A 569,119-nucleotide genomic window follows, 5' to 3' on the forward strand; every position below is an offset into this window, starting at 1 on the left:
CTAAGTTGACAGTCCCTTTAAACAGCTTGGAAAATTCCAGAAAATGATGTCATGGCTTTAGAAGTTTCTGATAGGCTAATTGACATAATTTCATTCAATTGGAGGTGTACCTGTGGATGTATTTCAAGGCCTACCTTCCAACTCAGTGCCTCTTTGCTTGACATCATGGGAAAATCAAAAGAAATCAGCCAAGACCTCAGAAAAAAATGTGTAGACCTCCACAAGTCTGGTTCATCCATGGGAGCAATTTTCAAACGCCTGAAGATATCACGTACATCTGTACAAACAATAGTACCCCAGTAAAAACACCATGGGACCACGCAGCCGTCATACTGCTCAGGAAGGAGATGCGTTCTGTCTCCTAAGAGATGAACGTACTTTGGTGCAAAAAGTGCAAATCAATCCCAGAACAACAGCAAAGGGCCTTGTGAAGATGCTGGAGGAAACCGGTACAAAAGTATCTATATCCACAGTAAAACGAGTCCTATATCGACATAACCTGAAAGGCCGCTCAGCAAGGAAGAAGCCACTGCTCCAAAACCAACATAAAAAAAACAGACTACGGTTTGGAACTGCACATGAAGACAAAGATCATACTTTTTGGAGAAATGTCCTCTGGTCTGATGAAACAAAAATAGAACTGTTTGGCCATAATGACCATCATTATGTTTGGAGGGAAAAGGGGGAGGCTTGCAAGCCGAAGAACATCATCTCAACCGTGAAGCACGGGGGTGGCGGCATCATGTTGTGGGGGTGCTTTGCTGCAGGAGGGACTGGTGCACTTCACAAAATAGATGGTGTCATGAGGAAGGGAAATTATGTGGATATATTGAAGCAACATCTCAAGACATCAGTCAGGAAGTTAAAGCTTGGTCGCAAATGGGTCTTCCAAATGGATAATGACCCCAATCATACTTCCAAAGTTGTGGCAAAATGGCTTAAGTACAACAAAGTCAAGTTATTGGAGTGGCCATCACAACGCCATGACCTCAATCCTATAGAAAATGTGTGGGCAGAACTTAAAAAGCATGTGCCAGCAAGGAGGCCTACAAACCTGACTCAGTTACACCAACTCTGTCAGGAGGAATGGACAAACATTCACCCAACTTATTGTGGGAAGCTTGTGGAAGGCTACCCAAAGCATTTGACCCAAGTTAAACAATTTAAAGGCAATGCTACCAAATACTAATTGAGTGTATGTAAACTTCTGACCAACTGGGAATGTGATGAAAGAAATAAAAGCAGAAATAAATCATTCTCTCTACTATTATTCTGTCATTTCACATTCTTAAAATAAAGTGGTGATCCTAACTGACCTAAAACAGGGAATTTTTACTAGGATTAAATATCAGGAATTGTGAAAAACTGAGTTTAAATGTATTTGGCTAAGGTGTATGTAAACTTCTCACTTCAACTGTATATATGATTTTTTAAGAAAATCAGGTTAATTTGCATGGCCCAAACTAGTCGTCAGTCAGTGTCTCTCTGGCTAGTTTGGAGTGTGTTTCGTGCTCTTATTACTCAAATACTTAATGGCTGCACTGTTTATAATGCATTACACACAAACACACACACACAGACACACACACACACTCAAACACACAAAACCGAAAGTTACCAAGGGTGCATAGTCAGGAGAGGGTTTAGGGAATTTGGCAGTAAATTAAACCCTCCCCCCCCCCCTCTTCATCTAAGCCTGGGGCAGCAGTGTTCGAGCAGCGCTGTGTCATGTCAAATAAACTCCACACACTGCCCCACATCCCCTTTACACACACACACACACACACAGGGCCCCAGCTGCTCCGGCAGGCTGAAGTTAACCCCCGCCATCCAAGAGACGGCCATGGAGATGTCAGTTGACTGGAGGTGGGAGGCTGCTTTCTCAGCATGACGAGGCTTACTGCCCACACTGGCCCAGACACACAGACCGATAGGCAGACAGACAGACACAGACAGACGGAGGGAGGGATGGAGGGTGAGCAATCTGCTCTGCAGACAGACAGGAAAGCCCCTAAAGCCTGTCTGGGATACAGACTGGAGCCATTTAGGATGTGTGTGTGTGTGTGTGTGTGTGTGTGTGTGTGTGTGTGTGTGTGTGTGTGTGTGTGTGTGTGTGTGTGTGTGTGTGTGTGTGTGTGTGTGTGTGTGTGTGTGTGTGTGTGTGTGTGTGTGTGTGTGTGTGTGTGTGTGTGTGTGTGCGTGCGTGTCATTTTAAGGTAAACCATCCCAACATGTCTCCATTGTCCAGACGGTTTCAGCTGAGAGGTGGGACACAGGCCACAGCCTCTGCCTGCAGCCAGTTCTCACACACACACACACACACACACACACACACACACACACACACACACACACACACACACACACACACACACAACAGTGTGTGCCGATCTCTCCTGTCTCAAGGACACCCATGTGTTGAGGAAGTGAGGGTGAGATGGAGGGTAAAGTGTATATTCACTGCCATAACTAATGGGAAAGTTGCAGCCTTTCTTGTAAATGTCATCTGGCCACTGCCTCAGATGTGTAACCTCTCTCTCTCTCTTCCCCCTCTCTTCCCTCTGTCCATCCCCTTATCTTCCCCCTCTCCATCCCTCTCTCCATCCCTCTCTTCAGGGAAGAGGTGAATGATAAGCTGAGAGACATGCCTGATGGGACCTTCTTGGTTCGGGATGCCTCCACCAAAATGCAGGGCGACTACACACTAACACTGAGGTAGGTTACCACACTACACACTAACACTGAGGTATGTTACCACACTACACACTAACACTGAGGTAGGTTACCACACTACACACTAACACTGAGGTATGTTACCACACTACACACTAACACTGAGGTATGTTACCACACTACACACTAACACTGAGGTAGGTTACCACACTACACACTAACACTGAGGTAGGTTACCACACTACACACTAACACTGAGGTATGTTACCACACTACACACTAACACTGAGGTAGGTTACCACACTACACACTAACACTGAGGTATGTTACCACACTAACACTGAGGTAGGTTACCACACTACACCCTAACACTGAGGTAGGTTACCACACTACACACTAACACTGAGGTATGTTACCACACTACACACTAACACTGAGGTATGTTACCACACTACACACTAACACTGATGTAGGTTACCACACTACACACTAACACTGAGGTAGGTTACCACACTACACACTAATACTGAGGTAGGTTACCACACTACACCCTAACACTGAGGTAGGTTACCACACTACACACTAACACTGAGGTAGGTTACCACACTACACACTAACACTGAGGTATGTTACCACACTACACACTAACACTGATGTAAGTTACCACACTACACACTAACACTGAGGTATGTTACCACACTACACACTAACACTGATGTAGGTTACCACACTGCACACTAACACTGAGGTATGTTACCACACTGCACACTAACACTGAGGTAGGTTACCACACTACACACTAACACTGAGGTAGGTTACCACACTACACACTAACACTGAGGTAGGTTACCACACTACACACTAACACTGAGGTATGTTACCACACTACACACTAACACTGAGGTAGGTTACCACACTACACCCTAACACTGAGGTAGGTTACCACACTGCACACTAACACTGAGGTAGGTTACCACACTGCACACTAACACTGAGGTATGTTACCACACTACACACTAACACTGATGTAGGTTACCACACTACACACTAACACTGAGGTATGTTACCACACTACACACTAACACTGAGGTAGATTACCACACTACACCCTAACACTGAGGTAGGTTACCACACTACACCCTAACACTGAGGTATGTTACCACACTACACACTAACACTGAGGTAGGTTACCACACTACACCCTAACACTGAGGTAGGTTACCACACTACACACTAACACTGATGTAGGTTACCACACTACACCCTAACACTGAGGTAGGTTACCACACTACACCCTAACACTGAGGTAGGTTACCACACTACACCCTAACACTGAGGTAGGTTACCACACTACACACTAACACTGAGGTATGTTAGCACACTACACACTAACACTGATGTAGGTTACCACACTACACACTAACACTGAGGTATGTTACCACACTACACACTAACACTGAGGTATGTTACCACACTACACACTAACACTGATCTAGGTTACCACACTACACACTAACACTGAGGTATGTTACCACACTACACACTAACACTGATGTAGGTTACCACACTACACACTAACACTGAGGTATGTTACCACACTACACACTAACACTGATGTAGGTTACCACACTACACATTAACACTGAGGTAGGTTACCACACTACACACTAACACTGAGGTAGATTACCACACTACACACTAACACTGAGGTATGTTACCACACTACACACTAACACTGATGTAGGTTACCACACTACACACTAACACTGGGGTATGTTACCACACTACACACTAACACTGAGGTAGGTTACCACGCTACACACTAACACTGAAGTAGGTCACCACACTACACACTAACACTGAGGTAGGTTACCACACTACACACTAACACTGAGGTAGGTTACCACACTACACACTAACACTGAGGTAGGTTACCACACTATACACTAACAGTGAGGTAAGGCTTCGGACACTTAACTCAAGAGTTTATGTACAGAGGAAGTTTTTTTTAATGAGGTAGTAGTCGTTAAAGGTATTATTAAAATGTATAATCTTTTAATTAATTTACAGGAGTACAAATGGTTCTAGAAGCCCTCTTTCATCTCTCTGTCATTTTCTTCTCTGTAGGAAAGGGGGGAACAACAAGTTGATCAAAATCTACCACCGGGATGGGAAGTATGGTTTTTCCGACCCCCTGACATTTGGTTCTGTGGTGGAGCTGATTAGTCACTACAGACATGAGTCTCTGGCCCAGTACAACACCAAGCTAGACGTCAAACTCATGTACCCCATCTCACGCTACCAGCAGGTAGGTACACACACACACACACACACACACACACACACACACACTCCATCTACCTGCTATGCACTCTTCTTTTTCCACCCTCTTTTTCTTCTCACTGTCCTCTTCCTTTACTCTCTTTCTCTTCGGAACCTATCTTCCTCCTCTCCCTGCTTTTCTCCTCTTCCTCCCCTGCTCCTCCTCTCCTGTGCATCCCCAGTCAATCTAACGAGTAGTGGTGGGGATTGTTCCCTTCCTTCCCAGGCAAAGTGCCTATACAGCAGGATTCATAGCATGGTGAAATATTACCCTTCTTATTCTCCTCTCTCTCTCTCCTCCTTTGCTGTGTGCTGTACCATGCTGCAACGCACAGCTCCCTAAATAATTACACTCATCTTCCATGTCAAAAGGCCGTCCCTGCATTTATATATTTTTTTCTCGTTCCCTCGTTCTCTCTCTCCTGACGTGGTTCCCGTGCTCAGACAGTCATTACTCAAAAGCCTCAGCGCAGAGAATAACCCCCCCCCCCCCTGCACATAGAGAAAGGCATCATGGGTCATGAATTAATCAGGAAGCCTCCCTCTGTAAGCACAATCAGACAGGTTAATTCCCAACTCCTCTCTCACTCTCTCACTCTCTCACTCTCTCACTCTCTCACTCACTCACTCTCTGCACTTCATATCAATGTATCTCCCTCTAATGCGTGCTCTCTCTTCCTTTCATTCTCTTTCTTTCCTCTCAGGATCAGCTGGTGAAAGAGGACAACATTGACGCGGTGGGTAAGAAACTCCAGGAGTACCACAATCAATACCAGGAGAAGAGCAAGGAGTACGACCGGCTTTATGAGGAATACACCAAGACCTCACAGGTACCGTACACAACACACTATACTGTTAGCCCATCCTAGCACACAGACCTACCCTGCACCCGCATCACCAAACCCAATACAGACCAAGTAGTTAGCGGACACCAACTATGTTCTATTTTAATCAGGAAAGGAACAGCTACACTGAAGTGGACAGCACTTTAAGAACACCAATGGGGGGGGGGGGGGTATGACTGTGCCAGGCTGATAAATCTAGACAAATAGACGTAGACTTTATTCATGAGACGATCACGCCACTATCAGGCCGACGAATGGAGGACTGATAGCCCCCGGTGTCTTTGTCAACCCTCTCAGGAGATTCAGATGAAGAGGACGGCCATCGAGGCCTTCAACGAGACCATCAAGATCTTCGAGGAGCAGTGTCACACGCAGGAGCGCTACAGCAAAGAGTACATCGAGCGCTTCCGCCGGGAGGGCAACGACAAGGAGATTGAGAGGTATTCAGGGGGCTTTTTATTTTTTTGAATTGGCTCAGACCTGCTCCAATTGGAACGCACTCGATTTGTCGTCAGGCAAAGTCATGTTTGTGTACATCAGAGAATGGGGTGTCTAGATTGACCTTAAGTGTTTAGCGGAATGTTAGCTTGTGGGGTTGATGGAAATAGCTAGGACTAATGGTAATAGTAGCGCAAGAGTACACATACAGTATGCAGTATCCTGACCCATCCTCCGCTCCCTCTCTGTCCTACAGGATCATGATGAACTACGAGAAGCTTAAGTCTCGTCTGGGTGAGATCCACGACAGTAAGATTCGTCTGGAGCAGGACCTGAAGACCCAGGCTCTGGACAACAGGGAGACAGACAAGAAGATGAACAGCCTCAAACCTGACCTCATCCAGCTCCGCAAGATCAGGGACCAGTACCTTGTGTAAGTAGTAACCCATACAGGAAAGTGTTAAGATACAGTTATCGTATAGGACCAGTACATTGTGTAAGTAGAAACCCATACAGGAAAGGGTTAAGAGACAGTTATCGTATAGGACCAGTACATTGTGTAAGTAGAAACCCATACAGGAAAGGGTTGAGACAGTTATCGTATAGGACCAGTACATTGGGTAAGTAGTAACCCATACAGGAAAGGGTTAACAGAGTAACACCAGTATCTTGGGTAAGTAATCTATGATGGAGGAAAGAGTTAACCTTGTCGGTGTATAGTAGGGACCCATACCTTGTGTAAGTAACCCAGACTGCAAGGAGTTCATACGGGGTTAACTGGATAACTGCCATATTTTTATTTATTTAACTAGGCAAGTCAGTTAAGAACAAATTCTTATTTACATTGACAGCCCAGGAACAGTGGGTTAACTGCCTTGTTCAGGGGCAGAATGACAGATTTTTACCTTGTCATCTTGGGGATTTGACCTAGCGACCTTTCGGTTACTGGCCCAACGCCCTAACCACCAGGCTACCTGGCGAACCACTAGGCTGTATTGCAAGCTTGTGTTTCCTCTGAGCTAAAGGCAGGCTCTTTATAGGGAAGTCCCTGGGCTGCCTGGGGAGAGAAAGGCCGTGGCTTCTGGGAAGCCTCTAATAGCATTACCAGGTCTGCCGCGTATCTACACACCGATTCATTCAGAAGGGTTGTGCGAGTGCTATTAATTCAATACCTTTTGTCGTCTGTTCTGTTCAATGGAGGAATGATGCGCATAATGAAAGAAGGGCTTTAACTCGATGTTTGTAGTCATTTCCTCTTTCTCTCTCTCTCTTTCTCTCTCTCTCTCCAGCTGGCTCAATCACAAAGGAGTGCGACAGAAACGAATTAACGACTGGCTGGGGATCAAGAACGAGAACACAGATGAGTAAGTGTTCCGAGCCCGACCTCCCAGCCTCGCACTGCAAGGCTCACTCGTATCTGTAGCATGGACGTCTTGGAGCAATAGACTCCACCTTGGCTCATCCACTATAGTCTTTTCACTATACTCACGTTTGAGGGATATAGATTGGAGTAAATCGTCCTCGTTTGATATGTTGGCTCCACCGTATATTAATCATCTCGAATGAATCTCCGCTAGACCCTATGCTTATCTCGCTCCCCTGTCTCCTGCGCGTGTAGAGGGTACTTTGTGAGTACCGAAGAGGATGAAAACCTGCCCCACTACGATGAGAAGAGCTGGTTTGTGGGAGACCTGAACAGAACCCAGTCTGAAGACCTTCTCCTAGACAAACCTGACGGAGCCTTCCTCATCAGGGAGAGCAGCAAGAAGGGCTGCTACGCATGCTCTGTGGTGTAAGTACTCAAGTATATTCTATCAATAAGATAAGCCTGCTCTGTGGTGTAAGTACTCAAGTATATTCTATCAATAAGATAAGCCTGCTCTGTGGTGTAAGTACTCAAGTGTATTCTATCAATAAGATAAGCCTGCTCTGTGGTGTAAGTACTCAAGTATATTCTATCAATAAGATAAGCCTGCTCTGTGGTGTAAGTACTCAAGTATATTCTATCAATAAGATAAGCCTGCTCTGTAGTGTAAGTACTCAAGTATATTCTATCAATAAGATAAGCCTGCTCTGTGGTGTAAGTACTCAAGTATATTCTATCAATAAGATAAGCCTGCTCTGTGGTGTAAGTACTCAAGTATATTCTATCAATACGATAAGCCTGCTCTGTGGTGTAAGTACTCAAGTATATACTATGCATGAGATAAGCATTCTCCCTGATTGAAGTACTTAAGCATATACTATGAATAAGATAAGCATTCTCCCTGGTGGAAGTACTCAAGCATATACTATGAGTAAGATAAGCATGCGCCGTAGTGTGTGTCTCAATAAGTACTACTGATTGAGTCTCTGCGATGATGATATGCCATGGTAAGTTTTGCTAAATTGTGGTAGTTCAATAATCCTCTGTGAGTGTGTCAAACTGCTCTTATACAGTGCCTTTGGAAAATATTCAGATCCCTTCCCTTTTTCCACATTTTTTAAAAATGTTACAGCCTTATTCTAAAATTGATTAAATACAAAAATACCCCATAATGACAAAAAAAAAAAAAAAAACGGAAATATGACATTTACATAAGTATTCAGACCCTTTACTCAGTACTTTGTTGAAGCACCTTTGGCAGTGATTACAGCCATGAGTCTTCTTGAGGAGTTTCTCCCATTCTTCTCTGCAGATTATCTCAAGCTCTGTCAGGTTGAGTGGGGAGCGTTGCTGCACAGCTATTTTCAGGTCTCTCCAGAGATGTTAGATCAGGTTCAATTCTGGGCTCTGGCTGGGTCACTCAAGGACAGTTAGAGACTAGTCCCGAAGCCACTTCTTGGCTGTATGCTTAGGGTCGTTGTCCTATTGGAAGATGTCCTTTGCCAGACTGAGGTCCTGAGAGCTCTGGAGCAGGTTTTCATCAAGGATCTCTCTGTACTTTGCTCCGTTCATCTTTCCCTCGATCCTGACTAGTCTCCCAGTCTCTGCCGCTGAAAAACATCCACACAGCATGATGCTGCCACCACCATGCTTCACCGTAGGGATGGTGCCAGGTTTCCTCCAGACGTGATGCTCGGCATTCAGGCCAAATAGTTAAATCTTGATTTCATCAGACCTGAGGATCTTGTTTCTCATGGTCTGAGAGTCCTTTAGGTGCCCTTTGGCAAACTCCAAGCGGACTGTCATGTGTCTTTTACTTCAATCTGGTCACTCTACCATAAAGGCCTGATTGGTGGAGAGCTGCAGAGATGGTTATCCTTCTGGAAGTTTCTCCCATCTCCACAGAGGAACTCTGGAGCTTTGTGAGAGTGACCATCGGGTTCCAGGTCACCTCCTTGACCAAGGCCCTTCTCCCCAGATTATAAGGGCACAAGGCGAGACCCAAATGCAGACACAGGAGGCAGATGGTTGAGCTCTGATATCTATTATACCAAAAAGGGGTAGGCAAAAGGCAGGTCAGGGACAGGCGAGAGTTCATAAACCAGGTCAGAGTCCAAACAGTACCAGGCGAAAGGCAGGCTCGAGGTCAGGACAGGCAGAGTGGTCAGGCAGGCGGATTCGGTGTCCGGACAGGCAAGGGTCAAAACCAGGAGGGCTAGGAAAAGACAGAGACTGGGAAAAATAGGAGCTAGGAAAAACGCTGGTTGACTTGGCAAAACAAGACGATCTGGCACAGAGAGACAGGAGACACAGGGATAAATAGACCGGGGACTAATGCGGAAAACAGGAGGCACCTGGAGGTGGGTGAAGACAATCACAAAGACAGGTGAAACGGATCAGGGCGTGACACAGATTGGTCAGTTTGGCCGGGAGGCCAGCTCTTGGAAGAGTCTTGGTGGTTCCAAACTTCTTCCATTTAAGAATGATGGAGGACACTGTGTTCTTGGGGTCCTTCAATGCTGCAGACATTTTTGGTACCCTTCCCCAGATCTGTGCCTCGACACATTCCTGTCTCGGGGGTCTACGGACAATTCCTTCGACCTCGTGGCTTGGTTTTTGCTCTGACATGCAGGTCATCTGTGGGACCTTATATAGACAGGTGTGTGCCTTTCCAAATCATGTCCAAACAATTGAATTTACCACAGGTGGACTTCAATCAAGTTGTATAAACATCTCAAGGATGAGCAATGAACACAGGATGCACCCGAGCACCATTTTGAGTTTCATAGCAAAGAGTCTGAATACTTATTTATTTACTTAGTTATTTTTTTATATAAAATCTACAAACATTTCTAAAAACCTGTTTTCGCTTAGTAATTATGGGGTACTGTGTAGATTGATGAGGGAAAAACAATTACTTCAATCCATTTTAGAATAAGGCTGTAACGTAACTTGTGTGTTTGGCTAGTATTAACACCTCCTATCCTCTCTTTCTACAGTGTGGAGGGTGAGGTTAAGCACTGTGTGATTTACAGCACACAGAGGGGCTACGGCTTCGCTGAGCCTTACAACCTGTACAGCTCTCTGAAAGACCTGGTCCTGCACTACCACCAGACCTCCCTGGTCCAGCACAACGACTCGCTCAACGTGCGCCTGGCCTACCCTGTCTACGCACAGATGCCCTCATCCTCCGGCCCTGCCCCACGGAGATGAGCACCCCCCCCACCCAGCCCCAGGATGGATGAAGGGGTAGGGGGGGTAACTATTACCCAGAACCTGAGAAAAAACCTGAGATGGGGGGGGAGAAAAAAAAAGTCAGAAACACTTGCTGCAACACACACGTCAGCCACCTTGGAGTTATATATATTTTTACTAGAACAATTGGAGGGCATTCTTTCTAAAGACTGCTTGATTTGCACAAGGAAGTTTTAAATGTTTGTGAATGTGAAAAAACTGAAGGAAAAGAGAAGAGCCGAGTTTTAGGTGACCCTGCTGCAACCTAAACTCCAGCCAGGACTCTTTCACAGATTAACGACAACATGAAGGCGCTCAATTTTAAGGCTTTGTTTCCTGTCGTCCGTCTGTCGCCCAAATTATCATTTTCTTTTTTTTTCTTTTCTGGTTTTGTTTTTTTTGTTTTTGTTTTTTTGGACAATTTGTTTTGTTCACTGCTTGTTTGCTAAACGCAAGAGATGATGATTACAATGATGTCGAGTGTATGTTCTCTGTCCCTTTCCGAATGAAAAGCAAAAATAATGTAGCATAACAGACAAAAGACGCTTGTTCAGTGTCCCTCCATATAGACTGCTGCTGAAGGGTTGGGGGGGGGGGGGTGAAGGGAAGGGAGAATCGAAAGGGAGGGAAGAGTCGAGAGGGGTCACAAGCGAGAGAAAAATGTTTTGTGGTCTTAAAAGAAGGAGAAAAAAAAGCTTGATTTTATACTAACCGTAGATGGAGTGAGTTTGTTTTCTTGTTGGCCGGATCATATTTCCTTTGACACATTGTAAGTTATGGTAAAGTCATGTCGTTATAGTCACCTACAGAGACCAAAGTTGGCATGGGCAGAAACAAGGCCATTGTGTTTTTATTAGTCTGTATGAATGGAGAAGATTGAAAAAAAAGAGTGGTTGCTTTGTTTAATACCACACATGAAACAGAGTTTGGGCCCAGTGCTCGTGCACTATAAGCTCTGAGGGGATGGTACGCACAGACGGAGACGGGTCGGTAGGTTTGACCATCTAGACGCCGGTCACGGTCGAGTTAGAAGCACTTATCTAAGAGGAGAGCCCAGCCAAGGCTGCACCGTACGGTTTGACACCAAATCCCAAAACTAAGGAGAAACAAACTACCTTAGAACCTGAAACATGTTTGTTTTAAACAAAATATCATTTGTAGTATATGCTAATGTCTGTTTAAAACAAACGGGGACTTTATGTATTGGTTACGGAACCTTTGAGATAATAGGCTTTGAACTGTTTTAGTGTACACGAAGCAGGTAGGGAGGGGGGAGTTTCAAGTGGAAGACGAATGCTTTTGATGATGATAAAAACTTGAAGAAAGTGCAATCCAACTATGTATTACGATTATTTAGGTTAGCAGTCACCCGGAGAGCTGAACGAACCCAGCTTCCAGACAGACTCGCAGGAGAGATAATCAAAGTGCACATTGAAGCTTTTGAAGATATATTGCTTTTCTTTCCTTTTTTTCCTTTTGTTTTTGTTTGTGCTTCACTCAAACGTCTTACCCGGTGCTTGACTTTAAGACCAGTGGAAACATTTCTGTTGAAAATAAAAGATTATAACATCGCACAATAAATATTGACAAAATGACAAACAACCACAATGTGCAATTTTCCAGTCTATTCGGTCACCTCTACTTCCTGATATGAAACTCTATTCTGATTGGCTGTTGTTTGGTTACCATTGTCTCTCCTTGCTGCCTGTCTAACCAGCAGCCTCTGAGACAGACAACGGACCAGTGATGTCAAAATATGGTGGATAAATGAAGATGGTTCACTCAGGCCGTTTACCATTGAAAATAAATGGACCATTTCTGGTCTACTTAACTGGGTGTTTCCATAGACACCAATAAAATAGCAGTTGGGTCCTGTCTACTTAGTTCATTTTCTTTCATTGAACCAGAAAAAAATACAGCGAGTGGGTTATTTCACTTCCTCATCCATCTCTGAGTGTCCCTGGGGTCCTGTCTCTCCCAGACAGTTGTCCCCTCCCTACCTGTTCATCTTAGGCCATATTTAAGGCCTTGTTGACAGGAGAGGGTAGTGCAGCAGCAGAGGGGTGATTTAGTGACCCTGGAGTAGAACAAACACAGCGGTTTTTAATCGAGCCCCCTCCAAATTTGCACCTTACTGGACACATTTTTTGGGGGCTCCATCGGGGGTAAAGACACCACCCCGGTGAGATTGACTACCACAATTGATCTGACAGATTCACAGTTACACGTAAATAAAACTGGATTCAAATAAGCAACTCCCTTGTCACACTTTGAGAACAAGAGAGTTGTATATCGTCTGGAGTCTTTACTAAACGACCAGTGGATATCAGTGAAGTGTATGGGTTCACACCAGTGAGAACCAGTGCTCAGTGTGTGTGAGGAGGAAAGTCGTGTTATCCAGCCGTGCGGTGGTGGTGACGTGGAATCATCATGGTGAATGAGGGAATGATACAGCCTTGGTGAAAAAGCCAGGCCTCTACGCCCCCCCCCCCCCCCCCCCCCCCCCCCGAGTATCTATCTGCCCTGTATCTCCTCCACAACGACACCATACGCTTCTGCGAATCATCTTTATCTAACATACACCCCCACCCCTTGGAGTAGTGCACTAAGATAAGCCAGATGAGGCAGTGGGGGGTTGGAGGGGTCACTAGGTCACAGTCAGTGCTGAAAGCCCTTGATGAAGAACACGTGCAAGGGAGGAGGAGGGAGAAGGTGTGACACTCCCTCTGAAGACTAGAGGCGAGATGGGTTATCCCTTATTCAGTCTCTCCTCGGTCTGTATGTGCTGATGTGCCTAGTAACAGCTGTTAGGGTTAAGGTGAGGTTCAGCTCTTCTGTATGGGGTGTGGTGGGGTGTGGTGTGGTGTACTGGGGAGGGAAGGGGGTTAGAGGTCATGTTGAATGTAAAACTGGATCAGGCTGTTCTGATAAATGGACGTTTGTTTGTGTCTCCTCGTCCCTGTTTTCTTTGGCAAGGACCCTCAGGCAGGATGCTAGGATCCCCTTTTGCTACATAACAGTTTCATAACAAAACCCACTTTGATCTCTGGACCTGGTAAAACCAGGTTTAACAACACCCAGACAGTAAGCGAGACCTTTTGTCATTCATTATAATGGTGTCTCCCTGGTTCTAATCGTGTCTATCCACCTCGGTGGCCCTGCTCTGTTAGGTTCGTCCACTGAGGTAGCTCAAGAGCCTGTCTATCTTCACTTCAGTCTCCTCGCCTTCCTTATCATACACCATGGTTCGAAGGTTGTTATTTTGTTGACTTTTGGTCCGTTTTTTACTTGGAGCCCTATAGGGCCCCTAACTCTATTACTTGAACTATTGCATTGCTCACTGTTGAATGTCTTTATATAGAAATATACATATATGAAATAAAAATATCTGTTTTGTTGTTCTATAGTAGTGAGCAGGACTGGGTTTACTTTTAAATATATATAATTATACATGTTTATGTCACAGAAACAGAAATAAAAGTACGCTTCTTTGCAAGGAGGGAAAGATGTGCTCTGTGAACCTTCTCAGAAATATACTAAGATTATGTTTGTTGTTGGGGGGCTTGTCTGATATTGCAAACATCACTCTTCAGAGAAGACAGGGTGCATCCGAAATGGTGCTGTATTTCCTATACAGTGCTTGGGGATAGTGTGCCATTTCAGACGCAGACATAGTGTGACTCTGTCTCATCTCTAGTTGTCATTTTCCACCGTGAGACAAAGCATTTCTCATACTAATCTAGGATGCTAAAAGAACACATACTATTTTTGTTTGTGATTTAGTTGTTGTTCCTCTACTTTTCCCCCCCTGGCATTGAGACCAAAGATTTCAGTTGACTTTATTTTTTAGCCTTTAGATGTTGATAGTTTGAAAGGGATGTTTATTTCCATTGCCTTGTTACCAGAAGAACTCCGAAGTTAACATGGTACAGTAGCTAGAGGTAGTCAGAGTGAGTGAGTATGTCCCATACAGTTAGCTAGAATCCCCTGTTAGTGATAATGAAGTTTCTAATTATCAATAAAAGTAATTATTATGACGTATAATAGTAATGCATAATTGGGGATAGGTGTTCCTTGGTGATATTTGAGGTATTCGATCTGTACCAAAGAACATGTGGATGTCCTTACCAAGCAGTGTGGTTAAGGAGGATAGTTTGCCACTCACATCACCTCTCAGTCTTTTGTCTATTCAAATTAGACCGATCGTTTTCACCGCTCTGAAAGTGATGAGAGATAGAAGGCAGATACATTCCTATGCCAGGTTTTAATTTTTATGATTTAGCAAGTCTCTGCACCCATGATCTGAGTGTCTTTATTGGTCTACAATATGTGTGCCATTAGTGTGATTCCTCTATGAGTTTAGTTTTGTTAAGTTCGTGAAAGACCTCTAACTTCACCAAAAACACTCCCTGTGTCTGTCTCCTTGTTTTCTCACAACACAGTCATCTATTTGCACACGTTGATCCAGTCGGACGTATGGTTGCTCTCTCTCCCTCTCAGCTTTGAAAGGATATGAATAAGACGAATACAATTCAATTTCCCCTTGTGACTAGTGGTTTGTCTTAAAAAGAGAAGAAGTGATTGTCGTTCTTCTGCAGGACAGAAAGCAAGTTTTCCTTAAGTTCTTTCACTCCGGAATGCATGCAATATCCCTTTCCTTTTCTGTCAAGGGTCAGAGGTCAGGGGTCAGGGACAGAGGAGTGACAGCGTGAGAGAGATGTTCTGTCTGAGATTAGTGTTTATGAAAGAACAGCACCTTTGTGTTTCTGTAGAACCACTGTCAGTGGGATTTTACTTGGGACAAGATGTGCTGCACATACCACAAGACATTTCGAAGGGGTTAGGACGAACCAAAATATTGATTACCCAAGTTTACTTTTTGACTGTTTTAATAGTTTTCTGTGTGAAAACAAAACTCTTAAGTTGGAGTACAGGTACAGGACGATGCAGGCTTAGGTTTCCTATAGCACCACAAGACTGTTATATAGCTATAATGTCTGTTGTTCTTCTTCTTGCCCTCAAGCAGTTCTGCAAAGTTTTATTTGCAGCATGCAGCCAGTGGGGTTTGAATATGTTGTGATTCTCACCAGGAGTCGTGTGTGTTCTTACCACTGCTATCTGATCACAATACCCAGCACAGCTTCAAGGAGTACAGCTTCTTATTTAAAAAAATAAAATAAAAAAAAAGATTTAGAAAGAAAAGAGAAAAAAAAAATTTTGGAAGAAAAAAAATGTGTGTATCACACTGTCCCTATCCCTCTTTTGACATACTTACAGATCCAGCATGCATCTTTGGTACTCTTGACTGTTGTTTTTTTGTGTTTAAAAGAAAATAGAAAAAGAGAATGTTTTAAGAAAAACTGTTCTTTGACTGTTTATGGTGTATTCCGATCTGAATTTTAATCCTAGCTAACTAAACAAGTCACTGCTTCCAGCGGAACCAAGTCACAGTCCTTTTATTGTCCGTTTATAGCGTTATAAGTATGTAATACTGAGAAAGATGAACGTCACCGCAAGAAAAACATGTGTTCCTTATTGTTTGTTTGGCATGTTGAAACGAACGCGTTTCTCCATGTCACAATATCCGTCAATGTTTGAGACATACAACATAATGTGCTTTGAATGTTTGACCCGTGAAGCATCTACTGGGTTGCTTACAGTACACAACTTGAAACTCACATAATCAAACCGTTATTCTTATTTCACAGACCGTTTGCAGAATTCTGCGACACCAGCAGTTTTTGTGACGTTGGGCTACTTCTTAGACAAAATACAAGCAATATGATATTCACCTCCTTTTATATTTCTGTATTTCTTACTTTATGCTGACAATTACTGCGAAGTAGGTACCTACTCACATAGACTTTCTGGTATATAATTGTGTGTTTCTGGAGCAACATTGTAGCGTTGTTGCGTGTGGATTGTGATGGTGATGACTTTATCTTGTACAGCCGGCTATGAGTGGTTCTCTACTCTCCAGACCAATCAAACAGAGACTTCTTTCTCAGTATTACAACAACATCATACATACCTTGCTTTCAGCTTCTATATGTATTCCCTTCTTCAGTTAAGTTGTTTCAATAACGTCACGGTACACTACTTCACTTTCTCGTATCTGCTGCAATAGTTTGTATATGTTGTAAAATCTCCATTTGTTATGAACTCAACTCTTGTACGTTATCAATGGAACTTCACTATATTAATTTCTCTCGCAGAATAAAGAAAATATTTTATTCAAACCTCCTTTTGTCTCTGTATTGTCTTGTGGGTCAATTAAACAATAAGGCCTGAGGAGGTGTGGTATACGGCCAATATACCACGGCCCGGCGTAACGAGGAGTGCCTGGAAACAGCCCTTAGCCGTGGTATATTGGTCATATACCACAAACCCCCGAGGTGCTTCATTGCTATTATAAACTGGTTACCAACGTAATTAGAGCAGTTAAATGTTTGGTCATACCGATGGTATACGGTCTGATATACCACAGCTGTCAGCCAATCAGCATTCAGGGCTCGAACCACCCAGTTTATTATGGGGAATGAATGGTGACCAGCAGATCAATGTTACAGCTTGAAGCTCATACTGAGTTTTGGCTTTAAGGATCATTTGCAGGTATTTCAATTTCTGTATCTCGACATGACACCAATAGTGTATAGAGTTGAGCATGCTTAAATCAATGTGGTTGATGAATAAGATATAACCATCTTATATATATATATATATATATATATATATATACACTGCTCAAAAAAATAAAGGGAACACTTAAACAACACAATGTAACTCCAAGTCAATCACACTTCTGTGAAATCAAACTGTCCACTTAGGAAGCAACACTGATTGACAATAAATTTCACATGCTGTTGTGCAAATGGAATAGACAAAAGGTGGAAATTATAGGCAATTAGCAAGACACCCCCAATAAAGGAGTGGTTCTGCAGGTGGTGACCACAGACCACTTCTCAGTTCCTATGCTTCCTGGCTGATGTTTTGGTCACTTTTGAATGCTGGCGGTGCTTTCACTCTAGTGGTAGCATGAGACGGAGTCTACAACCCACACAAGTGGCTCAGGTAGTGCAGCTCATCCAGGATGGCACATCAATGCGAGCTGTGGCAAGAAGGTTTGCTGTGTCTGTCAGCGTAGTGTCCAGAGCATGGAGGCGCTACCAGGAGACAGGCCAGTACATCAGGAGACGTGGAGGAGGCCGTAGGAGGGCAACAACCCAGCAGCAGGACCGCTACCTCCGCCTTTGTGCAAGGAGGAGCACTGCCAGAGCCCTGCAAAATGACCTCCAGCAGGCCATAAATGTGCATGGGATATAAATGACGATATCTTATAAAGACACGCCAGAATGATAAGTGCTGGGAGAAGGAACAAAAAGTGGAAAGGGGGTCTATACAGTACAAACAGTTTAGACTAAGGATTTAATGTGATACTGATCTTTCATTACCAGGCCACTTGTGACAAGAAAACAGGGACAAAGGGAGGTTGTAATGAGAAGAGTTATTAACGCCAAGAAAAGGTTCTGTTTACAAATGTACATTCTAACCGGGATGATGTGTGCTAAATTAAGAAGCAGGAATTCGAGTCATAGTCTCAAAGTAAGCACGTGGACTGTCTTTCTGAATTTGGGTTGGATAATTTATGAAATGTTGTAGTTGTGATTCGGATACAAAGAGAGAGAGAGTTGCTTTCGAACGGTGAGGGGTGAGGGCACTGCTCAAATTTATTAGGCCGAGGGAGGCTCCAGAATCCTTATTTCTAAGTGTCCTCCGACAGGGAGGTTGTTAGGGAACTCACAGGATGATAGCTTGGGTTAACCATGAGGTTTTTTGTTCTCTTTTGTTTTACGTTGTATTCGGAATTATAATGTTAGTCGCATCCATGGGTGGTGTGCAGTTATGAAACGTTTTTTTTCTCTCTCTTTTTTTCTTGTTAAGTCAATATGTTTTCGGTTTTGTGGAACATAAGTGTGATTAGGAGTGGCTGATGTATATTAAAAACTTCTTAGGGCTGAGATCCCGTTAAAGGGTCGATATGACAACAGCCAGTGAAAGTGCAGGGCGCCAAATTCAAAACAACAGAAATCCCATAATTAAAATTCCTCAAACATACAAGTATTTCACACCATTTTAAAGATACACTTCTTGTTAATGCCACCACAGTGTCTGATTTCACAAAGTCTTTACGGCGAAAGCACCACAAACAATTGATTATGTTAGATCAGAGCCAAGTCACAGAAAAACACAGCCATTTTTCCAGCCAGAGAGGAGTCACAAAAATCAGAAATATAGATAGAATTAATCACTAACCTTTGATGATCTTCTTTAGATGACACTCATAGGACTTCATGTTACACAATACATGTTTATTTTGTTCGATAAAGTTCATATTTATATCAAAACATCTCAGTATACATTGGTGCGTTATGTTCAGTAGTTCCAAAAACATCCGGTGATTTTGCAGAGAGTGACGTCAATTTACAGTAATAATCATCATAAATGTTGATGAAAATACAAGTGTTTTACATGGAACTTTAGATACACTTCTCCTTAATGCACCCACAGTGTCAGATTTCAAAAAAGCTTTACGGAAAAAGCAAACCATGCAATAATCTGAGTACGGCGCTCAGAGCCCAAACAAGCCAAAAAGATATCCGCCATATTGTGCAGTCAACAGAAGTCAGAAATAACATTATAAATATTCACTTACATTTGATGATCTTCATCAGAATGCACTCCCACGAATCCCAGTTCAATCAATCAATCAATCAAGTTTATTTTATATAGCCCTTCGTACATCAGCTAATATCTCGAAGTGCTGTACAGAAACCCAGCCTAAAACCCCAAACAGCAAGCAATGCCGGTGTAGAAGCACGGTGGCTAGGAAAAACTCCCTAGAAAGGCCAAAACCTAGGAAGAAACCTAGAGAGGAACCAGGCTATGAGGGGTGGCCAGTCCTCTTCTGACTGTGCCGGGTGGAGATTATAACAGAACATGGCCAAGATGTTCAAAATGTTCATAAATGACAAGCATGGTCAAATAATAATCAGGAATAAATGTCAGTTGGCTTTTCATAGCCGATAATTAAGAGTTGAAAACAGCAGGTCTGGGACAAGTAAGGGGTTCCATAACCGCAGGCAGAACAGTTGAAACTGGGACAGCAGCAAGGCCAGGTGGACTGGGGACAGCAAGGAGTCATCATGCCCGGTAGTCCTGACGTATGGTCCTAGGGCTCAGTTCCACAATAAATGTTTGTTTTGTTCGATAATGTCCATCATTTATGTCCAAATAACTACTTTTGTTAGCGCGTTTGGTAAACAAATCCAAACCCACGAAGCGCGTTCACTAGGAGCAGACGAAATGTCAAAAAGTTCCGTTACAGTCTGTATAAACATGTCAAATGAAGTATAGAATCAATCTTTAGGATGTTTTTAACATAAATCTTCAATAATGTTCCAACCGGAGAATTCCTTTGTCTGTAGAAAAACAATGGAACAGAGCTCGCTCATTCTGCCAGACCTCTGACTCATTCCCCTATCATTCGCCCCCACGTCACAGTAGAAGCATCAAACAAGGTTCTAAAGACTGTTGACATCTTGTGGAAACCTTGGGAAGTGCAAAACGACCAATATCCCACTGTATCTTCAATAGGGAATGAATTAAAAACGACAAACCTCAGATTTCCCACTTCCTGGTTGGATTTTTTCTCAGGGTTTTGTCTGCCATATGAGTTCTGTTATACTCACAGACATCATTCAAACAGTTTTAGAAACTTCAGAGTGTTTTCTATCCAAATATAATAATAAGATGCATATATTAGCAACTGGGACTGAGGAGCAGGCAGTTTACTCTGGGCACCTTATTCATCCAAGCTACTCAATACTGCCCCCAGCCATAAGAAGTTAACTAAATTGATTTGAGAATGTTTTAGTATGTTTATAACTGTAAAAGTACATTAGGAGTAGTGACTGGAGGTCGACCGATTAATCGGAATGGCCGTTTAATTAGGGCCGATTTCAAGTTTTCATAACAATCGGAAATCTGTATTTTTGGACACCGATTTGGCCAATTTATTATTATTATTATTTTAAAAAATTACACCTTTATTTAACTAGGCAAATCAGTTAAGATTTGGGTTAACTGCCTTGTTCAGGGGCAGAACTACAGATTTTTACCTTGTCAGCTCGGGGATTCAATCTTGCAACCTTAATGTTAACTAGTCCAACGCTCTAACCACCTGCCTTACATTGCACTTCACGAGGAGCCTGCCTGTTACGTGAATGCAGTAAGAAGCCAAGGTAAATTGCTAGCTAGCATTAAACTTATCTTATAAAAAACAATCAATCAATCAATCATAATCACTAGTTAACTACACATGGTTGATGATATTACTAGTTTATCTAGCATGTCCTGCGTTGCATTTAATCGATGCGGTGCACATTCGCGAAAAAGGACTGTCGTTGCTCCAATGTGTACCTAACCATAAACATCAATGCCTTTCTTAAAATCCATACACAAGTATATATTTTTAAGCCTGCATATTTAGTTAATATTGCCTGCTAACATGAATTTCTTTTAACTATGGAAATTGTGTAACTTCTCTTGCAACAGAGTCAGGGTATATGCAACAGTTTGGGCCGCCTGGCTCGTTGCGAACTAATTTGCCAGAATTTTACGTAATTATGACATAACATTGAAGGTTGTGCAATGTAACAGGAATATTTAGACTTATGGATGCCACCTGTTAGATAAAATACGGAGCGGTTCCGTATTTCACTGAAAAAATAAACGTTTTGTTTTCGAAATGATAGTTTCCGGATTCGACCATATTAATGACCAAAGGCTCGTATTTCTGTGTGTTATTATGTTATAATTAAGTCTATGATTTGATATTTGATAGAGCAGTCTGACTGAGCGGTGGTAGGCAGCAGCAGGCTCGTACGCATTCATTCAAACAGCACTTTCGTGCGTTTGCCAGCAGCTCTTTGCAATGCTTCAAGCCTTGAGCTGTTTATGACTTCAAGCCTATCAACTCCCGAGATTAGACTGGTGTAACCAATGTGATATGGCTAGCTAGTTAGCGGGGTGCGCGCTAATAGCGTTTCAATTGGTGACGTCACTCGCTCTGAGACTTGGAGTAGTTGTTCCCCTTGCTCTGCAAGGGCTGCGGCTTTTGTGGAGCGATGGGTAACGATGCTTCGAGGGTGGCTGTTGTCGATGTGTTCCTGGTTCGAGCCCAGGTAGGGGCGAGGAGAGGGACGGAAGCTATACTGTAACACTGGCAATACTAAAGTGCCTATAAGAACATTCAATAGTCAAAGGTATATGAAATACAAATGTATAGAGAGAAATAGTCCTATAATTCCTATAATAACTACAACCTAAAACTTCTTACCTGGGAATATTGAAGACTCATGTTGAAAGGAACCACCAGCTTTCATATGTTCTCATGTTCTGAGCAAGGAACTTAAATGTTAGCTTTTTTACATGGCACATATTGCACTTTTACTTTCTTCTCCGACCCTTTGTTTTTGCATTATTTAAACCAAATTGAACATGTTTCATTATTTATTTGAGGCTAAATTGATTTTATTGATGTATTATATTAAGTTAAAATAAGTGTTCATTCAGAATTGTTGTATTTGTCATTATTACAACAACAACAACAAAAATGGCCGATTAATCGGTGTGACTGCATTGGGGATCTGGGAGGGGGGCTCGTAAATTAAAGTCGTGGTGGTGGAGGGGTGTTATTTCTAGAGACTATGTATATTGTTACAGGAGATAGCTCATAGTAGAGGGAGGACAGCTGGCTGTGTAAAATGTAGGAACAATTCTAAGTAAATTGAACATTACACATACCTTGATTATGGTGAGAGTAAAAGAGATAGAGGTGGCATTTTAGACGTTGGTCTATGGTAAACGTTTAAAAAACGTACGACTTAGAGTTTTTTTTAGGTTGGATATTCTTCCAACTCATTGGTATTTTTCCAAATTTTTAACAGCTGGAAGACACTTGACAGGTTACATGACAAATTTGTGATCTTGCCATAAGAAGAGAGTCTAGTATGTTGTCAGGAAATGATCCATGTGTTGCAGTGTGTATGTCCTCAGGTGAAAGCAGCACATAAGGAGCCAGAGATAACCAAGGGCTGAATTCTGGAGATTGAGTGTACATCAAGATACACCAGGCGGGGGGGTGTTGGGACAGCGTTGGTCTGGTCCACACACAGTACTCCTTACAGCATCTGCAGCGATAAATATCGTCATGTCTTTCCTCGGTGGATGCATAGCTCTCACAAGAAGTAAGGTCCAGCTGGATAATGGGTGAGCTTGAAGACACCATGACAGAGGAAGCAGAGCTAAAGAGAGAGAGAGAGACTAGATTCCACTGTAGACATACATGCAGATGGGTTGGGTCTAGGAGCTACTTTAACACCATAGTTGGGTTCTGCTAGCTGTTTTATTGGTTAATGCATGATATGAAAGAGGATAGATGTTGGGGTAATTGTACTCTGAACAACATGTTGAAGGCATCAATGTGAGAGCATACACAGTGCTGAGTTACCTAAAGAGGATGTAGCATTGATTAGGGATACGCACTTGCCTATCAGGTGGTGTGCCTATTAAGTGGCAATAAAGGAGATGGGGGGAAAAAGTGAAAATGACATGGCTTGGGAACACCTCTCAGAATCTGGGGCCGGAAAGGGGAAGACTGGGCGAAAGCATGAGGAGGTTTAACCTTCCATATATCCCAGAGAGGTTAATAGGGCCTTCATTTTTCGGAGTCCAGCAGAAAAGTATCCTGGAGGCATAGAGTCAGGTAAAGAGAGAGTGGGAATTGGCATGGTCTCAGACTCTGGTTTTCATGCATATACTGTATAATTATGCATAGCTTACCACATTGTTAATACTATTATGTTTTGTGTTTTTCGTTGCTTTCCAAGTCTTATGCTATCACTCTCTTAAGAACCAGAAGGAGTAAGTGGAGGTGTGATGAGAGATGGAAATAAGATTGTGTGTGGTGTAATCATAGAACAGAGGCCATAAGTCTCTGAGTTTGAAAACCTCACGGAAAGAATGCAAACACCTGAACCAGGACCAGAGGTTCAATGTCCGGTGATCCCAGGGGACCAGGTCAGAGTGTTCCGGAGCAAGTGGAATGAGCCAAGGCGAGAGGGTCCTTATGAAGTGGTCCTAGCAACACCAACAGCCGTCCAGGTGAAAGGAAGCATTACGTGGTACCATCTAAACCACTGTACCAGAGTTCCGGAGGAGATCGGTGAGCGACCACCGAGCCATGAGGAAGGAGAGAATGCTGATACACCAGGCAGGAGCCTGGAGGAAACAGAAGGAGAAGAGGATCATGGCGCAACTCCCAATAGTCAACAGATACACTCACCTGAAGATCCAGAGAGTCCAGGGATGGAGAGGAGTGACATGCCTGTTGCTCCTGATGACATACGTTCTCTGGCAGATACCCCTGACGGAGGCGCTGTCCAAGGGGATGGAGAAACAACGACAGGAGAATGGGAAGGAAACTTCCCTACCATCGACTTTTTAACAGACAGTGGAAACCAGGACAAATTAAGAACGGTAGAATGGCCTTGACAGCAACAGCGGCAAACCTAGAAGAAATTGTAAAAACACCTCCCACTAGCACCGGTACAACGAAGACAATGGCAAAACCATAAGAAAGTGGGTTGATGCAGAAAATCTGGACATCTCTTACCAACTGGGGTAGCCAAAATGAAGAAACTACCCCAGAATTTGACATTGGACGAAACTTAGAAAAGCAACAAAAAATGGCTGGTATAAGTGGGCTCAGTGGGGCAGCTGGAAAAAAAACATTGAATGGACAATTGTATACTGTGTAGAAAATCCCCCATGACAGGTATAGTAATAGTACGTAAACCTGCAACGTTTGAGGTTTGTGCAAATGGTGCAAACTGGATGATGTGAAACTTGGACGTTTTCATCGTGCTGACCCAATTTTCTGTGCCATGTGCAAAACGGGGGATTGCCCCTTCTGAATGTGTTTAGAGTATACACATAGTAGAACAGAATATAACCATGTACTCAGTGTAGCTGTTGCTGAATGATACATTGTTAGACCTTCTGAATTTCTGTGTAAGTAGGGTTTAGGGTTTTCCGGTTACGAGAGTCTACGGAACAGTTAGTTCTCTAACAGGTTTGTTCACTTAGGTCCAAACAGTTGTTAGAGAGGTGTCTGTGGGGGGGGGGGGGGGGGGGGGGGGCATATGTTTAGGTGACATATTGAGAACAACGTTATAAGGGTTTATGAGGTTTAGTTTAATAGTTTTGATGTTTTTATTTTATTTTACATAGCCTTGCCCGAGAGTTTAAGTTACGGAATGCATGCGAATGCTTTTAAACTTTGTGTTAAAGGACAATTGGCCTGGGGAGGGATCTTTTACTTCTTTCTAGCTATGTGAGAGGATATATTTGGTCCTGCCTCCCCAGTATGAATGAGAAAGTGAGGCAAAGGTTGATAAGGTTTCTGAGTGGCGGATTGTCTCCTCAGCAACATAGAAGGTGCTGCCCTTCTCACTTGTACTGGGATACATTTTAAGCTGTGGGACTTTTTAAGCACCAGAGGGATATATTGGGAATTTTCCAGAACACGTGTGCTCATTTCAGAGGAGTTAGCAGGATGACATGTCTGTTTATTTTTTAACTATTGCTATGGCTACAATGTTTCCATGCTATAATATGAAACCAAACTAAAAGGGGATGAATCATAAAGAGGAGTTACTATGTGTGTGATGTAAGGATGTAACCTGTATAAAGGAGGGTGTGCCAAGACTGGAAAGGTAGTTGTTTTCATGTACCTGCTTGGCTTTTATTATATTGTAATAAAAGTCTATTTGAACTCACAGGCTCCGGTATTTGAGAAATATTATTGACTGAAATTTCCACGACAACCCTAACCTTAAATAACCCTAAACTTAACCACACTGCTAACCCTAATGCCTAACCCTAACCTTATATTAAGACAAAAAAAGCAAATTTGTGTTTTCATGAATTTTTACAATACAGCACATTTATGACTGACCAGCTCAAATCGGTCTGATGTAGCAAAATTTGAAATTGGGTTTTTTACATTGGATAAAACTAGAGACTCAGAGCTACAAAATGGTATATCATACACTGCATTTTTGAGCAACAATGGCGAAGTAATTCTGCTTTGAAAGTTGATAAACTTGTAAACTCACTTTTGAGAAAAGGGCCTTTGAAAAGTTTTGGTACCTACTGGAGAGCGCTCCTTTGTCTACACCCATTCAGCATAGTTCACACGCTCTTAAACCAGCCCCACCCATCTGTTTAAGGATTCACATATGAGGTCATGTGCTAAGCAGTGAGTAGAGTAGTAAAGATTAAGACTAAAAGTGGTAGTAGCCTACAATAAGGAAAAATTCTAGGTAAACAGAACCTTTTCCAGATACAAATATGTTATAAATATTAGATGACATTTACCCAGACACATGTGAAAGAAATGCTATAAACCCCAGCCACATCCAGTGGTGGTAAATTGTCATACAAGTAAATTGTCATACTTGAGTAAAAGTATGAATAATTTCAAATTCCTTACATTAAACCCGATGGCACAATTGCATTTTTGTATTTTTCTTTTTAATTGACGGATAGCCAGGGGCACACTCCAACACTCAGACATAATTTACAAACAATATATTTGTGTTTCGTGAGTCTGCCAGATCAGAGGCAGTAGGGATGACCAGGGATGTTCCCTTGATAAGAGTGTGATTGGACAATTTTCATGTCAAAATGTAACGAATACTTTGGGTGTCAATGAAAATGTAGGGAGCAAAAAGTACATTATTTTCTTTACGAATGTAGTGAAGTAAAAGTTGCCAAAAATATAAATAGTAATGTACAGGTACCACAAAAAATGACTTCAGTAGTACTTTAAAGTATTTTTAATTAAGTACTTTACACCACTGCCCAAATGCCTTCACACCAGTACATTAGCATACTTTATATACTGTTACACATGCACGTATCACATAGTATTCCATAAGGCCATGCAACCTGAGTTGAAACCTGAGTGAGGTGCACATGTACAGTACATAAACAGATGCATGCGCCATATATTTATGTGGTGGACACTTGATACGTTCACATGATATTGTTGTGGTATGTCACAAAATCATGTTACGACCACACATATAAATATTCATTTTATATATCAATAAGTATTGCTAAGTGGATGGTCTCTACAGAAGGTGTAAACGGTACAGCCAAATGGTTACTTGCATAGTAGCGATATCAGAAATAGATATGGTCAATATAAATAAAATATACAGTATGTACACGAACAATATCAATAACGATATCAGTGATAGACGAGATAGTTATATGCATACAACCTGGGGTAAAGTGGATGAGCAGCAGGATCTTTTTTTCTGTAGCAGCAACGTATGGCGTGTGTGTTAGGAGAGAGTCATGTGAATAGAGGCAATGCAGATAGTGCTGATGACTGGTCTGTCCAAACCACGCACGAACAAGGGAATCTACATTCGGAGAGCCTGTTTCTGTCCTGCCCTTGACTTTGGTGCAGGGCATGTGATGTCCATAGCCTCTTCTTCGCAAAACTCCCTGATGTCATGTCTCTGACTGATTAAATTATGTGACAGACTATTTTATGAAATATGATCAAATTTGATCAAATGTCTGGCAAAAGAAACGCACTTTGATAAAAAAATATATTTTTTACGTTCAAAGGCTCTCCTGTGAAGTCATGACTTGCGACATATGCCTAGTTTCCTGAATAGGGTCACATTGATACTTTGCAGCTGGCCCATCTAGTGGAAATGACTCAGTTCTGCCTCAAGGATAAGACTCATCCCAATAAACATCAATCTGCTTTCAAATCTGCTTTCAACGAGGGAACAACGAACGACTTCTCTGGTGCAAAATAGACCTGCTATTGTGCAGGGCAGGTCGCAGGACAGATGGAAACAGCAACAAACAGGCTGCATTGTATTCGTCACAAATAATTCCCTGAATTCTAGACCTCAGCTGAATCTGGTATTGAATTGTGTGGCTGTTGAGGAGACTAAATGACTTGGTGTTATCTTAGATTGGTGTTACCATGGATTCAACATGTAGACATATAGATTCAATAGTTGTAAAGACGGGGAGAGGTCTGTCCATGATCAAGTCAAGCTGCAGCTGTCCCAGAACAGAGTGGCACGTTTTGCTCTTCATTGTAATCAGAGGGTTAATATCAATAATATGCATGCCAGTCTCTTTTGACTAAGAGTTGAGGAAAGACTGACAGCGTCACTTCTTTTTTTATAAGAAACAACGTGCTGGAAATTTCAAATTGTTTGCATAATCAACTCACACGCAGCACTGACCCACACACTTACCCCACCAGGCATGCCACCAGGGGTCTTTTCACAGGTCAAGGAAATATACAATATTATACAGATCCATGATTGCATGGAACTCCCTTCCAACTCATATAGCGCAAGTGAACAGCAAACCTGGTCTCAAAAGACTAATAAAGCAACACCTTACGGCACAACGCCTCTCCCACATGATCTACTTTTTGTGTCTGTGTACTGACATGTATGTGTAACTGCACTCTACGTGTTGCTGTTTTAAATGTACGTAAATTGTAAAGTATTTTGTCTGCAAATGGCTTGAATGAGATTTGTGCCACGAATGCTAATACATTAGCATGTGGAAACAGTGCAAGGCAAACTAAACCAAAGTGCGAATTTCTGTCATATCTTCTCCATAGACTGCTTACAAGGGAAGGAAACCAATGTGAAATTTTGTGATTTGGGTGAACTATCCCTTTAAGTGATCTTGGGAGACATTGTTCCAGCTTTGATCTAAAGTTTGCAACATTCTGAGAGGTGGCGGAGCGTCGCTTCGGTGCTCTCCGGAAGCACTAATTTTACACCCCTGTAGCAATAGCCTGCAGTATGTCGGTCTGCAAGAGGTACTCCAAGCAGCTGCTCATCAAATATATTTATAATCTTCATTTACAAGGTTTGGGTTGCACTTCCTTTCACAACACACTATCACAATAAATTGAATTCTACATTTCAAAGGAACCTTTCCTGGGATTCGAACTTGCTGCAAACAGCAAAAACAACCAAAGTCAGGTTCTCAACACTGTGAGCTATTAGTCAATGTAAACTTAGCACGTTTCAGTAACTTTGAATATTAGACTGTGCCGTTTAACTTATGTTAAGGATGTTTTCATGAAAAAGCATTTGATCTGAAACATGACCCGCCAAACCATGCTCCTTAACACCCGCCTGCTTAAACCCGGAAGCCAGCTGCATCTACAACTTGATTGGAGTCCACCTGTGGTAAATTCAATTGATTGGACATGATTTGGAAAGGCACACACCTGTCACGCCCTGACCTTAGAGATCCTTTTTATGTCTCTATTTCGGAGGAAACTCCGTTCAACTGACGACCGATGTCAGCCTGCAGGCGCCCGGCCAGACACAAGGAGTCACTAGAGCACAATGAGCCAAGTAAAGCCTCCCCAGCTAAACCCTCCCCTAACCCGGACGACGCTGGGCCAATTGTGCGCCACCCTATGGGACTCCCGGGCATGGCCGGTTGTGACACTGCCTGGGATTGTACCTGGGTCTGTAGTGATGCATCAAGCACTGCGATGCAGTGCCTTAGACCGCTGCACCACTCGGGAGGCTGGACTTCTGTTTATAAGCAAGAGGATGAGTCTGAGTCATATTTCATGTTAGTTTTACGCAAACATTTTTTTTCTTCAGTTATGTATACTGACTATTGTTTGTTTTTGATTAAATGTATTGACAATGGGTGCACTGTTGTTCATGCTTTGTATGTGTGTGCTTACTGTGACTGTCACCCTGATATTGTCTACTAGATACAGTGCCTTCAGAAAGTATTCATTCCTCTTGACATTTTCCACATTTTGTTTACGGAAAATGTTTGTCCTCATCAATCTACACCCAATACCCCATAATGATAAAGCAAAAACGTTTTTTTTTTGTTATTTCCGTAAATGTATAAAATTTAAAAAAAACTGAAATACCTTGTTTCCATCAGTATTCAGACCCTTTGCTATGAGACTTGAGATTGAGGACAGGTGCATCCTGTTTCCATTGATCATCCTTGAGATGTTTCTACAACTTGATTGGAGTCCACCTGTGGTAAATTCAATTGATTGGACATGATTTGGAAAGGCACACACCTGTCACGCCCTGACTTTAGAGATCCTTTTTATGTCTCTATTTTGGTTGGTCAGGGCGTGAGTTGGGGGGGGGGATTCTATGTTTTTGTTCTATGTTGTCTATTTCTATGTTTTTGGCCGGGTGTGGTTCTCAATCAGAGGCAGCTGTCTATCATTGTCTCTGATTGAGAACCATACTTAGGTAGCCTTTTCCCACATGTGTTTTGTTGGTGGTTGTTTTCTGTTTTTGTGTCTGCACCAGACAGAACTGTTTCGCTTTCGTTCTCCTGTTTGTTGTTTTTGTTCGATTTGGTTTTTGGATTAAATTATGAACACTTTAAACACTGCACCTTGGTCCACTCTTCCTTCAGCCCACAGTTGACAGTGCAAAACCCAAGCCATGAGGTCGAAGGAATTGTCCATAGAGCTCCGAGACAGGATTTTGTTGAGATAGGATTGTGTCAAGAGTACCAAAACATTTCTGCAGCATTGAAGGTCCCCAAAAACACAGTGGCCTTCATCATTCTTAAAAGGAAGAAGTTTGGAACCCCCAAACTCTTCCAAGAGCTGGCCACCCGGCCAAACTGAGCAATCGGGAGAGAAGTGCCTTGGTCAGGGAGGTGACCAAGAACCCAATGGTCACTCTCACAGAGCTCCTCTGTGGAGATGGGAAAAACTTCCAGATGGACAACCATCTCTGCAGCACTCCACCAATCAGGCCTTTATGGTAGAGTGGCCAGACGGAAGCCATTACTCAGTAAAAGGCACATGACAGCCCGCTTGGAGTTTGCCAAAAGGCATCTAAAGGACTCTCAAACCATGAGAAACAAGATTCTCTGGTCTGATGAAACCAAGTTTGAACTCTTTGACCTGAATGCCAATCGTGACGTCTGGAGGAAACCTGGCACCGTCCCTATGGTGAAGCATGGTGGTGGCAGTATCATGCTGTGGGGATGTTTTTCAGTGGCAGAGACTGGGAGACTAGTCAGGCTCGAGGGAAAGATGAACAGTACAAAGAGATCCTTGATGAAAACCTGCTCCAGAGCGCTCAGGACCTCAGACTGGGGTGAAGGTTTACCTTCCAACAGGGCAACGACCCTAAGCACACAGCCAAAACAACGCAGGGGTGGCTTCGGGACAAGTCTCTGAATATCCTTGAGTGGCCAAGCCAGAGCCCAGAATTGAACCTGATCTAACATCTCTGGAGAGACCTGAAAATAGTTGTGCAGCAACGCTCCCCATCCAACCTGACAGAGCTTGAGACGATCTGCAGAGAAGAATGGGAGAAACCCCCCACATACGGGTGTGCTAAGCTTGTAGCGTCATACCCAAGAACACTCAATCACTGCTAAAGGTGCTTCAACAAAGTACTGAGTAAAGAGTCTGAATACTTATGTTAATGTAATATTTCAGTTGTTTATTTTTTAATATATTTGCAAAAATGTCTAAAATCCTGTTTCTGCTTTGTCATTATGGGGTATTGTGTGTAGATTGATGAGGAAAAAAAACAATTTAATCAATTTTACAATCAGGCTGTAACGTAATAAAATGTGGAAAAAATCAAGGGGTCTGACTACTTTCCGAATGCACTGTAGCTACTTCCCACACCATTACTGGACAGTATTGCTTGTCAAGCAGGAGTGAAGAGCACTATGTTCCTGTGTTGTTGCCTTTCACGCCCACCCCATTTAGTAGAGACTGTATCTACATCTTGATGGTTATCAATATTACACTGAACAAAAATATAAACGCAACATTCAACAATTTCAAAGATTTTACAGTTACAGTTCGTGGCGGTGAGCTTTACACCCCTCCAACTGATGCTTGGCTTTGCGCATGGTGATCTTAGGCTTGTATGCGGCTGCTCGGCTATGCAAACCCATTTCATGAAGCTCCCGAAGAACAGTTCTTGTGCTGACGTTGCTTCCAGAGGCAGTTTGAAACTTGGTAGTGAGTGTTGCAACCGAGGAAAGATGATTTTTACACGCTACCCTCTTCAGCACTCGGCGGTCCCGTGTTGCCTACCACTTTGCAGCTGAGCCGTTGAGGAACTGACTTGTTGGAAAGGCGGCATCATATGACAGTGCCACGTTGAAAGTCACTGAGCTCTTCAGTAAGGCTATTCTACTGCCAATGTTTGTCTATTGAGATTGCATGGCTGTGTGCTCAATTTTATACACCTGTCAGCAAAAGGTGTGACTGAAATAGCCAAATCCACTAATTTGAAGGTGTGTCCACATACTTTTGTCTGTATAGTGTACCTTAATAAAAGGGTAGGGCCGTGGATCAGAAAACCAGTCAGTATCTGGTGTGACCACCATTTGCCTAATGCAGCGCATCACACATTTCTTTGCATAGAGTTGATCAGACTGTTGATTGTGGCCTTTGGAATGTTGTCCCACTCCTCTTCAATGGCTTTGCAAAGTTGCTGGATATTGGCGGGAACTGGAACACGCTGTCGTACATGTTGATCCAGAGCATCCCAAACATGCTCAATGGATGACGTGTCTGGTGAGTATGCAGTAGCTTATGCCTGCCAATACCATTACCTCCCCACCATGAGGCACTTTGCTCACAACGTTGACATCAGCTAACCGCGCCCCCACACAACACCGTACACATCTGCCATCTGCCAAGAACAGTTGAAACCGGGATTCGTCCATGAAGAGCACACTTTTCCAGCGTGCCGGTAGCCATCGAGGGTGAGCATTCGCACACTGAAGTCAGTTACAAAGCCGAACTGCAGCCATGTCAAGACCATGGTGAGGACAACGAGCACGCAGATGAGCGTTCCTGAGACGGTTTCTGACAGTTTGTGCAGAAATTCTTCAGTTGTGCAAACCCACAGTTTCATCAGCTGTCCGGGTGGCTGGTCTCAGACGATCCTGCAGGTGAAAGCTGTATTTGGAGGTCCTGGGCTGGCGTGGTTACACATAGTTTGCGGTTTTGAGGCCGGTTGGACGTACAGCCAAATTTTCAAAAACAACTTTAGAGGTGGCTTACGATAGAGAAATTACATGATATCATCTGGTAACAGCTCTGGAGGACATTTTTGCAGTCAGCATGCCAATTGCATGCTCCCGTAAAAGTTGAAGCATCTGTGGCATTGTGTTGCGTGACAAAGCTGCACATTTTAAAGTGGCATTTTTTTTTGCCCCCAACACAACGTGCACCTGTGTAATGGTCATGCTGTTTAATCAGCTCCTTGATATGCCACACCTGCCAGGTGGATCTCAACCAATTTGTGCACCACATTTTTGAGAAATAAGCTTTTTGTGCATATTTAACATTTCTTTTTTTTCTTTTTTCTTTTTTTATCCCCAATTTTGGGCTCGGGAGAGACGAAGGTCGAAAGCTATGCGTCCTCCGAAGCACAACCCAACCAAGCCGCACTGCTTCTTTAACACAGCGCGCCTCCAACCCGGAAGCCAGCCGCACCAATGTGTCGGAGGAAACACCGTGCACCTGGCCCCCCTTGGTTAGCGCGCACTGCGCCCAGCCCGCCACAGGAGTCGCTGGAGCGCGATGAGACAAGGAAATCCCTACCGGCCAAACCCTCCCTAACCCGGACGACGCTGGCCCAATTGTGCGTCGCCCCACGGACCTCCCGGTCGCGGCCGGCTGCGACAGAGCCTGGGGGCGAACCCAGAGACTCTGGTGGCGCAGTTAGCACTGCGGTGCAGTGCCCTAGACCACTGCGCCACCCGGGAGGCCCGATATTTAACATTTCAGGGATCTTTTATTTCAGCTCATGAAACATAAAACCAACACTTTACATGGTGCATTTATATTTTTGTTCAGTATAGTTATTTCTTGTGAAGGTTGCTATCCTACTTGAAATAAAATATGCGAGAGAATAAAATTGCCATGTTAGCTACCACCAGCGACACAATCGTGATACCCAGTAGGAAGCACTTCAAGTCAGCAGGTATGTCAATACAAAACTGGTGCACTGGTCGTCGACTTATCTCGACATGCAGCCCAATCAGACACGCCAAATGCTCTTGAGTGGCAACCAATCTGCCCAATTAGCTGCTTCGCTTTCGATACACCGACTCCTTTTGTCATGCCCACTCGCCCATAATCCGGTCGCCCTATTGGGCTGCAGTGACCCATACCTGTAGCATGGGGCTGCCAGGTTATCTGATGGGAAAAGCTAACATGTAGCGTTGTATCACGTGCAAGTATATTAATTGGCTTACACTTTTTCTAATGTGATGGTACCGATTAAGAAATCCTGCACATAATGTGCTTATTTATTTCTGTATTTATCAGGAATAATCTTATTTTATTTGATATGTATTAAAATTGTTTATTGAAATATGCATAAAAGGAGAATCATTTCCTATTATTCTGCACCTTTTGCATAGCTGTACTTCCAATTTTGATCATCATGATGATTTAGTGACTGCAAAGAAAACGTACTGATGTAGTGGCATTTTTTTTAAAGAGACTAACTTTCTGTTTTGTCTGCTTGGACTCGAGGTAAGTATGGTTGCGTTAACCTTTTTCAGGCAGTCATGTCCTTTTGATTAATGTATTTGCAATTTTGGCTGTAGAATATATGTAGTTTTGATTCATGTATTCATGTTTCCGAGAAGGCAACTACATTTTGGAAAATGCTTACTGATTTGCAAAAGGCCACAGAGTTCTGTGTATTGTGGACTCTGTTTTGTGAAACGACAGCATTATCCCCCCGAAAAATGCTTGTATGAGATTGAGAAAAACATGGCTGCGTAATAGCAAACCAGACTACCTGGGAATAACACTGGGTAATCGATGAGGAGGTTTTCTATGAAGGTAGTCGTTTCCTAAATTGAAATGGATTATTCACTAAGCACAGGTATAGAGGAGCGTCCCAAGGGAATGGACATATTCATTATCTCATTTCTATTATGACTCGATGAAGAGTTTAATAGGAGGAGATCATGTGACGATGGCAAAACCCTATTCCTGGACCGAGATGAGCATCTGGAACATTGGATTGATGATGACATTATTATTTCGATTTTACTGTGGAGGTGATGACCGGGAGATCCAGCTGGCCTGACAGACTGGCCCTCTAGACATACACTGGTGAGGTAACTAAACAAACTAAGGCCTGAGGGGGACATACATTTTCTCCTTTTGGTAAAATCAGCTGGACATTATTGTGTGCTCAAATTGACATCTCTCGGACTCTCTCCTTCTCTGATGATTGGTGCATGCATGGAGCATGTATATCATCCCGGACAACACTGTTGATATCTGCTCTGGCTGTATGATGTTGCCCAGGGTTATAGTGCAGGGGGTCAAATCACAGTTCCTTTGTTAACCCAGGGCCAATTTAGAAGTTTGAATTTGAATGGCAAACGTCAGGGGTAGGAAGTGCAACAGTTGGTGACACCAAGACCCAGTAGCAGCTGGTTTCCCCATGAAGGTAAATGCAAAGATGATCTATTATATTGACAAGATATTCAAGTGACCGTTCTAGCAATGGAAATACATGTCCTCAAAGATGGAAGGCAGGCGGGAGCGGCGAGCTCAGATAGGACCATTCTAGCCAATGAGAGGGCAGATACGCGTGAACCACAGGCACAACTCCATGAAGTTTTTTTTTAAGTTGTCAAAATGCCACATGCATTCAGTTACAGTGCCTTCAGAAAGTATTCACACCACTTGACTTTTTCAAAAAACAAATCTGTTACAGCCTGAATTTAAAATGGATTCAATTGAGATTTTGTGTCACTGATGTGAAAAAAAGCAGACATTGAATATCCGTTTAAGCATAGTGAAGTTTATGCTTTAGATGGCGTATCAATAAACCCAGTCACTACTCAGTTGCCGGAGAGGAAGGAAACTGCTCAGGGATTACCATGAGGCCAACAGTTACAGAGTATAATGGCTCTAATAGGAGAAAACTGAGGATGGATCAACAACACTGTATTTTCTGCACAATACTAACCTAAATGACAGAGTGAAAACATTCCAAAACAACCTGTTTTCAATAAGGCACCAAAGTAACACTGCAAAAAATGTGGCAAAGAAATTAACTTTTTGTTCTGAATGCAAAACGTATGTTTGTGGAAAATCCAACAGAACACATCACTGAGTACCACTCTTCATATTTTCAAGCATGATGGTGGCTGCATCATGTTATGGGTATGTTTGTCATCGGCAAATACTAGGGAGTTATTTAGGATAAAAAGAAATGTAATAGAGCTAAGCACATGCAAAATCCTAGATGAAAGCCTGGTTCAGTGTGCTTTCCAACAGACACTGGGAGTCAAATTCACATTTTAGCAGGACAATAACCTAAAAAACAAGGCCAAATATATACTGGAGTTGCTTACCAAGATGACATTGAATGTTCCTGAGTGTTGTAGTTGCAGTTTTGACATAAATCGGCTTAAAAATCTATGGCAAGACTTGAAAATGGCTATGTAGCAATGATCAGCAACTAACTTGACAGAGCTTGAAGAATTTATGTGTACAAAGCTCTTAAAGACTTACCCAAAAAGATTCACAGCTGCCAAAGGGGATTCTAACATGTATCGACTCAGGGGGTTGAATACTTATCTAATCAAGATACAGTGCATTTGGAAAGTATTCAGACCTCTTGACTTTTTCCACATTTTGTTATATTACAGCCTTATTCTTAATTGTTTTTTCCCCCACATCAACGACACAAAATACCCCATAATGACAAAACAAAAAACGTTTTTAGACATTTTTGCGAATTTACAAAAAATCTAAAACTACAATATAAAAGTTACATAAGTATTCAGACCCTTTACTGAGTACTTTGTTGAAGCACCTTTAGCGGTGATTACAGCCCAAAATCTTCTTGGGTATGACGCTACAAGCTTGGCATACCTGTATTTGGGGAGATTCCCCCATTATTCTCTGCAGATCCTCTCAAGCTCTGTCTGGTTGGATGGGGAGCGTTGCTGCACAGCTATTTTCTCTCCAGAGATGTTCAATCGGGTTCAAGTCTGGGCTCTAGCTGGGCCACTCAAGGACATTCAGAGACCTGTCCCAAAGCCACTCCTGTGTTGTCTTGGCTGTGTGCTTAGGGTCATTGTCCTGTTGGAAGGTGAACCTTCACCCCCGTCTGAGATCCTGAGCGCTCTGGAGCAGGTTTTCATCAAGGATCTCTCTGTACTTTGCTCCGTTCATCTTTGCCTCCATCCTGATTTTCCCTGTTCCACAGCATGATGCTGCCACCACCAAGCTTCACCATAGGGATGGCGCCCGGGTTTCCTCCAGACGCGACGCTTGGCATTTAGCCCAAAGAGTTCAAACTTGGTTTCATCAATCTTAGTTTCATATCTGGAGGCTTTTTGTTTGAAAATATGTTTTATCTGTGGATCTTGGTTAAGAGACTAGCATCGGGTTTAGTATGCAGTGGTCCACAATGTGGCTTTTATCATCTGTATTTTGTATTGTCAACAATTTTAGCATTGTGGAGTGAAGCTTTAATACATTTTTCTAACTCTAACTCTGTTTCTCAAGCTGTTAAATCTGTTCTTCCCTCTCTTCACCTTGATATTGCTACTCACTCATTAATTCGCTGCACTGCTTAGTTTTTCACTGGGAGTACAATATGGAATTCTCTTAAAAACAGTAACATTTCTGGTGGGTGTCTTCAAGGTAATAGTGTGTGAGTCAAGACAAAAACACACTTTCACTGTGGTTGTAGGGCCTCCTATTTTAGATGGATGGGTACAGCATCAGATAACAGACTCCGTCCATTGCGACAGGATTTTTCAGAGCAACTTCCAGGTTCACCACCCAGAGGGGGTCAACTTTTTCCCCATATCAGCACACCCTTTAATGAGGTCCTGATCCTCTCGCTCCCCCTACTATCACATCGATGAGGGGGCTAGTTTGGTGTGTGTTTGTGCGTGCACACATACAGTATGTATGATGGTGGTGGTTGTGAAGGTGTACAGGGTTGCAGCAATGCTACCAGCCGCAGTGGCAGCAGAGGGGTAATTACAGTCAGACAGACAGGATAATAAAGTGATAATGAGTGTGCAGCTACCCACGTGCCAACCCCAACACCCAGGCCCGGGGACAGCCCAGTGATAATGTACCACCCTGTAATAAGTCCTGGTCATTAAATCACGGACAGGCAGTACCAGGGCCATTCCCATTAAATACCATGCTGAGAGAGAGAGAAAAAAAGAGAGCGAGAGAGAAAGAAAGAGAGCGAGAGAGAGCGATTGTTGTTTATTGTTTATCTCACTTTTGTATATTATCTACTTCACTTGCTTAGGCAATGTTAACATGTTTCCCATGCCAATAAATCCCCTTGAATTGAATTGAGAGAGAGACAGAGAGCAGCATAGTGATCCTGTGTTTCAAATCAAATGTATTTATATAGCCCTTCTTACATCAGCTGATATCTCAAAGTGCTGTACAGAAACCCAGCCTAAAACCCCAAACAGCAAGCAATGCAGGTGTAGAAGCACGGTGGCTAGGAAAAACTCCCTAGAAAGTCCAAAACCTAGGAAGAAACCTAGAGAGGAACCAGGCTATGAGGGGTGGCTAGTCCTCTTCTGGCTGTGCCGGGTGGAGATTATAACAGAACATGGCCAAGATGTTCAAATGTTCATAAATGACCAGCATGGTCAAATATAATAATCACAGTAGTTGTCGAGGGTGCAGCAAGTCAGCACCTCAGGAGTAAATGTCAGTTGACTTTTCATAGCCGATCAATAAGAGTATCTCTACCGCTCCTGCAGTCTCTAGAGAGTTGAAAACAGCAGGTCTGGGACAGGCAGCACGTCCGGTGAACAGGTCAGGGTTCCATAGCCGCAGGCAGAACAGTTGAAACTGGAGCAGCAGCACGGCCAGGTGGACTGGGGACAGCAAGGAGTCATCATGCCAGGTCGTCCTGCGGCATGGTCCTAGGGCTCAGGTCCTCCGAGAGAGAGAAAGAGAGAATTAGAGAGAGCATACTTAAATTCACACAGGACACCGGATAAGACAGGAGAAGTACTCCAGATATAACAAACTGACCCTAGCCCCCCGACACATAAACTACTGCAGCATAAATACTGGAGGCTGAGACAGGAGGGGTCAGGAGACACTGTGGCCCCATCCGATGATACCCCCGGACAGGGCCAAACAGGAAGGATATAACCTCACCCACTTTGCCAAAGCACAGCCCCCACACCACTAGAGGGATATCTTCAACCACCAACTTACCATCCTGAGACAAGGCCGAGTATAGCCCACAAAGATCTCCGCCACGAAACAACCCAAAGGGGGGGGCGCCAACCCAGACAGGAAGATCACGTCAGTGACTCAACCCACTCAAGTGACGCACCCCTCCTAGGGACGGCATGAAAGAGCACCAGTAAGCCAGTGACTCAGCCCCTGTAATAGGGTTAGAGGCAGAGAATCCCAGTGGAGAGAGGGGAACCGGCCAGGCAGAGACAGCAAGGGCGGTTCGTTGCTCCAGAGCCTTTCCGCTCACCTTCACACTCCTGGGCCAGACTACACTCAATCATATGACCCACTGAAGAGATGAGTCTTCAGTAAAGGCTTAAAGGTTGAGACCGAGTCTGCGTCTCTCACATGGGTAGGCAGACCATTCCATAAAAATGGAGCTCTATAGGAGAAAGCCCTGCCTCCAGCTGTTTGCTTAGAAATTCTAGGGACAATTAGGAGGCCTGCGTCTTGTGACCGTAGCGTACATGTAGGTATGTACGGCAGGACCAAATCGGAAAGATAGGTAGGAGCAAGCCCATGTAATGCTTTGTAGGTTAGCAGTAAAACCTTGAAATCAGCCCTTGCCTTAACAGGAAGCCAGTGTAGGGAGGCTAGCACTGGAGTAATATGATCAAATTTTTTGGTTCTAGTCAGGATTCTAGCAGCCGTATTTAGCACTAACTGAAGTTTATTTAGTGCTTTATCCGGGTAGACGGAAAGTAGAGCATTGCAGTAGTCTAACCTAGAAGTTACAAAAGCATGGATTAATTTTTCTGTATAATTTTTGGACAGAAAGTTTCTGATTTTTGCAATGTTACGTAGATGGAAAAAAGCTGTCCTTGAAACAATCTTGATATGTTCGTCAAAAGAGAGATCAGGGTCCAGAGTAACGCCGAGGTCCTTCACAGTTTTATTTGAGATGACTTTACAACCATCAAGATTAATTGTCAGATTCAACAGAAGATCTTTGTTTCTTGGGACCTAGAACAAGCATCTCTGTTTTGTCCGAGTTTAAAAGTAGAAATCTTGCAGCCATCCACTTCCTTATGTCTGAAACACAGGCTTCTAGCGAGGGCAATTTTGGGGCTTCACCATGTTTCATTGAAATGTACAGCTGTGTGTCATCCGCATAGCAGTGAAAGTTAGCATTATGTTTTCGAATGACATCCTCAAGAGGTGAAATATATAGTGAAAACAGTAGTGGCCCTAAAACGGAACCTTGAGGAACACCGAAATGTACAGTTGATTTGTCATAGGACAAACCATTCACAGAGACAAACTGATATCTTTCCGACAGATAAGATCTAAACCAGGCCAGAACTTGTCCGTGTAGACCAATTTGGGTTTCCAATCTCTCCAAATAATGTGGTGATCGATGGTATCAAAGGCAGCACTAAGGTCTAGGAGCATTAAACGCCATTAAAAGGTCATTTACCACCTTCACAAGTGCAGTCTCAGTGCTATGATGGGGTCTAAAACCAGACTGAAGCATTTCGTATACATTGTTTGTCTTCAGAAAGGCAGTGAGTTGCTGCGCAACAGCTTTTTCTCAAATTTTTGAGTGGAATGGAAGATTCGATATAGGCCGATAGTTTTTTATATTTTCTGGGTCAAGGTTTAGCTTTTTCAAGAGAGGCTTTATTACTGCCACTTTTAGTGAGTTTGGCACACATCAGGTGGATATGGAGCCGTTTATTATGTTCAACATAGGAGGGCCAAGCACAGGAAGCAGCTCTTTCAGTAGTTTAGTTGGAATTAGGGTCCAGTATGCAGCTTGAAGGTTTAGAGGCCATGATTTTTTTCATCATTGTGTCAAGTGATATAGTACTAAAACACTTAATTGTCTCTCTTGATCCTAGGTCCTGGCAGAGTTGTGCAGACTCAGGACAGCTGAGCTTTGGAGGAATACGCAGATTTAAAGAGGAGTCCGTAATTTGCTTTCTAATGATCATGATCTTTTCCTCAAAGAAGTTCATGAATGTATTACTGCTGAAGTGAAAGCCATCCTCACTTGGGGAATGCTGTTTGTGTGCATGTGTATGTACTGTATGTGTGTTTATTTGTGTGTGCGTGCTCCCGTGTGTGCATGCTCACGTGTGTGTGTGCGTGCGTGCGTGCGTGTTTGTATGTAGTGTCTATCTGGAATGTCCTCCATGCAGCACTCCTAGCCAGGCCTCATTAGAAGAAGAGTGTTTCAGTCATTGGGAATGGAGATTTGCCGACAGCTCACATTTGCTAATCCATAAAGGTCAGGGGTCATCTGATCTTTACATTCTATATCAACTTTAGTCGTCCTGAGGGAGCAGGCCCAAGGGGGGTCGAATAGGTTGCTACAGAGTTCTGAAGACTCAGAGGAGATTGGAAAACACAATGACAACTAAATCAATGGTCCCCTCGTCCCTTGGTTCGATACCCCGCCCTCCCTCGCCCTATCAGTTATTAAACATGGAGCCCACGGCCACTGAAATTAATACACTATCCAATCAGTTCCCCATGCACTAACACACAATCACTCACAAACACACACACACCCAAACGCAGACTATAGGGCTCTTAAACCTGTCCAGCTCCAGTCAATAACCCATCTCCACCACCACCCCTTTCTCTTTAACTACCTTTTCTCTCCTCTACCTGATCACCCACTCATTCCCTCTTTCTCCATTCTGGACCTCATCAATCTGTTTATATTTTCACCATTCAGTAAGACATCTTCGGAGCAGAAGGCGTAGCTAACCCAAACTCTAATCCTAAATCTGGCCTCTGCATCACTTTAGTACAGTACACTATCTGAGAATGGAGTTGGCGTTTTAACATGTGGTCCCACTTTGGGTTTCCCAACAAGGCCTTACCTTAGCCAAATTCAGTGGTGTTACTCTACCCTAACCCAACGGCCTCAAGAGTAAATACAGCTGTGTAACGGCCTCTCCCACTCACACCCGTGGAGAACACTGGCCCCCATTCATGTATGGCTGAAAGCACCGCAGCACCTCATCCAAGACCGTTAATAGACCAGAGGTTAACAGGCGGCTATTGAGAGAAGCCAGTAGATCACTGCTATATTTACTAACATTACTCTGCAGATTTTTAAAGTGGCCAGGCCAAACGTCCTGTCATTTACATCCCCCTAACCCCACCTCTTCACCACTACTGTCCTTTTTTGTCAAACACGCGTGTACGCACACACGCACGCACGTAGACTTCCCGACTCGGACATGCTTCACATCCCGAGTCCGACTATGTCAGGATACGGTCAGTACCCAAAACATGAGGCCATGTATAATTGTGGATATGACATAATCCTAGCAGCATCTTGTGCTAAGGAGTAGTATATTAAAAAGATGAACAATTTAACCTGTCTAGGATCAGCGTGGCGCTAGCGGCACACCCCCCCCCCCCCCCACTGAAAAACCAGTGCCGCGAAATTCAAAAAAAATATTTTTTTAAAATATTTAACTTTCACACATTAACCTGTCTAGGATCAGCGTGGCGCTAGCGGCACACCCCCCCCCCCCCCACTGAAAAACCAGTGCCGCGAAATTCAAAAAAAATATTTTTTAAAAATATTTAACTTTCACACATTAAAGTCCAATACAGCTAATGAAAGACACAGATCTTGTGAATCCAGTCAACATGTCCGATTTTTAAAATGTTTTACAGGGAAGACACAATATGTAAAGATGTACATCTATTACCTAAAAACACATTAGCATAATCCACCATCTTTTATTTGTCCACCAACACCAGTAGCTATCACCAATTCCGCTAAACTAAGATATTTATAGCCCCTAACCAAGAAAAAAACTCATTAGATGACAGTCTGATAACATATTTATGGTATGGGATAGGTTTTGTTAGAAAAAAGTGCATATTTCAGGTAGATGGCATAGGTTACAATTGCACCCACCGTCACAAATGGAATAGAAAAACTACTTAGAGCAACGTGTTTACCTACTTACTAATCATCAAACATTTCGTAAAAATACACAGCATACACGAATCGAAAGACACAGATCCTGTGAATACAGACAATATTTCAGATTTTCTAAGTGTCTTACAGCGAAAACACAATAAATCGTTATATTAGCTTAGCACATAGCAATTAGCAGCCCAGCATTGATTCTAGCCAAAGTGAGCGATAAAAGTCAACATCGCCAAAAGATATTAATTTTTTCACTAACCTTCTCAGAATTCTTCCGATGACACTCCTGTAACATCACATTACAACATGCATATACAGTTTGATCGAAAATGTTTATATTTAGCCACCAAAATCATGGTTAGACAATGTGAAATGTAGACAAGCTGGTAAAGAAAAAGTCCTTGCGCCACTTAGACAGTGATCTACTCTTATACATAAATACTCATAAACGTGACTAAAAAATATAGGGTGGACAGGGATTGATAGACAATTTAATTCTTAATACAATTGCGTTATTACATTTTTTAATTTATCCTTACTTTTCAATACAGTTTGCGCCAAGCGAAGCTACGTCAAAAAACATGGCGTCCTAAGCCACTAAAATGTTTCGACAGAAACACGATTTATCATAATAAAAATGTCCTACCTTGAGCTGTTCTTCCATCAGTATCTTGGGCAAAGGATCCTTTCTTGGGAGGAATCGTCTTTTGGTGGAAAGCTGTCCTCTTGCCATGTGAAAATGCCAACTGCGTTCGGGATGAACTGAAAGCGTGCCCACCTATTCACAGCGTTAAAGAAATAAATGTCCCAAAATCGCACTAAACGGATATAAATTGCTATAAAACGCTTTAAATTAACTACCTTATGATGTTTTTAACTCCTATAACGAGTGAAAAGATGACCGGAGAAATATAACAGGCTAAACTAACGCTTGGAACAGGAGCGGGTCGGTGTCCAGCACGCGCGTTACGCAGCAAGGAAAGACTTGCTAGCTACAGGGTTTTTTGATTTATAGGGCCTGTGAACGCGCAATCGACCCCATTGGAATCGTCATCACGTAAAGGCATCCAGGGGAAGACGTAAGAAGTGTCCGTATAGTCATAGCAATATCAGTGCCGTTTTAACTGACTTCAGAACAGTGGCCAACATTTCTGAAATCTGAATCCATGTCAGGGAAATTGCTGTAGAATGGGCTCTGTTCCACTTAGAGACAAAATTTCAACTCCTATAGAAACTATAGACTGTTTTCTATCCAATAATAATAATAATATGCATATTGTACGATCAAGGATTTTGTGGGAAGCCGTTTCAAAAATTAGCCAAATTAGCATAAATAGTCTAAACAGCGCCCCCATCCCCAACAGGTTAAAGAATGTATACAAAAGAGATTGAGATTCTTGTGTCAAAATTCAAATCTTTATTTCAGGTAGATTCATATTATTTTTTTACAGTGTTTCAATCAGATCAGCCTTAACCCTTGGTAACCAAGAAACGCGTAGCATATCATTGCTTTTGTCCTTATATCACACCAGTGTTAGAAGTTCAGAACGAGAAAGTGTAGGGTTACAAGATGCAACATATTTTTTATTATGAAACAAACAAGAAATAAGACAAAAAAACAGAAAACTTGAGCGTGCATAACTATTCACCCCCCCAAAGTCAATACTTTGTAGAGCCACCTTTTGCAGAAATTACAGCTGCAAGTCTCTTGGGGTATGTCTCTTTAAGCTTGGCACATCTAGCCACTGGGATTTTTGCCCATTCTTCAAGGCAAAACTGCTCCAGCTCCTTCAAATTGGATGTGTTCCAATAATCTTTAAGTCATACCACAGATTCTCAATTGGATTGAGGTCTGGGCTTTGACTAGGCCATTCCGAGACATTTAAATGTTTCCCCTTAAACCACTCGAGTGTTGCTTTAGCATTATGCTTAGGGTCATTGTCCTGCTGGAAGGTGAACCTCCGTCCCAGTCTCAAATCTCTTGAAGACTGAAATGAGTTTCCCTCAAGAATTTCCCTGTATTTAGCGCCATCCATCATTCCTTCAATTCTGACCAGTTTCCCAGTCCTGGCCGATGGTGCTCTCGGGGTGATGAGAGGTGTTGGGTTTGCACCAGACATAGCGTTTTCCTTGATGGCCAAAAACCTACATTTTAGTCTCATCTGACCAGAGTACCTTCTTCCATATGTTTGGGGAGTCTCCCACATGCCTTTTGGCGAACACCAAATGTGTTTGCTTATTTTTTACTTTAAGCAATGGCTTTTTTCTGGCCTCTCTTCCGTAAAGCCCAGCTCTGTGGAGTGTAAGGCTTAAAGTGGTCCTACGGACAGATACTCCAATCTCCGCTGTGGAGCTTTGCAACTCCTTCAGGTTTATCTTTGAGTTTTGGTGGGTGGTCCTCTCTTGGCAGGTTTGTTGTGATGCCATATTCTTTCCATTTTTTTATAATGGATATAATGGTGCTCCGTGGGATGTTCAAAGTTTCTGATATTTTTTTATAACCCAACCCAATCTGTACTTCACCACAACTTTGTCCCTGACCTATTTGGAGAGGTCCTTGGACTTCATGGTGTTGCGTGCTTCGTGGGGCCTCTTGCTTAGTGGTGTTGCAAACTCTGGGGCCTTTCAGAACAGGTATATATATACTGAGATCATGTGACAGGTCATGTGACACTTTATTTAACTAATTATGTGACTTATAAAGGTGATTGGTTGCACCAGATCTTATTGAGGGGCTTCATAGCAAAGGGGGTGAATACATATGCACCACCAATTTTACATTTTTTATTTTTTACATTTCTTTGAAACAATATTTTTTTTCCATTTTGTTTATGTCCATTACATGAAATCCGAATAAAAATCTATTTAAATTACAGGTTGTTGTCACGCCCTGACCTTAGAGATCCTTTTTATGTCTCTATTTTGGTTGGTCAGGGCGTGAGTTGGGGTGGGCATTCTATGTTTTGTTCTGTGTGTTGTATTTGTATGTGTTTGTCCTGGTATGGTTCCCAATCAGAGGCAGCTGTCAATCGTTGTCTCTGATTGAGAACCATATTTAGGTAGCCTGTTCCCATCTGTGTTTGTGGGTAGTTGTTTTCTGTTTGTGTATTGCACCTTGCAGAACTGTTCGTTTGTCGTTTTGTTGTTTTTTGTTCAAGTATTCATATCTATTAAAAGTATTATGAATACTTACCACGCTGCTCCTTGGTCTTCTCCTTCTCCCGACGACGTTCGTTACAGTTCTAATGCTACAAAATAGGAAAAACACCAAGGGGGGATGAATACTTTTGCCAGCCACTGTATTTATATCAGCCTAATCGAGATGAAGATGACATCACACATTCCAGTGTTCGAAAGCTGGTCTATCCAATCAGAATCTATACTATAGGACTGTTTTGATCATTAGGACTGGGACATTTTCCAGGCCGCCTCCAAAGATAACATCAACATGTACACAGACACAGTCACAGGGTTCATCAGGAAATGGATAGAGGACATTGTCTCAACAGTGATTATTCGCACATATCCCATACAAGAAGACCAGCTACGACCTCCAAAAATCAACTTCTTATGGCTGCAATCCCGGTAACGGGATCGATATGACAAAAAAAAAAAAAAAGTGCAGGGCGCCAAATTCAAAAAACAGAAATCTCATAATTAAAAATCCTCAGACCTTCATGTGTCTTATATCATTTTTAAGGTAATCTTGTTGTTAATCCCACCTAAGTGTCCAATTTCAAATAGGCTTTTCAGCGAAAGCACTACAAACGATTATGTTAGGTCACCACAAAACCACAATAAGCACAGCCATTTTTTTCAGCGAAAGATAGCTTTCATAAAAAACAAATAGAGATAAAATGAATCACTAACCTTTGATTATCTTCATCAGATGCCACTCATAGGACTTCATGTTACACAATACATGTATGTTTTGTTTGATAAAGTTCATATTTATATAAAAAAATCTGAGTTTACATTGGTGCGTTAGATTCAGTAGTTGCAAAAACATCAAGTGATTTTGCATAGCCACATCGTTAACAGAAATACTCATCATAAATGTAGATGATAATACAAGTTATACACATGGAATTATAGATATACCTCTCCTTAATGCAACCGCTGTGTCAGATTTCAAAACAACTTTACGGAAAAATAAACCATGCAATAATCTGAGACGGAGCTCAGAACAATAGCCAAATTAGCCGCCATGTTGGACTCAACAGAAACCAGAAAATACATAATAAATGTTTCCTTACCTTTGATGAACTTCATCAGAATGCAGTCCTAGGAATCCCAGGTCCACAATAAATGCTTGATTTGTTCGATAATGTCCGTTATTTATGTCCAATTAGCAACTTTCTAATTGTTTACCAAACGCCCTAACCAAAGTCTCAAAGCGCGTCCACTATAACGTGACGAAATGTCCAAAAGTTCCGTTACAGTCAGTAGAAACATGTCAAACGATGTACTGAATCAATCTTTAGAATGTTGTTAACCTGTTGAGGATGGGGGCGCTGTTGTGACTATTTATGCTAATCGTGTAATTTTTGAAACGGCTTCCCACAAAATCCTTGATCGTACAATATGCATATTATTATTATTATTGGATAGAAAACAGTCTATAGTTTCTATAGGAGTTGAAATTTTGTCTCTAAGTGGAACAGAGCCCATTCTACAGCAATTTCCCTGACATGGAGTCAGATTTCAGAAATTTTGGCCCCTGATCTGGAGTCAGTTAAAAGGGCACTGTTATTGCTATGACTATACGGACACTGCTTACGTCTTCCCCTGGATGCCTTTACGTGATGACGATTTGAATGGGGTCGATTGCGCGTTCACAGGCACTATAAATTAAAAAACCCTGTAGCTAGCAAGTCTTTTCTTGGTGCGTAACGCGCGTGGAGGACACCGACCCGCTCCTGTTCCAAGCATTAGTGTTGGGAGTAATCTTTCTCCGGTCATGTTAAGACTCGTTATAGGAGTTAAAAACATCATAAGGTAGTTAATTTAAAGCGTTTTATAGCAATTTATATCCGTTTAGTGCGATTTTGGGACATTTATTTCTGAAACGCTCTGAATTGCTGGGCACGCTTCCAGTTCATCCCGAACGCAGTTGGCATTTCCACATGGCAAGAGGACAGCTTTCCACCAAAAGACGATTGGACCCAAGAAAGGATCCTTTGCCCAAGATACTGATGGAAGAACAGCTCAAAGTAGGACATTTTTATTATGATAAATCGTGTTTCTGTCGAAAAATATTAGTGGCTTAGGACGCCATGTTTTTTGACGTAGCTTCGCTTGGCGCAAACTGTATTGAAAAGTAAGGATAATTTAAAAAATGTAATTCCGCGATTGTATTAAGAATTAAATTGTCTATCAATCCCTGTCCACCCTATATTTTTTAGTCACGTTTATGAGTATTTATGTATAAGAGTAGATCACTGTCTAAGTGGCGCACGGACATTTTCTCACCAGCTGGTCTACATTTTACATTGTCTAACCATGATTTTGGTGGCTAAATATAAACATTTTCGATCAAACTCTATATGGATTGTGTAATATGATGTTACAGGAGTGTCATCTGAAGAATTCTGAGAAGGTTAGTGAAAAAATTAATATATTTTGGCGATGTTGACTTTTATCGCTCACTTTGGCTAGAATCAATGCTGGGCTGCTATGTGCTATGTGCTATGCTAATATAACGATTTATTGTGTTTTCGCTGTAAGACACTTAGAAAATCTGAAATATTGTCTGTATTCACAGGATCTGTGTCTTTCGATTAGTGTATGCTGTGTATTTTTACGAAATGTTTGATGATTAGTAGTAAGTAGGTAAACACGTTGCTCAATGTAGTTCTTCTAGTCCATTTGTGACGGTGGGTGCAATTGTAACCTATGCCATCTACCTGAAATATGCACTTTTTTCTAACAAAACCTATCCCATACCATAAATATGTTATCAGACTGTCATCTGATGAGTTTTTTTCTTGGTTAGGGGCTATAAATATCTTAGTTTAGCCGAATTGGTGATAGCTACTGGTGTTGGTGGACAAATAAAAGATGGTGGATTATGCTAATGTGTTTTTAGGTAATAGATGTACATCTTTACATATTGTGTCTTCCCTGTAAAACATTTAAAAAATCGGACATGTTGGCTGGATTCACAAGATCTGTGTCTTTCATTAGCTGTATTGGACTTTAATGTGTGAAAGTTAAATATTTAAAAAAAAAATTTTTTTTTGAATTTCGCGGCACTGGTTTTTCAGTGGGGGTGGGGGGGGAGTGCCGCTAGCGGCACTCTCATCCTAGACAGGTTAACATACATCTGGAATAATGTTCCAACCGGAGAATTACATCGACTTCAATTGACCGATGGAACTGAGCTCACTCTCACGTCCCAGTTCAATGCGTGGGCACCTCATGGAAGTGATTACTCATTCCTGTCTCCTTCGGCCTCCCTTCACATTAGAGTCATCAGACTAAGTTCTATTGACTGTTGACATCTAGTGGAAGCCGTAGGAAGTGAAAACTCATCCATATCTCTCTGTATTTTCAATGAGAGCTTGGTTGAAAATCTGGCACCCTCAGAATATATGCAAACAGGAAGTGGAACTTCTCAGGTTTTTGCCTGCCATATGAGTTATGTTATACTCACATACATAATTCAAACAGTTTTAGAAACTTCAGAGTGTTTTCTATCCAATACTAATAATAATATTCATATATTAGCAACTATGACATAGGAGCAGGCCGTTTACTCTGGGCACCTCTGTGCACCTTTCATCCAAGCTACTCAATACTGCCCCTTCAGCCATAAGAAGTTAAAGACGCAAAAAGACAGTACAGGGACAAAGGGGAATCACATTTTAACGGTTCCGACGCAAGATGCGTGTGGCAAGGACTACAAACCATTATGGATTATAAAGGGAAAACCAGCTACGTGGTGAACACAGATGCTTCTCTCCCATATAAACGGAACACTTTTTATGTTCGCTTCGAGGTAAACAACACTGATCCTCCTACGAGGGCCCCCGCTGCTTAACTTCTTATGGCTGGGGGGCAGTATTGAGTAGCTTGGATGAATAAGGTGCCCAGAGTAAACTGCCTGCTACTCAGGCCCAGAAGCTAAGATATGCATATTATATTAGTAGATTTGGATAGACAACACTCTGAGGTTTTAAAACTGTTTGAATGATGTCTGTGAGTATAACAGAACTCATATGGCAGGCAAAAACCTGAGAAAAAAACAACCAGGAAGTGGGAAATCTGAGGATTGTAGGTTTTCAAGTCTTTGCCTATCCAATATACAGGGTAACATTTGGTCCGATTGCTCTTCCTAAGGCTTCCACTAGATGTCAACAGTCTTTAGAACCTTGTTGCAGGCTTCTACTGTGAAGGGGGAGAGAATAAGAGCTGTTTGACTAAGGTGTCTGGCAGAAGGTGAGAGTTAGCTGCATTCCTTTTCCTTTCCAAAGACAAAGGAATTGTCCGGTTGGAATATTATTGAAGATTTATGATAAAAACATCCTAAAGATTGATTCTATACATCTTTTGACATGTTTCTACGAACTGTAATGGAACTATCGTCTGAACTAAGTGCCTGCGCTGTGTGAATTTGGATTTGTGAACTAAACGCGCAAACAAAAAGTAGGTATTTGGACATAAATTATGGACTTTATTGAACAAAACAAAGTGAATATTTATAATGCTATTTCTGACTTCTGTTGACTCCACAACATGGCGGGTATCTGTATAGCTTGTTTTGGTCTCTGAGCGCTGTACTCAGATTATTGCATGGTGTGCTTTTTACGTAAAGCTTTTTTGAAATCTGACACAGCGGTGTCATTAAGGAGAAGTTTATCTATAATTCCATGCATAACACTTGTATCTTTTATCAATGTTTATTATGAGTATTTCTGTAAATTGATATGGCTATCTGCAAAATCACCGGATGTTTTGGAAGCAAAACATTACTGAACATAACGCGCCAATTGAACAAAACATACATGTATTGTGTAACATGAAGTCCTATGAGTGTCATCTGATGAAGATCATCAAAGGTTAGTTATTCATTTGATCTCTTTCTGCTCTCTTTGGCTGGAAAAATGGCTGTGTTTTTCTGTGACTAGGTGCTGACCTAACATAATTGCATGGTAGGCTTTCGTCGTAAAGCATTTTTGAAATCGGACACTGTGGTGGGATTAACAACAAGTTTATCTTTAAAATGGTATATAATACTTTTATGTTTGAGGAATTATAATTATGAGATTTCTGTTGTTTGAATTTGGCGCCCTGCACTTTCACTGGCTGTTGTCATATCAATCCCGTTAACGGGATTTCAGCCGTAAGAAGTTTTAAGATGACTGTGAGCTCTCGATCTCTGTGGCCAACGAGAATAACACTCTCAAGCATGTGAATACCCCCAAAGCAGTCAGCCCAGACAGTGTCCCGGGCCGCGTCCTCAGAGCATGCACAGACCAGCTGATCGGAGTGTTTACGAACATATTCACCTCTCACTGTCCCAGTCTGTGATGCCCACGTGCTTCCAGATGTCCATCATTGTACCTGTACCCAAGCAAAACAAAGGTAACCTGCCTAAATTACTATTGCCCTGTAGCACCCACTTCTGTTATCATGAAATGCTTTGAGAGGCTGGTCAAGGAACACATAAGCTCCACCTTACCTGACACCCTGGACACATTAGTATTTGCACACCGACCTAACAGATTCATGGACGCCGCAATCGCCATTGCACTATCCTAACCAACCTGGACAAGAGGAATAAATATGTGAGAATGCTGTTCATTAACTACAGCTCAGCTTTCAACACCATAGTACTCTCCAAGCTCATAGTTAAAGGAGAACTTTACCCAAAATCCAGAAACTCCCAAGTGATTCCATACATTGAAACTAGTTCAGTAGAGTTTTCCTTCTTCTCCTCTCTCTCCCTGTAGTACTGTACTGAAACAGCTGCAAAAATGGGTCACCTGACTCGTGACTTTGCTGGATGCATGCCTCGCTCTGCTCCATTGGCAGTGAATTCATAATTCAGAAATTTGCAAAATGAGGCATGTTGTTTTATTGAACGCGTGCGGCCGAATTAGCTATTTTTGTCAAAAGTACTATCCGTTTTGAGTCAGGAAATGTGTACTTTTCAACCGAAAAGATTTGCAATAATTTTAGATCAATATTTTATGTAGCAGACTGCCACAGCAATGAAGATGGGCAACAACTGTGCATGTGCACCCTCGTGGGAGAGACCCTGCTACGCAGAAACGTCACAATATGCCCTTATATGGCGCTTGATGTCCCAGGTGAAAGTTTTTTGGTGGGAGAAGTAGCTGGTTTGAAAGTTAATGGAGTTAAGCATATCGCAGGTAAAGTTAGTTATGCAAAGTGTAAAAAGAGATGGCAGCAAGAGCACGCTGGTGTTCGGTCTCTGACTGCAGGGAAGAAGGCTGCAGGGAAGAAAACACCAAACGTCACTGTTTTCCCGATAAAAGATACCGAGACAGACGCAGAAGATGGTTAGTAGCAATTCGAAGTAGTAAACACAATGTAAACAACTGTCCATTTATCCCAGCTGGAACATGGGTGCGACTCCAATTCGTTTTTGGAATATGGAAAAATGTTTCCAGGACCCCAGAGTTTTTGTGGGCAGACAAATCGCTGTGGTCGCAAAAGCAAACTAACTGCTCCTCATCATTATTATCTTCCTCCAGTTCTGTAAGAATTGTAGTCACCGATTTCAATTCTCTGCAGCACAAACATTCCTCATTCGCAGCATGAAAGCGTAATTGACACAACTGCACCACCAGTCTGCATTGATCCTGGGGTTTGGTTGGGGCTGTGCTCTGGCGCCGGTGGCGAGAGCAGCGGCGGCCATCTGAAGCTGAATTTGCCTAAATTCTTCCTCCGAATACTCAGGCTCAAGTAAATACAGTTTGAGGACACCATCGGCCCCCCTCCAGTAGCTGTCTTCATCACTCACAAGTATTTCTTAGTCAGACATATTTGTCGGTTATTGTTTACTTTGTATACCTGATCTGTAATGCTGTCATCACTTCTCTGCTGGAAGAAACTTGCATTTGTGAATAAGGGCGTAACCTGTAGTTCGAGTAGCAGGGATTCCCCCGAGTGCACATGCGCAGTTGTTACCAATCTCCGCTGCAGTGGCAGTTGCCTACATAAAGTAATGAGATAAAAATAATCGCAAATGTTTTAGGTGGAAAAGTACACATTTACTGACCCAAACCCCATAGTACTGTTGACAAAAAATAGCTAATTCGGATGCACGCTTTCAATAAAACAACGAATTTGGGAACAATTTGCGGATTTCTTCATCTCGAATTCACTGGTAACGAAGCATAGCGAGACATGCATCCAGCATGTCCGATACCGTCATTAAGTTTGCAGCCAATGGCGGCGAGACAGGCTAAAGGGAGGAGGTTAGAGTCCTGGCCGAGTGATGCCAGGAAAACAGCCTCTCCCTCAACGTCAGCAAAACCAAGGTATGGACTACAGGAAACAGGGGGGAGCATGCTGCCATCAACATCGATGGGGCTGCTGTTGAGACGTTTCTCAAGTTCCTCAACATGCACATCACAGAGGACCTGACATGGACCAATCACACCAAAACTGTGGTGAATAATGTGCAACAGTGCTTCTTCAACCTCAGGCGACTGAAGAAATTTAGCATGGGTCCTCAGATCCTCAAGAAGTTCTACAGCTGCACCATCAAGAGCATCTTGACAAGCTGCATCATCCCCCGGTATGGCAACAGCACCACCCTCAACTGCAAGGCTCTACAGAAGGTGCAGGGGACGGCCCTCCAGGACATCTACAGACGGTGGTGTCTGAGGAAGGCCTCGAAGGTCGTCAAGGACTCCAGTCACCCGAGCCACGGACTGTTCACTCTGTTACCATCTGGTAAGTGGTATCGGAGCTTCTGGTCTTAAACCAACAGGCTCTGAGACAGCTTCTACCACCAGGCCATCAGACTGTTGAACAGCTAGAGACTATTTGCACTGACCCTCCACACATCCAACCCTTATCCTTAGTTCTGTGGTTGACATGGCGCCGTGAGAAAGCCTAGGCAGAGAGCTCTGTAAAAATGTTATATATTTTTGTTATTTTAACCTTTTCAGACAAGTTCCAAATATCTTTAACAAGCATGTGTTTTTTTATGCGCTTGATGTCAGAATGCACTCACTGTTCCAAAATGTGATTGTTACACAACAGGACAGTTAACCCGAGCTACCCTCAAACCAAGGCACAGTGCCTGCTAAATATCTATAGGCTATGTTTCAGCTTGTCAATTTCAAATTATTTTTTAACAAGTTTTATTTTCTAACAACAGTTTGAATAGAGGTGTGTTCTGCCTCCTAATTAAATCACATAGAAGTAGCCCATTTCACTGTTGTGGACAATTTATGTTTGAAACTTTACTGAGCTGGACAAACTTCTCTCTTCGCCAAGAGCCCCAGCACTTCCCCAGTGTTTCCCCAGATCAAGTATGCAGACATTTGCGCATCGCCATTCAGAACAGAACTTGCACAAATGTTTTTCCCCTGACACATTTTCCGTCTGGAACCCACATTGCCTTAATTGTTGTTTTCCTTACTAATAATAACTTTGGACATGTGTGCGTTCTTATGAAAAAAATCTCACTTGAATCCACTCTAAATTCAGGCTGTAACACAACAAAATGGGGAAAAAGTCCGGGGTGTGAATACTGTCTGAAGGCACTGTATTTTATTTATTAAACTGCGCGACCAAGATACTACCCATTTTATATTTGTAAATACAGTCATACTTGACATAGCACATTCATAATCAATACTATAAATATTGTGTACATACAGTATCAGCTTCTATTACTTCTTATTTTTTATTTGACTTTTTAGTGTTGATATTGATTATTGTACTGCAATGTTGAGGGAGCCAGCACACAAGCATTTCACTGCACCTTTTATACCTGCTGTAAACTGTGTATGTGACAAATCCTATTTTATTTTATTTGGGATTCATACAAATACGACTCGGTTACCACTGATCTGATTGAATCCTGGCCTTAGTTTGATCAGTTATTGTGCAAAACTAATATAAAACACAGGACTTTTGACTGCAAATCAAATGAAATCGTGTTTGTCACATGCGCCGAATACAACAGGTATTCTTACCATGAAATGCTTATTTACAAGCCCTTAACCAACAATGCAGTTCAAGAAGTTGAGTTAAGAAAAAATATTGACTAAATTAACTAAAGTGAGAGAAAAAAAGAACACAAGAAAATGACATAACGGTACCGAGTCAATGTGCAGGGGTACAGGTTAGTTGAGGTAATTTGCAAAGTGACTATGCATAGATAATAAACAGCGAGTAGCAGCAGTATAAAATCAAAAGAGGGGAGGGGTCAATGTAAATAATCCAGGTGGCCATTTGATTAATTGTTCAGCATTCTTATGGCTTGGGGGTAGAAGCTGTTAAGGAGCCTTTTGGTCCTAGACTTGGCGCTCCAGCATCGCTTGCCGTGCAGTAGCAGAGAGAACAGTTTATGACTTAGGAGACTAAGGTCTTTGACAATTTTTGGGGCCTTCCTCTGACACCGTCTATTATATAGGTCCTGGATGTCAGGAAGCTTGGCCCCAGTGATGTACTGGGCTGTACGCACTACCCTTTGCAGGGCCTTATGGTCAGATGCCGAGTAGTTGCCATACTTGGTGGTGATGCAAACGGTCAGGATGCTCTCGATGGTGCAGCTGTATAACTTCTTGAGGATCTGGGGACCCATGCTCTGGGGACACCAAAGAACTTGAAACTCTCAACCTGCTCCACTTCAGCCCCATCAATGTTAATGGGGGCCTGTTCGACCCTCCTTTTCCTATAGCCCACGATCAGCTATTTTGTCTTACTCACATTGAGGGAGAGGTTGTTGTCCTGGCACCACACTGCCATGTCTCTGACCTCCTCTCTATAGGTTGTCTCATCGTTGTCGGTGTCAGGCCTTCCACTGTTGGGTCGTCAGTAAATTTAATGATGGTGTTGGAGTCATACTTGGACACGCAGTCATAGGTGAACAGGGAGTACAGGATGGGACTAAGCACGCACACCTGAGGGGCCCCAGTGTTGAGGATCAGCATGGCAGATGTGTTGTTACCTACCCTTACCACCTGGGGGCGGCCCGTCAGGAAGTCCAGGATCCAGTTGCAGAGGGAGGTGTTTATTCCCAGGGTCCTTAGCTTAATGATGAGCTTTGTGGGTACTATTGTGTTAAACGCTGAGCTGTAGTCAACAGCATTCTCACATACAGTAGGTGTTGCTTTTGTCCAGGTGGGAAAGGGCAGTGTGGAGTGCATTTGAGATTGTGTCATCTGTGGATCTGTTGGGGTTGTATGCGAATTGGAGTGGGTCTAGGGTTTCCGGCATGATGGTGTTGATGTGAGCCATGACCAGCCTTTCACAGCACTTCATGGCAACCGACGTGAGTGCTACAGGGCGGTAAACATTTAGGCAGGTTACCTTAGTTTTCTTGGGCCCAGGGACAATGGTGGTCTGCTTGAAACATGAAGGCATTACAGACTCGGTCAGGGAGAGGTTGAAAATGTCAGTGAAGACACTTGCCAGTTGGTCCGCGCATGCTTTGAGTACACATCCTGGTAATCCGTCTGGCCCAGGACGTGTACTCAAAGCATGCGCGGAGCAACTGGCAAGTTACTTCACTGACCTTTAAAGTGTTGTCATCGTGTGTAACCTAGTAAAAACTCACCTTTTTTTGTTCAAATATTTTTTTTTGAACACACACAGGAATGGTGTATAGGTATTAAAGGCAGGTATACAATTTTCAACTAAACATAAAAGAGCAGACAGAAATAAAAAGATCCAGAGTTCTGGGTACAAAACAATTATTACAAAACAAGACATACAGAACAAGGACAGGTAGAAAGAAAGAGGGTGGGTGTCACCCCCCCCTTATTCCCCCCCTTTATCCCTCCCCCCCTTTATCCCTTCCCCTTATTCCCCTCCCTACTGCTCGGGTGGCGGTGCCAGCACGTGCTGCCCAGAGGTGGATTAAAATATTACAATTGAGAGTGCGTTAAAAAGTACAAATTCACAGCGCCGAATGGTCCAAGTAAGAGAGGAAAGGCTGCCAGATCTGATCAAATGTTGATAATTTATTGTTCAGAATATATCTAATCCTTTCTAAGTGTACAGTGTTTGCCAATTCGCTGAGCCATAATTTGGTAGTGGGCGCTTCCTTCTTTTTCCAGAACAACAAGATTAGTTTTTTTGCAGAAATGAGACTGTAAGAGATGAGTTGTTTTTGGGGGTTGGTTAATCCGATTAGGGAATCAGACACTCCCAGGATTATCAGAAGCGGGTCTGGGTCAATTGAAGTCTCCAGAACTTCAGAGAGGATCCTAAAAATTCCACACCAGTAACCATACAAGCTAGAGCATAGGGCAAAGCAGTGGAGTAGTGTACCCTGTGCAGCCTGACATTTATGTAAACTCACCTTTGAATGAAATTCATTGGAATACCAATTTCCGAGCACACAGTAACAGATTCAGGTGTAATCTATCTCTCGCTCTCACACGCACATGCACACACCGAGGGTACACAAACAGTGGCAGCAGCAGCTGCACCTTCTCCTCCAGTCTGCTCCTTGGCCAAAACCAACATCCGCTTCACAAAGACCCCTTTCCCTCTCTTTTTTTCTTTCTCTCAGACTCCTTCCCTGTCTTTTTCTTGTACTATTGCCTCTCACACACTCGGTCCTTCTCTCAAGCTAAATAGCCACCAAAGATCCAAAGCTACACACAGCACATTGGCCAGTGTTACCTACGGTTGCTTTTTCAAAGTAACATAACAATTAACACTGTGAGTGTTAAGTTAACACTCAGTGGTGTAAAATAACCCCAGTCTTGGTCTTAATACCATTATTGAACCAAACCCACACCCATATTTATCATATTTCATAGTATGCTCTATTGATTTTTGAATTGTTGTTTCAATATATAAACTCAGCAAAATAAGAAACGTCCCTTTTTCAGGACCATGTCTTTCAAAGATAATTTGTAACAATCCAAATAACTTCACAGATCTTCATTGTAAAGGGTTTAAACACTGTTTCCCATGCTTGTTCAATGAACCATAAACAATTAATGAACATGCACCTGTGGAAGGGTCGTAAAGACACTAACAGCTTACAGACGGTAGGCAATTAACGTCACAGTTATGAAAACTTAGGACACTAGAGGGCTTTCTACTGACTCTGAAAAACACCAAAGGAAAGATGCCTAGGGTCCCTGCTCATCTGCGTGAACGTGCCTTAGGCATGCTGCAAGGAGGCATGAGGACTGCAGATGTGGCCAGGGCAAAAAATTGCAATGTCCGTACTGTGAGACGCCTAAGACAGCGCTACAGAGAGACAGAACGGACAGCTGATTGTCCTCGCAGTGGCAGACCACGTGTAACAACACCTGCACAGGATCGGTACATCCGAACATCACACCTGCGGGACAAGTACAGGATGGAAAAAACAACTGCCCGAGTTACACCAGGAATGCACAATCCCTCCATCAGTGCTCAGACTGTCCGCAATAGGCTGAGAGAGGCTGGACTGAGGGCTTGTAGGCCTGTTGTAAGGCAGGTTCTCACCAGACATCACCGGCAACAACGTCGCCTATGGGCACATACCCACCGTCACTGGACCAGACAGGACTGGCAAAAAGTGCTCTTCACTGACGAGTCGCGGTTTTGTCTCACCAAGAGTGATGGTCGGATTCGCGTTCATTGTCGAAGGAATGAGCGTTACACCGAGGCCTGTACTCTGGAGCGGAATCGGTTTGGAGGTGGAGGGTCCGTCATGGTCTGGAGCGGTGTGTCACAGCATCATCGGACTGAGCTTGTTCTCATTGCAGGCAATCTCAACGCTGTGCATTAGAGGGAAGACATCCTCCTCATGTGGCACCCTTCCTGCAGGCTCATCCTGACATGACCCTCCAGCATGACAATTCCACCAGCCACACTGCTCGTTCTGTGCGCGATATCCTGCAAGACAGGAATGTCAGTGTTCTGCCATGGCCAGCCGAAGAGCCCGGATCTCAGTCCCGTTGAGCACATCTGGGACCTGTTGGATCAGAGGTTGAGGGCTAGAGCCATTCCCTCCAGAAATGTCCGGGAACTTGCCGGTGCCTTGGTGGAAGAGTGGGGTAACATCTCACAGCAAGAACTGGCAAATCTGGTGCAGTCCATGAGGAGGAGATGCACTGCAGTACTTAATGCAGCTGGTGTCCACACCAGATGCTGACTGTTACTTTTGATTTTGACCCCCCCCTTTGTTCAGGGACACATTATTCCATTTCTGTTAGTCACATGTCTGTGGAAATTGTTCAGTTTATGTCTCAGTTGTTGAATCTTGTTATGGTCATACAAATATTTACACGTTAAGTTTGCTGAAAACAAACGCAGTTGACAGTGAGAGGACGTTTTTTTTCTGAGTTTATGTTTTTGCGTAATTCCTTAGAATCCAGCCTCAGTGGAGATATCCAGCACCCACAACCTGCATTCAGAATTACTACCAGGCTTAGGAAGAATATGATATGAAACTACCTAAAACATCTAAACTGGAACAACCAGTTCAGTAATGGGTGCAGTAAGTCCAAGTAACTTATTGGATTAGTTTAGAAAATGTATGGCATTTATATTTTAGTAGCATGAGATCAATAAATCAATCAATGTGCACATCACTTTGCAAGCCAGTATAATGTGACTTGCAGGCTTGCTGTGGTCTGTAAACCATGAGTTTCAGGCCATTATAAAATACCTATTGTATTGTGTTACAAAAAGTGTTTTATTGTTAACATATTCACTTAGGATCTCACTTGGGAAGTCCACAGGGTTGGAAATGGATAAATGCAACAACAATGTATCTGTCACTAACAAAAACAATCATGGGTGGTACTGTAACTCTACAATTCACTCAAAAGGCAAGGCACTCTGGGAAATATGCAAATAAAGCTTTACACTAAGCAGTGTGTCAATATAACACAGTTCCAGTATCTGTATGGGACCACACTTTCAGTGTTAAATGTAACGCTCTCAGTGTTGATTTAAAACTGGATAATTGTCTGTGTAGTCTTGATTAATTTCAATATTACTTCATTATGATTCACTATTAGCCAATAAATAGTCAAATCGAATAAAAAATATTGTAATCATGCATCATATCTCACTGCAGTACTTGATGTGCTAGTCCCTTGCTTTGATATTTGAGTTGGGCTGTAACTCTATGCTGTCACAAACAGTCACTGTACCTCCTTTTGCCCACATATTAATCTCTGGCCAGGCCTTGTGTGGGACAGATGCTGATACATCAGGCCCCCGCTCATCTGTCTGGCACAGCTTCACAGCCACCGGAGTAGAGGAGGATGAAGCGAGTGAGTGGGGATCAGTGTTATCTGGCCTGGAGTGTGACTCTGAGCTATGAAACACATACAGACAGACAGACAGGCAGGCAGGCAGGCAGGCAGACAGACAGACAGGCAGACAGACAGACAGACTGCAGAAGTCATTACTACCATTATTCAGCAGTTTGGCCAACTGAAGATGAAGGATGATGACATCCAAAGCGTAACTTATAGTAAGGTCAAAACTTTTTGGCACAATTGATAAAGATGATTAAAAAAAGACTATGAAATAAATATTACAAAAACTGAGCTATACTGTATGCACACTTTTTTTCTCAATTATATTCTTTTAAACTAATACAATTGCTCAGAGACAGAGATTTTGTTTAACAAGTAAGAAGAAAAAATATATTAAAAAGACGGGTCATAGCCTGTGACAAAAATGAGGGGACACGAACAACAGGTATAGGCCAATTAAAAGTGTTCTTTATTATAAACCAAAAACTATTAACTTTAAACTAAGAAAAAAGAATGAGGTGTGGAAGTATCATAATGTAAGGTGTATGTAAAGTGCATGGATGCGTGAATCGGTGTGTGTGAATATGACTGAGTGAAAACTATGCAAAACTACAAGGGAACAAACAAAACATGATCATACCTGGAGGAGCAGAGAGAGAGAGAGAGAGAGAGAGAGGTGATTAGTGAAGCAGTTTTATACCCTGGGCCCAGGTGGCTCCAATAACTAACGACCCTCTTCTGCCTGCAGGAGGAACCGCCCCCTGCACTGCAGAGGAGGAGCCGTGACACCCCCCTCCTTAAAATGAGGGTCCCACCCTCAACCCAACTTCCTCCAACATATTCAAAACAATCCAAATTTCCCCAAAAACAAAAAAAAACAAAAAAAAGGATACCAATCCCGGCTCCTAGCAGTAGCCCTGTGTCCCCCAGCTGACTGTCCGCCCCTCAAACTCAGCAGCCCTGGTACCTGGGGAGCAATTTAAGAGGAAAGAGGCACAGACAGCCCGTAGGGGTCAGCAGAGAAAAGATACAAGCTAGGTTAAAGGAGCACGGGACAGAGCATCAGCAATGATATTATCCTTACCACTAATGTGTCTAATATCAAGGTTGAAAGGTTGCAAGAACAAAGCCCAACGCATCAGGCGCTGGTTTGGATTTTGCAGGGACCTCAGAAAAACAAGTGGGTTGTGGTCAGTGAACACAGTTAGAGGGGTCAAACCAGAACCAACATAGACCTTGAAGTGCTGTTAAGCCCAAATGAGACCTAAAGCCTCCTTTTCAATTACAGAATAGTTTTCCTGATACTTATTAAATTTCCATGAGAAGAAACTGACTGGACACTCAACCTTGTCATCATTCTCCTGGAGAAGCACAGCCCCAGCACCGATTTGACTGGCGTCTACCTGCAATTTGAAAGGTTTCCCAAAATTTGGTGCTGCCAACACAGGTGCCAAACACAAAAGAGCCTTAAAAGCTTTTCTCAATAGGGGGTGCTGTTGGGACTTTGTAATATTTACGTTCCCAAATTAACCTGTTTGGGGTGCAAGCCCGAAATCGGAACGAAAATGACAACAGCTGCAGGGCGCGAAATTCAAAATCTATTTTTTAAAAATATTTAACTTTTACACATTAACAAGTCCAATACAGCATTTGAAAGATAAACATCTTGTCAATCCAGCCAACATGTCCGATTTTTTAAATGTTTTACAGAGAAAACACCACATATATTTATGTTAGCTCACCACCAAATACAAAAGTGGACAGACACGTATGGATATGAATATGAAGTATGAATTATGATTCACGTAGCATGCACAAGCCAACCGAAATAAACTAAAACCAACCTAAAGAGCCCAGAAAAAACTACCTCAGATGACAGTCATATAACATGTTACACAATAAATCTATGTTTTGTTCATAAAAAGTGCATATTTTAGCTATAAATCAGTTTTACATTGATGCTACCAAAAATGCTAACACATAGCTAGAGTCTGAATCCAGACGGGAGTAGCCAGAGAAAATACATACACCAACGTCGGCTACTAATTACACCTCATAAAACATTTCAGAAAAACATATGGTGGATAGCTAATGAAAGACAGATATCGTGTGAATAAAGCCAACATTTCCGATTTTTGAAGTGTTTTACAGCGAAAACACAATATATCGTTATATTAGCTAACAACATAAGCTAGCATAAGTCAGCACTAGCATTGGTCAAGCGCTAGCCTAGCACAGTTAGCCCAGTTAGCACAGCACAGCTCAACAGATATATGAAAAAGCATCCCAAATTGGGTCTTATCTTTGTTGATATTCCATCAGAATGTTGTAACGAGGTCCAATGTCCAGTAGAGTCTTTAGTTGGGTTCCAGAACGAATTATTTCCCTCTTTGGTTAGCAAGCACAATAGCATTGCGGCGCTACTCAGCGTTTCTTCAAAAAATTCTTCCGTCGTATCACATCTAAAGTCCAGAATAAATTGCAATAATATAATTAAAGTATATTGAAAAAACATACTTTAGGATGATTTTGTGACATGTATCAAATAATATCGTAGTCAGAGATCATATTCACCGTTATCTACCTTGTTCCAGAAGCCGAGACCAAATTCTGCTTCGCGCCCGGAATTTTTTTTTAACTGCGCAGGTCTCACAAGAAGGTGTGTTATTCAGTCCATGGACGAGATATTCGACTCCTTTCAATTCTCACTTCCGCATTACAGCCTGACGAAGGCGTGTGACGTGTTTCTATGGTCCCAAGTCAAAGGGCCTTTTATAGAGAAGGTCTTAAAGAGACACATCGCATTTTGGAAATCTCAATTCGGCTGGGAAAATGGCTGTAAAAATATTTCTGTTCGACTTAGAGAAACAATTCAAACCTTTTTAGAAACTATAGACTGTTATCTATCCAACAGTAGTAAATATATGCATATTGGAAAATAAAAAGTTTCTTAGGAGGCCGTTTGAAAATGTGCACACATTTTCCAGTTTTTTCAATATTCAGCTTGCAGCCCAAACAGGTTAAACTGCCTCGTACTCAATTCTTGCTCGTACAATATGCATATTATTATTACTATTGGATAGAAAACACTCTCTAGTTTCTAAAACCGTTTGAATTATTTCTCTGGGTGAAACAGAACTCATTCTGCAGCACATTTCCTGTCAGGGAGTGAGATTTCAGAAATCGAGGTCCCTGTTCTGAGATCAGTTTATAAGTCCCCATGCAAGCTATGGGGCTACATGCACTGCATACGCCTTCCTCTAGATGTCAGTAAGCGGGGAGAATTTGAATGGAGTGGATTGCGCAATCTGGGACCCTATAAATGATCATGGAACGGAAGTACCATTCTTTTCAACGTCTGGCGCAAGAGGACATCACAATGGCGTCCTGCAAACGCTTTCGTTTTAGTAGTTCTATATCTCCGGTCATGTTTTTATTCGTTATAGGTGTTAAAGGCATCATAAGGTAGTTAATTTAAACCGACTTATAGCAGTTTATATCAGTTTATTGCGATTTTCCTGGATTTCTTTGTGACGCGCTTTCACTAGTTGGGCACCTCTCCAGTGGGTGGCTATCGTTAGCTGCTATTTCCACATGAGAAGAGGACATCTTTCAACCAAAAGACGATTGTTCTGGAGAAAGGACACCTTGCCCAAGATTCTGATGGAAGCTCTGCAAATAGTAAGCAATCTTTATGTTGTTAATTCGTATTTATGTTGACAAATGTCAAATAATAATTCCGCCATGAATTTCGGTGCGGTCTCGCTTTAGCGCACGCTGTATGCTAAAGTAACGTTAATTTTAAAAATGTTACACAGCGATTGCATTAAGAACTAATTTGTCTTTCATTTGCTGTCCAACTTGTATTTTTTAGTCAAGTTTATGAATAGTTTTCGATTAGAATAGGTGCCTCTCCAAGATGGCGCCGGACAGATTGCTTGAAGTTTTGGCCACTAATCACATTGTATAACCACGAATTGTGCCGCTAAATATGCACATTTTCAAACAAACTCTATATGCATTGTGTAATATGATGTTATAGGACTGTCATCTGAAGAATTCTGAGAAGGTTAGTGAAAAAATTTATATATTTTGGTGGTTTATACGTTATCGCTATTTTTGTCTTGAATCAATGCTGTTGTGATGTTTGCTATTGTGCTAAGCTAATATAACGCTATATTGTGTTTTCGCTGTAAAACACTTAGAAAATCTGAAATATTGGCTGGATTCACAAGATCTGTGTCTTTCATTTGCTGTACGCTGTGTATTTTTAAGAAATGTTTTATGATGAGTAATTAGGTAATACACGATGGTCTCTGTAGTTATTCTAGTCGCTTTGGTGAGAGTTGTGATGGTGGCTGCAGTGGTAAACTATGATTTATACCTGAAATATGCACATTTTTCTAACAAAACATATGCTATACAATAAATATGTTATCAGACTGTCATCTGAGGAAGTTGTTTCTTGGTTAGTGGCTATTTATATCTTTATTTGGTCGAATTTGTGATAGCTACCTATGCAGGAAAAAAATGGTGGACAAAAAAAGTTGTGTCTTTTGCTAACGTGGTTAGCTAATAGATTTACATATTGTGTCTTCCCTGTAAAACATTTTAAAAATCAGAAATGATGGCTGGATTCACAAGATGTGTATCTTTCATCTGGTGTCTTGGACTTGTGATTTAATGATATTTAGATGCTACTATTTACTTGTGACGCTATGCTAGGCTATGCTAGTCAGCTTTTTTACTGGTGGGGGTGCTCCCGGACCCGGGATTGGGAGGAAGTAGAAGTTAACTGCATCAAATGCCTCTTGACACTGGGTGGACCAGATAAATTCAGCCTTGGCCTTCAACAGATTGGTCAGGGGGGACACTACTACCGAAAAGTTTTTACAAAAAGCACGGTAGTGCCCCGCCATTCCCAGGAAGCGCATCAGTTCATTCTTTGTGGAGGGCTGTGGGAACTGCTTCACAGCCTGAACCTTGGCTTCCACGGGACAGACAAATTACTGACCAACAACCTTGCCGAGGTATGTGACTGTGGCTTTGGCAACTCACATTTTGCCAAATGAATAGTTAACCTGGCCCACACCAGTCTTTCGAAAAGGGCTTGCACTCTCCGAACATGCTCCTCCCAAGAGTCTGAGTAGACGACCACGTCATCCAAATACACGGCACACCCTTCCAGACCTGAGACCACCCGATTCATTAGCCTCTGGAAGGTGGCTGGAGCATTCCGCAAGCCGAAAGGCATCACTTTATAAGAGAACAAACCAGATGGATATATAAAGGCAGCAATCTCACAAGCTCTTTTGGTAAGTGGTACTTGCCAATATCCCTTTAAAAGATCAAATTTGCTAACATACTTTGCTGACCCAACTTGATCAATACAGTCCTCCATCCTAGGAAGAGGGTAAAGGTCTGCTTTAGTAACATTGTTAACTTTTCTATAATCAGTGCAAGGTCTGAAAGTGGAATCAGACTTTTTGACCAAAAGACAGGGTGAAGCCCAATTTGAACAACATGGCTCCGCAATACCATTGTCCAACATATACTGCATCTCTGTTTCCAGTTTCAGTCTCTTCTCCTCAGATACACGATAAAATCTCTGTTTGATAGGCTTAGTATCTCCGATGTCTATATCATGCTCAATTAAGTGGGTTTGTGATGGAGTGTCAGAAAACAAAACAGGGTAGTTTCTAATAAGAACTACCAATTCATCCCGTTTCTCAGAGTCTAAATGATCTACCAAAACCCCAAAGTTTTGCAAAGTCTGGGAGTTTTTCAACCGACCTTGTAAGACCTGTTTTGGCTTACTTGTGCGCTGACACGTATGACAAGTTTTAATAAACTGAGTTACATCCCGCTTTAAACGTGGCCAGAAAAAATAACGAAGTATGCGATCATACGTTTTACGAACACCCATATGACCTGGCACATCACCATGTGAAGTTTGCAACATTTTATTTCGCAAAGTAGTAGGTACAACTATTTGAAAGACTGGTTCTCCTAGACCCTGATCATAGTGTGGAACCCATTTCCTGACCAACAGCCCATCAAGAAGAAAATAACACTGACCACTATTCCTCACCACTGGATTAGGAACAACTTTATCAAACAGATCAGCCAAAGTAGTATCGGCCTTTTGCTCAGCCATCAATGAATCTCTAGAACTAGTCAACTGTTCTGTCTGGAGTTTGACTGGCAACTCTAGACTTTCTGGCTTACTCTCAATTTCCTTACGAGAGGCTGCGCGTGTAACCGCACAAACTGGAAATATCTCAGGAGACACACAATTGTGATCCGGAGATTCCCTTGCAGGTGACACTGGAGGTTGCTTCTTACAGATGTTTAGTTTGTCATCTGCCCACACCTTACTACCTGCCAAGTCATTCCCAAAAATCATGTGGATTATTATTTATTAAACTGTCAGTGGATCTTCCAGCAAGACAACCCCAAATCCACAAAGAAATGGTTAATTGACCACAAAATGAACCTTTTGCAATGGCCATCTCAGTCTCTGGACATGAACTAACAACGTGCATGCCTTGCCCAGCTGAGAAGCTGTCTTTTTCAGCCCTCTATTTCTTGTGTTTGAGGGGTGCAAATCCACTTGTCACTTAAATCTCGCAGGATTGATCATTTTCATTTTACTCCTGTGACTCTTTCATACTCTTGCTTGTACCTGTTGTTTTTCCCTGTTAATGTTGCAACTGTGGAAATATTTGTAATGACAGGTCAAACACACCCCGGTAATGGCTGAAATGGGCTCAATGGTATACAGTGGCTTGCGAAAGTATTCACCCCCCTTGGAATTTTCCCTATTTTGTTGCCTTACAACCTGGAATTAAAATATATTTTTTTTGGGGGGGGGGTTGTATCATTTGACTTAAACAACACCTTGAAGATACAAAATATTTTGGGGGTGAAACAAACAAGAAATAAGAGAAAAAAAATGAAATCTTGAGCGTGCATAACTATTCACCTCCCCAAAGTCAATACTTTGTAGAGCCACCTTTTGCATCAATTACAGCTGCAAGTCTCTTGGGGTATGTCTCTATAAGCTTGGCACATCTAGCCACTGGGATTTTTGCCCATTCTTCAAGGCAAAACTGCTCCAGCTCCTTCAAGCTGGATGTGTTCCGCTGGTATACAGCAATCTTTAAGTCATACCACAGATTCTCAATTGGATTGAGGTCTGGGCTTTGACTAGGCCATTCCAAGACATTTAAATGTTTCCCCATAAACCAATCGAGTGTCGCTTTAGCAGTATGCTTAGAGTCATTGGTCTGCTGGAAGGTGAACCTCCATCCCAGTCTGAAATCTCTTGAAGACTTAAACGGGTTTCCCTCAAGAATTTCCCTTTATTTAGCGCCATCCATCAGTCCTGACCAGTTTCCAGGTCCCTGCCGATGAAAATTGTGTTCTCGAGGTGATGAGAGATGTTGGGTTTGTGCCAGACATAGCGTTTTCCTTGATGGCCAAAAAGCTACATTTTAGTCTCATCTCACCAGAGTACCTTTTCCATATGTTTGGCGAGTATCCCACATGCCTTTTGGCGAACACCAAACGTGTTTGCTTATTTTTTTCTTTAAGCAATGGCTTTTTTCTGGCATCTCTTCCTTAAAGCCCAACTCTATGGAGTGTACGGCTTAAAGTGGTCCTATGGACAGACACTCCAATCTCTGTTGTAGAGCTTTGCAGCTCCTTCAGGGTTATCTTTGGTCTCTTTGTTGCCTCTCTGATGAATACCCTCCTTGCCTGGTCTATGAGTTTTGGAGGGTGGCCCTCTCTTGGCAGGTTTGTTGTGGTGCCGTATTCTTTCCATTTTTTAATAATGGATATAATGGTGCTCTGTGGGATGTTAAAAGTTTCAGATTTTTTTTATAACCCAACCCTGATCTGTACTTCCGGTCACAACTTGCAGACTTGTTTACATGTTGCTGTGCGTTTTGTTGCCAACCTTACTTTGCTACCTGACAACTTTACGGTTTTTACTTTTTAATTACCGTTCATATTTTTAGTTTTTCCCTCACTCAACTTTTTTTCATTCAACTTTTTCACTCCGGACGCTTTATCTGGACATGGTTCGTCAGGACCTCCAACAGCCGAAGCAAAGTAGTAACATTAACATGATGCCTTCTAATTGCAGTCGCTGTACTCATAATATACAGGAGAACGATCGCCTTACGGCGATGATAGCTGTGGTGCAAGCCCAGCTTCAGACGCAATCGTTAGGCTAGGGTAATTTCAGTGTAGGAAAGGATGAAACAGAGTCTGTGCCACCAGTAAGTACAGATAATAATGTTAGTACAAATCCCCTCGCACGGTCCCCGTGGCCGGACAACTTTCTCATGGCTTCTGGAGGGAAATGCTGTAGGAATGCTCAACCGGTGTCGCTCATTCAGCCGACAGAAACAATCAACCGGTTTTCCCCATTAAGCAGCGAGTCGGAGTCTGAGGCCGAGCCTTCTCTGGTCTCTACTCCTCCCGTTACGGGGTCTGAGACGCCGAAGCTTCCCACCATTAGTTCTGAAAAATTGAAAACCCTAGTCATTGGCGACTCCATTACCCGGAGTATTAGACTATTAGAATCATCCAGCGATTATACACTGTGTACCAGGGGGCAGGGCTACCGACATTAAGGCGAATCTGAAGATGGTGCTGGCTAAAGCTAAAACTGGCGAGTGTAGAGAAAATAGAGATATTGTTATTCACGTCGGCACCAATGATGTTAGGATAAAACAGTCAGAGGCCACCAAGCGCAACATAGCTTCAGCCTGTAAATCAGCTACAAAGATGTGTCGGCATCGAGTAATTGTCTCTGGCCCCCTCCCAGTTAGGGGGAGTGATGAGCTCTACAGCAGAGTCTCACAACTCAATCGCTGGTTGAAAACTGTTTTCTGCCCCTCCCAAAAGATATAATTTGTAGATAATTGGCCCTCTTTCTGGGACTCACCCACAAACAGGACCAAGCCTGGCCTGTTGAGGAGTGACGTACTCCATCCTAGCTGCAGGGGTGCTCTCAACTTATCTACCAACATAGACAGGGCTCTAACTCCTCTAGCTCCACAATGAAATAGGGTGCAGGCCAGGCAGCAGGCTGTTAGCCAGCCTGCCAGCTTAGTGGAGTCTGCCACTAGCACAGTCAGTGTAGTCAGCTCAGCTATCCCCATTGAGACCGTGTCTGTGCCTCGACCTAGGTTGGGCAAAACTAAACACGGTGGGGTTCGCCTCAGCAATCTCACTAGAATAAAGACCTCCTCCATTCCTGCCATTATTGAAAGAGATTGTGTGTTTACTGTAGTATATCACATGACTGACCTCTGTGTTTACTGTAGTATATCACATGACTGACCTCTGTGTTTACTGTAGTATATCACATCACATGACTGACTGCTGTGTTTACTGTAGTATATCACATGACTGACCTCTGTGTTTACTGTAGTATATCACATCACATGACTGACCTCTGTGTTTACTGCAGTATATCACATCACATGACTGACCTCTGTGTTTACTGCAGTATATCACACCTCCCTGTCCAAGGCCCTTCTCCCCCGATTGCTCAGTTTGGCTCGGCGGCCAGCTCTAGGAAGAGTCTTGGTGGTTCCAAATGTCTTCCATTTAATAATGATGGAGGCCACTGGGTTCTTGGGGACCTTCATTGCTGCAGAAATGTTTTAGTACCCTTCCCCAGATCTGTGCCTCGACACAATCCTGTCTCGGAGCTCTACGGACAATTCCTTCGACCTCAGCAGCTATCCCCATTGAGACCGTGTCTGTGCATCGATCTAGGTTGGGAAAAACTAAACTCACAATTCATGTCATTATTGAAAGAGATTGTGATATCGCACATCTCAAAATAGGGATACTTTATATTAGATCCCTCATTTCAAGGCAGTTATAGTCAATGAACTAATCACTGATTATAATCTTGATGTGATTGGCCTGACTGAAACATGGCTTAAGCCTGATGAATTTACTGTGTTAAATGAGGCCTCACCACCTGGTTACACTAGTGACCATATCCTCTATTCACCCCGCAAAGGCGGAGGTGTTGCTAACATTTACAATAGCAAATTTCAATTTACAAAAAAAACTACGTTTTCATCTTTTGAGCTTCTAGTCATGAAATCTATGCAGCCTACTCAATCACTTTTTATAACTACTGTTTACAGGCCTCCGGGGCCATATACAGCGTTCCTCACTGAGGTCACTAAATTCCTATCGAACCTTGTAGTCATAGCAGATAATATTCTAATTTTTGGTGATTTTAATATTCACATGGAAAAGTCTATCTACGTAACATTGCAAAAATCAGAAACTTTCTGTCCAAAAATTATGCAGAAAAATGTATCCATGCTTTTGTTACTTTCTAGGTTAGACTACTGCAATGCTCTACTTTCCGGCTACACGGATAAAGCACTAAATAAACTTCAGTTAGTGCTAAATACGGCTGCTAGAATACTGACTAGAACCAAAAAGTTTGATCATATTACTCCAGTGCTAGCCTCCCTACACTGGCTTCCTGTTAAGGCAAGGGCTGATTTCAAGGTTTTACTGCTAACCTACAAAGCATTACATGGGCTTGCTCCTACCTATCTTTCCGATTTGGTCCTGCCGTACATACCCACACGTACGCTACGGTCACAAGACGCAGGCCTCCTAATTGTCCCTAGAATTTCTAAGCAAACAGCTGGAGGCAGGGCTTTCTCCTATAGAGCTCCATTTTTATGGAATGGTCTGCCTACCCATGTGTGAGACGCAAACTTGGTCTCAACCTTTAAGTCTTTACTAAAGACTCATCTCTTCAGTAGGTCATCTGATTCAGTGTAGTCTGGCCCAGGAGTGTGAAGGTGACCGGAAAGGCTCTGGAGCAACGAACCGCCCTTGCTGTCTCTGCCTGGCCGGTTCCCCTCTCGCCACTGGGATTCTCTGCCTCTAACCCTATTACAGGGGCTGAGTCACTGGCTTACTGGTGCTCTTCCATGCCGTCCCTAGGAGTGGTGCGTCACTTGAGTGGGTTGAGTCACTGACGTCATCTTCCTGTCTGGGTTGGCGCCCCCCTTGGGTTGTGCCGTGGCGGAAATCTTTGTGGGCTATACTCAGCCTTGTCTCAGGATGGTAAGTTGGTGTTTGAAGATATCCCTATAGTGGTGTGGGCGCTGTGCTTTGGCAAAGTGGGTGGGGTTATATCCTGCCTGTTTGGCCCTGTTCGGGGGTATCATCGGATGGGGCCACAGTGTCTCCTGACCCCTCCTGTCTCAGCCTCCAGTATTTATGCTGCAGTAGTCTGTCTGTTAAATCTGGAGTATTTCTCCTGTCTTATCCGGTGTCCTGTGTGAATTTAAGTCTGCTCTCTGTAATTCTCTCTTTCTCTCTTTCTTTCTCTCTCTCGGAGGACCTGAGCCCTAGGACCATGCCTCAGGACTACCTGGCATGATGACTCCTTGTTGTCCCCAGTCCACCTGGCTGTGCTGCTGCTCCAGTTTCAACTGTTCTGCCTGCAGCTATGGAACCCGGACCTGTTCACTGTGATTACTATTATTTGACCATGCTGGTCATTTATGAACATTTTAACATCTTGGCCATGTTCTGTTATAATCCCCACCCGGCACAGCCAGAAGAGGACTGGCCACCCCTCATAGCCTGGTTTCTCTCTAGGTTTCTTCCTAGGTTTTGGCCTTTCTAGGGAGTTTTTCCTAGCCACCGTGCTTCTACACCTGCATTGCTTGCTGTTTGGGGTTTTAGGCTGGGTATCTGTATAGCACTTTGATATATCAGCTGATGTAAGAAGGGCTATATAAATACATTTGATTTGAACTGTTTGGCCATAATGACCATCGTTATGTTTGGAGGAAAAAGGGAGACGCTTGCAAGCCGAAGAACACCATCCCAAACGTGAAGCACAGGGTGGCAGCATCATGTTGTGGGGGTGCTTTGCTGCAGGAAAGACTGGTGCACTTCACAAAATAGATAGCATCATGAGGAATGAAAATTATGTGGATATATTGAAGCAACATCTCAAGACATCAGTCAGGAAGTTAAAGCTTGGTCGCAAATCGGTCTTCCAAATGGACAATGACCCCAAGCATACTTCCAAAGTTGTGGAAAAATGGCTTAAGGACAAAAAAGTCAAAGTATTGGAGTGGCCATCACAAAGCCCTGACCTCAATCCCATAGAAAATGTGTGGGCAGAACTGAAAAAGCGTGTGGGAGCATGGAGGCCTACAAACTTAACTCAGTTACACCAGCTCTGTCAGGAGGAATGGGCCAAAATTCACCCAACTTATTGTGGGAAGCTTGTGGAAGGCTAGCCTAAACGTTTGACCCAAGTTAAACAATTTAAATGCAATGCTACCAAATATTAATTGAGTCTACGTAAACTTGTGACCCACTAGGAATGTGATGAAAGAAATAAAAGCAAAAATAAATCATTCTCTCTACTATTATTCTGACATTTCACATTCTTAAAATAAAGTGGTTTTCACTCCCTGACCATAGAGAGCCCTCGGTTCTCTATGGTGTTTAGGCCAGAGCGTGACTAGGAGGGGTGCTCTCGTCATTGATTTTCTATGTGGCTGGGTTGTATGGTTCCCAATTAGAGGTAGCTGGTTATCGTTGCCTCTGATTGGGGATCATATTTAGGAAGCCCTTTCTCCCACCTGCTTTGTGGGATATTGTGTTTGTGCTTGTTGTACCACTGCTGTCACATTTTCGTTGTTGGTTAATTGTTTTTGTTTGAAGTTTCACCGTAATAAAGATGTGGAACTTTAATCACGCTGCGCCTTGGTCCGTCTCTGCTCACGACCGTGACAGTGGTGATTCTAACTGACCTAAAACAGGGAATTTTTACTTGGATTAAATGTCAAGAATTGTGAAAAACTGAGTTTACATTTATTTGGCTAATGTGTATGTAAACTTCTGTATGAAGCTGTCCATGGTGCTGAAGTTAGAGATACAGGTACAGGTAATGTGGAAGCGTACTGATCGCCAGCACACCACATCAACGTGGCCAGGGGTATATAGTATGTTGTGAATTTTTTTACGGGTTTGAAATGCTCTATAACAATGGGAATTCCAACCCCACCCGTTGTATGCAGTAAATGTTATTTTAACATCTCGAAAAGTAGAAAATGTGAGAAATAAAGCTGACTTATAATTTAACATTTGTATTCATATTTACAGATCACTTACGAGTTTGTTATTAAGGAACATGAAAGTTCACATGTTCAAGGCAACAATGCCAAAAATGAATTTATTCAAAAAATATATTTAAAAAAATGGGGAATTACTTGTTAAACAAAATCGCTTTCAATTAACAAATGTGTCAGTATAAAATTATATAATGTCTGAATTTTTTGGAGCATACAAGCTAGCTCAGTATTTATATTATTTATTTTATACAGTCTTTTTTTCTCATCTTCATCAAGGGTGCCAATAATTTTGGACCTGACTGTAGCTGATGTCTGGGTCATGCCCTGTCTGGGTCATGCTCTGCCCTGCGCTTCACAGACACACAGATATGTTAAGAAACATAGACCTTCCAAACAGCTTTATTAATATCATATGAATGGAATAATACTCTAATGTCATGTGAATGAAGTTAATTGTCATGGATGTAGGTAGGTTTGTGTATTACACTTCTCTTAAATTAAAGCATGTACAGTGCATTTGGAAAGTATTCAGACCCCTTGACTTTTTCCACATTTTGTTAGGTTACAGCCTTATTCTAAAATTGATTCAATTGTTTTTGTGACTGAGGGGGTTATCTAGTTTATAGATTTCTAGGTTGGTGGTTTGTGTGGTTCCCAATTAGAGGCAGCTGGTAATCGTTGCCTCTAGTTGGGGATCATGTTTAGGTAGGCTTTTTCCCCACCTGCATTTGTGGGATATTGTTTGTGTTAGTGTGTTTGAGCACTACGTCGTCACGGTATTTGTAAGTTTTGTTATTTTATTTCTAGTTTCACTTTGTAATTAAAGATGTGGAACTCAATTCACGCTGCGCCTTGGTCCGATAATTTTCAAGAACGTGACAGAATATCCCACCAACAAAGGACCAAGCAGTGTGAAAAGAAGGTAAGGAAGTTTTGGACTTGGGAGGACATGAGAGGACACGAGACCCTTCCTTGGTGGGAGTCGCCAAGGAGCATGGAAGGACAGCGACAACACCGGGGACCACGGCCACAGAAACCCCAAGATTTTTTGGGGGGGGGGGGGGGGGGCACATGGAGCTGGCAGTCGAGCAGCGGAGAGTGCCAGAGCCTGTTTGAGAGTCGGAGGAGGAATTTGATGAAAGATTCCAGAGAGAGGTGGTAAGGATGAGAATGCTGCCGTACAGGCGTGCTGAAGAGCGTGACACCAGTCCGGTGCCATCTGCACCAGTTTCATGCATCTGGCCTCCAGTGCGTCTTCCCAGTCCGGTACGTCCTGTGTCAGTTTCCCACACTCTCCCTGAAGTGCATGTCACCAGTCCGCTACCACCTGTGCCGGCTCCACGCACTAGGTCTCCAGTGCGCCTTCCCAGTCCGGTACGTCCTGTGCCTCCTCCTCGCACTTGCCCTGAAGTGCGTGTAACCAGTCCCGTGCCACCTGTACCGGCTCCACGCACTAGGCCTCCAGTGGCATTCACAGTCCAGAGCTTCCGGCGACGGTTCACAGTCCAGAGCTTCCGGCGACGGTTCACAGTCCAGAGCTTCCGGCGACAGTTCACAGTCCAGAGCTTACGGCGATGTTTCACAGTCCGGAACCTCCCGCCACGGTCCACAGTCCGGAACCTCCCGTGACGGTCCAGAGTCCGGAACCCCCAGCGACGGTCAACGGTCCGGAACCTCCAGGGATGGTCAACGGTCCGAAACCTACAGCAACGGTCCGGAACCTCCAGCGACGGTCAACGGTCCGGAACTTCCAGCGATGGTCAACGGTCCGGAACCTCCAGCGACGGTCAACGGTCCGGAACCTCCAGCGACGGTCAACGGTCCGGAGCTTCCAGGCAAGGCGTCCAGTCCAGCTCCAAGGCCGGAGCCTTCCTCTGCGCCGATGCCCAGTCCAGGCACGGCGTCCAACCCAGCTCCACGGCCGGGGTCCTCCTCTGTGCCGATGCCCAGTCCAGGCACTGCGTTCTACCCGGCACCATGGCCGGAACCGTGGTCTGGGCGGGGGCAAAGACCCGCACCGGAGCCGCCACCGACACTAGTCACCCCCCTACCCTCCCCATTTGGTTTCAGGTTTTGCGGGCGGAGTCCGCACCTATGCGGACTCTATGGTGCTTAGGTCAGAGCCTGACTGGGGGGGTTATCTAGTTTATAGATTTGTAGGTTGGTGGTTTGTGTGGTTCCCAATTAGAGGCAGCTGGTAATCGTTGCCTCTAATTGCGGATCATATTTAGGTAGGCTTTTTCCCCATCTGCATTTGTGGGATATTGTTTGTGTTAGTGTGTTTGAGCACTACGTCGTCACGGTCTTTGTAAGTTTTGTTTCTAGTTTCACTTTGTAATTAAAGACTCAATTCACGCTGCGCCTTGGTCCGATCATTTTCAAGAACGTGACAGAATCCCCTCATCCATCTGCACACAATACCCCATAATGACAAAGCAAAAACAATTTGGGGGAAATGTTTGCTAATTTATAAAAAATAAAAAAACTGAAATATCACGTTTACATAGGTATTCAGACCCTTTATTCAGTACTTTGTTGAAGCATCTTCTTGGGTATGATGGTACAAGCTTGGCACACCTATATTTGGGGAGTTTCTCCCATTCTTCTATGTAGATCCTCTCAAGATCTGTCAGGTTAGGTGGGGAGCGTTAATGCACAGCTATTTTCAGGTCTCTCCAAAGATATTTGATTGGGTTCAAGTCTGAGCTCTGGCTGGGCCACTCCAGGATATTCAGAAACTTGTCCCGAATCCACTCATGTGTTGTCTTGGCTGTGTGCTAAAGGTCGTTGTCCTTTTGGAAGGTGAACCTTGGCCGCAGTCTGAGGTCCTGAGCGCTCTGGAGCAGGTTTTCATCAAGGATCTCTCTGTACTTTGCTCCGTTCATCTTTGCCTCGATCCTGACTAGCCTCCCAGTCCCTACCGCTGAAAAACACCCCGGACAGCATGATGCTGCCACCACCATGCTTCACTGTAGGGATGATGCAAGGTTTCTTACAGATGTGACGCTTGGTATTCAGGCCAAAGAGTTGAATCTTGGTTAAGTCAGACCAGAGAATCTTGTTTTTCATGGTCTGAGAGTCTTTAGGTGCATTTTGGCAAACTCCAAACGGGCTGTCATGCCTTTTACTTAGGAGTGGCTTCCGTCTGGCCACTCGACCATGAAGGCCTGATTTGGTGGAGTGCTGCAGAGATGGTTGTCCTTCTGGATGGTTCTCCCATCTCCACAGAGGAACTCTGGGGCTCTGTCAGAGTGACCATCGGGTTCTTGGTCACCTCCCTGACCAAGGCCCTTCTCCCCCGATTGGTCAGTTTGGCCGGGTGGCCAGCTCTTGGAAGAGTCTTGGTGGTTCCAAACTTCTTCTATTTAAGAATGATGGAGGCCACTGTGTTCTTATGGACCTTCAATGCTGGAGAAATGTTTTGGTACCCATCCCCAGATCTGTGCCTCGACACAATTCTGTCTCGGAGCTCTATGGACAATTCTTTCAACCTCATGGCTTGGTTTTTGCTCTGACATGCACTGTCAACTGTGGGACCTTATGTAGACAGGTGTGTGCCTTTCCAAATCATGTCCAATCAATAGAATTTACCACAGGTGGATTTCAATCAAGTTGTAGAAACAGCTCAAAGATGATCAATGGAAACAGGATGCACCTGAGCTCACTTTCGAGTCTCATAGGAAAGGGTCTGAAGCATTTTTTATATTTAATAAATTTGCAAAAAATTCTAAAAACCTGTTTTTGCTTTGTCATTATGGGGTATTGTGTGTTCGATTTGCTGAGGATTTAAAAAACAAAATGTGGAAAAAGTCAAGGGTCTGAAAACTTTCTGAAGGCACTGTACGTATTTTTGCACAAGATGGAATCAACTATAACTGTGTTTAGTGGAAATACATGAAAATAAATTCATGTTTGAAGTCTCTCTGTGAACATTGATCACCTGCTGTTGGATACTATAGCAATCCATGGAACCTGTCACAGAGACAGAGAGAGAAGTACAGGAGGTGAAAGACAAAGCGAGGCAGAGAGGAGAGAGAGCAAGAGGGGGAGGAAGAGAAGGAGGGGGAACAGAGGGAGGAAGAGAGAGGGAGAGTGCTCAGGAATTCACCCAGCACTATCTCTGCCACACTGAACCTTATAAGGCCCGCAAGCACCCAACCCAAGCCATGGAAGCGGAGCTTGCTGAGGAATTTGACAGAACCAAAATAAAGTGAACATCTATTCAGCATCGAAGAAAACGCTCCACGTCAGGACATGAAAGGGGGAAGAAGGAAGGGCTGAAAAAAATTGCTTCACCGGTGCCGTGTTTTTGCTGGGTGCCGTGAATGTAGGCGTTATTGGTTGGCCTGGATGTAAGGGTGGGGGCAGGTGTAGACAATCAAAAGGCGCATTGTGATCTGATTGTGATTAGATCTTCCTGACCACCTACGGAGGCAGAGACAGTAGAGAAAGCTCATTCCCTAATTTTTTTCTGATCGGGGCGGGGCCACCGTGGTCTATTTATTGCCCCTGCTCCACAGAGGGAGTGCCCCCAGAGAGAGACAACTTGCTGGCAATTTTTTTTTGTCAGGGCAGGTGGGGAGCGGGGAGAGACAATGAGTACACCAAAGCCAGCTGTTCCCCAACTCTTGCGAGCATGACAGATATTATGGAGGAACATGAGCTGACACGGGAAAGCAAGCTCACGAAAAAAAAGAGGAAACGCTCACTGACACAGACAGGAATATTGAATATTTTTAACCATGGTAAACAGCTTAAATGAACTATCTTCATTTATCCACCATCTTTGTCCAAGGTTAGTCGAAGATGCATCTTGCAAGATATCCTTGAAGTGTAAATGACTCCTGACAACACAACCATATACATTTGGCAAACATCACGGTTGTCCCACCCTCTCCGAAAAATCACACTGGCCAGTTGAGGTAGTAATTATGGACAACGATACCGCTACCATTCCTCCAGAATTAAGATCATGGTGCTCATTAGAAACCAAGTGCCTACTGGTACTGTGGTCGGATGCACATTTGTGGCCTGCTGGAGGTCATTTTGCAGGGCTCTGGCAGTGCACCTCCTTGCACTAAGGCGGAGGTACCGGTCCTGCTGCTGGGTTGTTGCCCTCCTACGGCCTCCTCCACGTCTCCTGATGTACTGGCCTGTCTCCTGGTAGCGCCTGCATGCTCTGGACACTACGCTGACAGACACAGCAAACCTTTTTGCCACAGTTCGCATTGATTTGCCATCCTGGATGAACTGCACTACCTGAGCCACTTGTGTGGGTTGTAGACTCCGTCTCATGCTACCACTAGAGTGAAAGCACCGCCAGCATTCAAAAGTGACCAAAACATCAGCCAGGAAGCATAGGAACTGAGAAGTGGTCTGTGGTCACCACCTGCAGAATCACTCCTGTTTTGGGGGGTGTCTTGCTAATTGCCTATAATTTCCACCTTTTGTCTATTCCATTTGCACAACAGCATGTGAAATTTATTGTCAATCAGTGTTGCTTCCTAAGTGGACAGTTTGATTTCACAGAAGTGTGATTGACATTTACATTACATTTTAGTCATTTAGCAGACGCTCTTATCCAGAGCGACTTACAGTAGAGTGCATACATTTTATTACATTTTTACATACTGAGACAAGGATATCCCTACCGGTCAAACCCTCCCTAACCCGGACGACGCTATGCCAATTGTGCGTCGCCCCACGGACCTCCCGGTTGAGGCCGGCTGCGACAGAGCCTGGGCGCAAACCCTGCCCAGCCTGGGCGCGAACCCAGAGACTCTGGTGGCGCAGCTAGCACTGCGATGCAGTGCCCTAGACCACTGCCCCACCCGGGAGGCCCATTGACTTGGAGTTACATTGTGTTGTTTAAGTGTTCCCTTTATTTTTTTGAGCATTGTATTTATGAAGAGATATCATCCCTAATGAAAGAAAAAGGCTTCTCCCTTTCCAGCGCCCAATGCAAAACCAAATATTTGAAAATATCATACAGAAAGGCCAAAGACTGTAATAGCAGTAGTGGGAACGGGAGAACCCAAAGACCATCCCACCACAAGCTCACCTTCTCATGCATCCCCAATACATTTATAGTTCAGTTTAAATGACTTAATGCTAGTACATTATAACAGTCTATCAACCCTCAATGAGTGAAAGAGACTCTGTCAGTGAATTATCACTGATCAATGATTTGGAGGAAACCAAACCACGGTCGTATGGTTTGGTATGGTTTAGACCTATACTAATTAAGAATCTGTAATAATGAAACCCTGTACATTATATTCTGTGCATCTTTTAGCATTTTCCAGACAAATCGCTATAGCGATGAAGTACAGAAGATATCCAAACTAATGCGTAAAGGTGCATAGCTTCCGATAAGCATGAGTGAGGCCACTGTCTAATATAATGTACAATATGAAAGACTCTTTAGGCAAATTTTTGATTTACACGTTATTCCTATATTAGTATTTGCTTTACATGCGTGCTCCTTTGCGAGGGTTAGCTAGCATTGCTCCTTTTCCTTTTCAATAAATGTTGATTACCCATTCGTTTGTCTCTGCCGGGCAAATCATCCTCCTAAAATGGCGGCTATATCCTATATGCAAAACGTTGCTCAAGAGAAAGTTGAAGTGTTTGCTCTCATCATTCTTGCTGCTTCAAGTTCAATAGCCATCGGTGGAGATCCAACCTCAACATCAGGTGCGTGTGTGGTCTCAATGAAATGGGCCATAGCATATGCATGGGCGGAAAAACAGGGGGCTTTCAAGGGAAATGTACTTCATAAATAGGATTAGGCTATAGTTTACTACATTGCCTAGAAATAAATATTTAGCACCCATATTTGCCTCCAACTGAAAATCGTCCCACTTAAGGTAGGCTACGCGTAGCTCAAGAGAAAGTGCAAGTCTCTCAAACTCTGCCCTCTGTAAACTACGTCTAGCCTATTAGCTGATATAGCCCAGTAATACCGATAGCCTAATATAATGGGCCATGTGAGAATCTGTGGTTATTTAACCTATTTCTTAGGTTATTTTTGCGCATTTTGACATTGCCTATAGGGCTCAGAATTGCTGAAACCATGGCTGGCAAGTGAGCTGCGTCACATACGCCTAAAACAACATTAGCATGGGATTGTGTAATGACTATGATGGGAGACAGAGTGCTGGTTTCAAGCGCAGGGCGCAGCAGGTGTTTATTAGTAAAGGACCACAGGAGGAGGCAGATAGCTGGGTCCAGGGACAGGCAGAAGGTCATACACAGGGACTCCAAAAAGGTAGCAGTACAGGCAGGGAAAAGTTTAGTAACGTAGTCCGGGAGATCAGGCAAGAGGTTGATGACAGGAAATCTGATAGGCAAAAGTACAGGCAGGGAATAGGCAAAAAGGTGTCGTTGGCGAAGATGGCCAAAAACAACGATACATGGAAGGACTAATACGGAACTAAAACAGCGCTCCGACTAGACGTGTATCAAAACAAAACAATACCTCACAGTGATGGGGTGCAAAGAACTGAACTAAATACTGTGTGTAAATTACATACAGGTGTGTGAACAGGTGATCAGAATTCAGGTGATTGGGATCTGGAGAGTAAGCTGCGTTCAGGGGATCTATGTTTTTGAGAGTGTGAGTTGGAAGCAGACGTTACAGACTGTATTTGGGTTCAGGACCAGTCAGTAGGTGTGGGCAGGTGTCACGCCCTGCCCTTAGAGATCCTTTTATTTCTCTATTTGGTTAGGTCAGGGTGTGATTAGGGAGGGCATTCTAGTTTTTCGTTTTCTATGTTGGCCTGGTATGGTTCCCAATCAGAGGCAGCTGTCCATCATCGTCTCTGATTGGGGATCATATTCAGGCAGCCTTTTTTCCCACCTGTGTTTTGTGGGATCTTGTTTTTGTGTAGTGCTTGTGAACACTGCATTTCCTTCACGTTTTGTTTGTTCTGTATTGTTTTTGGTGAGTTTAATTTATTAAAACGTGGAACGCTGCGCCTTGGTCCATTTCTAACAACGACCGTGACAGCAGGTATGGTATGAAAATCTGTGGTGTGGGTGGGAGCGGGATGAATAAATCAGTCTTGTGCTACATTAGGGCTTAAATATGTAACTTTTTGGGCGACCTGACCAAATTCACAGACTGAAAATATGTAATTCTTATTGAAGGCAAGAAATGTGAGTTATATATATGTAATTCGCCTATAAAGCAAGTCTATGAATCGGTAGATCTGTTCTGTGTGCTATGTCGATGCTTCCCGTTCTTACATTTTGTTTTTGTTTCTCTTACTTTCGGTTATGTCAACAGCTTCAATCAACTGAAAATACAATATATTTGGTTATTGAAAATATATTTCACAGCAGTTTAGATGGTACAATGATTCTCTACTTGCTTGTTTTGTCACATAAACGGAAAATGGGAAAACGAATAGAATTTTAGCAACCAGAAATTGAGTAGCGATTTTTGCTTATTGCACCTTGGTGTCATTTTTATTTATACAATCCATTAATTGTATTTTATACATACATTCAGATATACTCAGCTCTTTCATGTGGTGACCATTTAAGGGATGATAGAGATTCTTGGCATATTTATGTGTACAGCTGTTATCGGGACAGTAGCCTATTAAGCCCAGTCTTAAATCATTGGGGGAAAAAATATAGTAGGGCTGAGAATTGCCAGGGACCTCACGATACGATATTATCACAATACTTTGCGGCCAATATGATATGTGATGGACATTTTTACTGGTTGTGCTGTTCTAATAGCCAATTTCTGTGTTCATGCAAGTGACTGATTGAACAAATCCTCACTATCAGTATCTGCAATTTGGCAGTACACCCAGACCCTTGTTTTGAGAAAGAAAGATATCTCAGTTTCAAGGTCTCAGTTTAGAGAGAGAAGCCTCGTGAGGTATTGGTCAGTCACATGTTATGAACCAGTATTGGTTGGTCACATGAAGGAAGCAAAGTTATTGATAAATTAATTATGAATGATGAATAAGCTAAATCATGCAAATGGCTAAATCATGCAAATTGCTAACTGGCTAAGGTAGGGTTAGGCACGGCCGGCCCTAGGCTTTTCGGGGCCCTAAGTAATTCTATACAGTTTGCCATGGGGCGGGGAGAAAATGTCAGTTTTACAACTAATTTTGTGCAATTCCATACATTTTGCCATGACTTATGCCAGGTTAATATGATATCTGAGTGAGTGACTAGCTAAATCTGTGGGCCCCCTGGAGGTCAGGGCCCTGGGAACGTGCCCTGCATGCCCGATCGTAAATTCAAACATGATTACAACAAGTTTAGATAGCTGGCTATACTAATTTACCAACCTACAAAATGTTAGCTGACATGGGCTAATTGGGTGAATGTCAGTGACTGACATAACAAGATAAAAACTGCTGATGCACAACCACATTTAAAAATTGCAACTTGTGTATTCTACTATTCTAACCCTCACCAGTATGTTGAGACTAGGGCTGTTGCCGTGACCGTATCACCGCCACACCGGCGGTCACGAGTGATGAAGGCAGTCAAATTCCACATGACCGTTTAGTCACGGTAATTAGGCTTCTCCAAGCTCTGATGCTGCTGCCGGTCATTAGTAGCCTACCGAACTTGTTAACTCAGCACTCTATTGTCCCTCTAATCACTCTGACATCAATGCAAATGACATCGAAAATTTTGCTCATGAGCTCATGTTGTGCAACATTTATATAGGCTATGCAATTGCGAGAGAAAACAGAGTGATGGCCGCTAATAAAATATCCTAGTATTAAGCAAATTGCTTATATTTACAACAGCGGTATAAAATTACCTGGCTAATATGGAAATAAACCATGAGGAAAAGCGTCCTCTATTCGCTATTTAAGTGCATAGATGACTTATTTTTTTCCCGCTGCCCCTGTTTCGATAAGGGTGCATGATAATGGTCCATTCTAAATCAAAGCAAATGTTATACTAAAGTATATAAGTATCTTCTTGTCAATATGGGGGCGCTGTTTTCACTTTGTAAAAATTCGTTCCCAAATTAACCTGCCTCATACTCAATTCTTGCTCGTACAACATGCATATTATTATTACTATTGGATAGAAAACACTCTCTAGTTTCTAAAACCGTTTGAATTATATCTGTGAGTAAAACAGAACTCAAGTTGGAGCAAACTTCCTGTCAGGAAGTGAGAAATCTGAAATCGGGCAGTCTGTTCTAGGGTCAGTTTATTAATTTGCATGTATTCTATTGGTCGACATGCACTGCATACGCCTTCCTCTAGATGTCAGCAAGCAGTGAGAATTGGAATGGAGTTGCTAGGCAGATCTGAGGCCATATAAGGGCTCTTGGAACCGGGGGTGCACTCTTTTCAATGTTCGCCATGACGCGAGACAGACCTCAGGATGGCATTCTGGAAAGCTCTCGTTATAGGCCTTAGATATATCCGGCTCTGATTTTCGGAATTTTCTTAGTGCTGCGTTATAGTGAGTTGGACACGTCTTCGCCACATGGCTAATGTTTACTGCTAATTCTAAAGTTGAAGGCGACAATCTACAACCGAGCAACGATTCTTCTGGACAAAGGACAACTTGCCCAAGATTCTGATGGAAGCTCATCAAAAAGTAAAAACTATTTATGATGTTAATTCGTTGTTCTGTCGAAAAATGTAAAACTACTATTCCGCCATTAATTTCGGTGCGGTCTCGCTTTAACGCACGCTGTATGTCGTAGTAACGTTAATTTAAAAAATCTAACACAGCGGTTGCATTGAGAACTAATGTATCTTTCATTTGCTGTCCAACCTGTGTTTTTTAGTCAAGTTAATGATTAGTTATTGATTAGATTAGGTGCCTCTCCCGAGATTTCTCCCGAGATTTTCTTTGCAGCTTGGCTACTATTCTCATTGTATAACCACGATTTGTGCCGCTAAATATGCACATTTTCGAACAAACAATATATGTATTGTGTAATATGTTATAGGACTGTCATCTGATGAAGTTTTGAGAAGGTTAGTGAAAAATGTAATATCTTTTGCTGGTTTATTCGCTATCGCTAACGTGCATGAATCAATGCTGCTGTGTGGTTGGCTATTGTAGTAAGCTAATATAATGCTAAATTGTGTTTTCGCTGTAAAACACTTAAAGAATCTGAAATATTGTCTGGATTCACAAGATCTTTGTCTTTCATTTGCTGTACGCTGTGTATTTTTCATAAATGTTTTATGATGAGTATTTAGGTAATTCACGTTGGTCTCTGTAGTTATTCTAGTTGCTTTGGTGAGAGTTGTGATGGTGGCTGCAATGTAAAACTATGATTTATACCTGAAATATGCACATTTTTCAAACAAAACATATGCTAAACAATAAAAATGTTATCAGACTGTCATCTGATGAAGTTGTTTCTTGGTTAGTGACTATTTATATCTTTATTTGGTCGAATTTGTAATAGCTACCTATGCAGGAAAAAAATGGTGGAGAAAAAAAAGTTGTGTCTTTTGCTATGGTGGTTAGCTAATAGAAATACAGTGGGGCAAAAAAGTATTTATTCAGCCACCAATTGTGCAAGTTCTCCCACTTAAAAAGATGAGAGGCCTGTAATTTTCATCATAGGTACACTTCAACTATGACAGACAAAATGAGAAAAGAAAATTCAGAAAATCACATTGTAGGATTTTTATTTAATTTATTTGCAAATTATGGTGGAAAAAAAGTATTTGGTCAATAACAAAAGTTTCTCAATACTTTGTTATATACCCTTTGTTGGCAATGACAGAGGTCAAACGTTTTCTGTAATTCTTCACAAGGTTTTCACACTTTGTTGCTGTTATTTTGGCCCATTCCTCCATGCAGATCTCCTCTAGAGCAGTGATGTTTTGGGGCTGTTGCTGGGCAACATGGACTTTCAACTCCCTCCAAAGATTTTCTATGGGGTTGAGATCTGGAGACTGGCTAGGCCACTCCAGGACCTTGAAATGCTTCTTACGAAGCCACTCCTTTGTTGCCCGGGCGGTGTGTTTGGGATCATTGTCATGCTGAAAGTTTCATCGTTTCATCTTCAATGCCCTTGCTGATGGAAGGTTTTCACTCAATCTCACGATACATGGCCCCATTCATTCTGTCCTTTACACGGATCAGTCATCCTGGTCCCTTTGCAGAAAAACAGCCCCAATGCATGATGTTTCCACCCCCATGCTTCACAGTAGGTATGGTGTTCTTTGGATGCAACTCAGCATTCTTTGTCCTCCAAACACGACGAGTTGAGTTTTTACCAAAAAGTTATATTTTGGTTTCATCTGACCATATGACATTCTCCCAATCTTCTTCTGGATCATCCAAATGCGCTCTAGCAAACTTCAGACGGGACTGGACATGTACTGGCTTAAACAGGGGGACACGTCTGGCACTGCAGGATTTGAGTCCCTGGCGGCATAGTGTGTTACTGATGGTAGGCTTTGTTACTCTGTTCCCAGCTCTCTGCAGGTCATTCACTAGGTCCCCCCGTGTGGTTCTGGGATTTTTGCTCACCGTTCTTGTGATCATTTTGACCCCACGGGGTGAGATCTTGCGTGGAGCCCCAGATCGAGGGAGATTATCCGTGGTCTTGTATGTCTTCCATTTCCTAATAATTGCTCCCACAGTTGATTTCTTCAAACCAAGCTGCTTACCTATTGCAGATTCAGTCTTCCCAGCCTGGTGCAGGTCTACAATTTTGTTTCTGGTGTCCTTTGACAGCTCTTTGGTCTTGGCCATAGTGGAGTTTGGAGTGTGACTGTTTGAGGTTGTGGACAGGTGTCTTTTATACTGATAACAAGTTCAAACAGGTGCCATTAATACAGGTAACGAGTGGAGGACAGAGGAGCCTCTTAAAGAAGTTACAGGTCTGTGAGAGCCAGAAATCTTGCTTGTTTGTAGGTGACCAAATACTTATTTTCCACCATAATTTGCAAATAAATTCATTAAAAATCCTACAATGTGATTTTCTGGATTTTTCCCCCTCATTTTGTCTGTCATAGTTGAAGTGTACCTATGATGAAAATTACAGGCCTCTCTCATCTTTTTAAGTGGGAGAACTTGCACAATTGGTGGCTGACTAAATACTTTTTTGCCCCACTGTACATATTGTGTCTTCCGTGTAAAACATTTTAAAAATCAGAAATGATGGCTGGATTCACAAGATGTGTATCTTTCATTTGGTGTCTTGGACTTGTGATTTCATGAACATTTTATTATATGATATCCCTGTGGCTTTAGGCTAGGCTATGCTAGTCAGCTTTTTTGATGGGGGGGGATCCCGGATCCGGGTTTGTGACTCGTTAGAGGTTTTAAGTAAGGACAAGATTAAATCAAGAATAGTCTGACAATATTAGCCTATCACTTGTGAATTAGATATTATCATTATGAAGGCCATCATAAGAAAGAATTCATTTTTTTGTGACCTTTTCAAATCATAGTCACACACCTCATGTAGCCTAGCCCATAGGCCTATATGTTATAATAAAAAAGTGGCCAAATAACTTTTCAAAATTAAGCACATTAATTTGCTTTACAATGGGTGTAGAGCCTAACTGGCATATATAAGCAACGCCTGAGTTTCAAGATTGGGGAAGATAATTGTCACCATAAAAATGCACCTTTTATAATAAAGGCATTACATGCATAATTGCATTTTCAGTCACTTTTGATAATGGTGTTTTCTGCTAATGGAACATTTGCACTTATTGCCTATTACCGTGCATTGCTGCACTTATAATGTGAAGAAATAGGCAATTTTTTTTTAAGCTAAATGTTCTGATCTGTTGCGTCAAGCCTCATTGCATAAAAGTTTTTTTGATGCTAGTGGTTCTATTAATTTGGGATCTATCGTATCTCACAACTGTCCCAGACTATGTTTGGAATATTTATTTCTATATCACGTGACAGAGAACCATGTGAGTGAGAGGTGCTTCGGATTGTGCAGCACAGTCAGGGAGAAGGGCACAACACAGCACTCTGGGCCACAAAAGGCATAGATATTTTCAGGGTGCATTACGGCCACAAAGGGGATGCCGACGTAAAATTTGAGGCATTATCAAGTGCTTGTCAAATTGTGAATGAGAGACTAATGAAGTGTGTATAGATCTCCATTTTTATGGAACGGTCTGCCTACCCATGTGAGAGACGCAGACTCGGTCTCAACCTTTAAGTCTTTACTGAAGACTTATCTCTTCAGTAGGTCATATGATTGAGTGTAGTCTGGCCCAGGAGTGTGAAGGTGAACGGAAAGGCTCTGGAGCAACAAACCGCCCTTGCTGTCTCTGCCTGGCCGGTTCCCCTCTCTCCACTGGGATTCTCTGCCTCTAACCCTATTACAGGGGCTGAGTCACTGGCTTACTGGTGCTCTTTCATCCCGTCCCTAGGAGGGGTGTGTCACTTGAGTGGGTTGAGTTACTGACGTGATCTTCCTGTCTGGGTTGGCGCCCCCCCTTGGTTTGTGCTGTGGTGGAGATCTTTGTGGGCTATACTCGGCCTTGTCTCAGGATTGTAAGTTGGTGGTTGAAGATATCCCTCTAGTGGTGCAGGGGCTGTGCTTTGGCAAAGTGGGTGGGGTTATATCCTTCCTGTTTGGCCCTGTCCGGGGGTATCTTCGGATGGGGCCACAGTGTCTCCTGACCGCTCCTGTCTCAGCCTCCAGTATTTATGCTGCAGTAGTTTGTGTCGGGGGGCTAGGGTCAGTTGGTTATACCTGGAGTACTTCTCCTGTCTTATCCAGTGTCCTGTGTGAATTTAAGTATGCTCTCTCTAATTCTCTCGTTCTCTCTTTCTTTCTCTCTGAGAACCTGAGCCCTAGGACCATACGTCACGGCAAACCAGGCATGATGACTCCTTGCTGTCCCCAGTCCACCTGGCCTTGCTGCTGTTCCAGTTTCAACTGTTCTGCCTGCGGTTATGGAACCCCTACCTGTCCCAGACCTGCTGCTTTCAACTCTTAATGATCGGCTATGAAAAGCCAACTGACTTTTATTCCTGATTATTATTTGACCATGCTTGTCATTTATGAACATTTTGAAAATCTTGGCTCTCTCTAATTCTCTCCTTCTCTCTTTCTTTCTCTCTCTCGGAGGACCTGAGCCCTAGGACCATACGTCAGGACTACCGGGCATGATGACTCCTTGCTGTCCCAAGTCCGCCTGGCCTTGCTGCTATTCCAGTTTCAACTGTTCGGCCTGCGGTTACGGAACCCCTACCTGTCCCAGACCTGCTGTTTTCAACTCTTAATGATCGGCTATGAAAAGCCAACTGACATTTATTCCTGATTATTATTTGACCATGCTTGTCACTTATGAACATTTTGAACATCTTGGCATAGTTCTGTTATAATCTCCACCCGGCACAGCCAGAAGAGGACTGGCCACCCCTCATAGCCTGGTTCCTCTCTAGGTTTCTTCCTAGGTTTTGGCCTTTCTAGGGAGTTTTTCCTAGCCACCGTGCTTCTACACCTGCATTGCTTGCTGTTTGGGGTTTTAGGCTGGGTTTCTGTACAGCATTTCGAGATATTAGCTGATGTATGAAGGGTTATATAAAATAAACTTGATTGATTGTGTACAGCCTGCATAAAAAAACAAGCGGAGCTCATGCCTTTCAAATCATCATTAGAGTCTCATCATGCAGTCTTACAATGTATTACAAATCAAAACATATAGCCCAACGTTTGAAGAACAACTACAGTTATGTTAATAACTCTAAATTAAGCATATAGGAGTACCTATTTCTTTGTTAACCGCTCAACACAGAATAGCTGCAAATCGTTTGGAGAAAATATTTAAATTTTATTCAGCTTTGTTCAATTGTATTCCTCAAACTATAAGATACTATCAAATAATGCCATGGAATTATAAGCAAATCTTGTCTGCTAAATTATGTAGTGTAGCCCACAGCCATTTGGCATAGCCACCTAACATAACATCAGAGTATGCGATGTATTTTCTTCTGAAATAAGTCTACCTTTTCTTCATATCATGCTTCTTCAGGCCTGTCTAAAATAAATAATGGATTTATTGTGAAGATGTAGGCTATATTACATTGATTTATTAGGCTTTTTTAAAATGGCTTGTAGGCTATGTGTGCAAGCGAGGAGATGCTTAATGTGTCCATGGTAATTAACGGACAATTACCGTGAGACCGACAGTTATTTGCTTGACAATCACCGGCTGACAACATTTTGTGACTGCCACAGCCCTAGTTGAGACCCCGACTGAGTTCTCCCCGAAAAAGAAACAGTCGCTTTGTGGCTAGGGTTAGGTTTAGGTTTGAAGCTAAAAAATAATATGTTTATCCAACTCAAAGTAAAATTTTCACTCAAGTCAGTTTACCCAAATCTAAATAATAATCAATAAAATGTATATTTAATACCCAACTAAAATTCCTCAATCAGTTTACCCAATTCAAAATTGTCACGTTCCTGACCTATTTCTGTTAGTTTGTTGTATGTGTTAGTTGGTCAGGACGTGAGTTTGGGTGGGCATTCTATGTTTTCTGTTTCTATGTTGGTTTAAGGGTTGCCTGGTATGGCTCTCAATTAGAGGCAGGTGTTTGGCGTTTCCTCTAATTGAGAGTCATATTTAGGTAGGTTGTTTCACAGTGTTCATTGTGGGTGGTTGTCTCCTGTGTCAGTGTTTGTCGCACCATACGGGACTGTTCGGTTTGTTTGTACATCGTTCTTTTTGTGTAGTCTATTTTTCCCTGTTCGTGCGTTCTTCGTGTTAATTGTAAGTTCGTATAGTTCAGGTCTGTCTACGTTTTCGTTTTGTTATTTTGTATTATTCCAAGTGTTTTTTCCATCTTGTTTAATTAAAATGTCATTTCACAACGCTGCGCCTTGGCTCAATCACTACTCCTCCTCTTCGGTTGAAGAGGAGGAGGACCACCGTTACAAAAATGATACGTTTTAAATGAAATACCGGGAAAATAATGCCGGCAAGGGGCAGTCAGTTACCCAACTGCAAATAATAATGTTAATAATAATTATATCCAACTTAAAAGAATACGTTTATCAAGGGAAAGGGCTAGATTATATCAGATCTGCGCTAGCCAACACCCAAATAGTGGTTGTTTTGGCAGTGTCAAAGGTGGAACTGCATTAGAGCTGTCAAATCGACAAGCGGCTCATTGTGTTAGCTTATTGCGGACACTGCCATCAGATACAACACACCTACCCGACTTTAAAATCCGACAAATCCCATGCAGCCGTGTTAGAAGTGCATGTAGCCGCCTTCAAACACTTGAATGCGTGATGTTCTTTTGTCTACACCTCATTAGACAAATAGGCTATAAATCCCCCCACCCAATTAATGTGAAAACATGCATTAGCCTACACTTTCTCTCGCTGTTTCGAACTTCTAACGTGGTAGGGATAAAAAGGAGTGGTTTGTGACACACAAAAGCAGTCTGTCACGTTCTGACCTTTATTTCCTTTGTTTTGTCTTTATTTAGGATCGTCAGGGCGTGAGTTGGGGTGGGCTGTCTATGTGTGTTTTTCTATGTTGGGGTTTTGTGTTCGGCCTGGTATGATTCTCAATCCGAGGCAGCTGTCAATCGTTGTCCCTGATTGAGAATCATACTTAGGCAGCCTGGGTTTCACTTTTGGTTTGTGGGTGTTTGTTGCCGTGTCAGTGTTTGTTCGCCACACGGTACTGTTTCATTCGTTTGTTCACTTCGTTTGTTATTTTGTTACTGTTCTGTTTTGTTGGATTAGCATTAAAATTCATCATGAACATTTACCACGCTGCACCTTGGTCCTCCTCTCTTCCACTTAACGACGAGCGTTACACAGTCGCTCAACTACTGTATTTGTCTGCTCATACTGCAGTTACACCTCCAACATCACCAACGCGGGTTAATGCTCGATCTGATTGAATCGAGGCCAAAATTACGGGAAAAGTTTTGGAAAAATGCTGGAAAGGGGGAAATGCTATCGCTAGGGTTACGATTAAGGTTAGGGTTAAATTAAAAGATCTGGGTTAGGGCTTTGTTGTACTCTTCACACTTATAATTCTGAAATATGTTGGAGGGAAAAACCCAACTTTTAAAAAAGTACCTTTGGGAACTGCCTTAGTCAAATTGGTTGAGACGGGGAATGCATCTTTTGAAAGTGCCACCTTAGTACCTCAGAGTGATGAGGATCTAATGAAACTGATGGAGGAGGGCAGTGCTGGAAATGAGCAAATGGAATACTAAACAAAGGCAGGTTGCATAAATACAACATAAGCATGGAAATGTATTTGAAATACTGTAGCAGCATGTTGTGCTGTTAGTGGAAGAAATGTGAGTTTTAGAGTAAATGTTCATCTGGTGATGACCCCCAAAACACACACACAGACCCTTTCTTTCTCTCTCTCCTTTTCTTGAGGTTGAGTCTCCAAGCCGCCCATTGACGGAATAAACATACCATGAGGACTAGTGGGCCTGGGCCAATGAGGTTCATTACAGTCCATACAGCTATTCCAACATTGGCTCACTTTGTCACACCATCCAACTTTTTCAGTTGTTCACAACTTTCTTACACACTCCCCCCTACACCCAGTCTCCCCTCTCAAATCCAACATGTCACACGTGAATGAAAATAAGGTCAGTCGAGAGGCCAGACTGGGTGCGTGTGTGCGCTTAATGTGTGCTCGCGTGTATGTTTTTTCAGACTGACTGCCCAGGAAATTCAACCCTTTCCATGTACCTTTACTACTCCAATACTGGTGAAGGGGGCTGCCTGCACAGCCAACCCAGCCCACCTCAACCCTTCTCCCATCACAACCTCACTCTCTTCTCAGGCTAATTATACACTCAGTACACTGAGAGGGGGGTGGGGTCAGGCATAGAGAGAACGGCGTGAGAGAGGGAGATGGGGTGGAGAGGGAGAGACAGAGACTCAGAGCGAGAGAGAGAGATCCCTCTGGGTATTTTTACACCCTTCTATTACCAGGCCTGTTCTGACGAATGACATGGAAAAGAGAAGTGGGGAGTTTGGTGGAAAGTTGGAAAGTTCTTTCCCCAGTGTTAACATGAAAGGAGTTTCACTTCATCAGACTGAGACAGAAAAGAGGAGGTGGAGGAGGAGAGATGGAGATGGCTCGAAAGATGCACTGAATCCCAGCTGGGTTAACAAAGACACACGTTGTGCAAACGCATCACGCCAAGTTAGTAAAAGAATGATCTACTGTTCATACCAACCACATACATGTGCCAGGGTTTTGTTTGAGTTTGTGTGTGTGTATGTGTGTGTGTGTGTGTGCATAGGTGATTTTTAAAGAAAAAATAGGAAACAAACTCAAAACAAGCTTTTTTTATGCATGCCAATCCAAATTCATCTGTAGCCAAGCCCAGGTTAGAAGTCATGGGGAAGTCTTGGGGAAAGCCTGGGCTGAAAGGTCCCTTAGAGGTCTGGAGGGTGGCTGTACTGGGTTGTGCTGTGGTTTAGTATTGGATCATCTGACCCTCACGAGGTTCCCCATTAGCCACACAGACCAGGCAGTCATTCAGTTTATTGTCCATTGAGGGCTGTCCATGACAATACATGGCCAGCTGATGGAGAAATACTGGACTGTTAGAGAGAGGGCCACTTCCTCTATTGCCACAATGTCTGTCACACTGAGGATGGGTGTCATGTGCAGGGGCGAAAGTAAGGCGGTTTAGTCCGGTAAAAGAAATAGTGGGGGTACGCCATACCGGTAAAACGTGAGCCTATCACAATTAATACAATATGCCCCAAAAGAACTATAGGCTATCACACTATTAATTAACATGACTGAATGTCAGCCGCATGAAAAAAATTCAAATTACCTGGCAGCCAGGTGGTATACACTCCAAATTGCATTGTGGTGTGAGGAGAACACCTACATTTTGTCAAGGCGGAGATGAGTGGCCTAGACGCTCGCGGACAACAGTGGATGCATCAACTCAGTCTACAAGGGTAGGCCTATTGACAACACGTAGGTGTTTTGTAACTGATGTCTCTTTCCGTTCATCAACTTGCTGGTGCGCTGCTGGGGTTTGGAAGCAGAAATTAGGTTGACAATCAGATGAAAACATTATAGCTGGTTGTGTTTATTTCACATTAAAAGGCATAGGCGGCTTGTCCATAAGGCTAGGGGAAGACAAGGTTTCCCGAAAGTAAATTGAATTAACTTGCCAAAATTATGAAACCCAATTAGCTTACTCCAGTCGACATAAATAAATACAATTAATTCAAAATAGGCTACTACACCAGAAAGCATCATTTGGCCACAGAGGATCATTAGCTTCTTTTAAAAAAAGCTACGGATTGCTTAAAATCGCAAAGCCAACAGTCGGCAAATACCAAATAGATGATTGTTAAGTTGTGACTGTCAGTGAAAAGCAGAGAGAGCCAGTCAGGCATATCGCAATATTTAAAAATACAATCGCAAAAAAAAACTGTTTGGAAAGCAAATGGCTATTCTGTGAAGAGGTGACAATGAAAAGACTCTAATCTGTCTTTTAGTTATCAAAATGATTAACTTAATTGAGCGAACAGTAGCCTATCTTATTGGCACCAATGGTGAACATTAGCCATTTCAATGTCTTTCTCATTGGGTCAGTTCCCCTTTTGTTTGTTTTAGGACAATCATTTCCTCCTCCCAGGTTAGATGACCGTCTTATTGTATTTGTATCAAATCAAATGTTATTTGTCACATGCGCCGAATACAACTGGTGTAGACCTTACAGTGAAAAGCTTACTTACAAGCCCTTAACCAGCAATACAGTTTTAAGAAACGTAGAAGGGGGGGAATGCAAATAGTCTGGGTAGGCATTTGATTAGCTGTTCAGGAGTCTTATGGCTTGAAGGTAGAAGCTGTTTAGAAGCCTCTTGGACCTAGACTTGGCGATCCGGTACCGCTTGCCATGCGGCAGCAGAGAGAACAGTCTATGACTAGGGCGGCTAGAGTCTTTGACAATTTTTAGGGCCTTCCTCTGACACCGCCTGGTATAGAGGTCCTGGATGGCAGGAAGCTTGGCCCCGGTAATGTACTGGGCCGTATGCATTACCCTCTGTAGTACCTTGCGGTCGGAGGCCAAGCAGTTGCCATACCAGGCAGTGATGCAACCCGTCAGGATACTCTCGATGGTGCAGCTGTAAAACCTTTTGAGGATCTGAGGACCCATGCCAAATCTTTTCAGACTCCTGAGGGTGGATAGGTTTTGTCGTGCCCTTTTCACGACTGTCTTGGTGTGCTTGGACCATGCTAGTTTGTTGGTGATGTGGATGCCAAGGAACTTGAAGCTCTCAACCCGCTCCGCTACAGCCCCGTCGATGAGAATGGGGGCATGCACAGCCCTCCTTTTCCTGTAGTCCACAATCATCTCCTTTGTCTTGATCACGTTGAGGGAGAGGTTGTTATCCTTGCACCACACGGTCAAGTCTCTGACCTCCTCCCTAAAGGCTGTCTCATCGTTGTCGGTGATCAGGCCTACCACTGTTGTGTCATCAGCAAACTTAATTATGGTGAGTTGAGTTGTGCCTGGCAGTGCAGTCATTAGTGAACAGGGAGTACAGGAGGGGACTGAGCACGCACCCCTGAGAGAACCCCGTGTTGAGGATCAGCTGGGGGCGAACTGTCAGGAAGTTCAGGATCCAGTTGCAGAGGGAGGTGTTGTGTCGCAGGGTCCGTAGCTTAGTGATGATCTTTGAGGGTACTATGGTGTTGAACACTGAGCTGCAGACAATGAATAGCATTCTCACGTAGGTGTTCCTTTTATCCAGGTGGGAAAGGGCAGTGTGGAGTGAAATATAGATTGCATCATCTGTGGATCTGTTGGTGCGGTATGCAAATTCGAGTGGGTCTAGGGTTTCTGTGATAATGGTGTTGATGTGAGTCATGACCAGACTTTCAAACATTTAATGGCTACAGACTTGTGTGCTTTGGGTCGGTAGTCATTTAGGCAGGTTACCTTAGTGTTCTTGGGTACAGGGACTATGGTGGTCTGCTTGAAACATGTTGGTATTACAGACTCGGACAGGGAGAGGTTGACAATGTCAGGGAGACACTTGCCAGTTAGTCAGCGCATGCTCGGAGTACATGTGCTGGTAATCCGTCTGGCCCTGTGGCCTTGTGAATGTTGACCTGTTTAAAGGGCTTACTCACATCGGCTGCGGAGAGCGTGATCACACAGTCGTCCAGAACAGCTGATACGCTCATGCATGTTTCAGTGTTGCTTGCCTCGAAGCGAGCATAGAAGTTATTTAGCTCGTCTAGTAGGCTTGTGTCACTGGGCAGCTCTCGGCTGTGCTTCCCTTTGTAGTCTGTAATGGTTAGCAAGCCCTGCCACATCCGATGAGCATTAGAGCCGGTATAGTAGGATTCTGTTTTGATGCTTTGCCTGTTTGATGGTTAATCGGAGGGCATAGCAGGATTTCTTATAAGCTTCCGGGTTAGAGTCCCGCTCCTTGAAAGCGGCAGCTCTACCCTTTTGCTCAGTGCAGATGTTGCCTGTAATCCATGGCTTCTGATTGGGGTATGTACGTACGGTCACTGTGGGGACGACATCATCAATGCACTTATTGATGAAGTCAGTGACTGATGTGGTGTACTCCTCAATTCCATCGGAAGAATCCCAGAACATATTCCAGTCTGTGGGAGAGGGAGAGCTTTGTACGCGTCTCTGTGTGTGGAGTAAAGGTGGTCTAGAGTTTTTTCCCTCTGGCTGCACATTTAACATGCTGGTAGAAATGAGTTAAAACGGATTTGAGTTTCCCTGCATTAAACCAGCATCGGTTTGTGGTGGTATATAGACAGCTCCGAAAAATACAGATAAACTCTCCTGGTAAATGGTGTGGTGTACAGCTTATCATGCGATACTCTACCTCAGGCGAGCGAAACCTCGAGACTTTCTTCGATTTTGTGCACCAGCTGTTGTTTATATACATAGACCGCCACCCCTTGTCTTACCAGAGGCCGCTGTTCTATCCTGATGAAAAACCTGTCTCCCCGATTCCCCGTCTCATTGACCGATTATATGGATCAGACAATATAGTTTTTATTGATCTGTTTGTCAGTGTCAGCAGAGTAGGCGACCCTGTAATTTGTGTAGTATTAAAAAAATGTGTGCGCGCACTTGGGTATCCCGTACCGGTGAGAAATGAAATCTACTTTCACCTCTTGTCATGTGAGAACTACAATAATATTTCCTACAACAAATAAGACAACAAGAGGGAACACACCCTTTCACAATCATAACAATACAATGACAATAGCTGAAACCATAGCAGTGTAACCATAACAGACAATCATGAATGGAGGTAATAGTATAGACAAGAAAATATCTGTTTAAACTCCAGGCTCATCCAAAACGTGAGTGTGCATGGTTCCTTCATGACTTAAAGGGATACTTCTGGATTATGGCAATGAGGCCCTTTATCCACTTCCCTTGAGTCAGATGAACTCGTAGATACCATAGAGGTAATTTCGTGAGCCAATGCTAACTAGCATTAGCGCAATGACTGAAAGTCTATGGGTATCTGCTAGCATTCTAGTAGATACCCATAGACATCCAGGCGTACGTAAGAAAGATGCATTAAACTTCCTATCCGGTGAGATATTTAGAATATTTGAGGCTCAGCTTAGTTCTCTGAGCCAGCTGCCGGAAGTGCTAGGTTTGGCACAACACAGAACAGAACAGATAATACACACTAAAGCATTGTGGGAAGTGTGAACATGACCGAGACCCACAAACATGCATCAGGAGAGAGCCCATCCATTGCCTATACACACACAGGCCCGGGCCTAAACTTCTGTTTCCACTGAGAGAGCGGTATGGAGAGGAATGTAGAGGGAGAAAGCGAGGGAAGAAAGGGGAAAGGAGATTGAGCGAGAGGGGAAACAGGGATTGATATACTTTTTGGAAATGTTAAGAACTATTTTTCCCTCAGTAGGTTTCCAAAGGCAGTGTTCTGTTCCGTGTCAGAGCTTCTCCGGTACAGGGTTACTAGTCAGACACTCCTTCTGTATAAGACAAAAGCACAGCACACAAAATCACTATTTTACATAGTGCCTGCCTGTCTTTAGTTACAGGTGCTCTGCTTCTGTCTCTATGCTTATACAACAGGTTTCTGGTTATAAAACAAACACACACACAAACACGCAGGCATGCACGCACACGCAGAACCATTGCCAGCCACATTGCCAGCTCTCTAAAGTGGAACCACCTACACAATCTAATGTGGTAGAGACGAGAGAGAGAAACCAAGAGAGATGTTTTCATGGCGGATTTAAGACCAGTTGTTCTAGTAACAGAGAGGTAGAACTGATTGGTCAGTCAGTAACTTTGAGTAAGAATGTTTAATATAAAACTAGTAATGATCGGGAGCAGACAAACAGTATTGGATGGATTGAAGCTTGGGACCACAGAGGATGAACTATAAGGGTACAAGGCGAGACCCAGACGCAGACAGGGGAGGCAGATGGTTTGAGTCTTTGATATTTATTATAATCCAAAAGGGGTAGGCAAGAGAATGGTCGTGGACAGACAAAAGGTCAAAACCAGTTCAGAGTCTAGGAGGTACAGCGTGGCAGGCGGGCTCAAGGTCGAGGCAGGCGGAATGGTCAGGCAGATGGGTACAGAATCCAGAAACAGGCAAGGGTCAACCAGGAGGACTAGCAAAAGAAAATAGAAAAAGCAGGAGCAGGGGAAAAACATGCTGGTTGACTTGAACATACAGTACAAGACAAAATGGCACAGAGAGACTGGAAACACAGGGATAAATACACCAGAGAAAATAAGCGACACCTGGAGGGGGTGGAGACAATCACAAGGACAGGTGAAACAGATCAGGGCGTGACAGAAACAGATGGACAGACAGAAACAAAGGAAGGCATTGGCTTATGTTTTAAATTCTCCGACAGTTGGACTCCGACAGTTGGACTATCACTCAGCTGACTCTTTGTTCAGAAGTTGACACATCAACTTTGTCACATTACTTACTGACCTACCCTGCTCTGCCCTTCAAGACTGATGAGACACCTGCACCTTCTCACCACCTCACACATTCATGTACCAACACATATGTGCACAACCACTGCAAATACAGACACACAAATTCGGTGACTCGCAAGCACATACACTCACACACTCCACCCTTGTGGCCAACGTTTTCCACTTATCTAGCCCCCTTCACGTACATGTCTCTCCTCTCTGTCTCTATCTGCCCATTCTGACAGCTCCTGGTATCACACCAGCCCAGCCCTCCAATCACACGCTCCGAACCAACTCTCTCTTAGCCAATCGCTGCCTAGTTGCTAGGTTAGAGGTACATCTAAATCCTGTCCATGCTATTGCTGAACGTCATAGCCCAATCTTACCGTTGATTACGTGACATAAAATAAAACAAACAGAGATGTGAGGGTGGGCGCAAGAAGAAGATAGAGGGGTTTTCCCACGAATTAAATATTTTTGATGAATGTTTTGAAAAGCTATCGCAGTGTATCGACGGTAGAAAACTGTTCTCACTCAAGCCAGGGCAGCCACATGATAGCCGCATGAGAGTCCTGTGCGAACAGACAAACTGACGAACAGACAGACAGGAGGCAGTGACCACAAGGTGGCATTCTTCATGTCTTTTACAGTGGAAAGTGTGGTGACTCATCTGTAAGATACCACCCTGTTCTCTCTGTATAAGATCCATACAGACACACATACACGCTGAACATAACATGCTGACCAAACCGTATTCGCGCATGCTTCCATGTCGATTTTGCTCACCCACACCAGAAGCGATCAGGACACACAGGTTGAAATATCAAAACAAACTCTGAACCAATTATATTCATTTGGGTAGAGGTCAAAAAGCATTAAACATTTATGGCAATTTAGCTAGCTAGCTTGCTGTTGCTAGCTAATTTGTCCTGGGATATAAACATTGGGTTGTTATTTCACCTGAAATGCACAAGGTCCTCTACTCTGACAATTCATCCACAGATAAAACGATAAACCAAATTTGTTTCTCATCATCTCCCCTCCTTCCTTCAGGCTTCTTTTTTTTCTTTGGACTTTATATGAAGGTTGGCAACCAACTTTACAGTGCATTACTACAACTGACTGGAGTGCGGACCTCAGTTCATCGTTCAATCACCCACGTGGGTATACGCTCCTAAAAGCCAATGAGGAGATGGGAGAGGCTGGAATTGCATCACGTTGAACGTCACAAATAGAACCAATTTTGTATTTTAACGCCTGGCCATGCAGACGCTCACGAGCAGCGTGGGTGCAATGATTGAATAACATGTATGTGTACACTTATTTTGCAGCGCTCACGCACGCATTGCGAGGTGTGTGGTCGGCATGTCATGAACAGCGTACAAACTGATTCTGTTACATCTCTCATACACACACTCACAACCTTATGTGCCCTCTCACACACACTCTATACTACTCATAGTGCAAGGATGTGAGCTGAGCAACACACAGTATTTTACATGTAAGCGGGTACTGGTGGGTACTGGTGAGTCCACTGTGTGGTCCCAGTTCCCTTCTTGACCTATAGTCAACCATGCTCAGAGCCAATGCAGCTCTACATCACTAATGATTTAGGGGAAGAAGGGGGAAAACATACAACTCTCTTATATCTGGTACCTATCTCTCCTTTCTTTCTTACCTTAACTTTAATATAGTTTTGTTTTCTTTCCCCCCCTCTCCTCTCCTCCCCTACTCTCCTCTCCTGTCTCTGAGTTCACAGCTGATTCTGACTGGGGATGAAATATGAAAGGCAGAAATCTTTCCCTCTGATGTTTTTTTCATGGTCTCTATCTTCTTCACTGGGCACATACAGAGAGAGGGAGCTCCTCACATGGTTGTGGATGCAGGGGTCCGTGGTTGAATGGCAGCCACGGGCACCGCGGGATCCGCCTGCAGCGGGACGGGACCACGGTGAATGGAACTTCAGTCTTTTGAAGAAGTGCCTGATTTATCATGGAATTGGGGAATTCTGACTGAGAAGTGTAGAAATGAGTGAATCCCTGGTTGTCTACTGGCTATGTTTTGGATTTCGGAGAGAGAGCATACTGATTAGCTGGAGGGAGCCTACGTCACCTCCAAACCATGACTGAGTGACCAGACGGCATGATATGACTTGGACTAAGGACAGAAAATATCATCCCCAAACTTCTCCTTGTAAACAAAAGCAATTACATCCTGGTTGCTTTCTTCTATACAACATACAGTAGCTAGGCCTTACTGTATAATGCGGACTAGAAGTCTACACTACTTGGTTGGATATAATAGGATTTGTTGTGGTTGGTTGGAGATGGCGTGGTTGTTTCCTGAATGTATGAAATGTGCTGTAAAAATATCGAACTTCATGATCATTATCAAAAAACAAGAAGAAGAGTGAGCCCGTTTCAGCAACGCTCTCCTCCCCCTGCTGTCTGTCGGTTAGTGAATCAGTCGATAATGTGACAACTTCGTGGCCACTAAGAGAATGTGTAATGTACCCTGACACCTTGATTTGTGTGGTGACTCACAGCTCCCATTGTTTCACTTCAATAGCTCCCGAGGAAAGATTGTCTATGGGCTCTATTCAATCTGTACCGATGAAACGTTGCAGATTGCGCAATAGAACTGTAAAGGTCCATTTCCGATTGAGCCGACATACGCAGCGTTTACCGTGAATGCAGTCTCCGCTAACACGGGACGTTGCCTTTAAATTTCAATCATGCTGTAACTCTGAACTCCTGCGATACGGATTGAATGGAGCCCTATGACTTCCCGGAATCATTCAGCAACAGTACAGCAGCAGCTATGAAATGGGAGAAACACCCAATTTCCGCATCTGGGTTCTATTGTGTGGCGAACACACTTTCTATTTTAGCGTGGCTCGCAGGAAAAAAAACCAAAGGCCGTTCTGTTGTGTTGCGCCTCTCTGGATGTGGCCCATGATCATATCGGTGAACATTCACAACCACCATGGCCATACATTTCCCTGTGTAAAAACGTAATTACTGTCTATCCAAGTCACTGCAAGGCTTTACTGTTAATTACAATTCAATTTATGGGACAAAGGGAGAGAAACAAATCTGCTGTTTCAACACTTTGGGGACATATAATGGATGCTTTATGGTCCCGTGTGGCTCAGTTGGTAGAGCATGGCGCTTGCAACGCCAGGGTTGTGGGTTCAATTCCCACGGGGGGACCAGGGTTCAATTCCCACGGGGGGACCAGGATGAATATGTATGAACTTTTCAATTTGTAAGTCGCTCTGGATAAGAGCGTCTGCTAAATGACTTAAATGTAAATGTCTTTATGAAATTATCAAGGAATGAAAAGAAGAGGAGAAAAAAAACGTACAAGTGGGATGGCTATGGAAGCTGTTGGCCGTTGCCGTGAAATTTCAAGAGTTGCTGTAAGGTAGTTTTATGTGCTGTTGGCAGGAGTTTACAGTCCTATATTTGACTTATAGGTCCTACTCCCCAGTCACAGGGGCCACAGCAGTAATCATTGAATGGGAATCAATTAAATAAGCACATTTTTCCCAATCTGATGCTTGGCTGGCCAGGACTTGAGGAGGTATATCGGTCTGTATATGGGTCTGTATAAGTAGTGTGACAGTCCCTGTCTCCCTGTAATAAATGGCTAGCCAGGGGATGAATGACTCATGTCTACTGTATGTGTGAGCCAACGTGGCTGGAGCGCATGGCTGGGTTTATATGTGCCGGAGAGAGAGAAAGTGTGTGTGTGTGTGCAGGCTGGATTCAATACGTATCGCAGAAGTATAGCGGAAGATCCTCGTTGTAGCTCAATTAAATTTTCTGTGTTTTTTTCCTGCTCTATGTTAGGCCACGTGTTTTCATTTAAACACTGAGTTATTGTGTCTGTAATTGCTACAAAATAATTTGTTTGAGGTGACAGAAAAGCAATACAGTACACTGTAGCAATAACACGAGGTCATTAAAGCTGCGGTTTAGGGTGTGTTAGCTACCGCTGAACCATTAACCCTTTAGGCACCATAATGCACACATGCTAGACATACTATTGCAAAGGGAACAGTGGAAGGTTAAATATGTCATTTGAAAAACAGTGCCACATAGTGAAAGGTTGATTCCACACCCTGATCTCATAGTTTCACGTCAAAATTTGCCATAATTGGATGAACGTAGATTTTTTGACCCAATAATCGTTAAGAGTTCATTGAGGTAAGTAACATGATAAATAAATCCCCAAACAAAATCCATCAATATAAGCTGGAGTTATCTGTTTTATTAAATGGGCTGTGTCTCAATCCACTGCATCCGACAATTGTGGCCTTCGGCATCTGCGGTGGAAGGTGGCCGAGCCACAGCAATGTTTGTCAGAAAAATGAAACATCCCAAAAATCGGTATTTTCACAAAAACGTCTGTAGTGTCTGAACGGTTTGTCTACTGTTATGTGGAAAGGGGAGACTCTCACGAACATGATGGTAGTCTCCGTTTTGCTCTACGACCCCCACAAGTGTCACGGGACTTTTTTTCCTGAGATTTCTTATCTCATAGATATAGGACAGACACTTCAAAACCTTAATCCTGATGATGGATTTCTTTACCGTCTTTTTTTGCCATTTTTGAACATGTTATTCAATGCATTTCTATGGGATATAGTAGTAAAGGCAAAATGCAATATTTGATCAAATACAGTGCATTTCCACATTTTGTTATGTTACAGCCTTATTCTACAATGGATTAAATAAAATTAAAATCATTTTCAATCTACACATAATACCCCATAACGACAAAGCGAAAACAGGTTTTTCAAAATGTTTGCACATTTATTAAAAATAAAAAACAGAAATACCTTATTTACATAACTTGATTAGAGTCCACCGGTGGTAAATTCAATTAATTGGACATCAATCAATCAAATGTATTTATAAAGCCCTTTTACATTAGCCGGTGTTACAAAGTGCTATACAGAAACTCAGCCTAAAAGCACAAACAGCAAGCAATGCAGATGTATTGTAGAAACACGAAAAACTCCATGGAAAGGCAGGAACCTAGGAAGAAACCTAGAGAGGAACCAGGCTCTGAGGTGTGGCCAGTCCTTCTGGCTGTGCCGGGTGGAGATTATAACATTACATGGCCAAGATGTTCAAACGGTCACAGATGACCAGCAGTGTCAAATAATAATAATCCCAGTGGTTGTAGAGGGTGCAACAGGTCACCACCTCAGGAGTAAATGTCAGTTGGCTTTTCATAGCCGATCATTCAGAGTTAGAAACAGCAGGTGCAGTAGGGACAGAATCAGGTCCGGGACAGCAGGTCCGGGACAAGGTAGCACATCCGGTGAACAGGTCAGGGTTCCATAGCCGCAGGCAGAACAGTTGAAACTGGAGCAGCAGCACGACCAGGTGGACTGGTGACAGAAAGAAGTCATCAGGCCAGGTAGTCCTGAGGCATGGTCCTAGGGCTCAAGTCATCCGAGAGAAGAGATAAAGAGAGAGAGAGAACATAGAGGGAGTATTCTTAAATTCACACAGGACACTAGATGAGACTGGAGAAATACTCCAGATATAAGAGACTGACCCTAGCCCACCGACACATAAACTATCGCAGCATAAATACTGGAGGCTGAGACAGGAGGGGTCGGGAGACACTGTTGCCCCGTCCGACGATACCCCCAGACAGGGCCAAACAGGCAGGATATAACCCCACACTGATTGCCAAAGCACAACCCCCGCACCACTAGATATATATCTTCAACCACCAACTTACTATCCTGAGACAATACCAAGTATAGCCCACAAAGATCTCCCCCACGGCACGAACCCGAGGGGGATCCAACCCGGACAGGAAGATCACGTTAGTAACTCAACCACTCAAGTGATGTACCCCTGCTAGGGACGGCATGGAAGAGCACCAGTAAGCCAGTGACTCAGCTCCTGTAATAGGGTTAGAAGCAGAGAATCCCAGTGGCGAGAGGGGAACCGGCCAGGCAGAGACAGCAAGGGCGATTCGTTGCTCCTGTGCCTTTCAGTTCACCTTCACACCCCTGGGCCAGACTACACTCAATTATAGGACCTACTGAAGAGATGAGTCTTCAATAAAGACTTGAAGGTTGAGATCGAGTCTACGTCTCTCACATGGATAGGCAGACCATTCCATGAAAATGGAGTTCTATAGGAGAAAGCGCTTCCTCCAGCTGTTTGCTTAGAAATTCTAGGGACAATAAAGAGGCCTGCGTCATGTGACCATAGCATTATGTGTAGGTACACTACCGTTCAAAAGTTTGGGTCACTTAGCAAAACACCAGTCTCAACGTCAACAGTGAAGAGGCGACTCCTGGATGCTGGCCTTCTAGGCAGAGTTCCTCTGTCCAGTGTCTGTGTTCTTTTGCCCATCTTAATCTTTTTTTTTTATTGTCCAGTCTGAGATATGGCTCTTTCTTTGCAACTCTGCCTATAAGGCCAGCATCCCGGAGTTGCTCCTTCACTATTGACGTTGAGACTGGTGTTTTGCAGGTACTATTTAATGAAGCTGACAGTTGAGGACTTGTTAGACGTCTGTTTCTCAAACTAGACACTCTAATGTACTTGTCCTCTTGCTCAGTTGTGTACCGGGGCCTCCCACTCCTCTTTCTATTCTGGTTAGAGCCAGTTTGCCCTGTTCTGTGAAGGGAGTAGTACACAGCGTTGTATGAGATCTTCAACTTTCATGGCAATTTCTCGCATGGAATAGCCTTAATTTCTCAGAACAAGAATAGAATGACGAGTTTCAGAAGAAAGCCTATGTTTCTAGCTATTTTGAGCCTGTAATTGAACCCACAAATGCTGATGCTCCAGATACTCAACTAGTCTAAAGAAGGCTAGTTTTATTGCTTCTTTAATCAGAACAACAGTTTTCAGCTGTGCTAGCATAATTGCAAAAGGGTTTTCTAATGATAAATTAGCCTTTTAAAATGATAAACCTGGATTAGCTAACACAACGTGCCATTGGAGCACAGGAGTGATGGTTGCTGATAATGGGTCTCTGTACGCCTATGTAGATATTCCATGAAAAATCTGCCGTTTCCAGCTACAATAGTCATTTACAACATTAATAATGTCTACACTGTATTTCTGATAAATTTTATGTTATTTTAATGGACAAACAATGTGCTTTTCTTTCAAAAACAAGGACATTTCTAAGATACCCCAAACTTTTGAACAGTAGTGTATGTTTGGCAGGACTAAATCGGAAAGATAGGTAGGAGCAAGCCCATGTAATGCTTTGTGGGTTAGCAGTAAAACCTTAATCAGCCCTAGCATTAACAGGAAGCCAGTGTAGAGAGGCTAGCACTAAAGTAATATGATCACATTTTTGGGTTCTAGTCAATATTCTAGCAGCCGTATTTAGCACTAACTGAAGTTTATTTAGTGCTTTATCCGGGTAGCCGTAAAGTAGAGCATTGCAGTAGTCTAATCTAGAAGTGACTAAAGCATAGATACATTTTTCTGCGTCATTTTTGGACAAAAAGTTTCACATTTTTGCAATGTTACGTATATGGAAAAAAGCTGTCCTTGAAACAGTCTTGATATGTTCGTCAAAAGAGAGATCAGGGTCCAGAGCAACGCAGAGGTCCTTCACAATTTTATTTGAGACGACAGTACAACCATCAAGATTAATTGTCAGATCCAACAGAAGATCTCTTTATTTCTTGGGACCTAGAACTAGCATCTCTGTTTTGTCCTAGTTTAAAAGTAAAACATTTGCCACCATCCACTTCCTTATCCTGTTAGGCTGGCTGGCCCGACACCGGTACACTTATGACAACATCCAGCTCAGGTGCAGGGCGCGAAATTCAAAATCAATTTTTTTTAAATATTTAACTTTCACACATTAACAAGTCCAATACAGCATTTGAAAGATAAACATCTTGTCAATCCAGCCAACATGTCCGATTTTTTAAATGTTTTACAGAGAAAACACCACATATATTTATGTTAGCTCACCACCAAATAAAAAAGAGGACAGACAAGTAGGAGCAGCCCAAGTAGGATTCAAGTAGCATGCACAAGCCAACCTAACTAACCTAGAACCAACCTAAATAACCTAGAAAAAACTACCTCAGATGACAGTCCTATAACATGTTACACAATAAATCTATGTTTTGTTCAAAAAATGTGCATATTTTAGCTATAAATCAGTTTTACATTACTGCTCCCATCATAGCTACATCATAGCTACAGTCTGAAATCGCACGGGAGTAGCCAGAGAAAATACAGACACCAACGTCAACTACTAATTACACCTCATAAAACATTTCAGAAAAACATATGGTGGATAGCTAATGAAAGACAAAGATCGTGTGAATAGAGCCAATATTTCCGATTTTTGAAGTGTTTTACAGCGAAAACACAATATATCATTATATTAGCTTACCACATTAGCTAGCATACGGCAGCATTGATTCTAGTCAAACGCTAGCATAGCACAGTTCGACAGATATATGAAAAAGCATCCCAAATTGGGTCCTTATCTTTGTTGATATTCCATCAGAATGTTGTAAAGGGGTCCATTGTCCAGTACAGTCTTTAGTTGGGTTCCAGAACGAACTATTTCCCTCTTGGGTTAGCAAGCACACTGGCCGTGCGGCGCTAATCTCTCTTTCTTCAAAAAATTATTGCGTCACATCACGTCTAAAGTCCAGAATAAATTTCAATAATATAATTAAAGTATATTGAAAAAACATACTTTAGGATGATGTATCAAATAATATCGTAGCCAGAGGTCATATTCACCTTTAACGAGCGTATTCCAGGAGCCGAGTCCAGGTTCTACTTCGCGCCCAGAAAAAAAAATAAAGTGCGCAAGTCTCACTCCAAGAGGTTGTGTTCAGCCCCTGGAAGAGATATTCAACTGCTTTCTTCTCTCACTTCCGCATTACACCCAGATGAAGGCGTATGACGTGTTTCTACGGTCCTAAGTGACATGACCTTTTATAGACAAGGTCTTAAAGAGAGACATCGCATTTGGAAATCTCAATTCCGGATAGGAAATGGGCTGTAAAAATAGTTCTGTTCCACTTAGAGAAATAATTCAAACGTTTTTAGAAACTATAGACTGTTTTCTATCCAATAGTAGTAAATATATGCTTATTGTAAGATCAAAGATTTCTTAAGAGGCCGTTTGAAAATGTGCACATATTTTCCAGTTTTTTCAATATTCACCCTGCAGCCAGAAGAGGTTATGTCTGAAACACAGGCTTCCAGGGAGGGCAATTTTGGGGCTTCACCATGATACATCGAAATGTACAGCTGTGTATCTTCCGCATAATTTAATTTGTCAGAGGACAAATAATCCACAGAGACAAACTGATATCTTTCCAAACCAGGCCAGAACTTGTCCGTGTAGACCAATTTGGGCTTCCAATCCCGCCAAAAGAATGTGGTGATCGATGGTATGAAAAGCAGCACTAAGGTCTAGGATCACGAGGACAGATGCAGAGCCTTGGTCTGACTCCATTATAAGGTAATTCACCACATTCACGAATGCAGTCTCAGTGCTATGATGGGGTTTAAAACCAGACTGAAGCGTTTTGTATACATTGTTTGGCTTCAGGAAGGCAGTGAGTTGCTTTTCTGACAGGAATGGGAGATTATTTTTCAAGAGAGGCTTTATTACTGCCACTTTTAGTGAGATTGGCACACATCTGGTGGATATGGAGCCATTTATTATGTTCAACATAGGAGGACCAAGCACAGGAAGTGGCTCTTTCAGTAGTTTAGTTGGAATAGGTCCAGTATGCAGCTTGAAGGTTTAGAGGCCATTACTATTTTCATCAATGTGTCAAGAGATATAGTATTAAAACAATTGAGTGTCTTCTTTGATCCTAGGTCCTGGCAATGTTGTGCAGACTCAGGACAACTGAGATTTGGAGAAATACGCAGATTTAAAGAGGAGTTTATAAAAAATTTAAAGAGGAGTCCAAATTAAAAAAAAATTATGATCATAATCTTTTCGTCAAAGAAGTTCATGAATTTATCACCGCCGAAGAGAAAGCCATACTCTCTTGGGGAATGCGGCTTTTTATTTAACCTGTCTAGCCCCGGGGTGCCGCTAGCGGCACAACCCCCCCACCCCCACTGAAAAGGCAGAGCCGCGAAATTCAAAAAAAAAATATTTTTTAAATATTTAACTTTCACACATTAAAGTCCAATACAGCTAATGAAAGACACAGATCTTGTGAATCCAGCCAACATGTCCGATTTTTAAAATGTTTTACAGGGAAGACACAATATGTAAAGATGTAAATCTATTAGCAAACACATTAGCATAATCCACCATCTTTTCTTTGTCCACCAACACCAGTAGCTATCACCAATTCGGCTAAACTAAGATATTGATAGCCACCAACCAAGAAAAAACCTCCTCAGACGACAGTCTGATAACATATTTATGGTATAGGATAGGTTTTGTTAGAAAAATGTGCATATTTCAGGTTGATGTCATAGTTTACAATTGCACCCACCGTCACAAATGGACTAGAATAATTACAATGAGCAACGTGTTTACCTAACTACTAATCATCAAACATTTCGTAAAAATACACAGCATACACTAATCGAAAGACACAGATCCTGTGAATACAGACAATATTTCAGATTTTCTAAGTGTCTTACAGCGAAAACACAATAAATCGTTATATTAGCATAGCACATGTGCAAACATTTCCCCTGCATTGATTCTAGCCAAAGAGAGCGATAACGTAAACATCGCCAAAATATATTAATTTTTTCACTAACCTTCTCAGAATTCTTCAGAGGACACTCCTGTAACATCACATTACAACATACATATACAGTTTTTTCGAAAATGTGCATATTTAGCCACCAAAATCATGGTTAGACAATGAGAAAAGTAGCCCAGCTGGTCAGAAAATGTCGTGCGCCATATTAGACAGTGATCTAGTCGTATACATAAATACTCATAAACGTGACTAAAAAATATAGGGTGGACAGCGATTGATAGACAATTTAATTCTTAATACAATCGCGGAATTACATTTTTTAAATTATACTTACTTTTCAATACAGTTTGCGCCAAGCGAAGCTACGTCAAAAAAGATGGCGTCCTAAGCCACTAACATTTTTCGACAGAAACACGATTTATCATAATAAATTGTTCCTACTTTGAGCTGTTCTTCCATCAGAATCTTGGTCAAAGAATCCTTTCTTGGGTCTAATCGTCTTTTGGTCGAAAGCTGTCCTCTTGCCATGCAGAAATGCACATTGCGTTCGGCATGAACTGGAACGGTGCCCAGAGATTCACAGTGGCTCAGAAATAAATGTCCCAAAATCGCACTAAACGGATATAAATTGCTATAAAACGCTTTAAATTAACTACCTTATGATGTTTTTAACCCCTATAACGAGTAAAAATATGACCGGAGAAATATAACTGGCTACACTAATGCTTGGAAAAACAGTAGGTCGGTGTCCTCCGCGCGCCTGACGCACCAAGAAAAGAGTTCCTACCTACAGGATTTTTTCATTTATAGTGGCTGTGATTGGGCAATCGATACCATTCAAAGCGTCATCACGTAAAGGCATCCAGGGGAAGACGTAAGCAGTATCCGTGTACTCATAGGAATAACAGTGGCCTTAAAACTGACTCCAGAACAGGGGCCAAAATGTGTGAAATCTGACTCCATGTCAGGGAAATTGCTGTAGAATGAGTTCTGTTCCACTTAGAGACAAAATTTCAACGGCTATAGAAACTATAGACTGTTTTCTATCCAATAATAATAATAATATGCATATTGTACGATCAAGAATTTTGTAGGAAGCCGTTTCAAAAATTACACGATTTCCATAAATAGTGACAACAGCACCCCCTAGCCTTAACAGGTTAACCTCTAACGCCTCCCTAACCCGGATCCGGGATCCCCCCCAACACAAAAGCTGACTAGCATAGCCTAGCCTAAAGTTACAGGGATATCATAAAATAAAATGTTAATGAAATCACAAGTCCAAGACACCAAATGAAAGATACAGATCTTGTGATTCAAGCCATCATCTCTGATTTGTAAAATGTTTTACAGGGAAGACACAATATGTAAATCTATTAGCTAACCACTGTTAGCAAAAGACAACAATTTTCTTACTCCACCATTGTCTTACTGCATCAGTAGCTATCACCAATTCGGCCAAATAAAGATATTGATAGCCACTAACCAAGAAAAAACCTCATCAGATGACAGTCTGATAACATATTTATTGTATAGGATAGGTTTTGTTAGAAAAATGTGCATATTTCAGGTATAAATCATAGTTTACAATTGCACCCACCATCACAACTCGACTTGAATAAATACAGAGAGCAACGTGTATTACCTAATTACTAATCATAAAACATTTCTTAAAAATACACAGCGTACACTAATTGAAAGACACAGATCCTGTGAATCCAGACAATATTTCTGATTTTCTAAGTGTCTTACAGCGAAAACACAATAAATCGTTATATTAGCATAGCACATGTGCAAACATTACCCCAGCATTGATTCACGGCAAAAAGAGCGATAGCATTATCACCACCAAGATGTATTAATTTCTTCACTAACCTTCTCAGAATTCTTCAGATGACACTCCTGTAACATCATATTACAACATACATATAGAGTTTGTTCGAAAATGTGGATATTTAGCCACCAAAATCGTGGTTATACAATGAGAAAAGTAGCCAAGCTGGTCAGAAAATGTCGGGCGCCATATTAGACAGTGATCTAGTCTTATACATAAATACTCATAAACTTGACTAAAAAATACAGGGTGGACAGCGATTGATAGACAATTTAGTTCTTAATGCAATCGCTGAATTACATTTTTTAAATTATCCTTACTTTTCAATACAGGTTGCGCCAAAGCGAAGCTACCCCAAAGAAAATGGCGACATAAGCGTTTAACATTATTCGACAGAAACACGATTTATCATCAGAAATAGTTCTTACTATGAGCTGATCTTCCATCAGAATCTTGGGCAATGAATCCTTTCTCCGGTCTAATCGTCTTTTGGTCGAAAGATGTCCTCTTGTCCCGTCGAAATGGCCACTAACGTTCACCATGGACTCAAAGTGCCCAGCTCCTCGAGGTGCGTCACACAGAAATGCCATAAAATCGCCCTAAACGGATATAAATTGCTATAAAACGGTTTAAACTAACTACCTTATGATGTTTTCAACACCTATAACGAGTAAAAACATGACCGGAGAAATATTACTGGCTAAACAACAGCTTGGAAGGAGGCAAGTCCGACGTCCTTCGTGCGTCAGGCGCAGAGACGAAAAGAAAGCTACTTCCGGTCATTGGTGTTTTATACAGGCCCTGATTGCGCAATCGACTCCATTCAAAGCGTCACCACGTACTGACATCTAGAGGAAGACGTAGGCAGTGTTTGTTTCTCCATAGCATTTACAGGGACATTAACCTCTACCGAGCACCTACCCCGGGTCCGGGAGCACCCCCCACCCCTCCCACACTGATTAGCATCGCTAGCATAGCGTCACAATTAAATAGTAGCATCTAAATATCATTAAATCACAAGTCCAAGACACCTAATGAAAGATACAGATGCTGTGAATAAAGCCACCATTTCAGATTTTTAAAATGTTTTACAGGGAAGACACAATATGTAAATCTATTAGCTAAACACGTTAGCAAAAATCACCATTTTTCTTGTCCACCATTTTCTCTCAACACCAGTAGCTATCACCAATTCGGCTAAACTAAGATATTGATAGCCCCTAACCAAGAAAAAACCTCCTCAGATGACAGTCTGATAACATATTTATGGTATAGGATAGGTTTTGTTAGAAAAATGTGCATATTTCAGATTGATGTCATAGGTTACAATTGCACCCACCGTCACAAATGGACTAGAATAATTACAATGAGCAACGTGTTTACCTAACTACTAATCATCAAACATTTCGTAAAAATACACAGCATACACGAATCGAAAGACACAGATCCTGTGAATACAGACAATATTTCAGATTTTCTAAGTGTCTTACAGCGAAAACACAATAAATCATAATATTAGCATAGCACATGTGCAAACATTACACCAGCATTGATTCTAGCCAAAGAGAGCGATAACGTAAACATCGCCAAAATATATTAATTTTTTCACTAACCTTCTCAGAATTCTTCCGATGACACTCCTGTAACATCACATTACACAATCCATATAGAGTTTGATCGAAAATGTGCATATTTAGCGGCACAAATCGTGCTTACACAATGGAAATACTGTCCAACTACTCAAGCAATCTGCCCGGCAGCATCATGATAATACAACTATTTTTATCGAAAACTATTCATAAACTTGACTAAAAAAATACAGGTTGGACATGAAATGAAAGATGTATTAGTTATTAATGCAACCGCAGAGTTAGATTTTTAAAATTAACGTTACTAGACATACAGTGTGCGTTACAGCCAGACTAGTGACGCAATAACGGCGTCACTAATTACCATTATTGAGTTTACATTTTCCACATAAAAACATCATAAATAGCTCTTACTTTTCGACGAGCTTCCATCAGAATCTTGCCATGGTTGTTCTTTGTCCAAAAGAATCGTTGCTTGGTTGTAAAACGTTGCATTCAACTTCTGCTATAGCAGCCAACTATATCTAACAATTGCTAACATTAGCTAACGTGTCCAAATCCTCAATACGCAATACTGAGGAAATTCCGAAAAATAGCAATATACTCGCATAATCTGATATAACTCGGTTTCAAATAGCTTCGTTATGAGGTTTCTAACACCTATATCAAATTAAATTACAGACTGATATATCTAAAGTTCATTAGTGAGCGCTCGAAAATGGCATGCCCAGGTCTCTCTCTGCGTAAAGTTCAACGTCGAAAAGATGGCGCACCTCACTCCTTGGTCTTTTATAACCTCTGAGAGTGACGTAGGAAGCCCATTCCACTTCTCATTGCTTACTGACATCCAGGGGAAGGCGGGTGCAGTTCGTGTCGTTCCATAGGATATACACACCCCTTTAAACTGAACTGAGATCAGAGCTTCGCTCTCAGACCTTCGCAAAACCTGTCATAGATTTCGCTGTAGAAAAAGTTCTGTTCCACTCAGAGACATAATTCAAACGGCTATAGAAACTAGATAGTGTTTTCTATCCAATAATAACAATAATATGCATATTGTACGATCAAGAATTGAGTAGGAAGCCGTTTCATCTGTGGAGACAAATATGCTAATTTGAAACAGCACCCCCTATAGTCGCAAGAAGTTAAAACTGACCTGGGAACAGGGGCCAAGATTTCTGAAATCTCACTCCCTGTCATGAAAAGTGCTGTAGAAGGAGTTCTGTTTCACTCAGAGACATAATTCCAACGGCTATAGAAACTAGAATGTTTTCTATCCAATAATAATAATAATATGCATATTGTACGAGCAAGAATTGAGTACTAGGCAGTTTAATCTGGAGACCGATTTATGCTAAGTCGAAACAGCACCCCTATATTCGCAAGAAGTTAAATAAAGGTGAAATAAAAAATATAAAAAATAAATACATTCTCGGACAACCCAAAGATTCCTAGATGCCCTTCACCTACCCAAGGACATCAGAGTACAAAAATCAGTTAACCACCTAACTGAGGAACTAAATTTAACCTTGCGTAATACCCTAGATGCAGTCGCACCCTTAAAAACAAAAAACATTTATCATGAGAAACTAGCTCCCTGGTATACAGAAAATACCCGAGCCCTGAAGCAAGCTTCCAGAGAATTGGAACGGAAATGGCGCTACACCAAACTGGAAGTCTTCCAACTAGGAAAAACAGTACCGTGCAGTATTGAAGAGCCCTCAGTGCTGCTCGATCATCCTATTTTTCCAACTTAATTGAGGAGAATAAGAACAATCCCAATTTTTTTGATACTGTCAAAGTTAACCAGGTAGGCTAGTTGAGAACAAGTTCTCATTTGCAACTGCGATCTGGCCAAGATAAAGCATAGCAATTCGTCACATAGTTACACATGGAATAAACAAAACATACAGTCAATACAGTAGAACAAAAGAAAACAAAAAGTCTATATACAGTGAGTGCAAATGAGGTAAGATAAGGGAGTTAAGGCAATAAATAGGCCATGGTGGCGAACTAATTACAATATAGCAATTAAACACGGGAATGGTAGATGTGCAGAAGATGATTGTGCAAGTAGAGATACTGGGGTGCAAAGGAGCAAGATAAATAAATAAATACAATATGGGGATGAGGTAGGTAGATAGATGGGCTGTTTACACATGGGCTATGTACAGGCGCAGTGATCTGTGAGCTGCTCTGACAGCTGATGCTTAAAGCTAGTGAGGGAGATATGAGTCTCCAGCTTCACAGATTTTTGCAGTTCATTCCAGTCATTGGCAGCAGAGAACTGAAAGGAAAGACGACCAAAGGAGGAATTGGCTTTGGGGGTGACCAGTGAGATATACCTGCTGGAGCGTGTGCTACGAGTGGGTGCTGCTATGGTGACCAGTGAGCTGAGATAAGGAAGCACAGCTTTTGATGATCTGAGTGGGCATTCTATGTTGTTTATCTAGTTTGTCTATTTCTATGTGTTTGGCTTGATATGGTTCTCAGAGGCAGGTGTTTGTTGTTGTCTTTGATTGGGAGCCATATTTAGGTAGCCTGTTTTGTATTGTGGGTTGTGGGTGATTGTTCCTGTTACTGTGTTCCTGTGTTTGTGTTGTCACTTTACGGGACTGTTTCGTCTTCGTTCGTTTATTCGTTATTTTGTTTGTTTCAAGTATTTCTATTAAAATGGATACTCACCACGCTGCATCTTGGTCCGACATTTCTTACTCCTCGTCAGAGGAGGACAAAGACTTCTGTTACAGAATCACCCACCACCAAAGGACCAAGCAGCGTGGTAACGGGCAGCAGCAGCGATCGCAGGACTCCTGGACCTGGGAGAAGATTCTGGATGGCAAGGGACCCTGGGCACAGGCTGGAGAGTATCGCCGCCCCAAGGCTGAGCTGGAGGCAGCGAAAGCGGAGAGGCGGTGGTATGAGGAGGCTGCACGAAAGCGCGGCTGGAAGCCAGAGAGGCCGCCCCAAAAATGTATTGGGGGGGCCACACGGGGAGTGTGGCTAAGTCAGGTAGGAGACCTGATCCAACTCCCCGTGCTTACCGTGGAGAGAGATGGTCCGGGCAGGCACCGTGTTATGCGGAGATACGCAGGGTGTCACCAGTACGTGTGCATAGCCCGGTGCGGTACATTGCAGTGCCTCGTATCGGCCGGGCTAGAGTGGGCATCGAGCCAGGTGCCATGAAGCCGGCTCTACGCATCTGGTCTCCAGTGCGTCTCCTCGGGCCGGGGTACATGGCACCAGCCCTACGCATTGTGTCCCCGGTTCGCCAGCACAGCCCAATGTGGCCTATTCCACCTCGTCGCACTGGCATGGCTACGGGGAGCATTCAGCCAGGTAGGGTTAGGCAGGCTCGGTGCTCGAGACCTGTAGTGCGCCTCCTCGGTCCGGTCTATCCGGTGCCTTCTCCACGCACCAGCCCTCCTGTGGCAGCCCCACGCATCAGCTCTCCTGTGGCAGTCCCCAGCTCGGTACCACCTGTTCCGGCACCACGTACCAGGCCTCCAGTTCCTGCTCCCCGCACTCGCCCAGAGGTGCGTGTCCCCAGCCCGGTACCACCAGTTCCGGCACCACGCACCAGGCCTACAGTGTGCCTCGGCAGGCCTGAGCCGCCCTCCTGTCCAGCGCCGCCTGAGCCGTCCGTCTGTCCTGAGCCGCCTGAGCCGCCCGTCTGTCCTGAGCCGCCCGTCTGTCCTGAGCCGCCCGTCTGTACTGAGCCGCCCTTCAGTCCTGAGCCGCCCTTCAGTCCAGAGACGCCTGAGCCGCCCTTCAGTCCTGAGCCGCCCTTCAGTCCAGAGGCGCCTGAGCCGCTGGAGCCGCCCTTCAGTCCGAAGCTGCCCTTCAGTCCGGAGCTGCCCTTCAGTCCAGTGGGGCCCTTTATTAGGGTCCCCAGTTCAAGGTCGGCGGCGAGGGTCGCCGCTCCAAAGAGGTCACTGAAGCGGGCAATGACTATGGTGGAGTGGGGTCCACGTCCCGTGCCAGAGCCGCCACCGCGGATAGATGCCCACCCAGACCCTCCCCTATAGGTTTAGGTTTTGCGTCCGGAGTCCGCACCTTGGGGGTGGTACTGTCACGCCCTGACCATAGTTTGCTGTGTATGTTTCTATGTTTTGTTTGGTCAGGGTGTGATCTGAGTGGGCATTCTATGTTTGTCTATTTCTATGTGTTTGGCCTGATATGGTTCTCAATCAGAGGCAAGTGTTTGTCGTTGTCTCTGATTGGGAGCCATATTTAGGTAGCCTGTTTTGTATTGTGGGTTGTGGGTGATTGTTCCTGTTACTGTGTTCCTGTGTTTGTGTTGTCACTTTACGGGACTGTTTCGTCTTCGTTTGTTTATTTGTTATTTTGTTTGTTTCAAGTATTCCTATTAAAATGGATACTCACCACGCTGCATCTTGGTCCGACATTTCTTACTCCTCGTCAGAGGAGGACGAAGACTTCCGTTACATGATCCTTGGTCGTTGTCTGAGCAGATTATTTGTTGCGATTGCAAACGTAAATAAAATGGTGGTCCGATTGTTCAGGATTATGAGGAAAAATATTTATTCCACGGTAAAAAACTAGGTCCAGAGTATGACAGTGAGAAGGTCATACTCACAGTATGGCTCCGAAAGCCTTTTGGAGTGGGTCTGTGGACTTTTCCAAAAATGTGAATATTATCTGCCATGATACAAGGTCCGATAGGAATTCAGGGAACTCTGTGAAGAACGCTGTATACTGGCCAGGAGGTCTGTTAACACTAGCTATAAAAACTGATTGAGTAGGCTAGATAGATTTCATGACTAGAAGCTCAAATGATGAAAACGCTGTCATTTTTGTGGGGGGTAAATTGAAATTTGCTATCGTAAATGTTAGCAACACCTCCGCCTTTGCGGGCTGTGCGGGGGATATGGTCACTAGAGTAACCAGGAGGAGAGGCCTCATTTAACACAGTAAATTCATCAGGCTTAAGCCATGTTTCAGTCAGACCAATCACATCAAGATTTTGATCAGTGATTAGTTCATTGACTATAACTGCCTTGAAATGAGGGATCTAATATAAAGTATCCCTGTTTTGAGATGTGCGATATCACAATCTCTTTCAATAATGACATGAATTATGAGTTTAGTTTTTCCCAACCTAGATCGATGCACAGACACGGTCTCAATGGGGATAGCTGCTGAGTTCGAAGGAATTGTCCGTAGAGCTCCGAGACAGGATTGTGTCGAGGCACAGATCTGGGGAAGGGTACTAAAACATTTCTGCAGCAATGAAGGTCCCCAAGAACCCAGTGGCCTCCATCATTATTAAATGGAAGACATTTGGAACCACCAAGACTCTTCCTAGAGCTGGCCGCCGGGCCAAACTGAGCAATCGGGGGAGAAGGGCCTTGGACAGGGAGGTGACCAAAAACCCAATGGTCACTCTGACAGAGCTATAGAGTTCCTCAGTTGAGATGGGAGAACCTCCCAGAAGGACAACCATCTCTGCAGCACTCCACCAATTAGGCCTTTATGGTACAGTGGTCAGATGGAAGCCACTCCTCATTAAAAGGCATATGACAGCCCGCTATGAGTTTGCCCAAAGGCACCTAAAGACTCTCAGACCATGAGAAACAAGATTCTCTGGTCTGAGGAAATCAAGATTGAACTCTTTGGCCTGAATACCAAGCGTTACATCCTGAGAAAACCGGGCACCATCCCTATGGGGAAGCATGGCAGCATTATGCTGTTTGGGGTGTTTTTCAGCGGCAGGGACTGGGAGACTAGTCAGGATTGAGGGAAAGATGAACGGAGCAAAATACAGAGCGATTCTTGGTGAAAACCTGCTCCAGAGCGCTCAGGACCTCAGACTGGGGTGAAAGTTCACCTTCCAGAAGAACAACTACCCTAAGCACCCAGCCAAGACAACGCACAAGTGGCTTAGAGGGTGATGTTTTTGAAAGTGCTTGATTTGGACACTTGCAGCCCATTTTAAATCACAGTCTTCCTGAGATCTGCAGGAATATAGTTCAATGTTTTTGGCTGATTTTACACTGGCCTCCCAGTAACCCTCATTATATCACACCCTTGACAGACTGTTACCCATAGAAACAGAATCTCATTCTAGTTCTGTGCTGTGCATCCAGTCAAACACAGAGCCCTTAACTCCACTGTCAGTTATAAAAGATATGCCTTTGGGAAGGGGTGAACGTCTGGTTCAGTGTGTCTACATTCCTACATGAAAGCATGAAACCCAGTCGTAATTGTTCAATTGGGTTAGTGAAGTTGGTTGGGCAGAGCAACGGGGGGCTACGGTCTCGTTGTCGGTCAAAGACACACACCAGTCTGGGGCACTCCGATTCTGACTGTCATGGCAAACATCATCTTACAGTGGAGTTTTTAATTATCCCTTCAGAATCGGGGGGGGGGGGGGGGGGTGTATGCGCTCATGTATGCGAGTGACTGTGTGTGAGTACATGCACATGTTTTCCTACATTATCAGGACGGGAATGTCGTTACCAGACACCATAATGTCATGGCAAGGTAGGAAAACAAGATTGTTTTTGATGTCCTGAATTTGTTAAAATGCTATTTTAGGCTTAGTTTTAGGGGGTTAGGGTAGGATTAACATTCATGTTAGGGTTAGATTTAGGGTTAAATTTAGGGTTTGGGATTGGGGTTAGAGTTAAGGTTAGGGTTAGGGAAAGAGTTAGGGTTACGGTTAGGGTTACAGTTAGGCTTAGGGAACATAGGATTTTGAATTAGAATACCTTTTTAAACGCCAAAAAGTCCTGAAAATGCACTTTATAAAAAGCTTTGTGTTTGGAGCCTCATTAGACATTGCAGCATGGACTCGGATAACCCCTCCGTCTCGCTTCCTTACCCCAGTGCTATTTCACTCTTTTTCTCAAATCAGTTACTTTCGCAATTCGACAAATGCAGGAGTCAAACTCCGGTCGCCAGTGCTGCTGTGCTTTGGTATTGGCAGGGGCTGGGAGCAGACAGAGAGTGTATCAAATTCAGTATTTTCATCTTCACAAGCAAGGAGCATGGTTTCTGTTGAATGTGGGTTCACATTGAGGCCAATGATGGAGGAACTCTGAGTGTCGACAAGTAGTTGTCTCTGATCTCTCCGATTCCTGTGTGGTTCCTGGGAGGTTGTGTGCTATTTCATTAGTTGCCTGGATGATGCTACCTGTAGGCTAACATATATATTAACATCAGCAAAATATTATTATTCTAACATGAACTTGCAGCAAAAGTTTGGACCAAACAATGTCATCAACAAGTTTGTACCTTAGTGTGATGTCATTAGTAAAGTATAGTATGTGTAGTCACTTCAACAACAAATTTGCAACTTTTCTGTTTATACTATACTTACATTTACCCTAAACGTGGTGTGGCTAAATTCACTTTCCTGCTTCTCGTGTGTATGCAGCTATTTGTGTACCGTAAATACCATAGTGTATACATATACAGTGCATTCAGAAAGTATTCACACCCTTGGACTTATTTCACAGTTTGTTGTGTTACAGCCTGAATTTAAAATGGAATTAAACAGATGTATATTTTTCATCAACACAACTGATTATAATGACAGAGTGAAAACATGGTTTTTGCACATTTATTGAAAATTAAATATAGAAATATCTCATTTAGATAAATATCGACACCCCTGAGTCAATACTATGTAGAAGCCCCTTTGGCAGTGATTAAGGCTGTGAGTCTTTCTGAGAAAATCTCTAAGCTTTCCTGGATTGCGCAACATTTGCACATTATTCGTTTCAAAATTCTTCAAACTCTGTCAAATTGGTTGTTGATCATTGCTAGACAACCATTTTCAGGTTGTGCCATAGATTTTCAAGTAGATTTAAGTCAAAACTGTAACTCAGCCACTCACGGACATTCACTGTCTTCTTGGTAATCAATTCCAGTATAGATTTGGCCTTGTGAATTCATCTCCCAGTGTCTGGTGGAAAGAAGACTGAACCAGGTTTTCCTCTAGGATTTTGTCTGTGCTTAGCTCCATTCCGTAAATGTTATTTTTGTAAGAAAAACTCCCCAGTCCTTAACGATTACAAGCATACCACTAACATAATGCAGCCACCTGAAAATATGGAGAGTGGTACTCTTTGTATTCAGGACAAGAAGTTAATTGCTTTGCCACATTTTCTGCAGTATTACTTTAGTGCATGTTGCAAACAGGATGCATATATTGGATTTTTTTGTTGTTGTACAAGCTTCCTTCTTTTTTACTCTGTCAATTAGGTTAGTGTTGTGGAGTAACTACAATGTTGTTGATACATCCTATCACAGCCATTAAACTCTGTTTTAAAGTCAGCATTGGCCTCATGAGAAAATCCCTGAGTGGTTTCCTTCCTCTCCGGTAACAGAGTTGGGAAGGACGCATGTATCTTTGTAGTGACTGGGTGTAATGTGTAATCAACTTCACCATGCTCAAAGGGATATTCAATGTCTGCTTTTTATTTTGAAACACCCAAAACCCTGGTCTTTGTGGTGGAATCTGTGTTCAAAATTCACTTCTCGACTGAGGGACCTTACAGATAATTCTATGTGTGGGGTACAGAGATGAGGTAGGCTTGCCCTAACAAAGGGGTTGAATACTTATTGACTCAATACATTTTAGTTTTAGATTTTTTTGATTAATTTGTAAAACATTTCTACTTTGACATTATGGGGTACTGTGTGTAGGCCAGTGACAATCAATGTTACATTCAGGCTGTATCACAACAAAATGTAGAAAAAGTTAAGGGGAAGGAAGACTTTCTGAAGACAAAGAATTGTTTTTCAAACTATACAGGAGCTTCTCATCTCAACCACATTGCACATAATGTTGGTCACTTGATTAAAACCTGTTGGGGATGGGGGCGCTGTTTAGACTACTTATGCTAATTTGGCTAATGTTTTAAACGGCTTCCCACAAAATCCTTGATCGTACAATATGCATATTATTATTATTATTGGATAGAAAACAGTCTATAGTTTCTATAGGAGTTGAAATTTTGTCTCTAAGTGGAACAGAGCCCATTCTACAGCAATTTCCCTGACATGGAGTCAGATTTGAGAAATGTTGGCCACTCTTCTGAAGTCATTTAAAAGGGCACTGTCGTTGCTATGACTATACGGACACTTCTTACGTCTTCCCCTGGATGCCTTTACGTGATGACGATTCCAACGGGGTCGATTGCTCGTTCACAGGCCCTACAAATGAAAAAACCCTGAAGCTAGTCATTCTTTTGGAGCTGCGTAACGCGCGTGCTGGACACCGACCCGCTCCTGTTCCAAGCGTTAGTTTAGCCTGTTATATTTCTCCGGTCATCTTTTCACTCGTTATAGGAGTTAAAAACATCATAAGGTAGTTAATTTAAAGCGTTTTATAGCAATTTATATCCGTTTAGTGCGATTTTGGGACATTTATTTTTGCAACGATGTGAAAAGTTGGGCACGCTTTTCAGTTCATCCCGAACGCAGTTGACATTTCCACATGGCAAGAGGACAGCTTTCCACCAAAAGACGATTTCTCCCAAGAAAGGATCCTTTGCCCAAGATACTGATGGAAGAACAGCTCAAGGTAGGACATTTTTATTATGATAAATCGTGTTTCTGTCGAAACATTTTAGTGGCTTAGGACGCCATGTTTTTTGACGTAGCTTCGCTTGGCGCAAACTGTATTGAAAAGTAAGGATAAATTAAAAAATGTAATAACGCAATTGTATTAAGAATTAAATTGTCTATCAATCCCTGTCCACCCTGTATTTTTTAGTCACGTTTATGAGTATTTATGTATAAGAGTAGATCACTGTCTAAGTGGCGCAAGGACATTTTCTTTACCAGCTTGTCTACATTTCACATTGTCTAACCATGATTTTGGTGGCTAAATATAAACATTTTCGATCAAACTGTATATGCATGTTGTAATGTGATGTTACAGGAGTGTCATCGGAAGAATTCTGAGAAGGTTAGTGAAAAAATTAATATCTTTTGGCGATGTTGACTTTTATCGCTCACTTTGGCTAGAATCAATGCTGGGCTGCTAATTGCTATGTGCTAAGCTAATATAACGTAACGATTTATTGTGTTTTCGCTGTAAGACACTTAGAAAATCTGAAATATTGTCTGTATTCACAGGATCTGTGTCTTTCGATTCGTGTATGCTGTGTATTTTTACGAAATGTTTGATGATTAGTAGTTAGGTAAACACGTTGCTCATTGTAATTATTCTAGTCCATTTGTGATGGTGGGTGCAATTGTAAACTATGAAGTCTACCTGAAATATGCACTTTTTTCTAACAAAACCTATCCCATACCATAAATATGTTATCAGACTGTCATCTAATGAGTTTTTTTGTTGGTTAGGGGCTATAAATATCTTAGTTTAGCCGAATTGGTGATGGCTACTGGTGTTGGTGGACAAATAAAAGATGGTGGATTATGCTAATGTGTTTTTAGGTAATAGATGTACATCTTTACATATTGTGTCTTCCCTGTAAAACATTTTAAAAATCGGAAATGTTGACTGGATTCACAAGATCTGTGTCTTTCATTAGCTGTATTGGACTTTAATGTGTGAAAGTTAAATATTTAAAAAATATATTTTTTTTGAATTTCGCGGCACTGGTTTTTCAGTGGGGGGGGGGGGGTGTGCCGCTAGCGCCACGCTGATCCTAGACAGGTTAATGCAGCGATTCTCAAATGCGTGGACATTTTCAATTTGGCTAACAGAACAAATGCTGTCTACTGCTATTAAGGTAAGGTCATTTTTGTAGGGACATGTGGCTTTAGAAAGCCATGGTCTTTCTACTGTATCACTCAGAGGGGGGCATGTGGTGTAGATGTGTCCCACACTACCTACAGAGGTGGCTTAAAAAAGAGATCTGTCTCTTAACACTACTAAAATATGTGTCCTGGAACTAGTATCTGCAGTCAAACTAGTGTAGTGAAAGAGGCCCTAGATGACACTGAAGTGATTTATCTACCAGTACCTCAAGTTTCCGTCACTGTACCTTCCAAATCGAACCAAATATCAACAATCATCTTCCAATTATAAATACTGTACAATTCATTGTTAAACACAGTAGGCGATCAATAAATCACAATGGGTCCTATTAATCCTCTAATCATTATGTTACGGATCAATGGAAACTTGCAAGTGTAATGAACACGAGGGGAGACAGAGAGCTGGTTTCAAGCACAGGGCGCAGCAGGTGTTTATTGCAAAGGACCACAGGAGGAGACAGGTAGCTGGGTCCAGGGGCAGGCAGAAGGTCATACACAGGGGGGTCAAAAAGGGAAAAGACTAGTAACGCAGTCCGGGAGATCAGGCAATAGGTAGATAACAGGAAATCCAAAAGGCTAAAGTACAGGCAGGGAATAGGCAAAAACTATCATACACGGGAGGAGTCAATCACGGGGAACCCAGCACTCTGAAAGACATGTGTCACAAAACAAACAATACCTCACAGTAATGGGGTGCAAAGAACTGAACTAAATAGTGTGTGATAATGACATACAGGTGTGTGAACAGGTGCTTCGAATTCAGGTGATTGGGATCTGGAGAGTGAGCTGCTTTCAGGGGATCTACTTGTTTGAGGGTGTGAGTTGGAAGCAGATGTTACAGCAGGTGTGTTAGCAGAGTGTGTGGAAGAAATAGTGAGTTTGTGGCACCAACAATAGTGGTCCATAATGATTCAACTCCACTACCAATGCCTAGCACCTAGAACCACAGCGTCCATTTTGTGCCAAACGGCTCAGCAGGCACGGGCCAAAGCAGAGAGGTGTGTAACAGTGTGTAACTGGAGGATCAGTGAGCCATTGATCAGCAGCTTAATGTGCCTTACTGGAGCTGCTGCCTTAACGACCGCTATTGTTTTCTCCTTCATTTAATGGTTCTATTTGCAGTAAACCGTTCCCCATCCACCTCATCAACCACAGACTACGGTCACACAGAGACTCAACACACACATGCAGGCATGCACACACACGCACACAAGCAATCATGCTTGCATACACAAAACATTTAAAGGAAACAGACACAAGAAACGAGAGCCATTCCTCCCACTGTAGCCATCATCTCCCCTACACAGGGGTCTTAAGTGAGCTTTAATTGGAGATGAGTCCTCCTGTGTGCGCTTTATGAGTGTGACAGTGAGCCAGGCCTGTCAGTCTGTCAGACATACTGTACACTCAGCTCCTCAACATGGAACCAGGATGGCTGAAAAGATAGGCTAGAAACGGATTCTCTCTCTATCTCTCTCAGATGAATTCAGAATGGTCGTGGGAGTGTTACTAATGCAATATCTTTTGTTGTCTGTTCTGTTCAATGGAGGAATGACGTGCGTCACGCAAGAAGGCCTGTACCTCGATATTTGTAATCATTTATTATCTCACTCTCACTCTCACTCTCACTGTCTCTGTCTGTCTCTGTCTCTGTGTGTGACGTAGCAGACCAGGGTCATTTATAATTTAAACTGGACTTACACCTTTATGGTGCATCACTCCAGCAATTACAGCAAAGCTGATTTAAAATACAACCTACTATAGCTGCCAAGATAACAGAGAGAGTATCAAATCACATTTTTGGCTAACAGTGAAATACTTACTTACGGTCCTTTTCCAACCATGCAGAGTTAAAGATAAAGAATCAACATTTTAAAATGTAAATAGAAATAGCGGCACGAGGAATAAATACACAGTGAATAACGAATAACAATAACGGGTAAAAAATAACATGGATATATACAGGGAGTACCAATACCGGGTGTGTATGTGTATTTTGGGGTGTCAGTGTAAGTATGTGTGGGTCGAGTCCAGTATGTGTTCATAAAGTCAGTGCAAGAGAGTTAGTAAAAAAAAGTGTCAATGCAGGTAGCCATTTGATTAGCTATTTAGTAGTCTTGTTTAGCAGTCTTATGGCTTGGGAGTAGAAGCTGTTCAGAGTCCTGTTGGCTCCTGGTTTGTTTGCCGTGCGATAGCAAAGAGAACAGTCTATGGTTTGGGTTTCTGGAGTCTTTGACAGTTTTTTTGGGGCTAGTCCTCTGACACCGCCTGGTATAGAGGTCCTGGATGGCAGGGAGTTTGACACCAGTGATGTACTGGGTCATACTCACTGCCCTCTGTAGAACCTTGCAGTTGGGTGCCTAGCAGTTGCCATACCAAGCGGTGATGCAACCAGTCAAGATGCTCTCGGTGATGCACCTGTATAACTTTCTGAGGATCTGAGGGCCCATGCCAAATCTTTTCAGCCTGAGGGGGAAGAGGTGCTGTTGTGCCCTCTTCACAACTGCGTGGGTGTGTGTGGACCATGTTAATTCCTTAGTGATGTGGACACAGAGGAACTTGAAGCTCTCAACCCGCTCCACTACAGCCCCATTGATGTGGATGGGGCCATGCTCCCACCTCTGGTTCCTGCAGTCCATGATAAGCTCCTTTGTCATGCTGACATTAAGGGAGAGGTTGTTGTCCTGGCAGCACACTGCCACGTCTCTGACCTGCTCCCTATAGGCTGCCACATCGTTGTCTGTGATCAGTCCTGCCACCATCGTGTCATCAGCAAACTTGATGATGGTGTTGGAGATGGAGGGAGAGCGAGAGAGAGCGGACGTGACAGACATGATGAAACAATAAAGATGTGGTGATAGTCACACACGCACACACACCAGTGGAGGCTGGTGGGAGGAGCTATAGGAGCACAGGCTCATTGTAATGGCTGAAATTGAATATGAGGAACGGAGTAAAAATTGGTTTCCACATGTTTGATGTGTTTGATACCGTTCCATCGATTCCATTCCAGACATTACACTGAGCCTGTCCTCCCAAAGCTCCTCCCACCAGGCTCCTCTGACACACACATCCTGGTGGACCCAGGGGATCATTCATCATTCAGGAATAATATAAAGTGAGTGAGTGTGTAAAGTAGAAGAGTGTAATTGGGGCGTGCATTAATTGAATTCTGTGTTGGTAATTGATCACATGATGACAGATAGGATTGAAGAGTGACATGACTTAAAGAAGTAAGGCTGGACTTGTGCTGATATGAGGTGATCTGATCCATTCTATATCAGAGTACGACATTTCCATACACAGGAAGCGGCGCAGGTCCTAATCCAGGCACTTGTCATCTTCCGTCTGGACTACTGCAACTCTCTGCTGGCTGGGCTCCCCGCTTGTGCCATCGAAGCCCTTTAACTCATCCAGAACGTCGCAGCATGCCTGGTGTTCAACCTTCCCAAGTTCTCCCATGTCACCCAGATCTTCCTCACTCTCCACTGGCTCCCAGTGGAAGCTAGCATCCACTTCAAGACCCTGGTGCTTGCCTATGGAGCTGCAAGAGGAACCTACCCTTAGGATATGCCCTACCATACACCCCAACCCGAGCACTCTATACTGCTACCTCTGGTCCCTTGGCCTCCCACCCCTACGAAGCACAGGCTACCACTCATGCCAGTCAATGCTCTTCTCTGCCCTGCCACCCAAATGGTGGAACAAGCTTCCCCCTAACTTTAGGAAAGCTGAGTCCCTGCAAATCTTCCCAAAACATCTGAAAATCTACGTCTTCGCTGAGTATCTTAACAAAAAAACAAACACTAACACTCGCATTTGTCTATTCCTACAAGCATTTTTATTGAGTAAAAATGTACTTACTATGACTCTGAAATGTTGTCTCACCTAGCTATCTTAAGATGAATGCACTAACTGTAAGTCACTCTGGATAATAATAATAACAACTTGTATACCTCTTTTCAATACGAGTAAAATAGTGCTTCACATTTTAAACTCATTAAAAAAAGTACTTAAAAAGAAGCAAAGACAGAAGGAAGGAGAATGAAAAAATATAGCTAATTAAATTCATACATTGAAATCATACATTTAAAGCATCTTTATAAAAATGTGTCTTCAGCAGGGATTTAAAAAAAGGCAATGAATCTGCAAACCTGATCTCCTCTGGTAGATCATTCCAATGTCTAGCGGCCCTAATAGTAAATGTCCAGTCTCCTTTCGTTTTCAACCTATACTTTGGAATAATCAACAGTGCCCTGCCAAAGGATCTCAGGATGTGTCCAGGCTTGTAGGAAGATAAAATATTTGAGCTATAGGATGGGCCTAAACCAAGCCTTAAACGTGATTAATACAATTTTTTGATCGTTTCTAAATGTAACTGGTAGCCAGTGTAGAGAAGTTAAAATGGGTGTGACATGGTTACATTTCCTGGCGCCTGTTATATAGCCGAGCTGCAGCATTTTGAACAAACCGTAGACAATGGAGTGATTTATAACTGAGACATGTACAGTATACAAAGAGCTACAGTAATCTATGCATGAGGAAATAAAAGCATGCATAAATCCTTGACTTTAGCTATATTTTCGGGTTATAAAATCAGGACTGCACAATCTTATTTACATGCAACTCAAGGTTTAGGTCATGGTCAAAGAAGACCCCAAGGTTTCAGGCTGTTAGGCTTTACAATTGTGAAGAAATGACTACGGTTATTTACAATCCAGGTTCTGGCAAGGTGGGGGGGGGGGGGGGGGGGGGGCAAATAAAACAACCTCTGATTTCTTATCATTGAGCAAGAGAAAATTGTCAGACATCCAACATTGATTTTCAGCAAGACACTTGTGAAGGATAGCTACGCTATCTTGGTCGGTGGGTCTGATTGGTCTCTTTATTTCTCTCGCTCTGCCTCTCTCTCTCTCTCTTGCTCTCTCTCTCTCTCTCTCTGCTACCGTTTCAGTGCTGACCTCAGGGTCTGAGGGGTGTCTGTGTTTCCTCAGAGTGTATAAACATCCTCCTGCAGGTCATTCAGAATACACATACACAGACACACTACGAGCTGACTGAGGGGGAGCCAAGCCATGTCACAATGACACACTACAGATCTTTACATAGGCTATACACACACTCTAGAGGGGGATACGGTGTGAGGTTAGGAGTTATCACTGTGTATGTGGTGCTGTAAAGTATAATCCTCTGAAGGGTATACTATGGTACTAAATGTTACAGTAAGGTATAGTATAACATTGCCCCATATGGCATGGAACAACACAGCATTGTGGAGTCAAATTCATCATCATGCAGCCTATAAATTGTTTCTCCTTCCAGTATTCTGCTTCTGCTCCTTCTAGAACAAAGAATTACAGCCAGTCTAAATTAGTGCTGTGATACTTCATAAAACCAAGACACTGGAGGAACAACCCACACCGCAGATTATCAGATTGAACTGGTTATTGAGTGACATCAACTTATCTAGTTTACCCTACTGTATAATCCCAGCCAAGCCCACGTCATCCCCTGTGTATCCCTCGTCCTAGAGTGTGTATGTTACTGTTGTCGCTGTCTTTTTATTTGACACTGTATCCAGACAGACTGAGACTAAAGTATTTTTTACTTTACTTTATTTTCTGAACTCTTCATGAACTGCACTGTTGGTTAAGTAAGTAAGCATTTCAAGGTAAGGTCTACACTTGTTGTATTACGGACTACAAAGGGAAACCCAGCCGTGAGCTGCCCAGTGACGCGAGCCTACCAGATGAGCTAAATGCCTTTTATGCTCTCTTCGAGGCAGGCAACACTGAAGCATGCATGAGAGCACCAGCTGTTCCGGATGACTGTGTGATAACGCTCTCGGTAGTCGATGTGAGCAAAACCTTTAACATTCACAAAGCCGCGGGGCCAGACAGATTATCAGGACATGTAAGCATGCGTGGACGAACTGGCAATTGTCTTCACTGACATTTTCAACCTCTCCCTGACCGAGTCTGTAATTCCTACATGTTTCAAGCAAACCACCATAGTCCCTGTGCCCAAAGAAGCGAAGGTAACCTGCCTAAATGATTACTGCCCCGTAGCATTCGAGTCAGTAGCCATGCAGTGCTTTCAAAGGCTGGTCATGGCTCACATCAACAGCATCATCCCGGATACCCTAGACCTACTCCAATTTGCATACCGCCCCAACAGATCCATAGATGACGCAATCTCAATCGCACTACACACTGCCCTTTCCCACCTGGACAAAAGGAACACCTATGTGAGAATGCTGTTCATTTACTACAGCTCAGCGTTCAACACCATAGTGTCACGCTGATCCACAACACGGGGGCCCCTCAGGGGTGTGCGATTAGTCCCCTTCTGTACTCCCTGTTCACCCACGACTGCGTGGCCAAGCATGACTCCAACACCATCATTAAATTTGCTGACAACACAACAGTGATAGGCCTGATCACCGACAACGATGAAACAGCACATAGGGAGGAGGTCAGAGACCTGGCAGTGTGGTGCCAGAACAACAACCTCTCCCTCAATGTGACCAAGACAAAGGAGCTGATCATGGACTACAGGAAAAGGCGGAACGAACAGGCCCCCATTAACATCGATGGGGCTGTATTGGAGCAGTTCAAGGGCTTCAAGTTCCTTGGTGTCCACATCACCAACAAACTATCATGGTCCAAACACACCAAGGCAGTGGTGAAGAGGGCACAACAACACCTTTTCCCCCTCAGGAGACTGAAAAGATTTGGCAAAGTTCTACAGCTGCACCATCGAGAGCATCCTGACCTGTTGCATCACCACCTGGTATGGCAACTGCTCAGCATCTGACCATAAGGCGCTATAGAGGGTAGTGCGTATGGCACTGGGTCCAAGCTTCCTGTCATCCAGGACCTATATACTAGGCGGTGATAGAGGAAAGACCAAAAAATAGTCAAAGACTCCAGTCACGTATGTCACAGACTTCTCTCTGCTACCACATGGCAAGCGGTACCGGAGTGCAAATCTAGGACTAAAAGGCTCCTTAACAGCTTCTACCTCCAAGCTGAACAATGAATCAAATGGCCACCTGGACTATTTACATTGACACCCCCCCCCCCCAATTTTACACTGCTGATATTCGCTGTTTATTATCTACCCCTTGAATATAGCCTAATTATTGTTATTTTATTGTGTTACTTTTTGATTCTTTTTTACTTTAGATTATTTGGTAAATATTTTCTTAACCAACAGTGCAGTACAAGAAAGTGTTAAGAGCTTGTAAGTTAGCATTTCACGGTAAGTTCTAGTTGTATTTGCCGCATGTGACAAATAAAGTTTGATTTGATTTACTCTCAGCATGGCTGTGCTCTAACCTGCATCCATTCCCTCTCTTTATCCTACCAAGGCTACACAAATAATTATCAACACAGAAAAGTCTTCAAAATATCTTTAAAATATTCCTTCAGATCTAGGGAAGAGTTGTTCTAAAGACAGAAACGGATTTAACTTGTAGCCTATTTCAATGCAGTGAGTCTGTCAACCTAAAACACAGACCACTTTGTCATGATGTGTCACGTTCCTGACCTTATTTCCTTTGTTTTTGTCATTGTTTAGTATGGTCAGGGCGTGAGTTGGGGTGGGCATTCTATGTTATGTGTTTCTATGTTAGGTTCACTGTGTTAGCCTGATATGGTTCTCAATTAGGGGCAGGTGTTTTACGTTTCCTCTGATTGAGAACCATATTTAGGTAGGCTGTTCTCACTGTTTGTTTGTGGGTGATTGTTCCTGTGTCAGTGTTTGTACCACACGGGACTGTTTTCGTTCGTTCGTTCGTTCGTTAGTTCGTGTGTTCTTTCCTGTTCGTTCGTTTGTGTGTTCTTTCCTGTTCGTGCGTTCTTGTTTTATCTTCTCAAGTACAGGTCTGTTCATCGTTTATTGTTTTGTAGTTTATCAAGTGTTTTTTCGTGTTCGTCTTTCTTTATCAAATAAACAAATATGTATTCAACCCACGCTGCGTTTTGGTCCGATCCATGCTCCTCTTCAGACGAGGAGGGGGACGACCGTTACATGATGACTATATAAAAAGGTCATCAATTGGTGTCGATTTAATAGACTGATAAACCTGATTGGCCCTGCTGATCAATTGACTGATCTGCGGACTAATTGATTTGTAGCTGGCATTCTCAGAGGGATTGGTCCACCAGTAACCCATGGCATGGGTTAAATACCCAAGGTGAATGTTAAATACCCAAGGTGAATGTTTTCTCTCCACATAACCCTGTGTCAATAGAGAAACAAAGGGCTGGATCTACATCATTCTATTGTTAGTATAGAGAGAGGCCTACTGCTGATAGGCCGACTGCTGGTGGAGGAAGTCACGGTTTATGTGGTTAGATAGAACTACCAGGGTGAAGAGAGAGAGAGACAGAGAGAGAAATCTCTTACCATAATATGGTCCTTGATGGTCCTCCTCCAGAGCACTCAGAACCAAAGGTTCACCTTCCAACAGGCCAACAACCCTAAGCACTTAGCCAAGACAATGCAGGAGTAGCTTCGGGACAAGTCTCTGAATGTCCTTGAGAGGCCCAGCCAGGGCCCGGACTTGAAACCAATCGGACATCTCTGGAAAGACCGGAAAATAGATGTGTAGCGATGCTCCCTATCCAACCTGACAGAGCTTGACAGGATCTGTAGACAAGAATGGGAGAAACTCTCCAAATACAAGTGTGCCAGGCTTGTAGTGTCATACCCAAGAAGAATAGAGGCTGTCATCGCAGCCAAAGGTGCTTCAATAAAGAACTGAGTAAACGGCCTGAATACTTGTGTAAATGTAAATGTCTTTTATTTTTAATACGTTTGCAAACATTTCTAAAAAACAGTTTTCGCTTTGTCATTATGGGGTATAGTGTGTAGATTGATGCGGGGAAAAAAACTATTTAATACATTTTAGAATAAGGCTGTAACGTAACAAAATGTGGAAAAAGCCAAAGGGTCTGAATGCTTTCCAAATGCACTGTACATTGCTTTGGCAACAGTGGCAACCACCCATTCATGCCAATAAAGCATTTATTGAATTGAAAGAGAGAGAGAGAGAGGAAGAGAAAGACAAGTGAGAGGGAGAGAGAAGGGGGGGAAAGAGAGAGAGGAAGAGAAAGATAAGTGAGAGGGAGAGAGAAAGGGAAGATTATAGAAAGAAAGATAGAGAGCGAGAGAAGGGGGAATTGCAGGTGTGGATGCTTGTGCATGTGTACATAGAGAAAGTGTATTGCATGTGAATAGGTTGTATTGACCTATGAAGAGGTTTTATTGATCTGTGGAGTGTCTTCATTATAGGTGGTGATGATGCTGACAAGCTCCAGAGACCAGAGACGGACCACAGGCTGCTTCATTCTACATTCACAACATGGTGACATTCTCCCCCCCGCCGTATAACGCACAGGCACACACACACACACACACACACACACACACACACACACACACACACACACACACACACACACACACACCCCACTCTCTCTCTCTCCTCTACATGCTGTGAATGCTAATAGTGACCCACTTCATTGATTAAGATGTTGAACCACACAAAAATGCACACACGCACACATTCACATGATGGTTTGTCAAATAGCACTGACGATATGAGCAAACGTCTCTAGCTAATGTGGCCATGGGTCTCAGTACACACACATGCACTATTCCTTAATCAAGAGATAGGGCTGCAGTAACAGGGCCAACGTATGATGGAGTGACACACACACACACACACACACACACACACACACACACACACACACACACACACACACACACACACACACACACTTGGAACACACACACCATTACAGAGGACCAAAAAGGACCAACCACCGCACACATGGGCTCACTTAATAATGCTAAATCTCATAAAGCTATAGGCCTGGTGAATAATAGATGTATCTCTCCGTCCCCCATTACAAATATACATATTTTTACATATTACAAATATTACAAATGAATATTTTATACATTCATTTCACACGCTCTTTTGGGACTGGACATCTCACGGTACAGTAGCACCTTCCTCCAAAATCAGAACTCATCGCTGCCATGTAAAACAAACCTACATGGGACTTCTACTGACATAACATGTTTAACATGGTAATGGTAGACAGTCAAACATTTTGGAGATGGGGATACAATATGTGCAGCATCCCTAGATCTATTCAACCCCATCACGGGATTTGTGGTACACCAGGGAGCAGAGATAATCCTTGGGTCCAGTTTAAAACATTACAGATCAAATAGCATTTTATTTATCACAAGCGTCATAAATAAGACGCGTAGACTAACTAACAGTGAAATGCTTTACGGAACCCTCCCAACAATGCAGACTCTTTTTATTTTATTTTATAAAGAAATATAATAACAGATGGAATAAGTATAAAATGAGTAATGATAACATGACTATATACACAGGGTACCATTAATGAGTTGATGTGCACGGGTAAGTGGTTATTGAGGTAGATATTTACATAAAGGTGACTAAGCAATTGGATAGACAAACAGTAACAGCAGCGTATGTGATGAGTCAAAAGAGATTAGTGCAAAAGTGTCAATTAAGATATTCCGGGTAGCTATTGGATACCTGTAAAGTCCCCTATTTAGGAGACCTGCGCGGTTCTGGTGCCGGTTCTGACCGTCATTTACGATGAATAAATCGTTCTGTGGACAGCGTAGATGGAAATGGCTTGCAATGAGCTGTAGCCCTGATTTCTTAGGGACACAGGAATGTTTCTCTTCTGCCTGTTTGAAGCAGGATATGAAATCTGACACCACTTACAATTTCTCCTACAATTTCATTTGCTTTTCCGACTGTCTATCAACTCCTGGCTGAACCCTAAGTCATAGCCTCTAACAACGCATATACCTTGAATCCTAACATCGTAACGCAGCAGGACAGAGTGGTTTCATCTCAGCACATTCAGAGATCGATTTATAACCAGTAATCTAAAGTCATTCATCGATTTTTAAACAAAGAACACTTTCTGTTTGCCATAGACAGACAAGATTAATACGAGATGAAAGGCGAGTTCCTTATGAATTCAGGGCTTCTGTGAGACGTTCACAGCGATGGAGGCAGATGTTTTGATCAAGAGATCTTTAGAAAATATGCACATTTTCTCTAACACTAAATACACAGATATGTGTTTTACGGTTATAAGGAAGGTGAAATCTAATAGTTAGTCTTTTAATAAATTGATTATTCTAAACTCAGCAAAAAAATAAACGTCTCTTTTTCAGGACCCTGTCTTTCAAAGATAATTCGTAAAAATCCAAATAACTTCACAGATATTCATTGTAAAGGGTTTAAACACTGTTTCCCATGATTGTTCAATGAACCATAAACAATTAATGAACATGCACCTGTGGAACGGTCATTAAGACACGTTAAGCTTACAGACAATGGGCAATTAAGGTCACAGTTATGAAAACTTAGGACACTAAAGAGGCCTTCTACTGACTCTGAAAAACACCAAAAGAAAGATGCCCAGGGTCCCCGCTCATCTGTGTGAACGTGCCTTTGGCATGCTGCAAGGTGGCAAGAGGACTGCAGATCTGGCTAGGGCAATAAATTGCAATGTCCTTGCTGCGAGACGCCTAAGACAGCGCTACAGGGAGACAGGATGGACAGATGATCGTCCTTGCAGTGAAAGACCATGTGTAACAACACCTCCACAGGATCGGTACATCCGAACATCACACCTGCGGAACATGAACAGGATGGCAACAACAACTGCCCGAGTTACACCAGGAATGCACAATCCCTCCATCAGTGCTCAGACTGTCCGCAATAGGCTGAGAGAGGTTGGACTGAGGGCTTGTAGGCCTGTTGTAAGGTAGGTCCTTACCAGACAGCACCGGCAACAACGCCGCCTATGGGCACAAACCCACCGTCGCTGGACCAGACAGGACTGGCAAAAAGTGAACTTCACTGACGAGTCGCGGTTTTGTCTCACCAGGGGTGATGGTCGGATTCGCGTTTATCGTCGAATGAATGGCCTGTACTCTGGAGCGGTATTGATTTGGAGGTGGAGGGTCCGTCATGGTCTGGGGAGGTGTCACAGCATCATTGGACTGAGCTTGTTGTCATTGCAGGCAATCTCAACGCTGTGCGTTACAGGGAAGACATCCTCCTCCCTCATGTGGTACTCTTCTTGCAGGCTCATCCTGACATGACCCTCCAGCATGACAATGCCACCAGCCATACTGCTCGTTCAAGACAGGAAATGTCAGTGTTCTGCCATGGCCAGCGAAAAGCCCGGATCTCAATCCCATTGAACACATCTGGGACCTGTTGGATTGGAGGGTGAGGGGTAGGGCCATTCCCCAAAGAAATGTCCGGGAACTTGCAGGTGCCTTGGTGGAAGAGTGGGGTAACATCTCACAGCAAGAACTGGAAAATCTGGTGCAGTCCATGAGGAGGAGATGCACTGCAGTACTTAATCCAGCTGGTGGCCACACCAGATACTGACTTACTTTTGATTGTGTCCCTTTGTTCAGGGACACATTATTCCATTTCTGTTAGTCACATGTCTGTGGAACTTGTTCAGTTTATGTCTCAGTTGTTGAATCTTGTTATTTTCATACAAATATTTACACTTTAAGTTTTCTGAAAATAAACACAGTTGACAGTGATAGGATGTTTTTTTTTGTTGCTGAGTTCATATTCAGAAATAAATATTTAATTTCATGCCTTATTCATACAGTTTTGTTGAATAGAAAATATAATATCAAATCTTTCATATTTTCATATATTTATATTATTTGTATTGAGTACTTGAAAATTGAGTCCTCAAAAGGGACCACACCTCAGCTATTTATAATTATTTTACCAGAAAGGTAAGTACTGGAGTATGCAGCATTATTAGTTATTGTTTATGGTCCTCTCATGATAAATAATTACTTTTGGGTATTGCGTAGATTACATTTTTGATTACGTATAGTAGCTCAGCATGATGGCGCGTAGCTCCGCATGATGGCGAGCTTGGTCACCTTGCTTCAGGTCCTTAGGAAACTATGTAGTGCTTTGTTTTTTTGATGTATTATTTCTTACATAGTTAGCCAAGAAAATCTCAAGTGTTATTACATACAGCCGGGAAGAACTATTGGATATAAAAGTGACATCAACTTACCAACATTACGACCAGGAATACGACTTTCCCGAAGCGGATCCTTTGTTCGGACCTCCACCCTGGAAATACGGAGCGGCCTACTGGTCAGACTTTGAAGGCGAGTACACCTTACACCACTTCCGAGCATATTACTAGCCAATATCCTGAGCCACACGTGGTCCCGTGTGGCTCAGTTGGTAGAGCATGGCGCTTGCAACGCCAGGGTTGTGGGTTCAATTCCCATGGGGGGACCAGGATAAATATGTATGAACTTTCCAATTTGTAAGTCGCTCTGGATAAGAGCGTCTGCTAAATGACTTAAATGTAAATGTATCCAATCTCTAGACAACAAAGTGTATGAAATTAGGGTTTGAGTTGCCTTCCAGAGAGACATCAGAGATTGTAACATTCTCTGTTTCACGGAAACATGGCTCTATCGGGATATGTTGTCAGAGTCAGTGCAGCCACCTGGTTTCTTCACGCATCGCGCCGACAGAAACAAACAACTCTCTGGTAAGAAGAAGGGCGGGGGTGTATGCCTTATGATTAACGACTCATGGTGTGATCATAAAAACATACAGGAACTTAACTCCTTTTGTTCACCTGACCTAGAATTCCTTACAATCAAATGCCGACGGCATTGTCTTCCAAGAGAATTCTCTTAGATTATAGTCACAGCAGTGTACAGTTTTTGTAATGACAGATTACAAAAAGAAAACCAGCCCCATCGCGGACATCGACGTCTTGCTCCCAGACAAATTAAATAACTTCTTTGCTCGCTTTCAGGACAATACAGTGCCACTGACACGGACCGCTACAAATTCCTGTGGGCTCTCCTTCACCGTGGCCAACGTGAGTAAAACATTTAAACGTGTTAACCCTCGCAAGGCTGCCGGCCCAGACGGCATCCCCAGCCGCGTCCTCAGAGCATGTGCAGACCAGCTGGCTGGTGTGTTTACGGACATATTCAATCAATCCCTATCCCAGTCTGCCATGCTTCAAGATGGCCACCATTGTTCTTGTTCCCAAGAAAGCTAAGGTAACTGAACTAAATGACTATCGCCCCGTAGTGCTCACTTCTATCATCATGAAGTGCTTTGAGAGACTAGTCAAGGATCATATCACCTCCACCCTACCTGATACCCTAGACCCACTCCAATTTGCCTACTGACCCAATAGGTCCACAGACGACGCAATCACCATCACACTGCACACTGCCCCATCCCATCTGGACAAGAGGAATACCTATGTAAGAATGATGTTCATTGACTACAGCTCAGCATTTAACACCATAGTACCCTCCAAACTCGTCATTAAGCTCAAGACCATGGGTCTCGACCCCGCCCTGTGCAACTGGACTTCCTGATGGGCCGCCCCCAGGTGGTGAGGGTAGGAAACAACATCACCCCGCTGATCTTCAACACTGTGGCCCCACAAGGGTGCTTTCTCAGCCCTCTCCTGTACTCCCTGTTCACCCATGACTGCGTAGCCATGCACGCCTCCAACTCAATCATCAAGTTTGCAGACAACACTACAGTGGTAGGCTTGATTACCAACAACGACGAGGCGGCCTACAGGGAGGATGTGAGGGCCCTCGGAGTGTGGTGTCTGGAAAATAACCTCTCTCTTAATGTCAACAAAGCAAAGGAGATGATCGTGGACTTCAGGAAACAGCAGAGGGAGCATCCCCCCATCCACATCGATGGGACACTAGTGGAGAAGGTGGAAAGTTTTAAGTTCCTCGGCGTACACATCACGAACAAACTGAAATGGTCCACCCACACAGACAGCATGGTGAAGAAGGACAACAACCACCCGAGCCACCGCCTGTTCACCCCGTTATCATCCAGAAAGTGAGGTCAGTACAGGTGCATCAAAGCTGGGACCGAGAGACTGAAAAACAGCTTCTATCTCAAGGCCATCAGACTGTTAAACAGCCTTTACTAACATAGAGTGGCTGCTGCCAACATACAGACTCAATCTCTTTCCACTTTAATAACTTTAATAAATGGACTTAATAAAGGTCTCACTAGTCACTTTAAATAACGCCACTTTAATAATGTCTGCATACATTATTCATCTCATATATATATACTGTATTCTGTACCATCTACTACATCTTGCCTATGCCCCACGGCCATGGCTCATCCATATATTTATATGTACATATTCTTATTCCATCCCTTTACATTTATGTGTATAAGATAGTCGTTGTGAATTTGTTAGATTACTTGTTAGATATTACTTCACTGTCGGAACTAGAAGCACAAGCATTTCGCTACACTCATTAACATCTGCTAACCATGTGTATGTAACCAGTAAAAAATGATTTGATTTGAAGAGGTTTTAACTAACAATTTAGCCGTCTTATAGCTTGGGGGTATAAGCTGTTCAGGGTGCTGTTGGTTCCAGACTTCGTGCATCGGTACTGCTTGTTGTGCGGTAGCAGAGAGAAGACTCTATGACTTGGGCGGCTGGAGTCTTGGACCATTTTAGGCACTGAGACCCTGCAACCTTTAGCTATGATGTACTCAAAAAGGTGGCACGTTTAGAGGAAGAAATAAGAGGAGAGGGAAGAGGGGAAGGGTCCAGATTACCAGGACAAATAGATACCTGTGGCTCACTTACACTGTATGTCATGGCCCTTACAGTCCTTTAGCTGTGACATGTAAGAGGATGAAGAGTTTAGAGGAAGAGAGAAGAGGAGAGCAGGTACAGTAGAGGGGAGAGGGAAGGGTTACCAGGACAGCTATATACCTGTGGCTCACCCATGATATCCCATAATATGGCTGTCAGCTAGGCTTACTGTATGCTTTGGCCCCATGCCCTAACAGTCCTTAGCTGAGTTAAGCTCAGGATTAGTGGTCCCAGTGTACATCCGGCTTCAGGTTACACCCTATATATCCTCACTAGAGTAAATATTTAACAAATAGACTTAATAGTCCCTGTGCCCCTGTGGAGAGGATTGCTCTGCTGCAGCCAAGTCTGGACGTCACATCGTCATCTAGTGCACCCTGTAGGGCTGCTGACTCATTTACAATCTATGAACCTCTGGCTCTGCTCTGGCATAGCTGGGGTCTGCATAGCTTCAGGAGTCCAGTACCCTTCACATACTGTAGCCTAGAACAGTGCAGGCATAAGACACGTATCCATGACTGAGACAGTGTTTTTGGAGGGGCCAAAATAACTCCTTCCATTCTGTCTTCACACTGTCTTTACACAAGTAACTACGTTATATTTCACTTGGACATGTTGTGGCGTCAAGACCCATCAACATTCCAAAACTCACTGTTTGAACTCAACCTATCAGTGCAGTTGTTGCCATGGCAAAACTAAAGTAGATGGCGCCTACACAGACTACTAAAGCCAACAACAGTCTCTGTAACAACCCCTATCCCCATAGGGCCACTGACATCTGCCACACTCACCCTCCTACGTGTGCCCTGTGTCTGTGGGCGCAAAATTGTCGAAGTTTGAAATACTGTAATGCACTTTGTGACCATTGTTGCTGTAGAAATTGTTGTATAAACACATTTGATTGATTGATGAGGTCAGTCATTAAGATACACTGTTTACTTTCCATGTCTGTATGCTGCATGCTCTCTATGTAAAAATAAAAAAGAAAGAAAAAAAGAAAGAAAGAAAAAAAGAAAAAAAGAGAAAGAAAGATGGCGTGTATGACAAGTAGGGGTTCAGATAGATAGATATATTTCCAAGCCAAAGATCCACAGAGAACTCCTGGTGATCAAAGCCTGTCGTCTCTCTTTCTCCTCAACCCCTCTCTTCATATATTTCTTGCCGGCATTTCCACATTTCCATGAGCGCCAGTTGAGAAGCATATCAAATATTCTGTGTAATCTGCCAAGAGGGAGCTAAACTTTTCAGAAACTGGCATCGAACCGTACATTTCTGACAGGCAGCAGGCTAAGAAGGAAGCCTGGATGTGTGCCTTCTCAACAGTCATTACCCACATCAGCCAAAACACCACGCTATGCTATGCTCCCCCTTAGCACTAACATCACAGATTAAATGTAGGACACCCGCTTCACTCCTTATACATACTCTAAATATTTCAGTAGTGTTCAAAGGTTGGAGGAACCCTCTGGACCCACAGCAGATCACATATACTGAAGATCTTCCACACGGGGGATTACCAACTACCATGTTTAAAATAAGCTTCAGCATAGTCAAATAGATATAGCTTTATTAGAGCATTAGAGGAAATCTCCACACGAAAACTATATTTTGGTATCTGTTTTTGTCACGATCGTGTGGGGGATTGACGGACCAAAACGCAGCAGTTGGAAAATAAGCCATCTTCTTTTATTTTTAAAAGATGACAAAAATAAACACGAAACACTTTAACAAAACAACAAAACGACCGTGAAGCTACAAACGTTGTGCACATACATACAGGCTACAAACGTTCTACATAGACAATTACTCACAACCAATGAGAGCCTATGGCTACCCTAAATAAGGCTCCCAATCAGAGACAACCGAAATCAGCTGTCTCTAATTGGGAACTCATTCAGGTAACCATAGACTCTCCTAGACAACTAAACATACATAGACAACGCTAGACATCTACACTAAACACAAACCCATATACTACACCCCATAACCCCTTTACCATATAAACACCCAAAACTAACAAAACATAAACATTCCCCATGTCACACCCTGACCTAACTAAAATAATAAAGAAAACAAAGAATACTAAGGCCAGGGCGTGACATAACCCCCCCCTTGAGGCGCGAACTCCGGGCGCACCATACACAGTCTAGGGGAGGGTCTGGGTGGGCTTCCCTCCACGGTGGCGGCTCCGGCTCTGGTCGTGGTCCCCACTTCACCACAGTCCCTAACCACCTCCTTAGCTTCCTCAAAATGACCCCTCTCCACATTAATCCCATTGCATTAAGGGACAGCTCCGGACTAAGGGCCAGTACCAGGGTAAGGGGCAGTACCAGGGTCAGGGGCAGTACCAGGGTCAGGGGCAGTACCAGGGTAAGGGGCAGTACCAGGGTAAGGGGCAGCACCAGGGTAAGGGGCAGCACCAGGGTAAGGGGCAGCTCCGGACTGAGGAATGGCAGCTCCGGACTGAGGAATGGCAGCTCCGGACTGAGGAATGGCAGCTCCGGACTGAGGGACTGCAGCTCCGGACTGAGGGACTGCAGCTCCGGACTGAGGGACGGCCCATGGCTGGCTGACAGATCTGGCTGCTCATGGCTGGCTAACGGATCTGGCTGCTCATGGCTGGCTGACTGATCTGGCTGCTCATGGCTGGCTGACTGATCTGGCTGCTCATGGCTGGCTGACTGATCTGGCTGCTCATGGCTGGCTGACGGATCTGGCTGCTCATGGCTGGCTGACGGATCTGGCTGCTCATGGCTAGCTGACGGATCTGGCTGCTCATGGCTAGCTGACGGATCTGGCTGCTCATGGCTAGCTGACGGATCTGGCTGCTCATGGCTAGCTGACGGATCTGGCTGCTCATGGCTAGCTGACGGATCTGGCTGCTCATGGCTAGCTGACGGATCTGGCTGCTCATGGCTAGCTGACGGATCTGGCTGCTCATGGCTAGCTGACGGATCTGGCTGCTCATGGCTAGCTGACGGATCTGGCTGCTCATGGCTGGCTGACGGATCTGGCTGCTCATGACTGGCTGACTGATCTGGCTGCTCCTGTCTGGTTGGCGGCTCTGGCAGATCCTGTCTGGTTGGCGGCTCTGGCAGATCCTGTCTGGTTGGCGGCTCTGGCAGATCCTGTCTGGTTGGCGGCTCTGGCGGATCCTGTCTGGTTGGCGGCTCTGGCGGCTCCTGTCTGACGGACGGCTCTGGCGGCTCCTGTCTGGCTGGCGGCTCTAGCGGCTCCTGTCTGGCGGACGGCTCAGTGGGCTCATGGCAGACGGGCGGCTTTGCAGGCTCATGGCAGACGGGCGGCTTTGCAGGCTCATGGCAGACGGGCGGCTCAGATGGCGCTGGGGAGACGGATGGCTCAGATGGCGCTGGGGAGACGGATGGCTCAGATGGCGCTTGGCAGACGGGCAGTTCAGTCATCGCTGTGCAGACGGCAGACTCCTGCCGGCTGAGGCGCACTGTAGGCCTGGTGCGTGGTGCCGGGACTGGTGGCACCGGGCTGGGGACACGCATCTCAGGGCTAGTGCGGGGAGCAGCAACAGGACGCACAGGACTCTGGGGACACACAGGAGGCTTGGTGCGTGGTTTAGACACTGGTGGTAAAGGGCTGGAGACACGCACCATATAGCTAGTGCGTGGAGGAGGCACTGGTGGTACTGGATTGGGGCGGGGAGGTGGCGCCGGAAATACCGGACCGTGCAGGCGTACTGGCTCCCTTGAACGCCGAGCCTGCCCAACCTTACCTGGTTGTATGCTCCCCGTCGCCTGACCAGTGCGGGGAGGTGGAATAACCCGCACCGGCCTATGTAGGCGAACCGGGGACACCATGCGTAAGGCTGGTGCCATGTACGCCGGCCCGAGGAGACGCACTGGTGACCAGATGCGTTGGGCCGGCTTCATGACATTCGGCTCAACGCTCAGTCTAGCCCGGCCGATACGTGGAGCTGATATGTACCGAACCGGGCTATGCACGCGTACAGGAGACACCGTGCGCTCTACTGCGTAACACGGTGTCTGCCCGTACTCTCGCTCTCCACGGTAAGTACAAGGAGTAGGCGCAGGTTTCCTACCTGACTTCGCCACACTCCCTTTAAGGCCCCCCCCAAGAAATTTTTGGGTTGTACTCACGGGTTTCCAGCCTTGTCTCCGTGCTGCCTCCTCATATCGCCTCCTCTCGGCTTTCGCTGCTTCCAGCTCTTCACGAGGGAGGCGATATTCTCCAGGTTGATCCCAAGGTCCATTTCCTTCCAATTCGTCCTCCCAACTCCAGAAATCCTGTGTAGGTAGGTCCTGTTGCCGCCTTCCATGCCGCTTGGTCCTATGGTGAGTAATTCTGTCACGATCGTGTGGGGGATTGACGGACCAAAACGCAGCAGTTGGAAAATAAGCCATCTTCTTTTATTTTTAAAAGATGACAAAAATAAACACAAAACACTTTAACAAAACGAACAAAACAACAAAACGACCGTGAAGCTACAAACGTTGTGCACATACATACAGGCTACAAACGTTCTACATAGACAATTACTCACAACCAATGAGAGCCTATGGCTACCCTAAATAAGGCTCCCAATCAGAGACAACCGAAATCAGCTGTCTCTAATTGGGAACTCATTCAGGTAACCATAGACTCTGCTAGACAACTAAACATACATAGACAACGCTAGACATCTACACTAAACACAAACCCATATACTACACCCCATAACCCCTTTACCATATAAACACCCAAAACTAACAAAACATAAACATTCCCCATGTCACACCCTGACCTAACTAAAATAATAAAGAAAACAAAGAATACTAAGGCCAGGGCGTGACAGTTTTATTAGTCCATTGTTGACCGTCCCAAAAAGTTTTGCTTGTCATCAATCAAGTTGTCAAGATATGTGTTTGCATTTTGCATCATATGATGCTGCTTCTTGTATCATATGATGCAAAATGCATCATACAGGGAGGATGTTCGTATTTTGAATGTTACATATCTTGAAAACTTGATTGCTGGCAAGCAAAACATTTTCAACCTTTGTCAACAATAGACTAATGAAACAAATACCACAAGGTCGTTTTTTGGGTGGAGTTTTCCTTTAAGCATGCAAGTATTTGAGCTCCATGATCTTTTATCTGAGTCCACTCATTCCATGTATACCATGATGATCGTGTGGGGTTTTGCATAATATATATGCAAGATCAATGGTTCACGTCTATGAAACAACGACACCCATCTAACATGCACTCAGCATAGGTTATATGCATATGGTATCATGTGGTACCATATGTATATATGCATATACATATGGTATTTTAATGCAACTAAACTTTTTTTTTTTTTTTTCCCGCCCCAATTTCGTAGTATCCAATTGTTAGTAGTTACTATCTTGTTTCATCGCTACAACTCCCGTACGGGCTCGGGAGAGACGAAGGTCGAAAGCCATGCGTCCTCCGAAACACAACCCAACCAAGCCGCACTGCTTCTTAACACAGCGCACATCCAACCCGGAAGCCAGCCGCACCAATGTTTCGGAGGAAACACCGTGCACGCTAACCATGTCGCCAGGTGCACGGTGTTTCCTCCGAAACATTGGTGCGGCTGGCTTCCGGGTTGGATGCGTGCTGATGAGAGACCGCCTGTCGGCAGTGTGGCCCATAGTAAAGGAGCATATGGAGAAGGCGCAAAGGACCCAAGGCCGGGCCTGCGATAAATCCGCGACACCCTGTGAGTTCACCATGGGAGAGAAAGTGATGGTGCTCGTGCCCACGGCTGAACACCGCTTGCTGGCGCAGTGGAGGTGGCCCTACGAGGTAATGAAAAGGGTCTCACCGGTCAATTACCTCATCAAGCAACCTGACAGGAGGAAGAAGGTCCAACTCTATCATATAAACCTGTTGAAGAAGTACCATGGAAGAGAGGGGGTGGCTTTGATGGTTGAGAAGGCAGAGAAGGCAGGCAGAGAAGACCAGGGCAATTCGGGACTGGCCTCAACCCCGGACAAAGCGGGACGGTCGGGCCTTCTTAGGGTTAACGGGATATTATCGCCGTTTCATCCCTGGATATGCAACCATTGCCAACCCCCTCACAAACCTCATAAAGAAAAACTTGCCAAACCGGGTAGAGTGGAAGGACGAGACAGAAGATGTCTTTCAATTGCTAAAAGATGGCCTGTGTTCTGATCCCGTCCTACAGGCTCCGGACTTCTCACAAGAGTTCATTGTGCAGGTTGACGCCTCGGATACGGGGCTCGGGGCCGTACTAGCTCAGGGTGAAGGCGACGCAGAGAAGCCAATTCTCTTCAGAAGTAGGAAGCTTAGCGATCGGGAACAGAGATACGCTATCGTAGAAAAAGAGGCCCTAGTCATTAAGTGAGCCCTCGATTATCTCCGGTACTACCTACTGGGTAGTAGGTTTGCATTAGTTACTGACCATGCTCCCCTCACGTGGATGGCTGGTAAGAGAAACAATAACAACAGAATAGCCAGATGGTTTCTTGCTTTACAACCGTTCTCTTTCCATGTCATCCACAGGGCCGGATCGAGGAACGGGAATGCAGACGCACTGTCCCGACGCGACCAAGACGGTGCGTCTGGCGCCCGACCGTCCGGTCCTGAGGGGGAAGGTATGTGGAAGGACCACCGGAGGGCAGGCTGGGCTCACGGATAGTAGCCCAACCAGGCATGTGAGTCAAGGTGACCAGAGTTAATTAAGCACAGCTGACGGTACTAATGACATATTCTCTTACCCCTACAAGAGGACCACAATGGAAATAATTCCCAGACTTTATTGTGTGTTATCCTCGATGATTTTATTCATGTATGGCTTGAGTTTTATGTATGCTTGTTTTTTTAAATGGTCGAATTAATAAACTAAACTTAACCTACAAGAGAGAGGAGGGAGCCAGCAGAGAGAGGAGGAAAATGAGAGGTTGCTCCACCAAAGGAGAGGACGTATCTTTTGGAAAGCGAGGAGAAGAAGGAGATAAACCATTTCTGGCGAATGGCCACCAAGAGAGGGGAGCTATCCACGAAGAACCATTAAGACGGTGACAAACCCGGGATTTTTGTTATACACTGCTCAAAAAAATAAAGGGAACACTTAAACAACACAATGCAACTCCAAGTCAATCACACTTCTATGAAATCAAACTGTCCACTTAGGAAGCAACACTGATTGACAATAAATTTCACATGCTGTTGTGCAAATGGAATAGACAAAAGGTGGAAATTATAGGCAATTAGCAAGACACCCCCAAAAAAGGAGTGATTCTGCAGGTGGTGACCACAGACAACTTCTCAGTTCCTATGCTTCCTGGCTGATGTTTTGGTCACTTTTGAATGCTGGCGGTGCTCTCACTCTAGTGGTAGCATGAGACGGAGTCTACAACCCACACAAGTGGCTCAGGTAGTGCAGCTCATCCAGGATGGCACATCAATGCGAGCTGTGGCAAAAAGGTTTGCTGTGTCTGTCAGCGTAGTGTCCAGAGCATGGAGGCGCTACCAGGAGACAGGCCAGTACATCAGGAGACGTGGAGGAGGCCGTAGGAGGGCAACAACCCAGCAGCAGGACCGCTACCTCCGCCTTTGTGCAAGGAGGTTTTTGTGACTCCTCTCTCGTCCTCCGAAACACAACCCAACCAAGCCACACTGCTTCTTAACACAGCGCGCCTCCAACCCGGAAGCCAGCCGCACCAATGTGTCGGAGGAAACACCGTGGACCTGACCCCCTTGGTTAGCACGCACTGCGCCCGGCCCGCCACAGGAGTCACTGGAGCGCGATGAGACAAGGATATCCCTACCGGCCAAACCCTCCCTAACCCGGACGACGCTATGCCAATTGTGCGTAGCCCCACGGACCACCCGGTCGCGGCCGGCTGCGACAGAGCGTGAACTCAGAGACTCTGGTGGCGCAGCTAGCACTGCGATGCAGTGCCCTAGACCACTGCGCCACCCGGGAGGCCCCATGTCTGAGGAATTGTAATTGAGATTTCTGTTGTTTTGAATTTGGCGCCCTGCACTTTCACTGGCTGTTGTCATATCGATCCCGTTAACGGGATCCCAGCCATAAGAAGTTTTAAGCAATGTCTTTTTTCTGGCCACTCTTCCGTAAAGCCCAGCTCTGTGAAGTGTAAGGCTTAAAGTGGTCCTATGGATAGGTACTCCAATCTCTGCTGTGGAGCTTTGCAGCTCCTTCAGGGTTATCTTATGTCTCTTTGTTGCCTCTCTGATTAATGCCCTCCTTGCCTGGTCCATGAGTTTTGGTGGGTGGCCCTCTCTTGGCAGGTTTGTTGTGATGCCATATTCTTTTTTTTAATAATATTTTTTTAATAGTGCTCTGTGGGATGTTCAAAGTTTCTGATATTTTTTTATAACCCAACCCTGATCTGTACTTCTCCACAACGGTGTCCCTGACCTGTTTGGAGAGCTCCTTGGTCTTCATTGTGCCGCTTGCTTGGTGGTGTTGCAGACTCTGGGGCCTTTCTGAACAGGTGTATGTGTACTGAGATCATGTGACAAATCATGTGATACTTAGATTGCAGACAGGTGGACTTTATTTAACTAATTATGTGACTTCTGAAGGTAATTGGTTGCACCAGATCTTATTTAGGAGCTTCATAGCAAAGGGGGTGAACACATACAGCATGCACGCACCAATTTTCCTTTTTCTTTATTTTTTAAGTAATTTTTTTCATTTAACTTCACCAATTTGGACTAATTTGTGTATGTTCATTACATGGAATCCAAATAAAAATCCATTTAAATTACAGGTTGTAATGCAAAAAATAGGAAAACGCCAAGGGGGATGAATACTTTTGCAAGGCACTATACATTTTATGGAGGAGGTATCTTTTGTTTCAGAAGAGTAAGACTTATTCTTTGATAGATATTTGTAATTTGAAATTAAATTCTGTCTTGTTGTCATAATCTTACTCCATTTTGATAGATTTTTGGACCTTGATCCACTGAATAGAAATATGTTCAATACATACTATTGAACTGAGGCAATGAATTGAAAATCAAGAAGAAATTAATGTCATTTATCACAGGATTTTTGGTTTGAATGATCCCCTCTAAAATCGTTAGATACATTTTAAATAGAATATCAATGATTAAAAATACATAATACAAATAAATTGAACATGTAAAGTCTACAACCATCAGTTTGAATTAAATAGAGATCGCTGTAGGTCCTATAATTTTATCAAACACTGCCCTCCTTTGGCTTAATTGGGTAATATACATTCTGCTCCTCACATCACAACTCACCTGTTCCTAGTGGTAATTCGTTATCTACTGGATTTCTGAGCAGTGACTGACATTGATCGAATCGGGGAGTTAGACCTATTCACCGAAATAGTATTATTGTGAGCAACACAACAGAAAGATGTAACTATAGCAATGCCCAGTCAGCACAATGTTCTAGAGTGCTGCTCCACTACACTACACCACTAACATGGGCTGAGATGAGATGGGGGAAACCAGGAAGTCAAAGGAATAATAATGCTCTGCTGGAGAGGTTTTTTGTCTCTTTTTCTTACTATATACCTCATGGAGAGAGAGAGAGCTGAAGAGAGAGAAATATAACCTTTAGATTTGTTATGCCTGTAAATGATGCCATCATTACTGTATGAGAAGCCAGAGGCGAGAGAGATTGGGATGTTGAGTTCCACACAGAGATTCGTTGAATTATTGATAAGCCCAGTACAGACACATGGTGGTTCCACACTGACAGGTCAATTACTTCTTTTTTTTTTTACATTTAACCTAATTCATGTAGACCCAATGAACAATGTTATAATGTGGTTAATGTGTTGTGTTTATATACAGGCATTATATCCCCCACCCTGACAGATGGTAAACAGGGCAGGGGTCCTGTTAGTACAGTGGCTATTATATTAGAGAGTGAATTCCAACTAAGCAACTGTTTGGAACTGAATAAATCAGACGTTCACGCATCAGATTGTCATAAATAAACTTGATTGAATGCTAAAAAATAAACAAAAAAGGCACACCTCTCAAGTAAATATAAATAAAACAAAATATGAGGGGTTAAAAGAGGACTAAATTGAGCCTAATGTAGCTACTGATACCTCTCATCAAGTCACCTAACTTGTAACCAAGAAACTGTCATGAATTAATATGGACTGTCAATGGAGACAAGTTCGTTTTTTCTACCCACGCGTTAACACGTCGAAACGTCAAAACATTACATCTTGAAATGAACACGTCCACATGTCCTACATGTCCACATGTCCACACATTAAAAGTAGATCTAGTTAGATACAGAATGCCTGCCGAATGGCCGTGACTAATGAACACATTACTAACACCTTGAGTACTGAATGACTGCCTAATGTGTACATGACAGGTATGTGTAAAATATGTGACCATAAATGAAAACATATTTCTGCTAGAATTGACAGCACCTACCGTTTGTGTACAGGCCAGGAGATGGATTGTGGGCACAGTTCGTTACATATGCACTGATTACACTCACCGGCCAGCTTATTAGGTACTCCACCCCGTTCACGAAAATGGATTGCTCTGACAGACAGTGAGTCACGTGGCCGTGGCTTGTTATATAAAGCAGGTAGACAGGCATCGGGTGTCTTGATGTTATATTGTTAATGTGGCAACTGCTGTTTATCGAATAATTAACTGTGTTTCTAATTACGTGATTAAATCAATCACGTAACCATTAACTCAGTAACCTGGGACACCATGGGAAAAGTTTGTTTAATGAGTTACCGTTTCCAGAAGTAACTCAAAGAATATCAGAATATCGATTTCCTAGCAGTCACTAATTAATTAATTTCCTAATCAGTCTCATCCTTAACGTCGCATAATTTGTAAATCTGCACAAACCCGAGTCTCACTAAATCATTCCCTATCACACCAATTGAGTTGATTATTTATTTACTAACAAGCTAAATGATAATAGAAGATACACATACACAAACACACAGTCTAGTCTATTGATTGGAACTTAGTACAATGAAACAGGTCCCTAGTGGACCAACACAATATGATACGTGTTACACAAAATGGGGATTTAGAAAGAGAGAGAGAGTGCACAAGAGAAAAGCACACTTGGATACATTTGTAAACTATGCTTAGTTTAGCCCTAACACCTTGCCCCGAAATGCCACTCTTATAGGTCAGAATTATAATGATGTAATTACTTGTGAAGGTCTCTATTGGGTATTTCTTCGTGGACCGAATTCCGCTTAGGAGGTTTAGCCGACAACCTTCTACTCCGATGGCAGCACCTCCTTCGTTACCGGGTGTAAGTCTCTGATTGTGCACACTATGGCAGTGTCCTTTCTCTTAGTTGTCTGTTCCCTTGTACTCGTTCTCTGAGAGTGGACTTCTGAGGAGGCTAATCAGCCGCATTGACGCTCCCAGCTTAGGTAGGAGAGCCGTCTAGACAACAGATTATTTGAAGAGAATCTGGCTGGTTCTTCTTGAATTCCCCCTCTTAGATACAGTAATCATCCATAGCCTTGACTGTTAAGATGTTCCTTTGTCCTCTTCCTCGTGTTGCGTTTGTGGGGTTGCGACTATCTTAGATCACGCTGCATCTCTGGTCCGTTTTAGTCTGATATGTCAATTCTTAACTCACATGTTTTATACCCCAGAGTAGAAAGGGTCGTTTCCGTTTTTATGACAAGTTCTCTGGGGCGTATCTAGTTACAAGGCAAGGTATCACAATGTACTATGATCTCATTAGACAACTAAACTCATAATTCATTGTTACAAAAACAGTCTCTATGATCTGGACATTTTCTACACAATGTACAGTATGTAAAATAATGTACATATTATGACAACTTTTCAAGTTACAATGTTTTCGTTATAACGTCAAAAACAACATTCATTATCCTATTCCATCTATCATTGTTACCACCATTTTGTTTGATGAAATACACTGCTCAAAAAAATAAAGGGAACACTTAAACAACACAATGTAACTCCAATCACACTTCTGTGAAATCAAACTGTCCACTTAGGAAGCAACACTGATTGACAATAAATTTCACATACTTTTGTGCAAATGGAATAGACAACAGGTGGAAATTATAGGCAATTAGCAAGACACCCCCAATAAAGGAGTGGTTCTGCAGGTGGTGACCACAGACCACTTCTCAGTTCCTATGCTTCCTGGCTGATGTTTTGGTCACTTTTGAATGCTGGCGGTGCTTTCACTCTAGTGGTAGCATGAGACAGAGTCTACAACCCACACAAGTGGCTCAGGTAGTGCAGCTCATCCAGGATGGCACATCAATGCGAGCTGTGGCAAGAAGGTTTGCTGTGTCTGTCAGCGTAGTGTCCAGAGCATGGAGGCGCTACCAGGAGACAGGCCAGTACATCAGGAGACGTGGAGGAGGCCGTAGGAGGGAAACAACCCAGCAGCAGGACCGCTACCTCCGCCTTTGTGCAAGGAGGAGCACTGCCAGAGCCCTGCAAAATGACCTCCAGCAGGCCACAAATGTGCATGTGTCTGCTCAAACGGTCAGAAACAGACTCCATGAGGGTGGTATGAGGGACCGACGTCCACAGGTGGGGGTTGTGCTTACAGCCCAACACCGTGCAGGACGTTTGGCATTTGCCAGAGAACACCAAGATTGGCAAATTCGCCACTGGCGCCCTGTGCTCTTCACAGATGAAAGCAGGTTCACACTGAGCACATGTGACAGACGTGACAGAGTCTGGAGACGCCGTGGAGAACGTTCTGCTGCCTGCAACATCCTCCAGCATGACCGGTTTGGCGGTGGGTCAGTCAATGTGTGGGGTGGCATTTCTTTGGGGGGCCGCACAGCCCTCCATGTGCTCGCCAGAGGTAGCCTGACTGCCATTAGGTACCAGGATGAGATCCTCAGACCCCTTGTGAGACCATATGCTGGTGCGGTTGGCCCTGGGTTCCTCCTAATGCAAGACAATGCTAGACCTCATGTGGCTGGAGTGTGTCAGCAGTTCCTGCAAGAGGAAGGCATTGATGCTATGGACTGGCCCGCCCGTTCCCCAGACCTGAATCCAATTGAGCACATCTGGGACATCATGTCTCGCTCCATCCACCAACGCCACATTGCACCACAGACTGTCCAGGAGTTGGCGGATGCTTTAGTCCAGGTCTGGGAGGAGATCCCTCAGGAGACCATCCGCCACCTCATCAGGAGCATGCCCAGGCGTTGTAGGGAGGTCATACAGGCACGTGGAGGCCACACACACTACTGAGCCTCATTTTGACTTGTTTTAAGGACATTACATCAAAGTCGGATCAGCCTGTAGTGTGGTTTTCCACTTTAATTTTGAGTGTGACTCCAAATCCAGACCTCCATGGGTTGATAAATTTGATTTCCATTGATAATTTTTGTGTGATTTTGTTGTCAGCACATTCAACTATGTAAAGAAAAAAGTATTTGATAAGAATATTTCATTCATTCAGATCTAGGATGTGTTATTTTAGTGTTCCCTTTATTTTTTTGAGCAGTGTATATTCTCAGAGTCAACAGCCTCATCATCAACAGCCAAATAATTTGCCCATGCTTTAACCATTGAAAGATCTTTCTGCTTTAAATCATTGAAGATGAGAATAAATAGTAGACACAAAACCTCTGGACTGGAATGTAAAAATCCACTCGGTCACTGGGTGCCTTCCCAAACTTGTACACCATGGAACCCCATATGCTCGAAGCGCCGACCATAGTCGAAGATATAGAAGGACGACCCTGGTAAATCAAAACGAAGTTCCTGAAAACTTGGGAGTTAAAAACAAAAGACCCTTGGAGTTGAATATATCCCCTAGATTATTGACCCCTTTTGCAGACCAGGCTCTAGACACAAAACGGTTTATTACCGGAAGTAACAGCCTTGTTATGCCATAGAGGGGTATGAAGATGCCATTTCCAGTTACCACCTACGCACTTCCTTCCTAAAATTCTCTATCGTATGAGAAATGATCAGACCAAAATACAACATGCATTTCTTATTAGATATACCAGAGAATAACACATCTTGCAATCTAGTAGGTGAAAAAAGTTCTTCCTCAATACTTCTCCAAGAGACTGATGTAGACTGATCAAACCATAATCTAAGTGGGCGTAACTGGAAAGACTGGTGGTAAATACAAAAATGTGGTTATGCAAGTCCACCATTACACTTCTGTCATTGTAACACCTGAAACCTAATCTTTGAATGTTTGCCATTCCGAAGGTATTTACATACATGTTTATCAATCCTTCCCCAATAGCTTACTGGCGGAGGGAGTGGGATCATCTTTATGGAAGCGACCCTAGTTTGTAAAGAAGCAGGCAACTTTACGGTTAAATCCCGTTCAACTTCCTTGTAAATCTTCTCATAATTAAACTTCACCAGACCATTCAGAGATGTTTGTATACTAATACCCAAATACGTGAGCTGTCTTTTCATAGGAATTGTTGAGGGAAGTGAAACTATCTTGGCCGCTTCATTCAGTAACATTAATGCTGATTTTGACCAATTTATTTTATACCCGGACAGCAATTTGAATTCTTCAGATGTGGATAATAAAGATGAGATTGAATTTTGAATATCTGTCATATATATACGTGAATATGGTCTGCATATAGTGATATGGTATGAGAGGAGGATTTAATCAGTATAGGAGAAGCACATACCTTCTGCCTTAGACGTTGTGCTAAAGGCCATAGCGACAAAATGAATAACGTTGGGGGTTGTCTACATCCCCGAAAAATAAGGAATGGACTTGAGTGTATGCCATTAGTAGAAACCATAGCAACAGGGTTAGCATACAGTAAAACACACAAACCATATCGATAAAATTCTTTACCAAACCAAATTTCTCCAAAACAGCCCACAAGTACTGCCATTTCAAGCCTGTCAAAAGCCTTTTCAGCATCTAGAGACAGCACAGCACACGGTGTGTTCAGCTGTTGTGGTTCATGTATTACATGCATCAATCGTCTGACATTGTCAGCTGCAAGGCGACCGTTCATAAAACCTGACTGGTCCTTGTGAATCAACTTATCCAAATACTTTTCCATCCATAACGGCAATATTATTAAATACAATTTTTGGGCTGAATTAATTTAAGATATCGGACGATAATTGGCACGGTCTGTGTGATCTTTCCCTTTCTTTGGCAGTAGAGAGATTAATGCTAAATGAGTATGCTCATGAAAAAAAATTCATTGACTCAAATAATACTGGTCCTAAAATGCCCCTAAAAATGTACTAACATCTTAGGTGGAATGCCATCCGGGCCAGGTGATTTACCCTTTTTAGCACCTTTCAGTGCTGTCTCCAGTTCCTCTAATGAGATGGGTCGGCCCAGATCTGCAGATTGCTTCTCCTCCAATACGGGAAAATCAAGACGATCTAAAAACTGCTTGCGTTTGTCTGGTTCAAACTGGATGGAAGATTTATATAACTCCTGGTAAAAAGACTGAAATGTTGCATTCATTTCCTGTGGATCAGAAAGTACGCATCTAACTGGGGATTGAATAGATTGTGTAGAAGTACAAGCTTCACTTTGTTTCAATTTCAAGGCTAGAAGCCTGCTTGTTTGGCTTCCATTAAAATAATAGTTCTGCCTCACTCTATGCATGATGGACTCAGCTCTCCTCCTTCATAAATCATACAGTTCCAGTTTAACCACCCTCAAATCATTGCTGACATTATTTGAGTAATTCCTTTTCAGGTTCTGTTCAAGTGATTAACATTTTTTACTCCAATAACTTGATTCTGTGATTCCTGGCTTTATTGAGGTGAGACGCAAAAGATGATGTAAAGTCTCTGATAAACCCTTTAGTAGCAATCCATGTAAACCTTGGGTCCTCTACAGAGTCCTTTGTTTTTTGCTAAGAATTCAACTACCTTGGCTTGAAATTCAGCCACGAACAATTGCTTTTGAAGGAGGGTTGTATTAAAATGCTTAAAGCTCACATCCACTAGGGTAACCAGGGGATTATGATCTGAAAGCGTCGCGGGCAATATTTGTTTGGGCGCGACACACATACTTAGAGTACGTGAAAATAGAAAACAATCAATTCTAGAGTATGATTTGTGATATGCAGAAAAACTGGTATAATCTTTGATGCCCGGATTCTGAACTCGCCACACATCAGAGATGTTGAGATGTTCCATCATTGCATACAACGATAATGATGATGATTGTTGGGCATGTGAAAACATTTGCTTGGATCTATCAAGCTTGAGATCGAAAACCACATTCATATCTGCCCCTATAACCAATTCGTACCCTGAAAGTTATAACAATTATTTGCTAAGCCCAGGGAAAAAGCTGTCCTCAAAAACAGCAGGTGCTTAGACAGACACAAATGCTACTTTTTTGCCATATATAAACGTGCAAATGTAAGTGGCCTGAAGTATCCTTGCCAGTCTTTTCGATAACTAAAGTTAAATTCCTTTTAATCAAAATAACCGCGCCTTTGGACTTAGAGGCTCCACTAGTCGAAGTAGCAACTTTATACACCTTATCCTGTAAGCGATGGATATCCCCTACTTGCAAATGAGATTCCTGGATAAATGCAATATCAATATTTTTACGGCGCATTAAGTCTAAACATTGGAGTTCTCAAAATGTGTGCATTTAATCCAAAGACATTCAAGCATAAAAGAGACAGCTTTTCCATTGTCAAAAACAATCCTGGTAATTACGAGTTGAACTGAAAGTGGTTCAGAGTTACCTTCGATAAGTAGTGACATGTAACCGAGATAAGTACCCTCCCACCGCCAGACAAATCCAAGAGTTCAAACATGATCATATTTTCTGTAATCCGGTACTAAATAATAATAACAATAATGAAGAAATCAAATAAAGTCAACAGGTTGAACCAGCCTCCAGCTCCGCTAGCCAGCTAATGTTAATCCTTAGCTCCAACAGTGAAGGAAAGCGCCCTCTGTTTTCGGTCCCGGTACTAGGTGAAGTTCCTGTCCAAAATAAAGATATACAAGAGTTGAGTAGTCAACTAAACGTTAGCTAGCCTGTTAGCTGCATCTTTAGCGCCCAGTTTCCCGTTTCATTCTACGCCTCCTTATCATCCTGCTGTCTGGGCCCTTCCTCGGCATCCGTAAAGGAAAGCACTTTCTTTGTGAAAGGGGGGGGGGAGCTTGTAGACCATTCCCCGGGGAAACTGCCCCCGAAATTCCTCTGCCTCTTTTGCCAGGTGAAGGAGAGGTGCTCACTGTTGAAAGTAAGTCGCAGGGTAATGGGATATATCAGAAAAGAGGGTATGCCTTGCGTGTACAACTCCCTCTGGACATCTGCAAATGCCTTCCTTCGCTCATTTGTGAAGGCACTGTAGTCGTCATAAAAACATATGGTTCTCCTGGCATCTTGGATGGGCGCATTCGTTCTTGCTTCCCGCGCTCCTTGTAGAATAATGTTGCGGTCTTGGTATCTCAGAACCTTGAAGACCGTGGTCTGGGGGTTGTACTTCTCTGCATTTTGGTTGTAGATCCTGTGGGCCCTTTCCATTTGAATCGGAGTAGTACCAAGTAACGGAATCCCTCTGGGAAGGATTTCTTGCAGGAAAGCAATTGCATCACCTCCCTCCCAGTTTGTAGCAATCCCCGTGACCCTCACATTATTGCATCTGTCTTGATCCTCAAGCGACGCCATTTTGAACTGCATCTTCTCAAGTTCCCGAAGTGCAGATGTTCACATCCCTTTTTAGGCCCCTTGCCTCAGTCTGAATGTGATCCACCTTTTCTATTAGCGCTCAAACTGATCCCATGTGGGTGTCCAGTTTTTCTTGCAAGGTAGCAAATTGATCCTTCATTCCTTGAATTTCTGCACCAACAGCACGTATAACCACCGCCTCCATCCTCTGTTGTTGTTCAGCTAAAGCTAACGAGATGGCGTTGCTAAAGCTAGCATCAGTAGTAACCTCAGTTTTCTGGTGTTTGTTTACCATTTTGATGGGTGAACCTGTATCTTTCAGACATTTCCACCAACGATTAAACTAGAAAGTATAAAACCTTGAAGTAGATAACCTCCCTAAAATATAGAATGAGGAATTATCGGCAAGAGCTTCAGAGTCTTCTGACCATTGCGTTTGTAGGTCACGTGACCGTAGAGCTAGCTACATGTCTGAACAAAATACTCCACTATGGAAGTAACCATTTCGGATGCGTTTGTAAATTCAGTCTGGCCATCTACTCTGATTACAGAGCACTCTTGTGTGCCAGGATAACTGATTAATTTGCGAATGCTCAACACCCGTTGAATAAGGCCGGTGTCAGTAAACATTGTCAAAAGCATAATAGAATTGTTGCCAGCAACACAGTTACAGTCACCAACACTCTAGATAACATGAAAACAGTCTAACCAGCTCTGCTAGGGCGAGTAACATGGTCAGAGTGGAGTGTTCTCTCATTATGTGTCTGGGAGTAGCTAGCAAGCTAGCCAATGTTAGCCAGGTAGCTTGGATGCTTGTGAGGTCAGAATGTTCCTACTCATCGACCAGTTTGCGTTCTGAACGCGAAACGATCTGACAGCACAGTTGCAGTCACCATCGCTCTGGATAACATAACAGCCTAAACAGCTCTGCTAGGGTGAGTAATGTTCAGTGAGCTGTTCTCTCTCACTTAGATGTCTGGAAGTAGCCAGAAAGTTAGCTTGGGTGCTTCTGCTGTTAGTACATCCGGATCAACCCTTAAAGAGATGGGTGAGGCGAAAGCTTAAGAGGGTGTGAACAATGCTGAATGGGTGTAGACAAAGAGGGGCTCTCCAATAGTAGTACCAAAACATTCAAGGCCATCAAGGCCAAGTTTATCAACTTTCAAAGTCAAATTTCTTTCCCATTGTTCCTCAACTATAGTGTATGATATATCATTTTGTAGCTACTTTTACTTTTATGTAAAAAACACAATTTCAAATTTTGCTATATAAGACCAATTTGAGCCGGTCGGTCACATATGAATACTAGCGTGCTCCACACTCTCATGCTCCAAGTGCATTCTCCGAGGACGTTCTCTTGAAAACGTTTTTGTGAGGACAAGAGCATGGAGAACGCATTAAACATTACATTTGAGAAGGACTCGCACTCTCCCTACTGTGTTACCTCACGCTGCATCTCCCCATTCACTGAACCTTCTCCCAGCCAGGACAATGGCAACAATAGAGACGAAACAAGATACACACAAAGCGAACATTTTACTTCAGAATTATCAGCTAGACATATGTGAATCGTTGTAATGTAGCTAGCCAGCTGACTAGTTAAAAAGGCAAAAATGACCTAAATCTAATGTTATGCAAGGTACAGTACATGTCAATTATTCGTGGGTAGCTAGCTAACAATTCCTATTCAAAAAGTAAGTTAACTTCGCACGTTCGTCAAAAATATTTACAGCATCTGAACAGTGCACTGTGCACCCGGCAACTTACCTTCATGGCTAAAACTATCTCACTGGAGAAAGTATCCGAGCAAGCGACATGCCATACTCTTTTTGACCAGACAGCATCATATAGATGGGCTACACTTACTGAGACAGAGGGGTGCTGTTTCACTCACTCGGAAGCTTTATTTGAGCTTGATACGTCTTTCTGTCAGTGCTCGTCTCGGTCAAATAAATGATCAATATTTAAATATTTTATTTAGATGGGCAAGGAGGTACAGTAGGGCTAGCCAGGCTACCTAAGGCCCGTACATAACGGTGGCCCTGTAGTGTCTCACACACACACACACACACACACACACACACACACACACACACACACACACACACACACACACACACACACACACACACACACACACACACACACACACACACACACGTTACAGGTCCCAGGATTGAGACCAGGAAAACAGATATGTTTCCTGTAAAAGGAGAAATTATGTGACAAGAGAAAGTTGCCTTGTTTCAGGAAAAGTTATCTCAGTTGTCACGCCCTGACCTTAGAGAGCCTTTTTATGTCTCTATTTGGTTTGGTCAGGGTGTGATTTGGGTGGGCATTCTATGTTCTTTATTTCTATGTTTTGTATTTCTATGTTTTGGCTGGGTATGGTTCTCAATCAGGAACGCTGTCTATTGTTGTCTCTGATTGGGAATCATACTTAGGCAGCCTTTTTTCCTTTGGTGTTTGTGGGTAGTTATCTTTGTTAGTGGCACTATTGCCCTGTTAAGCTTCACGGTCATTTCTTTGTTTTCTTGTTTTGTTGGCGACATTTACTATAATAAAAGATAATGTACGCTGACTACGCTGCACCTTGGTCTCCTTCCGACGACGGCCGTGACATCAGTAGAATTTAATAAACATATTTTTTTTCCAAAAGTGTTGAGGGTCAATTATCTGCTTCATTACAATTGCTTTGTAGAAAAATATAAATTCACAGTTCTCATTATCACTAGAAATATAGCTACATAAAAAAATATACATTCACATATCCTATGTTCAGTCTTTTAACAGCACATATTTCTATTTCTATTCAATTAATTTGTATCTGTACAAAAAAAGGCTATTAACTTACAAATAGTACAAAAGGTACGCTATGTAAAATCAACAAATTGTATATGTCCAAGACATCTCAAAAGATTACCCACTATAGTAGTGTAAACATGCTACTCAATGCTATACAGTGCACCCCACTAATATTGGACCCTTGTTAAATATGAGCAAAACGGGCTGTGAAAAAAAATGTCTTTGCTGTTTATCCTCTTGGTCTTTCATTCAAAATATTCACAAAAATCTAACCTTTAATTGAAGTAAAATTATTGAAAAAAATACATGTGAAATAAATAAAAGTCATGCTGGCCTGCTGGAGGTCATTTTGCAGGGCTCTGGCAGTGCTCCTCCTTGCACAAAGGCGGAGGTAGCGGTCCTGCTGCTGGGTTGTTGCCCTCCTACGGCCTCCTCCACGTCTCCTGATGTACTGGCCTGTCTCCTGGTAGTGCCTCCATGCTCTGGACACTACGCTGACAGACACAGCAAACCTTCTTGCCACAGCTCGCACTGATGTGCCATCCTGGATGAGCTGCACTACCTGAGCCACTTGTGTGGGTTGTAGACTCTGTCTCATGCTACCACTAGAGTGAAAGCACCGCCAGCATTCAAAAGTGACCAAAACATCAGCCAGGAAGCATAGGAACTGAGAAGTGGTCTGTGGTCACCACCTGCAGAACCACTCCTTTATTGGGGGATGTCTTGCTAATTGCCTATAATTTCCACCTTTTGTCTATTCCATTTGCACAACAGCATGTGAAATTTATTGTCAATCAGTGTTGCATCCTAAGTGGACAGTTTGATTTCATAGAAGTGTGATTGACTTGGAGTTACATTGTGTTGTTTAAGTGTTCCCTTTATTTTTTTGAGCAGTGTATATTAAGTCTCTTGCGAATTGAAGGAAAATTATGAAACACAGAGAGACAAAAGATATATTCATGTGTTTATTTTTTTGAGAGGTCAATCTTTGGGCATCCATGAACACATGCCACTGGTGTGTGTGTGTCTGTAGGATGTCCTGGAGCTCCTTTTCTGTTAGTGGTGCAGCGGAGGTCCATTGGTCCAAGGCTGCTGCACTCAGTCAGTCCCTCCAGTGTAGAGCCATGCACTGATTGAGAGCGCTGTCAGACAGATCAAAGATAGGCTCCAGCATCCTGATCTGAGAAGGGTAGTCGAGAAAGGAGAGAGAAGGGGGAGTAATGAAAGGGGGGAGGAGGATACAACAAGAGGGTGAGAGAAAAAGGGAGAGATGGTAGAGAATCGTTAAGTTGGTTGTGAAAACGAGGTACGAGGGGAGAATTTGGGTGTGAAACAGAAAGTTAGTAAGAGAGATGGAGAGACAGTGGTAGAGGGAGAGAAGTAAAGGGAGGAACAAGACAAAGGAAGAGAAATGCGTGCAGGCGGGTGATGAGGTGTGTACTGTGTCATCTGAATGCAGTGTTGGTGTTGGTAAGACTGACTGTGTGTGTCCTCAGCAGAGTAGCGGTGCTGTGAAGACGGGATTATCTTGGCTGACATCTTAATTAATCAGTCAGACACTGATAGAGAACCCAGGTGCCCGTACCCCTCTCCACACCCCCCCCTCCTCAACCCCACCCTGGCCACACCACCTACAAGGGACCCTGCCCAAACCCTACACACTCCCATCTGTAGTACCTAATTAACCCCTTCCCACATCCGCCCCCCCCCCCCCAACAAAGGAAGAGACAGGTGCACAGATATCAACTATCATACTCTAAAATCCACCACTTACCCCACCTCTGTCCATCCCTTATGGACATGCCTCCTCAACATCTCAAAGGAACAAAGAATGGTATATCGCTCTTTTCACACAAAAACCTAAAACAACAATCCATCTCTGTGACATTTTACAATGGCAGCTATTTCATGGACTAATAGTCCCCAAGGCGTCACGGTATATAGTGGGAGAGGGTAGACAAACAGTTGCCATACATCAGGTGTATGGTGGTTGAGAGAGTGTGTGTGTGTGTACAGTAGCCATACATCAGGGCCTCATTAAGTACCTGGCACCTGGTGCCTACAGACTGGAGAGCAATTAGAGAGAACAGAGTAATGGGATGCCATCCTTCTCTGCCAGGCCTCAGCCAATCGATGGCCACCCTTCTCTGCCAGGCTTCAGCCAATCAACAACTTGCTTTAAGTCTTTTACTGTAGTCAGGTGAGTAGTCTACCCTAGAACGGATCTAGAACAACCCAATGTCTCTGTATGATAAAAGACAGAGAAAGTCCTGTGGCAATAGGGAGAAAGAGATACCAAGTTTCTTTCCTCTTCTTAGAGAAAACAACCATTGGTTTACAGGGACTAAGGAAAGTGGTAGGAAAAAGGGAAACTTGAACAACAAAGAAGAGCTTATCGACCCCTTCCACCCCCCCTCCCCCGGTAGGTTGTCAGTTGTCAGGATGGCAGTGGCCCTGCCTATTGCCACACCGACAGGAATACATTTGCCGGTCATGTAGAGCTCTGTCAGAGAGGCGATCACCCGCACCGCCTGGCTGTCAACCAGCCAGCTCTAGCTCTCACCCTGTGTGTGTGTAGTGTGTCGGTGTAGGCCGGGGGGTATTGTTCACTGTCAAGAGTGCAGCTCACTACCGTCTATGGGCTGTGTGCTGGCATCCCCCAGAGGTTCCTCCCTTCTTCCCTCTTACACCTCCACTCTGACAGGTCCCTATGGATGGATTGATGGATAGATGGAGGAATGGACGGATGGGGAAGTGGAGGCGAAAAGCGACCCAATTATCCCCGGGCTGTGGCGTCGTTTAAATCAGCCGTTCTGACCCCTGAACCCTGGCTGTCGTGCGTCTCTGGCCCTGGCGGTGTGGCGAGGCTTGCGGTACACATTAGCCTGGGTAAAATGCACTGCAGCCCTGCTTCAAGCTGTCTCTCAAGACCATTAAGAGGCCAGAAATCTTCCAAAGAAGGGCTGGAGAGAGAGAGAGACAGACAGTTGGTCTAACCCCCAGACCATACCATTTACAGAGCATTACTGTCGCCTCACTTGACTTAACAGACGGCAGGCCACTTTACTGATAAAGAACACGAAAATTAGTTTACAGATAATTTACTGTCATTTCTACCCCTCGGAGGACAGTGGACATGACTGGGACAAATCGCTTAAAAATAAACGCTTCAGAGGGAAGGGCAATTTTAATGATTCGATTTTTTATGAGATTTTCCCAAGCAGAAAAAGAGTGCTGCTACCTTGGTAAAGAGGCGTATGTGTAATCTATTAAAGTGGTGGCAGGGACAGGAGTACGGTTTCATTTGTCATCCATTTATCAACACTCTTCTTCCGTCTGACATTTATTGGAGGTAAAATCCAAATGGTGATTTCAGTTTGTTATGTCAGATACTGTAAAAGGGAACGTATGTGAATATTAAAAGCACTATTGTGTCAAATGCCCGACAATACATTGTTTTATGGCATTGTTGTTCATTTTGGTGAAAATGAAGAGTACTTACCGTATTTATCTTACGCCAGAGGTCCACCACGCACCACAGATCATCATCTCATACTATACTCATAAGGAAATACTGACAATAATAAACAATCGCATATCAAAACAAAGTTACATTAAAAAAAACTTTATTATTAAGATAAGGTAGGATTAACAACAACATGCGTTTACCACAACAGAAAATAAAAAGATATTGCACTGGCTTTAGTCTAGCAACCTTTTTTGAACCCTTCTCCGGCAGAACCTCACTCCTCTCCTTCACACTTTTCAGCTTCAAACACACTGTACACACAAAAGGATCGCACACACCCATTAAAATGCTGGCCGAAAACCCCCAGAAGTCCAGTCCATAGTATAGTCAATTGTATTTTCTACCTTCAGTACAGTTGAGTGGCATTGGTCTCTACACACTGACAGTAGACAGCCCTGACACTGCTATGGGCTTTGCCACACTGAGGATACAGTAAAAAAAAAGGATACAGTAAAAACACATCCTGGATGGATCTCAGTCTTTAGACATCTAGTGAGGTTAAAACACTGGGAGGTCCAGGGTGGAGGTTACACACAGGGTTAACAGAGAGAGGGAGTGCCCCTATGGCGGGTGGTTACCGTGGCTTCGGGCTCTGGGGGAGGCCTAGCTGAAAATCGGAGGTGACGGTCCCAGGCTAGGCGTAGGTAGTGTTTTGTTTGGCTGGATTTGCTGTGTGTGTGTGTGTGTGTGTGTGTGTGTGTGTGCTAGGAGCAGGGAACAGCACACAGCCCCGGGCTAGAGATTAATGACTCCACCAGGGAAACTGACACTTGACTTGACTTTCAGACAGATGGCTGGACTATCATCATCACACATGGGACTGTGTGTGTGTGTGTGTGTGTGTGTGTGTGTGTGTGTGTGTGTGTGTGTGTGTGATACAACATTAAGTGTTTGCTGTCAGGGGATGGTGAGGCTGGCGCCGGGCGGTGGAGGATGGCACTCATATTGATCAGAGAGAATAGCAGCTGTCCGTGTAGCAATAACGACAGGACCACCAGCAGAGCCTACCAGATGGGAGGATGCCTGGGTGATATGCAAGTGGTTAAAAAATAGCGCTAAGCTTGGCCGATATGTCCCTGTGACAAATGACAGCAGGTGTGAGGCCTCCGTGAGGCTTATACCTCACTAACTAATCTACCCATCTCACCTCGATCCTTCTGCACTGGAGGAGACAACTATTCGCACTGCAGGTGATTTAGGATGTTGCCGAAATGGCACCCCATTTCCCATATAGTGCACTACTTTTAACTACTAGTGCACTAATTTTGACCAGGGCCCAACCTTAAACATGACGTGCTGTCCCTCCACATTAACATCGTCTGTGGTACATCAGTGGTAATGTTACATTAAAATGTGCATGTAAAGACCACGACAAGCTAGTCACCCTGATATAATCCGGGGTAACTTTAGCATGTGGAAAGCTGTTGGCATCGATAATGATCACTCTCTGCTACAGGGGTGGATTGCAAGTGGCACAGAGGATTCCGGATGAGAAAGATAGAACAACATGTAAACATATTACACAGATCGGAAGCCACAGTCAGTCAGTCAACGGGGTTGTCTGTCTGTCTGGGGTTAGGTATTGACAACACAGACCTCTTCAGTATCTATTAGGACACCAGACGGATATAGTCAAGTCTCACCCTCAGTCATCCCAGAGCTGCTCTCTGCAAAATCTCCAACAGCAACGTAAACTTTGCAGGACACACTGTGGACTGACACGCACACAGAGGGAGATTTGAACTCGCACACCAAAATAATTTAGATGTATGAGGAAGGTAGTCACATGGCCATAGTTTTGCACCATGAATACACACTAACAGACACACTCACTCACACTCACACACAGAGCAGTGGCACTCAAGAACATAGGGTTGTTCAGCTCACTGATTGGTCGACATTGTCGTGACTGACCTAAAAGCCAGGGATCTGATTGGCCCTTTTATTTAGTTGGCATTTCCATTTGACAGAGATAAAAGGGTTGTGCAAAGCCCACGCCCCCACTGGCCCGTCCCGACCCTATAGGCCAACTGAGACATCAGTCGAGCATCAGGCCTATCAGGGACAGACAGTACTAACAGGGGTAACTAACAAAGTCTACCCTAACTAAAACACACACAAAAACAGACCTTTAAATATTCGTATATATACACATCTGACAGCCAAACGACAATACATACTCTTGCACGCATATAGAAAGTAAAGTCTGCTAGCTTTACAGGATAAGAGGCATGACACAGAGAACACAGCAAGTTGGTCCAGATACAAAGTCAAATCAACACCTTTAGTGGCTGATAAAAACAGAGGGCGCAGGGGCTAGAAATAAAGATAATGGTCCATTTGGATGTGGAGAACCACTGGTTGTCAGAATATACTTTATAGATGGCTGGTGTGCCTACTGTAGTACTTTTGACTGGCCTGTAAACAGACCTGCGAGCTGACTTCCTGCCTCAGTTACCGAGGAGTCTGGGTAATTGAGCTCCTGCCTGGTACACAAACCCAAATCTCTTTAAAAGATCTACAGTACCTCATCTTAAAACCACTTGACTCGTATCTCAACACTGCGTCGGTCTGTGTAGTTGACCAAACAAGATGCGATCAAATCAGACTAGGACCAGATTGATCAGTTGTCCCCAGGCAGTCTGTGACCGGATCACTGAACCTCCCTCCCCACCTCACCTGTAGTCCACCCTATGTAAAGCTGTGATATGAACCACCTATTATTCCTTTATCATTAAAAACATGTCCCTGGAGTCAAGGGTGTAGATTTGGTGAGGCTATCATGCAGTTACAAGGTGAATGGCTAGGCGGGTATCCTAGCTACCACAACACATGCTCACACCCACATAGAGCTCTATTCGGTACACTGGCGGGTCCAGCTATAGTCATGGAAGGGCCAGTGGAGCGGATGGGGAAGGAGTTTACCATGGAACGCTACGATATACAATACAAAACGCTGCTTTAATAGACACTGACAGCCGCTTAATTAATAGTGTGTTATATAGGGACTAGAGGCTTTTCTAGCCAGTCTGCAGTATTATACTGTTAGAGAGACAGAGTGCAGCGTTAGACCATGAGGGAGGAATAATAATAACACACAATGTAATTTGCCTTTTGTAAACTGCTGAGTGTGTAAACGTGAGCAATGCAGATTGTTTCATTAACAGACTGTAATGTATTTATACTGATTGCGAAGTATACGCTACTTGTATTGCTGAGATACACCCTTTTCAGTCACGGACGGCTGGAGACACACGCGGGCAGGGTGGAGTGGTGGGGTGGGATGCCATTTTGTTTATAAGGCACGACCTGATCTATTGGCTAGCTAAGAACGCACGTCAGACTACCGGAACTACAAGGTGAAAGGTAACGAGGCAGGATACTAGAAAAACCATTCGTGCGGGCGTTTGTTAATCCTTCCCCGTGCATCAGTGAACTAACACGGTTTATTTCTAGCCCCCATGTTTCTTTGCAGGGGGAAACAAACACAGACTGACTTCACAGGAACATTAATCCGTGTCTGAATGATAAAACAGGGAATAAGAAGAACAAGAGATGCACAGCGAGCCCGGATGCCTCTGGGACATACACAGTCAGGGCAAAGATCTATCCCCAATGGACATCTCTCTCTTTCTCGCTCTCGCTCTCTCTCATAATGATTTGTGTGTTGCAAAGAGTTTTGAATAAATTGTTATTTCCTCCCAAACATGCAGTTGTTTGTGGATTAAGATTAAAATCTCGTGCCAGCAGTCTGTATTGTCATGGGTGTTTCTTGAGTCTTGTTTTCTGCTACGTCTTCTTGCTGCTGGTTTTGTCCTGTGGGGTGGAGGCTGCGGAGGCAGGGTTGGGTCTCCGTGGGACCGCGGGGTCTGGCCTCTTGCGCTGCTCTGAGGCTGCAGTAGGGGTCTGGGTGGGTGTGTTGGTGGGCCCCTGCCTTGGTGCAGAAACAGCTGTAATGGCTGGAGTCTCCCTACTGCCTCGTAACCCCATCAACGGCCTCTCTGGGTGGTCCTGGGGTCCCGGGGCACAGTCTTTAGGAGGGGAGGCCCTCTGTGGAGGGGGAGGGGGGGCTGGCTCAGTTTTGTAAGAGGGCTGCTGGGGAGAAGACTGGGAGGACAGGCGTGGTGGTGGCTGAGGAGCAGGGTGTCTAAAGGGGGAGGGGGAGAGGGGTGTGGTGGTGGTAGTGGTAAGGGGTGAGTCGGGTGTGGCCTTGGGGTGAAGGGGGTCGGAGGGTCTCTGGTTCTGGTCTTTGGCCCTCTCAAAGGCCTCCTTTGCCCCAGGGATAGTGAGTTTGACGGGCCCCAGGAAGCTCTTAGCCACAGTGGCTAGCTGGGACACAACCTTGTCCATCCCACTCTCTGACCCTGACACTTGGGCTGGGGGGCTGGGAATGGCATAGGCTGGGGTGGCGTAGGCTGCAGCGGCGGCGGCAGCAGCAGCCTGCCTCCGGTTGTCTGCCTCCTTTTTCTCCTTGGTGATGCCTGGGGAGGAGATGGGGGTGTGGGCTATGTATCTGCCATCTATGGATCCAGTGGGGCTGGATCTGGGGGCCTCCAGGCCAGAGTCTCTCTCCTCACTCCATAACCCAGGACTACTGCTCTTCCCTCTGGGCTCAGGTAGCTTGGGGCTCCTCCATTCCTGATGTGAAGATGGAGCAGCAGGCTTCAGGAAGGTGTCCTTACTGATGGAGATGAAAGCACTGCCGGGTGTGGCGAAGGTGCTGGACAGGGGGCTCTGGGTGAACTTGGAGCTGGGGTCTGGAGCCTTCCCCTCTCTCCTCCCACAGTCATCTGAGGAGGCTGAGCCGCTGTCTTTCCCTCCCAGCGAAGGAGCACTCTGAGTGGGCTTATGTTCGGGGAGTGTGGAGGGTATGGTGGCTCTGCTGGGCAGCAGGGTGGAGGAGGGGGACAGACACAGGGAGGGGAGGGTGCCCCCGGGTCCCGTGCGGGGGGCGGTGGCCATGACGGAGGTGGGGCGGAGTAGCGGGGGGGTAAAAGTACAGGTGTTCCTGCCCCTCCCGTCCTGGCTGTCCTCCGACCCCTCGTCCGTCTCGTCCTCTGAAGAGTCCACCTCGTGGATAGCATCCTGCTTCTGCAGTGACTCCCTCCTCTCAGCCCGGTCCTGTCGAATGGCTGACAGCTTGTCCTTCAGCTTGCTCTTCCCGGGGGCCAGCCCCAGGGACCCGGCTGCCGGTCCGACGTCCCCCTCCTGACGCCCCAGCTTCCTGCTGGAGGAGGAGTGTTTCTGCAGGCTGCCCTTCTCCACGGGGCCCCCGCGACCCCCCACCCCTGTCCCCACCCCCAGCACCCCCTCTCTCTCCCCAGCTGACTCCTGCAGGCTCTGCAGACTGGGGTCTCTCTGAAGCATCTCCTTCTTAAACTCCTGGTGGGAGATGTCCAGGCTGTGTTTACGTCCCGTCACCGCTACAGGCAGCTTCTTGTCACCTCCGGCCCCCGACGCAGACGGAGAGGAGGAGGAGGAGAGGGAGGAGGCTAGCTTCTCGGTGGATTGTACTCGTTTGAGGAGTGGGGAGCGGGGGGGTTCAGTGCTCTTGGGCCTGGAGATATGCCTGACCAGAGGAGGGGAGGAGTGGAGTTTCACGGGGAAGGACTGGCCCATAGAGGAGGAGCCCGCAGCATGGCTGGGCAAGGGGGAGGGAGAACGTTGGGGGGAGGTGCTCTGCTGGGTGGGGGAGGGGGTACGGGCCAGGGGGGATAGGGGGATGTTGCCGGCTGACTTGCGTCGAGGGGAACGGTACTGGCGCTGGAGCTTGGGGGCCAGGCCATGGAGGGAGCTGGGCCGGATGTGACCGGAGCTGGCTGGGGAGTTAGGAACACTGGAGCTGGGAGAGCTGCTCTGAGACGAGTTTACCCCTACTGAGAAAACACAACCCACACAGAAACGCACAGTCAGACCTTTACGCATTTATAATCATCACCTTTTATGACCTCTTCCAAGACCTTGTGCAAGGTTTGTGTTTGTGGCCCCGTGTGTGTGTGTATCTTACCAGAGTGTGCAGAGTCAGGCGTGGAGCGGTAGCCAGGTGTAGGTGACCTGGGGGACAGGTTGTGTGTGGGAGACCCTGGTCCACTCTCTCCAGAAGACAGGGAGCGGTTGAGAGAGGATAGACTACGGCTGGTGTGGAGCAGAGAAGCCTGCTTAGTGATCTTCCTGAACAGAGAGTTCCTTTTCTTGCCGCTGCTAATGAAAACACACACGCGCACACAGCTGAAGAGTTAAAAAGACACAAACAAACAATCCAATTAACAGAATGTATGTTCCATCTACCATGACTTCTTGAGAGGAACAGTGTAAGTGTGTGAGATCACTCAGCTAAGAGACCAACCTTTCCTGGCCTCCATCTTTGGTCTTGGTCTTTTTGTTGCGACGCGCCATCTTGGATTTGGAGCTGGTCTTGCGGGCGGGGCCTACCTTGATGGAGGTGTTCTCAAAAGGCGTGGCTGAGACGGACACCTTACCACCGCTCTGAGGGTAAGACACAACACGTATAAGACAGGAGCTAGAGTGTGTGTGTGTGTGTGTGTGTGTGTGTGCGTGCGTGTACCTTGAGGATGAGCTCCACCACCTCAGTGTGGACCAGGCCGTGGACAGCCTCCCCGTTCACATGAGTGATGAGGTCTCCTTCTCTCAGCCCTGCATCATGGGCAGGACCACCCTCCTCCACATGCTGATAGAGACAGAGAGGGAGAGAGAGAGAGAGATGGAGGGAGGGAGAGGGATAGAGACAGAGAGAGGGGGAGAGAGAAAAATGGAGAGAGAAATTGAAAATATACAACATATGCACTGGCAACTCACTGGTAACACTGTCCTTGAATCAGATGAAGAACCGGATAACCAGTAGTGTTAAATCTCTTTTAGTTTAAGGGAATAAGCATAAAGCAGCCAGTATTATCTGGGCCTACTCACCCAGACTATGTGATGTACGGTGTAGATATCCGTGTCTCCCATGTACACCCTGATGGCCCGGAGGGTGAAGCCGTACTTCTTGCCCGCCCGGTGGATGATGATGGGGGGCTTGATGTTGGCTACGGCCGGCGAAAGGTCTCTACTGGGGGAGGAGTCTCTGGATGAGGGATTGGAGGAGAGGGAGTGGGGTGACATGGGGCTGGCCAATGGGGAGGCTCCGTGGTGGTCTAATGAGAGGGGAGGATATTTGATGGGTAGATCAGATCAGTAGTAAATAGAGAATATACATACACACCTGTATTATATTACCAAAAGTTTTACCTCAAGTTTTGAATAATAAGACCAAGATCCAATAACCCCAAAACAGAAAGAAATGCAAACAGACACACTCACACTGAAAAAAGGATTCAGACGCGCCCACACCACACACACACTAATTATCCCTCCCCACACACACCCCCATGTGTACCTGGAGGGATCATGAGTGAGAGCGTAGTTGCGGAGGCAGACTTGATGACCTTGTTGAGGGGTCTGGACTGGGTGTGTTTGTCCGTGTCTCCAGACAACAGTCTGTGGCGGGCCCTCCGAACTGCCAGGTCACTGATGGCCTTAGGGGTAGAGGTAGAGCTGTCAGCTCCCGACACTGTACCACGCTCCCACACATCTCCTGAACTACCCGCTATGGAGAGAGAGAGGGAGGAAGTGAGGAGAGGAATAGAGAGGTAAATATAGAGAAAATAGAGTACCAGGTAAATAGCAACAAAAAAATGTAAGTGCACCTATAAATCAGTGTTCAATATGTAATTCTATTTGTCATGACGTTGGCCTGGGGGTAGGTTTATGACAGTCATAAATACCTCTTCCCCCCTTTTTTCCTCTCTCTACCCTACTGATGTGAAATTTGAAAACCCCTTGGTTAACATAGAGATTCTGGGAACATCAGAAAGGTGGGGGGAAATTAACTATATTCTGGTAATCCGACCAATTGAACATATGCGGTGGTACTTAATGTATATTATGTCAGTTCGGTTGTCATCTGGGACATTCTCATCAATGATAGGATGATATAAACTCTACAGTGGAAAGTCTGCACATTGTAGTTATCGGAGTCACATGGAATTGTTGTTCAATTTAAATGTTTGAAAATAAAATGATTGGTGAAGAGATGAAATGTAATTTTAGCTTCCAAAAGAGAGATTTGGGTTTTCATAAGGTTAGGGCTCTGCTCAACCAGTGGCCCGCCCCTGTAAAGAGACATGGGTTATAAACTTTTCAGACACACCCTTCTCGCTCCACCATATAAAGCCTTGACAAAAATGTAACCTGTTCCAAGTACGTCAGGTCTGCAGCCTCTGCGTTAAAAGGACTAACATGTCAACTACAGAACTAAGCCAACCTCAGCGTGAGCTTTGGTTGCGAATGGTATGAACTTTGCACTCTTATTCACTACATAAGTGATACCTCCTAGCCGTTGACTTAGCAACAGCAGCTGCAAACGCGGGCTAGGAAAGAACAGACAGAGTATCCCGTCTACCACATAACGACGTTACTACAACATATCCAATTGACCACCAGAGACATTCTTCAAAGGACAAAGGACTCGGCTACCGAAGCGCAGCTCAGAGTAAATATTTATTGCATTTTCCTTTTCCAAATGGGCGGTAATTTAGAATGCATAAGATACTGTATTTACGATAGCACAGCTTCGCCCTTTGTTCTTCAGTCTTCCCGCTCTTTCACTCAAACCCAGCCCCTTTTCTTTTGTGTAACCAGCTGTCATATCTGTTCTGCCCGCTAGGGACGTTTTCCTTTATGACGTAATTTGTAATCAAGGTATGATTAATTCTGTGTATATGTAATTCTGTGTGATTAGTTAGTTATTTAGTAAATAAATAATTCAACCCAATTTTGTATTGCTGATTCAACTTGTTAGCCAGGCTTTGTGAAGATAACCAAGAATTTACAACTTTCAGATGAGACTGAATTAAGGTGACGATTAATATTGACTGCTATTGATGTAAAATATTACTAGGTCTTTAAGAGTTTATTCGGAAGATAACAGCTCTTTAAATATTCTTTTGCGGTGCCCCGACTCTCTAGTTAATTACATTTACATGATTAGCTCAATCAGGTCATATTAATTACGGAGAAAGGATTTTATAGAATAGCATGTCATTTCACTTAATCTGGCATAGCCAAAGACACGACATATTGCAGCGTATATTTATTTGGACAGTGAAGCAAAAATGTGGCTTTATACTCCAGAATTTTGGATTTGAGATTAAATGTTTCCTGAGATGACAATTCAGAATGACACCTTTTATTTGTGGCCCTGTGTGGCTCAGTTGGTAGAGCATGGCACTTGCAATGCCAGGAATGTGGGTTTGATTCCTGGGACCACCCACATGTAAAATGTATGCAGGCATGCCTGTAAATTGCTAAAATAATCTGCTAAATAAAATATAACTCGTGGTCCATGATTCCTTGCAACTCATTGGAATGGCAGTTTGTTTTGGGTTACACTGAGTGCACAAAACATTAGAAACACCTTCCTAATATTGAGTTGCACCCCCTTTCGCCTTCAGAACAGCCTCTATTCGTCGGGGAATGGACTCTACAAGGTGTCGAAAGCGTTCCACAGGGATGCTGGCCCATGTTAATTCCAATGCTTCCCACGGTTGTGTCAAGTTGGCTGGATGTCCTTTGGGTGGTGGACCATTCGTGACACACATGGGAAACTGTTGAGTGGAAAAAATCCAGCAGCATTGCAGTTCTTTACACACTCAATACAATGCGCCTGGCACCTACTACCATTCAAAGGCACGTACATATTTTGTCTTTCCCATTCACCTGCTGAATGGCACACAGACACAATCCATATCTCAATTGTCTCTATGCTTAAAAATCCTTCTTTAACCTGTCTCCTCCACTTAATCTACACTGATTGAAGTGGATTTAACAATTGACATCAATAAGCGATCATATCTTTCACCTGGATTCACCTGGCCAGTCAAAGTCATGGAAAGTATTCCTAATGTTTTGTACACTCAGTGTATTTTGCCAAATAGTAACTGAATGATGCTTGGAGTAATTTTATTTCAAAATCCTTATTTGAACGGGATTAGTTTTACTTGGGGAGGTCGGGTACAGTAATTATGTACATGAGCACAAAACACCACATCTGTAATTTTAGTCACGTGAGAATCTGCCATGTCAGTAATTTTCACATGGCGGGAGAGTAATAATTCCATCCAGAATAACCTACTGTTTTTTGGCAAACTCCAAGGTCCTCTGATAATACTTATCCAGTGCGAATTGACATTGCTGTGTTGAGGGGTATTACAGTGTTTAACAGGTGCTGGTCACACTTTGGGTAAGAACATGTTAAATGTGCAACCAGAGGGGAAAAAAACTATAGACCACCTTTGCTCCACCTTTACCCAACACACAGAAATGAGTACAAAGCTCTCCCTCGCCCTCCATTTTGCAAATCTGACCATAATTCTATCTTCCTGATTCCTGCTTACAGGCAAAAACTAAAGCAGGGAGCACCAGTGACTCGGTCAATAAGGAAGTGGTCCGATTACGCAGATGCCAAACTACCGGACTGTTTTGCTAGCACAGACTGGAATATGTTCCGGGATTCTTCTGATCGCATTGAGGAGTACACCACATCAGTCACTGGCTTCATGAATAAGTGCATCGATGACGTCGTCCCCACAGTGACTGTATGTGCATACCCCGACCAGAAGCCATGGATTACAGGCAACATCCGCACTGAGCTAAACGGTAGAGCTGACGCTTTCAAGGAGCGGGACTCTAATCTAGACGCTTATAAGAAATCCCTCTATACACTCCGACAAACCATCAAACAGGCAAAGCTTCAATTCAGCGCTAAGATTGAATCCTACTACACCGGCTCCGGCGCTCGTCGGTAGGACTTGCAAACAATTACAGACAACAAAGGGAAGCAGAGCCGCAAGCCTACCAGATGAGCTAAATAACTTCTATGCTCGCTTCGAGGCAAGCAACACTGAAGCACGCATGAGAGCACCAGCTGTTCCCGGCTTCTGTGTGATTACTCTCTCCATAGCCGATGTGAGTAAGACCTTTAAACAGGTCAACATTCACAAGACCGCGTGGCCAGACAGATTACCAGGACGTGTACTCCGAGCATGCGCTGACTAACTGGCAAGTGTCTTCACTGACATTTTCAACCTGTCCCTGACCGAGTCTGTAATACCAACATGTTTCAAGCAGACCACCATAGTCCCTGTGCACAATGACACTAAGGTAACCTGCCAAAATTACTAACGACCCGTAGCACTCACGTCTGTAGCCATGAAGTGCTTTGAAAGGCTGGTCATGGCTCACATCAACACCATTATCCCAGAAACCCTAGACCCACTCCAATTTGCATACCACCCTAATAGATCCACAGATGATGCAATCTCTATTGCACTCCACACTGCCATTTCCCACCTGAACAAAAGGAACACCTAGGTGAGTATGCTATATATAGACTACAGATCAGCGTTCAACACCATAGTGCCCTCAAAGAGTAATAACTAAGCTATGGACCCTGGGACTAAACACCTCCCTCTGAAAATGGATCCTGGACTACCTGACGGGCCGCCCCCAGGTGGTAAGGGTAGGTAACAACACATCTGCCACGCTGATCCGCAACACGGAGATCCTCTCAGGGGTGCGTGCTCAGTCCCCTCCTGTACTCCCTGTTCACCCATGCATGGCCAGGCACGACTCCAACACAATCATTTAGTTTGCCGACGACACAACAGCCTGATCACCAACAACGATGAGACAGCCTATAGGGAGGAGGTCATAGACCTGGTCGTGTGGTGCCAGGATAACAACCTGACCAATGTGATCAATACAAAGGAGATAATTGTGGACAGCAAGAAAATGAGGACAGAGCATGCCCCCATTCTCATCAACTGGGCTGTAGTGGTTGAGAGCTTCAAGTTCTTTGGTGTCCACATCACCAACAAACTAACATGGTCCAAACACACCAAGACAGTTGTGAAGAGGGCACGACAAAGCCTATTTCCCCTCAGAAGACTGAAAAGATTTGGCAAGGGTCCTCAGATCTTCAAAAAGTTATACAGCTGCATCATCGAGCGCATCCTAACGGGTTGCATCACTGCCTGGTATGGCAACTGCTCGGCCTCCGACCGCAAGGCACTACAGAGGGTAGTGTGTTCGGCCCAGTAAATCACTGGTTCCAAGCTTCCTGCCATCCAGGACCTCTATACCAGGCTTCTACCCCCAAGCATAAGACTCCTGAACAGCTAATCAAATGGCTACCCAGACTATTTGCAATGTCACCCCCAACCCCCTCTTTTACGCTGCTGCTACTCTCTGGTTATTATCTATGCATAGTCACTTTAATTCTACTTACATGTACATATTACTTCAATTACCTCAACTAACCGGTGCCCCCGCACATTGACTCTGTACCGGTACCCCCTGTATATAGCCTCGCTACTGTTATTTTACTGCTGCTCTTTAAATATTTTTTTTAACATTTTTTTTACTTAACACTTATTAAAACTGCATTGTTGGTTAAGGGCTTGTAAGTAAGCATTTCACTGTTGTATTTGGCACATGTGACAAATGAAAATGTATTTGATTTGAACATGGGAACAAGTTGATGCTTAAAACAAAGTGCTATGCACATAGCCTACAGATGAATGATCTGTCAACATTCTCAGTGCCTATTTCTCTTTTAAAAGGTTAAGTGGCTGATATTGTGCCAATGAATTGATCAATTCAAAAACTACGTCCGTTAATGAATGAATTAATGAATGGTTCTTATTGACAATATTAGGCCATATCTAGACAAGTTGAAATATCTTCAAGCCTAGAACAGACTCCAAATCAAACCAAACTTCATTGATCACATACACATATTTCGCAGACGTTACTGCGGGTGTAGCAAAATGCTTCCGTCATAACGGTACATTTTGAATGAGAAGATAAAAATAATTCGACGGGGCAGTTTGGTAAAACTAATCCTGTCCGAATCATCCTCTGGAAAAACAGACATGCCCGGGTAATAATTACATAACCTGTGTGAATAGGACTTAAGTGAGTAGATAAGATGTTTCTGAACACTTCTAAATTAATCCTGATAATGCTATGATAAAAAATAAAAAATAAAACATGAATAAATCATGAATAATGATAAGTGAGATCCAGTTCAGAGTATACAACTAAAACTGTTTTTGGGGGGTATGATATCTGTGCCTCTGTAATCTTCTCATTCATCATTATTCACGATTCATTCGTGATTATCCATAATCATGGTAGCATCCACATGATTGTAGAAGAGTATCTTAAATAAGAATTTTAAATAAGACATCTCAGTCTTATTTAAATAAGAATTTTAAATAAGACATCTCAGTCTTATCTCTCCGCCTCCCATAAAAAAAGATGAATGCACTAAATGTAGTTGCCCTGGATAAGAGCATCTGCTGAACGACTGAAATGGCAAATGTAGAAACATCTTCTATGCTTAATGACAATAAAAGTGACTCCAAAATGGCACAATGTATTATTCACCATTCAGTTTCTATTGTGAAAAATATAATCCAAAACACAACCAAAAAATGTACATTTTTATCATTTAGCAGATGCTCTTATCCAGAACGACTTACAGTGCATTCATCTTAAGATAGCTTGGTGAGCCAACAAGTACATTTTTCCTCAATAAAGTAGCTATCAACAAAGCCAGTGCTAGTAGGGGCAAAAATGTAAATGCGAGTGTTAGTTCACGAAAGGCAAGGGTGTTATTTTTCAAATGTAATTCAATACTTTTTTTTTTATGAGGAGGATGCAAATGCTCCAACAAGTTTGTAGAGTCACAAGCTTGATGTAGTTAATGCATGCCAGGAATATGGGAGCCTAATATAAAAATGTAGCTTCGCTGTCCAAATACATATGGAGGGGATTTTATGTGTATATACAGTGGGGTCTGAAATTATTGACACCCTTGACAAATATGAGCAAAAATGACTGTATGAAAAAGGTATTCAAATACTGAGCTATATTGTATGCTAAAACAATTTGGGATATTGTTATATTTTATACTAATACAATTGCTCAGAGAAAGAGATTCTGTTTAACAAGTAATCGTCTTTTTATCAAAAAGGTAGGGGTAAAAATGTACACCCCTGTTTTCAATACCTCACCCTGCAAGGATAACGGCAATGAGACTTTTTCTAAAATGTTAGAGAACACATTGGGAGGGATCTTCCATACAGAATCCTTTCTGATCCTTGATATCCTTTGTCTGCGCTTATGGACTGCCCTCATAAATTCAAACCACAGGTTTTCAATGAGTTTCAAGTCCGGAGACTGAAATGTCCATTGCAAAATAGATTTTGTGGCCAATTAACCAATTAGCCAATTAACCATTTCTTTGTGTATTTGATCCCTGAATCGCCTAATTCTCTCATTCTGAAAATGAACCACATGCTACAGAGGGAAAACAGCAGTTCACAGATAGTAGTTAGTTCGTTAACTAGTTAACATTTCACACAGATTGCCAGGGTCCATTAAGCAACTAACGCGTTATAACTTGAAGAACGGCAAGGAGTCGTATACCAGTTAATAAACAAGTGCATTCAGGGAACAAGTGTAGCTGGAGCTGGGCCTGGCTTATGCTGGATGTCAATAGAAGTGAAAGAAATGCCACACACTTCCCTCTTTCAATACAGTGGATTAAAAGAGACCAGTTATGCCAACAAAGTGTATCATGCTCTGCTGGCACATTGTAGAACGGATGTCCACAGGCAGAAAGTGTACAATGTAATAACGTGCAGTGTAGCCAAAAGATCTTGCTTTTGTTGTGTTGAACTTGACAGTAAAAATGTAGTGTGAGTGAGGGGGGGTCATTTGTTTTTTTACTCAGTGAACGTTATTTGTGCACACATGTAGCTTTGTGCACTTGATCAATGTCTACTATAATGGCCACTATAATAGAGTAAAAATAGAATGCCTGTTTGTTTCGTTCTATTTCTACTTTAAGATGTCTTTTCCACAAGTGCAATATGTGTGTGGTCACAAGCGTTCTATTATAAAGGCTGTCATGACCTACTGCAATATTAGTGTATTGTATTTTCTCAAGACTTGAGTGTCATTTGCAGTAAAGTATAGGCAACAAATAACTTTGGATTGCGTTCCTTATACTTTTTAGCTGTGAGTTAGGTTCACATTAACCACTTTTTATTTTACACACAGATCATGTAGATCATATTCTGAAAATTAATCACATAACTGTAGAGGGAAAACATTAGTTCACAGATAGTAGTTAGTTCGTTAACTAGTTAACATTTCACACAGATTGCCAGGGTCCATTAATAAGCAACTAACGCGTTATAACTTGAAGAACGGCAAGGAGTCGTATACCAATTAATACTATAGCAAATTGGTAACACCGAAACCAACCGGCTGCGCGCACGACGTGCACCATCGTGCGCTATCGTGCATACATTTATTTTGTCCCCCTACACCAAACGCGATCACGACACGCAGCTTAAAATATCAAAACAAACTCTGAACCAATTACATCAATTATGGGACAGGTCGAAAAGCATTAAACATGTATGGCTAGTTAGCTTGCACTTGCTAGCTAATTTGTCCTTGGATATAAACATTGGGTTGTTATTTTACCTGAAATACACAAGGTATTCTACTCCGACAATTAATCCACACATAAAACGGCCAACCGAATCGTTTCTAGTCATCTCTCCTCCTTCCAGGCTTTTTCATCTTTGAATTTATATGGTGATTGGCATCTACACTTTTACCACACAACCTGCAAAACATTTTGTCTTTCAATCACCCACGTGGGTATAACCAATGGCGAGATGGCACGTGGGTACCTGCTTCTATAAACCAATGAGGAGATGGGAGAGGCAGGACTTTCAGCGCGATCTGCGCGAGCAGTGTGGATGCAATATTGAATAACATGGATATCGAAATGTATTTTGCGACGCTCGCGCACGCGACTTGTCCGGTCTGGTCAGCATGTACGGTTACTAACGTTAGCTCATCTGATGTTGTAACGTTTGCTAGCTAGGTGTCTGACTTTATTAGCCAGCTAATTTTCAAACAATAAACTCAATTATTTGATCAGCTAAGTTGGCTAATGTTGCCCAACATTTCTCTGGCTAGCTAACGGATAACGTTAACGTAAACTCACCCCATTCTATACAAATGTGCGCAACCGCGACATTCAAACGAGGCTGCAAAGAAAACGAATGGGACTGTAGCGACTGTTTTGACTTCAAAATCTGGGATGTGAACTACCTTTCTATTCAAGCGTTGATCGACATGGTAATGGCTCTATAGTATTGGAGAAAGGTTTAAAAAACTGACCCTCCTGTTTCTGTATGATATGTTGGATAAAGGAATAAAGACAGACACCAATGTCAAGTTCAACAGCCTTGTTAAGCATTGTACAAATCCCTACGTGTGGAGTCTGGGGAACAGTCCAGCTAGTCGATTACCTATCAACTAGACTCCGTAACATCATCCTTTTCAATAGAAAGTGCAAACATAACGGCATAACATTGAGTTCTTAACAGTCAAGTCATAACAATTGAAAAGCATGACATTTTCTTTTTACTTTAGTTGTCATCTTCCTTTCTTTTTTTTTATTAACAGACAACAAGTTAAGTCTCTTGCTTACAGAGTAAGCCTGTCCGGTGGCTTGCACAGTCGACCCACCCGTGAGTAAGTATTGGCTCTGACAGGTGTAGGATTAGGGCCACGAGCTGGAGAGTTTGGTGGGGTAGAAGCCTCACCTTCAGTCGGCTCATGTCTCAATTCTGCACCCCTTACCCTTTGGCCTGGACTGTGATCCAGCTCATCTAGGTGAGTGTATGGCATGTTCTGGTTTGTCTGCTCTGCTACGCGCAGATCCACCCGATTGCGACGATAGAGGGAGCCACCAACATCCACCAGGTAAGAACGTGGTGCAACTCTCTGTAGGCACGTGCCCAGCCTCCAAAGTCCTGTGTGGTCTCCCGGCAGCGGTTTCATCCTTATCGTTTCACCCACCTCCAGCTCTGGTAGGTCTCGAGCAGTCCGGTCGTAGAAGCACTTAGCGAGCTGCTTTCTGTGACGCAGTTTGTCCGTGACGCCAACCATGACGCAGGGCTCAAGTAGCTTGTTAGTAGTAGTCTTCAGACGTCTGGACAGAAGGCGTTGTGCTGGGCTGCTGTCCATGTTTTCGGTGGGTGTGTTCCTCCACTGTAAGATCGCTTTCCATGGGTCGTTGCTGTCGCGCAAGGCCCTACTTAACAGGTTTTTTGCAATCTTGACAGCTGATTCTGCCTTGCCATTTGCTTTTGGGTGTCTTGGAGAGGAGGTCACGTGGTCAAACTACCATTCTGAGGCGAAACGCTTGAACTGTGCAGTGAATTGTGGGCCATTCTCCGTGATTACCTTGTCAGGCTGACCTTGCCTTGCAAACTGCGCCTTGCAGCGCTTTATGACCGTCTCTGCAGACAAGTCAGGGAGCAGTTCAATTTCCCAAAAGTCAGAGTAATGATCAACGATGAGAAGATAGTCCTTTTGTCTGTGGCTGAATAAGTCCATGCTGATGATTTGCCAGGCCCTTGTGGGCAGTTCGTGTGACATCCTGGTTTCCTTTTGCTGTTCATGAGCGTGTTCGTTGCATGTGGTACAGTTGCTGACAAAGTCTTTAATTTCTGCTTGCATGTTTGGCCAGTATAATGTTTCACGAGCCTGGCGGTAGCATGCGTCACCTCCAACGTGACTGGAATGTATGCGGGTAAGCATCTCTGGACGTAGTGATTTGGGAATAATGACCTTCTGACCTCTGAACCAGACGCCATTTTGCACACTGATCTCATCTCGAAAGGTCCAGTATTCTCTCACTGTGAAAGGTGTCTCCTCTTTCAGATATGGCCAACCTGCGAGAGCCATGGACTTCAGTGACTGTAGGTGTTCGTCCTTGTCAGTATGTTGCCTAATCTGGGCTAGGCGGTGATCTGTGACGTTTAAGTAGTCTGCCTGATTGATCTGTTGAACATCTTGTTGTTCCTGCTGTATCGAACAGATGGCCTGCCGCTGATAGGCAGTGCCTCGACCTGTACATTGTGCTGTTGCCCTGCTCAGTGTGTCGCTGATGTACATCTCTGGTCCTGGCTTGTAAATGACCTTCAGGCTGTAGTTTTGTAGAGTCAAGAGCATGCTTTGAAGCCTCTTGGGCGCATTGAGGAGAGGTTTACTGAATATGGAAATGAGTGGTTTGTGGTCAGTTTCAGCGGTGACCAGCTCTCGACCATATAAGTAGTGATGGAATCGCTGGCAGGAGAAGACGATGCTGAGGCACTCTTTCTCAATTTGTGCATAGTTTTGTTCGGTGGGGGTGAGCGCTCTCGAGGCAAACGCAACGGGCTGGCCTTCCTGAATAAGGCAGCATCCAAGTCCCCTTTGGCTAGAGTCGCTCTGGATTGTGACAGGCTTCGTGACGTCGTAGTAGCGCAACACTGGCATGGATGAAGCCAGAGATTTCATCTCCTGCACTGCGGCCTCGTGCTTGGGTAGCCAGTGCCACGGTGTGTCTTTGTCTAGCAACCGGCGCAGAGGCTCACAGACTGCTGATAGGTGTGGCATGAACTTTGCAAGATAGTTTGCAAAGCCGATGAGACGCTGTACTCCTTTTGCATCAGACGGGTTTGGCATGTCGAGGATCGCTTGGACCTTGTCTGGGTCCGGCTTCAGGCCTTTTGCCGAGAGAATGTGGCCATGGAAGTGGACGTCTTTCACCTTGAACTGCAGCTTCTTCAGGCCAAGACGAAGCTTAACCGATCGGCAGCGCTCCATCAGTGCCAGGAGCTTCACATCGTGGTCGCGTTCTGCTTCTTCGTCTGTTTCACCACAGCCTACGATCAGGATATCATCGGCGATGGGTTCAATGCCCTTGAGCCCAGCCAGTAACTCGTGCTGCTTGCGTTGGTATACCTCAGGCGCCACTGAGACACCAAACGGGAGCTTGAGCCAGCGTTTCCGACCCCAGGGGGTCCAGAAGGTAGTCATGAAGCTACTTTCTTCGTCCAGCTTGCATTGAAGGAATGCATCTCGGGCATCCACCAAGGTGAAAATCCTGGCCTTGGGAAGCTTATAGAGGACATCCTCTAGTGTCGGCATGATGTAGTGGGATCGTTTCAATGCTTGGTTCAGATGCTTTGGGTCGATGCAGACCCTCAGCTTCTCTGTTTTTTTCACTATGACCATATTGCTAATCCAGTCAGTTGGTTCAGTCACAGATGTCATGTGGCCATCGGCCTCATACTTGTCCAGCTGGGCCTTCACAGCCACTTTCATTGCAATGGGCACATTGCGAGGAGCACACTGGACTGGAGTGATGCTCTCATCCACTTCAAAGTGTACCTCCCCAGGCACTGATTCAACGGGCATGTTGAATACATCGTCATATCTGCTGAGTAGTTGTTCTTTGGACAGGGGTCCATGCTGGACATGATCCACAATGTGCAGGTCATTTGGTACAGTGAACTGCATCAGTCCCAGGCGTTCGCATGTAGAGCCTGAGAGGAGAGGATTTTGACTGGTTTTCACAATCTCAAACTCCAGCTTGTGTTTGCGTCCCCGAATAACACATTCGGTCTCAAAGGTGCCCATAGAGCTCATTAGTTCTCCTGAGTACAGCTTTAGTCTAGTATCGCTGGGCAATAGATGTGTGTCAGGTGCCAGATTGATTTTGTCTTTGTCGCTCATTACGTTGCATGTAGCACCCGAATCCAGTTGACATTGTTGTTGCTTGTTGTGTAATCGTAGTGTCACAAACCATTTCTTCCCTCTTGAGTGTACAGCCCCAATGTATTCATGCATGTAAATGTCACTTTCACTGTTCAGCTCTGAACATTGAGTAACATCATCAACACAGTGAATCTTGCCCTCACTCACCCTTCTTTTGCTTTTGAGACACACTTTTGCAAAGTGATTATTAGTTCCACTAGCTCTGCATGGTTTACCGTAGGCAGGGCAGTGCTCTTTGCCACGTGTGTGTGTATTCCCACAGTATTTACATGCTACTGGGCTCTCTGTGTTCACCGTTCGTGGAGAATTACTCTGCCTCGATTGGTTTTGTCTGAATGTCTGCCTAGCAACAGCGTGAACAGTATCAACGTCGGAGCGTGGGGTTTCCGTTTACATTGCTCTCATTCTCATGTCAGTGACTTCAGCAGTGCGGCACATTTCGATGGCAGTTACTAATGTTAAACCTCTCTCTCTCAGTAGACGCCGGCACGTATTCTTATTTGCAATTCCCAGTACTATTTTGTCACGAATCAATTCATCTTTCAATCCCCCGTATTCACAAGTGGCGGATTTCTCTCTCAAACGGGTTACAAAGTTGTGTACTGACTCACCCTCTTCCTGTTTGCAGCTTCCGAAAACGAACCGCTCGTAAATGACGTTTCTGGCGGGTTTGAAGTAATTCTCCAATGCATCCAATATAGCCTTTGCATCACACTGTTGTCGTGCCGTGAGGGTGAGATTGTGCCGGTAGATATGCCTGCATTCGCTGCCCATTAAACTCCTCAGAGTTGCCGCTTGTACCTCGTTGGGTTTCTCATGTAGACCGGTCGCCAGCGCATAGTCCTCGAATTCATCCCTGAAGTTGTCCCAATTAGTATTCCAGTCCCCTGTGAGAACCATGTGATTTGGTGGCGGAATGTTCGCTGCCATAGCAATGGAATAGGAGATGTCTTTCACTTCAGTCATGGAGGTAGGTAGTGATGCTAGCTAGCCAGCTAACAACGAGTTCATCAGTGTTGTGAGTAGGAAACGACGTGTGTTCGCATATGGAACGTAACTGCGCCTATACTGTACTTAGCTACAAAATTAACAAACGTGTGTTTTCCGAGCCACTTCTGATACCATGTTTCTGTATGATATGTTGGATAAAGGAATAAAGACAGACACCAATGTCAAGTTCAACAGCCTTGTTAAGCATTGTACAAATCCCTACGCGTGGAGTCTGGGGAACAGTCCAGCTAGTCGATTACCTATCAACTAGACTCCGTAACACCTCCGTTACATTGAGACGTGTCATGTCGTAACGTACAGCACGCATAAAGCAACTATTTCTGTCTTAAAATCTCTCTCCGCCAGGTCTACCACTTCTCTCATCGTTTAAAAACAAGAAATGGACAGTGACGGGGGTAAGGGGGGATACCTAGTCATTTTTTCGTCACTCTCAAAGCCGCTGTTTACTTCTGAAGATCACTTTAGCACCGCCCTAAAAACCTGATTCAAATTCGACACAAACCTTCAAATAGGTATGTAATGACACATTATATAAACTCTTTATAGGGCTTTATTTACATTTTAGAGGTGGACAGATCCAGTGAAAAAAAGGCGTTTTCCCACACATCTCCTCTCCTTCTCACTACCACGCATTAGTTTCACTTCCCCACCCGCCATTTTTAAATAGACCCGAAGGAGCTCATTGCCTTTTTAATCATGCAGAAACGGGCAGCGTGGAGGTCTCGGCATGAATTCTGTTGGAAAGGGGAGAAATTGTGCTTTACAATGGTATTGACATTACAGTTGATCTGGAAGTATTACGTTTTTTGGGCGCTAAAATAAGGTCAATTGTATGGAGGCGATGTAGAAAGGCGATGTAGAAAAGTGAGTGAGTTTACGTTAATTCGATCCAGCTACTATAGCAAGATACTTAACAATGCTAACATGATTGATTTGTTGCACCGCACTTTCTCCCTCACCTCAAACTTTTCAAATGCCAGTTGTTTTTCGGATACAGCTCATGAAGTACGCTTCATCACCTTCTCACCCCCGTCTCAGTGGTCAGGCTTCTCACCTACCTCTTCGCACACTTATTCTGTAACTAGCAAATTGGTTGTCTCTTCTCTCTTAACTTCTTTGATATAGGGGGGAGCATTTTCACTTTTGGATGAATTGCGTGCCCATAGTGAACTGCCTCCTACTCTGTCCCAGATGCTAATACATGCATATTATTATTACTATTGGATAGGAAACACTCTGAACTTTCTAAAACTGTTTGAATGATATCTGTGAGTATAACAGAACTCATATGGCAGGCAAAAAATATCCAAACAGGAAGTGAGAATTCTGAGAGTGGTCGATGTTAAAGTCATCGCCTATTCAATTCCCTGTAATATATGGATCTGTTTGCACTTCCTACGCCTTCCACTAGATGTCAACAGTCAGTAGAACGTGGAATGAAGCTTATGTTGTGTTGTGGGACCGGATGGGAGGTGTTTGAGTCAGTGGTCTGGCAGAGTGCCAGTTCCTGGTGACGCACTTTCCTCATGATATCGCCATGCGTTCCATTACTTATAGAGACCGAAAAGAATGCTCCGGTTGGAACGTTATTGGATATATATGATAACAACATCCTGAAGATTGATTCTCTACTAAGTTTGACCAGTTTATTCGACTTGTAATATAACTTTTTGAAGTTTTCGTCCGACGTTGGCCTGCATCTGCGCGAGCGTTTGGACATGTGTACTACATATGCTAGCAAAATTAGCTAATTGGACATAAGTAATGGACATTATCGAACAAAACAACGATTTATTGTGGAACTAGGATTCCTGGCACTGCATTCTGATGAAGATAATCAAAGGTAAGGGAATATTTATGATTTCGTATTTCTGTTGACTCCAACATGGCGGAGAAATGTTGTTAAATCTGAGTGCCGTCTCAGATTATTGCATGGTGTGCTTTTTACGTAAAGTTAAAAAAATATCTGACACAGCGGTTGCATTAAGAGCAAGTGTATCTTTAATTATATGTAAAACATGTATCTTTCATCAAAGTTTATGATGAGTATTTCTGTTATTTGACATGGGTCTCTGTAATTACTCCGGATATTTTGGAGGCATTTCTGAACATGTCGCCAATGTAAACCGAGATTTGTGGATATAAATATGCACATTATCGAGCAAAACATAAATGTATTGTGTAACATGATGTCATATGAGTGTCATCTGATGAAGATGTTCAAAGGTTAGTGATTCATTTTATCTCTATTTCTGCTTTTTGTTACTACTATATTTTGCTGGGAAAATGGCTGTTTTTCTGTGGCTATGTACTGAGCTAACATAATTGCTTGGTGTGCTTTCCCCGTAAATCCTTTTTGAAATCAGACATGTTGGCTGGATTCACAACATGTGTAGCTTTAATTTGGTGTCTTTCATGTGTGATTTCATGAAAGATTGATTTTTATAGTAATATATTTGAATTTGGCGCGCTACATTTTTTCTGGATTTTGGCCTACTATCCTATCCTAGAGAAGTTAAGTCGCGTGCTGCATTTTGTTGTTATGTGAACGATTGGCTGAGCCTTGGATACAGCCAGTATTGCTTCAAGCGCTCATCACTCATTTGCTTACAGCCAGTAGTGATCCAATACCCCCCCCCCCCCAAAAAAAGATCTACACGATTCACGTAGGTCACATAAACCCGAAAGATGACTAGTTTGCATCCCTGGTCATGTGAATGGAATCAAAGCAGACACCCATCTATAGAGTGAGTATATTGTTTAGCCAGTACTTACGTGTGACTGTGGCTCTGCTGAGCTGGCTGGTGATGGTCCCAGGTGTGGTGGGGGACTCGACCAGTTTCAGCTCTCTCTCTATGGGGAGCTCTGGGATGGAGAGGGGCAGCTCCTCACTGCGGGGGCCCCTGACTCCCCCGGGGGTCTGGCTGAGCAGGCTGGGGCTCTTACGACTGGGGGCCACCCCTCCTTCCTCCTCCGAGGAGATGGCGAAGCGTGGCATCTCGATGATGGCGGAGCAGCAGCGTCTACGCACCGCCAGAGGAGGGCTGGAGTCACTCTCAGTATGGGACGACTCCGAGACGGACAGACGCTTACGCAGGCTGTGGGAGGGAGACACAGGAGGGGCGTTACACATGCAGAACATACAGAATATTGTGTTTGTCAAAAGGTTGTGTCAACTACCCTAACTAAGTAAATTGCTAGGGATTTAGAATCTATAAGGCTACAGTTCTGTTTTTGGTGATATTTCTCATTCTTACTCATATTTTTTAAACTGCATTGTTGGTTAGGGGCTTGTAAGTAAGCATTTCACCGTAAGGTCGACACCTGTTGTATTCAGTGCATGTGACTTATAACATTTGATTTAATTTGATGCAAGACACAGACACCTCCTCCTATAGTGGAAGACTTAAATAATTAGTATACACTATAGTAAATTAGGCATTGGTTTGCTGGCCTCAGAAGAGCCCCTATACTCACATCTCAGGTGACCCCACCAGCCAGGAGCGGTCTCTGGACTTGAGCCCGCTGAGGCTGTCGATGCGCTCTCCTCCCTCCTCACTGAGGCTGCGCTTGTTGGGCGGGGTGGCCCGCTTCTCCTCATGGAGGGACAGACGCTCCATACTGCTGTACACCTACACCGTTTTAATTACATCGAGTACACGGAGTGATTACATTTGCAGCAGTGGCGGTTGTGTGTCAATGTGTGTGTGTGTGTGTGTATGTGCGAGCGATGGTTTACCTTGCTGAAGCGGGGCGAGCAGGAGGAGAACTGGCGCATCTCTACGTGATCGTCATCGTTAGTGTCGTCCTCATCTTCAGAGTCCATGTGGTGGTACCTGTCTGAACGGGCTGGAGAGAGAGAGAGAGAGAGAGAGAGAAAAAAAAGAAGAGGAAAACAAGATTAAGTTACATGACAAACTCATTTTCATGACACAGTACACGGAGACTGGAAGATAGAATCAGCGTGTGTAGAGCAGTTATGAAGGGTACGCTCTATGTTGAAGTACAGCGACTGTTTAAACGGTATTCTATTATTTCAATGACTATGGAGTGTGAGGAGAGGAATAGCAGGGTAGGTTCAGGGTGTTAGTATAGGTACGTCTACAGTGCCTTTGGAAAGTATTCAGACCCATTGACTTTTTCCACATTTTTGTTACGCTACAGCCTTATTCTAAAATTGATTCAATAGTTTTTTCCTCTTATCAAGCTACACACAATACCCCATAATGACAAAGCAAAAACATTACATTAATTTAATCCATTTCAGAAAATAAGGCTGTAACGTAACAAAATGTGGAAAAAGGGAAGGGGTCTGAATACTTTCCGAATGCACTGTATATCATGTAGAATAGGTGTGACTTACTGTCAAAGTAGCTGGTGTCTTCCTCTGACTCCAGCTGAGGGATGAACTCTGCCTTCTGTCTCAGCAGACTGTTCCAGTCCAGGTCGTAGAAGAACCGGTGTTGCTTCACCTCGAATGCACTGCCTGTACCCAGCCTCTCCAGAGGGTTCTGTCTGAGGAGTTTACAGATGAGGTCCTGGGCATCGTTAGGAAGAGCCTCCTCCTCCTCTGGCCATATGATCTCATCTACAGAGAGCAGAAAGCAGAAACTCTAGTCAGATGCATTTTTCCCACATTCGTTTAGAAAACACAGCAATAACTTTTCAATTTTTTCTCTGTCATTTCTTCTCTGTTAAAAAAAGATCCCTGTGTTAATGGGCTCCTGTTATCTCTGGCACTCACCACTGATGACCTGTCCGAAGAGCTCCTCTGGCGTGTCTCCAAAGAAAGGGGCACAGCCCACCAGGAACTCGTAGAGGATGACCCCCATGGCCCACCAGTCTACTGGCTTCCCATAGCCCTGTCTCAGGATCACCTCTGGGGCGATGTACTCTGGTGTACCACACACCTGGTAATACACACACAGAGGGGAAGGGTCAAGTATAGGCAAGGAGAGAACTGAAAACAGCACGCGTGCCTTGGAGGCTGCTGCTTTATGTACATAGACTTGAAATCACTGGCCACTTTAATGTTTACATATTTTGCATTACTCATCTCATATGTATATACTGTATTCTATTCTACTGTATTTTAGTCTATGCCGCTCAGACATTGCTCGTCCAAATATTTCTATATTCTTAATTCCATTCCTTTACTTTAGATTTGTGTGTATTGTGTGTATTGTTGTGAAATTGTTTGATATTACTTGTTAGATATTAGTGCACTGTTGGAGCTAGAAACACAAGCATTTCGCTACACCCGCAATAACATCTACTAAACGTGTATGTGACCAATAACACTTGATTTGATTTGATACACTCTAACGGCACAGTGTTGCATTCGTTCTCATACCTGTACACATCGTCATACACTTCTGTCATGCACGTCGTTATACATAAGGGAAGATTGAGTGACCAGTGACAGAGTTAGGGTGTTATGGGCTGGGCGCCAGAGGTGTCTTTCTCTGTACCTGTTTATCCAGGAACTCCCTGGTATCTTTCTCTATGTGTCCTTCATACAGGTTAGTGGTGAGGCTCATCAGACCGATCTTAGACAGGCCAAAGTCTGTCAGCTTGATGTGGCCCATGGAAGTGATCAGAAGACTGCAGGACGGAAGTACGGGAAGGAGAGAGAGAAAGAGAGAGAGATGGAAGCATTATGAGATGGTGAATATTAAAGCCCATGAAGTATCAAAATGAAGTTGCAAGACAGATACAGCCTTCTTGTGTGTGTTACTTGTCCGGTTTGAGGTCTCTGTGTACGATGCCATAGTTGTGGAGGTACTCCAGTGCCAGCACGGTCTCAGCGAAGTACATGCGTGCCATGTCCACAGGCAGAGCCCCAATGTTCTTCAGCAGGGTGGCACAGTCACCACCTGCGGAGGGCAGAGGCAACGACAGTCAGTACACATATACCCCCACTCACAAACATGAAGTTGGAAGAAACGGTGTCAGTGTGTACACAATGTGTAAGGAAGAAGGGGGCCGCTTCCCGATTCTACTAATTAGCTGCTCATCAGGGCCGTCATTAGCTGGATCAGGTGTGTTTGGAGCAAAAGTCTGCATAACTAGTAGCTCTCCAGGGAAAGGGTTGGCCAGCCCTGATGTATGTCAACTGTGTGTATGAGCAGCTGTTACTTTCGACATACTCCATGACCATACAGAGGTGTCCATTGTTGTTTGTTTGTGTGTTTAAACGAGCCGTATGATCAGCCCTTACCCTCCACATACTCCATGACCATGCAGAGGTGTCTGCGTGTCTCGAAGGAGCAGAACATGGAGACCACGAAGGGGTTCTCAGCAAAGGTCAGGATGTCTCTCTCTACAAAGGCCTGCTGGATCTGGTTCCTTAGGATTAGGTTCTGCTTGTTGATCTTCTTCATGGCAAAACGCTGACGCGTCTCCTTGTGACGCACCAGAAACACGGCCCTGCAGAGAGAAATGGTTGTGGGAGAGAGGAGGGAAGAAGAGGGAGAGAGGGGGGAGGGAGAGAGAAAGAGACAGACAGCGGTTGGAGAAATGGAGAGAGAGAGGGGTGAGAGAGAGAGAAGGGGAAGAGAAGATAAATAATTAAAGGGTGGCCAACAGTGTTAGAACTATCATGATCATTATCGTCATTGCCATGGGCTAACGATCCCATGGGGACGCTTCAGTCTTTATCTACTGTCTTATAAAGGTACAAGCCTGCCTCTCTGGCTGTCTGCCTTTACCCGTAAGCCCCGTTGCTAATGAGCTTGATGTTCTCAAAGTCCTCCTCCCGTGGGGCCTTGGTTTTAGGGGGAGCTACAACAGGTACCGTGGCTCCTCGACTATCCACAGAGTCGTCTGTCTCTGGCGTGTCGGGGTTCCCACTGTCGTAGCTGCTCAGCTGGGCCATCTCCTCCAGGGGATCCCTGGTGAGACCCAGCTGGCTGATGATGTAGCGGGGGATGTCTGACTTGATGCCCTGGCCCTCCTTGGCATGGCCCTCTGCTGCCTCCAACAGGTGGTAGAACTCCTCCGGGTCAAACTCCTGTACACCAGGGAGAGACCGAAGGGGAAGGGGAGAGGGAGGGAAAGGAGAGGGGGATTAGAGAAGACGGTGTTATAATCAGCCAAAGTCATTCAGCCCATGCAATACAGGTTGGAATGTGTGCGTTTGTTTGTTTGTTTGTTGTGGCTCACTGGCTCAACCACAGCACAAATCAGGAGCGCATAATCAAGAGGAGGTAATGAGAATGTACTGCAAAAGTATCCACAACAGCACTGTACTGTACTGTATAGTATGTGAACACTCCTTTATTTCCTTGTCGTCTGACAAAGACTTTCTAATAATAATAATACATGTAATTGTATAGCACTTTTCATTACAGAGTTCTCAAAGCTTTACTGAGGGAAAAAAACAACATATGTATACAATGAGAACAACATTCATTTAGATTCAAGGTAAATTAGCAATATTGGGCAAGGTGCTAAATACATTTTATATTGGGACTAGGACTGAAAAAAACTAGTCTGTAGAAGTGGGTTTTAAGGCCCATTTTAAAAGCTCTGAGTGAAGGAGCGGCTCTCAGATAGCCCGAGCACAAGTCTCTTTAGCGAACATTCCACTCCTTGTCATTGCCAAAGAGACTGGCCTTTCTGTCATCTTCAAATGTGAACATTCTATCATTAAGGAGCAATAGAGAACAGAGGAGTTGATCCTGATTCGATAACCCTCACAGCTATCCTCCAATCACAGTGATTATCCAAATATTGGAATTCCATAACTTTTTCTCTCTCCACAGAACACGTTGGTATGCGGTTACTAAGCAAAATGTTTTGTTTGTCCAGACAAAACCAATCTGTCAAAAGTTGCTAGCGCACATCTAAATTCTCTACCTAAATACATGCTGCAATAAATGCTACTGCAATTCTAACCACAAAACCTCTTAGCTTTGATTTTAAGCAAAATACAACAACATGCCTAGCTGACAGCTAAATGTTTATTTTTTACTTTGTTATAATTTAATTATATTTTAGAGGCTCCACATGTTGTCATGGAAAATATTAATGCTATTTCCAACAACCAATGAGCAACTCCACTGTAAATCCAGCTGTAAATTGAATGTTGAGATTGCCGAAAGGCAGTCTCTTTGGCAATGCCATGGAGTGGAAAGGAATGTTAACTAAAAAGACCGGTACCCAGACGAGCTCTCAGATGGTCGGGGAGAGCATTCCATAGGCGAGGGGCTAGGTAGCAGAAGGCTCGGTCCCCGATAGTTCGGAGACGTGTCTCAGTAGGGAGTGGCTGGAGAGGAGAGTGTGAGGTGGCTCGCTGATTGAGATGAGGTTGTTGATGTAGGGGAGGCTCATTCCATTCAAGGCTTTAAATACAAGCATTGGAATTTTTAGGTCGATCCTGTAGTTGACCGGGAGCCAGTGGGGTTGGGCCAGGATCAGGGTGATGTGGTCAGACTTCTTGGTCCTGGTCAGGACCCTGGCAGCACTGTTCTGGATTAGTCGGAGCCTCTGTAGTGATTTGGCTGGGAGGCCCTCAAACAGAGCATTGCCATAGTCAATCCGAGAGAAGATGAAGGCGTGGGAGAGTATTGGTATCACTCGGGAAAGTGTTTTCAAGATGGAAAAATTATGTTTTACGTGGGCCTCAAAGGACAGAAAAGGGTCAAACTTGACTCCTAGGTTGGAGATGACAGAGGACAGGTAGATAGCCTGGCCATTGATTGTAGGACAGATGTTTCCAGCACTGGTGACCTGCTTGGTTTTCCCAATAAGCATAGCCTCAGTATTGCTACTGTTCAACTGGATGACATTCTCATTCATCTATGCCCTGATGTCCTTTAGGGAGCTGCTGAGTTTTGCTAGGGCAGAGATGGGGTCCGGTTTTGCGTTAATGTAGACCTGGGTATCATCAGCGTAGAAGTGGAAGTTGATGTTATAATCTCGGAGTATTTAGCAGAGGGAGCATGTAAATTAAAAACAGGATAGGCCCCAGCACTGACCCCTGTGGGACACCGCATGTGACTGCAGAATCCTCCGATCTGGACTCGCCGATATGTATTCTACCACCCAGTGTACCCCCACCACCACCTCTCTCCAAGCTGTGTGTACGTCCATTTGTAAAAACCCATTGTGTGTGTTGTCACAGGATCGGCTGCATGTGATTAGTCAAAAATACCGATGTAAGCACAGGGGCAGCCTCTCCCTCTCTCCACCCCCCTCTCTGTCATTCTCTCCCTACCTCCCAGCTCCAGAGAGAGTGATGAGGTGGAGGGATGGTTCCAGCTGCTTAGCCATGGAGGAGGAGGAGGGGGTGATGAAGCACCGTCTCTACCCCCACTGCCCTCTCCCTAGCTGGGCAGAGAGCAGCCGCATGCTTGGGCTGCTTGAGAAACGGAGCTGGGTGGCTGGATGGACGGGAGGGAGCTCCTATGGGTGATACATAAACGTATGTGTTGTAGGCTGTTGCACGTGCAGTGCATCTGCCTCTGAGGACAGATGACAATAATACTAATGGTTGAGTTGCCACACAATTAGGAGTAAATGGCTAGGTGGCTTATGAACTATAGGAAGAAAATGACTGTCTTGCAAATAGGAACCAATTTACGAGAAAAATAGGAACATTTATTTTTTATGTCATCTTGAAAACCGTCATATAGACATTCATCATCGAATCTCCCTCCGGTAAGCACGTAGGTGTGAGATGTTCATTCATTTGAAGGAAACATTGTTGGGAAACACCTCCGATAATTCCCCATCTCCCCCCTCTCGTTCCTCTTACCAGACATTCCAGCAGGCGTGCCGGCCGAGCGATGACGATCATCAGCTTCCTCACCAGCTGGGTCACAAATGTGACTTCCACACTCTCAGAGCGCTCGTGAGCCTAGACACAGAGAGGAGAGAGGAAGAGTTAGAGAGCACACTGGTAGTATGAACCATCAGTACTACTTGCCACAATAGGCAACAGTCACCTCAGAGGAAAAGATAGAATGGTGTTAGTCTATACATGATCAGAAAGATAGTTTATACACAATCAGTAGTATCTAATCAATTCTACATCAACCAGACTTGGTTTTTCGTATAAAAACAGCTTCACCTATCTGTCCATCTTCATAGATGACACAGGAAAGAGGATGAGAAGATACACGCAGTCGATACACTCCATTATACAACGGGTGGGTCTAATCGTGAATATTGATTGGTTAAAACTGCATTCCAGCCGGTGTCTATTCCACAAGTTAACACTGGCTAAATCTATGATGTTAAAATGCCTATTTACTCTGTTCCAACTGACTGCTCAATCCACCGTCTCATCAGCCCAGCCAGGCAATTTATAAACTTGATCTCCACTATAAAACTTAGACTAGCATTTAGTTTTCAACAGCGGAGATTTCCTGTCTGTCTCTCCGACATTTGCAACATTGTTTCAATATTTCAATTCGATAGTAAGGAACGTGTCGGGAGATGGAAAAAAACAAACACAAGCATTGTTTCTCAGCCAGTTGAAATCATGAATCAGCTGGCACCATTTTAATGGACATATACAAAGAAATGTCAATTGAAAAAAGGTCAAATGAAACGAAGTGTAGCTAGTTTGCAGTCTTTCCAGCTTCAGTTTGTGTCACGCCCTGGCCTTAGTATTCTTTGTTTTCTTTATTATTTTAGTTAGGTCAGGGTGTGACATGGGGAATGTTTATGTTTTGTTGGTTTTGGGTGTTTATATGGTAAAGGGGTTATGGGGTGTAGTATATGGGTTTGTGTTGAGTGTAGATGTCTAGCGTTGTCTATGTATGTTTAGTTATCTAGGAGAGTCTATGGTTACCTGAATGAGTTCCCAATTAGAGACAGCTGATTTCGGTTGTCTCTGATTGGGAGCCTTATTTAGGGTAGCCATAGGCTCTCATTGGTGGTGAGTAATTGTCTATGTAGAACGTTTGTAGCCTGTATGTATGTGCACAACGTTTGTAGCTTCACGGTCGTTTTGTTGTTTTGTTCGTTTTGTTAAAGTGTTTCGTGTTTATTTTTTGTCATCTTTTAAAATAAAAGAAGATGGCTTATTTTCCAACTGCTGCGTTTTGGTCCGTCAATCCCCCACACGATCGTGACAGAATTACTCACCATAGGACCAAGCGGCATGGAAGGCGGCAACAGGACCTACCTACACAGGATTTCTGGAGATGGGAGGACGAATTGGAAGGAAAGGGACCTTGGGCTCAACCTGGAGAATATCGCCTCCCTCGTGAAGAGCTGGAGGCAGCGAAAGCCGAGAGGAGGCGATATGAGGAGGCAGCACGGAGACAAGGCTGGAAACCCGTGAGTACAACCCAAAAATTTCTTGGGGGGGGCCTTAAAGGGAGTGTGGCGAAGTCAGGTAGGAAACCTGCGCCTACTCCTTGTACTTACCGTGGAGAGCGAGAGTACGGGCAGACACCGTGTTACGCAGTAGAGCGCACGGTGTCTCCTGTACGCGTGCATAGCCCGGTTCGGTACATTTCAGCTCCACGTATCGGCCGGGCTAGACTGAGCGTTGAGCCGTATGTCATGAAGCCGGCCCAACGCATCTGGTCACCAGTGCGTCTCCTCGGGCCGGCGTACATGGCACCAGCCTTACGCATGGTGTCCCCGGTTCGCCTACATAGGCCGGTGCGGGTCATTCCACCTCCCCGCACTGGTCAGGCGACGGGGAGCATACAACCAGGTAAGGTTGGGCAGGCTCGGCGTTCAAGGGAGCCAGTACGCCTGCACGGTCCGGTATTTCCGACGCCACCTCCCCGCCCCAATCCAGTACCACCAGTACCTCCTCCACGCACTAGCTATATGGTGCGTGTCTCCAGCCCTTTACCACCAGTGTCTAAACCACGCACCAAGCCTCCTGTGTGTCCCCAGAGTCCTGTGCGTCCTGTTGCTGCTCCCCGCACTAGCCCTGAGATGCGTGTCCCCAGCCCGGTGCCACCAGTCCCGGCACCACGCACCAGGCCTACAGTGCGCCTCAGCCGGCAGGAGTCTGCCGTCTGCACAGCGATGACTGAACTGCTCGTCTCCCCAGCGCCATCTGAGCCATCCGTCTCCCCAGCGCCATCTGAGCCATCCGTCTCCCCAGCGCCATCTGAGCCATCCGTCTCCCCAGCGCCATCTGAGCCATCCGTCTGCAATGAGCCTGCAAAGCCGCCCGTCTGCCATGAGCCTGCAAAGCCGCCCGTCTGCCATGAGCCCACTGAGCCGTCCGCCAGACAGGAGCCGCTAGAGCCGCCAGCCAGACAGGAGCCGCTAGAGCCGTCCGTCAGACAGGATCTGCCAGAGCCGCCAACCAGACAGGATCTGCCAGAGCCGCCAACCAGACAGGATCTGCCAGAGCCGCCAACCAGACAGGAGCAGCCAGATCAGTCAGCCAGCCATGAGCAGCCAGATCCGTCAGCCAGCCATGAGCAGCCAGATCCGTCAGCCAGCCATGAGCAGCCAGATCCGTCAGCTAGCCATGAGCAGCCAGATCCGTCAGCTAGCCATGAGCAGCCAGATCCGTCAGCTAGCCATGAGCAGCCAGATCCGTCAGCTAGCCATGAGCAGCCAGATCCGTCAGCTAGCCATGAGCAGCCAGATCCGTCAGCTAGCCATGAGCAGCCAGATCCGTCAGCTAGCCATGAGCAGCCAGATCCGTCAGCTAGCCATGAGCAGCCAGATCCGTCAGCTAGCCATGAGCAGCCAGATCCGTCAGCTAGCCATGAGCAGCCAGATCCGTCAGCTAGCCATGAGCAGCCAGATCCGTCAGCCAGCCATGAGCAGCCAGATCCGTCAGCCAGCCATGAGCAGCCAGATCCGTCAGCCAGCCATGAGCAGCCAGATCAGTCAGCCAGCCATGAGCAGCCAGATCCGTTAGCCAGCCATGAGCAGCCAGATCCGTTAGCCAGCCATGAGCAGCCACATCTGTCAGCCAGCCATGGGCCGTCCCTCAGTCCGGAGCTGCAGTCCCTCAGTCCGGAGCTGCAGTCCCTCAGTCCGGAGCTGCAGTCCCTCAGTCCGGAGCTGCAGTCCCTCAGTCCGGAGCTGCAGTCCCTCAGTCCGGAGCTGCAGTCCCTCAGTCCGGAGCTGCAGTCCCTCAGTCCGGAGCTGCCATTCCTCAGTCCGGAGCTGCCATTCCTCAGTCCGGAGCTGCCATTCCTCAGTCCGGAGCTGCCATTCCTCAGTCCGGAGCTGCCATTCCTCAGTCCGGAGCTGCCCCTTACCCTGGTGCTGCCCCTTACCCTGGTGCTGCCCCTTACCCTGGTGCTGCCCCTTACCCTGGTACTGCCCCTTACCCTGGTACTGCCCCTGACCCTGGTACTGCCCCTGACCCTGGTACTGCCCCTTACCCTGGTACTGGCCCTTAGTCCGGAGCTGTCCCTTAGTCCGGAACTCCCCCTTAATGCAATGGGATTAATGTGGAGAGGGGTCATTTTGAAGAAGCTAAGGAGGTGGTTAGGGACTGTGGTGAAGTGGGGACCACGACCAGAGCCGGAGCCGCCACCGTGGAGGGAAGCCCACCCAGACCCTCCCCTAGACTGTGTATGGTGCGCCCGGAGTTCGCGCCTTAAGGGGGGGGTTATGTCACGCCCTGGCCTTAGTATTCTTTGTTTTCTTTATTATTTTAGTTAGGTCAGGGTGTGACATGGGGAATGTTTATGTTTTGTTGGTTTTGGGTGTTTATATGGTAAAGGGGTTATGGGGTGTAGTATATGGGTTTGTGTTGAGTGTAGATGTCTAGCGTTGTCTATGTATGTTTAGTTATCTAGGAGAGTCTATGGTTACCTGAATGAGTTCCCAATTAGAGACAGCTGATTTCGGTTGTCTCTGATTGGGAGCCTTATTTAGGGTAGCCATAGGCTCTCATTGGTGGTGAGTAATTGTCTATGTAGAACGTTTGTAGCCTGTATGTATGTGCACAACGTTTGTAGCTTCACGGTCGTTTTGTTGTTTTGTTCGTTTTGTTAAAGTGTTTCGTGTTTATTTTTTGTCATCTTTTAAAATAAAAGAAGATGGCTTATTTTCCAACTGCTGCGTTTTGGTCCGTCAATCCCCCACACGATCGTGACAGTTTGAAAATATTGTGTCAGATGTGTTGTTGGCTAGCTCCTCTGAACAACAGTGTCCTGACGAGATAGCACATTTTCTATGCCAGGCGAAATCGCGCCTCATTAGCTCACTGTTATGGATGTGTCCAAATAAATGTCATTGGAAAACTGCCTAAACAAATACAAATGCCATCACAATGTTGTTATTCTGGCTGCAATGTTTGACGTGACTGTAAGTTAGCCGTAGTTGGCTAGCTAGCAAGCAAGGGATAAGAACGTTGCCAGCCAGTATGGCAATGGAACATTTAGAACGAACTACTGAGTCTCGTCCATAGGTACAGAACAAAAAGACCGAACGATTAGGTCGCGTCTCTGGCAACCGAACCGATAGAACGAACGACCAGCTGGCTTGGGTAGCAACCCTACATTTGTGTCGGGACTATATCTTCTGTAAGGATGAAATAGTTCAAATAAATGCATAAAAATAACGTTTTTAATAAATATGTCAATCATTATTTGAATATGTTGGTGACCCGTTGTATAAAAGTGATAATGCCCTCAAAGCCAGTGTCTGGGGGATATATTGGCACGGTTTGCTGGCCCTCGACGAACATCCGTACCAATATTTCCTGCAAACACCGGCTTCTCTGGCATTATCACTTAAACATACAATACAGACTGAAACTGAGAAGTAGCTAGCAAGCTAAAGCAGAATGACCTCACTGATACAGTGAAAATATACCATGGAACATGTTGTCAGTTTGGACAGAGTCATTTACCACAGAAAACCACCTAGAGAGCACCTCTGCTAACTAGAAAACACCGATGGGGAGGAAGACAGACAAAGTGTTAGTGTGTAAAACACACATCCATCAGGTAGGTTTGGTGGAAGGCAGCCTAATAGAGAGCCAGAGCCTGTTAATAAACAAGGCCTGGCCAGGTGTCGGCCACGGGCTAATAGAAACATCCCATAGTGACAGGCAGACAGGCGGGTAGCTAGACAGACGGACCAGGCAGGCAGCTAGGCAGGCAGGCAGACTGGCCAGGCAGGCAGCTAGGGGGGCAGGCAGACCAGGCAGGCAGGCAGCTCATGCACACAGCTAGACAGACAGGCAGGCTGACCAGGCAGGCAGCTAGGGGGGCAAGCAGACCAGGCAGGCAGGCAGGCAGCTCATGCACACAGCTAGACAGGCAGGCAGGCTGACCAGGCAGGCAGACACAGGCAGGCAGACAGACACACACAGACAGGCAGGCAGGCTGACCAGGCAGGCAGCTAGGCAGGCAGACAAGACAGCCAGGCAGCAAGACAGGCTGCTAGGTAGGCAGGCAGTGGGGGCCCTAGGGGCTCCAATCAGCTCCTGAATAATTTATAAAGGTAATGAAAGCACCAAAGTGCTGAAGATGGAGGGAGGAATGGAGGATCTCCTCCCATTATAGACAAGTGATTGGTGAGTAATGGGCAGCGGTGGGACCGTCATTCACACTCACAACGGCTAATTAACTACGCTGTGTCAGTGTGAGAGACAGTTGGTGTGTGTGTGTGAGAGAGAGAGAAGAGTGTCTCGGACAAAACGAGTATCGTAACGGATATGATTATGACGCAAGTATTTATTGTAATTATCTGTGCTCTGAAAAAAAGTAATTTTCAGCTGGCAGCACATGTCTCTCTTTCACTCAAACAGTGTGAAGGGCAGTGTGCTCCAAACAACTATTGGCTAGTTCATCTGTCTATAAAGAAAAGGACAGGGTATCGGTTGAGCCAGCTGCAACGATTGGATTAGAACAAGCCGCTCTCTTTCTGCTCTCATTTCACCACACAGAAAAACACGCGGTTCTGTTTCACTCACTCACAGTCACTCGTCTCAGAGCACAAGTCTCCCCTTCTCTAAACATTGTGTTAATCAGGATCCGTAGCTAGTCATTGTTATTCAACCTAGTTGTTTCCTGTCGACTTTGCTGAGGTTATATGGTCAATTTGTCCATCACCGTGGCGTTGTTTAGTATGCGCACTTTGTCTGTCCGTATAATTATTCCATTGCTGACAATATCTGTCGTTATTTCGTGATCCAAGCCCATACATGCTTGCTATTATTAGTTATTCTCGCCCAGGCATGTTTACCGGGCGACATATCATTCGAAAATAAAATTACAAATGTAGTTTATTTTGATTATACAAATGTTGTGGCATAAGTGTCAGGAGAGATAAGTTTTGCTCCTCTCGAAAGTGAAACAATATACGGGGTCAAGAGAATTAGCCTACCTTCATTTAAATCTGTGTCTATAATAAATGCAGGCACTAGTAGCCAGCCATACATTAAGCTATTTATTAGCCTATTTCGTTGATAATTGAATAGGACTAAGTAAGTTTCCACCTGTCGGGTCGTTTAATAAGGTGCGTCAATGAGTGAAGGAACATAATGATGCGCTCTGAGTGATAGAGCAGTAATGTGCACTTGAGGTATAGACTTTAGCAGCATTTAAAGCGCACGTCCGTGTTTTCTGATCAAGAGCAAATCCGAGTATCAAGTGTGATAAAACGGATACGATCGGCACACCCCTAGTGTCTCTGTATGTGTGTGCAAATGTGTGTGGCTTTGTGTGTGTTGTGCGTCTGTGCGAGTGTGTGCATCTTCTAAACTGCCTGTGAGACCTGACTACCAGTGAGTGATGGCCAAGCCAGCCGAAGGACCACCTCTGACACACTGTGACTGATGGAGAGTGCTGAGCAGGCAGCCTAGCTGGCTAACTACCTCAATCCCCACCTCAGGTGACCTGGGCCTCTAAAGTCTACACAGGGGTCCTCCTTGGGCCAGAGGCGGGGGTTGCTATGGTGACAAGTCAGTCAGGCCCGAGGTCGAGGTAGGGGTTGAGGTGGATCAGGTGGTCTCCTGTGACGTTTTTAATGGTGTCGCCGCGTGGGGTGAATGGATATATGGGAATGGATGGATGGCCTGGCCTGGCTAGAGGAGGGTTAGAGTAGTGGCCTGGAGCTGTGACTAGACAGAGACTGAAAGGGGGAAAGGGTTAGAGGGGTGAAGAACAAGACAATGGAGAAGAGCACTGACCGCTACAACTGGCTCACAACATGGACTGACTGCATGTAGGTGCCAAATAACATACACTGAATCAACATACTAAGGTGCGTAGCAGACAACATGTGTCAAGAGGTCGGTGACCTTTTTTAAGCCCACAAAGTTGAAGTATGCAATACCATTTGCTACTAAATAATAAGCATTAACTTTCGCGATACCATGCCTATCCCTTGTCACAGATATACCTGTAACCAACCTAGACGGTCCAGCAGAGACCTTGGCCTGACCTCAATCCAAACATCGCCCCCAACCGCAAACAGACAACAACTTAACTGGAAAAGCGTTGTGATCCCACTCCCATGTGAGTGTGCTCCACTTTCTCCTCCACTCCCTCTGCTCCAAAACATGTTGCAGCACCTCCTCTTCCTCCAGCCTCCTCTGCCACGACACACGACACATCATCCTGGGCCAGAGCGATGGAAATAACGGGGGGAAAAAACGCGACGCTGGCCATCCGGATCCCTCCGCTCTGGGTACCTGTTCACTGCCTCATTCCACAGCACGTTTACATCGCCGTCACCTACTGCGCTCTGCTAAGCCCCCCGAACCATGTCGCCCAATTAGTTCCCTGAAGGCGATACAACGTTCTTTCTGTTCTCCAAATTTGGCCAGCATGTGGTTCTCGTGGGGTTAATACTCTGTCTGCTTCTTTCTTTCTTTCTCTGTCTCTCACACACAAACCACATTCTAACAGGCATCAGCCCAAACACAGGACGGTTTAAACAGCCAATCCAAGACTGGAAAACTCCCCGCAGACCCCTCCTCCTATGGCTTCATCCCTCGCTCCCTCCCTCCCTAACTTTGTCTCTCTCTCTCTCTCCCTCCCTCCCTTAGTCTCGCTCCCTCTTTCTCGGTGCACCCCTCCTCCTGGGTGTCTGGGAGATTCATCCATCACCCCTGCTGACTGCTGGGCCATGAAATTAGAATCAGGGAGAGGAGACCCTCCGTCGACTGGGGGGCGTCGGACGAGGCCACTGGGAGCAATAATGTCACAACCGTGAGCACCCCGTCACTGTAACTGATATAACAGAGACATCAGTGACATCACACACACACACACTATTGAATGTCCCTCAAATCCTAACACAGACCAACCCGTCTTGTGACTAACATATCGGTGGCAGGTGTGGGGGAATGTGTCCCATATGGACAGAAAGAGAGAGAGAGGGGAAGGGTGGGAGGGGGAGAAGGAGAGAGGAAGGGTGTTTATGTTTTGCCGATGACCTAAACGGGTCAAAGTGGAGTCCTCATCCTATGACATCACCATGTGTTGACGACCTGCCTGACAGACTTGACAGGCTTAATGATGATGAGTGAGGACCTTAGTGAAACCATGCGTGACGGGGGTTAACAAACAGGTGTCTAAATTAAAACGAATTGGACGATATCGTCACTCAATGAATTATCCTACTGACGTTGGAGAATATCAGTGCAAAGGATGAAACTCCTCAAATCCACCTTAACTCCCAAAAGGAAAAAAAACAGTCCACTCACGTCTTGTAGCAGTTTCTCCAGGTTCTCCTGCAGCTCGTAAAAGTAGCGTGAGGTGATGCAGCCCTCGCGGCTTTTATCCAGGCAGTCTCTGGACAGCTCTATGACCTGGTGGTGGATGAAGCTGAGGACCCCGTCGGCCAGGGGCATCACCTTGTCAGGGGCCGAGGACGATAGGAAGTCAGCCAGACGGTCCTCCATCTGAGCCGTGGCCTGGGGACGAGAGCGGGGAGAGTTGACTCACGTATACTCACCTTCCAGGCAGCTCATAGTGAGCTTTATTACAATGGAAAAGCTAATTGAAGAACTGTCATAAATTGGTTAAGATTTTAATTCTAGGTTATTAATTTCTGAATCTATTAATGTCAACTAAGTCATAGTAAACAAATGTTAAGACTGATATGAATGAATAATTAAAAAACATTTTTTTATGGGAAGTTACCTTGGGAAAGCGCTCCTTATAGACATGGTTCATCATGACGATCTCATGGTCAAAGGAAATGGGTGAGCGACCAGGGCTGAAAGAAGACAAACATACAGAGATATGAGTGGAAAACGAAGAGACTGTAGCTTGGTGGTCTGGTCTGCACCAGTCCAGGGAGACTGTAGCTTGTTGGTCTGGTCTACACCAGTCCAGAGAGACTGTAGCTTGGTGGTCTGGTCTACACCAGTCCAGAGAGACTGTAGCTTGGTGGTCTGGTCTACACCAGTCCAGAGAGACTGTAGCTTGGTGGTCTGGTCTACACCAGTCCAGAGAGACTGTAGCTTGGTGGACTGGTCTACACCAGTCCAGAGAGACTAGTATACTGCATGGTAGTAGGGGTCTGTGTTTTCCAGTATCCCTGAGCTGCAGTACAGCATGACAGAAGTGAGCTCCAAGTCCCAAGCCACCAGCAGAGGGATACTGTGGATGGAGGGAGGTCAGGTCACACAGAGAAGGCATGAGATACATTGAAGAGGATGACAGCTCTTAGGTCAGAAACACAGACATGGGCATACATGGCTGCACACATACTGTAGTCACACACACATGGAGAGCTGATGGCTCTTGAGACCAGGCAGGGGATTGGTGCGTTATGTTCCTGACAGTGTGTCTGAGAGTCAGTCTGAGGACCCTATCTGTCTGTCAGGACTTCATCGAGGATTTCATACTGGTGGATGTCTATGGCTGGAAAGGTCAGTTCCCCGGGGAGCGTGATGTGGAGCGGTGATGGCTCATTTAGTCTGTGTGCATCAGCCCCTTCTCTCTCTCTCTCTCTCCATCTCGCTCTCCACATCAAAAGTCTGGCTAGCAGGAACAAATGGAGACAGCCATGACCTTTCTGTCTCTCACTCACACCACCACCGCAGAGAATAAGCTGGGGTTCTGTCTGAAGCAATGAGGCGACAATGAGACTCCCTTCTGAGACATGGTGTGTGTGTGTGTGTGTGAGAGAGAGAGAGAGAGAGAGAGAGAGGGAGAGAGAGAGAGAGACATTCCAATCTGAGCGGCTGTGTCATGTAGCGGTGTATTGGAAGCGGTGGGGGAATGTGTGGCCGGCGCAAATTTGAATTTTGGGGTCCACAGATGTGACTGTTTGTGTGAGTCATCTGTTTGTCGTGTGGAGGTGTGGTCATGTGACCAGGGGGATGAGGTATTGCCTATAGTCCTCCGCCGACAGCTCGCTCATCTTATGAACCATTCTATTGCCTATTACCCAGCTCAATTGCATGAGATCACACTGTACGTGACATATGAGGTCGACTCAATAGGAGCTGTTTAGCACCATCTTAACATGCTTGCGCAAAGGTGAGCTTCTCAGAACATATTTGAATTTCCTCTGCTTCTCTCACACACGCATAACATACTACTTTAGTAGAACTGTCTACTTAAAAAAATAAAATATATGCCAGTCATCTTCACGAACCGAGAGGAGAAACATTCTCAGCTCTGAGTCCTGCCACACACCTCTGTTCTTTTTATTTTTTCTTACATTCACTCAGAAACACAAAATCATAGCCATGCCACTGCTGCCACAGCAACCAAAGGTTAGCTCCGACGGAGATTGATGCACAGCGGCTGCTTCATAAATACTCAAATATTTTAAGGATATTTTCCAACCCCCCTTTCCTTTGTCTGTGAGTGGAGTTGCTTTGAGTGATATGTGACTTCATTGAATAAACCTCACATCCAAATGAGCTGCTAATAGAATCATTAAGGTCCCTGAGAATGAATAACGTCAGACTGACAGCCTAGAAAAGTATGCTCAGAAGTAATTTGAGAAACGACCTTGAACACAGCCTCAAATTATACTTGTGGGAGGAAAGGTTTGGATCGACAGTATAAGCCTGTGTGTTAATAGGCTGAGAAGATTTCTGAAATAAACTTAACTTTGAAGACCATTGAATCCTGTTGTCGCTATTCATTTATATACTGTAGCACAACACGATTTCTCTTAAAGGATTAGCGTTTTAAAAAGGGGTGAATTGGCAGTGTGAGCTTTTTAAACACTGATGTCAGATTACGTGAAAAGGGTGCTCAAAAGGAAAAGGTAGAGGATGATTAAGAGGGTAAATTAAGTGAATCAGAGCGAGAGAGAGAGAGAGAAGAGAGTGAGAGAGAGAGAAAGAGAGAGAATAACATTGCCCCAACACCAGTGAGGCATGCGACTGGGGAAATGAAGGACCTAATTGACCGTGACAGAGAAGAGGCCGGGCAGGGAGGGGTGTGTGTGTGTGTGTGTGTGTGTGTGTGTGTGTGTGTGAGGGGCAGGGAGGTGTATGTACAGTGCCTTGCAAAAGTATTCATCCCCCTTGGCGTTTTTCCTATTTTGTTGCATTACAACCTGTAATTTAATAAATAGATCTTTATTTGGATTTAATGTAATGGGCATGCACAAAATAGTCCAAATTGGTGAAGTGGAATGAAAAAATAACTGAAAATTGGTGCGTGCATATGTATTCACCCCCTTTGTTATGAAGCCCTTAAATAAGATCTGGTGCAGCCAATTACCGTCAGAAGTCACATAATTTGTGAATTAAAGTCCACCTGTGTGCAATCTAAGTGTCACATGATCTGTCACATCATCTCAGTATATATACACCTGTTCTGAAAGGCCCCAGAGTCTGCAACACCACTAAGTAAGGGGCACCACCAAGCAAGTGGCACCATGAAGACCAAAGAGCTCTCCAAACAGGTCAGGGACAAAGTTGTGGAGAAGTACAGATCGGACCAGGGAAGGAGGGCATTAATCAGAGAGGCAACAAAGAGACCAAAGATAACCCTGAAGGAGCTGCAAAGCTCCACAGTGGAGATTGGAGTACCTGTCCATAGGACCTCTTTAAGCCTTACACTCCACAGAGCTGGGCTTTACGGAAGAGTGGCCAGAAAAAAAGCCATTGCTTAAAGTAAAAAATAAGCAAACACATTTGGTGTTTGCCAAAAGGCATGTGGGAGAGTCCCCAAACATATGAAAGAAGGTACTCTGGTCAGATGAGACAAAAATGTTCCTTTTTGGCCATCAAGGAAAACGCTATGTCTGGCGCAAACCCAACACCTCTCATCATCCCGAGAACACCATCCCCAGTGAAGCATGGTCGTGGCAGCATCATGCTGTGGGGATGTTTTTCCATCGGCAGGGACTGGGAAACTGGTCAGAATTGAAGGAATGATGGATGGCGCTAAATACAGGGAAATTCTTGAGGGAAAACTGTTTCAGTCTCCCAGAGATTTGAGACTGGGATGGATGTTCACCTTCCATGACCCTAAGCATACTGCTAAAGCAACACTCGAGGGGTTTAAGGGGAAACATTTAAATGTCTTGGACTGGCCTAGTCAAAGCCCAGACCTCAATCCAATTGAGAACCTGTGGTATGACTTAAAGATTGCTGTACACCAGCGGAAACCATCCAGCTTGAAGGAGCTGGAGCAGTTTTGCCTTGAAGAATGGGCAAAAATCCCAGTGGCTAGATGTGCCAAGCTTATAGAGATATACCGCAAAAGACTTGCCGCTGTAATTGCTGCAGAAGGTGGCTCTACAAAGTATTGACTTTGTGGGGGGTGAATAGTTATGCATGCTCAAGTTCTGTTTTTTTGTCTTATTTCTTGTTTGTTTCACAATAAAAAATATTTTGCATCTTCAAAGTGGTAGGCATGTTGTATAAATCAAATGATACAAACCCCCAAACATTTTTAATTCCAGGTTGTAAGGCAACAAAATAGGAAAAATGCCAAGGGGGGTGAATACTCTCACAAGCCACCGTATGTATGTGTTTGTGTGTGGGAGCACCTCAGAGACCCATTCACCTCAGAGCCCCATTCGATGAGACGTTAATGACATGGGTAATAAATCCAACAAGGGAACACCCAAAATGAAGGGCTGAGCTGCTGAGGGAAGGGTAGAAGTGTTTAATTAAATACACCGTCTGTGACTGTGTGTGTGTGTGACTGTCTCTGTTTCTGTCTGCGAGGCTCTGTGCTGCTCATTAAAACAGGACCCACCGCTGGATATGACAAGCCTATGATGGATGAACATGTTGAGATTATTTCTACAACTCCAGAAGAATGAGAGAGAGAAGAGAAAGAGAGAGGGAAAGAGAGAAAGACGGAGAGAGAGAGAGAGAGGTGAGATACAGAGATGGATAGAGTGAGAGGGAGAGGTAGAGAGATAGGAAGGACAGGAGAATAAGCATTGCCGTCACCACTCTCAGCATGGCTGATGATAAGGCCATGAAATGAGCATATGATTGCTTCTTTCTTTAATTTTAATTAGCTGGTCTGAGACTCAGCTTTGTCCTCCCTCTCTCACTCCCTCCCGTGCTTTCCCTAGGGATGTGCATCTTTCCCTTTCAAGACGATTCGATACGGATCTAGATTCATGGGCTCTGATAAAATACAGGAACGATACGTTATAGTTTGAAATTATTCGATTTGGTTCGATTCGATGCAGTAACATTTGATGCATAAACACATTCGTTTTCCATTCTAAATTAAAATTTGCTGCTGAGCTGGATCTTTCTGAGCTGACTGTGTGTGTGTGTGTGTGTGTGTGTGTGTGTGTGTGTGTGTGTGTGTGTGTGTGTGTGTGTGTGTGTGTGTGTGTGTGTGTGTGTGTGTGTGTGTGTGTGTGTGTGTGTGTGTGTGCGCGCGTCAAGGTCAGGCATCGAGGCATTCAGTTACTGTTCGATTAAACGTTAGAAAGTGACTTTGAGTGTGGTATGATCGTCGGTAACAGGCACACCGGTTCTAGTTTCTCTGAAACGGACGGGCCTCCTGGGATTTTCACGTACAACAGTGTTTAGGGTTTACTGAGAATGTTAAGGGGGGGAAAAAACACATGCAGTCCTGTCTAGGGATGCACGATATATCGTGTAAAATATGTGTAAAATATGTGTAAAATATGTATGTCTATGGTATATGTACTATGTAGATACCTGAGCTGTCTATCACATTATCACATTAGGGGGGGGGCAATGTAGCCTATATTTCCCCCCCCCCCCACGTTTTGGTTCTGAAATCACCATGAGCCACTAACTAACTTGTCATTTTTGCACATTAAGTGTTTGAGTTAGTAATGTATCAATATTTATCATTTACAAATTAGCTATGACATAGCCAATGAAGATACAGTACCAGTCAAAAGTTAGGACACTTATTTAAGGATTTTCTTTATTTGTACTATTTTCTACATTGAAGACATCAAAACCATGAAATAACACATGGAATCATGTAGTAACCAAAATATATTTAATATTTGAGATTCTTCAAAGTAGCCACCCTTTGCCTTATGTATATATACAGTGTTGTAACGATGTGCAAATGGATAAAGTACAAAAGGGAAAATAAATAAACATGAATATGGGTTGCATTTACAATGGTGTTTGTTCTTCACTGGTTGCCCTTTTCTTGTGGCAACAGGTCACAAATCTTGCTGCTGTGATGGCACACTGTGGTATTTCACCCAGTAGATATGGGAGTTTATCAAAATCGGGTTTGTTTTCAAATTCTTTGTGGATCTGTGTAATCTGAGGAAAATATGTGTCTCTAATATGGTCATACATTTGGCAGGAGGTTAGTAAGTGCGGCTCAGTTACCACCTCATTTTGTGGGCAGTGTGCACCCTTTCTCAATAGCAAGGCTATGCTCACTGAGTCTGTACATAGTCAAAGCTTTTCTTAAGTTTGGGTCAGTCACAGTGGTCAGGTATTCTGCCACTGTGTACTCTCTGTTTAGGGCCAAATAACATTCTAGTTTGCTCGGGTTTTTTTGTTAATTCTTTCCAATGTGTCAAGTAATTATCTTTTTGTTTTCTCATGATTTGTTTGGGTCTAATTGTGTTGCTGTCCTGGGGCTCTGTGGGGTCTGTTTGTGTTTGTGAACAGAGCCCCAGGACCAGCTTGCTTAGGTGACTCTTCTCCAGGTTCATCTCTCTGTAGGTGATGGCTTTGTTATGGAAGGTTTGGGAATCAGTTCCTTTTAGGTAATTGTAGAATTTAGCGTCTCTTTTCTGAATTTTGATAATTAGCGGGTATCGGCCTAATTCTGCTCTGCATGCATTATTTGGTGTTTTACGTTGTACACGGAGGATATTTTTTTGCAGAATTCTGCAGGCAGAGTCTCAATATGGTGTTTATCCCCTTTTGTGAATTCTTGGTTGGTGAGCGGACCCCAGACCTCACAAACATAAAGGGCAATGGGTTCCATAAATTATTAAAGTATATTTAGCCAGATCCTAATTGGTATGTCGAATTTTATGTTCCTTTTGATGGCATAAAATGCCCTTCTTGCCTTGTCTCTCAGATCGTTCACAGCTTTGTGGAAATTACCTGTGGCGCTGATGTTTAGGCTGAGGTTTGTATAGTTTTTTGCTTGCTCTAGGGCAACGGTGTCTAGATGGAATTTGTATTTGTGGTCCTGGCGACTGGACCTTTTTTGGAACACCATTATTTTGGTCTTACTGAGATTTACTGTCAGGGCCCAGGTCTGGCAGAATCTGTGCAGAAGATCTAGGTGCTGCTGTAGGCCTTCCTTGGTTGGTGACAGAAGCACCAAATCATCAGCAAACAGTATACATTTTACTTCAGATTCTAGTAGGGTGAGGCCGGGTGCTGCAGACTGTTCTAGTGCTCTCGCCAACTGATTGATATACAGTATATGTTGAAGAGGGTGGGGCTCACTCTCCTTCTTGGTCAAATAGCCCTTACACATCCTGGAGGTGTGTTCTATCCGCCATCACTTCATATTTCAGCATGATAATGCATGCCCCAATGTCGCAAGGTTCTGTACACAATTCCTGGAAGCTAAAAATGTCCCAGTTCTTCCATGGCCTGCATACTAACCAGACATGTCACCTGTTGAGCATGTTTGGGATGCTCTGGATCGACAACATGTTCCAGTTCCCGCCGATATCCAACAACTTCCCACAGCTATTGAAGAGGAGTGGCACAACATTCCACAGGCCACAATCAACAACCTGAGGCAAATGGTGGTCACACCAGATACTGATTTTCTGATCGACACCCCTACCAACAGATGCATATTTGTATTCCCAGTCATGTGAAATCCATCAATGTATTTCAATTGAATTAATTGAATGATATATGAACTGTAACAGTAAAATCTTTGAAATTGTCGCATGTTGCGTTTATATTTTTATTCCGTATACATACAGTATTTTGTCAACTAATAAAGCCAAATATCACACAGGCCATTTTAGCATTTGAATGCTGAAGGTTCAGCAAGATCAAGAACAGGCCGCCTACCTCGCGTTGGTCAGGGTGCGAAGCTGGGCACAGAATGCAGTTTAACTAGGCTACTGATATTGCCTGGGGTTGTAGCACTGTTACATGCAGTTTGATACTGAAGGACAGGACACATCAGTTGCCACAAAAGCTTAGAGCTATTTTCGGGAAGGTAGAAAAAATGTAATATAAGCAAAAATAATGTGTGAACCGGCGAGTTGTAACGTTTGAATAGACTGAATAGATTTTCTGACCGTTGCAGTGGCGACACGTCATTCAGGGTTTTGAGCCCCACCTGCATGTTATTTTGCCATTAATACATGTCACATATCAGTTTGCAAACAATGTCCCCCAAACATAATTGAGTTAATGGAGCCACATCCAAACATGGTCTTTTTTTTGGCTTTCTTGAGTAAGGCAGTTCCAAAATGCAGGTGTTTAAGCCTAGCTCAGTGCTTTCTGTGGTGGTGGGGCAGCCAGCAGAAAACACAGAGTGTAGGGTTGACAAAATATGCCCACAAATTGTGTGCCGCTGCATAATTTGTGTAATATGCCAGGGAGATATGTATACTGTAGCTAAGAAAGTAATACTACGTTTATGTTGTGTAGTAAGCTGCTAGTAGCCCATGTGCTTCACCCTAATAATTTGTCCCCTTTCCCCCTTATAACTTAGCCGACTGTTCTGATTTGGTGGTGCACATGTAGCCTTTTGCCTGTTTTAGGAAATGCCATCATCGAATATTGTAAGAGCTTTCATTGTCTGCTTATATGTCCCCTTTATTTATCCTATGATTCTGACTTGGTGTACAGGGACAATACTGTAAGAACGGCCCATGTTCTGAATTCTATCGCTGTACAAATAGTTATATTGATTACGTCCATCTTAGCTTGCTCATTAATGTCTTAATCGAAATTACGGATGACCTCTTATCCACTCATCGTTCCCTTATGCCATAGTTTGTACATCTCAATTGTCAGTAGAAACCACATTTGTTTAAGAAAGTCAGCCATATCAGCTATGTTTTTTAAAAAGGCAGTAAATGAGGCTGAATGAACTGTTTTGCTGCCAGACAAGGCTCCACTGATAGCCAGGTGTAGCGGTGGTAAGGATTCACTCCATGGTGCTGAAAATAAAGTTCTGCTTTTGGGACAGCTTTTTACAGTTTCTGGGCACCGTTTGTCACCGTTATAGTGCAATTAATGTATTATTTAGTGTTGTGTTGTGTAGTGGCTTTGCTCGCGTTGTCGTGGAAATTCGAATCAATAATGAGAAGAGACAAGGTCAATCACCAATCAGGATATTACTTTATTCAAAACGTATTAATAACATAGATTAATTATTGCAATAATGAAGCTGGTCGACGAACCAACCCTAGATGATTCATTGAGAGCCCAACGAGCGGATTTGAGCCACAGCATTTTATAGCAAAGTACATCCTACTGAATATTCATGACAAACAACAGATGTATGGAATGGGTCAAGGTCAGGATTTGTGTCATTCACAACAGACAGTATCTGCTGTTTAGACTGTTCTCATTGTTTAGAAACCCATACCCGAGCCATCTCTCCCTGGTACCTTCACGTCAAACTGTAGCCATCTCTCTCACATGAATGAATGTGGCCTAAGGCATCGTAAATATACTGATAGCATTAAGCCCCAGAGGCCCACTCTCAGTTCACACAGACACAATATAGTTTTAAGAACCCCCTATTCTGTTGCATAAAACAATAATTTGATGCAATAACAGTATTATAACATAATCTTGTAATTTCACCCACAACAGCATGCGTTAAAAAAATGGGTGAATTTTCCTCACCAAGATGTACATGCTAAAATCGTCACTGGATCGATGCATACTTAATTTGGATCGGTTTGGGGTCCGCAGCCCGATGCACTTGTATCTTAAACATTTGAATCAGGGGCCGATGTGTATCGGTGAATTGTTGCATCCCTAGCTTTCTCTCGCTCGTTCTTTCACACTCTCTCCCTCACCTCATCTGCCTTGTAGCACTCTTTCCCGCACGTTCTCTCTGTTTATTTCGATAGCAATCACCCTCTTTGAAGCCCCTCCATCCTTCTCTCACTATCTCTTTCACTTCCTAAAGCCTCACTCTCCTCTCCCCCTACCAATCTCTCTCTCTCCATCTCTGCCCATCTCTCTCCTTCATCAGATGATTAATCCTTGCTGAGGCATACAGTAAAGTCATACAGCAGGGATAGTCATTTGTAAACGGCTAGTAATGCCTTTCTCTCATACCTCATCTGATATTTATACATCTCATTCCTATAGCCTGAGTGGCAGGCAGGCCCCTTGAGAGTACATTCAGATAGAGATACGGCCTTGTAGGAGGGGAAAGGCTAGGCCTCTGTCTCATCGAGTCATCTTAACACTAAACCTAATCTCTCTCTCTCTCTCTCTCTCTCTCTAAGTGCAAAGTGTCTCTCTCATATCATACCAACAGAGCCATGTTCTGTTCTTCATTCATGAGGATAGAGTGAGATGAAAGCAGTGTGTTCTAAATCCACACAGATGAAGGGAACGAGACAAGAAAAGAGGAGAGGAGAGGGGGTGTAGAGATGAGATATGTCTGCTGCGAAGGCAGAAAGTTTGGGCCTTTCGGTAGCTAGTCTGTTTGATGTTTAGCTTTTGAAAGGAGGGGTAACTGAATGCAGAGACAGGAGCCAGGGGAGGAGGAGGAGGAGAAGGAGGAGAAGGAAGAAGGGGGGGATTAAGACTGGCAGTTGCAGGTCATAACAGAACAGGGCAGGACAGGGAGGCACAGCTGAACTGCTGATCAGCTGAGATGGCACCAGTTCTGGCACCTCAGAACTCAGAGAATACAGTGTCAGTGACAGATTGACTGAATGAGATAGAGACACTAGATATACACATAAGTATGTGGACACCCCTTCAAATTAGTTGATTCGGCTATTTCAGCCACACCGTTGCTGACAGGTGTCTAAAATCGAGCACACAGCCATGCAATCTCCATAGACAAACATTGGCAGTAGAATGGCCTTACTGAAGAGCACAGTAACTTTCAATGTGGCACCGTTATAGGATGCCACCTTTCCAACAATCAGTTTGTCAAAATTCTGCTCTGCTAGTGGAAACGTCTAGGAGCAACAACGGCTCAGCCGCGAAGTGGTAGGCCACACAAGCTCACAGAACGGGATCGCTGAGTGCTGAAGCGTGTAGTGTGTAAAAATTGTCTGTCCTCGGTTATAACACTCACTACCGTGTTCCAAACTGCCTCTGGAAGCAACATCAGTACACGAACTGTTCATCGGGAGCTTCATGAAATGGGTATCCATGGCTGAGCAGCAGCACCCAAGTCTAAGATCACCATGTGCAATGCCAAGCATCGGCCCGGAGTGGAGTAAAGCTCGCCGCCATTGGAAACGCGTTCTCTGGAGTGATGAATCCCGCTTCACCATCTGGCCAGTTCAACGGACAAACCTGGGTTTGACGGATGCCAGGAGAACGCTACCTGCCCGAATGCATAGTTCCAACTGTAAAGTGGGGCTGTTTTCCATGGTTTGGGCTAGGCCCCTTAGTTCCAGTGAAGGGAAATCTTAACACTACAGCATACAATGACATTCTAGAAGATTCTGTGCTTCCAACTTTGTGGCAATAGTTTGGGGAAGGCCCTTTCCTATTTCAGCATGACAATACCCCCGTGCACAAAGCGAGGGCCATACAGAAATGGTTTGTCGAGTTCAGTGTGGAAGAACTTGACTGGCCTGCACAGAGCCCTGACCTCTACTCCATCAAACCCCTTTTGGATGAATTGGAACGCAGACTGCGAGCCAGGCCTAATCGCCAAACATCACTGCCCGACCTCACTAATGCTCTTGTGACTGAATGGAGCAATGTTCCAAAATCTAGTGGAAAGCCTTCCCAGAAGAGTGGAGGCTGTTATAGCAACAAAAGGGGAACCAACTCCATATTAATGTCCATGACCCTGGAATGAGATGTTCGACAAGGAGGTGTCCACATACTTTTGGTCATGTAGTGTACATTCTGGCACCAAAAACTGATAGACACAGAAAAAAGTGAGACCAGTAAAGGACACAAAGAGGGAGACAGATGGAGAGTGAGCGAGAGTGAGGTGGAGAGAGACAGAGAAGTGGAGAAAAGCAAGAGTGACAGAGATAAAGTGAGAGAGAGACAGACAGACAGACGGACAGACAGAAAGAGGGACAGGGTGTGATGGCTAACGAGCGAGGAGTCTGAGGCTGAGGTAGACTGGGTGTCAGTGATAAGGGCAGTAGACAGGTGATAGAAGTCTGCTGCTGCCAGCCTGCCACACTGAAGAGGTCACAGTCACTCACACCTGCCAGCGATGTGTCAATGAGAAGGGCCTGACCTTTTTGTCTACCAAATACAGGTAGAATACCTTTGTGTCTACAAAAGTTACAGCCTACAGATAGGCCTCCTGACAAACAACAGACAGTCATTTAGGTGAGATACTGCAGGAGGATGGCAAAGGTGGGTTTGAGTGGGCACTGGGCATTGTACTGAAGTGTGGGTGTATGAGTCTCTGGCGGATATCCTACCTGAGGCTGCGTGAGCGGGGGCGCATGGGCGAGTGTCGTCCCTCCTCGTCGGTGATGCTCTCGGAGCTGAAGTGCTTGGTGAGGAAGTGCAGCTCGTCCGCCGTGGGCTGGAAGGGCAGCTGGTGCAGCTTCTCCTGGGATGAACAGGATGACTGTGAGAAGCAGAGAGGGAGGGATTACAAGGGTAGAAGAGCCGGGCGCTAGTTGCGGCTAACTGCTAGAGGGAGGGAGTACACGGGCAAAAGAGCCCATTGCTAGTAGCGAGTAACTGGAGCTGGGAATGGTAACTCCTGGTTAGTGGCTATGGTAGTGTGCTCTACTCTCTACTGGGCTGTTGCTTTTGAAGAAGAGATAAAGAAACTGAATGAACAAACTCTGGAGAGTTTCAAATTGGGATAACTGTCTAAATCTGACAGTATATTAGGGGGTAATGCTGCTCCTTTGAGCAGGATAAAAACATTTAACATTGTAAGAGTGCATGATTAGACTAATGATGATTTGAAAAAAGTTGCTTGAAAGGCATGAGCTCTGCTTTGTTTTTTTGCGCAGGCTGAACACACTACATCAGTCTCTCATTCACAATTTGACAAGCACTTGATAATGCCTCGAATTTCACGACGGCATCCCGTATGTGGCCGTAATGCACCCTAAAAGAATCCATGCCTTTTGCGGCCAGTGGCCATTGTGCCCTTGGCCGAGAGTGCTGCGTTGTGCCCTTCTCCCTGAGTGCTGCGTGCTCCTAAGCACCTCTGACTCACATGGCTCTCCATCACGTGATCGGCTCTTTCTCACAGGCAACAATTGAAGACAGACACATTGGGGACACAACTGCATATTGAAAATATTGGAAGAACTGTCCGTCCAGATTTACTTTTCGTCAGCCAACAAGATGAGTAGGCCTAACGAACAGCAAAAGCATTAGCCTATGTCAATCCACTATCCCACATAGTACAAAAGTACAAAAAACATACTGTACGCATGCACACACACACCAAGGTAATTATGCAGTGCATTCAGAAAGTATTCAGACCCCTTCACTTTTTCCACATTTTGTTACGTAACAACCTTATTCTAAAATGGAATGAATAAATATCCTCATTAATCTACACAAAATACATCATAATGACAAAGTGAAACCGGGTTTTATAAAAAAATATTTTAAATAAAAAACTGAAATATCTTATTTTGTATTTAGAACCTTTGCTATGAGACTCAAAATTGAGCTCAGGTGCATCCTGTTTCCAATGATCATCTTTGAGATGTTTCTACAATTGTAGTCCACCTGTGGTAAATTCAATTAATTGGACATGATTTGGAAAGGCACTCACCTATTTATATAAAGGTCCCACAGTTGACAGTGCATGTCAGAGAAAAAAACCAAGCCATGAGGTCAAAGGAATTGTCCGTAGAGCTCCAGGACAGGATTGTGTAAAAGCACAGATCTGGGGAAGGGTATCAAAACATTTCTGCAGCATTGAAGGTCCCCAAAAACACAGTGGCCTCCATCATTCTTAAATGGAAGAAGTTTGCAACCACCAAGACTCGTCCTAGAGCTGGCTCGCCCCCGGCCAAATTGAGCAATCAAGGGAGAAGGGCCTTGGTCAGTGAGGTGACCAAGAACCCAACGGTCACTCTGACAGAGCCACAGAGTTCCTCTGTGGAGATGGGAGAACCTTCCAGAAGGACAACCATCTCTGCACAACTCCACCAATCAGGCCTTTATCGTAGAGTGGCCAGACGGAAGCCACACCTCAGTAAAAAGCACACAGCCCGCTTGTAGTTTCCCAAAAGGCACCTAAAGGACTCTCAGACCATGAGAAACAAGATTCTCTTGTCTGATGAAACAAAGATTGAACTCTTTGGCCTGAATGCCAATCGCCACGTCTGGAGGAAACCTGGCACCATCCCTACGGTGAAGCATGGTGGTGGCAGCATCATGCTGTGGGGATGTTTTTCAGCAGCAGGGACTGGGAGACTAGACAGAATCGATGGAAAGATGAACGGAGCAAAGTACAAAAAAATCCTTGATGAAAACCTGCTCCAGAGCACTTAGGGCCTCAGACTGGAGCGAAGGTTCACCATCCAACAGGACAACGACCCTAAACACACAGCCAAGACAACGCTGGATTGGCCTCGTGACAAGTCTCTGAATTTCTTTGAGTGGCCCAGGCAGAGCCCGGACTTGAACCCGATCTAACATCTCTGGAGAAACCTGAAAATAGCTGTGCAGCGACACTCCACATCCAACCTGACAGAGCTTGAGAAGATCTGCAGAGAAGAAACTCCCCAAATACAGATGTGCCAAGCTTGTAGCGTCATACCCAAGAAGACTCGGGGCTGTAATCGCTGCCAAAGGTGCTTCAACAAAGTACTGTGTAAAGGGACTGAATACTTATGTAAAAGTAGTATTATACATTTGCAAAAAAATCTAAAAAACTGTTTTTGCTGGGTCATTATGGGATATATTGTGTAGATTTATGAGTGAAAAACCCACGCTATTTTTTAACGCTGTAACATAACAAAATGTGGAATAAGTCAAGGGGACTGAATCCTTTCCGAATGCACTGTAGTTTTAGGATTTTCATTTGAAATTAAGTTTAGTTTAAGTTTTATCATAACATTTGTATTTCATTTATATATTATTTAGTTTCAGTTTAAGTGTTAGGGACAGAAAGTAGCCTATGCTTGTAGGCTAGGAGCCAATTATGTGTTGTATAGTTTTTGTTGATGTCATTTCTTGTCACGGTGGGCAGTAATGCGTAAGGTGATTTGGTCAGGTCATAGGTTAGGTAGAGTCAGCAAGATGGTGTAGATACACAAAGTAAACAGTAGTAATGGACCAATTTCCGCAACAACCAGGAGCGTTGAAGCGAGAGGTTAACCTGTTGAGGATGGGGCGCTGTTGAGACTATTTATGCTAATCGGGTAATTTTTGAAACGGCTTCCCACAAAATCCTTGATCGTACAATATGCATATTATTATTATTATTGGATAGAAAACAGTCTATAGTTTCTATAGGAGTTGAAATTTTGTCTCTAAGTGGAACAGAGCCCATTCTACAGCAATTTCCCTGACATGGAGTCAGATTTCAGAAATGTTCGCCACTGTTCTGGAGTCAGTTAAAAGGGCACTGTTATTGCTATGACTATACGGACACTGCTTACGTCTTCCCCTGGATGCCTTTACGTGATGACGATTTCAATGGGGTCGATTGCGCGTTCACAGGCACTATAAATTAAAAAACCCTGTAGCTAGCAAGTCTTTTCTTGGTGCGTAACGCGCGTGGAGGACACCGACCCGCTCCTGTTCCAAGCGTTAGTTTAGCCTGTTATATTTCTCCGGTCATCTTTTTACTCGTTATAGGAGTTAAAAACATCATAAGGTAGTTAATTTAAAGCGTTTTATAGCAATTTATATCCGTTTAGTGCGATTTTGGGACATTTATTTCTTTAACGCTGTGAATAGCTGGGCACGCTTCCAGTTCATCCCGAACGCAGTTGGCATTTCCACATGGCAAGAGGACAGCTTTCCACCAAAAGACGATTACTCCCAAGAAAGGATCCTTTGCCCAAGATACTGATGGAAGAACAGCTCAAAGTAGGACATTTTTATTATGATAAATCGTGTTTCTGTCGAAAAATTTTAGTGGCTTAGGACGCCATGTTTTTTGACGTAGCTTCGCTTGGCGCAAACTGTATTGAAAAGTAAGGATAAATTAAAAAATGTAATTCCGCAATTGTATTAAGAATTAAATTGTCTATCAATCCCTGTCCACCCTATATTTTTTAGTCACGTTTATGAGTATTTATGTATAAGAGTAGATCACTGTCTAAGTGGCGCAAGGACATTTTCTGACCAGCTGAGCTACATTTCACATTGTCTAACCATGATTTTGGTGGCTAAATATAAACATTTTCGATCAAACTCTATATGGATTGTGTAATATGATGTTACAGGAGTGTCATCTGAAGAATTCTGAGAAGGTTAGTGAAAAAATTTATATATTTTTGGCGATGTTGACGTTATCGCTCACTTTGGCTAGAATCAATGCTGGGCTGCTATGTGCTATGTGCTATGCTAATATAACGATTTATTGTGTTTTCGCTGTAAGACACTTAGAAAATCTGAAATATTGTCTGTATTCACAGGATCTGTGTCTTTCGATTCGTGTATGCTGTGTATTTTTACGAAATGTTTGATGATTAGTAAGTAGGTAAACACGTTGCTCATAGTAATTATTCTAGTCCATTTGTGACGGTGGGTGCAATTGTAACCTATGCCATCTACCTGAAATATGCACTTTTTTCTAACAAAACCTATCCCATACCATAAATATGTTATCAGACTGTCATCTGATGAGTTTTTTTGTTGGTTAGGGGCTATAAATATCTTAGTTTAGCCGAATTGGTGATAGCTACTGGTGTTGGTGGACAAATAAAAGATGGTGGATTATGCTAATGTGTTTTTAGGTAATAGATGTACATCTTTACATATTGTGTCTTCCCTGTAAAACATTTTAAAAATCGGACATGTTGACTGGATTCACAAGATCTGTGTCTTTCATTAGCTGTATTGGACTTTAATGTGTGAAAGTTAAATATTTAAAAAAAATATTTTTTTTGAATTTCGCGGCACTGGTTTTTCAGTGGGGGGGGGGTGTGCCGCTAGCGGCACGCTCATCCTAGACAGGTTAACCTGTTAAGGCTGGGGGCGCTGTTGTCACTATTTAAGGTAATCATGTAATTTTTGAAACGGCTTCCTACAAAATTCTTGATCGTACAATATGCATATTATTATTATTATTGGATAGAAAACAGTCTATAGTTTCTATAGGAGTTGAAATTTTGTCTCTAAGTGGAACAGAAGTCATTCTACAGCAATTTCCCTGACATGGAGTCAGATTTCAGAAATGTTGGCCCCTGTTCTGGAGTCAGTTTTAAGGCCAATGTTATTCCTATGAGTATACGGACACTGCTTACGTCTTCCCCTGGATGCCTTTACGTGATGACGATTTGAATGGGGTCGATTGCGCAATCACAGGCACTATAAATAAAAAAACCTTGTAGCTAGTAACTCTTTTGCAGCTGCGTCTTGCGCGCGCCGGCCACCGACCCACACTTGTTCCAAGCATTAGTGTGGCGAGTAATCTTTCTCAGGTCATGTTTCTACTCGTTATAGGAGTTAAAAACATCATAAGGTAGTTAATTTAAAGCGTTTTATAGCAATTTATATCCGTTTAGTGCGATTTTGGGACATTTATTTCTGAGACACTGTGAATCTCTGGGCACGCTTCCAGTTCATGACGAACGCAGTTGGCATTTCCACATGGCAAGAGGACAGCTTTCCACCAAAAGACGATTAGACCCAAGAAAGGATCCTTTGCCCAAGATACTGATGGAAGAACAGCTCAAAGTAGGAACAATTTATTATGATAAATCGTGTTTCTGTCGAGAAATGTTAATCGCTCATGACGCCATCTTGTTTGACGTAGCTTCGCTTGGCGCAAACTGTATTGAAAAGTAAGGATAATTTAAAAAATGTAAATCAGCGATTGTATTAAGAATTAAATTGTCTATCAATCGCTGTCCACCCTATTTTTTTAGTCACGTTTATGAGTATTTATGTATACGACTAGATCACTGTCTAATATGGCGCACGACATTGTCTGACCAGCTGGGCAACTTTTGTCATTGTCTAACCATGATTTTGGTGGCTAAATATGCACATTTTCGAACAAACTGTATATGGATTGTGTAATATGATGTTACAGGAGTGTCATCGGAAGAATTCTGAGAAGGTTAGTGAAAAAATGTATATATTTTGGCGATGTTTACGTTATCGCTCTCTTTGGCTAGAATCAATGCTCTGGTAACGTTTGCCTATGTGGTATGCTAATATAACGATTTATTGTGTTTTCGCTGTAAGACACTTAGAAAAGCTGAAATATTGTCTGTATTCACAGGATCTGTGTCTTTCGATTAGTGTATGCTGTGTATTTTTACGAAATGTTTGATGATTAGCAATTAGGTAAACACGTTGCTCTATGTATTTATTCTAGTCCATTTGTGACGGTGGGTGCAATTGTAACCTATGACATCTACCTGAAATATGCACATTTTTCTAACAAAACCTATCCTATACCATAAATATGCTATCAGACTGTCATCTGATGAGTTTTTTTCTTGGTTAGTGGCTATCAATATCTTAGTTTAGTCGAATTGGTGATAGCTACTGGTGTTGGTGGACAAATAAAAGATGGTGTCTTATGCTAATGTGTTTAGCTAATAGATTTACATCTTTACATATTGTGTCTTCCCTGTAAAACATTTTAAAAATCGGACATGTTGGCTGGATTCACACGATCTGTGTCTTTCATTAGCTGTATTGGACTTTAATGTGTGAAAGTTAAATATTTAAAAAAAAAAATTGGGGGGAATTTCGCGCTCTGCCTTTTCAGTGGAATGTAGGGGGGGTGCTAGCGGCACCCCAGTCCTAGACAGGTTTTTAAAGCGTCTTCAGCTGGGATTTTAAAAAAAGGTATTGAATCTGCAAACCTGATCTCCTCTGGTAGATCATTCCAATGTCTAGCGGCCCTAATAGTAAATGTCCAGTCTCCTTTCGTTTTCAACCTATACTTTGGAATAATCAACAGTGCCCTGCCAAAGGATCTCAGGATGTGTCCAGGCTTGTAGGAAGATAAAATATTTGAGCTATAGGATGGGCCTAAACCAAGCCTTAAACGTGATTAATACAATTTTTTGATCGTTTCTAAATGTAACTGGTAGCCAGTGTAGAGAAGTTAAAATGGGTGTGACATGGTTACATTTCCTGGCGCCTGTTATATAGCCGAGCTGCAGCATTTTGAACAAACCGTAGACAATGGAGTGATTTATAACTGAGACATGTACAGTATACAAAGAGCTACAGTAATCTATGCATGAGGAAATAAAAGCATGCATAAATCCTTGACTTTAGCTATATTTTCGGGTTATAAAATCAGGACTGCACAATCTTATTTACATGCAACTCAAGGTTTAGGTCATGGTCAAAGAAGACCCCAAGGTTTCAGGCTGTTAGGCTTTACAATTGTGAAGAAATGACTACGGTTATTTACAATCCAGGTTCTGGCAAGGTGGGGGGGGGGGTCAAATAAAACAACCTCTGATTTCTTATCATTGAGCAAGAGAAAATTGTCCGACATCCAACATTGATTTTCAGCAAGACACTTGTGAAGGATAGCTACGCTACCTTGGTCGGTGGGTCTGATTGGTCTCTTTATTTCTCTCGATCTGCCTCTCTCTCTCTCTGCTACCATTTCAGTGCTGACCTCAGGGTCTGAGGGGTGTCTGTGTTTCCTCAGAGTGTATAAACATCCTCCTGCAGGTTATTCAGAATACACATACACAGACACACTACGAGCTGACTGAGGGAGAGCCAAGCCATGTCACAATGACACACTACAGATCTTTACATAGGCTATACACACACTCTAGAGGGGGATACGGTGTGAGGTTAGGAGTTATCACTGTGTATGTGGTGCTGTAAAGTATAATCCTCTGAAGGGTATACTATGGTACTAAATGTTACAGTAAGGTATAGTATGACATTGCCCCATATGGCATGGAACAACACAGCATTGTGGAGTCAAATTCATCATCATGCAGCCTATAAATTGTTTCTCCTTCCAGTATTCTGCTTCTGCTCCTTCTAGAACAAAGAATTACAGCCAGTCTAAATTAGTGCTGTGATACTTCATAAAACCAAGACACTGGAGGAACAACCCACACCACAGATTATCAGATTGAACTGGTTATTGAGTGACATCAACTTTTCTAGTTTACCCTACTGTATAATCCCAGCCAAGCCCACGTCATCCCCTGTGTATCCCTCGTCCTAGAGTGTGTGTGTTACTGTTGTCGCTGTCTTTTTATTTGACACTGTATCCAGACAGACTGAGACTAAAGTATTTTTTACTTAACTTTATTTTCTGAACTCTTCATGAACTGCACTGTTGGTTAAGTAAGTAAGCATTTCAAGGTAAGGTCTACACTTGTTGTATTACGGACTACAAAAGGAAACCCAGCCGTGAGCTGCACAGTGACGCGAGCCTACCAGATGAGCTAAATGCCTTTTATGCTCTCTTCGAGGCAGGCAACACTGAAGCATGCATGAGAGCACCAGCTGTTCCGGATGACTGTGTGATAACGCTCTCGGTAGTCGATGTGAGCAAAACCTTTAACATTCACAAAGCCGCGGGGCCAGACAGATTACCAGGACATGTAAGCATGCGTGGACGAACTGGCAATTGTCTTCACTGACATTTTCAACCTCTCCCTGACCGAGTCTGTAATACCTACATGTTTCAAGCAAACCACCATAGTCCCTGTGCCCAAAGAAGCGAAGGTAACCTGCCTAAATGATTACTGCCCCGTAGCATTCGAGTCAGTAGCCATGCAGTGCTTTGAAAGGCTGGTTATGGCTCACATCAACAGCATCATCCCGGATACCCTAGACCTACTCCAATTTGCATACCGCCCCAACAGATCCATAGATGACGCAATCTCAATCGCACTACACACTGCCCTTTCCCACCTGGACAAAAGGAACACCTATGTGAGAATGCTGTTCATTGACTACAGCTCAGTGTTCAACACCATAGTGCCACGCTGATCCACAACACGGGGGCCCCTCAGGGGTGTGCGATTAGTCCCCTCCTGTACTCCCTGTTCACCCACGACTGCGTGGCCAAGCATGACCCCAACACCATCATTAAATTTGCTGACAACACAACAGTGATAGGCCTGATCACCGACAACGATGAAACAGCATATAGGGAGGAGGTCAGAGACCTGGCAGTGTGGTGCCAGGGCAACAACCTCTCCCTCAATGTGACCAAGACAAAGGAGCTGATCATGGACTACAGGAAAAGGCGGAACGAACAGGCCCCCATTAACATCGATGGGGCTGTATTGGAGCAGTTCAAGGGCTTCAAGTTCCTTGGTGTCCACATCACCAACAAACTATCATGGTCCAAACACACCAAGGCAGTGGTCCTAGACAGGTTAAGGCACTACATCTCAGTGCAAGAGGCGTCACTAGAGTCCTTGGTTCGAATCCAGGCTGTATTACATCCGGCCGTGATTGGGAGTCCTGTAGGGCAGCGCACAATTGGCCCAGCGTCGTCTGGGTTTGGCCGGGGTAGGCTGTCAATGTAAATAAGAATTTTACTTGCCTAGATAAATAAAGGTTATACACACCACACTGACCAAAAGGTTATTTTGTTGGCATTTACGTATGTCCCCATTACCAGTAAAACATTATCAAAATCTCTTTCTTTCACTTACTTGCTGTGCTGTTCCGTTGTTCAGTCGTTTCATTCTCAACCAGGATTTCATCATACATGTCAAGCAGTGAAGTTTCAGCTCTGTCTGTCCGTGCCCTCTCTTCCTCGGTGCGTACTGTCACTGTGTCTGTTTCCATCTTGTCCAGCTGTGTATGTAACATTTCACATAAACCCTGTTTCTTGTCTGCATCGAAGTAGCGGTCCTTGTACATAGCATCGAGCATGGTGGCGACACAGTAAAGAGAGAATGCCACCGAATCGCTTGTTCACAGCCTGTGTCGGCAGGTTTGTTGAGCAGGCGTTTCAATGCCATGACAGAGGGTATCACGTCTGCTGCAGGCGCAGTTGATGACCTTATTTCTCGAGTCAGTTGTTCGAATGGAGTTGGCTAGTGTGTTCATGTTTCCATGTTTCAAACATGTTCTCAAATGACATTGAAATGGCAGCAGCGGTATGACAACCAGCACATTCATGAGCATGCAAAACGACTTTCCTCAGTACGAAATCCTCGATGACCCACTATGCTGTCAGACTCAGCATGGTCATGGGGCTGATATCGCTGGTCCAAATGTCAGTCGTGAAGCTAATAGCAGTGACGCTATGTCTGTGTAACTCCGGTGGGGAAACATCTGAAAAATAGCGCACTTGATAATGTGTACCGGTGTTCGACCAGTCGGCGAAAGCCAACATCACCCACGTCAGAGAACGGTTGATTGTCAATGAATTCCAATTATCTTGGATTTCGCCTTTGAGTTGTCTTGCTAAAATGTTCTTACTCTTTCAAATGACTGCTCGACTTGTTGACTGCTCGATCTACACAGCAGACATTGTGGGCTAGGTTAGGAATGCTGTGTTGCACGTGTAGCGCTAAATATTACGTGGCATCATTACGTTTTACATTTGCCGATAGTCGTCCACTTCTTGAGGTAATCATGGCGAAGAATAAACAAAAAGGCAAAAAGCAGCAGAATGTTTTCCGAGTGGCCAACAAACAGACAAAACAAAAGAATAAAGCAAAACCTATCACTTCAACTGTCAAACACATCAATAAAGTGAAGAATGAGAAGGTGGAGAACGTTATATAGGTATGCACGTCAGCTTTGACATCGGTTTTGCACATCGGCGTTAACTAGACATCGGGCCGATGTTGCCATTTTTAGCTAATATCGGCCGATTCCGATATGTTCACCAATATATTGTGCATACCTAGAAAGAACTGCATGTGGGTTTTTTCCCCCGTACCATTCTCGGTAAATCCTCGACACTGTTGTGCGTGAAAAGCCCAGGAGGCCTGTCCGTTTCAGAGAAACTAGAACCGGCGTGCCTGTCACCAACGATCATACCACGCTCAAAGTCGCTTAGGTCACTCGTTTTGAACATTCTAACGTTTAATCGAACAGTAACTGAATGCCTCGATGCCTGACCTTGACGCACACACACACACACACACACACACACACACACACACACACACACACACACACACACACACACACACACACACACACACACACACACACACTCTCACCGAGACAGTGGAGCTGGGTGTGTTGGTGCCATATCCAGAGGAGGGCAGTGATGCCAGAGACCAGCGCCTGCCATCCGTCCTGAGAAGGAGATAGAAATAGAGGGAAACAGAGAGAGAGAGAGAACGAGATAGAGAGATACGGAGGAGCAGAGGGGATGGAAAGGATTAAGGTCAGACAAGTTCCTGTGTTAACTATGAAAGGTTTGACGGAGCCATGGTACCACAGTTGTGCTTCGCCGCGCTAGATGTCTGTAAGAAGTTAAACGCTGCAGACAAAGTCTGCAAACACAAAACACAGGCAAGCAAACACACACACACACTGACACAAACCAACACACACACACCTTCTGCCAAGAAGACAACATAGAAATGAATATGAGATGAAATATGTTCTACAGAAAGGAGTACAGTCCTGGTTATAGGGCAGGTCCATGCAGGTTTGGGATGGCCATACTTCTCTAGGGACTGGGGCGTCACAAATATAATTATATTGTTAGAAATGTTTACAAATTCATTTAAAATTAAAAGCTGAAATGTCTTTGAGTCAATAAGCATTCAACCCTTTTATTATAAATAAAATGTGCTTAGCAAGTCACATAATAAGTTGCATGGACTCATCTCTAGTGTTTAACATAATTGTTAAAAGACTACCCCATCTCTGTACCTCACAAATACAATCTATCTTTCAGGTCCCTCAGTCGAGAAGTGCATTTCAAGCACAAAGACCAGGGAGGTTTTCGAATGGTTCACATAGAAGAGCAACTATTGGTTAAGGAGTCCATTTTTTTTTTTAAATAAACATTGAATATCCATTCGAGCATGGTGCAGTTATTAATTACACTTTGGATGGAAACCGGTGCCAATTGCGACTTTAGAACTGTTATAGAGTTGAATGGCTGTGATAGAAGATAACTGAGGATGGATCAACAACATTGCAGTTACTCCACAATACTAACATAATATACTGTACCGACAAAACATGCATCCTGTTTGCAATAAAGCACTAAAGTAATACTGCAAAAAGAAATGCGGCAAAGAAATGTACTTTTTGTCCTGAATACAAAGTGTTACGTTTGAGGCAAATCCAACAAAACACATTCCTGAGTACCACTCTTCATATTTTCAAGCATGGTTGTGGTTGTATCATGTTATTGGTATGCTTGTCACTGGCAAGCACTAGGGAGTTTTTCAGGATACAAATAAACAGAATTGAGCTAAGCACAGGCAAAATCCTACAGGAAAACTTGGTTCAGTCTGCATTCCAACAGACTCTGGTAGACAAATTCACCTTTCAGCTGGACAATTACCTAAAACACAAGTCCAAATATACACTGGAGTTGCTTAACAAAACGACATTGAATGTTCCTAAATGTGGCCTAGTTACAGTTTTGATCTGCTTGAAAATATATGGCAGACTTGAAAATGGCTGTCTAGCAATTATCAACAACCAATTTGACAGAGCTTGAAGAATCTTTTAAAGAATAATGGGCAAATATAGGACAATCCAGGCAAAGCTCTTAGAGACTTACCCAGAAAGACTCACAGCTGTAATCGCTGCCAAAGGTGATTCTAACATATTGAGTCAGAGTTGAATAGTTATCTAATCAAGATATATTAGTGTTTTATTTTCCATAAATGTATTATTATTATTCAAACATTTTTCTTCCACTTTGACATTAGAGTATTTTGTGTAAATCGTTGAAAAACAAATGACATTAAATCCATTTTAATCCCACTTTGTAACACAACAAAATGTGGAAACAGTGGGGTGTGAATACTTTCTGAAGTCACTGTAGAGGTCACAAAGCATCTCAGAGTAGGAATGCTGATCTAGGATCAGTTTTGCGTTTCAGATCCTAACGAATTAGATTATATGGACAGATTCTAGATCAGCACTCATTCTCTGAGATGCTTTGTGGATACGGGCCTTGGTGTTTCCATTCAGGGCAGAGGACAGGAGATAGAGGAGAAGGTGAGGGGGTGGAGGTAAAAGGTTAAAGGTGAGAAGTTACCTGTCAGCCCTGTGCCCGTGACTGTGTGGGAGAGAGGATAGTGTTAGAACTACATGTGTTCTTGTAATGAGCTCTGCAGAACCATTTTTTTGTTGTTGCAGATCTCATCCTGCATAATGACACTTCACCATTGGGTGGCACTGTTGCTTAAGGTTAATTTCTCTGTCTCCTGTCTCATCTGATTTATTGAAGTTCGGGGCAGAAGAAGTGGTATCTTCTTCCAAACAGAAGACCATCCTACCAGCACATGTCATATCTCTCGCCTCGTGTAGAGCGACTTATTAAACAAATTTATCTATTTAATCTTGAGTTGTGCTTAACTCCACACAGGCTCTCAATCTTGAGTTCTGTAATTACACTTCCTAGTCAAAGCCTGTGACAGATAAGAGGATATTCAACCAGGCTTCAAACATGCAGATGATATGGGCTTGATTAGCCAGACTTTCAATTATAATTTAAAGAGGAGCACAGAGGTGCTGTGAGTATTAGCCATGGGAGGGATTGGATTTTAAGGCTAAACTCTGGAGGATAAATGGCATCCATTTGGGCTCCACTCTTCACAGTTTCTGCTGTGAACTATTGAACTGGAGCTGGGCTTGGGGAAACTGGCCCCTGTGGGGGTGCAGGTGACTGTCAATGAACAGTATGGCTCAAATAATAGAATGAGGTAATAATCCCTCCTACCTAGCATAACTATGAAGACAATCACCATCAGACATATTAAGTCATTTGATCCCAGTGAGCTAAACCCTGACCAGGGTTTCCGTTAGCTGGTAATTGTCGGCTTTTGGCCGATAATCTGATAAATAAAATTGTTGCTGGCCAAATTGACCTGCAAAAAACAAAACTATCCATTGCAAAATAATGCTCTTTATTAATTGATGGAAATACATTTGACTGTCATGCTTATCGGTCTATAGGTTAATTTGCATAATGTATTGGAATTAATGTGCACATTTTCATTAGTCATCATGTGTCTTACTTATCACATGCGCACAGCATACAGAGCGTATTTTCAGTGGAATATCACTAGAGCTATGTGCTTTTATAAGCCCAGACATTGCGCAACAATTCTAAACGCAAGTGCGTGTTAATATGGTTTTGATGACCACGATTAAAATAACAAAACAAAAAAATCTCTCTGGTAATTGAAGGTAATTGAACCCGCCTCCCATCCAAGTGCATAGGCAACAGTAGGCAGCGCTTCCCCCACCATTTTGCAATGTGAGCTCGAGGCAGTATGCATTTTGAAAACATATACTTAATTGTTTGAGACCTGAACCTTTTACTTCATATTATACATCAAAGTAGCTAAGGCAAAATCCGACCATAAAAAAGTGGAGTCAATTATTTTATAAAGACCTCCTCATGTCATTGAAACCAGCATTTCTCTCCTGTTCTATTGGTTTTCACACCAACTTTCTTTTGTTGTCCAGAAGCCAGAGGCACAATCATAGTCATATTAGTAACCTATCCTAGTTGTTGCATCTTTAGATCCCACTTTTCTGAGATGTTTCATATCTGTCACATATGGAACCGGTCGCATCAGGTGCTCTGTTAAGAAAGATTTTTTTTCCTGAGAATTGCATTTTGGCAAAAGTTTGAAAATGACGTTTTATTGTCTGCCTCATTACACGACTTGCATGTTTTGTTAAGATTAATTACCGTAATCTAAAATGTGACTTCTGTCAATTTTGAGCACCGTGGGTGGACAACCTAACGGGTTACGCACCCAATGCATATGGGTCTGGTAAATTTGTCAAATGGTCGGAAAATTGTAATCATCCCGGTCACGTTGCCCGGTGCCACATTTTCCGAAAAGGAAACCCTGCCACTTGACCCCCCTGGCTCACCTGCGAGCTGGAACGAAGGAGAAGTGTGCTGCCGTGTTGGGGGAGAAGTTTCTGGGGCTGTCCAGAGGGCTGCTCCCTGGGAGAGATGGAGAAAGAGAGGGAGAGAGAGAAGCAGAAAGGAGAGAAGAAGAATTAAACACGGCACAAAAAGAAACAAAAGCCAGATTCTAGACTTCGTTATTCAGTAAGTTATTCCCAGGGGGAAGCTGGTAAAATCAAATCAAATCTATTTGTCACATGTGCCGAATACAACAGGTGTAGACCTGACGGTGAAATGCTTACTTACAAGCCCTTAACCAACAATGCAGTTTTCAGAAAATACCTTGCACCATTGGGGTACAAGGACTGAAAAGAGTTTGGGCTGTGCTGAGCAGGAGCTGCCCTCCCGTAGGGGTGGAAGGGCCAAGAGACCAGAGGTGGTAGAACGGGGGGGCTCGGGTTGGGGTTAGCCTAGATAATATTCCTTTCTCCAAATAACCACATTGGTGACAGCAAAAATAACCCAACACCACAATCACACAGGTTAGATGAAAACCCTCAACCTTTATTGGCATGTGAAAGGGTACTGAAAACTATTGTTCTGTCATCCCTGTGTGTGTGCACTACACAGGGCCTACATACAGTATACCCTCCAACTCCTCCTTCAGCATACGCTAAACAGCAAATACATTCCCCCCATCACGCCTCCTCTCTTCCTCATCCCTCTGTCTTCCTCCTTTCCGACAGGAAAGGGTATTTCAGAGATCACAAAGCTTGTGGAGTGTTCTAATTTAGCCAGGGACAGACGTAAGGAGAGGACAAGGGGAGAGGGGAGGAGGATCCGGATGAGACATAGACAAGGGGTGTTTGATCAATGGGCTGCTAATCGTCTGGTTCTTCTCAGCAACAAGCAGCACAATCGGAGACGAGATGAATGAGAGGAATAAAGCATTTACAGACCGTTAGAGAAAGAAGATGGACACCAACAAGCTACTCTACAGACAGAAATGAACATCTTATTACTGTCTCAATGTAGACTAAATCACACAGCAGTACAGACCGTAGAGAGTGGAGATGGAGAGATAGAGGGGGAGTAAGAAAGAAAGCGTAAAAGAGAGCAGGGTTGATTAATCGATCTGGAGTCCGGGTATATATAGAACCCTAAATGTCTGTCTGCTAATTAGCCTACATTGTGGGTACCCAACAGCTCAACATGGAGAAAATCCGGGGTGTGACGTAACAAATTGCTCAACATGGAAAAGCCAAATCTGCTTCACATACATCATCCCAATCGATCTGAGGAGTGGGACAGGGGAGATGGAGGGTGGGGGGGTGAAACATGTAGGGCACTGCTCTCACCCCTCACTGGGTGGTGAAGTATAGCAGACGGGGTGCTGGGGGTTGGACCACACCTCCCTCCCTCCCGCATCAATTATGTATTTTCTGAGAATGTGAAGCCAGAACAGATCCTTTAAAGGCCCAATACAGCTGTTTTTATATCAATATCAAATCATTCTGGGTTACAATTAGGTACCTTGGTCTAAGGCACTGCATCTCAGTGCAAGAGGCGTCACTGCAGTACCCGGTTCGAATCCAGGCTGCATCACATCCGGCCGTGATTGGGAGTCCCATAGGGCAGCGCACAATTGACCCAGCATCGTCCGGGTTTGGCCGGTGTAGGCCGGCATTGTAAATAAGAATTTGTTCTTAACTGACTTGCCTAGTTAAATAAAAGATAAAAACCTTACTGTAACAGTTTTCCATAACATTTGGCAAAAATTGCTTTTTAGCAACAAAAAAAAAAAACGTTCTCAAGCAAGAATTTTGCTCGGACTGTCTGGGAGTGGTCTGAGTGGGGAGAGGACAACTTAAAACTAGCTGTTATTGGCAGAGAGATTTGGAGCTCTCTTTGTTATTGGTTTAATAACCAATTCACCGCCTGGTGATGTCATCGGGCAAGCCAAACTCCCTTCGAAGGTCCTGTGTAGATTGCATTTTCAACAAGCAACTATCAGGAAATAACACTGATCACATTTTCTTTGCACACTTTAACAGTGTTAATTTCATTAGCTGTTGTACAATATCATACAAAACACAGGAAAACTACATTGACTGCTCTGGGCCTTTAAACATTTATTAATTATTAATTAATTCCCTGTCTATCTGCCGCAGTAGGAAACACTTGGCTCCTCTTGCGTGTGTGTGTATGAGTGAGTGTGTCTTTGTGTGTGTATATAGTATGTGGTGTGTGTGTGCGTGTCCTGGAACTTGGAGTGCGTAACCCTGAGCAGTGTGTTAAGGCTGGGGCCTGTCAGTGAAAGCTGTTTTTAAATGGGCTTGGGGCCTCAGAGGGGCTATTAGGAGGCTTAGAGGCATGAGCTCAATCACTCTGCACTGTGTTTCGCCGCATAGATACAGTGCATACAGGCAGGCAGGGGGCTAGATGGATAGATACACACCTCACTGAGAGCGGGAACCATTATTCAAATGAAGTTGCATTCACACAGGGTGATACACACAGGCAAAGAATGGCCTTACATTATGGTGAGGAGAGATACTGTAGTTTACTTCAGGGAAACAAAGACACAGTGTGTGTGTGTGTGTGTGTGTGTGTGTGTGTGTGTGTGTGTGTGTGTGTGTGTGTGTGTGTGTCAAGGTTAAATGCGATTCAGAGGCGTATTATTCCATTTGCACTTGAGAGCCCATGGTGTGTGATGAGAGTTGTTAGAGAGCCCTATGGGATTTTCAACACTAAAAAACCTCCTCAACTCTATGTGTTTCCCTGACGGGAGAAACCCTATCCTCGTTCTACACCCCTGGAGTCATGTTAATTGGGTTGCCACTCATGAAAGAAGAGTATGCAGATGGACAGCTAGCTATCGCAGTGAGAGTGACCCATTTTACCACCCACATAAACAAACACAGTCATGCACACTCATACAGACACATATAAACTTTTTTGAAATGGTCGAATTAATAAACCAAACACACTCTTGTCATTATATGTGGCCCTAGAAGACTGAATAGATCCTTGCTCAACAGAATAATGTAATAGATCGATAGAATGAATGCTTCAATCTAGTTCTCTGTCATCTTTCGCGGAGCGAAGATGTTTAGAGACTGGGGAGAAAATACAATAACTCAACAACAAAAAAGGGAAAGATTATCTATGCAAAATGTCCAAATGACATCAGTTTGACCGGTGGTAAAGAAAAAGAAAGCTGTAAAAACGACCCAACGTGTTGCAGTTCGGCTTCGATGCATATTTTATGTGGTAGAAATACGATCAGCTTTTATGATGCTTTTGTCATGAGAGGGATGGAGTTGGGACGGTTTTATGACTTAATGACCGGTCGTAAATACCTTGCAGAAACTCTCCCTTTGGCTCATCAGTTTGGGAGAATGGAATGTCTGCTGTGTTACACAGAGAGACCGTGCCGCCAAAACTTCAACATCTAACAATGGACATTGAAACAATATTTCTAACATAAAGAATGTTGAGAATGATGACAGATGAAATATGGGAAATTAATGTCTATTTTGTTATGTCATTAAAATGATCAAAAAGACGTTATAATGGAAACATTGTAACTTTAAGAGCTTTCACAATGTATATATTAGATTTACATCTAAAAGTTGTAAAACATATGATTAAATATGAAACTATTTGTGAAAAGATAACAATGTGATTTTTCGACTTCTAAAAAATGTTTCTTGCAAAACTTGTGCTAGTGTAACGCTCGTCGTGGGTGGAAGAAGAGGAGGACCAATGCGCAGCGTGGTAAGTGTCCATAATGTTTTAATAAGAAACTGAACACTGAACAAAAACAATAAAACGACAAAACGAACAGTCCTGTACGGTGAAACAGCAAACAGAAAATAATCACCCACAAAACACAATGAAAACCAGGCTACCTAAATATGGCTCCCAATCAGAGACAACGACTGACACCTGCCTCTGATTGAGAACCATACTAGGCCAAACACATAGAAATAGAACAATAGAACAAAACATAGAATGCCCACCCCAACTCACGCCCTGACCAACCTAAAATAAAGACATAACAAAGGAACTAAGGTCAGAACGTGACAGCTAGTCAGTAGCTGTCACGTTGTATAAATTATTGGAGACAGGCGCAGGAATTCGTAATAGAGGGGGTTTAATACTCCACCCAAAATATACAACATGCCATGAAAAGGCCGGGGACGAAGCCCAAAACAAACACGTAAACAAAAACACAGGGATGTAACCCAAACAAAAGAGTGAGGTAAAATACATGGGACCCACAATACACTACATGGTGCGAGAGCCGTAATAACAAATGCACAACAATACACGGGACGAGACCCGTAATAACAAGTGCACAACACACGCAGCACGAAAGCCAAAATAACAAAGCACAGGTACTCACAAGACCAACGGACATGGGAACAATAACCGACAAGACAATGGTGAACAGAGGGCACATATAGACAATTACTAATCAGGGGAATTGGAATCAGGTGTGCGTAACGAGACAGTTCATGAAGGCTTAGAGGCCAGTGACGTAGACCTCCGGAACTGGTGCACGGAATGAGCAGCAGTACTGGGGGAATCCGTGACAGTAGCCACGCTACTCAGGCCAGAGTGTTTAAAAGGACTCGCTGAGAATTTAAATACAGACCAGACAGCGTGGAGCTGTGGCTACACGGCTGAAAATGGTGAGACCAGAGAATGTGAGGACGTGGTCCACGCGTTGAAATGGTTAAAACTACAAGACTAGAAGAAGGTGAAGAATAGGCCAAACATTCTCAGTCTGCAGCTGGGTATTGTGAAGTGGTCTAGGACAATTGACCAAGACGGGAGGGAAGAACAATTCCCTCTCACCACCGTGTGATACACTCCCTGATGTATCCATTCTAAGAACACTCCAGAACAAAAAAAAGCCTACAACTAAGAAGGACATTGTGACTTCTGGTGGACATCCAGAGACTTACATCGAACCACTCCCCATAGACGGATCGAGTGGTAACAGAGAGACGAACGAGAAAAGACATCTACGCGCAAATATATGTTGCATTTCTAATCCGAATAAGCGGTTGTTAATTGTTACATGATTCATTTAATAGAGTAATTATTCGATAAATAGCAGTCATCACATTAATGATAGTCACGTCACAACACTTTAATGATGAAGACAGCACCTCTACAGATGGTATCTAACTGAACATTGCATTCTCTCAAGATGCAGAAATAATTGAATCCTATTTCTCCACTCCCAAGTCCAAATTGTGCCTACTTTTGGTGTATACTTTTACTACAAGAAATGTTTAATTCTACAGGAGTTATTATTAAGGCAATGTGCGAGGTTATAGACCTACAGTCAGTGTCCAGATTTCAGTTTTGATTTAACCCATCTAAACAGTAGGCTACGGTTCCCTTGACGTGCCATAGGCCCGTCTTGTGTCTGTCAAATGTGTATAGCGCCTCACAATCATCACACATAACATAACATATCATCCTCTTTTACCACTTGACCAAATACTTTCCAAATATTACTTTTCTGGCCCTCCCGTCTCTTTATTTTCAACTCTTCTTTCGCAGCTTTTCTCTTATTGAGTTAAACCTAGACAATGTTATTTTTGCCTCCGTGGATTGACGTGAACTTTTTCTGCCAGTTCCCGAAAGCAATATTTGGCGTGGGTACAGTTAAGCCTTGAAGCTTAGGCTTTTATGCACTTATACCAGATAGCCTAAAATAATGAATGAAAAACCTCAATGTAGCCTATGTAAATTGCAAAACGATTATACATCCGTATATTTTTTTTTAAGGTATTGTTTCTCTTTATTCAACCCACCCGCCACACACCCGCCCTTCAGCTACACAATATTTAATGACCCTGAACCTGTCCGTTGCGCGGATATAACCACAGGGACTGCGGGTTATGAGTCAACCTGCACATCACTAACACTCATCCCTCCATCTCAGTGGTATTCAAACTTTTTCAGCGTGGACCCCATTTTTTTCCCAGAAGAATCTCTGGGGAAATTCACGGTCTCCACCGGATGAGAGAGAGGGATAGAGAGAGAAAGAGAGATTTGCTTTAGCAATGTAAACATCATGTTTCCCATGCTAATAAAACCCTTTGAAATAAATTCAGTCGAGCGAGAGGGAGGAGAGATACAGCGAGAGGGCGAGGAAGGTAAGCGAGGAGATGTCAAGCGAGGGGGAGATAAATAATGTGGGTATGAGGGAGCGAGAGGGGGAGAGAGAGAGTCTATTTCATCCAAGTCATTTTTCAGAGTTATAAAAAAGTCCTCCATTTCATTAGTATTAAGTAATTAGGTAAGAAAGGCCTAAAGCAGAGACATGACTAAACTCTTAACTCTATACGCTACTAGAGCTGGGGTTGAATTAGATGAAATTAACACGGACTGACTGACTAAATGACTGACTGGCTGACGGACTAAACAACTAAATAAATGACTGACTGAATAAATGATTGACATACTAAATGACTGACATACAAAATGACTGACTGACTGACTGAATGACTGACTGACATACTAAATTATTGACTAAATGACTGGCTGACTATCAGCAATAGGAACTAACCGAGGGAGTACAGAAGAGAAACGCAATTCAGTAGGTCGGTGTGTAGACAGACATAAGTTAACAGAAACTGTTTTTTGGATGATTGACAGGGCTGCAACTCTCATTGGGAGCGAGTGGCTCTCTTAGATATGGGTTACCATGGGGAAATCAGACAGCAAAGCAGTTTAAAATCCCACTCTGCAGTAGAGGAGTGTGCTAACTAAGTCAGAACCCCTCTCCTCCACACAGAGTTATACGGTATCAGAACACTCTGTTCCTTTACAACTCTGCTAGCCTCACCAACAGCAGGAGCACAACTATGTCTTTATAGCTGTCTGGAGCCAAATTATTTTCACAGCAGCAGCACAAAGTAACACTATAACTTTATACGCTATTTTAAATATATTAACATATTAACATTAACATATACATATATTAACATACACAACCCTGATTGGTGGATAGGATCGTCTAGACTCTGAGCACTTTTGAAGCCTTAAACTATTAAAACATGGTCTCTGGCTGCATTTGGCTAATTGCAGTGTCTTACAAATATCTCTCAAATGTAAAGTTGCTTGTATAAGTGAGGTATAACTCAATTTGGGGAACAGATGCACACTTGTTGATCATTATCTTAATGGTGTTGTAGTCAGTTAGCTGTTAACGCTTTCCCAGATTGCAGTGGCACACGGCTGGGTTGGCAGAGAGGACGCCAGATGGGGCACAGACAGAGTGGTACTAGGTCTGTTGCCACAGTAACACAACAGCATCTTTCTGGGCAGAGACAGTCGGCTGAAGGGCAGCGATAAAGAGAGAGAGACAGAGATAACTGTGCTGTTTATGAATGCTGCCCATGACATGCCAGTACCCAGAAGCCACAAATCCAGCAGTAGGAAGAGGAGCTCTCTCGCGCTCCCCCCACAAAAAAAAAATGTATACAAAAGGAAAAGCTGAAATGTCTTGAGTCAATAAGTATTCAAACCCTTTATTATGGCAAGCCTAAATAATGTTCAGGAGTAAAAATGTGCTTTATTGTTTGTCACATAAGCTGAATACAACAACTGTAGACTTTACTGCAAAATGCTTACTTTTAAGCCCTTAACCAACAATGCAGTTAAGAAGTGTTAAGAATGTATTTACTAAAATAAACTGAAGTAAAAAAATATATAAGAAAATATAAAAAATATTTAAAGAGCATCAGTAAAATAACAGTAGCGAGGCTATATACAGGGGGTACCGGTACAGAGTCAAGTTCCTATGAAGTTAAAAGTTAAATTAAATAAAAAAATAAGAGTCAATGCAAATAGTCCAGGTGGTTATTTGATTAATTGTTCAGTAGTATTATGGCTTGGAGGAAGAAGCTGTTAAGGAGCCTTTTGAACCTAGACTTGGCACTCCGTTATCGTTTGCCTTGCGGTAGCAGAGAGAACAATCTATGACTTGGGTGAGTGGATTCTTTGACAGTTTTTTGGGCCTTCCTCTGACACCGCCCAGTATATAGGTCCTGGATGGCAGGAAGCTTGGCCCAAGTGATGTACTGGACTGTACACACTACCCTCTGTAGCGCCTTACGGTCAGATGCCGAGCAGTTAACATACCAGTCGGTGATGCAACCGGTCAGGATGCTCTCAATGGTGCAGCTGTATAACTTTTTGAGGATCTGGCGACCCATGCCAAATCTTTTCAGTCTCCCGAGGGGAAAAGGCGTTGTCGTGCCCTTTTCACAACTTTCTTAGTGTGTTTGGACCATAATAGTTTGCTGGTGACGTGGACACCAAGGAACTTGAAACTCTCAACCTGCTCCACTACAGCCCTGTCGATGTGAATGGGGGCGTGTTCGACCCTCCTTTTTCCTATAGCCCACGATCAGCTCCTTTGTCTTACTCACATTGAGGGAGAGGTTGTTGTCCTGGCACCACACTGCCAGGTCTCTGAACTCCTCCGTATAGGCTGTCTCGTTGTTGTCCGTGATCAGGCCTACCACTGTTGTGTCGTCAGCAAACTTAACGATGGTGTTGGATTCGTGCTTGGCCACGCAGTCGTGGGTGAACAGGGAGTACAGGAGGGAGGATCAGCGTGCCAGATGTGATGTTGCCTACCCTCACCACCTGAGGGCGGACAGTCAGGAAGTCCAGGATCCAGTTGCAGAGGGAGGTGTTTTGTCCCAGGGTCCTTAGTTTAGTGATGAGCTTTGTGGGCACTAGGGTTAACAGCATGCTCACATTGGTGTTCCTTTTGTCCAGGTGGGAAAGGGCAGTGTGGAGAGCGATTGAGGTTGCGTCATCTGTGGATCTGTTGTGGTGGTATGCTGGTGTTGATATGAGCCATGACCAATCTTTCAAAGCACTTATTGGCTACTGACGTGAGTGCTACGGGGTGGTAGTCATTTAGGCAGGTTACCTTCGCTTTCTTGGGCACAGGGACTATGGTGATCTGCTTGAAACATGTAGGTATTACAGACTTGGTCAGGGAGAGGTTGAAAATGTCAGTGAAGACACTTGCCAGTTGGTCCGCACATGCTCTGAGTACACGTCTTTGTAATCCGTCTGGCCCCGCGGCCTTGTGAATGTTGACCTGTTTAAAGGTCTTGCTCACATTGGCTACGGAGAGCATGATCACACAGTTGTCCGGAACAGCTGGTTCTCTCATGCATGCTTCAGTGTTGCTTGCCTCGAAGAAAGCATATAAGGCATTTAGCTCATCTGGTAGGCTCTCGTCACTGGGCAGCTCGCAGCTGGGTTTCCCTTTGTAGTCTGTAATAGTTTGCAAGCCCTGACACATCCGACGAGAGTCATAGCCGGTGTAGTAGGATTCAATCTTAGTCCTGTATTGACGCTTTGCCTTTTTAATGGTTCGTCTGAAGCCATAGTGGGATCTCATCAGCGTTCGGATTACTATCACGCTCCTTGAAAGCAGCAGCTTTAGCCTTTAGTTCGGTGCGGATGTTGCCTGTAATCCACGGCTTCTGGTTGGGATATGAACGTACGTTCACTGTGGGGACGATGTTGTCGATGCACTTATTGATGAATCCGGTGACTCAGTTGGTATACTCCTCAATGCGATTGGATGTTCATATTCCAGTCTGTGCTAGCAAAACAGTTATGTAGCTTAGCATCCGCGTCATCTGACCACTTCCATATTGAGAGAGTCATGTTCGGGGCAAACCAAACCACCTACACTGAGTATCAATCTTCATATTTTCAAGCATGGTGGTGGCTACATCATGCTATGGATATGCTTGTCATTGGCAAGGATTAGGATGTTTTTTATGATAAAAGAATTAACAGAATAGAGCCAAGCACAGGCAAAATCCTAGAGGAAAACTGGGTTCAGTCTGCTTTCTAACAGACACTGGGAGACAAATTCACCTTTCATCATGCCAATAACCTAAAAAACAAGGCCAAATATACACTGGAGTTGAAAATATATGGCAAGACATTAAAGTGGCTGTTTAAGCAATGATCCACAAACAATATGACAGAGCTTGGAGAATTATGTGAAAATATTGGACAAACCAGGTATGCAAAGCTCTTAGAGACTTACCCCAAAAGCATATATTTCCCCCTTCCACTTTGACATTAGTATTTTGTGTAGATCGTTGACCTAGAAACGACAATTAAATCAATTTGAATCCCAGTTTGTAAGACAACAAGATGTGGAAAAAGTCACGACGTGTGAATACTTTCTGAAGATACTGTATACTGAACAAAAATATAAACGCAACATATAAAGTGTTGGTCCCATGTTTCATGAGCTGAAATAAAAGATCCCAGAAATGTTCCATACGCACAAAAAGCTTATTTCTCTCCAATTTTGTGCAGAAATGTGTCTCATCCCCGTTAGTGAGCATTTCTCCTTTGCCAATATAATCCATCCACCTGACAGGTGTGACATATCCTGTTGGGGATGGGGGCGCTGTTTAGACTATTTATGCTAATGTGGCTAATTTTTTAAACGGCTTCCCACAAAATCCTTGATCGTACAATATGCATATTATTATTATTATTGGATAGAAAACAGTCTATAGTTTCTATAGGAGTTGAAATTTTGTCTCTAAGTGGAACAGAGCCCATTCTACAGCAATTTCCCTGACATGGAGTCAGATTTGAGAAATGTTGGCCACTTTTCTGAAGTCAGTTAAAAGGGCACTGTCGTTGCTATGACTATACGGACACTTCTTACGTCTTCCCCTGGATGCCTTTACGTGATGACGATTCCAACGGGGTCGATTGCTCGTTCACAGGCCCTACAAATGAAAAAAACCTTTAGCTAGCAAGTCTTTTCTTGCTGCGTAACGCGCGTGGAAGACACCGACCCTCTCCTGTTCCAAGCGTTAGTTTAGCCTGTTATATTTCTCCGGTCATCTTTTCACTCGTTATAGGAGTTACAAACATCATAAAGTAGTTAATTTAAAGCGTTTTATAGCAATTTATATCCGTTTAGTGCGATTTTGGGACATTTATTTTTGCAACGATGTGAAAAGTTGGGCACGCTTTTCAGTTCATCCCGAACGCAGTTGACATTTCCACATGGCAAGAGGACAGCTTTCCACCAAAAGACGATTTCTCCCAAGAAAGGATCCTTTGCCCAAGATACTGATGGAAGAACAGCTCAAGGTAGGACATTTTTATTATGATAAATCGTGTTTCTGTCGAAACATTTTAGTGGCTTAGGACGCCATGTTTTTTGACGTAGCTTCGCTTGGCGCAAACTGTATTGAAAAGTAAGGATAAATTAAAAAATGTAATAACGCAATTGTATTAAGAATTAAATTGTCTATCAATCCCTGTCCACCCTATATTTTTTAGTCACGTTTATGAGTATTTATGTATAAGAGTAGATCACTGTCTAAGTGGCGCAAGGACAAATTCTGACCAGCTGAGTTACATTTCACATTGTCTAACCATGATTTTGGTGGCTAAATATAAACATTTTCGATCAAACTGTATATGCATGTTGTAATGTGATGTTACAGGAGTGTCATCGGAAGAATTCTGAGAAGGTTAGTGAAAAAATTAATATCTTTTGGCGATGTTGACTTTTATCGCTCACTTTGGCTAGAATCAATGCTGGGCTGCTAATTGCTATGTGCTAAGCTAATATAACGATTTATTGTGTTTTCGCTGTAAGACACTTAGAAAATCTGAAATATTGTCTGTATTCACAGGATCTGTGTCTTTCGATTCGTGTATGCTGTGTATTTTTACGAAATGTTTGATGATTAGTAGTTAGGTAAACACGTTGCTCATTGTAATTATTCTAGTCCATTTGTGATGGTGGGTGCAATTGTAAACTATGAAGTCTACCTGAAATATGCACTTTTTTCTAACAAAACCTATCCCATACCATAAATATGTTATCAGACTGTCATCTAATGAGTTTTTTTGTTGGTTAGGGGCTATAAATATCTTAGTTTAGCCGAATTGGTGATGGCTACTGGTGTTGGTGGACAAATAAAAGATGGTGGATTATGCTAATGTGTTTTTAGGTAATAGATGTACATCTTTACATATTGTGTCTTCCCTGTAAAACATTTTAAAAATCGGAAATGTTGACTGGATTCACAAGATCTGTGTCTTTCATTAGCTGTATTGGACTTTAATGTGTGAAAGTTAAATATTTTAAAAATATATTTTTTTTGAATTTCGCGGCACTGGTTTTTCAGTGGGGGGGGGGGGGGGTGCCGCTAGCGCCACGCTGATCCTAGACAGGATATCATGTTCATTACACAGGTGCACCTTGTGCTGGGGACAATAAAAGGCCACTCTAAAAATGTGCATTTTTGTCACACCTCACAATACCACAGATGTCTCAAGTTTAGAGGGGGCGTGCAATTGGCATGCTGACTGCAAGAATGTCCACTAGAGCTGTTGCCACAGAATTTTATGTTCATTTCTCTACCATAAGCCATCTCCAACATCGTTTTAGAGAATTTGGCAGTACTGTACGTCCAACCGGCCTCACAACCGCAGACCACGCAAGCTCAGGACCTCCACATCCGGCTTCTTCACCTGCAGGATCATCTGAGACCAGCCATCTGGACAGTATTTCTGTCTGTAATAAAGCCCTTTTGTGGGGAAAAACTCATTATGATTGGCTGGGCCTGGCTCCCCAGTGGGTTGGCTTGGCTCCCAAGTGGATGGATCAATGCCCTCCCAGGCCCACCCATGGCTGCACCACTGCACGACTAGTCATGTGAAATCCATAGATTAGGGCCTGATGAATTTATTCAAATTGACTGAGTTCCTTCTATGAACTGTAACTCAGTAAAATCGTTGAAATTGTTTGTGCATGTTGAGTTTATATTTGTGCTCAGTATAGCAAGCCACGGCCGGCGACGTGACTCACTTTCTGTAGGACCAAACCATTTTCGTGAACGTGGTGGTGTACCTAATAAACTGGCCACTGAGTGCATATGTGTGTGTGCACTAAAGGGAGCGATGACAGAGAAGCCAATAGAAGCAAGAGGTCAAGGTCATAGCTTCTCTCCTCCTGCATGTCCTTCAACCCAAAGTGTGTGTGTGTGTGCGTGTGCGTGTGCGTGTGCGTGTGCGTGTGTGTGTGTGTGTGTGTGTGTGTGTGCATGCGTGTGAGCGTATGTGCTTGACAGCCTCTGCAGTTTTATTATTTCCTGTTGAGGAAATGAGCTGGTTGTGATTGCATTTCATTAAATGTCACCAGGCTCAACTTAATCCACCAATAAGAACACACGGCCACAGCCCCTGTTGAGACAGTGCTGGGATTTCCTGTCTGCCTGTCTGTTACTCTCTCCATCTCCTTTCTCTCTCTCTCCTACAATTTTCTCTCATTCTCTATATCTATCTCTTTGGAAGAGGGGTGTGCGTGCGTGCGTGCGTGCGTGCGTGCGTGTGTGTGGTGACCGGCATGGCAAGCTGTCAGAGCATTCACCTTAACCTGTCAGATTACATTAGGCTGCTGCATCAGGGCTGGAGACACTTGAACGGAGATAAACACACAGGCACGCATGCATGCACATGCTAGGGATGTGACAAGTGGACAATTCTGCTAAACGTTTAAACATCATAACATTCAGAGAAAAAACATAAAATTCCACATCAATTCACAATGCAGAATAAAGGACCTATTACGCATGACCGCTAGGGCCGGGCAATAAAGTTATATCTACCGCAGACATATACTCTTGAAAGCGCCTCGGGGCTACGGCATGTTTGTTTGTCTGTAAGGGTACACTACAGCTTCTCAAACGTTGACACAAAACCTTCTCTGGAGATAGTTTCGAAGCACCACTGAATGGGCATTTTACTTGTCTGTATAGGAATGCCCCATCTGAACCGGGATTAACGTCCATCACTAGGTGGGCAGACCTGTCAATCAAATAATCTTGAGCTGCCTGCACGCAGACCACTCTCTCCTAAAAAAAAATAACTTTAAAGTTAGTTAAATACCGTGACTTACCATAACATTCAGTAGAAAGAAAACATATTCTGCTAGGAATCGACTCCTAAGATTCAATATTTTTGGAACAGATGAGACAGATTAGTTGCCGTACTTCCAGAGAACACAAACGCTCACATCTTTCATAGCGAGCTAGCGAGGGACTGCGAGAGAGAGGAGGGACATAGTATAAGCGGGTCGGCCACCAGGCAGACGGAGTCAGAACCCTGCACTAGGTCTATCTATCCACAATCAAAAACTGTATTTCGCAATGGAATGTTGTATTTTGCAACTTCAGTAAAGCAGGGCCTATCATCAATGAATAGGCTAGGATATTCTACGTGCAACAGGCCGAAGACTGAACACACTCACATCATTAGCGAAGATTAAGAGCAGGCGAGCAAGCTGCACTTTGATTTTAATTCGGTGGAGGAAAAAAACACAAAAAAAACATTGTTTATCTATTAGGGATTTTTCTTAACATTAAGGATCCCAATTTCGTTTAAATGTTTTAATGTTAAAACGTTCACACCCCTAGCGCACGTGCACACACACAGACATGCACACAATCCCCAGCGACAAGGAGCTACAGTATGTAACACGTTGACTCTGACTAAACAACCAGTGAACACTATTTACTGAACGTGTATGAGTGTTCTCTGTATGTGTGACTTGCTGGGTGGATCCATGCTGTGTTAGCACTTTTCCATGTCATGGAACGGTTGTCTCCACATGCAGTGGTTCCGGTTCAATCCACACAGACACACACTCTAATGTCACAGGAACAGCAGAGCCACTAGGCCCTGACTGTGCAGAGCTCAGTGTGTATTCTCAGCTCCTAATTGGGTCGTATGCAAATACATAATTGTATGTACATTTTTTAGTTGGCTAAACAGCCGGTAACAGACTCATTGAAAGGTGTCTACCCAGAGTGCGTGAAAACAGGCTTTGCTGATTTCCTTTCACTTCCTTATGTTAATAACATACATTTTACCAAGACAAATATGATTATAATTGAATCATTCAACGAGGTCATTCTCTAACATATTATTAGCATTATATATTTTTTTTAAGTCGGATTTCGCAACATCCGATAATAAGAACTGAGCTCTGTTGACATAGCGGCGCAGGTTTCTCGTAACTTTTGAGGATTTCACATTTTGTGGTCGTCGTCTTCAAAGTTGTTTCCGCGGGTGGCAAAAAGCTCAATACCACAACTAATTTGACCCGTCTGGGAGGTAAGGTTGTTAAAGTCCAGGTAGATAATGGACCCTATCAGATATTTATATAGTTGGTGAGGTATATAAACTAATTACAACTTAAAAAATGACTTGTTAGATTACAATTGTACAATTCATGCTCCCCGCATAAAAACCACAAAGATTGCCGGAAAGGCCCGAACGCAAGGTCGTAATTTTGATGACTCACACGGTGAGCCATCTGTAGCCTACTGTACATGGTAAACTGGTGCGCACCAAGTTCTACTTCCCGTTTTAGTTTGGAAAACGGCTGGGAGGAATTTTCTACAATATTCACAACATATTGACACAATTACAATCTTCATAGAGTAACAATGTAATTGAATCAATGACATGTGTTTTTTGGGGGGGAGTGAACATTATCAAGCCAGCAGCAGATGAAACAGAAAGTGGATTCTCTCCTCCCTCTCTGCCTGATTTTTGCCTGCGGCTATCACTGTCTATCTGGCTAGCTTAAAACCTTTTCTCAATAGGGGGTGCTGTTTTCACTTTGTAAAAATGTCGTTCCCAAATTAAACTGCCTCGTACTCAATTCTTGCTCGTACAATATGCATATTATTATTACTATTGGATAGAAAACAATCTCTAGTTTCTAAAACCGTTTGAATTATATCTGTGAGTAAAACAGAACTCAAGTTGGAGCAATTTTCCTGTGAGGAAGTGAGAAATCTGAAATCAGGCAGGCTGTTCTGGGGTCAGTTTATTAATTTGCATGTCTTCTATTGGTCGAGATGCACTGCATACGCCTTCCCCTAGATGTCAGCAAATAGTGAGAATTAGAATGGAGTTGCTAGGCAGATCTGAGGCCATATAAATGGGCTTGGAACGTGGGGTGCAGTCTTTTCAACATTCGCCATGACGCAAGACAGACCTCAGGATTGCGTTCTGGAAAGCTCCCGTTATAGGCCTTAGATATATCCGGCTCTGATTTTATTCGATATAGGTGTTAAAGACATCATAATGTTGTTATTTTAAACCGAGTTATATCAGTTTATATCAGTATATTGCGATTTTCGGATATTTCTTAGTGCTGCGTTATAGTGAGTTGGACACGTCTTCGCCACATGGCTAATGTTTACTGCTAATTCCAAAGTTGAAGGCGACAATCTACAACCGAGCAACGATTCCTCTGGACAAAGGACAACTTGCCCAAGATTCTGATGGGAGCTCATCAAAAAGTAAGAACTATTTATGATGTTAATTCGTTGTTCTGTTGAAAAATGTAAAACTCCTATTCCGCCATTAATTTCGGTGCGGTCTCGCTTTAACGCACGCTGTATGTCGTAGTAACGTTAATTTAAAAAATCTAACACAGCGGTTGCATTAAGAACTAATGTATCTTTCATTTGCTGTCCAACCTGTATTTTTTAGTCAAGTTTATGATTAGTTACTGATTAGATTAGGTGCCTCTCCCAAGATTTCTCCCGACATTTTGTTTGTAGCTTGGCTACTATTCTCATTGTATAACCACGATTTGTGCCGCTAAATATGCACATTTTCGAACAAACTCTATATGTATTGTGTAATCTGATGTTATAGGACTGTCATCTGAAGAAGTTTGAGAAGGTTAGTGAAAAAATTAATATATTTTATTCGTTATCGCTATTGTTGGCTTGAATCAATGCTGTTGTGTGGTTGGCTATTGTAGTAAGCTAATATAATGCTATATTGTGTTTTCGCTGTAAAACACTTAAGAAATCTGAAATATTGGCTGGATTCACAAGATCTTTGTCTTTCATTTGCTGTACGCTGTGTATTTTTCATAAATGTTTTATGATGAGTATTTAGGTAATTCACGTTGGTCTCTGTAGTTATTCTAGTTGCTTTGGTGAGAGTTGTGATGGTGGCTGCAATGTAAAACTATGATTTATACCTGAAATATGCACATTTTTCTAACAAAACTGTCACGATCGTCATAATAAGCAGACCAAGGTGCAGCGGGATATGAGGACATCTTCTTTTATTAGAGATGACGAAACACGAAACGAACACTTTTACAAAACAAAACAACAAACGACCGTGAAGCTACAAACGTTAGTGCATACACAAGCTACAAACGTTCAACATAGACAATTACCCACAAACACCTAAAGCCTATGGCTGCCTTAAATATGGCTCCCAATCAGAGACAACAATAAACAGCTGTCTCTGGTTGAGAACCAAATCAGGCAACCATAGACTTTCCTAAACACCTACACTGAACACAACCCCATACATACTACAAAACCCCCTAAACAATACACACACCCTAAACTAGACAAAACACACAAACATCCCCCATGTCACACCCTGACCTAACTAAACTAATAAAGAAAATCAATATAACAAAGGCCAGGGTGTGACAAAAACATATGCTATACAATAAATATGTTATCAGACTGTCATCTGATGAAGTTGTTTCTTGGTTCGTGACTATTTATATCTTTATTTGGTCGAAATTGTGATAGCTACCTACGCAGGAAAAAAATGGTGGAGTAAAAAAAGTTGTGTCTTTTGCTATCGTGGTTAGCTAATAGAAATACATATTGTGTCTTCCCTGTAAAACATTTTAAAAATCCGAAATGATGGCTGGATTCACAAGATGTGTATCTTTCATCTGGTGTCTTGGACTTGTGATTTAATGATATTTAGATGCTAGTATTTACTTGTGACGCTATGCTAGGCTATGCTAGTCAGCTTTTTTACTGATGGGGGTGCTCCCGGATCCGGGATTGTGATGAAGTAGAAGTTAAGGATATTTACTAGCCCATAGCAGTGACGAACTTGTCTATGCTATCGAAATATGGCAGAACACAAACAAAATCTAACTCACTTTGCCAGCAATAAAGAAATCAGTGACAAATTACTCCAGAAACTGAGGAAGAGGATAGCTAGCTAATGTTATACCAAGCTAATGTGACCAAAGCGTTCTATTTAGCCCGCAGGCAGCCTCTATAGAAAACTCCCCCGGCGCTACAGACAGCCCAAGTGCAGACAACCAGTGGCTCCAAAAAGTAATGCGGCAAGCTGCAGGAATTCAATTTCCCAATGAGCAAAATCCACACTACACCTCTCTAAAGAAAACCGGGCTCCTTTCTCTGAAATGCCACCAGATCCACAATCGAAAAAAAATGGTCGAACCGTCGCGTTAGGGTTTAGCCCGCCATCCACACGTATGACAGCACCAGAATTTAGCTCCCAGCAGTTGGCAGATATGTTAATGAGCTCTTTCACTTACCCAGTGAAGCCTTGATAATTACTGCAGGTGCTGCTGGCTGTTTGTGATACCTTATAAGCCACGTTGTTGGTAGGGACAGCATCCACTTTGAAAAGCAACGTTTTGCTGAAGAGCGACTTCCATTGTTGATAGCCGTGGAAGTTCTCAAGGATGACATTTTCTCTGCAGATTGACGAGTAGATGCCCAATTCGCCTGCCTCATTCTCATAAATGTATTCCACTTTTTACAAAGTGGGATACTAAGTCCCACTTTTTACACTTTTTTACAAAGTGTTTCATTTGCATAGCCATAGAGGCATAGTCACATTTGCATAGCAAGTGCTGCTACACTACACCCTGCTACCACACAAAGCTTGGCCATCTTGATGAATACTAATGCAATTGATAGCTAGCTCCATACTACTAACCCACAAGTTTATAATATTTTTTACCCACACGTATATGAAGGGTGAGCATGGATTTTTATTTCCTCACTGTGGGACGCTGAACGCGGGGTGTTGTGGGATTGTCTCCGAAGTAAGAGCTGAAATCGGCAAAAACCTCATTCAACTTTTAGAACAATATTACAGTATAATAAAAATGTATTTAAGAGTTTGTAACTTGGGAACGTTTTCTTGGAGTGCTCTTGCTAGCAGATACCCATAGACTTCCGTCATTGCACTAACGCTAGTTAGCATTGGCTAGCAAAACTACCTCTGACTTCCTTCATACTGGACACAGAGACGTAAAAATGGTATCCACGAGTTAATCTGACTCTTTGGAAGCAGATAAAAGTTCCAAAGTATCCCTTTAACGTTTTCAATAATTTAGTTGTGTATTTTGGATGGAATCAAGTCATCAGAATGTGCCAGAGGCCACCAAAATAGAGCATGTTCTGCAATTTCTTTCCTGGAACTCCCTGGCTGGCTACTTTTGCTTTTTGGCTAGCTACTCCATGTACTTACGGAAAACACTGATGTGATGCTGTATTTCTGGTGGACCACATGTAGACTTTTCTGCTGAAAACCCCCAGAGAGAAACAGCATGCTGTTTGTTTATGTTATAATGAACTGCAATGGAAAAAATGTACTCCAGCTAAGAAAGACCATATAAAAGCTCCATATATGATGAGGGTTATATGTGTGTGTGTGTGTGTCTGTGTCTTACCTGGGTGTCCATGTAGTGGTGAGTGTGGTCTGGGTAGTGTAGGAGAGGTGCTGGATGTCACAATCAGGCTCTTCCTATTGCTGGTCCGACAGCTGCGGAGAAAGGAGACACACACACACTTAGAGAAGAGCCACAAACACACTTAAAAACGACAACAACACACACACACACCGAGGCAGTACATTCAATTGGGTGACCAATGAGGAGTTTGCACTGAACTGGGAGGAGATTTCCAGTACATCTGGAACCAGATGAACACTTATTCCCATAATGTGTTGTTTCAACACGCCATTCACTCTTTCAGTGTCCGCATAACAACGAAAAATTCGCTTTATTAATAAGACTCTCCACTTCAAGCACATTAGGGGTTACAGTAGACCTAGTTAAAGGAACAGTGTAGCAGCTCCACACACACACACACACACACACACACACACACACACACACACACACACACACACACACACACACACACACACACACACACACACACACACACAATTCCAGCTGACCCCAGAGTCTCTGTGTTTCTGTCCCTCTTCTCTCTCTGCCCCCACTCTCAGTAACAGCTCCACTCAGTCTGAGCAGCTTTTCATCTCTCTCTCTCTAAAGACCCAATCATCACAGCTGGAAGCCTGTACAGTACTCAATGCCCACTGATCAGAACTGCACACTACATTGGATTTGTGTGAGGTGACTGACTGAGGAGGGTGTGTGTGTGTGTGTGTGTGTGTGTGTGTGTGTGTGTGTGTGTGTGTGTGTGTGTGTGTGTGTGTGTGTGTGTGTGTGTGTGTGTGAGAGAGAGAGAGAGAGAGAGAGAGAGAGAGAGAAGGAAAGGACAGTGTGTGTCTGTCCGTCCGTGAGGACAGTGCGTCTGTGTGTGCGTCTGTGTGTGTGTGTGTGTGTGTGTGTGTGTGTGTGTGTGTGTGTGTGTGTGTGTGTGTGTGTGTGTGTCTGTGTGCGTGCGTGCGTGTGTGTGAGAGAGAAAGAAAGGACAGTGTGTGTCTGTCCGTCCGTGAGAACAGTGCGTCAGTGTGTGTGTGTCCGTTTACTGTTGATCTCTAGTTTCATGAGTATAATAAACCATTAACTGTTCGCAGTAAGAATCCCAAAATAAAAACAACCGCAGAGCTCAATGACGTCTTTGCATTACTACCGTAGCTGCTAGCCTAGTACTGCTGCAATGATGATGACGCTAATGTTCAGTACACAAGCATACAAAACAGGTACACACACACAGCAAACTAACAGTGCCATCAGTCAGCTCTGCCTAATGTTTGTATCTCACAGCAGGTGGTCTACAGCAGGGAGCCTGCATAGGAGTGGAGAGGAGAGGAGAAGAGAGGACAGAAGAGGAGAGATGAGATGAAAGAGGAGAAGGGGAGAGAAGATAGTTTCACGTTTGAAGCGGAGAGGAGAAGAGAGGACAGAAGAGGAGAGATGAGATGAAAGAGGAGAAGGGGAGAGAAGATAGTTTCACGTTTGAAGCGGAGAGGAGAAGAGAGGACAGAAGAGGAGAGATGAGATGAAAGAGGAGAAGGGGAGAGAAGATAGTTTCACGTTTGAAGAGGAGAGGAGAGGTGATGAAAGAGGAGACGGTGGTTTGAACGTGATTTTGGTTAGGAGAGCCTTCCTGGTTGGAGCTCAAATGTGCACACAGAGCTATCAGTGTCTAGACACAAACTGTACGACTTGATATAGACAGTGTGTTTCTTTGTCCCCGTTTTATTTATTTTTTAAAACAATTTTTAGAGGTTCAGCAACGAAGCTGGTGAAACCATATTGTATTTGTTGTCGTTAATTATTATTTTACTTCTGCTGATTTAGTGAAAAATACAAATTCCTGTGAGACGGTAAGGCCCAGGAGTGTGCAACGTTGCAAGATTGTAAACGGTCAAGGGCCACACCCTCTCATGCATATTGGCCACATGGTGGCGCTATAACAAGCAATTGAAAATGCTAACTTCGAAAGGTCACGCCCCTCACCTCATCCGATACATATACAGTTGAAGTCGGAAGTTTACATACACCTTAGCCAAATACATTTAAACTCAGTTTTTCACAATTCCTGACATTTAATCCTAGTAAACATTCACTGTCTTAGGTCAGTTTGGTCAGTTAATTCTCTCTACTATTATTCTGACATTTCACATTCTTAAAATAAAGTGGTGATCCAAAAACAGGGAATTTGACCTAAAACAGGAACATTTTACTATAATTAAATGTCAGGAATTGTGAAAAACTGTGTTTAAATGTATTTGGCTAAGGTGTATGTAAACTTCCGACTTCAACTGTACATATATTACTATTTGTCACACATCAGTTTACAAACAATGTAAAAAATAATCATTGAGTTAATAAATCCACATACTCAAAAAAAGCAAGAGATCATTTTTGTAAGGCAGCTCCAAAATGCAGGTGTTTCAGCCTAGCTCAGTGCTTTCTGTGGTGGTGGGGCAGCCAGCGGAAAATACAGAGCGTAGGGGTTGGTAATATTCTCTAGTTATAGAGTGATTGGCTCAGTGTTCTGTCACTCATGTCTAAGGGTAGAGCTTGAAAATCCAAGCCCTTTAGGTGCTGCCATAGAGTTATATCAGAAGTGCACATCCAAGAAGGCTCAAGGTCATTGGCCACAGATAAAATGGCGTCTGGCAGCGAAAATGAACTGTTTAGCAGCCAGACAAGTCTCCGCTGATAGCCAGGTGTAGCAGTGGTAAGTTGTTGGTACTGCTGTTGGGACAGCTTTATGTACCGTTTTAGTGCAATTAATGTATTGTTCAGTGTTGTGTAGTGGCTTTGCTAGCATGCAGCCCCAATATTAAATCTTGTTTTGGCCCACCAAGTTTTACATGATAAAATTGCCACGGATTACACCTATCTATACAAACTTTACATTATTTGCGAGATCAGACATAATATCACTGTAATCCGAGTGTTCTTTTTTTCGAAGTTGCTTTCATCTCAGCGATTCTAATTTGTAAATATTTCAACAGTATTAAATGATAACTTTTTTTCAATGTCACAAATCGTTCTTCTCTTTCTTGTGACGTAAGTGTCGAGACGATGCGCTGAATCCCAAGCTTTATCGTTCTTAGAGATGCAACGGTAAAACAATTGTATTCCATTGATCCCATTTCAGCCATTACCGGGGTTGTGTTTGACAGGTCATTACAAACATTTCCGCGGTCGTAATATTAACGGTAAAAAAAAAGGTCAGGCACAAGCAAGAGCATTGAAGAGTCGCAGGAGTACAATGACAGCAATCAATCCAGCGACATTTAAGTGACAAGTGGATTGTGCACCCCTCCAACTCAGGAAACATTGCTACTCAAAGGGTGTGACGGGAGGATGGAAAGAACAGAGGGGTAGTAGAGAGACTAGAGAAACACTCCAGCGTATGCACACGTATTTAACAACATCCTGTCTAGGGGAGAGAAAAACAGGACCAAATCAAATCAACAACAAGGCCTTGGCACATTAACATAGTTAGAGTAAGAGAGCAGCTGTGTGGAGGGAGGCAGGCAGGGGCGTGAAATGAAAGTTGCTCTGTAATTACAATCAGACAGATTTCCCCAAAATGTCTAAAAACATGTTTTCACTTTGTCATTATGGGGTATTGTGTGTTGATGGGTGAGAGAAAAAAATCAGCCTGTAAAACAACAAAATGTGGAATAAGTCAAGGGGTATGCATACTTTCTGAAGGCACTGTAGAATTAAACATAATGATTATGGCTCTAGATTGCGGGAAAAAGCTGTTTCAGGTTTTAATTATTTTTTTCATTATCCAACTTCCAAACGTGGGACCTAGCACCCCTTTGGACCACCCCCCAGCCATCATCACGCAGATTGCTTGGGTTCATGATACCCCTACAGTACATGGCAGCCTTGAACACACACATCTGAGGGATTTGTGAGGAGTGTGTGTGTGTGTGTATTTGGCTTTATTATCCTTGCGGGGACCAGAATTCCTCACAAGGACAGTAAAACAAGGAACATTAGGACAAGTAGGGACATTTTGCAAGTCCCCACAAGGAAAGAGGCTATTTTAGGGTAAGGGGTTAGGTTTAGGAGTTTAAGATTTCAGTTAGGTTAAGGAAAATAGGATTGTGTGAGTGTGTGTGCTCAAAGTCTACTTCAAAGCGATATACTCTAAGGAAAGATTTAACAGAGACTCATGATAAAGCCCAAGTCTCAGGTCAAACAAATCTCTCTCTCTCTCTCTCTCTCTCTCTCTCCTGAGTGAGGTCCCAGAGGTTATAAGTATGTTTGATGAAAGGAATCATACAGTTTGGTGGGATCATCCAGCTACTGCTAATACAGTAAGAGTACCAACCTGCCTACCTCTGTAACCAGGTGGTAGGTCTTAGCTAGGAGCTACTAGAGTTCGACCGATTAATTAGGGCCGATTTCAAGTTTTCATAACAATCGGTAATCTGCCTTTTTGGATGCCGATTATGGCCGATCACATTGCAATCCACGAGGAGACTGCGTGGCAGGCTTGACCACCTGTTACGCGAGTGCAGCATCAGAAGGACCTTGTGGCTGCAAGGAGCCAAGGTAAGTTGCTAGCTAGCATTAAACGTATCTTATAAAAAACGATCAATCTTCACATAATCACTGCATTGCATATAATCAATGCGGTGCCTGTTAATTTATCATCGAATCACAGCCTACTTCAACTTCGCCAAACGGGTGATGAATTAACAAAAGCGCATTCACGAAAAAAGCACAATCGTTGCACAAATGTACCTAACCATAAACATCAAAGCCTTTCTTAAAATCAATACACAGAATATTTTTTCTCAACCTGCATATTTAGTTAAAAGAAATTCATGTTAGCAGGCAATATTAACTAGGGAAATTGTGTCACTTCTCTTGCGTTCAGTGCAAGCAGAGTCAGGGTAAATGCAGCAGTTCGGGTCGCCTGGCTGGCTGCTGTAATGCTCATCGTATGAAGTATGAAGTAGAAGGAGACCAAGGTGCAGCGTGGTAAGCGTTCATGATATTTAATCAAACTGAACACTGAAACAAAATAGAACAAAACAGTTATGTCAGGTGCAGACACAAAACAGAAAACAACTACCCACAAAACACAGGTGGGAAAAAGGCTACCTAAGTATGGTTCTCAATCAGAGACAACGAAAGACAGCTGCCTCTGATTGGGAACCACACTCGGCCAAACACAAAGAAATAGAAACATAGAATGCCCACCCTAATCACACCCTGGCCTAACCAAAATAGAGAATAAAAACCACTCCAGGGCGTGGCAGTTGTGAACTGTGTGAAGACCATTTACATTTACATTACATTTAAGTCATTTAGCAGACGCTCTTATCCAGAGCGACTTACAAATTGGTGCATTCACCTTATGGCATCCGGTGGAACAGCCACTTTACAATAGTGCATCAGATCTTTTAAGGGGGGGGGGGGGGGGGGCAGAAGGATTGCTTTATCCTAGGTATTCCTTGAAGAGGTGGGGTTTCAGGTGTCTCCGGAAGGTGGTGATTGACTCCGCTGTCCTGGCGTCGTGAGGGAGTTTGTTCCACCATTGGGGGGCCAGAGCAGCGAACAGTTTTGACTGGGCTGAGCGGGAACTGTACTTCCTCAGTGGTAGGGAGGCGAGCAGGCCAGAGGTGGATGAACGCAGTGCCCTTGTTTGGGTGTAGGGCCTGATCAGAGCCTGAAGGTACTGAGGTGCCGTTCCCCTCACAGCTCCGTAGGCAAGCACCATGGTCTTGTAGCGGATGCGAGCTTCAACTGGAAGCCAGTGGAGAGAGCGGAGGAGCGGGGTGACGTGAGAGAACTTGGGAAGGTTGAACACCAGACGGGCTGCGGCGTTCTGGATGAGTTGTAGGGGTTTAATGGCACAGGCAGGGAGCCCAGCCAGCAGCGAGTTGCAGTAATCCAGACGGGAGATGACGAGTGCCTGGATTAGGACCTGCGCCGCTTCCTGTGTGAGGCAGGGTCGTACTCTGCGGATGTTGTAGAGCATGAACCTACAGGAACGGGCCACCGCCTTGATGTTGGTGGAGAACGACAGGGTGTTGTCCAGGATCACGCCAAGGTTCTTAGCGCTCTGGGAGGAGGACACAATGGAGTTGTCAACCGTGATGGCGAGATCATGGAACGGACAGTCCTTCCCCGGGAGGAAGAGCAGCTCCGTCTTGCCGAGGTTCAGCTTGAGGTGGTGATCCGTCATCCACACTGATATGTCTGCCAGACATGCAGAGATGCGATTCGCCACCTGGTCATCAGAAGGGGGAAAGGAGAAGATTAATTGTGTGTCGTCTGCATAGCAATGATAGGAGAGACCATGTGAGGTTATGACAGAGCCAAGTGACTTGGTGTATAGCGAGAATAGGAGAGGGCCTAGAACAGAGCCCTGGGGGACACCAGTGGTGAGAGCGCGTGGTGAGGAGACAGATTCTCGCCACGCCACCTGGTAGGAGCGACCTGTCAGGTAGGACGCAATCCAAGCGTGGGCCGCGCCGGAGATGCCCAACTCGGAGAGGGTGGAGAGGAGGATCTGATGGTTCACAGTATCGAAGGCAGCCGATAGGTCTAGAAGGATGAGAGCAGAGGAGAGAGAGTTAGCTTTAGCAGTGCGGAGCGCCTCCGTGATACAGAGAAGAGCAGTCTCAGTTGAGTGACTAGTCTTGAAACCTGACTGATTTGGATCAAGAAGGTCATTCTGAGAGAGATAGCAGGAGAGCTGGCCAAGGACGGCACGTTCAAGAGTTTTGGAGAGAAAAGAAAGAAGGGATACTGGTCTGTAGTTGTTGACATCGGAGGGATCGAGTGTAGGTTTTTTCAGAAGGGGTGCAACTCTCGCTCTCTTGAAGACGGAAGGGACGTAGCCAGCGGTCAAGGATGAGTTGATGAGCGAGGTGAGGTAAGGTAGAAGGTCTCCGGAAATGGTCTGGAGAAGAGAGGAGGGGATAGGGTCAAGCGGGCAGGTTGTTGGGCGGCCGGCCGTCACAAGACGCGAGATTTCATCTGGAGAGAGAGGGGAGAAAGAGGTCAAAGCACAGGGTTGGGCAGTGTGAGCAGAACCAGCGGTGTCGTTTGACTTAGCGAACGAGGATCGGATGTCGTCGACCTTCTTTTCAAAATGGTTGACGAAGTCGTCTGCAGAGAGGGAGGAGGGGGGGGGGAGGGGGAGGAGGATTCAGGAGGGAGGAGAAGGTGGCAAAGAGCTTCCTAGGGTTAGAGGCAGATGCTTGGAATTTAGAGTGGTAGAAAGTGGCTTTAGCAGCAGAGACAGAAGAGGAAAATGTAGAGAGGAGGGAGTGAAAGGATGCCAGGTCCGCAGGGAGGCGAGTTTTCCTCCATTTCCGCTCGGCTGCCCGGAGCCCTGTTCTGTGAGCTCGCAATGAGTCGTCGAGCCACGGAGCGGGAGGGGAGGACCGAGCCGGCCTGGAGGATAGGGGACATAGAGAGTCAAAGGATGCAGAAAGGGAGGAGAGGAGGGTTGAGGAGGCAGAATCAGGAGATAGGTTGGAGAAGGTTTGGGCAGAGGGAAGAGATGATAGGATGGAAGAGGAGAGAGTAGCGGGGGAGAGAGAGCGGAGGTTGGGACGGCGCGATACCATCCGAGTAGGGGCAGTGTGGGAAGTGTTGGATGAGAGCGAGAGGGAGAAGGATACAAGGTAGTGGTCGGAGACTTGGAGGGGAGTTGCAATGAGGTTAGTGGAAGAACAGCATCTAGTAAAGATGAGGTCAAGCGTATTGCCTGCCTTGTGAGTAGGGGGGGAAGGTGAGAGGGTGAGGTCAAAAGAGGAGAGGAGTGGAAAGAAGGAGGCAGAGAGGAATGAGTCAAAGGTAGACATGGGGAGGTTAAAGTCACCCAGAACTGTGAGAGGTGAGCCGTCCTCAGGAAAGGAGCTTATCAAGGCATCAAGCTCATTGATGAACTCTCCAAGGGAACCTGGAGGGCGATAAATGATAAGGATGTTAAGCTTGAAAGGGCTGGTAACTGTGACAGCATGGAATTCAAAGGAGGCGATAGACAGATGGGTAAGGGGAGAAAGAGAGAATGACCACTTGGGAGAGATGAGGATCCCGGTGCCACCACCCCGCTGACCAGAAGGTCTCGGGGTGTGCGAGAACACGTGGGCAGACGAAGAGAGAGCAGTAGGAGTAGCAGTGTTATCTGTGGTGAGCCATGTTTCCGTCAGTGCCAGGAAGTCGAGGGACTGGAGGGACGCATAGGCTGAGATGAGCTCTGCCTTGTTGGCCGCAGATCGGCAGTTCCAGAGGCTACCGGAGACCTGGAACTCCACGTGGGTCGTGCGGGCTGGGACCACCAGGTTAGGGTGGGCGCGGCCACGCGGTGTGAAGCGTTTGTATGGTCTGTGCAGAGAGGAGAGAACAGGGATAGACAGACACATGGTTGACAGGCTACAGAAGAGGCTACGCTAATGCAAAGGAGATTAGAATGACAAGTGGGCTACACGTCTCGAATGTTCAGAAAGTTAAGCTTACGTTGCAAAAAATAAGAATAACATTCAAGATCTTATTGACTAAAATGATATAGTGCTGCTGGCTGGTGAAGTAGCCTGGCTAGCAGTGGCTACGTTGTTGAAAGTGAAGCTGGCTAGGTAACCTCGACAATTTCACTAAATTTCTCTAAACTACACAATTATCATGGATACAAGGACAGGAAAGACAACTAGCTAACACTACGCTAATCAAGTCGTTCCGTTGAAATGTAAGTTTCTACAGTGCTGCTATTCGGTAGAAGTTGGCTAGCTAGCAGTGTTGGCTAGGTAGGAGGACGGCAGCGCGGCAGGCGAAAAATAGCTGGCTAGCTAACCGATAATTACTCAAAGCTACACAATTATCTTAGATAAAAAGATAGCAAAGAAAACTATGTAGCTAGCTAACACTACACAAGTCAAGTCGTTCCGTTGTAATGTAATCGTTTCTACAGTGCTGCTAATCGGTGGCTAGCTGGCTAGCTAGCAGGGTTGACTACGTTACGTTAGGGCGAGAATACCTGGCTAGCGAACCTCAGCGAACCTTGATAACTACACAATTATCACCGATACAAAGACGGCTATGTAGCCAGCTAAGTAGCTAGCTAAGATCGAACAAATACAAATCAAAGATAGCAAAGACAACTGTGTAGTCAGCCAACACTACACTGATCAAGTCGTTCCGTTGTAATGCACTCGTTTCTACAATGCTGCTATTCGGTGGGAAGCTGGCTAGCTAGCAGTGTTTGGCTACGTTGCGTTACGTTAGGGCGAAAATAGCTGGCTGGCGAACCTCAATAACTACACAATTATGTTTGATGCAAAGACGGCTATGTAGCTAGCTAAGATCAAACAAATCAAACCGTTGTACTGTAGTGAAAATGAAAATCAGACCGTTGTACTATAATGAAATGTAATGAAAAGTTTATACTACTATTCGGTAGACGGTGGACGTTTGCTAGCTGCTGGGCAGATAGCAGTGTGGACTACGATAGACGACGGAATACGATAATTACGCAATTATCTTTTATACACAGACGGCTAAGTAGCTAGCTAAGAAGAAATTGCTAAGGTTAGACAAATTAACCGTTGTACTATAATGAAATGTAATGAAAATGAAATGAAAATTTATACTACCTGCAGAGCGAATGCAAATGCGACCGCTCGCTCCAAACCGGATGGTTGCTTTCTTCCTAACAAAGACTGTAATTAATTTGCCAGAATTTTACATAACTATGACATAACATTCAAGGTTGTGCAATGAAACAGCAATATTTAGACTTAGGGTTGACATCCATTCGATAAAATACGGAACGGTTCCGTATTTCACTGAAAGAATAAACGTTTTGTTTTCGAAATGATAGTTTCCGGATTTGACCATATTAATGATCAAAGGCTCGTATTTCTGTGTGATTATTATATATTAACTAAGTCTATGATTTGATATTTGATAGAGCAGTCTGACTGAGCGGTGGTAGGCAGTAGCAGGCTGTTAAGCATTCATTCAAACAGCACTTTACTGCGTTTGCCAGCAGCTCTTAGCAATGCTTGAGGCACAGCTCTGTTTATGACTTCAAGCCTATCAACTCCCGAGATTAGGCTGGCAATACTATAGTGCCTATAAGAACATCCAATAGTCAAAGGTATATGAAATACAAATTGTATAGAGAGAAATAGTCGAGGCGTCATAATTCCTATAATAACTTGCGGCTGAACTTGAAAGGGGTTCCTTCATTATTTTACCGTTCATGTCTTCCATAGAGAATGTCTTGATCTACTTCAAATAAGGTCTGTGTTTTGTGCAGGCTTAAAACCTGTTATGGCTGCACGCTGAATATTGAAAAAACTGGAAAATGTGTGCACATTTTCAAACGGCCTCCTAAGAAACTTTTTATTTTCCAATATGCATATATTTACTACTGTTGGATAGATAACAGTCTGTAGTTTCTAAAAAGGTTTGAATTGTTTCTCTAAGTCGAACAGAAATATTTTTACAGCCATTTTCCCAGCCGAATTGAGTTTCCCAAAATGCGATGTGTCTCTTTAAGACCTTCTCTATAAAAGGCCATTTGACTTGTGACCATAGGGACACGTCAGAGGCGTTCGTCAGACTGTAATGCGGAAGTGAGAATTGAAAGGAGTCGAATATCTCGTCCCTGGACTGAATAACACAACTTCTTGTGAGACCTGCGCAGTTAAAATAAAAATCCGGGCGCGAAGGATAATTTGATCTCGGCTTCTGGAACAAGGTAGATAACGTTGAATATGATGCCTGACTACGATATTATTTGATACATGTCACAAAATCATCCTAAAGTATGTTTTTTCAATATACTTTAATTATATTATTGCAATTTATTCTGGACTTTAGATGTGAAACGACGGAAGAATTTTTTGAAGAAAAGCTTTCTAGCGCAGCAATGCTATCGTGCTAGCTAACCAAAGAGGGAAATAATTCGTTCTGGAACCCAACTAAAGACTCTACTGGACATTGGACCCCGTTACAACATTCTGATGGAGTACCAAGAAAGATAAGACCCAATTTGGGATGCTTTTTCATATATATGTCGAACTGTTGAATGCTAACTCTGCTAACTGTGCTAGGCTAGCGCTTGACTAGAATCAATGCTGCCTTATGCTAGCTTATGATGTTAGCTAATATAACGATATATTGTGTTTTCGCTGTAAAACACTTCAAAAATCGGAAATGTTGTCTGTATTCACAAGATATCTGTCTTTCATTAGTTATCCACCATATGTTTTTCTGAAATGTTTTATGAGGTGTAATTAGTAGCCGACGTTGGTGTATGTATTTTCTCTGGCTACTCCCGGCTGGATTCAGACTCAAGCTATGTATTAGCATTTTTGGGTAGCATCAATGTAAAACTGATTTATAGCTAAAATATGCACTTTTTATGAACAAAACATAGATTTATTGTGTAACATGTTATATGACTGTCATCTGAGGTCGTTTTTTCTGGGCTCTTTAGGTTGGTTTTAGTTTATTTCGGTTGGTTGTGCATGCTACTTCAATCATAATTCATACTTCATAATCATAATTCATACGTGTCTGTCCACTTTTGTATTTGGTGGTGAGCTAACATAAATATATGTGGTGTTTTCTCTGTAAAACATTTAAAAAATCGGACATGTTGGCTGGATTGACAAGATGTTTATCTTTCAAATGCTGTATTGGACTTGTTAATGTGTAAAAGTTAAATATTTTTAAAAAATAGATTTTGAATTTCGCGCCCTGCAGGGGTGTCATTTTCGGTCCGAGGTCGGGCTTGCACGCCAAACAGGTTAAACCGCCTCGGCGTTTTGATACCCGTGAAAATCTCACTAGGATAAGGTAACGTTTGTCAACATATTTTCATAAATCCACTCTATCCCCCAAAATATCTTCGCTTATATTTAGCCAATATTGATCAGAGTTACTGTACCTTGTCCTATGGATATTTACACAGTTATCAAATTGTCAAGGTGGTGTAAGCCTACATGAAACACAGACCTTATTTGAAGTGAATCTAAAAATATCCCATGGAATAGATGAATGAAGGAACCGCTTTTCAGATTTTGCTGGAAGGTGTCATGGGGATTATTATTAAAATAGGATCTCCTGCATATAGAAATGACAGTTTTTGTTTTCAACATTCATCACAGGTAACTTCAACTCTAGTTTTATTATTCAAACAGTTGAGAGTATTTGTGTCTTCAGTATCCTTGTCACTTCAGAGAGCTGTGCGTGTGTGTGTGTGTGTGTGTGTGTGTACGATTATATCAATTTTACAGATGGCAGAGAAAAGCAGAGCACCAGTGTGGGACTATTACATTGAATTGGAACCAGGGAAAGCAAGGTGTCTTATTTGTGATAAAGATGTAGGCATGTGGTCAGCAACGGCTAAATCAGAAAATACCACCAACTTGTGAAATCACCTTAAGAACACCCATCCAAAAGCCCATGGGGAAGCAATGATGAAAAAAGCAAAGGCAAATTCTTCACAAGGAAAAAGTGATAGACATGTCACAAACATCGCAGGCTACAATCTTACAACGTTATAATACACAAGCAAAATGGCAGGACAAAGACCCAACGGCCAAGAAGATGGATGAAGCAATTATTGAGATGATTGCCACTAACAACCAGCCATTCACAGTGGTGCTGAATCCCGGTACAGGATCAAAGATGAAAAATTCTATTGCACAGAAATGCTATGTAAACACACATGAAAGAGTTGTGAAGAATCTGGTGGCACCAGTGAACGCTCCACACATGACATTCCCAACTGACTTCTGGTCAGGCATTACAGAGTCAATGACTGGACATTTCATTGACAATGTCTGGACAAGAAAGCAGGTTGTGCTGAATGTCAAGACTATGACTGGATCACACACAGGAAACTACATCAGAGAGATGTTTTTAATTTGTAATTTTATTATTTAAATTTTACCCCCTTTTCTCCCCAATTTCGTGGTATCCAATTGTTAGTAATTACTATCTTGTCTCATCGCTACAACTCCCGTACGGGCTCGGGAGAGACGAAGGTCGAAAGCCATGCGTCCTCCGAAACACAACCCAACCAAGCCGCACTGCTTCTTAACACAGCGCGCCTCCAACCCGGAAGCCAGCCGCACCAATGCGTCGGAGGAAACACCATGCACCTGGCTTCCTTGGTTAGCGCGCACTGCGCCACAGGAGTCGCTGGTGCGCGATGAGACAAGGATATCCCTACCGGCCAAACCCTCCCTAACCCGGACGACGCTAGGCCAATTGTGCGTCGCCCCACGGACCTCCCGGTCGCGGCCGGCTGCGACAGAGCCTGGGCACGAACCCAGAGTCTCTGGTGGCACAGCTAACACTCCAATGCAGTGCCTTAGACCACTGCACAACCCGGGAGGCCTGAGAGAGATATTTTTGACCATGTTGGAATACTGGGAAATCCTCAGGGACAGTGAGGCAAACATGATGAAAGGTATGAGACTAGCAGAGTTCCAGACGTCAGCTGCAGTGCACACACCCTCAGCTTGTAATCAATGATGGCCTATCCAGTCCGAGAGCTGTGCTAGACATTATTGCCATGTTGGAGAGCTGTGCAACTCACTTTGACCCCTCTGTACTGGCCAAACAGAGGCTGAGGGCCATTCAGGATGAGCTTGGCCTTCCCAAACACAGCATCATCCAAGCAGTTCAAACTCGCTGGAACTCAACACTACACATATTGCAGAGGATGTTTGAACAGAGGCGGGCACTGAATATGTATGCAGGTGAATACGGACACATCAACAGTTTGTCTGCTGCACAGTGGGACATTGTCTCTAACCTAATCGAGACTCTGGCACCTACGGAGGAGGTGACACTGGAGATGAGCCTTTTCAACTCTACAGCCAAATGCATCATCCCCAGTGTGTCGGTGCTGAAGCTGATGCTGCAGCAGGAGGGTTCTTCTACTCAAGGCATCAAAACTTTACGGAAGACCATGTTGGACAGTCTGACAAGGCGGTACTTCAAGGCCGAGGAGACAAAGTGCCTGGTGCTGGCAACTGTCCTGGATCCACGTTACAAGAGCTATGCCTTCACCCCAGGGACAGCACTAGAGAAAGCAAAAGAGTGACTGAAGGAGGGATCTGACCTACTAAGGAAACCAAATCCCAGAGCCACAGCAGATGGGACAAGTGAAGAGGAGGACCAGGTGCAAAGAGGCAAAGAGTCCAAGTAGATAGATCAGCCACCCAGTCTGGTGGACAGCCTCGGCCGCTAGAATCCTTGGAAGCCAAGAGGGCAGGGCTGAAGTCCAGTGCAGTTTTGAAATTGAGTTGGAGCGTTACCTCACAGAGCCCTGTCATTGACAGAAAGAGTGGCTTGCCTTTGGAGTGGTGGCAGCAGAATGAGGGCAGACTTCAATCACTCGCTCCACTGGCAAAGAAGTTTCTCTGTCCCCCACCTTCTTCGGTCCCAAGCGGGAGAGTGTTTAGTGAGGTGGGGATCATTTATGATAAGTGGACTGACAGGGGAACATGCAACCTCAAACTTATACAACCTCAAACTTATTCACTTGGAATATTGAAGACTCATGTTAAAAGGAACCACCAGCTTTCATATGTTCTGAGCAAGGAACTTAAACGTTAGCTTTTTTTACATGGCACATATTGCACTTTTACTTTCTTCTCCAACACTGTGTTTTTGCATTATTTAAACCAAATCGAACGTTACATTATTTATTTGAGAATAAATTGATTTGGATTTCTGTATTATATTAAGTTAAAATAAAAGTGTTCATTGTTCATTCAGCATTGTTGTAATTGTCAATATTACAAATATATATATATATAGAAATCATCCAATTAATCGGTATCGGCTTTTTTTTGGGTCCTCCAATAATCGGTATCGGCGTTGAAAAAAATCGTAATCGGTCAACCTCTAGGAGCTACATCATCTCTCTCCTCACACAGAGCCAGGATAATTATCCTAGATCTAGGCTGCTTTAGCCTTTAGCCTTTTCTGTCGGCGCTTTGTTCACTCCATCTTTTTCCGTTCTCTCTCTCCCAGAGAGAGGCCAGAGAGGTCCATCCATACAGCTGCCACTGGGCCTCTCAGACATCCCATGATGCTGGCTACCTGGACCAGAAGCAGTGACCCCTGACCACTCTGACAAGTAGAGGTCATAGGGAGGAGGGTCTGACGGTTCCATAAAGAGGACAGGTCCTCTTACTATGTTCTTTAGACAGATGGAACACACACACACACAACATCCTTCTCACCCTTCAAAGTTGCACCACACGCTAAGCTCATACTGCAGAGCCTGCATCTCGACAGATGGTAAGAGACTTATCAAACACACAGCTTCTCGTGAAGGAATTCTTACCCAAGCTTGGCTGCTTACGTTAGATGCATACCAATAAACACTCACTGGCCACAGTACACACATGCATTCGCACGCACCAGGGTTTCCGTTAGCCGGTAATAGCTGGCTTTTGGCCAATAAAAAAAATGACAAGCCGAAAAATAAAACCGCCGCTGGGAGAAAAACAAAAAAGGAGTAAAGATGTGCTTACCAAGTCCGGTAATAAGTCGAATGGACTAACTCTGTGTGCAATAAGGGTATTTGACATTATTTTTGAATCTCTGTAACCCACACATACAATTAGCGGTACGGTCCCTCGTTCGAGCAGTGAACTTCAAGTACAGATTCAACAACAAAGACCAGGGAGGTTTTCCATACAAAGAAACATGCGTCCTTCCTAACTCAATTGACAGAGAGGAACAAAACCACTGCAGGAATTTCACCATGAGGCCAATGGTGATTTTAAACCAGTTACAGAGTTAAATAGCTGTGATAGGAGAAAACTAAGGATGGATCAACAACATTGTAGTTACTCCACAATACTAACCGAAATGACAGAGTGAAAAGAAGAAAGCCTGTACAGAATAAAAATATTCCAAAATGTGCATCCTGTTTGCAATAAGGCACAAAAGTAATACCGCACAAAATGTGCAAAGACATTTACTTTTTGTCCTGAATACAAAGTATTATGTTTCGGGCAAATCCAACACAACACATCACTGAATACCACTCTTTATATTTTCAAGCATGGTTGTGGCTGCATCATGTTATGGGTATGCTTGTCATCGGCAAGAACTAACAAAGTCCTAGAGGAAAACCTGGTTCTGTCCTCTTTCCAAGACACTGGTAGACAAATCCACCTGTCAGCAGGACAATAACCTAAAACGCAAAGCCAAATATACACTGGAGTTACTTACAAAGATGCCTTGTTACAGTTTTGACGTAAATCGTCTTGAAAATCTATGGGAAGTATGAAAATGGCTGTTTAGCAATGATTAACAACTAACTTGACAGAGCTTGAAGAATTAAAAAAAGAATAATGAGCAAATATTGTACAAAGCTCTTAAGACACACCCTAAAATACTCACAGCTGTTATCACTCAGGGGGATGAATACTTATCTAATACAAATATATTCGAAAAAAAGTTAAAACGTTAGAATTTTTCTTCCACTTTGACAGAGTATTTTGTGTAGAGTGTTGACAAAAAAAGTAGAATTCAATCAATTTTAATCCCACTTTGTAACACAACTGGGTTGTGTAGTACTGGGTTGGACACCCCTTTGCCTCCAGAACAGACTGAATTCTTTGGGGCATAGAAATGTTGCTCAATTGTGACCGACAGCTAGATTCAGTCTTAAGAAGCAACATTTGAAATTGTGTTTTTTACATTGGATTAAAGTAGAGAGTCTACTTTAAAATTATATATCATATACTGTACTACAGTTGAGGAACAATGGGAAAGTGATTCTGCTTTGAAAGTATGAGAAAATGGCCCTTGAATGTTTTGGTACACCTACTGGAGAGCTCTTCTTTGTCTACACCCATTCAGCATCATTCACACCCTCTTAAGCCTTAGCCCCACCCATCTCTTTAAGGATTCACATGAGGCCATGTGCTAAACAGTAAGTACGGTAGTGTACAACCAAAAACTTCAAGACTAAAGCCTGGTTTATACTATCGACATGTCTGTATACAGTTGTCGAAGTGAAATCATGAACATTTTATTGTCGTCCGACAGGGATGTCGCTAGGCCTTCATTAGCCCCCCTCTAATTAATCAATATATATATTTTTGTCAACCGTTCCATCGCATCTTAAACTTCTTACCGGGCGGGCTTTAAGACGTGGGGGAGGCTGCTGCTGCAGAGACTGCTGCACGTGCTAGTGACTGTTAGGTCTACTTGTAGCATTTTGGTTAACATTTTGGTTAATGTTAGCTACTTCTGTGGCTTGAGACTGTTAGCTAACAGTAAACGGACAGGAAAAGGCTCTGACAGAACGGATTCATGCAGATAGGCTACGATTTGAATTTGTGGTGAGTTAGAACAGACAGAGAGAGAGTATTCACTACTATAGACGTTGGTCATAATCAAAGCTTTGTTAACCACAATGTTAACGTTTTACTGTGGGGCTGCCTGTAAGTTACAGTGTAACAGACGTTGCGAGCTAACTAACGTTAACGGTGTCTTTTAAATTCGACATAAGTTATGTGGCGATGATATCTAATTAACATTGTATTTAATGTAGTTTTGCTATCTGTGCCAGGCTATAAATGAGACAGATGACATAACATCATGCACATATCTTTTCATACTCAATTGCTTTCATTCAGTAGGCCATTGAAAAACAATTATAAGTAGGTAATATGTAGAAAAGGTGACATAGTGTTGATCACAATGTCATTGTATTATCCTCAATTTCTCAACTGTAGGCTAGCTAACGACTAACGTTAGATGGATATACGGAAATTCTTCAAGAGAGGCAGTGCCAGCAGCTCTGCCGAAGGCCAATCCGGTGAGAAATTAAGATTTTACCAGTTCAAACAAACAAATTAAAACTTAAACTGAATAATCACCTTTTAAGCCTTGAGTTATTGTAAATATGAGTTTAATAACAATACATGTCAAAACACAGCAGACAAGAATGAGGGAAATAATCTGGAGGCTGACAGGGCTGAGGGAGCATGTCTGATGAAGGTTAGTGATAAAAAAAAGCAAGTAGATGTTTAAGCTTTCAGTCAAATTTGTACAGCATATGACAGCATATGTCTTACTTTTTATTAGGCATAAATAAATGATGTTCGTGATATCTTAAAAGGGTCATGCAGAAAGAGAGGCTTCTGTGCAAGGCAGAGATCACCATGCAAGCTGTGTAAGTGAGAGAGAGCAAGCATGCCCAGAGAAAGAGGGACAAGAAACAGATCCAGAAAGAGAGGGACAACAAACAGATCCAGACAAAGAAAGTAATCAAGCTGCTGCAGCAACTCCTTCCAGGAATGAGAGCGATTTAGGTGACAAAGACACTGGGCCCAGACAAGTGAAGCTGAATAGCTACCCACGCTAAAGTTTTGGTACACAGAAAAGGGCATTTCAGCACTGCTGGTTTGAGAAATACAATTGGGTAGAGCAAAGACACTAAATTTGATTATTTTGTCAGTAATGGCTGCAAAAATTTGAAAAAAAGCTTTGTTTATCTTCGGTAAACATGAGATGGCACAAACACACAGAGACAGTGGCATGGCAAAGCTACCAGGCAACTAGCAATCACGGGAACATTGCTCAGATTTTAACATTTTCCCATGCTAGTGATATTGCAGAGAGAAGGGAGTATCTGAGGAGAATTGTTGCGGCCACCTCAATGTTAGGAAGACAGGGGCTCTCTTTCCGTGCCAATGATGAATCTAGTGAAAGCACAAAAATAGGGAACTTTCTTGAATGTATGGAGCTTTTGAAGGAGATCCTTTCCTGCAAAGGTACAATACAAAATCAAATGCGACGTATCTCTCTCCAGAATCTCAAAATGACATGATCGAATGCTGTGTTCAAGAGATTACGGACACCATAGTCTCTGAGATGTCAACGTCTGGAATGTATGCCATTATGGCGGATGAGGCCAGGGATGGGCAGTCTGAACAGTTGGCTCTGTGTGTTAGGTATGTGACAGAGGGGACAGTTAAGGAGCGTTTACTAGCACTAGCAGAAATCAAGTCATTTGATGCCCAATCAATAGCAAATGAGTTGCAACAGCAGCTCCAAATGAGAGGGGTAGCAGGCCTAAAGTGTGTCGCACAGACCTATGAGGGTGCAGCTGTCGTGAGTGGGTTCAAAGGAGGTGTGCAGCACATTTCAGAGTGCTGCATCCGGAGGCAATTTATGTACATTGCTATGCTTAATTTGGTGCAGGGCTATTACGGAGGCTGCTGAGTCTTTCAGTTTCTTGGAGAATGTGTATTCGTTTTTCAGTACATCCCTAGTTAACCACCACAATTTCAAAGAAGCTCAGTCCAAACTTGGAATAGCATCAGCTGAACATGTACAGCTTTCAAACACTCGCTGGGTGTGCCTGCATAAATGCAGTCCTGGACACTTGAACTGCTATTTTTGATTGTCTATCTGCCATTTGATCCCCCATAGCTGTTGGTCTGAGGGCAAAGCTTTATAAGTTCTCCACCGTGTATTTGCTACTGATGTTTCAGTCCCTTCTTTCCGAGGCACTACACAAGCTCCTCCAGAAAGAGACTTTAGACCTGGCAGAAGCTTGTTTCGGCAAACAAGCTGTATGTGACACACTGATAGGCAAACGCACCGATGCATTTGCCACAGAACTTTATGACAGAACCAAAGCACTGAAATTCACAATGTTCCAGAGGCAGATGCAGCAAGAAAGCGCAATCAAACGAAAATGGGAGATTTTGTGGTGGAGACCTCCTTGGATTTAGGCACAGAATTGTCATGTTCCCAAACAATGAAAACAGAGTTATTTTGCTCCCCTGCTTGGACAGGATGGTTTGTGAGCTTGACCAGCGATTCTCGACTGTAGATGCAGGTCCGCTCAAAGGTATACAGGCATGCAGCCCCAACTCAAAAAACTTCCTAGATACATCATGCTTAACTGAGTTTGCCAAGCACTACGGAATTGATGTTAAAACAGAAGAGATGTTGGCGGCCAGAAACCTTCTTGCGCGGAAAAGAGAGACTGGATGTCCTCCAAAAGATATGCTTGCTGTGCATAACCTCCTGGACGATGATATGTTTCCTTCTCTGAAGGAAATTATTCAGGTTGCCCTCACAATTCCTGTGAGCAGCTGCTCCTGTGAAAGGTCCTTTAGTGCACTGCGCTGGCTGCACTCCTGGTTGCGGAAGACAATGGGTCAGAAAATGCTTGCAAGTCTTGCAGCCATGTCCATTGAGGGTGAAGTGCTTGGGCCACTAAGCCACAATAGTGTCATTTAACGCTTTGCCACCTTTAAAAATAGGAGGTACACTTTGATGCGTCCACCCACAAAATAAGTATCAAAAGAGAGTAGCAGGAGGAGCAGTGCTGTAATATAGGTTGTAATATTTGTTTGGGATCTTACTTTTTTACCAGATTTTATTCCTAAACATTTTTCAGTTTTTTTTTTTTTTTATTCAGCTCATTAGTTGAATTTAGTTTTGCTCCATTGTGGGTGATACTGTTTAAGATGTTCCATGTGTCTGAATTATTGGGTTAATTTTGAGCAACAATTAACGAAAGAGTGAAACTTAAATAAAGATTTTTTTCTAATGGTATAATATGACCTGCATGTTGTCTCATTTCTCACTCTCTTTCTCTCTCAAAATAAAACCCCAAAAGTATTTTGGCCTCATAGTACAGCCATTATTGTGCCTTTTGATGGTGTTAGATGGATGGGGATAGAGTGGACTTTAATTGTATTATTTGGGTAGAATTTAATTAAGTCATATTAGATCAGTGTCTAACACAAACTATGAGACAGGTATACTTTTAGCCAACCTTGAGCAAAAATAACCTTATTTTGATAGATTTTACACCAGTTGTTACTCTAAAAAATACATGATGAAAATACGTTTTGGGAGCTTTAAAAAAAATCCTGGGGGAGTATGCCCAGACCCCCCTAAAATAGGCTTAGCCCCCCTATCCATGAATCTCTAGTGACGTCCTGTCGTCTGACATCAAACTTGTCGTTAACGTTATGAAAAAGTATAAACACAAAAACAATATTAGCAGCCTGGTGGTCCAAAATAGCATAACTGGTGTATTTTAACATCAGTAAACCCATCCGTTTAAAAATTAATTTAGTATATGTTAATTTACAAACCTGAAACTAAAAACAACTTTCTGAACAATGTTTTGGTTCATTTCTAGCTTTTTAGCTATCTATCTAACGTTATGTTAGCTGGCTAGCCATTTCAAATAATCATATCATATAGCTGACAACATCTTAACTTTAGGAAATTTCTATTAATTATTACAGGAAAATAAACTCACAATAAGATAATTATTTACAAGTTAATGGCGAGCAAATTACAGAAAATTGCTTACAGTTGTGAGTGTGACAACATAAAAGCAGGGCATTCTACCAGAGAATTTTAAAACGGACACTGTCTCGTTGGCCTAAAGTTATATCCTAATTTGACTTTGGTGCAGATCATGTTGTTCTTGACATTACCGTCTCTGGTGAACACACACTATATCAAATACAATCAAAGTTTCATGCACAGGGTACAGAAGGTGTAAATGTTACATTGAAATGATTACTTGCATAGAGTCTTTTGTTTAGACATGTAGCTAGCTAGCTAGCTAAACAATGAACCATAATCCCAACTCATAACGTTATTCCCCTGTATGAATCTACAGGTAGATACAGCTAACCAACTAGCTAGCTTCAATGTTATCTAGCTAGCTAACATTAGGCTATAACTAGCAATGCAAATGGCTCTGAGATACGAATAATATTACTACAAATATCATACAGATAATATTAGCTAGCGAGGCAGGCAGCTAACGTTAGCTAGCTAGCTAACAGTATGATTTCACTGACAAAATTAGAAATGTATAATATCTGAAAATGTAGCTAGCTGGACTCTCTTACCTGTATACATGGATGAACACTTCTCCCTCTCTGTCACGGATGCCCATGTTGCCCTTAGTTTGAAGATGTAATCCGGAGAAAGGTGTTTTATACATCAGCCTTCTGTGCTATCTTTTTGACAGCTCATGTTATAGACAGAAACGTGCTACATGGCAGATCGATCTGAACTCATCTCTCGGCATGTCCATCCCATCCATTATCTCAGCCAATCATGGCAAGCGGAAGGTTCCTGTCTTTTTCTGTGGCTAAACCAACTAGGCTCATTTTTTAAAATTCGTATTTACAGATGGCATACAAGTTTATTATTAAGGAACATGAAAGTTCACATGTTCCAGAAGTAATTTCTGCCCAAAACATGTTTATGTTCAAATGCCTCTCCTGTGAAGTAGTGACACACAACATACACCTAGTTTCCTGAAACAAATCACAGTTGGTATCAAGGGACCTAACGTGTGCCAGGAAAACATTCTGCACACCATTATACCACCGCCACCAGCCTGTACCGTTGACACAAGGCAGAATGGGGCCATGGACTCATGCTGCTAACGCCAAATCCTGACTCTGCAATCAGCATGACACAACACGAGCCAGGATTTGTCGGACCAGGCAATGTTTTTCCACTCCCCAATTGTCCAGTGTTGGTGATCGCGTGCCCACTGGAGCCGCTTCATCTTGTTTTTAGCTGATAGGGAGTGGAACCCGGTGTGGTCTTCTGCTGCAATAGCCCATCTGTGTCAAGGACTGACGAGTTGTGCCTTCCGAGATTTTACAAATATTTCCATATGTTCTATTGGTTTTCAAATCAACTTGCTTTCATTATCCAGTAGCCAAAGGCACAATCTTAGTCATATAAGCAAACCATGCTAGTTGTTGCATCTTTAGATCTCCCTTCTTTCAGATCTTTTCATCTCTGTCACATGAAACCGCTCGCATGATTCGTGTGCATTTTACAACGGTGTTTTCCCGGTAATTGCATTATGGAACAAACATTCGCATGTAGCCTACTACCTTGCGCACACTTATACTGTGAATTTTTTTTTAGTTTAGAGCTGATGTATCAGACTCGTTGCTTTTTAAAGTATTGTTTTATGTAGACCAGGTCTACTGGTTGTATGAATTTGGGATCTATCGCCCCGCAACTGTCCCCAGAGTCTGTTTGGAATAGGCTATTTCTTTCTTGCACAGAATTCCAAACTGACCAATAGATTATGTCAACTTTTATTGGGGATATTAGATTGACATAGCCTAGTGATTTTGCTGTTCGTTATTGGTCTTGTTGGCTGAGGAAAAGTAAACGTAGCAGTTATTCTAACATCTTCAAAGTGCGCATCGGATTTGGGCAATAAAGGCCGATCGCTGTGCATCCTCGAGGTGCATGTTCTGTTAAGATGAATAACCATCATCTAAATGGGATTTCTGTCAATGCATATGGGTGCAGTAGATTTCTCAAATGTCCGTTAAATTAAAATGTCCGGCGCCACATTTTCCTAAGGAAATTCTGGCACACACGCATACACACCTACACACAAAATAACGAGACGAGAGAGGGATTGGAATTGGAAATGTGAAATGAGATTTGAATGTTAAATGTCAATTAATAATTTTCTTTATACAAGTAATTACCGGCTCTAATTGTCTCACCAAACAGTTCAATGAGGGGGCCGGCCGGGGGTTCGACAGGCAGGCAGGCAGGTAGACGCCACACGAGTTAACTTCTTTGATATAGGGGGCAGCATTTTCACTTTTGGATGAATTGCGTGCCCATAGTGAACTGCCTCCTACTCTGTCCCAGATCCTAATATATGCATATTAGTATTACTATTGGATATAAAACACTCTGAAGTTTCTAAAACTGTTTGAATGATGTCTGTAAGTATAACATAACTCATACGGCAGGCAAAAACCTGAGAAAAAATCCAAACAGGAAGTGAGAATTCTGAGACTGGTCAACGTTCAACTCATCGCCTATTCAAATCCCTGTAAGTTAAGGATTCCTACGCCTTCCACTAGATGTCAACAGTCTGTAGAACGTGGAATGTGGAATGAAGCCTCTAGTGTGATGTGGGGCCGAATGGGAGGTGTTTCAGTCAGTGGTCTGGCAAAATACCAGTTCCTGGTCACGCGCTTTCCTCAAGATATCGCCTTGCGTTCCATAACTTCTACAGACATGAAGGAATGCTCTGGTTGGAACGTTATTGGATATATATAATAACAACATCCTGAAGATTGATTCTCAACTTAGTTTGACCAGTTTATTCGACCTGTTAAATAACTTTTTGAAGTTTTCACCCGAGTTCGCCTGCATTTGCGCGAGCGTTTGGACATGTGCACTAAACATGCTAGCAAAAGTAGCTACTTAGACATAAGTAATGGACATTATCAAGCAAAACAACGATTTATTGTGGAACTAGGATTCCTGGGGGTGCATTCTGATGAAGATCATCAAAGGTAAAGGAATATTTATGATGTCATTTCGTATTTCTGTTGACTCCAACATGGCGGAGAAATGTTGTTATTTTTGAGCGCCGTCTCAGATTATTGCATGGTGTGCTTTTTACGTAAAGTTTTTGGGAAATCTGACACAGCGGTTGCATTAAGAACAAGTGTATCTTTAATTCTATGAAAAACATGTATCTTTCATCAAAGTTTATGATGAGTATTTCTGTTATTTGACGTGGCTCTCTGCAATTTCTCTGGATATTTTGTAGGCATTTCTGAACATGGCGCCAATGTAAACCGAGATTTGTGGATATAAATATGCACATTATCGAACAAAACATGAATGTATTGTGTAACATGATGTCCTATGAGTGTCATCTGATGAAGATCATCAAAGGTTAGTGATTCATTTTATCTCTATTTCTGCTTTTTGTGACTACTATCTTTTTCTGGGGAAATGGCTGTTTTTCTGTGGCTATGTACTGAGCTAACATAATTGCTTGGTGTGCTTTCGCCATAAATCCTTTTTGAAATCAGATATGTTGGCTGGATTCACAACATGTGTAGCTTTAATTTGGTGTCTTTCATGTGTGATTTCATGAAAGATTGACTTTTATAGTAATATATTTGAATTTGGCGTGCTACATTTTTTCTGTCTTTTGGCCAAGTGGGACGCTACCGTCCAAAATATCCCAGAGAAGTTAAACAACATAATTACACTCAGCTGATGTGGCAAGCCAATTAGGCTAACATGAGAATGCAATTATACAGAGACACTAACAGGGAGTCAACAAAGCGACCCGAATCACCATCACTGCTAGAAGGAAGTCAACCTGAGACAGACAGACCTGAGAGAGAGAGAGACCGGAATCACCATCACTGGTTCTGACACCACTGGTTCTGACTACTTACAGTAGTGCAAAAGGGCCTCCAAATTAACAACCAGACAAAGTTTTCTATGGGTGTGGGGGCCAGAGTTAGGCAGGCAGGGGGTCTGGCGTACTGTGTATACAATGGTAGGGGAGATAGATGGACGGATTTAGAGGCAGACTAGCTTGCAACATTTCTCTCTCTAGCCACAAGACAACAGTATCTACAGCAGCCAAATCACACTCTGTGTTTTTTCTGCAAAAGAAAAGTATTGGGTGGGTTTTTAGTCGAAACAGTAAAATATATATATACTGTGTATATATATTTATATATATATATATATATATATATATATATATATATATATATATATATATATATATATATATATTTGACTGGTATACACAGTACCAGTCAAAAGTTTGGACACATATATTAATTCAAGGGTTTTTCTTTATTTTTACAATTTTCTACATTGAAGAATACAAGTAAAAGCATTAAAACTGTAGTAACCAAAAAAGTGTTAAACAAATCAAAATATAAATAAATATATATATATACATACAGTGCCAGTCAAAAGTTTGGACACATACTCATTCAAGAGTTTTTATTTATTTTTACAATTTTCTACATTGTAGAATAATAGTAAATACATTAAAACAATGAAATAATCATGTAGTAACCAAAAAAGTTTTAAACAAATCAAAAAATATTTTATATTTGAGATTCTTGAAAGTGGCCACCCTTTGCCTTGATGACAGCTTTGCCCACTCTTGACATTCTCTCAACCAGCTTCATGAGGAATGCTTTTCCAATGCTTTGACCCACAGGACTGCTGCTGACTGGATGTTTTTGTTTGTTGCAACTTTCTCGGTAAACCATAGACACTGTCATGCGTGAAAAGCCCAGGAGGCTGGCTGTTTCTGAGATACTGGAACCAGCGCACCTGGCATCAATGATCAAACCATGCTCAAAGTCGCTTAGGTCACTAGTTTTGCCCAGTCTAATTTTCAATTGAACAGTAAATGTATGCCTCGATGCCTGTCTACCTGCGTTATGTAGCAAGCCACGGCCACGTGACTCACTGTCTGTAGGAGCCAAACACTTACGTGAATGGGGTGGTGTACCTAATAAAAAGGTCTCTACTGCCTCAATCAGGTAGTGATTGTGCTACGACTGTACAAATACCTCACAGCCAGGGAGCTAAGAATACAAAATCATTAGACAAAAAGGTCAAGGGGAAAAGTGTCACGCCCTGACCTTAGAGAGCCTTTTTATGTCTCTATTTGGTTTGGTCAGGGTGTGATTTGGGGTGGGCATTCTCTATTTTTTTCTATGATTTTGTTTTTCTATGTTTTGGCCGGGTATGGTTCTCAATCAGGGACAGCTGTCTATCGTTGTCTCTGATTGGGAACCATAATTAGGTAGCCCTTTTTCCCTCCTTTCGTAGTGGGTAGTTAACTTTGTGTCACACCCTGATCTTAGTTCCTTTGTTATGTCTCTATTTTTGGTTTGGTCAGGGCGTGAGTTGGGGTGGGCATTCTATGTTTTGTTCTATGTTTTATATTTCTATGTGTTTGGCCGAGTGTGGTTCTCAATCAGAGGCAGCTGTCTATCGTTGTCTCTGATTGAGAACCATACTTAGGTATCCTCATCCCACCTGTGTTTTTGCTGTTGTGTGTCTGCACCAGCCAGAACTGTTTCTGTCGTTATTCTTTGTTATTTTTGTTATTTCAGTGTTCATTTAATAAATATGGACACGTACCACGCTGCACCTTGGTCCTCTCCTTCCAACAGCCGTTACACTTTGTTTGTGGTAAGCTTCACGGTTGTTTTTCGTTTGTTGTTTTGTTGGTGGCATTTTGAAATAAAAAGGAAAATGTACGCTCACCGCACTGCACCTTGGTCTTCCTTCAACGACGGCCGTGACAGAACTACCCACCACAAACTGACCAAGCAGCGTGTTCAGAGGAGAGGACAGGACGGAAACCCGAGAGGCAGCCCCCCCCAAAAAATTGGGGGGCAGATGATGTGGGCGTCGGTGCTGAGGGGTGAGTCCGAGACCGAGGAGGAATTCTTGGACCGTTTGAGCGAGGAGTGGTTGGCAGTGGAGAGGGACGAAAGAGTTTGGAGGGATTAGAGTCTGGAGCAAGATAGTCGCTTTGAGGAGCGTGGTACTGGTCAGGCACCGTGTTATGCGGTGAAGCGCACGGTGTCTCCAGTGTGCATCCACAGCCCAGTACGTCCTGTGCCAGCACCCCACAGTTGCCGGGCTGTGGTGAGCAACCAGCCAGGACGGGTTGTGCCAGCCCTGCTCTCCAGACCTCCAGTGCGCCTCCTCGGCCCAGCATATCCTGCACCGGCTCTACGCACAGTGTTTCTGGTGCGTCTGCACAGCCCAGTGCGTCCTGAGCCAGCGCCCCGCATGTGCAGGGCGAAGATAACCATCCAGCCAGGACGGGTTGTGCCGGCTCTACTCTCGAGACCTCCAGTGCGCCTCCACGGCCCAGTGTATCCAGTGCCTCCGCCAAGAACCAAGCCTCCAGTATGTCTCCCCAGCCTGGTGAGTCCTGTGGCAGCTCCACGTACCAGACTGCCCATACGTCTCCTCAATCTAGTGATGATCCATGGCAAGAAGCTTCCAGTGATGATCCATGGCACAAAGCCTCCAGTGATGATCCATGGCAAGAAGCCTCCAGTGATGATCCATGGCAAGAAGCCTCCAGTGATGATCCATGGCACGAAGCCTCCAGTGATGATCCATGGCAAGAAGCCTCCAGTGATGATCCATGGCACAAAGCCTCCAGTGATGATCCATGGCAAGAAGCCTCCAGTGAAGATCCATGGCACGAAGCCTCCAGTTATGATCCATGGCAAGAAACCTCCAGTGATGATCCATGGCACGAAGCCTCCAGTGAGGAGTCATGGCAGGAAACCTCCAACGACGGCCTCCAGTCCGGAGCCTCCAGCGACGTCCTCCAGTCCGGAGCCTCCTGCGACGGTCCCCTGTCCCGAGCCACCAGCGACGGTTCTCCAGTCCGGAGCCTCCAGCGACGTTCTCCAATCTTTAGCGACGGTCACCAGTCCGGAGCCTCCGGCGACGGTCTCCATTCCGGAGCCCCCAGTCCGGGGCCCGCAGCGAGGGTGAACAGTCCGGGGCCCGCAGCAAGGGTCCCCAGTCCGGGGCCTGCGACGAGAGTCCCCAAGCCGGGTTCGGCAACGAGGGTCCCCGCACCAGAGGTGCCACCAAAGTGGGGTGAGCCAGTGGTGGAGCGGGGTCTGCGTCCCGCACCTGAGCTGCCACCGCGGAGAGATGCCCATCCAGACCCTCCTCTATAGGTTCAGGTTTTGCGGCCAGAGTCAGCACCTTTGGGGGGGGTACTGTCACATCCTGACCTTAGAGAGCCTTTTTATGTCTCTATTTGGTTTGGTCAGGGTGTGATTTGGGGTGGGCATTCTATGTTTTGTTTTCTATGATTTTGTGTTTCTATGTTTTGGCCGGGTATGGTTCTCAATCAGGGACAGCTGTCTATCGTTGTCTCTGATTGGGAACCATACTTAGGTATCCCTTTTTCCCTCCTTTCGTGGTGGGTAGTTCACTTTGTTTGTGGTACTATAGCCCTGTAAGCTTCATGGTTGTTTCGTTCGTTTGTTGTTTTGTTGGCGACATTTTAGCTCATCACGCTGCACTTTGGTCCACTTCTTTTGACGGCCGTGACAAAAAGGGTGAAGAGAGGGAGAAAAACAGAGGAGGATAAAATAATCAATCCCTAATTTTCTAACATCAGGAGGTTATAGACAACGTAACACTGCAGCACATTCCATATCAAGGCTTCCAGAATACAATAACAGGCTGGCTAAACACGCAACGCACGCACTCTGGGATACCAATACAATGTAGAGACACAACATGAGTGACGTATGCACAGACAGAGACAGGTGGCCTGGACACAACGAGGCTCCCTCCCTCCCTTCATTGAGTCAGAGGAATAATTCATCGCCCCTAATCTGCTCCCACAGAGAGAGAAGGAGTGATGAAGAAAGGAGGAGAGATAAGAAGAGAGAGGTTTAAAAGAGAGAGGGTGAGAGCTCCATGGGGACATTCAGAAAGCACTGACTAGGTCTGGACATGTTACAGAACATTCTTTCACACATTCCCATCTCTCAAACATCTCTCAAGCTACTCCTCAGTGCCGGTGCACGAACACAACATAGTATACCGTGTTACTGCCTCCCTCCCAATTGACTCAGCTAACAGCACTGAGACACACACAGCCAGGCCAGGTGTCCCTGTCACACAGCTATCTGTCATCACACTAAACATGGTATTGGCGGTAGCATATCACACATCACAGCAATAATCTACCATATCATATAACTCCATGCAAGAGAATTCACCTAAGCAGCCACCAACTTTTTCAGTTGATTGCACTAGCACATGACTTGGTAGCACCAATGTTTTTGCTGATGTGTGCCCATAATGACCTGACCTGTGTCCCATAATATTCCACACATAACCAGGCTAATAATGATTAGTCATCTTTTAAACTAGCATGCCCTTAAAGGGCTTGACATTCAGGTAAATTTGCCAGTGGTACACCGGGCCAATAAAAGTTACTGGCCAGAATGAAAAGAATACTGCCCGGGAAAGCGGATAATGCGTACCTCATTTAAATGTTATCTTTATTACGGGCTGAGCAAGTAGCCGATAGTCTATAATGACCTACCCTCCATACACAAATAATAACATTTTAACTTGACAATGTCATATTTACATTGATTGTTTGGAGGGAAAACATAAAACCTGTGCACAATCTCAAAAAGGGTGTTATTGTTAGCGATTTTGAACAGTCACTCTACAGTTGTAAGGCCCTATAAAATCAGTTTCATCTTTTGGTAAATTCAGTTTTTCATGTTTTACATTTCCAGGTTTCCGAGTCTTCCTATTTTTTCACTTTTTTTAATAAATTGGATGTTCTAAGTCCACAAGAATTCTAAAACCACATCAGGATACCACTTGAGGTCTGGGACCAATCAGGCAAACATTATTGGGAGGGTGTAGAGCCCTTTAATTCAATTGTGCGTTTAGCAAGAGAGTTTGGCTAGCTGTGTTTTTGTACTGTACAATGGACAGTGCAGGCTACAAGTACATGTGATGTCAGAGTTTGCAAGACAAATGCCCCACTATTGATATAAATCATCAGATACAATTCTGCCAGGTAGGACTACTTTGCTGTCAACATTTAATTGGGAAGGTTGTTTGGAAAAGCTTTTACACCTTTTCATTCAAACAGTGCATGATGACTGAATAGACCATTGCAAAGATTCAACCAAGACTTTGGGTCAAACTTTTTGAATAGCTGGTCTGCAAACCCATTGTTGCATACCCATTGCTTTTTGAATAAATCTTGATACAAAAAATCGTAAACCAAAAACTAACGTGACCAGCAAAAAAAATATTCACTGGCAACCACATGACAAATTAGAAATTTGCCAAGTCAAAGGGTTACAAATGCAAGTGTTTTGGTCACAGTATTGAGCCCTTCTAAGTCCTACATGCACACATGTGCACGCGCTCACATATGCGGTCACACACATGCAGGGGCTAGGTTAAGATGAGCAGCAGGGTTGCTGCTATGTAAACAGGCGTTAGGATTAGCAGAGATAGATAGTCTGTGAATGAGACAGGGGTTATCTACTATGCAATTACCATTCACATACAGGGCGCTGTCACCCTGTCACAGAGTCACACACACAAACACACTACGCAGTGACAGCGGCAGGAGCAGAGTTGACAGGAGAGATAAATTAACAAACACACACACACACACACACACACACACACACACACACACACACACACACACACACACAAATATCTAAGATCAGTCTATCAAGATAAGTGAACGAAAGTCCATTGTGTGTGTGTGTGTGTGCACATCCACCTGTGTTTCTGAGTGGACGTATCGGAGTCCAGCAGAGCCCAGTGGCTGTAGACAACGCACATACAGTACCAGTCAAACGTTTGGACACACCTACTCATTCAAGGGTTTTTCTTTAATTTTACTATTTTCTACATTGTAGAATAATAGTGAAGACATCAAAACTATGAAATAACACATATGGAATTATGTAGTAACCAAAAAAGTGTTAAATAATTAAAAACATATTTTATATTTGAGATTCTTCAAAGTTGCCACCCTTTGCCTTGATGACAGCTTTGCACACTCTTGGCATTCTCTCAACCAGCTTCATGAGGTAGTCAGGTGGAATGCTTTTCAATTAACAGGTGTGCCTTGTTAAAAGTTAATTTGTGGAATTTCTTTCCTTCTTAATGCGTTTGAGCCAATCAGTTGTGTTGTGACAAGGTAGTGGTAGTATAGAAGATAGCCCTATTTGGTAAAAGACCAAGTCCATATTATGGAAAGAACAGCACAAATAAGCAAAGAGAAACGATAGTCCATCAATACTTTAAGACGTGAACGTCAGTCAATCCAGAAATGTCAAGAACTTTGAAAGTTTGTTCAAGTACAGTTGCAAAAACCATCAAGCACTATGATGAAACTGGCTCTCATGAGGACCGCCACAGGAAAGCAAGACCCAGCCTTACCTCTTCTGCAAAGGATAAGTTCATTAGAGTTACCAGCCTCAGAAATTGCAGCCCAAATAAATGCTTCACAGAGTTCAAGTAACAGACACATCTCAACATCAACTGTTCAGAGGAGACTGTGTGAATCAGGCCTTCATGGTCGAATTGCTGCAAAGAAACCACTACTAAAGGACACCAATAAGAAGAAGAGACTGGCTAGGGCCAAGAAACACAAGCAGGAAGGGAAAGGGTGATACCTTGAATGCCTTCAACTGAAATGTGTCTTCCGCAATGGACATTAGACCAGTGGAAATCTGTCCTTTGATCTGATGAGTACAAATTTGAGATATTTGGTTCCAACCGCAGTATCTTTGTGAGACGCAGAGTAGGTGGACGGATGATCTCCGCATGTGTGGTTCCCATCGTGAAGTATGGAGGAGGAGGTGTGATGGTGCTTTGCTAGTGACCCTGTCTGTGATTTATTTAGAATTCAAGGCACACTTAACATTCACATAGTTCTGCAGCGATAAGCCATCCCATCTGGTTTGCGCTTAGTGAGACTATCATTTGTTTATTAACAGGACAATGACCCAACACACCTCCAGGCTGTGTAAAGGCTATTTGACCAAGAAGGAGAGTGATGGAGTGCTGCATCAGATGATCTGGCCTCCACAATCACCTTACCCCAACCAAATTGAGATGGTTTAGGATGAGTTGAACCGCAGAGTGAAGAAAAAAACGCCAATGTGGCATATGTGGGAACTCCTTCAAGACTGTTGGAAAAGCATTCCAGGTGATGCTGGTTGAGAGAATACGCCAAGTGTGTGCAAAGCTGTCATCAAGGCAAAGGGTGCTTTGAAGAATCTCAACTATAAAATATATTTTGATTGGTTAAACACTTTTTTGCTTACTTCATGATTCCATATGTGTTATATCATAGTTCTGATGTCTTCACTATTATTCTACAATGTAGAAAATAGTAAAACATATATAAAAGCCCTTGTATGAGTAGGTGTGTACAAACCTTTGACTGGTACTGTACATACACACTTCACAGGCGTGAGCCACATAGAGCAGAGGAGACCTGAGGAATTATACGACAGCAGATCAAACTGAGAGCAGAGATGGAGAAAATTTCCACAGAGCGTGAGGGGCAGTGCTCACATCACCAGCACAGTCAAGCTAAGGGGGTTTCAGTTTGCTAGAATGAACTGCTCTAGCAGTTCCATGTCAAGTCCATAAGACTACAGTGAATCAGTGAGAGTGAGCCCAACCTTGCCTACCCACTCACTCACCCCCTAGGCAACACAGCACAGCACACTGTTACTATGCAAGAGTCACCTCGTCCCTGCCTAACTCCCTGTCTGTCTATCTGTCTGTTTGTCTGTCTGCCCAGAATGTGTCTAAGTGTTTAGAAAACTCTTCGAAAAGAGTTCCAAAAGGGTTATTCGGCTGTCCCCGTAGGGTAACCCGTTTTCCAGGTAGAACCCCCTGTGGAATGGGTCCCATATGGAAACCAAAAGGGTTCTACCTGGAAACAAAAGGGTTCAACCTGGAACCAAAAATGGTTCTTCAAAGGGCTCTCCTATAGGGACAGCCAAAGAATCATTTTAGGTTCTGGATAGCACCTTTTGTTCCTAAGAGTGTACACTGTTGACTGTAGAGAGATATGAAGTGTGTCTGTGTGTGAGTGTGTGTTACAAAGCTCACTGTTATTAACAGGGAGTTAGACATTTGCTGGCACTGTAAGTACAGCTCTGTATTCCCTGTCTAAAAGCCACATCTACATATTAAAGGAAAGAGAGAGAGAGAGAGAGAAACCGAGAGAGAGAAAGAGAAACCGAGAGAGAGAAACAGAGAGCGAGAGAGACAGAGAGAGGGAGGGAGAGAGCAAAATAACTGGGCTAAATGTGCACAATATGGTCAGATCATACCTCACAAATGTTCAAAACAAGGAAACTCAAATCCTCACAAAGCGCCAGCAACGGCATGCAACCTATTATCCCTAAACCAGACTGGCAAAAGTCATTTCCTGACCTTCATCTTAAAACCAAGTCCAGCAGAAAACACACCGGAGAGAAAGAGGGAGAGGAGACGCATTTAAAAAGAGAGGTAGAGGGAAAAGGGGTAAGGAGACACATTATAGAGACAGACAAATTAAAGCTGAGAAAGCAAGGGATCAGAGAAGAGGAAATGGAGAGATACCTCTTGGATCGGCGCAGCACGCTTCTCTCCGGCAGGGAAAAATTGGAGAGCACAGTCCAAAAAGAGTCAGACATGGTCCTGCAGCTCCACACACATGGCTGTCACACACACACACATACAGAGACGGCACTGCCCGCCAGCCTCTCAACACACAGACATACGTACGCCAGCTACTGGCAGCAGGCAGGCAGACAGGCAGCTTGGACAGATGGATAGGATGCGGCTTCTGCTTCCTAAACTAAAGCTAAAACTGCTGCTGGTCTCAACCTGCACCGCTAGCTACCGCTGATCTGAGCAACCTCAGTGTGCTCTCTCCCTCTCAATCTCTTTCTCAATTTATCTGCCTGACAGTCTCTCTCCCCCTCCCCTCTGTCTCCCTCCCTCCCTCCGGCTCAGTGACCAGCCTCTCTCTCTCATCCTCCCTCACTCCCTTTAGCTCAGTGGCCAGCCTCTCTCCGTGGATCACATTTAAAGGTGCAGCCTGCGTAAACACCTATTAACTCTACTGCCAGTGCTTTCTCTGCACCATCTACCATCCATCTGGGGTGTGTGTGTGTGTTGTGTGCGTGCATGCAAAGTATTAGGGGGCCCTAGGGGAAGCAAACTCATTATCAGACAGAACAGAACATAGTGGATTTAAGATGTACCTTCTCAGTAGAAACAAATACTTCTCTCTGTGTATTACGCAGCTGCCCGATCAGCTACCTGCCCTTTAGTAGTGTGTGTAATGAAAGGTACCAGCCAGCAACAGATCAGAAAACAAGACAAGATAGAAGGGGGAAAAAAGATAGCAGTGAAGTTTGTGTGGGTGGCAGGTGAGCGTGCTAGTGTCAGTAGCGTGACAGTGCTGGGGTAGTGATGTGTGCCTAATGCTTATGGCTCCTGTTTCCACCAGGCTAACTAACAGAGGAATACGTTAGCAGTAGCACCTCAGAGAAAGAACAGAAGCTAGCAGAGCGTGACAGACACAGGCAGCAGGTTCACCAAAGATGTCTAGAACTAACCCATGATAGACCACAGCCTGTTGTTTCCAATGGGAGCAAATGAATCATAGTGGGCAAAACAAGCAAGGAGCTGAGATCCTATTGGAACTTTCTAGCATGTATTTGCATATTTACATGAAGGAACGCCTGCTCTGTGAAGTGCGCGTGTGCAATAACTCAATTCGCCCTTGCACTCCTAAAAAACACCATTTGTAGAAACTTTGGCAAAGGGTAAAGTCTACGAAACATAGTGCACTCTGTTAATGACTAGTTCTGGGAACAGAAAACTGTATCGAGATCAAATGTTTCATCAATGAGAAAATTTGTAGAATGTCGGCCAAAATCCATCTTGCTCCATCTCCTCCCATCGCCGGCAACTGGGCTTCCTCTCATCACCATATTTTTTAAACCTACGCTACCGTGCATACCTATATAATGTAGGTACATGACGTAATGATGCCTCGTAAAATGTTGCACTACACGTGCAACACAGCATTCCTAACTGAGCCCACACAATGTCTGCTGTGTGGGTCGTGATTTGAAAGAGTAAGAACATTTCAGCGAGACAACTCAAAGGCGAAATCCATTAAAGCCAAGATAACGGAATTCATTGCCCTTGACAATCAACTGTTCTCGGTTGTGGGTGATGTTGACTTTCGCTGACTGGTCGAGCATCGGTACACACTACCAAGTGCGCTATTTTTCAGATGTTGCCCTACCGGAGTTACACAATAATAGCGTCACTGCTATTAGCTTCATGACATACATACTATGGAACGCCATTTGGGTCTTTGCGTGTCAAAAAAAAGATACAGTAGCACTGTCAAAGTTGTACAAAAAAGTCTGCAAACAAGCAAACACCGGCCACGAACGATGTGCGCGTTGGTAATAAAGCATAATTTGTTCAACTGCAACTTCTGGGGTAGCTATCTTTAGCTTGGTACCTAGCTAGCACCAATACAACCAGCCTGAAAACAATGACCAGTAGAAACTGCAGACCAGTAGAAATTCTTAGCAATGATTTAGGAATCCTTGTGAGTAAGTATTAGCTAGGTTGCCACTTGTTGTTCGCCTATTGAAATTGAACTTCAGTTCATGAAAATAAATAGCTAGCCAGCTACTTAACCCTGTTGCCCAAAACTAACGTTATAAGCAGCCAGCTAGCTTCATATGGCTAGTGAGGCTCGACCGGACCGGGTTATGTGACTATTGACTGTACGTTTGTTTATGTGTAACTCTGTGTTGTTGTTTTTGTTGCACTGCTTTGCATTATCTTGGCCAGGTCGCAGTTGTAAATGACATCTTGTTCTCAACTGGCCTAACTGGTTAAATAAAGGTTAAATAAAAAAAATACATGAAAATGTGTTGTGAAGCTAGTCACAATAAGGATTAGACACAATAGTGGAATTTGCGGTTTGCCTTCAAAATAAAAGAATGACTTTGACAGTGATGCAAATGAATACAAATAGTAGAATTATGCCATTCTTTCATTTTGAAGGCTAACCGCAAAGTCCACTACTGCGGCTAGTCCTTATTGTGGCTCGCCTCACATAGATGGGTCCGACCACCATTAATCAAATACGAACTGTCTTATAAATTAGGGTTATTTTAGATGACACCTAGCTATATAATTAGCTAGCTAATTGCTACTGAAACAGATGTCGTATTGCTATGTTTTTGGGGAAGAACATTGTTTGCATCCATGAGCTAGCTAGCTTTTTTTTATGACCAGCACTGTAGGTGCACGAGATAACTTTACCAGCATCATAGCATACGTATCGATGAATCGTTGTGACATATGAAATATGAGTGATAGTGTAATCAATGTGTAATACCTACGTAAAAAATGTATGAACGTGTTAAATTATTATGTGACGTGGAGTCATATTCAGGTCCTGATTGGTCAACAAGCTTATTTGACACTCAAATAGTGTTATTTGATACTTCAACTAGTGTAATTTTCTCCATCTTTTTTGACACGCAAAGACCCAAACGGCATTCCATAGAAATCCTGGTTGAGAATGAAATGACTGAACAAATGAACAACGAAACATCACAGCAAGTAAGTGAAAGAAATAGGTATTGATTATGTTTTACTGGAATGGGGACATAAATAAATGCCAACAAAATAACCTTTTGGTCAGTGTGGTGTGTGTGTGTGTAATCTTTTTTATTTAAATTTTTTTACCCCCCTTTCTCCCCAATTTTTCGTGGTATCCAATCGCTAGTAATTACTATCTTGTCTCATCGCTACAACTCCCGTACGGGCCCGGGAGAGACGAAGGTCGAAAGCCATGCGTCCTCCGAAGCACAACCCAACCAAGCCGTACTGCTTCTTTAACACAGCGCGCCTCCAACCCGGAAGCCAGCCGCACCAATGTGTTGGAGGAAACACCGTGCACCTGGCCCCCTTGGCTAGCGCGCACTACGCCCGGCCCGCCACAGGAGTCGCTGGAGTGCGATGAGACAAGGATATCCCTACCGGCCAAACCCTCCCTAACCCGGACGACGCTGGCCCAATTGTGCGTCGCCCCACGGACCTCCCGGTCGCGGCCGGCTGCAACAGAGCCTGGGCGCGAACCCAGACACTCTGGTGGCGCAGCTAGCACTACGATGCAGTGCCCTAGACCACTGCGCCACCCGGGAGGCCCTTGTGTGTGTAATCTTTATTTAACTAGGCAAGTCAGTTAAGAACGAATTCTTATTTACAATGACGGACAATTGTGCGCCACCCTATGGGACTCCCAATCACGGCCGGATGTGATACAGCCTGGATTCGAACCAGGGACTGTAGTTACGCCTCTTGCACTAAGATGCAGTGCCTTAGACTGCTGCTTAAAATGCTTAAAAGGTCGCTAGCATTTTTAATTACGGTTATCGGTATCGGGGGTTTTTTGGCAAGGAAAATATCGGATATCGGTATTGGCCAAAAATGTCATATCGGTGCATCACTAATCTACACCATTCGTGCCTTAATGTCCTGTCCTGTACATGAATGTCTTGGATGTCCCATACATGCAAGTCCCTTGGAAGTACGCAAGGCAATCTTATGGAACCAAAGAGGCCCTGTGCACTAATATGTTATCATGTGGCATATAAACATTAAAAGGATACTTCAGGATTTTGGCAATGAGGCACTTTATCGACTTCCCCAGAGTCAGATGGACTCATGGATACCATGTTTATGTTTCTGTGTGCGGTTTGAAGGAAACTGTTAACTACAGTGTCTTCAGAAAGTATTCAAACGCCTTTACTTTTTCCACATTTTTGTGTGTTACAGCCTGAATTTAAAATGATTCATTTGAGATTTTTTGTCACTGGCCTACACACAATTCCCCATAATGTCAAAGTGGGATGTTTTTCGCAATTTTTACAAATTAATAAAAAATGAAAAGCTGAAATGTCTTGTGTGAATAAGTATTCCAGCCCCTTTGTTATAGCAAGCCTAAATATGTTCAGGAGTAAAAATGTGCTTAACAAGTCACAAAATAAGTTCCATGGATAAAAGTGTTTGACTTTAATGACTACCTCATCTTTGTACCCCACACATACAATTATCTGTAAGGTCCTCCAGTCAAGCAGTACATTTCAAACACCAATTCAACCACAAAGACCAGGGAGGTTTTGCAATACCTCGCAAAGATTGTCACCTATTGGTAGTGTGCAAAGCTGTCATCAAGAAAAAGGGTGGCTACTTTGAAGAAATTCAAATATAAAATATATTTTGATTTCTTTAAACACGTTTTTGTTTACTACATAATTTCATGTGTTATTTCATAGTTTTGATATCTTCACTATTATTCTACAACGTAGAAAAAGAAAAGAAGAAAAACCCTTGAATAAGTAGGTGTTCTAAAACTGTTGACTGGTACTGTATATACAAAAGTATGTGGACACTACTTCAAATTAGTGGATTTGACTATTTCAGCCACCCCCGTTGCTGACAGGTGTATGAAATCGAACAGCCATGCAATCTCCATAGACAAACATTGGCAGTAGAATGGCCTTACTGAAGAGCTCAGTAACTTTCAACTTGGCACCGTCGTAGGATGGCACCTTTCCAACAAGTCAGTTCGTCAAATTTCTGCCTTGCCCCGGTCAACTGTAAGCGCTGTTTATTGTGAAGTGACAAGTCTAGGAGCAACAACAGCTCAGTCACAAAGTGGTAAGCCACACAATCTCACATAACAGGACCGCCGAGTGCTGAAGTACGTAAAAATTGTCGGTCCTCGGTTGCAACACTCACTATCGAGTGCCAACTTGCCTTTGGAAGAAACGTCAGCACAATAACTTTTTGTCGGGAGCTTCATGAAATGGGTTTCCATGGCCGAGCAGACACACTCAAGCCTAAGATCACCATGTGCAATGCCAAGCGTTGGCTAGAGTGGTGTAAAGATCGCCGCCATTGGACTCTGGAGCAGTGGAAATGCATTCTCTGGAGTGATAAATCACGCTTCACCGTCTGGCAGTCCAACAGACTAATCTGGGTTTGGCGGATGCCAGGAGAACGCTACCTGCCCGAATGCATAGTGTCAACTATAAAGTTTGGTGGAGTAGGAATAATGGTCTGGGCCTGTTTTTCATGGTTCGGGTTACGCCCCACAGCATACAATGACATTCTAGACGATTCTGTGCTTCCAACTTTGTGGCAACAGTTTGGGGAAGAACTTGACTGGACTGCACAGAGCCCTGACCTCCATCGAACATCTTTGGGATGAATTGGAACGCCGACTGCGAGCAAGGCATAATTGCCCAACATAAGTGCCCGACCTCACTAATGCTCTTATGGCTGAATGAAAGCAAGTCCCCGCAGCAATGTTCCATCATCTAGTGGAAAGCCTTCCCAGAAGAGTGGAGGCTGTTATAGAAGCAAAGGGGGTGACCAACTCCGTTAGTGTGAAGCTTTAGGAGTGAAGGACCATAGGGTGAAACTCTAAACCAGGATTATCTGTCCCACTGGTTGGGTGTAAAGTAGAATACATTCTTAGGGGTGTGTTCAACTGTGTGAATACTAGAGGCCTTATTGTTATGTCCGAAGTGTATTGTATGTGTGGGTGTCAGATATGTATTGAGTGTTTGCGCTCCCCTTTGTCATTGAAGTATTCATGGATTAATAGTTTGAATAGGGATAGGATAAGTGAACTCTATTAAAGGTCACATGAAAAAAAGAAAGGCACAGAATGTCCGTCTGGTAAAATGTTTAGCCTTGTAAAAATGGCTAAAGGGAAATAATTATTGCCGCGCTCTCCTTGTGAGGTGACAAAATATGTGGAAAGGTTAAGAAAGGCTGGTTTGAGGAAGTATCTACGAGAGAGAAAGTGGAAATGAAAAATATAAATGGCTGTCGGTTTAGTGGTTTCGAATTCTAAAAGTGAGAAAGTCTGAAAATCCAGTGTTGAAAAAGAAAGTGAAGAACCTGATGGCCCAACAGCAAGGAGATGGGGGATTGCCGTCCACATCCCTTGGTTATATCGTGAGGTACCGCGTATGTCTCTGATTCACATTCCAATGATCTGGAGCAGGTTGTGTGATTGATTAGTCACCACTAACGCATCAGTTGTAATGTTGCATATTGTATCGAGAAGGGTGGGTTTTCCTTGCATTCCTGTGAACAGTTGATATGGTAACTGTAAAGGGTACGGGCTGTTCATGTTCGCAATTTGATTAGGTGAACGCAGTGTCACGGATGTAATTACTCCCATTAAAAACCCTATCCTTGTTTTAGGTGTGTATCCATGTTAGATTAACCAAACTATTTGGTCTCGTTTTATAATAAGGAGCTGCAGCCGACTCGCTCCATGATTTAGATCAGTGGTCATCAACCGGGCGATCTGGATTTTGTATAACTAAGTTCATGTTTAAGTTGTTATTTAGCACTGTCAACACTTTGTTCAACACTTTTATAAGCCATAAATTGCGCGTTCTCCCTACTTCCACTCACGCTACAACCAGAACTGCAGCTGCAATGAATGAGTATAGGGAAGTGATCCGATAAGCTTGCGGTGTTACTATTGGCGGCTTTTGTCTTTTTTAATACCGAGAAATATTTAACCTTCTCTAGTCACAAGAGTAAAAACATGACTTGGTGCACGAGGCAGAAATAATGCAGTGTGACTTCAGTTTCGCCATCAGCTGGAAGACTGTGTCCCCTTTTCTCAGCTGAGGGAGGGAGACCTTGCAGGCCATGCTCACAAGTAAAACAACATATTATTTATTACCAGTGTGATTATATACCTACATTAAAAAATATATATATAATTTCAAAATGGTCTGAGAAGAATAACATTGGAAAGATAATTCAAGCATAGCCAATATGCAGTTATAATGTATTGGGCCAATAGCCTACTGCACTAACCTCATTGCTACATAACTCATTTTAATTGATTAATGTTGCATAGGCTTACTTTAAGTCATTAGCAGTAGATCTTGGCTTGCATTTTGACTCAGGAAGTGATTTTGACTCAGAAAAGGTTGGTGACCACCGATTTAGATGACTGCTTTATTTCTCTGGCTTAATACGGTTTCAAGAAGGGAAACGTTTAGAATTTGCTTGTGGCATTTTTTTACTGCTTTAAACATTGAGGTAAATCAAAGAGAAAAATATGTTCGTAGATTGAAGTTTAAATAAATGTTTAATACCATTTTCAGAAAACTAAGACCTATTTTAATTAGCAGCCATACAATTGGTGAACGTTTTTTGATATAGTTAACGTGAATATAGCTATTGAGTAGGCCAGGTCTGACAACCTATTTTATTGATTGATGACTTTTGAATACGCATGGATAACATGTACAAGTAGGAAAGCCCAAGTAATCCAGAGCGAAGTGACGTGTTATCGTCTTGACAAGTATAGGCAAATTATTGGATATTGTCATGTGCTTGGCAGACCAGTAATTATGAAAGTTTGCTAACTTGGTTTGCTAACTTGCTCTATCCATTCTGAGGTATACGTTTGACATGGAAGTTTTGAAGTGGCCTTCCTTTGTAGTCCAAATGACTCAAGTAGATGGCAAGTATGCAGGGTTTAATTAACCCTCTTATGTTGAGGGTCGGATTGACCCAGAAAAATAACAATGTATATTGCCTTAGTGAAATTAACTCAAGATTAAATTCTGATGTTGATTACGCAATTGCAATTCTGAGGTTGCATTCACATATGTGACTCGAATTAGGAAACTAGGCGTACGTCGCAAGTCATGACTTCACAGGAGAGCTGTTTAAACGTAAAATATATTTTTTAAATCAAATATTTTGGGGGGCAGAAATGCCTTCTCCAACATGTGAACTTTCATGTGCCTTAATATCAAACTTGTATTCCATCTGTAAATAGGAATAAAATGGTTAAATTACGAGCCTAGTTGGTTTAGCCACAGAAAAAGTGAGCAACTTTCCCGCTAGCCATGATTGGCTGAGATAATGAGTGGGCTGGACAAGCCGAGAGATGAGTTTGGATTGGTCTACCATATAGCACGCGTCTGTCTATTGGAGTTGATCCGTATGTTCAGGTAATCATGTCGAACACGTCTTATTTATTTTTTATTGCATAGTAAAAATGCATAAACCTAATGTCAAGTTAAAGTTTACTGTTAGCTAGCTAACGTTAGCTGGCTGGGTCGTTATATACATAGGTGCACAAAACAACAGATAGAGCGATTGGGCGAGTAATGTTCAGTGAAATGCTCTCTCTCTCTTAGATGTCTGGAAGTAGCTGGCAAGTTAGTACAGAACGGTTGGATCAACCCTTAAAGAGATGGGTGGGGCTAAGGCCTAAGAGGGTGTGAACAATTCTGAATGGGTGTAGACAAAATAGGGGCTCGCCAATATTAGTACCAAAACATTGAAAGACGGTTTTCTCAAAAGTGAGTTTACATGATGATCAACTTTCAAAGCATAATTACTTTCCCATTGATTCCTCAAATGCAGTGTATGATATAGCATGTTGTAGCTCTGAGTCTCTACTTTTAACTATGTAAAAGCAGAAATTCATATGTTGCTACATAAGACCGAATCCAGGTGGTGAGTCACATATAAGTCCATAAGAATGACGGACAGATAGCAGATCATGCCGGCAAACCACAACCAATTTGACCCCATCGCAGCAGCCTGTCTGCGAGCAGTGAAGCAGCCTCTATAATAAATTAGGAGCAATGGATGTGTGATCATCCATGTGTCCTGATTCTCTTGGTACCCAACAGCTTCTGCTGTCCATATTTCATTGGATTCATTGGGAAACATGCCTCACCCTCTCTTTAAACCCAGCATCTTTGATGCCCTCACTCGTCAAGGGTGAGCCTCGACGGTGTGATTTTTAGAACATACATCATTTCCAGGGGCAAGGGTCGAAGAAGGTACTTCAACTTTTTTGTAAATGGGTCCTGGATGGGCGGTCTGTACTGCAGAAGGGCAGTCGGTGGTCTAGTTAGGCCCTGACCGCTACATGCAATGTTGCTATGGGATACAACATTAATATCATAGAGATCCTATTAAATTACAAGAGGGGAAATGTCAAGCATTAAAGTTACAGAAATGGGCAAGAAAATGGCAACCATCTTGGTCAGGGAGAAATATAAAACCAGTCTAATTGGAATGAATGGCAGTAGAGGCTTAGGGGATGCATTTCCTGCTTTTACTTATGCAGGAAAATAAAAGTAAGGCATGTTATGTATCAGAAACTATGTAATAGAATTATAGTCAACCTAAAATATTGTGATAAAATTATAAATACAGCTTATATGGGTTTTAAACACATTTACAGTATAAATAGCTTCTAAAATATATGTAAACAGATCATAAATGTCTCAGATTTTGTTTTATTGGAAAGCTGCGAGTGTTATTACAATTGAAGTTGGAAGTTTACATACACCTTAGCCAAATATATTTAAACTCAGTTTTTCACAATTCCTGACATTTAATCCTAGTAACAATTCCCCGTCTTAGGTCAGTTAGGATCACCACTTTATTTTAAGAATGTGAAATGTCAACATAATAGTAGAGAGAAGGATTTATTTCAGCTTTTATTTCTTTCATCACATTCCCAGTGGGTCAGAAGTTTACATACACTACTCAATTAGTATTTGGTAGCATTGCCTTTAAATTGGTTAACTTGGGTCAAACGTTTTGGGTAGCCTTCCACAAGCTTCCCACAATAAGTTGGGTGAATTTTGGCCCATTCCTCCTGACAGAGCTGGTGAGTCAGGTTTGTAGGCCTCCTTGCACGCACACACTTTTTCAGTTCTGCCCACACATTTTCTTTAGGATTCATGTCAGGTCTTTGTGATGGCCACTCCAATACCCTGACTTTGTTGTTCTTAAACCATTTTGCCACAACTGCAAAATGGACACTGCTTGGACAATGCTTGGGGTCATTGTCCATTTGGAAGACCCATTTGCGACCAAGCTTTAACTTCCTGACTGATGTCTTGAGATGTTGCTTCAATATATTCACATACTTTCTCTTCCTCATGATGCCATCTATTTTGTGAAGTGCACCAGTCCCTCCTGCAGCAAAGCACCCCCACAACATGATGCTGCCACACCCGTGCTTCACGGTTGGGATTTTGTTCTTCGGCTTGCAAGCCTCCCCCTTTTTTCTCCAAACATAACGATGGTCATTATGGCCTAACAGTTCTATTTTTGTAGAACTAATTTCATAATTTCATATGTGTTATTTCATAGTTTTGATGTCTTCACTATTATTCTACAATGTAGAAAATAGTAAAAATAAAGAAAAACCCTTGAATGAGTAGGTGTGTCCAAACTTTTAACTGGTATTGTGTTGTCATACATATTTGTAGTCTACCATTTGTATTTTATATTTATATCTTTGCTTATTCAATCTGGTCACAAACATAGGCCTATGGCATTGCAGCAAATTCTTGATTTAAAAATATCTTATCTATGCTTCAGAACCAAAAACTTGCGTGTCTTGCTTGATTGTTGACCAGTCATCTGTCACGCCCTGGCCTTAGTATTCTTTGTTTTCTTTATTATTTTAGTTAGGTCAGGGTGTGACATGGGGAATGTTTATGTTTTGTTGGTTTTGGGTGTTTATATGGTAAAGGGGTTATGGGGTGTAGTATATGGGTTTGTGTTGAGTGTAGATGTCTAGCGTTGTCTATGTATGTTTAGTTATCTAGGAGAGTCTATGGTTACCTGAATGAGTTCCCAATTAGAGACAGCTGATTTCGGTTGTCTCTGATTGGGAGCCTTATTTAGGGTAGCCATAGGCTCTCATTGGTTGTGAGTAATTGTCTATGTAGAACGTTTGTAGCCTGTATGTATGTGCACAACGTTTGTAGCTTCACGGTCGTTTTGTTGTTTTGTTAGTTTGTATAGAGTTTTGTGTCGTGTTCATCTTCGTGGTGTTAATAAAAGAAGATGGCTTATTTTCCAACTGCTGCATTTTGGTCCGTCAATCCGCCACACGATCGTGACATCATCAGCATTGGCAAACAAAGGCGGGCGCATATACCCAGATTAGTGACCAGAAAGGGCTTGTTTTATTTTCTCTGGTTTGCCTGGCAAAAACAGGGTAACCTACCTACTTTAATATTATCCATATAAAGTACCTTTTAGCAATCTGCTACGGACGCATCTTTGTCACAACAATAGGCTACCTGTCGACTTCATCGATCATTTTCATATTTCAGATAGCTCTAGTTTGGGTGGGTTTTAATTATATACCTCAGTGGTGGTACTGGCTATACAATGCCTTTGGAAAGTATTCAGACCCCTTTTTTAAAATGGATTAAAAAATATATAAGATCTCAGCAATCTACATATAATAGCCCATAATGACTAAGTGAAAACAGGTTCTTAGAAATGTTTGCAAATTTATTAAACATAAAAAACAGAAATACCGTATTTATATAAGTGTTCAGACCCTTGGCTATGAGACTTAAAGTTGAACTCAGCTGCATCCTGTTTCCATTGATCGTCCTTGAGATGTTTCTACAACTTGATTGGAGTCCACCTGTGGCAAATTCAATTGATTGGACATGATTTGGAAATGCACACACCTGTCTATGTAAGGTCCCACAGTTGACAGTGCATGTCAGAGCAAAAACCAAGCCATGAGGTTGAAGGAATTGTCCGTAGAGCTCCGAGACAGGATTGTGTCAAGGCACAGATCTGGGGAAAGGTACCAAAATATCTCTGCAGCATTGAAGGTCCCCAAGAAAACAGTTTGGAACCACCAAGACTCTTCCTAGAGCTGGACGCCCGGCCAAACGCAGCAATCGGGGGAAAAGGGTATTGGTCAGGGAGGTGACCAAGAACCTGATGGTCACTATGACAGAGCTCTAGAGTTGCTCTGTGGAGATGGGAGAACCTTCCAAATGGACATCCATCTCTGCAGCACTCCACCAATCAGGCCTTTATGGTAGAGTGGCCAGACAGAAGCCACTCTTCAGTAAAAGGCACATCACAGCCTGCTTGGAGTTTGCCAAAAGGCACCTAAGGGGCTGATGAAAGCAAGATTGAACTCTTCGGCCTGAATGCCAAGCGTCACGTCTGGAGGAAATCTGGCACCATCCCTACGGTAAAGCATGGTGGTGGCAGCATCATGCTGTGTGGATGTTTTTCTGCGGCAGGGACCAGGAGACTAGTGAGGATCGAGGGAAAGATGAATGGAGCAATGTACAGAGAGATCCTTGATGAAAACCTGCTCCAGAGCGCTCAGGACCTCAGACTGGGGCGAAGGTTCACCTCCCCCCTTGGGTTGTGCCGTGGCGGAGCTCTTTGTGGGCTATACTCGGCCTTGTCTCAGGATGGTAAGTTGGTGGTTAAAGATATCCCTCTAGTGCTGTGAGGGCTGTGCTTTGGCAAAGTGTGTGTGGTTATATCCTGCCTGTTTGGCCCTGTCCGGGGGTATCATCAGATGGGGCCACAGTGTCTCCTGACCCTCCTGTCTCAGCCTCCAGTATTTATGCTGCAATAGTTTATGTGTCGGGGGGCTAGGGTCAGTCTGTTATATCTGGAGTATTTCTCCTGTCTTATCCGGTGTCCTGTGTGAACTTAAGTATGCTCTCTCTAATTCTCTCTCGGAGGAGGAGGACCTGAGCCCTAGGACCATACCTCAGGACTACCTGGCATGATGACTCCTTGCTGTCCTCAGTCCACCTGGCCGTGCTGCTGCTCCAGTTTCAACTATTCTTCCTGCGGCTATGGAACCCTGACCTGTTCACCGGACGTACTACCTGTCCCAGACCTGCTGTTTTCAACTCTCTGGAGACAGCAGGAGCGGTAGAGATACTCTCAATGATCGGCTATGAAAACTCAACTGACATTTACTCCTGAGGTGCTGACTTGCTGCACCCTCAACAACTACTGTGATTATTATTATTTGACCATGCTGGTCATTTATGAACATTTGAACATCTTGGCCATGTTCTGTTATAATCTCCACCCGGCACAGCCAGAAGAGGACTGGCCACCCCTCATAGCCTGGTTCCTCTCTAGGTTTCTTCCTAGGTTTTGGCCTTTCTAGGGAGTTTTTCCTAGCCACTGTGCTTCTACACCTGCATTGCTTGCTGTTTGTGGTTTTAGGCTGGGTTTCTGTACAGCACTTTGATATTTCAGCTGATGTAAGAAGGGCTATATAAATACATTTGATTTGATTTGACAACGACCCTAAGCACACAGCCAAGACGATGCAGGAATCTGAATGTAAGTGAGTGGCCAAGCAAGAGCCCGGACTTGAACCCGATCTAACATCTCTGGAGAGACCTGAAAATAGCTGTACAGTAACGCTCCCCATCCAACCTGACAGAGCTTGAGGGCATCTGCAGAGAAGAATGGGAGAAACTCCCAAAATACAGGTGTGCCAAGCTTGTAGCTTCATACCCAAGAAGACTCGAAGCTGTAATCGTTGCCACAGGTACTGAGTAAAGGGTCTGAATACTTATGTATTATTTTTTATATTTTTTTTATTAGCAAAACATTTCTTGAAACCTGTTTTTGCTTTGTCATTATGGGTTATTGTGTGTAGATTGATGAGGACAAAAACAATTTAATACATTTCAGAATAAGGCTGTCACGTAGCAAAATGTGGAAAAAGTCAAGGGGTCTGAATACTTTCCAAAGGCACCGTATGCCTAAAGATAGCTGTAACATCAATACTTATGGGGTGAAGATGTAACATTCTGGCAAATGAATTCCGATATTTGTGAGGACGAGAAAGGTTACAGACAGATCATGCTTTCCATCCGATCCTGCAACCTCCACTGCATACAGGTAGGCCGTATCGAATCAAATCAAATGTTATTTTTCACATGCTTCGTAAACAACAGGTGTAGACTAACATTAAAATGCTTACCGGCCCTATCCAACAATGCAGAGTGAAAAAAATGAGAAATAATAGAACAAATTATAAAAAGAGAACTAAATACACAATGAGTAATGATAACTTGGCCATATGCACCAGTACTGAGTCAATGTGCAGGGGTACAAGGTAATTGAGGTAGATATTATTTTATTTTACCTTAATTTAACTAGGCAAGTCAGTTAAGAACAAATTCTTATTTACAATGACAGCCTAGGAACAGTGGGTTAACTGCCTTGTTCAGGGGCAGAACAACAGATTTTTACCTTGTCAGCTCGGGGATTCGATCTAGCAACCTTCCTGGTTATCAGTCCAACGCTTTAACCGCTAGGCTACCTGCCACCTATATGTACATATAGGTATGGTTATAGTGACTAAGCAACAAGATAGATAATAAACAGTAGCAGCAGCCTATGTGATGAGTCAAAAAGGGTCAATGCAGATACTGTGTGAGCTCCCCTAATTGCTACTTGTTACACTTTGAATGCTTAGCAAGACAGGAAATTGTCTAATTCACACACTTCTCAAGAGAACATCCCTGGTCATCCCTACTGCCTCTGATCTGGCGGACTCACTAAGCACATGCCTCGTTTGTAAATTATATCTTAGTGTTGGAGCGTGCCCATCTATCTGTAAATTAAATAAACATGAAAATGAGCCATTACTTGAGTCATTTACTTTCACTCAAGTATGACTCAAGCTTCAAAAAGTGGGTACTTTTTCCACCACTGCCAATAGCTACCTGGACTAACTCATTTAGCAGTCTTCTGGCTTAGGGGTAGAAGTTAATCAGGGTCCTGTTGGTTCCAGACTTGGTGCATCGGAACTGCTTGCTGTGAGGTAGCAGAGAGAACAGTCTATGACTTGGGTGGTTGGAGTCTTTGACAATTTTTAGGGCCTCCCTCTGACACCAACTGGCATAGAGCGCCTGGATGGCAGGGACGTCTGCCCTAGTAATGTACTGGGCCATATTCACTACCCTCTGTAGCGCCTTGAGGTTGGATGTCAAGCAGTTGCCGTAATCAAGATGACTCACAATGGTGCAGCTGTAGAACTTTTTGAGGGTCATGCCAAATCTTTTTAGCTTCCTGAGGAGGAAGAAGCTTTATCATGCCCTCTTCACAACTGTCTTGGAGTGTGTGGACAATGATAATTCCTTAGTGTTGTGGACACCGAGGAACTTGAAGCTCTTGATTCGCTCCACTACAGCCGTGTGTCGATGAGTATGGGGGGCGTACTCTTCCTTCCATTTCCTGTAGTCCACATCAGCTCCTTTGATCTACACAACACCGATTTATGTAATAATTTATGTAGTAATGGGTGATAAATTGGGACGCTTCACTACTGGTGAACACTACATATGTCCTACTTAAATCACTAAATAATTCTCCCTTAATGACTACTGTGTACCTACTGAGATTTTGGGTATCTACAACTCCAAACCTACACAGTTCCTACATGTTCACTATTGAATTACTACACAATGCCTACACATCACTGCTGTGTGTCTAATCGATCCCTATTGAATTACTAGTGCCATGCCATCTGTGTGTGTAGTGTTGTGTCACCACTAATCACAAGTGAATTGCCCCTGCTCCTTTTTCATTTCCTACGTAAACCCTTTTGAATTACTATTGAAAACATTCACTTCTTTTTGCCTTTTCGAAATCACTATTGACATCTTGTTGTTTTACTACTGTGTCACCAGTGGACTACTGTACATTTTATTTCCTAAATGTTCTAACTGTAGCTGTATCATCAAAGAAGAAATTATACGCTTAAACATTTTTTTTTTATTATTAAATATACCTATTAAATATGTACACTTTTTTCTTAATCGGTTTGAGGCCTTGTCTTCATTCAGCTTTGACTTAACTATCTTCAGATCCTCTTTATAGTTGCAGCCACATTTCTCCACCACATAACCTTTCAGAAAATAAAGACAAGCAGAAGAGACAACCAATTATAAGCCGTTAATCTGCTTAACAGAGGTCACATAAAACAACAGAAAAAGATTTGATAAACAATGTTAATCTCATAAACAATGGCCTCCAGTCTTCCTATGTTGAGAGTCTCCTTGGCAACAGGTTAAGAGGTAAGTAGAATGGGTAAGTATACCAATATGAATATATTGTACATTTGAATACAAACACACATACTTATTAGCAGGGTTGGGTAGGTTACTTTCTAAATGTAATCCGTTACAGTTACTAGTTACCTGTCCAAAATTGTAATTAGTTTTGTAACTTTTGGATTACCCAAACTCAGTAACATAATCTGATTACATTCCATTACTTTTAGATTACTTTCCCCTGAAGAGACATTAGAAAAATACAAAAATGTATGTTACCAATTGAACAACATCTATTGCAGGATAAATCAATGTTAAAGTTTACACAGCTGGCCATACATCGATGCTAAATTTTATTTTATGGGTTGGTAATGTAGGCTTCTTCTAACCCATCACTTTCTACTACATATAATACTATGATTAAATTATATCTTTACATTAAAAACCAAAGTCTATTAGAATTCCAGTCATTCCAATAAATGTTATACACCTTTATCTTCAAGAATAGGACTTGGAAATATGGAAGTGTAGATTAGCCAAATTGTTTTACCTGGGCATAACCCCAAAACAAAGGACTTATTAGCCAGTCCTACTCTGTTGTTTATGGTTTTGTTGTCATGGAGGACTGATTGGGCTCATTGTGATATTAGTGATATTTACATGTGATTTACATGTGCATTTGCTTTTGGCCTATTGTTTACCTTTTTGTTGGTGACACTTTGAGATCTTGATAATATACAGCTGTTTAAAGGCCAAATCCACAGATGAACCAATAACAAAATGGTCGCCCCACCTCTGTTTGAGTAAAAAGCTGAGGGATGGGCCTGGAGAAATGTAACCACTCTCAGATGAATAGACAGTTATAGATGCAAGGACTGACCATCCATGCCTACCGGGGAACAGTGGGTTAACTGCCTTGTTCAGGGGCAGAACGACAGATTTTTATCTTGTCAGCTCAGGGATTCGTTCCAGTATCCTTTCAGTTACTGGGCCAACACTCTAACCACCAGGCTACCTGCCGCCCCAACAATGACAACAATCTCTATGACAACGGATAACAGCTAAGACTGTTTTGGCTAGCAATCGTTTGTGTTAAAAAGTGATATAAAACCGCTAAACAATGACATTAAAGTATTCATAAAACATACAGGAAAGTTAAACGTACAGATGGTGTCAGCATAATAGCGATGACAGACAGGATGACAAAGGATGGAAGATGACTACATTCAGGATTGTCCTACAGCCAACTACTTCCTGTTTTGTCTGGCTATAGTGTTGTGATACTTATTTACAACCTACATCAAGTAGGAATAATCTCTAACTGATTGCTATAGACCAGGTATTCCCAAACTGGGGTACGTGTACCCCAATGCTGTTGGGGGTGTGTCAAATACAAATGTGATTCACATTTTTTTTTAAATATCTTCTTCACATTTTCAAACAATCCATTTATATACATAACGGGGCTATACATTTGGGTGAGGGTTTTTTGTTGCCTGAGTAGCCTTGTTTCACTGCCAAAAATAAAATGAAACCCATCTAGTATTCAGTGAAATAACTACACAATGTCAAATACAGGTAGCCTAGTCAAATAGTTAACATCCAATCACATTAACCATTACTCTCTCGCCGGAATTCCACTAACGGTCCGTATGTAGCCAAACATAGCTGCTGCTCATTCCGTTTGCTGGAAAAAGGACAAATGGTTTAAAAAAATGAAGGCCTGCATCCATAGAGACACATACCAGCTCTACTGGTAGTACTGCTACTACCAGCAGTACTACACCTGCACCTGTCGACGACACAAGTTGTTCTGCTTCCACGAGCACATCCAATGCTAGCATCAGTAATTCTACATTTGTTGTTAGCCCAGCTAGCATGGACACTGACAGTTGTGAATCTGATGCAGCCGAAGAGCTACTGCCCCCTTACCCGAGAAAGCACCGAACAACAGACAGGGATGTTGGACCTAAGTCCTCCACAATAGTATGGGGCTTGCCTGTCCTAGCCACTCGGTAGCTCACCATATAAGACGCTTCTAGACCCTTCTTATTACCGGTATCTGTTGCTTTTATACATGTCTCCTAAAGTTTTCTTAATTCTCGCTCAAAAAACTCCTGTGACTTATCTTTCAAATTGGCATGTTTTGTTTCAACTATTACTGCTTCACATACAAGCCAGTGAATTCTATACGTTACAGCTGGATGAGTCAACAGACGTAACAGGCCTAGCACAGCTATGTTACGTTTATGGGGTGGTCCATTAAAGACGACATCCTCTTCTGCAAACCACTGGAAACCTGGACAAAAGGAGAGGATATTTTTAAAGTGACATCAAATGGACTGTACTGATGGCACAAAAGCCATGACGGGGAGACATAGTGCAGTGGTAACGCGCGTGCAAGCAATTGCTCCCGACGCCACTTGGATACACTGCAGCATCCACCGAGAGGCTCTTGCTGCCAAGGGAATGCCTGATAGCTTGAAAGACATGTTGGACTCTACAGTGAAAATGGTTAACTTCGTTAAAGCAAGGCCCCTGAACTCTAGTGCATTTTCTGCATTATGCAATGATATGGGCAGCAATCATGTAACGCTTTTACAACATACAGAAGGTTGAAGGGGTACAGGACTATAAAACGTTTGGGAACCACTGCTATAGACAAGCCTGTGCAGTAAAGCTGTAGTGTTTTGACTACTCATTTACTTCCAACATCATCGGCAGGTAGCCTAGTGGTTAGAGCGTTGGACTAGCAACCAGAAGGTTGTCCCCGAGCTGACATGGTAAAAATCGGTCGTTCTGCCCCTGAACAAGGCAGTTAACCCAGTTTTCGTAGGCCGTCATGGAAAATAAGAATTTGTTCTTAACTGACTTGCCTAGTTAAATAAGTAAAAATCTCTACTTACTACTGAAACAGTACTGTTTTCCTACTGAACTACTACTTGAGTAGTGCATAAACTATACATTCACTACACGTCACTACTGCACAAATAGGTTTTGTGTAGTGATTCAGTAGTACAACTAACCTGACTCTGTGTAACAGTCCTGACCTGTTTTATGTTGTTTTTTTATGTGTTTATGGTCTGTTTCTATGTTGGTTTTGGGTTACCTGGTATGGCTCTTGATTAGAGGCAGGTGGTTTGCGTTTTCCTCTAATTAAGAGTCATATTTAGGTAGGGCGTTCTCACTGTTTGTTTGTGGGTGATTGTCTCCTGTGATGTCTCTCGTGTTGTCGATGTTATTCACTTACGGGGCTGTTTGGCTGTTCGTGCGTTTTGATGTAACGTTCCTGTCCGTGAGTTTACGTTTAGTGATGTGAGTTTATGTTCAGGTTTTCGTTCTACGTCGTTTTGTTATTTTGTAAGTTTGTTAAAGTGTTTGTTTTCGTGTTGCCATCTTCATCAGTTTTTCGTTTATAAAATAAAAGATGGCTTATTTCCCGCAAACCGCATTTTGGTCTGAAGATCCTTCTCTCCTCACCTCATCCGAGGATGAGGAGAGCAACAGCCTTAACACTCTGCTTTACAAACACACACACATGTTTACTGTACCTAGTCTGAACACACATACTCAAGGTCTAAACACACAGAATGTGATGCCTTTTATGAGAGGGCCTTTAACATTAGAGTGCTATTAGCTAGTTTCTTGTTTGGTATTAGTACACTCTCTGTCTCCCTCTCACACTCCTCAACAGACACATGTACACACATGCCTTAAAGGACAATTCTACCACTTTCTAACTAATTATTATGCACTACTTAAGAATTGATTCCCATTTTGATGTTTTATGGGTTTTTGTTAGTCATACTGCACAATTCCTTGTTTTTGTCAATTTGAAGCTTCTGTATTGCCCAAGTCTACAGCATACGATGATTCCCAGGGTGCATTTCATCTCCCTAGCTGGCTATCAAGCCCAGACGAAGTTTAGTCTAAATATATTTGCTTATGTCACAAGTTATGAGTGTATTTCACATTACTTTTGGGTTGTAAATATATTGTAATGCTTGCACGAATGTCATGCTGAATATATGTTCATGTCCTTGTCACCAATCAACTGCAATACACTTAAAAATAATTCTAATTTAGATGCTACCTACCTACGCAAACCATAACACAGAGTTACTGTATCTAGTTAGCATGCTAGCTAGCCCAACTGCTACATCTAAAATAATAGTGTTTCAACAATAACAACTACGTTTCATCTTGGTGACTGTCTTAAACAACAGTCCAAACAACATGTAGGCTGTTAGAAGAACACAACATGTATTATGACATTTTACAAGCAAATCATTACGGAATTCTAGTCTCTCAGCCTGTACCTTTGGTGCTAAAGTTAGTCATGCTAGCTAGCCAAGTATATAAACCTGTTAAATGTGAAATAAAGTGTTTTCAACAATAACAGACAAATACAGCATCAGCGACTGTCCAAGCAACCATCGAACAACACTGGAGGCCTATTGGAGCTAATAAAAAGTATGAAGTTTACAAGTAATTCAATAGGAAAATATAGGCTATTTGGAAAGGTCACAATGGCTGCCGGGGCTGCAACTTCGGGGTTTGATGGAATCATGGGAGTTTGAGCCTTGAACACCAGCAAATTATTGTAGTAAGCTGACTAGAAATATAATTCTATAGGTTTTGAGCATATATTTAAAATATTTACAGGTGTTATTAGACAAAGACAAACAGAACAACATATAGCAAGGAGTTATATAGATAATTGAAAACGACTGCCCGTAAGTTCTTGTATTAGTCATCTCTGGGATCCTACTTGAAGACGTCACAGAGAAGCAAGTTCCGGTTTAGCTCATCACTAAACAGTCAATAGACATGAAATCATACAATTACACTAAAACTGTGTAACATATCACTAAATACTTAATAATAACAAACCAAATGTTAAAAGCGGCAGAGTTGTCCTTTAAGGGAACTGTTACTCTCGGAGTTAAGGGACCGGGTCATAAACACATGCCAGTACTACCCATACTAACACCAGTCGACACACAGACCCAGCCAGTCTTACCTCCAGAGGAAGGGGTTTCCCACCTGGTGGACAGGGGCTGACAGTGGGCCCTCTGGGTGGGCAGAGGTGGAGTAGAGGAGGAGGGAGGGCTGGGAGGAGGAGGTGTGGAAGGAGGGAGGGAGTGAGGTGGGAGAGAGCAGGTGCTGCAGGAGGCTGCTGTTGCCATGGCAGCGGTGCTGAGCGGCCGGCCAGATTCTACAGTTCGCCACGGACGGGCAGATGGGAGGAAGGAGGGAATGGAGGGGAAGAATAGAGGGAAGGTGAGAGTACTGTCTGATAAACAACAGTGGAGTTTAAAATCGCCACACAATCATCACCAACACTAACTATTGTACTACTAGTAACTAGCCTAACTTCAATCCGTACAAGCTTTAATAAAGAAAGCAAAAGCTTGGCTGTGTACTCAGGCAGTGGATCCCTCAGCCTTCTGCTCTAAGGCTGGTACAGACTGGGCGTTAACACTTGGAAAGGCAGGGCTGTTGGCAGGCTGGGTAGAGAGGAGCCATATGGGACTAGTCTAAACAGGTCTGGACCCCCTGGCGAGTGACCAGAATGTGTGAGAATATAACCCTGGCAGCAGCCTGCTGTGTGTGTGTGACTGTGTGTGCGTGTATGACTGGGCAGTGACCTGGTATTCAAATTACCCCCCACCCCACCCCCCTCTGCGAATGAAGGATTTCCCTCTCCTCCTGACCTCCTCCCTTTCTTTTCCTCCTCACTTTACCTCCACCTCTCCTCCAGTTCGTCTGCTCTGCCTGAGTGCTGATCTGTGTTTCCGTGGCGGTGTGTTTGCACTGTATGTGTCGGAGGGGGTGTAAACTGACGCTGCCGGGCCCATCGCTCTACTTTCAGTACTACAGCTCCACAACAAAAAGGGGGAAAGACTCGCACACATACAGCAGGGTCAGTTAACCCTTTGTGGCAGTGTGTGTGTGAGTGTGTCTTACTGCATGCGCAGGTCGGGAGCTCCTGGCCTCTCCTTCCTCCTCTTCATCATGTTTCCAATGGCAATGGTAAAGCAAGGGGTGGGCTCAGGGTGAAAGTCAGTGTTGCTCAAGTGGACTCTGCCACCTGTCCATCAAAGCCATGCTGGCCAATGAACTTCCTCTCAAAACAGACACAGCACTACAAAACAGACACAGTCCTCACTAACCAGTCCTTCATCACACACAATGAGTATATGTACCTGTGTGTGTGTATGTGTGTGTGTGCAGGCACACTTGTGTGTATGAGTTTGTAATTGTGTGTAACACAATCCAAAATCAAGCTGTCAATCTTAAGAGGCCATGGGGTGCAGACTGTGCAGTACACAGACAGGTACAGTGCATTCGGAAAGCATTCAGACCCCTTGACTTCTTCCACATCTCGTTACGTTACAGCCTTGTTCTAAAATGAATTCAATAATTTTTTCCCCCTCATCAATCTACACACAACACCCCATAATGACACAGCAAAAACGGAATTGTAGAATTTTTTTCAGAAAAAATGTAACTAAAACTGATATATGACATTTACATAAGTATTCAGACCCTTTACTTGTTGAAGCACCTTCGGCCGCGATTACAGCTTCGAGTCTTCTTGAGTATGGCACCACAAGCTTGGCACACTTGTATTTGGGGAGTTTCTCCCATTCTTCTCTGCAGATCCTCTCAAGCTCTCAGGTTGGACGGGGAGCGTCGTTCCTCAGCTATTTTCAGGTTTCTTCAGAGATGATCGATCAGGTTCAAGTTTGGGCTCTGGCTGGCCCACTCAAGGACATTCAGAGACTTGTCTCGAAGCCACTCCTGCGTTGTCTGTGTGCTTAGGGTCATTGTCCTTTTAGAAGGTGAACTTTCACCCCTGTCTGAGGTCCTGAGTGCTCTGGAGCAGGTTTTCATCAAGGATCTCTCTGTACTTCTTCATTCCTCTTTCCCTTGATCCTGACTAGTCTCTCAGTCCATGTCACTGAAAACATCCCCACAGCATGATGCTGCCACCACCATGCTTCACCGTAGGGATGGTGCCAGGTTTCCTCCAGATGTGACGCTTGGCATTCAGGCCAAAGAGTTCAATCTTGGTTTCATCAGACCAGAGAATCTTGTTTCTCCTGGTCTGAGTCCGTTGGGTACCTTTTGGCCATCTCCAAGCAGACTTTCATGTGCCTTTTACTGAGGAGAGGCTTCTGTCTGGACACTCTACCATAAAGGCCTGATTGGGGGAGTGATGCAGAGATGGTTGTCCTTCTGGAAGGTTCTCCCACCTCCACAGATAAACTCTGGAGCTCTGTCAGAGTGACCATCGGGTTCTTGGTCACCTTCCTGACCAAGGCCCTTCTCCCCGACTGCTCAGTCTGGCCGGGTGGCCAGTGGAGGCCACTGTGTTCTTGGGGTCCATTAATGCTGCAGAAATCTTGTGGTACCCTTCCTCAGATCTGTGCCTTGACACAATCCTGTCTCGTAGCTCTACAGACAATTTCTTAGACCTCATGGCTTGGTTTTTGCTCTGACATGCACTGTCAACTGTGGGAACTTATATAGACAGGTGTGTGCCTTTCCAAACCATGTTCAATCAACTGAATTTACCACAGGTGGACTCCAATCAAGTTGTAGAAACATCTCAAGTATGATCAATGGAAATAGGATGCACCTGAGCTCAATTTTGAGTCTCAAAGCAAAGGGTGTGAATAGTTATGGAAATACTTATTTTATTTTAAAAAAATGTAATCTGTTTTCGCTTTGTCATTATGGGGTATTGTGTGTTGATTGATGAGGGGGAAAGTATTTAATCAATTTTAGAATAAGGCTGTAACGTGTGGAAAAAGTAAAGGGGTCTGAATATTTTCAGAACACACTGTATGTCAGGTATCTAGGCTACAGTGTTCTCAGTGCTCTGTACTGACACAGAGCAGGGCTCATAACAGCTTATCACTGCTGCTGAGTCACACACACTAACACATAGGCACTATCCATCCTCTAACAAACACACACTATCTGTCTCTCCCTGATCCAGCTATAATAGCATAGAACTATTCAGAAACACTCTCCAAGCAACCCCGTCTTCTAAACACACACACACACACACACACACACACACACACACACACACACACACACACACACACACACACACACACACACACACACACACACACACACACAGAGAGAGGTCAAGTATAGGTCAGCATTGGTTTGAATAGCCTCACATAAATCCTCCGCTGGCAGTACCCCCAAGCTAAGAGCCCCGATCCTGGGGATGGCTTGTCAGTTTGTCCTCTGGTTCATAGCAGTGTCCTGGAGATTTGACTGCGCTCTGTGACTGTCAAACAGTAGTGTCCAAAAGGAGAGTTTGACCCTGGTCACTGCTTCTTCAGCCAGAGAGAGAGAGAGAGAGAGAGCGCGAGAGAGGGCATACAGCTTGAGCTACGGTCACTCTCACACACACACATAGGAGTTGTCTGAGCGGTAGAGTACAGACAGAGAGAGAAAGCTCCAGAACACACTGACACACAGCACTAACACGCCCAGCAGGCAGGCACAGAGCATTCTCGTGTTATCACAAGACCCTGTGGGAGGTACAGCTGTCGCCCCTGCCTTATTTTGGCTAGCTAGCCCCCCACCTCCTCTCTCCACCCCTCATCCACCTGTTCTCTCCTATCCCCAATCTCTGTTCGGGGAGTCAGAGGGACACAAGTGTCCCTGGTTAGGGAGCTTGCCTACGTAGGGGTAAAACACAGTTCACATGCCGGGTCAGGGCCAGGGACAATGGGTCTGGATCAAAGAGGCTACAGTAGGGGCTATGGTTATTGCTAGCGTAGCGCTGGAGCATCACTAAACTAATCCAGCCTGATTAGTGGACTGACGTATGACCACTGTCTACAGGATATGATACTGTCATTGTGTGTGTGTGTGTGTGTGTGTGTATATAGGCCGGCGGCATCCACTGTGGACGCTAAGCTGTTACAGAGAGAGGGTGAGACTGTAGAGTTACAGGCCTGTTCTGCCCATCCCAATGAGCTCCCACTTTTACCCTTCAGACCTCACTGTACTGTTCTCTTTCTCGACAAGGCAGTTAGTCGTATTTTGAGGTCAAGGTGGGATTTGACGGAATTGCAAAAGCATCTTTCGCTACGTCCACTTTCGAATGTCAAAGCGTTTACTTTAACGGTCACCGTTAAACTGGATACCTCTTCTCTCATAGACCTGTTGAGATGTGCCTTTACCATATGACGTATGGGGATACAGGATTCTGCCAATGGGGATATGGAAATACATCGAATCCCCATTGGGATATGCTGTGTGTCCATGGAGACAAAGAGACAGGAAGTGTATTATACCCTGTGGAATTAACCCGCCCGCCCGCTCCGTAACATGCTATATCATATGTCTGCATAATGCCATGAGGTTGTCCAGGGTTTGACAGAGCTTGACAGTCTGTGATATGACCGTAAAAGAGAAAACGAAAGAGAAAAAGAGCCTCTGGAGCCCAGTGTAGATCTGAGAGAGCACGGACTGGCTACAGCAGTCACCTGTTCCTCCTCTCTCTATCCAGACATCCCTCTATCACATTGTATTTTAGACTCATCATCTTTCTTTCAGCAGATCCCTCTCTCTCCCTCTCTTATCTTAGCGACAGAGATCTAGAGAGCCCAACCAATGGCGGTTTCAGTGTAGCCTTTACTAATTCTAAAAACCACGTTTGGATGGAGGACCAGGCCCAAGTATCTGGCCCAACCCTGAAGCGTCAAATCCTCCTCAGCACAGAAAGAGTCTCACAGAAAGAGTCAACTTTCTCCTTTGTTCTGCTCTTCAAGGCTGTGTTACACCGTCACAGAACACACAATGGAAGTCCTTGCAGGATTCTACAGCGCCCGGTTCAGTGCAACTCTCCATAGAGGCGTTCCTGTTTACAGACGGACAGAGAGTAGGAAGCCTCTGCCCTTGGCAAGGCTGGAGAAGTGAATCAAGAATAGAGATGGAATGGCTATGGGTACTTACAAACTCCCCCTCCTCGGAAGACTGAGCTCCTTCTGCAAGAGAGAGAGAGAGAGAGAGAAGGACATGTCAGTGTACTCCTCATTTAGACACATGGAGATATACAGTGTTAAAGTTGTTTGTTATTTGGGATGTAAATGAAATTCCATGTACACAGTGTTGCTTGACGTCCAGAGAGAAAGCGTGTGTAAAACCCTGAAAATTCCACTAGGTGGCACTGTGTCACCATCTGAATATGTTGAGTAGCAAAGCAAATAGCAATGTCTTCCTTACAGCGGTAGCACAGCACAGCATTCAGCTGATCCATGGTTTATGTTTCAATGGCAATGGCCGGTATTCACACCTTGCACTTTATTCAGTGTAAACACACAATCTAGAGCCAGGCTATTTCCCATCGTTAAGGTAGTTCGAAATCCCCTTGACCTGAGTGTTAAACGCACCTGCAGTTCTCAAGGGAGTAACAATAGCATGGGCCAAGTCGGAGAAACCACTCTCTGCTGAGAGGACAATGTTTCTGTAGCTATAATTTCAGGTTTGTGTTGATATGAAATAGATATGAACATGATCACAGTGGTGTCTACTGGGTGGGTGGGTGGGTGTGAGAGCTCTCTATGTGAGAACAGAACACTAACACCTACCCAACAGTGTGTGTTATCTGGACCACTGACACTGTTTACCATCTCCAACACACTCGCGATGTAGTGTGTGTGTGTGTGTGTGTGTGTGTGTGTGTGTGTGTGTGTGTGTGTGTGTGTGTGTGTGTGTGTGTGTGTGTGTGTGTGTGTGTGTGTGTGTGTGTGTGTGTGTGTGTGTGTGAGTCAGTGTTTTGAATCAGATAGCCACTAGACAGACAGACACACACAGATAAACACACAAGAGTGGGCTTGCTCTAATAGGCTCTGAACCCGACAGGATACGTGTGCCTCGGGGTGAAGTGTGTCGTAACCCCAGGTCAAAATGTTCACAGCAACAGCTGCTTTGGTTTCAATAACAAATAATGTGTGCTCACGCAAACTACCGAGACAGAACTATCAGAAACCTGGCTGAAAGACAGACAGACAAAGAGCACTGAGAGAGAGAAAGAGAGAGAGCGAGAGAGAACGGGGGAGAGAACATAACTGAAGGAGAGAAGGACCTTGTCATAAAGAAAAGAAAGAGGAAGAGAAAGAGGCTGAAAGACAGATCGATGAAGGGGGCATGTACAGCAGGCATCTGCTGCTCCACATTGCCGACCGCGGTGTATCTTTCAAGCCCACTGCCTGTTTCGCTCCCTCCCAGTCTCTCTGCTTACATTTACATTTTACATTTTAGTCATTTAGGAGACGCTCTTATCCAGAGCGACTTACAGTAGAGTGCATACATTTTATTACTTTTTTTTTTTTTTTTAACATACTGAGACAAGGATATCCCTACCGGCCAAACCCTCCCTAACCCGGACGACGCTATGCCAATTGTGCGTCGCCCCACGGACCTCCCGGTTGCGGCCGGCTGCGACAGAGCCTGGGCGCGAACCCAGCCCAGCCTGGGCGCAAACCCAGAGACTCTGGTGGCGCAGCTAGCACTGCGATGCAGTGCCCTAGACCACTGCGCCACCCGGGAGGGTGCTTGATAGTTGAATATTAACACAGACAGTTTCAGAGTGCACACTTGGCCGCAGAACCCTAGTTTTTAATTAGTGACAGGAGCACTTCTGCATAGATACAGTCTGTCTGCTTGCTGGCTGGCGTTCTCAACCTCACTCTCCATCCCTCTCTCTGACTCTGACTCAGGATGGCTGTCTCCACATCACTGTCAGATGAGCAGTAGCTCTCTCTCTCTCTCTCGCTCTCTCGTTCACCCTCTCTCTCTAATGTCTATTATTATTGTTAATTATTAGTGAGCTAATGGAGATATGGACTTTAAAGAGGACAGTACGTGGGAGAAAAAAATATATGTGTGTGTGTCTCTACGCTGTGTGCAGTGTTGTGTAGTGTTAGTGTGAGTAAGTCTCTGAGTCAGCAGCACTCTGTGTGTTCTAGATAAACAACAACATAGCTCTCAGGACTAAACCGCCTGATTCCATTAGAGGCCCAGAACACAGGACTAATGTCATCGACAGTGTGCGTCTGTGTGCTGCAGGGCCCCGTAGCACGGGGCCGGGAGGCCTCAACTCAATTTGCCTCCCTACAGATGCTGTTCAGAGCTCAGCTAGAGAACTCTGCAGGCTGCCTGATGTATAGATCTTATCAGGGGACTGGGGGGTTGGGGGGGGGGGGGGGGGGGGGGGGGGGTAGTACCCAGACTCGTGGAGGGGGAGAGATGGTGATGGTGGAGTAATGCCAGGCAACACCGTAACATAGAGACAAAACAGGATAGGAGACTGCCATTAATACAGTCTTATCAAACAATCTGAAACAAGGGAAGATGTTATCAAAGGGGTGAGGGGCTGAAGCCTGGCGGAGGGAGAGAGGGAGGAGCAGGGAGGGGAGAGAGGAAAGGGAGAAGAGAAAGGGGGTACGTTCTGCCAACCAGCCACCCACGCATAGCCCTGTAACGTGAAAGGATTGCTCTCAGCATCTCTGCTCTGGCAGACTGATTGCATTAGGGCTGCCGCTGTGTGTGTGTGTGTGTGTGTGTGTGTGTGTGTGTGTGTGTGTGTGTGTGTGTGTGTGTGTGTGTGTGTGTGTGTGTGTGTGTGTGTGTGTGTGTGTGTGTGTGTGTGTGTGTGTGTGTGTGTGGCTGAGCTGCCTCACATCCTTGAGTGGGGATGTTCACCTCCTTCCCAACCCCCCCCGAGACAAAATATTCAAATCTCCATGACACACACATGCACACGCGCACACACACACACACACACACACACACACACACACACACACACACACACACACACACACACACACACACACACACACACACACACACACACACACACACACACACACACACACACACACACACACACACACACACACACACACGCCTCAGCTGGTCATGTAATATCTCAAAGGCAGGGTGATGATGAAATTAACTGGATTGACAGTTTGGATGGCAACCGCCACACACAAAAAACAAAAGTAATCTCCTCGATGGAACACAAGCATCAATTATTCCTCGAGGTCCAACCAACATGACAGCGAGAGAGAGGAGGGAAATGTGATTTATATTTATTATGGATCCCCATTAGCCCAAACACATTAAGGCACATTAAGGCACAAGCAAAACAGTACATCACATAACATCATTAGACCATTAAATATATAATACCACTATACAACAACACACAAATGAATGTGTGTAGAGTGCGTGTGTTAGCGTGTGTGTAAAAATTCAATCAAATCTTATTTGTCACGTGCGCCGAATACAACAGGTGTAGACCTTACCGTGAAATGCTTACTTACAAGCCCTTAACCAACAACGCAGTTCAAGAAATAGAGTTAAGAAAATATTGACAAAATCATTTTTTTTATAGAAGTAACACAATAAAATAACAATAATGAGGCTATATACAGGGGGTACTGGTACCGAGTCAATGTGCGGGGGTACAGGTTAGTCGAGGTAAATCTTGAAGTGTAAGTATGCAAGTGTGTGTCTGCCTATGTGTGTGTCTCTTCACAGTCCATGTTGTTCCATAATGCTGGGTGGACACTACACGACTTTCAAAATCCTAACATTGCTGAGACTCACATTAAACGACCGTCTTCCTGTAGTTTTTTGTCTTGCCAACGTAGTGGTGCGCACACTAAATGATGTGGCACAGACGGAGTTCAACACACTACAAGATTCTTTCACTTGGTTGTGAGGTTCCTCGAAGCCATGCTGTCTCACAAAAAAAACGATGAAGTGATGATGTCACGAGATTGTTAACGTAGCTAGAATGAGCTGTGGCTCAAAGCAGCCTCATGAAAGTTTTCAGTGAAATATTGATGCTTGCCATACAGAGCTGTAACGATTCGACACTTTGGCTTTGGTTAATGGCAAACGCATACAAGTGGTCAGCGCTGCTGCTCGCGAGTCTACACATTGTGGGTGATGCGAAACAACATCATCTCCTGACTGGCGTCTTCTCTGGCGAGCTCTCATTGGCGTTCGCTGATCACCGTTCTAGAAACGTGTTCGTTGCACATCGCACACAGCAAGAGCATTGCAGATTTTGAGCCGATAAAGTCAAACATGTTTGGAAATATCGGGACCTCGGGGACTACTCAAAGACAGGATCGGTGTCCCTCAGATCACGTCTCTGACCCGCTCACATTAAACGGGCGTCGGTGACGGCCGTGAGCCCCAAGTAGGCAACGACATGGGAATTTTGTCTCCGATCTCGAAAGCCAAAATCGTGTTGTGCACATCCGGCTTTAGTAGTTTTATTAATTTTAATGCTTGCATGAGTTACTTGACGTGGAGAGGAGTTCCATGTAGTCATGGCTCTGTGTATTACTGTGCGTTTCCCGGAGTCTATTCTGGACTTGGGGACTTTGAAGAGACCCCCGGCGGCATGTCTTGTGGGGTACGCATGGGTGTCCGCGCTGTGTGTTAGTCGTTTGAACAGACAGCCGGGTGCTTTCAACATGCCAATACCTCTCACAAAGACAAGTAGTGATGCAATCAATCTCTCCTCTACTTTTGAGAGATTGACATGCGTGTAATTGATGCTAGCTCTCTGTGTACATTTAAGGGCCAGCCGTGCTGCTTTGTTCTGGGCCAACTGTCATTTGCCTATGTCCTCGTTGTGCCACTTGACCATATGACTGGACAGTAGTCCAGGTGCTACAAAACTAGGGCCTGTATGACTTGTTTTGTTGATTGCGATGTCAAGAAAGCAGAGCCCGCGCTTTATTAACGGACATACCTCTCCCCATCTTAGCTACCGTTGCATCAATATGCTTTGATCATAACAGTTTACAATCCAGGGTTAGACCAAGCAGTTTAGTTTCAACTTGCTCAACGTCCACATTATTAATTGCACGATTTAGTTGAGGTTTAGGGTTGAGTGAATGGTTTGTCCCAAATACAATTGGTCGGCTGGTTGACCCAGTAAAGGGGTGCATCGCTATTCTTGGGTAGCGGGGTGACGTTTGCTTCCCTCCAGGGCTAAGGGCACATACTATCCTGTAGGCTTAGATTGGAGATGGCAAATAGGAGGCCAATATAGTCCGCTATCATCCTTAATAACTGTCCATTCAAGTTGTCAGACACAGGTGGCTTGTCATTGTTGATAGACAACAATCATTTTGTTCACCTCTTCCACACTAGCAGAGACATGGGCAGAGAAAGAGAGTCGGCTGCGCCACATAGTGCTCTCGTCGAGTACACTCCCCCAGGACATTTGGCGGATTGCTGATGTAGACCGTGGACAGATATTTGAGATAGTATGGCCCTGCCCTGAGCTAAATGCACACGTAACTAACAACATTAACTTAACAGGTGAAAGATGGCATCAAACCCACCACTCCCACCCTGCATATACAGTAGTTGGCTAGTAGACAGATAAAGCCCTAATGAATATAGGCTTCTTTGATTGGACAGATGTAGGCCTAGGCTTCATCAAGTGTCCAACCCAACCCTTTGTAAATGGGGTAAAGTGCCTCCCTTGTCACAAAGCCGCCTACAGACCCTAACAGACAGACAGCTGTAGCTCTGAGCCATGTCCATGGTAATCGCACCGGGACAAGTAAACCAAAGGATTTCCTAGGATGTCGCCAGGGCTTGGCAGACATCGACGCTAAAGTGTGAGTGACTCTCGTCTCGTCAGTCAGTGTAGCCTACCAAATAGCATCGGTGCGAGAGCCGTTCATCAGTGATTCGTATTTCCTGCAACTTTCTGACGAGGCAACGGGAATGCCCTTGTCTGTGTGTGCGCCGTTAGCAATGATGCTAATGAACAAAAAGTATTCTGGTAGACCGAAAGGCTATCCCAAAAACCTTTTCAATTAAATGTTAACTACAAAGTAGCATACGCTTACCTGGCAGAATTATATCGTGATTATTGTCATCAATCCAGTGGCTATTTGTTTTGCAAACTCTTCCATCACATGTGCCGTACAAAACCACTGCTAAACAATAGCCTCTTGCTAGGTACACACTTCAATTAAAAGGTAACTGTCACTGAATCACTGAAGTTGGAGACTTATATCTCCCTCACTAACTTTAAGCGTCAGCTGTCAGAGCAGCTTAACGATCGCTGCAGCTGTACACAGCCCATCTGTAAATAGCCCATCCAACCAACTACCTACCTCATCCCCATATTTGTTTTTCTGCTCTTTTGCACACCAGTATTTCTACTTGCACATCCTCATCTGCACATATATCACTCCAGTGTAAATTGCTAAATTGTAATTACTTTGCCACTATTGGCCTATTTATTACCTTACCTCTTTACTTCATTTGCACACACTGTATACAGATTTTTCTATTGTGTTATTGACTGTACGTTTGTTTATCCCATGTGCAACTCTGTGTTGTTTTTGTCGCACTGCTATGCTTTATCTTGGCCAGGTCGCAGTTGTAAATGAGAACTTGTTCTCAACTGGCCTACCTGGTTAAGTAAAGGTGAGAAGAAATAAAACTACACCCAAAAATCAAAATTTCTCAGATTTTTCCCAGACCTCAAAAACGGTCTCCTGATGTGGTTTAAGAATTGTTGTGGAATTATAATGTCCAGTTTTGTTGTTTTTCAATTAAAAAGTGTGACAGTGAGAGTGAAAACCTTAAATAGAAACCTGGAATTTTCAAGATAATGTGGGCTACTTACATAATTTGAAGAACAAACATCATTGTGGCAATTCATATATTGCAGTCAAACTGTAAATAACACTTTAATCTCAAGAGAAGACTAGTTAAAATGTTGTTTTTTTTTTTTTTAAATGTAATGGTCTCTTACTTAGAAAATAGTAACGATCATAGGCTTAGACAATATCCAAAACAACTAACAATACACTGAATTGATATATTTTCAGTCATTTAAATTGTAAAGTCATGTCTTTCTACACAATACCACAATTCCAAAATATATATCTGGGAGGTATACTTGATGAAGTATTCAATCACTTTGCTGTATATTTCAGATGGAATCAAGGCATTCGAATGTTCCCCGACAACTCAAACTCGCGCTGTTGTACAAAACAAAGTCATCAGCGATTGGATAATTTCTGACCAATCAGAGTAACAAAGCTGCTTTACCCAAGAGTGATCTGGATCTGGCCCAACCCGTCGGTTTCTGGGACCAATCAGAACGGTTATAATGTGTTTGCGTTCTAGCAATCGTCGCGGAGCTACTCAGATCCAGGCTCACTATGGAGAAGAAACGAACGTCTGCGGGCGTAGCGAACGTACCAGAGGCCCCCAAAATAGAGCTCCTTAGGCAAAAAAATGGCTAACTCAGGGAGGGCAGAGGGCTGGCTACTGACTGGCTGGCTACTGTTTCTATTTGGCTGGCTCCTCTACGTACTTGTGGAAAACACTACTGCCCCCCCCCCCCCCTTCTCTCCGCCCCTGCCTGTTCTGCCAGGGAGGAGAGGGGTGAGTGATAGGCCTGGCAGTGCTAGCAGGGTAGATGGTGGGCAGGCACAGACATGTGGGCAGAGGGCACTTCCCTGGGGCCATGGTGACTGACTGATGAAGGACAGGTCTGCTGAGTAGGCCAGAACAGAGGATGCTAGGGTATGCTAATGTGAGCACACACACACTCACACACACACACACACACACAAACACACACATACTGCACATACACTAGCAGCGTTTAATTTGTCCTGGAAGCACGCACGCACACAGAGAGAAAAAAATACGAAGGCTACCATCATTGTGCACATACACCACCAATACTGTACTGTACACATGTGCACACAAAAACAAACAGACAAGTTCCATCAGAGGTAGCAGGCAAGGTACTCATCACATTACCACCACACTGCATACCAATCAACCGCTCCCATCATCGTACAGGCTACACAATAAAGATGCTGTTCTATAGGGGTTGGATCACAAACAACACATTCCTATGTGGAGTATACAGGGAAGTGCCGGGATTTTCCCTGGAATACCCGATATTTCCAGCTAACTAGCAACGTCTTACAGGCTACTAGGGTTTAGAACTTTTCCTATCCACTTTACGCAGCAATACTTTCAGCCAGAGGCACGTGGAGAAGTAGGTGTCATTTCAAATTTTCCCCCAAGTTTCTAGACTCGATGTTAAGTCGTTGAAAAAAATAATATTTCTACACTACTCTCTGTGGCTCAGAGACACTCCAACACGGTGACACAGTCAGAGAGAGTGAGTATTCTAAAATGCAGCCTGCACTGAGCTCGGTCAGCCCTAACAGTGTGATGGAACCATGGTACATAAAAGAACCGGCTGCTAATGACTTGTTGGGCTGTTTCGGCCACCGTTTAGAACGCTCCCAATGATCCAGTGTAACAGGTTAAGAGGTGTGTAAGTTCACCTCTTAACGTATCGGTGCGGTAGATTTCCCCCATCTTATTTTAGCTGGCATTGGATATGTCTTTGGCACATGGCAGCGATTTCACCACCACAGAACCACAGAGAGAGAGAGAGAAGGTGATGAAACCAGCTACTGATCTGTTCAGAGAAACACCTCTCACACATCTCCCTCTATCACACATCTCCATCTCTTATCTCTCGCATATTTCTCTCCCATTCAGAGAAACACCTTTTTGGCTCCCTGCCTCCCTCCTTTCCGTTGTCTCCATCTCTCTCCCCCCGAACTATCCCACCTTAAAGACACACATTGATCCCCGTCCTCCCACGGCAGGCGTGTCTGCTCCTGATGTCCGATCCCAGGCAGTGTATCTACTTAGCCCAGGCATAATGGACCATATTTGAGGGCAGGAGACTCAGGAAGGCTCAGCTTCCTGTACTTGGCCAGAGTGGCGCGAAGGAGGAGCCAAGACGCCTAAACAGGTAGGCAGCACACCGTGGTGGGAGAGATGGTGGGAGCTGGCGCCAACCCATGCTAGGCCAAAGGCTTAGAGAGGTATTTCCACTTAATGAGGATTTGGAATAGTGATTCAATACAGTAGGGCCTTCTGGTCTAGATGAGATTGCCCATCGTTAGCACACTCCAGGGAAGACGGTAGGTTTGCGCAGAAGCAGATGTTAAGAGAGATGTGCCCTGGCCCAAGCCATTGAAATGTGTGCCACTCACCTGCACATTTAAGCGACGCAGACAGGTAGGAACACTGAGACAGGACCAGGCAGGGACAGGGCCAGTGGTGTTAACGAAGCCGATGGGGATAACTTAATAAGTGTCTGGAAGGGTCTGGTGTCACTGGGACTGGCAGAGTAACGACACACGTTGTGAGAGCCATTAGGACTCAACACCTCCACTTAGTGACACATTAAGAGCTAGCTATGAAACCCCATTAGTGGCCTAACCAGGGAGCTGGAACCGTGTGCCAGTGTGTGTGTGTGTGTGTGTGTGGGTGCATGAAAGATGTTTGGAGGACATGGAGCACCAATTGGGATGGTTTCTAAATCATGCACAGAGCAACAGGAGTGGAGGCCCCCACTCGCTAGTGGCAAAGCCCTTCATCAACGCTGGTAATAACACAGGCACTTTGTTNAGAGAGAGAGAGAGAGAGAGAGAGAGAGAGAGAGAGAGAGAGAGAGAGAGCATTGATTACAGGATTGTAGTGCATGGAGTTGGTCAGAGAAAGATAGATGGAGGAGGAGGGGTAACACTAACAGCAGTCATTAACATGATGGAGTAGAGCAAGAGTGGAGCTCTTCATTCGGCTGACTGGTAGTTTGTCATGAAAACAAAACTGCAAATTCACGTCATGTCCTATGTGGACAATGAAATAAGCTAAAGTCAGAAGTTTACATACACTAAGTTGACTGTGCCTTTAAACAACTTGGAAAATTCCAGAAAATTATGTCAAGGCTTTAGAAGCTTCTGATAGGCTAATTGACATAATTTGAGTCAATTGGAGGTGTACCTGTGGATGTATTTCATGGCCTACCTTCAAACTCAGTGCCTCTTTGCTTGACATCATGGGGAAATCAAAAGAAATCAGAAATCAGACCTCAGAAATAAAAGTCTGGTTCATCCTTGGGAGCAATTTTCAAATGCCTGAAGGTACCATGTTCGTCTGTACAAACAATAGTACGCAAGTATAAACACCATGGGACCACGCAGCCGTCATACCGCTCAGGAAGGAGACACGTTCTGTCTCCTAAAAATGAACGTACTTTGGTGCAAAAAGTGCAAATTAAATCCTAGAACAAAAGCAAAGTACCTTGTGAAGATGCTGGAGGAAACAGGTACAAGTCCTATATCGACATAACCTGAAAGGCCGCTCAGCAAGGAAGAAGCCATTGCTCCAAAGCCACCATAAATAAAGCCAGACTACGGTTTGCAACTGCACAAAGATTGTACTTTTTGGAGAAATGTCCTCTGGTCTGATGAAACAAAAATAGAACTGTTTGGCCATAATGACCATCGTTATAATTGGAGGAAAAATGGGGAGGCTTGCAAGCCGAAGAACACCATCCCAACCGTGAAGCACGGGGGTGGCAGCATCATGTTGTGGGGGTGCTATGCTGCAGGAGGGACAGGTGCACTTCACAAAATAGATTGCGTCATGAGGAATGAAAATTATGTGGATATATTGAAGCAACATCTCAAGACATCAGTCAGGAAGTTAAAGCTTGGTCGCAAATGAGTCTTCCAAATGGACAATGACCCCAAGCATACTTCCAAAGATGTTGCAAAATGGCTTAAGGACAACAAAGTCAAGGTATTGGAGTGGCCATCACAAAGCCCTGACCTCAATCCTATAGAAAATGTGTGGGAAGACCTGAAAAAGCGTGTGCGAGCAAGGAGGCCTACAAACCTGACTCAGTTACACCAGCTCTGTCAGGAGGAATGGGCCAAAATTCACCCAACTTATTGTGGGAAGCTTGTGGAAGGCTACCCGAAACGTTTGACCCAAGTTAAACAATTTAAAGACAATGCTACCAAATACTAATTGAGTGTATGTAAACTTCTGACCCACTGGGAATGTGATGAAAGAAATAAAAGCTGAAATAAACCATTCTCTCTACTATTATTCTGACATTTCACATTCTTAAAATAAAGTGGTGATCCTAACTGACCTAAAAAAGGGAATTCTTACTTGGATAAAATGTCAGGAATTGTGACAAACTGAGTTTAAATGTATTTGGCTAAGGTGTATGTGAACTTCCCGACTTCAACTGTAGAACATGGACTGCAAGTCATTAAATCACTACTGAGGAAACTATCTAAGGCTCACAAAACAATATGAATCGACTTGAAAAGGTCAGGCTATCTTTCATCAGACCACTTAAGACATCAAAAACAAAGACAACACGTCTGCCAAGTGCCAACAACACAGAACCTGCGAAATAAATATCCTATAAGCTCCAACTCAAATCCCTGTCATCCCGGCAAAGTGACAGAGCAAAGTGAATATAAGGGCTGGATAGAACACCGTGCCTCACGTTGGCTTTCATCCATATTGTACAGGGCAGCCCCCCCCACCCCCGCCCCCCCCCACCGGCTACATCCACATGTGTGTGTTTCTGAGGGATTTAAAACATACACCTCAGGCACACTGAGTCAAGCTACCCCCCCGGCTACATTCACACGTGTGTGTGTGTTTCTGAGGGAGAGTGGGAGAGAGAGAGAGAAATGTCATTTTCGAGCCAATAAAGCCCTTAAATTGAATTGAATTGAGAAAAGGGTCTGGATAGAAGATAGAGAGAAAATGAGAGATGTGACTTCCTGATGTCTCCAGTGCCACTGTCATTTCATTATTTACTATACAGAGAACACCAGATGTACTGGGCTGTGTCCCTGCAAAGTCTATAGTATCCTCTATCCTTCGTGTGGGAGGTCTGTCCAACATCGTCCTTTGTGCTCCTTAATTCTGAATGACAATTCCTCCCTCTTCCTACCCTCTATCCTTCGACATCTGTGCTATTCCTCTGCTGCTAGAGTACAGCTGTGGTATACAGGCCCATGGCGGCATCAGAAACCCTTTCACACCCCCTATACACACAGTTACACAATTCCTGTGGCAATCGGAAGGGGCTTGGACGTCAACTGCTGCAGCTGTTCGATTCTCTCACAGACACACACACGCACGCACATAAGCACACACACACACACAGAGTGGTAAATCTGCACAATTATCCAGGCATGTTATTCCTGCCGTCCTGCGTGGTTTATCTGAGACAACATGCTAATTACTTCCTCTATTGTGTAGTTCCACCACCCTTCCTCTCCCTTCATCTTTCCACGAAGGAGGGCTGCTGTGGATGAATGGGCCGCCATTGTCTCCACCTTCCCTCTCTCTATCCTTTCCCTTCCCCAGACTGAATGGAACAAATCCGGGCTGATCGGAACGTCTCCTCACTCCACTAACACGCTAACACCTGCAGCTAGAGAGCGTACCGCCGCTATCCCCACCGCTCACTGCTAAAGCCCACGAGCTGAAGTTCCATTCTGTCAAACCAGGAGCCACACTACACAGTGCCCGCCTGTCTGACTGGTAAACACGACACCCGGAGGTATTCGCGAGAAGACGCCCGTCTCCTCCTCAACGACGACAGTAATCATCTCTCTCGCTCCATCCCTCTCTCTCCCGCCATCTCTTGGAGACAGTGTTCTACAGGGTTATTGGCAACCCCTTGACCGTCATTCGCCACCACAGCAACTTCACCATAGAGACAATAAAAACCCCACCAGTATATTACACACGCACACACACACTACATTACCATGAGATCTACACTCCCAGTCCCTCCCAGGGATGTGGGCTTTTTATGAGTGTGTGTGGTTTTTACCCAGCGTAGCAAGGACTGTGAAACAAGGTCACGACGGGAGGAAAACAATCCGGGAAACACAGAAAATATATACGACCTTGAAATTCAAACTTAAAAACACTCGAACATAATCCGCCTTACACATTGCGTTAGCGTTGGAGCTTTGATATGGCTACATGTGGTGGCTTAGCGAGAATTTGCAAACTAGTCGGGATGGCTGCCGTATGCGTGTGCGTGTCCTGGTATGACAGAATAGCATGTTAGCTAGTATCTAGTCCCACGGGAGACAGAGCACTCAAGAGGACAACCAAGCAGCATATTGAGCTGATTCTGAGTAGAGGGGGGGGGGTCTGTACTGAAGGACAATATTAATGATGGGGAGATGGGCTGTGACAGACACGTCATGGACAACCACATGGGAGTTCTCCCTATCTGACAAGAGATATCCTGGCCTAGTCAGCTAACTAGGGTGTGGTCTGACTCGTTACTGTACATGATATTTATAGGACCTACACCACAGTAACACCACTATCATCACAGCTTTAAACTGAAATACTAAATATGTTCTTACGGCATGTCTGACCCAGATTCTACTGCAATTACTGACTCGTTCCAGACTGTATCGGATTGCTGTCCTGTAAATTTGCCAGTTTCACAACGAAGCAGAGAGAGAGGGAGAGAAGAGGAGGAAGAGAGTGCAGTTAGCCCGAGTCTTCAGGGGCAGAAATGAAGCCGTCTCAAGTTCCTTTGTCTCTGGCACCCATCCACTCCCTCCCTCGCTCTTTACCCCCTCCCTCCCGCCTCTTTTCTCTCCTTTCCTTGTTTCTGTGCCCGCCGAGACCCCAGTTCATTATCGTAAGTCAGACAGCGAAACCTTCTCTCCTCCTGTCATCTCCCCGCGACCATCACTCAGTTCTGCTAGAGGAGAAAACAGCTTCAATTTGCACCTATCTACTGTACACCCGGATCCGTCGCACGACCACGTATCAGTACACGCACGCACACCACACACACAGTAGAGAAGGAGAGTGGGTCGTTTGTCTTGTACATACAAGGCTGGATCTATACATCTCTGTAACAGACAGCAGAGCACTATAGGAAAATACCACTTAAGTTGTGACAGAGATCGACTCTGCAGGGAAAAATACAATATATGTATTAGTATTACAATGGACCTGTACGATATTATACATTGCCATGTTGAGGTTGGATTCTGCAATATTCTGTCATCTTTTACTTGGAGTATTAACGGGGTGGTGAATGGAAATGCTCTCGTATCGACCAAAGAAGTTTCTTAAGGCTGTTGAACAACTCGATTTTCTAAAGCCAAGGGGAGATTGCGGTAGAAATATTCCTACAGCGTGATAACTGACTAAATCCAACGTGATCTACCTCTATGCTGTACCTGTCAGTTATAGGTACGGCAGGTAGCCTAGCAGTTAAGAGCGTTGGGACAGTAACCGAAAAGGTCACTGGTTTGAATCCCCAAGCCGGCAAAGTGGAAAATCTGCCGTTCTTCATTTGAGCAAGGCAGTTAACCCCAAACAACAACTACTCCCCGGATCTCGATTAAGGCAGCCCCTAGCACCTCTCCAATTCAGAGGGGTTGGGTTAAACGTGGAACATGCATTCAGTGGTGCAACTGACTAGGTTCTCCTTTCCGGTTATTTTAGATAGAAATGTATAGATGGCAACTTTAATAGACACAATAACATGACTGCGTGGCTAAATCTTTCCTCAAAGAAAAAAACGTATAAAAAAACAAGGGAAGGAAGATAGAAAGAAAAGAAGAGCTACAGAGAGCTGGAAAGAAAGATACGGGGAGGAATTGATGAGGAGTGGGGTGGGAAACGAGAGGTAGAGCGATAACAATGGAGGGAGAGCAACAGAGTGGGAAGAGAGAGGGCGAGCTAAAGAGAAAAACACTCATTATCCAGAGTGAAGTGAGGGATGGCAGCGTGTGGAGACAGAGGAGGCTCCCCTGGGAGAGAGGGAGGCACGTGAGAGGCATCAGATCAAAGCACTCTCTCCCTCTAACCTCTTCCCCTTTCTCTCTCCCGCCCTTCTCCTTTCCTGCTGTGGCCCGACACACTCACAGCTCCTCTCCATTCTTACTGCTGATGTGATTAATGCCTACTGTGAGAGAGGCTCTGGGGGAGAGAGACAGAAAGGGCCCTACCCATTCACACAGCCACAGAGCGGGGGAGGGGGGGGGATATAAACGTAACACCACAGAGGAAGATTGAGCGGGGGGGGACGCAAATCATCCGCGCCCGTATGTTCTGCGGCCGGTGCCTAATTATCAGAGAGACAAACAGAACCTAGACAGCAGATACTTATTTCTCCAAAGTTGTTTCAGAAACAGTTGATAAAACATGGTTTGGCCGGAGGCAGTGAGAGCAGGGGGTGTCTAGACATTCAATTTCACAGTGTTTGAAGTTGCGCCCCCTGGCCAACACAGCCTGGTGAACAGACAGAACATGACTAGATATGGCTGATCAATAAGAGGGAGGAGAGGAGGGGGTTTATATTAAATCAAACACTGTGTGAGGAAATGCATGTTTTCATACACTGAATTAACAGTGAGAGGTTTCCTGCCCCCTGTCCTCCCAGCGCAGTAGCGTCTTGTCTGTGTACACACGTGTATGCATTTGCAATCCACTTCATACACTTGAAATAACCTCTAGTATCTCCATCTCCACATCTGTGTGTGAGTGTGATGTGCAGAGCTGCCTATCAGTCTTTCAATTAGAGCTTGTTCCATTCCATCTTATCTGCTTCGTTTCTGACTGGGAGACGATGACTCAACTTAATGTACTCTGTGACGGGCCTGCGACACACACACACACACACACACACACACACACACACACACACACACACACACACACACACACACACACACACACACACACACACACACACACACACACAGGGGACGAGACATGGAGGGGACAAGGGCCACATTCAACCAGCTTTGGAGTGGCTCTTACTACAAGTCTACTCTCCTGACCTGTGCGGTAATTTGGTCTCTTGCTCTCTCTCTCTTCTATCGCTCTCCCCTGTCTTTCTCTCACTCTCCACTTGTGTAGCGATAAGCTCATACTGCCCACCGTTCTCGGTGGATGCGGAATGAGCTCACCGCCTGGTTCTAAATGGCTTATCCACAGAGCAGGCGTAGAGAGGGAGAGCGAGAGGGAGAGAGAGAAAGAGAAAAGAGAGGCAGAACAAGCATGAAACAGACAGCAGCCAGGCATTGTGGTCTCTGCAGGGCTCGAGCATTGACAAGGGCCACCTTGTTCTCTCTCTCCCGCTCTCTCTATCGCCCCCTCTAAAAACTATCTCCCCACACTATCTCCCAACTAACAAACAAACAAGTCAACACCGCCACTACTGAGGACCAGACTGTTCCAACCAAAGTGCAAGTTTAAGCTTGTTAAGCTGTACCTCAACCTGCTTTATGTTGTAACTGAACAAGACCTGGGCCTCCGGCGGAGAAAGGGGAGGAGGGGGAGAAGAGAGAGGGAGAGAATGGGGAGAATTGAAAGAAAGGAGCGAATGGGAAGAGAAGGAAGAGAACAGAAAGAAGGTGATGAGCAAGGGTGGAAAGGGAGAGATGAGGGAGAAGGGAGAGAGCGGAGCGCTGGACGTCGGGCTTATGTAATCAGAGATGTCACTGTTCCAAACGGGCAGAAGAGGTGATGGATGCCAAGGATGACAATGCTCAGGGGGGGGGGGGGGTTGTGTGGTCTGAGGTATTCTAACTGAAAGCTGACTGGGCGAAAAAGAAGCACGGCGTCTGAGTAACTGGGTGTCAGTCAGGATGTGTGACACTAACAGAGTGTGATGCTAGTTAGCGGAGCTAAAATAAATCCCTCGCTAACCCTGTCCCACTCCCAGGCTCAACCCCCCACCCCCCAGCCCTCCCCCTCATATGAGTGTGGGGAGTTGCATTTTAAAACAGAGCAACCAGTGCTAGGGAGAGCTAAATAATGCCAAAGGGTATGGGACATCACTACATCACTCGCACACATCAGAAACAGCCAACGGATACAACGCAATTCATTGAGGACGAGCCTCGTGTTTGTTCACAATGCCTGCACTTGCGGCAGTACAGTTGAAGTCGGACGTTTACATACACTTAGGTTGGAGTCATTAAAACTCGTTTTTCAACCATTCCATAAATGTCTTGTTAACAAACTATAGATTTTGGCAAGTCGGTTAGGACATCTACTTTGTGTATGTCACAAGTCATTTTCCCAACAATTGTTTACAGACAGATTATTTCACTTGTAATTCACTGCATCACAATTCCTGTGGGTCAGAAGTTTACAAGTTTACAAGTTTACAGATTCTGATTGACATCATTTGAGTCAATTGGAGGTGCACCTGTGGATGTATTTCAAGGGCTACCTTCAAACTCAGTGCCTTTTTTGCTTGACATCATGGGAAAATCTAAAGAAATCATCCAAGACCTCAGAAATAAAATTGTAGACCACAAGTCTGGATCGTCCTTGGGAGCAATTTCCAAATGCCTGAAGGTACCACGTTCATCTGTACAAACAATAGTACGCAAGTATAAACACCATGGGACCACGCAGCCGTCATACCGCTCAGGAAGGAGACGCGTTCTGTCTCCTAGAGATGAATGTACTTTGGTGCGAAAAGGGCAAATCAGTCCCAGAACAACAGCAAAGGACCATGTGAAGATGCTGGAGGAAACAGGTACAAAAGTATCTATATCAAGAATAAAACAAGTTCTGTATTGACATAACCTGAAAGGCCGCTCAGCAAGGAAGAAGCCACTGCTCCAAAACCACCATAAAAAGCCAGACTATGGTTTGCAACTGCACATGAGGACAAAGATAGTACTTTTTGGAGAAATGTCCTCTGGTCTGATGAAACAAAAATAGAACTGTTTGGCCATTATGACCATCCTTATGTTTGGAGGAAAAAGGGGGAGGCTTGCAAGCTGAAGAACACCATCTCAACCGTGAAGCACGGGGGTGGCAGCATCATGTTGTGGGGGTGCATTGCTGCAGGAGGGACTGGTGCACTTCATTAAATAGATGGATTCATGAGGAATGAAAATTATGTGGATATATGTCGCAAATGGGTCTTCCAAATGGACAATGACCCCAAGCATACTTCCAAAGTTGTGGCAAAATGGCTTAAGGAAAACAAAGTCAAGGTATTGGAGTGGCCATCACAAAGCCCTGACCTCAATCCTATAGAAAATGTGTGAGCAGAACTGAAAAAGCGTGCGTGAGCAAGGAGGCCTACAAACCTGGCTCAGTTACACCAGCTCTGTCAGGAGGAATGGGCCAAAATTCACCAAAACTATTGTGGGAAGTTTGTGGAAGGCTACCTGAAACGTTTGATCCAGAGTTAAACAATTTAAAAGCAATGCTCCCAGATACTAATTGACTGTATGTAAACTTCTGACCCACTGGAAAGATTTATATTCTGACAGATTTATATTCTGAAAAAATGTATAGGTCCATTATCTTTTCTACATACTTTATCTGGTTTTAGTCATTAAGTTTACATTAAAAGCATTTTTTATCCTTCTCTTTTCCCTCCTCCTCAGTTTCAGCTCCCTTATCCTATCCTCGAGCAACTAGAGGCATTTTGCTTTGACATAGTTTGCCTGCCAAAAGACACGATCACCTCGAGCCATGCAAGGCAAGCTCCAACTGTACAGAGAAAGTGACAGGGGGGGTGAGAAAGATTTTCATTTCATTAGGTCCAACACCTCAGGGTCATTCATATTTCAGCAGCTAAGAAGAGCCCCGTGTGTGTGCTGTGGTCTGTGGTGTGTGTTTGAGCTGAGGCAGAACAGTCACTCTGTCCTCCTGAGAGCTTATCCCTCCAATCCCTACCGCAGTAGATATAGCATGGCTGTACAACTATACATTTACAAAGCACAGAATAATATGAGTGTCAGCTCAATGTGGCCTCTATACAACAGCTATAAAAATGACTTGCTATGATTTAAAGTGCTGTGAAAAACTATTTGCCCCCTTTCTGATTTTCTACATTTTTGACACTGAATGTTATCAGATCTTCAAACAAAACATAATATTAGATAAAGGGAACCTGAGTGAATAAATCATTTAAACGTTTCATTTATTTATAATAAACAAAGTTACGCAACACCCAATGAAATCATATCATGAAATGCTTTGAAAGGCTGGTCATGGGTCACATCAACTCCATCATCCCAGACACCCTGAACCCACTCCAATTTGCATACTGCCCCAACAAATCCACAGATGACATCATCTCTATTACACTCCACACTGCCCTTTCCCACCTGGACAAAAGGAACACGTACGTGAGAATGCTGTTCATTGACTACAGCTTAGCGTTCAACACCAGAGTGCCCTCCAAGCTCATCACTAAACTAAGGACCCTGGGACTGAACATTTCCCTCTGCAAATGGATGCTGGACTTCTTGGTGGGCCGCCCCCAAGTGGTGAGGGTAGGCAACAGCACTTTCCTCACGCAATCACTTGGGCCAAGCTCCCTGCTATCCAGGACTTCTATACCAGGCAGTCTCAGAGGAAGGTCCTTCAAAATGTCAAAGACTCCAGCCACCCAAGTCATAGATTGGTCTCTCTGCTACCGCACGGCAAGTGGTAGCGGAGTGCCAAGTCTGGGACCAAAAGGCTCCTGAACAGCTTCTACCCCCCCAAGCCACAAGACTGCTAAATAGCTACCTGGACTATCTGCATCCTTTCTCACTAACTTCTTTGTCTCATCACCTTCGCTGCTGCTACTGTTTATTTACTGTCACTTTAATCCTAGTTAAATGTACAGTGGGGAGAACAAGTATTTGATACGCTGCCGATTTTGCAGGTTTTCCTACTTACAAAGAATGTAGAGGTCTGTAATTCTTATCATAGATCACTTCAACTGTGAGAGACGGAATCTAAAACAAAAATCCAGAAAATCACATTGTATGATTTTTAAGTAATTAATTAGCATTTTATTGCATGACATAAGTATTTGATACATCAGAAAAGCAGAACTTAATATTTGGTACAGAAATCTTTGTTTGCAAAGAGATCATACAGAGATCATACGTTTCCTGTAGTTCTTGACCAGGTTTGCACACACTGCAGCAGGGATTTTGGCCCACTCCTCCATACAGACCTTCTCCAGATCCTTCAGGTTTCGGGGCTGTCGCTGGGCAATACGAACTTTCAGCTCCCTCCAAAGATTTTCTATTGGGTTCAGGTCTGGAGACTGGCTAGGCCACTCCAGGACCTTGAGATGCTTCTTATGGAGCCACTCCTTAGTTGCCCTGGCTGTGTGTTTCGGGTCGTTGTCATGCTGGAAGACCCAGCCACGACCCATCTTCAATGCTCTTACTGAGGGAAGAAGGTTGTTGGCCAAGATCTCGCGATACATGGCCCCATCCATCCCATCCATCCTCCCTTCAATACGGTGCAGAAAAGCATCCCCAAAGAATGATGTTTCCACCTCCATGCTTCACGGTTGGGATGGTGTTCTTGGGGTTGTACTCATCCTTCTTCTTCCTCCAAACACGGCGAGTGGAGTTTAGACCAAAAAGCTCTATTTTTGTCTCATCAGACCACATGACCTTCTCCCATTCCTCCTCTGGATCTTCCAGATGGTCATTGGCAAACTTCAGACGGGCCTGGACATGTGCTGGCTTGAGCAGGGGGACCTTGCGTGCACTGCAGGATTTTAATCCATGACGGCGTAGTGTGTTACTAATTGTTTTCTTTGAGACTGTGGTCCCAGCTCTCTTCAGGTCATTGACCAGGTCCTGCCGTGTAGTTCTGGGCTGATCCATCACCTTCCTCATGATCATTGATGCCCCACGAGGTGAGATCTTGCATGGAGCCCCAGACCGAGGGTGATTAACCGTCATCTTGAACTTCTTCCACTTTCTAATAATTGCGCCAACAGTTGTTACCTTCTCACCAAGCTGCTTGCCTTTTGTCCTGTAGCCCATCCCAGCCTTGTGCAGATCTACAATTTTATCCCTTATGTCCTTACACAGCTCTCTGGTCTTGGCCATTGTGGAGATGTTGGAGTCTGTTTGATTGAGTGTGTGGACAGGTGTCTTTTATACAGGTAACGAGTTCAAACAGGTTCAGTTAATACAGGTTAATGAGTGGAGAACAGGAGGGCTTCTTAAAGAAAAACTAACAGCTCTGTGAGAGCCGTAATTCTTACTGGTTGGTAGGTGATCAAACACTTATGTCATGCAATAAAATGCAAATTAATTACTTAAAAATCATAAAATGTGATTTTCTGGATTTTTGTTTTAGATTCCGTCTCTCACCGTTGAAGTGTACCTATGGTAAAAATTACAGACCTTTAATTACAGACCTTTACATGCTTTGTAAGTAGGAAAACCTGCAAAATCGGCAGTGTTTCAAATACTTGTTCTTCCCACTGTACATATAGTTGAAGTCGGAAGTTTACATACACCTTAAAAAAATACATTTAAACAAAATTTTTCACAATTGCTGACATTTAATCCTAGTAAAAATTCCCTGTTTTCGGTCATTTGGGATAAACATCTTATTTTAAAAATGTGAAATGTCAGAATAATAGTAGAGATAATTATTTATTTCAGCTTTCATTTCTTTCATCACATTCCCAGTGGGTCAGAAGCTTACATTCAATCAATTAGTATTTGGTAGCATTGCCTTTAAATTGTTTAACTTGGGTCAAACATTTTGTGTAGCCTTCCACAAGCTTCCCACAATAAGTTGGGTGAATTTTGGCCCATTCCTCCTGACAGACCTGGTGTAACTGAGTCAGGTTTGTAGGCCTCCTTGCTCGCGCACACTTTTTCAGTTCTGCCCACACATTTTCTATATGATGAGGTCAGGGCTTTGTGATGGCCACTCTAACACCTTGACTTTGTTGTCCTTAAGCCATTTTCCCACAACTTTACCCATCTGCGACCAAGCTTTAACTTCCTGACTGATGTCTTAAAATGTTGCTTCAAGAGATCCACATAATTTTCATTCGACATGATGCCATTTATTTTGTGTATGTAAAAAGTGTATGTAAACGTTTGACTTCAACTGTATCTCCCTCAACCACGTCGTACCCCTGCACTGGTACGCCATCTATATAGGTAAGTTATCGTTACTCAATGGGTATTTCTTACTACTTTTTATTATTACGTGTTTGACTTTTCTATTATTTCTCTATTTTCGTTTCTCTCTGCATTGTTGGGAAGGGTCCGTAATGAATTAATTCACTGTTAGTCTACACCTGTTGTTTATAAAGAATGTGATGAATAAAATGTGATTAGATTTTGATTTATTTGTTCAGTCAGGTTCCCTTTATCTAATATTAGGTTTTGGTTGAAGATCTGATAACATTCAGTGCAAAAAACATGCAAAAATAAAGAACACAAGAAAGGGGGCAAATACTTCAAAATGGCACAGTGCGTTTAAGAAATAAGGCCCTGTCTACGAACAGCCCTTATCACGGCTAAGGGCTGTTCTTAGACACGACGCATAGCAGAGTGCCTGGACACAGCCCTTAGCCGTGGTATATTGGCCATATACCACAAACCCCAGAGGCGCCTGATTGCTATTATAAACTGGTTACCAACGTAATTTGAGCAGTAAAAATAAATATTTTGTCATACCCGTGGTATACAGTCTGATATACCACGGCTGTCAGCCAATCAGCATTCAGGGCTCGAACCACCCAGTTTATAATAGTCATTAAGCACTATGGATGATATCGTGTAGAGACGGTGAGAGACCGACGACTGCCCGTCGGCTGAAGGGTGGGTGAGGGGTCCCTTTGTAATGTGGGTTAGCTATTCAATGTTTCACCGTCTGAGTCAATGTTTGAGCACAGGAGCCCAGAAGCCCTGTGCTTTGTCTGGGGTCTGGGCTAACAGGTTATGGGTCAGTCTTTAACAGCAGGCTGGTAAATAATCAGGCCAGCAATAGAGCAGAGCACGAATAAAAGCCTATGTAGAAACAGTCATTACATAATAATTTGTTGGGTGCTAATATTTGTCCTTTTTCACACATGTACAAGTGTGTATTACGCTGTGAATTGGAAATGTGTTTTTTGCATATCCCAACTCTCTCTGAGACAACCTTAGAGAGTGGAGTCCCAGCCAGGGTCTGCCATTATCGACGTTGATCCTGGATCAATTGGGGTTAAATGCTTCGCTCAAGGGCACATTGACAGATTTTCCACCTTGTTGACTCGGTGTTTCGAATTAGTGACCTTTTGGTTGCGGGCCCAACGCTCTAACCGTTAGCCTACGTGCCAGCCCTAACAAGGCTCAAGTGCTGCCTTCAGTCATTCGGTCCGCCAACTCCACAATACAACAACCGTCTTGCTCTCACCTCCTCTCCTTTCCGTCTTCTATCTCTCCACCTCTGCCTCCCAGCTCCCCTTCACTCCCTCCCCCTCTTCTCATTCCCTCCACCCTGCAGGTACAATTCCCCCTCCACTCAACCCCCCACCACCTCCCCCTGTGTCCTCATCTACAAACCCAGTGAAGCAGGATAACCATTTACCAGCCTGCCCTGTCCTGCCAGCCAGCACCATCAGAAGAGTAAGATGCCCCGTGGCACCCCCCACTTCCCCTCCCAGCCTCCTCATCTCTCTCTCCGGCACCTGAGCTCACATTGACACTTTGACGCGTTTCTCCTGATCAACCCCTCTATCGGACTCTCCATCTATTCGCGTGTCTGTCTAGACAAAGGAGGAAAGATACAGCCAAAACAAAAAGGCATGGACAATACTCAACCCCTCTCTGCTTTAATCGTTAACCCTTCTGCCTGACGGAAACAGAAAAAGGATCCGATAATGACCCTTCGCTAAACCCTTGGTTACTGTTGCAACCCTCGGTCAACATTTTCCCGGGAAGCCCAATTCCCCTTTCAAACCACTGGAGAAAACCCTTGACAATGATCTCAAACTGTGTTTTTAATTAAATGAAACACAGACTTCCCCTTGCTGGCCAGGAAGGAGACTCTCAGGTATGTCGACATCAGATGAGTTATATGTATTATATAGCCAAATTAGCTAACTAACATACCTTTGTAGAAAGCGAGTTATATTAACTATGGATAGCTACTTAGCTAGCGTTAGCAACGTATTCAATGAGAGCTATCTAACAAACAATGCAACAACAGTATAATTTCTGATAATAAAACATTTACAAAATTCAGGATACTCAGTATTTCAGGTATCATAGTTGCAATTACCTGGCGCACTGTTAAATTATTTAGCCATTTAAACATGTACTTTTTTCTGGATCAAAATGGGGCTTAGGTAGTGGGTGTGGTGGGGCCGTGACCTTGGGCGTGGCAAATGGTGCAGTCGCCGACCTAAAATTTCACTGTCTAACTTTTATTTTGTTGCTTGTTACTTCTCAAAGAGGATCCTATTTAAAAATGTAATATAAGTTCATTAACTTTTCTACATACTTTACATCTGGTTTTAGTCGTTTAAGTTTACACTGAAAATGTTTTTTCATCCCAAAAATTATATTCATCTATATATATATTTTTTTAAATATATTTTTTATTATTATTATTATTATTATTATTATTATTATTTTTGTCTGGACATACTGTAGGCGGCCCGTTCAATACTTTTGTATGCAGAAAAAACCCTGCATAGCCTTCCTTGGCTTCCGAGTGGCGCAGCGGTCTAAGGCACTGCATCTCAGTGCAAGAGGTGTCATTACAGACCCTGGTTCGATTCCAGGCTGTATCACAACCGGCCATGATTGGGAGTCCCATAGGGCGGCACACGATTAGCCCAGCGTCGTCCGGATTTGGCCGGGGTAGGCCGTCATTGTAAATAAGAATTTGTTCATAACTGCCTTGCCTAGTTACATAAAGGTTAAATAAAAATAAAAATGTTGCTTGTCTGAGGTGGCAGACTCATTTGTTATCCATTATCCATCCTGCGATTGGTTGCCCAAAATTCTGGGGCGGGGCTTAACGAACAATCATTTGACTCCTATATTCCTGTACGTTTCGGCTAATCTCCAAACCAAGTCTTCTCTTCAAACAAACAAAATATATAAAAGTGTGATTCTCCAACTGAAATACCCACAGACACTACTACATAATAAAGATGTTAGTGAAGTGTTAGTGTACATCAGAGTGAGCCATTCTAACAGCCCAGTATGGCAGATCTGGGACCATTAGAGAACTCACATGACAGCCATTTGGAATGGAAACTGACTGCCAGCAGGTGTGTACCGGCACCTGTGTGTGTGTGTAGACTTATTAGTCGCGTAGACCAAATGACTCACCGCTCAGCCACCTTTATAGTGCATTTAGACCGTCACACACTCCTACTAGGGTAACGCCCTATTTGACCTCCCACCCCAGGCCCATTTGACTGTCTACTCCAAAGGGAGACAGTTTAGATGTTTAGATGAAGAGCATACACTGAGATTAACAACAAGTCATGTGTCTTCTCTTTGTTGTCGTCCATCTACCTACACTATTAGCGTTGGAAGTTACCCCAGGGGTATGAACGCTGTGTGTGTGTGTGTGTTTCCGGGGTGGGAGCTGATAGTGTTGGCTCTGCCGTCCAGACGTACGGTGCCCCATGGGCATCCAGCCACACCAGAGGATTTGGAGAAACAAAAAACCCTTCCCCCAGCCGGCACACACAGCCCACTGGCCAGACAAAACACTCATGTAGTCAAAGCTCAGTACTGCTTTATCCAACAGTGGGCCTTGTCTCTCTCTCACACACACACACACACACACACACACACACACACACACACACACACACACACACACACACACACACACACACACACACACACACACACACACACACACACACACACACACACACACACACACACACCTGACTCTTTGTCTGTCTGCACACGGGCCAGCGAACACGTATTCTCACACATTGACAAAAAACACACACACGTTGGCTGACGTGAGTACGGTTTTTAATCGGGTCAACACCCGCAAGGCCGCGGGGCCAGAAGGTATTCCAGGGCACGTCCTCAGAGAATGAGCAGCTGGCAGGCATATTCACGGTCATTTACAACCTCTCCTTGTCCCAGTCCGTAAACGCCAAGTCTGACCACCATCGTTCCTGTTCCCAAGAACTCTGAGGCTACCTGCCACAATGACTGCCACCCTGTAGCACTCACATCATTCATCATGAAGTGCTTTGAAAGGCTGGTTATGGCACACATCAACTCCATCATCCCAGACCCACTATAGTTTGTATACCACCCCAACAGATCCATAGACGACACAATCTCAACTGCACTCCACACTGCCTTCACCAAGGCAGATAAGAGGAATACCTATGTGAGAATGCTGTTCATGGACTACAGTTCGGCGTTCAACACCATCGTACCCTCCAAGCTCATCACCAAGCTTGGGACCATGGGACTGAACACATCCCTCTGCAACTGGATCCTGGACTTCCTGACGGGACAAATCCAGGTGCTGAGGGTAGGCAACATTACCGTCCCCACGCTGACCCTCAACATGGGGAAACGAGGCAGGCAAGCACGCCCCCATCCAAATCACTAAGGGCTTAAAATGGTCCACACAAACAGTCATAAAGAAGGTGCGACAGTGCCTCTACAATCATCATATATGCTGCTGCTACTCGGTTTATCATTTATCCTGATGCATAGTCACCTTACCCATATACAGTGCCTTCAGAAAGTATTCACACCCCTTGACATTTTCTACATTTTTTGTATTACAAAGTGGGATTAAAAGTGATTTAATTATCATTTTTGGTCAAAATAAAATACTCTGTAATATCAAAGTGGAAGACATTCAAAGTGGAAGAAACATTCAATGCTGTCTTGGTAAGCAACTCCAGTGTATATTTGGCCTTGGGTTTCAGGTTATTGTCCTGCCGAGAGGTGAATTTGCCTCCCAGTATCTGTTGGAGAGCAGACTGAACCAGGTTTTCCTCTAGGATTTTGCCTGTGTTTAGCTCTATTCCATGACATTTTCTCATAAGACACGTCCTAATCCTGGTCGATGGCAAGCAGTACCCTCCTGTACTACCTGCGTGTGAACAGGTAGTACAGTCACTACAAAGATACAGGTGTCCTTTCTAACTCAGTTGCCGGAGAGGAACGAAAGCGCTCAGGGATTTCACAATGAGGCCAATGGTGACTTTAGCCCAGTTACAGAGTTTAATTGCTGTGATCGGAGAAAACGAATGAATAACTTCACGACGGTCAAGGGGATGTTCTGTTATAATCTCCACCCGGCACAGCCAGAAGAGGACTGGCCACCCCTCATAGCCTGGTTCCTCTCCAGGTTTCTTCCTAGGTTTTGGCCTTTCTAGGAAGTTTTTCCTAGCCACCGTGCTTCTACACCTGCATTGCTGGCTGTTTGGGGTTTTAGGCTGGGTTTCTGTACAGCACTTTGAGATATCAGCTGATGTAAGAAGGGCTATATAAATACATTTGATTTGATTTGATTTTCGCTGTATGCTTTTTTGTATTTTTACCCATCTACCAATAGGTGCCCTTCTTTGCAAGCCATTGGAAAACCCCTCTGGTCTTTGTGGTTGAATCTGTGTTTGTAATTCACTGCTCGACTGAGGGACCTTACAGATAAATGTATGTGTGGGGTACAGAGATGAGGTAGTCATTCAAAAATCACGCTAAACACTATGATTGCAAACAGAGGGAGTCCACGCAACTTATTATGTGTCTTGTTAAGCACATTTCTGCTACCGAACTTATTTGGACTTGCCATAACAAAGGGGTTGAATACTCGACTCAAGACACTTCAGCTTTTCATTTTGTATTTGACATTAAGGGGTATTGTGTGTAGGCCAGTGACAAAACAATCTCAATTTAATCCATTTTAAACTGTCTGTAACAACAACATGTGGAAAAAGTCAAGGGGTGAAGGCACTGTACATATCTACTCCAAGCACTTCAGTTTCCTTGCACATTGTAAATATGTGACGTGCTCTATGTCACGGATTCCCCCGGTACTGCTGCTCATTCCGTTCACCAGCTCCAGGGGTCTACGTCACTGGCCTTCTAGGCGTCACTGAACTGGATCGTGACCATCAACCCCGGACTGTCTGGTCTCATTACGCACACCTGGTTCCCATTCCCCCTGATTAGTATGTGTATATATGTGCCCTGTGTTTCCCATTGTCCTTGTTGATTATTGTTCCATGTCTGTTGGTCTTGTGAGTAACTGTGCTCTGTTGTATCAACTTTCGTGTTACCTTGTTAGTGTGAACTTGTTATTACGGGTATCGTCCCGTGTATTGTTATTACGGGTCTCGTCCCATGTATTTATTAGAGGTTTAGTGTTATATATACTACCGTTCAAAAGTTTGGCGTCACTTAGAAATGCCCTTGTTTTTTAAAGAAAAGCTATTTTTTTGTCCATTAAAATAACATAAAATTGATCAGAAATACAGTGTAGACATTGTTAATGTTGTAAATGACTATTGTAGCTGGAAACGGCAGATTTTTTATGGAATATCTACATAGGCGCGCAGAAGCCCATTATCAGCAACCATCACTCCTGTGTTCCAAAGGCACGTTGTGTTAACTAATCCAAGTTTATCATTTTAAAAGGCTAATTGTTCATTAGAAAACCCTTTCGCAATTATGTTAGCGCAGCTGAAAACTGTTGCGCTGATTAAGGAAGCAATAAAACTGGCCTTTAGACTAGTTGAGTATCTGGAGCATCAGCATTTGTGGGTTCGATTAAAGGCTCAAAATGGCCAGAAACAAAGACCTTTCTTCTGAAACTCGTCAGTCTATTCTTGTTCTGAGAAATGAAGGCTATTCAATGCGAGAAATTGCCAAGAAACTGAAGATCTCGTACAACGCTGTGTACTACTCCCTTCACAGAACACCGCAAACTCGCTCTAACCAGACTAGAAAGAGGAGTGGGAGGCCCCGGTGCACAACTGAGCAAGAGGACAAGTACATTAGAGTGTCTACAAACACACACAAAGTTACTCACAAATGCACCATGAAATGTAAACAAAATCTGGCACATTCACATAAAGGCACATATTCCATGCACACACACAATCAAATAGTCTGAGCTGAGCTCATCTTTTCAGATCAATCCGTTTCCAACTGCAACCCAGGCACTGACCCATCCCGCAATCTGTGGCCCATTAAGGAATATGTCCTCTTATATATCAGGCTGCTTTTACAGGGCCTCACTGAGACACTCTGCTGTCCAGTCCTCTGTATTACACATCGCTTTCTTTAAGCAGACAGAGTCAGGTTACCCTATGGTTAACCAGACCCCCCTGTCTGCTGTTACAACATCAGAATGTCCCACTACGACATTCTGTGAAGAGTGGTCCGACTAGTTCCTTTAAAGACACCGTCTCGCATTGAAAATCTCTGCTCGTCATCAGCCTGCAGCTATTTCAACAGGCAGTCAGGCTTTGAGGAAGATGTTACACAACCGCACTGGATAGAGTGTCTGTCTCTGTGTGTGAGATATGAAGTAAGAAAGTGTTTGTGTGTGTGTGTGTGTGTGTGTGTGTGTGTGTGTGTGTGTGTGTGTGTGTGTGTGTGTGTGTGTGTGTGTGTGTGTGTGTGTGTGTGTGTGTGTGTGTGTCTCACTGCATGGCAGAGAGCATGACTCCAGTGGGGTTGGACAGCTGAGACGGGCATCCCTGTCACTGCAGGGCAGAGGAGGGTCACACCAGAGCCGGCTTGACAGAGGCAGAGCTCTTATCACACAAACACGGCCTGGAGACATGGCCTAAGCCAGTATATGGACAGTCAGCACAATCATAGTACAGAGAGAAAGTGAGAGAAAGTATATGGGTTTGTTATGGACTGTATGAATCCTCCGTGTAAACTTAACAAGTCCGTTACTTGGTAGAATATGTGCGCCAACTCAAAATGAGAGGTACGGTAAGGCTCTGGACATAAACTTATCCAGGACTGAACCTATTCAGACCAGGTCAGTTCAGCCAATACCCTCATTCTACCTGCTTTCATTCTTAAAATGAAGAATGCTAAAGAATGAGCACCACATAGTGTACTCTGAGTAGTATTATCACAGACTGTGCAGTAAAAGTCTAGTCCACTCTATGAATTGAGCTGTAGATGGATTGAGATTTGCCTGGTGGAGAAGGATATTCTTGGCTAATTCCCTCCTGATTCTGGGCCTGGTCTGTGAAGCTCCTCTCTGCCAGGGGTTTGTGCTGTTGTAGATTTGGGGAGTGAATAATGCTGACACCACTGGCTGCCGCTGCCCTGGCCTCCCGCTACTGTTTCCGCCTGTCTGCATCAAGCAGGCTGATCGCACTGCACAGTATCACTGCTATTAAACACAATCACAGCCACTTCCAGGAAGCACACACTATGACTAATAACAAGTAGGCAGTACTACGACAGCACAGTAGTACCAAGGAGAGAAGGTAATACATACTGTACAGCCTACGCAATGCCCGGCGTCAGTACACAAACACAACAAACCAACACTCTGGTCACATGTGGGTGTGAGGGTGCTTGTTGATGTTTGGTGGTCGGTTGGGAACACGTCTTACCTGCAGACCCCTGCGTCTCAGAATACTGGAGTCATCCATGTTTCTGCTGCTGTCGAGTCAAACAGTAGAGGCTCTATACAGACAGTTTCACCCCTCTTTAGGGGTACAGAAACACCCTTTCTGCTGGGGTTGGGGTACAGATCGAGAGATGGTCCTCTGCGCCAGGATGGGGGTGGTGAGCAGGCACTTTTCAGGGGTCGATCACCGAGGGTGAGTTAGCTCATAGTTAGTTCCCTCGCTCCTCTGGTCCAGCAGGATTCATTCAGACCTTACTCTGGGAACTAGATGTGTCACCGTCCATAGAGGGAAGAAATACCTCTCCTCCCTTTCAGACGGTCTGCTTGCCTCATGCTTCGGCAGTCTTGAGGCTTCTGCTGGTCGGTGCAACACGCTAAACAGTCCCCCTTTTTGATTTCTAGTATTGCCTTGATGGTGTCCCTCCCTGACAAACACTGTAGTGTGACTTCCAAAAGATTCCTCCTAAAAATGAAAGGCTCAGCAGCGGTGGTTCTTCTCCGTTCTTCTCAATGAGGCCACGCTACATTCCTCTGTCCTGGATTGTTGCCTGTCGGCGCGGCCGGTGCAGTGGCCGGCGTAACTAGGTTGATAGTGGTATGTGAGCTTGCTTCTCTCGTCCTCCCTCCCTTTCTTCCCTAGTTCTCTTTCTGTGAATCACGTGTTGTCTCTAAGCTCCTCTCTCATTCATCTGTTCAACGAAGGGCACACAACTCCCTCTCACACCTCCACTGAGTCTGTGCTCAGTAGAAAGAACATGTACAGTTGGAGCTTACAACTATCGGTTTTCTATATCCCCCCCTCTTCTCTATTTCACTCTTTCTCTGACCGTCCTTCTGTCCGTCTATCTGTTCCCCACAGTCACTACTTCTACGGAGACTTCACTACTCCATAATTCATGGGCAGTTTGCAACAGACATTAATGATCACAATGGGGCCTAAGTGGGAAGAGGGAGAGAAAGCGGCGCCCAGGCTGATCGTCCGTCTCACGGCAGTCTGCCAGCTTAATTAGAAAAAGACTGTGAACGCACACAATATTCTCACACATACACTCCTCAGGGTCGATTGTTTGTTTCACACACATACATACAAGGCTTCTAACCCCCTCAAAACAAACAGTCTGACGAACAAGGTGCTTTCTGCTTTCAAGGTTTTTTTTGAGAGTTGGTTTCCCCCCGGGGATGAAGCAGTATTGATGAGTGAGTCCAACTCCAGTCCAGCACAGTGGGCAGTGAGCTTCCAAGTATCGACACAGCTTCAAGGCTAGACTGTGCGCTCTCTCTTTCTCTCTGTAATAAATGTTCCACGTGGACTGCCCGAGATGGAGAAAAGGCAGAAGTATTGTGAACAACACACACAGTGGCTACCCACACTGGGATCTGAGGCTCAGGGAAAGGCAGTGGGCAGCAGCAACAGCAGCAGTCTAGAAACAGTAGAGCAGCAGCCTACAAACCGCAGAAAGGAAAAGGCCAGCACCTCTATCTCTACTCAGACCAGTAGAGCCATTCCCTCAGAGCAGAGCAAGGAAGAGCAGAGATGGAGAGGCAGGAGGTACCTGCAGCAGATTGTAATGTTGGCTCCAACACACAAAAGATAGGAATGCCTGTCACATGCAGCAGTCATCTCTTCATTTCTCTCTTGTTCTCTCTCTTCGCACATCCACCTCTCCCAGGTTCAAGTCTGTGTGCTCGGAGTAATGCACGGGGGGATCCATCACAGCTGGGAGTGATAAAAGGAGAGGATGTCAGCCTCTTCTCATCCTGTCTTTCCTTGAAGAGAACGCAGATGTGTCGGTTGGTTTATGAGGTTCTTCACTGGAATGCTGCTACAACCTAAAGGGCACTATTCTCTCTGTCTCTTCTCTGGTCCTTTGGTATCAGTTGTCCCCAGGGTGGTCTGTGGCAGGTGGTCTCCAGTGCAGGTGGTCTTCGCCAGGCAGATGGGCTCACGTTTTGGTAACAACGCACCTTTATCAACACGGTCTACGGAGCAGCCGAGAGGTTCTCTCTGGCATCGTGCCTTGCTGTTTCTCTCCCTCTCTCTGTTTCCATTTCTCTCTCTCTGTTTCTGTATGTGGCGATGCACTCACATGCTCCTGCACCTCCCCCGTTCTCTCCTTTAGAGTGTGGGATCTCGCTCTCTTTCCGTCTCTCTCTCTCTCTCTCTCCCTTCCTCTACTCTCGCGTCCTCTCTCGTTCGTCAGAAGAACCGTTCGGGGAGCCAGCCAGTCACACACGAGCAGGCGGCAGTGAATTTACATATAATGAATGGAGGAGGGAAAGAAGCTCCGCCTTGCTTTCTGTCCACTCCTCACAGCCCTGTTCTCTCATCAAAACAAGGGGCTGCGTTTGAACACACACATATGGCATACACAGGAGAACACACACATATACATACTAATCACCGGTCCATGCTGATGTATTATTGCATTACAATGAATTAATCATGAGTGCTCTGATCTGACAGTAGGCCGATTAATTATTTATCAACAATATTTGAACAAAGTCAGTCTCCACTGTGTCATTAACAGCTAGCTACTGTTTCTCCTCTAAAGCTTCATTTTCTCTCGTTATTCTTCTTTCCTTTGAATATCCCTCCAAATCCCAGAATCAAGCAAAGGAGAAGTCTTTCATTCACCTAGCAATACACTATTCCGGTTGTTTTCAATACATTTTAAAGATTTACAAAGGGAACAAGAGGGGCGGCAGATGAAGGGAGAGGGGTAAAGAGAGGATTAGAGAAAGAGAAGGAATGATAAGAGTAATATTACATAAAATGTTATGCTTCGTAAACAAGAAGTGTAGACTGACAGTGAAATGCTTACTTACGGGGAGTTCCCAACAATTCACAAAAAAATATACATAAATAATAACACGGGGAATAAATATACAATGAATAAGTTGGCTATATTTTTTATTTGACCTTTATTTAACTATATGCACAGGGTACCAGTACTAGTACCGAGTCCATGTGTAGGGATATGAGGTGTATATGTACATATACATGGCATTGGGAAAGTATTCCGATCTCTTGAGTTTTACCACATTTTGTTACGTTACAGCCGTATTCTAAAATTGATTAAATTAATGTTTTTCCTCATTCATCTACACACAATACCCCATAATGACAAAGTGAAAACAGAATTGTATACATTTTTTCAAATTGATTGAAAATAAAAAACAAATACCTCTATTCAGACCCTTTGCTATGAGACTCTAAATTGAGCTCAGGTGCATCCTGTTTCCATTGATCATCCTTGAGATGATTCTACAACTTCATTGGAGTCCACCTGTGGTAAATTCAATTGATTGGACATGATCCGGAAAGGCACACACCTGTCTATATAAGGTCCCACATTTGACAGTGCATGTCAGAGCAAAAACCAAGCCATGAGGTCGAAGGAATTGTCCGTAGAGCTCCGAGACAGGATTGTGTCGAGGCACAGTACTAGAGAAGGGTACCAAAACATTTATACACCATTGAAGGTCCCCAAAAACACAGTGGCATCCATCATTCTTAAATTTAAGAAGTTTGGAACCACCAAGACTCTTCCTAAAGCCGGCCGCCTGGCTAAAATGAGCAATCGGGAGAAAAAGGCCATGGTCAGGGAGGTGACCAAGAACTTGATGGTCACTCTGACAGAGCTCCAGAGTTCCTCTGTGGAGATGGGAGAACCTTCCAGAAGGACAAACATCTCTGCAGCACTCCACCAATCAGGCCTTTGTGGTAGAGTGGCCAGATGCAAGCCTCTCCTCAGTAAAAGGCACATGACAGCCCACTTGGAGTTTGCCAAAAGGCACCTAAAGAACTCTCAGACCAGGAGAAACAAGATTCTCTGGTCTGATGAAACCAAGATTGAACTCTTTGTCCTAAAAGCCAAGCATCACGTCTGGAGGGAACCTGACACCATCCCTACGGTGAAGCATGGTGGTGGCAGCATCATGCTATGGGGATGTTTTTTAGCAGCAGGGACTGGGAGACTAGTCAGGATCGAGGAAAAGATGAACAGAGTAAAGTACTGAGATCCAGAGCGCTCATAACCTCAGACTGGGGAAAAGGTTCACCTTCCAACACCTTCCAACTGGACATGTCTCTGGATGTCCTTGAGTGGCCCAGCCAGAACCCGAACTTCAACCCAATCGAACATCTCCGGAGAGACCTGAAACTAGCTGTGCAACGACGCTTCCCGTCCAACCTGACAGAGCTTGAGGATCTGCAGAGAAAAATGGGAGAAACTCCCCAAGTACAGATGTGCCAAGCTTGTAGCGTCATACCCAAGAAGACTCGAGGCTGTAATCGGTGCCAAAGGTGCTTCAACAAAGTACTGAGTAAAGGAATACTTAAGTAAATGTTACATTTCAGTTTTTTTTTATACATTTGCAAACATTTCTAAAAAACTATTTTAGCTTTGTCATTATGGGGTATTGTGTGTAGATTGATGAGGAGGAAAAAACAAGAGGTCTGATTACTCTCCGAATGCACAGTAGGTAGGGGTAATGTGACTAGGCAACAGGATAGATAACAAACAGTAGCAGCAGTGTATGTGATGAGTCAAAAGAGTTAGTGCAAAAAGGATCAATGCTGATAGTCCGGGAAGCTATTTGGAGAGCTAATTAGTAGTCTTATGGCTTGGGGGTAAAAGCTTTTCAGTGTCCTGTTAGTTCCAGACTTGATGCATCGGTACCGCATGTTGTACGTTATTATAGAGACGTCTTGGGTAGCTGGAGTCTTTGTCAATTTTTAGGGTCTTCCTCTGACACTGCCTTCTGACACTGCAAGGATCTAGGCACCACTGATGTACTGGGCCGCACTTTCTTAGTAGTCACCAACAATTTCTTAGTCAAGATCACTTTCGGAGTCAAAAAGCAAGCCGAGATCAACAGCACAGATTTTTTTTTTTACATTAAATAAAAAATGTAACATTAACCTAATAAAAACAGTTCTGTAGGAATTAAGTTTGGGCAGTAGGCCTAATACATTATCTCAGCATATTGGCTATATGCCTGGCTTGACAATATTGTTATTCTGACAGCATATTAGATTTCAAAACTCGAGCTTTGATAACAAAATAGATCAGTTGGTGTAGTACTTGCAAGGCACTGCGGCGCATAAATGTAAATAATTCCCTTTTTTATTTGACTGGACTGATGGTACCTTCATTTGATGGTCATGGTACTTTCAAGACAACTGGAAACTCGGTAAAGAAACGAGGTCAGAATCATGACGTCAGTGATCTTGAGGTAGGAACATCGGAGCTTGAGAAAGTTTCCGACATGGAATTCCGAGTCGGATGACAGTTCAAAAAGACTTAAAATAGACACGACGAGCTGCTGATCATAATAAAAACGTAAGGCTATCGATACACTTGGCTACGCATTCATCGTAGCTGCAGCGCGAGTGGAAGTACGGAGAAACGTGTATTATGGTTTGTAATAGTGTTGAATAAAAAAAGTGTTGACAGTGCTGAATAAAATCTTTAACATTAACTCACTCATAAAAACAGCAGCTCTCTTTGCTGTATTCTTTGACAGTCTGCCCAGCCATGAGAAATCCACAGATCAGGGCCTAATGAATTTATTTCAAATGACTGATTTCCTTATATGAACTGTAACTCAACAAAATATTTGAAATTGTTCCATGTTGCGTTTATATTTTTGTTCAGTATAGCATGAGAGCAAGAAAGGGAGAGCTCTATCGAGCGATACACTCGCTATTTACCAGTAACGTACTGTAAAATAGGGACCTTCTAGCAGTCGTAAGGACAAAGATTCAGCAAGAGGCAGGTAGGCAAGAGGTTTAAATGGTGGATCATTTATTTTCACAGCACTGGTGATGACGGTGATACATTTACAAGTATACAAACTTCTGACTTTAAAATGTCAGCATTCAAGAGAAATAAGACACACGTGGGGTCTTATCCAGCTCGGATACAACCTCCCCAATTGAATCCTCATACAGAACTGCCCGAACATGCCCAAAAGGGAACTTAAATGACATAAACCACCTAACCTGACGCGCAGGCCATGTACATGTATGTGCACTGAAGCGTGTGTTCACTGACAAGACGGAGAAACCAGACATGTGCTCCAAACAAAAGATAATGAAGGTAATTGACATAAAACTGCTAAATAGAATTAAATAATCCAAAGCTACTTTATCACAAGTGTTGCATAGATTGTGAGCTCTCCAAACAACGTGTCTCCTATGATAATGATAATTATTTTAATTACTGAACAGAAATTACTGTAACCGAACATTCAAAATAAGGGGGAAATTGTGGGGATTTATTAGGTACTGTACCACCTACTCCTGCTCCCTTCCTCAAGCGCTCGACGTCATTGGTCTACTAACCACCGGTCCTGGCAACACCCGCTGAAAAACATCCCCATAGCGTGATGCTGCCACCACCATGCTTCGCCGTAGGGATGGTGCCAGGTTTCCTCCAGATGCGACGCTTGGCATTCAGGCCAAAGAGTTTAATCTTTGACTCATCAGACCAGAGAATCTTGTTTCTCATGGTCTGAGAGTCTTTAGGTGCCTTTTGGCAAACTCCAATCGGGCTGTCATGTGCATTTTACTGAGGAGTGGCTTCCATCTGGCCACTCTACCATAAAGGTCTGAGTGGTGGAATGCTGCAGAGATGGTTGTCCTTCCGGAAGGTTCTCACATCTCCACAGAGGAACTCTGGAGCTCTGTCAGTGACCATCGGGTTCTTAGTCACCTCCCTGACGAAGGCCCTTCTCTCCCGGCTGCTCAGTTTGGCCAGGCGGACAGCTCTAGGAAGAGTCTTGGTGGTTCCAAACTTCTTCCATCTTATAATGATGGAGGCCACTGTGTTCTTGGGGACCTTCAATGCTGCAGATTTTTTTTTTCACACTTCCCCAGATCTGTGCCTCGACACAATCCTGTCTCGGAGCTCTACAGACAATTCCTTCGACTCATGGCTTGGTTTTTGCTATGACATGCACTGTCAACTGTGGGACCTTATATAGACAGGTGTGTGCCTTTCCAAATCATGTCCAATCAATTGAATTTACCACAGGTGGACTCCAATCAAGTTGTAGAAACATCTCAAGGATGATCAATGGAAACAGGATGCACCTGTCCTCGATCTCAAGTCTCATAGCAAAGGGTCTGAATACTTATGCAAATAAAGATTTTCCGTTCTTTATTTTTAATACATTCGCAAAAAAAAGTTTTTTTCACTTTGTCATTATGGGGTATTGTGTGTAGATTGCTGAGGATTTTGTTTTGTTTAATCTATTTTAGAATAAGGCTGTAAAATGTGTAAAAAGTCAAGGTGTCTGAATACTTTCCGAAGGCACTGTATAGCCCTCAGTAGCCTCCGTCATCTGGCAGTATTGGTTTTTGTTATGTTCAGTACTCTTCTCCTGTTTTGTATTATCTTCATGTTTTTTATTAATTAACTCACCTTTAGCACCTGCTTCCTGACTCCCTGTGCATACGTTACAGAATACTGCCTCTCGAAATATGGAAGCAGCAGTCCACGAACAAGAACACCTACTCTGTCAACACCATGACAAGCTGGCTCAACTGGGTACGGTAATAGATGTGGTCCTCCACGTTCTCCACCACTTTGACAACACCCGAGAGGATTCATCTACAACTAGCAGAGGCCCCTCTAACACAAGTCGTCCCAGTGAGCCAGTCCCCCATCCTATCCAGCAGTCTGCCCAGGTCAGCAATGCTATATTGTCCCTCCCGGACAAATATGACGGGACTCCATCGAAAGGCAGTGGCTTCCTACTCCAGTGCTCTCTTTATTTCATCCATCAGACAGGAGCCCCCACCACCGAGGAGTCCAAGGTTGCCACAGTCATTTCCCTGCTGACCAGGCATGCTTTGGAGTGGGCTACGTCCGTCTGTGAGGGAGAGGAGGAGCTGGATTCCTATGAGAGGTTCATGGCTCTGTTCAGGGCGGTCTTTGATAGTCCATGAGCATAATGAGCAACTACTCCAACAGGGTGCCCAGACCGCTGCTGAGTACGCCCTCACCTTCTGGACTGTGGCAGCCTCCAGCAGATGGAATGAGCCGGCGCTCCACACTCCACACCTTATTCCGAAGAGGACTGCGCGAGGTCCAGACGTAGTGGGCGTGTCGGGACAACAACCTTTCCTTGGACATGCTCACAGCGATGACCATCTGTCTGGATAACCTTCAAGAGCGCCGGCACCCTCATCGTCTCTCGCCTTCCTCCTTTTTCCGTCCTGCTTCAGCGGTGTCCGAACGTTCCAACCCTGGGTTCAACCCGATGGAAAACTCACGCCTGCGTATTCCATCATCATCGCTTTCTGCCAAACCCTTCCCAGTTTTTTCATTTCACTGGCTGGCTGTTTCTCATGTATTGTCTCCACAGCTCTAGTGGACTTCGGTGCCATAGGGAATTTCCTCAACTAGGCCCTTGCCGCCTCATTGAACATAACCTTATATCCGCTCTCCTCCCTTTTTCCGGTCCAAGCTTTTGGGTAATCTACCATTGGGATCCGGCACTATCACGCACATCACAGCACCACTCACCATCACCATCGGACCCCTGCAGCAAGAAAGCCTTCCATTGCTTATCACAGAGGCACCCATACATAAAGTCATCCTCAGTGTCCTGTGGCTCCAATGTCACGACCCCATCATCTCCTGGCCGAGGATGGAGATCACTGCCTGGGCACCCAGATGTGGGAAGACCTGCTTTCCTTTAACCTGTGGTTCCACGTCAGTTGAAAGTCCTATGGTTGCCCTCTAGCCCAACATCCCGGAGGCCTACCATCATCTCCACGCCACCTGTCTCCCTCCTCATCCCCCCTGGGACCCTTGCCATCGACCTGCTAGCAGACTCTGTGCCTCCTCGCAGCCGCATCTACCCACTGTCGGTAGCTGAAACCATTGAGGACTACATCCAGGAGGCTCTCCAACACGGTTTCATCCACCCATCCACCTCCCCTGCGTCAGCTTCTTCTTCGTGGCCAATAAGGAGGGAGGCCTACGTCCGTCTATCGACTAAAGAGGTCTCAATTCCATAACCACCAAGTACCGCTACCCTCTTCTGTTGGTGCCGGCCACCATCGAACAGCTCCTCAGGGCACGTTTTTTTTACTTGGAGAGCCATGGAGAGCCTTTATGGGGAAGCTGAGGGTCACAATCAGCCTCACTTCCGGGTACTGGCCTCAGTCCAACGGGCAGGTGGAGAAAATTAACCAAGAGCTGGGGAGGTTCCGTAGGAGTCACTGCTAGGACTGGGAAATCAGCCAAAACTCCTGCGGTGGACGAGTGCTTCAGACGCGCAGAGGAGGTTTGGATCAATGCCAAAGTGAGGCTCCAGCGACGCATCTGCCACCAGCAGGCTCCCATGTTCCATCCTAGTGATCACGTCTGGCTCTCCACCAGGAACCTCCCGCTCCAACTGCCCTGTAGGAAGTCCACTGGAGGGTCAACGAGGTAACCTATAGATTACAACTCCCCACTAACTATCAAATCTCACCCTCCTTTCATGTTTCCCTCCTCAGGCCGGTGGTTCCTTGTCCCCTGGCTAATGCCATCCCCGCGACACTTCTCCGCCTCCCCTGGACATCGAGGGGACCCCCGCCTATGCTGTTAGGTCTCTCCTGGACTACCAACATCGTCGGTGTCACCTCCAGTACCTGGTGTACTGGGAGGGGTACGGTTCTGTGGAGTGCCAAGCAAGGTGGACAATTTTCTTTACCAGATTTAACTTCACCATGTCATACCGCCCAGGATCAAAGAACATCAAAGCCAATACCCTGTCCCGTCTCCACGATTCGGGAGAGGTTCCTGTCCTGAGTGCGCCCATCACTTTAACTTGAAACAAAAACAACTTTGTCAAAATTAGAAACGTGTAATATCTTCTCCCTTTCACGGATGCCATGTTTGCCCTTAGTTTGAAGACGTAATCCGGAGAAAGGTGTTTTCTCCATCTCCTTAGCTATCATACTCTAATTCCACTGATTTCAAAACTCGGTCCTCCAGAAAGTGGAGAGCAACACTTATGAAGTTTTACTAAGCAATATATTAAAAAAAATCAAAAACAGTGTTAGACAGTATTACCTAATGCCATCCCCGCGACACTAGCCTCAAATAGACAGAAGCGTGCTATATGGCAGACCAATCCGAACTCATCTCTTGGCATGTCCAGTCTACTCATTATCTCAGCCAATCATAGCTAGCGGGAAGGTTGCTGCCTTTTTCTGTGGCTAAACCAACTAGGCTCATAATTTAACAATTTTATTCGTATTTACAGATGGCATACAAGTTTGTTATTAAGGCACATGAAAGTTCACGTTCCAGAAGGCAAATGGCTCTCGTGTGAAGTAGTGACCCGCGACATACGCCCAGTTTCCTGAAACGGGTCAAATATTTCACAGGGCATTGATAAACCTTTAACCAACAAAGGGCAAACAATTGACACAATGAACACAATAAATGCGCACAAATTGGTGGAAGTCAGTGTGCATTTGGAAACTAGAAAGGTACCAGCAGAAAGACTGAGGTACAGAAAAAAGTATGAGGTGTGTGGGTGCGTGCATGTGTGTATGAACCCCAGGGACGCTTGATAGTCAATCATATCAAGTAATTACATTTATGCAGTGTTTTTCTTTACTAAGTCATATGTCATGATGGAGTAACTGTTACAAAACATCCTTTTGTCCAATCGGTAGTCACATTTTCAAAACTCTAAACACAATTAGCAAAACATCTGTCTGTTGTGCACCATACCATTAACACAATTCATGTTGTTTTCACAGAATATGCAGTCAATTAACACGTTTCCAAAATGCTTACATTTTCTTTATATGCAAGCTTACCCATTACCAAAATTAGGGATCTTTCTTGTCTTATTTACAAATGCTTGCACACAGCATGCCAGAAATGAAGATCTAATGTTGAACACCTTAAATATAGTATAAAGCTTCTACTTCTTCAATAACAGCAGCTCAAAAGCTAAATTGAAACAGCTGATAAGCATTTTTGAATGAACAGATCATTGAAACATTAAACACTGTAAATTGTGTAAAATAGACCAACCACAGCTGATTCCAATTTCAATCGGAGACATAGCCAGGTGTTGAAGTTCTTTCAATTACATGAACATACACAGTAAAAAGGGGACTCTTTGGATTGATTTTGTTTAATGTGGATACAGAACAACACAGAGGAGCAAAGAAAAAATAATGTCTGGACAAGGGAGAGGAATAGTTGGACCAGGGAGAGGAGTAGTTGGACCAGGTAGAGGAGTAGTTGGACCAGGGAGAGGAGGAGTTGGACCAGGCAGAGGAGTAGCTGGACCAGGGAGAGGAGTAGTTGGACCAGGGAGAGGAGTAGTTGGACCAGGGAGAGGAATAGTTGGACCAGGGAGAGGAGTAGTTGGACCAGGCAGAGGAGTAGCTGGACCAGACAGAGGAATAGCTGGACCAGGCAGAGGAGTAGTTGGACCAGTGAGAGGAGTAGTTGGACCAGGACAAGGGAGAAGGAGCGGTAGGGGGAGAGGAGTAAGAATGCGTGGTGGTGTTCAAAGGAGAGTAAGTGTAAGGGCTGTCTCTCTCCTCATCCTCGGACGAGGAGAGGAGAGAAGGATCATCAGACCAAAATGCAGCTTTCGGGAAATAAGCCATCTTTTTATTTACAACGACGATGGCAACACGAAAAACAAAACACTTTCAAATATACAAAACAAGAAAACGACGTTGACGAAACCTGAACATAAACTTACATAACTAAACGTAAACTCACGGACAGGAAACAGACGACATCAAAATAAACGAACAGCCAAACAGTCCCGTATGGTACATACATTCGACGACACAGGAGACAATCACCCACAAACAAACAGTGAGAACACCCTACCTAAATATGACTCTTAATTAGAGGAGAACGCAAAACACCTGCCTCTAATTAAGAGCCATACCAGGCAACCAAAACCAACATAGAAACAGATAACATAGACTGCCCACCCAAAACACATGCCCTGACCTAAACACATACAAAAACAACATAAAACAGGTCAGGACCGTTACAGAACCCCCCCCTCAAGGTGCGAACGCCGGGAGCACCAGCACAAAGTCCAGGGGAGGGTCTGGGTGGGCAGTTGACCACGGTGGTGGCTCCGGCTCTGGACGCTGTCCCCACACCACCATAGTCACTCCCCGCTTCTGTCTTCCCCTCCCAATGACCACCCTAAAACTAACATCCCCTAAATGAACGGCCAGCACCGGGAGAAGGGGCAGCACCGGGACAAAGGGCAGGTCCCGGCTGAGGGACTCTGGCAGGTCCCGGCTGAGGGACTCTGGCAGGTCCCGGCTGAGGGACTCTGGCAGGTCCCGGCTGAGGGACTCTGGCAGGTCCCGGCTGAGGGACTCTGGCAGGTCCCGGCTGAGGGACTCTGGCAGGTCCCGGCTGGACGGCTCTGGCAGGTCCCGGCTGGACGGCTCTGGCAGGTCCCGGCTGGACGGCTCTGGCAGGTCCCGGCTGGACGGCTCTGGCAGGTCCCGGCTGGACGGCTCTGGCAGGTCCCGGCTGGACGGACGGCTCTGGCAGGTCCCGGCTGGACGGACGGCTCTGGCAGGTCCCGGCTGGACGGACGGCTCTGGCAGGTCCCGGCTGGACGGCTCTGGCAGGTCCCGGCTGGACGGCTCTGGCAGGTCCCGGCTGGACGGCTCTGGCAGGTCCCGGCTGGACGGCTCTGGCAGGTCCCGGCTGGACGGCTCTGGCAGGTCATAGCAGGACGGCTCTGGCAGGTCATAGCAGGACGGCTCTGGCAGGTCATGGCAGGACGGCTCTGGCAGGTCATGGCAGGACGGCTCTGGCAGGTCATGGCAGGACGGCTCTGGCAGGTCATGGCAGGACGGCTCTGGCAGGTCATGGCAGGACGGCTCTGGCAGGTCATGGCAGGACGGCTCTGGCTGGTCATGGCAGGACGGCTCTGGCTGGTCATGGCAGGACGGCTCTGGCTGGTCATGGCAGGACGGCTCTGGCTGGTCATGGCAGGACGGCTCTGGCTGGTCATGGCAGGACGGCTCTGGCTGGTCATGGCAGGACGGCTCTGGCTGATCATGGCAGGACGGCTCTGGCTGATCATGGCAGGACGGCTCTGGCTGATCATGGCAGGACGGCTCTGGCTGGTCATGGCAGGACGGCTCTGTAGGGAGGAGAAGGAGAGACAGCCTGGTGCGTGGTCTAGGCACTGGCTGCGCTGGAGAGGAGGAAACAGCTGGAGAGAGAACCCGGAGAGACAGCCTGGTACGGGGGGCTGCCACCGGAGGACTGGTACATGGAGGTGGCACCGGGTCTACCGGACCGTGAAGGAGGACACGTGCTCTTGAGCACCGAGCCTGCCCAACCTTACCAGGTTGAATGGTGACCGTAGCCCTACCAGTGCGGCGAGGTGGAATAGCCCGCACTGGGCTATACTGGCAAACCGGGGACACCACTCGTAAGGCTGGTGCCATGTATGCCGGCCCGAGGAGACGCACTGGTGGCCAGATGCGTTGGGCCGGCTTCATGACATCCAGCTCGATGCCCAACTTAGCCCTCCCAGTGTGGCAAGGTGGAATAGCCCGCACTGGGCTAAGCACGCGTACTGGGGACACCGTGCGCTTTACCGCATAACACGGTGTCTTACCAGTACGACGCCTTCTACCTCCACGGTAAGCACGGGGAGTTGGCTCGGGTATCCTACCCGGCTTTGCCACACTCCTCGTGTGCCCCCCCCCAAGAAATTTTTGGGTCTGACTCACGGGCTCCCAACCGCGTCGACGCGCTGCCTCCTCATACCAGCGCCTCTCAGCCTTCGCTGCTTCCAACTCCTCCTTGGGACGGCGATATTCCCCTGGCTGAGCCCAAGGTCCTCTACCGTCCAGGATCTCCTCCCAAGTCCAGGAGTCCTTGTTGCTCTGTTGAGCATTCCCTTGCCGCTTGGTCTTAGCGTGGTGGGTGATTCTGTAAGGGCTGTCTCTCTCCTCATCCTCGGACGAGGAGAGGAGAGAAGGATCATCAGACCAAAATGCAGCTTTCGGGAAATAAGCCATCTTTTTATTTACAACGACGATGGCAACACGAAAAACAAAACACTTTCAAATATACAAAACAAGAAAACGACGTTGACGAAACCTGAACATAAACTTACATAACTAAACGTAAACTCACGGACAGGAAACAGACGACATCAAAATAAACGAACAGCCAAACAGTCCCGTATGGTACATACATTCGACGACACAGGAGACAATCACCCACAAACAAACAGTGAGAACACCCTACCTAAATATGACTCTTAATTAGAGGAGAACGCAAAACACCTGCCTCTAATTAAGAGCCATACCAGGCAACCACAACCAACATAGAAACAGATAACATAGACTGCCCACCCAAAACACATGCCCTGACCTAAACACATACAAAAACAACATAAAACAGGTCAGGACCGTTACAGTAAGAGCTGTTGTCACTGGTGAAATAAGAGCCACCATCATAGACCATGTGATAAACCATGGTCTATCACTGAGAGAGGCTGGTGAAAGAGTCCAGCCTAGTCTCAGACGGTCAACCGTGGCTTCCATTATCCGGAATTTTCAACGAACCAACAGGTAAGTAATGCATTTCACAAGGGCTTCTTCTATCATTACTGTTGCTATGTCCCACAGTAACTGTAGACCACCAGTCCCAATGCAAATACATACGTTGTATTTTTGTTCCTCTAAAGGATGCAATGTCTTCCTCCTTCTGGGGGAAGAGAAAAGCTCCTCAGTGAAGACCAAGAGCATGCCATTGTAGGATTGGTCATTGCTGACAATGCAATAAAACAGAGAAATTCACACCAGAATTGTAGAGGACAACCTGGTATTCCACAATGTGGAAAGTGTCAGCCTTACTACCATCGCTCAGACTCTGACCAAACACAGAGTTCGAACGAAACAGTTGTACACAGTTCATTTTTTAAAGGAACAGTGAGCGGGTCAAGGAACTCTGGCACCAATACGTCCAGGTATGGTGTCTATCCAATATGTCTGTGTCTATAGTGAGTTTTACACTATGCTACTCTACATGTAAACATGGGTTACAGTACATACATTTGGGGCAGCAGGTAGCCTAGTAGTTAGAGCGTTGGGTCAGTAACCAAAAGGTTACTGGATTGAATCCCCGAGCAGACAAGGTAAAAATCTGTCGATCTGCCCCTGGACAAGGCAGTTAATCCACTGTTCCCTGGTAGGCCGTCATTATAAATACGAATTTGTCGAGTCTTGAGGTGACAACCCCACAACCTACTCCACTACAACCCCTTTCCTCAGGGTATCACTCTTAATGAGGAGGCCTCACTGTGTGTGTGTGTGTGTGTGTGTGTGTGTGTGTGTGTGTGTGTGTGTGTGTGTGTGTGTGTGTGTGTGTGTGTGTGTGTGTGTGTGTGTGTGTGTGTGTGTGTGTGTGTGTGTGTGTGTGTGCGAGCGAGCGTGTGTCAAAGGCCAAGGAGAGCAGAAGAGAATGTAGAAGAGACACACTACAAGCCGAGTGACCTCTGCGTGAAATAACACACAAGCCATGTAAGAGAAAGGGAGAAGGAGGGGAGAGGGAGTATGGGGGTAGAGACAGAGAACGAATAGCGACACAGAGAGAGACAGACTAGGCTAGCAGGCATCACACCCTGATGCTGTTTTTAGATGACTATATTTCACCTCGATTCATCCAATCACACACATAGTGTATGTACCATACAGTAGAGGTCTTCAAGGATCCACCTGTACCTGAATACCCGAAACCCAGTCCAGATCCAGAATTCTAAATAATGTCACAGGTCGGGTCGGATTTGATATGATTGTCACGGGTCTCGGGTATGTGTAATTTTAACTGACTTGTCCGGAAGGGCCCATGTACAGATCCGAACACGACTGCAGCAGTAGACACAGAGAGGTACATTTCATAATTTATGCCGCTGCCCTTGCTTTTCACGAGAGTGGAGCGCGGCACATGTAGCTTCAAAGCGGCAATAGGCTACAGTCACAGAGCCTCCGTGTGTGGCAAAAGTAAGTATCTATCTAATCAACGGAAGATGGCGGAATCAAACGTTAAAGAAGGATAGACTACAACAACCAAGAGCCAACAGGTAGGCTGTTACTTAATGATCTGAATGGAGTTGTTGTTGTTATTTGTAACTGTAGGATGAGAAACCACATGCACTGCTGCCACATTTAGCCTAGCTAGCTAGCGTTAGCTAGCTTAACTTCCTTCTCCCGGTATGATGCAGTCAAGACAGGTACTACGTAGTCATATTTAACAATAAATATCCTAGCTATGGCAGCTATTAGTCTACCATAGAGCGAGTCGGCTTGGTTGGTTGCTGTCTCTCTCTCCCTCCCTCTCCTCACTGCTCCCCGTGTCACTCGCTCACAGTACGGCCCTTCCTCCGCCTGATTATCAGCACATCTCTCTGGATCATGCGCTTCATCAGCTCTGGTTATTAAAGTACCTTAAAAAAAAAGTCACTTTTCTGCTGCTTCCCACACCCACATCGGACCAGGTCTATTCGGAACGGGTCTAGTTGTCCTCGAGTCCATTCGGAACGGGTCTCTATCGGGTCTGGGAGAGAAAGCCCCAGGTCCATTTCAGAACAGGTCCAACTTTTTGGACCCGTGAAAACCTCTTCCGTACAGTCTAGAGTCTTCACAGAAAGTTAAAAATACCATATTGTACAGTATATACTATAAAACCACAGGTTCAGCTGAGCTAGCATTATCATTTACCACCCCACAGGCTGAGAGGTCAGGGGTTACAGACAGGGTTAGAGGTCAGGGGTCAGAGACACACAGCCCTGCCCCAGACCTCACTCAGCCGTACGTTATTTTCCACTGGTCATACATTCACCAGCCACCAGACCAGGAAGAGTGGATACTTATACAGTAGCCCCCTTATCTCCTCCCACTCCAGATCAGGCGCCCATTGGCATTCTAGCTAGTGTGCAAACACAACACCATGACCTTTGTCTCTCGCTCTCCATCTCTCTCTTTCCATATCTCCGTCCCCATTACCAGGACCCGCTGACAGATAACACAAGAGTTTAGAGACAAGGTCCAGCTGAGACAAGACAAGCGCTAGCTGTGCTATCTCACTGTGTATTTTTCGCCTGCCTGTTAGCGTAGCGCTCTATGGCGGCGGTAGAGTTGGCCTGATTTATGCAGACGAGGCCTCATGAATATAGATATCTTCTGTACTGCTGCTGTGGTACCGTAGTGTACTGTTACTTCCTCTCATGGCTCAGCCCGTCCCCTGTCCGTCCGGAGGGGCTCGTAAACATTTTATAGCACTCCTTAGTCAGGCCACTTAACTAGGGAGGATTTAGTGTGCCCGTACTATCCACACGCACCTGCTGTGTACGCACACACACAGTACATAAATACTCTAACTCCCCGTAGTACTGTATGCACAAACACACACACACCAAAACATATAGTAGATACACAGAGATAGATAGAGACAGACATAGACAGACTGACAGACACACACACACACACACCAGGGTTTCCGTTTAAAAAATTTGCCACTGAACAAGTGACCAGGAAAATTGTAATTTATCGGACATTTGAGAAATTTACCGGTCATCCATATGCATTGGGTTCATAAACCATTAGTGCATCAACCCACGCAGCCAGCACCATAAAATAAAGGGATATTGGCTAGGGTATCCAATCAAAAACTAATTTTTGGACCAATAGGTAAAATAATAGATATTTAAGAAAAGAAAATGGTCCAAAACCTCATGTCATACTCCGTCAGAAAATGATTGGAGTTTTTACCCTTGTAGGATGGTCAAAATGATGGTGACTAAATCAATGGAGGCCATCCTCATGGCCAAGGCTAGATTACAGTGATTACCCGTTAATGAATTAACAGAGCGAGAGGGGGTCCCTTCCTGAGCTACATCAGCTAAAGGAGTGTGTGTCGTTAGTCCAGTTTGGGGAAGGGGATGAATTACAGTATATACCGTAATCTAGTTATGGCTCATCCTATCTATAGTAGCTACTGTTGTACACACCTTTTATATTAATGTACTGTCCATACTGTCTTTACACACAATCATATGCATATATATACACTACCAGTCAAAAGTTTAGACACACCTACTCATTCAAGGGTTTTTCAGTATTTTGACTATTTTCTACATTGTAGAATAATAGTGAAGACATCAAACCTATAAAATAACACATATGGAATCATGTAGTAACCAAAAAAGTGTTAAACAAGAATGTGCAAAGCTGTCATCAAGGCAAAGGGTGGCTACTTTGAAGAATCTCAAATATTAAATATATTTTGATTTGTTTAACACTTTTTTGGTTACTACATGATTCCATATGTGTTATTTAATTGTTTCGATGTCCTCACTATTATTCTACAATGTGTGTCCAAACTTTTTACTGGTACTGTATATCACACAGAAACACTTCTGAGCAGGAAAACAGATGCTTTGTGCTTCAGACAGGAGCTATAATGCTACACCCAGCCCAAATCTAAGACTGGAAGCCACACTTCTAGCAGAGAGAGCAGGACAGAGAGCAGCAGTACAGAGAGCTGGCAGAGAAACCATCACATAGACCCCGTCGTCAGAAGACTGATAAGAAAACTCTGACTGAATGAGTCACCATGCTTCAGTTCGGCTGCTGGCGCCTAGCTGAACTCGGCTAGCCAAACCGAACAAATGTGCTCGCATACTCCCTTAAAAGACTTTTGCTTGAAAAACAAGAAAAAACGGTAATAGTAGTGTTTCGTCCATTTTGAAATGCCGAAGGCCAGTATACACTTCCTCAAAATAGTCCGAATTCATTTAAGATAACTCTGTCATAAATGTTTGCCAATCGATGATGAAGGGGCGTAGACTTCGGCGGCAAACTTCGGCTTCCCTCCAGAAAAAAACTTAGTGTGCCTGAACAACCAAAGCAAACAAAATGCCGTCATAATATATGCATGAACTCTTCCGAACTGTTTTGGCTAGGAAGCCTGCGGACTACTTCAGGCTTCTCAAGCTCCAACCACGGAGGGAGGGAGGGAAAGAGCAAGAGGGAGAGATAGATCTGGTTCTCATTTCGCAATCCTCTGACCACAGTCTGTCCCATTTGAAGCTCCATTCCAGAGCTAGTGGAGTGGAGCTACTCATCTTAGGGAACATACCCCAGACTGCCTGGCCAGGCTGGCTGTAGTGTGTCGGGCCAAAGTTGTTGGGCCCCGTGTTCCTCCCCTGGTCTGCTGCTGTAATTGAACTTCCCTGCTGCTCACAGACACAGGGGAGGGCATGAATAGAGACTACGGCTTTAGATTGGATGCTCATTGGCCAATACCACAGCAGCACAGGCACAGTAGCGGGGAAGAGTTCAGAGGGAGCACCCAACTACAATAATGTACAGTACTAAGTGGGAGCTTGGAGAAATCAGTGAAGCGCTTAATTCAACAATGCCGTCCACTTCCCTCTGACCTGCCAAGAGAGGCTTAACCCTTGTGTGGAGTTCGGGTCTATGTCACCCATTTTCAATGTTTACTCAAAATAAAAATTATACAATTAATATTTTTTTCAACCTGAGACTCATTGGCCTTGGCTCATAAAATAACACATTTTCATTGAGTGAACGCCGTGCACTCCCCTACACATTTATCTTTCATATGTGGTGTTCGGGTCCACTGTGTGCCTTCACTGTGTGCCTTGCATACTTTGAGGTTATTATCCTTGCTGGGGTTTTCAGATCCAATGGGGAATCCACAGAATCCCTGTGGGATGCAGAAACTGGCAGAGAACATTTCTGTGCAACAATGTCTCTGGAAAACCTCCAAATTATTTCCAGGATTATCTGCTTCGATAACCGAGACACCAGACCAGCTCGGCGGCAAAGAGACAAGCTAGCTGCAATCAGGTCAGTGTGGGATAAATGGGTGGATCGCCTTCCCCGGTTTTACAACCCTGGGCCCAACTTTACTGTTGATGGGGCCGCTGCCCCTTAAGGCAGTACATACCGTCTAAACCTGCAAAATATGGAATCAAGATCTGGGCTGCCTGTGATGCTGCTTCATCATAATTGTGGAACTTGTAAGTGTATACAGGGAAGCCAGATGGAGGAGCCCCTGAGAAAAACCAAGGGATGGGGGTTGTCCTGGACGTGGCACAGGGACTCCGTGGCCACAACATCACATTCGATCAGGAAAAAACAAGCCAGAAATCCCACCTCAGCTGTTGAATTGTCACGTTCCTGACCTTATTTTCCTTTGTTTAACTTTGTTTAGTTGGTCAGGACGTGAGCTGGGTGGGTAGTCTATGTTATGTGTTTCTATGTTGGGTTAAATCTGTTGCCTGATATGGTTCTCAATTAGGGGCAGGTGTTTGACGTTTCCTCTGATTGAGAACCATATTAAGGTAGGCTGTTCTCACTGTTTGTTGGTGGGTGATTGTTGCTGTGTCTGTTGCACCACAGGGTACTGTCTCGTCTCGTTCGTTCGTTCATTGTTTTTTATGTTCACAAGTTCACGTCTGTTTAACGTCGTTTGTTGTTTTGTAGTTTATTCAAGTGTTCTTCGTGTTTTGTCTTCATTTAATAAAGCATTATGTCTACATACCTCGCTGCGTGTTGGTCCGATCCATGCTCCTCCTCGTCTGAGGAGGAGAACGAATATGACAGCCGTTACATGAATACTCGGAACAGGCCTATCAACTCCTCTAAGTTTGTATTCACGGTCGACAAGTCCCTAGTGTCCTACGTGCCAAAGAAAGGCAAAAATGTGGTACTCATGAGTACGCTGCATAGGGATAAGAGAATCTGTGGCCAGGAACATCAAAATCCAGAAATCATAATGGATTACAATGCCCCAAAAGGAGGGGTGGACAATTTAGACAAGCTGGTGACTGGCTACAGCTGCAAAAGAAGAACCCTACGCTGGCCACTTGATATTCTTCAACATCTTGGACATCTCGGCGTACAACGCATTTGTCATCTGGATGGCGTTGAACCCAGATTGGAACAGAGGGAAGCTCCAGAGGAGACGGCTCTTTCGCGAGGAGCTGGGCAAGGCATTGGTAAGACCTCAAATCCAGAGGAGGCAACATATAACTAGGACCCCAGCTTCTGCAGCTATAGTGAGGAGGATTCAGGAGGAGGATGCTGGTGCCCGATCCGCCCGACCCACAGAACCAACAACTCCAATACCGGAAGTAAGTGTGAGGGATGTTGTTGCATGTGTGTGTGTCTGACTCTCCTACCTTGGCCTGCTGTAACTACGTGAGTGAGTGAGACGTTCCTGAACTAAGTGTTTTCATCATTCTAAATTGCAGCCGGTAGGAACAAGCTGAAGTGCTGCGATGTGTGTGGACCCAAGAAGTACAGGAAGAGACAGTACACATGCATCAAGTGCAAGAAATACATTTGCGACACACACACACACAGTAAAACTCTGTCCCTCATGTGGCCTTAATTTGTGTTCAATGGGGCTCATTCATCATTTCCATAAAATACTGTGTGTAAAATGTGTCCTTCCAATTTGTTCATTTCAAAGCAATAAACGTCAATGGTGATGAAAACCTTGTTTCATTTATATTTGTTCAAGATAAACATGATTTGTTCCACCCATGTCTTGATTATAATAGCGCTTTTATTGATAAATGTGATCTTGCAGAAGTAAATAGCAAGTATTAACCATGTATGCTGTCCATATTGCTTGTAATTGATATGTCAACATCTAAGTATTAAGGATTTTTAGACTCACATTCTGAACTTGATCTGAGTGTGTATGAGGAAGAAGAGGGGGACGCTAGCGGTGTTTGTTAGGCAGCTACGCTAGTCCCATGAGCTGATGTTATCCAGGTGGAAACAGGCTGTTCTGTTGTTGAGGAATGAGTAGGGCTGTGACAGTAATTGGCCAGTCAAATGACCATGGTCTCATATTTTTATTTTTACATTTCTTTTCTCATTTCCTTGGCTCCTGACTGCCATAGAAATAGAATTAATAGAACTTGCGTTCCCATTCAAGTCAATGATGGCATAAATGGTGGACAGACAACCATTGCGAGTGTACCCATAGGAGCAAAGCAGGAAATAAAATCAGAAAGTGGACCCATCAATACGTGCTGTGATTTGTTGGTTCAACTCAACTGACATTACAAAAGATACAAAATACAAAAAAATGATCAATTCAAATAAAATAAAATGTATTTGTCACATACACATGGATAGCAGATAATAATGCGAGTGTAGCGAAATGCTTGTGCTTCTAGTTCTGACCGTGCAATAATATCTAACAATTCCCCAACAATGACCTAATATACACAAATCTAAAGGGGGGAATGAGAATATGTACATGTAAGAATATGGATGAGCAATGGCCGAGCGGTATAGGCAAGGTGCAATAGATGGTATAAAATACAGTATATACAGATGAAGTCGGAAGTTTACATACACTTAGGTTGGAGTCATTAAAACTCATTTTTCAACCACTCCACAAATTTCTTGTTAACAAACTATAGTTTTGGCAAGTCAGTTAAGACATGTACTTTGTGCAAAGGTGGCAAAGGTGTATGTATATTTGGCAAAGGTGTATGTAAACTTCCGACTTCAACTGTACATGTGACATGAGTAATGTAAGATATGTAAACATTATTAAAGTGGCATTATTTAGGGTGCATTATATAAAGTGACTAGTGGTCAGCGATTGGGTCTCAACGTGCAGTGTCTTGCAAAAGTATTCATCCCCCTTGGCATTTTTCTTACTTTGTTGCATTACAACCTGTAATTTACATTTTATTTGGATTTCATGTAATGGACAAACACAAAATAGTCCAAATTGGTGAAGTGAAATGAAAAAAAATGACTTGTTTAAAAAAAAAAAAAAAAACGGTAACTTGGTGCCTGCATATGCATTCACCCCATTTGCTATGAAGCCCCTAAATAAGATCTGGTGCAACCAATTACCTTCAGAAGTCACATACTTACTTAAATAAAGTCCACCTGTGTGCAATCTAAGTATCACATGATCTGTCACATGATCTCAGTATTTTTATACACCTGTTCTGAAAGGCCCCAGAGCCTGCAACACCACTAAGCAAGGGGCACAACTAAGAAAGTGGCACCGTGAAGAGTTGTGGAGAAGTACAGATCAGGGTTGGGTTATAAAAAAATATCCAAAGAGCACAATTAAATCCATTATTAAAAAATGGAAAGAATATAGCATCACAACAAACCTGCCAAGAGAGGACCGCCCACCAAAACTCATGGATCAGGCAAGGAGGGCAATAATCAGAGAGGCAACAAAGAGACCAAAGATAACCCTGAAGGAGCTGCATAGCTCCACAGCTGAGATTGGAGTATCTGTCCATAGGACCACTTTAAGCTATACACTCCACAGAGCTGGGCTTTACGGAAGAGTGGCCAGAAAAAAAAGCCATTGCTTAAAGTAAAAAATAAGCAAACATGTTTGGTGTTCGCCAAAGGGCATGTGGGAGAGTCCCTAAACATATGGAAGAAGATACTCTGTTCAGATGAGACTAAAATGTAGCTTTTTGGACATCAAGGAAAACGCTATGTCTGGCACAAACTCAACACCTCCCATCACCCCGAGAACACCATCCCCACAGTGAAGCATGGTGGTGGCAGCATCATGCTGTGGGGATGTTTTTCCATCGGCGGGAACTGGGAAACTGGTCAGATTTGAAGGAATGATGGATGGCGCTAAATACAGGGAAATTCTTGAGGGAAACCTGTTTCAGTCTTCCAGAGATTTGAGACTGGAACGGAGGTTCACCTTCCAGCAGGACAATGACCTTAAGCATACTGCTAAAGCAACACTCGAGTGGTTTATGGGAAAACATTTAAATGTCTTGGAATGGCCTAGTCAAAGCCCAGACCTCAACCCAATTGAGAATCTATGGTATGACTTAAAGATGGCTGGACACCAGTGGAACCCATCCAACTTGAAGGAGCTGGTTCTGTTTTGCCTTGAAGAATGGGCAAAAATCCCAGTGGCTAGATATGCCAAGCTTATAGAGACATACCCCAAGAGATAGATTTGCAGCTACAATTGCTGCAAAAGGTTGCTCTACAAAGTATTGACTTTGGGGGGTGAATAGTTAACATGCTCAAGTGTTCTGTTTTTTTGGCCTTATTTCTTGTTTGTTTCACAAGAAAAAATATTTTGCATCTTCAAAGTGGTAGGCATATTGTGTAAATCAAATGATACAACCGCCCCAAAAAATCTATTTTAATTCCAGGTTGTAAGGCAACAAAATAGGAAAAATGCCAAGGGGGAGAATACTTTTGCAAGCCACTGTAGGCAGCAGCCTCTCTGAGTTAGTATATGCTGTTTAGCAGTCTGATGGCCTTGAGATAGAAGCTGATAGCCTTGAGATAGAAGCATCATTTGAATGAACATTCTACATTACCATGGAAATTATTGCATCACAATACCAGGCAGCCATTGCGAGTGTACCCAGGGTTAAAAGTTCCAAGCCCATTCTATTCATTGTTTTCTAAAACACCTTGCTTGTTACAGCAATGGGCAACACCGTTTCATCACGCTGTTAAGAGTCCATGTTATCGCAGAAACAGACTCAACTGCACGAATGCCTGGCCATCCCGCCTTCAGTCAGCTGTTCATTCCAATTATTACAGTATATATATATACTGCCGTTCAGAAGTTTGTGGTCAATTTGATGTTATTTTAATTGATTTTCTTTCAAAAACAAGGACATTTCTAAGTGACCCCAAACTCTTAAACGGTAGCGTATATATTATTATATATATATATATATATATATATATATATTTTTTTTTAAGAGGTTATGCCGGTTATTTTATTTTGATGACAGTCTTCATCCACAAGTGTCGGTTACACGGCAATTCTGCCAGCCCTAGGAACGAGAACACCACTGCTGCTGTCCTCTTAACTGTGCTGCTGCTAGGAAAGTACATTCATTCCTCCGAGATAAGGAAATAAAACACAACCCATATGTAATACACACACACACGCGCAAATCTTCAACTGGCGTCATCAAAGGAGTACTCACACATCAGCAGGAGGGAGAAAGAGAGAACATTCCTGAAATACTATCTGGATGAAAGGCTAAGAAATGCATCGCTAACGCTACGTTTGTCATACAGTAGCTACTAGCCCGGACGTACACTATGGTTATTACCAGTTCTCAGCAGACAAAGCAATTTGAAACATGACAACTTTGAGAAGAGTCCCGGCACACTGGGTCGCTAGAGAAACTAAACAAACCAGTGAAAGAACAGTAGCAACAGGAACAGTCACCGAGAGATAGAGATTGAGGGAGAGAGGAACACATGGATTCATCAGATTGGCTCTCCAGTGATTTGCTGTAGCAGGCAGCTGAACTGAATGGCATCTAGTGTAGCAGAGCAGGAGGAAAACTAAAGGCCTGGGGAGGGGGCTGAAAAAGGGGGAACCGATTCAATTTCCCCTCTCTAATCAAAGCTCTTACTGATATGGTCTAACTAGCCCGATTACCTCATCCTGACTGGAATAGGGAGGATGAGGATAGGGGGGAGGAGGGATAGCAATCCCGCTCAACTGTTGCTGTGTAGCGAAGACTCACACTTCTGTCTTTTCTCCTCCGAGACTAAGGGCCTGTTCAGATTCACTAGACGTGTTACCAGCGCCGGGCTCGTAAGTCACCAGATATACCCATTTTTTTGTGTTCCCATTATAATTAGATGGGTGCTTACATTTGTGCTTTTTCACAGATGTACATGGGTATTGTACGCATGTGTGAATTGGAAATGTGTTTCCTGCATATCCCACTGCCCCTGAGACACTCTCGGAGAGTGGGGTCACGGCCAGGGATCAGGCATTATTGACGGCGACCCAGGAGCAATTAGGGTTAAGTGCCCTGCTCAAGTATAAATCGACAGATTTAGCTACACTTTAGCTACACTTACTGTGGCTTCGGCGACGCTAAATTCTCCCTGCACACATGTAATACCGTAAATCCCGCAGTAGACAGTTTGGAAGAATCCTATAAGAGCGGCTTCTCATCTAAACCATCACACTCTTCAATAATACAACATCATACACACCAATTCGCAAGCATGTTCAGACATTTTATGAGGGTTTATTTTCCCACTTGCAAACTCAAATTACAGAACGAGTCTGACACAGCTACAGTGCCTTGTGTTTTAGGTTATTGTCCTGCTGAAAGTTGAATTAATCTCCCAGTGTCTGGTGGAAAGCAGATTGAACCAGGTTTTCCAATAAGATTTTGCCTGTGCATAGCTCCATTCTGTTTATTTTTCATTCTGAAAAACTCCCCAGTCCTTAACGATTACAAGTATACCCATAACAAGATGCAGCCACCACTATGCCACCACTATGCTTTGTGGTACTCAGTAATGTGTTGTATTTGATTTGCCCAAAATTTATTCAGGACAGAAAGTGAATTGCTTTTGCCACATTTTTTGCAGTATTACTTTAGGAAATTGACACAAACAGGATGCATGTTTTGGAATATTTTTTATCTGTACAGGCTTCCTTCTTTTCAGAGTTAGACATGAGAGAGTTAAACATGAGAAGCCATGTTGAGAAGGCATCACTACAGATTATAGCCCATGTCAACTGTCTACTTTACTAGGGGCCATCGGCCCTCAGTGTCTTCAAAGTGAAACACAAAGTGAAACAAAAAGGTATTTTAATGAGGTCTTAAGTTGTCATTTTCCAATGCCAACAAATTATACTGTTGGCAAAGGATGTCTTCTTAGTGCCAGCATAACCTAGGGACATATAGAGTGCGAGAGAGAGAGAAAGTGTCAATACTATACACTGAGTTTACAAACATTAGGAACACCTGCTCGTTCCATTACATAGACTGACCAGGTGAATCCAGGTGAAAGCTATGATCCCTTATTGATGTCACTTATTAAATCCACTTCTATCAGTGTAGATTGAAGGGGTGAGACAGGTTAAAGAAAGATTTTTAAGCCTTGAGACATAGATTGTGTCTGTCATTGTATATAGATTCTCTTTTTTCTACCATGTTATTGACTTGTCTATTGTTTACTCCATGTGTAACTCTGTGTTGTTGTCTGTTCACACTGCTATGCTTTATCTTGGCCAGGTCGCAGTTGCAAATGAGAACTTGTTCTCAACTAGCCTACCTGGTTAAATAAAGGTGAAATAAAAATAAAAATAAATAAATAAAAGAGGGTGAATGGTCAAGACAACATATTTAAGTCCCTTTGAATGGGGTATGGTAGTAGGTGCCAGGCGCACCGGTTTGAGTGTGTCAAGAACTGCAACGCTGCTGGGTTTTTCACGCTCAACAGTTTCCCGTTTGTATCAAGAATGGTCCACCAACCAAAAGACATCCAGCCAATTTTACACAACTCTGGGAAGCATTGGAGTCAACATGGGCCATGCATCCCTGTGAAACACTTTCAACACCTTGTAGAGTCCAGGCCCCAACGAACTGAGGCTGTTCTGAAAGGAAAAGGGGGTGCAACTCAATATTAGGATGGTGTTCTTAATTCAGAATGGTTTATGGAAAGTACCTAATGCTGAGTGATCAGTGCTTTTTGAGGTCGGTTTGGTTTCGGGTTCGATTATTTAAAAAATAATCACCGTTTTCAATTTCAGCTTTGTTTATTTCAACATTAAATGCCCTATGCATTCATTATGTGGGTTGAACGCTGTAACAACACAGAATAAAACAATGAATAAAGGTCCCATGATGGTACTGCTTATCACTTATTAAGCATCATTTATTCACATTACTTTACATTAATAAAATATTTCAGTTGTGTATATTCCATGTGTTTTCATTTTATAACTTTATATTGTCATTCCAAGTCATCTTTTCATCTCTGTAGAGCTGCTGCCTATGCTGTCTGACAACATCACTATTTTGTAGTTCTTCAAAGTAAATAAGGCATACTTTTATGACTGCTGAATACCATCTATCAATTACTTAGATCGTGTATTTTCAGGTAGAGATACTTTGCGAAGCAACAGCTTCTCTCTATATGACCTCATGATCGATTGCTCATTCTTCTCTCTTCCATAGCAGGCATAAAAGAAATACAGACCGGACAAGTGCACAATGGATTATTGTCATTGTAGTTAATTACCACATTTTATGTGGTGAACTATGTAGAATATTGGCCTGTTGGAAATAACTCCCTACTACATCGCACAGTTCAGGCTGGATCTGATGTATCTCTATAGAGAAACTTTGCGATGTGCCCATTGAGTTCACAGAAAACAAGCGAACAAATTGAAAGTCGAATAATTGAACAGGCGTCAGTCAATTAGTTGTTTGAAAATGAAAAATAACCAAAACGTTGCTTAATCATTTAGCACCAAGTACTGCAAGAAGTACTGGCAGAGGTGGTTTAACTTAACATCAGATGCCCATGTATCTGTGATGATGCCTGCCCAATTGTCCTTTAGCACAGGCATCATAATCCCCAACATGGCCTGTACATTTTAACACCTCTCCCTCGTCCCCCCCCCCCCCCCCTCTCTTCTCTCCACTTCTCTGGCTGTAGGACACAGAGAAGATGAAGAAGGTAGTACCTGCAAGATGGTGTTGTGGATGACAACAGACAAAGGAAAAGCTCATAGACACAAACCAGCTGTCCGCCACAAATGCGCTGGCTGGCTAGGCTGCCTAGACCTTTTCATTCCAAATAATTTACTGAAATGAACCTATCAACATAGTGGTGACATATACTGTGCAAATAGCTTTTCAATTAGAGGTGCATACTAAACGATGAACCCTGCATAAAAAGCAAGCTCAGGACTATTTGTTCTGTTGTCAAACTGCAGTTGTCTCTGTGGAAGGGAACCTCTCCTCCCCTTAGTCTCAAATTCAAATTCATATGAACAAAAGCAAAGGTTGCTGTCGTTCGACAGTTCACTCATCCTCAAGTTATAAACACTCGTAGCCCACTGAATGGTTTACAATGTTATGGTTGGAAAACCGTCCCATAGACATCTAAATGTCCTTTCACTATTTACAGGAGTGCAGCTATCCAGAATCTGAACCATAATCATGCTACTATGAGGCTGAACCCGAATTGTTCCACTGCACCAGGGTACAGAGAGGGATGAAAGACACCTGCACTCGACATCTTCACATTTCACAAAGTCATTCCAGTTATGTTAAAAGTATCGCCCTTTCTTAAATAGGCCATACAATTGCCTATAATTTCCACCTTTTGTCTATTCCATTTGCACAACAGCATGTGAAATGTATTGTCAATCAGTGTTGCTTCCTAAGTGGACAGTTTGATTTCACAGAAGTGTGATTGACTTGGAGTTACATTGTGTTGTTTAAGTGTTCCCTTTATTTTTTTGAGCAGTGTATATGGGGCATACAACAATCTGTATATTTGCTGCAAAGAGACAGAATCACGAGATCATTTATTCTGGTATTGCCTCTATGTACAGAGCATTCGGAAAGTATTCATACGCCTTGACTTTTTCCCCCAAAAATGTACGTTACAGCCTTACTCTAAAATTGATTACATACATTACATACATTTTTTCTCCTCATCAATCAACACACAATACCCCATAATAACAAAGCAAAAACAGGTTCTTAGAAATGTTTGCAAATGTATTAAATATAAAAAACAGAAAAACCTTATTTACATAATTCAGACCCTTTGTTATGAGACTCGGGATTGAGCTCAGGTGCATCCTGTTTCCATGTATCATTCTTTAAATGTTTCTACAACTTTATTGGAGTCCACCTGTGGTAAATTCAATTGATTGAACATGATTTGGAAAGGCACACACCTGTCTATATAAGGTCCCACAATTGACAGTGCATGTCAGAGGAAAAACCAAGCCATGAGGTCGAAGGAATTGTCCATAGAGCTCCACCACCGAAGGAATTGTCCGTAGAGCTCCAACACAGGATTGTGTCGAGGTACAGATCTGGGGAAGGGTACCAAAACATTTCTGCAGCATTGTAGGTCCCCAAGAACACACTGGCCTCCATTCTTAAATGGAAGAGGTCAGGAACCACCAAGACTCTTCCTAGAGCTGGTCGCGTGGCCAAACTGAGCAATCGGGGAGAAGGGCCTTGGTCAGGGAGGTGACCAAGAACACGATGGTCAATCTGACAGAGCTCCAGAGTTTCTCTGTGGAGATGGGAGAACCTTCCAGAAGGACAACCATCTCTGTAGCACTCCACCAATCAGACCTTTATGGTAGAGTGGCCAGACGGAAGCCACTCCTCAGTAAAAGGCACAACAGGCCCACTTGGAATTTGCCAAAAGGCTCCTAAAGACTCCCAGACCATGAGAAAAAATATTCTCTGGTCTGATGAAACCAAGATTGAACTCTTTGGCCTGAATGCCAAGCGTCACGTATGGAGGAAACCTGGCACCATCCCTACGGTGAAGCATGGCGGTGGCAGTATCATGCTGTGGGGATGTTTTTCAGCGGCAGGGACTGGGAGACTAGTCAGGTTTGAGGGAAAGATGAAAGTAGCAAAGTACAGAGAGATCCTTGATGAAAACCTGCCCCAGAGCGCTCAGGACCGCAGCCTGGGGTGAAGATTCACCTTCCAACAGGACAACGATCCTAAGCACACAGCCAAGACAACGCTGGAGTGGCTTCGGGACAAGTCTCTGAATGTCCTTGAGTGGCCCAGCCAGAGCCCGGACTTGAACCCGATCGAACACCTCTGGAGAGACCTGAAAATAGCTGTGCAGTGACGCTCCCCATCCAACCTGAGAGAGCTTCAGAGGAATTACAGAGAAGAATGGGAGAAAATCTCAAAATACAGATATGCCAAGCTTGTAGCGTCATACCCAAGAAGACTCAAGGCTGTAATCGCTGCCAAAAATGCCTTAACAAAATACTGAGTAAAGGTTCTGAATAGTTATATAAATGTGATATTATTATTATTATTATTTTTTGTAAATATTGTTTTTTTTGTTTCCTTTCACGATATAACAATGCAATTGAATTAGATTTAGCACTAAACAATAACTTGGCAGACATTAATATACAGTCCCAGTCAAAAGCCTGCACACACCCACCCACTCATTTGAAAGGGTAGGTGTGTCCAAACCCCTGACCGTCACCGCACGTACAATAAAGAAGATGGAAAAGGAAACAACCGTACAATTTTTACAATAATACAAGGAATGAACTAAACAAACAAAACAAAACATCCTACCACTCCCATTCATGTATGTATGTCTGTAGGCCATTACAGATTGTTTTTCTCTTTCTATCTCTGAGAGAAAATGTCCCCAGATGTCAGAAAAGTTATCGAGTTTACCATTCATTATTAAAATCAATGTTTCATAGGAAACTGTTTCTGCCAAGGCTATGTATCATTCCTTATATGAGGGAGGGTCCTTCTCCCTCCAGTGTCTCAATATGACTATTTTGGTTGTGGTTAGAGCAACTTTTAGCCAGTTTAAACATGAGCTTCTCAGTCTATCAATATCGTTAGTGATATTCAGTAATAGCAAAGCAGGATTTGCAGGTATTGTGGTACTCAGAATATCCCCAATCTTTTTCATTACCTTCTGCCAAAAGGTATGCAAGCTTGGACAGTTAGAGAGCATATGGATTATGTCACCTGTACTTGCTTGACATCTCCAGCATAGGTTGGAATCTATCAAACCTATTCTGTTCAACCTCAGAGGAGTCCAATAAATCCTATTAAACACTTTAAATTGAATCAGTTTGGACCGGGCTTCTCATCTGTTGCACTATTATATTTATAGTGTAATGCAGGTAGTCCCAGCCCACCCTATCAAAGGCATTCTCTGCATCTAGGGATAAGACTGCCACTGAAGTATGCTAATCTTTAGCCTTGCGGATGACATGCAGTTGGCATCTAAGATTGTCAGATGAAGTTCTGCCTTTCACAGATCCGACCTGGACTGGATATATGATATGATTCACCCTCATTGCCAGAAGTTTTGTGAACAACTTTCCATCACAATTTATCAAAGAAATTGGACGATAGCTCCCACACTCATATGGATCCTTTCCCTTTTTGAGGACTACGGTGATTACTGCATTACTTATAGAAGGTGGGAGCTCACCTGTGTCAATCGATGTGTTAAATGTTTTCAATATTTCTGGGCTAAGCTGCTCTGCAAACCTTTTACAGAAATCACTGGGTATCCCATCCAACCCTGGAGTTTTACCACTGGGTGCTTGTCTTATAGTTTCGGTCAATTCCTCAAAAAAAATTGGGCGGTTGAGCCATTTCCTGTCTTCCTCTGTTAGTTTAGGAAGGTTTAAATTCTGAAAGAACACCTCTGCTTTCTGCATATCTAAAGGACCGTCTGAAGTATAAAGTTCCTGATAGAAAAATATATTGTTTATTTCTTTATGATTGGTATTCAGCTTGCCTGTCTCATTTCTGATTCCATGTATTTGCCAATCTGTTTCTCTAGATTTCAATTGACCGGCCAACAGTTTTCCTGCCTTTTCACCTGATTTGTACCATCTCTGCTGCAGCCTGAATAGGGAATATTCAACTTTTTTACTGAATAAAGTATTCAGCTCATATTTGGTTTTCGTCAGGTTTACCAGAGAAATGTTGTTAGGATTGGACCAATATTCCCTCTCCAGAGTTTTGAGCTCTGTTTCAAGTTCATACATTTTCTGTTAATCTAATTTCTTAATACTAGCTGATCGTTGTATCATTACTCCACTTGTGTATGCTTTAAAAGCTTCCCAGACATGTACCTGTTTCGTACTGTTGTTTGTTTCAAAGAATATCGTAATGTGTGTTTTAAGGACTTCACAAAACACCTCTTCCTGTAAGAGGCTGGTGTTCATTGGCCAACATTTACATTGTTCTCTTTCTTCTCCTATCCCGACAGTCAGATCAATGGGTGAATGATCTGTCATAGCTATTGTGCCCACACGGCAAGCACCCACTTTATCTATGAGAGAGTGTGAGATCAGAAAGTAGTGCCTATTCGAAAAGAATGTGTAATCACGAGCTGTTGGATTGATCAGTCTCCATATATCATAAAGACCAGCATCCTCAGTGTTTGAATTGCTTCTTGAGTTTTGGAAGTCCAGGTTAGACCAGTTATGGATTTATCTAGAAAATGCATCAGGGCCCTGATTAAAGTCTCCCCCTAATAACAGAGGACAATCCCAAAATGCAGAATGATTTTGTTAAGTTGAAGGAAGAAGTCTGGGTCCTCCTCATTCAGAGCATAAATATTCCCCAATATTATATTGTTTACTGAAACCTTTGCACGTAAAAATCAAGACTCTTCCATCTTTGTCCTTCAACTCTTTTTCCACTTGAACATGTATACTTTTGGAAAGAGACATCTCTTTTTTGGGGGGGTTGAATGTATTATGCCCACCCATCTGTCTCCCACCCAGGGAGCATCCTTTTCCAGCAGGTGGGTCTCTTGGAGCATAATCACGTCTGAGTGTAAGATAATTCAATACCTTTCATCTTTTAGAATATGAACCTAATCCGTTCACATTCCACAACGTCATTTCAATCACATTGGTCATCATGTCTGAAAGGATGTAAATATACTATTACCAAAACTTGACGACTGTTAGAATATTTTTAATCAATGCGTTTCGGATGGCCACTGCTTAGAGAACCAAAGAAAGTTAACAACTGGTAGTGCACCCCACCTAGAACACTAAACTTCACATAGTACAAATATGTCATAAATATATCCCAAACCACAAGATACACTTTTTTTCTTTACATAAAAAATTTAAAAATCACCCTACCCCAAAACCAGGCCTTCATCCATGTGAAGTGTCTCGAGGTCTTCCGTGCACTGATGCTCCAATCAGAATAAGAATGTTTTACCAACGCCAAACATAGGCATGACCATATACATTTTGATACGACAGCAATGACATGTCATAGAAATGACATAGATCAATCAATATGGGGTATTTTAGAATTGTAGATTGATATATATTTTTTTTTAATCCATTTTAGAATAAGGCTGTAACATACAGTTGAAGTCGGACGTTTACATACACTTGGTTGGAGTCATTAAAACTTGTTTTCAACCCCTCCACACATTTCTTGTTAACAAACTATCGTTTTGTCAAGTCGGTTAGGACATCTATACTTTGTGCTTGACACAAGTAATTTCTCCAACAATTGTTTAGAGACAGATTATTTCACTTGTAATTCACTGTATCACAATTCCAGTGGGTCAGAAGTTTACATACACTAAGTTGACTGTGCCTTTAAACAGCTTGGAAAATTCCAGAAAATGATGTCATGGCATTAGAAGCTTCTGATAGGCTAATTGATATCATGAGTCAATTGGAGGTGTAGGTGGATGTATTTCAAGGCCTACTTTCTAACGCAGTGCCTCTTTGCTTGACATCATGGGAAAATCAAAAGAAATCAGCCAAGACCTCAGAATTTTTTTTGTAGACCTCCACAAGTCTAGTTCATCCTTGGGAGCAATTTCCAAATGCCCGAAGGTACCGCGTTCATCTGTACAAATAATAATATGGAAGTATAAACACCATGGGACCACGCAGCCATCATACCGCTCAGGAAGGAGACGCGTTCTGTCTCCTAGAGATTAAAGTACTTTGGTGCTAAAAGTGCAAATCAATCCCAGAACAACAGCAAATTACCTTGTGAAGATGCTGGAGGAAACGGGTGCAAAAGTATCTATATCCAGAGTAAAACGAGTCCTATATCGACATAACCTGAAAGGCTGCTCAGCAAAAGCCAGGCTACGGTTTGCAACTGCACATGGGGACAAAGATTGTACTTTTTGGAGAAATGTCCTCTGGTCTGAGGAAACAAAAATCGAACTGTTTGACCATAATGACATGGTTATGTTTGGAGGAAAAAGGGGGACGCTCGCAAGCCGTAGAAAACCATCCCAACTGTGAAGCACGGGGTTGGCAGCATCATGTTGTGGGGGTGCATTGCTGCAGGAGGGACCGGTGCATTTCACAAAATAGATGGCATCATGAGGTAGGAAAATGATGTGGATGTCTTGAAGCAACATCTCAAGACAGTCAGGAAGTTAAAGCTTGGGTGCAAATGAGTCTTCCAAATGGACAATGACCCCAAGCATACTTCCAAAGTTGTGGCAAAATGGCTTAAGGACAACAAAGTCAAGGTATTGGAGTGGCCATCACAAAGCCCTGACTTCAATCCCATAGAAAATGTATGGGCAGAACTGAAAAAGCGTGTGCGAGCAAGGAGGCCTACAAACTTGGCTCAGTTACACCAGCTCTGTCAGGAGGAATGGGCCAAAATTCACCCAACTTATTGTGGGAAGCTTGTGGAAATCTACCCTAAACGTTTGACCCAAGTTAATCAATTTAAAGGCAACGGGAATGTGATGAGATAAATAAATCATTCTCTCTGACTTAAAACAGGGAATTTTTACTAGTATTAAATGTCAGGAATTGTGAAACTGAGTTTAAATGATTTAGCTAAGGTTTATGTAAACGTCTGACTTCAACTGTAACTGTCACACCCTGATCTGTTTCACCTGTCTTGTGCTTGTCTCCAACCCCCACCAGGTGTCTCCCATTTGTTCCCGTTATTCCCTGTGTATATGGTCCTGAGATCCTCAAAAGGTTCTACAACTGCAAAGTCGAGAGCATCCTGACTGGTTGCATCACTGCCTGGTACGGCAATTGCTCGGCCTCTGACCGCAAGGCACTACAGAGGGTAGTGCGTACGGCCCAGTACATCCCTGGGGCTAGGCCTGCCATCTAGGACCTCTACACCAGGCGGTGTCAGAGGAAGGCCCTAAAAATTGTCAAAGACCTTAGCCACCCCAGTCATAGACTGTTCTCTCTACTACCGCGTGGCAAGCGGTACCCGAGTGCCAAGTCTAGGACAAAAAGGCTTCTCAATAGTTTTTACCCACAAGCCATTAGACTCCTGAACAGGTAATCAAATGGCTACCTGGACTATTTGCACTGCTGCTACGCTGTTGATCATATATGCATAGTCACTCTAACTAGACATTCATGTACATACTACCTCAATTGGCCCGACTAACCGGTGTCTGTATGTAGCCTCGCTACTTTTATAACCTCGCAACTGTTATTTTTCACTGTCTTTTTACTATTTTTATTTCTTATCTATTGTTTACCTAATACCTTTTTTGCACTATTGGTTAGAGCCTTTAAGTAAGCCTTTCACTGTAAGGTCTACACCTGTTGTATTCGGCGCACGTGACAAACGTTGATTTGATTTATACTGGTGTCTTCTGTCTGTTGCCAGTTCGTCTTGTCAAGTCAACCAGCGTGTTTTTCCGTGCTCCTGGTTTTCATAGTCTCTCTTTTTCTAGTCCTCCCGGTTCTGACCCTTTGCCAGCCCTGACACTGTACCCGCCTGGCTGATCTCCAGACTACCTGCCGCCCTGTATCTTCTAGACGCTGACCTGGTTTATGAACTTCTGCCTGTCCTCGACCTGCCTCTTGCCTGCCCCTTGTTTTTCAATAAATAACAGACTCAAACCATCTGGGTCTCGCCCTGTGTCGTTATAATAACAAAATGTGGATGTTCAAAATGTTCATCATGTGGAAAAAGTCAAGGGATCTGGATACTTTCCGAATGCATTGTAGCTTGTTTCTGGTCACAGGTTCAGGAATGGATGAAAAAAAATCACAACATTCAAAATAAGCCGTACAAATGGCAGTGTTGGGGGATTTGGAAAGCCATAGTCAGTTAATACATATAACAATACTCGTAGGAAAGGTTTATCTTCAGCTCACAATCTGTGGATACTAGACAATTAGAAAGGTAAAAAATGTAAAAATATATGGCACATGGAAACCAAGGGTGGTCGATGATAGAGTGGCTGAGGGGTGGGATTAAGGAGCTTATGTTCGGTAATGTATTATGTGATTGCTCTATTTAAAAGTACCATGTATGTCAAATCTATGTATATCTGTAAAAAAAAACGTGTCCTCCAAAGAGGGGGGAGGGGTGGTGGATGGGTTAATAGTCATTTCATGTTTGCTTCATGCATTATCTCCTCCTGTAAAATAATGTACATGTTCTCTGACTTGATGAAAGATGATTCATCTCTCTCTTGGTTTCGTTGGTAATACTTGCGGCATGTAGTCTGATCTTTTTGGGCGAGACTATGATCTATTACATTTTTAGGGTACTTCATGTTCATGCATTGCCAGAATTAGGGGGCAGGGAGGAAACTTGACAGAAGTGAACATGGGTAGAACAGTAGTAGCTAGCTAGAATGCATGGTTGAGTCACATCATTGCCCTACTATCTTAACAGAGAACATTAATAACTTCTTCAGTGGGGTAAGCCTTTTAACTTAATTGATGACAAACATGCGATTTTGAATTGATAGCAAGCAAGCTAAAGTTATCTTCCTGGTTTTCCATGGGCTGAACAATGCAAGCTAATGTTAGTGGCTTCTTGCTAGCCACAAGATCATAATGTTTAACAGGTTGCAGTTGTCTAATACAGGGTTTCACAAACTCGGTCCTGGGCCTGCCTGGGTGCACGTTTTGGTTTTTGCCCTAGCACTACACAGCTGATTCAAATAACCAACTCGCCATAAAGCTTTGATTATTTGAATCCGGTGTATAGTACTCGGACAAAACTAAACTTCTACCCAGGGGGGTGGCCCAGGACCGAGTTTGGGAAACCCTGGCCTAATATTTCACTGGTTTTAGTGTAGAATGTTAACGTTTTGAAAATGTGATTTAAGCACCCTATTCATGTTAGAGGCAAACGATGTCCAAGCTCCAAAGGTTTGAATGTGCATTTTGTTTATCACATTTGTCCTTCAATTCGAAACGGGGATATTCAACCAGCGTAGGGTGCCGCCTTGAAGTCTGAGGGCACAGCCCTTTCACTGTGGTTGCTTTGTGCCGAAACATCAAAGCAGCCGTTCCAGACTATCGACTCAAGGATGTAGAGAGGCTGGTGTTAGCAAGATGATGCACCCACCACTATGCTTGAAAATATGGAGAGTGGTACTCAGTAATCTGTTGTATTGGATTTGCCCCAAACAACACTTTGTATCCAGGACAAAAATTTAATTTCTTTTCCACATTTTTTTGCAGTATTACTTAACATTTACACCATTCTGGATTGGGTTAAGTGCCTTGCTCAAGGACACGTCAACAGATTTTTCACCTAGTCAGCTTGGGGATTCGAACCGGCAACCTTTTGGTTACTGGCCCAACACCATTAACCGCTAGGCTATTTTTATTCCATACAGGTTCCTTCTTTTCACTCTGTCAATTAGGTTAGTATTGTGGAGTACCTACACTGTCATTGATCCATCCTCAGTTTCCTCCTATCACAGCCATTCAACTCTGGTTTCTTTCCTCTCTGGAAACTTGAGTTAGGAAGGACACCTGAATCTTTGTAGTGACTGGCTATACTGATATACCATCCTAAGTGTGATTAATAACTTCACCATGCTCAAAAGGATATTCAATGTCTGCTTTTTTTTTTTACCCATCTACCAATAGGCATTGAAAAGCCTCCCTGGTCTTTGTGGTTAAATCTTTGCTTGAAATGTAATACTCGATGTATGGACCTTACATATACTTGTATGTGTGGGGTACAGACATGAGGTAGTCATTCAAAAATCATGTTAACTACTATTATTCTCTCTCAGGTACCGTATGAGAGATACCGTGGCTTAGGGAGAGCACAGGACAAACTAACTGCAAGAAAGAGCTGAGCTATTCACAGCTAAAGATGCAGCAGCACAACCACATTAGGGTGGAATATTTTCCTGGTATTTTACAAAGATTCCATCCCTAGAATAAATCACCTTTCTCCCGAGTAACCGGGTATTTCCCACAAAAACCGCAAGTCTCATTCAAAAGCATTATAAAGCATAGAAAAAGGCCTATGTCTTGATTTAAAAAGAGCTTTAATCGAAAACTCAAGCCTGATTGCTACCTGAGCCTGATGAGCCATGCATTTTATGAGACCTACATTCAAAGATTTAATGAGCCCAAGCCCAAAAGTTTATGAGATCATCCAATAGGATAGGCTATATGACACAGGCTACTGCACATTAAGCATGACAAAAAAACATAAAAGCCCATAGATGTAGCTATATGGTCTCTTGGATAAATAAATGAAACTAGCTCCAGTAGGCTAATCTTTTTATTTATTTTTATTACTGTACTGTACTGTATTATATGGACTGGATTTAGGCACATCCTTCAAACCACGATAAAGCAGGGAGAAAACAAGATTCTGGTGCAGCAAATGAGGCATACAGAGTTAAAAGTATAGGCTAGCTAATTATTTGAATTTTGAAATATAATAGGGCCTATTTGTATAATTAGTAGGCCGATGCATATATACAGTTCATAATATTTCCGCTAATGTTATTAGCCTACTCTTTCTCTATTGTTGCTAAATGATTTATTCGCTTTCAACAGTGAAATGAAATACGCTTTGTTGTCATCATTCTAATGACATCCTTGAATAATATAGGACTAGAATTAGATGGAGAAATCTTTCACTTCTCTTCACAAAGATTGAATAAATGACCATCGCATGTCCACTCTTCTCTCAAACTACCCGTGAGTTCTATTGGCTGTTGTATTTAACGTTCAGCAAAAAAAAAACAGCTTGCGTCCCTCTTTGAATAGTCTATTGGTATAAGAAATGCTCCAAGAAATGATGTCCAGCAAGCTATTCTAGTCCAAGAGACAGCGGCTATAAATTAGAAGCTTATTATGCATAACCATTATTCATTAGCTAAATATAAGGCTAATATCGCATTGAATGTATTACCTGAAAGAGGTAGGCTAGGATGTCTATATATAGGGTTATATATCAATCTAGAACAGGGTTACCTAGTTTGGATGCAATTTGACTGGAGTTGATGGAGAGAAAAGAGCTCACGCGTGCAATGATTTAAAGTAACGGTATTTGAGTGATAGGCTGTTTTAAAACTTTGCAGTTGCCATAAAAAAAACTGTTCTTTATTATTAAAAAATAAGGTGACCCCGAAAGCCAGATTGAGATGGGTAAATTACGCGCATTCGGTCTTTATATTACTGTTGCATAGGCTATGCTGCAGCAAATGTAGGAATACATGTCACAAGACAAAAAGTTACCATGATGAGATGATTGGTCTACATTCATTGTGAACTGCGCTCCATACTACGATGGGCTGAGTGTTGATGATTCATCATGCAGAGGCCGTAGAGAAGCCATACTTAGACATCGCATATAATTTAACAGTTCCATTTCACGCCATGTGTTTCTTGTATGTTTATGGGGCAGTGTTCAGTCTAGGTGTTTGTATGTCTATGGTTGCCTAGATTGGTTCTCAATTAGTGACAGCTGTCTATCGTTGTCTCTGATTGGGAGCCGTATTTAGGCAGCCATAGTCATTAGGTAGTTTGTGGGTGATTGTCTATGTCTTTACGTAAGTTGCGTGTGTCTGCACTTTCGTTTTATAGCTTCACGGTCGTTTGTTGTTTTTGTATAGTTTGTCAGTGTTCGTCTTCGTTAATAAAAGAAGATGTATTGTTATCACGCTGCGCCTTGGTCCTCCTCTCTTCCACAATACGACGATTGTGACACACATCCATCAGTCCCTGTCATGGCTGTCAAACAGATAGTCCACAGTGTCCGCCACTCCCTGACAGGTAGGCCCAGCAAGGGGCCATGGGAGAGAGGGGCCACAGGCTGGAGGGATGGAAGTTAGAATGGACTGGTGCTGGAGCAAGGGAGGGAGTTAGCAGTGGAGGTAAGGCGGGATACACTAATATAGATATCCTAGCCTTCAAACTTTATACCCTGTATAGCATCATACATTATGTACTTCAAACAGTAAACCCTTTAAACCATACAGTTGAAGTCGGAAGTTTGCATACACCTCAGCCAAATACATTTAAACTCAGTTTTTCGCAATTCCTGACATTTAATCCTAGTAAAAATTCCATGTATTAGGTCAGTTGAAATTACCACTTTATTTTAAGAATGTGAAATGTCAGAATAATAGTAGAGAGAATCATTTATTTCAGCTTTTATTTATTTAATCACATTCCCAGTGGGTCAGAAGTTTACATACACTCAATTTGTATTTGGTAGCATTGCCTTTAAATTGTTTAACTTGGGTCAAACGTTTTGGGTAGCCTTCCACAAGCTTCCCACACTAAGTTGGGTGAATTTTGGCCCATTCCTCCTGACAGAGCTGGTGTAACTGAGTCACGTTTGTAGGCCTTGCTCGCACACGCTTTTTCAGTTCTGCCACAAATGTTCTATGTGATTGAGGTCAGGGCTTTGTGATGGCCACTCCAATACCTTGACTTTGTTGTCCACAACTTTGGAAGTATGCTTGGGGTCATTGTCCATTTGGAAGACCCATTTGCGACCAAGCTTTAACTTCCTGACTGATGTCTTGAGATGTTGCTTCAGAATATCCACATAATTTTACTTCCTCATGATGCCATCTAGTTTGTGAAGTGCACCAGTCCCTCCTGCAGCAAAGCACTCCCACAACATGATGCTGCCACCCCCGTGCTTCACGGTTGGGATGGTGCCTTTCGGCTTGCAAGCCTTTCCATTTTTCCTCCAAACATAACGATGGTCATTATGGCCAAACAGTTCGATTTTTGTTTCATCAGACCAGAGGACATTTCTCCAAAAAGTATGATCTTTGTCCCCATGTGCAGTTGCAAACCGTAGTCTGGCTTTTTTTATGGCGGTTTTGGAGCAGTGGCTTCTTCCTTGCTGAACGGCCTTTCAGGTTATGTCAATATAGGACTCGTTTTTACTGTGGATTTAGATACTTGTGTACCTGTTTCCTCCAGCATCTTCACAAGGTCCTTTGCTGTTGTTCTGGGATTGATTTGCACTTTTCACACCAAAGTACGTTCATCTCTAGGAGACAGAACGTGTCTCCTTCCTGAGCGGTATGACGGCTGCGTGGTCCCATGGTGTTTATACTTGCGTACTATTGTTTGTACAGATAAACGTGGTACCTTCAGGCGTTTGGAAATTCTTCCCAAGGATGAACCAGACTTGTGGAGGTCTATCAGAAGCTTTTAAAGCCTATCAGCAGCTTCTAAAGCCATGACACCATTTTCTGGAATTTTCCAAGCTGTTTAAAGGCACAGTCAACTTGGTGTATGTAAACTTCTGACCCACTGGAAATGTGATACAGTGAATTATAAGTGAAATAATCTGTCTGTAAACAATTGTTGGAAAAATGACTTGTGTCACACACAAAGTAGATGTTCTAACCGACTTGCCAAAACGATAGTTTGTTAACAAAAAAATTGTGGATTGGTTTAAAAACACATTTTAATGACTCCAACCTAAGTGTATGTACATTTCCGACTTCAACTGTATATACAAATACAACCTGAATCCATTTCAGACACAAGATAGCTTAAGTCAACCAGAGCAGCAGTAGAATATGATTGGTGCTACTGAAGGGTGAAATAAGGATGATGTAGAGTGTGATCGTTTCCCTAAGGGAAGAGAGGACCACAGATAGCACTACTAAACAAACACATCAGGGTAAATGACATGTCTGTGAAGAGAACAGGGTCGGAGATGATGAGAGAGATGAAGTGGAGGAAGAGATATGGAGCCAGCCAGGCGACTGAGACCCAATGTGCATCCCAAATGACACCCTATTCACTATATAGGGCACTACTTTTGACCGGGGTCCATAGGGGTTTGGTCAAAAAGTAGTGCACTATGTAGGGAAAAGGTTGCCATTCGGGATGCAGCCCTGGAGTGCCTCTTATTGCCACACTATGAACATGTTCCACTTTCTTTCCCACCACTTAATATTGACAGGGAAAGTAATAACAGTCTCAGTGGTATAGAAATGTCTAGTTCAGAAGTGTCCTTAGAGAAGAGAGGCTGTATCAACATAGTCATAGTTATTAGCTAGGTATTCAAATCTGTGAATTCATGACACAATGTCTATCTGGATAGACCCATATCGCTCAGACTTCTATCTACTTCCTTCGCAGTCGGAGCAGTAAAAACATACCATTAGGCCTATATCACCATGGCAGAGAGTCAGGCAGGAGCCAAAGGCAGTATGATCATCTCGATAAATGATAGGTCTATCTCTGAGCCCAGCGGTAGACAGCAGCAGTCACTGTGAAAGCTAGAACGACCGAAAGCTAATGAAGACCAATGATCGCTTATGTCAATACCAATAATCCCTGTCTAAGGCACTAAGGGCTCTATTTTAACAAACCTAACGCAATGATATATCTATGCGGTAGCTCTATATGTTCAGGGGTATGTCTGAAATATGTTTGCTATTTTCACTGTTACAATTATCAGAGCACTTTGTTGGCTTTGGTGCGAAAGGGCTGGGTTTTGATTACTACACAAGTTGTGGGTGTGTCGAGGCTTGCCCTAACCAACTGCGCTCCTGCTACAATCAGCTGTTGGTTGGTCTTAAATATCCATACCAGCGCTGCCTGAAATTAGCACTTTGGATGACGCCTAAAATATTTCCAACCACTCCCATCTAAGCGCAAGCGTGCTGATGTTAGACAGATAAATTGCCGAACGTGACATTAGGGCTGGAAAATGCCAGTGCGCCAGCTTTTACATGACGGAATTGCAATCTAATGTGCATTTGACACTAGCCCCGCCATTAACGCCAGACAAAAATAGAGCTCTAAGAGTCACACTGCACAATGGGCCTATTTCCCCTGAACCAACCAGGCAGTGAGACAGACCCATCCACTTCCAGCCCCATCTGATGTGTTAATATCAAGGTCATGAAGCCAGTCGAGGCAGAGGTCAATAATTATTAAGGAAGAAGGTAATCAATAGAGCCCTGCTGCGTACAGTAGCTGCCGTCGTATAGATCAGATAGATGGTCAGTAATAGAAAGCACACGGCTTGTCTAAACCTGGCCCATACGCTCCTCTTCTAAACCATAGAGAACCTATTAAATTACTATTTTTATTTGAATGTATTCTAATTCCTAATTCTATGGGAGTAACTGAGGGAGGTAATGGGATCTCAAAGAACAGGGGCAGTCGATAGGGCTTTGGGTAACTGTCCTCAGTGACCTGTCGAGCTGACCTGATCTGTGGTTGGGACAGGACGGGAGGCTAGCAAGAACTAAGAATACTATGTATCTCATACAACTCCTTCAAAGTGTAGCCTTACTAGCTTATAGACACAGATGTAGTTTGCAGTCATTTGTCGTATGTAGTATGAATAAATACATTTCACAAACACTCTAGAGGAGATGTTCAAAGGCATGTGTCTAGAGAGAGAGAGAGAGAGAGAGAGAGAGAGAGAGAGAGAGAGAGAGAGAGAGAGAGAGAGAGAGAGAGAGAGAGAGAGAGAGAGAGAGAGAGAGAGAGAGAGAGAGAGAGAGAGAGAGAGAGAGAGAGAGAGAGAGAGAGAGAGAGAGAGAGAGAGAGAGAGAGAGAGAGAGAGAGAGAGAGAGAGAGAGAGAGAGAGAGAGAGAGAGAGAGAGAGAGAGAGAGAGAGAGAGAGAGAGAGAGAGAGAGAGAGAGAGAGAGAGAGAGAGAGAGAGAGAGAGATGTATGTGCCACAGGCTGACTGGAACCTTTTACTGATTGATGTTTGACATTACCCTCAGTGTGTGGAGCTGCGGGACAGGACAAACCCTACCGGGTAAATCACAAAATTTGCCCATTTTATAAGGAACCTAATAGCTCACTCTCTTAATTAAGCTCCATTCATTTAAAGTGGTGGGGAACCGTCTCCCTGTGTGTGTGTGTGTGTACATGACGCGCACATGACGGAGCAGTGAGTGTCTGACGAGGAACGGGCTGTCTTACAGTAACGAGCTAGGTTATAGGCCACGGGCTGGATAGAAGCAGTCTACCATCTTCAGAACTGGATAATAATTGCTTTATTTGCCTCATAAAATAATAGGAAATACAGCCTAGGAAATATATTCTTTGCTCTATCTCTCATAAAGCCTTGATTGAGACTAGCATATGCCTAGGCTGTAGACTTTCATTCTTGTTCATTCATTTTTGAAAACCACAGCAACTTTAGGACAACACCTTCGTAGGCTAGAACAACTTGTCTTAAAGCTTTTATGATAGGCCTAGTAGGAGGATAGGCTATTGGCCATTTGGTTTTCAACCTCGCATGGAGGATTTTTCCCTGCCCTCGTGGATAACGTATTTCTTAATCCGTAAGAGTCCATTGACGACACCCGTGCACCCGTTAATCCATAAGAATCCATCAATTTAAGCTGGAGAGATCTGTTTTTTTTGCATGGGCTGCGTCTCAATCCACCGCATCCACCTGTGTTGACCTTCCGCATCTGCGGTGGAAGGTGGTCGAGTGACAACGGTGTCCGTCAGACCAGGCGACATCGCCAAAATCGGTCTTCTCGCGAAAACGTCTGTCGCATCCGAATGGTTTGGCCGACAAAACTAATTCTGACCACTATATGGAACGGGGAGACTCTCATGAAAATGACGGTGGTAACCCATACAAATGAATGGAAGAAGGGAGGTGGTTTTGTGCCAACAAAAATTACCTTATTCCTCATGATACATTTTTTGACTGTCTTTATTTACATTTATGAATGTGTTATTCATTGTGTTTCTATGAGCTATAGCAGTCAAGGCCAAATTCTATATTTTATCAATAATACAAAAAATATATAATTTGATACCTAAAGGAGTCCTAAAATTCTAAATCAAATAGCTAAATGATCCACGGTATAACCATCTTAGAGCAATTCCATAAGTTAGATTAGTTGTCAAGTTCAAATAGGCTAAACCATTGTCTGTCCCATCACAATGTCGACGATGGCTGTCCAAATTAGAAAATATCACACTGCCTACAAAACATTATTACCCATGGTTCATGGGTGTGAGGCTTGATACAATTTAACAGTCAGAGCGCTGGGCTAGCTGGCTTGTTTGCTGGCTGGCCGGCAGGCTAACGGCTCAGTGGCATATAAAGGTACATTGCCTTCAGGAAGAATTCAGACCCCCCACATTCATGTTACAGCCTGAATTCAATATGGATTAAATAAATAAACACACAATACCCCATAATGACAGGGAAAACATGTTTTTAGAAGTTTTTGCAAATATATTAAATTAAATGCAGAAATATGACATTTACATAAGTATTCACACCCCTGAGTCAATACATGCTAGAATCCCCTGGCAGTGATTACAGCTGTGAGTCTTTATGGGTAAGCCTGTAAGAGCTTTGCACACCTGGATTGTACAAATATGCACATTATTCTTGAAAAAAATTCTTCAAGCTCTGTCAAGTTGGTTGTTGATCATTGCTAGACAGCCATTTTTATTTTATTTCTCACATGAGTCGAATATAGCAGGTGTAGACCTTATCGTGAAATGCTTACTTACGAGCCCTTAACCAACAATACCGTTTTTTATGTACTAAATAAACGAGTGTAAAACACTATAAAATAATAATAACACAATAAAATAACAATAATAAGTCTATATATAGGGGGTACCGGTATCGTGTCAATGTGTGGGGTTACTGTCACGCCCTGGCCATATAGAGGCTTTTATTCTCTATTTTGGTTAGGCCAGGGTGTGACTAGGGTGGGCATTCTAGTTCCTTTATTTCTATGTTTTGTATTTCTATGTTTTGGCCGGGTATGGTTCTCAATTAGGGACAGCTGTCTATCGTTGTCTCTGATTGGGAATCATACTTAGGCAGCCTCTTTTCCTTTGGTGTTTGTGGGTAGTTATCTTTGTTAGTGGCACTATAGCACTGTTAAGTTTCACGGCCGTTTCTATGTTTCTTGTTTTGTTGGCGACATTTACAATAATAAAGGAAATTGTACGCTCACCACGCTGCACCTTGGTCTCCTTCCAACGACGGCCGCGACAGTTACGGGTTAGTCGAGGCAATTTCTACATGTAGGTAGGGATAAAGTGACTATGCATAGATAATAAACAGCGAGTAGCAGCAGTGTAAAAACAAAGGGGGGTGGTGTCAATGCAAATAGTCCGTGTGACCATTTTACTCATTGTTCAGCAGTCTTATGGCTTGGGGGTAGAAGCTGTTAAGGAGCCTTTTGGACCTAGACTTGGCGCTCTGGTACTGCTTGCCATGCAGTAGCAGAGAGAACAGTCCATGACTTGGGTGACTGGAGTATTTGACAATTTTTGGGGCCTTCCTCTGACACCGCCTAATATACAGTGGGGCAAAAAAAGTATTTAGTCAGACACCAATTGTGCAAGTTCTCCCACTTAAAAAGATGAGAGGCCTGTAATTTTCATCATTGGTACACTTCAACTATGACAGACAAAATGAGAGTGAAAAAATCCAGAAAATCACATTGTAGGATTTTTAATGAATTTATTTGCAAATTATGGTGGAAAATAAGTATTTGGTCACCTACAAACAAGCAAGATTTCTGGCTCTCACAGACCTGTAACTTCTTCTTTAAGAGGCTCCTCTGTCCTCCACTCGTTACCTGTATTAATGGCACCTGTTTGAACTTGTTATCAGTATAAAAGACACCTGTCCACAACCTCCAACAGTCACACTCCAAACTCCACTATGGCCAAGACCAAAGAGCTGTCAAAGGACACCAGAAACAAAATTGTAGACCTGCACCAGGCTGGGAAGACTGAATCTGCAATAGGTAAGCAGCTTGGTTTGAAGAAATCAACTGTGGGAGCAATTATTAGGAAATGGAAGACATACAAGACCACTGATAATCTCCCTCGATCTGGGGCTCCACGCAAGATCTCACCCCGTGGGGTCAAAATGATCACAAGAACGGTGAACAAAAATCCCAAAACCACACGGGGGGACCTAGTGAATGACCGGCAGAGAGCTGGGACCAAAGTAACAAAGCCTACCATCAGTAACACACTACGCCGCCAGGGACTCAAATCCTGCAGTGCCAGACGTGTCCCCCTGCTTAAGCCAGTAGAGCATTTGGATGATCCAGAAGAAGATTGGGAGAATGTCATATGGTCAGATTAAACCAAAATATAACTTTTTGGTAAAAACTCAACTCGTCGTGTTTGGAGGACAAAGAATGCTGAGTTGCATCCAAAAAACACCATACCTACTGTGAAGCATGGGGGTGGAAACATCATGCTTTGGGGCTGTTATTCTGCAAAGGGACCAGGACGACTGATCCGTGTGTAGGAAAGAATGAATGGGGCCATGTATCGTGATATTTTGAGTGAAAGCCTCCTACCATCAGCAAGGGCATTGAAGATGAAACGTGGCTGGGTCTTTCAGCATGACAATGATCCCAAACACACCGCCCGGGCAACGAAGGAGTGGCTTCGTAAGAAGCATTTCAAGGTCCTGGAGTGGCCTAGCCAGTCTCCAGATATCAACCCCATAGAAAATCTTTGGAGGGAGTTGAAAGTCCGTGTTGCCCATTAACAGCCCCAAAACATCACTGCTCTAGAGGAGATATGCATGGACGAATGGGACAAAATACCAGCAACAGTGTGTAAAAACCTTGTGAAGACTTACAGAAAACGTTTGACCTCTGTCATTGCCAACAAAGGGTATATAACAAAGAGATAAACTTTTGTTATTGACCAAATACTTATTTTCCACCATAATTTGCAAATAAATAAATTAAAAATCCTACAATGTGATTTTCTGGATTTCTTTTCCTCATTTTGTCTGTCATAGTTGAAGTGTACCTTTGATGAAAATTACAGGCCTCTCTCATGGGAGAACTACAGGCCTCTCTCGTGGGAGAACTTGCACAATTGGTGGCTGACTAAATACTTTTTTGCCCCACTGTATAGGTCCTGGATGTCAGGAAGCTTGGCCCCAGTGATGTACTGGGCTGTACGCACTACCCTCTGTAGCACCTTACGGTCGGATGCCGAGCAGTTGCCATACCAGGCGATGATGCAACCGGTCAGCATGCTCTCAATGGTGCAGCTGTAGACCTTTTTGAGGATCTGGGGACCCATGCCAAATCTTTTCCGTCTCCTGAGGGGGAAAAGGTGTTGTCGTGCCCTCTTCACAACTGTCTTGGTGTGTTTGGACCATGATAGTTTGTTGGTGATGTGGACACCAAGGAACTTGAAACTCTCAACCTGCTCCAATATAGCCCGCCGATGTGAATGGGGGCATGTTCGGGCCCCCATTTTCCTGTGGTCCACGATCACCTCCTTTGTGGGAGAGGTTGTTATCTTGGCACCACACTGTCTCTGACCTCCTCCCTATAGGCTGTCTCATCGTTGTTGGTGATCAGGCCTTCCACAGTTGTGTCGTCAGCAAGCTTAATGATGGTATTGTCGTGCTTGGCCACGGAGTCGTGGTTGAACAGGGAGCACTGTGTGTGGAGTAAAGGTGGTCTAGAGTTTTTTTCCCTCCGGTTGCACATGTGACATGCTGGTAGAAATCAGGTCAAACGGATTTAAGTTTGCCTGCATTAAAGCCCCCTGCAACTAGGAGCGCTGCTTCTGGATGAGCATTTATTTTTTACTTATGGCCTTATACAGCTCCTTGAGTGCGGTCTTAGTGCAAGAGTCGGTTTCTGGTGGTAAATAGACGGCTATGAAAAATATAGATGAAAACTCTTGTTCGACAGTGTTGTCTACAGCTTATCATGAGGTACTTCCTTAATATTAGACATCGTGCACCAGCTGTTATTGACAAATAGACACACACCCCCACCCTTTGTCTTACCAGACGTAGCTGTTCTGTCCTGCCAATGCACGGAAACGCCAGACAACTGTATATTATCCGTGTGGTCGTTCAGCCACGACTCGGTGAAACATAAGATATTACAGATATTATATTTTTAATGTCCCGTTGGTAGGATAGTCTCGAACGGAGCTCATCCAGTTTACAATCCAGTGATTGTACATTGGCTAATAGAACGGATGATAGAGGCGGGTTACCCACTCACCCACGAATTCTCACAATGCACCCTGATCTCCGCCCCCTGTATTTCATTATTTTCTTCAGTGAATGACGGGAATTTGGGCCTTGTCTGGGAGCAACATTATATCCTTTGCGTCCGAATCATTAAATAAAAAAAATCTTTGTCCAGTTTGAGGTGAGTAATCGCTGTTCTGATATCAAGAAGCTCTTTTCGGTCATAAGATGATAGCATCAACATTATGTACAAATTATTTTTTTAAACACACACAAAATAACACAATTGGTTAGGAGCCTGTAAAACGGCAGCCAACCCCTCCGGCTCCATTCTACATCTACATTAAGTTGAAACTGTAACATTAAGTTTAAACTGTAACTATAGGCCACTCACAAACATTCAATGTAGTCTTTGTAAGCAAGTCCAGTGTATATTTGGCCTTGTGTTTTAGGTTATTGTCCTGCTGAAGGGTGCATTTCTCTCCCAGTGTCTGTTGGAAAGCATTCCGTTTCTTTTTATCTTAAAAAACTCCTTGGTCCTTGCCGATGACAAGCATACCCATAACATTTTCCAGCTACCACCATGCTTGAAAATACAAAGAGTGGTACTCAGTGATGTGTTGGGAGTTGCCCCAAAAATAACGTTTTGTATTAACACATTTTTTGCAGTTTTACTTTAGTGCCTTATGGCAAACAGGATGCATGTTTTGGAATATATTTTTTTCTGTACAGGCTTCCTTTGATTTCACTGTCATTTAGGTAATTATTGTGGAATAACTACAATGTTGTTGATCCATCCTCAGTTTTCACCTATTACAGCCATTAAACTCTGTGACTGTTTTAAAGTCAACATTGGCCTCATGGTGAAATTCCTGAGCGGTTTCCTTCCTCTCCGGCAACTGAGTTAGGAAGGTCGCCTGTATCTTTATAGTGACTGGGCATATTGATACACAATCCAAAGTGCAATTAATAACTTTGCCACTCTCAAATGGATATTCATTGTCTGAATTTTTTAAATATTTACTCATCTACCAATAGGTGCCCTTCTTTGCGAGGCATTGGAAAACCTCCCTGGTCTTTGTGGTTGAATCTATGTTTGAAATTCCATGCTCGACTGAGGAATCTTACAGATAACTGTATGTGTGGGGTACAGAGATGAGGTAGTCAGTCAAAAATCACATTAAACACTATGATTGCACACAGTGTGAGTCCATGCAACTTATTATGTGACTTGTTAAGCACAATTTTACTCCTAAACTTATTTAGGCTTGCCATAACAAAGGGATGGAATACTTATTGACTCAAGGAATTTCAGCTTTTCATTTTTAATTAATTTCTAAACATTTCTAAAAACATAATTCCACTTTGACACTATGGGGTATTTTGTGTAAAACCAGTGACTTTCTGAAGGCACAGTAGATGACATAGAGAGAGAAAGAGACGTAGAAGACCCCTTAATTAGAGACGGACACATTGATTGGATAAAGGAAGCTCCGCTTGCTAGGCTCCATCAATCCCTGCATGCAATCAATCACCCTGTAAATCAACTACAACTCTGGGCTCTGGGTGCCTGTTATCAACCAAAGACAGGGGAGGAGAAGAGGAAAGAGGGGTGTGTTTGTGTGTGTGGCCCATAAATAAAGCCACTAACTGCTCACGACTACGCGACCGAGCCCAGTATGAATTAAAGAGCCTGATGTGTGCCAATCTAAAGCAACTTGTGGAAAATCAATGAGTGTCAATTCTGGGGAGGGAGGGGTGGTAGAAGACAGAAGGGAGAAGGATGTGTTTGCATTTTGTGCCCGTGACTATGTTCAAGATTAAACTCTGCTGAACAAGAGGATTGAGCAAGGGAGAGGAGAGGGGGAAACGATAGATATAGAGTGAGTGAGTGAGTGAGTGAGTGAGTGAGTGAGTGAGTGAGTGAGTGAGTGAGTGAGTGAGTGAGTGAGTGAAGCAGAGCTCCCCAGTTCCTTCAGAAGGGTATACTACAAAGAAAGATCAACAACTTATTTCATAATATTTAGTACATTTTTTTTTATAAAGATAAGCTTGAAATATTAATGGTCTGATTGACCCAACTAACCAAAAACAAAGTTTAGCTTTCCTAATGAACCACAAAATGAGTAGTTATTTGTATTTATTTATCAAAGCTAGCTGGCTAACTCATTGATCCTACTTTGTAGTATATCCCAAACAAATTATTTACAACAGAGGTACACAGGCAACACACACCCCCCTCTCTTCCCCAAATATCACATCAAGGCAAGCCACATCAAGCCACTGCAATTTCAAACACAAAGACATTTCTAACATCAAAAAGTTGACTGAAAAAGTATAAACAAAATGAAAGCACAAAAACACTGGCAGCGACAGCTTTGGGGGCGTAAAGAAACACAATCATGAAAATATGAAAGCAGCAATCAGCAAGCTGTTGGTTTGTTTGGGGCTCTGAGGTCTGTGTTAACTTGATACTTTATGAAAGGCTTTCTGACCAGAGCCTGAATAGTTGGTCTTGTTCCAGTAAACATATAGATCATAGAGGAAGAGCCTTCAGTAGTACCGCTGTGGAGGGAGGGAAGAATCTGTTCAACACGATCAACAGGTTTGAATAATACATTTGTGTTTGTGCTTAAAACATACCTGCTCCGAGGCGCAGCGGTCTAAGGCACTGAGGCGTCACTACACTAGGCGTCACTGAGTGCTTGAGGCGTCGCTACAGACCCGGGTTCGATCCCAAGCTGTGTCACAACAGGCCGTGACCGGGAGTCCCCTAAGGAGGCGCACAATTTGCTCAGCGCCGTCCGGGTTAGGGGAGGGTTTGGTCGAGGGGAGGCTTTACTGGCTCATTGTGCTCCAGCGACTACTTGTGGTGGGCCGGGCGCCTGAAGGCTGACTTTGGTCATCAGTTGAACAGTGTTTCCTCAGGCACATTGGTGCAGCTGGCTTCCGGGCTAAGCGGGCAGGTGTTAAGTAGCGCGGTTTGGCAGGTCATGTTTCGGAGGACACATGACTCGAGCCTCGCTTCTCCTGAGCCCATTGGGGAGTTGCAGCGATGAGACAAGATCGTAATTGGATCGCAATTGGATATCACAAAATATATATACAGCTCTGGGAAAAATTAAGAGACTGCTGCAAAATTTTCCGTTTCTCTGGTTTTACTATTTATAGGTGTGTGTTTGGGTAAAATGAAAATTTGTTTTATTCTATAATCTACTGACAACATTTCTCCCAAATTCCAAATTAAAATATTGTCATATAGAGCATTTCTTTGCAGCAAATGACAACTAGGCCTCTCCAGGTCTCGCACCCACAGGGAAATTTGGTGGAGGATCGGTGATGATCTTGGGGGTGCTACAGCAAGCCTGGAATCAGGCAGATTTGTCTTTGTGAAGGACGCATGAATCAAGCCACGTACAAGGTTGTCCTGGAAGAAAGCTTGCTTCCTTCTGCTCTCACAATGTTCCCCAACTCTGAGGATTGTTTTTTCCAGCAGAACAATGCTCCACGCCACACTGCCAGGTCAATCAAGGTGTGGATGGAGGACCACCAGATCAAGACCCTGTCATGGCCAGCCAAATCTCCAGACCTGAACCCCATTGAAAACCTCTGGAATGTGATCAAGAGGAAGATGGATGGTGAAAAGCCATCAAACAAATCCGAGCGGCTTGAATTTTTGCGCCAGGAGTGGCATAAAGTCACCCAACATCAATGTGAAAGACTGGTGGAGAGCATGCCAAGACGCATGAAAGCTGTGATTGAAAAATCTGGGTTATTCCACCAAATAATGATTACTGAACTCTTCCTAAGTTAAAACATTAGCATCGTGTTGTGTAAAAATGAAAATGAGCTTATTTTCTTTGCATCATTCGAGGTCTGACAACACTGCATCTTTTTTGTTATTTTGACCAGCTGTCATTTGCTGCAAAGAAATGCTCTAAATGACAATATTTTTATTTGGAATTTGGGAGAAATGTTGTCAGTAGTTTATAGAATAAAGCAAAAATATTCATTTTACCCAAACGCACACCTATAAATAGGCCTCTTAATTTCTTCCAGAGCTATATATATATATATATATATATATATATATATATATATATATATATATATATATATATATATATATATATATATATATATATATATATATACACACACACAGTACCAGTCAAAAGTTTGGACACCTACTCATTCAATAATAGTGAAGACATCAAAACTATGAAATAATACAGAATCATGTAGTAAGTGTTAAACAAATCAAAATATATTTTAGATTTTAGATTCTTCAAAGTAACCACCCTTTGTCTTGAACTTTGCACACTCTCAACCAGCTTTGACAGTTTCTTCAAGTGCAGTCGCAAAACCCATCAAGCACTACGATGAAACTGGAGTTACATTCGAGTTACCAGCCTCAGAAATCGGCAATTAACTGCACCTCAGATTGCAGCCCAAATAAAGGCTTCACAGAGTTCAAGTAACAGACACATCTCAACATCAACTGTTCAGAGGAGACTGTGTGAATCAAGCCTTCATGGTCAATTTGCTGCAAAGAAACCACTAATAAAGGAATAAGAGACTTGCTTGGGCCCAGAAACACGAGCAGTGCACACTAGACTGGTGGAAATCTGTCCTTTGATCTGATGAGTCCAAAATTGAGATTTTTGTTTCCAACCACCGTGTCTTTGTGAGACGCATAGTAGGGGAACGGATGATCTCCACATGTGTAGTTCCCACCGTGAAGCATGGAGAAGGAGATGTGATGATGTGGGGGTGCTTCGCTGGTGACACTGTCAGTGATTTATTTACAATTCAAGGCACACTTAACCAGCATGGCTACCACAGCATTCTGCAGCGATACGCCATCCCATCTCGTTTGCGCTTAGTGGGACTATCAATTGTCTTTCAACAGGACAATGACCAAAAACACACCTCCAGGCTGTGTAAAGGCTATTTGACCAAGAAGGAGAGTGATGGAGTGCTGCATCAGATGACCTGTCCTCCACAATCACCCAACCTCAACCCAATTGAGATGGTTTGGGATGAGTTGGAACCGCAGAGTGAAGGAAAAGCAGCCAACAAGTGCTCAGCATATGTGGGAACTCCTTCAAGACTGTTGGAAAAGCATTCCCGGTGATTACCTCATGAAGTTGGTTGAGAGAATGCCAAGAGTGTGCAAAGCTGTCATCAAGGCAAAGGGTGGCTACTTTGAAGAATCTAAAATATATTTTGATTTGTTTAACACTTTTATATAAAAAAATGAAATAACATACCAGCTCCCAAATCAGTCAGTCAGCTACGAGCCAAACAAAGACAGCTCCTGCTATTGATTAGAGCTGACACAGGAAGCTGGTGAGAGGAAAATAGAAAAAGAGGGAAAAGTGAATCCATTCAGAGACAAAACATACATACATACAAAACACCTCCTGATAGTTGCCAAGGCGACGCGGGGTGTCTTTTGATTGTGCATGCTGTGTGCTGCGCCAGCTCTGTGGAGACATAGATATGGTCTCAGCACTCCTAGGCAACGGAACGGAATCCAGGAGTGGCATCTTCTTGACCCCACATCAACACTGCAGCCTGTGCTGATTAGAGTGAGATTAAGAGACAGACCAGCTCAGGCATAGCTGATGGGTGATGTGGTTAAGCGGGGGAAGGATACGGCTCTGTGTGTGTGTGTTGTGACGGCCCTGAATTTGTCTGAACCGTCTCAGTGCTTCTCCTGCCGATGGGGCGCTTTCCTTTCAACTCTATATTAAAAAGCCAGCATCAGCTGCGCAAAAGGGTTTGTGACAGTGGCGCAAGTGAGGACGTGTTCAACCCTCAGCTTGGAAGCTTGTTGATACCCAGTTTGTTTTGTTGTATTTAAAAGTACTGTAGCCGTGTTGCAAGATCAACCAGTATCTTTGTTGGTCTCCGCTGTACTCTGTGGCATTTCTCCATTGGAAATCTGGTGGGCAGATTGGATTGTCTGATTGACAAAAATTTTTACATACGGTATTTCATTTGTTTTAGTGTGATTTATAGTGTGTTGGTTTATGTGTTCTGTTGTAGGTAAATACTACTGAGATTTCTGATAACCTTTATTGTGTGTGGAAGGGGAGTTTATTGCAATCTGATTGAAGGAATGAGCCCGGTTTTTACGTATCACATTCTGGAGGGACAATTGCGTGACTGAGGTCACTTGGGTTCCCTGCACTCTTTTACCGGGCTGGACATTTTTGTTATGCCCGAGGTACGGGACATTTACCAGTGAACCAAGGTTGTTTTTTTATTTTTGTGACTATGTGATTCACTGATTATGTGATTTATTGTGATAATACATCAAACACAAAAGAAAAGGGATATTTCAGTTATTTCCGATGTTTTAAAGGTTTCTGAAAAGTGTATTTCCATATTGACTTTTACATGAGTACTTTGAATTGGTGTAGACTTGACGGACCAGACAGGACTCAATCCCTCACAAACAAAAAGGAGAAATGTATATTTCCTCTGGTAGACACAACCTACCTGGCACCCTTAACAAACAAAAACCTTAAGTCAAAACTGTTACAGTGTGTGTGTGTGTGTGTGTGTGTGTGTGTGTGTGTGTGTGTGTGTGTGTGTGTGTGTGTGTGTGTGTGTGTGTGTGTGTGTGTGTGTGTGTGTGTGTGTGTGTGTGTGTGTGTGTGTGAGAGAGTGAGAGTGAGAGTGAGAGTGAGAGAGTGTGTTCAGGTCAGTTACTGAACTTTCTCTCTCCAGTGAATGGCATGTGGTCCGTTCAGTCAGCGCTATACATCAATAAGGTAAGGCCCCTTCCACTTCCATCACCTCCCACACCAACAACCCAGGCATAGAGCCTAACCAGCCTAACCAAAGGATTGTAAGGGAAATGAACAGGAATCGCCAAACCCACCAAAAGGTAGATGTATTAAGGTAATAGAAACTCAAGAGTGTAGTATTTCTGTTCTGAGAATGTCACAATAACCCTTAATAAAAACATGTTCATTTCCTCCCATTTGTTACTCAATGTCATTCTCCAATCACCTTGAAGGCTGAAAATAGACCAGACTCATTCCAGGTTCATTAATTTATTCCTTCCCAGCAGTAGCAGACAGACGGGGAGGGACAGGCCCTGAAGCCTGGGGCACGGGTACAGCTGTGCCAGCCATGTGTGCCCCCTTGCCTGGCCATCAGTCTTCTGCTACAGCTTCTAGTTCCAGACCCCCTAGCCCCCACACTGGGCTAAACAGAAAGGACACAAAGCCCCACATTCACACAGTACACACAGTTGCTCTGCTCTTGTCCCATCTTGATTACTATACGGTATTGCACTTACTGTATTGTTAAGTGCAGCAAAGAAAGACCTAGCAAAGCTGCAGCATGCCTTGACTAACATCAACAACATGCATGCCAGTCTTTCCTGGTTGAGGGTTGACAAGATATTAACTGCTTCTCTTTTAGTTTTTATGAGAAGTATTACTGTAATGAAAATAATCAAATAACATTCAGCTCAGACATCCATACATAACCCACAAGACATGTCACCGGGGGTCTCTTCACAGCCCCCACATCCAAAACAAAACAGCAAACAATTTTATTAAAGAACATCTCATGGAATGGCGGGGACCGAGGGAACACACACACAAACACACGCACACATTTTTTTTTAGCTGTTTTGTTTGTATATCTTTGTATTTCAAATTTGTGTGACTGTCCTTGTCTATCAGTGTTTTGTTATTTGTCATGTTTTGTGTTTTTTGTGGACTCCAGGAAGAATAGCTGCTGCCGTTGCAAAAGCTAACGGGGATCCAAATAAACAGTACACACACATCTAACCATGGAACTAGATGGATGTGAATGCTGGAGCCCAGTGTACTGTCTGCAGGTGAGTCTAGCGGTAACTGTCTCCTACACTCTCAGTCCTTCCTCTCCAAGGGCACTTCTAGTGCGAAGGTACCACAGCGGGAAATGAGACACGCTGCTTTCCTCTCTGCCCATCCCTGAGTCCCCATTCTCGTCCCAGGTACAGAGACACAGCCAGGCCCTCTGTTCTGTTCTACACCCTACCTCAAACACACAGAACACAGAGCAAAAGCAGAGAGCTAGCCTAGCAGATAAGCTAAGAGGTTAACTGGAGAGTGGAGACATCTGTGGTTTCATCTGACTTGAAATGTAATATGCAAAGTCAAATTTTCATAGGCCTACATGTCCTAGAGTTCTCAAAGTCTAAGGACTTTAATGGATAACTAGTTAATCTAGAATCCCATTGCCCATCGCAGAGTTGTACAAACAGAGAGAGCTCCACCCCTCATTAATGTCTGCTAAATCAAAGCCCTTCCATAGCATGTCCTTATAGAGATGGCAATGGAAGCCAGATAGTGCCTTGGAATTAATCCACTGTTTATGTGAGCTACGCTGAGGCCAAGCCTCCTAGTCCTAGATAGCTACTAAAGATGGATAACTCTGATGCACACTGAACCCGTGCCCACACACACCTCTACAGTCAACAGCACAGCTGCCTGCAGGTGGCCTTGTTTGGAGAGAAATCCAAGGGGTAAAACATCAAGACCCGGAGAAAGGGAGGGAGAGAAGGAGAGAACAAAAGACAAAAGGGGGAGGATAAGTGAGGAAAGGCGGTAAAGAATCAAAGCAAAAGACTGTTCTCACTAGCTAACCACTACCTTGTTCAATGGTCACAGTCAGAGGCGACAGGCCATTATGGAACAGCTGGGGGTGGTGGTTACGGAATGAATGGAATGACAGCCACTGTGTGTTAATACTGTTAGTGTTCAGGTAGTGGTGTGTTGGTGGAGGAAAATAGAGAAAAAATGTGGTTTTCATGGTGAGAAAGTAGAGTGTACAATGTATGAGCGATTAATAGAATCCTACTGGCAATTACCACCGTCACAGGTCACCACAATACAGATCTATTTCATCTATTTCTAAGGGCTTGGGATCCAAGGGTTATCGTTTTACATGTAATCAATGAAATGCTACTAACATCAATAATTCATGTTAGGAGAACTCAGAAGGCTCCTATGAACAGAATCATGAAACCCAAAGAAAGGCTTTGGCTGAAGATACCGCGGCACTGCCAAGCACAGATCATTTCAGCTGTAGCTCATAGACCTTTTATAAAAACGCTTTTTGAAGAGGAACGGAAGTGAACCTTGGAACCCAAAAGAACTTCCGGTGCATTTGTAAACAGCTGCTCTGTTGTGGCCGTAAACAGTTTAACACTTGCCTGCATGGATAGTAACGTTAGCAGCAGGAGGTGTCGGCACCAGGATAATGTGTAGCACACGGGTAAGTCGTTTATAATATTAACCATCTATTTCTAGGTAACGTCAAGATAGACAGACATCCAATATCTGCTAAAAACAATGTATTGGCTACCTAGATTTCCAGGTCGCAAAGAGAGAACTTTGACAATAGAAAAAAACATAATGCAACGAAATATCAAATGTTACATCACTTCAGAATATTAAAGCAAGTCCCGGTCTAATTTCTATGTTTCCTAACCTCAGACATAGAGACCTGTGAACGCTGCTAAACCCGGTCTACGGATGAAGGGCTCAAAGAAAGTTCCAAGTCCTGGAGAGACTGAAGGGTATCTCCAATGGGTTATATATGCTATTGGTTTAGTGTTAGATTTGGTTGTGGGACGATAAAAATATTGTTAAAAGTAACAATGCATTGACCTAGAACATGCATAGCCAACCTTGCTCCTAGAGATCTAGCTATTGGGAGCGCAGGTTTCTGTTCCAGCCCTGACATTCTGCATATTATTCAATTAACTATTCAATCATCTCGTTTTGGAGTAAGATGGATGTCTAAACCCGCGAACCCTTTACCATCTTTGTATGATATGAAATAAAGTGTTGATTCTTTGAATTAAGTATAGTAGTCAGTGAACATGTTTGTCTGTTATTGGATTGTCACTCATTTTGTCTGATATTGCACAGATTTGCAGCTGAAGCTGATGTCCTTGATCATTGGTGTAGGTGTAACAATCCTTGTATAGCAGACCTAGGGCGCAACCACTGTCCACAACAGCACTTCATACCCACAAAGCAGTGTCCATTATCCTACCAAAACCGTGATCTTGGTTGGGCAAGGATAAAAGTACTTCAGGGCAGGTGACATCACCACACAATGGCTACTAGGGCTTTGTCTCACTTTATCTTTCCTTGATTACTCGCATCCTATTTCATCACCTGTATTGTATCGCAACTGGTCCCTCCCCACTGGCCTTCTGCTCCATTGGGTGTTGAGAAGGCGGCAATGAAGAAATTAAGGAAGGATGAACTGAGAAAAAGCCGAGCACTCACCTGTCAACTATCTCACATGTGCTACACACTCACTCTGCTACACCCACTGACCTCCTCCATCTCCTCATCAACCTCAGCGGCCAGCAGTGCAGACTGTGAACTGAGTCAATCTAGCATTTAATTCTGCTACATCGACTCAGATCACACATTCGGCAGCTGAATTATACTGTTGTAGGAGGAGGTGAAAGCGGGTGACTGTAGCAGAGGTGAGCTGCAGGTGAGTTCTAGTAGCCCCTGATGTGATGTCACCCCCCTGAGACTTGAAGTAGCGTCTCCTCCTCCTACGCACACTCACTAGACTATGCATTATATACACACAGTATACACACACACACGCTCACAAGACCCACACACATATTTGCATACACTACATATGCACACACACACGCATACGGACACAACACAAACACATATACATACACATTACACACACTTTTACACTCATCATTTGCTGCTGCTACTCTGATCTTTATTTTACTCTTATTATCTATCCTGAAATCTAGTCACTTTACCCTGCCTTCATGTACATGTCTACCTCTAACTCTGCACATTAATCTGCTACTGATACTCCCTGTATATAGCTCCATTCTTGTGTATTTTATTTCTATTTCTCTTGTTACTATTTTACGGTAAAGTCTACACCAGTTGTATTCGGCGCATGTGATTTTTTAAACATGAATGTATCTATGTTTTAATACCATAAGCATCTCAGCTGTGGGAGGATCTCCTCCTGCAATGTTGTGCTGATTCTGCTACACTTACTGTCCTCCTCCTCCAGTGGTTGGAACTCATACATTACATTGCTACTTTGCAGCCAATGTAAAAATGACCCTTCACTGTGGTCACTCCTCGGGGTATTTGTCTCGTGTCCACTATCCATTTTCTCTATTTGAAATGATACTATTAGAAATAGGAAAAGCCCTCACACATCTGAGATAACGTGTGTGTGTGTGGGAGAATCATTTGCTAATAACTTCAAAGAAAATATAAGGCTGATAATGGCAAGATCAGTGTGTGGGTTTGTCTTTTTCATTAGACAATTAATTTGGCTAACCATGGTTGAAGGATACCAGATTTGACTTCTACAGCTACTGCAGCTCATGCAGTCATGAAATGGATTAGTGCAAGCCCTACCCTTGTAATGAAGGTAGGCCTTAAGGATGACATGCACAGAGACATTATTAGCAAATATCACTATCACAAAAGGTGTGCAGAAAGGAATATTTACATGTTTTATTTTCATTTCAAAATACATGTCGCTTGAAATAAAGTTACAATGTGTTTGCTTTATGTTACGTATAACCCTGGTGTAATTATTATCAGTTCAACATTATCACCACAAGGTGTCAGCACTAGCATTTGTATTATAATCTAGCTTTACTTAATGCAAACAAACCGGTAGCTAGGTCTCATAACGTGAAGTCGATAATACATGCCTACCACGAGCTAGTGGTTTATTAAAACTACAGTTTCTTCATTGAAACTAAGAGGGCAATACACCTGGGTAAAATATAGTTGCATTTTGAAGGAAGCAGAAGACGACCTAGGAGAGACAGATTGGTGAGGGGGGAGAGAGGGGTTGATGTAAACATTGACTGTCAAACATTGGAATTGTATGCTAGCTAAATTTAGTTAGATTCATTTCTCTCACGACAGCCAACAATATATCTAGCTGGCTAACAAGGTAAGCAGATCTTTCTCTACCTTTACATCACGCTAACTCTGAGGTTATTTGCTGTGCTAGCCAAATGTAGCCAACACCACCAGAGCAAACGGATAATAAACAGGAAATAAACATTATCTGAACATTCTGTTTAGAGAATCTGGTAGAAACAAGTCAATGTTTGTATATAACTAATTTGTTCCATTTTTTGGTTAGATAAATAAATACGAGCCTGTTATTTTGTGCTAGCTAGCTGACTAGCTATTCTGCCCTACCAAGCAAAAAGGCAATAACTGCTAATTTGGTTGAAAATGAGTTAATGTAATTTTTGCTACATTAAATACATGCTTAAATCATGTGGACAAGTATCCTGCCTCTTGTATTGTGTTTTGGAGAAAATGGGGGTCATATTAAAAGTAACTGCATAAGGTTACTGTGAAACCAAGGTAAATAAAAAAATAAAAAAATCTCAGTTCCACACTATGAGCAGTTACTGCCTTTTTGCTTGGTAGGGCAGTATTATGGTGAGCTGCAGTGCCGGCTGTTTACTAGGGAACCTCTTGGTTGCGCATGCATATACAGTAGAATGGTGTTATTGCTTTGACAGATGAACAGGTCTATACTAAGTATTGAAGGGGTAGGAAAGGAGTATTAAACCTATAATATTCATTACATTCTCTTAATGTCATCTAAAAAAACAACATGTCATCGTTTACAGTGGGAGTATGACAGAAGCCTAGCAAAACTATCAGCTAGGCTACTTCAACAGCCCACCCTCCCCCTTTTCCCCATTTTAATATGCGCTGTCTTCAAAAGGCAGACTGGCAGGATTACTTTGCTGGAGGAGAAAGTGCACATTTCCACTCAAGCCTTAATCTCTGCTTGTGTAATTTACTCGTGGGAGAAAAATAAATAAACAATATAACAATAAATAAACACAAGGCCCAACACAACGCACATCAGCCAATTATTTCCGAAAAAAATGTGTTGCCTGGAGCCATGAATGATGTTGTGCTTTCTTTTCCTCCCGTTGCTCCAAATGTCCACTGATCTCAAGCAGACGCTTTTAATTCTTCATACCCATCGGGGGGGGGTGGAAGGGAAGTTAGAGACCAGATCAGTCTCTGAGACCCGGGTAATTAACTAAATATAGACAAACAGGAGAGTGGAAGTAAAACAGCTCAACTCTGTTCATTAGTTTCCACAATCCTGGATGGATGGAAGAAACCTTTGGCTAATGGAATTAAACAGAATAACATGGCTGTATGCAGTGGAAAATAAATATAATTTATTGGACCTCTCTTACCCTTTCTACTAAACTTTAATGCTTGACTGGTGGAATAGAGGCCCCTATTCTGTTGGTAAGAAAGCCCCTGTGTAAAAGTAATTGAGCAGTGGAGGATGAGAGAGGGAGAAGAGAGAGGGATATGCAGAAGCTACTGGTAATTACAGCGGTCGTTATGGCTGACCTGCCGCCCAGGAACTCGGCACACAGAACACACTCACATTTCGTCCAATTAGAGTTTGAGTTCTGCCACCCTGAGAAATATTCAAAAGGTCGCATCTCCGACAAACCAGGAGAGAAGATTCTGAAGTTATCAGGACAGAGGTGACCACTGGCAACGCATATGGAATATAAATAAGAACTGGGATGACGATGACACACACACACACACACAGTTGTCTTTGTCTCATGTACAAACAAGGCCTTTTGTTCTCTGGTAAAACTTACTGGGGTCAACCTGAGTGTTGTTATTGTTTGACTAGAGTTCAGAGGAATTTGTCTGGTTGTTTAGTCTCATATCACACCTGTGGGGTGTGAGATGTTACAGACAACGTTGGTTTTCACCAATGAGTAAGTCTGTTATGATGACCATATTAGTGCCACACTGGCAGTCACGAGTCATGACGGCAGTCAAATTCCACGTGACCGTTTAGTCACGGTAAATAGGCTTCTCCAAGCCTTGAATCTGCTGATGGTCATTAGTAGCCTACCGAACTTGCTAACTGCCTGGTATTCAGCACTCTATTGTCCCTCTAACCAATAAAACACTTCATGAGAGCCTATGAGCTCCTGTTGCGCAACATTTCTATAGGCTATTCAATTCCGTGAGAAAACAGAGTGATGGCCTCTATTAAAAATAAAATTATCTGTAGACTTAACCTACTATTTATTTCTCAACTTTACTAAATGTTAAGCACATTGCTTCTCTTTATGACAAGAGTATAGCCTACCTGGCTGGCATGAAAATGAAACACGGTAAAAGTGTCCTCCATTCGCTATGTAAGTGCCTAGATTACATGTAAAAAATTTGCGCTGCCTATTTCGAGACAGGTGCATAATAGTGGTCTATTCTAAAATCAAAACAAATTTCACACATATTTACAATACAGTGCATTCGGAAAGTATTCAAACCCCTTGACTTTTTCCACATTTTGTTATGTTAGACTTATTCTAAAATGTATTAAATTGTTTTTTCCCTCATCAATCCACATACAATACCCCATAATGCAAAAATAGCAAAAATCGTTTTTTAGAACTGTTTCCTAATTTATTCAAAATTAAAAACTGAAATATCACATTTACATAAGTATTCAAGTACTCAAGCTCCCGAGTGGCGCAGCATATCTCAGTGATAGAGGCATCACTACAGATACCCTGGTTCGAATCCAGGCTGTATCACAGCTGGACGTCATTGGAAGTCCCATAGGGTGGCGCACAATTGGCCGAGCGTCGTCCGGGTTTGGCTGGTGTAGGCCGTCGATGTAAATAAGAATTTGTTCTTCACTGACTGGCCTAGTTAAAAATATATACACTACTGTTCAAACATTTTTGTGTGATTTTGTTGTCAGCACATTCAACTATGTAAAGAAAAAAGTATTTAATAAGAATATTTCATTCATTCAGATCTAGGATGTGTTATTTTAGTGTTCCCTTTATTTTTTTGAGCAGTGTATATATATATATATACATACATACATACATACACACACACACACACACACACACACACACGGGGGATTGGAAATGCAGACAATTACATTGACGGAAGCTGCAATATTAAAGCTGATATACCCCCTAAAAAAAACATGAATTGTGGCATGGGGCAGAAATAATGCAGTGCGACATGAGTTTCGCCATCACCTAGAAGACTGTGTCCCCTTTTCTCAACAGAGGGAGGGAGAGCGGAGGGATGGTGAGTCAGGTGAGCGGTGGCCTCACCGCTGCTCCCTCCCTCCGGTCAGACACAGGCCATCAGTCCAGAAGAAATATATATACACAGTGCCTTTGAAAAGTATTCAGACCCCTTGACCTTTTCCACATTTTGGTAGATTACAGCCTTATTCAAAAATGTATTAAATAGTTTTTTTCCTCATCAATCTACACACAATACCCCATAAAGAAAAAGAAAAAACAGGATTTTAGAAATGTTTGCTAATTCATTAAAAATAAAAAAACTGAAATATCACATTTATGTAAGTATTCAGACTCTTTACTCAGTATTTCGTTGAAGAACCTTTGGCAGTGATTACAGCTTCGAGTCTTCTTGGGTAGCAAAGGAGAAGACCAATAAGCAATAAGTATTACTGCTACTTAAGTAATACAATACAATCTGAAACAACTTTTACACAATGAGTGAAGTGAAACCATCCATCATATTCATTTGGGGTTCTGGAACATGATTTTCATGCTTTCATTGCACAATCAAACACAGATTATGAACTGGGTGGCTCGAACACTGAATGATGATTGGCTGAAAGCTGTGGCATATGAGACTGTATACCACAGGTATGACAGAACATTTATTTTTATTGTTCTAATTACGTTTGTAACCGATTTATAGTAGCAATAAGGCACCTCGGTGGTTTGTGGTATATGGCCAATATACCACACACCCTTGGCCTTATTGCTTAATTAGATCTCTGTCCTTCTGTGACTTGAAAGATTCCCTGTGGGGAGATAAATGATGCTGTGTTGTCATGCAAGGCAGGCCTCTCTCTGCTGTAAAGCCTATCATCTCTCTGTGCACCGCCTGCAGTAGGCAGCTTGATCTCATACATAAGAGGATATGCTGCAGTAGCTACCTTGTGCTAGGACACTGCTGCACTGAAGGACACACTTCACACACCCAAGACATGCGCTGCCAGCCTGCTCACCGACCCACTTCGTTTCACCGACCAACAGCGCTGGCTACCTTGGCATTCAAGGCAGGCCGAACTAAGACACAGGGATCCCAATAAACAGTACGCTGAACATCACTTTGGTCACGTATAAGCGCTAAAAGTAGCTCTCCCACCAGGTGACTGCAGGTACACGCTGTCCTCCTTTGGCTATGAATTATGAACATGACAACCAAGGAGAGACAGAGACAGAGAGGGAAAGAGATGTAGAGTTCTTTTCACATCTCTTTTCTTTGTGAGTGGGAAATGTAACCTTGGGAGGATAGCGTGAGTCATCACTGCACTTCAGCAGACCTTGGCCAGCCAGGCTGTTTAGTGCTGAGTTTGGAGAAGAAACGGCCTGGTTTCAACTGACAGACTGACAGACACAAACAGGGCCCTCTGGCCATAGTCCCCAAAAGTACATTGGGACACTGGCGCAAGACAAGGACGCATAGTCACTGCAACTCACAGAGAGGCATAGCAGCAGTAACAGACACATAAGACACAGACACACAGTCCAAAGCAGGGACACAGACCCTACAGACCCAGACAGATGAGAGAAGACACCGATGAGCCACAGACAGGTCTGATGTGTTGCGACGTTATCTGCCATGTTCAGTTGTGTCACTCTATCCTGGTACTGGGAGACAGTTCTGTTTAGGCTCCTAGTCACAGTAATTATTCATCATGAACTCATGTATATTTCATACAGCATCATCAGTACAGTCAGCTCATTTCGGTAGAAGTCTTGATTAACTCCTCAATGAGGTCATTGAGTCCAAGTTAAATAAGTTGTCCTTTACGTAACTCAAGTTGATCTTGCTTGAATAGAGTAGCATTTAAACTTGTGTTGAAAACATTATTTTTTTAAAGATCAACTTCTCTACGGGTGTCATCTTACAAATACAATACAGCGATCTGCCCTTGCTCAATTTCTGTGTGTGTGCGTGTAATGTGCGCGTGTTAGTTCCAGCCCAGTCCCAGCTGTCAGTCATCCTCCAGTGTGTTCCAGCCGTGGCAGGCTGAGGTTAATACCCTCTCTAATATTCATCCCCAGATCTTTGAAGTGATCCCATCCACCACGCCTCAGATAAAAGCATCAATACACAGCAAGCGGGAGAAAGAAAAACAGCCCTCTCATTTTAAGGCACTTAACCTTTCCTGTCTTGGCAAACCAAAGCGGACATGGGTTATTTAGATCTGCAAGTGAAAAGAAAATGGTAATTTCCAAGCGAGTAAAACGATGACAATGGAGGGAGAAAGACTGTTTTGTTTATGTCTGAATTATGATCTTCAATTTCAAAAGGCCCTGCTCGTCTCCTGTGGCAGGCTGAGTGTGTTTTAATGATGAAGCTGGGGAGAGATATAAAAGAGCCACGGTGGAACAATAGCACTGACTATTCCCTTTATTTATTTATTAGCGTTTATTCCCGTTCCAGCTAAGCCTTTAATTTTTACACAAATGCAAATAGTATGCAACTGTCACTATGTTAATGCCTTGCCTTACACTCTCTCTCTCATCAATCTAGCATTATTCAACTGATATTATACCTACATCATCTTAAACTCAGGAAATAGAACTGAGCTGGACTTGAAAACTGCTCGGCCTTGAGTCAACACAATGAGCACATACTATGGACGTGTTTGACAAGCGTCTGGCGCATTACATTTTAATAATTCAATGAGTGAAAAGGTTTGGTTTTCAAGGTCATTCACCTAGTAGTCTATAAGGGATGCTCTCAACTTTTACTTTACTACAACCTTAGTCTCACATGGCAACCTGGTCTCAGAGCATTTCGTATTATTCTGTGTTAATCTGAGACACTCCATTTAGTGTGATATGTTACGTTTTGTATGGTATGCAATAATTTGCAAAATGTACAATATGTTACAAATTTGTAAAATGTATGATTTGTTACGAATTGTAGCTAGGTGGCTAACGTTAGCTAGGCTAGGGGTTAAATTTGAGTTAGGTTAAAGGGGAGGGTTAGGGTTAGGGGAAGGGTTAGCTAACATGCTAAGTAGTTGCAAAGTAGCAAAAAGATTAGTAAGTAGTTGAAAAAGTGCTAATTAGCTAAAATGCTAAAGTTGTCCGTGAAGAAACTCGCAACCTTTGGGTTGCTAGACATTCGCATTATACCACCCTACACCCTACTTTCATATTTGCCTTAAGTAACCATCTGTCTTATACAACCATACCAAACATAACATATCATACTAATTTGGGAGTTCCAGATGTACATTTACTATGTTACGTTTAGTCTATGAGACCAGGCTGTACATGGTGACGAGTGCTGTAGCTTAGATGTTCTGATGGGTGCCAGAGAAAGAAAAACATTCAAACCAATGAGAAATATCCTAGAAATCAGTGTGTGTATGTGTGTGTGAGTGTTATCCTCATCCTGTCCAGGTGCTTCTCTCTCAGGGGACACAAGCCCACTAGAGTAGGCCACTCTCTGGCCATCTGGGACTCTGAAAGGTTACCAGGTGATTTCCAGGAATTATAGGTAACGTATTATGTATTTTTCATGAAAACACACACACCAAGTGCACACTCTAGGCCCCAAACACACATTAACCCGGATGTAAACACCATCTGGCTATGCAGGGTTGTTTCCCTGCAGAGTGCAGACAGCAGTGCCTCCATCTCCCCTCATCAGAGCACTGTACTGTATGAGAGTATTCAATTAAATGAGTGCCTGACCAAACAAGACAGACCCACTAGGGAAGACAGTGACAGAAGACATGATTTCCACATCCCATGAAGAACTGTGTTAACATGTGTCATACAAGGCACAACATGCCTGTTACACCAGCCAATTCGGCAGGGAGCCCAATTCATACATGTGAAGATATCAACAAACCATATTGCCCAATGTTGACTATGGCTCAGGTTGACAGTTACTGATATTAATGGGCCATTCAGGCCTTAGGTGACATTGAACTCATAGCCCTTAGCTACAGTACAGGAGAATAGAGGGGTTAATGTGTTTCACCAATAGGCCTATGTACTGTAACTGAACAACTAATGTAATTGAAATCAATAACAGATTCAAACCTCTCAGCACAAGACCGACAGACATGCCACAGCTGTTAGGAAAAGGATAAATAAAAATGGTTGTTACCAGAAGCTGTCTAATACTGGAGGACTTAGACTCAGAGAACCTTACTGTAGTTAGCTACTGTATTTATGCTAAAGGCAGAAACCGGAGGGGTGGTTGGGGTGGCAGGTAGCCTAGCAGTTAAAAGCATTGGGCCAGTAATAGAAAGGTCGCTGGTTCAAATCCCCCGATCCAACTATGTGAAAAATCTGTTTGTGTCCCCTTGAGCAAGGCACTTAACCCTAATTGCTCTGGATAAGAGCATCTGCTAAATTACTCAAATGTAAGTAGAGGAAAACTTTAATAAACTGGCCTCTGAAAAATATAATAAACTATGATTATTTGCTCACTTAAAACAGCTCTGCAGGTCATATTTTCCATTTCAAAACGCTTCCACAATTTCCTGTTGGCTGCATTACGCAATAGCTGTGGATAATTTCAAAAAGTCAGAAAAGGTTTGTCTGTGGGCCTTTCTGGATGTCATTCACACAAACCACAACGTACCAGTTTTACTAATCTGTCAAGACACCTTCTCACTGAAACGTGACAACACAATTGATTCATACTGACACTGTTTACAATCAAACCTTTGATAGGTATTTGCGTCGGTCGTTAGTTACGTGACATTTGAATTGACAAAACCTTGAACTTTCCCTGTCCTCTTGACCCTGTAATGTTTTAGTGAACCAACTTTTTAAAGGCCATGCTGTGAGCGTGTAATAATGCAATGAATGTGAGTGTCTCTCAACCAGCTACAATATATACAGCTTTGTCGCACTGTATCTTACAGCATTGCCCAAAGATGTGATAATACTGCCATCTATTGGTGGATTGAACAGCTGAAGACTGTATTTTATGGATCACATGAATGAACCTGCAGTGCCATGCACCGCCAATAGGTATAGCCCTAGAGCAGCAACAGCTTGTTACAAACGTATACAGTCAATGGAGGCAACACACACATCACAACACGGCTATCAACATTCCTATCATATTATGTAGGTCAGGTGAGCTGTGAGTCGTGATACATCTCACACACACGCGTACACATGCACGAACGCCACATGTGAACACAGAGGTAGGGTGGCAGGTAGCCTAAGACCATTAAGCCAGTAACCGAAAGGTCGCTGGTCCGAATCCCCGAGCCGGCAAGGTGGAACGATATGCTGTTCTGCCCTTAAACAAGCCAATTTATCCCAAACAACAACTGCATCCAGGGTGCTGTCGATTTGATAGGGGTTGGGTTAAATGCGGAAGACACGTCGGTTGAATGCATTCAGTTGTGCAACTGACTAAGTATCCCCTTTTTTCCCACACACACTCAATCACTCTCCAGTTCTCCTGCTATAGGTCTCAGTTTGCAGACTGTATGGGCAGACAGACAGTGTGTATAGTGCTCAGAGCAGACAGCTGTCCTGACTAGTGAATATAGAGACAGCCTGACTCAATCTCTCTATCTCTGCCTGCCTGCTGCAGCTCTCTGTATAAAAGGGCAATACTGCACAGCACTGTGTACTGGCTGGGTAGATAGATAGAGCTGTCCAGGATAGACGGAGCAATAAAAGAGTAATATAGGCCTAAAGATTAATTTTGTCTCTGGCTAATTGGGGAATACTGGATTTATTGGGACAGTACATACAGTTGAAGTCGGAAGTTTACATACACTTAGGTTGGAGTCATTAAAACTCGTTTTTACACCACTCCACACATTTCTTGTTAACAAACTATAGTTTTGGCAAGTCGGTTAGGACATCTACTTTGTGCATGACACAAGTCATTTTTCCAACAATTGTTTAAAGACAGATTATTTCACTGTATCACAATTCCAGTGGGTCAGAAAGTTTACATACACTAAGTTGACTGTGCCTTTAAACAACATGGAAAATTCCAAAACATGTAATGGCTTTAGAAGCTTCTGATAAACTGATTGACATAATTTGAGTCAATTGGAGGTGTACCTGTGGATGTATTTCAAGGCCTACCTTGAAACTCAGTGCTTCTTTGACATCATGTGAAAATCAAACGAAATCAGCCAAGACCTCAGAAAAAAAATTGTAGACCTCCACAAGTCTGGTTCATCCTTGGGAGCAATTTCCACGCAGCCGTCATACCGCTCAGGAAGGAGACGCGTTCTGTCTCCTAGAGATGAACGTACTTTGGTGCGAAAAGTGCAAATCAATTCCAGAACATTAAAAGACCTTGTGAAGATGCTGGAAGAAACAGGTACAAAATTATCTATATCCACAGTAAAACAAGTTCTATATCGACATAACTTGAAAAGCCGCTCAGCAAGGATGAAGCCACTGCTCCATAACCGCCATAAAGATCCAGACCACGGTTTGGAACTGCACATGGGGACAAAGATTGTACTTTTTGGAGAAATGTCCTCTGGTCTGAAGAAACAAAAATAGAACTGTTTGGCCATAATGAACATCATTTTGTTTGGAGGAAAAAGGGGGAGGCTTGCAAGCCGAAGAACACCATCCCAACCGTGAAGGACTTTGGTGGCAGCATCATGTTGTGGGGGTGCTTTGCTGCAGGAGGGACTGGTGCACTTCACTAAATAGATGGCATCATGAGGTAGGAAAATTATGTGGATATATTGAAGCAACATCTCAAGACATCAGTCAGGAAGTCAAAGCTTGGTCACAAATGCATCTTCCAAGTGGACAATGACCCCAAGCATACTTCCAAAGTTGTGGCAAAATGGCTTAAGACAACAAAGTCAAGGTATTGGAGTGGCCATCACAAAGCCCTGATGACCTCAATCCTATAGAAAATGTGCGCGCAGAACTGAAAAAACATGTGCGAGCAAGGAGGCCTAGAAACCTGACTCAGTTACACCAGCTCGGTCAGGAGGAATGGGCCAAAACTCACCCAACTTATTGTGGGAAGCTTGTGGAAGCCTACCCAAAACGTTTGACCCAAGTTAAACAATTTAAAGGCGATGTTACCAAACACTAATTGAGTGCATGTAAACTTCTGACCCACTGGGAATGTGATGAAAGAAATAAAAGCTGAAATAAAGCATTCTCTCTACTATTATTCTGACACATTTCACATTCATAAAATAAAGTGGTGATCCTAACTGACCTAAGACAGAGAATTTTTACTTGGATTAAACGTCAGGAATTGTGAAAAACTGAGTTTAAATGCATTTCGCTAAGGTCTATGTGAACTTCCGACTTCAACTGTAAATGAGGAACAACGGGATGGTGTTTCTATGAATGAATAAGGATGAGGAATGCAGTCATTGTCATGTCTGTCTGTATGTCTGTCTGTGCGTGTATTTGTAGTGTACTCACCAGTCCTGCAGTGAGTGACGGTGCAGACTGGCCCAAGGACTGGTTCCTCATGCAGACCAGGTTGTTAGGGGGTTCTACAGGAAGATGCCAGGCTAGCTGACTCACCCGACCGTGCATACTGCTGGACAGGGGAAGAAGCTGCTGCTTACCTGGTATGGGGGAGGGGGGGAACCAGTCAACCAGGGTAAACTACAGCTCATCCAGATCTAAAAGCAGAATGATGGATACGAAAGCACTCCAGAAGTGCCACGTATGGACTCATCAAATCAAATTGTATTAGTCACATACAACAGGTGTAGACCTTACAGTGAAATGCTAACTTACAAGCCCTTAACCAACAATGAAGTTGAAAAAATACGAATAAGAAATAAAAGGAACAAGTACAAGTCTGGTTAGCCATTTGATTAGATGCTCAAGATGCTTATGGCTTGGGCGTAGAAGCTGTTTAGAAGCCTCTTGGACCTCGACTTTGTGCTCCGGTACCACTTGCCGTGCGGTAGCAGAGAGAACAGTCTATGACTAGGGTGGCTGGAGCCTTTGACAATTTTTAGAGCCTTCCTCTGACACCGTCTGGTATAGAGGTCTTGGATGGCAGGAAGCTTGGCCCCAGTGATGTACTGGCCCGTACCCACTACCCTCTGTAGTGCCTTGCGGTCGGAGGCTGAGCAGATGCCATACCAGGCAGTGACGCAACCAGTCAGGATGCTCTCGATGGTGCAGCTGTAGAACTTTGAGGATCTGAAGACCCATGTGAAATCTTTTCAGTCTCCTGAGGGGGAATAGGCTTTGTCGTGCCCTCTTCACGACTGTGTGCTTCGACAATGTTAGTTTGTTGGTGATCTGGACACCAAAGAACTTGAAGCTCACAACCTGCTCCATTACAGCCCTGTCGATGAGAATGGGGGTGTGCTCGGTCCTCCTTTTCCTGTAGTCCCCAATCATCTCCTTTGTCTTGATCACGTTGAGGGAGAGGTTGTTGTCCTGGCACCAACACCAGCCAGGTCTCTGACTTCCTCCCTATAGGCTGTCTTGTCGTTGATCAGGACTACCACTGTTGTGTCATCAGTAAACTTAATGATGATATTGGAGTTGTGCCTGGCCATGCAGTCACGAGTGAACAGGGAGTACAGGAGGGGACTGAGCACGTACCCCTGAGGGGCCCGTGTTGAGGATCAGCGTGGCGGATGTGTTGTTACCTACCCTTACCACCTGGGGGTGGCTCATCAGGTTGTCCAGAATTCAGTTGCAGAGGGAGGTGTTTAGTCCCAGGGTCCTTAGCTTAATGATGAGCTTTGAGGGCACTATGGTGTTGAACGTTGAGCTGTAGTCAATGAATAGCATTCTCAAATAGGTGTTCCTTTTGTCCAGATGGGAAAGGGCAGTGTGAAGTGCAATAGAGATTGCATCATCTGTGGATCTGTTAGGGCGGTATGAAAATTGTAGTGGGTCTAGGGTTTCTGGGATTGTGTGTGTGTGTGTGTGTGTGTGTGTGTGTGTGTGTGTGTGTGTGTGTTTCTCTTACCGGTCATAGCCATACTGCTACGGCATGTGCGGCCATCATCCTGGCTGAGCTGTCGGTGTAGTTTGGTCTTGTTGGCGGCGGGGGACAAGTCAGGATTACTCAACTTTCTGAACAACAGGGGCGGGGGCGCAGCAAACTCCTACAGAGAGCGTGACAGAGAGGAGGGAGGGAGAGAGAGGGAGGATGGAGAGGGGGAGGCGAGGGAGAGAGAGAGGAAGGAGGAGGAAAGTAAAAAGAGAGGAGTTGGAGGAGAAGAAACAAAAGACTGGCCTATTAAAAAAACGAATCTCCAATCCCAACAAGTCAAGTAGCCTATTCGTCCAAGTCCACTCAGCAATGGAACACGTGTTGCATGGCTGCAGCTGTTCAACAATGAAGTCACGCCTCAGCAAAGCCAAACAAGCCCCAGTCAGTCACTATATCGGTATCAAAGTCAAAATGCTGGTATCGTGACAGCACTAACACAGACATGCACACACACCTGCTCTTCACATTTTAGGAGACTGTGCTCTGCCTCTGTGCAGATGGACTGAGCAGGCTGCACGCATTACCGTTCACCATAAATCAATCACTCAGTCGTTGTTGGATGATGTTTGTTAGGCTTTGCCCTTAGTAACTGGTCCAGGGACAGTTTAGTGGTTGAGAGCTGCTGGGAAAGGACAGGAGGAACTGATTTTAATTCAGTAGTAAAGCGTGGATAGTTACTGAAGTGAGATAATGATTTTGTCTGTTGATACCAATTCCAACTGAGATCACCAGAGACAGACACATGGTGGATGTGATGTACAGCCAGTACGATGAGTCAGGCCTATTTGTTTTTGCTTCGAAGGCCTCTGAAACATCCGTCACCATGGAAACCTGGCTTGGCTGAGGGGTCATTCCACCTCAAAAAGCACAAGAAAGAGTATTTTGACAGCCACTATCTCTGATTGTTCTGAAATCGTTGAATCAGATAAGATAGCCACTCATGCAACATTATTTTGTTGAAAGACAATTTGAACTCAGAAATAAAGCTAATTGATTGCACCCAAATTGGCCATTTCAATTTATAGAATTCATAAATTATACTGAAAATAATGCAACATTTAAAGTGTTGGTCCCATGTTTGATGAGCTGAAATAAAAGATTCCAGAAATATTCCATAAGCACAAAAAGCTTATTTCTCTCAAATGGTGTGCACAAATTTGTTTACATCCATTTTAGCGAGTGTTTCTCATTTGCCAAGATAATCCATGCATATTAAAAAGCCTAGTCCTATGTAGCACAGTTGGTAGAGCAACGCACTTGCAGCATCAGGGTTGTGGGTTTGATTCCCATGGGGGACTATTATGAAAATATATGCACTCACTACAGTAAGTCGCTCTGGATAAGACTGTCTGCTAAATGATGTACGTATAAACAACAAAAACAATTGCATTTTATCGAGGGCAATTTGAATGGACAGAGATACCGTGACAAGGTTGTGCCATTCATCCACCGCCATCACCTCATGTTTCAGCATGATATTGCACGGCCCCATGGTCGCAGGGATCTGTACACAATTCCTGGAAGATGGAAATGTCGCAGTGCTTCCATGGCCTGCATACTCACCAGCAATGTTCCCTCAAATTTTTGAGGTCAATGAGCAAATGCTTGTGAGAGGAAACTTGAACGTTGTGAGAATTTTGTGCATCTTCCGGCATGCATTTATAGTGAACACTGAGGCTGTACCCTTACAGTTTTAGACAGTAGCTAACAGGCTATTGTGGCTATTTGAGCATAATGTAGGCCTACCAACAAAACCAATGGAGCAAATTCCATAAGTTTCACATAGAAATAGCTTTTGATTCCTATGATATAGCCTACAGTAGCCTATATGTGGTGTTCAATGCAGGCCTACATTGCATAAGACTTTAAAAAAAAGTTTACATGATGAAGGGCTTGACATTTATTCATGTGTTACTTGGTCTGTAACACCATGGGCCAAATAAGTAACTGTAAATTACAATATTTTGTGTTGTATGATGCAAGAAACCACTTTACAAAATAAAAGTAATTATTATTACCATACTGAGAATTAGACAATGTAGGCTACCCCTCTGACTATTGGCTTATTTGCATATTCAAGCCTGTCTCGAAACACAACACTGCCCCTTTTAATTAAGACATACAGTGCATTCAGGAAGAATTCAGACACCCTCCCTTTTTCCACATTTTGTTAACAGCCTAATTCTAAAATGGATTAAATAAAAACATTTCCTCATTCATCTACACACTATACCCCATAATGACAAAGTGAACACAGGTTTTTCAAAATTTTTGCAAATGTATTCTAAATAAAAAACAAATACCTTATTTACATAAGTATTCAGACCCATTGCCTTGAGACTCAAAATTGAGCTCAGGTGCATTCTGATTTCCCTGATCATCTTTGAGATGTTTCTACAACTTGATTGGAGTCCACCTGTGGTAAATTCAATTGCACCTTTTGGCAGCGATTACAGCGTTGAGTCTTCTTGGATATGACGCTACAAGCGTTGCTGCACAGCTATTTTCAGGTCTCTAGAGATGTTTGATCGGCTTCAAGTCTGGCCCCTGGCTGGGCCACTCAAGGAAATTCAGGGTCTTGTCCCGAAGCCACTCCTGCGTTGTCTTGGCTGTGTACTTAGGGTCGTTGTTCTGTTGTAAGGTGAACCTTCACCCATAGTCTGAGATCCTGAGCGCTCTGGAGCAGGTTTTCATCAAGGATCTCTGTGTACTTAGCTCCGTTCATCTTTCCCTCGATCCTGACTAGTCTCCCAGTCCCTGCCACTGAAAAATATCCCCACAGCATGATGCTGCCACCACCATGCTTCACCGTAGGGATGGTGCCAGGTTTCCTCCAGACGTGACGCTTGGCATTCAGGCCAAAGAGTTCAATCTTGGTTTCATCAGACGAGAGAATATTGTTTCTCATGGTCTGAGAGTCCTTTAGGTGCCTTTTGGCAAACTCCAAGCTGGCTGTTATGTGCCTTTTACTGAAGAGTGGCTTCCGTCTGGCCACTCTACCATAAAGGCCTGATTGGTGGAGTGCTGCAGAGATGGTTGTCCTTCTGGAAGGTTCTCCCATCTCCACAGAAGAACTCTGGAGCTCTGTCAGAGAGACCATCAGGTTCTTGGTCACCTCGCTGATCAAGGCCCTTCTCCACCGATTGCTCAGTTTGGCAGGAGCGGCCAGCTCTAGGAAGAGTCTTGGTGGTTCCAAACTTCTTTATTTAAGAATGATGGAGGTCACTGTGTTCTTGTGTACCTTCAATGCTGCAGAAATGTTCTGGTACACTTTCCCAGATCTGTGCCTCGACACAATCTGTCTCGGAGCTCTATGGACAATTCCTTCGACCTCATGGCTTGGTTTTTGCTCTGACATGCACTATCAACTGTGGGACCTTATATAGACAGGTGAGTGCCTTTCCAAATTATGTCCAATCAATGAATTTACCACAGATGGACTCCAATCAAGTTGTAGAAACATCTCAAGGATGATCAATGGAAACTCTGGAGACCTGAAAATAGCTGTGCAGCGACGCTCCCCATCCAACCTGAAAGAGCTTGAGAGGATCTGCAGAGAATAATGGGATAAACTCCCTAAATATAGGTGTGCCAAGCTCGTAGCGTCATACCCATCGCTGCCAAAGTTGCTTCAACAAAGTACTGAGTAAAGTGTCTGAATACTTATGTAAATGTGTCATTATGTGGTATTGTGTGTAGATTGAGTGGAAAAAATGATTTAATCCATTTTAGAATTAGGCTGTAATGTAACAAAATGTGGAAAAAGTCGAGGGGTCTGAATACTTTCCGAATGAAGTTTGGTAAATCGGGTGTTAGGTACTATATTTATTCAATATTATGTGAATCCTACAAATGAAAAGGCCCAATCAATTAGCTCATTTCAACAACATATTGTAGCCGCAATGCTCATCTTAACTGCAGAAACCATTGTGGGTGTCATAACTTGCTGAAATGACATGGAACAACCCCGAGGTCATCACTTCCTCTCCCAAGCCACCAGATCAACCCCTGGCGTTGTGAGGAGTGTTCCAGAAACATCTGGATGTCCTGTGGTGTCAGACACAGCGCGCCCCTCAAACCTCCCAGACGCACACATCAAAGGGCTGGAATGAACGCATGCGCTACTCCCAACCAGCCAGCCGGCAGCACAGCACAAACAGCAAACAAACCTTCCCTCCCAAATACCCTGAAAAATACACAGATGCAAAAGCACACACAGACAACCTGCATTCAGTAGTTCAAGCTTTGTATATCTATTCAACAATCAAAAGTTGCGGCAGAATCAAAGTAAGTCTCCCTGTCTCTGGTTAGTAATACCGCATTCCTCTATACCTGATCAATGCCGGTCTGTGCATTCCACAGGTGTGTAGGTTACCCGAGGGCAAGGCAGGCTGCCATCCAGCCCTCTAGTGAGCAGCACGTATGTGTCTGCAGCATGTGACACTGACAGGCACAGCCATAGGAATAATAGATGGGGGAGAGCTTAATGTACAGTATGTTTCAATGCCTCCACCACTGCATTTCACTTCTTTACACCTAGGTGATAGAGTTACACATACATTCAGTCAGGCTTGAGGTACGGAAAAATACAGCTGTTAAATGCACATACCATCGGTTTTTAAGTGCATTAGAGAGAATTTTAGTGTGTGAACACGGGTAGTTAGTTATGTCCTGTAGCCTGAGGAGGCCCTGTAGAGGAGTGTCACTATCAATACTACACCAGCTGGTAAGGATCAGACCCTTTTTTTCAATTTTTGCCTAAAATGACATACCCAAATCTAAATGCCTGTAGCTCAGGACCTGAAGCCTTGATACGCATATTCTTGATACCATTTGAAATTAAACACTTTGAAATTTGTGGAAATGTGAAATTAATGTAGTAGAATATAACACATTAGATCTGGTAAAAGATAATACATACAAAAAATTGCCAAGGGTTAAAAAAATTGAACCCAGTTCCTACATTTGAATATAAAAATGTGTCAAAGAAAACTATGCTACATTTTATCTCTGGGACTCTCAGAATGACAAATCAGAGCAAGATTACTGAATATAAGTACATTACTTACCTTCAGAGGTGAATGTATCAAACCCGTTGCCGTGATAAAAGTTATGTTGTTGTGCACTCTCCTCAAACAATAGCATGGTATTTTGTCACTGTAATAGCTACTGTAAATTGGACAGTGCAGTTAGATTAACACAAATGTAAGCTTTCTGCCCATATAAGACGTGTCTATGTCCTGGAAAATGTTTGTGTTACTTACAACGTCATGCTAATCACATTAGCTCAACCGTCCCGGTGCAAGGACGCCGATCCCGTAGAGGTTATTAACAGGCAATCACTAAGCCTTGGCTCCAGCTCTCCATCCTTCTCTCCCAAATGAAAGCTCATTATGCTTGGCTTACATTACTCCTCTGTTGCATGACTCCCTCTCTCCTTCTTTCTCTCTGGTTCAGATGTTTTCCATAGTGAGCGGTCTCATAACTGGCACCTGGCAGAGTGTCTCCTTCCTGCCCTCTCCACTGCGTTTCCTCCATACTAGCGTACTACAAACTGCATACTAATTTTGCCGTTTTGATCTAGTGAAAATTCACTCGTCTTTTCCCGACTCACGTGTTTGACAACAGCTGACATCAGATAAATTGACATGCTGTACCAAAATGAACAAATGGCGGGAGTCAACACAATCGCGCATTAGACGACGCATTCGGGGTACTTTTTTCTACATTTCACATACTACTTACCCTGACTGACACCCCACCGTCTCAATGGGCCATGGACAACAACCTGAGACTGGGCAGTGAGACTATCTAATATATAATAATATTATTATATGCCATTTAGCAGACACTTTTATCCAAAGCGATTTACAGTAATGTGTGCATACATTTTTTAAGTATGGTTGATCCCGGGAATCAAATCCACTATCATGGCATTGCAAGTGTCATACCAACTGAGCAGAGCTAACAGAGGACCACAAAGCTTGCTGTGAGACGATGATGTGAGCCTGGAGTGTGATCAGGAAGATTGCGTGTTCTCACTCAGGCCTTAGAATGTCCTTAGTATGTCATGAAGAATGGGTCTGCACGTGCAGGCAGGGCTCGGGGCTGAGAAGACTCACATCTGCACTGGACACCGGCTGATTGACCTCTGCAGGCTCAACTCAAAAACCTCAGATGATTTAAAATAGGGCCTAAACTACAACATATGTGAATATTACATGTTTTTGGACCTGAATGCTTAAAAGGTTCAAAAAAAGACAAGTTAAAATAACTTATTTTTTCAAGAAAGTTTTAACCCTGTTTGTAAGATTTTCAAATATATCAATCTCAACCATTTATATTTTCCAGTAATGAAGACATGGATGTCTCATGGCATGGTGGGGTATGCAAAATAGTTAAACTTTGAGAACCTTTATCTCTTGAATGTTTTGGCATTCAGGTCCAAAAATTTACATTCTGAGCATTTCTACAATGTGCAAATATGTATGGAAGGTTTCGTTCAAATCAGAAAGGGGGCTGTCAAAACGTGATTGAATTTAGATGGATTTACCCAGAGGAAAGTGTGTGTGAGTTCTGTTAAGTGCAACTCCAGCACTGTAAAGCCCCACTGGCTGGCTGGGATGTGATGGATCACAGTCACCACAGAGGCTGCAGCCAAACGCACACAGACAGCCAGCCAGATAATCCCTGAAAACACACACACAAACCCACTGCAAAAACAGAATATTTCTAATTAACAGACCACAAACCAGGATGGATTGCCAGGACGTGTACTCAAAGCATGCGCTGACCAGCTGGCAAGTGTCTTAACTGACATTTTCAACCTCTCCCAGACCCAATCTGTAACAGCTAAATGTTTCAAGCAGACCACCATAGTCCCTGTGCCCAAGAACACCAAGGTAACCTGTCTAAATAACACTCACATCTGTAGCCATGCAATGCTTTGAAAGGCTGGTCATGGCTCACATCAAAACAATCATCCTAGACATCCTGGACCCACTCCAATTCGCATACCGCCCCAATAGATCCACAGATTACGCAATCTCTATTGCACTCCACACTGCCGTCTCCCACCTGGACAAGAGGAACACCGATATGAGAAATCTGTTAATTGACTACAGCTCAGCGTTCAACACCATAGTCCCCTCCAAGCCCATAACTAATCAAAGGACCCTGGGACTATATAATATAGATACTTTTGTATATATAGTATATTTCTGCCTATTGTATGTGGACACCTCTTCAAATTAGTGGATTCGGCTATTTCAGCCACACCCATTGCTGACAGGTGTATAAAAATCGAGCACACAGCCATGCAAGCGCACCCAACCGCAGAGTGCTGAAGTGCGTAGCACGTAAAAATCGTCTGTTCTCGGTAGCAACTCACTACCAATTTCCAAACTGCCTCTGGAAGCAACGTCAGCACAATAACTGTTTGTCGGGAGCTTCATGAAATGGGTTTCCATGGCCGAGGAGCCGCACACAAGCCTAAGATCACCAGGCACAGTGATGAATCACGCTTCACCATCTGGAAATCTGATGGAGGAATCTGAGTTTGGCGGATTCCAGGAGAATGTTACCTTCCCCAATGCATAATGCCAACTGTAAAATGGTCCGGGCTAGGCCTCTTAGTTCCAGTGAAGGGAAATATTAACGCTGTAGCATTCAATGACATTCTAGACAATTTGGGGGAGGCCCTTTCCTGTTTCAGCATGACAATGACCCCGTGCATAAAGCGAGGTCCATACAGAATTGGTTTGTCGAGATCCGAGTGGAAGAACTTGACTGGTCTGCACAGAGCTCTGACCTCAACTCCATTGAACACCTTTGGGATGAATTGGAACACCGACCGTGAGCCAAGCCTAATCGCCCAACAATCAGTGCCCGACCTCACTACTGCTCCTGTGGCTGAATGGAAGCAAGTCCCCGCAGCAATGTTCCAACATCTTCCTAGAAGAGTGGAGGCTGTTATAGCAGCAAAGGGTGGACAAACTCCATATTAATGCCCATGATTTTAGAATGAGATGTTCAGTGAGCAGGTGTCCACATACACTACATGACCAAAAGTATCTACTTCAATTACCTCGTACCCCTGCACATCAACTCGGTACTTGTATCCCGTGTATATAGCTAAGTTATCGTTACTCATTGTGCATTTATGAGTACTTTTCTATTATTTCTCTATTTTCTCTCTCTGCATTGTTGGGAAAGGCCCGTAAGTAAGCATTTCACTGTTAGTCTACACCTGTTGTTTACGAAGTATGTGACGAATAAAATTTAATTCGATGTACACAATATGAACTATGTTCTACTGTAAACAACACACAATTGTTATCTCTGGTGTTAACATTGACTTCTGGGCCTCCCGAGTAACGCAGTGGTCCAAGGCACTGTATCGCAGTGCTAGCTGTGACACTAGAGATCCTGGTTCGAGTCCAGGCTCTGTCGCAGCCGGCCGAGACCGGGAGACCTACGGGGAAGCACACAATTGGCCCAGCGTCGTCCGGGTTAGGGGAGGGTTTGGCCGGCAGGGATGTTCTTGTCCATTCGTGCACTAGCGTCTCCTGTGGCGGGCCGAGCGCAGTGCACGCTGACACGGTCGCCAGGGTTGTCTTTCGGAGGACGCACGGGTCTCGACCTTCGCCTCTCCCGAATCCGTACGGGAGTTGAAGCGATGGGACAAGACTAACTACCAATTGGAGACCACGAAATTGGGGAGAAAAATGGGTAAAATGGGTTATTTATAAAAAAAAACATTGACTTCTTTGATGATGCATGCATTCAATGCACAGTAGCAAATCAATGTGCAACTCCATATGAAAGCACCTAGCTTAACCCTTAGCCCTGTTAATCCACATCAATCCACTAATGAGCTGAGGGTGAGACTGCCGGACAACATCAAAATCATTGCAGTACATGTCAGTTTTCAATGTGGAGGAAACTCTAAAGCACAATAAGAGCCCTGGAGAAATAGAAAAAATAGCCAAGCTCCTTGGCTACTCCCCTGCAGAGATAGACAAGATTGTCCAGCAATGGCGTGCCATCCATCTTAGTAAATGGAATGAGACAAAAAACACACTGGGCTTCTGGAGTGAGATTTGGAAGTTCAGGGATGCAGCTGATATCAACCCGTTTCAAGAACTTGCCATGGCCGCTGTGTCTGTGTTGTCCTTGCCACACTCGAATGCTTAAGTCGAGAGACTATTCAGCCAGATGAGTGTGGTAAAAAGCAAACTTAGAAATCGGATGTCCTTGCAGACCCTTAACTCCATCCTGTACATTCGAGATGGGCTGAAGCTGTCTGGTTTGCTATGAGCACCAGCTGCCTGATAATGTTTTGCAGCTTTTTGGCACATCAGCTGCTTACTCATTTAAGTCAGCTCCCTCAGTTGCTGAACCTGCCATAGAGAGCCTTGACCAAAATGACGATGACCCACTCTTTCTGTGAGCCAGCACAGCCTGTGTGTGTGGAGGAGGGGGTCTGGAAAAAAACCAATTCATCTGAATTAGGGCCAGACTAGTTACCATAATTTTCTGACATTGCCATTGACAGTTTTTCTATTGTCTCTTTTTGGTCCATTTAGATTGTATACACTTTTTTCAATGTCATGGTAAAAAATGTTCATGTTTTACTGTGACTTGTTGGAGGCTCCTAAGTGGACAATAAGGTTAAAAACCAAACCAAATTAATAAAACTAAACTAAAAAACAAAATAAAAAATAAAATAAAAAACTAAGTAACTCCGCCAGTGTCTCTTTTGGGTCACTTTTGCCGGTCCCAAGCCCGGATAAAGGAGGGTTGGAATTGTGACATAAAAAAATACAAGAATCGACAGAAGAAAGTTAATTTGTAGCTCTAAACATATTTAGGGTGTTTTTTACTCACTTTTCGTCTCTCCCACAACGTTATTCCGCTCTCCTACAGCGTCCATCACAATTACATGCACATGGCCAAATTATGCAAATTAGGTGATGACGTCATTTAGCGACTTCTAGCGACTTTAAGGACAGCCACTAGCTACTTTCCTTACTGAGGAGTTGGCAACACTGGACTCCACTACCAATGTCAACTGAAGCCATGTCTCATGTGCCCTCATCCACTGGCATATTGAATGTTTCCACTCCAAGCACTTCTCTCATTATTGTATGTAGAGTCAATCACAAACACAATCACATTATTAACCAACGTGATTTTAATCCTTGTGTAACGGTATTGCTTCCGTCCCTCTCCTTGCCCCTACCTGGGCTCAAACCAGGGACCCTCTGCACACATCAACAACAGTCACCCTCGAAGCACTGTTACCTAATGCTCCACAAAAGCAGCAGAACAACTACTTCAAGGTCTCAGAGCAAGTGACGTCGCCGATTGAAACGTTATTAGCGCGCACCCCACTAACTAGCTAGCCATTCCACACGGGTTACAGTCACCCCCCTTTGACCTCCTCCTTTTCCGCAGGAACTAGTGGTCCGCAATATGGTAACAGTTTTGCTTCATCCCTCTCCTCGCCCCTACCTGGGCTCGAACCAGGGACCCTCTGCACACATCGACAAGTCTCCCACGAAGCATCGTTACATTTCTATCCACAAAAGTCACAGCTCTTGCAGAGCAAGGAAAACAAATACTTCAAGGTCTCAGAGCGAGTGACGTCACCGATTGAAACTCTACTAGCGCGCACCACCAACTAGCTAGCCATTTCACACCGGTTACACTTGCTTGGACTAGCCCAAGTCTTAGCTCTTTTATCTGTGTTGTGCTATTGTTTTGTGTCTTCCTAGTCAAATCCTGTCCTGCCCTCAGTGGAAGAGTTGAGCTCTTCTCCAACACCGTCCATCCATGATGTCCTCCACTGAAGCCTCTGAACACCTCAACTCATGCCTCATAACCTCATTCAATCACTGCTGAGATCCCCTCCCAACACTAAGTTGCCCTCTCATTCCTCATATTTTACTATAAATGTTTACATTATACTTTATGTTTTTAAATGTTAAAATAATTTGCCTTTGACGAGTTTTGAAACACGCTTTGTCGCCTCCATGCAGTCCGCGCCTATACCTTGGGTCTCCCATCGTCCTCAGTTTTTCAAGTCACTAGCCTCCACTGGGAGGAGGCTCAGCTTACGCAGTGCAGGTCTGCAGGTGGCTGGTTGGCTGGCCAGGCCCCTGCTGCTGTCTTTCTGCACCACTACTCCTCTGCCGCCCGTGGGTAGCTAGCTGTCAGCAGCACAGACAGAGCAGGCTCACTGACAAGCAGCACAGATCTGCCGAGACAGGCTTGATCAATAGAGGCACACACACACACGGGCAGTGTTCAGGCTCAAAACAAACACACAATGAGAAAGTGGTGTTGTATCCTGGCTAGAAGATGACACACAGGAGACAGTTCCCAGAGCAAAGCTACAGCTTCCTGTTCTGTACTAAAAAAAATAGTTTCCCAAACACACACAGGGCAAAACAATATCCTCCTGCGTCAGTCATTCAGTCCCTCTGGGGGCTGCCAATCCCAATGTCAAGCCACCTGAGTCCTTGGGATACGTGGGTACTGTGTAGTGCAGGGGTGTCCAACCTTTGAGAGTTCCTTTATAAAAAATGTAACATGTCACAAGCGACACATTTTTCTAGATTTCAAATAGGCACATTCTTCTATTCTCCCCTGGGTCCTTAGTGTACAAGAGAAAGTAGTGCACTGTCAATATACCTGTTAAATAAATGGTTATAATAAACTGGGTTTTTTGAGCCCTCAATGCTGATTGGCTGACAGCCATGGTATATCAAACCACATACCACGGGTATGATTTTTATTTTATTTTATTTCTCTAATTACATTGGTAACCAGTTTATAATAGCAATAAGGCACCTTGGGGGTTTGTGATAAATGGCCAATATACCACAACTAAGGGCTGTCTCCAGGCACTCCACGTTGCGTCGTGCATAAGAACAGCCCTTAGCCGTGGTATATAGGCCATATACCACAACTCCTCTGGCCGTATTGCTTAAATAAACAACTCTAAGGGGGGTCATATAAAATCTGTGATTCTGAGTCCATGGCAATGCTTAAATAACGGCAGAAAAAAAGTGTTTAGGTCTGGAAGAGTGTAATTCACGTTTTAATTGTGCATCTAGCAGAAATGTGCTTTCTAATGTGCCATTCTAGTGATGGTTCTAGTGATGGTTCTGTACTGCTGCTGCTGATCATTTCATTGCAAAGTTTGCAAATAAATAATAGATACAAATTATATACTTACTCATGATATACCTCTGCCAGGTAAGCCTACTCTGCAGTTAACATTTAATTGAGACGGTTTTGGAGAAAGTATTTGTCAACACACAAGACGGCTATCACATCAACTGATTACACACGGAATGATAAACAAATGCGTGCACCACACTGACATATTGTGGTAGGTTTGGCTTTTTAAGCCAATAGGGGCTAACCAGGGGTGGGATAATGTCAATGTTGCTTTGATTAGATAGTAGCTGGGAGCTTCCAGTGTCCTCAACTTGTGAGATTAATTTGTGACAGTTTGAAGTGGAACACGTGAAAATTGCATGTACTTTCAGAATTGTTTGGCAACCTACTCATAGAGACCCCTGGTGTAGTGGTATGTGGCTATTTCACGCAATACCAGATTCTTGACTGTTGTAAAGGCCTCAGAGATGAAGGGAAAATAGTATTGCAACACCAGTTGGTTTGTTTTGGGTATTTTCATGTTTACAGTTAGTTTTCCACTACAGAACAAAACACCACTCACGAGGGAGTTACTAGCTATGGGTTACAGTAAGATATCGTCACCATTGGCTGCAAGACAAAACACCAGTTTAACCACAGGGTCATGTTTTTGGAAGCCAGTTATACCGTCAAGCCAACACAAACAATGCCATCCTTATAAACAAACAAGTAGGTAAAGCAATAGGGCTTGGAATTGCCAGGGACGTCACAATACAGGTGCGTACGTACTTCGTTGAATGATGCCCTCTTTTTCACCATCTCAGCAGAGATCCGCATAGATGTGCACTCTCTGGCCCTGGTACTTCATATTGCCAGCAGTCTCACCAGCCAGCCGCATAATGGTCTGCTTCGTCTCCAGGCAAAACAGCCTTGTGATCATACAACTTGGCTTGTATGTGCGCGGCCCGGTGCGGGTGGTAGGTGTCCAAGTTTGTCGCAGCTAGGTCCACAGACGACGCCCCAATAGGTCCACAGACGACGCAATCGCAATCACACTGCACAATGCCCTAACCCATCTGGACAAGAGGAATACCTATATAACAATGCTATTCATCGACTACAGCTCAGCATTTAACACCATTTTACCATCCAAACTCGTCATTAATATCGAGAAACTGGGTTTCGACCCCGCCCTGTGCAACTGGGTCCTGGACTTCCTGACGGGCTGCCCCCAGGTGGTGAGGGTAGGTAACAACATGTCCACCCCGCTGATCCTCAACACTGGGGCCCCACAAGGGTGTGTTCTCAGCCCTCTCCTGTACTCCCTGTTCACCCACGACTGCGGGGCCATGCACGCCTCCAACTCAGTTATCAAGTTTGCAGACGACACTACAGTGGTAGGCTTGATTACCAACAACGACGAGACGGCCTACAGGGAGGAGGTGAGGGCCCTCGGAGTGTGGTGTCAGGAAAATAACCTCACACTCAATGTCAACAAAACAAAGGAGATCATCGTGGACTTCAGGAAACAGCAGAGGGAGCAGCCCCCTATCCACATCGACGGGACAGTAGTGGAGAGGGTGGAAAGTTTTAAGTTCCTCGGCGTACACATCACGGACAAACTGAAATGGTCCACCCACACAGACAGCGTGATGAAGAAGGCGCAGCAACGCCTCTTCAACCTCAGGAGGCTGAAGAAATTTGGCTTGTCACCAAAAACACTCAAACTTTTACAGATGCACAATCGAGAGCATCCTGCTCCGCCCATAACCGTAAGGCTCTCCATGGGGTGGTGCAGTCTGCCCAACACATCACCGGGAGCAAGCTACCTGCCTTCCAGGAGACCTACAGCCCCCGATGTCACAGGAAAGCCAAAAAGATCATCAAGGACAACAACCACCAGAGCCACTGCCTGTTCACCCCGCTATCATCCAGAAGGCAAGGTCAGTACAGGTGCATCAAAGCGGGGACTGAGAGACTTAAAAACAGCTCAAGGCCATCAGACTGTTAAACAGCCATCACTAACATTGAGTGGGTACTGCCAACATACTGACTCAACTCCAGCCACTTTAATAATGGAAAAATTGATGTAATAAATGTATCACTAGCCACTTTAAACAATGCCACTTTAAATAATGTTTACATACACTACATTACTCATCTAATATGTATATACTGTACTCTATACCATCTACTGCATCTTGCCTATGCCGTTCGGCCATATTTTTATGTACATATTTGTATTCATTCTTTACACTTGTATAAAGTAGTTGTTGTGATTGTTTTGTTAGATATTACTGCATGGTCAGAACTAGAAGCACAAGCATTTCGCTACACTAGCATTAACATCTGCTAACCATGTATGTGACAAATAAAATTGGATTTGATTAATGACATGTGCTCTGCATTGATTTCCACATAGTTCTTATCCAGCTCTACAAGCCAGCGGGAGAAATCTGTTGCTAATGTCTCTAGATTTCCCAGCTTTTGAGTTTGCACCCATGCTTTTTTGATCCCTTCAATTGATTCTTGGATCGGATTCATCTTTTGATCAAAACCTATGTTTTATTATAAATATTCACTTACCTTTGATGATCTTCATCAGAATGCACTCCCAGGAATCCCAGTTCCACAATAAATGTTTGTTTTGTTCGATAATGTTCATAATTTATGTCCAAATTCCTCCTTGTTGTTCGCGCGTTCAGTACACATAGGTTCATGCATCCAAAGAACACCATACCTACTGTGAAGCATGGGGGTGGAAACATCATGCTTTGGGGCTGTTTTTCTGCAAAGGGACCAGAACGACTGATCCGTGTAAAGGACAGAATGAATGGGGCCATGTATCGTGAGATTTTGAGTGAAAACCTCCTTCCATCAGCAAGGGCATTGAAGATGAAACGTGGCTGGGTCTTTCAGCATGACAATGATCCCAAACACACCGCCCGGGCAATGAAGGAGTGGCTTCGTAAGAATGCAACTCAGCATTTGTGGCCTGCTGGAGGTCATTTTGCAGGGCTCTGGCAGTGCACCTCCTTGCACAAAGGTGGAGGTAGCGGTCCTTTCTGCTGGGTTGTTGCCCTCCTACGGAGGAAAAACATCAGCCAGGAAGCATAGGAACTGAGAAGTGGTCTGATCATCATCATCAACAACCTGCCCGCTTGACCCTATCCCCTCCCCTCTTCTCCAGACCATTTCCGGAGACCTTCTCCCTTACCTCACCTCGCTCATCAACTCATCCTTGACCGCTGGCTACGTCCCTTCCGTCTTCAAGAGAGCGAGAGTTGCACCCCTTCTGAAAAAACCTACACTCGATCCCTCCGATGTCAACAACTACAGACCAGTATCCCTTCTTTCTTTTCTCTCCAAAACTCTTGAACGTGCCGTCCTTGTCCAGCTCTCCTGCTATCTCTCTCAGAATGACCTTCTTGATCCAAATCAGTCAGGTTTCAAGACTAGTCATTCAACTGAGACTGCTCTTCTCTGTCACGGAGGCGCTCCGCACTGCTAAAGCTAACTCTCTCTCCTCTGCTCTCATCCTTCTAGACCTATCGGCTGCCTTTGATACTGTGAACCATCAGATCCTCCTCTCCACCCTCTCCGAGCTGGGCATCTCCGGCGCGGCCCACGCTTGGATTGCGTCCTACCTGACAGGTCGCTCCTACCAGGTGGCGTGGCGAGAATCTGTCTCCGCACCACGTGCTCTCACCACTGGTGTCCCCCAGGGCTCTGTTCTAGGCCCTCTCCTATTCTCGCTATACACCAAGTCACTTGGCTCTGTCATATCCTCACATGGTCTCTCCTATCATTGCTATGCAGACGACACACAATTAATCTTCTCCTTTCCCCCCTCTGATAACCAGGTGGTGAATCGCATCTCTGCATGTCTGGCAGACATATCAGTGTGGATGACGGATCACCACCTCAAGCTGAACCTCGGCAAGACGGAGCTGCTCTTCCTCCCGGGGAAGGACTGCCCGTTCCATGATCTCGCCATCACGATTGACAACTCCATTGTGTCCTCCTCCCAGAGTGCTAAGAACCTTGGCGTGATCCTGGACAACACCCTGTCGTTCTCAACTAACATCAAGGCGGTGACCCGTTCCTGTAGGTTCATGCTCTACAACATTCGCAGAGTACGACCCTGCCTCACGCAGGAAGCGGCGCAGGTCCTAATCCAGGCACTTGTCATCTCCCGTCTGGATTACTGCAACTCGCTGTTGGCTGGGCTCCCTGCCTGTGCCAATAAACCCCTACAACTCATCCAGAACGCCGCAGCCCGTCTGGTGTTCAACTTTCCCAAGTTCTCTCACGTCACCCCGCTCCTCCGCTCTCTCCACTGGCTTCCAGTTGAAGCTTGCATCCGCTACAAGACCATGGTGCTTGCCTACGGAGCTGTGAGGGGAACGGCACCTCCGTACCTTCAGGCTCTGATCAGGCCCTACACCCAAACAAGGGCACTGCGTTCATCCACCTCTGGCCTGCTCGCCTCCCTACCTCTGAGGAAGTACAGTTCCCGCTCAGCCCAGTCAAAACTGTTCGCTGCTCTGGCACCCCAATGGTGGAACAAACTCCCTCACGACGCCAGGTCAGCGGAGTCAATCACCACCTTCCGGAGACACCTGAAACCCCACCTCTTTAAGGAATACCTAGGATAGGATAAAGTAATCCTTCTAACCCCCCCCCCCCCCTTAAAAGAGTTAGATGCACGATTGTAAAGTGGTTGTTCCACTGGATATCATAAGGTGAATGCACCAATTTGTAAGTCGCTCTGGATAAGAGCGTCTGCTAAATGACTTAAATGTAATGTAAATGTATGTTCCACGCTTAATGAGAAAGAGACAGCCAGGAGATCTTCTTGGCAGTGAGTCCCCAATCCTCATATATCCCTAATAGACATCCCAAAACCCAGTAGACATGTTTTATGGCTTTGGCACTCAGAAGAAGTTTCAATTAACAGGTGTGCCTTGTTAAAAGTTCATTTGTGGAATGTCTTTCCTTCTTAATGTGTTTGAGCCAATCAGTTGTGTTGTGACAAGATGGCCCAATTTGGTAAAAGACCAAGTACATATTATGGCAAGAACAGCTCAAATAACCAATGAGAAACAACAGTCCATCATTACTTTAAGACATGAAGGTCAGTCAATGCGGAAAGGACAACCATGAAGCATGGAGGAGGTGTGAAGGTGCTTTGCTAGTGACACTGTCAGTGATTTATTTTGAATTCAAGGCACATTTAATCAGCATGGCTACCACAGCCTTCTGCAGCGATACGCCATCCCATCTGGTTTGTGCTTAGTGGGACTATCATTGGTTTTTAACAGAACAATGACCCAACACACCTCCAGGTTGTGTAAGGGCTATTTGACCAAGAAGGAGAGTGATGGAGTGCTGCATCAGATGACCTGGCCTCCACAATCAACAAACCTCAAACCAATTGAGATGGTTTGGGATGAGTTGGACCGCAGAGTGAAGGAAAAGCAGTCAACAAGTGCTCAGTATATATGGGAACTCCTTCAAGACTGATGGAAAGCATTCCAGGTGAATCTGGTTGAGAGAATACCAAGAGTGTACAAAGCTGTCATCAAGGAAAAGGGTGGCTACTTTGTAGTATCTCAAATATAACATATCTTTTGATTTGTTTAAAACTTTTTTACTACATTATTCCATGTGTTATTTCATAGTTTTGATGTCTTCACTATTATTCTACAATGTAGAAAAAGTAGGTGTGTCCAAACCTTTGACTGGTACTGTATATATAACCAGCATTTCTACCACATCATTCTGCAGTGATACACTATCCCATTTGGTTTGCGCTTAGTGGGACTATAATTTGTTTGTTTTTGCATTTTTTGTGTAAAAACAAAATATATATATATATACACACACACACACTACCGGTCAAAAGTTCAGCACGCCAACAATGTTCTAGCCATTTTATTTGTATTTAATTCCTTTTTTTTAACCTGGTGAGTTAACTGAGAATATGAATGTGATATGTTATTGTCCCACCTAGCTACTAATAGATATTTTAGAATGAATGTACTAACTTGGTCCTCGGGACCCCAATGGGTGCACGGTTTGCTTTTTGCCCTAACACTACACAGCTGATTCAACTAATTATCAAACTTTGATCAATTAGAATCAGCTGTGTAGTGTAAAGGGATCAACCAAAACGTGCAGAGTTTAGGAAACGCTGTACTAACTAAAATGCTCTGAGCGTCTGCTGAAAGACAAAAAAAAAAGTAGAAAGAAGATTCTTGTTTTCTGCATTTATACAGGTAACAAGTTATGTTACATTCGTGGGACCCAAACCTGGCTGTCTTTAGCTACTGTAACTATGACAACTCACATCTTTCTCTGCTGTTCCGGTTCGTCCTTGCTGGTCCGGAATTAGTTTTCTTTTGTTTTTATTTTCGGTTCTCTTCATTTTCTCACGTGGAAAAGTAACCAATGAAATGTGTTTCACAGTTACTGTAGCTAGCTAACGTTAGATCTGCTTCTAGCTAGCCAACTTTATTGGCGTCTTGAAATTTATAGCTGCTGACGTTGTATTAAATAGAGTCTAACTGGACCAAATCTGACCGTAAAAATGCATCCCCGTTCAAATACCTTACTGGCACAAACATCTGCACTAACGTCAAAGCTTTTGACAGGCTGTCAGTCACTTGGCTGCTGTAGTTACAAACCACTCGACTCTAGCTGAGGTGGTTGTATTTTCCTGTCTATATACAGTATTTTCCGCACAACTACTAGATCGCTTGCTACTGAGAGAACATTGCTAGCTACATTTTATCTAGCGAGCAAAAATGAAAGGCGAGGTCGGAAAATTACACCAAAAAACGATAAACATTTTCCGAGCTCTCCGCAGCCCTATGACCTCGCTGTCAGTCCCCAGACAGATAGATAGCAAGCTATGCTAGCATCGTTGCTGGCTACCTGCAAAATACACGTTCTGACGTTATTGTCACACTTGTCATTTTTTCTTGACAGTTGATGCATGTCTCTTTCGGTTGTCCTCCCTATTCTTTTAAATTGTCAATCTTCCATCCTCGCCGGTGGTTGGTGATCTGTGTGCACAATTTGCAGTCACGATTCGCTTCATGCTGAATCTCCTCTCACGTTTCAACCGCATTACCTCCCGCTCATAGTATCATAGACCACTGGTCTAGGTTCAGCATATGTCTTCAAGTTGTATTTAACACATACTAAAGTAATTCAGATCTGATCTACCAGCTTTTCATATGTAGACATTGTGCGCAATGAATACACATGCAGCTCTTGGCGTTAGACCCTAGGCAAGAAGAGCGAATGTGTTGGTATCTGCTGCCATCTCATGTTTTAAATAGGTAAAGATCTAACCTGCTGCCAAGCACATTACTTTTCATTTGTTTTACATGTCACATTTTCCACGTATAATTCTCCCTATCGACCACTTTATATAATTGTTCAGTTCTTGAAGTTTGTTTTAATAGTGTTGGACAACATTTATAGAAAACTTTATTTTATTCCTTTTTATTGAAAGGCTTCTCCCTAAAACATCTTATTTTGTAAAACACATGCAACAATTTTTTTTTTTTGAGTTTCTGACCTTGACACCAGACCCAGACTTCCTGCTATGTACTGTTTTAATGTACACTCCTGCCATTCTGATGTGGTTCCTTCTAAACCAGACACAGAAAAAAAACAGACCATCATTTTGTTTTTGTTGTTTTAACAATGATGAAGTATATACGAATATTTCTAAAGTGTTATTCACATTGTTTTTGTGTGTCGTAATTTAGAAACAAAACAAGAATCCTATGAATACTAGCAATCTCTCCTAATAAAGTAATCACTATAGCTGACCAGCTACAGTAGGTGGCCGAGTGATGGCTTCAATGCCTTACATCTACATAGTTCATAATGGTACACCCATCTAGTACCGGGTCGAAAACTCCTTTGCCTACAGAACAGCCTGAATTCTTCGGGGCATTCCACAAGGTGACGGAAACGTTCCAGGGGGAGGTTGGTCCATGCTGACGCTTTGGCATCACGCAGTTGCTGCAGATTGGACAACGGTACATTCATGCTGCCAACAGCCCGTTCCATCTCATCCCAAAGATGTTCCATCTCATCCCAAAGATGTTCCATTGGGTTGAGGTCTGGGGGCTGTCCAGGTCACTTAAGTAAACTGAACTGACTGTCATGTTCCAGGCAATGTTTTTCCACGCCTCAATTGTCCCGTGTTTGTGATCGTGTGCCCACTGGACCTGCTCCTTCTTGTTTTAGCTGATAGGAGTGGAACCCGGTGTTGTCGTCTGCTGCAATAGCCCATCCAGGACAAGGACCTATGAGTTGTGCATTCCGAGATGCCGTTGTTTGTCAAACTATTCTCACTGTTGAACTGTGCCATTATTTGTCTGTTTGTGGCCCATCTGTTAGCTTGTCATTCTCTTTCGACCTCTCATCAACTAGCTGTTTTCACCCATAGGACTGCCACTGGATTTATTTTATTTTTTTGCACTATTCTCGATTCACCCTGGACATCGTTGTGCTTGAAAAGCCCAGGAGAGTGGCTGTTTCTGAGGTACTGGATCCGGCGCACCTGGCACCAACGATCATTCGTTTTGGGTCACTCGTTTTGCCCATTGTAACGTTCAATCGAACAGTAACTGAATGCATCGATGCCTGTCTGCATGCTTTATATACTGTAGCGAGCCACAGCCACGTGACTCACTTTCTGTAGTGGTGTACCTAATAAACTGGCTGCTGAGAGTATATCTACCATTTTATTGGAAATACAGTGCATTCGGAAAGTATTCAGACCCCTTGACCTTTCCCACATTTTGTTATGTTTCAGCCTTACTCTAAAATGTATTATTGTTTTTCCCCCTCATCAATCTACACACAATACCCCATAATGACAAAGCAAAAAGAGGGTTGTGGAATTATTTGCTAATTTATAAAAAAAAAAAAACTGAAATATCACATTTACATAAGTATTCAGACCCTTTACTCAGTACTTTGTTGAAGCACCTTTGATAGCGATTACAGAATCAAGTCTTCTTGGGTACGACACAAAGCTTGGCACCTGTATTTTGGGAGTTTCTCCCATTCTTTTCTGCAGATCCTCTCAAGCACTGTCAGGTTGGATGGGGAGCGTTGCTGCACAGCTATTTTCAGGTCTCTCCAGTGATGTTAGATCGGGTTCAAGTCCGTGCTTTGGCTGGGCCACTCAAGCACATTCAGAGACTTGTCCCGAAGCCACTCCTGCGTTGTCTTGGCTGTGTGCTTAGGGTTGTTGTCCTGTTGAAAGGTGAACCTTTGCCCCAGTCTGAGGTCCTGAGAGCTCTGGAGCAGGTTTTCATCAAGGATCTCTCTGTACTTTGCTCCGTTCATCTTTCCCGTGATCCTGACTAGTCTCCCAGTCCCTGATGCTGAAAAACATCCCCACGGCGTGATGATGCCACCACCATGCTTCACCGTAGGGATGGCGCCAGGTTTCCTCCAGAAGTGATGCTCGGCATTCAGGCCAAAGAGTTCAATCTTGGTTTCATCAGACTAGAGAATCTTGTTTCTCATGGTCTGAGTCTTTAGGTGCCTTTTGGCAAACACCAAGCTGGTTGTCATGTGCCTTTTACTGAAGAGTGGCTTCCATCTGCCACTCTACCATAAAGGCCTGATTGGTGGAGTGCTGCAGAGATGATTGTCCTTCTGGAAGGTTCTCCCATCTCCACAGAGGAACTCTGGAGCTCTGTCAGTGACCATCAGGTTCTTGGTCACCTCCCTGACCAAGGCCCTTTCTCTCCCGATTGCTCAGTTTGGCTGAGCGGCCAACTCTAGGAACAGTCTTGGTGGTTCCAAACTTCTTACATTTAAAAATGATGGAGACCACTGTGTTCTTGGGGACCTTGAATGCTGCAGAAATGTTTTGGTACCCTTCCCCAGATCTGTGCCTCGACACAATCCTGTCTCGGAGTTCTACGGACAATTCCTTCAACCTCATGGCTTGGTTTTTGCTCTGACATGCACTGTCAATTATATATACTGAACTTATATAGACAGGTGTGTGCCTTTCCAAATCATGTCCAATCAATTGAATTTACCACAGGTGGACTCCAATCAAGTTGTTGAAACATCGCAAGGATGATCAATGTTAACAGGATGCACCTGAGCTTACTTTCTAGTATCATAGCAAAAGGTCTGAATACTTATGTAAATAAGGTATTTCTGTTTTTGGAAAAACCTGTTTTCACTTTATCATTATGGAGATTTCTGAGGATTTTTAAAAATCTATCCATTTTATAATAAGGCTGTAACATAACAAAATGTGGAAAAAGATAAAGGGTCTGAATACATTTACATTACATTTAAGTCATTTAGCAGACGCTCTTATCCAGAGCGACTTACAAATTGGTGCATTCACCTTATGATATCCAGTGGAACAACCACTTTACAAGAGTGCATCTAACTCTTTTAAGCGGGGGGGGTTAGAAGGATTACTTTATCCTATCCTAGGTATTCCTTAAAGAGGTGGGGTTTCAGGTGTCTCCGGAAGGTGGTGATTGACTCCGCTGACCTGGCGTCGTGAGGGAGTTTGTTCCACCATTGGGGTGCCAGAGCAGCGAACAGTTTTGACTGGGCTGAGCGGGAACTGTACTTCCTCAGAGGTAGGGAGGCGAGCAGGCCAGAGGTGGATGAACGCAGTGCCCTTGTTTGGGTGTAGGGCCTGATCAGAGCCTGAAGGTACGGAGGTGCCGTTCCCCTCACAGCTCCGTAGGCAAGCACCATGGTCTTGTAGCGGATGCAAGCTTCAACTGGAAGCCAGTGGAGAGAGCGGAGGAGCGGGGTGACGTGAGAGAACTTGGGAAAGTTGAACACCAGACGGGCTGCGGCGTTCTGGATGAGTTGTAGGGGTTTATTGGCACAGGCAGGGAGCCCAGCCAACAGCGAGTTGCAGTAATCCAGACGGGAGATGACAAGTGCCTGGATTAGGACCTGCGCCGCTTCCTGCGTGAGGCAGGGTCGTACTCTGCGAATGTTGTAGAGCATGAACCTACAGGAACGGGTCACCGCCTTGATGTTAGTTGAGAACGACAGGGTGTTGTCCAGGATCACGCCAAGGTTCTTAGCACTCTGGGAGGAGGACACAATGGAGTTGTCAATCGTGATGGCGAGATCATGGAACGGGCAGTCCTTCCCCGGGAGGAAGAGCAGCTCCGTCTTGCCGAGGTTCAGCTTGAGGTGGTGATCCGTCATCCACACTGATATGTCTGCCAGACATGCAGAGATGCGATTCACCACCTGGTTATCAGAGGGGGGAAAGGAGAAGATTAATTGTGTGTCGTCTGCATAGCAATGATAGGAGAGACCATGTGAGGATATGACAGAGCCAAGTGACTTGGTGTATAGCGAGAATAGGAGAGGGCCTAGAACAGAGCCCTGGGGGACACCAGTGGTGAGAGCACGTGGTGCGGAGACAGATTCTCGCCACGCCACCTGGTAGGAGCGACCTGTCAGGTAGGACGCAATCCAAGCGTGGGCCGCGCCGGAGATGCCCAGCTCGGAGAGGGTGGAGAGGAGGATCTGATGGTTCACAGTATCAAAGGCAGCCGATAGGTCTAGAAGGATGAGAGCAGAGGAGAGAGAGTTAGCTTTAGCAGTGCGGAGCGCCTCCGTGACACAGAGAAGAGCAGTCTCAGTTGAATGACTAGTCTTGAAACCTGACTGATTTGGATCAAGAAGGTCATTCTGAGAGAGATAGCAGGAGAGCTGGCCAAGGACGGCACGTTCAAGAGTTTTGGAGAGAAAAGAAAGAAGGGATACTGGTCTGTAGTTGTTGACATCGGAGGGATCGAGTGTAGGTTTTTTCAGAAGGGGTGCAACTCTCGCTCTCTTGAAGACGGAAGGGACGTAGCCAGCGGTCAAGGATGAGTTGATGAGCGAGGTGAGGTAAGGGAGAAGGTCTCCGGAAATGGTCTGGAGAAGAGAGGAGGGGATAGGGTCAAGCGGGCAGGTTGTTGGGCGGCCGGCCGTCACAAGACGCGAGATTTCATCTGGAGAGAGAGGGGAGAAAGAGGTCAAAGCACAGGGTAGGGCAGTGTGAGCAGAACCAGCGGTGTCGTTTGACTTAGCAAACGAGGATCGGATGTCGTCGACCTTCTTTTCAAAATGGTTGACGAAGTCATCAGCAGAGAGGGAGGAGGGGGGAGGAGGGGGAGGAGGATTCAGGAGGGAGGAGAAGGTGGCAAAGAGCTTCCTAGGGTTAGAGGCAGATGCTTGGAATTTAGAATGGTAGAAATTGGCTTTAGCAGCAGAGACAGAAGAGGAGAATGTAGAGAGGAGGGAGTGAAAGGATGCCAGGTCCGCAGGGAGGCGAGTTTTCCTCCATTTCCGCTCGGCTGCCCGGAGCCCTGTTCTGTGAGCTCGCAATGAGTCGTCGAGCCACGGAGCAGGAGGGGAGGACCGAGCCGGCCTGGAGGATAGGGGACATAGAGAGTCAAAGGATGCAGAAAGGGAGGAGAGGAGGGTTGAGGAGGCAGAATCAGGAGATAGGTTTGAGCAGAGGGAAGAGATGATAGGATGGAAGAGGAGAGAGTAGCGGGGGAGAGAGAGCGAAGGTTGGGACGGCGCGATACCATCCGAGTAGGGGCAGTGTGGGAAGTGTTGGATGAGAGCGAGAGGGAAAAGGATACAAGGTAGTGGTCGGAGACTTGGAGGGGAGTTGCAATGAGATTAGTGGAAGAACAGCATCTAGTAAAGATGAGGTCAAGCGTATTGCCTGCCTTGTGAGTAGGGGGGGAAGGTGAGAGGGTGAGGTCAAAAGAGGAGAGGAGTGGAAAGAAGGAGGCAGAGAGGAATGAGTCAAAGGTAGACGTGGGGAGGTTAAAGTCACCTAGAACTGTGAGAGGTGAGCCATCCTCAGGAAAGGAACTTATCAGGGCGTCAAGCTCATTGATGAACTCTCCAAGGGAACCTGGAGGGCGATAAATGATAAGGATGTTAAGCTTGAAAGGGCTGGTAACTGTGACAGCATGGAATTCAAAGGAGGCGATAGACAGATGGGTCAGGGGAGAAAGAGAGAATGTCCACTTGGGAGAGATGAGGATCCCAGTGCCACCACCCCGCTGACCAGAAGCTCTCGGGGTGTGCGAGAACACGTGGGCAGACGAGGAGAGAGCAGTAGGAGTAGCAGTGTTATCAGTGGTAATCCATGTTTCCGTCAGTGCCAAGAAGTCGAGGGACTGGAGGGAAGCATAGGCTAAGATGAACTCTGCCTTGTTGGCCGCAGATCGGCAGTTCCAGAGGCTGCCTGAGACCTGGAACTCCACGTGGGTCGTGCGCGCTGGGACCACCAGGTTAGAGTAGCAGCGGCCACGCGGTGTGAAGTGTTTGTATGGTCTGTGCAGAGAGGAGAGAACAGGGATAGACAGACACATAGTTGACAGGCTACAGAAGAGGCTACGCTAATGCAAAGGAGATTGGAATGACAAGTGGACTACACGTCTCGAATGTTCAGAAAGTTAAGCTTACGTTGCAAAAAATCTTATTGACTAAAATGATATAGTACTGCTGGCTGGTGAAATAGGCTAGCTAGCAGTGGCTGCGTTGTTGACTTTGTTTGAAAGTGTAGCTGGCTAGGTAACCTCTAACTGGCTAGGTAACCTCGACAATTACTCTAGACTACACAATTATCTTGGATACAAAGACGGCTATGTAGCCAGCTAAGATCAAACAAATCAAACTGTTGTACTGTAATGAAATGAAATGTAATACTACCTGTGGAGCAAAGCGGAATGCAACTACTCACTCCAACCCGGAAGTGCGTATCGTAGAGGGAGAGGCAATAGAAGTGTTGTTTCTTGTATTATTGTATTTTGTGTCTTTAGAGGACTGCTTCACCTTAATGTCCCCTTTCCCCCCTTTCCCTTTTCTTCTGTCCTTATTTTGTCCCACTTTGTCCCTTCTTTGTCCCTTCTTCTCTTCTGCCAACTAGACACTCCTTGTTAGCTAGCTAGCTTCTTCCAGGAATGTCCCTAGCAACTGCCTAGCAACAGGTAAACAACTTAGCTAGCTAAGAAAACTGTATAATTTTTTGAAAAAAATTGTTACTTTTTCAAAAGCCTTTCTTCTTTGTTTGCTGCTTGTTTGGTCTCCTATTCAGTTTGCAGTTTTCTTTTGATTTTTTTCGATGTACTTTACTCTAAAAAAACATTTAAATTTCAATATTTGTAGGAGCTCATCTTTTCAGCTGCTGCTGCTTAATTTGGAACTCCGGAACCTTTCCGAAGTTTTTCACTTTCTGTGTTTTTCTTTGAATACTTTCCGAAGGCACTGTAAATGCCAGTTATAGGCATAGGTCAGAAAAGGATTAATAAAAAAATATGAACCCATTAATTTAAAACTACAACAGAGTCTGTCTAAACAGATACATCCACAAACCATGCAGAAAATGTAATGTACTGTAAAGAAATGCAAAGCAAATTAAACATCTAATACAGACAGATTTGCATACGCCAGTGTAAGAGATCAAAAATCTAATGAAGATAATACAGTAGCAAAATTGTTTGAGGGGTTGAAACTCTATCCCAACATAATTAAAATGTTAAACCATGATCCCATTTGGAAAGCAATAAACACCGTGCGGTGGTCCATTCGCGTCTAAAGCATTTGTTTAAAATAAAAGGATAACAAATATTCTAACTCATTTTGGACCTAGCACCAAATGCTACTGTCACTTAAATACAGCGTAGGAATAAATCCGCAAGTTCCACTGGCATCAGTATGCCTGGCTTTAGGCCTCAGATCCAGAGACTTAGAAACTTCTTAAAACTGTGGCTTTAGTATGGTAACAGGTTCTGACATTTCAGCAGGAAGACAGTTCTAGTCAACACATCCATAGGATCTTTAAAATCTGGATGTTGTTTACATTTTGTGACATCAGTAACAGACAGTTTCAATGGCAGAAGAAGTACCATCAGAAACAGGAAACAAACAGGGTGTCTAACTTGTATAAATATAGCTTTTGTCCCCTCAAACAACATGCAACCACTTTACACATACAAACACTTACAAACTAGCCTCGTTAGAAGCTTAAAGGAGGCACTTTAGTCTTGTCTGGCTAGCTCAAGGTTGATTGTCCTACGAGCCATGAAGAGGTCTCAAAAACGTCATATATCAGTACCAGTCAACAATTCTTACCACCAATTTTTTTTTTTATATTTGGGGGAATTCAATCATCGAAGCTCTTCAGATTTTGATGTGAAGATGCAGAATCAATAGACCATTTATTTTGGTATTGCCCTCAGGTCGCTAGTTTCTGGTCTCAGGATCAAGAATGGCTGAAAATGCAAAACATTGATCTAAAATTGACCCTAGAAATAGTACTGTTGGGAGATCTGCAGAGACCAGGTCAGTCAATTAATACTTTTCTAATACTCTTAGTAAAAGTTAGAATCCACAGATTGCGAGTTGAAGATATTTGATTAGATCACAGCATAGCTGAAAGACATGTGCGTAGAAATCTGAAGAGGGTGGCCAGCAGAGATACAGTGGCTTGCCAAAGTATTCACCCCCTTGCAATTTTTCCTATTTTGTTGCCTTACAACCTGGAATTCAAATAGATATTTGGTGGGTTTGTATCATTTGATTTACACAACATGCCTACCACATTGAAGATGCAAAATATGTTTTATTGTGAAACAAACAAGAAATAAGACAAAAAACAGAACTTGAGCGTGCATAACTATTCACCCCCTCAAAGTCAAAACTTTGTAGAGCCAACTTTTGCAGCAATTACAGCTGCAAGTCTCTTGGGATATGTCTCTATAAGCTTGGCACATCTAGCCACTGGCATTTTTGCCCATTCTTCAAAGCAAAACTGCTCCAGCTCCTTCAAGTTGGATGGGTTCCGCTGGTGTACAGCAATCTTTAAGTCATACCACAGATGCTCAATTGGATTGAGGTCTGGGATTTGATTAGGCCATTCCAAGACATTTAAATGTTTCCCTTTAAACCACTCGTGTTGCTTTAGCAGTATGCTTAAGGTCATTGTCCTGCTGGAAGGTGAACCTCCGTCCCAGTCTCAAATCTCTGGAAGACTGAAACAGGTTTCCCTCAAGAATTTCCTTGTATTTAGCGCCATCCATCATTCCTTCAATTCTGACCAGTTTCCCAGATGGTATTCTCAGGGTGATGAGAGGTGTTGGGTTTGCACCAGACATAGTGTTTTCCTTGATGGCCAAAAAGCTAAATTTCTAAAAGTCTCTTCTGACCAGAGTACCTTCTTCCAAATGTTTGGGGAGTATCTCACATTCTTTTTGGAGAACACCAAACGGGTTTGCTTATTTTTTTCTTTAAGCAATGGCTTTTTTTCTGGCCACTCTTCCATAAAGCCCAGCTCTGTGGAATGTATGTCTTAAAGTGGTTCTACGAACAGATACTCCAATCTCTGCTCTGGAGCTTTCCAGCTCCTTCAGGGTTATCTTTGGTCTCTTTGTTGCCTCTCTGACTAATGCCCTCCTTGCCTGGTCCGTGAGTTTTGGTTGGAGGCCCTCTCTTGGCAGGTTTGTTGCGGTGCCATATTCTTTCAATTTTTAATAATGGATTTAGTGATGCTCCGTGGGATGTTCAAAGTTTCAGATTTTTTTTTCATAACCCAACTGTGATCTGTACTTCTCCACAACTTTGTCCCTGACCTGTTTGGAGAACTCCTTGGTCTTCATGGTGCCGCTTGCTTGGTGGTGCCCCTTGCTTAGTGGTGTTGCAGACTCTGGGGCCTTCCAGAACAAGTGTGTATATATACTGAGATCATGTGACAGATCATGTGACACTTAGATTGCACACAGGTGGACTTTATTTAAGTTATTTTTTTCATTTCACTTCACCAATTTGGACTATTTTGTGTATGTCCATTTACATGAAATCCAAATAAAAATCTATTTATATTACAGTTTGTAATGCAACAAAATAGGAAAAACGCCAAGGGGGATGAATACTTTTGCAAGGCACTGTAGGTGGGAGGGGCTGAGGGAAGCTGATGGTTGGGATGTGGAATTGGAGACAAATCGGTGTGGAGTTGCTGGGCGGGAGATAGAATGACGGTCAAAGATAAAAGTATAAAAAATATTTTCAAAAGTCAAAATAAAACATGACAAAAAGTAAATTTGAATGACACTGTGTGGTAGTGTTTTTACAGCTAATGCCAGTTTTCCTGAGGCTGATGCTGTGCAGGTGTTTGTACACATGCATATACACACACAGTCTCATTAAAATGCACACATGTGCACATAGACGGACACACACACAGGTAAATAGTGCCATACATGCACTCAAACACTCAAACATATTCAGTTGACCTTGCTGTTATGATTTTTGTTGTCCTTGATGTCTTTGCATTGTTGTTTGCCTTTGTCTTTCAATGTTTTCTCTTTTGTTAATTTTATTGGTTGTTGGTGCATTGGTTTGGGGGATGGGGAATGTAATTCTTTTTTTTTAAAGTACTATTAATACAAAAATAAAAAATTCAGGGGGGATGTGGGGGGATCTCGGATGGTTGAGGGGTAGCTCTTGGGGAACTGTAGGGGGGGTGGGGGTCTTGGAGGGCTGGCGGTTGGGCGGGTGGCTGATCGATACCTGGTTTGAGTCCCAGTTTTTTGACCTTGCGGGAGATCTGTCGACGTGCCCTTGATCAGGGAGTTCACCCTACTTGCTTCTGTGTGTCGCTCTGGATGGGAGTCTAGTCATCTAACAATATGATGTAGTTGTTGAGCGGCTTCACTGCAGGTATATTGTATGTTTTAAACATTCAATAACAAAATGGGGGAAAATAAATAAATAAAAATAAATAACAAAGTACCAGTCAACAGTTTGGACACACCTACTGATTCCAGTAATTTTCTTTATTTTTACTATTTTCTACATTGTAGAATAATAGTGAAGACATCAAAACTATGAAATAACATGGAATCATGTACTAACCAAAAAAGTGTTAAACACATCAATATACACTGCTCAAAACAGCAGGACCGCTACCTCCACCTTTGAGCAGGAGGGGCACTGCCAGAGCCCTGCAAAATGACCTCCAGCAGGCCACAAATGTGCATGTGTCTGCTCAAACGGTCAGAAACAGACTCCATGAGGGTGGTATGAGGGCCCGACGTCCACAGGTGGGGGTTGTGCTTACAGCCCAACACCGTGCAGGACGTTTGGCATTTGCCAGAGAACACCAAGATTGGCAAATTCGCCACTGGCGCCCTGTGCTCTTCACAGATGAAAGCAGGTTCACACTGAGCACGTGACAGAGTCTGGAGACGCCGTGGAGAACGTTCTGCTGCCTGCAACATCCTCTAGCATGACCGGTTTGGCGGTGGGTCAGTCATGGTGTGGGGTGGCATTTCTTTGGGGGGCCGCACAGCCCTCCATGTGCTCGCCAGAGGTAGCCTGACTGCCATTAGGTACCGAGATGAGATCCTCAGACCCCTTGTGAGACCATATGCTGGTGCGGTTTGCCCTGGGTTCCTCCTAATGCAAGACAATGCTAGACCTCATGTGGCTGGAGTGTGTAAGCAGTTCCTGCAAGAGGAAGGCATTGATGCTATGGACTGGCAAGCCCGTTCCCCAGACCTGAATCCAATTGAGCACATCTGGGACATCATGTCTCGCTCCATCCACCAGCGCCACGTTGCACCACAGACTGTCCAGGAGTTGGCGGATGCTTTAGTCCAGGTCTGGGAGGAGATGCCTCAGGAGACCATCCACCACCTCATCAGGAGCATGCCCAGGCGTTGTAGGGAGGTCATACAGGCACATGGAGGCCACACACACTACTGAGCCTCATTTTGACTTATTTTAAGGACATTACATCAAAGTTGGATCAGCCTGTAGTGTGGTTTTCCACTTTAATTTTGAGTGTGACTCCAAATCCAGACCTCCATGGGGTGATAAATTTGATTTCCATTGATAATTTGTGTGATTTTGTTGTCAGCACATTCAACTATGTAAAGAAAAAAGTATTTAATAAGAATATTTCATTCATTCAGATCTAGGATGTGTTATTTTAGTGTTCCCTTTATTTTTTTGAGCAGTGTATATTTCATATTTAAGATTCTTCAAAGTAGCCATCCTTTGCCTTGATGACACTCTTGGCATTTTCTCAACCAGCGTCATGAGGTAGTCACCTGGAATGCATTTCAATTAACAGATGTGCCTATTTAAAATGACATCAGGAAACAGGGGGGTGCACCCCCCTATCTACATCGATGGGGCCGCAGCGGAGAAGGTGGAAAGCTTCAAGTTCCTTGGCGTACACATCACGGACAAACTGAAATGGACCACCCACACAGACAGCGTGGTGAAGAAGGTGCAACAGAGCCTCTTCAACTTCAGGAGGCTAAAGAAATTTGGCTTGTCACCTAAAACCCTCAAACTTTTACAGATGCACAATTGAAAGCATCCTGTCAGGCTGTATCACCGCCTGGTATGGCAACTGCTCCGCCCGCAACCGCAAGGCTCTCCAGAGGGTGGTGTGGTCTGCCCAATGCATCACCGGGGGCAAACTACCTGCCCTCCAGGACACCTACAGCACCCGATGTAATAGGAAGGCCAAAAAGATAATCAAGGACATCAACCACCCGAGCCACTGCCTGTTCAAACCGCTATCATCCAGAAGGCGAGGTCAGCACAGGTGCATCAAAGCTGGGACCAAGGGACTGAAAAACAGCTTCTATCTCAAGGCCATCAGACTGATAAACAGCCATCACTAGCACAGAGGCTGCTGCCCATAGGCATAGACTAGAAATCACTGGCCACTTTAAGGAATGGAACACTAGTCACTTTAATAATGTTTACATATCTGGCATTACTCATCTCATATGGACACTACCGTTCAAAAGTATGGAGTCACTTAGAAATGTCCTTGTTTTCCATGGAAACATATATGAAATGAGTTGCAAAATGAATAGGAAATATAGTCAAGATGTTGACAAGGTTATAAATGAAGATTTTAAATTTAAATAATAATTGTGTCCTTCAAACTTTGCTTAATCAAAGAATCCTCAATTTGCAGCAATTACAGCCTTGCAGACCTTTGGATTTCTAGTTGTCAATTTGTTGAGGTAATCTGAAGAGATTTCACCCCATGCTTCCTGAATCACCTCCCACAAATTGGATTGGCTTGATGGGCACTTCTTACATACCATACAGTTAAGCTGCTCCCACAACAGATCAATAGGGTTGAGATCCAGTGACTGTGCTGGCCACTCCATTATAGACAGAATACCAGCTGACTGCTTCTTCCCTAAATAGTTCTTACATAGTTTGGAGCTGTGCTTTGGGTCATTGTCCTGTTGTAGGAGGAAATTGGCCCCAATTAAGCGCTGTCCACAGGGTATGGCATGGCGTTGCAAAATGGAGCGATAGCCTTCCTTCTTCAAGATCCCTTTTTCCTTGTACATATCCCCACTTTACCACCACCAAAGCACCCCCAGACCATCACATTGCCTCCACCATGCTTGACAGATGGCGTCAAGCACTCCTCTAGCATCTTTTAATTTTTGCTGCATCTCACGAATGCTCTTCTTTGTGATCCGAACACCTCAAACTTAGATTTGTCTGTCCATAACACTTTTTTCCAATCTTCCTCCGTCCAGTGTCTGTGTTATTTTGCCCATCTTAATCTTTTATTTTTTTTGGCTAGTCTGAGATAAGCCTTTTTCTTTGGAACTCTGCCTAGAAGGTCAGCATCCCGGAGCCGCCTCTTCACTGTTGACGTTGAGTCTGGTGTTTTGCGGCTAACGAAGCTGGCAGTTGAGGACTTGTGAGGCATCTGTTTCTCAAACTAGATACTCTAATGTACTTGTCCTCTTGCTCAGTTGTGCACCGGGGCCTACCACTCCTCTTTCTATTCTGGTTAGAGACAGTTTGCGCTGTTCTGTGAAGAGAGTAGTACACAGCGTTGTACGAGATCTTCAGTTTCTTGGCAATTTCTCGCATGGAATAGCCTTCATTTCTCAGAACAAGAATAGACTGACGAGTTTCAGAAGAAAGTACTTTGTTTCTGGCCATTTTGAGCCTGTAATCGAACCCACAAATGCTGATGCTCCAGATACTCAACTAGTCTAAAGAAGGACAGTTTTATTGCTTCTTTACTCAGAACAAGTTTCCAGCTGTGCTAACATAATTGCAAAAGGGTTTTCTAATGATCAATTAGCCTTTAAAAATTATAGACTTGGATTAGCTAACACAACGTGCCATTGGAACACAGGTTGCTGATAATGGGCCTCTGTACGCTAGATATTCCATAAAAAAATCTGCAGTTTCCAGCCACAATAGTCATTTACAACATTAACAATGTCTACACTGTATTTCTGATCAATTTGATATTTCAAAAACAAGGACATTTCTAAGTGACCGGTTGGTCACCTGCCTCAGCACGCTCGACAGGCTGCCATGCCTCAGCGTGCTCGACAGGCTGCCATGCCTCAGCGGACTCAATAGGCTCAATAGAAAGTAATTCTGCTTTGAAAGTTGATCAACTTGTTAACTCACTTTTGAGAAAATGGCCTTTGAATGTTTTGGTATCTAGTGAAGAGCTTTCCTTTGTCTACACCCACTCAGCATCGTTCGCACCCTCTTAAGCTCTCGGCGCGCACAATTGACACTTTGGCCGATGATTTGTTTACCTATGGATAATATATAAACAGCCTAACCAGCTCTGCTGGCAACAATTTCATTTAGCTTTTTTGCAGACGTTTACTGACACTGGCCATATTCAATGGGTGTTGTACACACGTTACGTAACGTTAGCTAACGAGCCAGCCAGCTAACGTTAGCTAGTTAAACAATGAACACAGTGCCAAATCATGTCGTTACTACCCTGCATGAATATGGCTCTGGGATACGAATAATAACGTCAGCTAGGGAGCCAGCCAGCTAACATTAGCTAGTTAGATAACAGTACACTTTAGCTTGAAATGAAACCACTTTCTGTCAATATCTGAAAATGTACTGTGAGCTAACGCACTTCTGTACATCGCGCTGTAACGTACAATTGACCATATTTTAGCACCCAAAAAACGTAATACTTTCAGGTCAACTGTAATATGAATACCATTGAAAAGCACAATTTCTCCCCTTTACAGTAAAATCAATAAGACCTTCATGCTGCCCATCTCTCCATGATTGAAGAAGGCAATGAGCTCCGTTGGGCCTTTTAAAAATTACGGGTGGGGAAGTGAAACCTACTGCGTGATAGGGAAAGGGGGAGATGAGCTGTGTGGGGAAACTTTTTTTTCCCCCCGATCTGTCCAACTTATCACCTCTAAAATGTAAATAAAACATTATAAAGAGCTTATATAATGTGTCATTACCTATTTGACAGTTTGTGTCGAATTTTAAATCGGCTTTTTACTGCGAAGTAAACAGAAGTAACTGTTTACTTCTTCAGAAGTAACTGTTTACTTCTTCAGAAGTAAACAGCGGCTGTCGCGGCTTTTGAGAGTCATGATGGCTTGCAGCGATGACGCAAAAAATGAATGCATTCAGTTGGGCAATTGACTAGGTATCCCCCCTCACCCTGTCCCTGTCCCTTTCTTATTTTTAAACTGCGAGAGAAGCGCTACACCTGGTGGAGCGAGGCTGTATGTCACAGAATGAGTTGCTCTATGCGTGCTATACGTTACGTCGTGACACGTCACAATTTAACGTACAGCGTCGGAGGCAGGGGAGAAAATCTGATATCAACTTTGGAGGGGACAATTACATGACATTTTCTCAAGATCAATTCCTGAGGGGGACACCAAAAGTAGTGCTGTAACACATAGCCTACGTTGTAATATGTTAAATGTATATTGAGGAACCATAATTACTACTGCTGGATAATTGATAGGTAGTTAACTGAAGGGTTGTCCCAACTTGTTCAAATGTTTAAATCCATTATAATACTACTAATAATAATAGTTATAGCAGTGTTCCTTATCAGTCCAGTATGTATGCAGGTATTTGTATTTACAACCAGAAACACCAAGAAAGGCCAGTAGGTGGCAATGGTACTGTACACTGTATGGGTGCAGTTTTCATAAATACAATGAACATGGTGAAATCTCATCTAAAAAAATCTCCATTGTGAACCATCGCAAAGTTGGTCTCCGTATTGAATTGACCTTTTTATTTGACTTTTTCTGATACATTTATATAGTCATTAAATATGCGCCACTGGCCTGCATGTACTACAATAGCTTTACAAGAACAAAAAGCTCAAAATAAGTACAGTTCTGGAAGCGAATCTACTTCAATGAATAACCCAAATAAATCAACCAAAATATTATTCAAAAATACTTATTTATTGTTCAGTCAGTGTCTCAACTCTTCAAACAGCAGCTATGGAGAAGTATGTCACACAAAGTATGTCATTTTAAATGAAATAACATAAAATAAATAATTAGTAAGTGTACTGTCATGTACTAAAAACTGAAAACTACTGAACAAAAATATCATACTATACACCAGGGGTTCTCAAACAGGGGTACGTGGACCCCTAGGGGTCCCTGGTGTAATTGGAAGGGGTCCGTGAAATAAAAAAGTGTAATGAACGTATTCAGCACCACAAGGATTCCAGTAACTTTACATATAATATGGAGGGGGTGGAGGTCCCCGAGGACCGCTCAAAACCTTGCCCGCCTTGCCTCAAAATATGCAGGGGTTCCAGGACCCAAAACAGGTTGAGAACCACTGCTATACACACTACTGAACAAAAGAACCGAACATATGCGTGTTTCAATGGATCCAACAAATTGCTGGCAGATATTTTCGCTCTTGAGACTGTCCAGCCTGTCTTTATGTACATTACAGACAACTGCGCCGTTCAGTCTCTCTTGGCCCATGCTAGCCCGTAGCCAAGTCTTTAACCTGCGGAGTGCACTGAAACTCCTCTCAGCCTCACATGAAGACACTGGCACCACAATCAAAATTCTGATCAGCACCTCAACTTGGTCAAACAACCCCTGCACCTCCACTGGAAGTCTCCTGGGGACCTCTGCTGCCTCTCCACTGCTGCTACAGGGGTATTTGTTGCGAAAGAGAGGCAACTGCACTGAAAGAGAATCTATGTTCATCTCAGGGTACTGATCTAGAGACTCATCCAACTCCCTCGTGAGAAGCGCTCTTTCCAACTTTTGCAGGACGTCTGTCCTGGTCAAAACGGTCACCAAACTGAACCTCCACACCATCCAACACTTGGTGCCCTATAGTGAACCACTGCTTTGCCAGCAAATTGTCTTGAGTGTGTCTCAATGGATTCAATGGAGTCAATCAATGTTGTTGCTTTCTCATACAGTCAAAGGTAGCTTTCATCATTTCTCTTGCCCCTAAGAGATGACCGCACACACTCGACTGCAGCCTGCATACCAGAGACAGTCTGGGTTTTCTTCTGCAGTGAAATGTTTAGGCATTCAGGCTCTCCAAGAACAGCAGAGGCAAGTGTGAGGCCCAACACAGGCTTGCCTTTGCTGAAGTGCTCAAGCCACTGACAGTTGAAGCTGTTTTGGATTCAGTTTTTGACATCTCCTCTAGGCTGCTTAGTACCTGCTCATACTGCCCTAGCACAGGTCTAATAGCAGTATTCCGCACAGCCCACCTTGTTGGACATATGGGTTTCAGGGTGATCAGACGTGTATCTCCGGACGTGGCAATTGATTCAAACATGCTCTTGAACTTTCCTGACTGGCCATAGAGGACACCTAACTGATGGACCCAAGAAAGGGAATCCCGGATCAGTGGGGAGGCTGAGCAGCCAGCCTGTGTAATCAGATTCACACAGTGTGCTCCCCAATGCACATAGAGGGCTAATGGCTGCTGCCTCCTCACAATTGCCTGTGCAACTGTGTATTTCCTGCCATGTTTGCGGCACCATCGTAACTCTGCCCACTTAAGCCAGACATGGGCAAATTGAGCCTCAACAACACATCAGTTGCCACTTTCGCAATGCCCTCGCCTGTTGTCTCCGACACTCTGAAAAGCCCAATAAACTCCTTGTGAGGGACAAGGTCGTGGTCAACATAACGCAGGCAGATACTCTCCTGTTCAGCACCAGAGACATCTTGAGTACCATCAACAATTACTGAAATGTGTACATTTGGAAGAGACCTAATCTCAGCTGCAATGCCTTGAATGACTGTATTGGCCATAATGTTCAGAATTTCATTCTGCGCTTTGGGGCTTGTGTACATTGTGGTACGCTCTGTAAACCACTTCAGTAAAATGGGATCATCCTCTTCTGCCCTAACTTTTAAAAGCTGCTATAAATTCCCACTGTCTTCCGTGTGGCCTCTAAAGGCGTGTCCCTGTCTTAATACATGCCGCACCGAACTAACAATTTTCATCAAGCAATGCCTTGCGTCCTCCTGCTGTTTAGCCCACGCGCTGGATAACTGGGCACTGATTGGATTTAGCTGGTGTGCTGTTACAGTTACAAAGTGGAGGTGGGTTTGGCAGTTTTGATGTGCTGTGAATTTTTCAATGGCTTTTCTCCACTTCCTAAATCCTGCACTAATGAAGGCAGCATCTGCTCTTTGGCCAAAAGATGGCTGGCTTGAAATCTCTTGGCTACAGTGAAAACACAACACTCCTTTTATTGATGGATTATAATGTAGCCAGGGGAAATCGCGAAACCATCTCTCTTGAAACGTCAACCCTCTGTTGGCAAGAGTTTGCGGTTCTATAAATTGTGGGTGTGGCTGATTTGGTTTTGTGCCATCACTGAGGTAACTGGACAATGCTGTGCCACTGTCCCCTATACTGATGCTGCTGGCAACAAGGTTGACACCTGGTCCTGCCGTGGATGTGGCACTGTCCTCTGAAGTTTCTCTTCCTGGCTCTTTCCCTTTCACCACCCTCACTGACTGTCTCCTAGAAAATAAATAAAGTGTTTGCCATACTCCTAACTACCGGTACCCAAAACTACACAATTAATCACAACAGCAATACCATTGCCTTAAACAAATCTTAGTTCAGTCACCAGTTTAAGTTGAGAGTGGGGGTATCCATGCATGATGGACGCATCTCCCTGTCAGGAATTGCCATACAACGGTTGCCCTTAGTTTGAAGATGTAGCTATCATACTCTAATTCCACTTATTTCAAAACTTGATCCTCCAGAAAGTGGAGAGCAACAATTATGCAGCTCCACTACACAATGCATTAAAAAAAGCTGTGTTCGACAGGATTACCAACACAGACTGACGAGCTCAAATAGACAGAAAAAAGCCTTCTATATGGCAGACCAATGCGAACTCATCTCTCGACATGTCCAGCCCACTCATTTTCTCAGCCAATCATGGCTAGTGGGAAGGTTGCTGACTTTTTCTGTGGCTTAACCAACAAGGCTCTTAATTTAACAAGTTTATTCATATTTACTGATGGCATACAAGTTTGTTACTAAGGCACATGAAAGTTCACATGTTCGAGAAAGCATTTCTGCCAAAAAAACGCATTTTCATAAAAAAAAATGGAATGGACTGGACTGTCATTTCTCTTTGCTTATTTGAGCTGTTCTTGCCATAATATGGACTTGGTCTTATACCAAATAGAGCTATCTTCTGTATACCACCCCTACCTTGTCACAACACAACTGATTGGCTCAAACGCATTGGGAAGGAAAGAAATTCAAAAAAATACCTTTTAACAAGGCACACCTGTTAATTGAATTGCATTCCAGGTGACTACGTCATGAAGCTGGTTGAGAGAATGCCAAGAGTGTGCAAAGCTGTCAAGGCAAGGTGGCTACTTTGAAGAATTTCAAATATAAAATCTATTTTGATTTGTTTAACACTTTTTTGGGTTACTACATTATTCCATATGTGTTATTTCATAGTTTTGATGTCTTCACTATTATCTCAAATGTAGAAAATGGTAAAAATAAAGAAAACCTTTGAAGGAGTAGGTGTGTCCAAACTTTTGACTGGTACTGTATATCAGGTAAAATAGGGGATACACTTCAGTTGAGAAACCTTCGTAGCACCTACAAAAGCTATACATAACACCTGAGATAGGCAGTCGTCGACATCACAGAGAGTACCTGGTTGAACCTCTACTGACTATCAGACCGTCTCCCCTCAACTGTAGTGTCCCCCCTATTTAAGCAGAGACCTGTTATGTACTTTGTTTCCTTTTAAACAGGAAGAGTCCTGTTCTGTCTCCCAGTATTAGGAGGAGGCTGAAGCTGGTGCATCACAAAGAGGCTGGCTGTGGAGGGTGCAGTCTGTTAACCCCCTGGGTCAGACCCTGGGTATTACTGGGCCACGGTAGGAGTTCTGGGTGATGGAGCCTTTATCTGTTGCTTCACAACACCCGAACCAGCAGAATGGGTGAGCTCGCAGAAGCCTCTTGGGATTTCACCTGAGTGGGAGGAAGAGACAAAAGGAGGAAGGGTCAGCATACTTATATTTCATGTTACTATGTAATGTCATGACTTATGTTATCCTGAGTCATTGCGCTATCTGAAATAAGACAATGAAAACCCTCCATTAAAGATTTTTAACTAAAATTACCAAAATAATTCACATACTTATTTATTTCCTAACCAGTGTAATATTAATACACTCATACTTAGACACTAGCAAATTAAAGTAGGGTCACTTAAATCTGCTGATGGTAGGCCTACAACAAGTATGATCCAATATGGAGGTGTTAGAAGATCTTTTATGTACAATGAAATTACAAAACTAAGTGAAAGTGTCAGAGAGGATCATGTACTGCTGTTTAATGCCATTAGGGGGCGTTCTACTCTACTGTTAAAGGATGGTGGTAGAGGTCTTCGCGGGTTCCGAAATGGACCTGGGGCTTTCCCACCCGGACTCGTCAATGTTTTTAGTTTTTTTAAATATAGAGACCCGATCCAAACGGACCCGAGGACAACTACACCCGTTTCGTATATAGATCTGGTAGGATCCAGACTCGATAAATGTATTTTTTAAGTTACTTTACTAACCAGAACTGATAATGCGCAACAGGAGGGAGAGAGAGGCCGCTCTAGCAGGCAGGGAGGGGCTGTACTGTGAGCGAGTGACACGGAGAGGAGGGAGCGAGAGATGCGAGACAGCAACCTACCAAGCCGACTTACGCTATAGTAGACTAATAATTGCCATAGGTAGGTTATTTATCATGAAATATGATTCCGTAGTACCTGTTTTGACTACACCGAACCGCGAGAAGCTAGTTAAACTAGCTAATGTTAGCTAGCTGGGCTAACAGGCTGCAGTGCACGCACTTTCTAATCGTACAGTTACAAATAACAACAGCTCCATTCAGAAAATTAAGTAGACCCTACCTGTTGGCTCTTGGTCATTGTAGCTCATCCTTCTCCTTTAACTTTAAATTCTGTCATTGTAATTCCATCTTCCATTGATTATATATCTCCTAACTTTTGCCACACACGGAGTGAGCTCTATGACTGTAGCCTATTGCCGCTTTGACTCATGATTGGCCAACAACAAGCTACACGCTCCACTCTCATGAAAAGCAAGAGCAGCAGCATAAATTAAAAATTAAATTAATCTCTCTCTCTCTACTGCAGCAGTCGAGTTCAGATCTCTATGGCTCATTCCGGACAAGTCAGTTAAAATTACCCATACCCGAGACCCGTGACAATCATAACAAATCCGACCCCGACCCGTGACATTATTTAGGATCTGGACCCGCTTGGGTCCCAGATCAGGTCTCGGGTATTCGGGTACAGGTGGATCCATGAAGACCTCTAGATGGTGGTTAAAGGCAGGGTGGATTACAGGAAGCTGGTACAGGCACACTGACAGGCACGGAAAGCCAGGAAGCAGTACCTTTACCAACCCAGGGACAGGAGGAAGAGGAGCAGGAAGGGGGGGAGAAGTGAGGCCAAGGGAGGACATTCTCTGCTTGTTCTCCTGGAATAACTCAAGGTAGAGCAAGAGGGAGCGAGACAGAAGATAGCATAAGATAGAAATAAGTAAAATAACAGCCTTATAGAGGGTATGAGAAGAAAGAAATAAGCCAGACCCTGTAAAAAAAAAAAAAGGTGAGCTCACCTCTAAATTTGTCCGTGCCTTCTTCAAGACATCCTTTGTTGTCGACACTGTAAACAACCAGAAACAAAACAGTTATGATTCATCTGTGACTGTCACCCATCACTCCAGCACATTCACATGCAAACACAAACGCCACACTGTCATATCACTGAACCATTACAGGGTCTGCGCTGAGGGGGGCAGAGGATGGTGAAGGACATTCAATTATGAAGAGACAGAGAGAGAAAGAAAGAGTTAGAGAGAGATGAGTCGGTTCACGACAGAGGAAGAAGGCAGTGGAAGAGAAAGAAAGAGGGGAAAAAAGTGTGTGTGTGAGAGAGAGCAAGAAATGAGGGGGGAGAAATGATGAACAAAGGATTGAACAAACAGGAAGATGCATGACTGTGCAAATGAGGCGGGCAATATGAAAGGAATAGGATAAGACAGGAGAGGGGGAGAGACAGAAGAAAACAGAGGAGGGGAGGGGAGAGGTAAAGTGCTGAATAGTGGGGGAAGAGAGAACACGTGTAACTGAGACGAGAGTAGTGAGAGTCACTTACGTTGGCTGACGATGAAGTGTTCCATGCTGTCTTTGGTGCGGTTGGAGCTCTTCAGTGTCTCCATGGCGTCCCTTAGAGCCTCCTCCTGCTGTGAGACCCGCTGACGGAGCATGTGGACCTCATCCTTTAGAAACAGCTCCTAGACACACAGAGATAGTAAAAAAACACACCGTCACATATCAAACATCTACAAACACCTGTAAAGAGCAGTGAGGTTACACTGATTCCACCTGGAGTGACAGGACAAATGTATTAACAAAGTCACCACTAAAGCACACAAACTCTAATCAATGATCAGTAACTTCACACACATAACACGCTAACAGCGAAAGCAAAACCCCTTAACGTAACCCTTACAAACAAACATAAAGAGTGAACATTGTCTCTGTATGTCATGCATATGAAGGCATTATGAATGCTTTATGAATACTTTATAAAGAGTATGTGTTTCTGACCTTGGTGCTCTGAGAGTACCCCTCACAACTGGGCAGGGCTGCCCTCCAGAACATTCTGAGCAAGGAGATGGCTTCCTCAAGGATCTGCCGCAGGGTCTTAGTGCTAGTCAGCAGTCTACTCGCCAAGCCAGGGTGCGCAGCCTGACACACAGAGAAAGATACATGCACAGAGACAGTTTGACTAAACAAATCTAACTAAAACACAGGATAACAACAAACAAAAGTGTGATATATTTTCAGTTCAACTAGCTATACAGTATACAGTAATACTGAGATGACGCATGAGTTTATTGAATTTAAACCAATGATCTAAAAGTTACTCTCGGGATCATTAACCCTTTCATGCGTGAGTTCCAAATATTTCTAACGGTCGCCCCAGCGTGAGTTTTTTTATGCACGTGATGTTAGAACGTTCTCTCCATTCAAGAATGTGATTGTTATGTAACAGTACATTTAATCTGCGCTGCCCTCAAACCAAAGCACGCAGCCTGTTTTATTTGTCAATTTTAAATTATTTTCTAACAAGTTTTTTATTTTCTAATAACAGTTTGAAATTAGGTGTGTTCCGCCTCATTCATTCACATAAAAGTAGTCATTTTTACTTTTGCGGACCAATTAATTTTTTTGACATTTCTGACCCGGACAAAATTCCCCAAACACTTCTCAATTGTTTGTGCAGGACATTTACTCATCTGCCGTCCTCCATACACGTGTTCATATTTTCCACCTGTCGCCTGCATCGAAATCAAAGTTGTTTTCGTTACCAATAATACCTTTGGAAATGTGTGCGTTTCTATCAAAGTGCCTTAATACGTTATAATAGTTTCTGCATGTCGTGTTATGTCGTTTCTACTGTAACGTCATGTTTTTGTGTATATTCCTTATAACCGCGGACACGCGATGTAACGTTACTCATTTCATAACATTTATGGTGTTATACTCAATGCTTAGGTATCTAGCTACATTCTCCTATTAGCTCTGGAAAACAATGTGAATTGCGTCAGGGAAGTATTAGCATGTGTTGTATTTCGAAGCTACCCTGGCCTTATGACTCCCAAGTGGCACAGCGTCTCAGTGCTAGAAGCGTCACTACAGAGACCCATCTTCAAATCAAGACTGCGTTTCTATCAAAGTAAGTGCCTAATTACGTTATTGTGTCGTGTTATACCGTTTCTGTAGCATAATATATTTGTGTATATTCCTTATAACCGCGGACACGCTAGGTAACGTTCCTCATGTTACTCACCTTTTATGGTGTTATATTCAATCGTGCTTATGTAGCTAGTTACATTATTCTATTAGTTCTGTAAAACAATGCTAAATGCGTCAGAAGTATTGGCATGTTGTATTTTGACGCTACCCTGGAAAAATATCTTATACCACTTGGTCATTTTCCGAGTGCATTCCACAAAGCTGTTTATCATGTCAGCCTTATCCACTGCCCCCATTTTGAGGTAATAGTCAAGCACGCAGTCCGGTTTGATGGTTCTCTGTCTGGTTTGTTTCTCTCCCGTCAGGTGGTCCACCTTCCCTGTGGCCGACATGGTTGCTGTATGGACAGTGGAGAGGACATGGACGTCTCGTTTGTCATGCCACTTTACTGCCAGCTGTTAACATTTCTTATTTTGTATAACGGGTCATTTAGGATGGTAGTAGCGTTGATGAAATGCAGTCATAGCAGCAGAACTAGAAAGCAGTCTTTACTGTCACCAGGAATGTATACATTTCACTAATTGTGGTTGTCCCCCACTCCTGGCTCTCTCTTATCCTGTAGCTCCAAGGCATAGCGATTGGTCTCTACTATGTCTCCCACCAGCTCCTCTGTCAGAAACAACTTGAAGCACTCTGCCTCAGTTGGAAATGGCAAGGGGCGTTGCACTCCAGACTGGGACTCGCCAAAGCAAACAGCAGGGCCAGGAGGGGTGAAATGACTGGTGGCCTTCCAGCTACCACAAAACTCCTGTACTTCATCCACTGTCGGTCTGCCTCCATCACCACCAGCATCTTCAAAGGGACCTGGGACTTCATCAGTGGACAAGGGAAATTCAGATTCAGGGTTCTCAATGGCTACAAGGTTGGGGGGCAGCTCCTGACTCAGTCAGAATCTGATTCCTGACTTTCATACTCTGACTCATTGTCAGAATTTTAAAAAAATCTCCAGAATTTCCACATTTGTTGTCTCCTTTTGAAAGACATTGCTAATGCTTCAGCTTAGCTCACTAGCTACATACATAAACAACAACACTGAATGGTTTACAGTGAGAGGGTACGTGGTTGACTGCCGGCACGCGCCACTTGTATCAATAAATCACTATCATAAAATGTTTTGTGTGGCAATTATTTGTGTATTTACGGTTTTATTCACATGTTTTCAAATCTAGGTGACAAATCATGCATTCCGATTCTTGCACAGATTGTAATGGGCACATATTATGTGTGTAAAATACTTTTTTGAAGGTTGTACTGATTATGATGAGCTAAGCTAATTCCAGCTGTGTAGCCATGTTTGTTGACATTCAATGCATTCTGGGTTCACGTAATCGTCTGTTTGACCAAAGATGTTATAACAAAATGAGGTGAGTAAGAGTTCACTCATTTTTTGAGGACTTCCGGAAATGAATGGTGGGATGTGAACAACGGTAGATGACACACCCCTTCAACATGCATACTATAAACAGACCAAACTCATCTCGTCTTCTCTTATTGTCTTCGGTTTCTGTGAGGGAAAAATGCATGGGTGCGCGCTGAAACTAATCGTCGGATTACTTTCGATTTCTAAACAGTGCTTTACCTAATTATTTCGATCAATGGTGAGCTCACCCGTGATGTGATTAATTATACATAGTAATTGCTATTAGCTAATTCATATTGTAGTTTGTCAGCCGAGAGTTAGAAAATATGACTGCATGTGTTGGGTCAATCCTTCCTCAGTTAGCGCTAGGACAAATGTAGCCTACATTTTTCCGGTTAGGATGATTGTGTTATGCTATATATTCTTCTGTGAATATCTGAACATTGAATCCAAAAATAAACTGCTCACATTCTGGACATAACTTTGTAAGGACTGTGTTTGTGTAAATAGTTTCTGAAAAAAGTGTGGCCAGCTCAAACGCTGATTGTTGCGTCATTCGAAACTGGCCGTTCTAAACAAGCGTTCTAAATGAGTGTTCTAATCACACGGGTGTGATCGTACGCTTCAGGGACCACTGTAGAACGATCACACCCGTGTGATGGTACGTGTGAAAGGGTTAACTCCTCTGTAAAATGTCTGCTGCTCCTCTAACCTCTAAATGACAACTGACCTCTCACCTTATCCAGGCTGAGCTCCAGCAGGGCATAGTTGGCAGTGGCCTGGAGGGCAGTCTCCATGTTGCCGATGAGGACGTGTCCCTCCAGGATCTGCTGCTGTAGGGCATGGAAGTCATCAACATGCCCCACAGCGTGGCGGCCATTACGGTTTGTAAAAGAGCCGTCTGGGGCTTGGCCCTCCAGAGAAGAGTCAGCCTCCTGGGGTTCCAGTGTGGGGGAGAGATGGGAAGCAGGGCTCAAGAGTCCAGTCTCTCGGACAGGGGGAGAGAGAGCCGGGTCTGTGAGGAGGAGAGGAAGAGTGGAGAATCAGTGGTAGTTGGGGTAAATCTCAAATGGCATGGTGCCCTATTCCTTATTTAGTGCACTACTACTTAGGCTCTGGGCAAAAGTAGTGCATTATATAGGCGGGAATAGGGTGCAATTTCGTACACTTAGTTAAGTCAACTCACCATCGTTATAACCAGGAATATGACTTTCCCGAAACGGATCCAGTGTTTTGCCTTCCACCCAATACAATGGATCTGATCCCAGCCGGGGACCCTATGCGACGCCGTAAAAGGGGCAAACGTAGCGGTCTCTTGGTCAGGCTTCGGAGACGGGCACATCGCGCTCCACTCCCTAGCATACTACTCGCCAATGTCCAGTCTCTTGACAATAAGGTTGATGAAATCCGAGCACGGGTAGCATTCCAGAGAGACATCAGGGATTGCAACGTGCTCTGCTTCACGGAAACATGGCTAACTCAAGAGACGCTAACGGAGTCGGTGCAGCCAGCTGGTTTCTTCATGCATCGCGCCGACAGAAACAAACATCTTTCTGGTAAGAAGAGGGGCGGGGGGGTATGCCTTATGATTAACGAGACGTGGTGTGATCATCATAACAACACACAGGAACTCAAGTCATTCTGTTCACCTGATCTAGAACTCCTCACAATCAAATGTCGACCGCATTATCTACCAAGGGAATTCTCTTCGATCATAATCACAGCCGTATATATTCCCCCCCAAGCAGACACATCGATGGCCCTGAACGAACTTTATCTGACTCTTTGTAAACTGGAAACCACACACCCTGAGGCTGCATTCATCGTAGCTGGGGATTTTAACAAGGCTAATCTAAAAACAAAACTCCCTAAATTCTATCAGCATATCGATTGTGCTACCAGGGCTGGAAAAACCCTAGATCATTGTTATACTAATTTCCGCGACGCATATAAGGCCCTCCCCCGCCCCCCTTTCGGAAAAGCTGACCACGACTCCATTTTGTTGATTCCAGCCTACAAACAGAAACTAAAACAACAAGCTCCCGCGCTCAGGTCTGTTCAACGCTGGTCCGACCAATCTGATTCCACGCTTCAAGACTGCTTCGATCACGCGGATTGGAATATGTTCCGCATTGCGTCCAACAACAATATTGACGAATATGCTGATTCGGTGAGCGAGTTCATTAGGAAGTGCATTGACGATGTCGTACCCACAGCAACGATTAAAACATTCCCAAACCAGAAACCGTGGATTGACGGCAGCATTCGCGTGAAACTGAAAGCGCAAACCACTGCTTTTAACCAGGGCAAGGTGACCGGAAGCATGACCGAATACAAACAGTGTAGCTATTCTCTCCGCAAGGCAATCAAACAGGCTAAGTCCCCGTACAGAGACAAAATCGAGTCGCAATTCAGCAGCTCAGACACAAGAGGTATGTGGCAGGGTCTACAGTCAATCACGGATTACAAAAAGAAAACCAGCCCCGTCGCGGACCAGGATGTCTTGCTCCCAGACATGCTAAACAACTTTTTTGCCCGCTTTGAGGACAATACAGTGCCACTGACACGGCCCCCTACCAAAACCTGCGGGCTCTCCTTCACTGCAGCCGAGGTGAGTAAAACATTTAAACGTGTTAACCCTCGCAAGGCTGCAGGCCCAGACGGCATTCCCAGTCGCGTCCTCAGAGCATGCGCAGACCAGCTGGCTGGTGTGTTTACGGACATATTCAGTCAATCCTTATCCCAGTCTGCTGTTCCCACATGCTTCAAGAGGGCCACCATTGTTCCTGTTCCCAAGAAAGCTAAGGTAACTGAGCTAAACGACTACCGCCCCGTAGCACTCACTTCCGTCATCATGAAGTGCTTTGAGAGACTAGTCAAGGACCATATCACCTCCACCCTACCGGACACCCTAGACCCACTCCAATTTGCTTACCGACCCAATAGGTCCACAGACGACGCAATCGCAACCACACTGCACACTGCCCTAACCCATCTGGACAAGAGGAATACCCATGTGAGAATGCTGTTCATCGATTACAGCTCAGCATTTAACACCATAGTACCCTCCAAACTCGTCATCAAGCTCGAGACCCTGGGTCTCGACCCCGCCCTGTGCAACTGGGTCCTGGACTTCCTGACGGGCCGCCCCCAGGTGGTGAGGGTAGGTAACAACATCTCCACCCCGCTGATCCTCAACACTGGGGCCCCACAAGGGTGCGTTCTGAGCCCTCTCCTGTACTCCCTGTTCACCCACGACTGCGTGGTCATGCACGCCTCCAACTCAATCATCAAGTTTGCGGATGACACTACAGTGGTAGTCTTGATTACCAACAACGACGAGATGGCCTACAGGGAGGAGGTGAGGGCCCTCGGAGTGTGGTGTCAGGAAAATAACCTCACACTCAACGTCAACAAAACAAAGGAGATGATTGTGGACTTCAGGAAACAGCAGAGGGAGCACCCCCCTATCCACATCGACGGGTCAGTAGTGGAGAAGGTGGAAAGTTTTAAGTTCCTCGGTGTACACATCACGGACAAACTGAATTGGTCCACCCACACAGACAGCGTCGTGAAGAAGGCGCAGCAGCGCCTCTTCAACCTCAGGAGGCTGAAGAAATTCGGCTTGTCACCAAAAGCACTCACAAACTTCTACAGATGCACAATCGAGAGCATCCTGTCGGGCTGTATCACCGCCTGGTACGGCAACTGCTCCGCCCACAACCGTAAGGCTCTCCAGAGGGTAGTGAGGTCTGCAGAACGCATCACCGGGGGCAAACTACCTGCCCTCCAGGACACCTACACCACCCGATGTCACAGGAAGGCCATAAAGATCATCAAGGACAACAACCACCCAAGCCACTGCCTGTTCACCCCGCTATCATCCAGAAGGCGAGGTCAGTACAGGTGCATCAAAGCAGGGACCGAGAGACTGAAAAACAGCTTCTATCTCAAGGCCATCAGACTGTTAAACAGCCACCACTAACATTTAGCGGCCGCTGCCAACATACTGACTCAACTCCAGCCACTTTAAAAATGGGAATTGATGGAAATTATGTAAAAATGTACCACTAGCCACTTTAAACAATGCCACTTAATATAATGTTTACATACCCTACATTACCCATCTCATATGTATATACTGTACTCTATATCATCTACTGCATCTTGCCATCTTTATGTAATACATGTACCACTAGCCACTTTAAACTATGCCACTTTATGTTTGCATACCCTACAGTACTCATCTCATATGTATATACCGTACTCTATACCATCTACTGCATCTTGCCTATGCCGTTCTGTACCACCACTCATTCATATATCTTTATGTACATATTCTTTATCCCTTTACACTTGTGTGTGTATAAGGTAGTAGTTGTGGAATTGTTAGGTTAGATTACTTGTTGGTTATTACTGCATTGTCGGAACTAGAAGCACAAGCATTTCGCTACACTCGCATTAACATCTGCTAACCATGTGTATGTGACTAATAAAATTTGATTTGATTTGATTTGATTAGAATATGTGGTAACAATGGTAACCGTGTCCCAGAATGCATGCAGCGTAGCACTCCCTCGCTCTCACCGTGGAAGAGCTGTCTCCTCGCTCCAGGAGGGCATGTCGCAGAGGTCAACTGCTGCCCCAGCGGAACATGCAGGTCCTTGGGGTCAAAGGGCGCAGACTCCCCTGAGTGTGACCCCTCACCTGTATGTGTATTCTTGGGGACGCCACACACTCTGTGGTACATCTGGAGCTTATACTGTAGAGAGTGGATAAGGCCACGGCTCTCACACACCTGCTGCTCAAAGACATTCACCTCGTGCTGCAACCTGGGGACGCACACATAGCACAGTTATAAACACACACACACACACACACACACAAACACACACACACCCCTCCTACCTTTTGATGGCCTCCTGGTCGTTCTGCCTGTCCTGTTTCAGCTGGGTGATCTCCAGGGTCTGAGCCTGTGTCTGCTTCTGCAGCTTCCTGCCCTGCTCCGCCCACCGCTCGGTCTCTAACTCTGCCTCCTTCACACGGGCACGCCCCAACAGCAACGCCTCCCGCAGCTGTTCCGCCTCCTTACTGCTGTCTAGGGAGAGGGTAGAGAGGAACTCAGATACTAAGACAGAAATTACAAGTAATAATATGGTCTAATGAGGCATAACACTCAATGGTTATCATTCTTCTCTCATTGAGGGGACTCGATACATTTTTTATTTGAAAAGTTTTATTGTTGCATTTCCTTTAAAAACTGCTCTTTTTTTTGTACGTAATTTTATACACATAAAAACGGCATAAAAGCATAAAACACAGCATTTGAATATTACATTTAAATTTGTTAAAAAGTACATGTTGCTTATTTAAAAACAATAGAAACAACCATGAATAAAAGTACTTTATCTTGTGAAAACATCCAATTCTGTAAAATCCATTTAAAATGTGTATAAATGATTTAACAAGGTAGACATTTTTAAGACATGAAAACATGTTAAAAAGTCACTTTGTTAAAAGGCTGTCTTTGGTCCTTTGTACGGGAACGGGGTGAGTCCTTATCAAACTCGCCTCCTCTTGCTCCTCCGAATCAATTACAGCCGCATCCGTCGGGGCCCAGAGGAGATCCCTCCCCTAGGCGCATCGCCCTAGGCGCCGCAGCGCTGTCAGGCTGTGGCCGCCGGAACCTGGGGACTCGATTAATGCCCCGGTTGAACTGGGTTAGCATTGACTGCATTCATGAATCACACTCTCATAAAATACACATAATGTACCTTCAGAGGTAGACATAATGTATAATCTCACATGGTACTGTTCGTTACCTTTTAGGGTACATGTGCAGATACTGGAAATATAGTATAACGGTACATATTTTGAATATAAAGGTACAATCATCACGCTCTGAAAACCATGCCATCATTATCCTATTTCCCAGCATGCTCTATTGCAGGTTGATTTTAAAATAGTTTGTTTGTGTGTTTCGCATGCATATTGATTGATTGATTGATGTTATGCTACACAAAGATAAATAAACATTTCTAAACGAATCCAATGTGTTAGTAGATGGACTTATTGCACCCGTTACTGAGATGGTTGTTTCCGTTTAGTTAGCCTAATCTAAACTCAGCAAAAAGAAAAGAAGATGTCCCTTTTTCAGGACCCTGTCTTTCAAAGATAATTCATAAAAATCCAAATAACTTCACAGATCTTCATTGTAAATGGTTTAAACACTGTTACCCATGCTTGTTCAATGAACTAGAAACAATTAATCAACATGCACCTGTGGAACGGTCGATAAGACACGTTAAGCTTACAGACGGTAGGCAATTAAGGTCATAGTTATGAAAACTTAGGACACTAAAGAGGCCTTTCTACTGACTCTGAAAAACACCAAAAGAAAGATGCCCAGGGTCCCTTCTCATCTGCATGCTGCAAAGAGGCATGAGGACTGCAGATGTGGCCAGGGCAATAAATTGCAATGTCCATACTGTGAGACGCCTAAGACAGTGCTACAGGGAGACAGGATGATCAGCTGATCATCCTCGCAGTGGCAGACCACGTGTAACAACACCTGCACAGGATTGGTACATCCGAACATCTCAACTGCGGGACAGGTACAGGATGGCAACAACAACTGCCCGAGTTACACCAGGGAAAGCACAATCCCTCCATCAGTGCTCAGACTGTCCGCAATAGGCTGAGAGATGCTGGACTCAGGGCCTGTAGGCCTGTTCTAAGGTAGGTCCTCACCAGACATCCCCGGCAACAACAACGCCTATGGGCACAAACCCACCATTGCTGGACCAGACAGGACTGGCAAAAAGTGCTCTGCACTGACGAGTCATGGTTTTGTCTCACCGGGGGTGATGGTCGGATTCGCCTTTATCGTCGAAGGAATGAGCGTTACACTTGAGGCCTGTACTCTGGATCGATTTGGAGGTGGAGGGTCCGTCATGGTCTGGGGCAGTGTGTCACAGCATCATTGGACTGAGCTTGTTGTCATTGCAGGCAATCTCAAAGCTGTGCGTTACAGGGAAGACATCCTCCTCCCTTATGTGGTACCCTTCCTGCAGGCTCCAGCATGACAATGCCACCAGCCATACTGCTCGTTCTGTGCGTGATTTCCTGCAAGACAGGAATATCAGTGTTGAGCCCAGATCTCAATCCCATTGAGCACGTCTGGGACCTGTTGGATCAGAGGGTGGGGGCTAGGGCCATTCCCCCCAGAAATGTCCGGGAACTTGCAGGTGCCTTGGTGGAAGAGTGGGGTAACATCTCACAGCAAGAACTGGCAAATCTGGTGCAGTCCATGAGGAGATGCACTGCAGTACTTAATGCAGCTGGTGGCAACACCAGATGCTGACTGTTACTTTTGATTTTGACCCCCCTTTGTTCAGGGACACATTATTCCATTTCTGTTAGTCACATCTGTGGAACCTGTTCAGTTTATGTCTCAGTTGTTGAATCTTATGTTCATACAAATATTTACACATGTTATTAAATTTGCTGAAAATAAATGCAGTTGACAGTGAGAGGATGTTTCTTTTTTTGCTGAGTTTATAATTTTTCCCCCCTACCTTGTCAGTCATTCTAAATACAGGTTACAGATGATTTAAAGTTCCAATTCTTCTAACTGGCTGGATTCCAATAGGAATTAAATATGTGGCAAGCCATCATAATGTGACTTGGCCAATGTGCCCTGCAAGCCAGGAGTTCCAGACCACACTGTGTTGGGATAAACATAGGCTGTCAAAGGCCTTATGATATACAGTATATATATAATATATTGTCATAAAGACTTTAATTTCAGTGATAAAACTTAGGCTCTCACTTGGTGAAGTCTACAAGACTAAAAGTACCCTAAACAGGCAAATGTGTACCTTTTCAAAAATGTACACATTTCTAATTGTACTATTTTGTATCCTAAGGTACACTCAAATCCAATCAAATTTTATTTGTCACGAGCCAGTGAAATGAAACAATGCAGTTCAGGAAATAGAGTTAAGAAAACATTTACTAAATAAACTAAAGTTAAAAAAAAATGTAAAAGTTATACAATAAAATAACAAGAACGAAGCTATATACAGGTCGTACCTGTACCGAGTCAATGTGCGGGGGTACAGGTTAGTCAAGGTAATTTGTACATGTAGGTAGGGGTAAAGTGACTACGCATAGATAACAAACAGCAAGTAGCAGCAGTGTAAGAACAAAGGGGAGGGGGGTCAATGTAAATAATCCAGGGGGCCATTTGATTAATTGTTCAGCAGTCTTATGGCATGGAGATAGAAACTGTTAATGAGCCTTTTGGACCTAGACTTGGCATTCCGGTACCACTTGCTATGTGATAGCAGAGAGAACACTCTATGACTTGGGTGACTGGAGTCTTTTTGGGCCTTCTTCTGACACCACCTAATATTAAACAGTTGAAGTCGGAAGTTTACATACACTTTGGTTGGACTCATTAAAACTCATTTTTCAACCACTCCACAAATTTCTTGTTAACAAAATATAGGTTTGGCAAGTCAGTTAGGGCATCTACTTTGTGCATGACACAAGTCATTTTTACGACAATTGTTTACAGACAGATTATTTCACTTATAATTCACTGTATCACAATTCCAGTGGGTCAGAAGTGTACACACACTAAGTTGACTGTGCCTTTAAACAGCTTGGAAAATTCCAGAAGATGATGTCATGGCTTTAAAAGCTTCTGATAGGCGAATTAACATAATTTGTGTAAATTGGAGGTGTACCTGTGGATGTATTTCAAGGCCTACCTTCCAACTCAGTGCCTCTTTGCTTGACACTCGTGGGAAAACAAAAGAAATCAGCCAAGACCTCAGAAAATACATTTGTAGACCTCAACAAGTCTGGTTCATCCTTGGGAGCAATTTCCAAATGCCTGAAGGTACCACGTTCAAGGTACCACGTCCACGTCCTAGAGACTAGAGAGGAACGTACTTTGATGCGAAAAGCGCAAATCAATCCCAGAACAACAGCAAAGGACCTTGTGAAGATGCTGGAGGAAACGGGTACAAAAGTATCTATATCCACAGTAAAATGAGTCCTATATCGACATAACCTGAAAGGCCGCTCAGTAAGAAAGAAGCCACTGCTCCAAAACCACCATAAAAAAGCCAGACAATGGTTTGCAACTGCACATGGGGACAAAGATCATACTTTTTGGAGAAATGTCCTCTGGTCTGATGAAACAGAAATAGAACTGCTTGGCCATAATGACCATCATTATGTTTGGAGCAAAAAGGGGGAAGCTTGCAAGCCGAAGAACACCATCCCAACCGTAAAGCACGGGGGTGGCAGAGTCATGTTGTGGGGGTGCTTTGCTGCAGGAGGGACTGGTGCACTTTCAAATAGTTGGCATTACGAGGAAGGAAAATTATGTGGATATATTGAAGCAACATCTCAAGACATCAAAATAAGTCTATATACAATGTGAGCAAGTGAGGTGAGATAAGGGAGGTGAAGGCAAACAGATATATGTATAAATAAATAAAAATATAAAAAGGCCATGGAGGCGAAGTGAGTACAACACAGCAAGTAAAATAAAAACTAAAAAAAAACACTGGAATGGTTGGTTTGCATTGGAAGAAAGTGCAAAGTAGAGACAGAAATAATGGGGTGCAAAGGAGCAAAATAAATTAATAAATAAATACAGTAGGTAAAGAGGTAGTTGTTTGGGCTAAATTGTAGATGGGTTATGTACAGGTGCAGTAATCTATGAGCTGCTCTGACAGCTGGTGCTTAAAGCTAGTGAGGGAGATAGGTGTTTCCAGTTTCAGAGATTTTTGTAGTTCGTTCCAGTCATTGGCAGCAGAGAACTGGAAGGAGAGGCGTCCAAAGGAAGAATTGGTTTTGGGGGTGACTAGAGAGATATACCTGCTGGAGCGCGTGCTTCAGGTAGGTGCTGCTATGGTGACCAGCGAGCTGAGATAAGGGGGGACTTTACCTAGCAGGGTCTTGTAGATGACCTGGAACCAGTGGGTTTGGCGACGAGTATGAAGCGAGGGCCAGCCAACGAGAGTGTACAGGTCGCAGTGGTGGGTAGTATATGGGGCTTTGGTGACAAAACGGATGGCACTGTGATAGACTGCATCCAATTTATTGAGTAGGGTTTTGGAGGCTATTTTGTAAATGACATCACCGAAGTCGAGGATTGGTAGGATGGTCAGTTTTACAAGGGTATGTTTGGCAGCATGAGTAAAGGATGCTTTGTTGCGGAATAGGAAGCCAATTCTAGATTTGACTTTGGATTGGAGATGTTTGATGTGGGTCTGGAAGGAGAGTTTACAGTCTAACCAGACACCTAGGTATTTGTAGTTGTCCACATATTCTAAGTCAGAGCCGTCCAAAGTAGTGATGTTAGACAGGCGGGCAGGAGCAGGCAGCGATCGGTTGAAGAGCATGCATTTGGTTTTACTTGTATTTAAGAGCAGTTGGAGGCCACGGAAGGAGAGTTGTATGGCATTGAAGCTCGCCTGGAGGGTTGTTAACACAGTGTCAAAAGAAGGGCCAGAAGTATACAGAATAGTGTCGTCTGCGTAGAGGTGGATCAGAGAATCACCAGCAGCAAGAGCGACATCATTGATGTAAACAGAGAAGAGAGTCGGTCCAAGAATTGAACCCTGTGGCACCCCCATAGAGACTGCCAGAGGCCCGGACAACAGACCCTCCGATTTGACACACTGAACTCTATCAGAGAAGTAGTTGGTGAACCAGGCGAGGCAATCATTAGAGAAACCAAGGCTGTCGAGTCTGCCAATGAGGATGTGGTGATTGACAGAGTCAAAAGCCTTGGCCAGGTCAATGAATACGGCTGCACAGTATTGTTTCCTATCGATGGCGGTTACGATATCGTTTATGACCTTGAGCGTGGCTGAGGTGCACCCATGACCAGCTCTGAAACCAGATTGCATAGCGGAGAAGGTGTGGTGTGATTCGAAATGGTCGGTAATCTGTTTGTTGACTTGGCTTTCGAAGACCTTAGAAAGGCAGGGTAAGAAAGATATAGGTCTGTAGCAGTTAGGGTCAAGGGTGTCCCCCCCTTTGAAGAGGGGGATAACCGCAGCTGCTTTCCAATCTTTGGGGATCTCAGACGACACGAAAGAGAGGTTGAAGAGGCTAGTGATAGGGGTGGCAACAATTTCAGCAGATAGTTTTAGAAAGAAAGGGTCCAGATTATCTAGCCCGGCTGATTTGTAAGGGTCCAGATTTTGCAGCTCATTAAGAACATCAGCTGACTGTATTTGGGAGAAAGATAAATGGGGAAGGCTTGGGCGAGTAGCAGAGGGGAGGGCAGTGCTGTTGTCCGGGGTAGGGGTAGCCAGGTGGAAAGCATGGCCAGCCGTAGAAAAATGCTTGTTGAAATTCTCAATTATAGTGGATTTGTCGGTGGTGACAGTGTTTCCTATCTTCAGAGCGGTTGGAAGCTGGGAGGAGGTGTTCTTATTCTCCATGGACTTTACGGTGTCCCAGAACTTTTTTGAATTTATGTTGCAGGAAGCAAATTTCTGCTTGAAAAAGCTAGCCTTGGCTGTTCTAACTGCCTGTGTATATTGGTTTCTGGCTTCCCTGAAAAGTTGCATATCACGGGGGCTGTTCGATGCTAATGCAGAACGCCATAGGATGTTTTTCTGTTGGTTAAGGGCAGTCAGGTCAGGAGAGAACCAAGGGCTATATCTGTTCCTGGTTCTAAATTTCTTGAATGGGGCATGCTTATTCAAGATGGTGAGGAAGGCATTTTTAAAAAATGACCAGGCATCCTCTACTGACGGGATGAGATCAATATCCTTCCAGGATACCCCGGCCAGGTCGATTAGGAAGGCCTGCTCGCTGAAGTGTTTCAGGGAGCGTTTGACAGTGATGAGTGGAGGTCGTTTGACCGCTGACCCATTACGGATGCAGGCAATGAGGCAGTGATCGCTGCGATCTTGGTTGAAAACAGCAGAGGTGTATTTGGAGGGCAAGTTTGTTAGGATGATATCTATGAGGGTACCCGTGTTTACGGAATTGGGGTGGTACCTGGTAGGTTCATTGATAATTTGTGTGAGATTGAGGGCATCAAGCTTAGATTGTAGGGTGGCTGGGGTGTTGAGCATGTTCAAATTTAGGTCGCCTAGCAGCACGAGCTCTGAAGATAGATGGGGGGCAATCAGTTCACATATAGTGTCCAGAGCACAGCTGGGGGCAGAGGGTGGTCTATAGCAGGCGGCAACGGTGAGAGACTTGTTTTTAGAGAGGTGGATTTTTAAAAGTAGAAGTTCAAATTGTTTGGGAACAGACCTGGATAGTATAACAGAACTCTGCAGGCAGTCTTTGCAGTAGATTGCAACACCGCCCCCTTTGGCCGTTCTATCTTGTCTGAAAATCTTGTAATTGGGGATAAAAATGTCTGAATTTTTGGTGGTCTTTCTAAGCCAGGATTCAGACACGGCTAAAACATCCGGGTTGGTAGAGTGTGCTAAAGCAGTGAACAAAACAAACTTAGGGAGGAGGCTTCTAATGTTAACATGCATGAAGCCAAGGCTATTACGGTTACAGAAGTCATCAAAAGAGAGCGCCTGGGGAATAGGAGTGTAGCCAGGTACTGCAGGGCCTGGATTCACCTCTACATCACCAGAGGAACAGAGGAGAAGTAGGATAAGGGTACGGCTAAAAGCTATGAGAATTGGTCGCCTAGAGCTACTAGAGCAGAGAGTAAAAGGAAGTTTCTGGGGGCGATAAAATAGTTTAAAGGAATAATGTACAGACAAAGGTATGGTAGGATGTGAATACAGTGGAGGTAAACCTAGGTATTGAGTGATGATGAGAGAGATCTTGTCTCTAGAAACATCATTGAAACCAGGTGATGTCATCGCATATGTGGGTGGTGGAACTGAGAGGTTGGATATGGTATAGAGAGCAGGGCTAGAATCTCTACAGTGAAATAAGCCAATAAACACTAACCAGAACAGCAATGGACAAGGCATATTTACATTAAGGAGAGGCATGCTTAATCGAGTGATCAATAAGGGTCCAGTGAGTAGAGGTTGGTTGGGGTCGTGGCGATCCAGACAGCTGGCCGGGTATATGGCTATCGGTAGCAGCATAGGATGGAGGTCTGTTTGTAGATACCTCGTGCGTTTCCGTCGGTAGGTTCCGTGTAGTGGGGTTTTGTTCAGATAGCAGCCGATAAGACAGCTAATGATTAGCGGGCCTCAGATGAGCGTTCAGGTAACGTCGGGACGGAGGTGCCGGTTGGATAAATCCCTCGGGCAGATAACGTCGGCAGTCAGTCGTGAAGGCCCGGTGGGGTTCCGTATCTGCAGCAGCAACAAAAGAAACGGGTCCGGATGGTGATGGAACTCCTCAGCTGGCTAGCTCCAGCATGATTTGAGTTTGCTCCGGGGTCGACGTAAGCCAATAGTCACACGGTATGCAGCTAGCTAGCTGCGAAATCAAGGTGCAAGTGTCCAGAGCCTGCGGTTGGAATCCAGGGAAACTGAGAGAAAAAAAGTCCCGGAATGCTCCGGTCCGAGTCGCGTTGCACAAAAGTGCCGGTAGATTATCGAGCTAAAGGAATAGCTGATGACCGCAAAACGTGGGCAGCTGAAGCACCAACGCTAGCCAGCAAACCGGCTAATTTCGGGGCAGCTACAGATTAGCTTCTGGCTAGCTATCGGAGTAGCTTCTGGTTAGCTTTCAGGCTAGCTTCTGAATTAGCCCCTGGCTATCTTCCACGATGGATTTTCAGATTGAGGTAAATAATACTTATTGTAATTGGTGAAGCGGGTTGCAGGAAAGCTTTTGCAGGAAAGCTTTTGTAGTTGAGTTCTTGGATAATAAAATAAATAAAAGATATGTGAAGAAAAGGTGTAAATATATATATATACAGGACACGACACGACAATACGGAAAAAGACGTCTGAACTGCTAAGCCACCTTGGACGCTTTGGACGACTTGGTCAGCGAGAGGTTGAAAATGTCAGTGAAGAGACTTGCTAGTTGGCCCTCGCATGCTCTGAGTACATGTCCTGGGAATCCGTCTTGCCCCGCGGCCTTGTGAATGCTCACCTGTTTAACCTCTTGGAACTATAGGGGGTGCTGTTCCGCATTAGCATATTTGTGTCTCCAAATTAAACTGCCTCGTGCTAAATTCTTGATCGTACAATATGCATATTATTGTTATTATTGGATAGAAAACACCTTCTAGTTTCTATAGAAGTTGAAATTTTGTCTCTGAGTTGTACAGAACAATTTCTACAGCACTTTTCATGACAGGGTTCAGATTTCAATTTTTTTTACCTCTGATCTGGGGTCTGTTTTTAAGGCGACAGTGAATGCTATGAAGAAACCGACACTGCCTACGTCTTCCTCTGGGTGTCTGTACGTCATCACGCTTTCAATGGAATCGATGGGATATTCACAGCCAGTATAAAAGACCAAAATGTATAGAGACCGCCCTTTCTCGTCGTGCGCCTGAAGCGTGAAGGGCATCGGACCTGCCTCGTTCCAAATCGTTTTCTAACCAGCAATATTTCTCCGGTCATGTTTTCACTCGTTTTAGGTGTTAAAAACATCAAAATGTAGTTAATTTGAACCGTTTTATAGCAATTTATATCCGTTTAGTGCGATTTTAGAGGAATTTATTTGTTGTGCACTCTGAAACTTTGGACACGTTTTGGGGTGTCGGTCGTTGGTGGTGGACATTTCGAAGGACAGAGGACATCTATCGACCAAAAGACGTTTATAACATAGAAAGGATACATTGCCCAAGAATCTGATGGAAGAACACCTCAAAGTAAGCAATATTTAATATGATAAATCGTGTTTCTGTCGAAATATTTTAAACGCACATTTCGCCATTTTGTTTGGTATAGCTTCACTTGGCGAACCCTGTATTGAAAAGTAAGGATAATTTTAAAAATGTAAATCAGCGGTTGCATTAAGAACTAATTTGTCTTTCGATTCCTGTAAACCCTGTATTTTTTAGTCAAGTATATGATTAGCTATTAATTAAACCAGATCACTCTGAAAGATGGCGACCGACATTTTCAGGCTTGTTTTGCTACTATTTTCATTGTGTAACCACGGTTTTGTATGGCTAAATATGCACCTTTTCGAACAAACTGTATATGTATATTGTAAAATGATGTTACAGGAGTGTCATCGGAAGAATTCTGAGAAGGTTAGTGAAAAAATTAATATCTTTTGGCGATGTTGACTTTTATCGCTCACTTTGGCTAGAATCAATGCTGGGCTGCTATGTGCTATGTGCTACGCTAATATAACGATTTATTGTGTTTTCGCTGTAAGACACTTAGAAAATCTGAAATATTGTCTGTATTCACAGGATCTGTGTCTTTCGATTCGTGTATGCTGTGTATTTTTACGAAATGTTTGATGATTAGTAGTTAGGTAAACACGTTGCTCATTGTAATTATTCTAGTCCATTTGTGACGGTGGGTGCAATTGTAACCTATGGCAGCTACCTGAAATATGCACTTTTTTCTAACAAAACCTATCCCATACCATAAATATGTTATCAGACTGTCATCTAATGAGTTTTTTTGTTGGTTAGGGGCTATAAATATCTTAGTTTAGCCGAATTGGTGATGGCTACTGGTGTTGGTGGACAAATAAAAGATGGTGGATTATGCTAATGTGTTTTTAGGTAATAGATGTACATCTTTACATATTGTGTCTTCCCTGTAAAACATTTTAAAAATCGGAAATGGTGGCTTTATTCACAAGATCTGTATCTTTCATCTGGTGTCTTGGACTTGTGATTTAATGATATTTAGATGCTACTATCTACTTGTGAAGCTATGCTAGCTATGCTAAACAGTGTGTGGGGGGTGGGGGGTGCTCCCGGATCCGGGTTTCTGAGGCAGTAGAAGTTAAAGGTCTTCCTCACATCGGCTATGGTGAGCGTGATCACACAGTTGTCCGGAACAGCTGGTGCTCTCATGCATACTTCAGTGTTGCTTGCCTCGAAGCGAGCATGAAAGGCATTTAGCTCATCTGGTAGGCTTGCGTCACTGGGCAGTTCGCAGCTGGGTTTCCCTTTGTAGTCCATAATGGTGTACAAGCCCTAACACAACCGACAAGCGTCAGAGCCGGTGTTGTAGGATTCAATATTAGTCCTGTATTGACGCTTTGCCTGTGTAATGGTTCGTCTGAGAGCATAGCGGGATTTCTTAAAAGCTCAAGCCTTTAGCTCGGTGCGGACGTTACCTGTAATCCATGGCTTCTAGTTGGGATATGTACGTACGCTCACTGTGGGGACGAAGTCGTCGATGCACTTGTTGATGAAGCCGGTGACTGAGATGGTATACTCCTCAATACCATTGGATGAATCCCGGAACATATTCCACTTTGTGCTAGCAAAACAGTCCTGTAGCGTAGCATCTGCGTCATCTGACCACTTCCATATTGAGCAGGTCACTGGTATTTCCTGCTTTAGTTTTTGCTTGTAAGCAGGAATCAGGAGGTTAGAATTATGGTCAGATTTGCCAGTTGGAGGGCGAGGGAAAGCTTTGTATGCGTCTCTGTTTGTGGGGTAAAGGTGGTCTATTAATAGTATTATTAATAAAAACTATTCATTAAATAGTACCCGCAAAACACAGACTGGTGTTTTGCGGGTACTATTTAATGAAGCTGCCAGTTGAGGACTTGTGAGGCGTCTGTTTCTCAAACTAGACACTAATGGACTTGTCCTCTTGCTCAGTTGTGCACCGGGGCCTCCCACTCCTCTTTCTATTCTGGTTAGAGACAGTTTGCGCTGTTCGGTGAAGGAAGTAGAATACAGCGTTGGTCGAGATCTTCAGTTTCTTAGCAATTCCTCGCATGGAATAGCCTTCATTTCTCAGAACAAGAATAGACTGACGAGTTTCAGAAGAAAGTGCTTTGTTTCTGGCCATTTTGAGCCTGTAATCGAACCCACAAATGCTGATGCTCCAGATACTCAACTAGTCTAAAGAAGGCCAGTTTCATTGTTTCTTTAATCAGAACAACAGTTTTCAGCTGTGCTAAGATATTTGCAAAAGGGTTTTCTAATGAACAATTAGCCTTTTAAAATGCTAAACTTGGATTAGCTAACACAACATGCCATTGGAACACAGGAGTGATGGTTGCTGATAATGGACCTCTGTACGCCTATGTAGATGTTCCATTAACAATCAGCCGTTTACAATAGTCATTTACAACATTAACAATGTTTACACCGTATTTCTGATCAATTTGATGTTATTTTAATGGACAAAAAAACGGCTTTTCTTTCAAAAACAAGGACATTTCTAAGTGACCCCAAACTTAGTGGGGTAGTGTATATTTTATGGAAAAGATATGTTGTATGTTTCTGAACGATGCATCATGCTGCCTTGTTGGCGACATGAACGAGCGGCGCAGATTACTGTTCGATTTGAAAAGGGCGCTCCTCCCTCGCCGCTTTTTCCTGCCCACGTCAGCTTAATCGAACTCCCTCACTGTGTAAGAGTATTGAGAGTATTTTGTGTATAAGGAGTATATTAGGGAGTAATGAGAGTACTAGGAGCCGGGCGGTTAGTTACCTCTGCTGGCCTGTTGGAGTCGGGCCTGCAGGCTGAGGTTCTCCTCTTTCAGAGCTCTGATCTCACTGGAAAGCTGGCTGACAGAGTCCAAGCCCTGGATGTAGATGTTGGTGGGGGCACCTGAGGAGGAAGAAGAAGAGGACTGGATGAGGACAGACAGTACATTTCACTAGTGACTGCAAAGTTGGATGTCTAAAATATATGGACATGGTCTGAGTAACGGTGGGTTGGTGGTCTAGTACCTTTGTCTCTGGCTTGGTTGACCAGTCTCTCCTCCAGCTGCTGTCGGAGGCGGTCATTGGTCTGGATGGAATCCTCCAGGCGTTGACGTAGACTCCTGATCTCCCTCAGCTGCTCCTTCAATAGGTCAGAACCTGCACCAAACCACACATCAAAATACTGGTTACATTTCACAACCTAAAAAATGTGTATAGAATATATAACACAATTATTTCTTTAATAAAAGGGCATCCAAACACATATACATGAACACACACAGCTTTGTTTTTGTGACATTTCAGGACTTTATGGAGTGTAGAAAATTTGACCATTAAAAATCCTATTTTCCTTAACCCTTTAACCTAACCCCAGCCTTAACCCCCCATAAACCTAACCTTAACCTTAACCCCAATATCCTAAACCTTAAGCTTAAAATAGCATTTGAACTAATTCAGGACCCAAAAAACATCCCGACTTTTCAAAAAAGGTATTGTTTTCCCGACTCTTTCAGGACATTCTAGTGAATTGTCTGACCATTGGGGTCCTGAGAATGTAGGAAAACAAGCAAACACACACACGTTTACATTAAAACTCAGATAAACACACACCTGTATGGCTGGTGCCAGACTGGTATCCTGACGACCCTGATGACAAATCAGCAGCGCCAATTCTAATTGGCTGAGCGCTGTAAGCCATGTCCCACATTGCACTGCTCTCCAGGAGGCTGGTTCCTGCCTTCATGGGGCCACTGTGAGGAGACGGGTGGAAGGTATGGTAGGACAGAGGCTGGGGCAGGTAACTGGAGGGATCTGCCGACATCTGGAAGCCAACAAACGGCTTGGCTGATGGAACTGAAAACCCTGCAGTAAGAAAGAGAGAAAATCCCAAGCATGAATAAACAGGTTGGCCAGGCAGCTAGTTGTGAGATAGATAACTCAGAGAGAGTCCAAACACTATCAGAACCTCCAGTGTTGGGATGTTAGCATGGTGGAGAGTGACGTTGTAGGGGTGGGGTTAGGCGGGTATGAATTAGCTCAAAGCCATACAGCACATCAATACAGCACATCAACTTGCTCAATTACACTTGGCCTGGAGAGACCAATGTCACACGTCCTACCCCATTCAGAGGAAAAGCCTAATAGGTGGTGGGTTAGCACGCACAATTCATCTTGCTAGTCTGGAATCTCAACAGGACAATACACCTGCAGTCCTGTCTGACATTACTACCATGAGGGATAGTTCAGAGCTTTGAATGTGAAACTCACTTACTGTACTTCAAGTTGATCAGTTATACTAATACTACTATCCCCATGCCAAATTACACTATAACTGTAATACAAAACTTTAAAAGTACATTTTAAAGATGATGTGCTTACAGCATGACAAATGTAGCCACTCCATCCTACACACACACATACACAGGCACACAGGCACACAGGCACACACACACACGGTGCAAGCAGAGTGACGCACGCTCAGTATCTCCCAGCTGTCTCTGTAACATCTGCAGCTCCCGGCGAACCTCTGCCAGGGAGAAGCCCACGGGCCCGCTGCCATGGTAATGGGGTCGCAGGGTGCCCGTGTAGGGGTCAAAGGGCAGAGGGGCTCTCTGAGAGGAGAGGTCTGAGTGGTAGAGAGGCTGGGGTTGGGGGTGGGGCTGGGGAGGGGTGGGGAGGGAACGGGACACTGGCCCACTGTAGAGGCCTGGAGGTACGGAGGAGAAATACAGGTGAAAATAGAGATGAAAAAGACGACAGGGATACAGAAAGAGGGGTGGGACCGGGAGAGGTATGAGGAATGAGGGAAGAAAACACCTCACAATGTCTGGACATGATAAAGTACAGCATGTGGATACAATGACAATGATCACAATGTGTTGAATAATGCAGTCACTTCCACTCCTCCTCTCTCTCCCTGTCTGTCTGCCTACCTGTCTGTGTCTGTGTGTCCCCTGACGGCTGCCTGCTGAGACAGCGGATGGAGGACTGGTGTCCGTGGGATGAAGTGTTGGACGGAGGGGTGGAGGGGTGGCGTGACATGGGTACACTGTTACAGTGAGAATCTGAGAGATGATGAATGAAAAGAGGACCGTTCAGTCGTGCACTACTGGGCATGCATTCGAAATATGGATGGGCAGTCATGTGTGTGTCCGTGTGCGTGTGTGTGTCTCTATTGTTTACTGTACCTGTACTAGCTCTAGGGGAGGCGTGTCTGTCCTCCTGGCCATACTCGCTGGCTGCGTCTACGTCCGAGCACAGCTCCAGCCCCTCATTGGTGGAGCCCTGATCATCAGACACAAATGAGATGCGGTCTGATTGGTCGGTGGTGTCGGAGAGGGCACGGCTACTGCAGGGTGTGTCAGAACGAGGCTGGCGCTGGTTGAGTTTGCCTTGGAGAGACTCGATGACCTTGTCCTTCTGTTGGAGTTCCTTACTCAGCCTGTAAACACACACACAAACATACAGGGATACACTCAGTGATCTTGTCCTTGCCCACATATGGCCATACATCTGCTCTCTAGTGACCGAGGGACAATCAAAGCATGATTAAGCCATTCGCTGTTCTGTCCTGGCCTAGTCACCCGACTGTCCTCGCCGTACAGGCAAAGAAAGATGCTTGATGATCCTACCCTTCCTGAAGCTGAAGCTTCTTGCCGACCACAGAGAGACACACAGGGATCAACAGGGACACAGGCACAGAGGTGACCCAGAGGTGACCAGGCTGATACAGACAGACTGGCGCATCAGCTCACTTAAGGTCTTATTTCTTTCATTTTGATTTCACCTTCATTTAACCGGATAAGTCAGTTGAGAACCATTTCTCATTTGCAATAACGACCTGGCCAAGAGGCACAACATTGCAACAGTGAACAGGACAAAACAAAAGAACACAAAATAAATACAATATGAATTAAAAAGGTACAAATTCTATAAAATATTGAAAAATGAGAAATATTCACAGTGGGTTAAAAAATGGAAGACACACATGCACGCATGCAAACACACAGGCTTTCCCCCCTCAGCAGAATTAATTCATTGATAGCCGCATCCTGATTGCAGGGTGAAGGTCACCTCATCTCACCAATCTAAACCAGTGCCAGGCTGATCCCTCTTCACACACACAAACACACAGCGGACTTGTGTATCCGTTTGCAGTCCAGCACTGGCTTCTCATCTGAAGGACTTACTGTATAGTACACAGCTAACGATCACTATTACTCTCACGTTACTACAACTATTAATGTAAGATTCTTACTTCTCCAGCTGCCTGTGCAGGGCCCTTCTCTCTCTTTCAGTGTGTTTTCTGTACAGGGCCAGTTCTCTCTCCTGGGCCCGGCTCTCCCACAGAGAGAAGGAGAACAGAGAGTCTCTGTACAGAGGGCTGCTCTTAGACAGCATGGCCTTCCAGAGTGGAGCCATGGGCTCGGGCCCCCTGCTCACCTGGCCAGCCTGCCCCACCAAAGGCCCTCCTCCCTGGGCCAGAGAGCCACTATCCTGGCCTCTCTGCTCCTCCTCCTCCAGTAGTTGTCCTCGTCGTGAGGGGTCGTTGCCGTGGCAACGCCTCTCAGCTGGGTCCCCACAGTAAACGAGGAGTGCTCATTAGCTTACTGCCAAGGACGTGATCCCCGGAGTGTCAGTTAGGTTCGGAAAGGGGGGAACGGGCCAGAGGAAGGGATGGAGGCAGGGATAGAAGGATGACCGGTTGTAAGCAATCAGGTGAAAAGCAGAGTAAATCCTCAGATTAGGCCTGGTGACAGAGACGTCCAGGGGAGTAGGCCGATCTGCTGGCTGTCTCCACCGCCGCCACACACACACACACAGAATGAGGATACGGATGCGCAAATGTGTGTGTGTGGGCTGTGACTATGACTAGTGCAGTCTCGTAAGCGACACCTTACCCAGGCCGGTACAGTACAGACAAGCCCAACAATGTCCCACAAATCCCAAATCTGCTGTGCAGTAACTTAGATCAGGTGGCGTTTCCCCCTCTTATCAAGAGGTCTTTCAAATACAGTTTCCTCTGTTTTTGTGATAAGAACTAGCTTGACATTTTGCCAATGGTGCTATTGAATTGGATCCTGTTGGTGAGGTAGAGCGATTTATGCTAAGCGAGCACAATGATGCCAGTTATATTTGCTTTAAAGAAGCACTGGTGTTTTGGTACAGCATGGAGGACAGGTATTCACATTGAGGAGAGCAGTGGCTCTGTCTCAGTAGCTCTGTCTCCCTCTTTCTCTCGGTGTCCCTCTGGGAAGAAGAGAGAGCATCCGATCCTGCATTCAAGGAAACCGCTGTCTCTTCCCTCTTCTCCCACCAGCAGCCAAACACAAAACAGAGCGACCGGAGAGAGTGGTGTTTTTCCAGAGACGGAGAGGGCAGAGCGGGATACTAGGCCGGTGTATCCGGCGCTGAATGGTCAAACACAAAGAGTCAGATAACCCCAGTCAGCCTTCAGTGTGTTTTACAGCCCACACTGCAGCGCTGGCCCAAAGAACCTGCCCCCATCCGGCCCTTTGTCAAATGTTGTTCTTCTAAGCCCCTCTGTCTGCAGGTTCTGCAGTGTGAGGGAACATCTGTTCCTCACCCCAACATTGTTTTGTTTATTACATTTGACCTCAAACTGGATTTTTGAAGAGGTTGTATACTTAAAAAAAGGAACAAAACATTTGTCTCAAATCCATTAAAAGCACAAGATTAAGGTCCAAAATAGAAGTCCAGGTACTGTAGTCAATGCATCCCCTTTTTAAAAAGTCCCAGGGCTTAGTATGAATCAAATGCAGTATTCAGAGAATCCACCATTGCACATGTAATAGAGCCCTGATTCTCCGTAGTGCTCCTGTAGTTTTAGAAATGGACAAGCTGAGCCTGTGCTGGAACATGCTCTACACCAGGCTTTGCTCTTCTCTTGCTATTTGTGGGGCAAAGTGACGCTCTCGCGCGCTCCCTCTCTCTGTTTCACTCTGCGTCTCCCTCTCTCTCGCCTCTCTCCGTAGATTTAGATGCTCCTGACCTATTTCAGTTCACTCTCGCGAGAAGGCACATGCGAGGGAATCAAATCAATACAAATCCCCTCGCTCAATTAAGGGCTTGTCCTCAATGAGTCAAATGGCAATAAAACACATTTAAGTCCTCTGCATCTGGTTGACCATCTGTGTGGCAGTATGGCAGGGATATATCCCCTGGCTCTGCTTGTCTTTCTCTCCATCCTACTCTCTCTCTCTCTCTCTCTCTCCATCCTCTCTCTTCTATAAGACAGCGAGAGGGAGAGGCACCTCCTAATTGACCAAAATGCAACAGCTGACCCTGCTCTCAACCCTGTAAGGACACATGAACTCTGGGGGGAAAGTAGTCCTCCAAAATCAGAATCTCCCCATTGATGCTTTAAATGAGAGAAGAACTCAGAGGAGAAACAGAGGAGAGCTGGGACAGTTACTGCTACTCTGTGTTTATTGTATACTCCCCCAACACCGTTGCAAGGCACAGAGGTGAGTTTCTATGCTGACTCTGAAGCTGCGGTCTGGGCCTGGGAGCTATTCGGACATGGCTGCATCTGACATGAAATCTGCATCTACTTTGTGCATGACATGAGTCATTTTTACAACAATTGTTTACAGACAGATTATTTCACTTATAAATCACTGTATCACAATTCCAGTGGGTCAGAAGTTTACACACACTAAGTTGACTGTGCCTTCAAACAGGTTGGAAAATTCCAGAAAATGATGTCATGGCTTTAGAAGCTTCTGATAGGCTAATTGACATCATTTGAGTCAATTGGATGTGTACCTGTGGATGTATTTCAAGGCCTGCCTTCAAACTCAGTGCCTCTTTGCTTGACATCATGGGAAAATCAAAAGAAATCAGCCAAGACCTTCAAAGTTTTTTTGTAGACCTCCACAAGGCCGGTTCATCCTTGGGAGCAATTTCCAAACGCCTGAAGGTACCATGTTCATCTGTACAAACAATAGCACGCAAGTATAAACACTATGGGACCACGCAGCCGTCATACCACTCGGGAAGGAGACGCGTTCTGTCTCCTAGAGATGAGCGTACTTTGGTGTGAAAAGTGAAAATCAATCCCTTAACAACAGCAAAGGTCCTTGTGAAGATGCTGGAGGAAACAGGTACAAAAGTATCTATATCCACAGTAAAACAAGTCCTATATCAACATAACCTGAAAGGCCGCTCAGCAAGAAAGAAGCCACTGCTCCAAAACTGCCTTAAAAAAGCCAGACTACAGTTTGCAACTGCACATGGGGACAAAGATTGTACTTTTTGGAGAAATGTCCTCTGGTCTGATGAAACAAAAAATAGAACTGTTTGGCCATAATGACCATCGTTATGTTCGGAGGAAAAAGGGGGAGGCTTGCAAGCCGTGAAGCACGGGGTGGCAGCATCATGTTGTGGGGGTGCTTTACTGCAGGAGGGACATTTGCACTTCACAAAATAGATGGCATCATGAGGTAGGAAACGTATGTGGATATATTGAAGCAACATCTCAAGACATCAGTCAGGAAGTTAAAGCTTGGTCACAAATGCATCTTCCAAGTGGACAATGACCACAAGCATACTTCCAAAGTTGTGGCAAAATGGTTTAAGGACAACAAAGTCAAGGTATTGGAGTGGCCATCACAAAGCCCTGACCTCAATCCTATAGAACATTTGTGGGAAGAACTGAAAAAGCTTGTTCGAACAAGTAGGCCTACAAACCTGACTCAGTTACACCAGCTCTGTCAGGAGGAATGGGCAAAAATTCACCCAACTTATTGTGGGAAGCCAAGTTAAACAATTTACCCAAGTTAAACAATTTAAAGGCAATCCTACCAAATACTAATTGAGTAGTGTATGTATTGCATGTGAGTCAAAAGTAGTGCAGTATAGGGAATAGGACATAGTGTCATCTCAGATGCAGCCTGTGCCACTACTTCAGAAGCAGGAAACAGAGACTGTTCTTTCAGCATTAGCCTGGACCAGAGATAGTTGCTGTGCTCTAATGTTCTGCTCTGGTCCGTAAGTCTCTGTCCGCCTGCCCCTGTCTGTAACTGCCTGCACCTCTAACTGGCTGGGACACTCTGTAATCAGATGATCCCAGGGCCATCCAGCAGACAGGCTGACCCGACCTGGCTGCACAGTATGACCCCACAAACCAGGACAGTCGTTGTAGTTATTCAGAGGTTATTCAGCACCAGTCGACTCTACGAGGACCACGTCACGCGATGAGCACAGCTCAGGGATGAAGAGATATAAAAAGATACAGTACCGTACAAGCTGACACAGAAATACAATGTTTGTCAGGTTCTGTTCATTGTGTTTTTGTCTCCCTCTCTCATACTCACACACTCCTCCGTCTCCGAGTCTGAACCCAAACACAAGACAGCGCGAGTCTTGTCCGCGTGCCCACAACACTGTAGCCTGGTTGACGGGCTGATACTCACTCTCTCTCAAACACACACACACACACACACACACACACACACACACACACACACACACACACACACACACACACACACACACACACACACACACACACACACACACACACACACACACACACACACACACACACACACACACACACACACACACACACACGATGGAAAGAAAAAAGGATGCCTTCTCAGCAACCAAATCCCCCCGTGGCGGCCTGAGGCTGCTGCCACAACGATCAGAGGGAGGCGGAGGGAGGGCAGTAGGTTCATCCAATCACAACGCTCCTCTCCAATGACTGTCACCATGGGGCTGGTTAGCAGTGGGGACATCACATGGCCCTGACTAAACATGTTTGCTTTAACGCTAATGTTGCTAACGCTATAAAACCAGCCACCCTACCAGCATGAGGGTGAAGGGACTAGAGAGACTGAGAAAGAGAGAGGGCAAAGATGATTGAGCGAAAAAAGGCAGGCAGAGAAATATAGTGGATAGACTTAGGAAAGGAAAAGAGGGAAATGGAGAGATCTGTCTCTCGGTAGTTTTCAAAGAGATCACACCCCGACAATAACAGTCACAGTGGTGTATCGGATTGAGATCCGATGTCGTCAGCGACATGAGCAACTGATTGATCTCAATCTCTGATGATCGTCACAGACCACTGTCCAGTCTGCTGGTCTACCAGTGAGTTAATCAGACTAATGGATTTTCTGTGTGGATCACTGATCAAGTGACAAACCCGAGAGCGAGAACCCCAGTGGAGGACACACATGCACCCAACAATCAATGTTTTCCAACTGCCAAAATCTACTGCTGTACAGAAGAGTTAAACAATACAGTAGAGATGACACTGATACTGATGAAATACTGTTGCATTCATGTCTGTAACGGCAGCCTTCCTCCTCTTCACGAGAAGAGAAGGTGTAGCAAGGATCGGACCAACACGCAGCGTAGCCAGTGCTCAACATCTTTAATACGACAAATAAACGTGAACACTTACAAAACAAAATAACAAATGTGGCAAACCGATACAGTCCTTTCTGGTGCAGACAAAACACAAAGACAGGAAACAACCACCCACAAATCCCCAACACAAAACAAGCCACCTATATATGATTCCCAATCAGGGACAACGATTGACAGCTGCCTCTGATTGAGAACCATATTAGGCCGAACACAGAAACCGACAAACTAGACACACAACATAGAATGCCCACCCAGCTCACGTCCTGACCAACACTAAAACAAGCAAAACACATAAGAACTACGGTCAGGACGTGACAATGTCACACTGTTGCAAACACACACATACGCACACAGAAAGCAAATTGGCAGATGCATACCGTATGGCGAGCAGCTCTGTGCCAGTCTTGTCATCATGAATCTCTGGATGATCCCCTGAAGAGAGACATTAGCACTTTATATAAGGATAATACACATACAAGATCACACACACTCATGCTATGTCTTGTTGGGCATGACTGGACATGACTGAGAAATTGTGTTTGCAAATGTCTGTTGTAAAGTTAAAAGATGTTGACGATTGAGTATGTTAGCTACCCGTTATCTCATGAGAATCGTGTAATTAGGGCTGTAACGATTATGTCATTTTGGGTAAGGATTAAATGTCACGCTTAAATGGCCACGTTTATTGATATAATTGTCATTTTTGCCAAAACATTTTTTTGAGCTTGTAATGCATCTTTGAAAATTAAATACAACATACCTAATGAATAAAATATAGCTTTAGTGACACCCCTGTCTCAAAAACAAATGGATTTGACCACGTGCAACTTTTGGAAATCAAGTTCCTCATTCCGACCGTGCCGTTCTGCTCATAAAATGATTACAAACTTTACCCACTTCATGTAAAAATGTAAAAATGCTATTGGGAAAACTACATTGACTTGCAGATGAAGTTAAAACCCCCCCATTCTCCTAAAATAAATGTATTAAGACAATTTTGACGCAACACTTTTTTTGTTCATGGTCAAATCAAATCAAGGTTATTGTCCATAATTATAGGTTACGATCATTTTTCCAGCGCTGTATGTAAATTGTGAACGATTTCTGTGTTTTTGTGTCCAGTAAGTGCTATTTGTGTGCAACATATCTTATGTGTCTACATGTGTGTTCACCTCTCCACTCACGTCCGCTGATCTTGGTGCTGACTCTCTCTGCCAGGGCGCTGCTCTGCGCCAGCTGCTCTCTGAAGCTCTGGCCCATGTAGTAGTCAACGTCATTGGCACGCAGCAGCTCCTCAAAGGCCTTGGTGGTGTCGCCCAGGTGCTGGGTCAGGATGTGGCACACGCCACGCCCCTCTCGCATCCTCTGGCGCAGGTGCGACAGCTCACGGGCCTGCGCCTGTATTAGGGTATCAAACTTCCTGCAGGGAGACAGAGGTGGAAGGAAGAGTCATTATGAGACAGACATAGGGAGAAAGAAGAGTCAACATGAGACGGATGAAGAAGGAAGCGTCAATCTGAAACAAACTGGTTCCCACGGGTCAGTGGATTTTCTAGCAACAAGAGGATTGTGGATTCCATTCCAACATGGGTCACATATACTGTGTTTACTGTGAATGAATCTGCTGTATACGGCATACGTTCTAACATGTGGACCAGGGTTAGTGGTGGTGCTACCTACCCAGGCCCAGGCCAGATGGAAGCCTTTCCCTCTGCAGGGAGCCCTGGAGTCCCTGCTTGGGTCCCTTTGCCCTTCCTCAGCTGGTCCTCCAGGGCTCCCACGCGAAACACCAGCTCCTGGAGATCATTGTCGGGTTTGGGGTGATGTGAGGAGGGCCCTAGACCCCCACCAGACGACTCCCAGCCCTCGTCCTCATCCAGGCCGCTCTGGGAGGGCGAGGACTGGAACTGGATGGCCCAATTGACCTTGCGGGGGGTGGAGGGGCCGTTGGAGGGGCCAAAGGGGTCACTGGAGGTGGAGAGGGAGCGCAGGCGGCCCTGGAGGCTCCGGATCACCATCTGGGAGCGGGAGAGTTGCGAGCGCAGGTCCTCCACCAATCGCTGGAGAGATGTCAAGTCATCAGCCTCGGAGGTTGATGTTGGAGGACTGGCCTTCCCAGGATGCACAACGCCTGACCACCACTGGGAGCCGCCGCATTCCAGAGACGTGCACATCGCCAGATCGTCAAACTCTGCGGGGAACAGAAAGGAAGGGGATTGGACAACTGAAGTACAGTACTGCCCTCTTGTGGCTTTACTAAACCATAGTAGATTGTTTAAATCTCCCAATAACCCTCAAGTATTGCAGAGTACAGCAATACTTCAGTGTAAAAAAAATGACCTGCTGGTATTTGTAGCGTCAATAGTAATAGTAAGTACCTGGGCTGCTGGTCTCTTCCCTCTCAGCCTCGTTCTCACTGCGACCACACGTCTCATAGCCCATGTCCTGTAGATCCACCTGGACCTGCTTACTGTCCTGCTGCACAGACGTCTCCACTAGAGAGAGAGAGAATGATACATTAGAATAATTAACGCATGTAGCATATTACCGTTTGTGTGATCGACAAACAGCACGTGTGCATATGTGCATGTGTGCATATGTGTGGTGAGGGTGTATTGACTCACTCAGGAGATCTCTGTAGTCTTTGAGCTGTTCAGCCTGAGCCTCCACAGTGGCCTCAGAAACCATGAGTCTCTCCTGCAGCTCCTTGCTCTCCAGCCGGAGCCGCACCGCATTCTCAACCATCACAGTTTCCGTGGGGCTCTGCTTCCTGTCTCCAGCTTCTCCTCCTCCTGCCTCCTCCTCATCATCATCCCCCTGCAACACAGGACCAGAGTAACGTCAGTGTTGTGTCCATAGAGATGTAGAGATTCATTTCAGGCTTGTTTAAATATTTTGAATGATATTCCTTTCTTGAGGTAACCAGTCGATGGGCCTCTCACAGTTGACCTACCGTACATACAGTAGCACGTGTTATTAGAGTATAATTTGGTGTGATGTCTCCCCCTTCCTGTGTGGAGTGGGACAGCAGGGCTCCCAGGTCCAGAGAGACAGGCCTAGTGCAGTGTCTCTTCCCCAGGCCAGGGTCTCTCAAGGTGGGCCTGGGGGCACAGTGCTTCCCCTGGGACAGACGCTCATCCTCCCAGCCATCAGATCGATCAACCCCACACAGTTGCTCTTCCTCCTCCTCCACATCCAGCTTTTCTTTATCCCTCCCTTCTTCCAGGAATCTCTGTTCATCCCTGGGGTCTGTCTCTGACTGTCTCTCTGTCTGATGAGACCTCAACTCCGTGTTCTCCATGCGTAGGCTGAAGAGGGATTTCCTGTGTGAGAGAGAACACAGACACTTCTCAACTAGCACCTCTCATATCCACTGCTCGAACCAGGGTGAAAACCACAGGCGTTTGTGAATCTATATGCTGGACCTTCGTATGTACACCACTGTAATTATCAAAAAATACAAAAAAAGTTGTATGAACAAGGATATATTTTCATTATTTTCATCTTGTTCACTTCATTTATTCTCATTCACTTTCATTCATATATACACTGAGTGACCAAAACATTAAGGCTCCTTCCATGACATGACTGACCAGACGAATCCAGGTGAAAGCTATGATCCCTTATTGATGTCACTTTGTGGGCTATACTTGGCTATGTCTCAGGATGGTAAGTTGGTGGTTGAAGATATCGCTCTAGTGGTGTGAGGGCTGTGCTTTGGCAAAGTGGGTGGGGTTATATCCTTCCTGTTTGGCCATTTCCGGGGATATCATCGGATGGGGCCACAGTGTCTCCTGACCCCTCCTGTCTCAGCCTCCGGTATTTAAGTGTGAAAGTAGTTTATGTGTCGGGGGGCTAGGGTCAGTTTGTTATATCTGGAGTACTTCTCCTTTCTTATCCGGTATCCTGTGTGAATTTAAGTATGCTCTCTCTAATTCTCTCTTTCTCTCTTTATTTCTCTCGGAGGACCTGAGCCCTAGGACCATGCTTCAGGACTACCTGGCATGATGACTCCTTGCTGTCCCCAGTCCACCTGGCCGTGCTGCTGCTCCAGTTTCAACTGTTCTGCCTGCGGCTATGGAACCCTGACCTGTTCAACGGACGTGCTACCTGTCCCAGACGTGCTGTTTTCAACTCTCTATAGACCGCAGGAGCAGTAGAGATGCTCTTAATGATCGGCTATGAAAAGCCAACTGACATTTACTCCTGAGGTGCTGACTTGCTGCACAACTACTGTGATTATTATTATTTGACCATGCTGGTCATTTATGAACATTTGAACATCTTGGCCATGTTCTGTTATAATCTCCACCCGGCACAGCCAGAAGAGGACTGGCCACCCCTCATAGCCTGGTTCCTCTAAGTTTCTTCCTAGGTTTTGGCCTTTCTAGGGAGTTTTTCCTAGCCACCGTGCTTCTACACCTGCATTGCTTGCTGTTTGGGGTTTTTAGGCTGGGTTTCTGTACAGCACTTTGAGATATCAGCTGATGTACGAAGGGCTATATAAATAAATTTGATTTGACTTGACTTGTTAAATCCATTTCAATCGCATGGCTCTTGACCTTCGCCTCTCCCGAGTCCGTATGGAAGTTGCAGCGATGGGACAAGACTGTAACTACCAATTTGATATCATGAAATTGCAGAGAAAAAGGGTTAAAAGGCTTTTAATTTTTTTTAAATGTCTACTTCAATCAGTGTAAAAGAAGGGGAGACAGGTTAAAGAAGGATTTTTAAGCCTTGAGACAATTGAGACACGGATTGTGTATGTGTGCCATTCAGAGGGTGAATGGGCAAGACAAAAGATTTAAGTCCCTTTGAACGAGGTATGGTAGTAGGTGCCAGGCGCATCAGTTTATGTCAAGAACTGCAACGCTGCTGGGTTATTCCACGCTCAACAGTTGCCTGTGTGTATCAAGAATGGTCCAACACCCAAAGGACATCGAGCCAACTTGACACAACTGTAGGAAGCAATGGAGTCAACATGGGCCAGCATCCCTGTGGAACGCTTTTGACACCTTGTAGCGTCTATGCCCCAATGAAATGAGGCTGTTCTTAGGACAAAAGTGGGGTGCAACTCAATATTAGGAAGGTGTCCTTGATGTTTTGTACACTCAGTGTATACTGTATCTATATCACGTTTCATAATAACACGTATGCAGTCAGCGTGTGTTACCTCATCCTGGACAGGGAGAAGCCAGCCTTCTCCAGCTGAGCCTTGAGCTCCTGCAGCTCTCTCTCCACCACCCTCTTCTGTTGCAACAGCTGCTTCACCAGCCCCTGGGCCTCTCCCACTGCCTCCTGGGATAGCTTCCCCTTCCCAGGTCCTCCAGAGTTCTGATTGGAGGAGAGTGGAGAAAACGAGAGCGAGAGAGCGCTGAGTGTGTAAAATCGCCACAGTGTGGTTTGGGTCACCCAGGTTGATAACTAAAATACGAGTGGTGGTTAGGAAAGATTCAATGTGACATGATTAAGACAAAATAATCTACCACTATTTCAATTTTATAGGTACAGTACATGGCCTACCTGCATGGTGGCTAGGGTTCGAGCTGTCAGTTTGGAGTCCTCTTCCTCCATGCTCTCTGCATAGTTACTGTTGACCTCAACATTATCACTGTCCTCCGAGCTGAATTCTAGAAAGAGAACCGAGACCACAGAACGCAGTTCTTAGTTGAAACATAAGCATAAACATGGACACATACATACACACAAGTTCTGAAAAGAAAAAACTGAAAAGAAAATGTCACACTGACATAGAGTACTACTCTTTTGCATTTGTGGCAACAGATCGATTAAAACATACAAATCCTTGACACTTCTTACTTTTGCCAGAGTACAATTCAACAACCATTTTAATACTGTACATTTTCATACCACACATAGCCTACCCCAATTCTGGCCTTTCTGTATGTCAAAGTCTTTCCACCAAAAAGCAAACTGATGTGAACGCATCGACAAACGATGCTTCCTACATTTAGTAATGGTGGTGGTCACCCTTTAAACCTCTCCCCTCTCAGCAATGACAGGAAGAGAAGCTTCAAACATAAAACACATTATTTTCCTCTGAGGGAATCTACTCTCTCTGTACTGGGATATACTACTGTATGGGCAGATATACAGTAAGATATACTGTAAGTATACAGTAAGAGCAGATACTTTAACTGCTTACAGTAAATACAAACCTACAGACACAGCTCTGTGGCGTAACATGCTAAGGTATCGCAGACTAGAGGGCTAGGAGAGGATTTAAAATGTTTACTGTAAGGCTATTGGAGTAGTTGTACATATATATTAGTCATTTTACAGTAAAATAAAATGAGACAATAATAGCCTGGGACTAGAAGATAGCTCAAATGTACTGTAAGGAGGTCACATAACACTCAAAGTTTTTTAACTAATATCATCAAAATGTTTCATTGATCAAATCTACAGGTTTATGACGTATAACTAGGTAATAGTAGATGTGATATGAAGTGCAATTGGCCAGGGCAGAGTATTAAAATGCATCAAACAGTGCAGAATGCACATTCTAAAAAGGATAAGGCCTCTTCGGGCTAATGTAATAGTCCATCATTTTGTCTCGACCTCTATGTAATCTGTTTGGTGTTGGACTTCAGGAAAATGCTCGATTCAAATAGAAACTCATTCAAAAGCATGTCTAAGCACTAGCTGGCTGTAATCTTGTGCGGTCAGACAGCCGAGTGAGCGATAGAGACTTAAGCGATGCAATATTCGCTTCTCACAGACGCTGTACTTTGGAGACACAGCTTGTGCAACCAGAGACCAGTGACACAGACTTTAAGAAGAGGTGTGGCCGGCAGGAGGCATGTCTCTGTTCATTGGGTCTAACAGGGCGCTGGGGATTAAGGTGTTCCCTTTAAATGGGATTCGGGTGAATCTGATTGACATGCAAAACATGCAAGTAGGAAAGTCGACCCTTGTTTCTATGTAATGTGCATGGCCCTTCAAACAATCAAATAGACTGATGCAATTGGAGCATTTTAGTGTTGATATCGGGGGGGGGGGGTTGTGTATACGGTTATATACTCACACACGCTCATGCAGTCATGCATCCACACTGTATGTCTAGGTGGGTTTCTTACCGTTTATCCACACATTAGCTCAACTGATACTACCTACGACTCCAAGTAGAAGCAACTGTGACAGGTTGGAAAGTGGAGAGAATCAGGCAGAGATTGATCTGAACGTAACTGCATACAGATACGTTTATGACCAGTGTACAACTCATGTAGACCATGTGCATGCAGGAAGTACGGGTGGGAGAGAGGGACAGTGGAGCCGAGGCCACCACGAACACCATATAAACCCAACAACATAACACACGGTTTGTTTATTCAGCTCAACACAAGGTTTGCGCTCCATTGATGATGACGTCACAGTACCTGCGACTCAGACGGTAGAGACCGTAGCAAAGCAGCTTTCTGCCATGTTATCCGATCAAACGGTTTCTCATTCAGACAAGCTTGCTGGGTCATGTCTCTGGGAGAAAGGATTCGTATTTGACAAACCTCTAGTCGAAGAGAGGGCGATTCCCAAGGTCAGAAAACAACGTTTTATTATTACATACCGTGGCACTCAGACAACGGTTTATAGATATGACCCACACAATGAGCTAAAAGGAATAATAATAATTCATGGTTGTTGAAATGTGCCGTACTCTGGCTAAAGCAAAACATCACTTCTAATCAACTTGAAGCGCACATTTCAGACGGCAGTCGTTATTAGATATATCTATACAAATAGCAGAGACTGCTATATCAACACGCAATACCATGGCATGGTATATAACCACCATGAATCATGCAGTTGAACATGCCGAGGGCACACACATTAGTATAAAGAGTAGAAGTCATAACATAAAACATATGATGCTATCGACACGATCATACAAAGTTCAAAATCCCTTGTATTGTATGTAAACACAAGTCATATCTTCCCTCTGTTTCTCTTGCCTCCTGGTTATACATTAAAAGAAGCATTTGATACCTAAGCTGCCGTAAACATAATCTAATGCATTACACAATTAAAACATACAAATGTGGAATTGCACAAAGCTTTACAAAAAAAGATAAAATCATATTAAAAAATCTATTAGCTGATATATAAATAACATTGTGAAGTTTTAACTATGGTTACATCACCCCAAAAAAGGTGCCACTACAGACAGAGCCCCATGCTCCTCTGATGCCCACCTTCAAACTCTGCCTGCCTGTCAGCTGGCCTGGCAGTGCCCTGGGTCCTGAGGCCCGTGAGCTCAGCCTGGGCCTCCCTCTCCCTCCTCAGAGCCAGACGCAGTTCCTCCTGCAAGGCCCGGAGGTCCTGGCTGGTCCCCTGGAAGTCTGGACCCTGGAGGTCTAGCTGAGACCCATAGGCCAGGGAGCAAGAGGTTAGCTGTCTGCGGAGCTCCTGGAGACGTACAGTCTGCTCACTCATCACCTCACCCAGACGACCTGCCGATTCCTGGAGGGGGAGAAGAGTGAGGAGAGGGAGGGAAAGGATGGAGGTTTTTCGGGATTAAAAGATCTGACTCAATACAGCTTCTTTGTGGCAGAAGTCTCTTTCTCTCTCTCATTCTCTCACTCTTTCTTTCTCTTCTCATTCTCTCTGCCCAATCAGTCCCTCAGACTATACCAAACCACAGCTCTCAGGCCAGTGTGGTTTTATTACCTGGATGTACTGGTCTCTGGTGCCGATGGTGTTGAGCAGGTCTTGGACCTGTGAGTGATGCTCCTGGGCCTGGCGGCCGCGGTCGGACAACAGTTCCTGGAACAGTTTCTCCTTCAGAGAGAGGCGAGCCTTCAGCTCCTCCACCACCTCACTGGGACCTGCCTTCACCTTACCTAGCAGGGCTCCGGTCAGGTCCTGGGATGCAGAGAGCGAGAGATAATGTGCGAGAGTGACAGAGACAGAGGGAGAGAAAGAGAGAGCGAGAGAGAAGAATATAAATTGCAAATAGTGTGAAGAATCAAGAAGCATTTGTGCTGGTGTACAGTATATGTATACCGTGGCAAGTGTATAATTAGGGCATGTCACCTCAGCCTCATTGGTACGTGTGTTCAGGGCGTTCTGTAGCTGGCTGATGAGCGTGTCTCTCTCTCTCAGGCTGCGGCTGTGTCTCTCCTCCCTGCCCTCATGGTGGCGCTGTACACTCCTCCATGCCTCACACACCTGCTCCAGCTCCAAACCCTTCCCACGCACCAGCACTTCCAGACTCTTTGACACACACACAAGATAGAAGGAACTCAGTAACCAGTGTGTGTGCGTGCGTGCGTGCGTGCGTGCGCGTTCATCAGTACCGTGATGGTCTCTTCGTTGTTGGACAGTACACAGTGTTGTCTCTCCAGGTCTCTCTCTTTCTCTCTGAGAAGAAGCTGTAGCCGACGCATCTCTCCCTCCTTCTCCTCCACACAGCGGAACTTTTCATCCACCGCTCGCTGATGGGAGGGAACACAACAAAATAGAAGAATATAATGCATCTCTAATGGAACGTAGCTGTCAATCACCACCATACAGGACACTGCTGTCCATGCAGCCCACGCAGTCCTGTATCATGAGTTTGATGGAAAATTGCCCGCCTCTTATATCTGTAACATGTTTTCGTTGAGGTTCAACTCTCGTAGACTGTGACTCTCACCTCCAGTGCTCTGTCCCTGTCCTTGATGCGATCTTTCAGTTTGGTGAAGAGAGTGTCTCTCTTCTCCCTAGGGTCCTGCTGTTGGTCCAACAACTCGGAGTACTCCTGAGAGACAGGGACAGTGTGTGTTAGGAAGGCTGTGTACGAGGGAGGTGGTGTGTGTGCAGGCGTGTGTGAGTGTGTGTCTGTTTCTAACCTGCAACAGCTGCTCTTTGGTCTGTAGCGAGGTCCTCAGCTCTCGGATGCTCTTCTCCCTCTCCTCCTCCTCTCTCCGTCTCTCTCCCTTCTTCTCTTTCAGCTGTTCCTCTTTCCGCTGCAGCTCTGATCGAGCTTTCTCAAGCACCAGATGCAAGTCCTAGAGCAGACAGGTAGCATCACAGTCTCATACAATGTTTACACACAAGCAAACGCATGCACGTACTCACAAAATGAAAAGATAACACCATTGCAAGGCTAAGCCACGCACACAGACACACACCGTCCCCCCACACCTGGTTGTGTCTCTCAGTACTGTGTCTGTGCTCCATGACTCCCTGTAGGTCTGTCTCCAGGCGGTGCAGGGCTCTGGTGAGGTCCTCCTCCCTCCTGGTGGCCTGACGCTGGGCCCTCTGGCCTTCCTGCAGCTCCAGCTGGGCCTGGAACAGAGAGCCCTGGAGGGCCAGCACCTCCCCCTGCCCTCGCACTAACTCTGCCCCAGACACCTGCACCCGAGACGGGGTAGAGAGAGAGGAGATGAGGAGAGTGTGGGTGGAAGAGAGCCAGAGAGTGAAGGCGGTTTACAGATAGCTCTATGTGCTGTGTGCTGGGGTCAGCTGTGCTTTCTCTGTACTAGCACTGTGGGACATAACAAAGGATCCTATTAAGCTTGTGTATTAATACAAGGTCTATTAGAGATGGAGAAAGCCAAGCTCATATTACTCTCAATTATCATGTTGATAAAATTGTAACACACTACACAAACCGTAAATGACGGTGTCGTCACGTCAGCTGTAGATTTAAGAGCATTTTAGTGGTCTAAGACTTTAGTATGTGTGTGTGTGTGTGAGTGTGAGTGTGAGGTGTGCGTACGGTTCGGAGGAGGGCTGACCTGTAGTGTCTGGACCTCGGTTCTGTTGGCCAGCTCTTTCAAAGAACACAGCACGTTATTCTGCTCCTCTATGACCCGGTACAACTCTGCTGCCTGAGACGGAGACACACGAAACACACAAAAAGACATGAGTAAAGTAACCTATTGTTCATCGTTGGTTGGACACAATACCGTGTAAAGTGGCATGCTGTTCCGGCTTTTCCTTGTGTACCTCCCTCTCTCCTACCAGAGTCTCCTCGTCTCTCATTTTCTCGCTTTCTGTTTGTCCGTCTCTCACTCTCACTCTTTTTGCCTCTCCTTCATTCCCTCTCCCTCCCTCTTCCCTCTGTACCTCAGTCTCCTTGCTGTTGACAGTGTCAGTGAGGTTGAGGACGTTTCGTTCCTGTCTCTGGGCCTTCTCTCTGACCAAGCGCAGCTCACACTCCATGTCCCCGAGTCGCACCTGCAGCTTCTACACATCACATTCACAGACACATCAGAGAAGTGCTAAAAATCGAATACTTGTAGTTTGTTTTTTAAATAAATAGTTTATAAGCAGGCCTTTGAATTAATAGTTACATTTAGTGTTTATTTTCTTAAGATTGAACAAATAATCCGCCCTGGATGCATGTCTACTGTACGCTACGGTCAAGTAGAGTAAAAATAGGAACTGCTTCAGAAGGAGGAATGGTGAAAGTCTGAGGGGGAAGCAGTACCTGGTTCCTGGCCTCGCTCTCTCTGATCTTGGCCTGTAGAGAGTGGACCTGGAGCTGGGCCGTCTGGAGCTCAGTAACACACTCACTTGCAGCAGTCTCATACTGACGAAGCTGGCCTTGCTGTTCATCTAGCAGCCTCTGAAACACACAACACAACACGCACAAATAGGTTCAGGTTTATCAAATGTAAAAAAAATGCACGTATACGTACACACACACTTCCCTTGCCCCTGTGTGAGCGTGGAAAGTGATGAGGTCAGTTCACTGCACTATAACTTCCTGAGAAAGTAGTCCCTGTTTCCACGCCAGAGTGGCATTTACTTCCTGTTTTTTGTTTTTCAGCTCTATAGAGCCCAATTTGCCCAATTTGTAAGTCGCTCTGGATAAGAGCGTCTGCTAAATGACTTAAATGTACGGTAAATGTAAATGTATCTTTATGACTGTGAGGGGCTGTTTCGGTCTGTAAAGCCTCTAGCAGTCAGGGATAGTGAAATAACTCAAATATCCTTGTCATTTAATTTCAAAGATCAACCAATCCTGCTCCCACATAATGTGCTGTAAACTCATTACCGGTAGAACACACACACTAATACACACACAGGGCGCACAGCTGGGCTCTAATGATTACATACTGTTCCATCAGTTCAGTGAACCAACCTTCAGTGGAAAAACCAACCCACTAAACTCCCTGAGTCATACTTTATTTCAGAATATCAGTGCGCTCATTCCTAGCCATGTGTCAAGGATAGCTAATTATTAACACGACAAAGGAAGCTATGGAGGTGGATTAAACAGAGGAGAGCATGCCTAACACGGGGCATCGTTGTTCATATAGCAACCATCGTCATGGCTACAGACGTGTTGCTAGGACAACGATGGGGAAAAGTGCTTTGATTGTCTGTAGAATCACGACCCTTCCAGGCCAGTAGATACCATCCCATCTCCTCCCCAATTCAAGCCCCTCTATCTGGTCTCGTTAGTTCCAGCGTGTCTGTTCTATGAGCCAGGGGCTGGTGGTGGTCTTGCTAGGTACCTGCTGGAAGCAGAAGGGGCCACACTGCACATAGTCATCAAGCCACTGCTCCTCCATCTCTGACAGCTCTGTCTGCAGCTCCTGCTGACTGCTGGGGCTCACCAGCTCTGGGATACCAGGGTGGGAGTAGAGGTCATAGTCTGGGGTTCTGAGGGACAGGGGGAGCCCAGGGAGGCCCGTCTCCAGTTTGGGTTTGACCAGGATAGGGAGCTTGCTGCCTTGAGGGGATTTTAGAGGTCTGTACTCCCAGATCCTCACTAGACTTAGAGCCAGCTCCATGGTCAACCCAGAGACTGACCCCTCCCTGGGGGCATCATCCCCCTGGAGACGAGGGTCCCTCCTCTGATCCCTCCCTGGGTCCTTCTCTCCTCCCTCTCTCTGCTCTTCCTCTTCCCCAACTTGGTGAGCGGTGCAGGGCTGAGCCACGTCCACGGCTGTGTCCTGAGATTCTATCGATGAGCCCGGGCTGAGGGTTATCCTCTCTGTGTCCCCATCGCACAGGGTCCTGTCGCTCTCTGGCCCCATGGGAGGGGAGTCGGAGGGGACAGGCGTGGACTCTGACCCTGTGGAGGTCTCCTTACCCCCCATGGCACTGCCTAAGTAGCGGGTGGAGGGTTCACACGACGTGCTCCTCCTGCCTAACCGCCGAGGCACCTTACACACGGCCTCGTAGTCAGAGTCGGCCACACGGAGAGCCGCACACCCTCTGCACCGCCTGGAGCAATGCCCAGACAGAGTCTCTGATCCTGAGCATTGAGGGTGATGATGCTGGGTGTGGTGCTGGTGATCCGGGGCCGGACTCTGCTGGTCCTCGTGGTCGGCCCAGGACTCGTACACAGAATAGGCCAGGTCGCCCTGAAGCAGGGAGCTGTACCTGGCCTCCTGCAGGGCTGAGAGGTCCACCACAGGGGAGTCACCCTCAGACCGCCCACCACTCTCTGTCCCTCCAGCCCCAGTACCCCCGAGCCCTATCCCCATTCCCATCCCAGTCTGATCCTGGGTCTGGTCCTCTGTGTTGTTCTTCCAGTACAAGCCTCCTATACCCTGTCTCAGCCGGTCCTTCTCCAACAGCAGCTTGTGCAGGCGCTCCAGGGACAGAGCCTCCACGCGGGCGATCACCGTGTCGAAGCGGTACATGCGGTCCAGCATGAAGGCACACTTGGAACAGGCAAACTCCCCCCGGCCATCACGGGTCAGCTCTCTGCCCAGGGCGTGGGACAGCAGCACCTGCAGGTTGAGTTTGGAGGCCGGGTGGAAGATCCATCGCCGCTGATTACCACAGAGCTCGCGGGCGCAGATCCGACACGCCTCCTTCATTTTAATGTCCAACATTACAGTGAAGTTCTGCTCTCAGTTTTACTGGAGGGAAATTGTGTCTGTTCAGATTGTTCAGGCAATAAAATAAAATGTATTGTGCCTGCAGTTTGGAGATCAATAATCCATGATTTTATTGAAATGATTTAGCTGTGCAATGTTCATTTACTTTTCTTCTATGTTTTATAAAAATGTGTTCAAAATAAATAGTAGCGTAATAGACTAGTAGTTACTAGTACATTGTGCCGATTTGCCGTTATGAAAGCTCATCGTTGCATCATTGATGAAGAGAACGGGGTAGCCTATGCTCTTTGCAGTGCTTTGAAGGGGCACAATGATTTCTATTCAATCGCGATTATATCTATTCAAGATCATCTAAAAATGTAGACTGTAGTCTAATCAAACATGGTCAATATATGGAATATAGCGTAATAAGAAAGAGACGTCTGTCATTTGTGATAAGCGCCCAAATCCAGTGTCGTTGTCGTTGTAAGTGTCTCCCAACACTGGGTCTAATCGGTCGAAACGCTTTCAATTCTTCACAAAATGTCATCAAACAGATCGCACATTATCAATAGTGCTCATTTCAGATCTAAACAAAATATATCACGCTATTCTTTTCACTGCCGATGTCATCTCATACTGCATTTTCTGACACGGCTCATCCAAGACAACAAATTACAGTTGCGCTGTCTCATCTGAATTCACCGTCCGAAAGAAAAATACTGTAGTGGAGAAAAAAGGTGTGGGTGTCCCGTTATTTTTCGGCTCCCTGGTAGCAGTTTACCGGACCGTGTGACGAGGAAGGGAGAACATGGAACCGATGGTTTCCACGTGTATCAGAACAGGGCGCGATGGAAACGTTGATCAGGGTTGCCAGGTCCATAAAATATACTAAACAAATGACCAAACAAAACCCGCGCAAAAGGCCTGAAAATTAACTATTTTTTTCACAGCAAAAGAGTTGCCACATTTATACAATAAATAATGTTTCCAGTATGTTAAAGAAACAATAAAGGAATATCGACGTAACTTGTAACGACTTTAGAAGCAAAATTGGGCCAGTGCCCCTGTGACAACAATTTTGAAATACTTTTTACATAACACATTTTTGCTATCTTTCTTTTTTTACATCCGTTATTAGACAGTGGCAACGATGTTGATTATGAACATGGTCTTTTGCCTGCTAATGCCTGCAATGCAGTGAAGAAAACGATGACAACAATAACATCTAATGTAACTGGCCCCTTTAACAGTACAACTGGCCCCAGCTTGGCCCCCCCCCAGCTGAAATGGTCTAGAACGGCCACTGCATGAGGTAATAAACACATTTGAATATGTTGTAAGATAAAATATAATTTGCCCTTATTAAACTCCCCAGATAATTTTCCAACAATGGATGTCGATTTAACTGACTGCTTGATGACTGACTGCTTTGATTAAGCAAAAAGGCATGAGGGGTTATGGTACAGTACATGGCTAATATACCACAGCTAAGGGCTGTTTTACGCAAGACACAACAAGGAGTGCCTGGATACAGCTGTTAGCCATGGTATATGGGCCATATACCACAAACCCCATGGTGCCTAATAGCTATTATAAACTGTTTACCAACGTAACTAGAACAGTAAAAAAAATGTTTGGTCATACCCGTGGTATAAGGTCTGATACACCATGGCTCTCAGCTTATCAGCATTAGGCCTCAAGCCCGGGTTTATAATTGTAAATAAATCCCTTTTGCGCAAGTGCATAACTAAAGCTAAATCCGAAAGATGAGTTTGAGTGATGAAAGTTGAACAGAGGATCTCAATCTCTGAGCAGGAAACACTTGGAAGAAGAACAAAAATGAATGTTAGTCTATGTTCTGGCAATTGTGCAGTTAATATGGGCCAGATGTTTAAGACAACAAACAGGTACAAATGGCCCATTTGCGAGATGGACTTGTCATTTCGATAGGCATAGGCTACAGACTCAAATCTGGGTTTATGATTGGAATTCAACTTTGCCATGGTTTGCTTCGATAGGTGAAGGTAGCCTATAGTCCCTGATAGGCCTACATTTTATTTCAGATAGTCTACAGTAGCCTAGGCAAGATGTGGTCCAGATGTAAACTGAACGATTTAGCAGTTGGTTTAGATCAAATTAACAGACTAATTCATTCGCAATTTCGAGGTAAGAAGCGCTCGTGTTTCCCAGTAGCCTGCTGGAATAGGCTATTTAGGATGGGGTCATACTTTCAATCACTGAATTTTATATTCATAATTCATTTTTATTTAACATTTATTTTACTAGGAAAATCAGTTAAGAGCAAATTTTTATTTACAATGATGGCCTACCAAAAGGCAAAAGGCCTCCTACGGAGACGGGGGCTGGGATTTTTGAATAAATTAAATATAAATATAGGACAAAACACACATCACGACAAGAGAGACAACAGAACACTACATAAAGCGAGACCTAAGAAAACAACATAGCAAGGCAGCAACACATGACAACACAGCATGGTAGCAACACAACATGACAACAACATGGTAGCAACACAACATGGTAGCAGCACAAAACATGGTACAAACATTATTGGCCACACACAACAGCACAAAGGGCAAGAAGGTAGAGACAACAATACATCACGCAAAGCAGCCACAACTGTCAGTAAGAGTGTCCATGATTGACTCTTTGATTGAAGAGATTGAGATAAAACTGTCCAGTTTGAGTGTTTTTTTGCAGCTCGTTCCAGTCGCTAGCTGCAGCAAACTGAAGAGGAGCGACCCAGGGATGTGTGTGCTTTGGGGACCTTTAAAAGAATGTGACTGGCAGAACGGGTGTTGTAAGTGGAGGATGAGGGCTGCAGTAGATATCTCAGATAGGGGGGAGTGAGGTTTAAGAGGGTTTTATAAATAAGCATCAACCAGTGGGCCTTGCAACGAGTATACAGAGATGACCAGTTTACAGAGGAGTATAGAGTGCAGTGAGCTACTGCCTGAGCTATGTTGTTGATGTATATTAACTTCTTATGGCTGCAGGGGCAGTATTGAGTAGCTTGGATGAAAGGTGCCCAGAGGTGCCCATAGTAAACTGCCTGCTCCTCAGTCCCAGTTGCTAATATATGCATATTATTATTCGTATTGGATAGAAAACACTCTGAAGATTCTAAAACTGTTTGAATGATGTCTGTGAGTATAACAGAACTCATATGGCAGGCAAAAAGTTGAGAAAAAATCCAAACAGGAAGTGGGAATTCTGAGGCTGGTCGATTTTCGAAGATTTTCGAAGTCGATTTTCGAAGATCCTATTGAATTCACAGCGAGATATTGATGAGTTTGCACCTCCTACGGCTTCCACTAGATGTCAACAGTCTGTAAAACCTTGTCTGATGCCTCTACTGTGAAGGGGGGCCGAATGAGAGGGGAATTAGTTAGGTCTGCCATGACTTGACCATGCTCTGACCATGCGCGTTCACATGAGAGGGAGCTCTGTTCCATCGCTCATCTGAAGTCAATGTAATTCTCCGGTTGGAACGTTATTCAAGATTTATGTTAAAAACATTCTAAAGATTGATTCAATACATCATTTGACATGTTTCTACTGACTGTTACTGAACTTTTGGACATTTCGTCACCTTTTAGTGAACGTGCTTCCTGACGTTGGACTTGTTTACCAAACACGCTAACAAAAATAGCTATTTGGACATAAACGATGGACATTACCGAACAAAACAAACATTTATTGTGGAAGTGGGAGTGCTGGGAGTGCATTCCGACGAAGATCAGCAAGGGTAAGGGAAGATTTATAATGCTTTTTATGAGTTTTGTTGACTGCACAATTTGGCGGGTAACTGTATGGCTTGCTTTTGTGGCTGAACACTGTTCTCAGATTATTGAATATTGTGCTTTTGGCTTAAATCTTTTTGAAATCTGACACAGTGGTTGCATTAAGAACAAGTGTATCTTTAATTCTATGTAAAACATGTATCTTTCATCAAAGTTTATGATGAGTATTTCTGTTATTTGACGTGGCTCTCTGCAATTTCTCCGGATATTTTGGAGGCATTTCTGAACATGGCGCCAATGTAAACTGAGGTTTTTGGATATAAACATTAACTTTATCGAACAAAACATATATGTATTGTGTAACATGAAGTCCTATGAGTGTCATCTGAGGAAGATCATCACAGGTTTTTGATTGATTTTATCTCTATTTCTGCTTTTTGTGACTCCTTTTTGTGACTTTCTGCTTTTTGTGACTCCTTGTCTGTGATTTTGCGGTGACCTAACATAATCGCTTGTGGTGCTTCCGCTGAAAAGCCTATTTGAAATCGGACACTTTGGTGGAATTAACAACAAGATTACCTTTAAAATGGTATAAGATACATGTATGTTTGAGGAATTTTAATTATGAGATTTCTGTGGTTTGAATTTGGCGCCCTGCAATTTCACTGGCTGTTGTCATATCGATCCCGTTAACGGGATTGCAGCCATAAGAAGTTTTAAGAAGCGTGTGGGGCCTAGGATCAAGCCTTGGGATACTCCCCTGGTGACAGGCAGTGGCTGAGACAGCAGATGTTCTGATTTTATACACTGCACTCTTTGAGAGAGGTAGTTAGCAAACCAGGCCAAAGACCACTCAGAGACACCAATACTCCTTAGCCGGCCCACAAGAATGGAATGGTCTACCGTATCAAAAGCTTTGGCCAAGTCAATAAAAATAGCAGCGCAACATTGCTTAGAATCAAGGGCAATGGTGACATCATTGATGACCTTTAAGGTTGCAGTGACACATCCATAACCTGAGCGGAAACCAGATTGCATACCAGAAAGAATACTATAGACATCAAGAAAGCCAGTCAGTTGATTATTGACAAGTTTTTCCAACACTTTTGATAAACAGGGCAAAATAGAAATAGGCCTATAACAGTTAGGATCAGCTTGATCTCCCCCTTTAAATAAAGGATGAACTGTGGCTGCCTTCCAAGCAATGGGAACCTCCCCAGAAAGGAGAGACAGGTTAAAAAGGTTGGCGATAGGTTTGGAGATGATAGGGGTAGCAACCTTAAAGAAAAAAGGTCTAAACCATCTGACCCAGATGTTTTTTGGGGGTCAAGTTTCAGGAGCTCCTTTAGCACCTCGGACTCAGTGACTGCCTGCAGGGAGAAACTTTGTAGCGGGGCAGGGGAAAAAGAGGGAGAAGCATCGGGGATAGTAGCATTAGAAGAGGTGGGAGATGAGGATATTTTGGACGGGCAAGGAGGCATGGCTGAATCAAATAGGAATCCTGACTGAATGAAGTGGTGATTAAAGAGCTCAGCCATGTGCTTCTTGTCAGTAACAACCACATCATCAACATTAAGGGACATGGACAGCTATCAGGAGGAGGGTTTATTCTCCAGTTCTTTAACCGTTTTCCAGAACTTCTTGGGGTTAGACCCACAGAGAGAGAGAACTGCTCCTTGAAGTAACTAACTTTGGTCTTCCGGATGGCCTGGGTGCACTTATTTCTCATTTGCCTGAACGAGAGCCAGTCAGCCTGAGTATGCGTGTGCCGAGCCTTTCGCCAAATGCAATTCTTGAGGTGGAGTAACTCTGCAAGATCACGGTTGAACCAGGGGCTGAATCTGTTTTTAATTCTCATTTTCTATATGGGGGGGTGTTTAACAATACCACCGAAAAATAAAATAAAATAAGGTCCAAGCGTCTTTGACAGAGGGGATCAAACTGATTCATTACCATTTTACAGAGGCCAGCTCAGGAAGGAAGGCTTGCTCATTAAAGTTTTTTTAGCAAGAGTCTATGACAAATCAGGACAGGTTGTTTTACAAACACAAGCTGTAAAACAGTGATCACTAAGGTCATTACAGAAAACACCAGACTGATGCCTAACAGGATTATTTGTAAGTATAACATCGAGGAGAGAATTACCTTTACGGGATCGGTGTCCCTAAACCGGGACAGTTGTTGCTAATGTGCGTTAATGTGACTAGAATGACGTTGTATACAACAGCCAACTTTCCAGGACATAGACACTTCTGACCCACTGGGAATGTGATGAAAGAAATACAAGCTGAAATAAATAATTCTCTCTACTATTATTCTGACATTTCACATGTATATATACAGTTAAAGTCAGAAGTTTACATACATCTTAGCCAAATACATTTAATACCACCTAACTGAGGAACTCAATTTAACCTTGCGCAATACCCTAGATGCAGTCGCACCCCTAAAAACCAAAAACATTTGTCATAAGAAACTAGCTCCCTGGTATACAGAAAATACCCGAGCTCTGAAGCAAGCTTCCAGAAAATTGGAACGGAAATGGCGCCACACCAAACTGTAAGTCTTTCGACTAGCTTGGAAAGAGAGTACCGTGCAGTATCAAAGAGCCCTCACTGCTGCTCGATCATCCTATTTTTCCAACTTAATTGAGGAACATAAGAACAATCCCCAAAAATGTTTTGATACTGTCGCAAAGCTAACTAAAAAGCAGCTTTCCCAAGTGAGGATGGCTTTCACTTCAGCAGTGATAAATTCATGAACTTCTTTGAGGAAAAGATCATGATCATTAGAAAGCAAATTACGGACTCCTCTTTGAATCTGCGTATTCCTCCAAAGCGCAGTTGCCCTGAGTCTGCACAACTCTGTCAGGAACTAGGATCAAGGGAGACAATTAAGTGTTTTAGTACTATATCACTTGACACAATGATGAAAATAATCATGGCCTCTAAACCTTCAAGCTGCATACTGGACCCTATTCGAACTAAACTACTGAAAGAGCTGTTTCCTGTGCTTGGCCCTCCTATGTTGAACATAATAAACGTTTCTCTATCCACCAGATGTGTACCAAACTCTCTAAAAGTGGCAGTAATAAAGCCTCTCTTGAAAAAGCCAAACCTTGACCCAGAAAATATAAAAAAACGAATCGGCCTATATCGAATCTCCCATTCCTCTCAATTTATTTTTGAAAAAGCTGTTGCGCAGCAACTCACTGCCTTCCTGAAGACAAACAATGTATATGAAATGCTTCAGTCTGGTTTTAGACTCCATCATAGCACTGAGACTGCACTCGTGAAGGTGGTAAATTACATTTTAATGGTGTCAGACCGAGGCTCTGCATCTGTCCTCCTGCTCCAAGACCTTAGTGCTGATACCATCGATCACCACATTCTTTTGGAGAGATTGGAAACCCAAATTGGTCTACACGGACAGGTTCTGGCCTGGTTTAGATCTTATCTGTCGGAAAGATATCAGCTTGTCTCTGTGGAGGGTTTGTCCTCTGACAAATCAACTGTACATTTCTGTGTTCCTTTTAGGACCACTATTGTTTTCACTATATACACTGCTCAAAAAAATAAAAGGGAACACTTAAACAACACAATGTTATTCCAAGTCAATAACACTTCTGTGAAATCAAACTGTCCACTTAGGAAGCAACACTGATTGAAAATAAATTTCACATGCTGTTGTGCAAATGGAATAGACAAAAGGTGGAAATTATAGGCAATTAGCAAGACACCCCCAATAAAGGAGTGGTTCTGCAGGTGGTGACCACAGACCACTTCTCAGTTCCTATGCTTCCTGGCTGATGTTTTGGTCACTTTTGAATGCTGGCGGTGCTTTCACTCTAGTGGTAGCATGAGACGGAGTCTACAACCCACACAAGTGGCTCAGGTAGTGCAGCTCATCCAGGATGGCACATCAATGCGAGCTGTGGCAAGAAGGTTTGCTGTGTCTGTCAGCGTAGTGTCCAGAGCATGGAGGCTCTACCAGGAGACAGGCCAGTACATCAGGAGACGTGGAGGAGGCTGTAGGAGGGCAACAACCCAGCAGCAGGACCGCTACCTCCACCTTTTGTGCAAGGAGGAGCACTGCCAGAGCCCTGCAAAATGACCTCCAGCAGGCCACAAATGTGCAAATGTGTCCCTAATTTAAGGATTTTACATGACTGGGCAGGGACAGCCATGGATGGGCCTGGGAGGGCATAGGCCCACCCACTTGGGAGCCAGCCCCAGCCAATCAGAATGACTTCATCCCCACAAAAGGGCTTTATTACAGACAGAAATACTCCTCAGTTTCATCAGCTGTCCGGGTGGCTGGTCTCAAACGATCCTGCAGGTGAAGAAGCTGGATGTGGAGGTCCTGGGCTGGCTTGGTTACACGTGGTCTGCGGTTGTGAGGCCAGTTGGATGTACTGCCAAATTCTCAAAAACAACGTTGGAGGCTTATGGTAGAGAAATTAACATTCAATCCTCTGGCAAAAGCTCTGGTGGACATTCCTCCAGTCAGTATGCCAATTGCACACTCCCTCAGATCTTGAGACATCGGTCTCATTGTGTTGTGTGACAAAACTGCACATTGTCCCCAGTACAAGTTGCACCTGTGTAATGATCATGCTGTCTAATCAGCTCCTTGATATGCCACACCTGTCAGGTGGATGGATTATCTTGGCAAATGAGAAATGCTCACTAACAGGGTTGTAAACAAATTTGTGCACAACATTTTAGAGAAATAAGCTTTTGGTGCATATGTAACATTTCTGTGATCATTTATTTTAGCTCATGAAACATGGGGCCAACACTTCACATGTTGCGTTTTATATATTTTTTCAATTTATATCTACTTTATGAGAAATGCCAATGGCAGCCGGGGTGCAACTTAGAAGTAACCCAAAAACCTGCAACCCGCGACCAATACATTTCCCCCTGCAACATCATTTTCAAAGTAGCCCAATTTTCCAAAAAATAACTCACATGGCAACCCTGACTTTGACACACTGGAATGTACCATTTCCCCTGCCTGTTGACACACCGGAATGTACCATATCCCTGAAACCAGGGTGATATATTATTCCTCTCCTGAGCATAATGGCTGCCTGTCTAAAAAACATCACATTACATAACCATATAGAGTTCCATTTATACTTTCCTCCCAAATACTTTTATATTATTATCCCTTCAGTTTTTACTGTCCTGTTTTATAGATAATCATGCAGGTAGAAATATATAGGTCTAAAAAGTATGGTACTGTCATTATCGGCATGTTCTGTTATTATAATCCATAATAGAAATATAAACTCATAGCCTAATAGAAAATAACATCTGAACGTATACTTCTGAACTGATCACTGTGTTTGTACTTGAAACTTAGAATTAGGCCATCATTTCATGTTCATTTGCTTGAAAGGTTCTTCTGTCTACTGTGCTGAAGTCATATGCTACTATGTTAGAATGAGTTCATCTCTTCCCCGAGGCAGGAATTTTCCAGCATCACTCAGGTTTTTGGCCTTCACACACATAGGCCCTCATTTCAGCTAAAAACAAGGGGGATAAGGGGAGGAGGGTCCCTGCTCCCTTCCAATCACATGATGCTGTGTGCAGGGATGAGAGTTTAACCCAAATCCTGCCTCTCAAGCTCCAAGCATTTTCCATGCAGTGGAAACATGAATCTTCCCCACCCTTAGTGCCCTATCTTTCATTATGACTGCTGTTTATATTGATATAACATGATGATATGTGATTTGTTTTCTCCAGGGGGTGTAGACCTTTGGAACTCAGTGAACAAACCTCTAATGTACATTTGTCACCCAAAAAGATCTAATAACTGAACCCTGGAGACGAAATGCCATAACAGCAATCAACCCTAATTATCAACACAATCAAAACTGTATTAATCCTAATCAGTTGAAATCACAGAAGTATTTTTATTTCTCTGGTTTATTTATCTGGAAATGACTGAAAAATAAGAAAAGTGGCATAAAGAGAGTAAAGAAAGGCTAAAAAAAGACCAAAGTGGCAGACTGTGATTTAATTGTAATTATAGCTGGCGTCAGTCAGTCAGGAGACCCAGTTTAACCTTTGGAATAACAATGTGTGTGTGTTGTGTCAGACATTTACATAAACATGACCTCTTCTCTTTGATTTGCGCTGTAAAACATTATGCAAGCAAACATAAATTGAAGAATAGAATAGAAGACTAAATCTCAATATTTGGTATTTTATTAAGATCCCCATGAGCTACTGCTAAAGCAGAAGCTACTCTTCCTGGGGTCGACTCAAAACATTACATAATACATAACTGTCACACTCTGGCCTTTGTTATATTGATTTTCTTTATTAGTTTAGTTAGGTCAGGGTGTGACATGGGATGTTTGTGTGTTTTTGTCTAGTTTAGGGTGTGTGTATTGTTTAGGGGGTTTTGTAGTAAGTATGGAGTTGTGTTCAGTGTAGGTGTTTAGGAAAGTCTATGGTTGCCTGATTTGGTTCTCAATCAGAGACAGCTGTTTATTGTTGTCTCTGATTGGGAGCCATATTTAAGGCAGCCATAGGCTTTAGGTGTTTGTGGGTAATTGTCTATGTTGAACGTTAGTAGCTTGTGTGTGCACTTTCGTGTATAGCTTCACGGTCATTTATTGTTTCGTTAGTTTTGTAAGAGTGTTTCGTCTTCGTCTAATAAAAAGAAGATGTATGTCTCTCACGCTGCGCCTTGGTCCGCTTATTATGTCGATCGTGACAATAACATTAATAGATAAGTACATCACAAAGACAGAACTACATACATGTAAAATAAGAAAACACACTTTCATATATTTATGCCTTCATAATCATGTGATTCATAGACGCTGCTGAATGCAAGTGGAACACACGAAAACGGAAATGGAAATCCAATAACAAGGACGTGCGTTGCAAATAGGCTGAAACTTTCCACTAAATTCCCCTGATGTGAATAAAGCTAATTACTGCCAGTAAAGGGTATCCTGGGGTAAAGTATAGACTTTTTACAGTTACCACCTGCAATACGAGATGCAAGTTCCATTACAGCTAAAACAGACAACATTTCATACTTTTTCCACAATGCCATGGCAATTAAGCAAGAGTGGATTAATCAAATCACATTTTATTTGTCACATACACACGTTTAGCAGATGTTATTGCGGGTGTAGCGAAATGCTTGTGTTTCTAGCTCCAACAGTGCAGTAATATCTAACAAGTAAAATCTAACAATACACACAATCTAAAGTAAGGGAATGGAATTAAGAATATATAAATATTTGGACGAGCAAAGTCTGAGCGGCATAGACTAAAATACAGTAGAATAGAATAGAAGTCGGAAGTTTACATACACCTTAGTCAAATGCATTTAAAATCAGTTTTTCACAATTCCTGACATTTAATTGTAGTAAACATTCCCTGTCTTAGGTCAGTTAGGATCACCACTTTATTTTAAGAATGTGAAATGTCAGAATAATAGTAGAGAGAATGATTTAATTCAGCTTTTATTTCTTTCGTCACATTCCCAGTGGCTCAGAAGTTTACATACACTCAATTAGTATTTGGTAGCGTTGCCTTTAAATTGTTTAACTTGGGTCACATGTTTTGGGTAGCCTTCCACAAGCTTCCCATAATAAGTTGGGTGAATTTTGGCCCATTCCTCCTGACAGAGCTGGTGTAACTGAGTCAGGTTTGTAGGCCTCCTTGCTCGCACACGCTTTTTCAGTTCTCCCTACAAATGTTCTATAGGATTGAGGTCAGGGCTTTGTGATGGCAACTCCACTTTGTTGTCCTTAAGCCATTTTGCCACATCTTTGGAAGTATGCTTGAGGTCATTGTCCATTTGGAAGACCCATTTGCGACCAAGCTTTAACTTCCTGACTGATGTCTTGAGATGTTGCTTCAATATATCCACAATTTTCCAAATTCTTATTTACAATGATGGCCTAACCCAGCCAAGCCCTAACCCGGATGACGCTGGGCCAATTGTGCGCTGCCCTATTGGACTCCCAATCACGGCCGGTTGTGATACAGCCTGGAATCGAACCAGGGTCTGTAGTGACGCCTCTAGCACTGAGATACAGCGCCTTAGACCGCTACCCCACTTGGGAGCCCGAACTATGGGGTTGAATCGTGAGCTATAGTCAATGAACAGCATTCTTACATAGGTATTCCTCTTGTCCAAATGGGATAGGGCAGTGTGCAGTGCGATGGCGATTACATCGTCTGTGGATCTACTGGGGTGGTAAGCAAATTGAAGTGGGTCTAGGTTGTCAGGTAAGGTGGAGGTGATATGATCCTCGACTAGTCTCTCAAAGCATTTCATGATGACAGAAGTGTGTGCTACGGGGCGATAGTCATTTAGTTCAGTTACATTACCTTTCTTGGGTACAGGACGAATGGTGGACATCTTGAAGCATGTGGAGACAGCAGACTGATATAGGGAGAGATTGAATATGTTCTTAAACCCTTCAGCCAGCTGGTCTGCGCATGCTCTGTGGATGTGGCTAGGGATGCCGTCTGGGCCTGCAGCCATAAAAAGGGTTAACACGCTTAGATGTCTTACTCACGTTGGCCACGGAGAAGGAGAGCCCACAGTCCTTGGAAGCGGGCCACGTCGGTGGCACTGTGTTATCCTCAAAGCGGGTGAAAAGGTGTTTAGGTTGTCCGGAACCAAGACGTCGATGTCCGTGACATGGCTGGTTTTCCCTTTGTGTTCCGTGATTGTCTGTTGGTTAAATGCGATTGTCTACCATGGTTAAATGCGATGGTTTGCTCTTTCAGTTTTGTGCGAATGCTGCCATATCCACAGTTTCTGTTTAGGATAGGTTTTAATAGTCACAGTATCAGTGTATTCGTCTATTTGGTTCTCAGAGGCTACCCGGAACATATCCCTGTCCACGTGATCAAAACAATCTTGAAGCGTGGATTCCGATTGGTCAGACTTGCATTGAATAGTCCTTAGCACGGGTACTTCCTGTTTGAGTTTCTCTATATAGGAAGGGAGAAGCAAAATGGAGTCGTGATCAGATTTGCCGAAGGGAGGGTGGGGGAGAGCGTTGTAGGCATCTCGGAAGTTGGAGAAGCAGTGATCGAGTGTTTTAGCAGCGCAAGTACTAATGTCAATGTGTTGATAGAACTTCGGTAACGTTTTCCTCAAATTTGCTTTGTTAAAATCCCCAGGTATAATAAATGCAGCCTCAGGATATGTGGTTTCCAGTTTGCGTAAAGTCCAGTGAAGTTCTTTGAGGGCCGTCGTGGTATTGGCTTGAGGGGGAATATACATGGCTGTGACTTTAACCAAAGAAAATTCTCTTGGGAGGTAATACGGTCGGCATTTGATTGTGAGGTATTCTAGGCCGGGTGAACAAAAGGACTTGAGTTCCTGTATGTTATCACAATCACACCATGAGTAGTTAATCATGAAACATACACCCCCCGCCCTTCTTCCTGGAGAGATATTTATTCCTGTCTGCGCGATGAACTGAGAGCCCAACTGGCTGAACGGACTCTGACAGTATATCCCGAGAAAGCAATGTTTCCGTGAAACTGAGTATGTTACAATCCCTGATGTCTCTTTGGATAATAAAGTTGATGAGTTCAGGGTGAGGATTTCCTTCCAGAGACTGAACATTAGCGAGTAGTATACTCGGAAGCGGTGGGTGGTGTGCGCGCCTCCTGAGTCAGACTAAAAGTCCACCTCTTTTCCGCCGGCAGTGTTTTGGAACAGCCTCTGGAATCAGTTCAATTGCCCAGAATTGAAAACGTAAGGCTACTTCCGTAACACTGTTTCTATGATAATATAAGTGAGACACAGTACATGCATGTCTGCATTACAGGGGTAGTCTATATCCCCATAAAGTGATATATTGAAACAATATATTTGAAATAGAACATACGGATACCGGTTCTATGATAATATGAGTGAGATATCTCACTGCTTTTCCCTGAAGAGAGGCATGCTTGAGTATGACCAGAGCCAGGGCGAGTGGCATCTTACGAAGAGGAGAGGGGCTCACCTCATTCACCAATCGACCTGTCCGTCTCCAACAGACGCTGTGACTGGTACTTCAGATAAGAGAATCCGCTCGAGCAAATCCCCATTAAGTGAGATATCGAAACTATATATTTGAAATAGAACCCAGCAAGATATCCTCAGTACTAGAGGGAAAGATGTTAGTGTTAAACAAAATATCTGAGTGACCCAAATGCACCAAGTATTTTGATCCTCATTTGTGTACAGTGTGTGCTGTGTAGGTGTGTATGGTGTGTGTTTGTGTGTTTGTGTGTTTGTGTGTTTGTGTGTTTGTGTGTTTGTGTGTTTGTGTGTTTGTGTGTGTGTGTGTGTGTGGTGTGTCAATGTGTGTGTGTTTGTGCTTGTCTGGTGTGTGAATGTGTGTGTGTGGTGTTGTGAATGTGTGTGTCTGGTCCAGCTATCTTACATGCAGTTTTCCTTTGGTTCCTACAGAGGGCAACCTCTGACCATTTGTCCCAGGGAGCATGGAGCGGGTTGGGAGGGCTTTCATATACCATTGCCTCGCTATCAAACACTACTCCAGGCAATGCTGGCTACAGGCGTTGAATTCAATTTCTCAAAGAGAAAACTTTTGCTTATCATCACTTACATGCAAACTAATGTATTGTAGCCCACTTCCCCACTACAGTGTTCCTGTCTGTGTGTGCATGGTCCAAAAGCTTATGTTAAGCCAATGGAATCAGATTCCCACAACCACAGACATACTATAGGATGGCAGTACTCCTGGCACACATACCTGCATCTCTGGCTGGATACAACTCTTCTCTCGACCCATCTCACCCCGCAGCAACTGTGGACAGAAGACAATAAGGGTGTTAAATAAGTAACAATTTAAAAAATATATAAACTCAAACTTTTGTTCCTCGGAAAACTGTTAAAACAAATATATGAATGACAGGATTGCATGAAATATTTTGAAAATGGCTACGTTTTCTGAGCCAGGATATTATAGATTTCACTACCATTTAAGAGGTACCGTTGAACCAACTACATTCTTGGATTAAAAATAGACATGGAGGCACTCATGTGAGACCTGCTGCATATAACCCATAAAAGCCATCTGTGTTTTTCATCATCACGGTGGCTCTGAGGTATGTTAGCCTAGCATAGGAGCAGGTGCCAGGGTTCCACTGACCTGCTGTACATTCAACATGTTTATAAATACAGGACAGATATGGTAATGGTATCTCAACCACCCGGACAATCTGGGTTCAGCTGTTGGGAAGGGGGACAGGGGGGAGGGGTAGTGCAGAGGGCAGGAGAGGTATGACTAACCGGTGTACAGCGTGACTGACCCATATGTCAGTAGCTAGTTGTGAGTACAGTAGAGTTGGCCCTCGCGTGCCCAATCAAATATCAGAACCAGTACTAGGCCTCTAGTCACAAAACTAAATGTCATCTGATGTCATACTGTATATGTGGATAGGTTATGATTTGTGAGAAGGTGTGTGTAGAATCTGTTTGTGACTGTAGTAATTATTATATACTTTAACCTTTCCTTTAATTTTTTTGACTTTTTACCCCTTTTTATCCCCAATTTCGTGGTATCCAATTGGTAGTTACATTCTTGTCTCATTGCTGCAACTCCCGTACGGGCTCGGGAGAGGTGAAGGTCGAGAGCCATGCGTCCTCCAAAACATGAACCAACCAAGATGCACTGCTCCTTGATGCAATGCCCGCTTAACCCGGAAGCCAGCTACACCAATGTGTCGGAGAAAACACCGTACATCTGGCGACCGTGTCAGCGTGCACGCGCCCGCCCGCCACAGGAGTCGCTAGAGCGCGATGGGACAAAGACATCCCTACCGGCCAAACCCTCCCCTAACCCGGACGACGCTGGACCAATTGTGCGCCGCCCCATGGGTCTCCCGGTCGCGGCCGGCTGCAACAGAGCCTGGACTCAAACCAGGATCTCTAGTGGCACAGCTAGATACTGCGATCCAGTGCCTTAGACCACTGCGCCAATCAGGAGTACTTGAACCTTTTCACACGTACCAACGAACGGGTGTGATCATTCTACAGTGGTCCCTGGAGCGTACGATCAAACCGGTTTGATTAGAACACTTATTTAGAATGTCCAGTTTCGATTGACGCAACAGTCAGAATTTGAGGAAGCCACACTGTTTTTTCACAGAAACGTTTAGCACAAACACAGTCCTTACAAAGTTATGTCCTGAATGTGACAAGTTTATTTTTGGACGCAATGTTCAGACTTTCACAGAAGAAGTAGCTACAGCATACACAATCATCCAAACCGTAAAATGTAAACTACTTTAGTCCTAACGCTAACTGAGGAAATATTGAAGTAACACAAGCGGTCATATTTAGATATCTCTTGGTTGATAGAAACCACAATATGAATTAGCTAATAGCAATTACTATTTATAATTCATCACATCACGGGTCAGCTCAACATTGATTGAAATAATTGAGTAAAACACTTTCTAGAAATCATAAGTAATCCGATGATGAAGCACCGCCATGTTTGTTTTTAGCGTCAACCAAAGATAATAAGAGGAGACAAGATGAGTTTGGTCTGTTTGCAGTATGTATGTTGAAGGGGGTGTGTCGTCTACGATCATTCACTTCCCTTCATTCACTTCCAGAAGTTTACCCGAAAGATGAGTGAACCATTCCTTCACCTCATTATAACATCTTTGGTCTGACAGACGTTTACGTGACACACAGAATGCATTGTATTATGTAAACAAACATGGTGCGACACATAGCTGGCAAATAGCTTAGCATTAGCTCATTATAATCAGTACAACCTTCAAAAAAGTATTTTACACACATCATAGGTGTCCATGACAATCTATGCAATAATCATAATGATTTATTTGTCACCAGAACTTGAAAACATGAATAAAACTGTAAATACATTATGCTCCATACATACATACAGCCGGAAGATTACATACACTTAGGTTGGAGTCATTAAAACACATTTTTTAAGTCGGTTAGGACATCTACTTTGTGCATAACACAAGTCATTTTTACACTAAGTTGACAGTGCCTTAAACAGCTTGGAAAATTCCAGAAAATTATGTCATGGCTTTAGAAGCTTCTGATAGGCTAATTGACATAATTTGAGTCAATTGGAGGTGTACCTGTGGATGTATTTCAAGGCCTACCTTCAAACTCAGTGCCTCTTTGCTTGACATCATGGGAAAATCAAAAGAAATCAGCCAAGACCTCAGAAAATAAATTGTAGACCTCCACAAGTCTGGTTCATCATTGGGAGCAATTGCCAAACGCCTGAAGGTTCCACGTTCATCAAACAATAGTACAGTCGTGGCCAAAAGTTTTGAGAATGACACAAATATTAATTTTCACAAAGTCATATACTCCAGAATGTTATGAAGAGTTATCAGATGAATTGCAATTATTTGCAAAGTCCCTCTTTTCCATGCTAATGAACTGAGTCCCCCAAAAACATTTCCACTGCATTTCAGCCCTGCCACAAAAGGACCAGCTGACGTCATGTCAGTGATTCTCTCGTTAACACAGGTGTGAGTGTTGACGAGGTCAAGGCCGGTGATCACTGTCATGCTGATTGAGTTCAAATAACAGACTGGAAGCTTCAAAAGGAGGGTGGTGCTTGGAATCATTGTTCCTCCTCTGTCAAACATAGTTATCTGCAAGGAAACACGTGCCATCATCATTGCTTTGCTCAAAAAGGGCTTCACGGGCAAGGATATTGCTGCCAGTAAGATTGCACCTAAATCAACCATTTATCGGATCATCCAGAACTTCTAGGAGAGCGGTTCAATTGTTGTGAGGAAGGCTTCGGGGCACCCAAGAAAGTCCACCAAGCGCCAGGACCGTCTCCTAAAGTTGATTCAGCTGCGGGATCAGGGCACCACCAGTACAGAGCTTGCTCAGGAATGGCAGCAGGCAGGTGTGAGTGCATCTGCACGCACAGTGAGGCAAAGACTTTTGGAGGATGGCCTGGTGCCAAGAAGGGCAGCAAATAAGCTACTTCTCTCCAGGAAAAACATCAGGGACAGACTGATATTCTGCAAAAGGTACAGGGATTGGACTGCTGAGGACTGGGGTGAAGTCATTTTCTCTGATGAATCGCCTTTCCGATTGTTTGTGGCATCTGGAAAAAAGCTTGTCCGGAGAAGACAAGGTGAGCGCTACCATCAGTCCTCTGTCATGCAAACAGTAAAGCATCCTGAGACCATTCATGCGTGGGGTTGCTTCTCAGCCAAGGGAGTTGTCTCACTCACAAATTTGCCTAAGAACACACAGCCATGAATAAAGAATGGTACCAACACATCCTCTGAGAGCAACTTCTCCCAACCATCCAAGAACAGTTTGGTGACAAACAATGCCTTTTCCAGCATGATGGAGTACCTTGCCATAAGGCAAAAGTGATTACTAAGTGGCTCGGGGAACAATACATGATATTTTGGGTCCATGGCCAGGAAACTCCCTAGACCTTAATCCCATTGAGAACTTGTGGTCAGTCCTCAAAAGGCGGGTGGTCAAACAAAACCCCACAAATTCTGGCAAACTCCAAGCATTGATTATGCAAGAATGAGGTGCCATCAGTCAGGATGTGGCCCAGAAGTTAATTGACAGCATGCCAGAGAGGATTGCAGAGGGCCAACACTGCAAATATTGACTCTTTGCATCAACTTCATGTAATTGTCAATAAAAGCCTTTGACACTTATGAAATGCTTGTAATTATACTTCAGTATTCCATAGTAACATCTGACAAAAATATCTAAAGACACTGAAGCAGCTAACTTTGTGGAAATTAATATTTGTGTAATTCTCAACTTTTGGCCACGACTGTACGCAAGTATAAACACTATGGGATCACGCAAATGTCATACCGCTCAGGAAGGAGAAGCGTTCTGTCTCCTAGAGATGAGCGTACTTTGGTGCGAAAATTGCAAATCAACCCCAGAACAACAGCAAAGAACATTGTGAAGATGCTGGAGGAAACAGGTACAAAAGTATCTATTTCCACAGTAAAACGAGTCCTATATCGACATAACCTGAAAGGTTGCTCAGCAAGAAAGAAGCCACTGCTCCAAAACTGCCATAAAAAATCCAGACTACAGTTTGCAACTGCACATGGGGACAAAGATTGTACTTTTTGGAGAAATGTCCTCTGGTCTGATGAAACAAAAAGAGAACTGCTTGGCCATAATGACCATCGTTATGTTTGGAGGAAAAAGGGGGAGGCTTAGAAGCCGAAGAACACCATCCCAGCCGTGAAGCACGGGGGTGGCAGCATCATGTGATGGGAGTGCTGTACTGCAGGAGGGACTGGTGCACTTCACAAAATAGAGGGCATAATGAGGTAGGAAAATGATGTGGATATAATGAAGCAACATCAAGAGATCAGTCAGGAAGTTATAGCTTGGTCGCAAGTGGGTCTTCCAAATCGACAATGACCCCAAGCATACTTCCAAAGTTGTGGCAAAATGGCTTAAGGACAACAAAGTCAGGAGTAATGGGCCAAATTCACCCAACTTATTGTGGGAAGCTTGTGGAAGGCTAACCAAAATGTTTGACCCAAATTAAACAATTTAAAGGCAATGCTACCAAATACTAATTGAGTGCATGTAAACTTCTGAGCCACTGGGAATGTGATGAAAGAAATAAAAACTGAAATAAATCATTCTCTCTACTATTATTATGACATTTCACATTCTTAAAATAAAGTGGTGATCGTAACTGACCTAAGATAGGGAATTTTTACAAGGACTAAATGTCAGGAATTGTGAAAACTGAGTTTAAATGTATTTGGCTAAGGTGTACGTAAACTTCCGACCTCAACTATACATAAATACTGTGGCAGATGGCAGGGAGAGGTGAGGGGAGTGGTGATTGAAGGGAGATATCTTGCAGCCCGCTGGCTCCACCCAGAGCCTTATATGGACTTCCTGCACCAACGAGGCAAGCCTGTGGAATCATTAAGGCATGGAGTGCTTTGGGATAAAAGAGGAAGTGGGCTACACAAATGGGAAGAGGGCTGAGAGGAAAATGTGTGTTATGGAGAGTGTGAGAAGAGAGAGAATTATCTGTGTGATTACCATTGTGACCTGGACTGTCTGATTACCCCCACTGTGTACCGAACAGGTTTGGCTGAGGACCTGCGTTTTAAGACTACCCCTGGAGAACGGAACGGACAATGAGAACGGATTGTGAACTGGTTGCTGAATTCACCCCTTTCCCACAGTGTGCATATCTCCCTAATAAATTCCCCATTTGTATTCTAGTTGTGCTCCGTGTGCCGTGTTTGGTTATTGAACTTGGTGACGTAGAAACCACACCCCCTTGAGTGGGCAAAGCAAACCAAGCTCAATAACTAAACAGACTGGTGGAGGCGAACATAGTGCAGCAGGCTATGCATCGGGAGCTGCTGGAGGAACAGCGTCAGCAGACTGCTCTCCTGCGAGCTGAACTCAGCCAGCTGACACCCGCCCAGGCCGGCGTGGCTGCAGGCGCAGCAGTCTCTTGTCCCAAACCCAGTAGGTTTATACTCATGCTGACGACATCAAGGCTTACCTCCAAGCCTTCGAGAGGACGGCGGCTAGGGAGAAATGGCCCCATGAGCAATGGTGCCTGCTAGCACCCTTCCTGTCAGGCGTGTCAGTTCGACGCCTACCCCATGCCCCGAATTGATGTACTACTCGAACGGCTAGGAACCGCTCGATTTATCAGCATGCTCGACGGGTTATTGGCAGGTGCCCTTAGCTCACGAGGCACGGGAGAAAACTGCTTTCGCCACCCCTGACGCGCTGTTCCACTACAAGAAGCTGGCCTTTGGGTTGCACGGGGTCCTGGCCACCTTCCAGGTGTTGATGGACCGGATTCTCCGCCCCCATCGTGAGTACGCGGCGGACTACTTCGGTGATGCTGTGATCCATGGGAGCGAGTGGGAGACACATCTAAACCAAGTGGGCGCGGTATTGAAGGCCTTACAGGGGGCGGGGCTAACAGCTAACCCAAGGAAATGTCGGCTCTGCCTGTGGGAGGCGGAGTACCTGGGGTACACGATCGGGAGGGGATGTGTCAAACGCCAGGTGAAGAAAGCGGAGGCAATTTCGGGACTGGCCCCGTCCCCTCACCAAGAAGCAGGTATGCATGTTTGTGGGGTTGACTAGTTACTACCGGAGATTTATTCCCCACTTTGCCTCCCTAGCCAGTCCCCTGACAGATCTGACCAGGAGCCATCTGCCCGCCCAGGTGACGTGAACCGAGGAGACAGAGAAAGCCTTCCAGGACCTAAAGGGAGCACTTTTCGGGACTCATGCTGGTGACCCCGGACTTTTCCAAACCACTGGTGGTACAGACCGCTGCGTCCAAAATGGGTGGGTGCCGTCCTATCACAGCTACAAGAAGGTGAGGAACACCCAGTCGTGTACATTAGTCGGAAGCTGTTGCCGCAGGAACAAAGATATTCCACTGTGGAGAAAGAATGTCTAGCGATCAAGTGGGCGTTGGAGACGCTGAAATATTTCTTATTGGGATGGCACTAAACCCTCGTAATGGACCATGCACCACTGGTTTGGATGTCACGGAATAAGGACAGTATGGCCCCATGAGCGGGTCACCCGCTGGTTCCTATCCTTACAGCCCTTTGCTTTCTCTGTCGTCCACAGATCAGGTGCAGCCTATGGAAATGCTGATGCCCTCTCCAGGAGGAATGCTCTAGGGAGCTGGACCACCCCTCCCTCCCGGTAGGAGATGAGGGTGGAGGGTGTGTGGCAGGAGGCATGGAGAGGTGAGGGGAGTGGTGATTTGATGGGAGATATCTTGCAGCTCGTTGGCTCCACCCCCGAGCCTTATATGGACTTCCTGCCCCAACGAGGCACGCCTGTGGATCATTAAGCCATGGAGTGCTTGGGGGTAAAAGAGGAATCGGGCTGCACAAACGGGAAGAGGACTGAGAGGAAAATGTGTGAGGAGAGAGAATTGTGTGTGATTACCCATTGTTACATGGACTGTCTGATTACCCCCACTGTGTACCGAACCGGTGTGGCTGAGGATCTGAGTTTTAGGATTACCCCTGGAAAACCAGACAATGAGAACGGATTGTGGACTGAACTGGTCGCTGAATTCCCCCCTTTCTCTCTGCTACCGCACTGCAAGCGGTACCGGAGCGCCAAGTCTAGGTCCAAGAGGCTTCTAAACAGCTTCTAGCCCCAAGCCATAAGACTCCTGAACATCTAGTCAAATGGCTACCCAGATTATTTGCATTGCCCCCCTCTCCACACCACTGCCACTCTCTGTCGTCATCTATGCATAGTCACTTTAATAACTCTACATGTACATACTACCTCCACTAACCGGTGCCCCCGCACATTGACTCTGTACCGGCACCCCACTGTATATACTGTTACTTTTTTTTACTACTGCTCTTTAATTACTTGTTACTTTTATCTCTTATTCTTATCCATATTTTTGGTTAGGTGCTCGTAAGTAAGCATTTCACTGTAAGGTCTACACCTGTTTTATTCAGTGCATGTGACTAATAAAATTTGATATTTGATTTAATTTCCCACAGTGTGCAAATCTCCCTAATAAATGACCCATTTGTATTCTAGTTGTGCTTCGTGTGCATGTTTGGTTTTTGAACTTGGTGACATGGAAACCCCACCACCTTGAGGCTGCTACAATACATCCTGTATGCTCCAGTAGAAACGCAACACGGTACACAGAAAATAAGGCACTTACTTTGATAGGAACGCACACATGTCCAAAGTTATTATGTGTAAGGAAGACCATGCGAGCGCCAGCCAGAGAATGTGACAATTCGTGCAAAACTGCACACGTCTGCATACTTGGATCTGCGGGAAACATTGGTGAAGTGCGTGGGCTCTCCTCGAAGAGAGAAGTTTGTCCTGCTCAGTAAAGCCTCAAACAAATTGTCCGCAACACTGAAATGAGCTCCTTCTATGCGACTTGATGAAGAACACACCTCAATTCAAACTGTTAGAAAATAATTTGAAATTGACAAGTTGAAACATAGCCTATAGATAATTAACAGGCAGCGTGTGTTGACTGTCCTGTTGCGTAACAATCACATTTTAGAACAATGAGTGCATTCTGACATGTGCATAAAAAAAACTCATGCTGGGGCGACCGAACTCACGTATGAAAAGGTTAAGTGAACTGTGAGAGAGAGAGGCTGAGGGGTTGTATATACAATACCGTTGTTATACACTGTAATAAGCTATGTAAAAAAACTGGACTTTCATTTACCTCTGCATCCCTGTCTTTCTTCTGGAGGGAAGTCATGACCTCCAGCTCTCCGACCCGGTGGCTCAGCAACCTCCTCTCCTCAGTCAGGTTCTCTATTACTCTGAGGGAGAGCGAGGGAGAGCAAGAAAGTGAGAGAGGCAGAGAAAAAGACAGCAGCAAGATTTGTGACCTGTTGCCACAAAAGGGCAAACAGTGAAGCACAAACAATGTAAATACAAGCCATATTGATATTATATATTGTTTCCTTTTGTACTTCAACTATTTGCACATTGTTACTACGCTGTACATAGCCATAATACAATGTTTGAAATGTCTATTCTTTTAAAACTTTTGTGAGTGTCATGTTTACTGTTCCTTTCTGATTCATTATTTCACTTTTCTTTATCTATTTCACTTGCATTTGGCAATGTAAACATGTTTCCCATGCCAATAAAGCCATTTGAATTGAATTGAGAGAGCGAGAAGGAGAGAGAGGAAAGTATAGGATTGACTGAATTGAACCACTAAAACTGTGGTAAACAAGGCGTGTATGTTTTATGACTGTTGGGCAGAAGTTCCTAATGAAACAAGCTCTGCAACACCTCTTGGACTGATATCTGTGAACCCCATACCACTCTTTCAGTAGAGGACAGTATGTACGTATGGCACGACTCTGGCACTGTTCCTCTGTCAATTTTATCAGTGTGATTCTCTGCCTCTGACCCTATTACGGGGGCTGAGTCACTGGCTTGCTCGTTCTCTTCCCTCCTTCCTGTCCTCGGAATCCTGCGGTGGGAAGATCTTCGTGGGCTATACACGGCCTTGTCTCAGGGTAGTAAATTAGTGGCCTGTTGATATCCGTTTAGTGGTGTGGAGGCTGTGCTTTGCCAAAGTGGGTGGGGTTATATCCTACCTTCTTGTCCCTGTCTGGAGTAACTTTGGACGGTGCCGCTGTGTCCTGCGATCACCCGTCTGTCTCCTGTATCTATGCTGCAATAGCCTATGTGCCGGGGAGCTAAAGTCAGTCTGTTATATCTGGTGTAATTCTCCTGTCTTATCTGGTGTCCTGTGGGATCTTAGATATGCTCCCTCTAATTCTCCCATATCTATGTCTCTCTCCCCTCCCAGAGGACCTGAGCCCTAGGACCATGTCTCAGGACTCCCTGGCCTGACGACCCCTGGCTGTCCCCGTCCCGAGTCCACCTGGTCGTGCTGCAGACCCAGTATCTGCTGTTCTGCCTACGGCCATGGAACCCTGACCTGGCATTAATTCACACATTCTCTGAGAGAAACAACACACTGACATGCCAGTCACACCTCGATCAGCACTTGTCCTCCTGCTAACCTGTCCTTCTCTGCCAGGGCCCCCTGCTGCAGCCTGGATCCCAGTGACCCTCCCTCACACTTCTCCTCTTCCTCCTCCATCTTCATCATCATCTCTCTCTCCAGGGCCAGGCAGCACTGGGACTTCTCAGCCTTGCCTCGCGCTAACTGGGCCTCCTGACAACACAATGCATCAGGAGTGTCAGTGTATGTTCCAAATGTAACCACAGCATTTGAAACTGAGCACAGAAACAAAGTGTATTGGAATCATCAACATTGGAATAATACTAGTTTTTGTCAAAACTGAGTGACCTCCTGCATTAGTGTGTGTGTGCGTGCGCGTGACCTCCTGCAGCAGCTCGACCTTGGTCTCGAGGATCTCCTGAATGTGGCTGATCTCCTGCTGCCGCTCCTCACAGTGACGCTGCAGCTCCTCCTCATTCCGATTGGTCAGGCTCTCCGCCGTCGTCCTATCAGAGCACATGACCACATCGGAAAAGGCTTGAGTATGACACAGTGCAGAACGAGAATATCACATCCTGTAACTGTATTTGCAAAACGTACGTAAATAAAACACGATGCATGTTTCAACTGTTGTACTGCGGGGTTAGTCGTTTGCTGTAGTCTATGTATCCACTATTCCAACGTTTAAAAGCTAACAAGCTTTCTCCCTGGAGAGTGATAATGTATGATAAACAGTAAGCCATGGACTGAGGCTTGGTCCCTGCTCTCTACATCTAACTAGGCAAAAGATCATCATTTCTCGTGGTCCTCTGACAGTTCTCACTATTATAGCGAGTGCCCATCACTGCTCGTCACTCACCACCTAACAGTACCATTAGTTAGCCCAGGGCTGCTTCTCTCAAGAGAGTGTTGCTCTAACTGCTTGTCCACTGTGGCCCTCTATATGTCATAGTCTTTTTAGAACTCTAATGACAATCACAGAGCTAACTGTTTATTTATGAATCAGGGAGAGCACCACTCGGCCCTGGAACCCTTGTTGAACCACAACAGGTCAACTAAACTTAAGGAGGTCTAGAGGGACTGACCCTGTACCCATACTCCTTCAGGGCGAAAGTGTCTTGACGAAGCACTTAGCTGATTTATTAAGTAATTACTTCTCTGTATACAGCGCTGATTAATTAACATAAGTATTTGTTCACAGGCTGATTCATGTATCAAATAAGGTGCTGATTGGTACAGATGTAGGATATTAATTGGATCACCATGTTGCAGGAGAACCTTCCTGCAATACAGGAAATGTAAAACTTGTAGTGTATTTGAGGTTTAAAATGCTTCCGAAGTTTGTAATTTCCACTTTGAAATTTCAGACTTGGTGTTCCCTTACGAAAAAATGTATCAACCCCTACAAAAACGTCCATTAATTATAATTCCCACAAAATAATTCCCATTTCCTGATGCTGTAGGATTATGCTGTAGCAAACGGGCTCAAATGAAGGTCCTCCATCTGTAGATAGTTGTGTTACATTATTGTTCTTGAGGACAATAAACAAAAGGGCTAGTACATTTTACATCTTACTCATTTAGCAGTTGCTCTTATCCAGAGTGACTTACAGTTCATCTTAAGATAGCTACGTGAGATAACTACTTTATTGGGGAAAAATGTACTTACTACGACTGATATGTGGTTATCAGCAGAGTCAGTGCTAGTAGGGGGGCGCCATGGGGTTTAGTACAAGTAAAAGAATACATCCATTAAGCTGTACTAATGAAGGAATGACTGTTTTACAAAGAGTAAGTCTAGAAAGGTGATGCAAGTGGGAAAGTTCTACTTTAAGGTGAGAGTGTGATGTAGGAGAGGGGTTGATTGGAGAGGGTATACAGCAGGGGGTAGGCACCTAGGGCAGATTTTTGTCGGAGCGGATGGTCCGACAAAAAAGGTCAAGTGGTCTGAATACTTTCCGAATGCACTGTTAAGTATTATGTGGATTATAATTAATGGACATTTTTTGTAAAGGTTGATACATTTTTCGTTAGGGCAAATCAGAAATTAGAAGCATTTTAAACATTGAATATACTAAAAGTTTGCATTTCATACTCAGCAACAAAATAGTGATCAAATTAAGATCCTACATCTATCTGTACCTTGATTACATTGAGACACAATCACATTTCTTTTTTTATTCGTGAGAAAACTTAGGAACAGATTACCTAAATTACATTTTTATCTGAATTCCTGCTGATTTTACAGTCTTTTTTTTGAACCACAAAATTTGTTTTTTTTTAATCACTTGCGGCCTGTTGCCGACCCCCTGGTATACAGTACAGAAGGTCTGTAAAGGGGGTGCATGTTGTATCTGAGGAGATCAGCATATCTCTAACAGAGAGACACTGAGACAGCTGCTCTATCTAATGACAGGTGCTGTGGCTCAAATAGTCCCTGGCTCAGCAAAACAATCCAGAGGCTTCCCCCCTTCTTTGCCTATTACCCTCTTACTCTCTCCCTCTCCCTCATCCTTTTATCTTTAGTCCCTACACTCTTCGAAAAAAAGGTGATATCTAGAACCTACAAGGGTTCATCGGCTGTCTCCAAAAGAGAACCCGTTAAAGAACCCCGTTTGGTTCCAGGTAGAACCCTTTTGGTCCAGAAAGAACCATTTTGGGTTCTATGTAGAACCCTTTCCACATAGGGTTCTGCATGGATCCCAAAAGGGTTCTACCTGGAACCAAAAAGGGTTCCTATGGGGACAGCCTTAGAACTCTTTTGGAAGCCTATTTCTAAGATTGTACTATCCACAGAGCCACTTCATACTCTTCAAAAGCACTTAAGAGCCCACCACTCCCACCATGCATTCCACAGGGCTTTAGAACTGTTGCGTTAGGTGAGTTTACACAGCAAAGAGAGGGTTAGTGTTAGGTTTAGCGACAACGACCCACATGCCCTGAGGGCAGCTGTAGTCCGCAGGGTGAACTGCAGGAATCTATCTTAGGACCAGACTGGGCAGTACAGGGGGATATAATATAGTCTGAATATAGAGACCAACTGTGAAGTGAGTAGGCTGTATTCTAGTATTTGTCTGTGCAAGGACACTGTGACAATACAAGACATGGTAGTGTACTCACGGGACCTTGTCCAGAATCTCCCATTTCTCCTGGAGCTCCTGCTTCAAGCTCTCCACCTCTACCTTCAATTCAATGTTCTGCATAAAAACAGAAGGTAACGTCACACCCACAGATCAATAACATGTAACATAGAAACATTTTACTGTGCATGTTCATTAGATGTATGTTCAATTTCAATATAATAATAATGTAACTGTAAATGATGTGTATGAGGCATGCATCGACTCAGATAAGCTTCATAATACAGTATACAAAATGAGTGTCTCCCCAAGGGCACGTGCCGACCCATATCTGTGGTATTCGAGAGTGAAGCAGGTTTCTAAATAGAAGAGAGGGATATGAGCACTAGTTCTCCCCAACCCCCAATCCACCCCCTTCAGCAATCTCCATCGCACTGCACACTGCCCTATCCCATCTGGACAAGAGGATGTAAGAATGCTGTTCACCATAGTCCTCTCCAAGCACATCATTTAAGGTCGCGACCCTGGATCTGAACCCCGTCCTATGCAACTGGGTCCTGGACTTCCTGACAGGCCGCCCCCAGGTGATGACGGTAGGAAACAACACCTCCACTTCTCTGATCCTCAGCACAAGGGCCTCACAAGGGTGCGTTCTCAGCCCCCTCCTGTACTCCCTGCTCACCCATGACTGCGTGGCCACGCACGCCTCCAACTCAAATCATCTAGTTTGCAGACGACACAACAGTAGTAAGCCTGATTACCAACAATGACGAGACAGCCTACAGGGAGGAGGTAAGAGCCCTGGGAGTGTGGTGCCAGGAAAATAACCTCTCACTCAATGTCAACAAAACAAAGGAGCTGATCGTGGACTTCAGGAAACAGCAGAGGGAGCACCTCCCTATCCACATCGACGGGACCGCAGTGGAGAAGGTGGAAAGCTTCAAGTTCCTCGGCAGACACATCACTGACGATCTGAAATGGTCCACCCACACAGACAGTGTGGTGAAGAAGGCGCAACAGCACCTCTTCAATCTCAGGAGGCTGAAGAAATTTGGCTTGGCCCCTAAAACCCACAAACTTTTACAGATGCATAATTGAGAGCATCATGTCGGGCTGTATCACCGTCTGGTACGGAAACTGTACCACCCGCAACCGCAGGGCTCTCCAGAGGGTGGTGCGGTCTGCCCAATGCATCACCGGGGGCAAACTACCTGCCCACCAGGACACCTACAGCCCCCAATGTCACAGGAAGGCCAAAAAGTTAATCAAGGACATTAACCACCCGAGCCACGGCCTGTTCACCCCGCTATCATCCAGAAGGCGAAGTCAGTACAGGTGCATCAAAGCTGGGACCGAGAGACTGAAAAACAGCTTCTCTCTCAAGGCTATCAGACTTTTAAATAGCCATCACTGGCCGGCTTCCACTCAGTTACGCAACCCTGCACCTTAGAGGCTGCTGCCCACTCCGACATTGCTCAAACTAATATTTATATATTTCTTAATTCCATTCTTTTACTTTCAGATTTGTGTGTATTGTTATGAATTGTTAGATACTACTGAAATGTTGGCGCTAGGAACACAAGCATTTCACTACACCCGCAATAACATCTGCTAAATATGTGTGACCAATGCATTTTAACTGCAGAGCCCCCTATCTAACTGCAGAGCCCCCTATCTAACCGCCTCTCCCCCTTCCACTGCGCCAGCCCAGAGCAACAGGGACAGTTATAAAATCTAGGCACTGGAGCAGGGCAGCAACAGTCAGTTAATGGATGAATATGGGCGTACTCATGTGGCCTTACTAGAGTGTGTTTGGATGCACTGTAACAAAGACATGTTGAATTGCCAAGCTGTTACTCTGTAAAGTGTATACGCTTACCTACACATACACACAACACATACACACAAAGCCACGCACACATTTACAAGTTCTCCCTCTCTCTCACACACACACAAGTCCCCCCCCTATCCTGGTTGTTGGTTGTGATCATATTAAGGGGCCTGAAGCAGGAGTTCCTTCCAGCCAACATGATCATTTAGGTCAGTAGGAAGTGGGCCTATAATTATTCAGCAAGATCACATCAGATAGACTTCAGTATTTAACGTTTGTCCAGGAACCCAGGATGTCGGGAGATGGCTTCAATACCGTCCGCTATGGGCAATGTGAGCACTAATGTATATGTATATACATTATATGTATATAAGCTAGCTTGCTGATGCTATGTATTGGCCAATAAAAAAGCTTTGAAGCCACCGGTCAGCCTTATTGATACTCCTCAGAAGGAGCAGTCCTCCATAAGAATGAATGGAATTCTACAGTATTTCAAAAGACCTTTATAAGTTGTATGCTTTGAGAATCAATGGGTATACAGTATATCATTATTCATTTAGGAGTCCAAAAATGGATGTAGCAACTAAGGATTCTAGCTTGGAGTGTTTGGGTGTACAAAGCGCTCTGTGAACGCCGTAGGGTCCCATGCCTTATAATGCCAAAAAGCCCCATCTGTCTGCTCTCCTTTCCACTCTCTAACTGGAGTTGACTAGAAGTGTAAGGTTTCAGACCCCACATTTGCATAGGGAGTGACGCGTCACATTTTCTGGCCTATCCAGACAAATAATCGATTTTCTCTTCCTCGGAGCGAATGAGCCCTGCTTGAGAGACGACAAATGAACGGTGACAGTCTAGCCTCCAGAGAGTCCAGCTATTGTGAATTAATCTCGCTGTGATATTCTCAGCTGGATTCTCAAAATGACTGACAGCGCCCCCTGTCAGTCATCTAATGTATATATAGTATATAATTGGTGAGCACGTAGTAGGCTCGTGGCTTGCTAGGGCGTTGTGGATGGGAAAGATAGTAGTAGCCTTGCACGAGCCAGAACATCTCAAAAGGCAGGTGCCTATCTTCTGTTTGTTTAGCGTGAGGCAACTTGATGTATAAGTACACCTCCTGGACAGGAAGCTAGTCTATCGCAGGGCCTTACCCCCAATTTATCTTCTTGTTGCTAAAGATCTAATAGTTTGCCTTATTTCAGATTATGTGACAAAACAAGCAAATATAGTGTAGAGAATCATTGTACCATCTAAACCACTGAAATATATTTGCATAACCAAAAATATTGTATTTTCAGCTGTTTGAAGCTGGTGTACAAAACTGAATATAAAAGACACATTTCACAGAAACTAAACTTTAAGAATGGGAAGCATAGAAATTGCGCACATAGAACAGATCTACAGCTTCTTAGACATGCTTTCAATGAGAATGACAGATCTTTAACTCACGTTTCTATGTGAATTTGGTCGGATCGCGCAAAAAGTGACATTTTTAAAGTCTTTGGTATGACTCGGCCAGGGATCGACCTCACAACCTTCCAATCTCAGGGATACTGGTTCAGGCCTTTTCATCAGAGACAAACTGCGTTTGGATTATCAGTGTGAGATTATTGATGACTCAATGGATGGCATCCTATGGGTTAAACTAACAGCTAAACAACATCTCCAGTCAAACCATGTCTTCAGGGCGTCAGGTATCCTAGCGGTTAAGAGTGTTGGGCTAGTAACCGAAAGGTCGCTGGTCCGAATCCCCGAGTCCACTAGGAGAAAAACCTGTCAATGAGCCCTTCTGCAAGGCACTTAACCCTAGCTGTTCCTGTAAATTGCTCTGGGTGAAAGTGTCTGCTAAATTACAAAACTTTTTTATTTTTTATTTTATAAGTTGATGCACCAGAATTGTATGAGAGTTTACTCTGCCATTTATACAGGTATGAGAAGTTTGTCCCTTTTCTCATATTGGGCGACTTTTTCTGTGCTGAGGCTATTTTGAGGGAGTGGACTGATTGGAGAACGGAACGTGGTGGATTACTCACACAACTCTCACGGAGAGTTCCTGATTAGTGCAAACTGTTGCATTTTAAATGGAAGGAATTACAGCAACAATGACTTAACATGTGTATCATCAAAGGGGCTATCTGTTGTGGATTATATACTGGTCCCCCATGAGAATTTAGACTGGTTCAGTGACTTTGCTGTGATTATGAGCAGGGACCTCTTCCCCCAGGCAGCCTGTGTGTCTGCCATTGATCCATCAAGAGTGATCCCGGACCATTCGTGTCCCACATGCTCAATGGCTCTCCCAGTTCCAGCATTCACTCCCCCCCTCCCCAAGTAATGACAAGTAATGTATGTGAAGCAGCATTGAATGACTGTGTTGCCCAGCTGGAGGCCACAGTTGCTAATCAGCAGACTGTGGACTCTGTCTATAGTCCATTCTGTGATACAGTAAAGCAGGAGATGGGGGACCAGATCCCCCACAGGGACATTGTGATTAAGTCTGGCAGGTCTAATAAGAGGGAAGGTATAAAAAAAGCCTGGTGGTCAGATGAGCTCACCTTACTGTGGAAACGGCACCACCGGCGGCATCAACAGGAGAACATTCAAGAACTAGAGACATCTGACCCAGAGGTTTTTGGGGCAACATGTTAACAAACTTGGTGTGGTAGGAAACTTGGTGTGGCTAGTGAACGCCGACAGTTAATCCCCTGGGAAGTCCTAGGGCTCAAAGGAAACTTGCAATCATAAGCACACTGTACTAGACATACGCAGAAATGACTTTGCCAGTCTGTTCCAAACGACCCATCACAGTACAACAAAGCCCCAGGACAGTGTTAGTGGCTCAAGGCACATTGGTTCTCCTTTAAATGAGCCAATTAGTGAGTCTGCTAAGAATGGTAAAGCATACGGCTAAGAATGGTAAAGCATACGGCTAAGAATGGTAAAGCATACGGCTATGATGGGTTACCTGTTGAAGTTTTGAAAAATTGTCAGAAATGTACTGTACAAGCTCTTTGGTTATTGCTTTGCTCTGGACATGTGGAAATACGGTGTCATCAACCCTACGCCCAAGTCAGGAGACAAAAGGGTCCCAAATTAACTGCTGTGTATTAACTATTTTGTTGTGTTCTTTTTAACTGCATTTCTTACTGAGCTAAAACCAACAATATCAGAGCAGATGAGCAAAATGTTTTCAGAACGAAACAAAGCTCCCTGGACCACATCCCCACCTTAACCACAATCATAGATTCAAGGGAAGAAGAAAAAAAAATCCACTTTCTGTTCTTTCATAGATTTCTCTAAAGCCTTTGACCACATTGACAGAAATATGTTATGGGACAAGTTGGGGCCATTTGGTTTAAATGGTAACATCCTGAAATGGCTTATCTCCATGTATGACGATGTGAAATGTTGTGTTCAAGTCAATGGCTGCTTAACTGACTGATTTCCCGTTGACATTAGTATGAAACAGGGTTGCACTTTATCACCCATTCTCAATGTATATTAATGATCTCACGCTGGTCATCAAAGCGCTGGGAAAAGGTGTCTGTCTAAACAATTATTTTATATGCAGATGACATTGTATTGATCTCTGAACCTGAAGATGAGCTTTAATACATTTTTTAAAAGTTTTTTTTAACTGGTGTGAACAATCAAAACTGAATATCAATGTAGACAAAACTAAGGTAGTACACTATAGGAGCTCAACAGTGCCTAGTTCACCTTTTAGTTTCTCCTGTGGTCCTGACATAGTATTAGATGTTGTCAGTGAGTACTTGGTATTTGTATTTGGGATTGATGATTATTAATGAGGTTTGGGATCATAATGTGTCTGTTAACCCTTTATATTTCGTGGGTATTGGCCTATATGGATATTACTAAATTGAAATGTTTTTTTTTTTTTTTTACATAAGAAATATGAATAACACTTTAGAGATTATGGGAAAATGATTAGACCAAAGTTGAGGACACAACAGATCACCTGACACAAGACTGAATCCAAACATTTACTGTACATTTTACCACATTTGTTGTTAACAAACTCAAAAAATATCTGGATACATTCAGTAGCATGATAAGAATATTCCTGGAAAATGTGGGGTAGGTGCAACATAAGACAAAACAATTACAAGGGTTTGCGTAAGAGGACTAACTAATGTCTCCAAGTGGCCACCTACCTCTCCAACATGTGCCCAGTACCTAAATAATGTCAGTGCACTTTTATGACTCAAAGAAGTGTCTTCAACTATAAGATGCTTTTTGGAGCTCTCCTAGCTTTGGCGTTGAGGAACTAGAGAAAGCACACTTACTGTTGTTGTTTTACGCAATCCAAAAACGTGCCATTACAAAATCACTATCTGGGCAGGTGGGCATCAATTGAAAGTTTGATCTATTGCCAACATGACTAGCTAAATTATAAAATAAGATCTTACAGTGGAAGGCTTTCACAGGGCAATTTAGAGAAACGGGTCGTTATTTTGGTGCGCATAGAAAGGAGTCATCAAATCAAAATGTATTTGTCGAATACAACAGGTGTAGGTAAACCTTACAATGAAATCCTTACTTACAAGCCCTTAACCAACAATGCAGTATTACGAAGGGAAAAAAGTGTTTAGAAAGTACTGACTAAAATGAACTGAAGTTTTTTTTTAAATGTAATAAAAATTTAGAAAAATAAATACTTAAGGAGCAACATTAAAATAACAGTAGCGAGGCTATATTCAGGGGGTACCAGTACAGAGTCAATGTGCGGGGGCACCAGTTAGTCGAGGTAATTAAGGTAATATGTACATGTACACTACCAGTCAAAAGTTTTAGAACACCTACTCATTCAAGGGTTTTTCTTTATTTTTACTATTTTCTACATTGTAGAATAATAGTGAAGACGTCAAAACTATGAAAGAACACATATGGAATAATGTAGTAACCAAAAATGTGTATGTTTTATGTTTGAGATTCTTCAAATAGCCACCCTTTGGCATTAATGGAATTGGACAGGATGAGAGTGGTGGTAAGCTTTTCCTGGGTTCCCGCCCGTGTCGGTGTGGAAGGTAGTGAGAAGGCTGATGTGGTGGCTAAGAGTACAGTGAGGAGAGAGCTGGTAGATATTCAGGTCCCGCTAGGCCGCAAGGAAGTCCTGGATCCGGGCAAAAGGGCTCGATCTTTGGCAAAGGGAGTGGGATGCAATTGTATCGCCATGCACTGGTCAGTTGAGGAAAAGGTTGGAAGTATGGGATGTAGGAGAGAGGAAGTTGTGTGGAGTAGACTATGGTTTGGGTTTGAATGCCACATTGTGGATGATAGGGAGACATGAAACAGGTCTGTGTGATGAGTGTTTAGTGGAGGAAACGGTGCAGCGTGTGCTGATATTTTGTTAACTGTATGACGTAGATAGGGAGAGGTTGTGTGAAAGGGTTAGAGAGGCAGGACAGGGTTGGGGTGGTGTAGTGGGGAGGAAAGGGAAGGGAAGTGGTGTCTAGGGCTCTATTTCACTTTCTTCAGAGGAACATGTAGGTAGGCCGTGACTGGCCTCACAATTTAGTACAGTAGGTGCAAATGTATGCACCATAAAAGTTGGGTGCGATCCACCAACCCAATCTCAAAGAAGAAGAAGAAGACAGACGTCTGGACTCATGACGGTTTCCGGAGTGGAGGACTATGTGAAGTGGATGGACGCGAACGATGGCGGAAGTGGATGGTGAACAAAAATCTGATGGCGGTGGAAACGAGGACGAATGGACTATCGTATCTGGTAGGAGTACGATTTATAGACTTGGTGAATCCGTCCGAAATTTGTTGAAGAAATCTTTAGGTAAAGTGAAATTGGTAGTGCTGAGCGATTAGTGCTTACAGCTAATTTAATGCAATTCTATACATTGCTCCATGGGGTGGAGAGAAATGTTCGCAGTTTTTAATATGATATCTGAGTGAGAGTGACCAATTCAACCATGATTACTACAAGTTTAGATAGCTGGCTAGACTAACTTACCAATCAAAAAAATGTTAGCTGACATGGGCTAATTGATGTACTGTCAGTGACTGACATAACAAGATTAAAAAAACTGCTGATGCACAACCAAATTTCGAAATTGCAACTTGTGTATTCTACTATTCTAACCCTCACCAGTAAGAGTTCATAGTGGGGAAATTGATCCGCGGGCCTACAAAAGGGGGGGGCACCAGTCGTCCGTCCCTGATCTACGGAGAAAAGCATCTGTCAAGGGTGTCATTTAAGGAGTTTCGCAAAGAAGTCACCATTGCTCTATTAAAGAACACAGCTGGAGTGGTCGATGCACAAAGGATGAATCATGTGGTAAAAAGGCATGAGGAAGAAGAGTTTGTCTGTTCTTGTGTTTTTTGATGTGGAGTCTCTCCCTATCAGTGTGCAGCTGGGATAAGTATACTACCCTATCAAAGTGTTTATATACAGGCCTTCATAATATATTGTCTGTTCGAAGTGAGAAGCCAAGGTGTGGGATATGTGGGGAAAACCACTATGAAGGCGAATGTGTAGCAGAAGAAAATGGCGAAGGAGCAAAGTGCTGTAACTGTAGTGGAGACCATGAAGTGAAGTCCTTGGAATGCCCGATTAGGGTGAAAGAGACTGAGATTGCCAAAATCAGAGCAGTTCAGAGAGTCTCCTATGTGGAAGCTGTCAAAAGGGTAGAAAGATTGAGTATCTCTGAATGTCCAATGGTAGTGAATACCTGTAGGCCTACACATGTATTTATTTATTTATTTATTTTACCATTATTTTACCAGGTAAGTTGACTGAGAACACGTTCTCATTTGCAGCAACGACCTGGGGAATAGTTACAGGGGAGAGGAGGGGGATGAATGAGCCAATTGTAAACTGGGGATTATTAGGTGACCGTGATGGTTTGAGGGCCAGATTGGGAATTTAGCCAGGACACCGGGGTTAACACCCCTACTCTTACGATAAGTGCCATGGGATCTTTAATGACCTCAGAGAGTCAGGACACCCGTTTTAACGTCCCATCCGAAAGACGGCACCCTACACAGGACAGTGTCCCCAATCACTGCCCTGGGGCATTGGGATATTTCTTTTTAGACCAGAGGAAAGAGGGCCTCCTACTGGCCCTCCAACACCACTTCCAGCAGCATCTGGTCTCCCATCCAGGGACTGACCAGGACCAACCCTGCTTAGCTTCAGAAGCAAGCCAGCAGTGGTATGCAGGGTGGTATGCTGCTGATGAGTACATGAGTACTCAGCATGAGTACGGCTAACAGGATCCAGAAATGCTTGATGTAAAGAAGGTGTTTTTTGTCTCTTTTATAGCAATGGTGGTACATGGTACTGCTCAAGTTGAAACTAAGAAAAATCGACATCATTGTTTTTGCAGCTAAATGATATCTGGGATTAAAAGATTTCACATCTGAAAAGCTCCTTGGAGTACTGTCTCGAGCGGTCCCAGCCTCTCAGGCCCCAGAGCCTGATTAGGGAAGTTTGAATTATCGAATGACTGAAGGAGTGGGAAGATTTTAGTTGATAATTGGTATTATATATTTTTTTTCGTTTTTGTGGATTAATGTCATTTTTCCCCTTCCTCTAACGTTTGTTTGCGGACCGGCATGATACCATAGAAGAAGAAGACTGACTTGCGCGTTAAGTAGTGATGGGAAACCGAGGCTTTCTGAAGCCTTTGGGACTTTCACCAAATTGTGCCAAAAAACGGTTATTTACTCAGAGCTTTTAACTCAATGCACCTTAGTGAAATCTGCTGGTCAGCAATGAAAAGCAGCGTTTTATGTTTATATATACACACAGACAGGGCTGTGTGATTGACAGGTTCTGTTAACATTCAGAGACAGGTCTGAGACCTGCTGTAAAATGTAGTTATGCTGGGACCTGCAGCATAAACAATCAACAGTAAGAGAGCTACAAACTACAGTGTGTACTGCAAACTACCATAGGAGATACTTGGGCCTGAGATTTTACTGTTAACCATGATTACAGTATTCATCAAACATGATTCGTGATCATGAACCATGATTCATCATTCATTCAACAACGTGACTAGCATGACCCCATCATCTGGAGTTAAAAAGCCTATGCATTTTCATGTACAGTTCAAGACGGAAGTTTACATACACTTTAGCCAAATACATTTAAACTCGGTTTTTCACAATTACTGACATTTAATCCTAGAAGAAATTCCCTATTTTAGGTCAGTTAGGATCACCACTTTATTTTAAGAATGTGAAATGTCAGAATAATAGGAGAGAGAATGATTTATTTCAGTTTTTATTTCTTTCGTCACATTCCCAGTGGCTCAGAAGTTTACATACACTCAATTAGTATTTGGTAGCATTGCCTTTAAATTGTTTAACTTGGGTCAAAGTTTTGGGTAGCCTTCCAGAAGCTTCCCACAATAAGTTGGGTGAATTTTGGCCCATTCCTCCTGACAGACCTGGTGCAACTGAGTCAGGTTTGTAGGCCTCCTTGCTAGCACACGCTTTTTCAGTTCTGCCCACAACTTTTCTATAGGATTGAGGTCAGGGCTTTGTGATGGCCACTCCAATACCTTTGTTGTCCTTAAGCCATTTTGCCACAACTTTGGAAGTATGCTTGGGGTCATTGTCCATTTGGAAGCCCCATTTGCGACCAAGCTTTAACTTCCTGACTGATGACTTGAGATGTTGCTTCAATATATCCACAAAGTTTTCCTTCCTCATGATGCCATCTATTTTCTGAAGTGCACCAGTCCCTCCTGGAGCAAAGCACCACCACAACATGATGCTGCCACCGCCATGCTTCACGGTTGGGATGGTGTTCTTCGGCTTACAAACCTCCCCATTTTTCCTCCAAACATAACGATGGTCATTATGGCCAAACAGTTCTATTTTTGTTTCATCAGACCAGAGGACATTTCTCCAAAAAGTACAATCTTTGTCCCCATGTGCAGTTGCAAACCGTAGTCTGGCTTTTTATGGCGGTTATGGAGCAGTGGCTTCTTCCTTGCTGAGCGGCCTTTCAGGTTATGTTGATATAGGACTCGTTTTACTGTGGATATAGATACTTTTGTACCTGTTTCCTCCAGCATCTTCACAAGGTCCTTTGCTGTTGTTCTGGGATTGATTTGCGCTTTTCGCACCAAAGTACGTTCATCTCTAGGAGACAGAACGCGTCTCCTTCCTGAGCAGTATGACGGCTGCGTGGTCCCATGGTGTTTATACTTGCGTACTATTGTTTGTACAGATGAACGTGGCATTTGGAAATTGCTCCCAAGGATGAACCAGACTTGTGGAGGTCTACACATTTTTTTTCTGAGGTCTGATTTCTGATTTCCCCATGATGTCAAGCAAAGAGGCACTGAGTTTGAAGGTAGGCCTTGAAATACATCCACAGGTACACCTCCAACTGACTCAAATGATGTCAATTAGCCTATCAGAAGCTTCTAAAGCCATGCCATCATTTTCTGGAATTTTCCAAGCTGTTTAAAGGCACAGTCAACTTAGTGTATGTAAACTTCTGACCCACTGGAATTGTGATACAGTGAATTATAAGTGAAATAATCTGTCTGTAAACAATTGTTGGGAAAATGACTTGTGTCATGCACAAAGTAGATGTCCTAACCGACTTGCCAAAACTCTAGTTTGTTAACAAGAAATGTGTGGAGTGGTTGAAAAACGAGTTTTAATGACTTCAACTTAAGTGTATGTAAACTTCCGACTTCAACTGTATGATGAACCTAGAGCATGCAGCAAAGACCAAAGACCAAAACTCTCTCACCCTCTTTCTCTGTCACACACACACACAACAGAAGCAGCACATGAAACTGCGACACAGCCAATGAAATTGTAAACTTGCAACAAATGGCCACCTTCCCGATTCCTTTCCCCCGTCACCTCCTGCACCCCTCTCCTCCACCCCTCCATGTCGCAGTAGGACCCTCTTGTGGACATCATCGCTGCTCCTACCCCCTCTCCCCTGTCCCTCGGTGCCCCAGTGAAACTCACCCTCTTGTGGACATCATCGCTGCTCCTACCCCCTCTCCCCTGTCCCTCGGTGCCCCAGTGAGACTCAACCTCTTGTGGACATCATCGCTGCTCCTACCCCCTCTCCCCTGTCCCTCGGTGCCCCAGTGAGACTCAACCTCTTGTGGACATCATCGCTGCTCCTACCCCCTCTCCCCTGTCCCTCGGTGCCCCAGTGAGACTCACCCTCTTGTGGACATCGTTACTGCTGTCCTCGTACTTCTGCTGGATCCTCTCCTCAAGGAAGTAGATCCGCAGCTTCAGGCTGAAGTTCTCCTTCTTCAGGTCTTTCAGGTGCTGAGAAATAGTGCGGTAACCGCGGAAACTGTTAGACATGGCGCCAGGTTTTTCCACAGGGGGCAACAACGCCCCCCATTCAGTCCTGCATCCTAAAGCAGCACTGAATAAAAACGTAATAACATAAACATCAATAATTCAAAATCTATCAGTAGAATAGTAGTTGCTGTCTAACTGTAGAACAACAACACTGATGTCCAACACACAATCAAGAATGAAGTGAATGACAATCACAACCGGAGTAGAGAGCTGCCTCCTCCTTTTTTCAACATTGAGGAGGGGTTGTGGGGGGGGTGGCATGAGCAGTGGGGGGGGGGGGGGGGGGTGTTGTTGATAAAGAGTTGTGTCAGAGTTTCTTTTTTTTAACACTGTGAAGTTATCCCAGGATCTGACATGGGCTGGAGTGGCACAGACAGACCACAGACAGAAGTGGTGTGCTGCTACTGTAGCTGATAGGGAACACATACTGTATGCGACTACACTTGGGCAGTGACCTTCAATTTGATCTGGAACTGTAATGGAAATAAATAGGTTTGCCAACTAGTTTGAGATCACATACTGTGTTAATCTAGGAGACAAGTTGATTGGTTAGTGCCCTGCTATCCTCCCACCACTCTGTATCCCCCAAAAGTTAACCCTCACTGAGCTAGGCACAACAGCTGCTTCCAAGAACCCTCAACACTCCACCTCATCCCAGTAGACATACAGGCAGAAAAGGCCAAGCACCTAAACAAGTTGAACTGGAACCATACATACTGAAACAGCGCTGTGCGTGCATGTATATCTCTAATGAAGCATATGAGATATGAATATCAACACTTGACAACTACGGAGTGACTACATGCTTTGTGACCATAAGGGGGTGCTATAGCTCCACTCTCCTGCTCTGTTCACCTGAGTGAGTGGAAACACTGATTTCACTGATCTGAGGTATGTGTTGGTTTGTACTGTTTTAAAGGTGAAAGGTGGGGTGTTTAGGGATGTTCTGGGGGGGGTTTCTGACAGGAAACGTGTACATTTTGTACATAGACCAACAAATGCTGAAGTTCTTGTCATGTTCTGAAAAAGTTTGAGTTGATTGGATTTTGCTCCAAAAGTGTTTTATACTTACAAAGTTAAAAAATCTTTCAAAAACAACCTGTGTCTGTTATTTTAGTTATAATATCATTTCTTATTTAGCTTTGACCTTGCTTAACTTCAGAGATACAGTAGTTCTGAGATTATTTCATTGAAATCTTACCAGTACCAGTCAAGAGTTGACACACCTACCCATTCAAGGGTTTTTCTTTATTTTTATTATTTTCTACATTGTAGAATAATAGTGAAGAAATCAAAACTATGAAATAACACATATGGAATCATGTAGTAACCAAAAAAAGTGTTAAACAAATCAAAATACATTTTATATTTGGCTTGATGACAGCTTTGCACACTCTTGGCATTCTTTCAACCAGCTTCATGAGGTAGTCACCCGGAATGCATTTCAATTAACAGGTGTGCCTTGTTAAAAGTTGATTTGTGGAATTTCTTTCCTTCTTAATGCGTTTGAGCCAATCAGTTGTGTTGTGACAAGCAAAGAGAAACGACAGTCCATCATTACTTTAAGACATGAAGTGGGGAACATGGAACATTTCTAAAGTTTCTTCAGGTAGAGTCAGAAAAAAAACATCAAGCGCTATGATGAAACTGGCTCTCATGAGGACCGCCACAGGAAAGGAAGAACCAGAGTTACCTCTGCTGCAGAGGATAAATTCATTAGAGTTACCAGCCTCAGAAATCGGCAATGAACTGCACCTCAGATTACAGATCAAATAAATGCTTCAGAGTTCAACTAACAGACACATCTCAACATCAACTGTTCAGAGGAGACTGTGAATCAGGCCTTCATGGTTGAATTGCTGCAAAGAAACCACTACTAAAGGACACCAAGAAGAAGAATAGACTTGCTTGGGCCAAGAAACACAAGCAGTGGACATTAGACCAGTGTAAATCTGTCCTTCGGTCTGATGAGTCCAAATTTGAGAATTTTGGTTCCAACCGATGTGTCTTTGTGAGACGCAGAGTAGGTGAACGGATGATCTCCGCATGTGTGGTTCCCACTGTGAAGTATGGAGGAGGAGGTGTGATGATGTGGGGGTGCTTTGCTGGTGACACTATCAGTGATTTATTTAGAATTCAAGGCACACTTAACCAGCATGGCTACCACAGCATTCTGCAGTGATATGCCATCCCATCTGGTTTTTAAACAGGACAATGACCCAAAACACACCTCCAGGCTGTGTAAGGGCTATTTGACCAAGGAGGAGAGTGATGGAGTGCTGCATCAGATGACCTGGCCTCCACAATCCCCGGACATCAACCCAATTGAGATGGTTTGGGATGAGTTAGACAGCAGAGTGAAGGAAAAGCAGCCAACAAGTGCTCAGCAATTGTGGGAACTCCTTCAAGACTGTTGGAAAAGCATTCCTCATGAAGCTGGTTGAGAGAATGCCAAGAGTGTGCAAAGCTAACATAAAGGCACAGTGTGGCTGCTTTGATGAATTTAAAATCCAAAATATGTTTTCATTTGTTTAATACTTTTTTGGTTACTACATGATTCCATATGTGTTCTTTCATAGTTTTGATGTCTTCCCTATTTTTCAACCATGTAGAAGATATAAAAATAAAGAAAAACCCTTGAATGAGTAGGTGTGTCCAAACTTTTGACTGGTACTGTATATATATGCCATTTAGCAGACACAAACCTTAACCAAACAAGACTGCAATGGCTAGGCCAGGCCAGTGACTGAGTAGCTGAGACACAAACAGGTCAGAGAATGATCATCACCAGTGGTAACACTGTATTCCATCATATGTTTCCCAACTCCAGTCCTGGAGTACCCCCAACAGTACACATGTGTTTTACCCCTGGACAAACACACCTCATTCAACTCATCGAGGGCTTGATGATTAGCTGACAAGTAGATTGAGGTGTGTTTGTCAGGGCTACAGTAAAAATGTTTACTGTTGTGGGTACTAGAGGACTGGAGTTGGGAAACACTGAATAGGTAGAGAACCATAGTCCAGTCCAGGTAGCCGGCAGGTAGCAGCTAGCCTAGTGCTTAGAGCGTTGGGCCAGTAACCCGAAAGGTTGCTAGATATAATCCCCGAGCTGACAAGGTAAAAATCTGTCGTTCTGTCCCTGAACAAGGCAGTTAACCCACTGTTCCTACGCCGTCATTTTAAATAAGAATTTGTTCTTAACTCACTTGCCTAGTTAAATAAAAGGTTAAATAAAACATCAAAAACAAAGTATTCCAGCATACTGGATAGGCTACGGCAGAGCTGGAGAGAACAGTACACCCATAACCGATTACAACCCAATTAGGCCTCATTCAGAAGAAATCATTGAATTTATTACCAAACGAGCTGCATGTGAAATGAAATCATCCCTATTCTCTCACTGTACTTTCCCTTTCTGACGTCTGCTCATAGTCTAGTGGCTCTAGCACGTCGGGGGGGGGGGGGGGGGGGGGGGAGCACATCCAGACATTTTCCAGACTCCCGTACCAAACTTCTAAATTGTACCCCACTGGTTTATATTATTGGGGTGTATCTAACCATCCATTATTACAATCAGACTGGATTAAGAGACGTGCAGATAAATATCTGGGTCGTGAAAGGTTCCTACGTCACACCAGCCACAGCTCATAAACATTTTCCAGCGGTGACGTCCCTCGCCAAGCTGCGTGCTGCGCATTTCCATGGTGCTTTAATTAGGTTGTTTTCAAACTGAATGTGCAACAAGAGACCAAGAACTCACCACAGAAGAGCTTGGGAGGAAGGAGAAGTAGAGTGAAGGGAAAAGGATCTTAGAGGAAGTGAAGTCGTGATGTGAGGGGCTATAGCTTCACTCTCCTTTTCTGTTCACCTGAGTGAACGGAAACACTAATATATATATATATATATATATATATATATATATATATATATATATATGCGATTTAGCAGACACTTTTATCCAAATCGACTTACAGTTATGCGTGCATATGTTTTACGTATAGGTGGCCGCAGCAGGAATCAAACCCACAAACGTTGGTGTTGCAAGCATCATGCTCAACCAACTGAGCCATATAAAAACTAGCTAGTTGAGTTTGTCCATGGAAAGGTGTATACCATAGAGATCCTATTAAATGAGTTCTAAGATGTCATTCTGGAGGGCCAACACTAAAAGTAGAATGACACAACCACCTGAATATGAACCAAATAAAGTCAGACCACACCGCACTGGAAGAGAGGATACTGAGGTAAACACTTTTCACTCCAAATCCTCATCATTAAATTAGTTACACAGTCTGATGTGGAATTTTCCAAACTGCCAATATATCTGCAATAATATGCAAAAGGCAATGTGTGCTACTGTTCTCACACTGTTAACAGAAACACCAGTTAATAATATCAAGCAATGTTTAACAACCATGTAAAATACTCAAAGAAAATCTGGGACACCGCTTCTGTTCATTTAAATATTTTCCAATCTTACACCGCAAGGCTCATAATTATGCGTATAAAAATTGGGCTGACAAGCATAAATGCCACTGTTCTGTTTGTAGATTATCTACAAGGGATATAAATCAAGCAGAACATTTTCAATTTCACTGTTTTTCAGGGAAACAAATGCCAAGGCAACCTTACTGACTTCAGAGGCATGGCGGTGATCTGCTCTCTATTTACTGTGATGTAAATGTCATGTCATACAGTATATGCGACAGAGAGGGAGAAGTGTATATCCATGTACATGGGTAAGATAGTATAGCTAGCTACATTTTCAGATATTAAACGTTTTTAATCTTGTCAAAGTTATTTTAATTTCAAATTAAAGCATACTGTGAGCTAGCTAGCTAACGTTAGCTTCCTGGTTAGTTTGAGTTTCTTTTCTTTTTACATGGACAGTGCACATTAATCAACGTTTCAGTTAGTGCCGGTTTTAGCCAGCCGGCTAATTTTCAACCACAGTCCCTGGGCAGGTTATTAAAAACAATTACAATATAGACAGTCATTGAGCAGTGAGCACACGCAGAGCAACATAGGACAAGCAAGACGTAGCATACAGACAGAGCAACATAGAACAAAAAGCAACAAGACAAAATCCATAAAAGCAACAAAGTGTTTCCACACCTCACAAGCTACAGACAACAGACAACATGGAAAGCGGCAATACACAGCTATGGATTATGTTTACAAATCATTCTTTTTGTGAAAGTGTGATAGGTGGTGCAGTTGTGTGTGTCTGATGGCAGTGTATTCCAGACATGGGAAGCTCTCACAGAGAAAGCGGATTTACTAAAGGTGCTTTTCCTTAAGGGAACTATACAGTCACCTCTCATGGCAGACCTTGTGAATCTGCTGCCATATGTTTGGGTTTTCTGTTTAACAGAAATACTGAGTGGAGGGAGAGCCAGGCTATTTAGGATCTTGAATACAAGACATGCGTCGGTGTATTGCACAAGATTGTCCCAACTCAGGAGATCATGCTTTCTGAGGATGTAACAGTGATGATGGCTATTGGGCTACCTATCAAGCACTTTGCGAGCCTGTTTGTAAACAGACTGAATAGGTTTTAAATGTTGTACAGCAAGCTTGGGCCCAACTAATCAAGCAGTATGTTAAGTGGGGGAGTATCATAGATTTGAAGTACAGTTTTGCTACCTCTGTAGTCAAACAATCTCGTATAAAATCGGAAGTTAGCTAGGTTGAATTTGGTTATTTGAATTACCTTTTTCCACATGCTTTTTAAAAAGAGCGGTTGGAATCAAGTATGATGCCAAGGTACTTAAAATCAGATACCACCTGGAGCTTCTTCTCTGACACATAGACATCTGGCTCAGTAGCATCTGTTGCCCTCTGTGAAGAACATGCAGTTTTGTTCACATTGAGATGCAAACACGAGTCACTGAGCCACTTTGTAACCTGGACTATTACAGTAGTGAGTTCTTGTGCAGCTTGTTGTTTGCTCTTTGCATGCACATATATCACTGTATCATCTGCATACATTTGAACTTCAGACCAAGTAGAGACAGAAGGCAGATCATACAGCTCTCCTGCTATCTCTCTCAGAATGACCTTCTTGATCCAAATCAGTCAGGTTTCAAGACTAGTCATTCAACTGAGACTGCTCTTCTCTGTGTCACGGAGGCGCTCCGCACTGCTAAAGCTAACTCTCTCTCCTCTGCTCTCATCCTTCTAGACCCATCGGCTGCCTTTGATACTGTGAACCATCAGATCCTCCTCTCCACCCTCTCCGAGCTGGGCATCTCCGGCGCGGCCCACGCTTGGATTGCGTCCTACCTGACAGGTCGCTCCTACCAGGTGGCGTGGCGAGAATCTGTCTCCGCACCACGTGCTCTCACCACTGGTGTCCCCCAGGGCTCTGTTCTAGGCCCTCTCCTATTCTCGCTATACACCAAGTCACTTGGCTCTGTCATATCCTCACATGGTCTCTCCTATCATTGCTATGCAGACGACACACAATTAATCTTCTCCTTTCCCCCCTCTGATAACCAGGTGGTGAATCGCATCTCTGCATGTCTGGCAGACATTTCAGTGTGGATGACGGATCACCACCTCAAGCTGAACCTCGGCAAGACGGAGCTGCTCTTCCTCCCGGGGAAGGACTGCCCGTTCCATGATCTCGCCATCACGGTTGACAACTCCATTGTGTCCTCCTCCCAGAGTGCTAAGAACCTTGGCGTGATCCTGGACAACACCCTGTCGTTCTCAACTAACATCAAGGCGGTGACCCGTTCCTGTAGGTTCATGCTCTACAACATTCGCAGAGTACGACCCTCCCTCACGCAGGAAGCGGCGCAGGTCCTAATCCAGGCACTTGTCATCTCCCGTCTGGATTACTGCAACTCGCTGTTGGCTGGGCTCCCTGCCTGTGCCATTAACCTGTTGAGGATGGGGGCGCTGTTGTGACTATTTATGCTAATCGTGTAATTTTTGAAACGGCTTCCCACAAAATCCTTGATCGTACAATCTGCATATTATTATTATTATTGGATAGAAAACAGTCTATAGTTTCTATAGGAGTTTAAATTTTGTCTCTAAGTGGAACAGAGCCCATTCTACAGCAATTTCCCTGACATGGAGTCAGATTTCAGAAATTTTGGCCACTGTTCTGGAGTCAGTTAAAAGGGCACTGTTATTGCTATGACTATACGGACACTGCTTACGTCTTCCCCTGGATGCCTTTACGTGATGACGATTTGAATGGGGTCGATTGCGCGTTCACAGGCCCTATAAATAAAAAAAACCTGTAGGTAGGAGCTCCTTTGCAGCTGCGTAATGCGCGTGGAGGACATCGACCTGCTATTTTTCCAAGCGTTAGTTTAGCCTGTTATATTTTTCCGGTCATGTTTTTACTCGTTATAGGAGTTAAAAACATCATAAGGTAGTTAATTTAAAGCGTTTTATAGCAATTTATATCCGTTTAGTGCGATTTTGGGACATTTATTTCTTTAACGCTGTGAATAGCTGGGCACGCTTCCAGTTCATCCCGAACGCAGTTGGCATTTCCACATGGCAAGAGGACAGCTTTCCACCAAAAGACGATTACTCCCAAGAAAGGATCCTTTGCCCAAGATACTGATGGAAGAACAGCTCAAAGTAGGACATTTTTATTATGATAAATCGTGTTTCTGTCGAAAAATTTTAGTGGCTTAGGACGCCATGTTTTTTGACGTAGCTTCGCTTGGCGCAAACTGTATTGAAAAGTAAGGATAAATTAAAAAATGTAATTCCGCAATTGTATTAAGAATTAAATTGTCTATCAATCCCTGTCCACCCTATATTTTTTAGTCACGTTTATGAGTATTTATGTATAAGAGTAGATCACTGTCTAAGTGGCGCAAGGACATTTTCTGACCAGCTGAGCTACACTTCACATTGTCTAACCATGATTTTGGTGGCTAAATATAAACATTTTCGATCAAACTCTATATGGATTGTGTAATATGATGTTACAGGAGTGTCATCTGAAGAATTCTGAGAAGGTTAGTGAAAAAATTAATATATTTTGGCGATGTTGACTTTTAATCGCTCACTTTGGCTAGAATCAATGCTGGGCTGCTATGTGATATGTGCTATGCTAATATAACGATTTATTGTGTTTTCGCTGTAAGACACTTAGAAAATCTGAAATATTGTCTGTATTCACAGGATCTGTGTCTTTCGATTCGTGTATGCTGTGTATTTTTACGAAATGTTTGATGATTAGTAAGTAGGTAAACACGTTGCTCTAAGTAGTTTTTCTATTCCATTTGTGACGGTGGGTGCAATTGTAACCTATGCCATCTACCTGAAATATGCACTTTTTTCTAACAAAACCTATCCCATACCATAAATATGTTATCAGACTGTCATCTAATGAGTTTTTTTCTTGGTTAGGGGCTATAAATATCTTAGTTTAGCGGAATTGGTGATAGCTACTGGTGTTGGTGGACAAATAAAAGATGGTGGATTATGCTAATGTGTTTTTAGGTAATAGATGTACATCTTTACATATTGTGTCTTCCCTGTAAAACATTTTAAAAATCGGACATGTTGACTGGATTCACAAGATCTGTGTCTTTCATTAGCTGTATTGGACTTTAATGTGTGAAAGTTAAATATATTAAAAAAATATTTTTTTTGAATTTCGCGGCACTGGTTTTTCAGTGGGGGTGGGGGGGGAGTGCCGCTAGCGGCACACTCATCCTAGACAGGTTAAACCCCTACAACTCATCCAGAACGCCGCAGCCCGTCTGGTGTTCAACTTTCCCAAGTTCTCTCACGTCACCCCGCTCCTCCGCTCTCTCCACTGGCTTCCAGTTGAAGCTCGCATCCGCTACAAGACCATGGTGCTTGCCTACGGAGCTGTGAGGGGAACGGCACCTCCGTACCTTCAGGCTCTGATCAGGCCCTACACCCAAACAAGGGCACTGCGTTCATCCACCTCTGACCTGCTCGCCTCCCTACCTCTGAGGAAGTACAGTTCCCGCTCAGCCCAGTCAAAACTGTTCGCTGCTCTGGCACCCCAATGGTGGAACAAACTCCCTCACGACGCCAGGTCAGCGGAGTCAATCACCACCTTCCGGAGACACCTGAAACCCCACCTCTTTAAGGAATACCTAGGATAGGATAAAGTAATCCTTCTAACCCCCCCCCCCCCCCCCCCCTTAAAAGAGTTAGATGCACTATTGTAAAGTGGTTGTTCCACTGGATATCATAAGGTGAATGCACCAATTTGTAAGTCGCTCTGGATAAGAGCGTCTGCTAAATGACTTAAATGTAAATGTAAATGTAAATGTACAGGATGAACAGGATGGGCCCCAGGATTGACCCTTGGGGCACGCCCACATCATAGCTAAGAGTGATCAGAGTTACTGATCTGTGTAGTAATATTATTCCTATCTCAGAGCCATTTGCATTGCTAGTTATAGCCTAATGTTAGCTAACATTGAACCTTGTTTGTTAGGTACTTGCAGATTCATGCAGGGTAGTAACGTTATGAGTTGGGATAATGGTTAATTGGTTAACAAGCTAGCTAAATATCTAAACAAAAGACTCCACTATACAAGTAACCATTTCTCTACACCTTCTGTATCCTGTGCATGTGACAATTTTTATTTTATTTTATTGGATATAGTGTGTGTTTACCAGAGACGGTAATGTGAAGAACATGACCTGCACCAAAGTCAAATTAGGATATAACGTTAGGCCAACGTGTCCAAGTTCTAAAATTCTCCGGTAGAATGCCCTGCTTTTATTTCGTCCCCACTCACTATTTAAGCTATTGTAAGCTATTGTAAGCTATTTTCTGTAATTGGAGCACCATTAACTTGTAAATAATGATCTTGTTGCGAGTTTATTTTCATGTAATTAAGACAAATGAGATAAAGTGAAGACGTTGTCAGCTATATGATATGGTCATTATTTGAACTGGCAAGCCAGCTAACAAGCTAGAAGCTAACCAAAACATTTAGAAATGTGCTTTTAGTTGCCTGGTTTGCTAGATTGGCATATACTAAATTCATTTTTAAATGGGTTGGTTTATCGGTGTTGAAATAGACTAGTTATGCTATTTCGGACCACCAGGCTGCTGATGTCATGCAGCCCGTAGTTTTTGTATTTATACTTTTCATAATGACAAGAAGTTTTATGATGTCGGACGACAACAGAATGTTCACGATGTCACTGCGACAACTGTCGATAGATGTAATATAAACCAGCCTTAAGTCTTGAAATCTTTGGTTGTTTAGTATATGACCTCACATGTGAATTCTTAAAGAGATGGGTGGGGCTAAGGCTTAAGAGGGTGTGAACGATGCTGAATGGGTGTAGACAAAGAAGAGCTCTCCCAGTAGGTTTACCAAAACTTTCAAGGGTCATTTTCTCAAAAGTTTATCAACTTTCAAAGCAGAATTACTTTCCCATTGTTCCTCAACTGTAGTGTATGATATACCATTTTCTAGGTGAGTCTCTACTTTTATCCAATGTAAAAAATACCATTTCAAATTTTGCTACACAAGACCGAATCCAGCCGGTCGGTCACATGAGTGTGTATGCTTGAACGGGTGCAGTACAGACAGAATAAAATATTTGAATTGAGCTAATTAACTTAAAGTGTAGCATTAACAAATAGTATATAACATTGTACACAATAGTCCAGCGACTTGTCAGGAACTGCCTCCCTACCTTGCGCCTCCCTCACTACAGTCTCTATACCCCAGGACACCAGCGTGAGGATGAGCGACTTGGCGATGATGGATCCAAGTGGCCGATCCTCACTGGAGCTGGGGAACTGGCGAGACAGGGCATCCGGCTTCGCGTTCTTAGAACCGGTAAGCTACTGTGAATCTGAACCGAGTGAAGAAAAGAACCCAACGACCGGGTTGGGGATTGAGGCGTTCAGCCTCCTGGATGTAGGCCAGGTTCTTGTGGTCCGTCCAAACCATAAAAGGATGTTCCGAACCCGCCAACCAGTGCCGCCACTCCTCCAAAGCCAGTTTGACCACAAGCAGCTCCCAATTGCCGACATCATAGTACCTCTCCGCTGGAGTGAGAAGTCTGGAGAAGGCACGGGGTTGAAGCTTTTGGTCTTTAGCCGAGCACTGAGACAGAACCGCACCCATGCCAACGTCAGAGGCATCCACCCCTACCACAAAGGGAAGAGAAGGATCCGCATGAACTAGAATGGGTGCAGAAGAAAACCGGCAGAAGATGAGAATGTCATCCAGGTATACGAAGACGAACTGGTGAAGGAAGTCGCGCAGCACGTCATTAATCAGGGCCTGGAAGTCCAAATGGCATGACACGGTACTCAATGTCCATTAGGGGTGTTGAACGCTGTCTTCCATTCGTCTCCCTGTCTGATGCGCACCAGATTGTATGCGTTTCATAAGTCAAATTTTTTTTCTTCAACGTAGCTCCCTGGAGGGTGAGTTGCTCGTTAATCATGCGCCTTCTCTCCATAGCGGAAACCTGGTGCGTCCCAATAGCGTCGGCTCCTCTGAAGGATATGAAGGGGAACCAGAGCCGTAATTGAGAACTCTGACGGGGTACAGAACAAGCAGGCGCAGCATAGGGCAGTGGGACACCCGAAGAATCTAGTCCCTCAGCGGGACCCGAAACACCGGAGACTCCTTAGAATCCCTCCGTCCTGTCACCATGACGTTCCCGGAGCCGGTTGTCAATCCAGATGGTCAGAACGATGAGCTCATCTAGAGTGTCAGGGTTGTCCCGGGAAGCCAGTTCATCCTTGAGAAGCTCGCTGAGTCCGTTCAGAAAGGCTGAGTGAAGAGTGGACACAAGAGTTCTTAAATCATCCGACAATGCCTGCAGCCGTGCCTCATGGCGGCCAATCACAGTTCCATGGTGGGTGACAGCCGACCGTAAATGGTGGAATTCAGCATGTTCCTCAGACGACTGAGAAATCTCTGCTGGGTCCATTGTCGGCTCTGGTCTCCTGTTACAATGATGCTTGTACGAACTCGAACCCAGTCGCAGAGAAACACGGCAAGCATAGGTAAACGTAAACTCAGCTCTTTACTTAAAGTCTTGACAAAAACAAGGCAACAGCACAAGAGTGCACTAAACAAAACATAAGACCTAAGCACAGACACAAGCAACAGAGGAACCTAAATAGCAAGGCAACCAGGTGAACAGAGAAGGTCATCAAAACCAGGTGAAACCAATAAGTAATAATTAGGGTAACCTGGAAACTAGAACACGAGGCAAGGGTGCCCTCCAGCAGTAACCCAAGGGAACAACAATAAAAAAAAAAACGGAACCTGTAACAGCACTCTGAATCAGTAACCCCAATGCAATGCAATACGTGCAGATCCCTACGGGCTATACGTACATATAATCCATCATTGAACCGATACCAGCTAGATCAACCATTTCTCCACTGCCTCAATCTGCCAGTCGACGTCTGTTGCCATGGTAACACGAGGAAGTCACCGAGAGGGTGAGGGGTGGATATCATCTTTCAATTTCTACTTCTCCCCCTCTCTCTCATCAAGCCTCATGCCCCCTCCCTATCTCTTCTCTATTCCCCCCTCTCGCCATCCTTTTCTCTGTTAAATCCATCCCAGATGAGGAGGCAGAGCAGGGTGCCAGTGCTATGTGAGTGGAGGATGAAGTAGTGTAACAGAGGTGGGTGGGGGGGGGGGAAGGCAGTAGGAGGGGGGCTCTCTCCCTGTGCCAGCCTCCCATCAGGGGCACATACACTTCCCAGCCTGCCTGACAACCCCACTGCGCTCCAAAAAGAGCCCCTATGGCACGTCACCTTCCATGCTCGCAATGACGACCAGAAAAACAGACCCAATCAAACACTAACCCGTATGCTGCTGCCCACAACACAACATGCTATAGCTCTCACACACACACACACTGGGCCTAGACAGGGGCAGAACCCAGCGGTGGTGGAAAAGAGCGGGTCACGCGCTAGGGCTTAGGGAGCCATCGCGGCCGCAGGCAGTGTTTGGTTACAGGCATCGCTGCGTTTCCATGGGTATTTACAGTACTTCTACATTTGTTGTTTGGGCTTAATAATGCCAAGTGGGAAAGAGGTACGAATAAAACAGGATTTATACAAACCCAGAAAACACAAACACTTGGCATCTGTACGCTGTAGTTCATACGACCAGAGACTGATGCTAGGTTAAAGAGGCTATTGGCTGCCCTTACTTGTTAGAATTACTGCTTCTCTCTGAGTAGAACACACACAGCTGATGTCATGTATTTTGTGGGGGGAAGAGAGTAATAAATAGTGTAATTAATGCAGGGCAGCATGGTCTCACAACATCTTCCGTAGCTGGATACTAACCTACTGGGTGTAATCAATGAATAGAGAAGTCCACCTCTCTGTCAATGCCACATTAACCTCATGCTTTATATCAACCCCCTGCTAGGTACTGGATGGCGTATTCTCACCAGGTGGAACTCAGATGTCCCAGACCGTACTATTTACTGAACGGGTGACTTAATAAACTGGAACCGAATCCGGACTCATGGAGCATTCTTTGGCCTGGGATCAAAAGTTCCAGCGCCGGTCTTCCTGACCCAGGCTGTCTGTGATACCCGACCCCCGGACGTGAGCCTTTCCCTGGGCAGACTATGACGGATGGCCCCTAGCCTGGAGCTCTGGTCAATAGCGCAGTGATACTCCCAGAGAGGGCAGCAGTGCCCTGACTCAGGCAGCTGATGTAGCTAACACTACGGCTACTGGGTAGAGACTAGACAGGAAAGGAACTCTGCCAGCTCAGTTCTGGGCAAATGGACCCTGCCTGTGTGCATCGGTGAATTTCAAGATTGTCACACGATTAGACAGACGAAAGGGACAACGAGCGGATGAGAGAGATACTTGTCTGCGTGTGTGTCTGTGGAAGGGTGGTGTATGTGTGTGTGTGTCTGTGGAAGGGTGGTGTATGTGTGTGTGTGTGTATAAAAAAGAGAGAGGGAGATAGAGGCTGAGGCCAACGTGGACTTGTATGGACACAGATCTGACATACCACACCCTTTTCTTTTAACCGCTCCTTCCATCCACTCTTTCATAACGCCCCCTCCATTCAGAGGTGTGACTGCTGTGAGTCAGCCAGACAGGAAATTACCTAAATCTAGGAGGGAGGAAAAGGGAGGCACTCAACATCAATGCTAAGATTAAAGCAGAAAATATTAGTGATTGGGAGGTGAGAGAGAGAGAGAGAGAGAAAAGAAAAAGAAAAAGCTAAGTACCACTCCATTCAATTAAGACTTGTTGCACCAGCTGAGGCCTAGGAGCCAAACGGCGAGGGGGGATATGTTACCTTCATCATAAACTCACTTGCAGAACAAAAGGATGACTACAGTGTACTTAAGAAGTTAAAGACCACATCTTAAAATCCTAGAAACATCTGATTGAGCTCCTCCATCTCTGCATCTCCTCCACTGAATCATCCCCCTCCATATATAGTCATGCATCATCTGTCTGTAGTAATGGCGAGTAGGGAGGACAATAGGCACTTCCAGAGGAGAGAGAGTGACTCCATCAATGAATCAGGTAAGAAAACAAATAGAGCCTCAATGGCTCTCTGGTGGCCTAGTTGAGGAATTCCCTCAGTCATTTTGGCTGTAGACACAATGCAACTGCGAGTGATTAGGAAGCCATTTTAGGTCAATTATCCAGGTGATATTTTCAGGCATCACTTTGGCGGTAGCAATAACCTTTCTTTTCACCTTCTCTCTTTTCCTGACAGATCACCGATCACTTCAATACAGGGGTGAATAAACAGACAGACATATCCCCCCCCCCCACCTCTGTGTCCAACCTTTCTGACAACCTCCATCACACCCACACATAGTAATCTATCATATACGAATCAGAGGAGCTGAAACACTTTCACCTCCACCCCCGTCTGATCGGCTGCTCCAATCAATAGCTTCCTGTGTGAATCTAAGTCCACAAATGAACCTTCTGAGCCTCCGCCTCCACACACCTCACCCCAGCTCCCCTTACTCTCCACTGGGAGGCAGGATCAGAGCGAGGGCGGTGCAGGGTGGGGAGGGAGAGACAGAGACAAATACATAGGGAGAAGATGAGGTAATATGGTGAGTGAGAGAAAAAGAAAGAGAGCGAGAGAGAGAGAGAGATGAGCTAAACATTTGTAGTTACATGCTGCTGTGCTGTGCTGTGCTGTGCTGTCTGCCGTTTGCTGACTATTAGCTGTCTGATTGGAAAAGGCTTGATTTCTGCTGGAGCGTCAGGAAATAATCCCACTAAGCTACTCTTTCGCTAGGTCATCTTTTGCTAAGTCTGAGGGTCGAAACAGGATATATAAGTACTAGGTGAACACACAACCTTACCCTACCCAACTCTAACATGGTATTTCTAAATAGAGTTGATTACATCACAATCTTTCAGACTAGACAGTCAATAGCTGCTCTTATTTCTAATTTATGACAGCTCATCTACACACAGTCCGTGCTGTTACGTTCAACTAAATACTTTCCATAGGTTTGTGTAAGCAACCATAAACACATTGCACGTAATCATAAAAGCATGCATTTCATGTTACAGGGAAAGGTCTGCTTTGTGGAAAAGTGCCGCAGTTCCCAGAGCCATATTTCACAGAGTAAATCTGTCTCTGATTCAGTGTGTTTATGGAGGGTCTAAATTATGGTATCGAGTTCTCTCCAAACCACTGCCAACTGTCATGAACCCTCCCACCGGCCGCTTTTGTCTCTCGCAGACGTGTAACCCAATCTTTCCCAGAGTTTCTCCCTCTTCGCTTGAATTCATTTCGGCCGAAAGGGGAGAGCATTTTTGAAAAAACAAACTTAAACCGATGGAACAAAGTGATGTGTTTTCGCCCTAAATAGAAATCGGAGGGAGGAAACGCCGCCGGCGGAACAGTTTTGTGAATGAAGCCCAGCTGACAAACAGAACAGATAGGGATGGGTTACCAGGGCCATAAACATATACCTGTGTGTGTATATATAGGTGTGTGTGTGTGTGTGTGTGTGTCAAATCAAATTACATTTGTCACATGCGCCGAATACAAACAGGTGTAGTACAGTGAAATGCTTACTTTACAAGCCCTTAACACCTATCTTTCTTAACTGCATTGTTGGTTAAGAAAATATTTACGAAATAAACTATAGTTTTTAAAAAAAGTAACACAATAAAATAACATTAACGAGGCTATATATACAGTGGGTACCGGTACCAAGTCAATGTGCAGGGGTACAGTTTTAGTTGAGGTAATTGAGGTAATATGTACATAACGTGAATAAACAGCGAGTAGCAGCAGCGTAAAAAATAAAGCGTGTGCGTGCGAGTGGATGTGTGTGTGACTGTGGTTGAACACCCAAACCAAGTAGAAACTGTGCTTCTCATTGAAGAGTGCAATGCCCAATAGGTCCAAGAGATGGCAACAGGAGAGAGATGGCAACAGGTGGTACTGTATGGTGGCATATGGTGGGTACGACAGCATTACCCCTGTAATTAGCGTGGTAAACAAACACATTTACGCTGTAAAACACCTTCTCTGATCAACATGCGCGTTAGCACGACAAACAATGGGCGGCTTGTGTTGTGTGTAACGAGACAGGAGGGTTGTACTAGAAAATATGTCAACCCATGAAGAGCCTGGCTGAACTTGACCTCGGTGGTGGCTGAAATGTAGGGGCTGAATGTATGCATATGTTTAAGATACTGTGCATGTGTGCGCGCAGAGTATGCAATGTAATGTACCGTATGAAAATGTCTAGAAGTAAAGCACAGATGTCAGATTCATCATGGATCAATGGAGGGATGGATGAATGAATATATGACGTGTGCTGTGATGTAATCATCTTTGGATGGACAGTAAGTGAAGTGACACATAATATTCTACAGTACTCTACAGTAATGCATGCATGGACACGTGTCCAGTATCTATCTGATGTATACTATGTGTGTGTGCCCTCCTTTGTTGTCTATGCAAATAAATCAAAGGGACACAGAGCTGTGCCCGAGGGCCCCATTGACTGCACTGAACCATCAGTTGGCAGGATGGGACTGTAACGTTACTGTGTAAAGGGGCCTGGGGTGAGTGGAGCGAGAGGGTGGAATAGTAGGGGGGGGGGGGGGGGTTGGGAGGGTTAGAGGCACGGTCTCTGCTCCCATTATTTTCCATAAAGGGCACATCTGTAGAACTCAATGACTGAACTACGCACACACACACACACACACACACACCTAACCACAGCATTCAAACAATAAAGACTCAAGTTTATTATTAGGAAGGAAGAAAGCTTTGCCGAACCCTATAAATGTTAAGAAACCCTGTTCTGGGGTGCATCCCAAACTCCTCTAACAGAGACACACAGCTTACTGCTGCTTTCCACTTCTCTTCTTCAGACCTCTTATGTAACTGGAAGTGTACAGTCATGGCAGGCAGAGAGGAGGGAATCTCTTCCTCTGTGTGTCTTTCGCTGAGCTGTGTTCACTAACATCAAGCCTCTCTCGGTCTGTCTTGCTGGGAGCTGCGGTTCACTAACATTCATGGCATGCTCCGGTACTTTGGCGTCTAAGAAAGTATTCATTTTTTATTTGGGGGGGGGGGGGGGGGGGGGGAAATAGGTCAATGTGTAGTACATACATACATAATCTATGAGCAGAATTACTGTCTTAGCTACCTCAATTAGCCACGAAATCTCTAGTTTGAAAGTGACCGTTTTCTTGAAGCTGTGCCACGCCATTTTCCCTACATTTTGATTAGGGTGTAATTGCAGACCGCAATTAGAGGTGTTTTCTAATATTGCCATTTCTTGATGTCAAGTTATGTATTGCGGCCCAGCCCCCGAAGTGACACTTCTTATCAACTGTATCCAAGAATTTCCTCTGTGTTGTCTCAGGAATTCAGCATTCTCTGTGTTGATGTTGAGAAGCAGAGGTTACATCCTGTCCTAACCTTAACCTCATCCTCCTAACCTGACACACTAATTCACCTAATCTGCCATGTTAATTATCCTAACCTGCTATGTAAACAAATCATCTTTGTCAAGAAACCATCAGTCTTATAACACTGGAACTGACCAATGGCAGGCACCAATGGGCGTTTATTGAAATCAAGGAACGACCCGAATTGCGGTTTGCAATTGCACCATATTGTACATCTCCCCCCACATGGGCCAGCCCCCTAGCAATTCGAGTTCTAGCCAATGAGCCTCAGCCCCTTGCATTTCAGTGAAAACAAGCAAGAGGCCTGCACAGCGTTATCCAATGAAGTTGCAGGACGGGCCCAAAGGCTCAGAAGACATGAGAAAAAGAGAAAAAAAGAGAAAGAAGAGAGAAATGACCAGTCAAATATACCAGTCAAAAGTTTGGACACACCTACTCATCCAAGGGTTTTTCTTTATGTTTACTAATTTCTACATTGTAGAATAATAGTGAAGACATGAAAACTATAAAATAACACATATGGAATCATGTAGTAACCAAAAAAGTGTTTTTAGATTCTTCAAATTAGCCACCCTTTGCCTTGATGACAGCTTTGCACACTCTTGGCATTCTCTCAACCAGCTTCATGAGGTAGTCACCTGGAATGCATTTCAATTAACAGGTGGGCCTTCTTAAAAGTTCATTTGTGGAATATATTTCCTTCTTAATGCGTTTGAGCCAATCAGTTGTGTGGTGACAAGGTAGGGGTGGTATACAGAAGATAGCCCTATTTGGTAAAAGACCAAGTCCATATTATGGCAAGAACAGCTCAAATAAGCAAAGAGAAATGACAGTCCATCATTACTTTAAGACAAGAAGGTCGGTCAGTACGGAAAATCTCAAGAACTTTGAAAGATTCTTCAAATGCAGTCACAAAAACCATCAAGCGCTATGATGAAACTGGCTCTCATGAGGACCGCCACATGAAAGGAAGACCCAGAGTTACCTCTGTTGCAGACGATAAGTTCATTAGAGTTAGCTGCAGCTCAGATTGCAGCCCAAATAAATGCATCATGGTCAAATTTATGCAAAGAAACCACGACTAAAGGACACCAATGCGAAGAAAAGGCTTGTGTAACGGCTTTCTTCTATGGACGAAGGATCGGACCAAAGCGCAGCGTGGTTAGTGTTCATCATGTTTAATTAAAGCCAATAAACGTGAACACTACGAAATACAAAACAACAAAATGTGAAAAACCGAAACAGTTCTGTCTGGTGCAGACACACGAAGACATGAAGACAACCACCCACAAAACCCAACACAAAACAGGCTACCTAAATATGGTTCCCAATCAGAGACAATGACTAACACCTGCCTCTGATTGAGAACCATATCAGGCCAAACATGGAAACGGGAAAACTAGACACACAACATAGAATGCCCACTCAGCTCACGTCCTGACCAACACTAAAACAAAGAAAACACAAAAGAACTATGGTCAGAACGTGACAGCTTGCTTGGGCCAAGAAACATGAGCAATGGACGAGCAATGGTCTTTGTGAGACGCAGAGTAGGTGAATGGATTATCTCTGCACATGTGGATCCCACTTTGAAGCATGGAGGAGGAGGAGGTGTGATGGTATGTGGGTGCTTTGCTGGTGACAATGTCTGTGATTTATTTAGAATTCAAGGCACACTTAACCAGCATGGCTACTACAGCATTACGCCTTCCCATCAGGTTTACATTTAGTGGGACTATAATTTTGTTTTTATATAGGAAAATGACCCAACACACCCCCAGGCTGTGTAAGGGCTATTTGACCAAGAATGAGAGTGATGGAGTGCTGCATCAGATGACCTGGCCTCCACAATCACCCTACCTCAACCCAATTGAGATGGTTTGGGAAGAGTTGGACCGCAAAGTGAAGGAAAAGCAGCCAACAAGTGCTCAGCATATGTGGGAACTCCTTCAAGACTGTTGGAAAAGAATTACAGGTGAAGATGATTGAGAGAATGCCAAGAGTGTGCAAAGCTGTCATCAAGGCAAAGGCAAAAAATATTTTGATTTGTTTAACACTTTTTTGGTTACTACATGATTCCATATGTTATTTCATAGTTTTGATGTCGAGTGCTACTTTTATAACTACCGGCTAAAAAGTATGCAAAAGTACCGGAGAATCTCTTTAAACCTGATCTTATAACCTTTGGTCCACTGCTGTGCTGTCATAGCAACAGTTAGTCACTCTCTCTGTGTGTTGCTGCCTGGCCACCATATGATTAAGTTAAGAGCAGTACAATCTGGGAGTAAGGTCACTTTAGGACACTGCGTCCAATGAAGAGTTAGTGGCTTTGAATATACTGAATGTTCGAGATTTTATGGTTTGAAAAACATTTGGGTAGCACATTATTTGTACTAAGGGACACTGGCACAAAATGTTTCCAGAAATAGCCTACTGTAGAATATTAAAATGTCAAACATTTAAGACATATTTGGTCTGTACATGCCCTACTTTGTGAAATGTCTGTCGATATTGTAAATATGGTATAAAAAGGGTAAACGTTACGCAACAAATTGGCATGCTCCACTGGGCAATAACTGGTGAATCAAGGTTGTTTCCACGTAATTTCATCCAAAACATTCTATGTGATAACGTTGAATTAACGTGGAAAACTGATTGAATTTGAAAAAAAGTCCGAAACATGAGGGAATTTGGTCTTTTTTTCACCAAACCTTTAACCTAAAAGCCAATGACATGGTGATATTTTTGTTGATTTCACGTTGAAGTCACAATCGTTGACAACTCAACCAAATGTAAATCAAAGCTAGACGTTGAACACAGTTGGGCCTGTGTTTTATTCCTCCTGCCGGGAGCAGAGCTCTGGGGAAAGCGGTCCTTCCTTTTCTCCTTCCCTAACTTTTTTTCTGACAAATTAAATAAGCATTCATCTGGTTCCTATTAGGCCCTCGTTAGGGATAATTGGGCTGGTATTTACAAACAGTATTACCCAATTCTGACTGCATGACCTGGGCTGAGCTGGGTTGTGTTCATTAGGGCACACGTAGCAAAAACAACAATTTACTTTTCTTATTGGATGAGTTCAAATGGAAAGTCCCCGATTCATTCCATTTCGAACCGCTTTCTTACGTTTTGTGCCTTTAGATCACGACCCTGAGCTGAACTGGGCTGGACTAGGTCAGATATGTTATATACTGTACCTACCCATAAGAAATTCAGTCCACCCCTGCCCTGCACAACATCCACAGCAGGGGCTCAGCATCCTCTTTAACAAGGAGTTTGCTGGTTCAATTCTAATGTTTCATAGGCAGTGAAAATATTTTCACAGGGGTGGAGGCTACTTGAGCAAAGTTGTTAAAAAAAAAGTTCAACTTCGAAATATGTTTTAAAATGGGATTACTGCCATTTCTGAGACTCACAGGCCAGTGATTTCACTCACTCACTCACAAGACCCGGTCGGGGAGAAGCTCATGCCACTTAAGTATCCCCATGCAGGATTTAAAAAGTCCTGCGAGTTAAATGTAGGGCCATTACCTATGACCTCACTCAGTCAGCACTGCAGTACGGGTCTGAGTCACTCTGGACAGACAGACAGTCTGGAGAAACAAGTTAAGTCCCAACAATGGGTCCCCTATTGGCCTTTGTCAAAAGTGGTGCACTAAATAGGGAACTGGGTTCCATTTTGGTTGCACACACAAAGAACAATAGAACACAATGTTCCTTCCTGCTGAAATAATTACATTACTGAAAGGTTGGTTGGTCGTGCAAGAATTCTTGGTTCAAAACAAAGTCCTGGTAGTTGTGAAAGAGTCTTGATAGGGGAGAACTGAGAGAGGAGAGCAGGAACAAGAGTGAGTGAGTGAGTGAGTGAGTGAGTGAGTGAGTGAATGAGTGAGTGAGTGAGTGAGTGAGTGAGTGAGTGAGATGGATAGATAGATGTTGATGAGAGTCAGGTGTTGCTCTGCTCCCGGTCTTCATCTTTCTCTCTACAACCTACCACCAATCCCACAATTTACACTGCAGGATCCTAACAGATCCTCCCAAAGAAATATATATATATATATTTTATTAACGTTGTTTCAACATAATTTCAACAACAAAAAAATCTATATGATGACGCTGAATTAATGTAGAAAACTGATTGGATTTGCAAAAAGTCATCAGCATAAGGGAATTTAGTCTTCTTTTTTTTGTACCTAAAACCAATAACATGGTGAAATGTTGTTGACTTCATGTTGAAATCACATTCGTTGATAACTCATTGAACTGATGTCTGTGCCCAGTGGGCTGTCTGTCATACAAGCACAAACCCGCTATTTCAACACCACAGCATTCTAATATTTCAGGAACCTCTCACTGGGAATAAATGGTGTGCACAATGTTCCAAGTTTTTACTTTTACTCTCTAATTCCTTTCTCTCCCTCTTTGTCTTACTCTCTCAATTTCTCTCTTTTCTCTCTCTCTCTGTTCTTTTTTTCTGGCTAGCGTGTGGGTTTTCTCTGGTATGTGAGGAGGATTGGAGAAGGCGTGAGAGGGCTCCATCTCTGTCTCTCTCCCCCGGTCTCTCTCTAAGTCTTTCTCTCACTGACACTAGCTCTCTCTCCCTCTGTCTCTCTTTATCTCTCTCTATCGGAGGCCTGTTGTGCACATGTGTAACCCAACACTCAGAGCATATATCTGATCCCAGACCTGTCTTTGATTACAGACAGATCTGGTCATTACCAGCCCAGCGAGAGACTAGCTATAGAAAGGAATAACAAATGGAGAGCATCAAACAGTCCATCAGTAACGTGTTAGTACAAGACGCATATTGATCTAAAACCCAACTAGAGACCAATGTTCCCTCCAAGCTGCGAGCGCGCGCGCAGTAGCCCTGAGACTGTCACGCAGCTCCCTGGGACTGCCATGCAGAAATATCAGCCCACAGAGAGAAGCACCAGATTGAACTTCACTCAACATTCTACAGCAGTGGTCACCAACCAGTCATCGCGATCGTCTGGTCGATCTTCAGGGCATTCCTAGTCAATCGCCAAACATTTCTGCAAAAAAACAACAACGATAAAGCCTCCTGTTCATATTATTATTTTTTGTCTCGGGCTGTTGCCAGTAGGTGCACCCGATTCAGCTGCCCTGCGCGCCATGTAGGCAAACTGTTGCCATTCTGAGCCATTTCATGTCTGAAGGTACAAACACTTCCTTCCCGGCAGGCCCAGAGAGCAAATCAAGTGCACTATAGGTCTACCTCTGGCCAATCGAATGGCTCAGATGACCATGTTTGGAATAACGTAACAGGCATAAAAGAAAGCTACGGCAAAGTTGATACTGTGAGATTTCTAAAAGTTTAAAACCATGACTAGAGAGAGATTGTCAACAAATACAGCAAAGATATGCTGTTTTTATGAGTGTGTTCATCTTTAAGCTCTTACTTAGCACTGTCAACACTTTGTATTCAACACTTTTATATGCAAGTTCTTCCAACAACAAGCACTGCAGCAGTAATGAATGAGCAGGGAAGTCTATCTATAGGCTTGTGTTGTTATTATTAGTGGCTTGTGTTGTTATTATTAGCGGCTTGGGTCTTTTTTAATATCAAGGAATATTTCACTTTCTCTGTTCATAGTAGTGACAACATGAATTTGTGCATGAGGCAGAAATAATGCGATGCAACTCGAGTTTCGCCATCTGAAAGACGGTGTCACTTTTTGGTCAGTGTGAGTGTCGGAAAGAGAGAGCGGAGGGATGTTGAGAGGCGGTCATTCTCAGCTGAGGGAGAGAGCAGGGTCCATCAGATGCAGGCACCATAAACCCAGTAAAATATAAATAAAAAGTAAATGATTTAAATGTATGCTCACTCAGCTGTGCTTCACAAGTAATACAACAACATTTCTATTACTTCTTTATTATTTTTTTAGATGGCCAGAACAACAATGCATTGGCAAGGCAATTCAAACAAAGCCAATATGCGGTGATATTGTATCGGGCCTACAGCTTACTACACAAACCGCATTGCTACGGTACTGTTTTAATTGGTTACTGTTGCTTAGGCTACGTTTTTTAATTCACACAATATTAGCAACTTTCAATGCAACATACCGAAACAAATTGAACTATGCAAGAGATTTTGTTGTAGGCAGAATGGAGTAGGACTCTATTACATTGACACGCGCTATTCAGCCCGTACTCTACACAGACCAGTGCTGCATAAACAATCAGAGACGCAGTAGGCCTACATGCAAATAGACTATTGCCATATATGGATCTGTGCCATTTACTTTGAACTGGACTGTGTTTACAGCATGAGTGGTCGTGAGTAGATGTGCTTGTTTTGAGATAAAAACGAGAGCTGCATGTAGCCACGTGTGCACATTTTGTTAATATCCTTTGCTAGTTAGTGAGTTATTAGCCCAGTTATAGATCATTTGTAGTCAGCAATAGGGTAGTGATTGCTTCCTACAAGAGCACAAAATGCGTACCTTTCTAAACATCTTTGAAAAGAGAGTCAGGTAAAGAGCATCTTTTGTCTGAAAGGGGCAGTGTTGTATTTTGAGACAGGCTTGAATAAGCTAAATAACCAATCGGCAGAGGGTAGCATAATTTGTCTGATTTTCTGTAATAATTGTGGGAATAATAATGCATTTATTTTGTAAAGTGGTTTCTTGCATCAAACAACACAACAACATTTTCAGTCACCTCCTTGTCTGAAGGATAAACAGGTTAATGTCAAACCCTGCATGTTTTTCTTTTCAAAAGACTCGTGGAACTTAGGCCTACATTGAACACCACACATTGGCTGCTACTGTAGCTTGAATGATAGAACAGCTATTTCCATGTTAAAATGGTATGGGATGCATTTTTCTCCTTTGTTTTTTTTAATGCTAGGTCCCTCTGGTAGGCCTACATTATGATCAAATAGCCACAGTAGCCTACATGGCCACTGTTAAAACTGTAACTTAAAGCGGGTACAGCCTCAGTGTTCACAGCAAAAGCAGGCTGGAAGTTGTACGGAATTATCACAACGTTCAGGGAACATTGCTAGCGACACAACCATGGGGTGTGTGCCTCCCTGAAATAACATAAAAGCACATATGTCTCTGCTACATCAGAGAGCTTATAGCTACAGAATACCATGTATTATCTTGCATTGGATATTTCCTTCTCCTTTAACCAATAAAGTCTAGATAGAGAGCCTTCTGATATCTAGATGTCCAAACAAAATGTATCCAGGTCACAGTGTAAGTCAGTGCTTGGTTGGCCAGGCCACCAGTCAGCCCTCGCAGCTCTGTGTTATACTTACGCTCTGATTCAGAGGTCTGTGATATATTACAGCTGGCATACCAAACACACAAGATTCAATTAGTCATACGCACTGTTTCAGAATTTCAAAAGCTTGACGTTTTTCTCCTCTAACTTCTTAGTGATCCCTTCGCGCACCAATCCCTTTGACAACACCCAGTGAAATAGCAGGGCGCCAAATTCATAAACAGAAATACTCATAATAATAATTAATGAATCATACAAGTGTTATACATCGGTTTAAAGATGAACTTCTTGTTAATCCAGCCACAGTGTCAGATTTCAAAAAGGCTTTACGGCGAAAGCAAACCATGCTATTATCTGAGGACAGCACCCCATCAAACAAACACATGAAAATCATATTTCAACCCACCAAGCGCAACACAAAAGTCAAAAATAACAATATAATTCATGCCTTACCTTTGAAGATCTTCTGTTGGCATTCCAATATGTCCATTAAACATCACAAATGGTCCTTTTGTTCGATAAATTCCGTCGTTATATCTTCAAAATATCAATTTTTTGGCGCGTTTGATTCAGAAAATACACCGGTTCCAACTCGCGCATCATGACTACAAAGTATCTAATAAGTTACCTGTAAACTTGATCCAAACATTTCAAACAACTTTCCTAATCCAACTTTAGGTATTTTTTTATGTAAATAATCGATACAATTTAAGACGGAATAAACTGTGTTCAATACCGAATGAAAACAAAGTGGAGTGAGCTTTCAGGTCGCACGCCCCAACCACAACAGTACAATTGGCTATCCACCCAGATAGGAAATGGCTACTTCTTCATTTCTCAAAGGAAAAACATCAACCAATTTCTAAAGACTGTTGACATCTAGTGGAAGCGATAGAAACTGCAAGCAAGTGCCTTAGAAATCTAGATCCACATAGAAATTCCTGGATGGTTTTTCCTCGGGGTTTCGCCTGCCAAATAAATTCTGTTATACACAGACATAATTTTAACAGTTTTAGAAACTTTAGAGTGTTTTCTATCCAAATCTACCAATTATATGCATGTCCTAGCATCTGGGCCTGAGTAGCAGGCAGTTTACTTTGGGCACACTTTTCATCCGGATGTGAAAATAGTGCCCCCTAGCCTAACAAACTAACAAACTACCATAATTGCGTCTGTTACTCGGGTGTCATCATCAAAAGGTCACTCAATAGCCCGTGTTTCGTTAAATCGGCAGATGTGACTCTTACTCTAGTTTTTCATCAGTTGTTGGAAGATGATTGGTCAGATTTACTGAGTGTAGTGTTTTGATAGGTCAGATTGATTGAGTGTGCTATACTGATTGGCCAAACTGACTTGACTGTATAGTCTATTTGGTTTTCTGTCTCTCAGACCCTGGTAGAGAAGGTTGAATTTATTGTAGAGTAATTGCAGGCCCCAGCCAGCCACTAAGTACCAGAGTGATTTATAAAATACTTTTTTTCTTTACATTTGTTTGTAATAATTCCTATATGAATAAATGTTGAAATGCACAACATAAATATCCTCTCTCGGAGTGTGAAAACACATACACAGAAACACACACATAAGCTATGGCTGTTGCGATGACCGTCTTATTATGGTTCGCTCCTACAGACAGTGAGTCACGTGGCAGTGGCTTGTTACAGTGCATTCGGAAAGAATTCAGACCCCCCTTGACTTTTTCCACATTTTGTTACGTTACAGCCTTGTTCTAAAATTGATTAAATAAAAAATAAATCCTCATCAATCTGCACACAATACCCCATAATGACAAAGTGAAAACAGGTGTTTTGAAAATGTATTATAAATAAAAACAAATATACCTTATTTACATAAGTATTCAGACCCTTTGCTATGAGACTCGAAATTGAGCTCAGGAGCATCCTGTTTCCATTGATCATCCATGAGATGTTTCTACAACTTAATTGGAGTCCACCTGTGGTAAATTCAATTGATTGAACATGATTTGGAAAGGCACAAACTTGTCTATAAGGTCCCACAGTTGACAGTGCATGTCAGAGCAAAAACCAAAAGCTACAAAAATAGAGTCGCACACTATATATAAGTTCCCAGTAATTTATTGGGTAAATCACCAACGTTTCGGCATCACTGTGTCTTCTTTAGGGTTCTTCCTAGCAAAAACTGAGCCATGAGTTCGAAGGAATTGTCCTTATAGCTCCGAGACAGGATTGTGTCAAGACACAGATCTGGGGAAGGGTACCAAATAATGTGTGCAGCATTGAAGGTCCCTAAGAACACAGTGGCCTCCATTATTAATTGGAATACATTTCGAACCACCAAGACTGGTGAGAAGGACCTTGGTCAGGGAGGTGACCAAGAACCCAATAGTCACTCTACCAGAGCTCCAGACTTCCTCTGTGGAGATGGGAGAACCTTCCATAAGGGTAACCATCTCTGAAGCACTCCTCCAATCAGGCTTTTATGGTAGTGGCCAGACAGAAGCCTCTCCTCAGTTAAAGACACATGATAGCCCGCTTGGAGTTTGCCAAAATGCACCTAAAGGGCTCTCATACCATGAGAAACAAGATTCTCTGGTCTGATGAAACCAAGATTGAACTCTTTGGCCTGAATGCCAAGAGTCACGTCTGTAGGAATCCTGGCACCATCCCTACGGTGGTGGCAGCATCTTGCTGTGGGGATGTTTTACAGTGGCAGGGACTGGGAGACAAGTCAGGATCGAGGGAAAGATGAAGGGAGCAAAGTACAGAGAGATTATTGATGAAACCTGCTGCAGAGCACTCAGGACCTCAGACTGGGTCAAAGGTTCACCTTCCAACAGGACAACGACTTACAGCTCTGGCCTGGGAACTATTACAGTTTTTCTCAATTGCTAAAATACAATTTCTGAAACATTGCTCCATTTCCTGAAAACATTAAACACAAAACCTCATCTTCAAGCACTATTTACACAACCTCTGACTCCTCTCGCAAAATGAAACATTCGCCTCAAAACAGTTTTACCTGTGTTAAAAATCAAACACTGCTCTCAAATCATAAACAAAGTGATCAAAATGATATACACTCTCAAGCAGTCAGTAAACAATACACCAAAAAATTGAAAACACATTGTTCAAAACATACAATTCTCAGGGAGAAGTACATTTTTAATCTAAAAATAATATTCATATTTTTCCGTCATTGTCTTTTGATGAACGAAAACATGTTCTATCATAGTAGCTCAAAATGGATCAGAAATTACTACTCTGCTTTGCTCTTTGCAATTTTGTTCTTCCTCCTCCTTGTACCCCTATTTTTACAGTACTGTACCCTGCATCTCACAAACGTGTCCTTTGTCTCTGTGATACTGTAATTCTTGTTCTTTGTTGATATGAACCAGCAACCAGTCAAAATCTATTGAGCAGTCAGTACTGTTAATAAATGGAAAGCACAATGTTCAGGGCCATACCATTTGTCCATTGTACAGTATACAGCCTACAATGCACTGTACTACAGTATACAGCCTACAATGCACTGTACTACAGTATACAGCCTACAATGCACTGTACTACAGTATACAATACTAAAAGGGACAAAAATCAAAGGAGTAAACATGTGATCAATGTGCTTCTTCCTGTCTTTGGGCTGGGTCAGGCCAGAGCACTTCTTCTTGTCTTTGGGCTGGGTCAGGCCAGAGCACTTCTTCTTGTCTTTGGGCTGGGTCAGGCCAGAGCACTTCTTCTTGTCTTTGGGCTGGGTCAGGCCAGAGCACTTCTTCTTGTCTTTGGGCTGGGTCAGGCCAGAGCACTTCTTCTTGTCTTTGGGCTGGGTCAGGCCAGAGCACTTCTTCTTGTCTTTGGGCTGGGTCAGGCCAGAGCACTTCTTCTTGTCTTATGGGCTGGGTCAGGCCAGAGCACTTCTTCTTGTCTTTGGGCTGGGTCAGGCCAGAGCACTTCTTCTTGTCTTTGGGCTGGGTCAGGCCAGAGCACTTCTTCTTGTCTTTGGGCTGGGTCAGGCCAGAGCACTTCGTCGACATCACAAGCACTATTGTCCCTCCTGAGGCAACGCGGGAAGAAGCCTCTTGTGTGCCGTATCCAGCCCTGACATGATTCCTCACCTATATCACCACAGGCTAAATCCATGGCTTGCAGCAGATTTACTCTGGTGTAGGGTTGTCTATCATACACTTTCCATCTCCAAGAGGAGAAAAACTCCTCAATCGGATTCAGGAAAGGCAAGTATGGAGGGAGGTACAAGTTCATAAACTGCTCATTGATGTTAAACCATTCCCTTACCTGAGCAGCTCGGTGGAAACTGACATTGTCCCACACTATCACATAGGTGGGAATGGGATTCTCATTTAGCTCTTGACCCTGCTGCTCTTCAACCTGCTGCTCAAATAAAATATCTCTTAGATTGGCAATAAATCTTAGAAGGTGCTGGGTGTTATATGGCCCGAGTGTAACATGGTGATGTAGAACACCATGGTTGCTGATAGCAGCACAGATTGTGACATTGCCACCTCGTTGACCAGGGACTTCAACAATGGCCCGCTGTCCAATCATGTTTCGGCCTCTCCTTCTCCTCTTTGTTAGATTGAAGCCTACTTCATCGACAAAGATGAACTCATGGGGTCTGTCCAAGGATTCCAAGTCAAATATTGTCTGTGTAGAAATACAATATACTGCATGTAGTATTTTGTAAGTCGTACAGAGACAGTGCTATACTGTAGAGTACAATTAGGCTTCTGATTCACATACATTGTATGTACTGAAGAGTAATGTCATTCACATTGTCTACAGTAATAACACATACTATCTGGATTACAGTAAATGTTTCTGAATGTACACTTACTTGCACATACTGAGCTCGCAGTTCTTTCACCCTTGGTGAGTTGCGCTCAAAAGGTACTCTGTATACTTGTTTCATTCGCATCCTGTTACGATGGAGGACACGGTCAATTGTGGAACTGCTCACACTGTCGATATCCTTGGAAGTGTGTGTTGTCTTGTATCACTCGTTCCTGGATTTCTCTGAGTCGTATTGCATTATCTTGAAGGACCATGCCAACTATAACGGCCTCTTGCTCACGAGTGAATATAGCTGTCCTTCCACCTGCATGTGGCAGCCTTGCAATTCTACAAAAAGTAGTTGTGCAGTTACAAAACATATTCATGCAGTACAATACATACACTGATTACCTTTACAAATGTCTATTGAAATAGCTGCATAGTGTAGTACAGTAAAATTTACAATTACAAAAATACAGTAGTATACTGTACCTGTTCTCTTCTCTGAATGTCCTTACTATGGTGGACACAGAAAATCGGCTCAAATTGGGTTGCACTCTAAGTCCTGCTTCCCTCATTGTCAATCCATGGACAAGAACATGGTCTATAACTGTTGCTCTAATTTCATCAGATATTTCCACTCTTTGTCTTCCTCTTCCTCTTCGTCCTCCTCTTTCTTGCCCTCCTCCTCCTCTTCGTCGCCCACCTCGCATACGCACTCGTCCTCGTCCTCTCACATTGTTTCTTCTATCCATTCTCAGGCGTTCTCCTTCCCACCTTCAACAACCTGTTTGCTCTCTGAACTGGCTTATATTGGTTGTGTCGCATCATTTGAAACAGGTTAAATCCATTTTGAGTGGTTGTGTTCAATCAATGACATGTGTTCTCTATTTGTATTTGATTGT

At 43.9% G+C, this 569,119-nt stretch overlaps 3 protein-coding genes and 2 long non-coding RNA genes across 17 annotated transcripts in view; 2 read left to right on the forward strand and 3 right to left on the reverse strand.

Moving 5' to 3' along the window:
* LOC129855545 (phosphatidylinositol 3-kinase regulatory subunit gamma) overlaps window positions 1–17,121 on the forward strand; it is a 329,335-nt gene extending 312,214 nt beyond the window's left edge. For 3 of the 4 annotated variants that reach the window (XM_055923320.1, XM_055923321.1, XM_055923322.1), the window contains 8 exons: window positions 2,617–2,715; window positions 4,801–4,981; window positions 5,700–5,825; window positions 6,138–6,280; window positions 6,535–6,711; window positions 7,568–7,642; window positions 7,897–8,070; window positions 10,644–17,121. In XM_055923320.1, the coding sequence (XP_055779295.1) occupies window positions 2,617–2,715; window positions 4,801–4,981; window positions 5,700–5,825; window positions 6,138–6,280; window positions 6,535–6,711; window positions 7,568–7,642; window positions 7,897–8,070; window positions 10,644–10,857 (1,189 nt within the window). In that variant the 3' untranslated portion in view covers window positions 10,858–17,121. Of the gene's footprint in view, window positions 1–2,616; window positions 2,716–4,564; window positions 4,600–4,800; window positions 4,982–5,699; window positions 5,826–6,137; window positions 6,281–6,534; window positions 6,712–7,567; window positions 7,643–7,896; window positions 8,071–10,643 lie in introns of those variants that run through there. The other variant, XM_055923323.1, reaches the window with a different exon arrangement.
* A 146,334-nt stretch (window positions 17,122–163,455) lies between these two features.
* Window positions 163,456–433,485, reverse strand: LOC129855548 (microtubule-associated serine/threonine-protein kinase 2-like). Of its 6 annotated transcripts, XM_055923329.1 has the most exons (28): window positions 432,535–433,485; window positions 413,988–414,126; window positions 412,466–412,614; window positions 309,751–309,782; window positions 249,365–249,456; window positions 249,163–249,216; window positions 229,773–229,848; window positions 227,920–227,940; window positions 225,908–225,986; window positions 215,036–215,187; window positions 203,197–203,272; window positions 202,758–202,967; window positions 193,908–194,009; window positions 190,858–191,159; window positions 190,368–190,576; window positions 189,885–190,023; window positions 189,619–189,751; window positions 188,892–189,057; window positions 188,511–188,735; window positions 187,887–187,996; window positions 187,625–187,779; window positions 186,923–187,245; window positions 170,772–170,981; window positions 170,303–170,529; window positions 169,941–170,063; window positions 169,722–169,861; window positions 169,383–169,576; window positions 163,456–169,251 (listed from the first exon to the last, which is right to left on the reverse strand). In XM_055923329.1, exons 1-28 carry the CDS (start codon window positions 432,610–432,612, stop codon window positions 167,165–167,167), a joined length of 6,003 nt encoding a protein of 2,000 aa, XP_055779304.1. In that variant the 5' UTR covers window positions 432,613–433,485; the 3' UTR covers window positions 163,456–167,164. The 6 variants fall into 6 exon arrangements, with proteins under 6 accessions (XP_055779304.1, XP_055779307.1, XP_055779306.1 ...); XM_055923332.1 differs by lacking the exon at window positions 249,163–249,216; XM_055923331.1 differs by lacking the exon at window positions 227,920–227,940.
* Window positions 295,818–309,075, reverse strand: LOC129855551 (uncharacterized). The gene is made up of 3 exons (XR_008759522.1): window positions 305,725–309,075; window positions 304,778–304,972; window positions 295,818–299,609 (listed from the first exon to the last, which is right to left on the reverse strand). It is a non-coding gene; the product is annotated as an uncharacterized LOC129855551 (long non-coding RNA).
* On the forward strand, window positions 399,105–399,799 carry LOC129855552 (uncharacterized). Its single transcript, XR_008759523.1, has 2 exons — window positions 399,105–399,207; window positions 399,429–399,799. It is a non-coding gene; the product is annotated as an uncharacterized LOC129855552 (long non-coding RNA).
* Window positions 433,486–449,482: 15,997 nt separating the features above from the next.
* The window catches only part of LOC129855546 (myomegalin-like), a 137,775-nt gene continuing 18,138 nt past the window's right edge, over window positions 449,483–569,119 (reverse strand). Inside the window, exons 4-40 of one of the 5 annotated variants that reach the window (XM_055923328.1) lie at window positions 538,134–538,244; window positions 526,161–526,237; window positions 523,423–523,546; window positions 523,099–523,253; window positions 521,775–521,874; window positions 513,279–513,332; window positions 496,400–496,537; window positions 496,036–496,155; window positions 495,705–495,797; window positions 495,109–495,318; window positions 494,814–494,972; window positions 494,618–494,722; window positions 494,280–494,417; window positions 494,017–494,196; window positions 493,651–493,845; window positions 493,176–493,443; window positions 490,489–490,595; window positions 490,139–490,299; window positions 487,919–488,288; window positions 487,590–487,782; window positions 487,344–487,460; window positions 486,646–487,156; window positions 486,138–486,385; window positions 485,343–485,397; window positions 478,755–479,008; window positions 478,500–478,631; window positions 477,178–477,429; window positions 476,593–476,724; window positions 476,351–476,470; window positions 463,692–463,881; window positions 463,371–463,615; window positions 459,521–459,798; window positions 456,212–456,352; window positions 455,757–455,895; window positions 455,218–455,264; window positions 454,993–455,085; window positions 449,483–453,553 (exon numbers count right to left, since the gene is read on the reverse strand). In XM_055923328.1, coding sequence (XP_055779303.1) covers window positions 453,497–453,553; window positions 454,993–455,085; window positions 455,218–455,264; window positions 455,757–455,895; window positions 456,212–456,352; window positions 459,521–459,798; window positions 463,371–463,615; window positions 463,692–463,881; window positions 476,351–476,470; window positions 476,593–476,724; window positions 477,178–477,429; window positions 478,500–478,631; window positions 478,755–479,008; window positions 485,343–485,397; window positions 486,138–486,385; window positions 486,646–487,156; window positions 487,344–487,460; window positions 487,590–487,782; window positions 487,919–488,288; window positions 490,139–490,299; window positions 490,489–490,595; window positions 493,176–493,443; window positions 493,651–493,845; window positions 494,017–494,196; window positions 494,280–494,417; window positions 494,618–494,722; window positions 494,814–494,972; window positions 495,109–495,318; window positions 495,705–495,797; window positions 496,036–496,155; window positions 496,400–496,537; window positions 513,279–513,332; window positions 521,775–521,874; window positions 523,099–523,253; window positions 523,423–523,546; window positions 526,161–526,237; window positions 538,134–538,244 — 6,069 coding nt within the window. In that variant the 3' untranslated portion in view covers window positions 449,483–453,496. Of the gene's footprint in view, window positions 453,554–454,992; window positions 455,086–455,217; window positions 455,265–455,756; window positions 455,896–456,211; window positions 456,353–459,513; window positions 459,799–463,370; window positions 463,616–463,691; window positions 463,882–476,350; window positions 476,471–476,592; window positions 476,725–477,177; window positions 477,430–478,499; window positions 478,632–478,754; window positions 479,009–485,342; window positions 485,398–486,137; window positions 486,386–486,645; window positions 487,157–487,343; window positions 487,461–487,589; window positions 487,783–487,918; window positions 488,289–490,138; window positions 490,300–490,488; window positions 490,596–493,175; window positions 493,444–493,650; window positions 493,846–494,016; window positions 494,197–494,279; window positions 494,418–494,617; window positions 494,723–494,813; window positions 494,973–495,108; window positions 495,319–495,704; window positions 495,798–496,035; window positions 496,156–496,399; window positions 496,538–497,432; window positions 499,628–513,278; window positions 513,333–521,774; window positions 521,875–523,098; window positions 523,254–523,422; window positions 523,547–526,160; window positions 526,238–538,133; window positions 538,245–569,119 lie in introns of those variants that run through there. The other 4 variants (XM_055923324.1, XM_055923326.1, XM_055923325.1 and 1 more) reach the window with 4 other exon arrangements.

Source organism: Salvelinus fontinalis, chromosome 5, assembly GCF_029448725.1.
Source record: "Salvelinus fontinalis isolate EN_2023a chromosome 5, ASM2944872v1, whole genome shotgun sequence".
NCBI lineage: Eukaryota > Metazoa > Chordata > Actinopteri > Salmoniformes > Salmonidae > Salvelinus > Salvelinus fontinalis.

Coding starts and splice junctions, on each gene's coding strand:
- LOC129855548 (XM_055923329.1), bottom strand. CDS start 432,612: ATGAAGAGAACCGAAAATAAAAACAAAAGAAAACTAATTCCGGACCAG. Junction 202,968..203,196: donor ATAAGGAGCGCTTTCCCAAG/GTAACTTCCCAT, acceptor TCTCGTCCCCAG/GCCACGGCTCAGATGGAGGA. Junction 194,010..202,757: donor TGGAGAAACTGCTACAAGAC/GTGAGTGGACTG, acceptor CTCTGTGTCTAG/GCTCACGAGCGCTCTGAGAG.